Source organism: Hemitrygon akajei, chromosome 21 (genome assembly GCF_048418815.1).
Source record: "Hemitrygon akajei chromosome 21, sHemAka1.3, whole genome shotgun sequence".
Lineage (NCBI taxonomy): Eukaryota > Metazoa > Chordata > Chondrichthyes > Myliobatiformes > Dasyatidae > Hemitrygon > Hemitrygon akajei.
Window position 1 is genome coordinate 69,610,012 of NC_133144.1, and position 561,804 is coordinate 70,171,815.

The 561,804-nt window shown below is 42.5% G+C and overlaps 6 protein-coding genes across 13 annotated transcripts in view; 3 read left to right on the top strand and 3 right to left on the bottom strand.

The window, feature by feature from the left end:
- Positions 1 to 31,461: 31,461 nt before the first annotated feature.
- Positions 31,462 to 114,953, bottom strand: samd8 (sterile alpha motif domain containing 8). 3 transcript variants are annotated; one of them, XM_073025713.1, is made up of 7 exons: positions 114,839 to 114,912; positions 78,302 to 78,501; positions 71,259 to 71,843; positions 50,631 to 50,726; positions 45,811 to 45,928; positions 43,662 to 43,812; positions 31,462 to 36,063 (listed from the first exon to the last, which is right to left on the bottom strand). In XM_073025713.1, exons 3-7 carry the CDS (start codon positions 71,834 to 71,836, stop codon positions 35,759 to 35,761), a joined length of 1,248 nt encoding a protein of 415 aa, XP_072881814.1. In that variant the 5' UTR covers positions 71,837 to 71,843; positions 78,302 to 78,501; positions 114,839 to 114,912; the 3' UTR covers positions 31,462 to 35,758. The 3 variants fall into 3 exon arrangements, with proteins under 3 accessions (XP_072881814.1, XP_072881813.1, XP_072881815.1); XM_073025712.1 differs by lacking the exon at positions 78,302 to 78,501 and having other exon boundaries at positions 114,839 to 114,953; XM_073025714.1 differs by lacking the exons at positions 71,259 to 71,843; positions 78,302 to 78,501 and having other exon boundaries at positions 114,839 to 114,947.
- A 2,667-nt stretch (positions 114,954 to 117,620) lies between these two features.
- On the top strand, positions 117,621 to 132,696 carry LOC140714502 (dual specificity protein phosphatase 13A-like). Its single transcript, XM_073025797.1, has 3 exons — positions 117,621 to 117,835; positions 130,068 to 130,285; positions 132,036 to 132,696. Exons 1-3 carry the CDS (start codon positions 117,690 to 117,692, stop codon positions 132,233 to 132,235), a joined length of 564 nt encoding a protein of 187 aa, XP_072881898.1. The 5' UTR covers positions 117,621 to 117,689; the 3' UTR covers positions 132,236 to 132,696.
- Positions 132,697 to 148,436: 15,740 nt separating this feature from the next.
- On the top strand, positions 148,437 to 176,477 carry dusp13a (dual specificity phosphatase 13a). Its single transcript, XM_073025726.1, has 4 exons — positions 148,437 to 148,593; positions 171,991 to 172,155; positions 174,288 to 174,508; positions 175,812 to 176,477. The coding sequence occupies exons 2-4, from the start codon at positions 171,992 to 171,994 to the stop codon at positions 176,012 to 176,014; spliced, it is 588 nt and encodes a 195-aa protein (XP_072881827.1). The 5' UTR covers positions 148,437 to 148,593; position 171,991; the 3' UTR covers positions 176,015 to 176,477.
- Positions 176,478 to 180,900: 4,423 nt separating this feature from the next.
- Positions 180,901 to 197,824, top strand: LOC140714429 (dual specificity phosphatase 29-like). Its single transcript, XM_073025725.1, has 4 exons — positions 180,901 to 182,711; positions 184,307 to 184,510; positions 185,621 to 185,841; positions 195,757 to 197,824. Exons 2-4 carry the CDS (start codon positions 184,356 to 184,358, stop codon positions 195,999 to 196,001), a joined length of 621 nt encoding a protein of 206 aa, XP_072881826.1. The 5' UTR covers positions 180,901 to 182,711; positions 184,307 to 184,355; the 3' UTR covers positions 196,002 to 197,824.
- A 2,645-nt stretch (positions 197,825 to 200,469) lies between these two features.
- Positions 200,470 to 452,910, bottom strand: kat6b (K(lysine) acetyltransferase 6B). Of its 2 annotated transcripts, none has more exons than XM_073025716.1 (17): positions 452,788 to 452,910; positions 451,082 to 452,017; positions 407,556 to 407,664; positions 397,095 to 397,210; positions 379,772 to 379,853; positions 346,840 to 346,972; positions 333,345 to 333,400; positions 330,381 to 330,499; positions 295,346 to 295,461; positions 288,623 to 288,764; positions 287,426 to 287,587; positions 283,402 to 283,495; positions 264,515 to 264,746; positions 246,386 to 246,545; positions 234,564 to 234,824; positions 212,581 to 212,890; positions 200,470 to 204,144 (listed from the first exon to the last, which is right to left on the bottom strand). In XM_073025716.1, exons 2-17 carry the CDS (start codon positions 451,697 to 451,699, stop codon positions 201,770 to 201,772), a joined length of 5,085 nt encoding a protein of 1,694 aa, XP_072881817.1. In that variant the 5' UTR covers positions 451,700 to 452,017; positions 452,788 to 452,910; the 3' UTR covers positions 200,470 to 201,769. The 2 variants fall into 2 exon arrangements, with proteins under 2 accessions (XP_072881817.1, XP_072881816.1); XM_073025715.1 differs by lacking the exon at positions 452,788 to 452,910 and adding an exon at positions 452,575 to 452,709.
- A 26,115-nt stretch (positions 452,911 to 479,025) lies between these two features.
- Positions 479,026 to 561,804, bottom strand: part of LOC140714427 (adenosine kinase-like) — a 283,738-nt gene continuing 200,959 nt past the window's right edge. For 4 of the 5 annotated variants that reach the window (XM_073025719.1, XM_073025720.1, XM_073025721.1 and 1 more), the window contains exons 8-11: positions 542,276 to 542,311; positions 539,400 to 539,514; positions 505,982 to 506,068; positions 479,026 to 479,957 (exon numbers count right to left, since the gene is read on the bottom strand). In XM_073025719.1, the coding sequence (XP_072881820.1) occupies positions 479,833 to 479,957; positions 505,982 to 506,068; positions 539,400 to 539,514; positions 542,276 to 542,311 (363 nt within the window). In that variant the 3' untranslated portion in view covers positions 479,026 to 479,832. Of the gene's footprint in view, positions 479,958 to 505,981; positions 506,069 to 508,998; positions 509,120 to 539,399; positions 539,515 to 542,275; positions 542,312 to 561,804 lie in introns of all 5 variants that reach the window. The other variant, XR_012095871.1, reaches the window with a different exon arrangement.

Genomic DNA, 561,804 nt, shown 5'->3' on the forward strand with positions numbered 1-561,804 from the left:
GTACTCGGGTATTTTAGCTGTGGTTCTTCAGGAGCTCGTCAAAGGGTCACCAAAGTGGTCAACTAATGTGAGGGATCGAGGCAAATCTTACCTCATGGGCCCATCCACCTCAGGTTGTTGCCACAGAGTCGACCACTGACACCGTCTTTACGGATGTACCTTGTCTTGAGGTCCCATCTGGGGTGCCAAATTGTTATAAACTTCTTTCGATCTGCCCGATGCAAAGACACCACATACTACGGTGAAAGTAACTTTAACTCTTTATGAGCAAGTTACTCGAGAGAACTGTCCTTAAGCACTCTCTCTCGGAGGCTGCTTCAAGGGTTTCTCCCTCCTGAAGCAAATACAGTTCTTTTTATACCATGCAGTCACGTACACAGATACATGTGGGTTCACCCCCCCCCCCTTAGTTTCTCTACAGATGAGTATTGTTAACTTTATCAGTCATAAATTGTTCGTATAACAGTTTTAATTGCTACTATGTCTGGATGCAGACAGGCACAAGCCTACCATCCAAAGCCTGCTGTCCTTGGAAATAGTCACTCCTTCTTTATGCTTATCTTGCAGGTGCCATAAGGAATACAAGGCACAATATGTTTCTCACACCAAGGATGCCGTCACCCACTCAGCTTATCTTATGGGAAAGCATTTGTGCATTTATACTTTTTTCGCAAGCTCAGCTTATCTTATGAGAAAGCATTTGTACATTTATACTCTTTTTCTCAAGCTCATAGCTGCTATGACCTTTTAAAAAAAATAGCCAGGGTCACAAGCGGCCTACGAGATGCTAACTTCTTAATATTACACCAGAAAAGGTCCCAATGATCTATAAGTCTGAAGCATTGCTCTCAGCCCCCTGCACCAGTTCCTCAGTCGCACATTCACTTGCCAAATCAACCTATTCCTTTGTCACTGGTGCGTGGGACAGGCAGCAATCCAAAGGTTACTACCCTGGAGGTCTTGTTTTTCAGCTTTCTACCTAGCTCTCTAAAATCTCTCTTCAGGCCATCCTCACCTTGTCTACCTATGTTATTGGTGGCAATATGTAACGAGACTTTGGGCTGCTCACCCTCGCCCTTGAGAATGATGTGGACCCGATCCAAGACAGCCCTGACCCTGGCACCTGGGAGGCAATATTCTATCCGGGTGACTTTATCATGCCCACAGAATCTCATCTCTGTTCCTCTGACTATTGAATCTCCTATCACCACTGCAGTCCTGTTCACCTGTCTTCTCTTCTGAGCCACAGCACCAGAGTCACTGAAAGAGATCCAGAAACTGTGGCTCCACCCCCCCATAATGTTGTCCCCCTCAACAGTATATAAAGTGGTGTTATTATTGAGGGAACTGACCACACTGTACTAGCTGCCCATTTCCTTTCCCTCTCCTGGCAGTCACCCAGGACCTGCCTTCTGCAATCTAGGGGGGACTCCTGTCACCTCCTCATTCTCCTCTATGAGCCAAAGGTCATCAAGCTGTAGCTCCATTTCCTTAATATGTTCTCTGAGGAGTTGCATCTCAATGCACTGGTGAGGAAGCGGTTATCTGGAAGACTTGAGGTGCACAATACAAACTCACCGTACCTGTGCACATTACAATAAACTCACCGTACCTTCTTACTTTCACCTGACACATCTGATAATCCTAAACCCAGAGAAAAGTGTCTGCGACTTGGGAATTAGGGTCTGAATCTCTGTCCTGTGATGGTACTGCAGTTTTCCATTGTACCTGTAACTCACCATACTAGTGCACAAGACAAATTCACTTACCGTAACCATGCACGAGACAAACTCAGAAACTCAGCTACCATACCTGTGCACGAAAACTCACACTACGTGTGCTAAGGACAAAAGCACAGAACCTGTGCAGGATAGAAAATCACTGTACCTGTGCACATGACAATAAAATCACCGTACCTCTGTACGTGATAATAAACTCACCACCCCTGTGTAGCAGACAATAAACACACCGGACCTGTGCACTGGGCAATAAGCTCACTGTACTTGTGCACGAGACAATAGTCACCATGTCTGTGCACACAGTTGTGCACATTACAATAAACACACCATACCTGTGCACAAGACAAACTCATCATACCTGTGTACATGATAAACTCCCTCACTATACCTGTGTATGGGACAGTAAAATCACCATACCTGTGCAAAAGGCAAACTCATTCTATACGAGAGAATAAACTTACCTGTGCAGGGACAATAAATTCACTGTTTGTATCCATGTGACAGTAAATTCATCGTACCTGTATATGCAGCAAACTCACTCACTGTACCACTGTACAGGACAATAATCTCACCATTCTTTTTTTTGTGTGCCATACTCTACCAGAGCCTCGGCGACCACTTTTTCAAGTGGTTGTCTTGGAGGAAAGATTCTGTGAGTGGTCCCCCACATCCTTCTCACAGCACAGTTTTTTTTTAGCGAGGCTGAGTTGCGAGCTCAACACACAACCCAGCATGGATGGAAAGCGTGCCCGGGAGCGGCCCAACTGAGTTCAAACTCGGGAACCTTCACTCCAGAGTCTGGCACTGATGTCACTGTGCCACCAGCCGGTTAAAGTCTCACCACAGGGGACAATAAACTCTTCTGTACCTGTGTACGTGACTCACCATAACTTTCCACATGGCAATAAACTCACCATACCTGTGCATACGACAATGAACTCACCATACCCATGAACGTGACAATGACCTCACCGTACCTCTGCACAAGACAATAAACTCACCGTACCAGTGCACGTGACAATGAACTCCCCATGCACCTGACAATAAACTCACCATACCCGTGCACAAGACAATAAACTCACCGTACCAGTGCACGTGACAATGAACTCCCCATGCACCTGACATTAAACTCACCATACCCGTGCACAAGACAATAAACTCACCGTACCCGTGCACGTGACAATAAACTCACCGTACCTCTGCACAAGACAATAAACTCACCGTACCAGTGCACGTGACAATGAACTCCCCATGCACCTGACAATAAACTCACCATACCCGTGCACAAGACAATAAACTCACCATACCCGTGCACAAGACAATAAACTCGCCATACCCATGCACGTGACAATAAACTCACCATACCCGTGCACAAGACAATAAACTCACTGTACCTGTGCACAAGATAATAAACTCACCGTACCTATGCACATTTCAATAAATTCACCTACCTGTAAAGGGGAGAAAATACTCACCACACCTGAGCACGAAACAGTAAACTCATTGTACCTGTGCATGAGACAAAATACTCACTATACCTGTGCACAAATGAAACTCATTCACTCTATATGAGTAAGGCAGAATAAACAGACTGTACTTGTGTTGGGGACAATAAACCCACCACACCTGTTTACGTGACAAACTCACTCACTGTACTTGTGATTGGGACAATTAATTCATTATAGCTGTGTAGGGGATAATCACAAAATCACTCATCATAACTGTGCATATGACAAACTCACCATATGTACAAGACAATAAACACACCATACCTGTGCACAAGACAACAAACTTACTGTACATGGATATGTGACAATAAACTCATTGTACCTGTAAACAAGACAAGAACCTCACCTCATCTGCCTGAGCCCCTGTGATGACCAGGGAAGACTCCACCAATGACCCAAGGCCAGCCTTGTTCACCTCCAGAATCTCCAATTTAAATCAGTACCTCCCATAAGCATAAGAAATAGGAGCAGGTTTCGGCCATCTGGCCCGTTGAGCCTACTCCACCATTCAATAAGATCATGGCTGATCTGACTATGAATTCATTTCCACCTACCTGCCTTTTCCCCATAACCTTTAATTCCCCTACTATGCAAAAATCTATCCAACCTTGTCTTAAATATATTTACTGAGAGAGCCTCCACTGCTTCACTGGGCAGAGAATTCCACAGATTCACCACTCAAAGGGAAAAGCCGTTCTTCCTCATCTCCATCCTAAATCTACTCCCCTGAATCCTGAGGCTATGTCCTCTACTTCTAGTCTCACCTACCAGTGGAAACAACTTTCCTGCCTCTATCTTATCTATCCCTTTCATAATTTTATATGTTTCTATAAAAGCTCCTCTCATTCTTCTCAGTTCCAGTGAGTACAGTCCAGGTGACTCAATCTCTCCTCATAGTCTAACCCCCTCATCTTTGGAATCAACCTGGTGAACCTCCTTTGCACCGCCCCCAAAGCCAGTATACCCTTCCTCAAGTAAGGAGACCAGAACTGCACGCAGTACTCCAGGTGCAGCCTCACCAGTACCCTGCACAGTTGCAGCATAACTTCCCTGCTCTGAAATTTCATCCCTCTAGCAATAAAGGCCAACATTCCATTTACTTTCTTGATAGCCTGTGGCACCTGCAAACCAACCTTTTCTGATTCATGTACAAGCGCTCCCAAGTCCCTCTGCACAGCAAGATGCTGCAGCATTTTACCATTTAAATAATAATTCGCTCTTTCATTTTTCCTTCCAAAGTGTATGACCTCACATTTACTAACATTGTGCTCTATCTGTCAAACCCTTGCCCACGCACTTAATCTATCCATATCTCTCTGCAGACTCTCCGTATCCTCGGGACAATTTGCTTTTCCACTCAATTTAGTGTCATCAGTAAACTTAGATACACTACACTCAGTCCCCTCTTCCAGATCATTAATGTGTATTGTGAACAGTTGTGGGCCCAGTACCGACCCATGTGGCACACCACTCACCATTGATTGCCAACCAGAGAACCACCCATATATCCCAACTCTCTGCTTTCTATTAGTTCACTAATCCTCTATCCATGCTAATACATCACCCCCAATTCTATGCATCGTCATCTCATGGATAAGTCTTTTATATGTCACCTTATCAAATGCCATCTGTAAATCTAAGAAAATAATGCCCATCTGTTCCCCTCCATCCACTGCGCTCGTTATATCTTCAAAAAACTCCAGTTATTTCAATGCAAGGAGTATTGTGAGGAAGGCTGACGAGCTGAGGGCATGGATTGACACATGGAATTATGACATTATAGCCATTAGTGAAACTTGGCTACAGGAGGGGCAGGACTGGCAGCTTAATGTTCCAGGGTTCCGATAGAGGCAGAGGAATGAAGGGTGGCGGGGGGGGTGGCATTGCTAGTCAGGGAAAATGTTACAGCAGTGCTCAGGCAGGACAGATTAGAGGGCTTGCCTACCAAGGCCATATGGGTGAAGCTGAGAAACAGGGAAGGTATGACCACATTAATAGGGTTGTATTATAGACCACCCAATAGTCAGCGAGAATTGGAGGAGCAAATCTGCAGAGAGATAGCAGACAACTGCAGGAAATTGTGATAGTAGGGGATTTTAATTGTCCACATATTGATTGGGACTCCCATACTGTTAAAGGTCTAGATGGGTTAGAGTTTGTAAAATGTGTTCAGAAAATTTTTCTAAATCAATATATAGAGGTACCAACTAGAGAGGATGCAATATTAAATCTATTAGGAAATGAGTTAGGACAGGTGACGTAAGTGTGTGTAGGGGAACACTTTGATTCCAGTGATCATAACACCATCAGTTTCAACTTGATCATGGATAAAGATAGATCCGGTCCTTGGGTTGAGGTTCTAAACTGGAAAAAGGCCAAATTTGAAGAAATGAGAAAGGATCTAAAAAGTGTGGATTGGGACAGGTTGTTCTCTGGCAAGGATGTGATTGGTAAGTGGGAGGCCTTCAAAGGAGAATGCGTACACAACACTGGAAGAACTCAGCAGGTCAGGCAGCATCCGTGAGAAAAGAGTAGCCAAATGCCATTCCCTATTCCCAGTTCCTCCGTCTCCACGCATCTGCTCCCAGGATGAGGCTTTCCGTTCCAGGACTTCTCAAATGTCCTCTTTCTTTCAGGATCGTGGTTTCTCTTCTGGCATCATCAAAGATGCCCTCACCCACATCTCCTCCACATCCCGCACTTCAGCCCTTAACCCATCCTCCCGTCGCCACAACAGGGACAGGGTTCCCCTTGTCCTCACCTACTGCCCCACCAGCCTCCGGATCCAACACATTATAGACAATAGGTGCAGAAGTAGACCATTCGGCCCTTTGAGCCTGCACTGCCATTCTGTGATCATGGCTGATCATCTACTATCAATACCCGGTTCCTGCCTTGTCCCCACATCCCTTGATTCCCCTATCCATAAGATGCCTATCTAGCTCCTTCTTGAAAGCATCCAGAGAACTGGCCTCCACTGCCTTCTGAGGCAGTGCATTCCACACCCCCACAACTCTCTGGGAGAAGAAGTTTTTCCTTAACTCTGTCCTAAATGACCTACCCCTTATTCTTAAACCATGCCCTCTGGTACTGGCCTCTCCCAGCATCTGGAACATATTTCCTGCCTCTATCTTGTCCAATCCCTTAATAATCTTATATGTTGCAATCAGATCCCCTCTCAATCTCCTTAACTCCAGCATGTACAAGCCCAGTCTCTCTAACCTCTCTGTGTAAGACAGTCCGGACATCCCAGGAATTAACCTTGTGAATCTACGCTGCACTTCCTCTACAGCCAGGATGTCCTTCCTTAACCCTGGAGACCAAAACTGTACACAATACTCCAGGTGTGGTCTCACCAGGGCCCTGTACAAATGCAAGAGGATTTCCTTGCTCTTGTAATCAATTCCCTTTGCAATAAAGGCCAACATTCCATTAGCCTTCTTCACTGCCTGCTGCACTTGCTCATTCACCTTCAGTGACTGATGAACAAGGACTCCTAGATCTCTTTGTATTTCTCCCTTACCTAACTCTACACCGTTCAGATAATAATCTGCCTTCCTGTTCTTACTCCCAAAGTGGATAACCTCACACTTATTCACATTAAACGTCATCTGCCAATTATCTGCCCACTCACCCAGCCTATCCAAGTCACCCTGAATTCTCCTAACATCCTCATCACATGTCACACTGCCACCCAGCTTAGTATCATCAGCAAATTTGCTGATGTTATTCTCAATGCCTTCATCTAAATCGTTGATGTAAATCGTAAACAGCTGTGGTCCCAATACCGAGTCCTGTGGCACCCCACTAGTCACCACCTGCCATTCCGAGAAACACACATTCACCGCTACCCTTTGCTTTCTATCTGCCAACCAGTTTTCTATCCATGTCAATATCTTCCCCCCAATGCCATGAGCTCTGATTTTACCCACCAATCTCCTATGTGGGACCTTATCAAATGCCTTCTGAAAATCGAGGTACACTACATCCACTGGATCTCCCTTGTCTAACTTCCTGGTTACATCCTCGAAAAACTCCAATAGATTAGTCAAGCATGATTTGCCCTTGGTAAATCCATGCTGGCTCGGCCTAATCCTATCACTGCTATCTAGATATGCCACTATTTCATCTTTAATAATGGACTCTAGCATCTTCCCCACTACTGATGTTAGGCTGACAGGATGATAGTTCTCTGTTTTCTCCCTCCCTCCTTTCTTAAAAAGTGGGATAACATTAGCCATTCTCCAATCCTCAGGAATTGATCCTGAATCTAAGGAACATTGGAAAATGATTACCAATGCATCTGCAATTTCCAGAGCCACCTCCTTTAGTACCCTAGGATGCAGACCATCTGGACCTGGGGATTTGTCAGCCTTCAGTCCCATCAGACTACTCATCACCGTTTCCTTCCTAATGTCAATGTTTCATTTCCTCTGTTACCCTATGTCCTTGGCCCATCCATACATTTGGGAGATTGCTTGTGTCTTCCCTAGTGAAGACAGATCTAAAGTAATTATTAAATTCTTCTGCCATTTCTCTGTTTCCCATAACAATTTCACCCAATTCATTCTTCAAGGGCCCAACATTGTTCTTAACTATCTTCTTTCTCTTCACATACCTAAAAAAGCTTTTGCTATCCTCCTTTATATTCCTGGCTAGCTTGCGTTCATACCTCATTTTTTCTCCCCATATTGCCTTTTTAGTTAAGTTCTGTTGTTCCTTAAAAATTTCCCAATCATCTGTCTTCCCACTCATCTTAGCTCTGTCATACTTTTTTTTTTAATGCTATGCAATCTCTGACTTCCTTTGTCAACCACTGTGGCCCCTTTCCCCCCTTTGAATCCTTCCTTCTCTGGGGGATGAACTGATTTTGCACCTTGTGCATTATTCCCAAGAATACCTGCCATTGCTGTTCCACTGTCTTTTCTGCTAGGATATCCGTCCATTTAACTTTGGCCAGCTCCTCCCTCATGGCTCCATAGTCTCCTTTGTTCAACTGCAACACTGACACCTCCGATCTGCCCTTATCCTTCTCAAATTGCAGATAAAAACTTATCATATTATGGTCACTACCTGCTAATGGCTCCTTTGCTTCAAGATCGCTTATCAAATCCTGTTCATTACACAACACTAAATCCAGAATAGCCTTGTCCCTGGTCGGCTCTCGTACAAGCTTTTCCAAGAATGCATCCCGTAGGCACTCTACAAACTCCCTATCCTGGGGTCCAGCACCAACCTGATTCTCCCAGTTCACATGCATGTTGAAATCCCCCATAACTACTGCCACATTACCTTTGCCACATGCCAATGTTAACTCCCTATTCAACTTGCACGCAATATCCATGCTACTGTTTGGGGGCCTGTAGACAACACCCATTAGGGTCTTTTTGCCCTTACTGTTCCTCAGTTCTATCCACACAGACTCTACTTCTCCTGATCCTATGTCCCCCCTTGCAAAAGACAATCTCATTCCTCACCAACAGGGCCACCCCACCCCCTCTGCCCACATTTCTGTCCCTACGATAGCACATATACCCTTGTACATTCATTTCCCAGGTCTGATCTCCCTGCAGCCATGTCTCCGTTATCCCAACAACATCATAGTTACCCATTCGCACCTGAGCTTCAAGCTCATCCGCCTTATTTCTGACACTTTTTGCATTCAGATACAGAATTTTTAGCCCATTTCTCCTCTCTCTCTGTTTAAATTGCTGCCTATTGTGCTTAACCCAGCTCCCCGAATTCCCATCGGGCTATAAGCCCCTTGAATTTTGTTGTCTTTCCTAAATTTACTTATTCTTTCTGCACATTTATCTCCATGTTCCATCAGACCATCCCTCTGTACATGTGTCCTCCTTATCACTTGTTCCGCCTCACCTTTCTCTACTACACACTTAATATTCCAGAACCGTGTAGTCCCCACCTGTCCTTTATTCTTCATCTCGCTATCCTCTCTCACATTCGGGATCCCTGCCCCCTGCAAATTTAGTTTAAACCCTCCCCCCCCCCCCCCCGAGCAGCACTAGCAAACTTTACTGCAAGAATGTTAGTACCGCTCCAGTTCAGGTGTAAACCGTCCCGTCGGAACAGATCCCACCTTCCCTGGAACAAAGCCCAATTATCTAAAAACCAGAAGCCCTCCCTCCTGCACCATCCTCTCAGCCATGTATTAATCTGTATAATCCTTCTGTTCCTTGCCTCACTCGCACGTGGCACAGGTAGCAATCCTGAGATTGTTACCCTGGAGGTCCTGCCCTTCAGCTTCGCACCTAACTCCCTGAACTCACTACACAGGACCCCCTCACTCATCCTACCCATGTCGTTGGTCCCTACATGGACCACAACATCTGGGTTCTTGCCCTCCCTCTCGAGAATAACCTGCACCCGATCTGAGATGTCCCGGACCCCGGCACCAGGGAGGCAACATACCATATTATCCTCCGCAACTTCCACCACCTTCAACAGGACCCCACCACCAAGCACATCTTTCCCTCCCTGCCCCTCTCAGCTTTTCGCAGGGATCGTTCCCTCCGCGACTACCTGGTCCACACGTCCCTCCCCACAGAACTCCCACCTGGCACTTATCCCTGCAAGCGCAAATGCTACACCTGTCCCCACACCTCCTCTCTTACCACCATTCCGGGCCCCAGACAGTCCTTCCAGGTGAGGCAACACTTCACCTGCGAGTCTGCTGGAGTCATCTATTGCATCCGGTGCTCCGGGTGCGGCCTCCTCTACATCGGTGAGACCCGACGCAGATTGGGGGACCGCTTCATCGAGCACCTACGCTCCGTCCGTCACAATAGATAGGACCTCCCGGTTGCCACTCACTTCAACTCTGCCTCTCATTCCCATCTAGATATGTCCATACATGGCCTCCTCTACTGCCATGATGAGGCCAAACTCAGGTTGGAGGAGCAACACCTCATCTACTGTCTGGGTAGCCTCCAGCCTGGTGGTATGAACATTGAATTCTCCAATTTCCGGTAATTCCCTCCCCCTCCCCCTATCCCAGGTCCCTCTCTGCCTCTCCCCTCTTTCAACTTTCTGCTTCTTTATCTCTACAGTTCTTTCATGCTTATCCCCTCCCCCCTTTATCTTTCCTCTGATTGGTTTTCCACCTGGCACTTCTAGGCCCTACCCCCTCCCCATCTCTATTACTGGGCTTCGGTCCTCTCTTCCCCCCATTCCTGATGAAGGGTGTTGGCCCGAAACGTTGGCTACTCTTTTCTCACGGATGCTGCCTGACCTGCTGAGTTCTTCCAGCGTTGTGTACGTATTCTTTGATCCACAGCATCTGCAGTTGTATTTTTGTGCTTCAAAGGAGAAATTCTGAGAGTGCAGAGTTTGTATGTTCCTGTCAGGATTAAAGGCAAAGTGAATAAGAATAAGGAACCTCGGTTCTCAAGGGAACATACCTATGCCAAACGGCACACAAATATCCCCTGAACATTTGCCGCATTTCTGCCGTACATTTCCCTGAGAACATCTGTTCCCAATTTATACTTCCAAGTTCCTGCCTGATAGCTTCATATTTCCTGTTACTCCAATTAAACACTTTCCTAACTTGTCTGTTCCTATCCCACTCCAATGCTATGGTAAAGGAGATAGAATTGTGATCACTATCTCCAAAATGTTTTTCCACTGAGAGACCTGACACCTGAGCAGGTTCATTTCCCAATACCAGATCGAGTACAGCCTCTCCTCTTGTAGGCTTATCTACATATTATGTCAGGAAACCTTCCTGAACACTCCTAACCAAACTCCAACCCGTCTAAACCGCTTACTCTAGGAAGATGCCAATCAATATTTGGGAAATTAAAATCTCCCACCACGACAACCCTGTTATTATTACACCTTTCCAGAATCTGTCTCCCTATCTGCTCCTCAATGTCCCTGTTACTATTGGAAGGCCTATAAAAAACACCCAGTAGAGTTATTGACCCCTTCCTGTTTCTAACTTCCCCTTCCAGAGACTCAGTGGACAATTCCTCCATGACTACCTCCTTTTCTGCAGCCGTGACACTATCTCTGATCAGCAGTGACACGCCCTCACTTCTTTTGCCTCCCTTCCTGTCCTTTTTGAAACATCAAAAGCCTGGCACTCTTTAAGTAGCCATTCCTGCCCCTGAGCCATCCAACTCTCTGTAATGGCCACAACATCATAGCTGCAAGTACTGATCCACACTCTAAGCTCATACTTTTCCTTCATGATGCTTCTTGCATTAAAATAGACACATCTCAAACTATCAGTCTGAGTGCATCCCTTCTCTATCACCTGCCTATCCTCCCTCTCACACTGCCTCCAAGCTTTCTCTGTGAGCCAACTGCCCCTTCCTCCATCTCTTCAGTTTGGTTCCCACCCACCAACAATCCTAGTTTAAACTCTCCCCACTAGCCTTAGCAAACCTCCCTGCCAGTATGTTGGTCCCCCTCGGATTCAATTACAACCCGTTCTTTTTGTACAGGTCACGCCTGCCCCAAAAGAGGTCCCAATGATCCAGAAATCTGAATCCCTGCCCGCTGCTCCAATCACTCAGCCATGTATTTATCCTGAGCACCTCACTCTATTCCTATACTCACTGTCACGGGTCACAGCCAGTAATCCTGAGGTTACTACCTTTGAGGTCCTGCTTCTCAGCTTCCTTCCTAACTCCCTAATATTGCAATAGTCATGGAGAACTCCAATGTGCAGGTAGATTGGGAAAATTGAGTTGGTGCTGGATTGCAGGAAGGGCAATTTCTAGAACACCTACAAGATGGCTTTTCAGAGAGCCTGTGGTTGAGCCCACTAAAGGATGAGCTACTCTGGATCAGGTGTTGTGTAATTAACCAGAATACATTAGACCACCTTGCATTTGTTGGAATTACTTTCTATATGCCAAATCTCCAACCAACTTTCCATCTGATCTGCTGTAGCCTGAGAAAACCTTCTTCACTATACTGAACACCATCATTGCTGATGTCATCTGCAAACTTACTAATCCTAGCACCTACATGTACACCCAAGTTAATATACTGTGATAAGCACTGATTCCTGCAGTACACTACTGGTCACAATTTAAATCCACCTCTGCCTTCAATCACCAAGCCAATTTTGGATCTGATTAGCTAGTTTTCCATTTATCACTATAAGACATAGGAGCAGAATTAGGCCATCTGGCCCATCGAGTCTGCTCTGCCATTCAATCATGGCTGATCCTTTTTTACTATCTCCTCTTCAACCCAATTTCTCAGCTTTCTCCCCGTAACTTTTGATGCCGTGTCCAATCAAGAACCTATCAATCTCTGCCTTGAATACACCCAACAACCCAGCCTCCATAGCTGCATGTGGCAACAAATTCCACAAATTCACCACCCTTTGACTAAAGAAATTTCTCCGCATCTCTGTTTTGAAAGGGCACCCCTCTCTCCTGAGGCTGTGCCCTCTTGTCCTAGACTGTCCCACCATGGGAAACATCCTTTCCACATCTATTCTGTCTAGGCCTTTCAACATTCAAAAGGCTTTAAATGAGATCCCCTCCTCATCCTGCTGCATTCCAGTGAGTACAGACCCGGAGCCATCCAACGTTCCTCGTAGAATAACCATTTCATTCCTGGAATCATCCTCGTGAACCTCCTCTGAACCCTTTCTAATGCCAGCACATCTTTTCTCAGATGAGGGACTCAAAACTGTTCACCATACTGAAGGTGAAGTCTCACCAGTGCCTTATAAAGCCTCAGCATTACATCCTTCCTCTTGGATTCTAGACCTCTTGAAATGAATGCTAACATGGCATTTGCCTTCCTCACCACTGACTCAACCGACTAGTTAACCTTCAGGGTGTTCTACACAAGGACTCCCAAGTCCCTCTGCATCTCAGATCCCTGGATCTTCTCCCCATTCAGGAAATCGTCCACACATTATTTCTACTACCAAAGTGCATGACCATGCATATTCTAACACTGTATTTAATTTGCCACTTTCTTGCCCATTCTCCTAATCTTCTGCACTCTACTTGCTTCCTCACCACGAACTGCCCCTCAACCAATCTTCATATCATCTGCAAATTTGGCAATAAAGCCATCTATTCCATCATCTAAATCATTTTTACACAGCATAAAAAGAAGTGGTCCCAACACAGGCTCCTGCGGAACACCACTAGTTACTGGCAGCCAACCAGAATCAGAATCAGGTTTATTATCACCTGCATGTGACGTGAAATTTGTTAACTTAGCAGCAGTTCAATGCAATACATGATCTAGCAGAGAGTGAGAAAAAATATAAAATAATAAATAAAATAAAACATAATAAACAAACAAGTAAATCAATTACATACATTGAACAGATTTTTTTAAATGTGCAAAAACAGAAATACTGTATATTTTTAAAAAATGAGGTAGTGTCAAAAGCTTCAATGTCCATTTAGGAATCGGATGGCAGAAGCTGTCCCTGAATTGTTGAATGTTCAGGCTTCTGTATCTCTTACCTGATGGTAACAGTGAGAAAAGAGCATGCCTTGGGTGCTGTAAGTCCTTAATAATGGACACTGCCTTTCTGAGATACATCTCCCTAAAGATGTCCTGGGTACTTTTGTAGGCTAGTGCCCAAGATGGAGCTGACTAGAATTATTGAGAGGGGATCTTATAGAAACATACAAAATTTTGAAAGGGATAGATAAGATAGAAGTAGCTAAGTTGTTTCCATTGGTAGGTGAGACTAGAACTAGGGGACATTGCCTCAAGTTCTCAAGATTCGGGGGAGAAGACTTAGGATGGAGACGAGGAGAAACTGTTTTTCCCAGAGAGTGGCGAATCTGTGGAATTCGCTGCCCAGGGAAGCGGTTGAGGCTTCTACACTAAATATATTTAAGATACAGTTAGATTTTTACATAGTAGGGGAATTAAGGGTTATGGGGAAAAGGCCGGTAGATGGAGCTGAGTTTACGGACAGATCAGCCATGATCTTATTGAATGGTGAGGCAGGCTCAATGGGCCGGATGGCCTACTCCTGCTCCTATTTATGTTCTTATGTAAAAAAAATCTTTAGGGGAAAGAGATCATATTATGATCACCCTGATATCTGAGAAGGAGAAGTGAAAGTCAGGTGCATCAGTATTAAAATGGAACAAGAGGAATTACTGAGGCATGAGAGGGGAGTTGGCCAGATCTGATTGGAAACAGCTAGAATTTCTGGAAGCAATTTGGAAGGCAGAGGATATATACATCACAAAGAGGAAGAAGTATTCAAAAGGAAAGATGACACAACCGTAACTAACAAAAGAGGTCAAAGCCAAAGAGAGGGCATGTAATAGAGCAAAATTAGTGGGAAGTTCGAGGATTGGGAAGGTTTTAAAAGCCAACAGAAGGCAACTAAAAAAATTCATTAAGGTAAAGATGGAATATGAAGGTAAGCTAACCGATAATATTAAAGAAGATACCAAAAGATTCTTGAGATACATGAAGTGTAAAAGAGAGGTGAGAGCAGATATCGGATCGCTGTAAAACAATGCTGGAGAGATAGTAATAGGGGCAAAGGAAATGGCAAACAAACTGAATAAGTATTTTACATCAGCCTTCACTGTGGAAGACACTAGCAGTATGGTGGAAGTTTCAGGTGTCAGGGGTCTTTAAGTGTGTCAAGTTACTAGAGAGGTTTTTGGGAAACTGACAGGTCTGAAGGTAGATAACTCACCTGGATCAGATGGTGCACACCCCAAGGTTCTGAAAGAGGTGGGTGAAGAGATAGTAGAAGCATTAGTACTAATCTTTCAAAAACCACTAGATTCTGAAATGGTTCTAGAAGACTAGAAAATTGCAAATGTCACTCCTCTCTTCAAGGGAGAGAAGCAGAAAAAAGGAAACAAAAGTCCAGCTGTCAGTGGGAGGATGTTGGAGTCAATTATTCAGGATGAAGTCTCAGGGTACTTGATAAAATAGGCAGTAGGCAGCATGATTTCCTCAAGGGAAAATCATGCCTGATAAATCTGTTAGAATTCTTTGAAGAAATAACAAACAGAATAGACAAAGGAGAATCTGTTAATGTCATGTACTTAGATTTTCAGAAGGCTTTTGACAAGCTGCTTAACAAGCTACGAGCCCATGGTATTACAGAAAAGACTAGCAAGGATAAAGCAGTGGCTGATTGGCAGGAGGCAAAGAAAGGGAATGAAGGGAGCCTTTTCTGACTAGCTGCCAGTGACAAGTGGTATTCCACAGGGGTATGTGTTGGAACCGATTCTCCTTACCTAACCCTAATGCATTTTTAATCTCTCCCTTTCCCAGTGTAGAGTGCCCTCCTGCTTCAAAACATCCATCATTGTTCCAGTACCTTAAAAGACAAAGGTGTTGGCGTATGGCCAAGTGGTTAAGGCTGAAGGTTGCTAGTTCGAGCCTTGGCTGAGGCTGCGTGTGTGTCCTTAAGCAAGGCACTTAACCACACATTGTTCTGCGACAACACCAGTGCCAAGCTGTTTGGTTCCTAATGCCCTTCCCTTGGACAACATCGGAGAGGTGTGGAGGGGGGAGACTTGCAGCTTGGGCAACTGTCAGTCTTCCATATAAAAAAACCTCTGGAAACTTTCCAAGGCACAAATCCATGGTCTATCGAGATTAATGGAGGCCTACTACACAAAAGACCAAAGTAACATGTCTGAATGACTGACACTCATCTCGATAATAAGCAAATCCTTTGAGAGGCTGGTCAAGGACTACATCTGCACCATGCTACCAGCCACACTGAACCCCTACAATTTGCCTGCTGACACAACAGATGATGCAATAGCCACAGCTTTACACACCATCCTTACACATCTGGAGAAGAAGGATGCGTATGTGGTTTAAATGCAGAGCATCAAAGTTGAATTCTGAAAATGACAAGTTAATAGAATTGTTCAGATGGTTGGGCAATATTTGTACAACATTGTGATTTTTACACAATATATCAACATGCTTTTTTTAAAAAAAGAACAAGGTTGTGCCTTTAAATGCATTTCATTCCAGCCGAGGTCCCTGGTTCTGGATGCCATTTTTGATGAGTGATTTAAAGTGGTCGATTAGAAAGTTCCTCTGAAATTGCAAGTGAAGCGGATGCAATAAACAAATACATGATTTGGGCTGATCTTTTTTAAAAAAAAAAACTTTTTAAAAGCATTTCTTCAGCAGTTTGAATGGGGCACAATTGCACAAGCTCGTGAAGGTGAGAACAGCGGGAGAGCAGAGTCTGAGGATGAGCTTGCCCCCAGTGAGGTAAGGCCAAGTAAGCTCCTTTAATTAATCTAATTAACTTAGAAGTAGATAATGGAGGCAGCAGTTAGGGCAGTTGAGTGCTCCGTTTGCAGTATGTGGGAAGTCAGGGCAAGCACAATTGTCCCTGATGACTACACCTGTAAAAGGTGCATCCAGCTGCAGCTCCTGACAAACCGAGTTAGGGAACTGGAGCTGGAGCTGGATGAACTTTGGATCATTTGTGAGATAGATGCAGAAATAGACAGGAGTTTCAGGGAGATAGTCACCCCTAGGAGTCAGGAGACAGGTAGCTGGGTGATTGTCAGGAGAGGGACGGGGAATAAACAGGAAGAGCAGAGCACCCCTGTGGCTGTTCCCTTCAATAATAGTATACCGTTTTGGATACTGTTGGTGGGGATGACCTACCAGGAACAAGTTGTAGTGGTCGCGTCTCTGGCACCAAGACTGGGCCCTCAGCTCTGAAAGGAAGGAGGGAAAAGAGGAAAGCAGTAGTGATAGGGGATTCGATAATTAGGGGGACAGATAAAGAGATTCTGTGGGAGAGTTCAAGAATCTTGGATGGTCTGTTGCCTCCCTGGTGCCAGGGTCCGCGATATCTCGGATTGAGTTCTCAGTATTCTCAAAAGGGAAGGTGAGCAGCCGGATGTCGTGGTCCATGTAGGGACCAATGACGTGGATAGGAAGAAGGAGGAGGTCCTGCAAAGAGAGTTTAGGGAGTTAGGTGCAAAGTTGAAGGACAGGACCTCCTGGGTTGCAATCTTAGGATTGCTACCCATGCCAAGTGCTAGTGAGGCTAGAAATAGGAAGATAATGCAGCTAAATGCATGGCTAAGGAGTTGGTGCAGGAGGGAGGGCTTCATGTTTCTGAACAATTGGACCTGTTCCAGGGAAGGTGGGACCTGTTCTGATGGGACAGGTTGCACCTGAATTGGAGGGACTAACATTCTTGTGGGAAGGTTTGCTAGTGCTGCTCCGGGGGGTTTATACTAGATTTGCAGGGGGAGGGCAACCAGAGTGTTAGAGCAGATAGTGAGGTGGAGGAGGATAAAGGTCATGCGAGAACTGCAAGTATAGTACATGGAGTAAAGCCAGATCTAACATATAAAGAGGCTTTGAGGAAAGAGAAGCAGAATAACGGGTGTAAAGGTAGTAAGGTAGAAGGGCTAAAGTATGTGTACTTCAATGCAAGAAGCATCAGGAACAAAGGTGATGAACTGAGAATTTGGATACATACATAGAATTATGATGTAGTGGCCATTACAGAGACTTGGCTGGCACCAGGAAGGAATGGATTCTCAATATTCCTGGATTTCAGTGCTTTAAAAGGGATGGGGGGGGGGGGCAAGGGGAGGAGGAGGGGTGGCATTACCGGTCAGGGATACTATTACAGCTACAGAAAGGGTGGGTAATGTAGCAGGATCCTCTTTTGAGTCAGTATGGGTGGAAGTCAGGAACAGGAAGGGAGCAGTTACACTATTGGGAGTATTCTATAGGCCCCCTGGTAGCAGCAGAGATACCAAGGAGCAGATTGGGAGGCAGATTTTGGAATGGTGCAAAAATAGCAGGGTTGTTATCATGCAAACATGAGGAAATCTGCAGATGCTGGAAATTCAAGCCACACACACACACACAAAATGCTGGTGGAATGCAGGATGAAGGGTCTCGGCCTGAAACGTCGATAGTGCTTCTCCCTATAGATGCTGCCTGGACTGCTGCGTTCCACCAGCATTTTGTGTGTGTTGGGTTGTCATCATGGATGACTTTAACTTCCCTAATATTGATTGGCACCTGATTAGTTCCAATGATTTAGATGGGGCAGAGTTTGTTAAGTGTGTCTAGGATGGATTCCTGTCACAGTATGTTGACAGGCTGACTAGGGGGAATGCCATTTTAGATATAGTATTAGGTAACGAACTGGGTCAGGTCACAGATCTCTCAGTGGGTGAGCATCTGGGGGACAGTGACCACTGTTTCCTGGCCTTTAGCATTATCATGGAAAAGGATAGAATCAGAGAGGACAGGAAAATTTTTAAATGGGGAAGGGCAAATTATGAGGTTATAAGGCTAAAACTTGCAGGTGTGAATTGGGATGATTTTTGCAGGGAAATGTACTATGGACATCTGGTCAATGTTTAGGGATCTCTTGCAGGATGTTAGGGATAAATTTGTCCCAGTGAGGAATAGAAAGAATGGAGTCATTGGTAGGGTGAAGGAACTATGGGTGACAAGTGAGGTGGAAAATCTAGTCAGGTGAAGAAGGCAGCATACCTGAGGTTTAGGAAGCAAGGATCAGATGGGTCTATTGAGGAATATAGGGTAGCAAGAAAGGAGCTTAAGAAGGGGCTGAGGAGAGCAAGAAGGGGGCATGAGAAGGTCTTGGTGAGTAACATAAAGGAAAATCCCAAGGCATTCTTCAATTATGTGAAAGACAAAAGGATGACAGGAGTGAAGGTAGGACTGATTAGAGAAAAAAGTGGGAAGATGTGCCTGGAGGCTGTGGAAGTGAGCGAGGTACTCAATGAATACTTCGGTATTCACCAATGAGAGGGAACTTGATGACAGTGAGGACAATATAAGTGAGGTTGATGTTCTGGAGCATGTTGATATTAAGGGAGAGGAGGTGTTGGAGTTGTTAAAATACATTGGGAAGGATAAGTCCCCGGGGCCCGACAGAATATTCCCCAGGCTGCTCCACGAGGTGAGGGAAGAGATTGCTGAGCTTCTGGCTAGGATCTTTATGTCCTCATTGTCCATGGGAATGGTACCGGAGGATTGGAGGGAGGCGAATGTTGTCCTCTTGTTCAAAAAAGGTGGTAGGTATAGTCCGGGTAATTATAGACCAGTGAGCCTTATGTCTGTGGTGGGAAAGCTGTTGGAAGAGATTCTTAAGAAATAGATCTATAGGCATTTAGAGAATCATGGTCTGATCAGGGACAGTCAACATGGCTTTGTGAAGGGCAGATCATGTCTAACAAGCCTAATAAGAGTTCTCCCCAATGCCATTAGGCTTTACAATTCAACCGCCAGGACTTAAGAACTTTTTAAAAGCTATTATTAATGCTTTTTGAGATAGTGATTTAGATGCATATCATATTTTTTACTGAGTTAAGTATTGTATGTAATTAGTTTTGCTACAACAAGCGTATGGGACATTGGAAAAAAAGTTGAATTTCCCCATGGGGATGAATAAAGTATCTATCTATCTATCTATCTTTGAGGAGGTGACCAGGCATATAGATGAGGGTAGTGTAGTGGATGTGATCTACATGGATTTTTGTACGGCATTTGATAAGGTTCCACATGGTAGGCTTATTCAGAAAGTCAGAAGGAATGGGATCCAAGGAAGTTAGGCCAGGTGGATTCAGAACTGGCATGCCTGCAGAAAGCAGAAGGTCGTGGTGGAGGGTGTACATTCAGATTGGATGGTTGTGACTAGTGGTGTCCCATAAGGATTGATTCTGGGACCTGTACTTCTTGTGATTTTTATTAATGACCTGGATATGGGGGTAGAAGGGTGGGTTGACAAGTTTGCAGACGACACAAAGGTTGGTGGTGTTGTGGATAGTGTAGAGGATTGTCAAAGATTGCAGAGAGACCTTGATAGGATGCAGAAGTGGGCTGAGAAGTGGCAGATGGAGTTCAACCCGGAGAAGTATGAGGTGGTACACTTTGGAAGAACAAACTCCAAGGCAGAGTACAAAGTAAATGGCAAGATACTTGGTAGTGTGGAGGAGCAGAGGGATCTGGGGGTGCATGTCCACAGATCCCTGAAAGTTGCCTCACAGGTAGATAGGGTAGTTAAGAAAGCTTATGGAGTGTTAGCTTTCATAAGTCAAGGGATAGAGTTTAAGAGTCGCGAGGTAATGATGCAGCTCTATAAAACTCTGGTTAGGCCACACTTGGAAGTACTGTGTCCAGTTCTGGTCACCTCACTATAGGAAGGATGTGGAAGCATTGGAAAGGGTACAGCTGAGATTTACCAGAAAGCTGCCTGGTTTAGAGAGTATGGATTATGATCAGAGATTAAGGGAGCTAGGGCTTTACTCTTTGGAGAGAAGGAGGATGAGAGGAGACATGATAGAGGTATACAAGATATTCAGAGGAATAGATAGAGTGGACAGCCAGCACCTCTTCCCCAGGGCACGACTGCTCAGTACAAGAGGACATGGCTTTAAGGTAAGGGGAGGGAAGTTCAAGGGGGATATTAGAGGAAGGTTTTTGACTCAGAGAGTGGTTGGTGCGTGGAAAGCACTGCCTGAGTCAGTGGTGGAGGCAGATACACTAGTGAAATGTAAGAGACTATTAGACAGGTATATGGAGGAATTTAAGGTGGGGAGGGTTATATGGGAGGCAGGGTTTAAGGGTTGGCACAACATTGTGGGCTTAAGGGCCTGTACTGTGCTGTACTATTCTATGTTCAATGTGAGAATGTTGTTCTTGGACTACAGTTCAGCATTCAACACCATAATTCCCTCCAGGCTGACAAGAAGCCCAGAGACCTCGGCCTTCACCCTGCCTTGTGTAGCTGGATCCTGGACTTTGTCAGATCACCAGCAGGTGGTAAGAGTGGGCTCCCTCACCCCTGCCCCTCTGACCCTCAACATAGGTGACCCTTAGGGCTGTGTACTAAGTCCCGTCCTTTACTCTCTGTATACCTGCGACTGTGTCACCACCCACAGCTCCAATCTGCTAATTACATTTTCTGACAATACTACACTGATGGGCCTAATCTCAAATAATAATGAGGCAGCTGTAGAGAGGAGTGGTGTCAAGAAAACAACCTCTCCCTGAATGTCGCAAAAACAAGGGAGCTGGTTGTGGACTACAGGCGGAATGGAGATAGGCTAACCTCTATTGACATCAATGGATCTGGGGTTGAGAGGGTAAACAGCTTTAAGTTCCTCGGCATCCACATCACTGAAGACCTCACGTGATCTGTACACACCAGTTGTGTGGCAAAAAAGGCTCAACAGTGCCTCTTTCACTTCGGACGATTGAAGAAGCTTAGTATGGGCCCCTAATTCTAAGAACTTTCTATAGGGGTACAATTGAGAGAATCCTGACTGGCTGCATCACTGCCTGGTATGGAACTATACCACCCTCAATCGCAGGACTCTGCAGAGTGGTGCGAACAGCCCAGCACATAGGTAGATGTGAACTTCCTACTATTCAGGCCATTTACAAGGGCCCGAAGGATCATTGGGACCCGAGTCACCCCAACCACAAACTGTTCCAGCCGCTACCATCTGGGAAACGGTACCGCAACATATAAACCAGGACCAACAGGCTTCAGGACAGCTTCTTCCACCAGGCCATCAGACTGCTTAACTCATGCTGACACAACTGTATTTCTACGTTATATTGACTATCCTGTTGTATATACTATTTATTATAAATTACTATAAATTGCACATTGCATGTTTAGACAGAGACGTAACATAAAGATTTTTACTCATGTATATGAAGGATGTAAGTAATAAAGTAAATTCAATTCAACATTATATGTCAATGATTTGGATGATGAAGTTGATGGCTTGGTTGCAAAGTTTGAAGACAGTATGAAGATAGGTGGAGGGATAGGTACTTTTGAGGAACTAGAGAGGCTACAGAAGGAAGACAGATTAGGAGAATGGGCAAAGAAATGGCAGATGGAATACAATGTTGGGGCAATGACAATGCATGGTCATGCACTTTGGTAGAAGAAATAAAAGGGGTGAATCTTTTCTAAGTGGAGAGAAAATACAAAAAACTGAGGCGCAAAGGGACTTAGGAGTTCTTATGCAGGATTCCCTGAAGGTTGATTTGCAGGTTGAATCTGTGAGCCTGTGATCTCTGTCTCAGAGGCTGATGTTAGGCTGTCTTTAAAGAGAGTGAACCCTTGCAAGGCAGAAGGTCCCGATGGAGTACCTGGTAAGGCTCTGAAAACCTGTGCCAACCAACTGGCAGGATTATTTAAGGACATTTTCAACCTCTCACTGCTATGGGAGGAACTTCCCAATTGTTTCAAAAAGGCAACAATTATACAAGTGCCTAAGAAGAATAATGCAAGCTGCCTTAATGACAATCGCCCAGTAGCACTCACATCCACAGTGATGAAATATTTTGAGAGGTTGATCATGACTAGACTCAGCTCCTGCCTCAGCAAGCACCTGGACCCATTGCAATTTGCATATCACCACAGTAAGTCAACTATAAATGCAATCTCAATGGATCTTCACACAGCTTTAGACTACCTGGACAAAACAAACACCTATGTCAGGATTCTGTTCAAAGGTTATAGCTCAGCATTTAATACCATCATTCCTACAATCCTGACACAGTCTCTGTACCTCCCTCTGTAATTGGATCCTCAACTTTCTAACCGGAAGACCACAGTCTCCTCCTCGCTGACAATCAACACTGGCACACCTCAGGGGTGTGTGTTTAGCCCATTGCTCTACTCTCTACATACACATGACTGTGTGGCTAGGCATAGCTCAAATACCATCTATAAATCTGCTGACGATGCAACCATTGTAGGTAGAATCTCAGGTGGTGGCGAGAGGGCGTATAGGAGTGAGATATGCCAACTAGTGGAGTGGTGCTGCAGCAACAACCTGGCACTCAATTTCAGTAAGATGAAAAAGCTGATTGTGGACTTCAGAAAGGGTAAGATGAAGGAACACATACCAATCCTCATAGAGGAATCAGAAATGGAGAGAGTGAGCAGTTTCAAGTTCCTGGGTGTCAAGATCTCTGAGAATCTAACCTAGTCCCAACATACTGATGTAGTTATAAAGAAGGCAAGACAGCGGCTATACTTCATTAGGAGTCTGAAGAGATTTGGTATGTCAACAAATACACTCAAAAACTTCTATAGGTGTACCATGGAGAGCATTCTGATAGGCTGCATCACTGTCTGGTGCGGGGTGCTACTGAACAGGACCGAATGCAGAGGGTTGTAATTTTAGTTGGCTCCATCTTGGGCACTAGCCTACAAACTGCCCAGGACATCTTCAAAGAGCGGTGTCTCAGAAAGGCAGCATCCATTATTAAGGACCTCCAGCACCCAGGGGATGCCCTTTTCTCACTGTTACCATCATGTAGGACATATATGTCAAACTCAAGGCCCGCGGGCCAAATCCGGCCCGCAGTGGAACTATCTTTGGCCCGCGAGATAATATCTAATTACTATTAAAGCTGGCCCCAGTAATCGAAGCGCCTATGGCGTATGATATGGCTAATGCTGAGTTTATTCAGGTACCAGGTTTTCAGGGTTTTTAGTGTTTATTCGGCAGTCTTTTTCATAAGAAACGGAATTTGTAAAGTGAAACACTTTGTAGTTATAGCAGAGACTGAGACACATGAGAGCAGGCTGAAAAAACGGAGGCAACGAAAGCTGCGTTCGCACGCGTCCGACTGATCCGGCCCGCATGAAGCTGCATTTTGCTCAATCCGGCCCGTGACCTAAAATGAGTTTGACACCCCTGATTGTAGGAGGTACAGAAACCTGAAGGCACACACTCAGCAACTCGGGAACGGCTTCTTCCCCTCTGCCATTTGATTCCTAAATGGACATTGAACCCTTGGACACTACCTCATTTTTTTAATATACCTTATTTCTGATTTTTGCACAAACTTTAATCTATTCAATATCCATATACTATAATTGATTTACTGATCTATTATTTTTTTCCATATTAAGTATTGCATTGAACTGCTGCTGCTAAGTTAACAAATGTCATGACACATGCTGGTGATAATAAACCTGATTCTGATTCTGATTCTAATTCTGAGGAGACAACCAAATGTAAGAAGTCTAGAATAATTGCTCAGGGCCTGTATTCACTGGAACTCAGAAGAATGCGGGGTGACCACACTGAAATTTATCGAATGGTGAAAGGCCTTTATAGAGTGGGTGTGGAGAGGTTATTTCCCATGGTGGCAGAGTTTAAGACCAGAGCACACAGCCTCAGAATAGAGGGGTGTCCTCTTAGAATGGAGATAAGGAGGAATTTCTTTAGGCAGAGAGTGGTGAATCTGTGAAATTTGTTGCCACAAGCCACTGTGGAGGCCGTCTTTACATATATTTAAGGCAGAGGTTGATAGCATCTTGATTGCTCAGGGCATGAAGGAATATGGAGAGAAGGCAAGAGATTGGGGCTGTGAGGAAAATTGGATCAGCCATGATGAAATAGCGGAGCAGAGTCAGTGGGCCAAATGGCCTAATTCTGCTCCTATATCTTATGATCTTATGTCCAAAGCATCTTCGCCAATTTAGTGTAGAAAGATTGACACTTTCAATTTTTTATCCACCCTGCCATCTCTGCTTTCTGCAAAATGACATTGAATCGTTGTTTGAAGCATTTCCAGTTGTTAGATTGCTGGTAAACTGCATAGGTGTGGGAGGACTTAGGTTATCTATTGCAGGTCTTTTCAGGCTCTCTCACCAGAATCTGTTGGTGAATCCGGTGAACTTCTGGACACAACGTGCTCTGTTGTCACGCTGGTTGACCTCACTTGCTGCGTTTTCTTTCCCTTTTGGAATTAGCTTCTCTTTCTCAGTAGTGTACAGTATTCATTTATGCTCCATGTTCAGACCTCTCATATCGACTTCTGACACCATGTTCTGTTTGTTCTTAATAAATACAAACAGCGTGGGTAAAAACACTGCTATTTGTTTACAGGACACTCCACTTAACGCTTCAGTTTGACACGTGCAACCAGTTCCCTATTGTCACTTCCACTTCCGGGTGAACAGCCCGCATTGCACACTGGGAACTGCAGTTCTTTATTATTTACACACATAATAACACCCATCCTAGTGCCCCCCACCCCCCCACCAACCGCTACCGTCTGTATCCTCTGATCAAGCCAATATTGGATCAGACTTACCAAATCACTGGATCCAATGGAACTTCATCTTCTGCAGCAGCCTTCCACAAGGGGTCTTGCGAATATCCAGCTGCTGAACCTGTAAACCTGGGTGATATTTGTTTTACAATAGTATAAATGAGAACATACTAAGGGAATGAGAAAATTTTGAAAATTTGATGTTTCGTAGGAAACTGAACAAAGTGAATGTGTCAGGAAAAGACCAGAGAAAAAAGAGAACTGACCGAAACTGGGGGCAAGCAACACACACAAAATGCTGGAGGAACTCAGCAGGCCAGACAGCATCTATGGTAAACAGTACAGTCGACATTTCAGGCCAAGACCCTTCAGTAGGACTGGAGAAAAAAAGACACGGAGTAGATATAACAGGCGGGGTGAGGGGAGGGAAAAACACGAGATGATATGTGAAACCAGGAGGGGGAGGGATGAAGTAAAGAGTGGTAAATTGATTGGTGAAAGCAAAAGTAAGATGATGGGGGCCAGGGAACTTGAAATCACTGAAAAGATCCAGAGTGTGTTAAGTGTCATGGATGTAGGTAGGAAGGTTCTAAACTAGGGGGGATAAAACAAAATTGAGGTATGCAGCTACGAGTCAGTGGGGCAGGAATAAGCTAAAAAAATGGGTCTGTGGATGTTGGGTAGGAGGTAGAAACTGGGGCAAATGTCAGCAGAGAAATGACTCCCCAAGTCCACAAGGTGGAGTAAATATGCAGGTGAGGAGTACGGATCAGTTTCGAGATGGAAGAGGACAACAGTGAGTAACAGTGTGCCGATCAATAACTCAGCAATAGGTTAACTCAAAATTATAGTTCACAATCCCAGGAGGTGGCACTAGTCTCACTCAGCCTCCTGAGCTGAGGGATGATGTCAAAATTCTGTCCTTGACTAAGTGTCACGCAACTATTCATATAATTATGCAGACTTACCGCAGAATCAGAATCTGGTTCATTATCACTTACGTACTGTATATTGTGAAATTTATTGTGTACGGAGAATCTTGCGTCATATTATCATTTAAGTAAATAATATTTTAACTAGTTTTGATTGTTCAACATTTGACTACTGTATCACTCATCATCACAGCTATTCCTGTGTCACCGGTTATAACTCTGCCTTTACATAACACCGTGCATTATTGATAATGTAGGTAATGCTGGGGTTAATTCTCCAGAAAAATGCAGAGGCTCCAATTTAAACCTTTGAACTGGGGTTACTCTGAATGGAAACCCATGGAAACCCATAAGACCATAAGACAAAGGAGCAGAAGTTGGCCATTCAGCCCATCGAGTCTGTTCCGCTATTTTATCATGAGCTGATCCATTCTCCCATTTAGTCCCACTCCCCCCACCTTCTCACCATAACCTTTGATGCCCTAGCTACTCAGATACCTATCAATCTCTGCCTTAAATACACCCAATGACTTAGCCTCCACTGCCACCCATGGCAACAAATTCCACAGATTCACCACCCTCTGGCTAAAAAAATTTCTTCACATCTCTGCACACTGACCAGTTAAAGTTCTCTGGACATATGTGGCAGCCATTTTACATAATCTAGCAAACTGGAATTTCATCTCCCACAACACCCTGAGAGGAGTGTCACCAGAAGGTACACAATGGTCCAAGGCTATGTTTCACTACCAGCTTCACTAGGATGAGTAGGATTGGACTAATGCCCCAAACAAGGAGCAAAATATCACGGAGAATGTTGATAAGTGAGCAAAGTAGCATTAGCTGAAAGATGAATGTTGCACTGAGCACCCAAATGGCTTTGCACAAGGAAATTATTTTAAAAGGATAAAAGATAACCAATTGAATTTTAAATTGTGAGGTAAACCTAGTAAGTGAAACAGCAAAAGATAGAGTGGGTAACATGAGATTTCTAAACACAGAGTCAGAGATACGGCACAGAAAAAGGCCCTTTGGCCCATCTAGTCCATGCTGAAACAATTCAAACTGCCTGCTTCCAACAACCTACACCTGGGTCGTAACCCTCCATATCTGTACTATCCATGTACCTATCCAAATTTCTTTCAAAGGTTGAAATTGAGCTCACAAGCGCCACTTGTGCTGGCAGCCCATTCCACACCTCTATGAGTGAAGAAGTATGCCCTCATGTTCCCCTTAAACTTTTCACCTTTCTCACCTAAGCCATGATCTCTAGTTGTAATCCCACCCTACTTCAGTGGGAAAAGCCTGCTTGCATTTACCCTATCTATACCTCTCATAATTTTACATACCACTATTGTCTCCTCTCAATCTTCTACCTTCTAAAGAATATAGTCCTAACCTATTTAATCTTTCCTTATAACTTAGGTCCTCCAGACCCACCAACAACCTTGTAAATTTTCTCTGCACTCTTTCAACGTTGTTTACATCCTTCCTGTACGTAGGTGACCAAAATAGTCCAATTTAGGCCTTACTAATGCACTAAGGTTAACACAACATCTCATCTCCTGTACTCAGTACATTGATTTATGAAGGCCAATGTACCAAAAGCTTTCTTTACGACCCTATCTATCTGTGACGCCACTTTCAATGAATTACTGTATGTACATATGTTCCCAGATCCCTTTGTTCCACCACACCCCTCATTGCCCTACTGTTCATCATATAAGACCTACCCTAGTTGGTCCTACCAACTACTGCACAGAGTCTTGCCATCTTCAGAAGTTTTCTGATGACTCTGCAGTAGTTGGATGCATCAGCAAGGGAGATGAGGCTGAGTACAGGGCTACGATGGGAGACTTTGTCACATGGTGTGAGCAGAATCATCTGCAGCTTAATGTGAAAAAGGCTAAGGAGCTGGTGGTGGACCTGAGGGCTAAGGCACCAGTGACCCCTGTTTCCATCCAAGGGGTCAGTGTGGACATGGAGGAGGATTACAAATACCTGGGGATACGAATTGACAATAAACTGGACTGGTCAAAGAACACTGAGGCTGTCTACAAGAAGGATCAGAGCCGTCTCTACTTCCTGAGGAGACTGAGGTCCTTTAGCATCTGCCGGACAATGCTGAGGATGTTCTACAGGTCTGTGGTGGCCAGTGCTATCATGTTCGCTGTTAGATAGATAGATAGATAGATAGATACTTTATTCATCCCCATGGGGAAATTCAACTTTTTTTCCAATGTCCCATACACTTGTTGTAGCAAAAATAATTACATACAATACTTAACTCAGTAAAAAATATGATATGCATCTAAATCACTATCTCAAAAAGCATTAATAATAGCTTTTAAAAAGTTCTTAAGTCCTGGCGGTTGAATTGTAAACCTAATGGCATTGGGGAGAATTGACCTCTTCATCCTGTCTGAGGAGCATTGCATCGATAGTAACCTGTCGCTGAAACTGCTTCTCTGTCTCTGGATGGTGCTATGTAGAGGATGTTCAGAGTTTTCCATAATTGACCGTAGCCTACTCAGCGCCCTTCGCTCAGCTACCGATGTTAAACTCTCCAGTACTTTGCCCACGACAGAGCCCGCCTTCCTTACCAGCTTATTAAGACGTGAGGCGTCCCTCTTCTTAATGCTTCCTCTCCAACACGCCACCACAAAGAAGAGGGCGCTCTCCACAACTGACCTATAGAACATCTTCAGCATCTCACTACAGACATTGAATGACGCCAACCTTCTAAGGAAGTACAGTCGACTCTGCCTTCCTGCACAAGGCATCTGTGTTGGCAGTCCAGTCTAGCTTCTCGTCTAACTGTACTCCCAGATACTTGTAGGTCTTAACCTGCTCCACACATTCTCCATTAATGATCACTGGCTCCATACGAGGCCTAGATCTCCTAAAGTCCACCACCATCTCCTTGGTCTTGGTGATATTGAGACGCAGGTAGTGCTGCTGGGGAAGCAGGCTGAGGGTAGCAGGCACCAACAGAATCAACAAACTCATTCATAAGGCCAGTGATGTTGTGGGGGTGGAACTGGACTCTCTGACAGTGGTGTCTGAAAAGAGGATGCTGTCCAAGTTGCATGCCATCTTGGACAATGTCTCCCATCCACTCCATAATGTACTGGTTAGGCACAGGAGTGCCTAAACCAGCAACTCATTCCACTGAGATGCAACACTGAGCGTCATAGGAAGTCAATAGACAATAGACAGTAGGTGCAGGAGTAGGCCATTCGGCCCTTCTAGCCAGCACGACCATTCACTGTGATCATGGCTGATCATACAGAATCAGTACCCAGTTCCTGCCCTCTCCCCATATCCCTTGACCCTGCCATCTATAAGAGCTCTATCTAACTCTCTCTTGAATGCATCCAGAGACTTGGCCTCCACTGCCTTCTGGGGCACAGCATTCCACATATCCACCACTCTCTGGGTGAAAAAGTTTTTCCGCATCTCTGTTCTAAATGGCCTATCCCTTATTCTTAAACTGTGGCCTCTAGTTCTGGACTCACCCATCAGCGGGAACATGCTTCCTGCCTCCAGTGTGTCCAATCTATTAATAATCTTATATTCCTGCCTGTGGCCATCAAACTTTATAACTCCTCCCTCGGAGTGTCAGACACCCTGAGCCAATAGGCTGGTCCTGGACTTATTTCCACTTAGCATAATTTACTTATTTTTATTTAATTATTTATGGTTTTATATTGCTATATTTCTACACTATTCTTGGTTGGTGCGACTATAACAAAAGCCAATTTCCCTTGGGATCAATAAAGTATGTCTGTCTGTCAACCTCACAAAGTGCAAACCCTCACATTTGTCTGCATTAAATTGCATCTGCCATTTTTCAGCCCATTTTTCCAGCTGGTGCAGATCCCTGTGTAAGCCATGAAAACCTTCCTCACTGTCCACTACACTCCCAATCTTGGTGTCATCAGCAAATCACATGACACATGTAATGCTTGGCTCCCTTTAAACAAACAGACAAGTTTAACATAAAGCACAAAACATTTCCCAAACCCATTCAAGTGCACAAGGACCAGATTTTGGAAACTTCACTAATACCATGTAACTATATAAATGTAAAGGTAACAAATCTAATGACACTGAGGTGGATTAATAAAATGGGTGGATTAAAAGGATAAATCAAGCAACCCACTCCACCAGTGAACAAGATTATGGCTGATTGGATTGTAATCTCAACTTCATATGTTCCTCCATTCTATTTGTTTAAAATGTAACTCTGCCAAAGATTTTCTTCCTCAAAGGGTAGTTTGAACAGAGTTCCAAACTGTCAAAAGCTTCAGGGAGGGGAAAAAAATTACCTCTCCTGTCATATGTGCAGACCCTTTATTTTTGAACAGTGATTCTAGATTCTCCCAGAAGAGAAATCATCCTCTCCACATTCACCATATCACGTCCCTGAAAATCTTAATCATTTCAAACAAACTACTCTTCTAAACTCCAAATGATACAGCCAAGCCTGTCCAATTCTCCTCAATCAACTGACCTATAACTGATAGAATAGTTGTCGGTTTAGTAAATCTCTGAACTGTTCCCAATGTATTCACATTCTCTCCTTCAATATGGAGACCGGTAATGTACACAGAAACTGCAGGTGTGATCTCACCAGTACCCCATAATACAAACCCCTTCCTGGGTATTCAATCTCCAAACAATAACAAAAATATTCTTGATGTTCTAACTATAGGCCCCCTCTACATAATGGATGGGTTCTAATTTTACGGATATCCAAAATTTTATTTTGTCCTTAAGTCATAAAATCTCATTCAATAAGGAAGTGTCATAATGAATGTCATCAAAAGCTCACAAGACTGGTAAGACAGAACTATTACTAAAAGTAGAGAGAGGAACTAGTTCTGCTATCCATAAGAAGAAACGTAAGTGTGGACATTGAACTTTTAATATTACGTTAAGATTGGTTGTACCAGCAGTGTCAGTATGTTGGGTGTTTGTAACCCAGGACTGGTCTGAGTCTGTATTAGTTGCAAACCAGCCTTCTGTAAATCATGAGCAGACTCCCAGAACCTTCTGCAGCTCAGATATTACCACATGATGTATATTATGTATTGATTGTGAACTGTTGCAACTAGAAGCTAGATCTCTTAATGCAAGTTCTAGGAAAAATAACTTGGGGGACCTGTAATATCATGCCTGTATTAAACTAGTTACATTGAAGAAAGGAGAAGACATTGGTAACCATTAAAGATAGAACAAATTTATTTAGAATTTGTACACAAAAACATTCTGGAATTTTTACTAGATCTCAGCAAAAGCCAATAAAAGGCATCATCATAAAGATGGAATCAGACAGAGCTGATGCACAGAACTGCAGAACACTGCCGCTCTAACTCAGGCTCCTTCAATACTTTTAGTTGAACAAAATACCAATGTAAACATTTAATACCTCTGATTTGAACTTAATAAATATTAGTAATACTGAATAGTACTTCAAACCTAAAAGTAAACAGTCCATTAAGAGTTTTTTTAAACACAGGGTTGTTTTATATCTATTTAATTTATAAAAAGGTAATTAATTGGTGTTTGTAAGAAAAAACATTCTGATATTGTTGGTTATTTAATTATGTTAGGTTGCCTCAAACACTCACCAACTGTGTGCGTGTATGTGTGTGTGTGTCTCTCTCTCTCTCTCTCTCACACACACGCGCACGCGCGAGTCTGAAGCAAATTGGATTTTTTGATATTGAATGTTTTCTTTAAGCTTACAACCTTATTCAACACCAGGCTATTTCACCTCATCCATCCACTTGGACAGGACAACTAACATGAGTTCATTTTTGGGACACGGGCATACTGGCATGGTCAGCACCTCTAACTGGCCTCAACGGACAGTGAGCTGCCCATGAGAATTATGCTATATAAATGGTTAGTACTTTTCCTAACCAGCTCGCTTTTTTGGCTTCTCTGTTACTTTCAGCTTAATCAGTGAAGGAGGTGTTTTTTTCTAAATAGGGAATACAAGAAATCATTGCAGCAAGATGCTCTTTCTGATGTAGGGAGTCAGAAGCATGGGATCATGACAAGACAGACCCAGGAGATTAAAAAACACATGCAATCCCTCAAACTTTGGAGCTTAAGTGTAAATCAGTGTAAGAACTGGAATACATTTGCCCATTTAAAGTTAAAAGTCACTAAAAATTTTTACCTCATTCCTTGGCAGTTTACTTTACCTGACTTTACACAGCAGGACCAGAATAATTTGTATATTTGAAGTCAAAGTACCAATAGTTAAGGATCATGATGCAGCCGACAGACACAGAATAAATTCATTTCATAATACATTGTGTGTCACAAAAATGGTTTGATCTGACAATTTTTGACTGAAGTGATTCCTCATTATGCTCCCTGAGAATGCTGTTTGATTAGGAAGGCCTCTCTTTGAGAACTGCCTCAGGTTCAAGTTCAACCCCCTCCCAAAATGTTCTCCTGAGCAGAATCATCCAGAAATGCCTCCACCAAAAGCCCTTCTAATGATCAGCTGAAAACCTTGGAATTGGGATTTTATCAGATTTACATGGCCAATGACACGCCAGTGAGGAGGAACAAAAGAAGATGCATGCTACAGCACTGCAAGAATACCTGGGTTCCCCACAAACCCACAATCAGTAAATACATCTCAGTGATCATTAGAAGCTCAGAGTTGAGTGAGGTTCTTCAGCACCAAACTGAATAGCCAGGGGGTGCTTGTTAACTAGTAACATTATTAGCTTGTATTACTGTCCCTCAATTCACGATATCACAAAAGAACAGGAAAGCCAACCTGTGAATATCACACTGAATCAGGTACAGGAACATAGTAGCAGAACAAGGAGTCAGTGCAGTCACACAATGTCTCAAAAGGAATAAAATTACAGTGCTTTTAACAGTGTGAGACCTCATGCAGATAGTTCATCAGAATCAAAGCTGCTGATGCTTAAAGCAAGGCCAAGGAGAAAAATGCTTCTCAACAAATGGACAGATAAGGTTACTCCCTTGTGACACTGCAGAGCTCTGTTTATGAATTAAAACAGGAACAAAGGAAGATCAGCACAAGTCATATTCAATATCAAAAACATTCAGGCATATTTATGGACAAATACAAACAACTTTCTGTAGGACAGCCACATGATAGCACAACCAGTTATTGGCAACTTACCTAACATCTGTAATGTTAAAGAAATTTAAGTAGCTAAGTTCTCAATGCATGCAAAACACTCTCTCATTGGCAAATGTCATGCCAGCCTTCTACAGCTAAGTTCTACAAGCAGACACTGTCCTCTAAAGGTTTGTATTGCATCCAATTTGGGGAATGAACATTAAGACTGTACAGAATGTGAACCCTGAATCATTCGAAAGATGCCATTTAGCAGAAATGGGAATGTTAACATGCACTGAGCCAATCAATATTCATTCATTCGACTGAAATCCCTTAGATGGCTCTACCAATAAAATACTTCTACCATCTCATCCACTCTTTACTCTTCAATTTACTACCCAGGTAACTGAATAGTAAATGGGTAAATTCCAAGATGCTATGATTATTTCCTATAACAGCAGCACATTTTTGAAAAGGACCAGGCAACAGTTCCACTTCTGTGACATTTAAGGAGCAACTGTTGTATCTGCAATGCACTGTTCCACAGTTCCAGGAGCTTGTCATTAACCTCTGCATCAAGGCATGAAGCAGAAATATCAAACTGGGATGCTTTGTTTCTTGATCCAGGGGGAGGAACAGGCTAATGCAGAGAGCTGTGACGAGATGGCCATCTATAGTACCACATCCAGATCTTGTCCTTACCAAGGATATGCCAGTGACAGAGGGAGAACAGTGGAGATTTGTCAGATTGTCTCTAGGCATTGGAGGGGATTGTCCTAGAGCAGGCATTAAACTGAAAGGGCTGGTATACTCAACAGTTTAGACTTAAGAGGTGATCTCAACGAAACATACAGAATTCTGATGGCACTTGATACGGTTGTTACTGGAACAATGCTGGGTTTACAGGGCCCACGATCACCATCTCAAAATAAAGGGGGGCGGTCAGCAATCTGGGATTGAAATGAGTTTTTTTGGTTGTGAATCTCTAGAATTCTCCAGCCAAGAGGGTTATGGAAATCCCAAGGAGATTTGAGAGAGAGAGATCGGTAGATTGCAGGATACCAAGGGAATCAGGATATCAGGATAGATCCGTCTTGATCTGACTGAATGAGGGAGTTTACCTCTGATACTATTACCTTATCAAATTAATCTGATAACTCACTGAAGAAAATGTTACCTGGCTTGTCAATTTCTTACAACTGTTAAAACAAAAACACATACATTCATCATTTTTAGTTTTTCAAATGGAATTATGTGCCTGGCATCTTGCAAGTCCACAAGCAAAATATATCCTGATCTACAAGTCAACTTGTAAGAAGTGCTTCTGATAAGTCACCAGAGGTGAAGTACAATCACAACTTCTCCCAAGTGAAAAGAAGGATTCTCCCTTCTAACAGTGGATTGCATAAACTATCCAACAGCAATTAAATTGATTGAAAACTACTGAATTATTTTATAAATAATGTCTAATTATGGTTTAGATAAATCAAACATTTTAAATTGCAAATAGTGTATGCTAATCAACTACACAACATTGTAAACATTACAAGTGGTCTGAGTGTTTTTTGAGTGCATTAAGTCATATTTCTGAGAGATAATTGACAAAATTAATACTGATGTCAAGGTCTACAGAGGGAAGGGCTGAAGTTGTTGCTACTACAATGAGCAGTTCTAGGTAAAAATAATGGCTACCCTAAAGGAACCAGTATTGGACAAAACCCTTTTATTGCTTTAAGAACAGATTGCATACCATCCGTGGTTATGTAGTGAGGATGAAAACAGAAAATGTAGAATGAAGACACTTTGTAAAAGGTTCATCCAGGTTTCCTACAATTCTTTAGTGTTTCCTTAAACAAGTGCAAAATGAGATTTCCCTGAAACCAAACCCAATGACAAAGGGAATCTTCGAACAAATATCCTCAAATAGAGAAAGGTTTGTCAGAAAACCAGCTGAACAATTTGAACGGCAGCCTTTGAACACAACAAGAAGTCACTGGCTTCATTTGAAATCATTCTCCTCAGGGCAAAAAGGAAAAGCAGCATTAGTTCTTGTGGGCATACTGCTGCATTTATATTACCACCAAGGTGGTCAGATAGCTTATGTCAGGAGAGCTTACGTTACCAGGTGGCTGCATCTCTTTCAAACCATACAAGGCCACCAATGGCAGGAAAGATTCCCAGCTGATGGAGTTGATATATTTGTAGTAAAGGAAAAGTAATATTTCAACTTGGTGGACTTAACATGAGCCAAACCAACCACCAACTATATAAAAGCCTCACCCTCTTCACATTTGTACTTGCCTTGTACTGATTATGTGAATCTTTTATACAAAATCAGTTAACTCTTCCTTAATTTTTGGTTTGTCCAACAAAGTAACTGTTGGGGCAGATTACCACTTATCCAATTAATCTTTTCAATAATCTCGGCCTAGAAAGAGGCCAACTATATTCATTTGGTACAGGGCCATTGACATTGCATTCAAAGAATGAAAACATCGGGAACCAAATCCGTGCTCTACGGCTGTGTTGATACGCTCGAGTGTTGGCTAATGTGTGGTAGTACAAAAACAGTCTTGTGGTAATATAAAATGCAATGAAGACATCAATTGAGTAATGTTCATGTGCAGCCAGGATGAAGAAGATTCCAAATAGGTTCATTACCCAGGACAAGGTATGCAAGAAGTTCCAGCTTCTTGGTGTATCTAATTGAGGGTGAAAGGAAAGATTATATGTTAGGTTTAGTTCTCAGTTTCAGCTGAGCTACAAGACCAGTACTAATAAAATGAAAACGAACAGAATAAAGATTACACTACTAATTGGCTAGAATTAATAACACACTAAGCCTCATAATAAATACAGAACAGTGCATTGTACCTTTCATGACTCATTAAAGAACTCACCAATTAATTCTCATCTCATACTTTATCTCAGAGCTCTCAAATGCTTATCCAACCTTCTGTTGCATGTTTCCTTGAATACACTTCCAACTGGAACCCTTCTTCCTATTTCCGTGAAAGAGTTTCTCCTCTTATCCCTTCTCTTTCCTTTACCATTTAATTTACAAATGTGTTGGAACCACTTCTTTTTATGATTTAGATGATGCAATAGATGGTTTTGTTGCCAAGTTTGCAAATGATACAAAGATTGGTGAGGGGCAGGTAGTGTTGAGGAAACAGGTAGGATGCAGAAGGACTTAGACAGATTAGGAGAATGGGTAAGTAAGTGGCAAAAGAAATACAATGTTGGAAAATAAATGTGCAGACTATTTTCTAAACAGGGAGAAAATCCAGGAATCTGATATGCAGAGGGACTTGGGAGTCCTTGTGCAAAACACCCTGAATGTTAACTTGCAGATTGAATCTGTGATGAATGCCATGTTAGCATTCATTTCAAGAGGTCTTGAATACAAGAGCAAGGATGTGTTGCTGAGGCTTTATAAGGCACAGGTGAGGCCTCATCTTGAGTATTATGAACAGTTTTGGGCCCCTCATTTTAGAAAAGATGTGCTGGCATTGGAGAGAGTCTAGAGAAGGTTCACAAGGATGATTCCAGGAATGAAACGGTTATCATACGAGGAAAGTTTGATGGCCTTAGGTGTGTACTCGCTGGAATTCAGAAGGATGGGGGGGGGGGGGGGTCTCAGCGAAACCTTTCGAATGTTGAAAGGCCTAGACAGAGTAGATGTGGAAAGGATTTTCTCATGATGGGACAGTCTAGGACATATATGTCAAACTCAAGGCCCGCGGGCCAAATCCGGCCCGCGGTGGAATTATCTTTGGCCCGCGAGATAATATCTAATTACTATTAAAGCTGGCCCCAGTAATCGAAGCGCCTATGGCGTATGATATGGCTAATGCCGAGTTTATTCAGGTACCAGGTTTTCAGGGTTTTTAGTGTTTATTCGGCAGTCTTGCTTGGCAGTCTTTTTCATAAGAAACGGAATTTGTAAAGTGAAACACTTTGTAGTTATAGCAGAGACTGAGACACATGAGAGCAGACTGAAAAAACGGAGGCAACGAAAGCTGCGTTCGCACGCGTCCGACTGATCCGGCCCGCATGAAGCTGCATTTTGCTCAATCCGGCCCGTGACCTAAAATGAGTTTGACACTCCTGGTCTAGGACAAGAGGGCAGAGCCTCAGGATAGAGGGGCGCCCTTTCAAACCAGAGATGCGGAGAAATTTCTTTAGCCAAAGGGTGGTGAATTTGTGGAATTTATTGCCACGTGCAGCTGTGGAGGCCAGGTTGGGTGTATTAAGGCAGAGATTAATAGGTTCTTGATTGAACATGGCATCAAAGGTTATGGGGAGAAGGCCAGGAACTGGGGTTGAGGAGGAGATAGAAAAAAAGGATCAGCCATGATTGAATGACGGAGCAGACTCGATGGGCCAGATGGCCTAATTCTGCTCCTATGTCTTGTGGTGATAAATGGAAAACTAGATAATCAGATCCAAAATAGACTTGGTGATTGAAGGCAGAGGTGGATTTAAATTGTAACCAGTAGTGTACTGCAGGAATCAGCGCTTGTCACAATGTATTAACTTGGGCGTACATGTAGGTACTAGGATTAGTAAGTTTGCAGGTGACATGAGCAATGATGGTGTTGAGTATAGTGAAGGTTTTCTCAGACTACAGCAGGCCACGGGTTAGATGGAAAGTTGGTTGGAGATTTGGCAGATAGAAAGTAATCCCAACAAATGCAAGGTGATACATTTTGGTGGAGATATATACAGAAAATTGCAGGGTACATGGGAATGCTGATGAACAGATGGACCATGACATTCGAGTCTATGGTTCCCAAAAGTTGCAACACGGGACGGGGGTGAAGAAGCCACATGACACATTTGCTACATACACCAGGACATGGAATATATCAGTTTTGTAAATTTGTTATGTTACAAGTTTACATAACACTTATTTCACACTCCGCTTTGAAACAGAGACACTCCTTTCTCCATTATTAGGGAGAGAGAGAAAACCTGTGGTACACTGAATACCAGCTGAACGAGTAGTCTCTGGGGTACTGTAAGTCTGTATCTTTGCTGCACACTTGAGTGCTTGGTGATGGGTGCCGATGCTTTATTTTGCTGGTGGGGAGAGGGGATTGTTGCTTTGCTACTGCTCATGCATAGGAGGTGGGAACTAGGGGGGCTTTGGGGTTTGGGTTTTAACATTTAACTGTCATTCATTCTTTGGGGGCACTCTGTTTTCGTGGATGGTTGCAAAGAGAAAGTATTTCAGGATGTATATTTTATACATTTCTCTGACATTAAATGTATCTTTGAAACCTTTAACTGGACTTGGGAGTATTGTGTGTGGTTCTGGTGGTCACAAGGATGTGTTAGCAGGAGAGATTCCCTGTATGTTCTCAGTGGGACAGGCAGCATCCCTGGAGGGGAGATAACCAGTTTAAAAAGGTGGAGCACCTACCTTCTCTTAGAGGTTATTATTTTGCAGCACAGTTGAGAGCTGTGATATGCTGGTGCAACCCGTCAAATGATGCTCAATGGAAAAACATGGAGGAGAGGATACTTTCCATCCCCATACAGGCAATTTTAGCTGATAACAATCTACAAAGTTATATGAATACTATTGATAACCCATGGGTGAAATGGACTCATAAAATATGGGAAACTATAATAAAAGAATATAAACTAGAGGGAGATATTGCAATTCTTAAATGGTGTGCATGACTCAGATTTTATGTTGAATAAACTGGATGCTAGATTTAAGGACTGTACAGCTAAAGGAATAACAGTTCTTTGTAATATAATGAAAGGAGGAACAATTTTGAAATGCTTAAAGAGAAACACTTAAAAAACAAGACTTTTATCTGTATTTACAGATGCAACAGTATGTTAATGGGGGGGTTAAGAATGTAACCAAGGCAAGTACATGTTTGATAGAGCTATTTAGAAAAGCATATAATTCAGATAACGGTAGTAGAGTCATTTCAAGCGTGTACAAGGGTTTGTCAAATCTTAAAACACATTTGACTTCATACATTAAAACAAAATGGGAGAAGGAAGGAGGGATAATTATATCTGAGGAAGAATGGACAATAATATGGAGGTATCAATGGAAGTGTACCAGTTCACAGAAATGGAGGGAGTTTGGATGGAAAAACTTGATAAAATATTTTATTACACCCTCTCAGAAATCCCATTATGATAGTAACCTCCCTGTTTGCTGGAAAAATTGTGGAAATCAAAATGCAAACCATTATCATATTTTCTGGAAATGTCCCGTTATCAAAGACTATTGGAGTGGGATACATAATGCCCTGCAAGACATCTTTAAATGTGAAATACCCTTAGAAAGTAAGACCATATATTTTGGGTATATACCTCAAGAATGGTTGAAAAGAGATAAATATTTAATGACTATACTGTTGGTGGCTGGTAAAAAGACTCTTACCAGGAAATGGTTATTACAGGAGAGCCCAACTTTAAACACATGGATGGAAATTACAATGGACATTTACAAAATGGAGAAGATAACAGCACCTGTTAATCATAAGTTGGAACAATTTGATTGATACTGGGAAAAATGGTTTCATTACATAATACCTCATAGGCCTGATTTTAATCTCACAATTTAATGAAATGTTGTAAAAAAAAAAATTGCTTCCTACTTGTACATAGTTTTCTCCTTTTGCTTGTTCTTTCTTTCCTCTCTTTTCTTTAAGTGTATACCTCAGATAAATATTAAGTGGAGATTTGTGGCAAATATGACTATATGATATATATAGCATCTGAAATACATCTTGTGGAAACATTTGTTTGATGATGAACTGCAATAAAAAATAAATTACAAAAAAAAGGTGGAGCAAGAGCTGGCAGGTGATAGGTGGCAAACACGAGGAAATCTGCAGATGCTGGAAATTCAAGCAACACACACAAAATGCTGGTGGAACACAGCAGGCCAGGCAGCATCTATAGGGAGAAGCACTGTCGACGTTTCAGGCTGAGACCCTTTGTCAGGACTAACCGAAAGGAAAGATAGTAAGAGATTTGAAAGTAGGAGGGGGAGGGGAAAATGCGAAATGATAGGAGAAGACCGGAGGGGGTGGGGTGAAGCTGAGGGCCAGACAGGTGATTGGCAAAAGTGATACAGAGCTAGAGAAAGGAAAGGATCATGGGACGGGAGGCTAAGGGAGAAAGAAAGGGGGAGGGGAGCACCAGAGGGAGATGGAGAACAGGCAGAGCGATGGGCAGAGAGAGAAAAAAAAATTAAATATATCAGGGATGGGGTAAGAAGGGGAGGGGCATTAACAGAAGTTAGAGAAGTCAATGTTCATGCCATCAGGTTGGAGGCTACCCAGCCAATATATAAAGGTGTTGTTCCTCCAACCTGAGCGTGGCTTCATCTTGACAGTAGAGGAGGCCATGGATAGACATATCAGAATGGGAATGGGACGTGGAATTAAAATGTGTGGCCACTGGGAGATCCTGCTTTCTCTGACGGTGGGAAGGGATGGGGGGGGGGATGAATGGACAAGGGAGTCGCATAGGGAGCGAACCCTGCAGAAAGCAGAAGGGGGGGGGGGGAGGGAGAGACGTGCTTGGTAGTGGTATCCCGTTGGAGGTGGCAGAAGTTACGGAGAATTATAGGTTGGATCCGGAGGCTGGTGGGGTGGTAGGTGAGGACAAGGGGAACCCTATCCCGAGTGGGGTGGTGGGCGGATGGGGTGAGGGTAGATGTGCGGGAAATGGGAGAGATGCATTTGAGAACAGAGTTGATGGTGGAAGAAGGGAAGCCCCTTTGTTTAAAAAAGGAAGACATCTCCTTCGTCCTGGAATGAAAAGCCTCATCCTGAGAGCAGATGCGGTGGAGACGGAGGAATTGTGAGAAGGGGATAGCATTTTTGCAAGAGACAGGGTGGGAAGAGGAATAGTCCAGGTACCCAACACCCGACTCGGGATAGGGTTCCCCTTGTCCTCACCTACCACCCCACCAGCCTCCGGATCCAACGTATAAATCTCCGTAACTTCCGCCACCTCCAATGGGATACCACTACCAAGCACGCCTCTCCCTCCACCCCTCTTTCTGCTTTCCGCAGGGATCGCTCCCTACGCGACTCCCTTGTCCATTCATCCCCCCCCCCCCCATCCCTTCCCACCGATCTCCCTCCTGACACTTATCCTTGCAAGCGGAACAAGTGCTACACCTGCCCTTACACTTCCTCCCTCACCACCATTCAGGGCCCCAGACAGTCCTTCTAGGTGAGGTGACACTTCACCTGTGAGTCAGCTGGTGTGGTATACTGCATCCGGTGCTCCCGGTGTGGCCTTTTATATATTGGCGAGACCCGACGCAGACTGAGAGACCATTTCGTGGAACACCTACGCTCGGTCTGCCAGAGAAAGCAGGATCTCCCAGTGGCCACAAATTTTAATTCCATGTCCCATTCCCATTCTGATATGTCTATCCATGGCCTCCTCTACTGTCAAGATGAAGCCACACTCAGGTTGGAGGAACAACACCTTATATACCGGCTGGGTAGCCTCCAACCTGATGGCATGAGCACTGACTTCTCTAACTTCCGTTAATGCCCCTCCCCTTCTTACCCCATCCCTGATATATTTAGGTTTTTTTTCTCTCTCTGCCCATCACTCTGCCTGTTCTCCATCTCCCTCTGGTGCTCCCCTCCCCCTTTCTTTCTCTCTTGGCCTCCCATCCCATGATCCTTTCCCTTCTCTAGCTCTGTATCACTTTAGCCAATCACCTGTCTGGCTCTCAGCTTCACCCCACCCCCTCCAGTCTTCTCCTATCATTTTGCATTTTCCCCTCCCCCTCCTACTTTCAAATCTCTTACTATCTTTCCTTTCAGTTAGTCCTGACAAAGGGTCTCGGCCCGAAACGTCGTCAGCACTTCTCCCTATAGATCCTCCCTGGCCTGCTCCATTCCACCAGCATTTTGTGTGTGTTGTTAAGTGATAGGTGGATCCAGGTGAGGGGGGAAATTATATCAGAAGCTGGGAAGGTAATGGGTGCAAGATATTGAATGTGATAGGATAATAGAGAATGAAATAAAGGGAAGGCGGGGAGGAGCAGGAGGAATATGTGGATGATGGGCAAAAGGACAGAATATGTGGGATAAGGAGGAGAGAGGAAAACAGGAAAAATAAGGGAAACAGAACACATAGGGGAGTAGCTATCATAACTTTCAGGAGTTAATGTTCTTGCTGCTGGCGTGTCATTTAGCCATGACCCAGCAGTGGCAAAAGCTGTGGATAGACACATCGGTGTGGGAATGTGGAGTGGAATTGAAATGAGTGCCCCCTGGGAGATCCCAACTACAGATGGAGTGAAGGTGCTCAACAAAGTGGTCCTACATCAGGTCTCACCTATGTAGAGGGAGCCACACTAGGACCACCAGATACAATAAGTAACATCACTGGAATCACATGTGAAAGAATGCCTCATTGAGGACCCTGAATGGTAGTGAGCGAAGATATAGGCGCAGTTATTGTTTCAGGGCTAAGTGCCTGGAAATTTAGGAGGATTGGCGAGGATAGATGAGCAGATGCGAGAGTCATGGAGAGAGTGATCCTGAGGAATGTGGAGAGGAAAGGGGAGATGTGCCTGGTGTTGGCAGAGGAAGTTGTTAAGAATACGTTGGATGCATAGACTGATGATGACTCCATTTCCCTCCATAGATACTGCCTGACCCACAAAGTTCTTCCAGTACCTCCCTGGTGTTGCTCCAGATTCAAGCAGTCTCTTGTGTCTTCAATAGAATGTTGCCAGGACTGGAGGGCTGTGGTTACAATGGGAGATTGTAAAGACTGGGTTTATTCTCACTAGAATGGAAGAGATGTAGAACAGCTATTTCCCTTCAACCATTCAGTTCTTGAAACAATCAGCACAATCCTAATCAGTTCCTCAGTATAACAACACTATGATCACTTGAACCACCTTGGACTGAATTCACCTTTTTTGCTAAATGTGCTTCTTCTTGTATTTTTGTGCATAATTTATGTATATTTTCTGCTTAATTTATCTTTTTCTTGTGCATGTTGCTTATGTAATACAATATGACTGCAACGCTACTGCAAGTCTGTATTTCTCAAGAGTGTACTTCAGTAATTATATTGTCCTCCTAAAACCCAAGATGTAATATTTGATAATTCATTTCATAAATAAATCCATTATCCAATCTTCCTACTTAAAACTGGTTGGTTTTACATACTATCTGAATCATCACATTATTATTGCTGATAGTAATCACTTCCTTCTCCTAGTAACCGTCTTTGCCCATTCAAGTAAACCAAGGAAGAAGAACAATCTCGTGCTTACATTCCGTGACAAAGAAGTTGAGCATGGTGAGGACAACCGTGTGGCCACTGAACATGTAGTCTCCACAAGTATGCACGCCTGTTAGTGTCATTCCAAAACCACTCCAAATTGCGAGTGCCCTTTGAAATTTGGCCCACATGTCTCCATACAACTGAAAGAAGAAAATACATAGTGTTGACCAAAGAGCACTGAACTTTCTACCACTATTACAGCAGAACTATTCACAAGCCTCTGACGGCATTGTGGTTATGTTACTGGGTTAGTAATCCAGAGGTCTGCACTGTTAAGTCAGCTGCAACTGTGGATTTTAAATATAGCTCATTACTCATCTCAAATAAAAGGTCAGGACCAAAGCTGATGACACTGATAAACCCATCTGCTCATTACCTTTCTCAGTGAGGAGATGGCCACCTGCTCTGCACTAAATTATATAATCATACACTGAGTTATTGTAAGTTACAAAAGCCCTTAGCACTGATGATTATATCCCATACAAGAATATAGAAAAAATACCAAAAATTGAAATTAATGTATATAAAAGCATGGGATTAAGATACATCATCACAATTAAGTTTTCATCTAAAAAACAAAGTTCCCCAGGAGTCCCAAATTAAGGAGACTCAAGTGCAAAGCAGTACACATGACTAACCCAACCTCATGCTGGGATACTCTTAACAGCTGTACTAGGGAAAAAGACAAAAGAAATGGCTAAAACACAATGCACAACATATCCAACACAGAGATTCAGGGCAGTTTGAATAAGGTCACCAGACCTCGGGCTCAGGTTGGATTGGCACATCTTGGTTCTTCATGTATAGGTGTACTTACCTGTATGGCAGTACATCAACACGTTAGCTGGGACCTAAAGGGAGAGGGCTCCGCAAAATTAGACCAGTCATCTTGTGTTTTATGTCCCACTGGAGCTGGGAGATCAAGTCCAAAATAATTGTGTCTTCATGTTCTAATTGATTGTGGTCAACCATGTAATATTCAGGAGATCCTTACCCGAAAACAAGTTTTAAACAAAGTTGAGTGGAGAAAGGAGACTAAAGTATCTAAAACCAGATTCAAGAAACAAACCGTAAAACAGGCTTCCACATATTTGCAAGATCTTGGGGGACTGGGAACCTGAAGAGAATATCTACTCCCTGATGGCACACTGCCAACACATCTCCCCATCCCACCTTGATCCACTACCATTCATGTAAATCTGTCATGACTGTGTCACTAGGATGAGGATACACAAACAGTGACATACGTGGATAGGTACAATTGAGAGAGTTGGAAAAGCACAGTGACATTCAGACAGGTACATGATAGGAAAGGTTTAGAGGGATATGAGTCAAATGAGACTAGCTCACGTGGGAATCTTGGTTGGCATGGACAAGTTGGCTGAAGGGCTGTTTATGTGCTATTCTAAGCAGTTCCAGATTTTCTTTAAAGTATGTGCGCTCTTAACTCCTGGTGGAGTCGTCGGGGTGCTGTCATGACAAGCTTTTTGCACTGAAGACTAGCTCAGGTGGGAATCTTGGTTGGTATGGATCTAAGCAGATCCAGATTCTCTTTAATGTGTGTGCACCCTTAACTCCTGGTGGAGTCATCAGAGCACAATCATGACAAGCTTTTTGCACCAATCTTTTTGGTCATTGCTCATCGTATGGCATGTTTTGGGCATCTGAAACCTGGCGGAGTTTTTTTTTACAAGGTCAAGTTGCTAGGCATGGATGGAGAACATACAGGGGAGCTGGCTGGATTCTAACTCGGGACCTTCCGCCCTGAAGTCCAGTGCTGATGCCACTATGTGGCACTGGTATCTGGTATTTATTCAGAGCTATGTGAGTGAGGTGATAAACTCATCACAATGACATGCAGAGGGAAGGTTAGGGGACTTCAAATATTTAGCAGGTAATCGCAAGTGAACATTTTAGGTATTATTGCTTCTTTATAAATTTGTCATTTTCAAATGTTCAAAATCTTATCCTTCACAATCAGCTTTTCAAATTTTATAGAAGCATGTTTTATTTCATTTGTGTACGAAATTCATTGCAATGTTGAAAGCCACGGCAAAATAAATCTCACAACATTAAAACAAAATACTCAGCCAATGAGCCAGCTTGAGGCCTAATTTGCATCATTTGGAAATACTTACTTTTCCAGAACACTGTAGGTGGTGGCCAGGCACAGACAGCGAGGTAACAAACATAGTAACGCAGCGTAATAAGAACACGGTTCCCATCAGGCTACACATGCGACGAAGGAGGATAGACCTGGAGGACCACAATAAACAACCAAAGATACAGTGAACACTGCAATTCATTCCACAAATACAAGATCAAATTTCATTTCCCTATTACTTTCAAAGCATCCAATCGCTATAAAAAACTTAAATTTTGCTCCTGATTTACTAACAAAACATTGAATTAAAATAGATTTCTGCACAATGCATTTGTCACAATGTTTATCACCAGCTCACACTACAACTTGAAGGGTAGCGTAAATGTCTTTTGAGCACAATGCCTTGGGTTACCTGTGTATATTACTATCAGTAAGTTCTGTGATGATGACCAACAGATTTCTAATTTAATCTTTTCCTCCCTACTAAAATGACCTCTCTGGTCCATTCACTATACCCCAACCAACAATAAATCAGCATGCCGCATACTACCTGCTCTATGAGAATTGTACTGGTAAAAATACTCAGTTTAATCAACAAAGCATTTGGTGCTTGTGACAGGCAAGATAATGAGCTCGTTCAAGCTAAACAGTAAAGTCATCACCTGACATTACAACAGTGCTCCTAGATTGTTTCTGCATAGATCTGCAAGATAAAGGAAGTTTTTCTTGATGTAATTACAAATTTTCACAATTTTATCCAAAATACAAAATGTAAAACGATTTGTCAAAAATGCACTGATCAATTTCCTAAAAAACTTTTCACTGCTGCTCTAACGTCTTTTCCCAAACCAACCACAAAGCTCTCCTAATGCCTGGCTCCCTATCACCAGGCCACCTTGTATCTGTGCACAAGTCCATGCTGAATTCCTTACTGGCAGCACAGGGCAAGCTCACAATAGCCACACAATTGGGAGAGCAAAGAGTTATTTATAAAAACTCACCAGATCTCTGCTGGCCAGGAGCCATTCACTGTGGTCCAAGGTGCACTCTGCTGCTGGGAACTGAGCAGAGAGCTTGCCATATTGTGCTGGCCCTTTCTCAGTATAAATACTGGGCTGCACCAGCTGCCAAGCTCACTCATGGCAAAAGTTGTCATTCCTATTGTAACTCAGTGAATGGTTTAAATAATAATAATGATAATAATAGTAAGTACTTTATTGATCCTAGGTGGGACATTATTTCATTACAGCCAGCAACATTTAAAAACACACTTGGCCATAATAAATATAATGATATTAATCAATAAAGTACAGAATAATATACACAATAATTTACCAATGTGCAATACTGTACAATAATAAACGTACAAAATAATAAAACAGTGACTATTGTACTATGATATGTGTTCTCCTGTTGTACAGAGATGAATTGTTGTACATGCTTATTGCATTTGGTAGGAAAGGTTTTCTATAATGATCTTTGTGACAGCAGAGCTGAATGAGTCTGTTCGAAAGGGTGCTCCGCTGCTCATTCAGTAGGTTATGGAGCGGATGTGCCTGATTACCATAATGGATAACAGCTTGTTTAGCGACCTCCTCTCCACCACCTACCCAAAAGAGTCTGGGTTGTAGCCAAGGACAGATCCAGCCTTTATGATGAGTTTATTTCGTCTTCTTGCATCACCAGCACCAGTGCTGCTCCCCCAACATACAGCCACAAAGAAGATTGCACTTGCTACAATGGACCAGCAAAAGATCACCAACATCCTGCTGCATATATTGAAGGATCTCAGCTTCCTTAGAAAATAGAGCCTGCTCACCCTATTCTTGTGATCACAAGACCCTGTTGGACACTGTTAATATGGAAAGCTGCAAGTCCGGTTTACAGGTTTATTGTCACACAGTGGAGGAGCTGTGTAGCCTTGGTCATAATGAGGAGCAGGCTTCAAGCCATGGTATTGCCTGTTTTTACAGCTGCCCAGTGGAGCCAGAGGTGCAGTTGGTTCAATCCACTGGAGTCCAGGAAGCAGTGTGGCATGGCGTTCAAGCTGAAGTCGGTGCTGGGCCCCAGGGAGAAATGCTGCAACATTCATGGACTCTGATTTGGACAATATTTTTGTGTGACTGCATTTTACTGGTGGTTGCAGGGTGGAGATACGTCTCTATGAAAAGTGCAAGGACCTCCTTCCCTCCACTAATCTGCAGGTCACCCTTAGGCAAGGTGTAGCACCTGCTTAGCTGCCTGATCAGAGTCAAGTGAAGCGATGGGAGCAGGTGTAAATGGTTACATGAGCAGCTGGTGCATATCACAAATCCTGGTTATCTGACTACTGATGCCAGATAATCTCTGAAGAGTACTGACAATGGCTTGGATCACCCATCTTGTAAAGACAGTGCCCAGAAGAACACAATGGCAAACCACTTCAGTAGAAAAATTTGCCAAGAACTATCATGGTCATGGATAGAGAAAAGCACAACAGCGTGAAGGGGGTCTTCCCCACAGGCAATGATCCCTCACTCGGTAGAGACACTCTATGTACGACAGGTGAAACTCTACCATAATCAGGCTACTGTCCTCAATAAGTATACCATCAAAATAGTAACATGGAATGTGAGAACTCTTTATCAAGCTGGAAAGCTAGAGACTGGTAAATGAACATTTGAAAGTCAACATCATAGAACTGTGTGAGACAAGGTGGAAAGGGACTGGATGTTTCCATTTTGATGAATGCAAACTGATCTATTCACATAGTGCTAAACCGAAACGAGATGTGGGAATAACACTCGATGCTGAAAGAAGCAAAAGTCTTATGAGATACCGGGCATTATTTTCTGGTGAAACTCTGAGGCAACCTATGAACATTTCAATAGTAGTAGTATATGCTCCAACAGCTGATAGTAGTGAAGAAAATATAGAAAGTTTTTGATACTTTGCATGATGCAAACCCCAGCAAAACATAAGATATTGTTATGGTGATAGGGGATATGAATACTAAAGTTGGACAACTAGATGATATTATCACTGCATTTGGATTGGGAACCAGGAACAACAGACGTGAGAGATTCATAGACTAGTGTTGTAAAACCATAAGACACAGGAGCAGAATTAGGCCATTTTGACCTATCGAGTCTGCTCTGCCATTTCATCATAGCTGATCCAATTTTCCTCTCAGCCCAATCTCCTGTCTTCTCCTGTATCCCTTCATGCCCTGACCAATCAAAAATCTATCAATTTCGGCCTTAAATATACATACAGACTTGGCCTCCACAGCTGCCTATGGCAACAAATTCCATAGATTCACCACACACGAGCTAAAGAAATTCCTCTTCATCTCCATTCTAAAACAATGAAGGAAACAGATTTTTACTGTTTGCCTCTATCCAACACACACTTTGCTCTGGCTCTTTGAATGAGACCCAAACTGGGAATTTTCTCACTTTCTATTAAAGTTCAAAGTAAAATGCATTATCACAGTACATGTCTCCACATACAAGACTGATAATCTTTTTCCTGCGGGCATGCTCAGCAAATCTATAGAATAGCAACTGTAAAAAGGATTAATGAAAGAGCAAGAGCATAGAAGACAACAGACTATGCAAATGCAAATATAGATAAATAGCAATAAATAACGAGACCATGAAATAACAAGATAGAGTCCTTAAAGTACGATGATTGCTGTGGGAACATCTCAATAGATGAGTGTAATTATCCTCTTGTTCATGAGCCTGATGTTTGAGGGCTAAGTAATTGTTCTTGAACCTGAGGTGCAAGCCCTGAGGCACTTGTACCTTTTATCTGATGGCAGCAGCAAAAAAAGAGCATGGCCTGGGCGGTGGCAATCTCTGATGATTAATGCTGCTTTCCTACAATAGCATTTCATGTAGATGTGCTCAATGGTTGAGAGGGCTTTACCTGTGATGTACTGGGCTAAATCCACTACCTTTTGTAGGATTTTCTGTTCAAAGATATTGGTGTTCCTATACCAGGCCATAATGCAGCTTTTTCTGCTAGGCATCTATAGGAGTTTGTCAAGGTTTTTGAAGTCAAGACAAATCTTCGCAGATTCCTAAGGAAGTAGAGGCACTGTCAAGCTTTCTTTGCAATTACATTTATATGATGGGCCCAGGACAGGTCTTCTGAGATAGTGATACCCAGGAATTTAAAGTTACTGACCCTCCCCTCCTCTGATCAGGACTGGCTCATGGACCTCAGGTTTCCCTCTCCTGAAATCTATAATTAGTTCCTTGGTCTTGCTGACATTGAGTGAGAAGGTGTGTTATGAGCCCACTCAGCCAAATTTTGAATCTTCCTCCTGTATGCTGATTCATTGCCACCTTTGATATGGCCATAACAGTGGTGTCATCAGCAAACTTGAATATGGTGTTGGAACTGTACTTAGCCACATAGTCATAGGTATAAAGCAAGTAGAACAGGAAGCTAAGCACAGAGCTGTGTTGCGTCTGTGCTGATGGAGATTGAGGAAGAGCTGTTTTTGCCAATCCTAATTGACTGGGGTCTGCAAATGAGGAAATCCAGGATCCAATTGCACAAGGGAGTATTGAGACCCAGGCCTTGGAGGTTACTGATTAGTTTCAAGGGGATCATAGCATTAAATGCTAAGCTGGAATTGATAAAGAGCATCCTGATGTATGCATCTTTGCTATCCAGATGTTCCAGGATTGTGTAAAGAATCTTCCAAGATTGTGTAAATTGGAGCGGATTCAAGTTGGCACTCAGACAGGAGCTGATATAATTTCAACAGATAGTTCATTTTCCAGCATCAAATCTCCAGAAAAACATCCTCCTGAGAATTATGACATCAAAAAAAGCAAAGCAGGTAATGCTAAAACCTACCTGTGCTTATGAAGCAGCAACAATAACAGCCAGATAGTGCACAGAACAACTCCACAGACTTCAGCCATTGCAAAAGCCCATGGAATCCTTGGGACACTGTTAACAGAAATGGCACAGTATCAAAACATGTAAATATTTGCATATACATTTATTTGGAGAAACATAATTTTGCCTTATTTTGATATTTATCAGTGATTTACATGCACAAAGAAAAATGCACTTTGCACAATAAACCCTGTTCACCCTGAAAGGTTGTCCTAATACAACCCTTCCATACATTTACCCTGAAAGGTTGGCTAAATACAGCTTTTCCATATGTTCTAAGCAGCAATCAAAACTGAAACACTGGGTGGGTGGAGGGTAGTTGAAGCTCAGAGCAGAACCCTATCTACACAAATGCTTTTCACAGAAGTATAGGCAGATGTTTACCCCCAGAGTTTTGAAAAAGATCCTAGAGAAAGCCACAGAAAGGATAATCAACAATTCCAGCAAAAGGTTTCCCTGTGTTGTACTAGTGTTAGATTAAACACAAGATATTTGAATTTAAGCCAATATCCCATTGAATGGATCACGCAAAGTCATATTTTGGGGGCTATTTGAGCAACTATTTGGGTGTTTGGCTGAGATGCCCTAAGATATTGTTAAATGTGAATGACACAGATGGCAGACTGATGTGTATAACAAGATGGAATTGATCTGTAATATTAATACATTCCTGCTGTTATTCAGCATGTGTAACTTAAAATTTGAATTTGATGCAATGTGAGAAAAGATGGTGCATCATTATATATAGAAGACAACACGCGGCTCTTTATTTATAGACAAAACAATGACTGCGTTACTACCAATCATCAAGTTTGCAGTTGACTATATTAAAAACTTTTATTTATACAGCATGACCAAATCAAAAATTATGTATTCTGTGTTAGTGCCAGGAAATTATGTCAGACAAAAATCAAAACAAAAGAAATTACACTGGGTGGGATAACTCGTCATTAATCTTTAAGCAGGGTACACAAGGGAATGGCAAAATTGGGGCAGAAATGAATTTCAAAGCGTGGGCATGATTCTCAGGTGGGTCATGCAATATTTAAAATAAAGGGTCACAATCTCTGATCTATCCATTAACTGCTAAAATGCAAATGTGTGGGAGAACCATTGGTTAAAAAGTGTAACCAGTGAAAATCACTGGGCTGGACAGAAAGAACAGCAACCAATGGTGGTCAAAGGGAGATTCCCTGAAGGGGATTATTAAGTCAGATAATGTTAAGAGATAGTACAAGCCATTAAAAGGATTTGAACACCTTGAGCTTTGTGGATAGTTGAGTGCTGTGCTGGTTCAACATGCATGAACACAAATGGCCAAGGTTCTGGCATTTAAATACCTTGTCTAGGGAGCCATCAATAGAGACGATGCTGCCAAGGTATCTGAACTCATCTATTTCATTCAATTTTGATGGCGATGGAAAGTGGGGCAATAGTCTGTCTTTACCAGGCTGATAGTGAGGCCAAAGAGATGAGATGCTTTTGCAATACCATTGATAATGAGTTGGAGATCAGACTCTGTGTGGACCATCAAGGCACCCATAAGGCTTAAAGACTCCAATGATGCCATGATCATGCTGCTCTTCAAAAACAACCGAGGCATCTCCCTCTTGATCATTGCTGGGAAGGTTCTGGGCTGTATAATTCTCAACCACCTAATCACCAGCATATCAGATGGGAACCTGCCTGTGACATAGTGCGGTTTTTGCTCAGGTTGCAGCACTATCAACGTGGTGTTCACAGTTTGTCAGGTTCAGGAAAAAAGTACTGAACAAAATTTGGATGTATGCCATTTTCATAGATCTAAGCAAATCGCTTGCACGGTCAACAGAGAAGCGCTGTGGTCAGTAATAACTAACGCAGATTTATTTAACTAGTGACCTGCTGCCGTAACTTGACAGGAGCCCATTAGTTCCTACTTCCTGATGACTCTTTCAGGGACCTACCTAGGATCCTGCCAGGACTCCCTAGCCCACTAGCAGAGGCCCATCTACACAAACCAAGCAACAAAGGCACAGATTCGCTATAACTTGACAGCTTCTTTCATACTGATTCTTGCAGAAGGATTTACTATTCAATATTTGTACTTCCAATAAAATTATAAAAGAAAAAATCCTCTGTTAAGAGGACTGTTGCATTAATGTTGAATAATTATAACACATTTTTGTAACTGAAATATTTAATTTCAGAACGACAACATTGGGCCCAACATAACGCAACAGATTTCAAGGATGTAAATTATTCCCCCTTATCCTCTAGTTGCCTTATTTTAAAAAAATGGGTTTGTATTGCTCATAAATACTCAAATTGGATTCCAGCTTGAAAGTAGAGTGTAAATGTGTTATTTCCATTTCTCCTACCACATCTTGGTTTTACTGATTCTTGGAAACACACAGCCAGAGACATCCTCATTCCCCTTTCTGTGACAGTTTTCACGTACAGTCGACCCTCCTTATCCGTGGGGGATTGGTTCCAGGACCCCTCACGGATACTAAATTTTGTGGATGCTCAAGTCCCTTATTCAACCTGTCTCAATCCGGTGGACTTTAGGACCCAGCAGAACCCCAGACCTTATTTAACCTGTTTCAGTGCGGTGGACGTTAGGACCCGGCACCAGAGCTCTGAATGCGCAGTGTTTCTGTTCACGGAAATAATCACGATTGAAAATAAAGTGGAAATAATAAAGCGATTGGAAAGAGGTGAAACGCCATCGGTCACTGGAAAAGCGTTAGGCTACGTCGGTCAACGATTGGAACAATTTTAAAGGATAAAGTAAGAAAGGCTCTGCCCCGATGAAAGCTACAATTATTACTAAGCAACACAGTGGTTTAATTTTTGGGGTTTGGGGTTTTTGATCCTCCACATCAACCCGGCACAGCAATCTGTCCCGAGTCCCGAGAACTTCCGTTCTCGAGCCCGGCGCCGAAACATACATTCTTAGGTGTTTTATATGCATAGAAAGATAAAATATATACTATATATTAAGATAAACGTTTGACTAACTGACGCTAAATAATACCGGATGTACCTGTTCAAACTTACTTAGTAAGAGAACTTCCGATTCTTTTCGATCCCGATCCATGATAACCCACGCACATCCTCCCATATACTTTAAATCATCTCTAGATTACTTATAATACCTAATACAATGTAAATGCTATGCAAAATGGTTGTTATACTGCATTGTCTAGGGAATAATGACAAGAAAAAAAGTCTGTATATGCTCGAACAACAAGTGCTGGAAGCACTTCCAGGTTTTCGTGATTTGCGATTGGTTGAATTTGCAGATAAGGAGGGCCGACTATATTCTTTTACAACTCAATGCTTAAGGATCACTAACCAAATATCTTGCATCCAGTGTTGAACTCTCCAGCTACAAGTAAATTGCCCCAGCTAAATAAGGCTTGAAGACAATTGGATTAAATTCATATAAAGTTATTTTGAATGAAGAAATGTTACAAGGCATGCAGATTGCAATCCAAGCAAACAATGCACTTACTGTAACTCCACGTTCATTTTGTTAGAGACGCCAAACATCACAGAGCATACACAGATGCAAGTAACTGTCTATGTCTGGTTTAGGTGATGCAGTCCCATTGAGAGACCATGCCAGAGAAAGTTAGCATGGTCAAAGGTATCAAAAGACAATACAGCTGCTTCACCATCAACCTTTGATCTCCTGAGAAGGAAGTGAAATTGAACATCTCACTTCCTTCTTGGGACAGCAGACGAATGCTGGAGTGCTGCCCTTTCTCATCTCCTCACATAATAGAGTCAAAGATAATCAGGCAAGATTCCTGATACTCAATGGCATTAGCATCATATTGGTGATGGGAGATACCATGATCAGGAAATTAATGAGCCAGAAAATAAATTCTGATGTCTATGGAAGATCAGAGGCTGGATCTTCTGCAGTGTACTCTCCATCCTTGCTCTTCAAAGGGTACTTTAACACCTAAAATTGTTTATTTGTTATTCAAATAACAAGCCATGGGTAACAAAGGACATTAAGGACATCCTAACGATAAAAAGAGGGCATTTAAAGATGGAAATAGGGAGGAGCTGAGGACAATACAGAGGGACCTGAAAGCCAAGATCAGGGAGGCTAAAGACAGGTATAGGAGGAAGCTTGAGTGGAAACTCCAGCAGAACAACATGAAAGAGGTCTGGAGTGGGATGAGGACCATCACTGGGTTCTGGCAAACTAGCAACAGAGGAGCTGAAGGCAGTGTAGACAGGGCCAACGAACATAACCTGTTCTTCAACAGATTTGAAGAATCTGTTCATCCCTGTCCATCCCCCACATGATTCATCTGTTGTCGGTCCCCAACCAACACATACTCCACTCTCCCCTCCTACCCCTCCTCAGAGCCCCTCACCCTGCTCTCGTGACTACACCCCTCCCACACCTGAAACCACCACGGTGGGCTTCACAGATGAACAGGTGAGAAGACAGCTGAAACATCTCCACCCAAGCAAGGCTGCAGGCCCGGATGGTGTCAGTCCCAGGGTGCACAAAGCCTGTGCCCCCCAGCTAAGTGGAGTACTTCACCATGTCTTCAACCTGAGCCTGAGTCTCCAGAGGGTTCCTGTGCTGTGGAAGACGTCCTGCTTCGTTCCTGTACCAAAGACGCCGCGCCCCAGTGGCTCTAATGACTACAGACCAGTGGCATTGACCTCCCACATCATGAAGACCCTGGAGAGACTTGTTCTGGAGCAGCTCCGGCCTATGGTTAGGCCACACTTAGACCCCCTCCACTTCGCCTATCAGCCCCGACTAGGAGTTGAGGATGCCATCGTCTACCTGCTGAACCGTGTCTACGCCCACCTGGACAAGCCGGCGAGCACTGTGAGGGTTATGTTTTTTGACTTCTCCGGTGCGTTCAACACCATCCGCCCTGCTCTGCTGGGTGAGAAGCTGACAGTGATGCAGGTGGATGCTTCCCTGGCGTCAAGGATTATTGATTACCTAACTGGCAGACCACAGCACGTGTGCTTGCAGCACTCTGGGTCAGACAGTGTGATCAGCAGCACTGGGGCTCCACAGGGGACTGTCCTGTCTCCCTTTCTATTCACCATCTACACCTCGGACTTCAACTACTGCACAGAGTCTTGCCATCTTCAGAAGTTTTCTGATGACTCTGCCATAGTTGGATGCATCAGCAAGGGAGATGAGGCTGAGTACAGGGCTACGGTGGGAAACTTTGTCACATGGTGCGAGCAGAATCATCTGCAGCTTAACGTGAAAAAGACTAAGGAGCTGGTGGTGGACCTGAGGAGGGCTAAGGCACCGATGACCCCTGTTTCCATCCAAGGGGTCAGTGTGGACATGGTGGAGGATTACAAATACCTGGGGATACGAATTGACAATAAACTGGACTGGTCAAAGAACACTGAGGCTGTCTACAAGAAGGGTCAGAGCCGTCTCTATTTCCTGAGGAGACTGAGGTCCTTTAACATCTGCCGGACGATGCTGAGGTTGTTCTACGAGTCTGTGGTGGCCAGTGCTATCATGTTTGCTGTTGTGTGCTGGGGCAGCAGGCTGAGGGTAGCAGACACCAACAGAATCAACAAACTCATTCGTAAGGCCAGTGATGTTGTTGGGGTGGAACTGGACCCTCTGACTGTGGTGTCTGAAAAGAGGATGCTGTCCAAGTTGCATGCCATTTTGGACAATGACTCCCATCCACTCCATAATGTACTGGTTAGGCACAGGATTACATTCAGCCAGAGACTCGTTCCACCGAGATGCAACACTGAGTGTCATAGGAAGTCATTCCTGCCTGTGGCCATCAAACTTTACAACTCCTCCCTCGGAGTGTCAGACACCCTGAGTCAATAGGCTGGTCCTGGACTTATTTCCACTTGGCATGATTAACTTATTATTATTTAATTATTTATGGTTTTATTTTGCTATATTTCTACACTATTCTTGGTTGGTGCGGCTGTAACGAAACCCAATTTCCCTCGGGATCAATAAAGTATGTCAGTCTGTCTGTCTGTAAAAGAACAGAATACCACCTCTCACCCTGATGAATACAGCTCTGACAGTATACCAATATACAGCTCACCACGTTGAACTTATGTATCTACTACCATAAATATTAATTTCTTCCCAACATGGAAAGTAGCACCACTGAGTACACTACATTAAACCATACAAAACCACTGGCTATTGCTACCAGCAGGGCAGGGCAGGAAACTCACACCAAGTCGCATCTCCTCCAAGTCACAGCATCCTGAAATTCACTACCCAGAAGAGCAGTGGAGCACCATCACTGCACAAAGTGGTGGATTGCCTCCAATGTTTCATAGACATTCAGAGATGGGCAATGAGCATTAGCCATGCCAAGAATCTCTGATCCACATGACTGAATCAAAAAAGTCATGCAGGCAAAGGAACTTTTATTAAGGAAATATAACTCCAGCTCAATGCCAAAACAGTGCCAGCACATGCTGCAGATGGGAAGGTCTGGAGACTTGTCAGGAAAGTTGGAGCTGTTGCTGCAAAGTAAGCCATAGAGAATCTCAAAGAACTCTTCAAAAGATGTGAATAAGAGCTTCAAGGAACATGTTATCTCAGTGGATGGCAGCAGCAGTAAAGTTCTGAGGAGTGAAGGTTGCATAGGAACACAGGAGACAGAGAACCCAGTATGGGAGAACCAAAAGGAGACAAAGTGACTGAAGGTTCACAAGAGGTAAGGACAAAAGGGAAAGGAATAAAGACAAAAATAGGAGATAGAATCAGCTCAAGTCTGAAGTGTCCAGTGAAATATACATGCCCATAGTTGCTGGGAAATTTAAATTGCATTAACCAGGAAAATAAAGATAGAACATTCCCAGTAATAATCAGGCAAACATTAAAAAGTCCTTTACACGAATACAAATCATGAGGCACATGGATCCTCTTGAAGATCTTCCTTGTGTTTTCTATGAGCCAGCCTTTTCTCTTTGTGTGGCTATTCAGTAAGAAGTTGTTGGGCTGTTTTACAGAGATCTAAACATATGGAGTTGAACAGAACTGTAAACATTCCCACAGTGAACAATTTCTACCCAGACTTCCTCTAAATAAAAAGTGTTGCTATGGCAACCCAAATGTGCACTTGCCTTATTGTGAAGGACATGGGACATGTTTTGTTTCTGCGAAACCAAATTACTCACTTTACAGGATAATGACTAGTGCTTTCTTGTGTTTTCCAACTCTCAAAACCAACAGAAACATTACACCAACTTTCTTGTCAATTTTTACTGACTACTCACTTTCAGTCTTACACAAGCGCTTCCCTTTCCTTTCTCAACTTCTCCTTCCCCACAGTGGGTCTAGTATCCATTACAAGCCTAACAACCATTACAACTATCTTGGTAAGGTCTGTAAGGACTGCATTCCGTTCTCCAGCTCAGTCTCTGCCACAGATGGTCTGGTGATGTCATCTTCCTTGCTCGTCAACTAACCTATTTCATTTCCTGTAATTCTCCCAACCCTTTTCCTTCATCCCACACTCCATTTTCTTATCTGCAACTTCCCTCCACCGTCAGCAGTTATCTGTGCTACATATTTATAAAACTTCTGGCAAAAATACCAACAACATATCTTCAACCACCCCATTCCCACCAAAATGCTACCTGCAACAATACAAAAAGACCTGACTTCACCAACTTTTCCTATTCCAACAAGCGCAAGGGATGAAACATCTCTCCTTTCAATCATTCAGGCTCTTACTTGTGAAACAGCAACTTATTCAAAGTTCAAAATAAATTTATTATCAAAGTACATATATGTCACTATATACAACTCTGAGATTCATTTCCTTGCAGGCATACTCAATGAATCCATAATAGAAAGACCATTTGTCTTTTGTTTAACCAGTGTGCAAAAGACAACATACTGAGCAAATACAAAAAGAAATAAATAGCAATAAATTTCAAGAACGAGTCCTTGAAAGTGAGTCCATAAGTTAAGGGAACAGTTCAGTGATGGGGCAAGTCAAGGTGAGTGAAGTTATCCCCTTTGGTTCAAGAGCCTGATGGCTGAGGGGTACTAACTGTTCCTGAACCTGGTAGTGTGGGTCCTGAGGCTCCCATGCCTACTTCCTGATGGCTGCAGCTAGAAGAGAGTATGACCTGGGTGACTGATGTCCCTGATGATAGATGCCGCTTTCCTGTGACAACGTTCCGTGTAGATGTGCTCAATGCTGGGAGGGTTTTATCCATGAAGGACAGAGTGGGCAAACACTATGTTGTCCACCTGTCTCTTTTCTGTCAGCACTAGGCCTGAAACATCGACTCTTTATTCCTCTCTATAGATGCTGCCAGACCTGCTGAGCTCCTCCAGCATTTAGTGTGTGTTATTCTGAATTTCCAGCATCTGCAGAATCTCAGGTGAGTATACACACATGCCTCCTGACAGAGGTAAATCCAGAATATCATCCCAAATTATTGAGGTCCATTTATAAAAATCTGTTTGACAATAGTTTGTTTCCAATAGTATTGCACTAATGACATAAGTTACTTAAATTTAGCCATCAATAACTACGGTAATAATCAGAATAGTATCATTGGGAAGCAGTTTGTATCAGTGAAAGTTTTAAGCAATGAAACAGCTCCATTGAAGCTTCTGAAAGTTATGCCCATGAATAATACCAAAGAACAGCTCACGTGGTCCTTGACATTCTAATGATAGATAGATAGATAGATAGATACTTTATTCATCCCCATGGGGAAATTCAACTTTTTTTCCAATGTCCCATACACTTGTTGTAGCAAAACTAATTACATACAATACTTAACTCAGTAAAGAATATGATATGCATCTAAATCACTATCTCAAAAAGCATTAATAATAGCTTTTAAAAAGTTCTTAAGTCCTGGCGGTAGAATTGTAAAGCCTAATGGCATTGGGGAGTATTGACCTCTTCATCCTGTCTGAGGAGCATTGCATCGATAGTAACCTGTTGCTGAAACTGCTTCTCTGTCTCTGGATGGTGCTATGTAGAGGATGTTCAGAGTTATCCATAATTGACCGTAGCCTACTCAGCGCCCTTCGCTCAGCTACCGATGTTAAACTCTCCAGTACTTTGCCCACGACAGAGCCCGCCTTCCTTACCAGCTTATTAAGACGTGAGGCGTCCCTCTTCTTAATGCTTCCTCCCCAACACGCCACCACAAAGAAGAGGGCGCTCTCCACAACTGACCTATAGAACATCTTCAGCATCTCACTACAGACATTGAATGACGCCAACCTTCTTAGGAAGTACAGTCGACTCTGTGCCTTCCTGCACAAGGCATCTGTGTTGGCAGTCCAGTCTAGCTTCTCATCTAACTGTACTCCCAGATACTTGTAGGTCTTAACCTGCTCCACACATTCTCCTTTATTGATCACTGGCTCCATATGAGGCCTAGATCTCCTAAAGTCCACCACCATCTCCTTGGTCTTGGTGATATTGAGATGCAGGTAGTTTGAGTTGCACCATATCACAAAGTCCTGTATCAGTTTCCTATACTCCTCCTCCTGTCCATTCCTGACACACCCCACTATGGCCGTGTCATCAGCGAACTTCTGCACATGGCAGGACTCCGAGTTATATTGGAAGTCTGATGTGTACAGGGTGAACAGGACCGGAGAGAGTACGGTTCCCTGCGGCGCCCCTGTGCTGCTGACCACCGTGTCAGACCTACAGTCTCCCAACCGCACATACTGAGGTCTATCTGTCAAGTAGTCCACTATCCAATCCACCATGTGAGAGTCTACTCCCATCTCCGTTAGTTTGTGCCTTAAGATCTTGGGCTGGATGGTGTTAAAGGCACTAGAGAAGTCAAGGAATGTAATCCTCACAGCACAACTGACCCCCTCTAGGTGAGAGAGTGATTTGTGCAGCAAATACGTGATAGCATCCTCCACTCCCACCTTCTCCTTATACGCAAACTGAAGAGGATCCTGGGCGTGCCTGGTTTGTGGCCTCAGATTCTGTATTATCAGCCGCTCCATGGTCTTCATCACGTGCGACGTCAAGGCAACAGGTCTGAAGTCATTCAACTCCTTTGGTTGTGGTTTCTTCGGTACCGGGACAATACAGGATGTTTTCCACTGTCTGGGTACTCTTCTCTGCTCCAGGCTCATGTTGAAGATGCGCTGTAGTGGTTCTCCCAGCTCAGTCGCACAGGCCCTCAGTAATCGTGGGGAAACTCCATCCGGTCCAGCCGCCTTGCTGGTACAGATCTTCCTCAGTTGACCTTCCACCTGTGCAGCCGTAATCCTGGGCGTGGGCAAGGTCTCCTGTGAGTGGCTATTTTCCTGTGAGGGAAGTAAGCCTGGTGTGGATTTCTGCGGTGAGGATGAGATTGAGCTGTCGAACCTGTTGAAGAAGTTGTTCAGCTGGTTCGCTTTCTCCACATCTCCACTTATGTTCGCCCCCCGCTTTGCACCGCATCCGGTGATGATCTTCATCCCATCCCACACCTCCTTCATGCTTTTTTTCTGCAGCTTTTGTTCTAGCTTCCTCCTATACTGCTCCTTTGCCCCCCTTATCTGTACTCTGAGTTCCTTCTGAACTCTTTTAAGCTCCAACCGATCACCATCTTTAAAGGCCCTCTTCTTCTGGTTTAGGAGGCCTTTGATGTGACTAGTGATCCAGGGCTTATTATTGGGATAGCAGCGAACAGTTCTAACAGGGACAACTGCATCCACACAAAAGTTAATATAGTCCGTTGTGCATTCAGTGACCTCCTCAACGCCCCCACAGAGCCCCCCTTGCAGTACATCCCAGTTAGTAGTACCGAAGCAGTCTCTCAGGGCCTGTTCAGCTTCAGGAGTCCACTTCCTAAAAGAGCGTGTGGTAGTGGGATGCCTCATCACAATTGATTTATATCTGGGCTGTAACAAAACCAGGTTGTGATCAGCTTTCCCCAATGAAGGCAGTGGGGATGCACTATATGCCTCCTCTACGTTTGCATTTAAAACATTTAAAAATTTTGTCACATCCCCTAGTCTTTATATTTTAATGCAACAAAATAAAAGCTTCAGGGGACTTTCAAAAGAGCACATTGTATATTTGAATATGTATCCATGTACATTGCTTTCAACATGCAAATGTGCCCTAATTTTAGCCATCATAATACCAATGCAAAAAGGTGAGAGCTATTACAAAAAAGAGAAGCACTAAATAGGCAGTCTTTTCACAGGTGCTATAGTACCCGTAGTGACAATGAGCAAGACGTGTGAAATTTTGATACTGTGAATGTGAATTTTAATGTGTACCATTAAAATAAAAACATTCAGATACTCTATCATTAAAAAAATTGCTTTATATGCACTGAAATATGCACTGCCAAAAAGAATTTCTTAATATTACACAATGGAGTGTGGAGTTGGACCAGAGATGAGGCCACATTCATTAAGAATCTTCACTTTTTTAAATGCATGATGCAGATATTAGAGTTTAAATTTCAATGATTGACAAATCCACAAATTACACTATGACAGATACAGAAAATTGTAGAATTGCTTTCAGAATGTCATATCACTCCTTAACAGGTTTTGAAAATAAAAATACTTCTTCTTTACCATGGTGTCATCTGAAATGTGAAATGAAGGCATTTTCCCAAACCACTGGATTATGAACCCCTGATCATTTTTTTTTAGGGACATCAAAGCCCTTTTTAATGTTAAGCAGACACTTGAGGTATTGAGTGCAACTATAAGCAAACAACAAACAGCTTACCCCAACACCTTTCATATAATTGCTGGGGACTTTAATCAGTCTTCCTTGAAGAAGTCTTTGCCCAGTTATAATTAACACATCACTTGCACACCAGGGGTCCCAAAACACTCAACTGCAACTATACTATCATAAGGAATGCCTACTGTTTGATCCCTGGAATGCATTTTGGGAAATCTGACCAACTGGCTGTCCTCTTCCTACCTGCATACAAACAGAGGCTAAAGAGCAAGGCTCCAGAAGTAAGGATAATGAAGAGGTGGTCACGAGAGGCTAAGGAGTGGCTATGGGACTGCTTTGAGTCAGTGGACTAGGCCATATTCAACGACTCATCAGAGCATCTGAACAAATATGCCATAGTTGTCATGGATTTTATAAGGTTAGTCATTAACGACTGTGCCCCAACAAAATCATTTAGAGTCCTCCCTAACCAGAAGCCCAGGATGTACCAAGAGATCTGCAGTCTGCTGAGGGCCAGATCAGTGGTGTTCATCTGGTGACCAAGTAAAATACAGCAGGTCCAGGTATGACCTTTGGAAAGCCATTTCACATGTGAAGTGGCAATTCCAAACCAAACTTGAATCACAGAAAGACGGCCAACAGCTGTGGCAGGCTTGAATGCTATCACCTCCTATAAAGTAAAACCAAGCCACACAGGTTTCACTCTCAATACCTTTCGTGCTCACTTTGACCGACAAAACATTAAGGCAACTTCACGAACTCTCACAGCCCTTGATCACACCGTGAGTTCCATCTCTGAGGCTGACGTGAAAGCATCCTTCAGTAAGGTGAACCCATGGAAAGTATCTGGCCATACAGAGTACCTGGCAAAATACTAAAGATATATGCTGATCAACTGTCTGGAGTATTCACTGATATCTTTAACCTCTCACTTCAACAGCCTGAGGTACCCACCTACTGCAAAAAGGCTTCAATTATACCAGTGCCCAAGAAGAACATGGTAACCTTCCAAAATGACTGCCATTTAGTAGCAATTACATCCACTATGATGAAGTGTTTTGAGAGGTTGGTGATGAAACGTATCAACTCCTGCCTGAGAGGTACTTGGATCCACTCCAGTTTGCCTACCATCACAACAGGTCAATAGCAGATGCCATTTCATTAGCTCTTCATTCAATCTTGGAACCCCTGGACAGTGAAGATGCATACATCACTGTAGTTCATCGACTACAGCTCAGCATTCACTGCCACCATCCCTTCAAAACTAATCAATAAGCTTCAAGATCTTGGCCTCAATACCTCTATATGCAATTGGATCATGGATAGTGCTTAGCTCTACTCACTTTATACTCATGACTGTGGCTAAGCACAGTTCCAATGCCATATTTAAGTTTGCTGATACCACTGGCTAAATCAATGGTGGTGATGAATCAATATATAGGAGGGAGATTGAAAACCTGGCTGAGTGGTGCCACAAAATAACCTCTCACTCAATACCAGCAAGACTGAGGAGCTTATTATTGACTACAGGAGGAGGAAACCAGAGGTCCAGGAGACAGTCCTCATTGGAGGATCAGAGATAGAGAGAGAATCGGCAACTTTAAACTCCTTGGTGTTATCATTTCTGAGGACCTGCCCTGGTCCCAGCACGTAAGTGCAATTGTGAAGAAGGCATGGCAGCACCTCCATTTTCTTAGACGTTTGTGAAGATTTGGCACGTCATATAGAACTTTGATAAACTTCTATAGAAATGCAGTGGAGAGTACACTGACTGGTTGCATCATGGCCTGGTTTGGAAATACCAATGCACTTGAACAGAAAAGCCTATAAAAAGTCTGGATACAACCCAGTCCATCATTGGTAAAATCCGTCCCACCATTGAGCACATCTACACGGAAGACTGCTGCAGGAAAACAGCATCCAATATCAAGGGCCAGCACCACTGAAGTCATGCTCTCTTCTCACTGCTTCCGTCAGGAAGGAGGTACAAGAGCCTCAGGATCAACAGCATCAGGTTCAGGAACAGTTGCTACCCTATAACCATCAGGCTCTTAAACCAGAGGGGAAAACTTCACTCATCCCAACACTGAACTGTTCACACAACCTATGAATTCACTTCAAGCAGTCTGCATCTCAGGTTCTCGATATTTATTGCTTATTTTTTTCTTTTTGCATTTGCACAATTTGTAGTTTTTTTGCACATGGTTCATTTCTCTGTCTTGTTGGATGTGGTTTTTCACTACTATGAATGCTCACAAGAAAATGAATCTCACTCAGAGTTGTATATAGAGGCATAAATGTACTTAGATAATAAATTTACTTGGAATTTTGAACTTTCCACCTAATTTGCTCTCACCTTTTTGCATTGATATTATGATGGCTAAAATTGGGGCATATTTGCATGTTGAAAGCCATTGTATTTATAACTGCAAAATCAGCCTAGCTAAACATAAGAGATAGAACTGAAAATTACAGCACCACTTCCTTCTAGTACCTGTTTAAAATCTGTTGCAATAAAGCACTCACAGCTAAAATTTATGGGCATGAATTTAATTCTACTTGCCTTTCTTTGCAAAGTTGCTAAAACCTCTTTAGGCATCAAACTATTCCTGTTGATTATACAGGGATCTATTGAAAGTGCTAAATTAGGTTGGATGTTTTTTACCCCAGAGCTAATTAAATATATTGATAAATGGTTAATATAGATAAGGTTCAACGTGGAAGGCAGGTTCAAAGGTTCAAGCCTATGGAACCGAAGACAGGTTGGCAAACTTCATCTAAAACTGACTTGGTAATAGGAGACATGAGGGTGATGGTACAAGGTTGCTTTTATGATTGGGATTGTTGTGGGACCTTTGATGTTTGGTATATGCATTAATGGCTGGATCTCAATTTAAGAGGTACCATTAGCAAGTTTGTGGTGGCACAGAAATTGTCACTGTTGGTAGTGAAGACGGTACTCTTGGATTAGAGAAAAATATCACTCTGATAGTAGGCTGGGCAAGAGAAAGGCAGATGAGGATTTAATTCCTAGTGAAGGGTCTCAGCCCAATGCTGACTATTTACTCTTTTCCATAGATGCTGCCTGGCCTGCTGAGTTCCTCCAGCATTTTGTGTGCATTTCTTTAATTCTGTTGAGAGTATTTTGGGGTGTCAAAAAAAGATTGTACATATACCATGAGAGATAGTACCTGCATAATACTGAGGAACAGAGACACCTTGGTGTACAAGTCAGCAGAGAGTGATGATGCTTGCCTTCATAAGGAAATTTGTTGAAGGCAACAGCAGGGAGGTCTTGTACAACATTATAAAATTTCGGTTAGCCCGCAGCACATAATCATATGCAGGGTCTTGATCTGAAACATTTACTACCTCTTTGCCTCTACAGATCTTGATTGACACAGCAGTTTATCTTTTGCTGCAGGGAAAAGACATAGTTGTACTGGAAAGGGCACAGACGAGATTGACCAGGATATTGCTTGGTAGAGAGAATGTTGAACAAGTTAGGTCTTTATTCTTTGGAGCGTAGAAGGTTGAGGGGGGACTTGATAGAGGTATTTAAAATTATGAGGGGGATAGATAGAGTTGACGTGGATAGGCTTTTTCCATTGAGAGTAGGGGAGATTCAAACAAAAGGACATGAGTTGAGAGTTAAGGGGCAAAAGTTTAGGGGTAACACGAGGGGGAACTTCTTTACTCAGAGAGTGGTAGCTGTGTGGAACAGCTTCCAGTCGAAGTGGTAGAGGCAGGTTTGATTTTGTCATTTAAAAAAACTGGATAGGTATATGGACAGGAAAGGAATGGAGGGTTATGAGCTGAGTGCAGGTAGGTGGGACTAGGTGAGAGTAAGTGCTCGGCACAGACCAGAAGGGCCAAGATGGCCTGTTTCCATGCTGTAATTGTTATATGGTTATATGTTTCAATTATGATGAGAGACTTCTAATAGACTTATTTCCTAGGAGCAGATAAGTCTGAAAGGAGAGCTGCTGGAGGTGAAACAAATTATGAGAGGCACGGATAGGGTGGAAAGCAAGAAACTTTTCCCATTACAAAGGTACCTAAGAGCAGAAGCAAAGAGCATGAGGTTTAGAGTTGATCTGAAAAATAATTTACTTTTACCCAGATGACCTATTCTGGTTGGCTGCCTGTATTCCTCAGAGGTCACTATTGGGACTGCTTCTTTTCACATTCTATGTTAACAATTTGGATGATGGAATTGATGGCTTTGTGGCCGGGTTTACAGACAATACAAAGATAGGTGGAGGGACAGGTACTGCTGAAGAAGCAGGGAGTCTGCAGAAGGACTTGGACAGATTGGGAGAATGAGCAAAGAAGAGACAGATGGAATATAGTGTAAGGAAGTACATGGTCATGTACTTTGATAGAAGGAATAAAGCCGTATATTATTTTCTAAGTGGGGAGAAAATTCTAAAATCAGATGTGCAAAGTAACCTGGGAGTCCTTGTGCAGGATTCCCTAAAGATTAACTTTAAGGCCGAGTTGGTGGTAAGAAATGCAAATGATAGCATTCATTTTGAGAGTTTCGAGAGGATTAGAATACAAAAGTAAGGATGTAATGCTGAAGCTTTATAAGGCACCAGTCAGATCACACTTGAAATATTGTGAGCAGTTTTGGGACCCTTATCTAAAAAGAACTGTGCTGGCATTGGAGAGTATCCAGAGGAAGTTCACAAGAATTATTCTGGGAATGAAAAAGTTAACATATGAGGAGCGTTTGATGGCTCTGAGCCTGTACTCATGAGAGTTTAGAAGAATGAAGGGGAATCTCATTGAAACCTATTGAATATTCAAAGTATAGACAGTGGAAATGGGGAGGGTGGTTCCTATAGTGGGTGAATCTTGAACCAGAGGGCACAGCTTCAGAATAGAGGGACTTACATTTAGAACAGTGCTAAGGAATTTCTTTAGCCAGGGGGTGGTGAATCTGTGGAATTAATTTCCAAAGGCAGCTTGGGGGCCATCACCGAATATATTTAAAGCAGAAGTTAATAGATTCTTGGTTAGTCAGGGCATCAAAAGTTATGGGGAGAAGGCAATTAGGGAACTGGAGCTGCAGTTAGGTGACCCTTGGCTTGTTAGGGAAACTGAATCGGTGATAGGAGCTAGAGGGAGGTAGTCACCCTGAGGATAAATGGGTGATGGTCAAATGAGGGAAAGGAGAACATCAGATAGTGGAGAGCACGTCCGTGGCTGTCCCCCTCAACAATAAGTACTTCATTTGAGTACTGTTCAGGGGAGATGACCTATTTAGGGGAAGCAACAGCGGCTATGTCTTTGGCACTGAGTCTGGCCCTGTGGCTCACAAAGGCAGGAAATTGAAGTGGATGGCAGCAGTAATAAGGGACTCTAGAGTTAGGGAGAAAGATAGGCAATTCTGTGAACATGAAAAGGAAACATGGATGGTAGTTTGCCTCCCAAGGGCCAGGATCCACGATGTTTCTGAACGAGTCCATAATATCCTGAAAAGGGAGAGTGAGCAGCCCGAAGTTGTGGTACATATTGGTACCAACAACATACATAGAAAAAGAGAGGAGATACTGAAAACAGAATACAGGAATTTATGAAGGAAGCTGAGAAGCAGGATCTCAAGGGTAGTATTCTCAGGATTATTGCCTATGCCATGCGACAATAAGGATAAGAATAGATTGAGGTGGCGGATAAATGCATGACTGAAGAATTGGAGCAGGAGGCAGGGATTCAGATTTCTGGATCATTGGGACCTCTTCTGGGGCAGGTGTGACCTGTACAAAAAGGACACGTTGCACTTGAATCCGAGGGAAACCAATATCCTTGTGGGCAGTGTTTTTAGAGCTGTTGGGAGTGGTTTAAAATAATAAGGCAGGAAGATGAGAATCAATATGATAGAGCTGAGGATGAGTCAGCAGGTTTACAAGTAGATGATGTAATATGTAATATGAACAAAGGAAGGAGAAGCCAATGTTTGGGTACCACTGCAGTCAGAGCAAAGAGTTCAGTTGTGCCAAAGAGGCAAAATTTATAAGGGTAAGGAATGCAGGACTGAAGATGCTGTGTTTAAATACTTGTAGCATTCGGAATAAGGTGGACTAACCCGTGGCGCAATTAAAGATTGGTCAGTATGACTTTGTGGGCCTCACTGAGTTGTGGCTGAAAGAAGGCCATAGCTGGGAGATTAACATCAAAGGATATACTTTCTATCGAAAGAACAGGCAAGAAGGCATAGGTAGTGGTGTGGCTTTGTTGATAAGAGATGGAATTACATCTTGAGAAAGAGGTGACATAGGGTAAGAGAATGTCAAATTTTTGTAGGTGGCGTTAAGAAACCATCATGGGAATCATATTTAGGCCACCAAATAGTAGCCAAGTTGTGAATTTGAGATCGCAAAGGGAGCTGGAAAGGGCATGTAATAAACATAATGTCACTATTCTAATGGGGGACTTCAATATGCAAAAAGATTGGGAAAACCATTTTGGTGTCGGCTTACAAGAGAGGGAATTTGTTGAAATGGCTTTTTAGAGCAGCATGTGCTTGAGCCTACTTGGGGAAAGGCCATCTTAGTTTGAGTGTTGTGTCATAACCCCAATTTTATTAGTCAGCTCAACGTAAAGGAACCCTTAAGTGGAATTCAATCCGAATTCATGCTGCAATTTGAAAGAGATCTATCCTGTGCTTTGTGAACTATTCATAGAAACTTCAGCCATCTCATCCTTCATCCTTGCCTGTATCCTCCTCAGCAAGCTCTTCTCTCATGCCTCTGTAATTTCCTTTATTCTATTGCGATACTGATACATCTGACATGCTTCTCCCTCTCAAATTGCAATACGTATTTATTCATATTACGATCACTGCCTCCTAAGGGTTCCTTTACATTAAGGTCCTTAATAAGATCTGGGTTATTACACAACACCCAATCTAAAAGGAATTTTGTTTATGCAGATTGCTGATTTGTGTGTACAATGAGTTTGAATTTTCTGTAGGATTTAAAAACCACACTGAGCAAGTTCTTATAAATAGAAAGCATCTTAAAGCTTAGATAGAAACCTCTGGATTAATGCTTCAGGTGCCCTGAATCTCGGATTCCCTTCCATGATCGGAGAAGAATTTCTTAAAACTATTCTCCAGGTAAAATGTATCACTGGAAGACAGTTTGGTGGTGAGATAGAGATGATGTTTCATGTGTCAGTTTTAATATGTGACAGATCTCATGGATCAGGTCTCATGCCCTTTGTATGTTCATACTATATCATACAGCATCTTTCAGATTCTTGGGACAGCACAAACCAAGCACTGAGCAGCTAATGAGTTATTTTAAACAAAAAAATTAAATGGAAACACAGTAGATAGTTCATATCCACAGACAAAAATCAAAATGTTTTGAGTTAATGCTGGCTACCATTGCTGATTGAGAAACAAATATTGGCCAGACACTGGTAGAATCTATCAACATTCTTCAGTCCAACACAGCCTATGAACTTTAGCAACAGTCCTATGTAAAAAGAATGCAATTGGTTTTCAAGTTCAATAATAGCAAATAGTGAACTACTGCTTAACTCGGTAACAATTCATGTATTTAAATGAAAAATGCAGAACAAATTAGAACACCACCAATATCTCTACAGTACTATAAAACTGTGCATTAGTATCGAAGGGGGAATTGATTCAGTGTATGCTGCTGTGTTCTTTCGATTGACTGTAAATGAATAAAATCAACACAGGCACATAGCGCAGTTCATGAATTGCCTTCATACAATGCTTTTGATGATTGAATCCTTTAAATCTTCATCTTCAAGATGATTGTTGATATCTTCAAATTCTTCGTGGTTCACTCCCGGCTGTTTCTGGCACCTCCAGCCTGAATGCTGAAACCACAGTAAGTAAAACAATTCCGGGTTGTCTTACTGCCTTATTTCTCGTCAACTATCAGTGACAAAAATCACTGCTTTTTGAACACAAACACACACAACTGATACTATTTCACTGTAAGTATAGTGTAGTGCCTATGCGAATGCACGTGTCTGATGCAGGCTTGGTCTCCTGTCCCACTTAAGTGGTATAGTGTCCCAAATAAAGGGAACCCCAGCTATTTTCTCGATTAATATTTGTTCTTTAACAGTTGTCCCAAATAAGCAGCTGCCCCAATTAACTGATAGCCTAATAACCATAAATCACTGTATTTTGAAAAGAATGAAGACCATCTGCACAATGACAACAGCCACAATTCAGCGTGTTTCTTGGAGGTGTCACAATTCATTCACCCAGTACATGGTCACTGAAATAACTGGTTAATGATGATTCCATGTGTGTCTTTTTCCTGGTCTCTCTGCATAATTCAATATTTAAAGGTTCCAGCAAATGTGGATTCAAAGCAAAAGAATCCTAAGTTTCAATTTCCCCAAAGTCAACAACTCTTGTCATTTAAAAAATTAAATGAGAAACACAGTTTGACCTCCTTTATGCTAAAACACTGGCAGAGAGCAAACTTGTCACCAAACAGAAAAGAGTGATCAGGATTATCCAGAACAGCAGGAGTAGTCTTCCCCATCACTCGACATCATCTAGACCAAAAACGTTCAAAATCAGAGATTACTCATTAGCATTCTGTTTTCTGTCTGCATATGTTTTAGAATTTGAGTCAAAGCTGCTACAGGAATGCACTTAACATTGATCTCATTTATATAATGATTTAATGATAACAGAAAAAGGAGATTACAGATAAAATTATGACAAAAATACAAAACTGAAGTGTGCTGCAAACGATAAATGAACATCAATTTGCCTGGACACTTCAGAAGCACGAACCAACACACACATGCTGCTATTTGATGAAGTAACCAGCATGCTTTCCACTCACTGGGAGCAAATTTACTTAACAAATATCATTTAAATTTACCTTAACTTAATACTTACCTGTCCAAGAATATGTCTGGTAGGGGTGGATAAGTTTGCATGTCAGGGACACGCTCATGAACTATTACCATGACAATCGATGTAAACCCAAAGACTATGAATACATAAATAGAACTCAAAACAGTCTTCCAGAACTCTGGGTCAAGCCGCCGTGTTTGATGCTTGTAGTATTTCCCATTCTGATATTGTTCAGTATTCAGGTCTCCAGCAACAGAACCACTGTCCCCAAGACGTTCCACACCATTACACTGACAGTCCTTGCTCTGTGCACAGTTAGTGGCACAGGCAACAGCACTAGGAAGGCATTCATCACTGGTGTAGCCCATCTCTGCCAACACATCTTTGTGCTGTTTCTGAAGTTTCCGAATTGATACCATTAATCTTTTAATATCACCCAGCACTTTCAGTTCTAAAGGTGGGCAGCGTAAATCGTATTCCGTCAAAGTTAGCAGGGCGACACCATCCAGTCTGTGCTTATTACATAGAAGATCAATGTATTCGCTGAAGCCTTCCTCCTTTAGCCACTTGGCTACATGTTTGCTGGTCCAGCGTCTAATATTAAACTGGCTTCCCGTCATGTTTCAACTGAAAAGAAACATAAAAAATTCTTAAAACAAGAGAAACTCTGCAGATGCTAGAATTCCAAGCAACACACACAAAATGCTGGAGGAATTCAGTAGGTCAGGTAGCATCTATGGAAAAAAGTACAGTCAATGTTTTGGGCTGAGATCCTTCAGCAGGACTGGAGGGAAAAAAACATGCAGAGTAGATGAGGGATAGATGAGGAGAGATCTAGTCATCTTTTTTTCCTCCAGTCTTGCTGAAAGGGCTCAGCCTGAAATGTCGACTGTACTTTTTTCCCATAGATGCTGACTGGCCTGCTGAGTTCCTTCATCATTTTGTGTATATTGCATAAAAAGGTCTTAACTGTGTGGAACCATATATCGGACATGACAGAATTTCTATTGAAATGAAAAACATAATTAGATATTAAAAGATGAAGGATCCTCACTTAATTCAAGATAAGACATGGTCCAAGTCATTCAAGGATAGAATGTTCCCAACTAGAAAGTGAATAGATATCTAGATATCACAGTTTTAGATTTATTAAAAAAAACAGCTGAATGAAAATGGTCAACACATTTCCTTGATGTAGGGGAATTCTGATTCTGATTCATCCTGGTCTTCATCAATACATAGATGCTTAGTAAACCCAAAGCACATAAAACCAAATTCACATTTTAGAAACATTTTCCCAATTCCATTAGAAATTGCACAGCCATTCCCACCATAAAAGATAAATAAACTTGAAATGTGTATTTAACAAGATACTGTTGCAATTCAAAGTTTAAAATAACTTTGACTTTTGAAATCCAAAGTAAATTGATTATCAAGGTTCTGTACACATGTTACCATATACTCTGAGATTCATTTCCTTACAGGCATTTACAGGGGAAAATATAAATGCAATAGAATTTTACTAGAAACTATACACAAACAAAAACTGATGAACAACCAATGTGCACAACATGACAAACTGTGCAAATACTAAGAACATGAGTGTTGTAAAGAGTCCCTGAAAGTGAGCCTGTCAGTCATAGAGTCAGTTCAGAGTTGAAGTGAGTGAAAATCCATGCCAGTTCAGAAGCCTAATGTTTGTAGGGTAATAACCAAAATTCCCTCTAATTTTTTTTTTGTACAGCTGCACAGACCAATCTCTGAACAGGTTTTTTTTTAAACACGGCCTGAAAACTGCACAGTACTGTACTTCAAATGCCTTTTTTGTAATATGCATATATGAATATTTAGAATGAAAATTGAAAAAAAATCATATGCTTCTGATTTTATTTGTTATTTGAAGGGTATAATGAAATACAGTACAAAAAAAACTTGTTTCTTAAACTTTTTCTAGCTACGTGACAATAAAGGTAATGTGCACGAGAGACTTTTCACTTACTGTGCAACCAAGCAGCTTAGAGGGAACAGTGATAACAGTGACCTTTGACAAGGTGCCACACATGAGGCTGCTTACCAAGTTAAGAGCCCATGGTATTACAGAAAAGTTACTAATATGGTTAGAGCATTGATGATTAGTAGGAGTCAGCAAGTGGGAATAAAAGGATCCTTTTCTGGTTGGCTGCTAGTGACTTGTGGAGCTCCACAGGGGTTGGTGTTGAGACCACTTCTTTTTATGCTGTATATAAATGATTTAGATGATGGAATAGGTGGCTTTGTCACCAAGTTTGCAGATGATACAAAGATTGGAGGAGGGGCAGGTAGTGTTGAGGAAACAGGTAGGATGCAGAAGGCCTTAGACAGATTAGGAGAATGGGCAAGAAAGTGGCATGTGAAAATGCATGGTCATGCACTTTGGTAGTAGAAATAAATGTATGGATTATTTTCTAAACAGGGAGAAAATACAGGAATGTGAGATGCAGAGGGACTTGGGAGACCTCATGCAGAACACCCTGAAGGTTAACTAGTTGGTTAAGTTGGTGGTGAGGAAGGCAAGTGCCATGGTAGCATTCATTTCAAGAGGTCTAGAATACAAGAGCAAGGATGTAATGCTGAGGCTTTATAAGGCACTGGTGATGCCTCACCTTCAATATTGTGAACAGTTTTGGACAATTTTAGGATGTGGAATCTATGGAGAGGGTGCAGAGGAGATTTACCAGGATGTTGCCTGGCTTGGAGAATAAGTCATATGAAGCAAGGTTAGCAGAGCTGGGACTTTTCTCGTTGGAGCGTAGAAGAATGAGAGGGGACTTGATAGAGGTCTACAAGATTATGAGAGGCATAGATAGGGTGGATAGTCATTAGCTGTTTCCCAGGGCACCAACAGAAAACACCAGAGGGCATATGTACAAAATTAAGGGAGGGAAGTTTAGGGGAGACATCAGGGGTAAGTTTTTTTTACACAGAGGGTTGTGAGTGCCTGGAATGACTTGCCAGCGATAGTGGTGGAGGCTAAAACATTAGGGGTATTTAAGAGCCTCTTGGACAGGCACATGGATGAAAGAAAAATGGAGGGTTATGGGGTAGTGTGGGTTTAGTACTTTTTTTTTAAGGATTATATGGGTCGGCACAACATGGAGGGCTGAAGGGCCTGTACTGTGCTGTAGTGTTCAATGGTTCTATGGGCCCCTCATCTTAGGAAAGACGTAAACACAAGGAAATCTGCAGATGCTGGAAATTCAAGCAACACACACAAAAAATGCTGGTGGAACGCAGCATTTCTTGTGTGTTGTTTAGAAAAGATGTGTTGGCACTGGAGAGGGTCAAGAGGAAGTTCACAAGGATGATTCCAGGAATGAAAGGGCTATCATACGAGGAATGTTTGATGATTCTGGGTTTGTACTCGCTGGAATTCAGAAGGATGATGGGGGATCTCATTGAAACCTTTCGAATGTTGAAAGGCTTAGACAGAGTAGATGTGGAAAGGATGATTCCCATGGTGAGAGAGTCTTGGACAAAAAGGCACAGCCTCAGGATAGAGGGGCGCTCTTTCAAAATAGAGATGTGGAGAAATTTCTTTAGGCAAAGGGTGGTGAATCTGTGGTATTTGTTGCCACATGCAGCTGTGGAGGCCAGGTCATTGGGTGTATTCAAGGCAGAGATTGATAGGTTCTTTATTGGTCATGGCATCAAGGGTTACGGGGAGAAGGCTGGTAACTGGGGTTGAGGAGGACATTAAAAAAAAAATCAGCTATGATTTAATAGCAGAGCAGACTCGACTGACCTGATGGCCTAATTCTGCTCCCATGTCTTATGGTCTAAGAACTATTGCTGAACTTAGTTGTGTGGAATCTAAGGCTTCAGTATTCTGATGGTAGTAGTGAGAAGACAACATAGCCTGGATGGTGGGCAGTCTTTGATAATAGATGCTGCTTTCTTCTGGCAATACTCCATGTAGATGTACTCAATGGTGGGGAGGGCTTCACCTGTGATGGACTGGGCTGTATCCACCACTTTTTGTAGCCTTTTCTGTTCCTGGGCATTGGTGTTTCCATACCAGGTCATGATGCAACCAGTTAGGATACTTTCCACTGTGCATCTATAGAAATTTGCCAATGCTTTTAGTAACATGTTGAATCTATGAAAACTTCTAAGAAGTGGAGGGACTTTCATGCCTTCTTTATAATGGCAGTTATGAGCTGATCCCAGGACACATCCTCTGATACATTGATGCCAAGGAATTTAAAGCTACTGACCCTCTCTGTTTCTCTAATAAAGACTGGCTTATGGACTTCTGGCTTCTTTTTCCTGAGGTTGATAATCATTTCTTTGGTTTTGCTGACATTGTGTGAGAGGTTGTTGTGGCACCACTCAACCAGATTTTCAATCTCCCTCCTATATTATCACCACTGTAGTGTCATCAGCATTTATCAATGAGTTAGTATTTACTGGATGCCACCTTTCGAATTTTCCATAAACACCACCAAGTTTAGAATGCTAATATTTGTATCAAATATTCCAATTTACTACAAAGCCAGTTCTACTTCACGGTGAACCTAATAAAATCCATTGAACAAAGTAAAAAATAACTGGGGTGTTATCTCTTCTACTGGTTTTTATATCACGTATGACTCACTCTTCAATGAAATACCACTCTCGGTCACAAATATTAAATCTAGCTAACACAAAACTTCATCTAATATCAATTTTAATGAAATCTATTCATCATTACAAATTCTGAATTACCCAGCAGTCAACAAAAATTTTATGGGAATCCTGGTCACAATTTAGACCATTACATGTCAAGTCAAGTCAACTTTTATTGTCATTTTGACCATAACTGCTGGTACAGTGCATAGTAAAAATGAGACAACGTTTTTCAGGACCATGGTGTTACATGACACAGTACAAAAAACTAGACCGAACTATGTAATAAAAAAAAACAACATACAGAAAGCTACACCGGACTGCATGAAGTGCACAAAACAACAGTACAGGCATTACAATAAATAATAAACAGGACAGTAGGGCAAGGTGTTAGTCCAGGCTTCGGGTATTGAGGAGTCTGATAGCTTGGGCGAAGAAACTGTTACATAGTCTGGTCGTGAGAGCCCAAATGCTTCGGAGCCTTTTCCCAGACGGCAGGAGGGAGGAGAGATTGTATGAGGGGTGTGTTGAGGTATTGAAAACACATCACACATGTGTGATGGGGTATTGAAAAGACGGCCTATACTAGGGAAAGGGACAATACCACTGACAGTAATTCAGTGATGGATGGATAGGAAGAACCATGAATCTTGATCAGTTACCTTTGCATTCTGTCCTCTGTAATATTCCTTCCTAAAACTCTCCCTCTACATAAACTCTGACTCCTATTTATAAACATTCCCTCTTGACCTCACATCTATCCAATTCCACAACTCTTTCCTCACCAGAATCCTATATTCCATACTTCCAATTTTCAGTTCATCCAAAACTCACTGCCACACCTCACTGTCTTCAGTTGGGGGATTGGGAAACAACCTTAAATTCTGTTCATGCTTAATTCCATTCAAGTATTTCTTTTTTTTGACCTTTTCCAGTCCTATAATCTTCCAGTTATCTGCATTGAGTTTGAACCTGTCATCACATACATTGAGTCTGTGATTACATACACTGGGCCTGCCATTACACCCCACAAACCTACCTTTCCTTTTGCAGATACACAGTGGGCATCTATGGAGGGTTATGACCAGTTGATATTTCTGGCTGAGACCCTATTTGCTGAATCCCCCCAGCATTTTGAGTGTGCCACTCCAGATTTCCAGAATCTCCCATCTTCAATTCATAGGTGCTTGGACAATGGAAGCACACACCTCGAAGTGTAATCCGGATCCAGAGGGATTATGAGCTTTTGTCATTGTCTGCTTTATACGTTGTTTATTGTTGACAATGTTTCTGGAAAGTTTTTACTGAAACTAAGTAACAGCATTTTGTGAACCAGCAATAAAATAGATCCAAGCTGCAACATTTGTCGACGCTGTGGAGGCCAGGTCGTTGGGAGTATTTAAGGTGGAAATTGATAGGATTAGTCACAGTATCAAATATTACAGGGAGAAGGCCGGGAGTGGGGTTAAGGAGGGGAAAAAAATAGGATCAGCCATGATTGAATGGCAGAAAAGTCTTGATGTGTCAAATGGCCCAATTCTGCTCCTATGTCCTATGGTCAGTTGCCCTGTGATCATGTGAGTTTCCTCTTGTGCTGTGTGTGGAGCTGGACAGTCTTCCCTCTGATCCTGAGGGTTTCCTCCTGTGCTGTGTGTGGACCTGGTCAGTCGCCCGTCTGATGATGTGGATTTCCTCCGAATGCTCTGGTTTCTTCCTATGCTGTGTAGACCTGTTCAGTTGACCCTGTGATCATGTGGGTTTCCTCTGGGTGCTCTAGTTTCCTCCTGTGCTGTGTGTGGACTTGGTCAGTTGCCCCTGTGACCATGTAGGTTTCTTCCAGGTGCTCTGGTTTCTCAAGTTCCAAAGACTTGCACACTGGTGGGCTAAGTGGTATAAATGGGTGGTGTAATCTGGGGAGGTGATGGAAATGTGAAAGGAATAGAACCAGACTGAATGTAGGATCCATATGAGAGTGCTAAGAGTCTAAAAAAAAAGAGCCTGTTTCAGTGCTGAGAGATTAGTAGTTTTAATGCAAAATGAGGGATTTATAAATATATTAAGAGCCGAAGTGTAACTAGAGAGTGAATAGGTGCTCTTAAGGATCAGTGTTGTCATCTGTATGTGGAGCCACAGGGGACAGGCAGTGTCAAACTATAAGATTCAAGATAGTTTAATGTCATTTCCAGTACACAAGTATAAAGGATAATGAAATAATTGTTACACTGGCTCTAATGCACAAAAAATACACAAAGTACACAATAATTTTTTTTTAAAAACACTAAATATAACTGCGTAAGATAGCTTAAATACATAGATAGATTATACGTCCATAAAGTGATACACGGAGTATCTGTACATATGGTGACTCTGACAGGAAATGATAGTGACGGTTGGGGCTATGGAGGGGTATGTTAGTGGGTGGAATTTTTGATCAGTCTCACCGGTTGGGAAAATAACTGTTTTTGAGTTTGATGGTCTTGGCATGAATGCTGTGTAGCCTCTTCTCTGAGTGGGACCAACAGTTTATGAGCAGTGTTGGTGGGATCCTTCATGATGTTACTGTCCCTTTTCTGGCACCTTTCTGTATATGGGTTTTCCCCACTATCCGAAGGTACAGCATTCCTATTAAACCATTCGTAAGCTGAAATGGCATAAAGCGAAGAAGCAATTACCATTAATTTATATGGGAAAAGTTTTTGAGCATTCCCAGACCCAAAAAATAACCTACCAAATCATACCAAATAGCACATAAAACCTAAAATAACACTAACATATAGTAAAAGCAGGAATGATATGATAAATACACAGCTATATAAAGTAGAAATAATGTATGCACAGTGTAGTTTCACTTAGCAGAATCAGGAAGATTGAGCCAAAACCAGTTTGTAGAAAAAAAAACTGGCATGTACACGCATGCATACATACATGCACGCGCACACACCTGCCCGTGCAAGGCTTCACGGTCATGGTAGTCTTTCTCGGGGTAAACACAAGTTTAAAGCGGGCATCTTTTTTCATAAAAGCAAAAATCATCTTTCGGTTAGCGAAAACAGGTACTAATGTAAGTCTTTCGTAAAAGCAAAGTTGTGTAAAGCGAACATTCGGAAAGCGGGGGACGCCTATACTTGTCCTTGATGTTGGGTTGGCTGGTATCAGTTATGCACCGTGCAGTTTTGATCTCCTGTTATAAGGCCTTCACATCTGCCACAGTGCAGTCAGAATGGGGAAACTTGAATAGTAAATCTGACAACAGCCCATCTGACCACAACACTTGCAACTGGCTGTAACTTTCAAACATGAAAGCAGTCACAGAAACAATTTCAACTAGTTTCAATTCTTCAAGTTTTGAACTTCATCTCCACGTAAACCTGACTGATACAGCTAACCAAAGTCTGTCAACTCTGACTTCAATCTCTCTTTCAGATTCCACAGTTCACTTTTGATTTACCCAAATATCATACAACAGAGGAATATTTCAGACACCAATTAAATCTTTACTAGGTTTACAGCGTTATCTTGTCGAGAACTGATGTATCGTTTACAGTTGCAAGAAAAAGTTTGTGAACCCTTTGCAACTGCCTGGTTTTCTAAATTAATTACTCATAAGATGTGATCTGATCTTCATCTAAGTCACAATAATAGGCAAAAACAATCTACCTAAACTATAACACGCAAACAACTGTATTTCACGTCAATACTGAGTACTCCACTTAACACAATCACAGTTTAGCTTCAAAAAATATGTGAACCTCTGGGGTCATATCTTCTACAAAAGTTTTTTGGGAATTAGGTGTTCCAATCAATAAGATTGGAGATGTGGGTTATAGAGGTGGCAAGACACAAAAAGTCAGGTTACTGACAGCCTGCTCTTCTCAAGAAAGATCTGCTTATGTCCACCTTGCCTCGATTAAAACAACTTTCAGGGTATCTTAGAAGAATTGTAGATGCTGGAAAAGACTAAAAAAGCATTTCTAAAGTGTTTATCAGTCCATAGTAAGAGAAACTGTCTAAAAATGGAGGAAATCCAGTACTGTTCCTACTCTCCCTAGAAATAGGCTTTCTGCAAAGATCACACCAGTTTCAACATACAAGAGTTCAAGTCAAGTCAAGTCAACTTTTATTGTCATTTCGACCATAACTGCTGGTACAGTGCATAGTAAAAATGAGACACCTTTCTCAGGACCATGGTGTTACATGACACAGTACAAAAAACTAGACTGAACTACGTAATAAAAAAAACAGAGAAAGCTACTCTAGACTACAGACCTACACTGGACTGCAGAAAGTGCACAAACACAGTGCAGGCATTACAATAAATAATAAACAGGACAGTAGGGCAAGGTGTCAGTCCAGGCTTCGGGTATTGAGGAGTCTGATAGCAGGGTCTTGATATGTCTCATGCACATACTTTTTCCAGCCTGGACTGTGAATGATTAAACAATGTGTTCAATAAAGACATGAAACATACAAATACTTGAGTGTTATTATTTTAGGCATATTGTGTTTGTCTATTTTTGTGACTTAGATGAAGATCAGACCATATTTTATGAGTAATTAATGCAGTAAACCTGGCAAAGGGTTCACAAACTTTTTCTTGCCACTATAGAAGCTACAGGTACAAACTTTAACCATATCAATGTCTGTAGCAGATAGACAATGAGAGAATTGTAGATTGGAGGGCTTGAAATTCAAGTAGCTTAATTGAGATAACATATTAACTTGCTGGTTTAGTATTTCCAATTGCACCTCATCTATACAGCATCATACTGTAACCAGACATGGGAAGTGAAGGTCATCACACATGCTGCTTGGCAAAAAGGCACATTACACAGGACAAGTGGCCACACATATTCATATACTTCTATCTTTCTCAAACAGAATATGATTCACAAAGTTAGCATTACTTAACCACTCTCGCTAGAAATCTACTTACATCTTCCCCCCCATCCCACCTGGTGATCCTAGCCCAGATTAGGTCATAAAGACAAGAATATAAATATCAGTAACAAAACTGCATCAAAATGTAGGATTTAACATAATGGGCTAATCTAGCACTAACCAAGGCAGTTAAATTGAAAGCTAGAGTGTGTGACCCACACTGAGAAAGTAGAACACTGCAGCACACAGTTTCTATTTATGAAGATAAGAGATTTTTAAGAAAAGATGGGTTGGGGGGGGGGGGGGGGGAAGAACATGTAGATTCAGGAACAGTGTGCAAGAGGGCCAGAGAATTATACAGTTGATGAGAGGACAATGGGAAACATTGAACAAGGGATGTAAATATTGGTCAGTGGCTTAACCCCTCACCTCAAATTAGTTGCACCAATTGACTATACACCTGGCATTGGGGAGTTCAGTATCCGTGTTCTAGTTGTTAACTATTTTATTTAGAGATACAGCACGGAATAGGCTCTTTCAGCCCACTGAGCCACATTGGCAAGCAACCCCTGATTTAACTCCAGCCTAATCACGGGACAATTTATAAATGACCAACTAAATCTGAACTCCGATGCTCCAAGCTGTAATATCATCGTGCTAACTGCTATGCTACTGTGGCACCCCGCAATAAGTGTGTTATCCTCAAATCTGGTCACTCCTCACCAAGAGTCTTACACAGGATGGAATAATTTACTTTAGACCAATGACAAAATACAATTACCATATAACAATTACAGCATGGAAACAGGCCATCTCGGCCCTTCTAGTCCGTGCCGAATGCTTACTCTCACCTAGTCCCACTGACCCGCACTCAGCCCATAATCCTCCGTTCCTTTCCTGTCCATTTACTTATCCAATTTTACTTTAAATGACAATACTGAACCTGCCTCTACCACTTCTACTGGAAGCTCATTCCACACAGCTACCACTCTCTGAGTAAAGAAATTCCCCATAGTGCTACCCTTAAACTTTTGTCCCCAACTCTCAAATCATGTCCTCTTGTTTGAATCTCCCCTACTCTCAATGGAAAAAGCCTACCCACGTCAACTCTATCTATCCCCCTCATTATTTTAAATACCTCTATCAAGTCCCCCCTCAACCTTCCACGCTCCAAAGAATAAAGACCTAACTTGTTCAACCTTTCCTTGTAACTTAGGTGCTGAAACCCAGGTAACATTCTAGTAAATCTTCTCTGTACTCTCTCTATTTTGTTGACATCTTTCCTTTAATTCGATGACCAGAACTGTACGCAATAATCCAAATTCGGCCTTACCAATGCCATGTACAATTTTACCATTACATCCCAGCTCCTATACTCAATGCTCTGACTTATAAAGGCCAACATATCAAAAGCTTTCTTCACCACCCTATCACAAATTGTTGTTTTAGGGCAAACATCACTCATGCTGCAGCCACACTTTACACAAACACTGCAAGATACAAGAGAAGCACAAGGTCAGATGGGCTCCAGCATGAAATCTGTGCATATTTGCTATCACTGATTAAGATAGAATTTTAAATTCATCACCGTTTCACTTGATATAATGGCTTCAGTAAAGTATGTTTCAACTTGTTACAAACTATTTTCCTTGCCTGGACTCAATTCAAGCAAGATATTTTTCCTCACTCTCTGTATCCTTAACTTGGTAAATGTATTTACAATTTACAACAGATGGTCGGCTAAACTTGCTGCCACAGAATCAAAATGTACCTCAAAATCACACCTCCCACCATTCCAATTTCCTCCTTGGCAACTCAATAAAGTCAGAATATTCGCCAATGGGAAATTGTCAAATGCTATTCACATGCACCAAACTGATACTGGTGTACAGATTTTATATTTTATATTTAGTATTTTCACATTGTCCTCAGACTCACATACACAAGATCCAAACTCCACCAGGACAAACTCCAGCTTGTTTTTTTAAGGTAAGGTAAACATTTCGGCATGTTCATTCTGTACAGAATATGTTAAACAGTGAATACAGGTAAAGTAGGGGTCTGGGTGATCTGGAACCTAATGTAATCATAGCCAATACAAATCCAACCCAAGCCTGAGTACAAACTCAGGGAAAGAGATCCAAGAGGGCGGCGCGACGCAGCTTGCAGCGGCCACTCCGGAACTGATTATCTGTTATTTGTGAAGTGGGGTGACGTGCGCAATCATAATCGATTGAAAACGGATGTGGAAGCACGGAGAAACATCAGGAAATCTCCAGGAAGACCTTCTTCGTTGCGGCTGCTGCTATGAGGTCCGGGACTCTGCTGGGAAGAACAGGCCCCCAGTCCTTAGGGTCGCGTTGCCGATGGCCGTTGGCAGGGCCGTCTTAATACGCTCGGTAGAGGATGGTGCTCGGAGAAGCTGTGCTGGAGGGGACGGTCGTTGGCTCTGAGTTTCGACGGACTCAGGTCATTTTCGGTGTGTGCTGCGTCTGCGAGGCTGGTTTCAACGGAGCTTCCATTGTGTGCTGCATCTGCGAGGCTGAGTCAGGCGGCGCCTTAGAAGTCCATAGCGGGGATATTCCCTTCTGCCGCCGGCGTGGGATGGCGAGTCTGTCGGGACCCTGGGGACTTGTGGAAACTGTGGTGATTTCTTTTGAACTTACAGTCCTTTAACATCTTGGACTATTTTTACTGTGCCGATAGTCTGTTTTTTTTTAATCAATTATGCTATTGTTTGCACTGTTGTAACTATATATTGTAGTTATGTGGTTTTGTGCAGGTCTTGTAGCTTTAGTTTTTGGTCTTGTTTTTAGTTTTTGTCTGGTGGATTTGGAGCTCCTTTCTGGGGAACGCGCTAGATGGTAGCGCAATATTAATACGCAGCAGCCTCTCCGGACTCTGGATTGGGGATTGCTAAACGTTATGTGGATTTTCTGGTGTAGTCTGTTTTGTCATATGCTTTTGTGATATCATTCTGGGGGAACGTTGACTCATTTTTTAACTGCATTGCATTTGTGGTTTCTAAATGACAATAAACTGAATCTGAATCTGAAACTAAGGTACATGCAGAACTCTAGGCTTGGCGTTAACGTTCCAAAATTTGACCAAAATGTTGAAGATTCTCATCTATCCCATATGCAAATAACTCCACCTGTTTGTCTGAGGCAAATGTGGGAAAACATTCCCCAATTTTGAGTAACCTTTCATGCTTACTGTACACACTAGCACTACAGATGCTGCAGATGGGGGGAACATACAAAAAGCTGCAGGTCAGGCAGTATCTGTGGAGAGAAATGGACCGTCAACATTCCAGGGTCTCAATGTGGTTTATATCACCATCTGAATATGGCACTGAGGCAAACTTGAAACAGATGCCCACAGAAACAAAAGTCTGGTCAAACTCTCACTAGCATTCTCTTACATCAACCATCAAACCTATCACTGAGTCAAACCTGGCTAAATAAAACACACAAGTCTGGTTCTGGTTGGTAGACCATCCTGATCTTCAAGAAAACTTGAATCCAATTCCCAGGAAACACCCCACTCACTCCCTTACTAAAATATCAGACCCTACCACTGACAAACTTGAAATGAACACCCACAGATATCACCCTCCCACCCTAGGTCACATCCCTCACCTGCTCACCAAACAAACATCTCATGCAGCTGCCATCAGCTTTCAGGTGGTGGAAATTCAACTCAACTAAGATCAAAAAGTAGAGGTCAATACCACTCTATCCCTAATCAGATTACTAAAGCACACACAAATGTAGCGCAGTATCAGCAACTTGTTCCAAAGTCCCCTGGACACACACTGTTCTCATCTGTGCAACACTGACTTCTCCCTTCAGCAATCTACCTGAGCAAAGGACAAAAGATACACTTTTAATAGCACAGAACACTTATCAGCAATTTCAGCCATTCTGCTCATGAAGGAACCTTGGGACTTTGGAACAAATTGCCTTATTCTTCCACCCTGTACACAATGTGCCATGTTGTAATCTACGTTATTCATTGATATCATCCATTATATAATGGGGTCAAACATATTTAGGGGTGTTCACAGGTTTGGTATTTGTAACCCAGGGATAGTCTGTAGCTGGGGACCAAGCACCAACCTCTGTTGTACCCAACTAGACACAGTCAGACAAACCGACGAGGATCTTGTAATTTCTCTATATTTTCAGTTCACCAGCTTCACACCAGTAGGCTACCCCCAATATCAGATGTGCCATCTTCACACTATTATGCTGCCCCTGATATCAGATGTGCCAGTTTTCTCAGTGAGAAAAGGTCTCTGTTTTCTCTGAGGGATTTCAACAGTTAGAAGATGCAGATGTTGTTCTTGGATCAGCAAAGATTGAGAACTCCTTCCGAACGCACTGTTCTCTACTTTCTCCACACTAATCCTAACTTCACCATCAAACCTGCAGATAAGAGGAGTGCCGTAGTAGCTTGGTGGACTGACCTCTACCTTGCAGAGGCCCAGCAACAACTGTCAGACACCTCCTCTTACTTACCCTTCAAATGGGATTCCACCAAGCCATTGTCTCCCACACCATCAATGACCTTATTAACTCTGGGGATCTCCCATCCACTACCACCAAACTCAGTTTACTCAGCCCATACATCTAGTTTTTACTTCCTACCCAAGGTCCACAAACCTGCCTGTCCAGGTAGCCCTACTCTTTCTGCTTGCTCCTGTCCCACTGAACTTATATCTGCATACCCTCACTCATTTTTTCCCCCCTGGTTTAGTACCTTCTTACCTACATTCATGATTCTTCATGTGCTCTTGATCTTTTCAATGATTTCAAGTTCCCTGGCCCTGATTATCTTATTTTCACTACGGATATCGAGTCCCTAAACACCTCCATCCGCCACCAGGAAGGCCTCACAGCTCTCCGTTTCTTTCTGGACACCAGACCCAAACAGTTCCCCTCTCCTACCACTCTCCTCTGTCTGGCAGAAATTATTCTCACTCTCAATGATTTCTCCTTTGGCTCCTCCCACTTCCTTCAAACAAAAGGTGTAGCCATGGGAACTCGAATGGGTCCCAGCTATGCCTGCCTTTTTGTCAGCTACGTTGAACAGTCTATGTTCCAAGCCTACACTGGTATCACTGTGCAGCTTTTCCTACACTACATTGAGAACTGCATTGTTGCCACTTCCTGCGCCCATGCAGAGCTCATCAACTTCTTCAACTTTTCCTCCAACTTCCAGCCTGCACTCAAATTTAACTGGTCCATTTCTGAAACCTCCCTCCCTTTTCTTGATTCCTCTATTTCTATCTCTGGAGACAGCTTACCTACTGACGTCTATTAAGAACCCACTGAATCTCACAGCTACCTGGACTATATCTTTCTCACCCTGTTACTTGTAAAAATGCCATCCCCTTCTCTCAGTTCCTCCATCCCTGCTCTCAGGAAGAGACTTTTTTAAATTCCAGAACTAAGGAAATGTCCTCATTCTTCAAAGAAAGGGGCTTCCCGTCCTCCACCATCAACACTGCCCTCAACCACATCTCTTCCATTTCATGCACATCTGTCCTCCCACCACCTCACCAGCAATTGGTTCCTCTTGTTCTCACCTACCACCCCACCAGCCTCTGCATCTAACACATAATTCTCCGGAACATCCAACATCTCCTATGAGATCCCACCACCATCAAGCACATCTTTCCTTCCCCTCATTTTTTGCCTTCAGTAAGGATCACTCCCTACATGACTCCCTTGTCTATTTGTCGCTCCCCATTGATCTCCCTCCTGGTACTTATCCTTGCAGGCAAAAGAAGTGCTGCACCTGCCCCTACACCTCCCCCCTGACTACCATTCAGGGTCCCAAACAGTCCTTCCAGGTGAGGTGACAATTCACCTGTGAGTCTGTTGGGGTTGTATCCGGTGCTCCCGGTGTGACTTCCTGCTTATCAGTGAGACCCAACATAGATTGGGAGACCGCTTCACCAAGCACCAACTCTCCGTCCGCCAAAAAAAACTCTCCAGATCTCCCAGTGGCCACCCATTGTAATTCCACTTCCCATTCCTATTCCGACATGTCCGTCCGTGCATGGCATCCTCTACTGTTGTGATGAGGCCACACTCAGGTTGGACTATAACACCATAAGACATCGGAGCAGAATTATGCCACTTAGCCCATCGAGTCTGCGCTGCCATTCAATCATGGCTGATTCCTTTCCCCCTCTTCCCTGGCTTTCTCCGTGTAACCTTTGATGCTGTGTCCAATCACGAACCAATCAAGCTCTGCCTTAAATACACCTTAAATTACTATAAATTGCACATTGCACATTTAGATTTTTACTCATGTAAGTGAAGGATGGAAGTAATAAAGCCAATTCAACAACCTGACCTCTACGACTGCCTGTGGTAAAGAACTTCACAGATTCACCATCCGGCTAAAGAAATTTCTCCGCATCTCTGTTTTAAATGGACGCCTCTCTATCCTGAGGCTGTGCCTCGTGTCCTACACTCTCCCATCATGGGAAACATCCTTTCCAAATCCACTCTGTCTAGCCCTTTCAACAATCAAAAGATTTCAATGAGATCCCCCCTCATCCTCCTAAATTCCAGCGAGTACAGACCCAGAGCCATCAAATGTTCCTCATATGATAATCCTTTCATTCCCAGAATCATCCTTGTGAGCCTCCTCTGAACCCTCCCCAATGCCAGAACATCTTTTCTTAGATGAGAAGCCCAAAACTGTTCACAATACTCAAGGTAAGGTCTCACCAGTGCCTTATAAAGCCTCAGCATCGCATCCCTGCTCTTGTGTTCTAGACTTCTTGAAATAAATGCTAACACTGCATTTGCCTTCCTTACCACCAACTCTACCTGCAAGTTAAACTTTAGGTTGTTCTGCACAAGGACTCCCAAGTCCCTTTGCATCTCAGATTTTTGGATTTGCTCCCCACTTAGAAAATAGTCTACACATTTATTTCTACTACCAAAGTGCATGATCATGCATATTCCAACATTGTATTTCATTTGTCCATTCCCCTAATCTATCTAAGTCCTCTGCAGACTACCTGTTTCCTCAACACTAACTGCCCCTCCACCAATCTCCATATCATCTGCAAACTTGGCAACAAATCCATCTATTCTATCATCTAAATCATTAATAATACAGCATAAAAAGAAGCGGTACCAACACCAACCCCTGCAAAACACTAATCATTGCCAGCCAACTAGAAAAAGATCTTTTTATTCCCACTCACTGCCTCCTACCAATCAGCCAATGCTCTAACCATGCCAATAACTTTCCTGTAATACCATGGGCTCTTAACTTGGTAAGCAGCCCTGCCTTGTCAAAGGCCTTCTGAGACTCCAAATATTCAACATCCACTGGATCCCCTTTACCTATCCTACATGGAATCTCCTCAAAGAATTCCAACAGGTTCATCAGGCAAGATTTTCCCTGATTTCCCATGCTGACTTTGTCCAATCTTGTACTGTGTCTCCAAGTACTCCATAACCTCATCCTCAACAATTGACTCCAACATCTTCCCAACCACTGAGGTCAAACTAACGGGTCGATAATTTCCTTTCTGCTGCCTTCCTCCTTTCTTAAAGAATGAAGTGACATCTGCAATTTTCCAGTCATCTGGCACCATGCCAGAGTCCAATTATTTTTGAAAGATCATTACTAATGCCTCCACAGTCTCTATCACTACCTCTTTCAGAAACCTAGGATACAGTTCATCTGGTCTGGGTGACCTATGTATCCTTAGGTCTTTCAGCTTTTTGTATGATCATGCACTTTGGTGGAAGAAATAAACGGGCTAACTATATGGGGAGAGAATTCAAAATGCAGAGATGCAAAGGGACTGAGGAGTCCTTGTGCAGGATACCCTAAAGGTTAACCTTCAGGTTGAGTCAGTGGTGTAGAAGGCGAATACAATGTTGGCATTCATTTCTAGAGGTGCAGAATATAAGAGCAGGGATGTGATGTTGAGGCTCCATAAGGCACGTGTGAGACCACACTTGGAGTATTGTGTGCAGTTTAGGGCTCCTTATTTTAGAAAGAATATACTGACATTGGAGAGAGTTCAGAGAAGATTCACGAGAATCATTCCAGGAATGAAAGGGTTACTGTATGAGGAATGTCTGGCACCTCTTGGGCTATATTCCCTGGAGTTCAGGAGAATGAACAGGGATCTCATAGAAACATTCCAAATGTTAAAAGGTCTGAACAGATGAGATATGGCAAAGTTATTTTTCATGGTAGGGGATTCTAGGACAAGAAGGCACGACTTCAGGATTGAAGAACGTCCATTTAAAACAGAGATGCGGAGAAATTACTTTTGTTAGAGGGCGGTAAATCTGTTGCCAAGAGTGGCTGTGGAGGCTAAGTCATTGGGAGCATTTAAGGCAGATATAGATAGGTTCTTGATTAGCCAGGGAATCAAAGGGTATGGGGAGAAAGCAGGGGAGTGAGGATGACTGGAAAAATTGAATATGCCCATGTTTGAATGGCGGAGTGACTCGATGGGCTGAATGGCCTTCATCTGCTCCTATATCTTATGGTGTTATAAATAAAATATGTGAAAAAAACAAATGTCAATATTTGATAAGGGTTTCTGTATGGGTGGGCTTCTAGAAAGACAGGAAGGAGAGGGGTGTAGTATCAGATTGTATAAACATTTACACAGTATTGCAGGTACATTGCAGTAAACAATGTCAATGACAGATAATGGAATTGATGGCTTTGTGGCAAAGTTTGCAGATGATAGGAAGATAGGTGGAGGCGTAGGTAGTGCTGAGGAAGTAAAGTGATTACAGAAGGACTTGGACAAATGACCAAAAAAGTGGTAGATGGAATACAGTGCAACACACACTTCCTGCTGAAACATCAACTGTACTCTTTTCCAAGATGCTGCCTGGCCTGCTGAGTTCCTCCAGCATTTTGCGTGTGTTGCTCATATTTCCAGCATCTGCAGAGTTTCTCTTGTTTGAGATGGAATATAGTTTTGGGAAATGTATGACAATGCATTTTAGTAAAAGGAATAAAAATGAGGAAAGAACTCAAATATCAGAGGTGCAAGGGATCTTAGAAGTCCTCATGCAGGACTTCCAGAAGGTTAATTTACAGGTTAGCACTCTTATTGAAGGATGAGATCAGGGCGATAGTGAGAGACGATATAAGAGCTAAGGAGCAGAATGCTGAATCCATCTGGGTAGAGATTAGAAATAGTAAGGGGAAAGAAAAAATCACTGGTGGGTGTTGTCTATTGGCCACCGAATAATAGCATTACCGTGGCACAGACAATAAGCAGAGAAGTATCTGAGACATGAAAGAATGGAACAGTAGTTATCATGGGGGACTTTAATTTGCACATAGATTGGGTGAATCAAGTCGGTCAAGGCAGTCTTGAAGAGGACTTCACAAAATGCATCCGTGATGGCTTTCTTGAACAGCATGTTATTAAACCTACAAAGGAACGTACTATCCTAGATCTGGTCCTGTGCAATGGGACAGGTAAAATTAGTGAGGGATCTTGTAGTTAGGGATCCTCTTGGGAAGAGTGATCACAGTATGACTGAATTTCTCATACAAATGGCGGGTGCAATAGTTCAATCTAAAACCAGTGTACTATGCCTAAACAATGGAGACTACAATGGGATGAGGGAGGATGTGGCTAGTGTAGACTGGTAAGCAGGTTATACGGTAGAACGGCTGAGGAAATGGAAGACTTTCAAAGAGATTTTTCACTGTGCTCAACAAAAGTATATTCCAGTTAAAAGCAAGGTCAGCAAGGGTGGGGAGAGCCAGCCTTAAGTAACTAAGGAAATAAAGGGAAGCATCAAATTAAAAGCTCGTGCATACAGAGTGGCCAAGAGTAGTGGGAAACTAGAAGATTGAGAAAACTTTAAAAAGCAACAAAGTACCACTAAGCGAGCAATAAAGAAAGGGAAACTAGATTATGAAAATAAACTAGCAAAAATATAAAAACGGATAGTAAAAGTTTTTATAACTATATAAAGTGGAAAAGGGTGTCTGAAGTGAATGCAGGTCCCTTGGAGGACGAGAATGGGAAATTGATATTGGGCAATTAGGAAGTGGCTGAGGCTTTGAATAAGTATTTTGTGTCGGTCTTCAAGGTGGAGGACACATCTAACATGCCAAAGAAAAATGTCATAGATGCGATGGCAAGCGAGGACCTCGATACAAAAGCTATCACTAAAGAGGCATTGTTGAGCAAACTTGTGAGCCTGAAGACAGATAAATGCCCTGGTCCTGGTGGAATGCATCCCAGGGTACTGAAAGAAATGGCACAAGTTATAGTAGAGGCTTTGGTGATGTTTTATCAAAATTCTCTGGATTCTGGGCAGGTTCCAGCAGATTGGAAGATGGCGAATGTCACACCACTATTCAAAGAAGGATGTTGGCAAAAGGCAAGTAACTATAGGCCAGTTAAGTTTAACATCTGTTGTTGGGAAAATGCTTAAAGCTATCATTAAAGAAGCAATAGCAAGGCATCTGGAAAGAAATGGATCCATCAGGCAGACACCGCTTGGATTCAGCAAAGACAGGTTCGATTCGACAAACTTCCTGGAGTTCTTTGAGGATATAACGAGCGCAGTGGATAGAGGGGAACAGATAAATGTTACTTTTCTTGGAGTTCCAGAAGTGTTCAATAAGGTGCTACATAAAAGACTTGTACATAAGGTAAGGATGCAAGAGTTGTGGGTGATGTATTAGCATGGATAGAATTGGTTAACTAATAGAAAGTAGAGAGTTGGGATACACGGGTGTATATCTGGTTGGCAATCAGTGGTGAGTGGTGTGCCACAGGGGTCAGTGCTGGGCCCGCAACTGTTCACGATATACGTTAACAATCTGGAAGAGGGGACCGAGTGTAGTATATCTAAATTTGCTGATGATACTAAATTGAGTTGAAAAGCAAATTGTGCAGAAAATACAGACAGCCTGCAGAGAGATACAGATAGACTAAGTGAGTGGGCAAGGGTCTGGCATTTGGAGTACAATATTGGTAAATAAGAGGTCATCCACTTTGGAAGGGAAAATGAAGAGCAGATTATTATTTAAGTGGTAAAAATTGTAGCATGCTATTGTGCAGAGGGACTTGGGAGTGCTTGTGCATCAATCACAAAAGGTTGGTCTACAGGTACAGCAGGCTAGCAAGAAGGCAAATGGAATGCTGGCCTTCATTGCTAGAGGGATTGAATTTAAGAGCAGGGAGGTTATGTTGCAACTGTGCAGGGTTCTGGTGAGGCTGCACCTGGAGTACTGCTTGGAGTCTCATCTCCTTACTTGAGGTAAGATATACTGGCTTTGGAGCAGAGATGAGGGGGTTAGACTAGGAGGAAAGATTGAGTCGCCTGGGACTGCACTCGCTGGAATTCAGAAGAATGAGAGGAGATCTTATAGAAACATATAAAATTATGAAAGCAATAGATAAGATAGAGGCAGGAAAGTTGTTTCCACTGGTAGGTGAGACTAGAACTAGGGGACATAGCCTCAAGATTCATGAGAGTGGATTTAGGATGAAGATGAGGAAGAACTGCTTTTCCCAGAGAGTGGTGAATCTGTGAAATTCTCTAATCTGATGAAGCAGTGGAGACTACCTCAGTAAATATATTTAAGACAAGGTTAGATAGATTTTTGCATAGTAGGGGAATTAAGGGTTATGGGGAAAATGCAGGTAGGTGGAGATGAATCCGTGGCCAGATCAGCCATGATCTTATTGATTGGTGGAGCAGGCTCGTCTACTCCTGCTCCTATTTCTTATGTTCTTATGTACACTGAATCTGTGGTAAAAAAAAAGGCAAATGCAATGTTGGCATTCAGTTCAAGGAGAATAGTATATTAAATCAAGGAGATAATGCTGAGGCTTTACAAGACACTAGTTAGGCCTCACTTGGGAGTATTGTCAAAAATTTTGGGTCCTATGTTGTCATGGGAGGGAGTCCAGAGGAGGTTCACGAGGATAATTCCAGAAATGAAGGGGTTAACATATGAGGAACATTTGGCAGCTGTGGGTCTGTACTTACTGGACTCACTGGAATTTAGAAGAATGCCCAGGGGTGGGGGATGGATCTAACTGAAACCTACTAAATGTTGAAAGGACTAGATAGGGTCAATGTGGAGAGGATGTTTCCCATGGTAGGAGTGTCCAGAACTAGAGGGGCAGCCTCAAAATTGAGAGGCGACCCTTTAGAACAGAGGTAAGGAGGATTTTTTTTTTAGCCAGAGAGCAATGAATCTATTGAATGCTCTGCCACAGACAGCTGTGGAGACCAAGACCATGGGTATATTTAAAGTGAAAACAGAGTTTCCTGATAGGTCAGGGCATCAGAAGTTCTGGTGAGAAGGCAGGTGTATGGGGTTGAATGGGATCAGGGTTCAGACATAATGGAATGGCGGAGCAGACTCTGTGGGCTGAATAAATGCAATAAATGTTGGCCTTGCATCTGATGTCTGAATCCCGAAATATGAACACAAGTAATTTTATGCAATAGGATACATAATCAAATTATAACTTAGCTTTCATTCAAGGTTACACTCCCATTTCTGCAAACTAATTTGCACTGATTATTACTCTCATCACAGAATGGAAAATTATCTGCAATTTGAATGGAATACAGAGAAACATTGCAACCCCCAAAATCCAATCAAAAATTAATCACAAAACTCAAAACAATCAGATGAAAGCTTAATTAAATAACACATTATTGATGCCACTCTATTGGTGATGCAAAAGTTGCATTCAGTAGCAGTTAACAATCATTTATTAGCGATACAGCACAGAGTAGGCCATTCCAGCCCTTCGAGCCATGCCACCACAGCAACTCTGAACAACCGATTTAACCCTAACCTAATCATGGGACAATTTACAATGACCAATTAACCTTCCCAGTATGTCTTTGGACTGTGAGTGGAATCCAGAGGACCCAAAGAAAACCCATGCATTCCACAGGGAACACGTACCGAATCTCCTTACAGAGGATGCCAGGACTGAACTCTGAGCTCCAGTGCCTTGAGCTGTAATACTGTCGTGCTAACCCGCTACACCACCATGTATTACTGCTACACTACTGTGGCACCAGAATATTTTTCCAACCACTTTCATCCACGATTCCACTCTGTGATTTTGGCACAAGAGCGGAGATTGGTTCCAGGATTCCTACATTCATAGGTCTTAACACTGATTAGTCTTCTCTGAAGCACATTTGCACATAACAACTATTCAGAAGACAGAATACTCAGTTGTTGCAGTCCATACAATTTGCCGGAGTTCACTATTTTAGCAGCCCACAGGGTAACACTGCAGATGTCACAAAAAGCTGCATTATATAAAATTCACATTCCTAGATCATACAATTTGGTGAGCTGCATCTTACTTCGATAGCAAACTATCCCTCATATCAGCATTTGTCCAAATGTAGCACTGAGGAGCCTGAATAAAAGAAAAAAATTCACACCACAGCCGAAAACCCTATCGAGGATAAAGAGTCACTTCGAAGTTGCTGCCACGGGACTTCCTGCCCATGGACTACTCAGCATAAGTAACAAGAAGAATGATTCCAGGAATGAAAGGGTTATCATACGAGAAACATTTGATGGCTCTGGGTCTGTACTCACTGGAATTCAGAAGGATGAGGGGGAATCTCATTGAAACTTACAAATATTGAAAGGCTTAGACAGAGTAGATGTGGAAAGGATGTTTCCCATGGTGGGAGAGTCGAAGTCAAGAGGGCACAGCCTCAGGATAGGACACCCTTTCAAAACAGAGACGTGGAGAAATTTCTTTAGCCAAAGAGTACTGAACTTGTGGAATTTATTGCCACATGCAGCTGTGGAGGTCAGGTCATTGGGCGTATTTAAGGCAGAGATTGATAGGCTCTTGATTGGACATGGCATCAAAGGTTACAGGAAGAAGGCTGGGAACTGGGGTTGAGGAGGAGAAAAAAATAGGATCAGCCATGACACTGAATGACGGAGCAGTCTCAATGGGCCAGATGGCCTAATTCCACTCCTATGTTTTATGGTCTTATAAGCTATTCCCTCCAAGACGAAGTCACATAACCATGATCACTGTTGCAAAGTTCAATATCATGCAGTTCCCTGGATCAGCTAGGTACTGATAAAATACAGGTCAAATCCCAGCCACATTCACAGTAAGAGTTCAAACACATACCCATAATATTCAGTGACATTATCAACAGCACAGTGGCTTGGGGGTTGGGTAGGGAGTGGAGGGTGGGGGGGGGCAGAGAGAGGAGGGGGTTAAGGAGGGGGAAGGGAGAAAGATGCAGCACTATCTAGGTGGTTTAATGAGGTACCTACTGTACCTAATTGAGCAAGTTAAAAGTGCGATACCATATACAAGTTTAATTATCATTCATTGTATATTGATAAATGAAATATTGTTCCTCTGGGGCCAAGGTGTAAAACACAGTACATGCTCTCACAAACAGCCATTATAGTTACAAACCAGGACATACAAAATAGTATTAGCACTAGTCCCTGAGGACATGGCCTAAAGAGTGACAGGTTGACATAAAGTGTGAGGAGTATGTTTACGCAAGGCAATATAATGTTATTGTCATTATTATAATAAAACAAGCAGTCATATAAATATGTGAAACAGCAGCAATAAAAGATGAAAGTTGACCAGTGTGTCTCTAAGTTGGGGAGGGTTGTGGGGGTAGTAACTCTCCCAAATGATTCTTTTATCTACAAGGCAATGGTCCACTATTGGATGAATTGCTCTTCAATTGCCTGGAGAAATAAAAGGGCAATAACATACCAGCTCAACACATCCAAGACAAAACAGTGGATTTTGGTTAATTGGTTCTTCAGTTAAACAGGGCAACCACTTAATTGGGACAACTCTTAAAAGAACAAAAAAATTGAAAAGATAGCTGGGATTCCTTTCATTTATTTGAGACACTATGCCTCTTAACTAGGACAGGAGACAATTTCTCTTTAGCATCAGTCATGTGCACTGGTGTGACCATTAGACACAAAACTGCGCTTACAGTGAAGAGTTTTTAAGTAGTATCAGTAGCATGTGTTTGCGTACAAAAAGCAGTGATTTTTGTCACTGTTAGTTGGTGTGAAATAAACAGTATGACAATTCAGAACTGTTTTGCTCACTGCTATTTCAAGCATTCAGGCTAGGAGATGCAAGAAACAGACAGGAGTGAACAGGAAACAATTTCATTACTTCAACAAGTTAGAAACTACAAAGAATTAAGTTATCAACACATAATAGAAACATAGCAAACCTTCAGCGCAATACAGGCCCTTCCGCCCACATTGCTGTGCCGAACATGTACTTACTTTAGAAATTACCTGGGGTTACCCATAGCCCTCTATTTTTCTAAGCTCCATGAGATAATCTTAAAAGTTACAATGAAAATGAAGATCGAGAGGATGGAATCATCAAAAGCATTGTATGAAGGCAGTCCATTATCTGCAGTGGGTATCTGCGCTGATTTTGTTCATTTATAACATGGCATGTAAACTCCATTGATAATCAATACGTTGTTTTATGGTATTGTAGTAATATTGATACTGCTCCAATTTGTTCTGTATTTCATTTAAGTATGTAATTTTTTACTCAGTGAAGCAGTAGTATGTTTTTTTTAATGCCTTTTTAACTATTTCCATGAAACTTCTATAACAGCTTAATTGGGCCCAAATGTACAGCTCCCAGCGAGTCCCAGTTAACAGGAATCAACTGTACTTGATAATCACCTGCACACCATTTCTGTATTATGAATCGAGGATGCAATGCAGTTACTTATCCAGGTTTACTCAATGTACCTACTCCCCCCTCAGTAACTTACAACTACCTGATATAGCAAAGAGCAAGGCCACATACAACAATGCTGGCAGGTTCCCCTACTGCCTAATTCACAGCCTATTACATAACTGGAGAATGATGAGCTCTCAATACTGAGTCAGCTTATATAAACAGGAACCATGACTCATCCATCATGACAAAACTGCACAAGTCCCCACAACACCCGACAACCCTGTGATCTCAGTCTTGCAGGCTGAAGTCAGATCACCCTTAAGGAGGGTGGACCTTTAACAAGGCATCAGGCCCTGACAGTGAACCTGGTCAAGTGCCAAAAACCTGTGCTGACCAACTGGCTGGAGTGTTCAGGGACATCTTCAACCTGCTTCAAGATGGCATCAATTGTACCAGTGCCCAAGAAGATCAGGGTGACCCAACTTATTACCACTTAGCAGCAATCACAATGAAGACTTTGAGAGTTAGTTATGGATTGAATCAACTCCTGCCTCAGTAAGGACCTGGACCCATTTCATTTCACCAGTCACCACCACAGGTCTACAGCAGACACTATCGCACTAGCCTTCCATTCTGCTCTGGAGAACCACGATGACCAGAACACATTTCAGACTGTTGTTAATTAATGACAGCTTGGATTTCACACCGTCATTCCCTCAAAACTTATCGTCAGGCTCCAAGACCCAGGCCTCTATACTTTTCTCTTCAAGTGGATCCTCAACTTCCTCACATCCACAATCAGAACAGATCAAAAAATTAATCCTTCCCACTGACCATAAACAAATGAACATCTCAGCCTCTGTTCTACTCTCTCTATACCTATGAATGGGTAGATAAGTGTTGCTCCAATTCCATTTACAAATTCATCACTGTTGACAGAATAACAGAGGGCGATGAGGAGGCCTACAGGAGTGAGATAGGTCATCTGATAGAGTGGTGTAAAAACAACCTTACACTCCAATGTCAGCAACAACAAGGAATGTGGACTTCAGGAAGGGAAAGTTGGGAAAACTCATTGAGAGGACAGTGGTGGTAAGGGTAAGGACCTAAACTGGACCCAACACATTGATACAACCATGAAGTCTACTCTCTTAGAAATTTAAGGAAATTTGGCATGTCAGAAATTCTGACAAACTTCCACAGACGTATAGTAGAAAGCATTCTGACTGCATTATGGTCTGGTATGGGAACTCCAATGCACAGGAACTCAAGCGTCTACTGCAGACATCCCACCTCTCCTGGAAGATCCGGGAGTCTCCTGCAAATTGATAGCAGCTCCCTGACACCTGAAAATTATATACAATATCCCGGAAATCGATTTTTTTTAGAGCAAGCAAGCGTGCGGGAGGGGGAAGGGATGAGTTTAACAGATGTCATTCATTTATTAGCATAGCTAACGTTATTTAAACTAGCTGGCTAGCTGCTAAGGAGCTACTCAACTGCAGAATCCCACCTCTCCCGGGAGTCTCCGCAAATTGATGGTGCTGTCTCCCTGAAATGAGTGTTTGCAGGGTGGAATGTCTGCTACTGAGAATAGCATGCCATGAAAGTGCTGTGTTATTTATGTTAACTTTGTCATGTTTAACGTACTATGCTATTCTTATACACAGGGCGAGTATGTGTCCTGTGTGACATTTATACCCTATGTACACCCATAACAATGAAGTTCAACTCAATCCTGACTTGGAAATATATTGCTATTTCCTACCCAACACTGGAAACCCCAACAGAGCTGTGGGAATACTGCAACAAATACATCCAAGCTTGCAACTCATAATGTTTTCTCAAGAGCAACATATTCATACAAAAACAAATGCAGAAATATTCTTGAGATTAAAACCCAGGGTTTAGTACCTAATTACAGAAATGTCACTGGTTTACCATTTTTTAATGTTATCTTATCCATTAAGGCTACAAATGAATCATGAATTTTTAGTTTAAATCTTTACAGGAGCTCCAAATGTTTCAGTCCAGTAAGCAGCACCTCTTAGAAACATAGAAAACCTATAGCACAATACAGGCCCTTCGGCCCACAAAGTTGTGCCGAACATGTCCCTACTAGACTTCTCCATAGCCCTCTATTTTGCTAAGCTCCACATACCTATCCAAAGGTTTCTTGAAAGACCCTATCATATCCGCCTCCACCGTCATTGTCAGCAGCCCATCCCACACTCTCACCACTCTCTGAGTAAAACACTTACCCCTGACCTCACCTCTGTACCTACTCCCTAGCACCTTAAATCTGTGTCCTCTTGTGGCAACCATTTCAGCCCTGGGAAAAAGCCTCTGACTATGGTTGGGGTGGGGGGGGGCGGTGGGAATCAATTTAAAGAGACTAGGGGAGAGGAGGTTAGTTCACAAATAGAGAAAGCTAGTAGACAGTGTGTGAGGGAGGATAGGCAGGTGACAGAGAAGGGGAGCGCTCAGACCGAAGATGTAGGGGAGAAGGAAGAAAAAGACAATAAAGTTGTTTGCACAGTTAGGGATAAACAGAGAGGAAGAGGTGGAAATTTCTTAAATGCATCTATTTTAATGCTAGAAGCATTGTAAGAAAAGTGGATGAGCTTAGAGCATGGATTGATACCTTGAAATATGATGTTGTAGTTATTAGTGAAACATGGTTGCAGGAGGGGTATGATTGGCAACTAAATATTCTTGGATTTCATTGCTTCAGGTTCGATAGAATTGGGAGGGGCAAGACGGGGAGGTGTTGCATTGCTTGTCAGAGAAAATATTACGGCGGTGCTTTGGCAGGATAGATTAGAGGGCTCGTCTAGGGAGACTATTTGGGTGGAATTGAAGAATGGGAAAGGTGTAGTAACACTTTTAGGGGTGTATTATAGACCACCTAATGGGGAGCGAGAATTGGCGGAGCAAATTTGTAAGGAGATAGCAGATATTTGTAGTAAGCACAGGGTTTTGATGGTGGGAAATTTTAATTTTCCACACATAGACTGGGAAGCCCATTCTGTAAAAGGGCTGGATGGTTTGGAGCTTGTAAAATGTGTGCAGGATAGTTTTTTGCAGCAATACATAGAGGTACCAACTACAGAAGGGGCAGTGTTGGATCTCCTGTTAGGGAATGAGATAGGTCAGGTGACGGAGGTATGTCTTGGGGAGCACTTCGGGTCCAGTGATCAAATACCATTAGTTTCAATATAATTATGGAGAAGGATAGGACTGGACCCAGGGTTGAGATTTTGATTGGAGAAAGGCTAACTTTGAGGAGATGCGAAAGGATTTAGAAGGAGTGGATTGGGACAATTTGTTTTATGGGAAGGATGTAATAGAGAAATGGAGGTCATTTAAAGGTGAAATTTTGAGGGAACAGAATCTTTATGTTCCTGTTAGGTTGAAAGGAAAGGTTAAAAGTTTGAGAGATCCATGGTTTTCAAGGGATATTGGAAACTTGGTTAGGAAAAAGAGAGATATCTACAATAAATATAGGCAGCACGGAGTAAATGAGGTGCTCGAGGAATATAAAGAATGTAAAAAGAATCTTAAGAAATTAGAAAAGCTAAAGATATGAGGTTGCTTTGGCAAGTAAGGTGAAAATAAATCCAAAGGGTTTCTACAGTTATATTAATAGCAAAAGGATAGTAAGGGATAAAATTGGTCCCTTACAGAATCAGAGTGGAGAGTTATGTGTGTCGCCAAAAGAGATGGGGGAGATTTTGAACAATTTCTTTTCTTCGGTATTCACTAAAGAGAAGGATACTGAACTGTGTAAGGTAAAGGAAATAAGTAGGGTAGTTATGGAAACTATGATGATTACAGAAGAGGAAGTACAGAGCATTTAAAGAATATAAAAGTGGAAAAGTTTCCAGTCCTGACAGGATATACCCTAGGACCTTGAGGGAAGTTAGTGTAGAAATAGCAGGGGCTCTGACAGAAATATTTCAAATGTCATAGTGCATAACAGTGCATAGTTCCCTGAAGGTGGAGTCTCATGTAGATAGGGTGGTGAAGAAGGCTTTTGGAACGCTGGCCTTTATAAATCAGAGCATTGAGTACAGAAGTTGGGATGTAATGTTAAAATTGTACAAGGCATTGGTAAGGCCAAATTTGGAATATTGTGTTCAGTTCTGGTCACCGAATTATAGGAAAGATATCAATAAATTAGAGAGAGTGCAGAGACGATTTACTAGGATGTTACCTGGGTTTCAGCACTTAAGTTACAGAGAAAGGTTGAACAAGTTAGGTCTCTATTCATTGGAGCATAGAAGGTTGAGGGGGGATTTGATCGAGGTATTTAAAATGTTGAGAGGGATAGATAGAGTTGACGTGAATAGGCTGTTTCCATTGAGAGTAGGGTAGATTCAAACAAGAGGACATGATTTGAGAGTTAGGGGGCAAAAGTTTAAGGGAAACACGAGGGGGTATTTCTTTACTCAGAGAGTGATAGCTGTGTGGAATGAGCTTCCTGTAGAAGTAGTAGAGGCCAGTTCAGTTGTGTCATTTAAGGTAAAATTGGATAGGTATATGGACAGGAAAGGAGTGGAGGGTTATGGGCTGAGTGCGGGTAGGTGGGACTAGGTGAGATTAAGAGTTCAGCACGGACTAGGAGGGCCGGAATGGCCTGTTTCCGTGCTGTGATTGTTATATGGTTATATGGTCATTAGAAACGGGGATGGTGCCGGAAGATTGGCATTTTGCTCATATGGTTCCATTGTTTAAAAAGGGTTCTAAGAGTAAACCTAGCAATTATCGGCCTGTAAGTTTGACATCATTGGTGGATAAATTAATGGAAAGTATTCTTAGAGATGGTATATATAATTATCTGGATAGACAGGGTCTGATTAGGAGCAGTCAACATGGATTTGTGCGTGGAAGGTCATGTTTGACAAATCTTATTGAATTTTTGAAGAGGTTACAAGGAAAGTTGACGAGGGTAAGGCAGTGGATGTTGTCTATATGGACTTCAATAAGGCCTTTGACAAGGTTCCACACGGAAGGTTAGTTAGGAAGGTTCAATCGTTAGGTATTAATATCGAAGTAGTAAAATGGATTCAACAGTGGCTGGATGGGAGATGCCAGAGAGTAGTGGTGGATAACTGTTTGTCAGGTTGGAGGCCAGTGACTTGTGGTGTGCCTCAGGGATCTGTACTGGGTGCAGTGTTGTTTGTCATATACATTAATGATCTGGATGATGGAGTGGTAAACTGGATTAGCAAGTATGCAGATGATACTAAAATAGGTGGCGTTGTGGATAATGAAGTAGGTTTTCAAAGCTTGCAGAGAGATTTAGGCCGGTTAGAAGAGTGGGCTGAAAGATGGCAGATGGAGTTTAATGCTGATAAGTGTGAGGTGCTACATTTTGGTAGGAATAATCCAAATAGGACATACATGGTAAATGGTAGGGCATTGAGGAATGCAGTAGAACAGAGTGATCTAGGAATAATGGTGCATAATTCCCTGAAGGTGGAACCTCATGTGGATAGGATGGTGAAGAAAACTTTTGGTATGCTGGCCTTTAAAAATCAGAGCATTGAGTATAGGAGTTGGGATGTAATGTTAAAATTGTACAAGGCATTGATGAGGTCAAATTTGGAGTATTTTGTACAGTTCTGGTCACCGAATTATAGGAAAGATGTCAACAATATAGAGAGAGTACAGAGAAGATTTACTAGAATGTAACCTGGGTTTCAGCACCTAAGTTACAGAGAAAGGTTGAACAAGTTAGGTCTTTATTCTTTGGAGCGTAGAAGGTTGAGGGGGGACTTGATAGAGGTATTTAAAATTATGTGGGGGATAGATAGAGTTGACGTGGATAGGCTTTTTCCATTGAGAGCAGGGGAGATTCAAACAAGAGGACATGAGTTGAGAGTTAAGGGGCAAAAGTTTAGGGGTAACACGAGGGGGAACTTCTTTACTCAGAGAGTGGTAGCTGTGTAGAACGAGCTTCCAGTAGAAGTGACAGAGGTAGGTTCGATTTTGTCATTTAAAAAAAATTGGATAGGTGTGTGGACAGGAAAGGAATTATGGGCTGAGTGCAGGTAGGTGGGACTAGGTGAGAGTAAGCGTTCAGCACGGAATAGAAGGGCTGAGATGGCTTGTTTCCGTGCTGTAGTTGTTATATGGTTATCCACAAGATCAATGCCTCTCATCATCTTATACACCTTTACCAGGTCACCTCTCATCCTCCGTTGCTCCAAGGAGAAAAGTCCCAGTTCACTCAACCTGTTTTCGTAAGGCATGCTCCCCATTCCAGGAAACATCCTTATAAATCTCCTCTGCACTTTTTCTATGGCTTCCACATCCTTCCTGTAGTGAGGTGACCAGAACTGAGCACAGTACTCCAAGTGGGGTCTGATCAGGGTCCTATATAGTTGCAACATTACCTCTAGGTTCCTAAGTTCAATTCCACGATTAATGAAGGCCAATACACCGTATGCCTTCTTAACCACAGAGTCAACCTGCGCAGAGCTTTGAGTGTCCTATGGACTCAGACTCGTCCGCTCCTCCATACTGCCAAGAGTCTTACCATTAATACTATATTCTGCCATCATATTTGACCTACCAAAATTAACCACTTCACACTTATCTGGGTTCAACTCCATCTGCCACTTCTCAGCCCAGTTTTGTATCCTATCAATGTCCCACTGTAACCTCTAACAGCCCTCCACACTACCCACAACACCTCCAACATTTGTGTCATCAGCAAACTTACTAACCCATCCCTCCACTTCCTCATGCAGGTCATTTATAAAAATCACAAAGAGTAGGGGTCCCAGAACAAATCCCTGAGGCACTCCACTGGTGACCAACCTCCATGCACAATATGACCTGTCTACAACCACTCTTTGCCTTCTGTGGGCAAGCCAGTTCTGGATCCACAAAGCAATGTCCCCTTGGATCCCATGCCTCCTTACTTTCTCAATAAGCCTGGCATGGGGTACTTTATCAAATGCCTTGCTGAAATCCATATACACTACATCTACTGCTCTACCTTCATCAATGTGTTTAGTCACATCCTCAAAAAATTCAAACAGGCCCATAAGGCTGGACCTGCCCTTGACAAAGCCATGCTGACTATTCCTAATCATAATATACCACTTCAAATGTTCATAAATCCTGCCTCTCAGGATCTTCTCCACCAACTTACCAACCTCTTACTACCGATTCCTTAATGAGGCATACATGATTTTGATAGACAGCCTTCTCAAATGAAATCAACACCTACCACACCAGAAAATAATTCAAAAGATTATGTTTAGAAACTTAATTCAGATCGTTCACCCTCTATCTAGTCCAATCCAACATGGCCAGTTGCTGACCTATGTCAATCAGTGCATCTAATTTTAAAGTTAAAGTCTGTCCCGAGCCTTTTCGGCTCATCAGGCCAGTGCTTATGCTGGTTTCCGTGGCGTGAAGCGACTGAGAGTATGAGACTCCACCCCGAATAGGACGCCAGTCTATTGCGAGGTTAACCCCCAACGTTTTGCCGGTACCTACTTTTATTGGGAGTATAAAAGTTGCATTGTTTGCTGTGTAACCAAAACTATGTAGTCAGCTTTGAACTTGCTATTTGCTATGCATGTATCCAATTTAGTAGGAGAATGAAATCTTAAGAATGTAGAAGACAATGGTGTGTTAATGAGAGGTAGCTAAGAGATGTAGATTATGTAGTCAGCTTTGAACTTGCTATTTGCTATGCATGTATCCAATTTAGTAGGAGAATGAAATCTTAAGAATGTAGAAGACAATGGTGTGTTAATGAGAGGTAGCTAAGAGATGTAGATTATGTAGTCAGCTTTGAACTTGCTATTTGCTATGCATGTATCCAATTTAGTAGGAGAATGAAATCTTAAGAATGTAGAAGACAATGGTGTGTTAATGAGAGGTAGCTAAGAGATGTAGATTAGAACATGATTAAGTCAATGGGTAGAAACAATAGTGGTGGATGTACTTGTGATACGCAACTGTAGACCGATTGGATATGCTAATGCAACTAAACCAGGAGATTGCTATAAAAAATGCAATGTACAAGGATCGGTGGGCAATCATGACTAGCTCAATGACTGTCTCAGCTTTGATTTGTAAATTAAAGTTTAACCCTTCTTGAAGAATCTTCTGCGTCTCCTGGTCGTTTGTGGGGCACGAGAAACCATGACAAAATTGGCGACCTTGACAGGACCGGAAAGAGACCTGCGGAAAGGAAACGGCAGATTGGGGGACGCTTCCCAGTCCTCTAGGGACCCCCACAAGGCTAACAGAATTAAGGGTGCACCCAAACAAAAGGTAAGTGCTTTTTGCGACAATTTGGACTAAGAATTCTGTCGGTTTTGGGGAGGTCTTGGAGTCTCAGAAGTGTGGAACCACTGCCGAAGGGTCTCTCCGGTCCAAAGAATCTGGCAGAATTGGGGGTTAACAGGAGGCTCAGAGGATTGATCAAGAACACTGCAGTGAGGGTAAGTACAAATAAGTCAGTAAGAAGTTAAGTGAAGAAAAATTCCACGTGGTGTTGGTAAGTCCCTGTGGATACCGCTTCGTATAAAATGAAGGTCTGAATGGGCAGGGAAAGGGAAAATAGAGAAAATCCTCGTGGATACCGCCTTAAGAGATAAGGGTCTGAATAGACGAGGTGCATAGAGAAAATCCCTGTGGATACTGCTTCGTATGAAATGAAGGTCTGAACAGGCAGGGAAAGGGAAAATAGAAAAAATCCCTGTGGATACCGCTTCGTATGAAATGAAGGTCTGAACGGGCAGGGAAAGGAAAATAGAGAAAATCCTCGTGAATACCGCCTTAAGAGATAAGGGTCTGAATAGACGAGGTGCAAAGAGAAAGTTCTGTGGATACCACTCTGAATAGAGGTCTGTATGGGCAGAACAGAATAGGAAACAAGGACAGTCCAATATATAGTTTAAAGCGCTGGTAGATAGACGATAGACTAAGCATAGAATTAGAGTAAATAATATTATCCAGTAAACGAACTGTGAATCTCTGAAATACCTTAAAAAGAGAGAACAACATGACAGGTAAAGGAACAGCAGTAGAGATTCTGAGCAAAAAAATCCCGGTAAATAATTATGAGATCACAAAAACTTCAGAAAAATGGGAAAAGAGAACCAAAAACCTGGTCACAAAATGGCCAAGAGAAGGAACGTTTGATGTAAGCTTGTGCGAAGAAATGGAGGCACTAATTAAAAATTACAAACCAAAAGATAAATCTAAGAAAAGAGGGCAAAAAAGAGAACGAGAAATGGAAGTGCTAAAACTCTTCAGAATGGAGGGAAAGGCTGAGGAGGACAGGTAGAATATTGATTACAAGTGAGGAAGACACTAAGGTGCTGGAGAAACAGCCTGTTAGAGAGAGAGGAATGTACAGTGAGAAGCTGGCTTCAGCTCCGTACCCGGATGTGAAAGAAACAGTAAAGCCCCCTCCCTATAATAAGGAAGGAACCCCTAAGCAGTGCCCCCTGCTGACGGGAACAGTAAACATGCAGGGAGAAGTACAAGTTTGGGATAATGAGGAGGAAAAAAGACAATACGAGAAGGAAAAAGCGGCGATATGGAAGGAGATACAGGCAGAAAGGATAAAGGTGGAACAGGCAAAGAGAGAAATGAAAGAAGAGATTGAACGGTTGAAATACTTGAGAGAGGAAAAGAATATGAGGAGTATCGGTTATACCATAGAAATGAACAGACTAGAAAAGAAAGTGGCTCATCAGGGCAGGAAGAGATGAGGCATTCAAGAGGAAGTGGAAAAAAGATAGGAGATGAGAGTCTTGGAGAAACACATGAGAGAAGGGAATCAAGCACGAGTAAGGATCATGAGAAGTCCCTGCCACAGATGTACAGACACGGACAGGAAGAAAGAGAAGGTGACTCATTGGAGGAGCAAGAGTTAAGTGGAGAGAGAGAGGATGCGAGAATTTGTGGGGAAGAGGTAGGAGGCAGAAGCCTAGAAGAGCAGAAGGAGGTGGTAGGGAAGCGACTTGCGGAAGTAGAGAGAGAGCTAGATAAGTTACTGAGAGGGAATTGCCAGAGGAGATGCGAAAAATACTCCAGGGGCCAACAAGTATTGAATCAGGACAGAAAGGAAGGACTCCACAGGGAGACCGGGGGAAGAAGAGAACCCCGGAGAAATTTGTCTGGGAGGCAGTAAAGACATACCCTGAGACAGATGGGGAGTGAGGCGAGGAGGAGAGCCAGGGCAGGTGGGAAGAAGGAGGAAGAATGATGCCGTTATTAAAGGATCAGGTCAAGTGCAGTACATCCCTTGGAGATCCCAGGACCTAGAAGGGCTGAAAAACACTCTGCCCAATCTACATGAAGGAGCAGGGAAATGGATTAGAGCCTTTGAAGAAGAAACGGCGGGACGATTATTGGCTATGGGAGATTTGAAGGCACTATTGATAAGGTTGATGGGAACCTCCAAATTTAACGAACTAATGGAAATGGCTGGCATAGTAAACTCGAACGACCCGAGAACTGATGGAGACGGGTTTGACAGAGTGAGGCAGAGGGTATGGCAGGCCCTCAGGAAGCTTTATCCACCCAAAGTAGACCCCAAAGCCTTAAAGGGGGATCCACTGGGAGACACTGAAAACCCAGCAGCTTATGTAGAAAACTAGTTGAAAAGGTGGAGACTGGAGTCTGAGCAAGAGGTGGAAAATAGCTTATTTATCACCACACTGTTCCGACATAGCATTCTGGATGCAATGCCTCCGCAAGTAAAATCCAAACTGGAGGAAGTGGATGGGCTGACGTCAATGACCCCGCAAGAATTTAGAGTCCACGTAGTCCATGCAGTTGAGAAATACCGGAAAGACAAACGAAGGTTGGCTGAGCAGCAGGAAGAGGTGCAAAGAAAGTTAATACAAATGCAGCTCGAAGAACTCAAAAAGGAAAAAGAGAAAAGCAAAAAGATGCTGCCAGCAACCACCAGTCCAAGTACAGCCATCGAACTGGATGAAGCACCGCTATATGGAGGAACCGATCATACTGTAAGACAAGGGCCGGAAAACCCCATGCCAATAATCAACGTCTTTGGAGGAGCATTCCCACAAATGCCCTATCAGGCTAAGTTCAAACAGCCCAGACAGGACTGGAAGTCCCAAGGAGGGGGACAGAGGAGCTATGGGCAGAGGGGAACAGTGAGGAAACAGGGGGAAAGAGAGGTAGAGAGATTGTGCTGGGGATGTAGTCAGCCAGGTCACATGAGAGGAGATTGTCTGTTTACACCATGGCCTGTCACACACCAGCAGGAACCGATAAGAAGGGAACTAATGTTTAGCCAAGGACCAGCCCCCACAGGTCCAAGCAGACCTATGAACCCCTATGCGAGGTATTAGGGGTGCCCCGAGAACTCAAGTGGGAAGGGACATTACCCAATGATAACAAGGGAGGCAGACGAGGAACCCATTGTTCAGGTTATGTTAGAAGGACAACTGACACCAATGATGATAGATACTGGAGCCACGTACACTTGTGTACAGCCACAGTATGCCCTTCACCTTCCCATGTCAGGAAAGTTTATTAAGACGGTAGGGTTCTAGGGGAAAACACAGTTGACACAGTACACGGCTCCAGTGCAGTTGAGAATGGGAAATAAAGGAATTGTTTTGCCGGTGCTAGTATTTAAAGGAACTCCGATTAATTTGTTAGGCAGAGATGCCTTATTGAAACTGGAATTAAAATTAGAATGCACCAGAAATGGGCTGAGTGTGGAAAGAGCAGGGGCTCAATTGATAGTGCGAGAAGACAAGAAGGCTAATGTTTTTTGGATAGGAGACATCACAGATCAGATTCAGGAAACCTGGGAAAAATGGAAAAAGGGCATGCAGGCTATATTACCCAGGGCGGTAATGCCCAAATCTGAGCTACATTGTAGTGATTTTTGACAAGACTCAGAACAGGGAGTTAGAGAGATGGCACCTGGAGGCATGTACCCAACAGCACCTGGAAGGGGAGGCTGTGATCATTGGAAAGCAAGGGGCAGCTTTACAAGTTAAGTGGAACACCTTTTAAGAAAAATGGTACAGGATACTGGAGGCTGCGCCCCACATAACGTTGTTGGTAAACAAGGGATATCAGTCTAAAGACTTAGGACCCTTAGTTAAGAGTGCTGAAACCATAACAGTGTGGAGGAAAATCACGCCAGAGGTGTGGATATCAGAAGACAACAATTGCATTAAAATAATGGTAAGTGTAGATATGGTAGGGACAGTGAGAGAGGTCGAAATAACTCCCCAACCACACATGCCATTGCTGGGAAAGGAAAGAGGCCAGCAGAAAGATAGAAGGTTAGATGAGCTGCCATCTATTCTGTGGTCACAGCATGACACGGACGTAGGGAAAATAAAAACAGCTAGTCCGGTGGAAATAAGGTTGAAAAGGGGAGCAATTCCATCCAGGAGACAATACCCTCTAAGACCAGAAGCAGAAGAGGGAATAGCATCGACAGTGCAGGGGTTGCTTGAAATAGGAGTACTTAAAAGAACAAACAGTCCATGCAATACCCCGTTGCTGCCGGTCTTAAAAGCAGATAAATCTAAGTGGAGATTGGTGCATGATTTGCGAGCGGTAAACAATGTGGTAGAGGACTGGCCAGCGGTAGTCCCCAACCCACACACGCTTTTGACTAATGTTCCACTAGAGGCAAGTTACTTTTCAGTGATTGATTTGTGTTCAGCTTTCTTCAGCATTCCTCTGACCGACCAGTGTCAGTATTTGTTTGCATTTACTTACAGAGGTGCTCAGTATACCTATACCAGAATGCCGCAATGGTTTAAACATTCACCACATGTTTTTAATCAGGTATTGAAGGCAGACCTAGAGGGCATGCCATTGGAAAGTACATTGTTACAGTATGTGGATGACCTGTTGATTTGCTCCCACAGTGAGGAACAGTGTGAGCAGGACACTATAACTCTGTTAGAGAAGCTGGCGCACGGAGGACATAAAGTATCCAAAAAGAAACTGCAATTTTGCACGCAGCAAGTGGAATACTTAGGCAGGGTAATATCCAAGGGAGTGAAGGCGATAGCACCAGATCAGATTGAGGCAATAACTAAGGCCCCAAAACCCCAGACTGTAGGGCAGATGATGACGTTTTTGGGAATGGCAGGGTATAGATCAGATTGGATAGGAGAATATGCTGAGATTGTGGCACCTTTGAGAAAGATAATGAAAGAAGCAGGACATACAAATTTGAAGAACGGCTTACAGTGGAATGGAGAGGCGGAGATAGCTTTCAATACTATTAAGCAGGAATTGCAGTCAGCACCAGCATTAGCTTTGCCTGACTACGAGAAGGTTTTTCATTTGTATGTATCCAACCGACAAGAGGGTTATGTCACAGCGGTTCTAACACAAGAGACAGGCACAGGAAAAACAAAGCAGCCGATAGCATACTACAGTACGAGACTAGATGAGGTGGCTCAGAGGTATCCACCCTGTTATCAGGGATTGGCGGCGCTGTACTATGCATATGAAAAGGCATCATCTGTAACCCTGAGCTATCCTGTGACTCTGTACACACACCACAAAGTAGCAGGATTGCTGGAAAGAGGGAAATTTGTGCTGATGCCAGCCAGGATAGCAGCGTATCAGATACTATTGACATTTCCAGACATAACTATACAGAAATGCACTACCAGTAATATAGCCGATTTTGTCCCTTTTTTGTAGGGAAGACAATGGCATTTGCCAAATTGAGAGCAGATTTACGGTCAGAACCACTAGAGCATACATGTCAAACTCAAGGCCCGCAGGCCAAATCCGGCCCGCGGTGGGATTATCTTTGGCCCGCGAGATATCTAATTACTATTAAAGCTGGCCCCAGTAATCGAAGCGCCTATGGCGTATGATATGGCTAATGCTGAGTTTATTCAGGTACCAGGTTTTCAGGGTTTTTAGTGTTTATTCGGCAGTCTTGCTTGGCAGTCTTTTTCATAAGAAACGGAATTTGTAAAGTGAAACACTTTGTAGTTATAGCAGAGACTGAGACACATGAGAGCAGGCTGACAAAACGGAGGCAACGAAAGCTGCGTTCGCACGCGTCCGACTGATCCGGCCCGCATGAAGCTGCATTTTGCTCAATCCAGCCCATGACCTAAAATGAGTTTGACACCCCTGCACTAGAGGATGCAGATAAAAAGGTTCTGTTCGTAGATGGCTCTTGTTATAGGGATTATGATGGAAATCATGCAGAGTTCTCAGTAGTGCAGCTGGATCCGTCGAACTATAAGATTATTAGGATGGAGTCCTGTCCCCAACCGTGTTCCGCCCAACTAGCGGAAATCAAAGCCCTGACAGCTGCGTGTGAAATGATGGAAGGTGAGAAAGTAGACATCTATACTGATTCGGCATATGCTCATGGAGTATGCCATTTGTTCGGGGCAGTGTGGAAACAGAGAGGTTTTAAAAAAAGTAGTGGAGACCCCATACAACATTGTCAGTGAATTCTAGACTTAATAAAAGCCATGATGAAACCTAAAGCATTGGCTATAGTAAAATGCCAGGCACATAAAAAGGGAAATGATGTAATAACAAAGGGAAATCAAGCTGCGGACGAGGCAGCCAGAAAAGCGTCTGGATGTACATCAGCTGTCATTGCCCCCCAGGTAAACCTAGCTCCAGAAACTGTGGTAGAGGACCTAAATGAAATACAAGGTAAGGTAACTTTGGCAGAACAGACAATGTGGAGATGAAGGGGGGCCAAGCAGAACCTGGAAGGCTTGTGGAGCATGGAAGACGGTTTGTTGGTAGCGCCCACCCCTCTACTGATGATTCTGACTTCAGAAGCGCATGGGATTGACCATTGTGCAAGGGGGGGAAGTGATAAAGAAAATAAAGAAGGATTGTTTACTAAGGCAATGTATAAGTTGAAAAGTCTAAGAAAGGAAGTTAACAGAATACAGGGTTCGGACATCAGTTATTTGACTGGTTAGAAAGTAGACTCGGAGGATGGGAAGCATGGCTGACTAAAATGGCAATAACTGTCAGTATTGTATTGTTGAGCTGTGCACTTGTGCTGTGCTGTTTTCTTCCTTGTCTCAAGTCTCTTGTACTGCATGCTGCAACCAAACAATTTCCGATGCTCGTGGCAAATACTGAAGCAAGCTTAGTGGAGAAAGAAACACTGAAAATGTATCGTTACAGCCTACAACACCTGCAGGATGAACAAGAGCAAAACGACAGTGTGGGAGTAGACTGTAAGAGCTTCTGAGTTTTTTTTCCCTGTCTCAGGTACAAAAGGACAGGTTTTTGGCTCAGCAGCCCAGGGTAACAGGGAGAGAATACTTTGAGGTCTTGGCGCAGAAAATTATAGTTTAACCCGAGGTTTGGGAATAAGTGCTTGAGTTTATTGGGGCTTTTGTGCGCGGACTCTTAGTCTTCTTTCTCTGTGTGAGAAGGGGGATATATTGGAGTATAAAAGTTGCACTGTTTGCTGTGTAACCAAAACTATGTAGTCAGCTTTGAACTTGCTATTTGCTATGCATGTATCCAATTTAGTAGGAGAATGAAATCTTAAGAATGTAGAAGACAATGGTGTGTTAATGAGAGGTAGCTAAGAGATGTAGATTAGAACATGATTAAGTCAATGGGTAGAAACAATAGTGGCGGATGTACTTGTGATACGCAACTGTAGACCGCAACTGTAGACCGATTGGATATGCTAATGCAACTAAACCAGGAGATTGCTATAAAAAATGCTATGTACAAGGATCGATGGGCAATCAGCGACTAGCTCAATGACTGTCTCAGCTTTGATTTGCAAATTAAAGTTTAACCCTTCTTGAAGAATCTTCTGCGTCTCCTGGTCGTTTGTGGGGCACGAGAAACCACGACACTTTCAGCTGGGTGGACTGGAGCAATGTGTGGTTAAGCGCCTTGCTCAAGGACACAACACAGTGCCTCGGCTGGGTCTCAAACTCACGACCTTCAGATTGCTAGTCCAATGCCTTAACCACTTGGCCACGCACCACACATCTAATTTTATAAATGTCTGATTATTAAGCCAGCCTGAGGCAGATTGGCACCCACGCCGGCCAGAGGCAGACCTGCATCCAATCTGGCCAGATGCTGACCTGCATCTGTTTTTATGAAATTCTGATTACTAAGCTCAGTGCTTAAACAATTTTTAAATTAACAAATACATTTTACTGCCAGTAAAACAATAAACCAATTTTACATGCTTAGACAAAGTATCACTGCACTGGAACATTAATACTCTTTGCCCAGATGGAAGTTGCCCTACCAAGAGACCCCAGGGTTTTTTGGTTTGTATTAACACTGCCAGTACCTGCAGTATTTTCTTTTCAGAAAGCTCTAACAACACAGCATTTTTGGAGTATTTATAATGTACATTTATTACATCAATAAATGGTTGCATGTTCCGACAGTGGCCTGAGAAGTTGACTGTTTATCATTCCACAAGTGCTGCCTGACAGGCTGAGCTTTTTTTCCAATATCTTATGTTTCTGCAACAGCTCCCCAAAATTTTTTATCTGTCAATATAGTATTTGTCAGCTAATACCATGATTTAAATCAGGGCAGTTTTGCAGCTGATCCACCTCCCATGAAACAGGAAGCTTTCTGAATAATTTAGTTTGGCAAAGGACTGTGAATGACTTGACAAATCAGATCTGTGATACACAAGTTCAAAGTAAACTTATTATCAAAACATATGTCACCATTTTCTTACTGTACAGCTGAGAGTCATTTGTTTGTTAGCATATTCAATAAATCCAACACCCATAATGGAATCAATAAAAAACGCACCAAAAGTACTGAATGTGCAAAAGACAACACACTGTGCAAATGCAAAAAGTTTAAAAATAAATAATAATTATAATAAATGAGTAAATAAAATGCAATAAATATATTGCACGCAGACTTGCTCAATGATGGGGAGGGCTTTACCCATGATGGACTGTACGGTATCTACCACTTTGTGTTGGATTTTCCATTCAAGTGCATTGGTGTTTCCATGCCAGGCTGTGATGCAGCTAGTCAATGTACACTTCACCACGTGTCTATAGAAGTCCGTCAAAGTTTTATATGTAATTTCTTTGAAAAATAGAGGGCTATGTGGTAGGGAAATTCTAAGCAGTTTCTAAAGTACGTTACATGTTAGAGTATGAGCACAACATTGTGGGTTGAAGGGCCTGTAATATGCTTTAGTTTTCTATGTTTCCTGCTGAATCTTCACAAACTTATAAGTAGAGCCACTGCCATGTTTTCTTTGTAATTGCACTTCGTGCTGGGCCCAGGACAGGTCCTCCAAAATGATAACACATAGAAATTTAAAGCTACTGACCCTCTCCACCTCTGATCCTCTGAACCTGCAGTTTCCTTCTCCAGAGGTCAATAGTCAGCTCCTTGATCTTGCTGACATTGAGTAATGACTTCTTGTGGCACCACTCAGCAAGATTTTCACTCTCTCTCCTATATGCTGATTTATCAGCACCTCGATCTGGCCTACGACAATGGTGTTGTCAACAAACTTAAATATGGAGTTGAAGCTGTGCTTAGCCACGCAGTCATTAGTGTAAAGTGAGTACAGCAGGGGGCTAAGCACATAGCCCTGTGGTGCCCTATGCTGATGGAGATTATGGAGGAGATGTTGTTGCCAATCCGAACTAACTGGGGTCTGTGGGGAAATCGAGGATCCGATTACACAAGGAGGTACTGAAGCCATGGTCTTGAAGCTTATTGATTAGTTTTGAGGGGATGTAGTCGATAAAGAGCATCCTGATGTATGTATCTTTGTTGTCGTCCAGATGTTTCAAGGTTGAGTAAAAAGCCAATGAGATGGCATCTGCTGTTGACCTGTTGTGCTGGTAGGCAAATTGGAGCGGATCCAAGTCACTTTCAAGCTGGAGTTGATATGTTTCATCACCAACCTTTCAAAACACTTCATCACTGTTGCTACAGGACGATAAGCATTAAGGCTGGTTACTGCGTTCTTAAGCAGCTGTAAATTGAAGGCTGCTTGAAACAAGTGGGTCTCAGACTGCCAAAGCGAGAGGTTGAAGACATCGGTGAACACTTCAGCCAGTTGATCAGCACAGGTCTTAGGTACACAGCCAGGTACCCCGTCTGGCCGGTGTCAAGTAATAAATACCGAGGGAAATGCCATCCCCCCAGTCCTCTCCCTCTCCTCTAGTCCATCACTCCCACCTTTCATCCCCTTCCCCCCCTCAATCCCTGCCCATCATCCTGTCCCACTCCCTCACCCCTCTCTACACCGTCCTGCCCACCCTAGCACTTCGCCCCTCTCGTTCTAGCCAACCCCATCCCTCAGATGGTCGCCACGCCAGCCTGAGAGCCTGTCACTTACCCCACAGCCAGGTTCCCTCCACGGAGAGATGCGAGAGAGCCGGGAGCCCAGTACCGGATCTGATGCTTCTTACGCACGGACCGCCTGAATCCCAACCCCGCCTCATCGTTCTCTTCACCTGCATGAGCGTCCGGCGCGTCAAATCGACCTCCGACAACAACGCCCCTATAGCCTTGGCGGCACAGTGTCCTTACCGGCGCGTCAGACCGACCCACAGCGCTCCCACAGCCCTGGAGGTACACAGTCCTTACCGGAGCGTCAGCCCGACCACTAAGCACAGCGCTCCTTCAGCCTCGGAGGTACAGTGTCCTTACCAGCGCGCTAGCCCGACCTCCGGCCACAGCGCCCAAGAGCCCCGGAGGTACAGAGTCGTTACCGGCGCGTCAGCCCGACCACAAGGAGTGAGAGGAGTGAGTGACAGCGCCTGAAGGAGTGAGTGGGGAAATTAACACAAGGGTGAAAACATTACCACATTATTTTGAGATTAGGTCAGTCAGTAGGCAGGTCCACTTTTCCAGAGCTGTCAGAGTTGTTGACCTGAGGTGGTTTTGTCAGTAAATTAATTACCTTTATGAAGACCGGCTAAAGGTGAGAAGCCTGGGTGAAAACTTGTTCCACAAGTATTGCTCCATTCTACAGACCAATATTCAGAATCAGAACCAGGTTTAATATCACCGGCATATATCATGAAATTTGTTAACTTTGCGGCACTTGAGTTGCACCATGTTGACCGTCAAGATATGGAGATGCCATTTCCAATTCGCACAGATTATGGGCTTCCAGTTAGGAAGTAGAGGATTGGTTGCAGAGGGAGGTACAGAGGATCTGTATCTTTTCGATCAGAACTATAGGAATGATTGTATTAAACGCTGAGCTACAGTCAACAAACAGTATCCTGACACAGGTATTTGTATTGTCCAGGTGTTCTAAGACCGCATAGAGAGTCAATGAGATCGCGCCCGTCATAAACCTATTGTAGCAATGGGCAAATTGCAGTGGTCCAGGTCCTTGCTGAGGCAGTAGTTGATTCTAGCCAAGACCAGCTTCTCAAAACATTTCATCACTGTAGATGTGAGTGCTGCTGGATGATAGTTATTAAGGCAGTTGTCACTGCTCTTCTTGGGCACTGGGACAAAGAACTTCCGACTGTAGCCGTGAGAGATTGAAAATGTCTTTATATACTCCCGCCAGTTGGTTGGCAAGGTTTTCAGGGCCTTACCAGGTACTCCATCGAAGCCTTGTGAGGGTTCGCCCTCTTGAAAGACACCCTGATATCTGTCAGTCTCTGAGACAGATATCACAACGTCACTGGGTGCTGCAGGGATCCTCATAACGGTTGTTTTATTCTCCCTTGCAAAGCATGCATTTCAAAGCGATTTACTTCATCACCAGGAAACGCTAACACCAGGAGAAGCATGAGATTCTTGGCCTTTCTGGGACGTTTAAGTGGCCAGTCAGCTTCCTGGACTGGGGTCAACTGGATGCCCTTTTTCTCAGCTTCTTGAAGGTGGAAAGGTACTGGGGTGGAGACTTCAAACATTGTCTCGCCTCAGCCAGCTGCCAGCCAGTTGATTGTTTGGGCATGAAACTCTTCCTATACAGCTGTTCAATTATAAATACCCTGGTAAAGAATTGAATTGAATTCACTTTATTATCTTTCATACTTCACATACATGAGGAGTAAAATTCTTATCTCCGTCTAAGTGTGCAATGTGCAATTTATAGTAATTTATAATAAATAGTATGCAAAACAGGACAGTCAATATAACATAGCAATACAGTTGTGTCAGCGTGAATTAATCAGTCTGATGGCCTGGTGGAAGAAGCTGTCCCGGAGCCTGTTGGTCCTGGCTTTTATACTGCGGTACCGTTTCCTGGATGATAGCAGCTGGAACAGTTTGTGGTGGGGTGACTCAAGTCCCCAATGATCCTTTGGTTCCTTTTTACACACCTGTCTTTGTAAATGTCCTGGATAGTGGGAAGTTCACATCTACAGATGCGCTGGGCTGTTCACACCACTCTCTGCAGAGTCCCGCGATTGACGGAAGTACAGTTCCATACCAGGCAGTGATGCAGCCAGTCAGGTTGCTCTCAGTTGTGCCTCTGTAGAAAGTTCTTAGGATCTGGGGACTTATATCAAACTTCTTCAAACGTCTGAGGTGAAAGAGGCATTGTTGCGCTTTTTAACCACACAGCTGGTATGTAGACCACATGAGATCCTCGGTGATGTGTGTGCCAAGGAACTTAAAGCTGTTCACCCTCTCAGCCCCAGATCCATTGATGTCTATAGGGGTTAGCCTGTCTCCATTCCTCCTGTAATCTACAACCACCTCCTTTGTTTTTGCTACATTGAAGGAGGGGTTGTTTTCTTGACACCGCTGTGTTAGAGTGATGACTTTATGTGTTAAATTAATGAACGTTCCTGTAAGTATATTGCTGTTCTATCATTAGTCAATCTTATTTATCTAACTATCTATTTATTTGGAATAGACAATTAATTAGTATTGTGGCACTTATCAAAAAGCTGTAAATCGTTTTCTGTTGGCGACAATTCATTTGTCCTGTGGAATTCCAGCAATCAGTCCACGCAAGAAAGCAGACTCTTTTATTCTACAATAGAGTTTCCAGTAGATTTTGAACTACAATATCAGATTTGTGTTAGAATTAGATTTTAAACTTAGTTGCCAGAGACGCATGCCGCCGTGGGACTCAACTGGCTGAAGTAAACTTGTTGACGCAGAATGCACACGTGCACCTGTGCGTACCCATCGGATGAGGGGGCTGAAGGACAGGCTGGGCGACCCTGAGCCGCCAGCATAGGGGCATAGCGAAAGGAACCCAGATCATCGTTATGTCAGGGGAAGTAATGCGATCCAGTGGCCCCAGGCAAGAAACCCGCACCCCCACGGTGATAGAGCTGGAGGGTATCTTGCGCAGTAACAGAGTTCCACTCAGTCGGATTGATGAGGTCTGGCCAAACCTGTACATTGGAGATATGTAAGTATCTGTTCTGTTCAGAAAGCAGGAGAGTGGCTGGCCGTGGGTACGTTTTGAAATCTGTGGGCAAGTGAAGACAGAGTCTGGAACGTATAGTGGATTGACTGAAGTTACGGAAAACCCAGTGTAGATCGTTGGAGTTCTTTCTGAACCTTCAGGGCCCTGTCATTGAATAGCTTGCCCGAGCTGAGTCTGGATCATGTTTCAGGATTTATTTACATTCATCGGGTTGAATGTACTCATTTTCACACCATCGTATTATTCTTGATTAGACATAGGAACAATTAGGGCATTTGGACAATCGAGTCTGCTCCACCATTCAATCATGGCTGATCCCTTTTTGCCCTTCTTAGCCCCGCTCCCCATCATTCTCCCCGTAACCACTGACGTCGTGTCTAATCAAAAACCTATCGATCGCTGCCTTAAGTACATCCAGTGACCTGGCCTCCACAGCTGCATGTGGTACAAGTTCCACAAATTCATCACCTCTGGCTGAAGAAATTCCTCAGCACATCTGTTTTAAATGAATGTCCCTCTATCCTGAGGCTGTGCCCTCTTGTCCTAGACTCTCCCACCATGGGAAACATCTTTTCCACATCTACTCTGTCTAGGTCTTTCAACAGTTGAAAGTTTTCAATGAGAACTCATCCTTCTAAATTCCAGAGAGTACAGACCCAGAGCCATCAAACGTTCCTCATATGATAATCCTTTCATTCATGGGACATCCTTGTGAGCCTCCTCTGAACCTTCTCCAATGCCAGCATACCTTTTCTTAGATGAAGAGCCCAAAACTATTGACAATAGTCAAGGCAAGTCCTCATCAGTACCATATAAAAGCTATTTTTAAAAGCTATTATTAATGCTTTTTGAGATAGTGATTTAGATGCATATCATATTTTTTTTAACTGAGTTAAGTATTGTATGTAATTAGTTTTGCTACAACAAGTGTATGGGACATTGGAAAAAAAAGTTGAATTTCCCCATAGGGATGAATAAAGTATCTATCTATCTATCTATCTATCTATCTATCTATCTATCTATCTATCTATCTATCTATCTATCTATATAAAGCCTCAGCATCACATCCCTGTATTTTGTATTTTAGACCTCTTGAAATGAACGCTACTGACTCAACCTAAAAGTTAACCTTAATGGTGTTCAATACAAGGGTTCCCAAATCCCTTAGCATCTCAGATTTTTGGATTTTCTCCCCATTTAAAAAATAGTCTGCACATTTATTTCTATTACCAAAGCACATGACCATGCATTTTCCACCATTGTATTTTATTTGCCACTCTCTTGCCCATTCACCTATTCACCTAATCTAAGACCTTCTGCAGCCTTCCCGTTTCCTCCACCAATCTTTGTATGATCTGCAAACTTGGCAACAAAGCCATCTATTCCATCACCTAAATCATTGATATATAGCATAAAAATAAGTGGTTCCAATACTGACCCCTGTAGGACACCACTAGTCATTGGCAGCCAACCAGAAAAGGATCCCTTTATTCTCACTTGTTGCCTCTTACCAATCAGCTAATACTCTAACCATACCAGTAACTTTCCTGTAATACCATGGGCTCTTGATAAGCAGCCTCATGTGTGGTACCTTGTCAAAGACCTTCTGAAAGTCTAGATATACAACATCCACTGTATCCCCTCAAAGAATTCCAACAGATTCATCAGGCAAAATTTTCCCTGAAGGAAACCATGCTGATTTTGTCTTATCTTGCCCTGTTACTCCAAATATTCCATAATCTCATCCTTGACAATTAACTCCAATATCTTCCCAACCATGGAGGTCAAGCTAACTGGTCTATAATTTCCTTTTTGCTGCCTTCCTCCTTTTTAAAGAGTGGAGTGACATTTGCAATATTCCAGTCCTCAGGCACGATGCCAGAGTCCAATGATTTTTGAAAGATCATTACTAATGCCTCCACAATCTCTACCACAATCTTTTTCAGAACCCTAGGGTGCAGTTCATCTGGTCCAGGTGACTTATGTACCCTTAGGAGTTTCAGCTTTTTGAGCTCTTTGTAATAGTAACTGCACTCACTTCTCTTCCCGCACACCCTTCAACATCTGGTATACTGCTAGTGTCTTCTACAGTGAAGACTAATACAAAATACTCATTTAGGTCATCAGCCATCTCATTGGCCCCTGTTATTATTTCTCTGCCCTCATTTTCTAGCAATCCTAAATCCACCCTCATCTCTCCTTTATTTTTTACATACTTGAAAAAGCTTTTACTATCCACTTTGATATTGTTTGCTAGCTTACATCAGAAATAGGAGCAGGAGTAGGCCATCTAGCCTGTCAAGCCTGCTCTGCCCTTCAAGAAGATCATGGCTGATCTAGCCATGGACTTATCTCCACCTTCCTGCCTTTTCCCAAACCCTTAATTCCTCTACTATGCAAAAATCCATCCAACCTTGTCTTAAATGATTTTACTGAGGTAGCCTTCACTGCTTCATTGGTTAAAGAATTCCACAGATTCACCACTCTCTGGAAAAAGCAATTCCTCCTCATCTGCATCCTAAATCTACTCCCATGAATCTTGAGGCTATGTCCCCTAGTTCTAGTCTCACCTGACAGTGGAAGCAATTTTCCTGACTCTATCTTATCTATCCCTTTCATAATTGTATGTTTCTATAAGGTCTCTCATTCTTCTGAATTCCAGCGAGTACAGTCCCAGGTGACTCAATCTTTCCTCCTAGTCTAACCCCCTAATTTCTGGAATCAACCTGGTGAACCTCCTCTGCTCCAAAGCCAGTATATTTTACCTCAAGTAAAGAGACCAGACTACAAGCAGTACTCCAGGTGCAACCTCACCAGAACCCTGCACATTTGCAGCATAACCTCACTGCTCTTAAATTAAATCCCTCTAGCAATGAAGGCCAACATTCCATTTGCCTTCTTGCTAGCCTGCTGCACCTGCAAATCAACCTTTTGTGATTCATGCACAAGCACTCCCAAGTCCCTCTGCATAAAGTATGCTGCAATTTTTTACCATTTAAATAGTAACCATATAACCATATAACAATTACAGCATTGAAACAGGCCATCTTGGTCCTTCTAGTCTGTACCGACGCTTACACTCACCTAGTCCCAGTGGCCCGCACTCAGCCCATAACCCTCCATTCCTTTCCTGTCCATATACCTATCCAATTTTACTTTAGATGACAATACAGAACCTGCCTCTACCACTTCTACTGGAAGCTCATTCCACACAGCTACCACTCTCCGAGTAAAGAAATTCCCCATAGTGCTACCCTTAAACTTTTGCGTCCTAACTCTCAAATCATGTCCTCTTGTTTGAATCGCCCCTTCTCTCAATGGAAAAAGCCTATCCACGTCAACTTGATCTATCCCCCTCATTATTTTAAATACCTCTATTAAGTCCCCCCTCAACCTTCTATGCTCCAAAGAATAAAGACCTAACTTGTTCAACCTTTCTCTATAACTTAGGTGCTGAAACCCAGGTAACATTCTGGTAAATCTTTTCTGTACTCTCTCTATTTTGTTGCTATCTTTCTTATAATTCACTGACCAGAACTGTACACAATACTCCAAATTCGGCCTTACCAATGCCTTGTACAATTTTAACATTACATCCCGACTCCTATACTCAATGCTCTGATTTTTAAAGGCCAGCATACCAAAAGTTTTCTTCACCACCCTATCCACATGAGATTCCACCTTCAGGGAACTATGCACCATTATTCCTAGATCACTCTGTTCTTCTGCATTCCTCAATGCCCTACCATTTACCATGTATGTCCTATTTGGATTATTCCTACCAAAATGTAGCACCTCACATTTATCAGCATTAAACTCCATCTGCCATCTTTCAGCCCATTCTTCTACCTGGCCTAAATCTCTCTGCAAACTTTGAAAACCTACTTCATTATCCACAACGCCACCTACCATCATCTGCATACTTATTAATCCAATTTACCACCCCATCATCCAGATCATTAATGTATATGACAAACAACATTGGACCCAGTACAGATCCCTGAGGCACACCACTAGTCACCAGCCTCCAACCTGACAAACAGTTATCCACCACTACTCTCTGGTATCTCCCACCCAGCCACTGTTGAATCCATTTTACTACTTCAATATTAATACCTAATGATTGAACCTTCCTAACTAACCTTCCATGCGGAACCTTGTCAAAGGCCTTACTGAAGTCCATATAGACAACATCCACTGCCTTACCCTCGTCAACTTTCCTCGTAACATCTTCAAAAAATTCAATAGGATTTGTCAAACATGACCTTCCACGCACAAATCTATGCTGACTATTCCTAATCAGACCCTGTCTATCCAGATAATTATATATGCCATCTCTAGGAAAACATTCCATTAATTTACCCACCACTGACGTCAAACTGACAGGCCTATAATTGCTAGGTTTACTCTTAGAACTCTTCTTAAACAATGAAACCACAAGAGCAATACACCAATCCTCCGGCACCATCCCCGTTTCTAATGACATTTGAAATATTTCTGTCAGAGGCCCTGGTATTTCTACACCAACTTCCCTCGAGGTCCTAGGGAATATCCCGTCAGGACCCAGAGATTTATCCACTTTTATATTCCTTAAAAGTGCCAGTACCTCCTCCTCTTTAATCGTCATAGTTTCCATAACTTCCCTACTTGTTTCCCTTACCTTACACAATTCAATATCCTTCTCTTTAGTGAATACCGAAGAAAAGAAACTGTTCAAAATCTCCCCCATCTCTTTCGTCTCCACACATAGCTGTTCACTCTGATTCTCTAAGGGACCAATTTTATCCCTCACTATCCTTTTGCTATTAATATAACTGTAGAAACCCTTCAGATTTATTTTCACCTTACTTGCCAAAGCAACCTCGCATCTTCTTTCAGCTTTTCTAATTTCTTTCTTAAGATTCTTTTTATATTCTTTATATTCCTCGAGCACCTCATTTACATCATGCTGCCTATATTTATTATAGATCTCTCTCTTTTTCTGAACCAAGTTTCTAATATCCCTTGAAAACCATGGCGCTCTCAAACTTTTAACCTTTCCTTTCAACCTAACAGGAACATAAAGATTCTGTACTCTCAAAATTTCACCTTTAAATGACCTCCATTTCTCTATTACATCCTTTCCATAAAACAAATTGTCCCAATCCACTCCTTCCAAGTCCTTTCGCATCTCCTCAAAGTTAGCCTTTCTTCAATCAAAAATCTCAACCCTGGGTCCAGTCCTATCCTTCTCCATAATTATATTGAAACTAATGGTATTTGATCACTGGACCCGAAGTGCTCCCCAAGACATACCTCCGTCACCTGACCTATCTCATTCCCTAACAGGAGATCCAACACTACCCCTTCTCTAGTCGGTACCTCTATGTATTGCTGCAAAAAACTATCCTGCACACATTTTACAAGCTCCAAACTATCCAGCCCTTTTACAGAATGGGCTTCCCAGTCTATGTGTGGAAAATTAAAATCTCCCACAATCACAACCTTGTGCTTACTACAAATATCTGTTTCATTTTTCCCTCCAAAGTGGATACCCTCACATTTATGAAGCTTGCTTTCATATTTCATCTTGTTCCTCCTAATGATTCTTTTAGTTGCTCTCTGTAGGGTTTTAAAAGCATCTCAATCCTCGGTCTTTCCACTAATTCTTGCTTTGTTGTATGTCCTCTCTTTTGCTTTTACACTAGCTTTGACTTTCCTTGTCAGTCGTGGTTATTTGCCTTATGTCTTATACTCTGTGCTTTTAGCTATAGCACTTTGAATGACCAAGATATTCAGGCCCAAATAAACACTCAGCCCCTAAAGCCTATCTTATCATTTAATGTGCACCTGCCCAGCCTCTTTGCCTCTGCTGTGCCAGGTCCCTATGGACCTTTCAAAGATCTCCCTACTTTACTAGGGGTTTTTTATAGGCCACCTAATAGCAACAGGGATATCAAGGAGCAGATAAGGAAACAGATCCTGGAAAGGTGCAATAATAACAGATTTGTCGTGATGGGAGATTTTAATTTCCCAAATATAGATTGGCATCTCCTTAGAGTGAAGGGTTTAGATGGGATGGAGTTTGTTAGGTGTGTTCAGAAAGGTTTCTTGACACAGTATGTAGATAAGCCTACAAGAGGAGAGGCTGTACTTGATCTGGTATTGGGAAATGAACCTGGTCAGGTGTCAGATCTCTTAGTGGGAGAGCATTTTGGAGATAGTGATCGTAATTCTATCTCCTTTACACCTTATATACCGGCTGGGTAGCCTCCAACCTGATGGTATGAACATTGACTTCTCTAACTTCCGTTAATGCCCCTCCTCCCCTTCTTACCCCATCCCTGACAATATTTAGTTGTTTGTTTTTTTTCTCTCTCTCTCTCTCTGCCCATCACTTTGCCTGTTCTCCATCTCCCTCTGGTGCTCCCCCCCCCCCCCACCTTTCTTTCTCCCAAGGCCTCCCGTCCCATGATCCTTTCCCTTCTCCAGCTCTCTCGCCAATCACCTTTCCAGCTCTTAGCTTCATCCCACCCTCTCCAGTCTTCTCCTATCATTTCGCATTTCCCCCTCCCCCCACTACTTTCAAATCTCTTATTATCTTTCCTTTCAGTTAGTCCTGACAAAGGGTCTCGGCTCAAAACGTCAACAGTGCTTCTTCCTATAGATGCTGCCTGGCCTGCTGTGTTCCACCAGCATTTTGTGTGTGTCCTTTACAATAGTATTGGAGAGAGATAGGAACAGACAAGTTAGAAAAGTGTTTAATCGGAGTAAGGGGAATCATGAGGCTATCAGGCAGGAAATTGAAGGCTTAAATTGGAAAAAGATGTTCTCAGGGAAAAGTATGGAAGAAATGTGGCAAATATTTTCAGGGGACATTTGTGCAGAGCTCTGTATAGGTACATTCCAATGAGACAGGGAAGTTATGGTAGGGTACAGGAACTGTGGTGTACAAAGGCTGTAATAAATCTAGTCAAGAAGTAAAGAAAAGCTTTCAAAATGTTCAGAGAGCTAGGTAATGTTAGAGATCCAGAAAATTATAAGACTACTAGCAAGGAGCTTAAGAAGGAAATTAGGAGAGCCAGAAGGGGCCATGAGAAGGCTTTGGCCAGCAGAATTAAGGAAAACCCCAAGGCATTCTACAAGTATGTAAAGAGCAAGAAGATAAGACATGAAAGAATAGGACCTATCAAATGTGACAGTGGAAAAGTGTGTATGGAACTGGAGGAAATAACAGAGGTACTTAATGAAAGCTTTACTTCAGTATTCACTACGGAAAAGGATCTTAGTGATTGTAGTGATGACTTGCAGCAGACTGAAAAGCTTGAGCATGTAGATATTAAGAAAGAGGATGTGCCGGAGCTTTTGGAAAGCATCAAGTTGGTAAGTCGCCCGGACCAGATGAATTGTACCCCAGGCTACTGTGGGAGGCGAAGGAGGAGATTGCTGAGCCTCTGGCGATGATCTTTGCATCATCAATGGGGACGGGAGAGGTTCCTGAGGATTGGAGGGTTGCGGATATTGTTCCTTTATTCAAGAATTGGAGTAGAGATAGCCCAGAAAATTATAGACCAGTGAGTCTTACCTCAGTGGTTGGTAAGCTGATGGAGAAGATCCTGAGAGGCAGGATTTATGAACAATTGGAGAGGTATGATTAGGAATAGTCAGCATGGCTTTGTCAAAGGCAGGTCATGCCTTACGAGCCTGATTGAATTTTTTGAGGATATGACTAAACACATTGATGAAGGAAGAGCAGTAGATGTAGTGTATATGGATCTCAGCAAGACACTTGATAAGGTACCCCATGCAAGGCTTATTGAGAAAGTAAGGAGGCATGGGATCCAAGGGGACATTGCTTTGTGGATCCAGAACTGGCTTGCCCACAGAAGGCAAAGAGTGATTGTAGACGGGTCATATTTTGCATGGAGGCCAGTGACCAGTGGTGTACCTCAGGGATCTGTTCTGGGACCCTTACTCTTCATGATTTTTATAAATGACCTGGATGAGGAAGTGGAGGGATGGGTTAGTAAGTTTGCTGATGACACAAATGTTGGAGGTGTTGTGGATAGTGTGGAGGGCTGTCAGAGGTTACAGCGGGACATTGATAGGATGCAAAACTGGGCTGAGAAGTGGCAGATGGAGTTCAACTGAAATAAGTGTGAAGTGGTTCATGTTGGTAGATCAAATATGATGGCAGAATATAGTATTAATGGTAAGACTCTTAGCAGTGTGGAGGATCAGTGGGATCTTGGGGTTTGAGTCCATAGGACGCTCAAAGCAGCTGCGCAGGTTGACTCTGTGGTTAAGAAGGTGTATGGTGTATTGGCCTTCATCAATCGTGGAATTGAGTTTAAGAGCCGAGAGGTAATGTTGCAGCTACATAGGACTCTGGTCAGACCCCACTTGGAGTACTGTGCTCAGTTCTGGTCACCTCCATACAGGAAGGATGTGGAAGCCATAGAAAAGGTGCAGAGGAGATTTACAAGGATGTTGCCTGGATTGGAGAGCATGCCTTATGAGAATAGGTTGAGTGAACTTGGCCTTTTCTCCTTGGAGCGATGGAGGATGAGAAGTGACCTGACAGAGGTGTACAAGATGATGAGAGGCATTGATCACGTGGATAGTCAGAGGCTTTTTCCCAGGGCTGAAATGGTTGCCACAAGAGGACACAGGTTTAAGGTGCTGGGGAGTAGGTACAGAGGAGATGTCAGAGGTAAGTTTTTTACTCAGAGAGTGGTGAGTGTATGGAATGGTCTGCTGGCAACGGTGGTGGAGGCGGATATGATAGGGTCTTTTATGAGCCTTTTAGATAGGTACATGGAGCTTAAGAAAATAGAGAGCAATAGGTAAGCCTTGTAATTTCTAAGGTAGGGACATGTTCGGCACAACTTTGTGGGCAGAAGGGCCTGTATTGTGCTGTAGGTTTTCTATGTTTCTATATTGCTTCCTCCTCAAGTACCTCCAACAATCCAGCCTCCACAACATTCTGAGGCAGAGAGTTCCAGGCATTGCACATGAAGTTCAACACACCTTAGTTTTCAATAATTGTCTCTTATCCTGTAACTCTGTCCCTTCATTTGATACTCTCCCATTAGTTCAATCATCCTGTTACCACCATGTCTGCTCCCTCAAAACCTTGTAATGATTGAAGCTGGTCACACTCCACCATAGTTAAGTTCCCAATGAATTTCATTACCCTACACTTAGTTTCTTGAAGCTACACAATATTAATTCCATAGAGCTAGGAGAATGAGGGGAAATTTGAGAGATTTGAAGTCAAATGGAGAGGAAATTATAGGTCTGTTAGCCCAGTGGTCCCCAACCACCAGTCCGCAGACTGGTACTGGGCCGCAAAGTGAGGAAGTGATATGATTTGGCGATATGAAACAATATGAGTCAGCTGCACCTTTCCTCATTCCCTGTCATGCCCATTGTTGAACTTGAACGCACATGAGGTCATTACGCACATGAAGTCATTACCCACGTGAGGTTATCAGTCGCCTAAATGCAGTGATGCCCTTGCACCAGGGATCACTGATTGGCCTTGGGTAACCAGCTGCCTCACGCAGCCGGCGAGAAGTGCCATTGCTATTGGCCTGGAGCACGGACAGATGGGCACCGCCTCTAAACCTGTTTAGCACACCGAATGTTCGTGAGGAACCCAGTGCTAAAATATTCGCAAACATCTTAATTCAGGCTCAGGGTTTTGTAAGTAGCAGAGTAGCTACCTCGTTGCGATCTACTGAAAGTCATCTCTCCAGCCAAACTCTTGTCAGCCGATAGATCCCATCTACCTACAAGGGGGGGGCGGGCACACGCCTTGTCACACTTCTTGCTCGGTTGGCCGCTCTCTCTGGACTGCGACCACTGCAGCCCCGGCACAGGGACCTCCAGCCTTTACCTTGTCCTCTCACCCCACCCATGACCAGCTGCACCTGGCCAAGGCGTCTGGTGGCAGGCGGGCGGGAGGCTGGAGTTCAGGCCCGGAGGTTGTCTAATGAGGCAATGAAGCCCTCAAAACTGCTTCAGCACCTTGAGTCCAAGCACCCTGCACTTAAAGACAAACCCGTTGAGTTTTTTGAGGTGAAAAAAACATGAGCAAGCGGGACAGAAGCAAGTGCTGAGAACCATGAAAACTAAATTTTTGAATAGACTGGACATAAGGAACCCCCTTTGAGTATCGCTGTCTCCCATCAGCCTACAATGGGACTGTTTTGTTGCAGGGGAAACAAGGCCAGGGCTCCCACTGATTCAGCGATATTGGTGTGTTGTAATGATTTTATATGTTCTTACAAGGAAAATATATGCTGTGTGTTTAATATCCAAACACTTAAAACATTATGATGCTATTGACTTATAAGTGAGTTATAAATATGCACTGTGTGTTTAATATTAAATTCGTTAGATAAACCCTTTTAGAAACGAAATTGAGTGTATTAGCCACTTATAAGTGACTTATAGTTGACTTATCACCTATATTCCGGTCATGATTAACACCGCCCCCCCCCCCCCCCCCCCCAACCGTCAGCCGGTCCGCAAGAATATTGTCAATATTAAACCAGTCCGCGGTGCAAAAAAGGTTGGTGACCCTTGAGTTAGCCTACCTCCGTGATTGGGAAAGTGTTGAGCCCATTATTAAGGATGAGGTTTCAGGGTACTTAGAGACTAATGATAAAATAAGTCAAAGTCAGCATGGTTTCTGCAAAGGGAAATCCTGCCTGACAAATCTGTTAGAGTTCTTCAAGGGAGTAACAGGTAGGATGGACAAAGGAGAGGTAGTGGATGCCATTTACTTGGATTTTCAGAAGGCATTTGACAAGGCGCCTCACATGAGGCTACTTTACAAGATAAGATCCTATGGTGTTACAGGAAGGATACTGGCATGGATAGAGGAATGGCTAACAGGCAGAAGGCAGAGAATGGGAATAAAGAGGGGCTTCTGGTTTGCTGCCAGTGGCTAGTGGTGTTCTTCAGGGTTCAGTATTGGGACTGCTACTTTTCACATTGTTTGTCAATGATTTAGATAGTGGAATTGATGACTTTGTGGAAGATAGGTGGAGGGGTAGGTAGTCCTGAGGAAGCAATGTGATTGCAACAGGACTTACACAAATTGGAAGAATGGGCAAAAAAGTGACAGATGGAACACAAATAAACAATAGTGCAGGCTATTATCTAAATGGTGAGAAAATTCAAACATCAGAGATGCTAAGGGACTTAGGAGTCCTCATGCAAGATTCCCAGAAGGCTCATTTACAGGTTGAGTCTGTGGTAAAGAAGGCAATTGCAATGTTGCCATTTATTTCAAGGGGAATAGAATATAAAAGCAAGGAGATAATGCTGAGACACTAGTCAAGCCACACTTGGAGTATTGTCAACAGTTTTGGACCCCTTATCTCTGAAAGGATACGTTGTCATTGGAGAGAGTCCAGAGGACGTTCACAAGGATTATTCTGGGAATGAAGGGGTTAACATATGAGGAGCATTTGGCAGCTTTGGGCCTGTACTCTCAGGAATTTAAAAGAATGTGGGGGGGTGTGGTGAACTACATATACCTGTCTGGACACGCCCCCCGCTGACTGCTCCTGTGGCTCCTCCCACAGACCCCTGTATAAAGGCGATTGGAGGCACTGCTCCTCCCTCAGTCTCCAGGATGTTGTGTAATGGTCTCTTGCTGCTGATAGTGCTCTCTCTCTCTTCCAGCTAATAAAAGCCTATCTCTCGCCTCACGTCTCCGAGAGTTATTGATGGTGCATCAGGGGGATCTCATTGAAATCTACCAAATGTTGAAAGGACTAGATAAGGTGGATGTGGAGAGGATGTTTCCTATGGTGGGGATGTCCAGAACTAGAGGGCATAGCCTCAAAATTAAGGGGTGACCTTTTAGAACAGAGGTAAGGAAGATTTTTTTTAGCCGAAGAGTGGTGAATCTGTGGAATGCTCTGCACAGACTGTGGTGGAGGCCAAGTTCATAGGTATATTTAAAACAGAAGTTGATAGTTTCCTGATTATGGTGAGAGGGCAGGTGTAAGGGATCCAGGATCAGCCATGATGAAATGGCGGAGTGAACTTGATGGGCTGAATGGCCTAATTCTGCTCCTGTGCCTTATCGTCTTATGGTCTTACAATAGAGGGGTATAGATAGGGTAAAACAAGCAGGCTTTCTCAGGGCACATACTCACGGCATGGTAAATTTGGTTGGCTGACAGCAACGTTTTCTAATCTCATGGCTTTTTAGGACAGTGGCCCATGACAGATTTCAGCTGTGGAAGATGGGGATTACTCACGTGTTAAACGCTGCACACAAACAGCTGGCCTCCAGTGGCTGCCAGGATTTCTACGGCACTGCTATGGATTATTATGGCATCGCAGCCTGTGACCTACCAAGCTTTGACATTTCTGCCTATTTCCACTCCGCAAGTGACTATATACATCAATCCCTCGATATACTAGGAGGTAAGTATCCATTCCTACCTCCTCCTTTTCTCCACCCACCCACCTTCCCCATCACCTGGTCTCACCTATCATTTCCCACCTCCCTCCACCTTCCTTTCTGGTCTTGATGAAGGATCTTGGCCCTAAATGCTGACTGCTTTTCCCTCTCTATAGAAGCTGCCTGACCTGTTGAGTTCCTCCAGCATTTTCTGTGTGTTCCTTTGGATTTCCAGCATTTGCAGAATCTCTTGTGTGTAGGGACTAGATGGAATTATGGATACAGGGACAGGTGCAGGGGCTGGAGAGATTCCAGAGACAAGGAGGGGTTTAGGGGTTGGAGGGGGTTACAAAGACAAGGATGGGTTTAGGGGCAGGAGACATTACAGAGCCAAGGAGGGGTTTGGGGGATGGAGGGGGTTACAGGATCAGGGCGGGGTGTAGGGGTCAGAGAGGCCAGAGACAGGGAGGAGTATAGGGGCCAGAGGGAATCACAGAGACTGGGAGGGTTATAGAGCTGGAGAAGTTACAAAGATGGTGTGGGGGTGTAGGGACTGTACAAAGATGGGAAAGGGTGTCACAGCAATAGGGAGTGGAAAAGATAAGGGGAGGTGACTGTGGTGAACTACATATACCTGTCTGGACATGCCCCCCCCCCCCCCCCGCTGACTGCTCCCACTGACCGTGGCTCCTCCCACAGACCCCAGTATAAAGGCGATTGGGGCCTGAGCCCTGCCTCTCAGTCTCCAGGATGTAGCATGGTGGTCAATTGCTGCTTGTTCTTTCTTCCAGTCAATAAAAGCCGATATCTCGCCTCAGGTCTCAGAGAGTTATTGATGGTGCATCTGTGACAGAGACAGGGAGTGGTGCAGGGTCTGGAGGGAATCACAGAGACTGGGAGGCATGTAGTTCTGGAGAAGCTACAGAGATTGGGAGTTACAAAGATGGGGAAGGGTGTCGCGGCATTAAGGAGCAAAAAAGATAGGGAGGGGTGAAGGAGCCAGAGGAGGTGACAGAGACAGGGAGTGGTGTAGGGAGTGGAGGGGTTTACAGAGGCAGGTGGGTGTGTAGGGGCCAGAGGGAGTTACAGAGGCAGGGAGTAGTGTAGGGGCTGGAGGAGGTTACAGAGGCAGGGAGGAGTATAGGGGCTAGAGTGGGTTACAGATACAAGGAGAGGTGTAGTGGTTGGAGGAGCTATGTAGATGGGGGCAGGTGTACGGGAGGTGGTTATAGAGACAGGGAAGGGTTTAGGGGCTGAAGGAGTTTACAGAGATGGGGAGGGGACCAGGGGCTGGAGAGTGTTATAGTACCAGGAAGGAGGGTATGGGCTGGAGGGGGTTTACAGAGACAAGGAGGGGTGTAGGGGCAGGAGTGGGGTTACAGAGACAGGGAGGGGTGTAGTGGTTGGAGGAGCTATGTTGATGGGGAGGGTTGTAGGGAATGGGGGGGTGACAGAGACAGGGAGGTGTGTAGGGGCCAGAGACAGGGACTGTGACACAGCTTGGCCAACCTCTCTCTCTATAATTCAGGTCCTCTTGTCCTGGTAAGATCCTCACAAATCTTTTCTGCACTCTCTCCAGTTTAACCACATCTTTCCTTTTGAAAGGAAACTGGGTGACCAAAGCTCTACCCAGTTCTCCATTCCAGGTTGATTAATGACATTACTTTTGACCCACCTGATGTATAATTACTATTAAATGTACTGTCAGTCTATGCTTCAAATTACATGGAAAAGAAGATGGTTTAAAGTCCACTGTGTCCTGTCTTACCACAGGGAAGGTGTTGGTTCACTGTGCCTTTGGATACAGCAGGTCAGCCTCCCTGGTTTTGGCCTACCTGATGATTCACCATCACCTTACACTGCTGGATGCTGTCAACACAGTAGCTGAACACAGGCGAATTTTCCCCAATCGAGGGTTTTTAAAACAGTTACGCGCCCTGGACATGAAATTACAACTAGGAACGGAGGTCTGACTTGTTCGTCTCCAGACAACGAACCTTTACTAGTGAATACTCAATAATTCTGTCTGCAGAAGCCTTAATGTTCACTTCATGATCCTTGTGGTAAAATAACTGAGGAGCCTGTTAGCAAAGATGGAGTTCATTTGCATGATTATTTTAGTAAATCCCATTGGTAAACACATCTGCCAGTATTTCACCATTATTGCTACACTGACACCAGTTCAAGAACATTGATCAGAAATTGTAGATTCTCTCAGCTCAGTGACCATACAGACCTGGTAATGTGTCTGATTCTGTTTCAGTTTAATCTTGAATAAATATTCAAGATCTCACACAAGCTGTAATATTCCATCCAGAAGAATACCATCCACAGATTAAGGAGTTGGTTGTTTGTTGAAATGCTTCTGTATTTGTACGGAATTATAATTATCTGGAGAAAGTTGTTTTTAATAAAAGATAATATTTAAGACTCAGGTGGAACTTTGCTCTGACCTGGCAAACAATCTATTCAATCTGAATAAGCTCCTTACTGCAAACAGAATTGATAGCTTACACACTTCTCTGGAGTTACGAAATTCCAACGATTTACAATGCCCCCTTTTTCAAACTCTTACTCTGGCCAATCTCTTACTCTGAGACCAAGTCCCAATGGGAAAACATCATCTCCCTCTGGTCCTCTTGGAATCCTGGACTGTGTTAGTTGTTTAATCTCTATGGGTTCATTCTAACTATTCACTCCAAGAATCAATCTCATCAACTTCATATACTGCATCCAAAGCAAAGTGAGACTGAACCAACAGAGTTCCAGATGTGCTATCACACAAGATGCTGGAGGACTTAGAAGGTCAGGCAGCATCTATGTGTCATAAGGGGACAGGAGACTGGACCCAAGTGCAGGATGCAGACACTGAAGTACTAGGGGCAGGACGGGAACAACTAAACGGTAGACAAGATGTGGTGACCATGGTGTGCGTGAGGGACGTGACGTTCAAGGTGATTCTGGGGTTCCGAGAGAGTCTTAGAGTTCAGGCAAGGCAGGATCCTGGAGTTCAGGCAAGGCAGGATCCCAGAGTTCACTGGGCGGGCTAGGTAGGGAACAGGCAACAGCAGTCCAGCCAGGCTTGCCCAACAGAGGCAAGGGATAGGAAGGGAACTAGGTCCAGGGTGACTGTCAGACTTACTCAAAGAACTCATCTTTAATGAGGGGAACTCCAAGCCAGGGCAACCAGAGGAACAAGATGGGCAGGACACACCGCCCCCCCCCCCAGTCCCAGAGCTCCCTATATACACCACCAGCCGATGGGCATCAGGTGCGCCTCCTTCAGCCCCAACAAGCCACGATAATCCATAGGTGTGACTAATTGGGCTCAAGGGTGAAAGGAGGGACAACTACAAGACCCGGAGTCCGGAGTCTGCGGACCAGATCAAGACCCGGAATGCGGATTCCGGACCCGACCATAACACTATGAAGGAAAATAGACAGTTGGCATTTCAAGTAGAGACCCTTCACCTGAGCTGCTGGATTCCCTGAGCATCTTGTCCATTTCTAATATCTACAGTCTCTTGGGTTGAACCCCTTTTGTTCCATCTCTCTCAGAACAAGGACCATCATTCCAATCTCCTTCCTAATTACTTGTTACACTTGTGTGCTTTTCACAAGGACACCCAATGTTCATTAATCTCATAAAATTGAAAGTGCTAATCTGCTTTTCAATCTTTTCTACCAAACTGATTACCTCAATTTTTCCCATGTTACAATCATCTGCTACTTTTTTTACACACTCACTCAACCTCTCAAGATCCCTTTGTACACTCATTTTGGTCAGCTCTGAAATTAGTACAGTTCCATCTTCATATTCTCAGCAAACTTTGATAGACAACCCAGGTCCCTTCGTCGATGTCTGCACCATCACTGTAAATAGTCAAAGTGCTAGAACCTACCTGTGATGACCTTTGCTCATTACACTTTTCTGATCTACAATTGTCCATTAATGTGCACCCTCTGGTGAATCAGTTCTCTACATCTCCTTCCACACAATGATACTGTTATGAATGTGCAGCAACTCTGAGGGGCCGAAGGGTACAAAGTCGCCCCCTACTTTTTGAGAATTGCAAGATCGCTATTAATTCGGGTCTGGGACCCAGGAAATGAGAGAGAGACGTCCAGAATACACAGGGTTTGGAATGTGTCCTGGCCTCAGCGAAACGGAGCCACTGATAATGGCCATTGTCTCTTGGAGACGGAATTGTGTATTGAGTACTGTACTATTCATTGAAACCCCTTAGGGGACAACCAGAGTGGGCTGGTTGAGGGATTGCATCATCCCAACCTGATTGACATCTGAGACCCCGTGAGTAAGGATAAAAGAGGGTCTGGGGGACAACCCATTTAGACGCACCAGGAGAAACGCTGGAAATCTAGTGACAGCGTTTTATAGCAATAGCCGGTGAGGGCTCGTGTGCGTCCTCCCTTGCCAATGACATAGGCAGGAGAGTGGTAGAGGTCCTGCGCAGTTAGTTTAGGGACTTAGGAAGGAGACTGAAGAGCAGGACCTCCAAGTTGGTAATCTCCCACCTAACTCCTAGTGCCATGAGTTAGTGAAGGTCAGAGCAGGAAAATAGCACAGCTAAATGAGTGGCTGATGAGATGGTGTGGGGGGGGGGGGGAAGGTTTCAAGTTCTTGGATCGTTGGAACCTTTTCTGGGGAAGGGGTGACCTGTACAAGTGGGATGGGTTGCACCTGAACTGGAGGGGAACCAATATCCTCAGAGGGAGGTTTGCTAATGCTATTGGGGAGAGTTTAAACTAGTTTTGCAGAGGGGGTGGGCACCGAAGTGAAGAGGCAGAGGATAGGGCAGTTGACGCATAAGTAGAGACAGCTTGTAGGGAGCTTATGAGGAAGGTTAGGCAGATGATAGAACAAAGATGCACTCAACCAGATTGCTTGAGATTTGCCTATTTTAATGCGAGGAGAATCATTAGCAAGGCAGATGAACTTAGAGCGTGGATCAATGCATGGAACTATGATGCCGTGGCCATTACAGAGACTTGGATGTCTCAGGGGCAGGAATGGCTGTTGAGTGTGCCGGGCTTTAGATGTTTCAGAACGGATAGAGAGGGATGCAAAAGAGGTGGGGGTGTGGCATTGCTTATCAGTGATAGAGTCACGGCTGCAGAAAAGGAGAAGGTCATGGTGGGATTGTCTACTGAATCACTGTGGATGGAAGTCAGAAACAGGAAGGGGACAATAACTCTGCTGGGTGTTTTTATAGACCCTCCCAATAGTAACAGGGACATTAAGGAACATATAGGGAGGCAGATTCTGGGACAGTGCAGTAATAATAGGATTGTTCTGATAGGTGATTTTAACTTTCCTAATATTGACTGGCATCTCCTTAGAGCTGGGGGTCTAGATGGGGTGGAGTTTGTTTGGCGAGTTTAAGAAGGTTTCCTGACACAATATGTAGATAAACCAACTACAGGAGAGATTGTACTTGATCTGGTATTGGGAAATGAACCTGGTCAAGTGTCAGATCTCTCAGTGGGAGAGTATTTTGGAGGTAGTGATCACAACTCTATCTCCTTTACCATAGCTCTGGAGAAAGATAGGAGCAGACAATTTGGGAGAACATTTAATTGGGTAGGGAGAAGTATGATGCTATTAGGAAGGAACTTGGGAACATAAATTGGAAGCAGATGTTCTCAGGGAAATGCATGGCAGAAATGTGGCAAATGTTCAGGGAAAATTTGCATGGAGTTCTGCGTAGGTATGTTCCATTGAGGCACAGAAAGGATGGTAGGTTAAAAGAACCATGGTGTACAAAGTAGGAAATCGAGTTAAGAAGAAAAGAGCTTACAAAAGGTTCAAGAAAGTAGGTACTGTTAGTGCTCTAGAAAATTACAATGTTGCCAGGAAGGAGCTTAAGAATAAAATTAGGAGAGCTAGAAAAGGCCATGAGAAGTTCTTGGTGAGCATGATTAAGGTAAACCTCAAGGCAAGTATGTGAAGAGCAAGAGGATGAGCCGTGTGAGAATAGGACCAATCAGGACTGATAGTGGAAACATGTGCATGGAGTCGGAGGAGGTAGCAGAGGTACTTAATGAATACTTCGCTTCAGTACTCACCAGTGAAAAGAACCTTGGCAATTGTGGGAATGACTTACAGCGGAACTGAAACACTTGAGTGTATAGACATTAAGAAAGAGGATGTGCTGGATCTTTTGAAAGGTATTACGTTAGATAAGTCACTGGGACCAAATGAGATATACCCCAGGTTACTATGGGAAGTGAGAGAGGAGATTGCTGAGCCTCTGGCGATGATCTTTGCATCATCAATAGGGATGGGAGAAGTACTAGAGGATTAGGAGGTTGCAAACGTTGTTCCCTTGATCAAGAAAAGGAGTAGAGATAACCCAGGAAATTTCAATACATGATCAAGATCTTCTTTTTGCTTTATGCAATGTTTTTCTATTTCATATTCTATCTGTTCATTACATATGTGAGGTCACTTCTTAGAGCTGTCTGTGGTGTGCAGAGACCTGCGCATTGCCTGGGAATCTTCAAATTTCTTTTTGGATTTCTGAGGTTTTCAGATTTTAGAATTTTGGAACAGGGATGCTCAATCTGTACCAGCTTTTTAATGCAATTCCCATTGGTTTGCCAGTAATTAACACATCTAATCTCTCTCTGTCCATTTGTCCATGTGTCTGTCTGTCTGTCTGTCTGTTTGTCCAGCTGTCCGTCTGTCTGTCTGTTTGTCTCCTGCAACTGAGCTCCTGGTACATTGCATCCTGGGTTAAGCTGGCCAGTCTCACTCCTCTTGGCCTATCTGCTGATATATCATGAGCGCTGTCTGCTGCAGCTGTCCACAAGATGGTTTTGTTCAGACCGATTTCGCCCAACCACCGACTCCTACAACAGTTACATAACTTGGATATTGAGTTGAATGAGAATAAGGAGTGTTTGCAGAGGGAGCTATTGATTCTCGGAGAACTGAGCAACGGTGGACACATATGGAGCTGCCATCCTCTGCAGAAGAGGTGTGATGTTCTTACAGAGGCCTTGCTGACGTGTGGAGAGTTCACAAACGGACTGAGTTCTAGCAGCAACATCTATGATGTTGCTGCTCACGTTCTCTGTTCTGTTTTAACCTTTTACTGAAACCACCTCATCTTTAATAGTCTTAGAGTTTCTAAATGGTTCCTTTATCCATAGAGCTAGCCTAGACTCAAAACCCTAGCTACCCCCTCCACCTCCACAGTCTATCTCCCTACCCAAACTTCTCCGAACTCCCCCTGAATATTCCTCCCCTGAACCACCTGAACCCCCACCCCTGAAACCCATAAACCACCCCAAACCTCCCGAAACACCTGAAAACAACCAAACCCCCGATCCACCCCAAACCTCGACCCACCCTCCCCATTCATCCCAAACCCTCAAACACCCCTCCTGAATCCCAAAACACACCTCCCCAGAATACCCCAAACCCTGAATACCATCCACCCAAGCCCCCACCAAACCCCTCCGAAGCCCCCAAAACCCTAACCCACTCCCCTAACCCTGAAGCCTCCTTACCCCCAAACCTGCCCACCCCATTGACCTTGAACCCCCCACCTCCCCTCTCCCCAAAACTCCACAAACCCCACACATCCTCAAACAGCCCTGAACCTCCCGAACCTCCCCGATATCCCCATACACCCCAGAACCACACCCCTCCCGAACCTCACCACTCCTCCCCACCTGCAGAGGGTTCCATTAAAACTACAGAGAGACAGAGCACAGAAGCAGGTCCTTTGACCCATCCGGTCCGTGTTGACCATCCACCACTTACTTACATTAATCCTTGCAAATCTCCTCGTATCCCCATCAACTCTCCCTGTATGCCACCCCTCACTCACATACCGGGGGCAATTAACAGCTATAAATTAATCTACCGACCCATGTGCCTTTTGGAGTGCCTGAGGAAAACCAACTGTGTCACAGGGAGAGCACACTAATTGCACAGAAACCATTGGAGGCTGGGATTGAGACCATGTCCCTAGTTCCACCCCTTCATCCTCCAGTGGCAGCAGAGGCTTCCACCTTCACAATGCTGCCCACTCGCTGCAGGTCAGAGTCATAGAGAGACAGAGCGTGGGATCAGGATGGTCATGCTGACCATCAACCACCCATCCCACCTCATCCTTCCCATATTCCCATTTATTGCCTCAGATTCCAGCACCCAAGTGACCAACGACACGACATGGTATTGCCCAGGGTGAATACACCTGAGGTGAATAAACCCAGGGTGAATACAATTGTTTTGTACCTTCCAAACATCCAACTAATTCAAAGGAAAACACTGGAGTCCAGGAATGCGGGTCTAATTTCGAGCCTACTTTAAGTGAGGCACACAGGTATCGAGTAGTGGTGAGATGATGTATGCAATTCATGTATTTTTACATATAATCTGTAATTAATTATTTACATGAACAAGAATGCTTAATCAAAAAATATATATACATTACTCAAATATTATTGAAATACTAAAAGCACAACACTCCTCCCTGCTTAGCTATAAACTCAATAAAGAATGCATCTCAACTAGATACACAGTATACAAAGCGGATGAGCTTAGAGTGTGGATCAGTACTTGGAGCTATGATGTTGTGGTCATTGTTGTGGGACATTGGAAAAAAAGTTGAATTTCCCCATGGGGATGAATAAAGTATCTATCTATCTATCTATCTATCATTACAGAAACTTGGGCTCAAGGGCAGCAATGGTTATTTAGAGTGCAAGGCTTTAGATATTTCATAAAGGACAGGGAGGGAGGCAAAAGAGGTGGGGGCATGGAACTGCTGATCAGAGATAGAGTCACGGCTGCAACAAAGGAGGAAGTCATGGAGGGATTGTCTATTGAGTCTTGTGTTGTTATAGACCACCCAACATTAACACGGACATTGAGGAGCAGATAGGGAGACAGATTCTGGAAAGGTGTAATAATAACAGGGTCATCGTGGTGGGAGATTTTAATTTCCCAAATATTGATTGGCATTTGCCTAGAGCAAGGGGTTTAGATGGGATGGAGTTTGTAAGGTATGTTCAGGAAGGGTTCTTGACACAGTATGTAGATAAGCCTACAAGAGGAGAGGCTGTACTTGATCTGGTATTGGGAAATGAACCTGCTCAGGTGTCAGGTCTCTTAGTGGGAGAGCGTTTTGGAGATAGTGATCATAATTCTATCTCCTTTACTATAGCATTGGAGAGGGATAGGAACAGACAAGTTAGAAAAGCGTTTAATTGGAGTAAGAGAAAATATGAAGCTATCAGGCAGGAACTTTGAAGCATAAATTGGGAACAGATGTTCTTAGGAAAATTTACAGCAGAAATGTGGCAAATGTTCAGGGGATATTTGTGTGGTGTTCTCCATAAGTACATTCCAATGGGACAGGGAAAGGATGGTAGGGTAAGGAACCATAGTGTACAAAGGCTGTTGAACATTGAGTCAAGAAGAAGAGAAAAGCTTATGAAAGGTTCAAAAAACTAAGCAATGATAGAGATCTAGAAAATTATAAGGCTAGTAGGAATGAGCTTAAGAAAGTAATTAGGAGAGCCAGAAGGGACCATGAGAAGGCCTTGGCGAGCAGGATTAAGGAAACACCCAAGGCATTCTACAAGTATGTGAAGAGCAAGAGGATAATATGTGAGAGAATAGGACCAAACAAGTATGACAGTGGAAAAGTATGTATGGAACAGGAGGAGATAGTGGAGGTACTTAATGAATACTTTACTTCAGTATTCACTATGGAAAAGGACCCTGGCAATTGCAGGAATGACTTACATCAGACTGAAAAGCTTCAGCATATAGACGCTAAGAAGGGATGTGCTGGAGCTTTTGGAAAGCATCAAGTTGGATAAGTCACTGGGACCGGATGAGATATATCCCAGGCTACTGTGGGAGATGAAGGAGGAGATTTCTGAGCCTCTGGCAATGACCTTTGCATCGTCAATGGGGATGGCAGAGGTTCTGGAGGATCAGTGAGTTACAGATGTTGTTCCCTTATTCAAGAAAGGGAGTAGAGATAGCCCAGGAAATTATAGACCAGTGAGTCTTACTTCAGTGGTTGGTAAGTTGATGGAGAAAATCCTGAGAGGCAGGATTTATGAACATTTGGAGAGGCATAATATGATTAGGAATAGTCAACATGGCTTTGTCAAAGGCAGGTCCTATCTTATGGGCCTGATTGAATATCTTGAGGATGTAACCAAACAGATTAATGAAGGTAGAGCAGTAGATGTAGTGAATATGGATTTCAGCAAGGCATTTGATAAGGTACCCCATGCAAGGCTTATTGAGAAAGTAAGGAGGCATGGGATCCAAGGGGACCTTTCTTTGTGGATCCAGAATTGCCTTGCCCACAGAAGGCAAAGAGTGGTTGTAGATGAGTCATATTCTGCATGGAGGTCAGTGACCAGTGGTGTGCCTCAGGATCTGTTCTGGGATCTCTTCCCTTAGTGATTTTTATAAATGACCTGGATGAGGAAGTGAAGGAATGGGTTAACAAATTTGCTGATGACACAAAGTTTGGGGGTGTTGTAGATAGTGTGAAGGGCTGTTAAAGGTTACAGCAGGACATCGATAGGATGCAAAACTGGGCTGAGAAGTGGCAGATGGAGTTGAACCCAGATAAGTGTGAAATGGTTCATTTTGGTAGGTCAAATATGATGGCAGAATATAGTATTAATGGTAAGACTCTTGGCAGTGTGGAGGGGCAGAAGGGTCTGAGTCCATAGGACACTCAAAGCAGCTGCGCAGGTTGACTCTGTGGTTAAGAAGGCGTACGGTGTATTGTTCCCATCCCCCTGCCACATTAGTTTAAGGAGGATTTAAACTAATGTGGCAGGGGGATGGGAACAAGTGCAGAGAGACAGAGGGGTGTAAAATGAGGGTAGAAGCAAAAAGTAGTAAGGTGAAAAGTAAAAGTGGCAGGCAGGCAAATCCAGGGCAAAAATCAAAAAGGGCCACTTTTCAACATAATTGTATAAGGGCTAAGAGTGTTGTAAAAACAAGCCTGAAGGCTTTGTGTATTAATGCGAGGAGCATTCGTAACAAGGTGGATGAATTGAATGTGCAGATAGTTATTAATGAATATGATATAGTTGGGATCACAGAGACATGGCTCCAGGGTGACCAAGGATGGGAGCTCAACATCCAGGGATATACAATATTCAGGAGGGATAGACAGGAAAGAAAGGGAGGTGGGGTAGCATTGCTGGTTAGAGAGGAGATCAATGCAATAGAAAGGAAGGACATTAGCCTGGAGGATGTGGAATCGATATGGGTAGAGCTGCATAACACTAAGGGGCAGAAAACGCTGGTGGGAGTTGTGTACAGGCCACCTAACAGTAGTAGTGAGGTTGGGGATGGCATTAAACAGGAAATTAGAAATGCATGCAATAAAGGAACAGTAGTTATAATGGGTGACTTCAATCTACATATAGATTGGGTGAAGCAAATTGGTAAGGGTGCTGAGGAAGAGGATTTCTTGGAATGTATACGGGATGGTTTTCTGAACCAACATGTCGAGGAACCAACTAGAGAGCAGGCCATTCTAGATTGGGTATTGAGCAATGAGGAAGGGTTAGTTAGCAATCTTGTGGTGCGAGGCCCCCTGGGTAAGAGTGACCATAATATGGTGAAATTCTTCATTAAGATGGAGAGTGACATAATTAATTCAGAAACAAAGGTTCTGAACTTAAAGAAGGGTAGCTTTGAAGGTATGAGACGTGAATTAGCTAAGATAGACTGGCAAATGATACTTAAAGGGTTGATGGTGGATATGCAATGGCAAGCATTTAAAGATCGCATGGATGAACTACAACAATTGTTCATCCCAGTTTGGCAAAAGAATAAACCAGGGAAGGTAGTGCACCCGTGGCTGACAAGGGAAATTAGGGATAGTATCAAGTCCAAAGAAGAAACATATAAATTAGCAAAAAAAAAGCAGCACGCCTGAGGACTGGGAGAAATTCAGAGACCAGCAGAGGAGGACAAAGGGCTTAATTAGGAAAGGGAAAAAAGATTATGACAGAAAGCTGGCAGGGAACATAAAAACTGACTGTAAAAGCTTTTATAGATATGTGAAAAGAAAAAAGATTGGTCAAGACAAATGTAGGTCCCTTACAGTCAGAAACAGGTGAATTGATCATAGGGAACAAGGACATGGCAGACCAATTGCATAACTGCTTTGGCTCTGTCTTCACTAAGGAGGACATAAATAATCTTCTGGAAATAGTAGGGGACTGAGGGTCTAGTGAGATGGAGGAACTGAGGGAAATACATGTTAGTAGGAAAGTGGTGTTAGGTAAATTGAAGGGATTAAAGGCAGATAAATCCCCAGGGCCAGATGGTCTGCATCCCAGAGTGCTTAAGGAAGTAACCCAAGAAATAGTGGATGCATTAGTGATAATTTTTCAAAACTCCTTAGATTCTGGATTAGTTCCTGGGGATTGGAGGGTGGCTAATGTAACCCCACTTTTTAAAAAAAGGAGGGAGAGAAAAACCGGGGAATTATAGACCGGTTAGTCTGACATCGGTGGTGGGGAAAATGCTAGAGTCGGTTATCAAAGATGTGATAACAGCACATTTGGAAAGAGGTGAAATCATCGGACAAAGTCAGCATGGATTTGTGAAAGGAAAATCATGTCTGACGAATCTTATAGAATTTTTTGAAGATGTAACTAGTAGAGTGGATAGGGGAAAGCCAGTGGATGTGGTATATTTAGATTTTCAAAAGGCTTTTGACAAGGTCCCACACAGGAGATTAGTGTGCAAACTTAAAGCACACAGTATTGGGGGTATGGTATTGATGTGGATAGAGAATTGGTTGGCAGACAGGAAGCAAAGAGTGGGAGTAAACGGGACCTTTTCAGAATGGCAGGCAGTGACTAGTGGGGTACCGCAAGGTTCAGTGCTGGGACCCCAGTTGTTTACAATATATATTAATGATTTAGACGAGGGAATTAAATGCAGCATCTCCAAGTTTGCAGATGACATGAAGCTGGGCGGCGGTGTTAGCTGTGAGGAGGATGCTAAGAGGATGCAGGGTGACTTGGATAGGAAAATGAGATGAGGAAATGAGACTTAGATGAGGAAAAACTTCTTCACACAGAGAGTGGTGAATCTGTGGAATTCTCTGCCACAGGAAACAGTTGAGGCCGGTTCATTGACTATATTTAAGAGGAAGTTAGATATGGCCCTTGTGGCTAAAGGGATCAGGGGGTATGGAGAGAAAGCAGGTACAGGGTTATGAGTTGGATGATCAGCCATGATCATACTGAATGGCTGTGCAGGCTCGAAGGGCCGAATGGCCTACTCCTGCACCTATTTTCTATGTTTCTGTGTTTCTATGTCTTCATCAACTGTGGGATTGAGTTTAAGAGCCGAGAGGTAATATTACAACTATATTAGGACCCTGGTCAGACCCCACTTAGGGTACTGTGCTCAGTTCTGGTCATCTCACTGCAGGAAGGACATGGAAACTATAGAAAGGGTGCAGAGGAGATTTACAAAGATGTTGCCTCGATTGGGGAGCATGCCTTATGAGAATAGGTTGAGTGAACTCGGCTTTTTCTCCTTGGAGTGACGGAGGATGAGAGGTGACCTGATGGAGGTGTATAAGATGATGAGAGGCATTGATTGTGTGGATAGTCAGAGGCTTTTTCCCAGGGCTGAAATGGATAACATGAGAGGGCACAGTTTTAAGGTGCTTGGGAGTAGGTACAGAGGAGATGTCAGGGTTAAGTTTTATACACAGAGAATGGTGAGTACGTGGAAATGGCTGCCAGCGACAGTGATGGAGGTGGATACGATAGGGACTTTTAAGAGACTCCTGGATAGATACATGGAGCTTAGAAAAATAGAAGGCTATGGGTAACTCTAGGTAATTTCTAAAGTAAGTACATGTTCAGCACAGCATCGTGGGCTGAGCAACCTGTACTGCGCTGTAGGTTTTCTATGCTTCCATACTAAATAATACAACTACTATATACAGACATCCACAGCATAGTAAGTTTTAAATTGTCCCATTAAGGCCTAAGTCTTTGCTGCCAGGATCAGGATGTCTCAGATTGGGTCCATATTCTCAAAGACGAGGGTGAGCCAGTCTCCAATGCCATTGTAATTCATTTCCTATTCACTTCTGGTGTAAGGCACATTGCTTTTCTCATGCTAATTTTCACACTGTAAACCTAAAGCCTTTTGTCACTCTCATCATTATCAGATTTTTCATCAACAGAATGTCAATTTCGAAACAACATGACTTTTTATTTTTTTCTCTTCTCTGTGCAGACCATGTATTTTTGTCTGACCAACATGCTCTTTGTATATAACCCACTTTGTTCCATTTACTGCAAGTTTCACCTTTAAACCTACATTTGTTTGGTGCATGTGAGCCCCTGCCACAATGGTAAGACAATTTGTTCAGCCAAGCTGGACTCTATCCAGGGGTGAATGTACCAGGGGTGAAAATACCAGGGGAAAATATACCAGGAGATTATACACCGGGGCAAATACACCAGGGGTGAATATAACAGGAGTGAATATACCAGGGGTGATAATACCAGAGGTGAATATACCAGGGATGAATGTACCAGGGGAAAATATACCAGGAGATTATACACCAGGGGCAAATACACCAGGGGTGAATATAACAGGAGTGAATATACCAGGGGTGATAATACCAGAGGTGAATATACCAGGGATGAATGTACCAGGGATGAATGTACCAGGGGTAAATATACCAGGGGTAAATACACCAGGAGTGAATATACCAGGAGTGATTATACCAGGGGTGAATATACCAGAGGTGACTATACCAGGAGTGAATATACCAGGGGTGACTATACCAGGACTGAATATACCAGGAGTGATTATACCAGGGGTGAATACACCAGAGATGAATATACCAGGAGTGAATACACTAGGGTTGAATATACCAGGGGTGAATATACAAGGAGTGAATACACCAGGAGTGAATATACTAGGAATGAATACCAGGGGTGAATAAACTGGGCGTGAATATACCAGGAGTGAATACAACTTGGATGAATACACCAGGAGTGAGTATACCAGGTGTCAATACTGTACACCAAGAGTGAACATACCAGGGATGAAAATACCAGGAGTGAATATACCAGGGGTCATTATACCAGGGGTGAATACACCAGGAGTGAGTATACCAGGAGTTCAACTACTGCACAGAGTCTTGCCATCTTCAGAAGTTTTCTGATGACTCTGCCATAGTTGGATGCATCAGCAAGGGAGGTGAGGCGGAGTACAGGGCTATGGTGGGAAACTTTGTCACATGGTGTGAGCAGAATCATCTGCAGCTTAATGTGAAAAAGACTAAGGAGCTGGTGGTGGACCTGAGGAGGGCTAAGGCACCAGTGACCCCTGTTTCCATCCAAGGGGTCAGTGTGGACATGGTGGAGGATTACAAATATCTGGGGATACGAATTGACAATAAACTGGACTGGTCAAAGAACACTGAGGCTGTCTACCAGAAGGGCCAGAGCCATCTCTACTTCCTGAGGAGACTGAGGTCCTTTAATATCTGCTGGACGATGCTGAGGATGTTCTACGAGTCTGTGGTGGCCAGTGCTATCATGTTTGCTGTTGTGTGCTGGGGCAGCAGGTTGAAGGTAGCAGACACCAACAGAATCAACAAACTCATTTGTAAGGCCAGTGATGTTGTGGGGGTGGAACTGGACTCTCTGACGGTGGTGTCTGAAAAGAGGATGCTGTCCAAGTTACATACCATCTTGGACAATGTCTCCCATCCACTCCATAATGTACTGGTTAGGCACAGGAGTACATTCAGCCAGAGACTCATTCCACCGAGATGCAACACTGAGTGTCATAGGAAGTCATTTCTGCCTGTGGCCATCAAACTTTACAACTCCTCCCTCAGAGTGTCAGACACCCTGAGCCAATAGGCTGGTTCTGGACTTATTTCCACTTGGCATAATTTACCTATTATTATTTAATTATTTATGGTTTTATATTGCTATATTTCTACACTATTCTTGGTTGGTGCGACTGTAACAAAACCCAATTTCCCTCAGGATCAATAAAGTATGTCTGTCTGTCTGTCTGTCTGAATGTACCAGGAGTGAATATACTAGAGCTGAATATAGCAGGGGTGAATACACCAGGGTTGAACATACCAGGTGTGAATATACCAGGGGTGAGTATGCCAGGAGTGAATACACCAGGGATGAATATACCAGGAGTGAATATACCAGGGGTAAATATACCAGAAGTGAATATAGCAGGAGTGAATATACCAGGGGTGAATATACCAGGAGTGAATACTGTATACCAGGGGTGAATATGCCAGGAGTGATTATACCAGTAGTGAATACCAGGGGTGAATATACCAGGAGTGAATACAACTGAGGTGAATACACCAGGGGTGAGTACTCCTGGAATGAATATGTCTGTGGTGAATACACCCAGGGTGAGTCCAGCCAAGGTGAATACACCCGGATTGAATACACTCAGTGTGAATACGCCCGGGGTAATCACAATAGGGGTGATTCCACCTGAGGTGAATAGACCCAGTGTTAATACACACACGGTGAATACACTTTGGATGAGTCCAGCCAAGGTTAATAAGGCCGGGGTGAATTGAGTGGTTGGTCATGACTAGACTGACCTCCTGCCTCAGCAAGGACCTGGACCCATCGCAATTTGCCTATCGTCACAATAGGTCAACGACAGACGCAATCTCAACGGCTCTTCACAGGGTTTTAGACCACCTGGACAACACAGACTCCTATGTCAGGATGCTGTTCATCAACTTTAGCTCAGTACTTAATACCATCATTCCCACAATCCTGATAGAGAGGTTGCAGAACCTGGGCCTCTGTACCCTCCCTTGTAATTGGATCCTCGACGTCCGAACTGGAAGACCACTATCTGTGCGAATTTGTGATAACTTATCCTCCTTGCTGATGATCAACACTGGCGCACCTCAGGGGTGTGTGCTTAGCCCACTGCTCTACTCTCTATATACACATGACTGTGTAGCTGGGCATAGCTCAAATACCATCTATAAATTTGCTGACAATACAACCATTGTTGGTAGAATCTCAGATGGTGACGAGAGGGCATACAGGAGTGAGATATGCCAACTAGTGGAATGGTGCCGCAGCAACAACCTGACACTCAACGTCAGTAAGACGAAAGAGCTGATTGTGGACTTCAGGAAGGATAAGACAAAGGAACACATACCAATCCTCATAGAGAGATCAGAAGTGGAGAGAGTGAGCAGCTTCAAGTTGCTGGGTGTCAAGATCTCTGAGGATCTAACCTGGTCCCAACATATTGATGCAGTTATAAAGAAAGCAAGACAGTGGCTATACTTCATCAGAAGTTTGAAGAGATTTTGTATGTCAGGAAATACACTCAAAAACTTCTATAGATGTACTATGGAGAGCATTCTGACAGGCTGCATCACTGTCTGGCATGGGGGGAGGGGCCTACTGCACAGGACCGAAAGAAGCTGCAGAGGGTTGTAAAGTCAGTCGGCTCCATCTTGGGTACGAGCCTACAAAATACCCAGGACATCTTTAGGGAACGGTGTCTCAGAAAGATAGTGTCCATTAGTAAGGATCTCCAGCACCCAGAGCATGCCCTTTTCTCACTGTTACCATCAGGTAGGAGGTACAGAAGCCTGAAGGCACACACTCAGCAATTCAGGAACAGCTTCTTCCCCTCAGCTATCTGATTCCTAAATGGACATTGAATCTTTGGATACTACCTCACTTTTTTCTAATTTACAGTATTTCTGTTTTTGCATATTTTTAAAATCTATTCAATATATGTTATTGATTTACTTGTTTATTTATTACTATTGTTTTTATTTTATTTATTTTTTCTCTCTACTAGATGACATATTGCATTGACCTACTGCTGCTAAGTTAAAAAATTTCCCGTCACATGCTGGTGATAATAAACCTGATTCTGATTCTGAGTGAGCTGGCTTTTTGTTTCTGGGTGCTCATTGTTGGACATTTACAGTTTCGGTATAATCCCATGATGAAGAATGTTACAGCATGCCACATTATTGAGGGACACAGAACACTTCAAAGTCTGTGTAGCTCTTGCCGGGGCAGCAGTGGGCATACTATGGGCTGGCTGGCCTCTGTTCACACTCCACTGCTGTTTGAGCCAGTGACAGGCAGCTCGTGACTGGCCTGTCAATTCCAGATGAGGCCCTCCCTGGGCTGTATTCAGTAACTTGACCGGGAAGTCATTTCTCACAACTTCTTAGCTGATGAACAGGAAAGAACTGAACCTTAACACCTAGTCCGACATAGGAGGGTAAGTAGAAAAAGACTCTACTCTGTACTGGGGCAGAGACCTTGTTTAATGTTGGTGTCTGGCAGAAAAATAATTTGGCAATCTGGCAGCTGATACCAGTGTGGGACAGTAATGTAGTCATTTGATCAACATTGGCAGAAGATTGGGACATTTCTCAAAGCCTAATGACCTCTGATAAACTGTTATAGTTACAGAACTTGGGACAGTACAGCACAGTGCAGGCCATTCAGCCCATATTAGTATGTTACCTATCCACACACCACATGTTCCTTATAGGTGTCTGACGCAAGATTAGCTCCTTGGCTCCATAGTTGGGACTGATGATCTGGGACATTGGTGGAATACAAATTCACATCTCAGTGTTGTTGTGAGGTCCTGTTGTAACTCTCACACTCCGAGAATGGAGCTTGAAGCAGGGCCATGAATCAGCATCTTCAGCTGTGTGCAAAAAGAACAGGGAAGCATTTCCTCTGGTCTGAGAATTAAATTATTTGCAAGCCTCAGTGACTGATATCCACTGAAAACATGGTGAAAGGTTTCAGCCCGAAATGTCCCCAGATTGTTACTCTCCATAGATGCTGCCTGACCTGCTTTTTATGTGTGTTGCTCCTCACTAATATCCATGCTACTGGCCAAAGACTCTGAAAAGTACACTCATCTGAGAAATTGAAGGTAAATCTTCAACTCAGTGAAGTTTAGTCACAAATCGGAATCATTTCCATAAGTAATAATTAAACAAGTTTATAAATGTATGAAAGTTACTCAACATCGAAGTTGAGCATTAGATTCCTTTAGCGTGTTTATTTTTGTGTGTGTGGCATTTAACATCACAGGGCACCTTGGCTGCAAGTCACTTTTTACTTTTGGATCAGCCTTCTAAGGTTTCTCAGTTTATAATTAGAACCTGCTGCAGATTCCTAGTATGGCTCTGATTCTATGCCCGGACTGAATCAAAGCTCAGACCTGGGTGTCCATCATCCAGAACAATACAGACTCCTACCAGGACTGAAGCTTCATTTAGTGAGTGCCTTAAAATACCCCAGACCACAATGCGGTCAGGATGAAAAGTGGGAATTATAGAGAGGAGAGAGGATGGCTAGGTAAAAGTGTATGCCTCTCACTGATCCACACAGCAGTAATGACCTGTCCTGTTTCATACCCCTCCTGCCAGACCCTGCCCTGATCCCCAGGGAAGGAGACTGATCATGATGATGATCAGAATCTGCAGTTAATCTGCAAAATGATAGGTCTGGTCCATGGAGAAAGGCTCATTTTGATGGTATCAAAAATGATCTGGCAAGTGTAGATTGGGACAGGCTGCTCTTTGGCAAAAGTGTACTTGGTAAGTGAGAGGTCTTTAAAAGTGAACTTTTGGGAGTACAAAACTTATTTGTGCCTGTTGGAATAAAAGGTGAAGATAACAAGTGTAGGGACCCTTTGTTTTCAAGAGAGATTGAGGCCCTGGTTAAAGAAGAAAAGGAGGTGCATTGCAGGTACAGGCAGATTGGAACAACCCCAGCCCATTGCAGTCTCCATTGTTTAGGCATAATACACTGGTTTTGAATCAAACTATTGCACCCATCATTTGTATGAGAAACTCAATCACACTGTGATCACTCGTTTCAAGAGAATCCTAACTACAAGATCACTAATTTTACCTGTCTCATTGCACAGAATCAGATTTAAGATAACATGTTCCCTTGTAGGTTCAGTAACAAGCTGTTCAGGAAAACCATCACAGATGCATTCTGTGAAGTCCTCCTCAAGACTGCCACAACCCATTTGATTCGCCCAATCTATGTGCAAGTTAAAGTCCCCCATGATAACTGATGTTCCATTCTAACATGCCTCAGTTATTTCTCTGTTTATTGCCTGTGCCACTATAATGTTATTATTCAGTGGCCGATGCACAACTCCCACCAGTGGTTTTTTTCCCTTTACTATTCCTAATCTCTACTCAGATGGATTCAACATTCTGCTCCTTAGATCTGATATCATCTCACTATCACCCTGATCTCATCTTTAATTAAAGCACAACCCCACCTCCCTTACCTTCCTGCCTATCCTTCCATATTGCCTGATATCCTTGGATATTTAATTCCCAATCCTCTCAACCCTGAAACCACATTTCTGTAATGGCCACTAAATGATAACCTTTTGTACTGATTTGTGCCACAAGTTCACTGACTTTATTTTGAATACTACGGGCATTCAGATAAAATGCCCTTACACTCATTGAACTTTTAAAATCTTATAACTTTTTTCTCTTTTGCACTTCACTTGATTTTTCTTTACTCCACTCTTACTTTTCTCTTTTTAGAAACATAGAAAACCTGCAGCACAATACAGGCCCTTCAACCCACAAAGCTGTGTCAAACATGTCCTTACTTTAGAACTACCTAGGCTTACCCATAGCCCTCCATTTTTCTAAGCTCCATGTATCCATCCAGGAGTCTCTTAAAAGACCCTATTGTTACCGCCGCCACCAGTACCCATTCCACGCACTCACCACTCTCGCATAAAAAAACTTAACCCTGACATCTCCTCTGTACCTACTTCCAAGCACCTTAAAACTATGCCCTCTCGTGCTAGCTGTTTCAGCCCTGGGAAAAAGCCTCAGACTATCCACACAATTAATGCCTCTCATTATCTTGTACACTTCTATCAGGTCACCTCTCATCCTCCGTGGCTCAAAAGAGAAAAGGCCGAGTTCACTCAACCTATTCTCATAAGGCATGCTCCTCAATCCAGGCAACCTCCTTGTAAATCTCCTCTGCACTCTTTCTATGGTTTCCATGTCCCTCCTATAGTGAGGTGACCAAAACTGAGCACAGTACTCCAAGTGGGGTCTGACCAGAGTCCTATATAGCTGCAACATTACCTCTCGGCTTTAAACTCAATCCCACGATTGATGAAGGCCAACGTATCGTATGCCTTCTTAACCACAGAGTCAACCAGCACAGTAGCTTTGAGTGTCCTTTGGACTCAGACCCCAAGATCCCTCTGATCCTCCACACTGCCAAGAGTCTTGCATTATTTTTTATAATTTGCTTTTTCTTTATCTTTATAAAGAAAATTATAAAGAAAAGAGGGGACTAGGCAGGGGGTTCTGTCAGCCTGATAGAGATAACTGCATGGTGTATTGTCTCCCAGGTGCCAGGGTATGGGATGTCTCAGATCAGGTGCAGAGTTTTCTGAAGGGAGAGGATGAACAGCCAGAAGTCTTGGTACACGTTGGTACCAGTGACATAGGTAGAAAAAGGAAGGAGGTCCTGAAGAGAAAATTCAGGGACTTGGGTAGGAAGCTGAAAAGCAGGACCTGCAGGGTAGTAATCTCAGGATTGCTGCCTGTGCCACGTGCTAACAAGCACAAGAATAGCATGATCAGGCATATTAATTTGTGGCTGAGAGACTAGTGAAGGGGGCAGGGCTTTGGGTTCCTGGATCATTGGGGCCTCTTCTGGGGGAGGTATGACCTGTACAAAAAGGATGGTACACCTGAATCCAAAGGGGTTCAATATCCATAAGACCAGAAGACAAAGGAGCAGAAGTCGGCAATTTGGCCCATCGAGTCTGCTCCACCATTTTATCATGAGCTGATCCATTCTCCCATTTAGTCCCACTCCCCCACCTTCTCACCATAACCTTTGATGCCCTGGCTACTCAGATACCTATCAATCTCTGCATTAGATACACAACATGACTTGACCTCCACTGCCGCCTGTGGCAACAAATTCCACAGATTCACCACCCTCTGGCTAAAAAAATTTCTTTGCATCTCTGTTCTGAATGGGCGCCCTTCAATCCTTAAGTCATGCCCTCTACTACTAGATTCCCCCACCATGGGAAACAACTTTGCCACATCCACTCTGTCAATGCCTTCCAACATTCGAAATGTTTCAATGAGGTCCCCCCTCATTCTTCTAAGCTCCAAGGAGTACAGTCCAAGAGCGGTCAAACAGTCCTCATATGTTAACCCTCTCATTCCCAGAATCATTCTAGTGAATCTTCTCTGAACCCTCTCCAATGTCAACACATCCTTTCTTAAATAAGGAGCCCAAAACTGCACACAGTACTCCAAGTGAGGTCTTACCAGTGCCTTATACAGCCTCAACATCACATCCCTGCTCCTATACTCTATTCCTCTAGAAATGAATGCCAACATTGCATTCGCCTTCTTCACCACTGACTCAACCTGGAGTTTAACCTTAAGGGTATCCTGCACGAGGACTCCCAAGTCCCGTTGCATCTCAGAACTCTGAATTCTCTCCCCATTTAAATAATAGTCTGCCGGTTTATTTCTTCTACCAAAATGCATGACCATACACTTCCCAACATTGTATTTCATTTGCCAATTCTTTGCCCATTCTCCCAATCTATCCAAGTCTCTCTACAGACTCTCTGTTTCCTCAGCACTACCGGCCCCTCCACCTATCTTTGTATCATCAGCAAACTGAGCCACAAAGCCATCTATTCCATAATCCAAATCGTTGATATACAATGTAAAAAGAAGTGGCCCCAACACGGACCCCAGTGGAACACCACTGGTAACCGGCAGCCAACCAGAATGGGATCCCTTTATTCCCACTCTCTGTTTCCTGCCAATCAGCCAACGCTCTATCCACGTATATAACTTCCCCGTAATTCCACGGGCTCTTATCTTGTTTAGCAGCCTCATGTGCGGCACCTTGTCAAAGGCCTTCTGAAAATCCAAATACACAACATCCACTGCATCTCCCTTGTCTAGCCTCCTTGTAATTTCCTCAAAGAGTTGCAATAGGTTTGTCAGGCAGGATTTTCCTTTAAGGAAACCATGCTGAGCTCTGCCTATCTTGTCATATGCCTCCAGGTACTTCGTAACCTCATCCTTGACAATCGACTCCAACAACTTCCCAACCACCAATGTCTAGCTAACAGGTCTATAATTTCCTTTTTGCTTCCTTGCCCCCTTCTTAAATAACGGAGTGACATTTGCAATCTTCCAGTCCTCCGGAACCATGCCAGAATCTATTGACTTTTGAAAGATCATTGCTAATGCCTCCGCAATCTCCACAGCTACTTCCTTCAAAACACAAGGGTGCATTCTATCTGGTCCAGGAGATGTATCTACCCTTAGCCTATTCAGCTTCCTGAGTACTGTCTCTGTCGTAATTGTGACTGCACATATTTCTCTTCCCTGACACCCTTGAGTGTCCGGTATACTGCTGATGTCTTCCTCAGTGAAGACTGATGCAAAATATTCGTTCAGTTCCTCCACCATCTCCTTATCTCCCATTACAATTTCTCCAGCATCCTTTTCTATCGGTCCTATATCTACTCTCACCTGTCTTTTACTCTTTATATACTTGAAAAGCTCTTTGAAGCTATTTGCTAGCTTCCTTTCATAGTTCATCTTTTCCCTCTTAATGACCTTCTTAGTTTCCTTTTGTAAGCTTTTAAAAAACATCCCAATCCTCTGTCTTCCCACTAATTTTTTCTTCCTTGCATGCCCTCTCCTTTGCTTTTACTTTGGCTTTGACTTCTCTTGTCAGCCACGGTTACATCCCTTTTCCATTCGAAAATTTCTTCTTTTTTGGAATATACCTGTCTTGCACCTTCCTCACTTCTCACATAAACTCCAGCCACTGCTGCTCTGCCGTACTTCCCACTAGTGTCCCTACCCAGTCAACTTTGGCCAGTTCCTCTCTCGTGCCATTGTAATTTCCTTTACTCCACTGAAATACTGGCACATCGTATTTTGGCTTCTCTTTCTCAAAATTCACAGTGAACTCAATCGTGTTATGATCACTGTCTCCTAAGGGTTCCTTCACCTCAATCTCTCTAATCACCTCTAGTTCATTACACAATACCCAACCAGTACAGCCGATCCCCTAGTGGGCTCAACAACAAGATGTTCTAAAAAGCCATCTCGTAGACATTCTACAAATTCTCTCTCTTGAGATCCAGTGCTGACCTGATTTTCCCAATCCACTCTAATGTTAAAATCCTCCACAATTATCATAACATTGCCCTTCTGGCAAGCCTTTTCTATTTCCTGTTGTAATTTGTAGTCCACATCACTGCAGCTGTTTGGAGGCCTGTATATAACTGCCATCAGGGTCCTTTAACCCCTGCGATTTCTTAGCTCAACCCATAAAGATTCTGCACCTTCCGATCCTATGTCACCTCTTTCTAATGATTTAATATCATTTCTTACCAATAAAGCCATGCCACCCCCTCTGCCTACCTGCCTATCCTTCCGATACACCGTGTGTCCTTGGACGTTCAGCTCCCAGAGACATGCATCCTTTAGCCACATCTCAGTGATGACCACAATATCATACCTGCCAATCTGTAGTTGTACGATAAGATCATCCACCTTATTACTTATGCTGTGTTCATTTAAATATAACACCTTAAGTCCAGTATTTGGTACTTTTTGCTTTGATTGTACTGCAACTTTATTGCACTGAAACTCATCCCAATGGCTGCAAATTTGCCCCATCACCTGCCTGTCCTTCCTGACATCTTTACTGCTCAATATCTTAGATTTATTTCTGTTTTCCCCCTCCTCTGCTCTATCATTCCAGTTCCCATCCCCGTGCCAAATTAGTTTACACCCTCACTAACAGCTCTATTAAACCTTCCCACCAGGATATTGGTCCCCTTTGGGTTCAGGTGTAACCCGTCCTTTTTGAACAGGTCATACTTCCCCCAGAAGAGATCCCAATGATCCAAGAATCTGAAGCCCTGCCCCCTGCACCAGTCTCTCAGCCACGCATTCATCTGCCTGATCCTTCTATTCTTGCCCTCGCTAGCACATGGCACAGGTAGCAATCCTGAGATTACTACCCTGGAGGTCCTGCTTCTGAGCTTCCTTCCTAACACCTGGAAATCTCTCTTCAGGACCTCCTCCCTTTTCCTATCTATGTCATTGGTACCAACATGTACCAAGACAGCTGGCTGCTCGCCCTCTCCCTTCAGAATATTCTGGACACGATCTGAGACATCCCGTACCCTGGCACCTGGGAGGCAACGCACCATGCTATATCCTAGCAGGCAGGTTTATTATATCTGTTAAGGAGGGTTTAAACTAATTTGTCTGGGGGATGGGAACTGGAGTCATAGGGCTGAGGAAGGGGAAAACAGATATAAATCAAAGATAGTGTGCAACAGATATGATAGAAAGGACAAGCAGGAGATGAGGCATAATCACAGTCAGTGGGATGAGTTACAGGGCAATAGAGGTGTGGTGCAGTTAAAACAGAAAGCAACAAATACTGGACTGAAGGTGTTATATTTGAATGCAGGCAGCATAAGAAATAAAATGGACAATCTTGAAACTCAGCTACAGATTGGCAAGTATGGCATGGTGGTTATCTCTGAAACTTGGCTAAAGGATGACTGACAAGATATATGGTGTATCAGAAAGAAAGGTTAGTAGGCAGAGGGGGTGGAGTGACCCTGTGGAAAAGAAATAATATTAAATCATTAGAAAGGGATGACATAGGATTAGAAGGTATAGAGTCTCTAGTGGTTGAGTTAAGAAATGGCAAAGGTAAAAGGACCCTAATGGCAGTTGTATACAGGCCTCCAAACAGCAGCCAGGATGTGGATTACAAATTACAGCAGGAGATAGAAAAGACATGTCAGAAGGGTAATGTCATGATAATCGTTGGGCATTTTAACATGAAAGTAGATCGGGAAAACCAGGCCAGTAATTGACCTCAAGAGAGAGAATTTGTAGAATGTCTAAGGGATGGATTTTTAGAACAGCTTGTTGTTGAGCCAACTAGGGGATCGGCTGTGCTGGATTGGGTATTGTGTAATGATCCAGAGGTGATAAGAGAACTTAAGGTTAAGGAACCCTTAGGGAACAGTGATCACAATATGATGGAGTTCATGTTGAAATTTGAGATGGAAAAAATAAATTCCAATGTGTCAGTATTTCAGTGGAATAAAGGAAATGGAAGTTGACTGGAAAGGGACATTTGCAGGATGGACAGCAGAGCAGCAATGGCTGGACTTTCTGTGAAAAATGAGGGAAGTACAAGACATATATTCCAAATAAGAAATTTTCTAAAGGAATAAGGAGACCACTGTGGCTGACAAGTGAAGTCAGAGCCAAAGTAAAAGCAAAAGAAAAGGCATACAAGGAAACCAAAGCTAGTGGCAAGATAGAGGATTGAGAAGCTTTTAAAAACTTGCAAAAGGAAACCAAGAAGGTCATTAGGAAAGAAAAGATGGATTATGAAAGAAAGCTGGTGACTAATATCAAAGAAGATACTAAAGCATTTATAAGTAAATAAAGGGTAAAAGAGAGTTGAGGGAAGATATAGAACCAATACAAAATGATGCCAGAGATATTGTAATGAGAGATGCAGAGATGGTAGAGGAACTGAATGCGTATTTTGCATCAGTCTTCACAGTGGAAGACATCTGCAGTATATTGGATATTCAAGAGTGTCAGAGAAATGAAGTACATGCAGTGAAAATTATGACAGAGAAGGTGCTCAGGAAGCTTAATGGTCTACAGGTGGATAAATCTCCTGGACCTGATGAAATGCACCCTCAGGTTCTGAAGGAAGTAGCTGGAGAGATTGCGGAGGTATTAACAATGATCTTTCAAGAATCGATAGATTCTGGCATTATACCAAATGACTGGAGAATTGCAAATGTTACTCCGCTACTTAAGAAAGGTGGGAAGCAGCAGAAAGGAAGGTATAGACCTGTTAGCTTGACATCAGTGATTGGAAAGTTGTTGGAATCGATTGTTAGGGATGAAATTAAGGAGTACCCAGAGGCACATGACAAGATAGGCCAAAGCCAGCATGGTTTCCTGAAAGGAAAATCCTACCTGACTAACCTACTGCAATTCTTTGAGGAAATTACAAGCAGGGTAGACAAAGGAAATGCTTGGTGGTGTACTTGGATTTTCAAAAGGCCTTCGACAACGTGCCGCACATGAGGCTGCTTAGCAAGGTAAGAACCCTTGGAATTACGGGGAAGTTACTAGCATGGGTGGAGTACTGGTTGATCAGCAGAAAGCAGGGAGAGGGAATAAAGGGATCCTATTCTGGCTGGCTGCCGGTTACTAGTGGAGTTCCATGGTGGTCACATTGGGACTGCTGCTTTTTACAATGTATGTCAATGATTTGGACTATACGATGAATGGATTTGCCTGCAGAGAGACTTAGATAGTTTAGCAAAATGGGCAAACAGGTCACAAATGAAATACAATGTTGGAAGGTGTATGGGCATACACTTCGGTGGAAGAAATAAATGGGAAGACTATTATTTAGATGGAGAGAGAATTCAAAATGCAGAGATACAAAGGGACTTGGGAATCCTTGTGCAAGATACCCTAACAGTTAACCTCCAGGATGAGTTGGTGGTGATGGAGGCGAATGCAATGTTGGCATTCATTTCTAGAGGTATAGAATATAAGAGCAGGGATGTGATGTTGAGGCTCTATAAGGTACTCGTGACACCACACTTGGAGTATTGTGTGCAGTTTTGGGCTCTTTATTTTAGAAAGGATATAGTGACATTGTAGAGGGTTCAGAGAAGATTCATGAGAATGATTCCAGGAATGAAAGGGTTACCGTATGAGGAACGTCTGGCAGCTCTTGGACTGTATTCCCTGGAGTTAAGGAGAATCAGGGGGGAATCTCATAAAAACATTCCAAATGTTAAAAGGCCTGAACAGATTAGATATGGCGAAGTTATTTCTCATGGTAAGGGAGTCCAGGACAAGAGGGCACGACTTCAGGATTGAAGGATGTCCATTTAGCACAGAGATGCAGAGAAATTACTTCAGTCAGAGGGTGGTAAATCTGTGGAATTTGTTCCCACAAGTGGCTGTGGAGACCAAGTAACTGGGTGCATTTAAGACAGAGATAGATAGGTTCTTGATTAGCCAGGGCATCAAAGGGTATGGGGAGAAGGCAGGGGAGTTGAGATGACTGGAAGAATTGGTTCAGTCCATGATTGAATGGTGGAGCAGACTCGATGGGCTGAATGGCCTACTTCTGCTCCTATATCTTATGGTCTTTATCCACACATTTCTCTTTTACTTTATCCATACTTCTCTAATCTGTTGAACCCATCCCCTCCTATTTAATTTAAAGCCCTATCCACAGCCCTAGTTATGTGATTCATTAGGATCCAGATCTCATCACAGTTCAGGTGGAGCCCATCCCATTGGTACAGCTCCCTGCTTCCCCAATACTGGTGCCAATTTCCCATGAATTCAAACCCACTTCTCCCACACCAATTCTTGAGCCATACATTTAATTCTCTAATCTTCTTGACCCTATGCAAACTTGCACATGGCTCAGGCAGTAATCCAGACATTACCACCTTTTTAGTCCTAGCTGCACAAATTCCCTCATTCTACCTATGTCGTTGGTACCCACATGGATCATGACAACTGGATCTTACCTCTCCCATTGCAGGTAGATAGGGAAAAATCAGGCTGGTATGGAATTCCAAGCAGGGGAATTTCTGAAGTGCCTACAAAGTGACTTTTTAGAGTAGCTCATGGTTGAGCCAACTAGGGGATCAGCGATTCTGGATTTGGTACCATGCAATAAAGAAAAATTGACCAGACAGCTTAAGGGAAAAAACTCTTCAGGCAAGTGATCAAATTCACTCTGAAGTGTGAGAAGTAGAAGCTAAAATCAAATGTATCAGGATTACAGGGGAGCAGGGGGAATTACAGAGGCATGACAGAGGAGCTGGCTCAGAAAGAACACTGGCAGGGATGACAGCAGAGCAGCAATGGCTGGAATTTCAGTAAACAATTTTCAGAAGGCACAGGATATATTCATCCCAAAGAGGAAGAAATATTCTAAGGGTAAGATGATACAAGCGTGGCTAACAAGATAAGTTGATAATAAGATGTGGCAAAGTGGTTTCCCATGGTGGGGGAGTCTAGTAGGAGAGGGCATGACTTAAGGATTGAAGGGCGCCCATTCAGAACAGAGATGCAAAGAAATTTTATTAGCCAGAGGGTGGTGAATCTGTGGAATTTGTTGACACAGGCGGCAGTGGAAGTCAAGACATGGGGTGTATTTAAGGCAGAGATTGATAGGTATCTGAGTTGCCAGGGCATCAAAGGTTATGGTGAGAAGACGGGGGAGTGGGACTAAATGGGAGAATAGATCAGCTCATGATGAAATGGTGGAGCAGACTCGATGGGCCGAATGGCCAACTTCTGCTCCTTCGTCTTATGGTCTTATGGTCAAAGTCAAAGCCAACATAAAAGCCATAGAGGGGGCGTATAATAGAGCAAAAATTAATGGGAAGTTAGATTGAGAAGCTTTTAAAAACCAACTAAAAATGTCATGAAGAAAGTAAACATGGAAAATGAAAGTAAGATAGTCAATAAAATTACATAGAACATAGAATAGTACAGCACATTACAGGCCCTTTGGCCCACAATGTTATGCCGATCCTCAAACCCTGCCTCCCATATAACCCCCCACCTTAAATTCCTCCATATACCTGTCTAGTAGTCTCTTAAACTTCACTAGTGTGTCTGTCTCCACCACTGACTCAGGCAGTGCATTCCACGCAGCATCCACTCTCTGAGTGAAAAACCTTCCTCTAATATCCCCCTTGAACTTCCCTCCCCTTACTTTAAAGCCATGTCCTCTTGTACTGAGCAGTGGTGCCCTGGGGAAGAGGCGCTGGTTGTCCACTCTGTCTATTCCTCTTAATATCTTGTACACTTCTATCATGTCTCCTCTCATCCTCCTTCTCTCCAAAGAGTAAAGCCCTAGCTCCCTTAATCTCCGATCATAATCCATACTCTCTAAACCAGGCAGCATCCTGGTAAATCTCCTCTGTACCCTTTCCAATGCTTCCACATCCTTCCTATAGTGAGGTGACCAGAACTGGACACAGTACTCCTAGTGTGGCTTAACTAGAGTTTTATAGAGCTGCATCATTACATCACGTCTCTTAAACTCTACCCCTCGACTTATGAAAGCTAACACCCCATAAGTTTTCTTAACTACCCTATCTACCTGTGAGACAACTTTCAGGGATCTGTGGACATATACCCCCAGATCCCTCTGCTCCTCCACACTACCAAGTATCCTGCCATTTACTTTATACTCTGCCTTGGAGTTTGTCCTTCCAAAGTGTACCACCTCACACTTCTCTGGGTTGAACTCCATCTGCCACTTCTCAGCCCACTTCTGCATCCTATCAATGTCTCTCTGCAATCTTTGACAATCCTCTACACTGTCTACAACACCACCAAACTTTGTGTCGTCTGCAAACTTGCCAACCCACCCTTCTACCCCCACATCCAGGTCGTTAATAAAAATCACAAAAAGTAGATGTCCCAGAACAGATCCTTGTGGGACACCACTAGTCACAACCCTCCAATCTGAATGTACTCCCTCCACCACGACCCTCTGCCTTCTGCAGGCAAGCCAATTCCGAATCCACCCGGCCAAACTTCCCTGGATCCCATGCCTTCTGACTTTCTGAATAAGCCTACCGTGTGGAACCTAGTCAAATGCCTTACTAAAATCCACATAGATCAGATCCACTGCACTACCCTCATCTATATGCCTGGTCACCTCCTCAAAGAACTCTATCAGGCTTGTTAGGCACGATCCTTCACAAAGCCATGCTGACTGTCCCTGATCAGACCATGATTCTCTAAATGCCCATAGATCCTATCTCTAAGAATCTTTTCCAACAGCTTTCCCACCACAGACGTAAAGCTCACTGGTCTATAAATTACCTGGACTATCCCTCCTACCTTTTTTGAACAAGGGGACAACATTCGCCTCCTTCCAATCCTCCGGTACCATTCCCATGGACAACAAGGACATAAAGATCCTAGGCAGAGGTTCAGCAATCTCTTTCCTTGCCTCGTGGAGCAGCCTGGGGAATATTCCATCAGGCCCCAGGGACTTATCTGTCCTAAAGTATTTTAACAACTCCAACACCCCCTCTCCCTTAATATCAACATGCTCCAGAACTTCAACCTCACTCATATTGTCCTCACCGTCATCAAGTTCCCTTTCATTGGTGAATACCGAAGAGAAGTATTCATTGAGGACCTTGCTCACTTCCACAGCTTCCAGGCACATCTTCCCACTTTTATCTCTAATTGATCCTACCTTCACTCCTGTCATCCTTTTGTTCTTCACATAATTGAAGAATGCCTTGGGGTTTTCCTTTACCCTATTTGCCAAGGCCTTCTCATGCCCCTTCTTGCTCTTCTCAGCCCCTTCTTAAGCTCCTTTCTTGCTATCTTATATTCCTCAATAGACCCATCTGATCCTTGCTTCCTAAACCTCATGTATGCTGCCTTCTTCCACCTGACTAGATTTTCCACTTCACTTGTCACCCATGGTTCCTTCAACCTACCATTCTTTATCTTCCTCACCAGGACAAATTTATCCCTAACATCCTGCAAGAGATCCTTAAACATCGACCACTTGTCCATAGTACATTTCCCTGCAAAAATATCATCCCAATTCACACCCGCAAGTTCTAGCCTTATAGCCTCATAATTTGCCCTTCCCCAATTAAAAATTTTCCTGTCCACTCTGATTCTATCCTTTTCCATGATAATGCTAAAGGCCAGGGAGTGGTGATCACTGTCCCCCAGATACTCACCCACTGACAGATCTGTGACCTGACCTGGTTTGTTACCTAATACTAGATCTAGTATGGCATTCCCCCTAGTCGGCCTGTCAACATACTGTGATAGGAATTCATCCTGGACACACTTAACAAACTCTGCCCCATCTAAACCCTTGGAACTAATCAAATGCCAATCAATATTAGGGAAGTTAAAGTCACCCATGATAACAACCCTGTTATTTTTGCACCTTTCCAAAATCTGCCTCCCAATCTGTTCCTCGGTATCTCTGCTGCTACCAGGGGGCCTATAGAATACCCCCAGTAGAGTAACTGCTCCCTTTCTGTTCCTGACTTCCACCCATACTGACTCAAAAGAGGATCCTGCTACATTACCCACCCTTTCTGCAGCTGTAATAGTATCCCTGACCAGTAATGCCACCCCTCCTCTCCCCTTTCCCCCCTCTCTATCCCTTTTAAAGCACTGAAATCCAGGAATATTGAGAATCCATTCCTGCCCTGGTGCCAGCCAATTCTCCGTTATGGCCACTACATCATAATTCCATGTATGTATTCAAGCTGTCAGTTCATCACCTTTGTTCCTGATGCTTCTTGCATTGAAGTACACACACTTTAGCCCTTCTACCTTACTACCTTTATACCCTTTGTTATGCTGCTCTTTCCTCAAAGCCTCTCTATATGTTAGATCTGGCTTTACTCCATGCACTTCTTTCACTGCTCTATCACTCTGGGTCCCATCCCCCCCCCCCTTGCAAATTAGTTTAAACCTTCCCGAACCTACCAGCAAGGATATTGCTCCCCCTTGAGTTCAGGTGCAACCCATCCAATCTGTACAGGTCCCACCTTCCCCAGAAGAGATCCCAATGGATTCTCAAAAGAGAATACTAAAAAGTTCTTCAGATACATAAAGTGTAAAAGAGAGATAAGAGTGGATATTGGATCCCTGGAAAATGATGCTGGAGAGATAGTAATGGGGGATAATGAAATGGCAGCTGAACTGAATAAGTATTTTGCATCAGCCTTCACTGTGGAAGACACTAGCAGTGTGGTACAAGCTCCAGCTGTCAGGGATCTTGAAGAATGTGGTTACTACAGAAAGGTTCTTGGGAGAAACTGAAAGGTCTGAAGGTAGATAAATCACCTGGACCAGATAATCTACACCCCAGTGTTCTGTAAGAGGTGGCTGAAGAAATTGTGGAAGCATCAGTAATGTTCTTTCAAATATCACTAGATTCTGGAATGGTTCTGGAAGACTGGAAAATTGCAAATGTCATGCTGTTCTTCAAGAAGGGAGAGAGATGGGAGAAAGGGAACCATAGGCCAGTTAGTCTGACCTCAGTGGTTGGGAAGATGTTGTATTCAATTATTAAGGTGTGCTTCCAGGGTACTTGGAGGCACATGACAAAATAGGCCATGGTCACCATTGTTTCCTCAAGGGAAAATCTTGCCTGACAAATCCGTAAGAAATCTTTGAAAAATAACAGTAGAATTTGGAATAGAATAGAATTTATTTAAATCTTACATCTATCCCACAACGTGAGTAAGTGATAATCTTTGCATTATGACTCCGTTGCAACGTACAAACATGTGAATTTAAAAGTCTAATAGCTTGTAGAAAGAAGCTGTCCCATAGCCTGTCGGTCCTGGCTTTAATGCTGTAGTACTGTTTGCCAGATGGAAGCAGCTGAAACAGTTTGTGGTTGGGGTGACTGGTGTCCCCAATGATCTGCCAGGGCTTCTTTCTACACCTGCTGCTGTAAGTGTCCTCAATGGAGGGAAGTTCACATCCAGAGATGCGCTGGGCTGTCTGTACCACTCTCTGCAGTGCCCAGTGTTATGAACCCCGTAACTGGGTGTCTTACCAGCAAAGATAGGAGCAGCCGTTGAAGTCTGATGATACTATTTTTAACAGTATTTATTAGTAAAAATACACAAAAATAATATCAATGCAAATATACAGATAATATACGTCATCAATACTAAACCTAAAAGTGCGGGTATAATAATAATCAATAAGAAATAAGCTCTATCGTTGTCTAAGGGATAATGAATTGTCCGATGGAAATATAAAGTTCAGTTCAGTTCGTACAGGCTGCAGTCGTTGTTGATCACTGTGTTGCAATTGCTGGAGAGAGAGAAAGAGAGAAAAAGCAGTAACAGCTATTAACTTGCCGACTTCCCTTTTACGATCTGGATCCTTCGATTCGTTGTTGTTGTGGCCATTCACGTATGACCCCTCCGCGTCCTTTAGCTAGACCGTTCCGTGGTGGACTCGTCACCCAGGCAAGGGTGGACACACACACAAGCCCCCCACCGGTCTCGTAGCGTTTCTCCTGGTGCGTCTGAGGGGTGTTCCCCAGACCCGACTTTTATCCTCACTCACGGGGTCTCAGATGTCAATCAGGTTGGGATGATGCAATCCCTCAACCAGACCACTCTGGTTGCCCCGAGGGGTTTCAATGAATAGTACAGTACTCAATACACAATTCCTCCTTCAAGAGACAATAGCAGTAATCTCTCTCTCCTTGTCAATAGGAGACATTCCACCTTGTGTATTCTGCGTTGTCTATAACAACTGCCTTTGCTGTTATCCTGTGTCTCTCTCATCTCCCTTGATAACAGCATCGGAATAGTAGCGATTTGCGATTCTCCAAAAGGAGGGGGGGCGACTTTGCACCCTTCGGCCCATCAGAGTTGCTCCACATTCATAACTCCAGCGTTTGGTGCAGTTCCCCTATCAGGTGCTGGTACAGCCAGTCAGGATGTTCACAATGATGCCCCTGTAGAAGGTCATGAGGATTTTGGGATCCATGCCGAATTTCTTCAGTCACCTGAGGTGGAGGAGATGCTGTTGCACTCTTTTTGCTACAGAGCCAGTGTGTGCACACCGAAGAACTTGAAATTTCTCACCCTCACAACTGCAGACCCATTGATAGAAACACAGAAATAATAATAATATATATTGCATATTAATAATATGTTGCAGCACAATATAGGCCCTTTGGTCCACAAAGCTGTGCTAAACATGTCTTTACCTTAGAAATTACCTATGGTTACTCATAGCCCTCTATTTCTCTGAGCTCCATGTACCTATCCAGGAATCTCTTAAAAGACCCTATCATATCCACCTCCACCACTGTCACCAGCAGCCCATTCTATGCACGCACCACTTTCTGCATAAAAAATTTACCCCTGACATCAAGAGATCTAGAATATAAAAGCAAGGATTAAGAGACAGAAGGACCTAGGTTAGGAGAATGGACAAATAAATGGCAGATGGAATGCAGTGTTGGGACGTGTATGGTCATGCACTTCGGTAGAAGAAATAAAAGGGTTGACTATTTTCTAAATGAAAAGAAAATACAAACAACTGAGTAGCAAAGGGACTTGGGGGTCCTTGTGCAGGATTTCCTAAAGGTTAATTTGAAGGTTGAGTCTGTGGTGAGGAAGGCAAAATGCAATGCTCACATTCATTTCAAGAGGTCTAGAATATAAAAGCCGGGATGTAATGTTGAATCTTTATAAAACACTGGTGAGGCCTCACTTGGAGTATTGTGAGCAGAATTGGGCCCCTTATCTTAGAAAAGATATACTGAAACTGGAGAGGGTTCAGAAGAGTTTCACGAAAATGATTCCAGGCTTGAATGGCTTGTCATAAAAAGAGCACTTGATGGCTTTGGCCTGCATTCACTAGAATTCAGAAGAATACATGGTGACCTCACTGAAACCTATTGAATGTTGAAAGACCTCCGTGGATGTGTAGAGGATGTTTCCTATGGTGGGTGAGTCTAAGACCAAAGGACACAGCCTCAGAATAGAGTGGTGTCATTTTAGAACAGAAATTAGGAGGAATTTCTTTAGCTAGAGTGTTGTGAATCTGGAATTCTTTGCCAGAGGCAGTTGTGGAGGCTAAGTCTTTATGTATATTTAAGGCAGAGGTTGATAGGTTCTTGATTGGTCAGGGCATGAAGGGATACAAGGGGAAGGAAGGAGATTGGGGCTTGGAGGAAAATTGGATCAACCATAGTGAACTGGTGGAGCAGACTCAATGGTCCAAATGACCAAATTCTGCTCCTATATATTATTGTCTTATAAGATGTTGGTGAGGCTTTGGTCATCTAGATTAAGGTAGGTGGATGGCAGAGGGGAGAATGAAAGATGCAAATAAGGTTGAAAGGGTATAGAGAAAATTTACAAGGAAGTTGCCAGGTATGGAGAAACTGAGCTATAAAGAAAGATTGAATGGGTTAGGACTTTATTCATTAGAATGTAGAAGATTGAGAGGAGATTTGATGCAGGTATACAAAATTACGAGGGGCATATATATGATGAATGCTGGCAGATTGTTTCCATTGAGGTTCAGTGGGACTACAACCAGAGGTCAAGGGTTGAGGATGAAAGGTGAAAGTTTAAGGGAAACATGAAGGGAAATATTTTTACTCAAAGGGTCATTAGAGTGTGGAACAAGCTGCCAACACTAGTGGTGCATGTGAGCTCAATTTCAACATTTAAGCTAAGTTTGGATAGATACATGGACAGTAGAGGTATGGAAGAATATGGTTCCGATGCAGGTTGATGGGCGTAGGCAGTTTAAATGGATTTGGCATGGACTAGATGGGCTGAAGGGCCTGTTTCTGTGCTGTACTTTTCTTGACTCTATCATTCTATGATTTACTCCCTTCCCCCCCCCCCCCCCCCCCCCCACCAGAGGGTTAAATTTGCCCAGTGGTTCTTTGGCCTGAATTTGCAAGATGGAGGATGTCCCACTGACTTCCAAAATGGGGGTTACCCCCCTCCCACTCAAATCCTTTCCCCCACACCCAAGGCAACTGAGTCACAACTACCTCTGATCAATGTACTGAGACATGCTGAGCTTCAGGAGGAGACATAGGACAGGCAGTTTCACCGTCAGTGATTACAAGTCCTCAATGAATCCCAGTTTCGTGCAGCACAGAAGCAGGTGCAGTGACCCACTTTCTCCATACTGGCCATGATCCCCATCTGCTTTGGGCTTATAAACTCTCTACTGTCCAGATACCTTATAATTGTTCTAATTGTACCCACATCTACCATCTCCCCTGGCAGCTCATTCCATTCAGCACCCTCTGCATAGAAAAGGTTGCCTCTCAAATCTCTTTACATTTCTCACCTTTCAACATAAAACTTGTGCCCTCCAATTCTACACCCACCTGTCCTGGGGAAAAAAACTTCTGCCATCTCTCCCTCAAAACTTCATAGATCTCTAAAGTCATAAAGCCATAGAACACTACAGTACAGAAACAGGCTCTTCAGCCCATCTAGTCCATGCTGACCTGGTCTTTTGACTATTCCCATCTGCATGCACAGGGATCATAGCCCTGCATATCCCTCTTATCTATGTACCTATCCAAACTTCTCTTAAATGATACAATGGAGATACTATTTCATTGACTCTTCACTCAGCTCTAGAACGTCTAGACAGTAAAGATGTAGACATCAGGATGTTCTTACATTGAACACTATCATCCTGTCAAAACTAATCAATAAGCTCCAAGCCTTAAGCCTCAACATCTCCTTCTGCAATTGGACCCTACATTTTCTCACTTGCAGACCCCAGTCAGTTTGAATTGGCAACATTAGCTCCACAATCTCCAACTGCACATGTGCTCCATAATGTTGTGTACTTAGCTTCCTGCTCTATTCACCTTATAACTACGACTGGGAGTCTAAACTCAGCTCCAATATCATATTTAAGATATTTAAGAGGGGAGGGGATCATATTTATTTGCTGATGACACAACTGTCATTGGCTGAATCAAAAGTGGTGATGAATCAACACAAACACCTACGTCAGGATGCTGTTCATCGACTATTGCTCAGCATTTAATATCATCATTCCCACAATCCTGATCGAGAAGTTGCAGAACCTGGGCCTCTGTGCCTTCCTCTGCAAGTCGATCCTCGACTTCCTAACCAGAAGACCACAATCTGTGCAGATTGGTGATAACGTATCCTCCTCACTGACGATCAACACTGGCACACCTCAGGGGTGTGTGCTTAGCCCACTGCTCTACTCTCTACATACCCATGATTGTGTGGTTAGGCATAGCTTAAACACCATCTATAAATTTGCTGATGATGCAACCATTGTTGGTAGAATCTCAGGTGGTGACGAGAGGGCATACAGGAGTGAGATATGTCAACTAGTGGAATGGTGCCGTAGCAACAACCTGGCACTCAACATCAGTAAGACGAAAGAGCTGATTGTGGACTTCAGGAAGGGTAAGACAAAGGAACACATACCAATCCTCATAGAGGGATCAGAAGTGGAGGGAGCGAGCAGTTTCAAGTTCCTGAGTGTCAAGATCTCTGAGGATCTAGCCTGGTCCCAACGTTTCGATGTAGTTATAAAGAAGGCAAGGCAGCTGCTATCTTCATTAGGAGTTTGAAGAGATTTGGTATGTCAACAAATACACTCAAAAACTTCTATAGATGTACTGTGGAGAGCATTCTGACAGGCTGTATCACTGTTTGGTATGGGGGAGGGCTACTGCACAGGACCGAAAGAAGCTGCAAAGGGTTGTACATCTAGTCAGATCCATCTTGGGTACTAGCCTACAAAATACCCAGGACATCTTCAGGGAGTCTGTAAGGAAGTGTCAGGCCTGTCGGGAAGTGGCCTGGTCGAGGGAAGTGCCTGGTGTAAAAAGTGGAACAAAAATGGCAGGTATTTCTGGGATTAATGCAGAAGGTGCCGGATCGGTTCATTCCAAAGAGGAAGAAAGATCCTAAGGGGAGTAAGGGGCAGCTGTGGCTAACGAGGGAAGTAAAGGGCAGTTTAAAAATAAAAGAGAAGTATAACATAGCAAAGATGAGCGGGAAACCGGAGAACTGGGAAGCTTTTAAGGAGCAACAGAAGATAACCAAAAAGGCAATACGCCAAGAAAAAATGAGGTACGAAGGTAAACTAGCCAAGAATATAAAGGAGGATAGTAAAAGCTTCTTTAGGTATGTGAATAGCAAAAGAATAGTACACAAAGCTGGGTGGCAGTGTGAAATGTCAGGAGGATGTTATGAGAATGCAGGGTGACTTGGACAGGTTGGGTGAGTGGCCAAATAGACAATAGACAATAGACAATAGGTGTAGAAGTAGACCATTCGGCCCTTCGAGCCTGCACCACCATTTTGAGATCATGGCTGATCAATTCCTATCAATACCCGGTTCCTGCCTTGTCCCCATATCCCTTGATTCCCTTATCCATAAGATACCTATCTAGCTCCTTCTTGAAAGCATCCAGAGAATTGGCCTCCACTACCTTCCGAGGCAGTGCATTCCACACCCCCACAACTCTCTGGGAGAAGAAGTTTTTCCTTACCTCTGTCCTAAATGACCTACCCCTTATTCTCAAACCATGCCCTCTGGTACTGGACTCTCCCAGCATCTGGAACATATTTCCTGCCTCTATCTTGTCCAATCCCTTAATAATCTTATATGTTTCAATCAGATCCCCTCTCAATCTCCTTAATTCCAGCGTGTACAAGCCCAGTCTCTCTAACCTCTCTGCGTAAGACAGTCCAGACATCCCAGGAATTAACCTCGTGAATCTACGCTGCACTTCCTCTACAGCTAGGATGTCCTTCCTTAACCCTGGAGACCAAAACTGTACACAATACTCCAGGTGTGGTCTCACCAGGGCTCTGTACAAATGCAAGAGGATTTCCTTGCTCTTGTACTCAATTCCCTTTGTAATAAAGGCCAACATTCCATTAGCCTTCTTCACTGCCTGCTGCACTTGCTCATTCACCTTCAGTGACTGATGAACAAGGACTCCGAGATCTCTTTGTATTTCTCCCTTACCCAACTCTATACCGTTCAGATAATAATCTGCCTTCCTGTTCTTACTCCCAAAGTGGATAACCTCACACTTATTCACATTAAACGCCATCTGCCAAGTATCTGCCCACTCACCCAGCCTATCCAAGTCATCCCGAATTCTCCTAACATCCTCATCACATGTCACACTGCCACCCAGCTTAGTATCATCAGCAAATTTGCTGATGTTATGTTCTATGCCTTCATCCAAATCGTTAACGTAAATGGTAAACAGCTGTGGTCCCAATACCGAGCCCTGTGGCACCCCACTAGTCACCACCTGCCATTCCGAGAAACACCCATTCACCGCTACCCTTTGCTTTCTATCTGCCAACCAGTTTTCTATCCATGTCAATGCCTTCCCCCCGATGCCCTGAGCTTTGATTTTACCCACCAATCTTCTATGTGGGACCTTCTATGTAACAATCTTCTATGTATGGCAGATGCAGTTTAATGTGGATAAATGTGAGGTTATCCACTTTGGTGGCAAGAACAGGAAGGCAGATTACTATCTAAATGGAGTCAAGTTAGGAAAAGGGGAAGTACAACGAGATTAGGTGTTCTTGTACATCAGTCAATGAAAGCAAGCATGCAGGTACAGCAGGCAGTGAAGAAAGCTAATGGCATGCTGGCCTTTATAACAAGAGGAATTGAGTATAGGAGTAAAGAGGTCCTTCTGCAGCTGTACAGGGTCCTGGTGAGACCCTACCTGGAGTATTGTGTGCAGGTTTGGTCTTCAAATTTGAGGAAGGACATTCTTGCTATTGAGGGAGTGCAGCGTAGGTTCATAAGGTTAATTCCCGGAGTGGCGGGACTGTCATATGTTGAAAGATTGGAGCGACTGGGCTTGTATACACTGGAATTTAGAAGGATGAGAGGAGATCTGATTGAAACATATGAGATTATTAAGGGATTGGACACACTGGAGGCAGGAAGCATGTTCCCGCTGATGGGTGAGTTCAGAACTAGAGGCCACAGTTTAAGAATAAGGGGTAGGCCATTTAGAACAGAGATGCGGAAAAACTTTTTCACCCAGAGAGTGGTGGATATGTGGAATGCTCTGCCCCAGAAAGCAGTGGAGGCCAAGTCTCTGGATGCATTCAAGAGAGAGTTAGATAGAGCTCTTATAGATAGCGGGGTCAAGGGATATGGGGAGAGGGCAGGAACGGGGTACTGATTGTGTATGATCAGCCATGATCACAGTAAATGGTGGTGCTGGCTAGAAGGGCCAAATGGCCTACTCCTGCACCTACTGTCTATTGTCTATTGAGTCCTGTCTCAGTAAGGCAGCGTCCATTATTAAGGACCTCCAGCACCCAGGGCATGCCTTTTTCTCACTGTTACCATTAGGTAGGAGGTACAGAAGCCTGAAGGGACACATTCAGTGATTCAGGAGCAACTTCTTCCCCTCTGCCATCCGATTCCTAAACAGACATTGAATGTTTGGACACTACTTCCCTTTTTTTTAATATAGAGTATTTGTTTTTTGAATGTTTTTAAAATCTATTCAATACACATATACTGTAATTGATGTACTTATTTATCATAATTATTTTCATTTAGTTTTTTTCTTTTCTATATTATGTATTGTATTGACCTGCTGCTGCTAAGTTAACAAATTTCACGTCACATGCCGGTGACAATAAACCTGATTCTGATTCTGATGTAGGAGAGAGACTGAAAATCTGGTGAGTGATGTCATAACAACTTCTTACTTAATGACAGCCCACAAAAAAAAGGAATCTCAGTGTAGTATATGGTGACATATACATACTTTGACAACAAATTTGAAATTGAACTTGATCTACTACCTGGAGACTCATTTTCTTGCAAACGTTTACAGAAAATGAAGAAATACAATAAAATTTATGAAGAGCTCTGCATAAATATGTGTTTTACAGCATGAGGAAATGGCGTTACTCTCTGTATTTCAGCATGGAAGGTGCGTCCCACACACTCACACATCGCTACAGTGTACAGAGTGCAAACAAAGATGACTATGAGCCTCCAACCATGTCAGAACTTCAGCGATGTCTCTGGACCAGAGCGTCCTCGGGAAATGTGGACCAAGTTTGGCCAAACCTTCACCTGGGAGATGCGTAAGATCCCTTCTTTTATCTGGAAACTTAGGGAGTAGTTACTGGTGGGAAATGCTCAGATCTGCACAATGCCACTGGTACTGGCACATTTGCCATTTCAACCATCATACTTCCTTACATTAGCTGGTGGCCACCTTAGTGGCACTAGGGATCATACAGGCGAATATAATAATGTGGGGAGGGAAGTGTGCAATGTAGGAGGGGGAGGGAACAGAAGCAGAATGTGGGAACGTGAGCAGGAAATGGGAGGGGAGGGGAGTATGGGAGCATAAGGAGAGGGAAGAGAGAGGAGAAGGAACCAATGAAAGGGTAGGGGAAGGGAGGGGAGTGTGGGACTAGAGTGGGGAGGGGAGTCTCAGAACATGGGGTGAAGATCGAAGTGGAGGAAAGTGGAGAGGAGAGGCATGGAGCAGAGGGGATCTGATGATAGGGTAAGGGATGGGAGGGGAAAGAAGGGAAGGGGAGGAAAGTATCAGAATGTAGGAGGTGAGGGGAGGGATGGGGAGTAGAGGGGAGGGGAGTGGAGTGCTGGGGAGAGGTGGTGAGAAGAGTGGAGGGCAAAGAGAGCAGAGGGGAGTGTGTGAAATTGGGAAGGTGAGGGGCATAGTGGAGAGTGTGGAAATGTGAGAAGGGAATGGGTGGGGAGGTGTGACAAGGGGATGGTGGGGAGAGAATTGGAAGGTATGGGAGGGGTGGGGGAGTGGTGGAAGGGAGGGAAGGGGATGGTAGGGGAGGCAATGGTAGAGGATGGGTGGGAAGGGGAGGGAAAGGGATGATAGCGAGATGAAGGGAGTGGAGACGATGGGAGGAGTGGGGCGAGGAGGGGTGGGAACGTAGAGTGGAGGGGAGGGGAGGAGTGGAGGGAAGGGATGGGGAGGGGTGGGTAGGGTAGTGTGGAAACATGGAGATGGGAGGGGAGTGGAGGAGAGGCGAGGGGAATAGAGTGGATGTGGGGAAGAAGAGAGGAGGGCTGGGGATAGAGGGGTTTGTGGGAAAGTGGGGAGTGAAGGGGAAGGGAATGGGAGCAAAAGGAAGTGTGGGAACAGAAAGGGAGGCGATGAGTGTGTGGGAAAGTGGGACGCAGATGGGAGGGGAGTGAATGTGAGGGGAGGGGAAGGAAAAGGGGAGCATGGGAGGGAAACATGAGAACATTGGGAGAGGAAGGGAGAAGAGAGGATAGGATGGGAGAAGAGAAGATAGGATGGGAGGGGATGAGTGTAGAACGTGGGGAGGGGAGGGATGTGGAAGGGAGAGGAGGAGAGGGGTGTGTGGGAACGTGGAGAGGGAGGGGAGAGGAGTGTGGAATGTGGGGAGGGGAGGGGAATGGAGGGATGGGAGGAGTAGGGATGGAGAGGGCAGGCAGGTGTGGGAAAATGGGGAGAGGAAGGTTGTGGAGGGGAGGGGAGAAGAGGGGATGGGAGGGGAGGGGAGGAGTGTGTGCGAATGTGGGGAAGGGAGGGAAGGGCAGAGGAGCATGGGAGCGTATTGAGGGGAGTGGAACAGCAGGGTGGAATTGGGAGTGTGGGAACGTGGAGAGGGGAGGGAATGGGATTGGTGGGGAGGGTAGAGGAGTATGGGAACATGGGAAGGGAATGGAAGAGAAAAGGGTGAGGAGGGAAGGGAGGGGAGGAGTAGGAGTGGAGAGCAGGGTAGGGGAGGAGTGGAGAGGGGAAGGGAGTGTGGGAACGTGGGGAAGGGAGGGGACAGGGAGAGGTCAGGGGGGCAAAACTTGTGTGGGAAGGATATTTATATTCTTGAAATCCAAGTTTTGGATTTCCAGCATCTTGAGACATCCAGACAAAGAAGGGAACTATTCTGAAATAGCGACTCTCTCCACTTAGCTCAGTTGTTGTTTCAGCGCACTCTTTATTCCTGATATTTCTTTATTCCTCATAATGTCCTTGGATTGACTCAAATTCCCTTCATTTCCTCCTCATATTTCATTGGTTAAAGTAGGAGAGGGTCTGTTGACTGTACCGCTAACCAGGGCCTGGACAACCTGGTAACCAGGTTTAGTTGGAACCTCTCTGCCTGGGGTGTGAAGTCATTGGTCTCTGGGAAAACGCAGCATCAGGATGAGGGGGCGGTGGTTGGTTCTACTCTGAATGAAGTACTGGTTTAAAACTTTGCAGACGGACCGCTCGGGATAAGTGGGTGCTACAGAGCCTGGGTATCACACATGTCCTCAATGCTGCCCATGGCAAGTTCAACATTAACACCGGAGCCGCTTACTACAAGGATATGAACATACAATACTATGGAATTGAGGCATTCGATGCGACAGATTTCGACATGGCTCCCTTCTTCTACCCAGCTGCAAAGTTTATCAGAGCTGGCCTCAACACCGTGGGTGGTGAGTGACTGTGATGTCATGTGGTGTCCACTGGAATCAGCCAGACACTTTTCTTTGACATTTCTGTCTGCAGACCCTCAGTCCGTACCCCCGAGAGATCCGTGGCTGTCTTTAGACCATAAGACACAGCAGCAGAATTAGGCCATTTGGCCCATCCAGTCTGCTCTGCCAGTCAATCACGGCTGATCCTTTTCCCCTCCTCAACCCCACTCCCTGTCTTCTCCACTGCAGCCAATCAAGAACCTATCAATCTCTGCCATAAATATACCCAATGACCTGGTCTCCACAGCTGCCTGTAGAGACAAATTCACCACCCTCTGGCTAAAGAAAAATTCTCAGCATCTGTTTTAAATGGGCACCCTTCTATCCTGAAGCTATGCCCTCCCCCGCCATGGGAAACATCCTTTCAACATTTACACTCTGTCTAGGCCTTTCAGCATCCGAAATGTTTCAATGAGATCCCCACTCATCTTGCTAAATTTCACTGAGTACAGGCCCAAAGTCCTTCACGTCCGGTAGGTGCGTGGCTGTGCCTGGTGTGGAGTTAGAGCATCTAATTGCCAAACTCATTCCACACTAACGTTCTCCACAATGTACTCCCGAGAATTCAAACCATAAACTGCAACTGACACTTCCAAGACTCGAGGTGCAAGGGTTCTTCAATCACCTTTTGATTCAAAGCAGGAGCAAACTAGCTGAGAGTATAAAGGGTTTGTTGAAACAAGTGTCAACGATGATTTGGAAATATGGCCGAGCGTTTCCGTCCAACTGCGCACTAAACAATCCGTTTGCCCGGCAAACCCTATCTCTAAAGCACGGAAACTACGGCAACTTCTCACAATCGCAGGGTAAATTCCGAGATACGCGCAGTCAGCAAAGGAGCTTCACATCTCTCGCATCGGCACAAGATCAGCGCAGTTATTACGGCAGTGAGTCGCGGTGGAGTTACCCGCGTACCAGGGGGACGGACGCTTTCCTCCGTTTCATGGCCGGTGGAGAGGTGCTTCACTCTTTTGCCTTCTCCCCGTAATCTTTGACACCTTGACTAATCAGCAACCTCCTTTATAAATTTATCCAATAATTTGGCCTCCATAGCGGACTGTGGTAATGAATTCTTCGACGAGCCAAATGGCTTAGTTCTGCTACGTTTTATGGTCTAAATTGTGAGTTTTAGAGGTTTCCACTAGCTTTACTGAAGGATACTGGCGCGGTGAGGAACGTGACAAAAGAAATGCGCGTAATTGGAATTGTTGGGGTCTGCCCTCGGCCGCTGACGGATCTCTCTATCTCCTTCCTTCTGCAGGTAAAGTTTTTGTTCATTGTGCAATGGGGATCAGCCGGGCGGCCACTCTAGTTCTCGCCTTTCTGATGATCTGTGAGAAGATGACGCTAGTCGAGGCCATTAAAACCGTAAGCGCGCACAGAAACATCTCGCCGAACTACGGCTTCCTCGGGCAGCTTCGGGAACTGGATAGAGCGCTGATGAGGGAAAGGAGGGGGAGATGACTGCTGACACGGCGACGTCACTGGGCCACAATCACCAGAGGAACAAAACTTTATCAACCTTCTTCTTCCAGTGCACGTTGACACACCTTGTTTATCAGCACCTCGCCTCTGCTCTCACCTGAGTGTATTAGTTACAGATGCGGTCGCCGCGCTTTGATTCAGTAGAAGGAACTGGTGCTCCGGCACTTGCACAGATTGCTCACTTGTGCTTTAGACTACGGTTGCTTTGGGGAGAAAGGAGATTCCGTGCACCTTTCCAAGGGAGCGCGGTTCTTCCAGAAACACGTGGCTGGTGTCACTGACGACATTTGAAGTATTGCTTAGATCGGCAACACATCCCAGTGAACAGGGCACCTAACATATAATTTCTCCCACTATTTCAAACGTTGGTGGCAAATTAACTTGTATTGTACGTTAATTTAGACGGAATAATAAAAATTACAACAAGCACCAAATGTCCAACGATTTATTGTAAATGTTTTGGTTCTTGCCAGTCGCTTTACATTCACTCTCCCAAGTTAGAACAGGTAGCGTGCTTGTCCTAGCGTGACAAAGGGTGATGTTTCCGTGACTTCCAGCAACAAAAATGGATGGAAATTGACTGTCGATAAAATGAATGTTGATATTCGCTCTGGTGCTCGGTAGATCTGGTACAGACACCCCAGGCGAGTACATCGCCGCAGTCTTCTGCTGACCACAGCCTCGAGGAACTTTCGGCTGCATGGTGCTTATTCTATTCCGCTCAACAGGTGACCGGCCACACCACGTAAGGTTACAGATACGACTTACTCCGTGAACACTGGCGTGACCAGTTGGGTCAGCTTTCGGCTGTGAGTTAGGGTTAGAATGGGGTTGTTTGGACTTCTACATCGCAGGTGGGGTGAATAGTTCCCCGAGATAAGTGTAGGGTCATGATAACACATCTTCACCACCCCACCTCCCCTCACCCTTCTCCGTTTTCTACGTGGATCGCTCCCTCTGTGGTTTCCTTGTCCATTTTCCCTCCAGACTATTCTCCCTCCTGGCACGTAGCCCTAGAAATGCTACACCTGTCCATTTACCTTCATTCAGGGTCCCAAACAGTCCTGCCAGATGAGATTGTAACACTTCATCTGCGAAGCTGTTGGCGCCAGCTGGTGCTCGCGAAGCGGCCTCCTTCATCTTGGCGAGACCGCTCCATCCGCAAAAAGCGGAATTTCTCAGCGGCCAACCATTTTAATTCCTATTCCCATTCCCGTTCTGACAGGACAGTCCATGGCCTCCTCTTAACAAAAGGATACCCAAAGTTTCTTCATAAAGTGTAAAAGAGAGACGAGAGTGAATATATCGGATCGCTGGAAAACAATGCCGGAGTGGTAGCAATGGGGACAACGAAATGGCGGAAGAACCGAATAAGCATTTTGCATTAGTCTTCACTGTGGAAGACACCAGCAGTATCGTGGAAGTCCCAGGTGTCAGGGGGCATGAAGTGTGTGAACTTATAACTAGAGAGAAGGCTCTTGGGAAACAAAGGAGTGAAGGTAGATAAGTCACTTGAACCAGAGTTCTGAAAGAGGAGGCTGAAGAAATCGAGGAGGCATTAGTAATGATCTTTCAAGAAGCACTAGATTCTGGAATCGTTCCAGACAACTGGAAAATTACAAATGTCACTCCACTCTTCAAGACGAGAGAGAGGCAGAAGAAAAGAAACTACAGGCCAGTTAGGCTGACCTCACTAGTTGGGAAGATGTTGGAGTCGATTATTAAGGATGAGGATTCAGGGTACTTGGAGGCACATGATGAAGTAGAACGTAGTCAGCATGGTTTCCTCATGGGAAAATGTTGCCTGACAAATCTGTTGAAATTCCTTGAAGAAATAACAAGCAGGATTGACGGAGGAGAATCGGTTGATGTTGTGTACTTGCATTTTCACAAGGCATTTGACAAGGTTCCACACATGAGGCTGCTTAACCACCTACGAGCCCATAGTATTACAGGCAAGATTCTAGCATGGATAAAGCAGTGGCTGATTGGCAGGAGGTAGAGAGTGGGAATAGAGGGAGCCTTTTCTGGCTGGCTGCTGGGTGACTAGTGGTATGCCACAGGGGTCTGTGTTGTGACCAGTTATTTTTGTGCCAGTGATTTGGATGATGGAATAGATGGCATTGTTGCAAAATTTGCAGACACTATGAAGATAGGTGGAGGGGCAGTTAGTTTTGAAGAAATAGAGAGGCTACAGAAGGACTTAGATTAGGAGAATGGGCAAAGAAATGGCAGATGGAATACAGTGCTGTCATAGAAGAAATGAAAGGGGTGACTATATTCTAAGTGGAGAGAAAATACAAAAAAAAACTGAGTTGTAAAAGGGACTTGGGGTTCCTTGTGCAGGATTCCCTAAAGGTTAATTTGCATGTGAGTCTGTGGTGAGGAAGGCAAATGCAATGTTAGCATTCATTTCAAGAGGGTTTAGAATATAAAAGCAAGGATACAATGTTGAAACTTTATAAAGCAATGGTGAGGCCTCACGGAGTATTCTGAACAGGTTTGGGCCTCTTATCTTAGAAAGGATGTACAGACTGGCAGGCACTCTGTGAGCCACATGGAGAGGACATTGATGGGCTCACTGAGTGCATCACTGGTTACATCAACTTCTGTGTGGACTGCAGTGTTCCGGCAAGAACTGTCCTTTGTTATTCAAATAACAAGCCATGGGTAACAAAGGACATTAAGGACATCCTGAACGCTAAAAAGAGGACGTTTAGAGATGGAAATAGGGAGGAGCTGAGGACAATACAGAGGGACCTGAAAGCCAAGATCAGGGAGGCTAAAGACAGGTATAGGAGGAAGCTTGAGTGGAAACTCCAGCAGAACATGAGAGAGGTCTGGAGTGGGATGAGGACCATCACTGGGTTCCGGAAAACTAGCAACAGAGGAGCTGAAGGCAGTGTAGACAGGGCCAATGAACTTAACCTGTTCTTCAACAGATTTGACACTGTGGCCCCTGCCCATCCCCCACATGATTAATCTGTTATCAGCACCCAACCAACACATACTCCACTCTCCCCTCCTACCTCTCCTCACAGCCTCCCACCCTGCTCTCATGACTACACCACTCCCCCACCTGAAACCACCACAGTGGACTTCACAACTGAACAGGTGAGAAGACAGCTGAAACGTCTCCACCCAAGCAAGGCTGCAGGCCTGGATGGTGTCAGCCCCAGGGTGCTCAAAGACTGTGCCCCCCAGCTATGTGGAGTACTTCACCATGTCTTCAACCTGAGCCTGAGTCTCCAGAGGGTTCCTGTGCTGTGGAAGACGTCCTGCCTCATTCCTGTACCGAAGACGCCATGCCCCAGTGGCTCCAATGACTACAGACTGGTGGCATTGACCTCCCACATCATGAAGATCCTGGAGAGACTTGTTCTAGAGCAGCTCCGGCCTATGGTTAGGCCACACTTAGACCCCCTCCAGCTCACCTATCAGCCCTGACTAGGAGTTGAGGATGCCATCGTCTACCTGCTGAACCATGTCTACGCCCACCTGGACAAGCCGGCGAGCACTGTGAGGGTCATGTTTTTTTACTTCTCCAGTGCGTTCAACACCATCCACCCTGCTCTGCTGGGTGAGAAGCTGACAGTGATGCAGGTGGATGCTTCCCTGGTGTCATGGATTATTGATTAACTGACTGGCAGACCACAGTATGTGCGCTTGCAACACTGTGTGTCAGACAGAGTGGTCAGCAGCACTGGGGCTCCACAGGGGACTGTCATTTCTCCCTTTCTCTTCACCATCTACACCTCGGACTTCAACTACTGCACAGAGTCTTGCCTTCTTCAGAAGTTTTCTGATGACTCTGCCATAGTTGGATGCATCAACAAGGGAAATGAGGCTGAGTACAGGGTTACGGTGGGAAACTTTGTCACATGGTGTGAGCAGAATCATCTGCAGCTTAATGTGAAAAAGACTAAGGAGCTGGTGGTGGACCTGAGGAGGGCTAAGGCACCAGTGACCCCTGTTTCCATCCAAGGGGTCAGTGTGGACATGGTGGAGGATTACAAATACCTGGGGATATGAATTGACAATAAACTGGACTGGTCAAAGAACACTGAGGCTGTCTATAAGAAGGGTCAGAGCCGTCTCCATTTCCTGAGGAGACTGAGGTCCTTTAACATCTGCTGGACGATGCTGAGGATGTTCTACGAGTCTGTGGTGGCCAGTGCTATCATGTTTGCTGATGTGTGCTGGGGCAGCAGGCTGAGGGTAGCAGACACCAACAGAATCAACAAAGTCATTTGTAAGGCCAGTGATGTTGTTGGGGTGGAACTGGACTCTCTGACGGTGGTGTCTGAAAAGAGGATGCTGTCCAAGTTGCATGCCATCTTGGACAATGACTCCCATCCACTCCATAATGTACTGGTTAGGCACAGGAGTACATTCAGCCAGAGACTCATTCCACCGAGATGTAACACTGAGCATCATAGGAAGTCATTCCTGCCTGTGACCATCAAACTTTACAACTCCTTCCTTAGAGTGTCAGACACCCTGAGCCAATAGGCTGGTCCTGGACTTATTTCAACTTGGCATGATTAACTTATTATTATTTAATTATTTATGGTTTTATATTGCTATATTTGTACACTATTCTTGGTTGGCACGGCTGAAACGAAACCCAATTTTCCTCAGGATCAATAAAGTATGTCTGTCTTTCTGAAACTGGATAGGGTTCAAAGGAAATGATTCCGCAATTGAATGGGTTGTCATATGAAGAGTATTTGCTGGTTCTGAGCCTGTATTCTCTGGAATTCAGATGAATAAGAGGTGACCTCATTGAAACCTACCGAATGGTGAAAGGCCTTGATAGAGTGGACATAGAGAGAATGTTTCCTAAGATGGAAGTGTCTAAGATCAGAGGACACAGCCTCAGAATAGAGGGGTCCTTTTAGCCAGAGAGTGTTGAATCTGTGGAATTCTTTGCCACAGGCAGCTGTGGAGGCCAAGTCTTTATGTGTATTTAAGGCAGAGGCTGATAGTTCCTTGACTGTTCAGTGCATGAAGGGATACGGGGAGAAGGCAGTAGATAGGAGCTGAGAAGAAAATTGTATCAGCCATGATGAAATGGTGGAACAGACTCGATGGACCAAATGGTCTAATTCTGTTTCTATATCTGATGGTCTGATGGTCTCTTCTGCCACAATGAGGTCATTCTCAGGGTGGAAGAACAATACTTCATATTCCATCCAGGTAGCCTCCATGTGATGGCATGATCATCAATTTCTCCTGCAGAAAAAAATTCTCCTCCCCTCCTCTTCCATTCCCCACTCTGGCCCCTTATCTCTTTTCCTCACCCACCCATCACCTCCCCATGGTGCCCCCTTCCTTCCCTTTCCCCCCTGATCCACTCTCCTATCAGATTCCTTTTTCTCCTGCCCTTTACCTTTCCCACCCACTTGGCTTCACCGATCACCGACTAGCTTGTCCTCCTTCCCCTTCCCCCACCTTCTCATTTTGACGTCTCACCCTCCCTTTCCAGTCCTGCTGAAGTGACTCGGCCCGAAAAGTCAACTGTGTATTCCCCTCCAAAGATTCTGCTTGACCTGGTGAATTCCTCCAGTATTTTGTGTGTCTAGAACCTCTAATGTTTAGTAATGAAACTGGGAACCTCCTACATCTAATGCTCCATCTTAGCAGATCGTAGCCAAGCTTTTCGGGTTTGGTGTTTTTGGAGTTTAATGACCTTTGACTCCGTATATCTGAACATTTCTCTTAATGTTCAGTTTCTGCAGACAACTCCCTTCACTGTAATCAACCGGATTCTCTGTAGCCAGACCTCGGGGTCTCAGTGTTAATTAAACTTCACCACCTTTCTACAGTCTAGACCCTGTGCTAGGGTGATGGAGAGAGCAGCCTCGTCACTGAGCAGAGATGACTCCCGGGGTGGAGAGGGGCTAACTTTTACCCCATGACCAGTGTGTCCAATGAGGGTGAGGATGTTGCTCTGAGTCCCCCTCCCCCTCCTATTTCTCAAATCTTTTAAAACAAACAAACCTTGGGAAAGGGGCAAGGACGCGGAACATCTACAACACTGAGGGCACACTAAACCACGGATGCCTATTGGATAATGTCACGACATTCACACACTGTCTGCAGTTCTCCGAAAATGTCGCTCACGTGCCCGGGATGACAGTAAAGGCACAGGGAGGTGCGCAGGGACACATGTGGAAGGCTCATCACTAACACATCAGCCCCCAACACATGCAGTTGCCGGATCAGGCAGCGGTTGAGCACTGTGAGTTCCCCTCACTGACACACCTTTTTAAGCTGATCGATAATCAATAGTTCGTCTGATGCAGCAGTCGATTAGTGTCAGCGAGTTTACAAATACGAAGCCCGCGGGCAGTCCAAATTAGTTTAGATTAGTAGTATAAAATAATCAATAAACAAGTAACGAGGCAATCGCAGATCGGCAGGGACGTGTTTCATGCAGATCACTGCCCGACACTGTGACTGTTGCAACAGCCGGTGCTCGCTAACTCTTCCATGGTGCTCAGAGCCAGAATGCGGACTTGGGCTGCGAATTCATGCTCTAGTTAAAAATAGTCCTTTCTGTGCCGTGACGACCTCATCAGAATTAGCAAACCCCGTCAGAAGTGTGCAGAGAGGAGGCAGAGAGGACAAGGAATGAGAGAGCGGCGAACCGATGTCCAGTGTCTGTTCTGCGGTGAGTACCGCCATTCTTTCGTGTCTCACTATTAATGCATTTTGACCACGTTAGTAGCTGGCTGTAAAAATTCTATGACCGAGTTGAAATGAAAGTTGTTACAGTTTGTTTAACTGGAGTGTGGAGTATATCTGACTTTTGACGACTCTCGTGCTTGATGTTCGGAATTTGCAGTTCAGGGTTGGAACAGGCGGCATAAGCAACGGGACCCTCTGCCAGTCCGAGGGGCACAGGAGCTCCGCACTCCTTCCTCCATGTCTGTCCCAGTGGAAACATCCACAATGCCTCCGTCTAAGCTTCTGTTTCCGGAAAACACGCACAAAATGCTGGAGGAAATCAGCAGGCCGGGCAGCATCTATGGGTCCAAAACGTTGTCGGTACTCTTTTCATAGATGCTACTGGCCTGCTGAGTTCCTCCGGCATTTTGTCAGTGTTGCTCGGATTTCCAGCATCAGTGTTTGTGATTATGTCTTTTCTCCCTTCTATGGCTCTCCCACCCCAAAGGATACAGATTCGGAATGATTCCAATTTGTGCAGATTTGACCCAAACATCTATCCTCAAACTAAAATCCAGTGGAACTTTCTTCACATGTCCGCCCGTTAAGGGACTCACATTTCATTATCCCGAAATGTTTTTCCCTCTGAGTTTGCATTCCGATGATACTTTCTCCCCTCTCTCACGCTCCTCAGCACTCCAGCAGCTAACGCCATTTCCTGATCAGAACCAGGTTTAATTGCACTGGTATAGATCCTGAAATTTGTTTTACGGCAGCAGTACATTGCAATACAAATATTTTTTAAGCTCTGATCCGTTGATTCCTGTGTCAATAAAGACAGCTCAGCCTGACTGAATTTTATTCAGGCAGGTTCCTACTCTATAAATGAAATATTCCCAGCCGTGAAAAACTCCGGGAACAATATTTCATAACGGCCCGGAGGAACTCATTGATATAAATACAAACAAAACAAACCTGAGGGAATGAAATGCAGGAGGTTGGGACAGGAGGAATACTGCTCCTACAGTATCGTGTTACTGTGGAATAATTCAGACTCGTTCTAACATAACACGTTTATGATAAGGTTCCTTCAAAAAGCAATATTCAAGGAAAAAAATTCTTTACTCTCCACCAATGAGAATGTCTTGAAAATAATTCTGGTGGCATTTCATGGACAAAGCTCTCACTTCCTCTCCCATTCAGAGGAAGAATACAACTCTCCTCCTTCTCACTTTACACCCCACTTCCACCATCCACTATTTTCACTGCCTCCGGTGAGGTACCCACCCCTAGGCAGACACACCTTTGCCTCTTTTTCTGTATTCCACTGAGACTACCCCCATGTGGCTCCCTGATGTGTTCTTCCATTGCCCCCCAGTCAGTCCTCACTTACCCAGCAAGTATAGGATTTGTTACAACTACCCTTTTACCTCTTCTCTTCACAACATCCAGGGAGCTAAGTAAAGCATAGATTCATCCTGTAGCCAGGGTTTAGAATGTGGTCTCTCTTGGTCAATGTAGATGACAAGGGAGCAATCCAATCACAACATGAAATGCTTTCACTGAGACCTGTGCTCATGTTTTGTATCAAACATTCAGGTCAATAATATTTGGAGAAGTTCCCATTTCAGCAATTTGCCCTGTCACGATGCTCTCCAGAAGTGCAGAGACCCGAACAAAGATTAACCCTGATGATGACTATATTACTCCAGGAGCTTTTGAACTGGAACGCCTTTTCTGGAAGGGCTCTGTAAAATTTGCTCATGTCAATGAAGTCTGGCCGAACATTTACATCGGAGATGAGTAAGTTCCACATTAAACTCCAATGGGATTCCACCAGGCAATGCATGATATCTAAGGTAAATATATAAACTAAACATTTATCACTAACAATTACAGTAAATCAGGGACTTTATCTCATAGTGGTGCATCAACTATTAGGAATGAGCTGCTCAAGGCTTGGTCAGGGGAAGGAGCTCATTTGGCCTTTCAAAAACATGCTGGCTTATCCTCTAGCTCAGCAACATTTTCCTGCACCATCCGTACCATTGTTGGTGGGGAATGAGATGAGGTCCTGCACGGGAAATTTAGAGACTTAAGTAGAAAGTTAAAAAGCAGGCTTTCTGGATTATTCCTTGTGCCATGAGGAAGTGAGGGTAAGAATAGGAAGGCAGTGCAGTTGAATGTGTGGCTAAAGAGCTGATTTTGGAGAAATGTCTGTAGTGACCATGATGTAACCCCATCTGCCTGTACTTGGTCTGTATCCCTTTGTTCCCCACCTGTTCACGTGTTCTTGCCCAATCTTAAACACCACTGCTATGTCTGGAGCTACCACTCTCTCTGGCAGTGCATTCCAGGCAAAAGCCCTTTTCACCTTCAACCTATCTTCCCTAGAATTGGTCCTTTCCACAATAAGTTATCTCTTTTGCTGTCTATGCCATTAAAACCAATATAGACAGGACCTCTGGCTGTTCACCCTCCCCTTTCAGAATGTTCTGTGCCCACTCAGATATCCTTGACCCTAGCACCACAGGGCCAACACCATCCAGGAGTCTCAGAATCGGATTCAGAAGCAGGTTTAATATCACTGATAGATCTGGAGTAACAATTATTTTGTTCTCCTTTACACTTGTGTGCTGGAAATGACATTAAAAAATCTTGAATACAGATATGCCATGAAATTTGTTGTTTTGTGACAGCAGTACTCTGCAATACATAAAAAAAATATATAAATTAAGCTCATGGCCACAAAACATCTGTCTGTGCCCCTGTCTAAAGATTTCCACAACCAACCAACCCAAGGAGGACCCACTGTTTTCTGTTCGCTGTACATGTGACAATAATAAACACGCTCTGATTCCAAGAGATGAATAACTTATTTCAGTTTGTTTATGATTATAAATTTTACCACAGAGTGGCAGCACTGGACCGCTATGCCGTGGAAAAGTTGGGCTTCTCTCACATCCTAAATGCAGCCCATGGTCGCGGGAACGTGGACACAGGGGAGGATTACTACAGAGACATGCCTGTTGATTACTACGGTGTAGAGGCTGCAGACCTGACAACTTTTGATTTGAGTAAATTCTTCTACCCTGCTGCCCAGTACATTGACAGAGCTCTAAGAAAGCCCAGCTGTAAGTCACAACAGACAACATTGGTCACGGGATGAAATCCATGGATGGTGGGGAATCAAATCATAGTTAAATATCTAGAAACATCTTTCTAGCAGCAGCCCCTCAACTAATTTACTTCCAACCTCCAGAAAGACACATGGGACAGAAACAATTTAATAACTTAGTAAAAATGAGTATTTGCAAAAGGGTTATTTAACAAAGGTGATTAATTTGCCTCACTTGTAGCCAAGCATTTAATTTGTGCATCAAATTGTTCTAAACAGCGGCAGCAAAGAGCCATCGATCATCCACTGGTGACTGGGACTAGAGTCAGATGTTAGTGGAGGAAGCTGGACAAAGGAGATAGGGAAGAGAATGAGTGATATAGGAAGAAATAAGACCGTAAGACATAGGAGCAGGGTTAGTCCATTCAGCTCATTGACTCTGTTCTGCCATTTCACCATGGCTGATCAATTTCCCTCTACTCTCCTGCATTCTCACTGTAGCCTTTCAACCTCCAAACAAGGGAAAATCTGCAGATGCTGGAAATCCAATACACAAAATGCTGGAGGAGCTCAGCAAGCCAGGCAGCATCTATGGGAAAGAGTACAGTTTTGTCATTTTGGGCCAAGACCCTTCAGCAGAAAAAAAACTAAGTAGATTTAAAAGGTGGGAGGAAAGAAGGGAGAAACACAAGGTGATAGGTGAAACTGGGAAAGAGGGGTGAAGTAAAGAGCTGTAAGGTTGATTGGTGAAAGAAATACAGGACTGGAGAAGGGGAATCTAATGAGAGAAAACAAGGCCATGGAAGAAAGGAGGGAGGAGCACCAGAGGGAGGTGATGGGCAGGCAAGGAGATAAGGGGATAGAGGATAGTGAAGGAGAGGTTGGAGGCTATCTGGACAGAATATAAGGTGTTGTTCCTCCAACCTGAGTGTGAGTCTCCTACCCAAGATCCACAAACCTGCTTGTCCAGGTAGATCCATTGTTTCTGCCCCACTGAACTCGTATCTGCATATCCAGCTCTATTTTATCCCCCCAAGTTCAGTTCCTTCCTACCTACATCTGTGACACTTCACACACTCTGGATCTTTTCAATGATTTCAAGTTCCCTGGCCCCCATCATATTTTCACTATGGATGCCCAGTCCCTATACACCTCCAACCCCACCAGGAAGGCCTCAAAGCTCTCCGTTTCTTTCTGGAACCAGACCCAACCAATTCCCATTGACTACCATTCTCTTCCATCTAGCAGAACTTGTCCTCAGTCTCAATAACTTCTTCAGCTCCTCTGATGTCTTTCAAACAAAACAGAGCCATGGGCACTCACATGGGTCCCAGCTATACCCATCTTTTTGTCGGCTACATGAACAGTCTATGTTCCAAGCCTACACTGGTGTCTGTACCCAACTTTTCCTACGCTACATCGATGACTGCATTGGTGCTGCTTCCTGCACCTATGCAGAGCTCATGGACTTTATCAACTTTGCCTCCAAATTCTATTTTGCCCCCTAATTTACCTAGTCCATTTCCAACACCACCTTCCCCTTTCTCAATGTCTCTGTCTGGAGATAGCTTATCGACTGACGTCTATTATAAAACCATGGACTCTCACAGCTATCTAGACTATACTTCTTCCCATCCTGTTACATGTAAAAACGCTGTTCCCTTCTCTCAATTCCTCCATCTCTGCCACATCTGCTCTCAGGGTGAGGCTTTTTATTCCAGAACTAAGGAGATGTCCTCCTTTTTCAAAGAAAGGAGCTTCCCTTCCTCCACCGTCAACACTACCCTCAACCGCATCTCTTCCATTTCACACACGTCTGCTCTCACCCCATTCTCCCGCCACCCTACCAGGGATAGGGTTCCTCTTGCCCTCACCTACCACCCCACCAGCCTGTGTCCAGCACATAACACTCCAGAACTTTGATCATCTCCAGTGGGGTCCCATCATTAAACACATCTTTTCCTCCCCCCACTTTCTGCTTTCCACAGGGATCCCACTATGCGACTCCCTTGTCCACTTGTCCCTTCCCACTTATCTTCCTCCTGGCACTTATCCTTGCAAGCAAAACAAGTGTTACACCTGCCCCTACACCAACTCCCTCCCTACCATTCAGGGCCCCAAACAGTCCTTCTGTGTGAGGCAACACTTCATCTGTGAGTCTGTTGAGTCATATATTATGTCTGATTTTCCCAGTGTGGCCTTTTGTATATTGGCAAGACCCAAGATAGATTAGGTGACTGCTTCGCCGAGCACTTAAGCTCTGTCCGTTAGAAGAAGCGGGATCTCCCAGTGGCCACCCATTTTAATTCCACTTCCCATTCTCATTTCAATCTGTCAATCCATGGCCTCCTTTACTGTTGTGATGAGGCCACACTCAGGTTGCAGGAACAACACCTTGTATTCCATCTGAGAAGCCTCCAACCTGAAGGCATGAACATTGATTTCTTGAACTTCCAGTAATACCCCCCCCTTCACCATCCCCCATCTCCTTTTCCCTCTCTCATCTTATCTCCTTGCCTGCCCAACGCTTTCCTCTGGTGCTCCTCCCCACTTTTCTTTCTTCCATGGACTTTTCTCTAGCCCTGTATCTCTTTCATCATTCAACTTCCCAGCTCTTTACTTCACTCCTCCCCCTCCCTTGTGTTTCTCTCTTCCTTCCTCCCACCAATTAAATCTACTACTCATTTTCTTTTCTCCAGTTCAGGGGAAGGGTCTCGGCCTGTAATGTCGACTGTAGCTTTCAACTGCCACCTTAAATGCACCCAATGACCTGTCCTTAGCAATGAATTCCAAAGATTCACCACCCTCTAGTTAAAGAAATTCTTCCTCACCTCTGTTCAAAATGGTTCTTTCTCTATTCTGAGGCTGTGCGCTCTAGTCCAAGATTCCCTCACAATAGGAAACATTCTCTCCACACCCACTATATCTAGGCCTGTCAACATTTGGTAAGTTTCAATGACATCCCGTCATTCTTCTAAATTCTAGCTGGTAAGTGCCCAGAACTATCAATCACTCATACCATAACCCTTTCATTCCCTGAATCATTCTTGTGACCTCTTCTGAATGCATTCCATTGTCAGCACATTCTTTTTTGGAGAGCATGCCTTATAAGAATAGGTTACATGAACTTGGGCTTTTTTCCTAGGAGCAACTGAAGATGAGAGGTGACCTGATAGATTGAAGTTTATAAGATGATAAAAGGTATTGATCGTGTGGATAGGCAGAGGCTTTTTCCCAGGGCTAACATGAGGAGGCATAATTTTAAGGTGCTTAAGAGTAGGTACAAAGGAGATGTCAGAGGTAAGTTTTTCACAGTGGTGGGTGCATGGAATGCACTACCATTGATGGTGGTTGAGGTGGATACAATAGGGCCTTTTAAGAGACTCTTAGATAGTTACATTGAGCTTAGAAAAATAGAGGGCTATACAGTAGGGAAATACGAGGCAGTTTCTAGAGTAGGTTACATGATCGGCACAACATTGTGGGCTGAAGGGCCTGTAATGTGCTGTAGATTTCTATGTTCTTAAATAAGGGGTTCAAAACTGCTCACAATACTCCATGAGGCCTCACCAGTGCCTTATAAAGCCCCAGTATTATATTCTTGCTTGTATTAGTCCTCTTGAAATGAATGCTAACATTGCATTTGCCTTCCTCACCACTGACTCAAACTGCAAATAAACCTTTAGGGAATCCTGCACAAGGACTCCAAAGTCCCTTTGCAGTTCAGAATTTTGAATTTTCTCACCACTTAGAAAACAGTCTATGCTTTTAAAGTGTATGACTATACACTTCCTGAAGGTAGTCCATTTACCATTTTTTTTGCCCATTCTCCTAATCTGTCTGCAGCCTCCCTGCTGCTTCAACATTACCTGTCCCTCCACCCATTTTTGTATTGTCCACAAACTTGGCCACACAGTCATCAACCCTGTCATCCAAGTCATTGACATACAATGTAAAAAGAAGCAGTCCCAACACCAACCTGCAGAACACCACTAGTCACCAGCAGCCACTCTGAAAAGGCTTCTTTATTCCCACTCTTTCCCAATCAGTCTATACTCTATTCATACTAGTATCTTTCTATAATACCATGGATTCTTAACTTGTTAAGCCCCCTCATGTGTGGCACCTTGTCAAAGGCTTTCTGAAAATCCATGTACACAACATCCACCAATCTTCTTTGTCTATCCTGCTAGTTATTTCCTCAATGAATTAGACCATAATACCATAAGATGTAGGAGCAGAATTGGGTCATTTGGTCCATCCAGCCTGCTCTGTCATTTCATCATGGCTGATTAATTTTTCCTCTCAGGCCCAATCTCATGCCTTCTCTCTGTATCCCTTCATGCCCTGATTAATCAAAAATCTATCAACCTCTGCCTTAAATATACTGTACGTAAAGACTTGGCCTTCACAGCTGCCTGTGGCAACAAAATTGAACAGATTCTCCACTCTCTGGCTAAAGAAATTCATCTTTGGTTTCTAACAGATTTTTCAGGTAAGATTTTCCCTCAAGGAAACAATGCTGACTTTAGCCTATTTTATTATCCGTCTCCAATTACCCCAAAACCATATCCTTAACAATTGACTCCAACATCTTCCCAACTACTAAAGTTAGGGTAACTGGTCTTTCAATTCCTTTCTTCTGCCTCCTTCCTTCCTTGAAGAGTGGAATAACAGTTGTAGTCTTCCAGACCTCCGGAACAATTTTAGAATCTATTGCTTCTTGAAAGAGCCATAATCTCTTCAGCTACCTCTTTCATACCCTGGGGTGTAGTCCATCTGGTCCAGGTGACTTCTCTCCCTTCACACCTTTCAGTTTCTCAAACACCTTCTCCCTAGTAATGGCACCGTACTCAACTCTGCCCTTTGATATACTCAATCTTCCAGCGAACTGCTAGCGTCTTCAACAGTGAAGACTGATGCAAAATCCAGTTTGTCCACCATTTCCTTGTCCCTCATTACTACTACTCCAGTGTCATTTTTCAATGGTCCAATATTTTTGGCAAAGTTCTGTGACACAAAAAACTATAAATCAATTTTCAGTCAAAAATTCTGCCGATACACTATTTTGAAAATTTATCTTCAGGCTGCTCTTTCCCATGGATTTTGTTTCTTCTTTCAATTACACTTTTCTTGTCCTCTTACAGCTTCACCAAACATATATCTTTTTCTTCTCTGATAGAACTTCAACTACCCAAAATGTTTTCACTGCTTCTCCCTCCCCAGATCCTTCCCAAATGCCCAAATTCTCTACCGTCTTTTGCTTGAAATTGAAAATTGTCAAATTATTGTTCATTGTGAAGTGACGGGAGAAGCTATTTCAGCAGAGGGGTAAGGGAGATTCTGCCAAAGAATTAAAAGGCTGAATGTTTGGAGAGAGTTACCAGATCAGTCTTCCATTGCCAGGCAACATACATTAGCAAGGTGATGTGAGGGAGCTCAAGGAGACTTGTCCCTCCTATCAAGTCACTGTGACCTGTAACACTACATTAGAAAGGACAATGTATGTAAATCCAATTGAAACTTCTGAAGAGGATAACTACTCAAAATGGAAACATATGGTGAAGGGAGTGGGTTAATTAGGAAGCTCTTTCAAAGAGGAACAATGGGCTAGAAATTGTGTATCTAATTTACAAACTCTTTTACAAACTACAAATAATTAGCTCAGCAATTCAGTTTTTTAAACTAAAACAATTTTAATCTCTGCCCAATGTTCATTCTGGCTGGTTTTTTGCATGTTAAGCCAATAGTTGCCTTGATATCCATTCAAACTGAAATGTTCTCAGGAGGTCAAGTTTATTATAATCCATGGCCAATATTGAACAGCCAGGTTTAATCTGTGTTTTATAGTAACTAATGTAACAGTACTCCATGGATTACACAAATAGTTAGGCAATCTCTAGATACCTATTAATGGGTTTCAAAACAGGGTCCATTAGAAAATGAGATTGCCCTACAGGACAATTATGTTGGCGACATACTGAAAATAATGACATTTGTACAGGTTACTACCAGTCACAAGTTTGAGAACTGGACTATTATGTCACAAGAAATTACTGAACCCATCACTGACACTTAACAGTACATGCTGCACTGATGAGAGCTACAAGAAATAGCTTTCTATAATAAGGTCAATTCAGATTGAAACTTTAACATCTTTTGTATTTCCTATGACTGTAATTCCTTCCAGTTTAGTAGGTTTGATATTAATGTATACATAGCATTTTTGTTCAGATTTTGCTTCATTTAATTTGCCACTATATGATATTCAACATATTGTTGCTATCAGTCATATTGTACTCACTATTCCTGCTGGTTTATTTATATTCATATCTTTGTCTTTTGCACTTAGATAATTGTCTGTCCAAAATTTCACAGAAAGCTGTTTCTGTCAGTGAGGATTTTTTTTCACCATTTCCTCATTGAAACAATAAAATACCATAGTGCTGCAAGTTTGAACCATATAACATTACAGCACAGAAACGGGCCTTTTGGCCCTTATTGGCTGTGCCGAACCATTTTTCTGCCCAGTCCCACTGATCTGTACATAGACCATATCCCTCCATACACCTCTCATCCATGTACCTGTCCAAGTTTTTATTAAATGTTAAAAGTGAGCCTGCATTCACCACTTCAACTGGCAGCCCATTCCACACTCCCACTACTCTCTGTGAAGAAGCTCCTCCTAACGTTCCCTTTAAACTTTTCCCTTTTCACCCTTAACCCATGTCCTCTTTTTTTTTCTCCCCTAGCCTCAGTGGAAAAAGCCTGCTTGCATTCACTCTATCTATACCCATCATAATTTTATATAGCTCTATCAAGTCTCCCCTCATTCTTCTATGCTCCAGGGAATAAAGTCCTAACCTATTCAACCTTTCTCTGTAACTCAGTTTCTCAAGTCCCAGCAACATCCTTGTAAACCTTCTCTGCACTCTTTCAACCTTATTAATATCCTTCCTGTAATTAGGTGACCAAAACTGCACACAATACTCCAAATACGGCCTCACCAATATCTTATACAACTGCACCACAACATTCCAACTCTTATACTCAATACTTTGATTTATAAAGGCCAATGAGCCAAAAGCTCTCTTTACTACCCTATCTACCTGTGATGTCACTTTTAGGGAATTATTTATCTGTATTATCAGATCTTTCTGTTCTACTGCACTCCTCAGTGTCCTACCACTTACCTTGTATGCTCTACCTTGGTTTGTCCTGCCAAAGTGCAATACCTCACATTTGTCTGCATTAAACTCCATCTGCCATTTGTCAGCCCATTTTTCCAGCTGGTCCAAATCCCTCTGCAAGCTTTGAAAACCTTCCTTACTGTCCACTACACCTCCAATCTTTGTATCATCAGCAAACTTGCTGATCCAATTTACCACATTATCATCCAGATCATTGATATAAATGACAAATAACAATGGATCCAGCACTGATCCCTGTGGCACACCACTAGACACAGGCCTTCACTCAAAGAAGCAATCCTCCACTATGACTCTCTGGCTTCTCTCATTGAGCCAATGTCTAATCCAATTTACTACCTCACCATGTATACCTAGCGACTGAATCTTCCTAACTAACCTCCCATGCAGGACCTTGTCAAAGGCCTTACTGAAGTCCATGCAGACAACATCCACTGTCTTCCCTTCATCCACTTTCATGGTAACCTTTTTGAAAAACTCTAATAGATTGGTTAAACATGACCAACTGTGCACAAAGCCATGTTGACTCTCCCTAATAAGTCCCTGTCTATCCAAATTCTTGTAGATCCTATCTCTTGGTACTCCTTCCAATAAGTTACCTACTACTGACGTCAAACTTGCCTACCTATAATTTCCCAGATTACTTTTAGAGCCTTTTTTAAACAATGGAACAACATGAATTTTTTCCAATCCTCTGGCGCCTCACCCGTGGATACTGACATTTTAAATATATCTGCCAGGGCCCCTACAATTTCAACACCAGTCTCCTTCAAGGTCCAAGGGATTAACCATATAACATATAACCATATAACAATCACAGCATGGAAACAGGCCATCTCGGCCCTCCTAGTCTGTGCCAAACTCTTAATCTCACCTAGTCCCACCTACCCGCACTCAGCCCATAACCCTCCACTCCTTTCCTGTCCATATACCTATCCAATTTTACCTTAAATGACACAACTGAACTGGCCTCTACTACTTCTACAGGAAGCTCATTCCACACAGCTATCACTCTCTGAGTGAAGAAATACCCCCTCATGTTTCCCTTAAACTTTTGCCCCCTAACTCTCAAATCATGTCCTCTCGTTTGAATTACTCTGGCAGGTCCTCTGATTTGCCTCAAAACAGCAAGCACCTCCTCCTCTTTAATCTGTATAGGTTCCATGACCTCACTATTTGTTTGCCTTATTTCCATAGACTCCTTGCCAGTTTGCTTAGTAAACACAGATGTAAAAAACCGATTTAAGAGCTCCCCCATTTCTTTTGGTTCCATACATAGCCAACCACTCTGATCTTCAAGGACCAATTTTATCCCTTACTATTCTTTTGCTCTTAATATACCTGTAGAAGCTCTTAGGATTATCCTTCACCTTGACTGCCAAAGCAACCTCATGTCTTTTAGCCCTCCTAATTTCTTAAGTATTTTCTTGCACTTTTTTATACTCCAAGTACCTTATTTGCTCCTTGTTGCCTATACCTGTTATACATCTCTCTCTTCTTCTTTATTAGATTTCCAATATCCCTTGAAAATCAAGGTTCCTTATTCTTATTCACTTTGCCTTTAATCCTGACAGGAACATACAAACTCTGCACTCTCAAAGTTTCTCCTTTGAAGGCCTCCCACTCACCAAACACATCCTTACCAGAGAACAACTTGTTCCAATCCACGCTTTTTAGATCCTTTCTCATTTCTTTAAATTTGGCCTTTTTCCAGTTTAGAACTTCAACCCGAGGACCAGATCTATGTTTATCCATGATCAAGTTGAAATTAATAGCATTATGATCACTGGAACCAAAGTGTTCCCCTACACACACTTCTGTCACTTGTCCTAACTCATTTCCTAATAGGAGATCTAATATTGCATCCTCTCTAGTTGGTACCTCTATATTGATATAGAAAACTTTCCTGAACACATTTTACAAACTAACCCGTCAAGACCTTTAACAATATGGGAATCCCAATCAATATGTGGAAAATTAAAATCCCCTACTATCACAACTTTTATATTTCCTGCAGTTGTCTGCTATCTTTCCGCAGATTTGCTCCTCCAATTCTTGCTGACTATTGGGTGATCTATAATACAACCCCTTAATGTGGTCATACCTTTCCTGTTCCTCAGCTCCACCTATATGGCCTCAGTAGACAAGCCCTCTAATCTGTCCTGCCTGAGCATTGCTTTAACATTTTCCTTGACTAGCAATGCCACCGCCACCTCCCCCCCACCCTTCATCCCTCTGCCTCTATCACATCTGAAACATCGGAACCCTGGAACATTAAGCTGCCAGTTCTATAATAGAAATTATTGTTAATGTTCAGTAGTCCATGGAAGGATTTGCTGTTTTCATTCCATAACTGATTCAGAATTTCCTGCTTAATACCAACCTGACTTGCCATTGTTGTGCGGGCCTTTCCCTGGATGACACACACCCTACGGCAAATACGATGGGTGCTCTGCAAATGGTGAGGCAACAGGACTTCAACCAAGTGGCTAATCTTTTGTGATATGAGCCTTCAGCATTAACATCTGGAAGCTGATTCTTCAGTGTGATTATCTTACAGTTTAATTCTAGGCCTCCACATTCCATATTATTTGTGGTTTACATTTTTCATACTATGGGTTCTATTGCATTACTCAGGTGGACCTGTCCCCAAAGTTCAGATGTATTTTCCTTGTCTGAAAAAACTTGTCCTCTCTGTAAAACCTGTTAATTTACCTTTGTAGCCAAGGTCCTGGTCCACTGTGCTCGGGGTCGGAGCCGTTCAGCTTCTCTTGTGCTGGCATACCTGATGATCTACAAGGACATGACAGTGGTAGACGCTGCTCAACAAGTTCTTAAGCACCGGTGCATTTTACCAAATCGTGGCTTCCTGAAGCAACTGAGAGCACTTGATGCGGAGCTGGTGATGGAAAGAAGCATCATGAAGAATGGAGCCAGCACAAATGGAAATGGGAAAGAAAGCTGTTAACATTGTTTTCAGAATAGTTATATGGGAAAACTACACTGAGCTATACATATATTTCTGATATTCAAGGAAATCTTTAATGAATTGAGCAGATTAATTGTCCCTGACATGAGCATGTTACTGACACTGAGATGCACATAACTACAAACATGGAATTATAGGCAAATATAAAACAACCCCAAGAAGAAATTCTTAATTTTGAGAATGTATTCACCAACTTAACCTACATGTCAATATTAAACCACAGTAACAAGTTATAGTCTGAAGTTTCAAACACACCAGCAATAATTCAGCGTAAATTTTAACACTGGGATATATAACTCCAATTTACACAAAGAACAATACAGCAGTCAAACATGTACAGACTTGTTGGCATCATTGTAGGGAATGAACGCCTGAATTATGGAGGATGCAAATTTTCCATGAACACGTCATCACCAATTTGGCAGGCACTGTAGGGGTTTTAAAAAAAAACATGCAAATAAAGATGTGGGGAGTCAGTTTTCCTTAAAATAACTTGTAATTACAAAAAACATTCAGTGAAGATATGGCACCTTCATGGTAAAACATGGTGAAAATAGTTTCATAATCCAGTAAATGCCCGCTTACTCAGAGTTAACCATACCAAATGTGCTGCAAGAAAGGTAAGTGAGGGTTGAGTCCTTTTTGAGACCCACACTTTCTCCAGTGGAATGTTTGTCCTGAGTATAATTTGAGCAACCGTTAATCCCATGGAATGGAGAATTATAAAGATTTACAATTCTCTAAGACTTAAATTCTTCTCACTTCAGCCACACATGGCTGATCTCTATCCTTTCACTGTCATCCTTAGTTGCCAATTGGCTACCTGGAGGAAACCACCATACAGTGCTTATTTGGTCTATACCTCTCAGTACCAATGAGATCACCTTTGAGATTAGGCCCATCTTCCCCAGTGTTTTTTTGAGTCGGCTTTTCCCTAATTCAATCAAATCTATATACAGCATTAACTTTAAGTCAAATGTGTCCATCTTTTGGTACGGAGAGGCCAAAACAGTGTTCAGTTCTCCAAATGAAATCTCCCAAAACTTGTAAAGCTGCAATAAGACTTACTGTACTTTCCTTTGTACTGCCAGCCCATGTGATTGGTGTCCCCAACAGTTAACACTGAAGTCAAAGGAAACATCATCTTTGCAAATGTTTGCCAACATGCATTTCAATGAGATTACCTCTCAGGTTTCTAGCTTAAAATAGCATATGCACAGTCTGCTTCACCTCTCCTCATAAACTAAACTTCCCATCCCAGGAATCAATCTGTTGAACCTTTGTTGAACTCCCTCAACTGCAAAGATATTCTTCTTTCAACAGTGAAACCAGACTTGTACAGTGTTTCAATTAACTCAAATCCTCCTCCAACTGAGCTCAACATACTGTTTTGTTCTTAAATGTAGGCTTAAACTGCTTTTTAACTTAGTGATTTGTATTCAAGATGCCAGCTCCCTCAGAACACACCATCTAAATGATGTATACATAAAAAAATCTTTTATGGTATGCTTTCTACCAGTGTTGATGACCTCACATTTTTGCACATAGGCCAGGGGCTCCCAATCTTATTTACACTATAGACCACTACCATTAACTGAGGGGTCCATGGACCCCAGGTTGGGAATCCCTGCCATTAGTCATAGCAAACTAACAGGCCCTTTGGTCCATGTCAAACCATTAACTTGCCTAGTCCCATCAACCTGCACCTGGACCATAGCCCTCACATCCTTGTACTTACACATAACTTCTCCTAAATGTTGAAATCAAGCCCGCATCCACCACTTGCACTGGCAGCTCATTCCACACTCCACATTCCACATTCCACCCTCTCAGTGAAGAAGATCCCCTCACATTCCCTTTAAACAGTTCACTTTTCACCCTTAATCCATGACATGGTAGTTTCACCCAACTTCTGTGGTAAAAGCCTACTTGCATTTACTCTATCTATGCCCCTCAATTTTGTATACCTCTATCAAATCTCCTCTCAATCTTCTATAGTCTAGGGAATAAAGTCATAACCTATTCAACCTTTCCCTATAACTCAGGTCCTCAAGTCCAGGCGATATCCTTGTAAATTATTTCTGTACCCTTTCAATCTTATGTATAACTTTTTCTAGGTTGGCATCACACAATACTTGAAATTAGGCCTCAGCAATGTCTTATACAGTTTCAACATAACATCCCAACTCCTTTATTTAACCACCTTTATCCCCTTGAAACCCTGGTGCATCTTTCTCATTACCCAGTTTTGTATCATAAACAAAATTAACCACACAAGTCTTTACTTTAGGGGTTACAATTTTGCATGTCACTTTATATATCTGGTTAATCCAGAGAGACGACATCTACTCGTTTCCCTTAACTATTATGGTCTGACTTCTGCTCATACTGTGATTCTTCTGAATAATCTGATCATCAGTCTTTTATGAATTCCAGCAATTTGGCATCAAAGAGATATCAGTTTGACAGGTTACTGTATCATATTTGTGTAATCCTTTCTTCTATAAATAGTGCTGCCCATCTTCTAATCTGTTGTACCAGAATCCAAGGCATTTTGGGAGATTATTAATGTATATACCATCTCTATTGTGAAGACTAGGATGTATGGGATTTGTTTTGGGGTGGGGGAGTTATCTCCTTAATTTTCCATGACTTTGTTCCTTAGTCATTGGTTCCCCCAGTTCAGCCCTGTATTTGCTACGTATCTTGTCTTCTGCAGCAAAGGCAAAACATTATTTGTTGATGCCTTCATCATTTTTTGTTTCTTGTTATTTCTCCTGCTTCCACTACAGACTCAGATCTGGTTTATCTCCTCCAAGTTCTTGTAATTGTTCACATGTGCACACCTTCTCCTGCAATAACTTAAATAAAGCTGAGATGGTTCATCTATAATGAGTTCAAGTATCTTCTTTTCTGTGAGGAATATGGGGGCTCTTCCATTGAAACAAGGAGACATTTGATTCAGAAAGGATCTGAATCACAATGCCTAAACAAGGACATTGCTGACATTTAAAAAACATCTGATGTGGTGAAAGCTACAAAAGCCACAGACCTAACACTGGGAGGAGGGATGGATGACAGTACTTTATTTTTGTAAAGTCTGGATTCAAGGAGCTGATTTGGATAATGGAATTAATGGCTTTGTGGCAAAGTTTGCAGATGATGTGTAGACAGGCGGAGGGGTAGATAATGCAGAGGAAGCAATGCAATTGCAGCAGGACATAGACAATTTGGAAGAATGAGCAAAAAAAGTGGCAGTTGGAATACAGTGTATCTCAGAAAGGATGTGCTGTCATTGGAAAATCTATAGGAGGTTCACGAGGATGATCCCAGGAACATGATGAACGTTAGGCAGCTTTGGGCCTGTACTCACTGGAATTTAGAAGAGTGCGGGGGGGGGGGTGGGGAATCTCATCAAAACCTATCAAATGTTGAAAGGACTAGAAAGGATGTGGAGAGGATATTTCCTATGGTGGGGGTATCTAGAACTAGAAGAGGGCACAAACTCAAAATTGAGGGGTGACCTTTTAGAACAGAAGTAAGGAAGAATTTTTTTTTTAGCCAGAGAGTGGTGAATCTGTGGAATGCTCTGCTACAGACTGTGGTGGAGGCTAAGTCCGTGGGTATATTTAAGGCAGAAGTTGATCATTTCCTGATCAGTCAGGGCATCAAAGGATATGGTGAGAAGCGAGGTGTATGGGGTTGAGTGGGATCCGGAATCAGCCATGATGGAATCATGGAGCAGACTTGCTGGGCTGAATGGACTACTTCTGCTCCTACGTGTTATGGTTTTATGGACCTATCAGCTCCACAACGGGATTTCAAAGAACCACAGTAATGCTGATCCGGCCAGGTGATCACTTCACCTCTACCCAAATCACTGCAGAATTTGGAGAGTTCTTGAATCAGATTCTTTGCCTTCTCACAAACTACAAATCAGTCAGAATTAGCCCACCTTTTGTATGTGGTTTTGGCAGTTTGAGTCTTGTCACAGTAGGCTGCTGCCAAATACTTTGGAAATGCTGACATTCCCCACTCAGCATTTTCCTCTCCAACACCACTTTACATTCCCTCTCATTTCAGTGTCAGCAATCACTGCTCTCTGCATTTGGTTCTTTTGAAATCGAGTTTGCAGGCCACTCACTTCCCTGCTTTCTAGAGTCTTGGATCATTTATTTAACCCAGTTCTGATCTGAAATTGTGACAATGCTGCTCGACTCGTTCCTCCAGCAGATTGGCTGTAGCTCCATATTCCAGCAGCCTCATGCGTCCATTTATTTTTCATTCTTGCTTGATGCCTCTTTTGAACATTTTGAAACATTTTACCATGGTTATATTAATATAAACAGGAGATTCTAAAATGTATGCAAACCTGTAAAAAGTGTTAAGTATCTGTTAATCTATCATCACCAACAATATTTTGAAAGTTCAGAGCACAGAAACTCTGTCAATGGGTCAACATAATTTATTTCATGTTAAAATGTACAGCGTCCTTTGAAGTGACTGGCTGGAAGGATAACTGATAAACTCAAGTGCACCTCACTTGTCTGTCTCCTATCTTTATACACGTATCCAGCTTTTTCCTCGCAGGCCTTACAGTCACCATGTGCAAGTACAAAGGCTACAAAAAGTCAGCAATATAAACAGACACAAATACTTTTGCTTTTTACATGCGTTTTGTAAGCATATGTTGGTATATTCACACACTACAGATCTAAAATTTTTTAAAATAGAACTTCAATATTCTCTAAAGATAGAAAAATCTACAGATGGAATGCCAATGAATAGTTAAAGATGTTCATTATTGGGGCAACACATCTCAGAACAGTTACTCAGCCAACAGTTCAGCTGCTGGCTGACATTATTCGTGAAAAAGCTTTGCTTGTCTGAACCCAACATGTACAAATATTTAGATATGATGTTAACACAATTTGTGTGTTCATTTGTCAAACAGAATACTTTGCAATCATTTAAAAAACAGAAAACTGCCTCACTGAAAAAAAGAAATCAGGTATAAAAAAATGTCTCAATTATACACTGAACATTTTTGCAAGTAACCTTTTCAAAAACTGCCAAAGGAACTCAAGGTCCAGCTTTTACAATTTTTACAGTCTCAGAATTAACAAAAATATAGTTTTCATTTTACTTCAAAGCTAGTAAAACCTAATAAAGGCAAAACATAACAAATGGCTTGCTGTTAAACACAATACATTCCTGTTTTACTAAAGGACAGACAGTCACAAACAAATTCTTCCACTGATGTTCAGTTGCATGCTGAATTAGCCATCAGCTTCACAAAACTCAAATATACTTGTACTGTATAACAAATATCCCCTACAGCCCCAGGTGTGGCTATGTTGTTCTCTCTGTAAGCTTGTTTGTTCTCAATGTAGAAGTGGCCAAGCTTTCTCCAAGGGCAATAGGCACATTGAAAGTTTCTAACACACGGCCTGCTGCTTCTATTTCCACGTATGTTGCAAAGTCATCATCTGTCCACACCAAACACAAAGGAAAACTACATATGCGGCAAAGTGAAAACAAGTCCCACCCAACTTGAATTAAAAAATAAATAAGACTTCCTTCTGTCAACAGATTGAACACAAAGTGCCATTAATAATTTCTTCAAAACTATTTTTTTGTGACAGTTCAGCAAAACAGCTGGTCTTCTCAGTGGATCACCTCACACTCTGCATTGGCTTCCAACTATGCAGATCTCTCTATTATTATTGATCTTATCTGACCCAAATCTACCTCCTCATGTAGGAGCCATTCAAAGGCTGTTTGGTCATGCCGGTGTTGATGTGACTGTAATGAGCTGGTGGCGTATACATCACGTTGCCATGAGGTGCACTCTGCATTGGTTGTTGAGTGTATGGCTGACCTCCCATCATGCTCATTTGCATCTGCATGGGATACGGGGCAGTTTGATTCATGTAGGCCGGGTTGCCATGGTAACCACTGTTCATCATGGACTGTGTCATCCTGTAGCCATTCATTGCATTCAGTGCATTCACATTCATGGAACTGACGTTGTAAGGTGGCGTGGACACCAAACCCATGTTCATGGTGCGCTGCAGGCTGACAGAGCGTGCTGCCGGCTGCATGGCCACAGTGGAGGTGGTGCGGCTGTAGAGCTGCTGCTGGTGAGCCACTGATTTGGAGCGAATGGCGACGTGGCTTTTTGTTGGCATCTGTGTTGGCAGTCTCTGAGTGTGAGGGATCCCAATATTGGGGGCTGCCATACTGTGCTGTAGAAGTGGCGATGCCAGGTTCATTGGTGGCGGAGTAAGATTAGGTGGGGGAGTCATTGTTGGTTGTGCTGGAGCTCCCCCAGATAAGGAATGAGGCTGGACAAGGCCAGAATGTGGGGTAGACAAAGAGACACTTGTTGCATAGGAAGTGACGGCAGCTGAGTGACTATAAGGCAATGGATGATCCATGATTGTGTTAGTTAGCTGTTGTAATTTGGCCAGGCTGAAATTGGCAGACGGCTGTGGATAGCCCCCAGTTCCAAAATCACCTTGACCCATCCTGTCATATATACTGATGCCTGAGCTTCCAGTTTCGGCAATGTCCGTCAGTTGTATTGCTTGTACAAAACTGGTGGTCATACCGCACTGTGACAGCTGCTGTGCTTGGTTGTTACTTGGAGACCTTTCAATTATACAATTCTGGGGAGATTTAACAGTGCAGTTTGGTGGGGAATTGATACGGTTCTGCTGCATCATACTACAACTACCACTGATGTTAGTCATCTGCTGAGTTACTGCACAGCTGCCCTGAGTAAGGCTACTGGAAGATATGTTACTATATGAGCAACTATTCTGTGTGTTGCTATTGCCACAGATGCTGCTTCCCATGGTTGAGTCATAGCTGCTCGGATTCTCATAGTTTTCTGTTGTGCTCTCAATGCTGCCCAGATCACTGAAGCCACTGTCCACTACCTGCTGTGAATGGTCCGAAACTGATGGGACATCCATCATTGGACTGGTTTCTATGTTCTGTAAAGGTGGTGCAGAGGTGCCACTCTGATCAGGGCTGATCTGAGTGTAGCTGTTCTCAATGGGAGGCACACCAGGGCTGTTCACAGAACGAGCCGACTGGCTAGGGTTTGAATGAACAGATGAAAGGGGACTACTGTGGTCTGACTGCTGGCTGTCATCTACGTGTGGACTCTGCTCTGTATGAGAGTAACGCTGCAGTGTCTGACAGGCCTCCATGGTCTCTGCACAGTCTTGGTAGGTGTTTACTTGCTCAGTGTTTTCTTGTTCACCATTTTCTTGTGTCAATGATTGAACAGCCTGTGCTGTCTCTGTGTCAGGCACTGCATTGATATGCTGCTCCCTGAATCCAGGGGTCTGCTTTCCATTATCCTTACTATCCTGGCTTCTGACATGACTTTCACCTGAATCTGGTACGCACTCTGAGATCTCTTCACGATCATTGCTTTGGTCTTCAGAATCTGGCACAGGTTGAGTATTTTGATCCATCTCATCTTTCTGCTCTGTAGAATTACTTGAAATATTTAACTCTAAGAATGGCTCCTGCTTTGACGATTCTTCCTCTGGACTTTCTTCCAGTGCTGCAGCACACTCCATGTGACTGTCATCTTCATCGTCTGCATCATGGCCCTCATTTTGATTCACCTCCTCCTCCTCATCATCATCATCTTCTTCTCGCTCAGGATTATGAGTTTCATCTTCAGGAACTGGACCAGTAAACTTGTGTTCTTGTATAGTTGGTTCTTCTACAGGTTCCCTTTCCTGACTCAATAGGCAGGTAGATTCTGAGGATTCTGCCTTCTGCTCACCTTCAAGTTCATCTCCCTCTGTTACGGAAGGGGCTGCCTCACCATGCTGCTCACCAACAGCTGTCTGTTCAGACACTACATGCTTCTCCTCTGGTGTGACATGTTGCTCAGACTCAAGGGGAGTTTCTGGTGGTGTATACAGGTTGAGTTTAAAGCCAGTTTTATTCTCAGCTTTACGTTTCCATTTAGCTGGACCACGCTTCACTCCTTTTGGCCAACCTTTTTTGCGTTTCACAACTCTTGTTATAGGCTCAGAATCAACAGAGTTTTCCTCAGTGTTCTCTTTTGAAGAGATATCAGTATTTGCTTTATCTGGGCAAGAAAAAAAGAAACTTGTTTTAAGTGCTTACTGCTACCCAGTTGAATAACATCGGCGATTAAAATACGTACAGTTCATGTTAGTGCAGCAAATTAAATAAAACATCATTTGTAAAGATAACAAGAATGATCTATTATTATATAAAGTGATTTCTGCTCTAATAAAGGCAAATCTCAAATGAAATTTTATGCTTCATATGGAAATAGTCTTTTATATATCGTTTGCATCTAAATAGATAATTAATTTTTTGGGTTAAAGGATTAACAAAAAGCTCACTAAATTGATAAATCTCATAAAGATGAATGATATCCATTAACTAAAGCAGAATTAAGTCAAACAAGAAATGCCACCATTTAGACTGCTTTACATCAGTTACAAAGAACCTAATTTGGTTATCTGTTTTGTGACTAGACTATCTAACCACTGATTTTTTAAAATTACTTTGGCACAACATTATGGCTCCTGATAACTACCCAGTGCCTCCTTTTTGAAGCATGATGTGGACATGAGTTCACTAAGTGATTATGCTATTTGCTGTGCTTGGAAAGCCTGACTTTTGGGTGAGGTATCAGAGGCTGTGCTGAAGAACCATACCCCATTGACAAATCAAGGCCTTTGCATGAAAAAGGGTGTAAAGAGGATGTTAGAGAGTATTTATGCTGCTTGGGTTTCTAAAGGTCAATTCTTGCAAAGGAAATGATACATACTGAATTAACACCACTGCTCCATGCACAATATAGGACATTCCTGAGACTGCACCTGGAGAATTATATGCAGTCCTAACATGTGATGAAGCGAGAGTTGATGCAGCAAAGGTTCACAAGATTACTGCCAGGACTGGAGGGTTCAATTTAGAAGGAGAGACTGGGAAGGGTGGTACTGTTGACTCTAGAGTGAAGGGGGCTGAGGTTTATAAAGTCATAAGAGGAATGGAAAAGATGGATGATCATGGCTTTTTTCTCAGGGTAGGGATGTTTAAAACCAGAGAGCATAGATTTAAGATGAGAGGGGACAGATTTAAAGAGAATCTGAGGTGCAACCTTCTCACATGGTTGGTATAAGGAACGAGCTGGTAACAGATGTGTACAAATACAATGTTTAAAAAATATTTAAACAAGTACTTGGATAAGAAATATTTAGCGAGATATGGGCCACATGCAGCTGAGTGGAATTAGCAAATTGGTTAGCATGAACAAGCTGGGACACAGGGCCTAATGAGTTACTCCATTCAGTAGGGCAAGGTGAAAATAACAGTACCAAAGAGTTACTAGTATGCACTCTTGCACAAGTTTAATCTGTGATATTGTGCAAAGTAATTCTCAATGTTGTACTTGAAGCCAATTATATCAGCTCTAATGATCACTTAAGGGCTAGTAAATATTTAAGATCATAAGGCCATAAGATATAGGAGCAGAAGTAGGCTATTCGGCCCATCGAGTCCGCTCTGCCATTCAATCATGGGCTGATCCAATTCTTCCAGTCATCCTCACTCCTCTGACTTCCCCATACCCTTTGATGCCCTGGCTAATCTAGAACCTATTGATCTCTGCCTTGAAAAGAGAATTCAGGGAGTTGGGGAGGAAGCTGAAAAGCAGGACCTCCAGGGTAGTAATCTCGGGAAAGGTGCGTGCAATGCGCTAACGTGTGCAAGAATAGCACGATCAGGAATATTAAAGCGTGGCTGAGAGACTGGTGTAGAGGGCAGGGCTTCAGGTTCCTGGATCATTGGGGCTTTTTCTGGGGGAGGTACAACCTGTACATAAAGGCCGGGTTACACCCGAACCCAAAGGGGTCTGATATCTTAGCAAACACGAGGAAATCTGCAGATGCTGGAAATTCAAGCAACACACACAAAATGCTGGTGGAACACAGCAGGCCAGGCAGCATAACGAAGGGTCTCGGCCCGAAACGTCGACAGTGCTTCTCCCTATAGATGCTGCCTGGCCTGCTGCGTTCCACCAGCATTTTGTGTGATATCCTAGCAGGCAGGTTTAATAGAGCTGTTTGGGAGGGTTTATACTATTTGGCAGGGGGATGGGAACCAGAGTGATAGGGCTGAGGAAGAGGAAAACAAAATTAAATCAAAGATAGTGTGCAACAGAGATGATAGAAAAGACAGGCAGGAGATGACGCATAATCACAGCCAGTGGGATGAGTTACAGGGCAATAGAGGTGTGACGCAGTTAAAACAGAAAGCAACAAATACTGAACTGAAAATGTTATATTTGAATGCATGCAGCATAAGAAATAAAATGAATGATCTTGAAATTCAGCTACAATTGGCAAATATGACATTGTGGCCATCTCTGAAACTTGGCTAAAGGATGGCTGCTATTGGGAGCTGAACGTCTAAGGATATACGGTGTATCGGAAAGATAGGTTAGAAGGCAGAAGGGGTGGTGTGGTCCTGTGTATAATAAATAATATTAAATTATTAGAAAGGGTTGACATAGGATCGATAAGGTGTAGAGTCTCTATGGGTTGAATTAAGAAATGACAAGGGCTAAAAGGACCCTAATGGCAGTTGTATACAGGCCTCCAAACAGCAGCTGGGATGTGGATTACAAATTACATCAGGAGATAGAAAAGGCGTGTCAGAAGGGCAATGTCATGCTAATCATTGGGGATTTTAACATGAAAGTGGATTGGGAAAACCAGGTCAGTACTGGACCTCAAGAGAGAGAATTTGTAGAATGTCTAAGGGATGGCTTTTTAGAACAGCTTGTTGTTGAGCCACTAGGGCATTGGCTGTGCTGGATTGCGTGTTGTGCAATGGTCTGGAGGTGATAAGTTTAAGGAACCCTTAGGGAACAGTGATCGAGTCCACTTTGAAATTTGAGAAGCAGAAACTAAATTTCTATGTGTCGGTATTTCAGTGGAATAAAGGAAATTACAATGGCATGAGAGAGGAACTGTCCAAGGTTGACTGGAAGGAGACACTGGCAGGAAAGACAGCAGAGCAGCAATGGCTGGAGTTTCTCTGAAAAATGAGGGAAGTGCAAGTCAGATATATTCCAAATAAGAAATTTTCAAATGGAAGGACACTACTATAGCTGACAATTGAAGTCAGAGCCAAAGTAAAAGTAAAAGCAAAAGAGAGGGTATACAAGGAAGCCAAAGCAAGTGGGAAGATAGAGGATTGATTGGGCTTTTAAACATTTTCAGAAGGAAACTAAGAAGGTCATTAGGAAGGAAAAGATGAATTACGAAAGGAAGCTGGTGACTAGTATCAAAGAAGATATTAAAAGCTTTTTTAAGTATATAATGGGTAAATGAGAGTTGAGGGTAGATATAGGACCAATAGAAAATGACGCTGAAGATATTGTATTGAGAGACGCAGAGATGGCAGAGGAACTGAATGCATATTTTGCATCAGTCTTCACAGTGGGAGACATCTGCAGTATACCAGACATTCAAGAGTGTCAGGGAAGTGAAGTATGTGCAGTGAAAATGACAACTGAGAAGGTGCTCAGGAAGCTTAGTGGTGGATAAATCTCTTGGACGTGATGGAATGCAGCCTTGGGTTCTAAAGGAAGTAGCTGGAGAGATTGCGGAGGCATTAACAATGATCTTTCAAGAATCAATAGATTCTGGCATTGTACCGGATGACTGGAAAACTGCAAATGTTACTCCACTATTTAAGAAGGGTGGGAGGCAGCAGAAAGGAAACTATAAATATGTTAGCCTGACATCAGTGATTGGAAAGTTGCTGGAATTGATTGTTAGGGATGAGATTATGGAGTACCTGGGTGGAAATTACAAGATAGGCCAAAGCCAGCATGGTTTCCTAAAAGGAAAATCCTGCCTGACTAACCTACTGCAATTTTTTGAGGAAATTACAAGCAGAGTAGACAAAGGAGCTGCAGTAGCTGTGGTATACTTGGATTTTCAGAACTCCTTTGACAAGGTGCCACACTTGAGGCTGCTTTGCTAGATAAGTTCCCATGGAATTACAGCGGAGTTATTAGCGGAGCATTGGCTGATCGGCAGAAAACAGAAAGTGGGAATAAAGGGATCCTATTCTGGCTGGCTCCTGGTTACCAGTGGAATTCCACTGGGGTCAGTATTGGGACCACTGTTTTTTACAATGTATGTCAATGATTTGGACTATGGGATTAATGGATTTATGGCTAAATTTGCCAATGATACAAAGATAGGTGCAGGAGCATGTAGTGTTGGGGAAACAGAGGGCCTGCAGACAGACTTAGATAGTTTAGCAGAATGGGCAAAGAAGTCACAAATGAAATACAATGTTGGAAGGTGTATGGGCATACACTTTGGTGGAAGAAATAAATGGGCAGACTGTTATTTAGATGGGGAGAGAATTCAAAATGCAGAGATGCAACGGAACTTGGGAGTCTTTGTGCAGGATACCCTAAAGGTTAACCTCCAGGTTGAGTCGGTGGTGAAGAAGGCAAATGCAATGTTGAGGCTCTCTAAGGCACTTGTGAGACTACACTTGGAGTATTGTGTGCAGTTTTGGGCTCCTTATTTTAGAAAGGATATACTGACATTGGATAGGGTTCAGAGAGGATTCAAAAGAATGATCCCAAGAATGAAAGGGTTACTGTATGAGGAATGTCTGGCAGCTCTTGGGCTGTATTCCCTGAAGTTCGGGAGAATGAGGGGGGATCTCATAGAAACATTCCGAATGTTAAAAGGCCTGAACAATTTAGATACAGCAAAGTTATTTCCCATGGTAGGGGAATCCAGGACAAGAGGGCATGACTTCAGGATTGAAGGACGTCCATTTAGAACAGAGATACGTTGAAATTACTTTAGTCAGAGAGTGATGAATTTGTGGAATTTGTTGCCACAAGTGGTTGAGGAGGCCAAGTCACTGGGTGCATTTAAGGCAGAAATAGATAGGTTCTTGATTAGCCAGGGCATCAAAGGGCATGGGGAGAATTCAGGGGAGTGGGGATGACTGGTAGAATTGGATCAGTCCATGACTGAATGACAGAGCAGACTTGATGGGCTGAATGGCCTACTCTGCTCCTATATTTTATGGTCTAAATGCACCCAATGACTTGGCCTCCACAGCCACTCTTGGCAACAAATTCCACATATTTACCACCCTCTGACTGAAGTAATTTCTCCGCATCTCTATTCTAAATGGAGATCCTTCAATCCTGAAGTCGTGCCCTCTCATCCTAGACACCCACGCCATGGGAAATCATTTTACCATATCTAATCTGTTCACACCTTTTAACATTCAGAATGTTTCTATGATATCCTCTCCTCATTCTCCTGAACTCCAGGGAATACAGCCCAAGAGCTGCCGGATGTTCCTCATACGGTATCCCTTTCATTCCTGGAATAATTCTCTTTAATCTTCTCTGAACCTTCTCCAATGTCAGTAAATCCTTTCTAAAATAAAGAGCCCAAAACTGCACACAATACTCCAAGTGTGGTCTCACATGTGCCTTACAGAGCCTCAACATCACATCCCTGCTCTTACATTCCATACCTCTAGAAATGAATGTCAACATTGCATCCACCTTCTGCACCACCGACTCAACCTGGAGGTTAACCTTTAGGGTATCCTGCACAAAGACTCCCAAGTCCCTTTGCATCTCTGCATTTTGAATTCTCTCCCCATCATCCCCAGACATAAACAGTCTGCCCGTTTATTTCTTCCACCAAAGTACATGACCATACACTTTCTAACATTGTAATTTATTTACCACTTCTTTGCCCATTCCCCCAAACTATTTAAGTCTCTCTGCAGGCTCTCTGTTTCCTCAACACTATTTGCTCTTCCATCTATTTTTGTATCATTGGCAAATTTAGCCATAAATCCATTAATCCCATAGTCCAAATCAATGACATACTTTGTAAAGAACAGCAGTCCCAACACTGACCCCTGTGGAACTCCACTGGTAACCGGCAGCCAGCCAGAATAGGACTCCTTTACTGTATTCCCACGCTGTTTTCTGCCAATCAGCCATTGCTCCACCCATGCTAGTAACTTCCCTGTAATTCCATGGGCTCTTACCTTGCTAAGCAGCCTCATGTGCGGCACCTTGTCAAAGACCCTCTGAAAATCGAAGTACACATCTACTGCATCTCCTTTGTCTACTCTGCTTGTAATTTCCTCAAAAAATTGCAGTAGTTTAGTCAGGCAGGATTTTCCTTTCTGGAAACCAAGCTGGCTTTGGCCTATCTTGTCATGTGCTTCCAGGTACTCCGTAATCTTATCCCTAACAATCGATTCCAACAACCTCCTACTGATGTCAGGCTAACAGGTCTATAAGTTTCCTTTCTGCTGCCTCCCACCCTTCTTAAATAGTGGAGTAACATTTGCAATTTTCCAGTCATCTGGTCCAATGTCAGGGGCTATTGATTTTTGAAAGATAATTGTTAATGCCTCTGTAATCTCTCCAGCAACTTCCTTCAGAACCCATGCTATTTTGCTATCTTGCTATTTAATAGCAAGCTAAAATACATAGAACATATGTATTCTATGTATATAGAATACATATTTTTATACATAGAAGGGGTTATCATTTGCACCATATTCTATAAAGAAGGAATATACTCAGTGTTACCCAACTAAAGAAATCCCACAGATTTATTACTGATGGCACATCAAATATTTATTGAGCGCTTGAATCCTCTATATTCTTTGCTAAAGCTAAGCTATTACTCTGATCATTTGGCAAAAGGTATGGATTTCTTTATGTCCTCTAGGTTTGTTCTGTGGCTGAGAATAGGCCACTGATAAGAGTTACTGAAGTAAGGATTTACTGGAGAAAATATTGCAAACTGAACATATATTTAGAAATGGACTGGAGTATTTATTTAGTCAAAAATGCATTAAAAATGAAAGGTATTTTCTTCGCTTTCTCTCACATCATGGCATCCTGTATGAAGCAGTAATTCATCTGCCTTTTTAAATGGATGGGACATTGAAAATGTTAGTACAAAATTAACTTATCCATTTAACTGGGGCACACTTTGGGCTGAGTACCATCACAAAGTAGCAAACCTGGCATTTAGAATCCAGCTTGTGAGGGAACCACATGTAAAGTTTATGTTTCACTACAGCCTGGGGCACTACACATGGCTTCACTGTGTACTAGATCACTAAAAACACCAACACAAAGGACAAGACTTCCAGGAGATAGATAAAAGAAAAAAAAATCCAGTAAAAGAGCAGTTGTCGCATCTAAAATTACTTTTATAAAAAAATACTTCTGAGGAATAAATTACCTTTTATATATAAAAAAAAGCATCTGACTGCACTGTTCGCAGTAGTTTACTGTGATCCAGACCATTATTTAGGCCTTTACAAAAATCCTTTTAAAACTGAAACCACTCTCGTTTACAATTCAATCATACAAATAGTTATACATTATTGGTGCAGTACACACTTTCATACATCTCTAAATTGTTCAAACAATGCACATGGTCATACATTTATACATGTTAGTACAATGTACAAGGTCAGATATTTAACACCAAAAGCACACTGTTCACTGCCATACTTCTATAATCAAGATTACAGTGATCACTGTGAATCAGTTACATATTGTTAGTATAACATACACTGCGCACATTAAGATGAGCAGAGCTGAACCTAACAGTGGCGTATAAATAGTGGAGAGGAATAATTCTGTTGAATTGGTCTAGAGGCTGTTATGATAATGTTAATAGAATCTTTCTGCTTGAATTATAGTGTTTGTAAATCTCGCCAAATGGATTAATGCATATACATTTCATAGAGCCATTTACTAATAGTCTGTTTCACATAGAACACTGTGACACAATACAGCAGACAATGCTAAGTCTGACTTTAATTAATGTTCAGTGGGGTTTTAGATTTTTGGGTACATTTGGAAAGTATGAAAAAATTGTATCACAAAAGTACAATTTCTAGTAATCTGCAGAGGGTTTAAGATCATATTTATGTAAATTGAAGGGATTCATTATATCAAAAGATTGATTTTAATTTGCTACAGATAGAAATGGTGTTAGATTTCTGCTGCTGAAGGATGGTGGTTGCAGACGTATATATGGAGATATGGTGCACACATTCACAATAATGTGAACAGATTGCTTCAAACATAGCCAAACTCTGCTGTGTATTCAGTTGCCATCAACTTTATTGGGTGGCTTCTCGATTTAAGAAGATCTGCCTAAATGCTGATATGTGGATTCTAAGCAGAATCTTACTGACAGCTGGCAGTGCCAGACCCAAGTACAAGGTTCAACCCGGAAAGAGAAAGTTAGAGGCCCTCTAACATTTTAAGTTGGGGATTCTGCTCTTCTACTTTCCTTGTTTAAATGCCAGCCTTAGAATGACCTCCCCTCCTTCTCCCTTACTGTCACAGCTACTTCAAAGCTTTCAAATCTTCTGTTTAAAGTCTTTATTATTATCCAAAAGTGGAGAATTATGTTAACAGTTAGTCATGATAGTTTTGTACCTGTATGCTGTTCTTTCTCAGGAGTTTCATCTGCACTTTTACAGAAATCTTCTCCTTCATCTGACTGATTCCTCGTTTTTAAGTCCAAACTGCCACAGCGATGCTTGAAGTAATTCTTCTCTTCATCATCACATTCATAATCCTCCTCTTCTTCACAAGTAGGTTCCAAGCAAGGCATTTGGCCCTCATTATCAGAGTTCTCAAAGGCTTCATGAAGTACCTCAGTTGTTTCAGAAATAGTCTCAGTGGTAACACTGCTGTTGTGTCTCCGCCGCTTCCGCCCCCTCTTCTTTCTGTGGGTATGTGGCCTCTGCAAAGCCAGAGTTCTCCTGTTAATACACTTAATCTTACCACTTGTACTCCCAACATTTAGAGCAGAGACTAAACACAGTGAACACCAACAGTGAAAATTTAACTCACTGATATATGGGTAGGACAAACAAATTACTGTTGGGCAAGGCTTCTGGAAATGGATTTCACAGTGAAGAAATAAGAATTCACTAAGTCTGGATCCATGGAAGATTAGAGAAATAGGGGTTCTTTGCCTCACTGGCTCTGCATCAACCAGCAATTAGTCATTTATATTGATCCCCATTTTGTTTTCCCACTTTCCCTATAGCTTCGCCCCACCCCCAAAATTCCACCACACACCTGCACATTAGGGTTGATTTACCTGTAAACCCATATAACTCATGCAGCCACAGGACCATGTGTCTAAATTGCTGAGGAAGCAGATAGATCTGAGCACCTACTTATACACAAGGGGTGATTAATAAGTTTGTGGCCTAAGGTAGAAGGAGTCAATTTTAGAAAACCTAACACATTTATTTTTCAATATAGTCCCCTCCTACATTTACACACATAGTCCAGTGGTCGTGGAGCATATGGATCTTGGACCTCCAGAAAGTGTCCACAGGTGAGTGATTGATAAGTTTGTGGCCTAAGGTAGAAGGAGATGAGTTATTAACTTCAAACTTTCCGCAAAATCACTCAGTTGACCTGCATGTGCATGTAACGAGAGCTGTATTACTCGATCTCCTTCTACCTTAGGCCACAAACTTATCAATCACCCACCTGTGGATACTTTCTGGAGGTCCAAGATCTGTATGCTCTACGACTGCTGGACTAAGTGTGTAAATGTAGGAGGGACTATGTTGAAAAATAAATGTGCTAGGTTTTCTAAAATTGACTCCTTCTACCTTAGGCCACAAACTTATCAATCACCCCTTGTAAACCCACATTATAAACCAATTAAAGCTTTTGAACAGATAGGAAATACTACACTAACATCAACTGAAATTTTGGCTTTCATGGCAACAGTGTTGAACTATAGAAAGAATAACATTATGCTTTATTTGTAGAGCCCTGGGCTGAACACTCTGACTGATATGTACAATTTATGTACTGAACTCTAAAAGAATAACACAAATTCACTGAAATGATTCCAAGATGTTAAAAGGGCAAATTACAATTAAAATTTTGTTTGTGTCCACTTATGGAAAACATTGGGAGATCGCCCAAAAAGTTACAAACACACAAATAATTGAAATTTAAAACTGAGAACAGTTTCTCTGGGCAAGGTACTATAAAGTTCTTTAAAATAATGTCATTGGCAGATGAGGGAATGATAAGGCACATGTGAAAATACTGAAATTATGTATACCTGAAGTCCATAAACTAAATCATGAAATAGTGAAACTTTCTAAAACAAATCTTGTCATTTTGTCATTAGAGAAAAAAAATGACTTTTTTGGAGAGGAAATGTAGGCTCTGAGATAATCACATGTAACTCAGAAGTTCAGGGATCTAGGCATTCTAGCACATGATTCACATAAAGTTAGCAGGCAGCTCAAACAAGTAATTGAGAAGGCAAAGAGCACATATCCTTTATGGTGAAGACATTGCAGTTTAAGAATAGGGAGGTTTTGTTGCAGTTGTACACGGTGTTGGTGAGGTCACAGTTTTGTTCCCTCACCTAATAAAGAATAGTATTGAAAACACGTACCAAGATGCAGTAAAAAGTCTGTCTTGCATACTGCTTATAAAGATCAAATCATATATATTGTGGATACAAAAGGGTACATGGAGCTTAGAAGAATAGAGGGCTATGGGTCACTTCTAAAGTAAGTACATGTTTAGCACAGCATTGTGGGCCGAAGGGCCTGTATTGTGCTGTAGGTTTTCTACATCATCTTGAGGTAGAATAAGGTAAAATGATAGCAATGCAGAATGAAGTGTAAAAGGTACCGAAAAAGTTTAATGCAGGTAAAAGATAAAGTGCCAAAAGATCATAATGAGATAGATTGTGATGCCAAGAGCCAATCACATTATATAGGAGGTCTGTTCAAGAATCTGATAACATGAGGGCAGAAGTTGTCCTTGAGCCTAGTGGTAGATCAAGCTCAGAAGAGAAGGAAAGAAAAGAGGAGAGCAGTAGTGATAGGGGTTTCGATAGTTAGGGGGACAGATAGGAGGTTCTGTGGAAGAGATTGAGAATCCCAGATGGTCTGTTGCCTCCCTGGTGCCAGGGTCTGTGATATCTCGGATTGAGTTCTCAGTATTCTCAAGAGGGAGGGTGAGCAGCCGGATGTTGTGGTCCATGTAGTGACCAATGACGTGGGTAGGAAGAGTGAGGAGGTCCTGAAAGGTGAGTTTAGGGAGCTAGGTGCCAAGTTAAAGGACAGGACCTCCAGGATAGTGTTACGAATGTGCCACAACTCTGAGGGGCTGAAGGGTACAAAGTAGCCCCCTCCTTTTCAAGAATCGCAAGATCGCTATTAATTCGGGTCTGGGACCCAGGAAATGAGAGAGAGACGTCCAGAATACACAGGTTTTGGAATGTGTGTCCTGGCCCCAGAAAGGCGGAACCATTGATAATGGCCATTGTCTCTTGGAGACGGAATTGTGTATTGAGTACTGTACTATTCATTGAAGCCCTCAGGGAATGACCAGAGTGGGCTGGTTGAGGGATTGCATCATCCCAACCTGATTGACATCTGAGACCCCGTGAGTAAGGATAAAAGAGGGTCTGGGGAACAACCCCTTTAGACGCACCAGGAGAAATGTATGAGACCGGTGGGGGCTTGTGTGTGTCCATCCTTGCCCGGATGACAAGTTTTCCACGGAACGGCCTCGCTAAAGGACGAATACGGATCAAGATCGGATAAAGGAAAGCTGGCAAGTTCTAAAATCTCTCTCTCTCTCCAACAATTGAAAATCCAGCAGTCCCCAAAAGCTGCAGCCTGAATGAACTGAGTGACTTTTATATTTCCATCGGACAATACATTATCCCCTAGACAACGATAGAGCTATTTCTTATTGATTATTATTATACCCGCACTTTTAGATCTAGTATTGACGACGTATATTATCTGTATGTTTGCATTGATATTATTTTTGTGTATTTTTATCAATAAATACTGTTAAAAATAGTACCATCAGACTTCAACGGACCTCTCTATCTTTGCTGGTAAGTGACCCAGTTACGGGGTTCGTAACAACTTGGGGTTCTCGTCTCGAGATTTGATACCAAATTGGAGGGCCAGTGAATCCGGCTTGTAAGTCCAAACTTGGATCTGGTTACGCGGGTAGCCAGACGGGAAACCAGCAAAGATGGACGTAGATGAATTTAGAGAAAACCCGACTCTGGAGGCGCTAGAGGCGGCCACAAAGTCGGAATTGATAAATATTGCGAAAGGACTAAACCTCGCAGAGGTGAGGTTGTCGATGAAAAAGCGGGAGGTGCGGAGGGCCATAACTCAGTATTATATTGTGAAGAATGTGTTTTCTGCTGAGGTATTGGAAAATATCCCTGAAAAGGCAACAGCCAGTGGGACGGCTCAGTTAGAGTTGGAGAAATTAAGGTGGAACATGAAATTAAGTTAAAGCAGCTGAAAAGGAGAAAGAGCAGGAAAGAGCCGAAAAGCAAAGGGAGCATGCGCTCCAGCTAAAGGAGTTAGAGGTGAAAAAGGAGCAGGACAGAGCTGAGAAACAAAGAGAGCATGAAATTCAGTTAAAACAGCTGGAAGCAGCTGAAAAAGAGAGGGAGAGAGCTGAGAAAGAAAAGGAAAGAGCCGAGAAGGAGAGGGAGGCGGAGAAACAGAGGCAACATGACTTGGATATGGAGAAGTTAAGGCAAGAGCAAAGAGTTCAAGGGTCAGACCGAGAGGAGCGGTTTAATGTTAGTCGGGAGTTGAGGGTAGTACCTCCGTTCGAGGAGACGGATGTTGATAGTTATTTCCTGCTTTTTGAAAAGGTGGCAGTGAATCAGAAGTGACCCAAAGAGCAGTGGGTGGCGTTGTTACAAAGTGTGTTAAAAGGGAAGGCACAACGGGCATATGCGGCGTTGTCCATGGAGGAGGAAGAGTCTGAGAATTATGAAAAAGTAAAGGAGGCCATTCTTCGGACCTACGAATTGGTACCTGAAGCGTATAGACAAAAGTTCAGAAATTTAAAGAAAGGGTGGAATCAGCCATATACCGAGTTTGCCTATGAGAAGGGTGTGCTCTTGGATCTCTGGTGTGCAGCAGAAATAGTAGAAGAGGATTTTTGGCGTCTCAGGGAGTTAATTCTGATTGAGGAATTTAAAGGTTGTGTTTCGGAGGATATCCGGATGTATTTGAATGAGAAGCCGAATAAGTCCATCTCCGAATTCGCTAGGTTCGCAGATGAATATGCCCTAACCCACAAGACAAAGTTTTCCTCGAATAAAAGTTACCAGAGAGACTGTGGGAACGGTAGAGAAAGCCCGCCGGCTGAGGCAGAGGTCCCGCCGGGAGCTAGTGGTAAGGTTGAGGAGGAGAGGCAAGACGGCAGGAGAGTTCCTGGCTTGACCTGTTTTAATTGTGGAAAGGGGGGACATATTGCATCTAGGTGCCTTGCTCCGAGGAAGGAGACAGGAAAATGGTAAGCAGCAGTCCCTATAGGATGTGCTGTGGTAATCAGTAAATCGACGAGAGAGCCCAAGGTAGACAGAGTACGAGAAGGGTCTGAGAAATGTATGTCAAAAGGAACCTTATCTGTGAGAGGGGGAGACCCACCAGTTCCAGTGCGGATCTGGAGAGACACAGGAGCTGAACTGTCATTGATTAGCAGTAAGGTACTGGATTTTGGTTGCAAGACGGGAATGGTAGCTTTGAAAGGAATAGGAAAAGGGACAGAAACGGTGCCCTTGCATTGGATCATTATAAATTGTGATCTGGTATCTGGACCAGTTGAAATAGGGGTGTGATCAGAATTCCCGAGAACTGACGTGGACGTCCTTCTGGGTAATGATTTAGCTGGTGATAAGGTTTGGTCAGCAATGAAGCTGACGAGCCAGCCTGTGAGTGTTGAGGTCCCGCCCCTAGATTCCAAGATCTATCCCGCATGTGCGATCACTCGCAGCATGTCGAGAAAGGCAGCTGAGAACGAGAGCAGTTTAAATCCAGCCAGTATCGATTTGGCCGAGATGTTTTTACCAACCCTGTACCACGAGGGTTTAAAGGGTGGTAAAACGGAGAGTAGTAAAGTGCAAGAGAGTAAGGGAGAGGAGGTAGTCCTGCCCTTAGCCAGGAGAAAATTTATAGAGGCACGAGGTAAAGATGAGAAACAGATAAGGCTGTTAAAAGGTCCAGAGTTGGACATGGATGATCTGTCTGGTTTGGCAGAACTGTTTGAAGAAGTTGAAAATTCTAAAGGTGTTCCCGATAATGAAATAAGGGCAGTCCTAGATGAAAAGGATGCCATTAACTTGAAGAAGTCTGCTGGGTTGGCAGATGAGGTTGTTTCAGCCCGCGGGGTTGAGTTTACTTCGGAAGGGAGTTGCCCAGAGAGTAGTTGGGAGGATCAGGGGAATTTAGAATTTGAAAAGGGTACGGGTATTGAAAGCCTGGAAGAGGCAAATGTCCCGTTTGAGTGTGTTCAAGATGTGGATGCACGTGGTACTGAACCTAGTAATGGAGCTCAGAAAAAGTCTGAAGTATTTGATTCAGTGGAAAAGGAATACAGTCCTTGTGGGTCAGATGGACTTGGTTCAGTGAAGAAAGGGTTAACCTTGGTAATAGTGGGAAGTGAGAATTCCCAGTTGTTTGTGCTCGAAGGTGTGTTAAAAGTTAGTGAGGAGATAAAAGGTGGTGAGGTGAATATTATTATTGAAGGAAAAGGGAAAAATGTAGTTCCTAAATTGAATGAAGAAAATTTAAAGTCTGGATTGATGTCAAAAGCAGCAACCAGGCTACAGAGACAATGGCTTAGTAACACGTTGCCTGCGAATCAATTACAGGTTGAGTTGGAATGTAAAGGTGCCCCACACGCTATTGTTATTCAAGAGTGTGGTGTGAAAAAGCAGAATTCGAAATGCTGTTTGAACAAAGGGGGATTGCTTTCAGATCTTAAATTGAGAACTAATAGCCTGAAGGGTCCTGAAGAAAAAAACTAGCAACTTGCTTAAACTTAAAGAATTGTGTGGAAATTCGGAAAATGGTCTAAGTTTGGAACACATTGTTGATAAAATAACTCCTATGAAAGGAGCGGGCAAAAGCCTATTTCGCCATGGTGCACAAGCTCACCACGTGGGAGTTAACTGGAAAAGGGGCGAGGGTTGACGGGCTGCCATTTTTAAATAGCAGGATCCGGTTTTAAGGGATTTCGACAAAGCATGTGAATAATAAAGACAACCCCCATGGAAGATTGACTGTTAAGTTTGAAAGTAACAATAAAGATTAGTATTTTGCATGAACTTTTGTAGTATACACGTAAGTTAAGATCACAACTCTTTAGTTTTTGTTTGCTGAAGGAAAGAAATTAAAAAAAATAGGTGGTTATTAAATTGAAGTCTGATGCTACAAGACTTTAGTAAGGTACAAGATGTTAAGATATTAAAGGAAGTGACAATGTAATCGTTAACTGTTTAGATGCTGAATTGAATGTATAACTGTATTACTCTGTAGTGAAAAAAAAACTTTTGCATTGTGTTAGATTCTAAAAATCCTGTAAGACTCTGTATTACTTCGTTTTTACCAATGGTAAAAACGCTTTGAAGAAAGGGGGTGTTACAAATGTGCCACAACTCTGAGGGACTGAAGGGTACAAAGTAGCCCCCTCCTTTTCGAGAATCGCAAGATCGCTATTAATTCGGGTCTAGGACCCAGGAAATGAGAGAGAGACGTCCAGAATACACAGGTTTTGGAATGTGTGTCCTGGCCCCAGAAAGGCGGAACCATTGATAACGGCCATTGTCTCTTGGAGATGGAATTGTGTATTGAGTACTGTACTATTCATTGAAGCCCTCAGGGAATGACCAGAGTGGGCTGGTTGAGGGATTGCATCATCCCAACCTGATTGACATCTGAGACCCCGTGAGTAAGGATAAAAGAGGGTCTGGGGAACAACCCCTTTAGACGCACCAGGAGAAATGTATGAGACCGGTGGGGGCTTGTGTGTGTCCATCCTTGCCCGGATGACAAGTCTTCCATGGAACGGCCTCGCTAAAGGACGAATACGGATCAAGATCAGATAAAGGAAAGCTGGCAAGTTCTAAAATCTCTCTCTCTCTCCAACAATTGAAAACCCAGCGGTCCCCAAAAGCTGCAGCCTGAATGAACTGAGTGACTTTTATATTTCCATCGGACAATACATTATCCCCTAAACAACGATAGAGCTATTTCTTATTGATTATTATTATACCCGCACTTTCAGATCTAGTATTGACGACGTATATTATCTGTATGTTTGCATTGATATTATTTTTGTGTATTTTTATTAATAAATACTGTAAAAAATAGTACCATCAGACTTCAATGGACCTCTCTATCTTTGCTGGTAAGTGACCCAGTTACGGGGTTCGTAACAATAGCAATCTCAGGATTGCTACGAGTGCCATACGCAGGTGGGTTTAGAAATAGTAAGATAGTGCAGATCAACATGTGGCTGAAGACATGGTGCAGGAGGGAGGGCTTCAGATTTATAGATAATTGGGCAGTTTTCCAGGGAAGGTGGGACCTGTTCCAGTGGGACGGTTTACATCTGAACTGGAGGGAGACAAATATTCTTGCAGGTAGGTTTGCTAGAGAGGCTCCAGTTGATTTAAACTAGATATGAGGGGGGAGGGGAACCAGAGTGTAGGAACAGATGTATGGGAGAAGGAAGGAAAAGACAGTAAAGTTGTTTGTACCATTAGAGATAAACAGAGAGGAAAAGGTGGAGAAATTCTTAAATGCATTTATTTTAATGCTAGGAGCACTGTAAGAAAGGTGGATGAGCTTAGAGCATGGATTGATATGATGTTGTAGCTATTAGTGAAACATGGTTGCAGGAGGGGTGTGATTTGCAACTAAATATTCCTGGATTTCGTTGCTTCAGGTGTGATAGAATTGGAGGGACAAGAGGGGGAGGTGTTGCATTGCTTGTCAGAGAAAATATTACAGCGGTGCTCTGGCAGGATAGAATAGAGGGCTCGTCTAGGGAGGCTATTTGGGTGGAATTGAGGAATGGGAAAGGTGTAGTAACACTCTTAGGGGTGTATTATAGACCACCTAATGGGGAGTGAGAATTGGAGGAGCAAGTTTGCAAGGAGATAGCAGATATTTGTAGTAAGCACAGGGTTGTGATTGTGGGAGATTTTAATTTTCCACACAGAGACTGGGAAGCCCATACTGTAAAAGGGATGGATGGTTTGGAGTTTGTAAAAGGTGTGCAGGATAGCTTTTTGCAGCAACTCATAGAGGTACCAACTAGAGAAGAGGCAGTGTTGGATCTCCTGTTAGAGAATGAAATAGGTCAGGTGACAGAGGTATGTCTTGGGGAGCACTTCTGGTCCAGTGACCACAATGCCATTAGTTTCAATATAATTATGGAGAAGGATAGGACTGGACCCAGGGTTGAGATTTTTGATTGGAGAAAGGCTAACTTTGAGTAGATGCGAAAGGATTTAGAAAGAGTGGATTGGGACAACTTGTTTTATGTGAAGGATGTAATAGAGAAATGGCGGTCATTTAAAGGTGAAATTTTGAGGGTACAGAATCTTTATGTACCTGTTAGGTTGAAAAGAAAGGTTAAAAGTTTGAGAGAGGTTTTCAAGGGATATTGGAAACATGGTTAGGAAAAAGAGTGATATCTACAATAAATATAGGCAGCATGGAGTAAATGAGGTGCTCAAGGAATATAAAGAATGTAAGAAGAATCTTAAGAAAGAAATTAGAAAAGCTAAAACAAGATACGAGGTTGTTTTGGCAAGTAAGGTGAAAATAAATCCACAGGGTTTCTACAGTTATATTAATAGCAAAAGGATAGTGAGGGATAAAATTGGTCCCTTACAGAATCAGAGTGGACAGGGTGGTGGGGAAAATGCTAGAGTCAGTTATCAAAGATGTGATAACAGCACATTTGGAAAGCGGTGAAATCATCGGACAAAGTCAGCATGGATTAGTGAAAGGAAAATCATGTCTGACGAATCTTATAGAATTTTTTGAGGATGTAACTAGTAGAATGGATAGGGGAGAACCAGTGGATGTGGTATATTTAGATTTTCAAAAGGCTTTTGACAAGGTCCCACACAGGAGATTAGTCTGCAAACTTAAAGCACACGGTATTGGGGGTATGGTATTGATGTGGATAGAGAATTGGTTGGCAGACAAGAAGCAAAGAGTGGGAATAAACGGGACCTTTTCAGAATGGCAGGCAGTGACTAGTGGGGTACCACAAGGCTCAGTGCTGGGACCCCAGTTGTTTACAATATACATTAATGATTTAGACGAGGGAATTAAATGCAGCATCTCCAAGTTTGCGGATGACACGAAGCTGGGCGGCAGTGTTAGCTATGAGGAGGATGCTAAAAGGATGCAGGGTGACTTGGATAGGTTAGGTGAGTGGGCAAATTCATGGCAGATACAATTTAATGTGGATAAATGTGAGGTTATCCACTTTGGTGGCAAGAACAGGAAAACAGATTATTATCTGAATGGTGGCTGATTAGGAAAAGGGGAGGTGCAACGAGACCTGGGTGTCATTATACACCAGTCATTGAAAGTGGGCATGCAGGTACAGCAGGTGGTGAAAAAGGTTAATGGTATGTTGGCATTCATAGCAAGAGGATTCGAGTATAGAAGAAGGGATGTTCTACTGCAGTTGTACAAGGCCTTGGTGAGACCACACCCGGAGTATGGCGTGCAGTTTTGGTCCCCCAATCTGAGGAAAGACATTCTTGCCATAGAGGGAGTACAAAGAAGGTTCACCAGATTGATTCCTGGGATGGCAGGACTTTCATATGAAGATAGACTGGATCGACTGGGCTTATACTCGCTGGAATTTAGAAGATTGAGGGGGATCTTATTGAAACATATAAAATTCTAAAGGGATTGGATAGGCTAGATGCAGGAAGATTGTTCACGATGTTGGGGAAGTCCAGAATGAGGGGTCACAGTTTAAGGATAAAGGGGAAGCCTTTTAGGACCAAGATGAGGAGAAACTTCTTCACACAGAGAGTGGTGAATCTGTGGAATTCTCTGCCACAGAAAACAGTTGAGGCCAGTTCATTGGCTATATTTAAGAGGGAGTTAGATGTGGCCCTTGTGGCTAAAGGGATCAGGGGGTATGGAGAGAAAGCAGGTACAGGGTTCTGAGTTGGATGATCGGCCATGATCATACTGAATGGCGGTGCAGGCTCGAAGGGCCGAATGGCCTACTCCTGCACCTATTTTCTATGTTTCTAAGACAGCTATGTGTGGAGCTGAAAGAGATGGGGGAGATCTTGAACAATTTCTTTTCTTCGGTATTCACTAAGGAGAAGGATATTGAATTGTGTAAGGTAAGGGAAACAAGTAGGGAAGTTATGGAAACTATGACAATTAAAGAGGAGGAAGTACTGGCGCTTTTAAGGAATATAAAAGTGGATAAATTTCCGGGTCCTGAGAGGATATTGCCTAGGACCTTGAGGGAAGTTAATGTAGAAATAGCAGGGGCTCTGACAGGAATATTTCAATGTCATTAGAAACGGGGATGGTGCCGGAGGATTGGTGTATTGCTCATGTGGTTCCATTATTTAAAAAGGGTTCTAAGAGTAAGCCTTGCAATTATAGGCCTGTCAGTTTAACGTCAGTGGTGGGTAAATTAATGGAAAGTATTCTTAGAGATGGTACATAAAATTATCTGGATAGACAGGGTCTGATTAGGAACAGTCAACATGGATTTGTGTGTGGAAGGTCATGTTTGACAAATCTTACTGAATTTTTTGAAGAGATTATGAGGAAAGTTGACGAGGGTAAAGCAGCGGATGTTGTCTATATGGACTTCAGTAAGGCCTTTGACAAGGTTCCGCATGGAAGGTTAGTTAGGAGGGTTCAATCGTTAGGTATTCATATTGAAGTAGTAAAATGGATTCAACAGTGGCTAGATGGGAGATGCCAGAGAGTAGTGGTGGATAACTGTTTGTCAGGTTGGAGGCCGGTGACTAGTGGTGTGCCTCAGGGATCTGTACTGGGTCCAATGTTGTTTGTCATATACATTATGATCTGGATGATGGGGTGGTAAATTGGATTAATAAGTATGCAGATGATACTAAGGTAGGTGGAGTTGTGGATAATGAAGTAGGTTTTCAAAGCTTGCAGAGAGATTTAGGCCAGTTAGAAGAGTGGGCTGAAAGATGGCAGATGAAGTTTAATGCTGATAAGTGTGAGGTGCCACATTTTGGTAGGAATAATCAAAATAGGACATACATGGTAAATGGTAGCACATTGAAGAATGCAGTAGAACAGAGTGATCTAGGAATAATGGTGCATAGTTCCCTGAAGGTGGAATCTCATGTGGATAGGGTGGTGAAGAAAGCTTTTGGTATGCTGGCCTTTATTAATCAGAGCATTAAGTACAGGAGTTGGGATGTAATGTTAAAATGGTACAAGGCATTGGTAAGGCCGAATTTGGAGTATTGTGTACAGTTCTGGTCACTGAATTATAGAAAAGATGTCAACAAAATAGAGAGACACAGAGAAGATTTACTAGAATGTTACCTGGGTTTCAGCACCTAAGTTACAGGGAAAGGTTGAACAAGTCTTTATTCTTTGGAGTGTAGAAGGTTGAGGGGGAACCTGATAGAGGTATTTAAAATTATGAGGGGGATAGATAGAGTTGATGTGGATAGGCTTTTTCCATTGAGATTAGGGGAGATTCAAAGAAGAGGACGAGTTGAGAGTTAGGGGACAAATGTTCAGGGGTAACACGAGGGGGAATTTCTTTGCTCAGAGAGTGGTAGCTGTGTGGAACGAGCTTCCAGTAGAAGTGGTACAGGCAGGTTCAATATTGTCATTTAAAGTAAAGTTGAATAGGTATATGGACAGGAAAGGAATGGAGGGTTATGGGCTGAATGCAGGCCAGTAGGACTAGGCGAGAGTAAGTATTCAGCATGGACTAGAAGGGCCGAGATGACCTGTTTCCGTGCTGTAATTGTTATATGGTTTTCATATGGTTATAGATGCTTTTAGGCTTTTGGGGAGATGGGAGAAGAGAAAATGTCTTTTGTGGATGGCATCTTTGATGTTGATTGCTGTGCTGAGGTAGTGAGTAGTATAGATAGAATCCAAAGAGGGGAGGCTGGTTCCTCTGATGTGCTGAGGTATGACCACATGTCTCTGCAGTTTCTTGTGGTCACAGGCATAACAAGCCATTATGCATCCAAACAGTACGCTTTGTATAGTTCATCGATAAAAAATTGGTAAGAGTGATGGAGTCATGCCAAAATTTCTTTTGCCTCCTAAGGAGGTAGAGGGGTTGGTGAGCTTCCTTGATCATGACATCCACGTGATGTTCACACCTAGAAATTTAGAGCTCTCAACCTTAACATTGTTGACATAAACAGCAGCATGAAGTCAAGGACAAGCTGTTTTGATTTGTTTATGTCATGACAACATGTCACTAAGTTCTCTGTCTCCGTCCTGTACTCTCACTCACTGCTATTTGAAATGCAACCCACTATGATGGTATCATCTGTAAACATGTAGATCAAGTTAGAGCAGAATCTGGCCATACAGTCATGAGTGTACAAGCAGTAGTGTAGGGGGCTAACTGTATGAAGCATCAGCATTTAAAACATTTATATATATTTGAAAGAGCAAGGAATTGAGGGTAGTGGGAAATAATACAGAATATGAATTGAGGTCGGCATAGATCAGCTATGATTATACTGAATTGTGAGGCTAGCTCAATGGCTGACTTGTCTACTTGTGTATAATACACCAGAGGGCAGCATTGCGTCGACATTCAGAGGATAAAAAGCATTATGTCAATTAATCTTGCAATGTTCAGAGAAAATAATATCCTAATGACTTATAGTTTATTGAAATAATGGTTTCAGAAAACATTCAAATAAAAATCTGATAAAGTATTTTAGGATGAATAGCATTCTGTGATTATTCAGTACTAATGATACATAATTTGTCACTCTTTAGTTAACATTAGCACTTCAATGCCCTGAAATGAACATAGAACATAGAATAGTACAGCACAGTACAGACCCTTCGGCCTACAATGTTGTGCCGACCCTTAAACCCTGCCTCCCTTATATCCCCCCCACCTTAAATTATTCCATATACCTGTCCAGTAGTCTCTTAAATTTCACTAGTGTATTTGCCTTCACCACTGACTCAGACAGTGCATTCCACGCAACAACCACTCTCTGAGTAAAAAACCTTCCTCTAATATCCCCCTTGAACTTCCCACCCCTTACCTTAAAGCCATGTCCTCTTGTATTGAGCAGTGGTGCCCTGGGGAAGAGGCGCTGGCTGTCCACTCTATCTATTCCTCTTAATATCTTGTAGGCCTCTATCATATAACCATATAACAATTACAGCAAGAAAACAGGCCATCTCGACCCTTCTAGTCCGTGCTGAACGCTTACTCTCATCTAGTCCCACTGACCCGCACTCAGCCCATAACCCTCCATTCCTTTCCTGTCCATATACTTATCCAATTTGACTTTAAATGACAATACCGAAACTGCCTCTACCACTTCTACTGGAAGCTTGTTCCACACAGCTACCACTCTCTCAGTGAAGAAATTCCCTCTCGTGTTACCCTTAAACTTTTGCCCCCTAACTCTCAACTCATGTCCTCTTGTTTGAATCTCCCCTACTCTCAATGGAAAAAGCCTGTCCACGTCAACTCAATCTATCCCCCTCATAATTTTAAATACCTCTATGAAGTCCCCCCAACCTTCTACGCTCCAAAGAATAAAGACCTAACTTGTTCAACCTTTCCCTGTAACTTAGGTGCTGAAACCTAGGTAACATTCTAGTAAATCTTCTCTGTACTCTCTCTATTTTGTTGACATCTTTCTTATAATTCAGTGACCAGAACTGTACACAATACTCCAAATTCGGCCTTACCAATGCCTTGTACAATTTTAACATTACATCCCAACTCCTATACTCAATGCTCTGATTTATAAAGGCCAACATACCAAAAGCTTTCTTCACCACCCTATCCACATGAGATTCCACCTTCAGGGAACCATGCACCATTATTCCTAGATCTCTCTGTTCGATTGCATTCTTCAATGACCTACCATTTGCCATGTATGTCCTATTTGGATTATTCCTACCAAAATGTGGCACCTCACACTTATCAGCATTAAACTCCATCTGCCATCGTTCAGCCCATTCTTCTACCTGGCCTAAATCTCTCTGCAAACTTTGAAAACCTACTTCATTATCCACAACGCCACCTACCATCATCTGCATACTTATTAATCCAATTTACCACCCCATCATCCAGATCATTAATGTATATGACAAACAACATTGGACCCAGTACAGATCCCTGAGGCACACCACTAGTCACCAGCCTCCAACCTGACAAACAGTTATCCACCACTACTCTCTGGTATCTCCCACCCAGCCACTGTTGAATCCATTTTACTACTTCAATATTAATACCTAATGATTGAACCTTCCTAACTAACCTTCCATGCGGAACCTTGTCAAAGGCCTTACTGAAGTCCATATAGACAACATCCACTGCTTTACCCTCGTCAACTTTCCTCGTAACCTCTTCAAAAAATTCAATAAGTTTTGTCAAACATGACCTTCCACACACAAATCCATGTTGACTGTTCCTAATCAGACCCTGTCTATCCAGATAATTATATATACCATCTCTAAGAATACTTTCCATTAATTTACCCACCACTGACGTCAAACTGACAGGTCTATAATTGCTAGGTTTACTCTTAGAACCCTTTTCAAACAATAGATCCACATGAGCACTACGCCAATCCTCTGGCACCATCTCCGTTTCTAATGACATTTGAAATATTTCTGTCAGAGCTCCTGCTATGACACGGTGGTCAGCAGCACAGGAGCGCCGCAGGGAACCGTACTCTCTCCGGTCCTGTTCACCCTGTACACATCAGACTTCCAATATAACTCGGAGTCCTGCCATGTGCAGAAGTTCGCTGATGACACGGCCATAGTGGGGTGTGTCAGGAATGGACAGGAGGAGGAGTATAGGAAACTGATACAGGACTTTGTGATATGGTGCAACTCTAACTACCTGTGTCTCAATATCACCAAGACCAAGGAGATGGTGGTGGACTTTAGGAGATCTAGGCCTCATATGGAGCCAGTGATCATTAATGGAGAATGTGTGGAGCAGGTTAAGACCTACAAGTATCTGGGAGTACAGTTAGACGAGAAGCTAGACTGGACTGCCAACACAGATGCCTTGTGCAGGAAGGCACAGAGTCGACTGTACTTCCTAAGAAGGTTGGCGTCATTCAATGTCTGTAGTGAGATGCTGAAGATGTTCTATAGGTCAGTTGTGGAGAGCGCCCTCTTCTTTGTGGTGGCGTGTTGGGGAGGAAGCATTAAGAAGAGGGACGCCTCACGTCTTAATAAGCTGGTAAGGAAGGCGGGCTCTGTCGTGGGCAAAGTACTGGAGAGTTTAGCATCGGTAGCTGAGCGAAGGGCGCTGAGTAGGCTACGGTCAATTATGGATAACTCTGAACATCCTCTACATAGCACCATCCAGAGACAGAGAAGCAGTTTCAGCGACAGGTTACTATCGATGCAATGCTCCTCAGACAGGATGAAGAGGTCAATACTCCCCAATGCCATTAGGCTTTACAATTCTACCGCCAGGACTTAAGAACTTTTTAAAAGCTATTATTAATGCTTTTTGAGATAGTGATTTAGATGCATATCATATTCTTTACTGAGTTAAGTATTGTATGTAATTAGTTTTGCTACAACAAGTGTATGGGACATTGGAAAAAAAGTTGAATTTCCCCATGGGGATGAATAAAGTATCTATCTATCTATCTATTTCTACACTAACCTCCCTCAAGGTCCTAGGCAATATCTTGTCAGGACCTGGAAATTTATCCACCTTTGCATTCCTTGAAAGTGCCAGTACTTCCTCCTCTTTAATCGTCATAGTTTCCATAACTTCCCTATTTGTTTCCCTTACCTTACACAATTCAATATCCTTCTCCTTAGTTAATACCGAAGAAAAGAAATTGTTCAAAATCTCCCCCATCTCTTTCGGCTCCACATGTAGCTGTCCACTCTGATTCTCTAAGGGACCAATTTTATCCCTCACTATCCTTTTGCTATTAATGTAACTGTAGAAACCCTTTGGATTTATTTTCACCTTACTTGCCAAAGCAACCTCATATCTTCTTCTAGCTTTTCTAATTTCTTTCTTAAGATTCTTCTTACATTCTTTATATTCCTTGAGCACCTCATTTACTCCATGCTGCCTATATTTATTGTAGCTATCTCTCTTTTTCTGAATCAAGTTTCCAATATCCTTTGAAAACCATGGCTCTCTCAAACTTTTAACCTTTCCTTTCAACCTAACAGGAACATAAAGATTCTGTACCCTCAAAATTTCACCTTTAAATGACCTCCATTTCTCTATTACATCCTTCCCATAAAACAAATTGTCCTAATCCACTCCTTCTAAATCCTTTCGCATCTCCTCAAAGTTAGCCTTTCTCCAATCAAAAATCTCAACCCTGGGTCCAGTCCTATCCTTCTCCATAATTATATTGAAACTAATGGCATTGTGATCACTGGACCCGAAATGCTCCCCAAGACATACCTCCATCACCTGACCTATTTCATTCCCTGACAGAAGATCCAACACTGCCCCTTCTCTAGTTGGTATCTCTAGTACCAACTCAAAAAACTATCCTGCACACATTTTACAAACTCCAAACCATCCATACCTTTTACAGTATGGGCTTTCCAGTCTATGTGTATCATGTCTCCTCTCATCTTCCTTCTCTCCAAAGAATAAAGCCCTAGCACCCTTAATCTCTGATCATAATGCTTACTCTCTAAACCAGGCAGCATCCTGGTAAATCTCCTTCTGTACCCTTTCCAATGCTTCCACATCCTTCCTATAATGAGGCAACCAGAACTGGACACAGTACTCCAAGTGTGGCCTAACCAGAGTTTTATAGAGCTGTATCATTACCTCGCGACTCTTAAATTCTATCCCTCAACTTATGAAAGCTAACACCCCATAAGCTTTCTTAACTACCCGATCTACCTGTGAGGCAACTTTCAGGGATCTGTGGACATGTACCCCCAGGTCCCTCTGCTCCTCCACTCTACCAAGTATCCTGCCATTTACTTTATACTCTGCCTTGGAGTTTGTCCTTCCAAAGTGTACCACCTCACATTTCTCCGAGTTGAACTCCACCTGCCACTTCTCAGCTCACTTCTGCATCCTATTATTGTCTCTCTGCCATCCTCGACTATCCTCTACACTACCTACAACACCACCTACCTTTCTGTCATCTGCAAACTTGCCAACCCACCCTTCTACCCTCAAATCCAGGTCATTAATAAAAATCATGAAAAGTAGGGGTCCCAGAACCAATCCTTGTGGGACACCACTAGTCACAACTCACCAATCCAAAAGTACTCCCTTCACCATGACCCTGTGCTTTCTGCAGACAAGAAAATTCTGAATCCACCTGGCCAAACTTCCCTGGATCCCATGCCTTCTGACTTTCTGAAATAAGTCTACCGTGTGGAACCTTATCAAATGCCTTACTAAAATCCATGTAGATCAAATCCACTGCACTACCCTCATTTATATGCCTGATCACCTCCTCAAAGAACTCTACCAGGCTTGTTAGACATGATCTGCCCTTCACAAAGCCATGCTGACTGTCCCTGATCAGACCATGATTCTCTAAATGCCCATAGATCCTATCTCCAAGAATCTTTTCCAACAGCTTTCCCACCACAGACGTAATGCTCACTGGTCTATATTTACCCGGACTATCTCTACTACCTTTTTTGAACAAAGGGACAACATTCGTCTCCCTCCAATCCTCCAGTACCATTCCTGTGGACAACGAGGACATAACGATCCTAGCCAGAGGCTCAGCAATCTCTTGCCTCGCCTCATGGAACAGCATGGTGAATATTTCACCAGGCCTCGGAGACTTATCCGTCCTAATGTATTTTAACAATTCCAACACCTCCTCTCCCTTAATATCAACATGCTCCAGAACTTCAACCTCACTCATATTGTCCGCACCGTCATCATGTTCCCTCTCAGTGGTGAATACTGAAGAGAAGTATTTATTGAGGACCTCACTCACTTCCACAAACAGCCTCCTGGCACATCTTCCCACTTTTATCTCTAATCGGTCCTACCTTCACTCCTGTCATCCTTTTATTCTTCACATAATTGAAAAATACCTTGGAGTTTTCCTTTACCCTACTCGCCAAGGCCTTCTCATGTCCCCTTCTTGCTCTCCTCAGCCACTTCTTAAGCTCCTTTCTTGCTACTCTATATTCCTCAATAGCCCCATCTGATCCTTGCTTCCTAAACCTCATGTATGCTGCCTTCTTCCTTCTGATTAGATTTTCCACCTCACTTGTCACCCATGGTTCCTTCACCCTACCACTCTTTATCTTCCTCACCGGGACAAATTTATCCCTAACATCCTGCAAGAGATCCCTAAACATCGACCACATGTCCATAGTACATTTCCCTCAAAAAACATAATCCCAATTCACACCTGCAAGTTCTAGCCTTATAGCCTCATAATTTGCCCTTGCCCAATTAAAAATGTTCTTGTCCTCTCTGATTCCATCCTTTTCCATGATAATGCTAAAGGTAAGGGAGCGGTGGCCACTGTCCCCCAGATGCTCACCCACTGAGAGATCTGTGACCTGACCTGGTTCGTTACCTAATACTAGATCTAGAATGGCATTCCCCCTAGTCGTCCCATCAACATACTGTGACAGGAATCCGTCCTGGACACACTTAACAAACTCTGCCCCATCTAAACCATTGGAACTAATCAGGTGCCAAACAATATTAGGGAAGTTAAAGTCACCCATGGTAACAATCCTGTAATTTTTGCACCTTTCCAAAATCGTCCTCCCAATCTGCTCCTCGGTATCTCTGCTGCTACCAGGGGGCCTATAGAATACTCCCAATAGAGTAACTGCTCCCTTGAGTGTGGTTGGTGCATGGAATGCACTGCCTGAGTCAGTGGTGGAGGCAGACACACTAGTGAAGTTTAAGAGACTACTAGACAAGTATATGGAGGAACTTAAGGTGGGGGGTTATATGTGAGGCAGGGTTTGAGGGTCAGCACAACATTGTGGGCCAAAGGGCCTGTAATGTGCTGTACTATTCTATGTTCTTGTTCCTGACTTCCACCCATACTGACTCAAAAGAGGATCCTGCTACATTACCCACCCTTTCTGCAGCTGTAATAGTATCCCTGACCAGTAATGCCACCCCTCTTCCCCTCCCCCACCCCCTTATCCCTTTTAAAGCACTGAAATCCAGGAATATTGAGAATCCATTCCTGCCCTGGTGCCAGCCAAATCTCTGTAATGGCCACTACATCATAATTCCAAATATGTATCCAAGCTCAGTTCATCACCTCTGTTCCTGATGCTTCTTGCATTGAAGTACACGCACTTTAGCCCTTCTACCTTACTACCCTTACACCCTTTATTCTGCTTCTCTTTCCTCAAAGCCTCTTTATATATTAGATCTGGCTTTACTCCATGCACTATACTTGCAGTTCTTGCAAGACCTTTATCCTCCTCCACCTCACTATCTGCTCTAACACTCTGGTTCCACTCCCCCTGCAAATCTAGTTTAAACCCCCCGGAGCAGCACAAGCAAACCTTCCCACAAGGATATTAGTTCCCTCCAGTTCAGGTGCAACCCGTCCCGTCGGAACAGGTCCCACCTTCCCTGGAACAAGGTCCAACTGTCCAGAAACATGAAGCCCTCCCTCCTGCACCAACTCCTTAACTTTAATTCCCCCAGCACTTTTAAGATCTTTATTTTAAACCACATGCAATATAGCCTTAATAAAAAAAAACACAGTCGGCCCTCCTTATCCGTGAGGGATTGGTTCCGAGACCCCTCGCGGTTACCAAAAAATGCAGATGCTCAAGTCCCTTATTCAACCTGTCTCAATGTGGTGGACCTTAGGACCCAGCGAAACCCCAGACCTTATTTAACCTGTCTCAGTGCGGTGGACATTAGGACCTGGCGGTGGGACTCTGAATCCACAGTGTTTCTGTTCACGAAAATAATCATGATCACAATTGAAAATAAAGTGGAAATAATAGTGATCGGAAAGAGGTGAAACGTCATCGGTCATTAAAAAGCGCTAGGCTACAGTCGGTCAACGATCGGAACAATTTTAAAGGATAAAGTGAGAAAGGCCCTGCCCTGATGAAATCTACAATTATTACTAAGCAATGCAGTAGTTTAATTACTGGGTTTTGGGGTTTTGGGTTTTTGATCCTCCACATCAACCAGACACGGATGCAGAGCGTGCTCGGGGGCGATCTGTCACTGGATCGAACCCGGTGCTGAAACATACATTCTTAAGTGTTTTATATCCATAGAAAAGTAAAATATATACTATATACTAAGACAAACGTTTGACTAACTGACACTAAATAATACAGAATGTACCTGTTCCGACTTACTTAGTAAGAGAACTTACAATTTTTTTTTATCCTGGTCCACAATAACCTACGCGCATCCTCCCGTATACTTTAAATCATCTCTAGATTACTTATAATACCTAATACAATGTAAATGCTATGTAAAATAGTTGTTATACTGCATTATTTAGGGAATAATGTCAAGAAAATATGTCTGTACATGCTCGAACAACAAGTGCTGGAAGAGCACCTCCGGGTTTTCTCCATTCGCAGTTGGTTGAATTCGCGCATGCGGAACTCGCGGATAAGGAGGGCCGACTGTACAAGATTGTAAGTATTTTCTGAAGTAGCACAAAATTATTCTTCATTTTAACTTAGATGCTAGTTCAAAATTAAAAAGGTTTATTCAGTGCTATTTCAATATGTTTATTCTTTTGTTATTCTCAAGAAACCTCGAACTGTTCCACATATAGATAACTACACTGAATACTACTAGTATACTGGTAAATCATGAAGGATTTATGCAAGCAAGAAATTACTAGAAGAGTGAGCACGCTACTTTTTGAAATGTTATGAAAAAATCCTTTTATAAAATATGTTTGACTTAATCTCCCACATTTTATTTATTACACCGTAGAATAGGCCCTTCCAACTCTTCGAGCTGTGCCACCCAACAACCCCCAATTTAACTTTAGCTTAACTTTGGGACAATTTACAATGGACTGTGGGAGGAAACCGGAGCACCCGGAGGAAACCCATGTGGTCACAGGGAGAACATACAAACTCTTTACAAGCTGCCGCAGGAATTGAACCTGGGAAGCCTGTACTGTAAAGCATTGTGCTAAGTACTATGTTACCACACTATACAGTGTCTGCCCAAAACATTTGTTTAAATTAGGAACCTACTGACCCTTGGCACAGCAGATAACGACTGACTAGTACTCTGAAAAGTTATTTGGTTGATCAGATTTATTTGATCAGTTTTCAATCTTAAACATTCTGGAGGGCACAAAAGATGTTTATTTAAATTTAACTAACAAGAAAACAAGCTTCTTCATTTTAATGTACCTTCCTCTTTGGCCCTCTGAAGAGTGACTTTGCTGTGTTTGGTGATGAACAGAGCTGTGTTTCGTCATTCTCATCTTCTTCCTCCTCTTCACTGACTTCATTTGGAGACTCTGTTATCAATTCGCTGGTGTCAGGTGGACATACAGATTGTGCAAAGCTGTTTTTACATGGTGCATTATTAACTGCATGTGTACTGGCCTGCATTTCAGAACACAGCTCATGGCGCTGCTCCCAGCGGTTGGTTTGCTCCAGCAGTTCAGCCTAAAGTCAGAAGCAGAGAAACATGCTACCAATTCAGCATTTATTAACCTCCATCATTAGGCTATAAATTAACAGTTGAGTCAAATACAATTATCTACTTTTTAATGAAATTGTTTCAAGCTGAATAAAAGTAGCAGCTAGTTCACTATAGATATAATGGGCAGCAAGAATTGTTCATAGAACATTTGGAACCAGGCATTATCAAGTGAACGTAGCCTCATTACAAATAACATTTGAGATTGTAAGTATTTTCTGAAGTAGCAAGGAATTATTCTTCATTTTAACTTTGATGTTTGTTCAAAATTAAAGTGGCTTTTCACAATATCATGTGATGTTGGTGGGACAAACCTGCGGTGCTCCTCAGCATTAGTTAATTATTCAAAAGCAGTATGTTAGATGTTCAGTTAAGTAGAGGCACAGAACCGAAGGAGGCACAAATTGAATACCCAGTCCAAATCTCTGAACAAGAAATCTAGACTGAGCATCAGTGTGGGGCTGACATGATGCTTCACTGGAGACCACCGAACATCTGGACAGCAAAAGTGCAGACATCAGGATGCTCTTTATTGATTACAGCTCGGCATTTAACACCATCATCCCCTCATTACTAATCAGTAAACTCCAAGACCTGGGCCTCAATAGCCCTTTGTGCAATTGGATCCTGGATTTCCTCACTTGTAGACCCCAGTCAGTTTGATTGACAAAACCATCTCCTCCACAATGTCCATCAACACAGGAGTAAGGCATTGATGTGTACTTAGCCCCCTGCTCTACTCACTTTACACCTATGGCTCTCTGGCTAGTACAGCTCCAACATCATATATAAATTTGCTGATGACACCACTGTTGTGGGTTGTATCAAATGTAGTGATGAATTAGTTTACAGGAAGGAGATTGAAAATTTGGCTGAACGGTGTACTAACAACAACCTCTCACTCAAAGACAAAACGACCAAGGAACTGATATAGAATTCAAGAGAGCGAAACTAGAGGTCCACGAGCCAGTAATCATTAGAGGATCAGAGGTGGCGAGGGTCAGTAGCTTTAAATTCCTGGGTGACACTATCTCAGAGGACCTATCCCAGAACCACCATATAAATATAATTGCGAAGAAAGCACAACAGCGCCTCTATTTCATCAGGAACCTGCCGAGATTCACCATGTCATCAAAAACCATGGCAAACCTCTATAGATGTGTGATGGAAAGTGTGCTTACTGGCTATATTACAGCCTATTATGGTAACACCAATGCTTTTGAGTGGAAAATCCTACAAATGGTAGTGGATTCCGCCCAGTTACATCATGGGTAAAAATCCTCCCAGCCATTGAGCACATCTACATGAAATGTTGCCGTAAGAAAGCATCATCCATCAAAGATCCTCAGCACCCAGGCTATGCTTTTTTCTCACTGCTGCCATCGGGTAGAAGGTAGAGATGCCTCAGGACTCGCAACAGCAGTTCCAGGACAGTTACTACCCCTCAACCGTCAGGCTCTTAAACAAAAGGGGATAATGACACTCATTTAAGGACTCTTTTATGTAGTTATTTTATGTGTATTATTTATTGCTATTTATTTATATCTGCATTTGCAGTGTTACATTTATAGATTCAGCTTAGTTATTGGTCTACAGATTTGCTAAGTATGCCCGCAGAAAAAGAATCTCATGGTTGTATGTAGTGACACGTATATATCTGATAATAACTTTTACTTTGAACATTCTTGTCTACCTTTTTATTAATGTTAGTGAGCTTTTTGCATCACTCAAAACAAATGCATTTATATTGCTTGACACGTGCTACTGCAAGTTATCTCATCATTTACCTCACATGTTTGTGACAGAGGATTCAAAAGTACTTCATTAATTTTGCAGCATTTGGTAATTTTTTGACATATCAACTGTGTTATGAAATGAGGAGTTACGGTTAAAATCAGCTGAGGAGTTTAATTTTAGATTTAGATTAATTCAACAAAACTTAGAAAAATAAAAAATTCTATGCTGATTTTGGTATTGATAGGCTTAGATTTGAAATAGAGTCTGTTGATTTTTTTTAATGTCACAGCAACAGGGCTCAGATACCCATCCACACCAACAAAAGCAAGGCAACGGATAATTAAAATGTTAATGCCTGAGCATTCATCAGACTGCATCTCTGTCTATTGGGCTTTTGCAGTGACATCAAATGATATGCAATACACATTGTGATGACGCAACATAAATCTGAACTCTGCTTACATGGCTGATAGAAGGTGTAGCCTTGCACCACATAGTAGGCCCTCCTAGAGGTTTGCTGTCAGTTTCAGTATTACCTAATGGGGGCCTGATTCTACCTATGCCACTGCTGGGAGGTTTGGGTTAACTAACTTTCATAAAGATTATTCTAAAATGTCCCTTGTTTGATAATCATAATCTACCTCCTTCACCACCCAAAATCACTTCAGCCTCTGGTGTTTTCACAGTTAATCTACTCACCTAACCTGTCCCCAACAAATAGTCTCTAAAAGGTTTGTCTACCCATCCTTCCTGTTCATGTTCTTTGACATTCACTGATCTACAATTTTTCAAGTCCTGTGATTTCCTTCTCATTCTACCCTCTCCTCAATTCCCAACTAATCCCATTCTCCATTCTCCTGCAATTCTCCCCTCTCTATCCCTCTGGACTTTTCTTCTTCTGATGTTTTCAAGTTTTACTTATCCTCTCCTATTCTACCATATGTAGTGACACCTTTCATTATTCACTAGCTTCAACCTTACACTTTCATCTGGCATCACCACCTGTGGCACAACCACTCCTGCTCTCTATTCCATCATACTTTTCGTTCTCTTTTATCTTTCTCCTTATCATAGAAAACATAGAAAACCCACAGTACAATACAGGCCCTTTGGCCCACAAAGCTGTGCTGAACATTGCCTTATCTTAGAAATTATCTAGGGTTACCCAAAGCCCTCTACTTTTCTAAGCACCATGTACCTATCCAGGAGTCTCTGAAAAGACCCTACTATATCCGACTCCACCACCGTCACTGTCAGCCCATTCCATGCACTCACCACTCCCTGCATAAAAAACTTACCCCTGACGTCTCCTCTGTACCTACTTCCAAGCACCTTAAAACTGTGCCCTCTCATGCAAGCCATTTCAGCCCTGGGAAAAAGCCTCTTGACTATCCACACGATCAATGCCCTTCATCATCTTATACACCTCTATCAGGTCACCTCTCATCCTCTGTCTCTCCAAGGAGAAAAGGCCAAGTTCACTCAACCTATTCTCATGCTCCCCAATCCAGGCAACATCCTTGTAAATCTCCCCTGCACCCTTTCTATGGTTTCCACATGCTTCCTGTGGTGAGGCGACCAGAACTGAGCACAATACTCCAAATGGGGTCTGACCAGGGTCCTATATAACTGCAACATTACCTCTCTGCTCCTAAACTCAATCCCACGATTGATGAAGGCCAATGCACCGTATGCCTTCTTAACCAGAGTCAACCTGTGAGTGTCCTATAGACTTGGACCCCAAGATCCCTCTGATCCTCCACACTGCCAAGACTCCTGCTATTAATACTATATTCTGCCATCATATTTGACCTACCAAAATGAACCACTTCACACTTATCTGGGTTGAACTCCATCTGCCACTTCTCAGCCCAGTTTTGCATCCTATCAATGTCCCGCTGTAACCTCTGACAGCCCTCCACACTATCCACAACACCTCCAACCTTTGTGTCATCAACAAATATACTAACCCATCTTTCCACTTCCTCATCCACGAAGAGAAGGGGTCCCAGAGCAGATCCCTGAGGCACACCACTGGTCACCGAACTCCATGCAGAATATGACCCGTCTACAACCACTCTTTGCTTTCTGTGGGCAAGCCAATTCTGGATCCACAAAACAATGTCCCTTTGGATCCCATGCCTCCTTACTTTCTCAATAAGCCTTGCACAGTGTACCTTATCAAATGCCTTGCTGAAATTCATATACACTACATCTACTGCTCTACCTTCATCAATGTGTTTGGTCACATCCTCAAAAAATTCAATCAGGCTCATAAGGCACGACCTGCCTTTGACAAAGCCATGTTGACTATTCCTAATCATATCATGCCTCTCCAAATGTTCATAAATCCTGCCTCTCAGGATCTTCTCCATCAGCTTACCAACCACTGAAGTAAGACTCACTGGTCTATAATTTCCTGGGCTATCTCTACTTCCTTTCTTGAATAAGGGAACAACATCCACAACCCTTCAATTCTTCGGAACGTTTTCCGTCCCCTGCAAGTCCTGCAAATTGAACCTCTATTGTTTCTAATTTTTCCTACATCATTTATTGGTAACTTAACTGGGAAATATTAGGAACAAATTCTTGCTACTCTCTTCACAGAAGCAGCCTAACATTTGGAGTATTCATCAATTTTTCTGCAATTTGTATAAGTTAGCGAGGACCACACACAGCACACTCAAGAGTACATAACATGACAGTCATGCTTTGAGCTTATGGAATTTAGCTCTGAGTAGTGGAAAGCCCAAACCATAACCCCAACACTTGGTCTAAATTTTCCCTTAACATCAGTCACCTCCTGAAGATGATCAGAAGATGGTGCTGTACGTCCACTTTACATGCAGCTTGCAAAGGTAAAAAACTAAAGGTAAAAAACAGACTATTGAGCCAATGACCTTTTATCCCAACTGATGAAACATCAATCAGAAATGTTAGTGTTTCTCTCTCCACAGATGCTGTCTGAGGTAGATTTTATTCAAGTTAAAAATTAATTTTGGCAATACAGAAAGTACAAATACTTTCTGCCTACAGAAAGTACTCAGCCAGAATTATTTGTAATTAAATAGTACACAAAGTGGACAAATTCAATTAAAATTAAAAAATTAGAATCAATCCAGAGGGAGTTTTAGAAGAAACACTGCAAAGAATGACAACTCGAAGTCTGGGTGAGAAAATCAGTTTTGTCTGAAACGAGATATCACAAGTTGACAATGTGAATACAAATTTGTCAGTGACACTCAAATACATTTGCCAGAGCTAAAGCGCAGCAAACTGAGATGTGATTTATGAGGTGGAAGTTGTTTCATGCTACATCCATTGCTTTTCAATGAAACAAACTGTGCGATTAACAGATGTGTCACTTTTTGAGATGAGGTGTTAATGTCTCGATATTGTCATTTCCTCAGATGACATTTTGAAAATATAATGGATTCCTCTAACAGTTCACAATTCTGACACTACAGAAGGGTCTGTGTTACCCTAATACTGCATATATAATATTCTTCAAAAAGCCATTCCTAGTAATGCAACATTATATTCTTTGATAATAAAAGTTGCTGGTTTTCCAGAGCTACAGAGTGGCCACTTTAATAGGTACACCTGCTTGTTAATGCAAATATTTAATCAGCCAATCATGTGGCAGCAACTCAATGCATGAAAGCATACAGATATGGTCAAGAGGTTCAGTTGTTGTGCAGACCAAAAATCAAATTGGGAAGAAATGTGATCAAAGTGACTTTGACTGTGGAATGATTATTGCTGCCAGATGGGGTGGTTTGAGCATCTCAGAGACTGCTGATCTCCTGAGATTTTCATGTACAACAGTCTCTAGAGTTTACACAGAATGGCGCAAAAAAACAAAAACACATCCAGTGAGTGGCAGTTCTATAGGCAAAAATTTGTTAATGAGAGAGGTCAGAGGAGAATGGCCAGATTGGTTCAAGCTGACAGGAAGGTGACAGTAACTCCAATAACCACGCATTACAAAAGTGATGAGCAGAGGAACACAACATTTTGAACCTTTAAATGGATAGTCTGCAGCAGTAGAAGACTATAAGAGCATAACATATAGGAGCAGAACTAGGCCATTTAGTTTATCAAGTCTGCTCCACCATTTCATCCTGGCTGATCCAATTTTCTTCTCATCCCCAATTTCCTGTCTTCTCCCCATATTCCTTCATGCCCTGACCATTCAAGGATCTATCAACCTCTGCCTTAAATATACATAACAACTTGGCCTCCACAGCTGTCTGAGGCAAATAATTTCACAGATTCACCACTCCCTGGATAAAGAAATTCCTCCTCATCTTGGTTCTAAAAGGATGCCACTCTATTCTGATGCTGTGTCCTCTAGTCTTAGACTCTCCCATCATAGGAAACACCCTCTCCACATCAACTCTATCAAGGCCTTTCACCATTTGATAAGTTTCAATGAGGTCAGCCTTCATTATTTTGAGTTCCAATGAATACAGGTCCAGAGCAATTAAAAGCTCTTCATATGACAAGCCATTCCATCCTGGAATCATTTTTGAGAGTCTCCTTTGAATCCTCTCCAGGTTCAGCACATCCTTTCTAAGATAAGGGGCCCAAATAGCTCACAGTGCTCCAAATGAAGCCTCAACAGTGTTTTATAAAGTCTCAACATTACATCCTTGCTTTTAGATTGGACAATCCATGGCAGGAGTGCATTAGAGAGCTACTTTTAATTAGGATGTCAACTGAGGTTTTTAAAGGCAGAGTTTAATGTGAATTTACAAAAAAGAGCTTTGACCATTGACCAATTGGCATTTGGAATTGATTAGCAAGTGCAAATTAAAGGAAGGCAGTGGCAAGCACAGCGCCTGTTGTCTGAGTGGACATAGTCAGAATGGTCATCTTGAGGCTTTAGCTCTTTGAGGCTTCAGTCAGAGAAAGTAAAGGAAAGAAAAGCTCAAGGTAAGGTTTTTGCTTTTCCTTCTCTTCTTTACATCTACTCATCTAGGACACCTCAGATGCCAGACAGGATAGCTGAATGCTCCTCTTGCAGGATGTGGGAAGGCAGGGAGACCTCCAGTGTCCCTGATGACTATAACTGTGAAAGTACATCCAGCTGCAGCTTCTAACAATCCAAATTCCAGATCATTCAGGATGCTGGGGGCAGGGTGATATGACATATAGAGTGGTCACTACACCCAAGGTACAGAACACAAGAAACTGGATGACAGATAGGAAGGGGAAAGGGATCAAGGAGCCAGTGCAGAGTACCCCTAGGCCATCCCCCTCAACAACAGGTACAGTATATCACTTTGGATACTGTTGGGGGGTTGAACTAACAGATGAAAGTCACAGTGGCGAGGTCTCTGGCACTGAGTCTGCCTCAAGTGTCTCAAAAGGGAAAGGGGGAGAAGAGGCATGCTGTGGTAATAGGGGATTTGTTAGTTGGTGGAATGGACAGGAGGTTCTATAGGGAAGAATGAGATTCCTGGCAGGTATGTTGCCTCCCAGGTGCCAGGGCTAGGATATCTCGGATCAAATTTTGCACCTGAACTGGAGGGCAACTAATATCCTAGTGGGAAGACTTGTTAATGCTGCACGGTGGGGTTTAAATTAGAGTTATAGGGCGATGGGAACTAGAGTGCCAGAACAGTTAATGGAGAGGTTGTGGAGGCAGGAATCAAAAGGTTGAGCACGGTGCAACTACTGTCCTGAGCTGCGTATATTTCAATGCAAGAAATATTGTAGGAAAGCCGGATGATAGGGCTAAAGATGAGGTAGCTGGCTTACAAACAGAGGGAATGTGCAGTGAGGAGAGGCTGCTGATAGGGCAAAACTGCAGTCAACAGATGGGTTGCAACATAAAAGGCGGCAAAATCGAAACAGGTGAATGCAGGACTGAAGGTGTTATATTTAAATGCACGCAGTATACGGAATAAGATTGATGAACTTTGTAGCACAGTGGCAGATTGGCAGGTATAATGTTGTAGGCATCACTGAATCAAAGCTTAAAGAAAATTACAGCTGGGAGCTTAATGTCCAAGGTACACATTGTATCGAAAGGAGAGGCAGGAAAGCAGAGCGAGTGGTGATGCTCTGTTGGTAAAAGTGAAATCAAATCTTTAGAAAAAGATGACATAGGGTCAGAAGGTGTTGAATCATTGTGGAGAGACCTCAGAAACTGCAAGAGTAAAAATACCCTGATGGGAGTTGCAGAGCTACCCTCAAACAGTAGCAAGGATGTGGTCTACAAATTACAATGCGAGATAGAAAATGCATAAAAAGGGCAATATTACAATAGCTATGGGGGATTTCAATATGCAGGTAGATTGCAAAGATCAGGTTGGTGCTTGATTCCAGGAAGAGGAATTTCTGGAGTGCCTACGAGATGTCTCTATAGAGCATCTCCTGGTTGAGCCCACGAGGGGATCAGCTATTCTGGATTGGGTGTTTTGCAATGAACTGGAATTGACTAGAGAGCTTAAGGTAAAAGGACCCTTCGGGGCAAGTGATCATAATATGATCAAATTCACCCTGAAATATGAGAAGGAGAAGCTAAAGTCAGATGTATCAGTATTACAGTAGAATAAAGGGAATTACAGAGCTATGAGAGAGGAGTTGGCCTGAATTGATTGGAAAAGAATATTGGCAGGGAAGATGGTAGAGCAGCAATGGCTGGAATTTCTGGAAGCAACTCAGAAGATAAAGGATATATACATCCCAAAGATGAACTAGTATTCGAAGGAAAGATGACACAACCGTGGCTAACAAGAGAAGTCAAAGCCAGCATAAAAACCAAAGAGAGGGCATATAATAGAGCAAAAATTAGTGGGAAATCAGAAGATTGAGAAGCTTTTAAAAACCAACCGAAGGCAACTAAATAGTCCAAAGACCATAAGACATAGGAGCAAAGTTAGGCCATTTGGCCCATCCAGTCTGCTCTGCCATTAAATCATAGCTGATCCTTTTCTCCCCTCCTCAGCCCCACTCCCTGGGCTTCTCCACTCCTCAGCCCCATTTGCCGGGCTTTTCCACTCCTCAGCCCCACTCCCCAGGCTTCACCCCGTACCCTTTGATACCATGTCCAGTCAAGAACCTATCAATCTCTGCCTTAAATACACACAATGACCTAGCCTCTACAGCTGCCTTTGGTAACAAATTTCACAAATTCACCACCCTCTGGCTGAAGAAATTTCTCAGCATCTGTTTTAGATAGATGCCCCTCTTTCCTGAGGCTGTGCCCACTTGTCCTAGACTCCCCCACCATGGGAAACATCCTTTCAACATCTACTCTTGCTAGGTTTTTCAATATTCAAAAGGTTTCAATGAGATTGCCCCTCATCCTTCTAAATTCCAGCAAGTACAGACCCAGAGCCATCAAACATTCCTGGTAAAATAACCCTTTCATTCCCAGAATCAGCTTTGTGAACCTCCTCTGAACATTCTCCAATGCCAGCACTTCTTTTCTGAGGAGCCCAAAATTGTTCACAATATTAAAGGTGAGGCCTTGTCTTTGTCACATGGTGTAAGCAGAATCATCTGCAGCTTAATGTGGAAAAGACTAAGGAGTTGGTGGTGGACCTGCGGTAACCCCTGTTTCCACCCAAGGGGTCAGTGTGGACATAGTGGAGGATTACAAATACCTGGGGATACGAATGGACAATAAACTGGATAAAAACACAAAATGCTGGCAGAACTCAGCAGGCCAGACAGCATCTATGGGAGGAGGTAGTGACGACGTTTCGGGCCGAAACCCTTCATCAGAAGTGAAGTAACATGGGATGGTCAAGGGGGGGAAAAGAAGTGGGGGGGAGGGATAAAGTAGAGAGCTAGGAAGTGATAGGTTGGAGGGAAATGGGCTAGGGGGAGGGTGGAGAATTATGGGAAATAAAAGAGAAAGAAGGGTAGGGCTAGGGGGAGATTATAGTGAGGGGGGAAAAGAGAGAGAAAGAGAACCAGACTGAAATAATAGATAGGGATGGGTGTAAGGGGGGGGGGGGGGGCAGAGGTATCAATGGAGGTCTGTGAGTTGGATGTTCATGCCGGCAGGTAGGAGGCTACCCAGGTGGGAGATAAGGTATTGCTCCATCGACCTGCATGCGGCCTCATCTTGACGGTAGAGGAGGCCATGGACAGACATGTCGGAGTGGGAGTGGTCTGTGGAATTGAAGTGTGTGGCCATAGGGAGATCCCGCCACTGCTGGAGGACTGACCGCCGGTGTTCGGCAAAATGGTCTCCCAGTCTGCGGCAGGTCTCCCCAATGTATAAATGGCCACATCGGGAGCACTGGATACAGTATATCACCCCCGTTGACTCGCAGGTGAAGTGGTGCCTCACCTGAAAGGACTGTCTGGGGCCTGGGATGGTGGTGAGTGAAGAAGTGTGGGGGCAGGTGCAGCACTTCTTCCGTTTGCAGGGATGAGTGCCCGGAGGGAGGTCAGTGGGGAGGGATGGGGGGGGGGGGGGGGGATGAATGGACAAGGGAGTCGTGTAGGGAGCGATCCCTGCGGAAAGCCGAGAGTGGGGGGGGAGGGGAAGATGTGGCTGGTGGTGGGATCACGTAGGAGATGGCAGAAGTTACGGAGGATTATACGTCGGATCTGTAGGCTGGTAGGGTGATAGGTGAGGACCAAGGGGACTCTATCCCTGGTGGGCTGGCAGGGAGATGGGGTGAGGGCAGAGGTGCATGAAATACGGGAGACGCAATGGAGGGCAGTTAAGTCCCTTAAGGTTATCCTGCAGGTTGAGTCAGTGAAAAGGAAGGTAAATGCATTGTTAGCATTCATTTGAAGAGGACTAGAATATAGGAACAAGGATATAATGCTGAGGTTTTATAAGGCATTAGTCAGAGCGCACTTGGAATATTGTGAGCAGTTTTTGGCCCCTTATCTCAAAAAAGATGGCCCTGGAGAAGGTGCTGAGAATGATTCTGGTAACATGAGCATTTGATTGCTCTGGGCCTGTACTCACTGGAGTTTAGGAAAATGGGGGGGAGCTCATTGAAATGTACTGACTATTGAAAGACCTAGACAGAGCGGAAGCAGGGAGGAAATTTCCTATAGTGTGTGAGTTTAGGACCAGTGGGCACAGCCTCAGACTAGAGATGTCCATTTAGAACAGAGATAAGGAGAAATTTCTTTAGCCAGAGGGTGGTGAATCTGTGGAATTCACTCTGACAGATGGCTGTGGAAGCCAAGTCATTAGTGATATATAAAGCGGAGGGTAATAGTTTCTCGATTAGTGAGGTCATCAAAGGTTATGAGGAGAAGGCAGGAGAATGGGATTGAGAGGAATTATGAATCAGCCACGATGGAATGGAGGAACAGATTCGATGGGCCGAACAGCCAGGATCTGCTCCTATGTCTTGCAGTCTTATGGTGTAAGAGTTACGACTACAACATGTTATGAAAAGGTCAGAGAAGTATTAGTTGTATACATATCACTGAATAACCCAAATGAAAAGTGGAATAAAATCATTCAAAACAGAACTGGGCAAGTGTCAATAGACAATAGACAGTAGGTGGAGTAGGCCATTCGGCCCTTCTAGTCAGCATCGCCATTCACTGTGATCATGGCTGATCATACACAATCAGTACCCCGTTCCTGCCCTCTCCCCATGTCCCTTGACCCCGTTATCTATAAGAGCTCTATTTAACTCTCTCTTGAATGCATCCAGAGACTTGGCCTCCACTGCCTTCTGGGGCAGAGCATTCCACATATCCACCACTCTCTGGGTGAAAAAGTTTTTCCGCATCTCTGTCATGGTGAAATACATTTCAGTAAGATGATTTAAACTTCCTTTCATGAAAATACCTCTTTTTCTGCCTCCATCTCCTCTTCAGAAGCAGTAGCACTGGGAACGACTACTGGAGTCCACCGCAGGCTTTCTTGGTCCACTTCATTGAGACGTGGGTTGGTATGCAGCTTTCCCACATGTTCCTGAATGAGCTTCTGCCTTCGGATTATAACAAACCTACAAAAATAAAATGCAGTTTCTATAATTGCTCATGTGTTAATTCTTCATAGGATACACTAATGGTGGTCTTAGTAGATCATCAGATGAAATTATTTTCTTTTCTTGAGAAGTTTTCATTTCATCCTACACCTGCAACCTTTGTGACAATTCTTATATTGCAGTTATACAAACTCCTTGGCTTATTTTTACAAAAATGTGTTTATGCCTTTGTGGTGAGATCCTACCCTGTGTTACAGTGCTGTAATCATGCTTTCCAATCAGTGCTTCTGCATTTCCTATCCTTAAGACAATACCAGAATAATTGAATAGGTTTTCTTTTAGACAACTGAATTGTCCCAACCACTGACTTACAATGTATGAAAAGGTTTATCAGTGGAAATTTAATGTTGTGATATTAAATGAACACTATTAAAGAGTAAAAAAAAACAGAAAATGCTGATAGTATTCAATTGGTTTGGTTGTATCTTGCAGAGGGCAAAAGTCAATATTCTAGCTGAGTAATTTTTCACCATAGCTAGCAATTGTCTGGCTAGCTTTTGTATTGGGGGATAAAAGCTAGCCTAAAATTCAATGTGAATAAAGAATCTATTAATAAAATCCTCATTTGGTGACTCAAACAGTTTAATATGCTTCCCAGAAAATAGAAATATAGAAACATAAAAAACGTACAGCACAATACAGGCCCCTCGGCCCACAATGCTGTGCCAAACATGTACTTACTTCAGAAATTACCTAGAGTTATGCATAGCCCTCTATTTTTCTAAGCTCCATGTACTTATCCAGGAGTCTCTTAAAAGACTCTATCATATCTGCCTCCACCACCAATTGCCAGCAGCCCATTCCACGCACTCACCACTCTGCGTAAAGAACTTTATTCCTGACATCTCATCTGTACCTATTTCCTAGCTCCTTAAAACTGTGCCCTCTCATATTTGCAATTTCTGCGCTGGGTAAAAGCCTCTGACTATCTACACTAGTGGTCGCCAACCAGTCGATCTTTGAGATTTTCCCAGTAGATCCCGGAAAAAAAAAGAAAAATAAATACACAAATACTGTTGTAATGTGAGCATTATAACAATAAGTAATACCAATTAGGATAATGGTAATATAGCAATTCTCCCATTACGGAAAGCTGTTTGTAAAGAGAGGTTGTTTCCGGGGTTGCGGTGTTTTACATCCGTTCTTTCTGCCTGGTGTGCATGTGTGTATAGCCCCTCCGCCATGCACCGTGGTTTCAGTGTAGCTTGTGCTGCTTCAAAATGACCAATTAGATTAAATAAGAGTACAGACTGTTGCAAACATCAATATACGGCACTCGCTGCTGATATCCTGCAAGGTAGCTAGCTAGCATAGCGGAGGCTCCATGAAAGAAGGAAAAAAGGTACAAATTCCATCCAGAATGGGAAGAGGAATTTCTGTTTACCTTGGTGAAAGAAAGGTGTGTATGTATGTTATGCCACCAAACACAAGCACTGACTAAAAGAGGGAATCTGGAGCGGCACCACAACACCAACCAACAGAAATTTAAAGACACCTACCCCCCAAAGAGCGCTATCCGTGCCAGGAAAGTTGAGGAGCTGAAATTGGGGTTGAAGGCCCAGCAATCGTTTTTCACAAAACATGCTGCTCAAAATAAGGCTGCTATTGAAGCATCATTTCGTGTTGGTCACCTTTTGGCTAAACACAAGAAGCCTTTTACAGATGGTGATTTATTCCAGAAAGCAATGGCCATTACCACAGAGACTGTTTTTAATGACTTCAAAAACAAAGACAACATCAAAACCGCAATACGTAATATACCGTTTGGCCCTGCAACAGTGACAAGGAGGGTAGAGTCACTGTCAGAGGAAGTGGATTGACAAGCATTAAAGGACTTGTCACTCTGTGAATATTTTTCACTACAGTTCGATGAATCCCTGGATGTAATGCAAACAGCTTAGCTTGTTGTATTTGTCAGAATGGCTTTCCAGGATTTTAGAACAAAGGAGGACTTCCTCACTCTTTTGCACTTAAAGGAGAGAATGAGAGGTGAGGATATTTACAATGAGCTTAAAAAATGTCTGTGAACATGACATCTCCATTCATAAACTAGTGGCAATTACTACTAATGGGGCCCCAGCAATGCGCAGTGCGCGCGTTGGTTTTATAGCACTGTGCCGTAATTACCCTGATTTTTCCAACTTCCTGGATTATCACTGTGTGATTCATCAGCAGGCCTTGGCTGGGAAGGTGGTGGACTTTTATCATGTAATGACACTGGTGGTCAAACTGATAAACTTGATTCGAGCAAAAGCACTTCAGCACCGCTTATTCAAGGCGTTATTAGATGAGCTCGATGCCACTTATGAAGACATAAATCTTCATGCTGACGTTCGGTGGTTGAGTCGTGGCAAAGTGCTGCAATGATTTGTTGACTTGCTGCCTGAGATAAAGACTTTTCTGTCGACAAGAAACGATGAGCACGAGGAACTGTCAGATGATGCGTGGCTACTGGACTTAGGGTTTCTAACAGACCTAACTGCTAAATCAAACTCACTTAACAAGGAGCTCATGGGAAAAGACCGACACCTGCCCCATATGATAAGCGCAGCAAATGCATTTAAGGCCAAGTTCGGTGTTTGGACTTCAAATTTAAAGAACGTGAGGCTGACACGCTTTCCCAGCTTGGAGAATATGTTACAGGCCATCAAGGAAAAAAAGTGCTTTTTATCCTGAGCAGTACTGTGCTTACCTAGACAAACTGGCAACAGAGTTCAATCGGAATTTTGGGAAGTTAAACGTCATGAAAGATATTGCTGTATTTATTTCAAACCCATTTCTGCCGATTGATATAGAACAGATAGCAGCCAAATTCCAGCAAGTATTTGGTGTGCCAAGTGATATTGAATTGGAAATAACTGATTTGCAAAATGACATTGAGCTTAAAGCAAGATCAAGAGACGGTGACTTTTCCTCATCTCACCACATGTGCACTAAAAGTCAGTGCCTAATGCGGGTCAACATATCTGTGTGAACAACACACACAAAATGCTGATAGAACACAGCAGGCCAGGCAGCATCTATAAGGAGAAGCGATGTCGATGTTTCGGGCTGACACCCTTCATCAGGACTAACTGAAAGGACAGATACTAAGATATTTGAAAGTAGTGGGAGGAAGGGGAAATGCGAAATGATAGGAGAAGACCGGAGGGGGTGGGATGAAGCTAAGAGCTGGAAAGGTGATTGGTGAAAGAAAGGGGGAGGGGGGAAGCACCAGAGGGAGATGGAGAACAGGCAGATTGATGGGCAGAGAGAGAGAAAAAAACAAACAACTAAATATTTCAGGGATGGGGTAAGAAGGGGAGGAGGGGCATTAACGGAAGTTAGAGAAGTCAATGTTCATGCCATCAGGTTGGAGGCTACCCAGCCGGTATAAAGGTGTCGTTCCTCCAACCTGAGTGTGGCTTCATCTTGACAGTAGAGGAGGCCATGGATAGACATATCAGAATGGGAAAAGGACGTGGAAATAAAATGTGTGGCCACTGGGAGATCCTGCTTTCTCTGGTGGACTGAGCGTAGGTGTTCAGCGAAACGGTCTCCCAGTCTGCGTTGGGTCTCACCAATATATAACAGACCACACCAGGAGCACCAGACGCAGTATACCACACCAGCTGACTCACAGGTGAAGTGTCACCTCACCTGGAAGGACTGTCTGGGGCCCTGAATGGTGATGAGGGAGGAAGTGTAAGGGCAGGTGTAGCACTTGTTCCGCTTACAAGGATAAGTGCCAGGAGGGAGATCAGTGGGAAGGGATGGGGGGGGGGGGGGAACGAGTGGACAAGGGAGTCGCGTAGGGAGCGATCCCTGTGGAAAGCAGAAAGAGGGGGGAGGGAAAGATGTGCTTGGTAGTGGGATCCCGTTGGAGGTGGCGGAAGTTACGGAGAATTATACGTTGGACCTGGAGGCTGGTGGGGGTGGTAGGTGAGGACAAGGGGAACCCTATACCGAGTGGGGTGGCGAGCGGATGGGGTGAGGGCAGATGTACGGGAAATGGGAGGGATGCGTTTGAGAGCAGAGTTGATGGTGAAAGAAGAGAAGCCCCCTTGTTTAAAAAAGGAAGGCATCTCCTTCGTCCTGGAATAAAAAGCCTCATCCTGAGAGCAGATGCGGCGGAGACAGAGGATTTGTGAGAAGGGGATAGCATTTTTGCAAGAGACAGAGTGGGAAGAGGTATAGTCCAGGTAGCTGTGAGAGTCTGTAGGCTTATAGTAGATATCAGTAGATAATCCGTCTCCAGAGATGGAGACAGAAAGATCAAGAAAGGAGAGGGAGGTGTCGGAAATGGACCAGGTAAATTTGAGGGTAGGGTGAAAGTTGGAGGCAAAGTTAATGAAGTCAATGAGCTCAGCATGCATGCAGGAGGCAGCGCCAATGCAGTCGTCGATGTAGCGAAGGAAAAGATGGGGACGGATACCCGTATAGACTTGGAATATGGACTGTTCCACAAAGCCAATAAAAAGGCAGGCATATCTGGGACCCATGCGGGTGCCCATGGCTACACCCTTGGTTTGGAGGAAGTGGGAGGAGCCAAAGGAGAAATTATTGAGAGTAAGAACTAATTCCGCTAGACGGAGGAGAGTGGTGGTAAGGGGAATTAGTTAGGTCTGGAATCCAAAAAGAAGCGAAGAGCTTTGAGACCGTCCTGGTGGGGGATGGAGGTATATAGGGACTGGACGTCCATGGTGAAAATAAGGCAGTGGGGGCCAGGGAACTTAAAATCATTGGAAAAATTCAAAGCGTGAGAAGTGTCACGAACAAAGGTGGGAAGAGATTGAACAAGGGAACCTCTACCACTGCTCTCCTCCGTATATCAGTATACTGATATCTACTATAAGTCTACAGACTCTCACAGCTACCTGGACTATTCCTCTTCCCAACCTGTCTCTTGCAAAATTGCTATCCCCTTCTCACAATTCCTCCAGCTCCGCCGCATCTGCTTTCAGGATGAGGCTTTTCATTCCAGGATGAAGGAGATGTCTTCCTTTTTTAAACAAAGGGGCTTCCCTTCTTCCACCAACAACTCTGCTCTCAAACGCATCTCTCCCATTTCCCACACATCTGCCCTCACCCCATCCGCCCGCCACCCCACTCGGGATAGGGTTCCCCTTGTCCTCACCTACCACCCCACCAGCCTCCAGGTCCAACGTATAATTCTCCGTGACTTCTGCCACCTCCAATGGGATCCCACTACCAAGTACATCTTTCCCTTCCCCCCTCTTTCTGCTTTCCGCAGGGATCGCTCCCTACGCGACTCCCTTGTCCACTCGTCCCCCCCCATCCCTTCCCCCCGATCTCCCTCCTGGCACTTATCCTTGTAAGCGGAACAAGTGCTACACCTGCCCTTACACTTCCTCCCTCACCACCATTCAGGGCCCCAGACAGTCCTTCCAGGTGATGCGACACTTCACCTGTGAGTCGGCTGGTGTGGTATACCGCGTCCAGTGCTCCCGGCGTGGTCTTTTAAATATTGGTGAGACCCAAAGCAGACTGGGAGACCGTTTCGCTGAACACCTACGCTCAGTCCGCCAGAGAAAGCAGGATCTCCCAGTGGCCACACATTTTAATTCCACGTCCTATTCCCATTCTGATATGTCTATCCATGGCCTCCTCTACTATCAAGATGAAACCACATTCAGGTTGGAGGAACAACACCTTATATACCGGCTGGGTAGCCTCCAACCTGATGGCATGAACATTGACTTCTCTAACTTCCGTTAATGCCCCTCCTCCCCTCCTTACCCCATCCCTGACATATTTAGTTGTTTTTTTCTCTCTCTCTGCCCATCACTCTGCCTGTTCTCCATCTCCCTCTGGTGCTCCCCCCTCACCCTTTCTTTCTCCCGAAGCTTCCCGTCCCATGATCCTTTCCCTTCTCCAGCTCTGTATCACTTTCGTCAATCACCTTTCCAGCTCTTAGCTTCATCCCACCCCCTCCTCCTATCATTTCGCATTTTCCCCTCCCCCCACTACTTTCAAATCTCTTAGTATCTTTCCCTTCAATTAGTCCTGACAAAGGGTCTCGGCCCGAAACGTCGACAGTGCTTCTCCTTATAGATGCTGCCTGGCCTGCTGTGTTCCACCAGCATTTTGTGTGTGTTGTTTGAATTTCCAGCATCTGCAGATATTCTCGTGTTTATATCTGTGTGAAATTGCATTTTCACAGACGAAAATAATTAAATCTAAGTACAGGAGCTGTCTTACTGACAGACACATCACAGATTGTCTCAGACTGGCTGTCTGTAGTTATGAGCCAAATTTCAGGGAACTAGCTGAAAGTATTTAGCCCCAGTCATCACACTGAGTGCAACAGTCAATTTTTATTCATGTATTTTTCGTGTTGAAATAAAATTAAATAATGAAACTTAGAATTAAAGGTATGAAGTATTGTAATATTCAAGGTTTAAAAGGAAGAGAAAAACTTTCAACAGTCTTTTCAATCGAAGCAAGAGGGTGAGAGAGGAAGACTGAAGGCATCACGGAGAGAAGGACGTTTTTCTTTTCTTTAACAGCTTGGGAAAAAGAGGCTAGACTGCGCAGGCGCGTGACGTAGCGCGCCAAGGTTTAAAAGGGAGACCACCATATACAGCGGCCATCGTTGGAGCGAACTGAGTCAGAGTGGGACGGCTTTGGCGAGAAACAAGCAGAGGCGAGGGTAGGTTCCAGTAAGTTTCTGTTTTTCTTCTTTTTTTTTGTTCAGACTAGAGAATATGCCAGGCAGGATGTTGGAATGCTCCTCTTGCAGGATGTGGGAAGTCAGGGAGACCGGAGGTCTCCCTGACAACGATACCTGCAAGAAGTGCATCCAGCTGCAGCTCCTAACAAACCGCGTCAGGGAACTGGAGCAGGAGCTGGATAACCTCCGAATCATTCGGGAGACTGGGCAGTTTATACAAACCCCATTTCCAGAAAAGTTGGGATATTTTCCAAAATGCAATAAAAACAAAAATCTGTGATTTGTTAATTCACGTGAACCTCTATTTAACTGACAAAAGTACAAAGAAAAGATTTTCAATAGTTTTACTGACCAACTTAATTGTATTTTGTAAATATACACAAATTTAGAATTTGATGGCTGCAACACACTCAACAAAAGTTGGGACAGAATTAAAATAAGATTGAAAAGTGCACAGAATATTCAAGTAACACCAGTTTGGAAGACTCCACATTAAGCAGGCTAATTGGTAGCAGGTGAGGTATCATGACTGGGTATAAAAGTAGCGTCCATCAAAGGCTCAGTCTTTGCAAGCAAGGATGGGTCGTGGCTCACCGCTTTGTGCCAAAATTCATGAGAGAATTGTTAGTCAGTTCAAAAGGAATATTTCCCAATGCAAGATTGCAGAGAATTTAAGACTTTCAACATCTACAGTACATAATATTGTAAAAAGATTCAGAGAATTCAGAGACATCTCAGTGCATAAAGGGCAAGGTCGGAAACCACTGTTGAATGCGCGTGATCTTCGAGCCCTCAAGCGGTACTGCCTAAGAAACCATCATGCTACTGTGACAATTATAGCCACCTGGGCTCGGGAGTACTTCGGAAAACCATTGTCACTTAACACAGTCCGTCGCTGCATCCAGAAATGCAACTTGAAACTGTATTATGCAAGGAGGAAGCCATACATCAACTCTATGCAGAAACACCGGCGAGTTCTCTGGGCCCGAGCTCATCTCAGGTGGACCGAAAGACTGTGGAACCGTGTGCTGTGGTCAGATGAGTCCACATTTCAGCTAGTTTTCGGAAAAAACGGGCGTCGAGTTCTCCGTGCCAAAGTTGAAAACGATCATCCTGATTGTTATCAGTGAAAGGTGCAAAAGCCAGCATCTGTGATGGCATGGGGGTGCATCAGTGCCCATGGCATAGGTGAGTTGCATGTATGTGAAGGTACCATTGACTCTGAGGTGTATATTAGGATTTTAGAGAGACATATGTTGCCATCAAGGCGACGTCTCTTCCCGGGACGTCCATGCTTATTTCAGCAGGACAATGCCAGACCACATTCTGCACGGGCTACAACAGCGTGGCTTTGTAGACACAGAGTGCGTGTGCTTGACTGGCCTGCTGCCAGTCCAGATCTATCTCCTATTGAAAATGTATGGCGCATCATGAAGAGGAGAATCAGACAACGGAGACCACGGACTGTTGAGCAGCTGAAGTCTTATATCAAGCAAGAATGGACAAAATTTCCAATTGCAAATCTACTACAATTAGTATCCTCAGTTCCAAAACGATTAAAAAGTGTTATTAAAAGGAAAGGTGATGTAACACAATGGTAAACATGCCTCTGTCCCAACTTTTGTTGAGTGTGTTGCAGCCATCAAATTCTAAATTTGTGTATATTTACAAAATACAATTAGGTTGGTCAGTAAAACTATTGAAAATCTTTTCTTTGTACTTTTGTCAGTTAAATAAAGGTTCATGTGAATTAACATATCACAGATTTTTGTTTTTATTGCATTTTGGAAAATATCCCAACTTTTCTGGAAATGGGGTTTGTAGATAGTAGCTTCCAGGAGGTAGTTACACCTAAGAAACAGGGCACAGGTAATAGGTTACCGTCAAGCGAGGGAAGGGGAAAGGGCAGGTAGTGCAGGGTTCCCCTGTGGCTATTCCCCTCCAAAACAGGTATACTGATTTGGATACTGTTGGGGTGGATGGCTTACCTGGGACAAGCTACGGCAGCTGGATCTCTGGCACTGAGTCTGGTTCTGCAGTGCAGAAGGGAGGGAGGAAGAAGAGGAGAGCGGTAGTGATAGGGGACTCCACAGTCAGGGGTACAGACAGGAGATTCTGTGATTGTGACAAAGAGACTCCCGGATGGTTTGTTGCCTCCCGAATGCCAGGGTCAGGGATGTCTCTGATCGTGTGCACAGCATTCTGAGGTGGGAGGGTGATCAGCCAGATGTCGTAGTACACATCGGTAGAAAGAGTCAGGAGGTCCTGAAGGGTGAGTACAGAGAGCTTGGTAGGAAGTTAAAAAACAGGACCTCGAGGGTAGTAATCTCTGGATTGCTGCCTGTGCCATGTGCCAGTGAGGGTGAGTAGGATGCTCTGGCAAATGAGCACATGGCTGAGAAACTGGTGTAGGGGGCAGGGATTCAGATTTCTAGATCATTGGGACCTCTTCTGGGGCAGGTGGGACCTGTACAAGAGAGACGGGTTACACCTGAACTACAAGGGGACCAATATACTTGCAGGGAGGTTTGCTAGTGTTATAGGGGAAGGTTTAAACTAGATTTGCAGGGGCATGGGAACCAGAGTGCCAGAGTAGATAGTGGAACGGGGGTAAAAATAAATGATGTTAGTAGTTCATGCAAAGTCACAAATAGTAAGGTTGTGTGTGGTGGTAATAATCTTCTGAGGTGTGTATATTTCAATGTGAGGAGTATTGTGGGAAAGGCAGACGAGCTGAGGGCCTGGATTGACACATGGAATTATGACATCATAGCCATTACTGAAACTTGGCTACAGGAGGGGCAGGACTGGCAGATCAATATTCCAGAGTTCCAAAGTTTCAGATGTGATAGAGGCAGAGAGATGAAGAGTGGGGGGGTGGCTTTGCTAGTCAGGAAAAATATTACTGCAGTGCTTCAGCAGGACAGATTAGAGGGCTTGTCTACTGAGGCCATATGGGTGGAGCTGAGAAACAGGAAAGGTATGACCACATTAATAGGGTTGTATTATAGACCACCAAATAGGGAGAATTGGAGGAGCAAATCTGCAGAGAGCTAACAGACAACTGCAGGAGACAGAAAGTTGTGATTGTAGGGGATTTTAATTTTCCACACATTGATTGGGACTCCCATACTGTTAAAGGTCTAGATGGGTTAGAGTTTGTAAAATGTGTTCAGGAAAGTTTTCTAAATCAATATATAGATGTACCAACTAGGGAGTATGCAATATTAGATCTCCTATTAGGAAATGAGTTAGGGCAGGTGACGGAAGTGTGTGTAGGGGAACACTTTGGTTCCAGTGATCATAACGTAATTAGTTTCAACTTGATCATGGATAAAGATAGATTTGGTCCTCGGGTTGAAGTTCTAAACTGGAAAAAGGCCAAATTTGAAGAAATGAGAAAGGATCTACAAAGTGTAGATTGGGACAGGTTGTTCTCTGGCAAGGATGTGATTGGTAAGTGGGAGGCCTTCAAAGGAGAAACTTTGAGAGTGCAGAGTTTGTATGTTCCTGTCAGGGTTAAAGGCAAAATGAATAAGAATAAGGAACCTTGGTTCTCGAGGGATATTGGAGCTCTGATAAAGAAGAGAGATGTATAACATGTATAGGCAACAGGGAGGAAATAAGATGCTTGAGGAATATAAAAAGAGTAAGAAAATACTTAAGAAAGAAATCAGGAGGGTTAAAAGAAGACATGAGGTTGCTTTGGCAGTCAGGGTGAAGGATAATCCTAAGAGCTTCTACAGGTATGTTAAGAGCAAAAGGATAGTAAGGGATAAAATTGGTCCTCTTGAAGATCAGAGTGGTTGGCTATGTATGGAACCAAAAGAAATGAGAGAGATATTAAATGGGTTTTTTGCATCTGTATTTACTAAGGAAACTGGAATGGAGTCTATGGAAACAAGGCAAACAAGTAGGGAGGTCATGGAACTTATACAGATTAAAGAGAAGGAGGTGCTTGCTGTCTTGAGGCAAATCAGAGTGGATAAATCCCCAGGACCTGACAGGGTATTCCCTCGGACCTTGAAGGAGACTAGTGTTGAAATTGCAGCAGCCCTGGCAAAAATATTTAAAATGTCGGTATCCACGGGTCAGGTGCCGGAGAATTGGAGGATAGCTCATGCAGTTCCGTTGTTTAAAAAAGGCTCAAAAAGTAAGCCGGGAAATTATAGGCTGGTAAGTTTGACATCGGTAGTAGGTAAATTATTGGAAGGAATACTAAGAGATATGATCTACAAGTATTTGGATAGACAGGGACTTATTAGAAAAAGTCAGCATGGCTTTGTGCGTGGTAGGTCATGTTTAACCAATCTATTAAGAGTTTTTTGAGGAAGTTACCAGGAAAGTGGATGAAGGGAAGGCAGTGGATGTTGTATACATGGACTTCAGTAAGGCCTTTGATAAAGTCCCGCATGGGAGGTTAGTTAGGAAGATTCAGTCGCTCGGTATACATGGAGAGGTAGTAAATTGGATTAGACATTGGCTCAATGGAAGAAGCCACAGAGTGGTAGTGGAGGATTGCTACTCTGAGTGGAGGCCTGTGACTAGTGGTGTGCCAGAGGTATCAGTGCTGGGTCCATTGTTATTTGTCATCTATATCAATGATCTGGATGATAATGTGGCAAACTGGATCAGCAAATTTGCTGATGATACAAAGATTGGAGGTGTAGTGGACAGTGAGGAAGGTTTTCAAAGCTTGCAGAGGTATTTGGACCAGTTGGAGTAATGGGCTGACAAATGGCAGATGGAATTTAATGCGGACAAGTGTGAGGTATTGCACTTCAGAAGGTCAAACCAAGGTAGAACATACAAGGTAAATGGTAGGACACTGAGGAGTGCAGTAGAACAGAGGGATCTGGGAGTACAGGTACATAATTCCCTAAAAGTGGCGTCACAAGTAGATAGGGTCATAAAGAGAGCTTTTGGTACATTGGCCTTTATAAATCAAAGTACTGAGTATAAGAGTTGAAATGTAATGGTGAGGTTGTATAAGACATTGGTGAGACCGAATTTGGAGTATTGTGTGCAGTTTTCATCACTTAATTACAGGAAAGATATTAATAAGGTTGAAAGAGTGCAGAGAAGGTTTACAAGGATGTTGCCCGGACTTGAGAAACTGAGTTACAGAGAAAGGTTGAATAGGTTAGAACTTATTCCATGGAGCATAGGAGAATGAGGGGTGATTTGATAGAGGTGTATAAAATTATGATGGGTATAGATAAGAGTGAATGCAAGCAGGCTTTTTCCACTGAGGCTAGGGGAGAAAAAAACCAGGTCATGGGTTAAGGGTGAAGGGAGAAAAGTTTAAAGGGGACATTGGGGGGGGGGGGCTTCTTCACGCAGAGAGTGGTGGGAGTGTGGAATGAGCTGTCAGATGAAGTGGTGAATGCGGGCTCACTTTTGACATTTAAAAATAACTTGGACAAGTATATGGATGAGAGGGGCTTGGAGGGATATGGCCCAGGTGCAGGTCAGTGGGACTAGGCAGAAAAATGGTTCGGCACAGCCAAGAAGGGCCAAAATGCCTGTTTCTGTGCTGTAATGTTCTATGGTTCTAATATTCTTAAATTAAGACAGCTATGGCCTGTTCGATATGCTAGTTAGTATTTTCTTGGTTGAATTAATTTGAAAGTTTGACAAAAGCATTTTATGTAATTCAAATACAATTCGCCCAAATAAAAGGCCTCAAGTTGGAAGTACAATCTGAGTTTTTTTTTTCCTAAACGATTTACTAGGTAGATCATGCCTTTCACTAGGCTGAGGTAGGGGATCTTGAGCTTAAAAGGGTTGGTGACCATTAATCTACACAATCTATGCCTCTCATCATCTTATACACCTCTATCAGATCACCTCTCATTCCCCTCTGCTCCAAGGAGAAAAGGCCGAGTTCACTCAACCTATTCTTGTAAGGCATGCTCCCCAATCCAGGCAACATCCTTGTAAATCTCCTCTGCATCCTTTCTATGGCTTCCACATCCTTCCTGTAGTAAGGTGACCAGAACTGACTGCAGTACTCCAAGTGGGGTCTGACCAGGGTCCTATATAGCTGCAACATTAAATCTCGACTCTTAAACTCAATCCCATGGTTGATGGCCAATGCACCGTATGCCTTCTTAACCACAGAGTCAACTTGCGCAGCAGCTTTGAGTGTCCTACGGACTCGGGCCCCAAAATCCCTCTGATCCTCCACATTACCAGGAGTCTTACCATTAATACTATATTCTGCCATCATATTTGACCTACCAAAATGAACCACTTCATACTTATCTGGGTTGAGCTTCATCTGCTACTTCTCAGCCCAGTTTTGCATCCTATCAATGTCCCGCTGCAACCTGACAGCCCTTCACACTATCCATAACACCCCCAACTTTTGTATCATCAGCAAATTTACTAACCCATCCCTCCACTTCCTCATCCAGGTCATTTATGAAAATCACGAAGAGTAAGGGTCCCAGAACAGATCCTTGAGGCACACTACTGGTCACCGAACTCCATGCAGAATCTGACCCGTCTACAACCACTCTTTGCCTTCTGTGGGCAAACCAATTCTGGATCCACAAAGCGAGGACCCTTGGATCCCATGTCTCCTTATTTTCTCAATAAGCCTTGCATGGGGTACCTTATCAAATGCCTTGCTGAAATCCATATACACTACACCTACTGCTCTACCTTCATCAATGTGTTTAGTCGCATCCTCAAAAAATTCAATCAGACTCACAAGACATGACCTGCATTTGACAAAGCCTTGGTGACTATTCCTAATCATATTATGTCTCTCCAACTGTTTATAAATCCTGCCTCTCACGATCTTTTCCATCAACTTACCAACCACTGAAGTAAGACTCACTGGTCTATAATTTCCTGGGCTATCTCTACTTCCTTTCTTGAATAAAGGAACAACATCCGCAACCCTCCAATCCTCCAGAACCTCTCTGGTCTCCACTGATGATGCAAAGAACATCGCCAGAGGCTCAGCAATCTCCTCCCTTGCCTCCCACAGTAGCCTGGAGTTCATCTCATCCGGTCCTGGCGACTTATCCAACTTGATGCTTTCCAAAAGCTCCAGTACATTCTCTTTCTTAATATCGACATGCTCAAGCTTTTCAGTCCGCTGCAAGTCATCACTACATCACCAAGATCCTTTTCCACAGTGAACACTGAAGTAAAGTATTCACTAAGTACCTCTGCTATTTCCTCTGGTTCCATACACACTTTCCCACTGCCACACTTGATAGGTCCTATTCTTTCATGTCTTATCCTCTTGCTCTTTACATACTTGTAGGATGCCTTGGTAGTTTTCCTAAACCCTGCCCACCAAGGCCTTCTCTTGGCCCCTTCTGGCTCTCCTAATTTCCTTTTTAAGCTCCTTCCTGTTAGCCTTATAATATTCCAGATCTCTAACATTAACTAGTGCTCTGAACCTTTTGTAAGCGTTTCTTTTCTTCTTGACTAGATTTATTACAGCCTTTGTACACCACGGTGTCTGTACCCTACCATGTGTTCCCAATTTAAGCTTCCAATTTCCTGCCTGATAGCCTCATAATTCCCCTTACTCCAATTAAATGCTTTCCTAACTTGTCTGCTTCTATCCCCCTCCAATGCTATGGTAAAGGAGATAGAATTGTGATCACTATCTCAAAAATGCTCTCCCACTGAGAGACCTGACACCTGACCAGGTTCATTTCCCAATACCAGATCAAGCACAGCCTTTTCTCTTGTAGGCTTATCTACATATTGTGTTAGGAAACCTTCCTGAACATGTCTAACAAACTCCACACCATCTAAACCCCTCGCTCTAGGGAGATGCCAATCAATATTTGGGAAATTAAAATCTCCCACCACGACAACCCTGTTATCATTACACCTTTCCAGAATCCATCTCCCTATCTGCTCCTCAATGTCCCTGTTATTATTGGGTGGTCTATAAAAACCACCCAGTAGAGTTATTAATCCCTTCCTGTTTCAAACTTCCACCCACAGAGACTCAGTGGACAATCCCTCCATGACTTCTTTTCTGCAGCCGTGACACAATCTCTGATCAGCAGCGCCACGCTCCCACCTCTTCTGCCTCCCTCCCTGTCCTTTCTGAAACATCTAAAGCCCAGCACTCTTAAGTAACCATTCCTCCCCCTGAGACATCCAAGTCTCTGTAATGGCCACAACATCATAGCTGTAAGTACTGATCCATGCTCTAAGCTAATCTGTTTTGTTCATGATGCTTCTTGCATTAAAATAGACACATCTCAAACCACTGGTCTAAGCACATCCCTTCTCTGTCATCTGCCTCTCTTCCCTCTCACACCATCCCCAAGATTTCTCTTTTTGTAAGCCAACCACCCCTTCCTCCATCTCTGCAGTTCGGTTCCCACCCCCCAACAATTCCAGTTTAAACTCTTCCCCAATAGCCTTAGCAAACCTCCCTGCCAGGATACTGGTCCCCCTCGGATTCAAATGCAACCGTCCTTTTTGTACAGGTCACGCCTGTCCCAAAAGAGGTCACAATGATCCAGAAATCTGAATCCCTGCCCCCTGCTCTAATCCCTCAGCTACGCATTTATCCTCCATCTCACACTATTCCTATACTAAACTCATCCAGGAATAAAATATTTCTAACTTACACTCAGACCATGTTTGTAGCATGGATTCCTATTATCCACGAGTTATGTAGTTAGTTGCAGCCTATAGGTCTATTTGCAAGATTCCTTGAAATTGGCTTTTAGCTACTCTGCAATTCTTGACACCTCTGTGAACCACTAGAATAGGCTGTGGAAATTCTCACTTACAGTACTTTAGGGAGAAAGGCAAGTTCCATTCCTTTTTAAATTCCCTTTCAAACAGCACTTACAAAAAGTGATATCACACAACTTAAAAAGTTATCTTGTTAAGCCTGTACGTTTTATCCTGAATACTACTCAATTTATTCCACAGAGGTCTAGGAAATCTAGAACATGAAACCTGAAGACTGCAGTTTTCCCAGGAAGCACCTTTGAACATTTAGTTCACAGAGATATATCAATCAGGTCACTGGAAAATAATGTCATCAGATGTGGATTTCCAAATGGGATTAATTTGTTCACACAACTTTTATACTTTATATCAACTTGTACAAACAGGCTGGAGGAACTCAGCAGGTCGGGCAGCATCCGTGGAAACAAGCAGTCAATGTTTCGGGCTGAGACCCTTCATCAGGACTGAAGAAGGAGGAGGCAGGGGCCCTATAAAGAAGGTGCCAGATGAAAAACCAATCAGAGGAAAGATCAAGGGGTGGGGGAGGGGAAGCAGGGAGGGAATAGGTAGGAAAGGTGAAGAAGGAATGTAAGGGGAAAGCACTATGGGTAGTAGAAGAAGGCAGAATCATGAGAGAGGTGATAGGCAGCTGGAAGAGGAGGCAGAGTGAAAGTGGGATGGGGGAAGGGAGAGGGAGGGAATTACCGGAAGTTGGAGAATTCGATGTTCATACCAAGGGGCTGGAGACTACCCAGACGGTATATGAGGTGTTGCTCCTCCAATCTGAGTTTGGCCTCATCATGGCAGTAGAGGAGGCTATGTATGGACATATCCGAATGGGAATGTGAAGCAGAGTTGAAGTGGGTTGCAACCGGGAGATCCTATCTGCTGTGGCGGACGGAGCAGAGGTGCTCAACGAAGCGGTCCCCCAATCTGCGTTGGGTCTCACCAATGTAGAGGAGGCTGCACCGGGAGCACCGGATGCAATAAATGACCCCAATAGACTCACAAGTGAAGTGTTGCCTCACCTGGAAGGACTGTATGGGGCCCTGAATGGTGGTAAGAGAGGAGGTGTAAGGACAGGTGTAGCACTTACACTTGGTACCTGCATAAATACCTTTGGTACTTGGTCCCACCTGGTACTTATCCCTGCAAGTGTAAGTGCTACACCTGTCCTTCCAGGTGAGGCAACACTTCACTTGTGAGTCTGTTGGGGTCATCTATTGCATCTGGTGCTCTTGGTGCAGCCTCCTCTACATCGGCGAGACCCGACGCAGATTGGGCGACTGCTTCGTCGAGCACCTCCACTCCGTCCACCGCAACAGACTGGATCTCCCGGTTGCCACCCACTTCAACTCTGCTTCACATTCCCATTCAGATATGTCCATACACGGCCTCCTCTACTGCCATGGTGAGGCCAAACTCAGATTGGAGGAGCTACACCTCATATACTGTCTATGCCAGCGAGACCTGGACTGTCTACAGCAGACATGCTAAATAGCTCAACCACTTCCACTTGAGCTGCCTCTGCAGACTTCTCCACGTACGATGGCAGGACAAAGTCCCAGACTCGGAGGTCCTGGAGCGGGCTAACACCCACAGCATCTACACCCTCCTACAGAAAGCCCAAGCCAGATGGGCTGGTCATGTCGTCAGGATGTCTGACAGTCGACTACCAAAACAGCTGTTGTATGGAGAGCTGAGCCAGGGCAAGCGCTCAGTTGGAGAGCAGAAGAAACGTATCAAAGACTGCCTCAAAGTGTCCCTCAAAGACCTCAACATCAATCCCAGTAGCTGGGAATCGCTTGCTCTGGACCACCCAACCTGGTTGAGCAGGACCACTAAAGGAGCATATACAGCAGAAATCAGATGCACCGCAGAGGCTCAGAGGAAACGCGCCGTGCGCAAGGCTCGAGCTACCTCCACTTCCACTGCAGCACCTACCCTCATGTGTCCCACATGTGGGTGAGCTTTCAGGGCCTGGATTGGCCTCACCAGTCACCTCCGGACCCACAGTCACAAACCCTCCACCTGACAGAAGTTGTGGTCGTCTTCGACTCCGAAGGATGAACAACAACAACAACTGTCTGGGTAGTCTCCAGCCCCTTGATATGAACATCGAATTCTTCAACTTACGGTAATTCCTTCCCTCTCCCTTCCCTCATCCTACTTTCACTCTGCCTCCTCTTCCAGCTGCCTATCACCTCTCTCATGATTCTGCCTTCTTCTACTACCCATAGTACTTTCCCTTTATATTCCTTCTTCACCTTTCCTGCCTATTCCCTCCCTGCTTCCCCTCCCCCACCCCTTGATCTTTCCTCTGATTGGTTTTTCATCTGGCACCTTCTTTATAGGGCCTCTGCTCCCTCCTTCTTCAGTCCTGACGAAGGGTCTCAGCCCGAAACATTGACTGCTTGTTTCCACGGATGCTGCCCGACCTGCTGAGTTCCTCCAGCCTGTTTGTGTTGATTTGACCACAGCATCTGCAGTGTACTTTGTGTTTTATACTTTATATACTGATACCTACTTGCACTGTTGTTTGTCAATCATCTTTAGCTGCTGTAGAGTCATTGCAATGTCATGTGGGCACATTCCTGTTTCTCTGCTGATACCCTTGATGCTGATTTGCTTGTCCTGATGCCGTTGCAGGTATTCTAGTATCACACTCTTCCAATATGCTAGATATGAAAGCCGTCCCAAGTCAGACAGGGGTTTCTCAGGTGATCCAGCCTGTCCTTCTTGCCTTGAAAGTAAGTAACCTAAGCAAGGATTAAAGTTCAAAATGCAAAGTTCAAACTATAATATATTATCAGAGTACATATATGTCACCACATACAACCCTGAGATTCTTTTTCCTTCAGGTATACTTAGCAAATCTACAGAACAGTAACTGTAAACAGGATCAATGAACTGCAAAGGCAGATATAAATAAATAGCAATAAATAACAAGCTTGAAATAACAAGACAGAGTCCTTAGATAAGTGTAGTTATCCCCTATTGTTTAAGAGCCTGATGATTGAGGGGTTCTAACTGTTCTTGAACTGGGTGGTGAGAGTCCTGAGGCTCTTGTGTCTTCAACCTGACAGCAGTAGTGAGAAAAGAACATGGCCTGGGTGATGAATGCTGCTTTCCTATGGCATTGATTTAAGTAGATGTGCTCAATGGTTGGCAGGGTTTTACCTGTGATGTACTAGGCCAAATCCACTACCTTTTGTAGTATTTTGTGCCCTTAGGCATTGGTGTTCCCGTACCAGGCCATAATGCAGCCAGTCAGCACACTTTCCACCACACACCTATAGAGGTTTGTCAAGGTTTTTGAAGACATGCCAAATCTCTGCAGACTCCTGAGGAAATAGAGGCATTCTGGTGCTTCCTTCACTATTATATTTATTTGAAGGGTCCAGGACAGGTCTTCTGAAATAGTGACATCCAGGAATTTAAAGTTACTGATACTCTCCATCTCTGAACCTCCGATGATTACGGGCCCTATGACCTCTGATTTTCCTTCCCTGAAGTCTACAATCAGTTCCTTGGACTTACTGACATTAAGGATTATAGAAAACAGCATTACAAAAAATGCAGAAAGAAAAGCACATTAGGGGTACTTTAGCTGTTTTTCTCCTTGGATCCAAAACCATCATAACATCATAAGATATAGGAGCAGAATTAGGCCATTTGACCCATCAAGTCTGCTCCACCATTTCATCATGGATGATCCAATTTTCTTCTCAGCCACAATCTCCTGCCTTCCCCTACATCTCTTCATGCCCTAACCAATCAAGATTCTATAAACCTCTGCCTTAAATATCCATAAAGACTTGGACTCCACAACTGTCTCTGGCAACAAATTCCACAGGTTCACCAGTTGCTGGGTAAAGCAGCTCCTCCTCATCTCCAGTCTAAAAGGGAGCCCCTCTATTCTGAGGCTGTGTCCTCTAGTCTTTATCTCTCCCACAGAGTAAACATTCTTTCCACATCCACTCTATCAATGTCTTTCATCATTCAAAAGGTTTCAATGAGGTCACCCCTCATTCGTCTGAATTCTAGTGAATCCATGCCCAGAGACATCAAGCACTCTTCATATGACAAGCTTCATATATCAGTTCTGGTCAGCTCACTACAGGAAGGATGTGGATACTATAGAGAGGGTACAGAGAAGATTTACAAGGATGTTGCCTGGATTGGAGGGCGTACCTTATGAGAATAGGTTGAATGAGCTTGGCCTTTTCTTCTTGGAGCGACGCAGGATGAGAGGTGACCTGTTAGAGGTGTATAAAATGATGAGGGGCACTAATCGTGTGGATAACCAGAAGCTTTTTCCCAGGGCTGAAATGGCTAACACAAAGGGGCATAGTTTTAAGGTGCTTGGAAATGGGTACCAAGGGGATGTGAGGGGTACGTTTTTCCACACAGAGAGTGGTGGGTGCATGGAATGCACTGTCAGTGGTGGTGGAAGCAGATACAATAGGGTCTTTTAAGAGCCTCTTAGATAGGTACATGCAGCTTAGAAAAATGAAGGGCTATGCTCTAGGGAAATTCTAGACAGTTTCTAGAGTAGGTTACATGGTTGATACAACATTGTGGGCTGAAGAGCCTATTATGTGCTCTAGATTTCTATGTTCTACGTTTAAGCTATCCAATCCTGGAATCATTTTGGTCAACCTCCTTTGAACTCTCTCCAGTTTCTGCACATCCTTCCTCAGATAATGTGCCCAAAACTGCTCACAATACTCTAAGTGAGGCCTCAACCAGTGCTTTATAAAGTCTCAACATTACATCCTTGCTTTTATATTCTAGTCTTCTTGAAATGAATGCTAACATTGCATTTGCCTTCCTCACCACCAACTCAACCTACAAATTAACCTTTAGGGAATCCTGCACGAGGACTCCCAAGTCCCTTTGCACCTCAGTTTTTTTGTATTTTCTTTCAATTTAGAAAATATTCTACCCTTTCATTTCTTCTACATAAGAGCATGACCATACATTTCCTTACACTATATTTCATCTACCATTTCTTTATCTATTCTCCTAATCTGGCTGATTCCTTCTGTAGCCGCTCTATTTCTTCAAAACCAAAGAGTAGTGAATCTGTGGAATGCTCTGCCACACACTGTGGTGGAGGCCAAGTCTGTGGGTATATTTAAGGCAGAAGTTGATAGTTTCCTGATCGATCAGGGCATCAAGGAATATGGCGCGAAGGCAGGTGTATGGGGTTGAGTGGGATCTTGGATCAGCCATGATGGAATAGTTGAGCAGACTCGATGGGCTAAGTGTCCTAATTCTGCTCCTATGTCTTATGGTCTAAAACTACTTGTCCCTCCACTTATCTTCATACCATCTGCAAACTTTGCAACAGACCCATTAATTCCATCATCCAAATCATTGTCATGTAACATTAAAAAAATCAGTCCCAGCACAAACCCCTGTGGATTCCCACTAGTCACTGGCAGCCAACCAAAAAGGCACCCTTTATTCTCATTCTTTCATGCTGCCCGACCTGCTGAGTTCATCCAGCTTGTTTGTACGTCTTCATTTGACACAGCATCTGCAGTGTATTTTGTGTTTATTCTCATTCTTTGCTGCCTGCCATTCAGCCATTGCTTTAATCTATGCTAGCATCTTTCCGGTGATACCATGGGCTCGTAGCTTGTTAAGCAGCCTCATGTGTGACACCTTGTCAAAGGCCTTCCAGAAATCACATCAACTGATTTTCTTTTGTTTATCCTGCTTGCTATTTCTTCAAAGAATTCCAATAGGTTTGTCTGGCAAGATTTTCCTTTGAGGAAACCAAACTGACTATGGCCTGTTTTATCATCCTTAATCAACTACAACATCTTCTCAACCACTGAGGTCAGATTAACTGGCTTATACTTTCCTTTCTTCTTCCTCTCTCCCTTCTTGAAGAGTGGAGTGACATTTGTAATGGTCCAGTTTTCCAGAACCATTCCAGAATCTAGTGATTCTTGAAGGATCATTATTAATGCCTCCACAATCTCTTCAGCCACCTCTTTCAGAACCCTGGGGTGTGCATCATCTGGTCCAGGTGATGTAGCTACCTTCAAACCTTTCAGTTTCCCAAGAAACCTCTCTCTAGAAATGATAATTCACTTTATGATGCCTTCCACCATAGTGCTAGTGCACTCCAGTGAAGACTGATGCAAAATCATGTTGCTGTTGTACAAAAAAAGAGCTTTGAACAGCAGGCAATCCAGACATTGAACATCAGAAGTTCTGAGAGAAAGGGAATTCAATCTGGTCCACTGTTCAAAATAAAAGGCAGCAGCAGTAGATCAGTGCAGTGAGAAAGAGCTTTGACCAGCAGCCAATCCAGACAATGGAAGTTTTGAGAGGAGAGGACTTCAATCAGGTCCATTGCCTGAGGATAAAAGGCTGCAGCGGGTCATTACAGCAAAAAAGAGCTTTGGCCAGTGACCAATTGCTGTTTGGGATTCATTAGCAAGTGCTAATTAAAAGCAGGCAAGGGCCTTGATTAGATTGGACATAGAGTGGTGACCTTCAGGCTTTAGCTCTTCAAGTCTTCAGTGAAGACAAGCTTCAGTCAGAGAAGGTAAAGGAAAGAAAAGCTCAACTTTTTACTTCTCTTCTTTATATCTGCTCAGCTAGGACAGTAGGGATAGTGGAATGCACTTCTTGTGGGATATGGGAAGGTAGGGAGACCTCTAGTGTCCCTGCTGATTATAACTGTGAGAAGTGCATTCAGTTGCAGCTTCTAACAATCCGAGTTAATGAGTTAGAGCTGGAACTGGATAAATTCCAGGCCATTTGGGAGGCTGAGGGAGTGACAGAACATAAAGAGAGGTAGTTACATCCAAGTTGCAGGACACAGGAAACTGGATGACAGTTAGGAAAGGGGAAAAGGGTTAAGGAGCCAGAGCAGAGTACCCCTGGGCCATCCTCCTCAACAACAGGTTTATCACTTGGGATACTGTCTGGTGGCCAGTGAGGGGAGGGGTGGTGGGGTGCAAGGGATGGGGGGGGAGGGGGGAAATGACCTAACAGAGGAAAGTCACAGTGGTCGGGTCTCCGGCACCAAGTCTGCCTCTTTGACAGAAGGGCGGGGGGGGGGGGGGAGAAGAGGCAGACTGTGGAGATAGTGGATTCATTAGTTAAGGGAATGGACAAGAGGTTACTTAAGCGAAAATGAGATTCCCGTACGGTATGTGGCTTCCCGGGTGCCAGGGTCTGGAATATCTCAAATCGAGTCCTCAGCATTCTTAACTGCAAGGGTGAACAGCCAGAAGTTGTGGTCCATCCAGGTACCAATGATATGGGTAGGATGAGTGATGAGGTTCTGCATAGGGAGCTCAGGGAGTTAGGTGCTAAATTAAAGGGCAGGACTTCCAGGGCTGCGATCTCAGAATTGCTACCTGTGCCACTTCTTAGTGAGATGAGAACTAGGAAGATTATGCAGTTTAATAAGTGGCTAAGGAGTTGGTGTAGGAGGAAAGAATATAAGAATTTTGGATCACCAGGCTTTCTTCCAGGGAAGATGGGGCCTGTACAGAAGAGGCAACTTACAACTGAACTGGGGGGGGGGGGCTAATACCCTCGCAGGAAGGTTTGTAAATGCTGCACAGTGGGGTTTAAACTAGAGTTGCATGGGGGGAGGGAACCAGGCTGCCAGAACAGTTAGTGGAGAGCTTGTGGAGGCAGATGGTGGTAAGACCTCAGACAAAGTTAGCAATCAAAAGGTTGAGCATGGTGTGACTAGTGTTCTGAGCTGCATATATTTGAATACAAGAAGTATTGTAGGAAAGGTGGGTAATAGTGCTAAAGATGAGGTAGCTAGTTTACAAACAGAGGCAATGTGAGGACAAGCTGTTGATAGGGCAAAATTGCAGTCAACAGGATCAGCTGCAACATAAAAGATGGACAAAATTGATAAGGATGAATACAGGGATGAAAGCCTTGTATTTGAATGTGTGCAGTATATGGACTAAGGGAGATGAACTTGTAGCACAGTTGTAGATTTGTAGGTATGATATTGTAGGCATCACTGAAGCATGGCTGAAAGAAGATTGCAGCTGGGAGCTAAATGTCCAAGGATATACATTGTATCGAAGGACAGGCTAAAGGCTTTGTTCTGTTGGTACAAATTAAATCAAATCATGAGAAGTGACATGTGGTCAGAAGGTGTTAAATCATTGTGGATAGAGCAAAGGAACTGCAAGGGTAAGAAGGTCCTTATGGGAGTTGTATACAGACCTCCAAACAGTTGCAAGGGTGTGACACAAAATACAATGGGAGATAGAAAATGCATCCCAAAAGGGCAATATTACAATAGTCATGGGGGGCATCAATATGCAGGAAGATTGGGAAATTCAGGTTGGTGCTGGATTCCAGGAGGGGGAATTTCCAGAGTGTCTACAAGATGGCTTTTTAGAGCAGTTTGTGGTTGAGCACAATAGAGGATCAGCTATTCTGGATTTGGTATTGTGCAATTGTACCAGAATTGATTAGAAAACTTAAGGTAAAGAACCCTCAGGGACAAGTGATCATAATATGATTGAAATTTGAGAAGAGAGAAGCTAAAGTTAGATGTATATATTACAGTGGAGTAAAGGTAATTACAGAAGCATGATAGAGGAGTTTGCCAGAAATGATAGGAAAAGAACACTGGATGGCTGGAATTTCTGGAAACAATTCTGAAGGCACAGGATATATACAATCTAAAGAAGTAGTATTCTAAACGAAAGATGACTCAACTGAGGCAACAAGAGAAATCAAAACAACATAAAAGCCAAAGAGGGCATATAACAGAGCAAAAATTAGTCGGAAGTTAGAGGATTGAGAAGCTTTTAAAAAGCAACAGAAGGTAACTAAAAAAGTCATTAACAAGGTAAAGATGGAATACAAAAGTAAGTTAGCCAATACGTTTAAAGACGATACTAAAAGTTTCTTTAGATACATAAAGTGTAAAAGTGAGGTGAAACTGGATATCAGACCGCTGGAAAATGATGCTGGAGAGGTACTAATGGGGAATAAGGAAATAGCAGACGAACTGAATAAGTATTTTATAGAAATGCAGAAAACCTACAGCACAATACAGCTTCGGCCCTCAAAGTTGTGCTGAACATGTCCCTACCGTAGAAATTACTAGGCTTACTAGGCTCTATTTTTCTAAGCTCCATATACCTATCCAAAAGTCTCTTCAAAGACCTTACCATATCTGCCTCCACCACCATTGCCGGCAACCCATTCCACTTACTCACCACTCTCTGCATAAAAACTTACCCCTGACATCTCCTCTGTACCTACTCCCCAGCACCTTAAACCTCTGTCCTCTTGTGGCAAACATTTCAGCACCTGGAAAAAGCCTCTGACTATCCACACGATCAATGCCTCTCATCATCTTATACACCCCTATCAGGTCACCTGTCATCCTCCATCGCTCCAAGGAGAAAAGGCCGAGTTCACTCAACCTATTCTCATAAGGCATACTCCTCAATCCAGGCAACATCCTTGTAAATCTCCTCTGCACCCTTTCTATGGCTTCCACATCCTTCCTGTAGTGAGGCGACCAGAAATGAGCACAGTACTCCAAGTGGGGTCTGACCAGGGTCCTATATAGCTGCAACATTACCTCTCAGCTCCTAAATTCAATTCCACAATTGATGAAGGCCAATACACCGTACGCCTTCTTAACCACAGAGTCAACCTACGCAGCTGCTTTGAGCGTCCTATGGACTCAGACCACAAGATCCCTCTGCTCTTCCACACTACCAAGAGTCTTACCATTAATACTATATTCTGCCATCATATCTGACCTACCAAAATGAACCACTTCACACTTTTCTGTGAGGGCCATGGCAAAACCTTCAGCTTGCACCTCTTGAGGTAGCCCATTGTAGATTTTGAGGTGTGCTTAGGATCATTATCCTGTTGTAGAAGCCATCCTCTTTTCATCTTCAGCTTTTTTTTTTAAACAGACAGTGTGATGTTTGCTTCCAGAATCTGCTGGTATATAATTGAATTCATTCTTCCCTCTACCAGTGAAATGTTTCCCGTGCCACTGGCTGCAACACAAGCCAACAGCATGATTGATCCACCCCATGTTTAACAGTTGGAGAAGTGTTCTTCTCATGAAATTCTGCACCCTTTTTTCTCCAAACATACCTTTGCTCATTGTGGCCAAAAAGTTCTATTTTAACTTCATCAGTTCACAGAACTTGTTTCCAAAATGCATCAGGCTTGCTTAGATGTTCCTTTGCAAACTTCTGACGCTGAATTTTGTGGTGAGGGTGCAGGAAAGGTTTTCTTGTGATGACTCTTCCATGAAGGTCATATTTGTGCAGGTGTTGCTGCACAGTAGAACAGTGCACCACCACTCTGCTAAATCTTCCTGAAGGTCTTTTGCAGTCAAACGGGGGTTTTGATTTGCCTTTCTAGCAATCCTACGAGCAGTTCTCTTGGAAAGTTTTCTTGGTCTTCCAGACCTCAACTTGACCTCCACCGTTCCTGTTAACTGCTATTTCTTAATTACATTACAAACTGAGGAAACGTCTACCTGAAAACACTTTGCTATCTTCTTATAGCCTTCTCCTGCTTTGTGGGCATCATTTATTTTAATTTTCAGAGTGCTAGGCAGCTGCTTAGAGGAACCCATGGCTGCTGATTGTTGGGACAAGGTTTGAGGAGTCAGGGTATTTATAAAGCTTTGAAATTTGCATCACCTGGCCTTTCCTAACGATGACTGTGAACAAGCCATAGCCCTAACAAGCTAATTAAGGTCTGAGACCTTGGTAAAAGTTATCTGAAAGCTCAAATCTCTTGCACGGTGCTCCTTTCCTTTTTTTCCACTCTAAAATTGTACAAAACAAAAATAATACACTAATCTTGCTTAAAATGTTGAAAAGAATGTTTCATCTTTAACTTTATGACTTTTGGAGATCAGTTCATCTTCTACTCACTTAACTATACACAATAACAGAAATTTTGACCAGGGGTGCCCAAACTTTTGCATGCCACTGTAGTTTTGAGGAAGTAGAGAGGCTACAGAAGGACTTAGACAGATTAGAAGAATGGGGAAAAATGGCAGGTGGAATACAGTGTTGAGAAATGTATGGCCATGCACTTTAGCAGAAGACATGAAAGGTTGACCCTTTTCTAAAGGGACAGAAAGTACAAAAAAAACTGAGACGCAAAGGGACTTGAGAGTCCTCGTGCAGGATTCCCTAAAGGTTTATTTGCAGTTTGAGTCTGTGGTGAGGAAGGCAAATGCAATGTTAGCATTCATTTCACGAAGACTAGAATATAAAAGCAAGGATGTAATGTTGAGACTTTATAAAGAACTAGTGAGGCCTCACATAGAATATCATGAGCTGTTTTGGGCCCCTTATCTTAGAAAGGATGTGCTAAAACTGGAGAGGGTTCAAAGGAGGTTCACAAAAATGATTCCAGAATTGAATGGCTTATCACGTGAAGAGTGTTTGATTGCTCTGGTCCTGTATTTGCTGGATTTTAGAAGAATGAGGGGTGACCTCATTGAAATCTATCAAATGGTAAAAGGTGGAGAAGATGATTCCTATGGTGGAAGAATCTAAGACCAGAGGACACAACCTCAGAATAGAGGTGTCTCTTTAGACTGGAGATGAGGAGGAGCTTCTTTAGCCTAACAGCGGTGAATCTGTGGAATTCTTTGCCTTAGGCAGCTGTGAAGATCAAGTCTTCATGTATATTTAAAGCAGAGGTTGATAAATTATTGATTGATCAGGGCATGAAGTGATATGGAGAGAAAGCAGGAGATTGGGGCTGAGAAGAAAATTGGATCAGCCATGATGAAATGCTGGAGCAGACCTAATGGGCTAAATGGCCTAATTCTGCTCCTATTTCTTAAGCTTACAACATTGATTACACCACACTTGGGAATACTGTGTTCACTGGTCTCTGCACTACAGAAAGGATACAGTATCAATAGAGCTTGCAGAAGAAATTCTCCAGGAAAGCAGGGCTGTAATTTAAGGAGAGATGAGATAGGGTGGGGTTATTCTCACTAAGGAAGCTGATAAGTGATTTTATATAGGCTTGCAAAATTATGAATTGGTATGGATACTCTTTATGGTATTGGATAGCTCAGATCATCAAGAGTCTTCTTCCTAGGGCTGGTGTCTTGAACAAGACAAAACAGGTTTAACGTGAGAGAGAAGGAAGTTAAGGAAGACCTGTGTGGCACATTTTTCCTCACAGAGGATGGTGAACGTTTGGAACAAGCTGCCAGAGCTGTTAGCAGAGTGTTTAATTGTCACTTGGGCAGGTACTTCGATCAGGAAGGACGAATATTGTGCCCAATGCAGGAGAATGGGATCAGTACAGATAGGCATTATAATAGACACAGACAATATGGGCCATTAAGAGTCTGTTCCTGAATAATACAGCATGGAAACAGGCTACTCAACCCAATTTGTACATGCCAACCAAGATACATATCTAGGCTAGTCCCATTTGCTCACATTTGGCCCATATCTCTCCAAACTTTTTCTGTCCATGCATCTGACCAAATGACTTACAAATATTGTTTTTACCTGTCTCTACTACATGGTTCCGGAGGGCTGGAAGATTGCAAATGTCACTCCATTCTTTAAGAAGGGAGGAAGGCAAAAGAAAGGGAATTATAGGCAAGTTAGCCTAACCTCAGTGGTTGGGAAAGCGTTGGAGTCAATCATTAAGGATGGGGTTTCAAGGTACTTGGAGACTAAGGATAAAATAAGTCAAAGTCAGCATTGTTTCTGTAAAGGGAAATCTTGCCTGACAAATCTATTAAGAGTTCTTCGAGAATTAACAAGCAAGGTGGACAAAGGAAAGGCAGTAGATGTCATTTACTTGAATTTTCAGCAAGTGTCTGATAAGGTGCCACACATGCAGCTGCTTAACAAAAAAAAACACCTATGCCATTACAGGAAAGATATGGGTATGTACAGTTGACAGGCTGGAGGTAGCAAGTGGGAATAAAAGGGGCCTTTTCTGGTTGGCTACCAGTTACTAGTGGGGGTTCTTCAGGGGTCAGTAATGGGACTGCTACTTTCCACATTACTTGTCAACGACTCAGATAGTAGAATTGATGGCTTTGTGGCAAAGTTTGCGGATGATGTGAAGATAGCTGGAGGGGTAGTTAGTACCCAGCAGGACTTGGACAAATTGGAAGAATGGGCAAAAATGTGGCAGATGGAATACAGTGTTGGGAAATGTATGATAATGCATTTTGGTAAAAGGAACAATAGTGCAGACTATTATCTAAATGGGGAAAAGGTTCAAACATCAGAGGTGGAAAGGGACTTTGGAGTCCTTGAGCAAGACTCCCAGAAGGTTAATTTACAGGTTGAGTCTGTGGTAAAGAATGCAAATACAATGTTGGCAGTTATTGCAAGGGGATTAGAATATAAAAGCAAGGAGATAATGCTGAGCTGCTATAAGATACTAGACAGGCCACACTTGGAATATTGTCAACAGTTTTAGACCCCATATCTCAGAAAGGATGTGTTATCATTGGAGACAGTCCAGAGGAGCTTCATGAGGGTGATTCCAGGAATGAAGAGAATAACATATGAGGAGCACTTGGCAGCTTTGAGCCTGTACTCACTGGAATTTAGAAGAAAGCAGGGGGACCTCATTGAAACCTACCGAATGTTGACAGGAATAGTAGGGTGGATGTGGAGAGGGCGTTTCCTATAGTGGGGGTACCCAGAACTAGAGGGCACAGCCTCAAAATTGAGGTGACCCTTTAGAAAAGAGGTAAGGAAGAATTTTGTTTGCCTGAGAGTAGTGAATCTGTGGAATGCTCTGCCACAGATTGTGGTGGAGGCTATGTATGCGGGTATATTTAAGGCAGAAGTTGATCATTTCCTGATCAGTGAGGACATCAAAAAATATGGTGAGAAGGCAGATGTATGGGATCGAGTAGGATCCAGGATCAGCCATGATGAAGTAGCGGAGCAGACTCGATGTGCTGAAAATGTCCTAACTCTGCTCCAGTGTCTTATGGTCTTCCTCTGATCTTGTGATTCTATGATTTAATAATTTACCTTACTTCCCAAATTCCAAAACACATGTTAGTGCATGCATGTACAAGTGGGTGTGCTTGTGTGCCGGCAGGAGAAAGAGAAACAGAATTACTTATGATACATCTACTCTAAGCAACACAGAAAGCCAATCTTCCAGATAAGTACCAACTTAATCATTCCACCTAATAACTACCCATTTCATGACATTTCAATCCTGCTTACAAAACTTTTTTCCTGCTTTCAAGCTAATTTTTTCTCTCTATTCCCAGTGTGTGATTATTCCAATTTTCTATTACCTTATTACATTTATTCTCCCTCACTGCATTGATTTATTTTGTTAGCTTATTTAGCTTTCCTTTCCTGTTCTGAAACCAGGCACTGGTGAGACACTCAAATAGAAATGAAAACCTATTTTGAGAAAGAAAAGAAAGGTAAGTATACTGTTCTATGTTAAAAATGGTCAGACACCATGGTACAAATAACCTAAGAGAATTGTAAAATGAAGTCAATGTAGCCATTATTAAGCCAAGACTGAGAGAGTATTAACAAAATGCTAAATGCTTTTAAAATCAACAGATTTTGCCATAGTATTAGTCATATTCTAGTCTGAAACCTGTCTGATATTAATAAACCACGGTGACTTGAATCTATCAGTATTAATATAACTGTCATCACTGGTCCCTTCATCAAACGTAGCTGTACTTATATCAGTTTATGTCAAAATACACCAATAAATAGTTCATACAGATTTAGTACTTTAATTCTCTAATCAAAATCACCCTGTTGTATGATTAATTAAACATTGAACACAGTTGGTTACTTTAATCAATACATTTGAGTAGAAGAAAAATACAAAATATTTCAAAACCTTTTGCAAATCAAGTAATTATAGTGAAGCTGTTGGAGCCTGAACAAAGCATAGCTAATGCAGTCCCTAATTTTGTAAATTTGAGGTTAAATCTTAAAGATACGTTCTATACTGGCCAGCTTTAACATTCAATTAATATTCTTTTACTAAATATAGTTGGATTGGTTTCAATATAGTATTGAAATATTAACTCTTATGTAAAGTTTACCACTTATTTTATTTATTTTGAGATACAGTGTGTAACACACCCCTTGAGCAGCACCACCAACCCCTGACAATCATGGGACAATTAACCCTTTGGACTGTGGGAAGAAACTGGAGTACCCAAAGAAAACCAACATCGTCACGGGGAGGATGTGGAAACTCCTTACAGAGGATGCTGAGACTGAACTCCGAATTCTGACACCCCGAGTTATAATAGTGTCACGCTAACCTTGACACTATCGTGATGCCCTAATGTAAGCTAATATAGGTGGCCAAAAATGGTTTGACTTTCTGTTGGAAAAAAAGGGAGGTTCCTGTGATATTCATCAATAAACTACTAACTTCATTTTTGTGAATGCCATTGGTTGCATCAAATAAATTTATAATAAATTTTAAAATCATATAGCATGCAATATTGTATCAATAGTAACAGGTGTCATGGGGAATTCCACCCAAGCAGTAGGTCTGATTAATGTCTCCACTACTTTAGCATTTCCTGTCAGTCGCCCTATGTACAGACACTCCTGTACCTAGTGTCATTTTATGTACCTACAGTCAATCTATGTATAAAAGCCTTTGATAAGGTTCCCCGTGCAAGACTCATTCAAAAAGTAAGGAATCATGGGATCCAAGGAGACCTTGCTTTGTCGATCCAGAATTGGCACGCCCACAGAAGGCAAAGGGTGGTTGTAGATGGCTTGTATTCTGCACGGAGGGCAGTGACCAGTGGTGTTCTTTAGGGATCTGTCTGGAGGGTTGTCAGAGGTTACAGTGGGACATCAATAGGATACAGAACTGGTTCAACCCAGGCAAGTGTGAAGTGGTTCATTTCAGGTCTGGTCACCTCACTACAGGAAGGATGTGGATACTATAGAGAGAGTGCAGAGGAGATTTACAAAGATGTTGCCTGGATTGGAGAGTGTGCCTCATGAGAACTGGTTGAGTGAACTTGGCCTTTTCTCCTCGGAGCAACGGAGGATAAAATGTGACCTGGTAGAGCTGTATAGAAATATAGAAAATAGGTGCAGGAGTAGCCCATTCGGCCCTTCGAGCTTGCACCGCCATTCAGTATGATCATGGCTGATCATCCAACTCAGAACCCTGTACCTGCTTTCTCTCCATACCCCCGATCCCTTTAGCCACAAGGGTCATATCTAACTCCCTCTTAAATATAGCCAATGAACCGGCCTCAACTATTTCCTGTGGCAGAGAATTCCACAGATTCACCACTCTCTGTGTGAAGAAGTTTTTCCTCATCTCGGTCCTAAAAGGCTTCCCCTTTATCCTTAAACTGTGACCCCTCGTTCTGGACTTCCCCAACATTGGAAACAATCTTCCTGCATCTAGCCTGTCCAATCCCTTTAGAATTTTATATGTTTCAATAAGATCCCCCCTCAATCTTCTAAATTCCAGTGAGTATAAGCCTAGTTGATCCAGTCTTTCTTCATATGGAAGTCCTGCCATCCCAGGAATCAATCTGGTGAACCTTCTTTGTACTCCCTCTATGGCAAGAATGTCTTTCCTCAGATTAGGGGACCAAAACTGCACACAATACTCTAGGTGCGGTCTCACCAAGGCCTTGTACAACTGCAGTAGAACCTCCCTGCTCCTATACTCAAATCCTTTTGCTATGAATGCCAACATACCATTTGCCTTTTTCACCGCCTGCTGTACCTGCATGCCCACTTTCAATGATTGGTGTACAATGACACCCAGGTCTCGTTGCAGCTCCCCTTTTCCTAATCGGCCACCGTTCAGATAATAATCTGTTTTCCTGTTCTTGCAACGAAAATGGATAACCTCACATTTATCCGCATTAAATTACATCTGCCATGAATTTACCCACTCACCTAACCTATCCAAGTCACCCTGCATCCTCTTAGCATCCTCCTCACAGCTAACACCGCCGCCCAGCTTCATGTCATCCGCAAACTTGGAGATGCTGCATTTAATTCCCTCGTCTAAATCATTAATATATATTGTAAACAACTGGGGTCCCAGCACTGAGCCTTGCGGTACCCCACTAGTCACTGCCTGCCATACTGAATAAGTCCCGTTTACTCCCACACTCTTTGCTTCCTGTCTGCCAACCAATTCTCTATCCACATCAATATGATACCCCCAATACCGTGTGCTTTAAGTTTGCACACTAATCTCCTGTGTGGGACCTTGTCAAAAGCCTTTTGAAAATCTAAATATACCACATCCACTGGCTCTCCCCTATCCACTCTACTAGTTACATCTTCAAAAAATTCTATAAGATTCATCAGACATGATTTTCCTTTCACAAATCCATGCTGACTTGTCTGATGATTTCACCTCTTTCCAAATGTGCTGTTGTCACATCTTTGATAACCGACTCTAGCATTTTCCCCACCACTGATGTCAGAATAACTGGTCTATAATTCCCCGGTTTTTCTCTCCCTCCTTTTTTAAAAAGTGGGATTACATTAGCCACCCTCCAAGCCTCAGGAACTAATCCAGAATCTAAGGAGTTTTGAAAAATTATCACCAATGCATCCACTATTTCTTGGGCTACTTCCTTAAGCACTCTGGGATGCAGACCATCTGGCCCTGGGGATTTATCTGTCTTTAATCCCTTCAATTTACCTAACACCACTTCCCTACTAACATGTATTTCCCTCAGTTCCTCCATCTCACTAGACCCTCGGTCCCTTCCTATTTCTGGAAGATTATTTATGTCCTCCTTAGTAAAGACAGAATCAAAGTAGTTATTCAATTGGTCTGCCATGTCCTTGTTCCCTATGATCAATTCACCTGTTTCTGACTGTAAGGGACCTACATTTGTCTTGATCAATCTTATTCTTTTCACATATCTATAAAAGCTTTTACAGTCAGTTTTTATGTTCCCTGCCAGCTTTCTGTCATAATCTTTTTTCCCTTTCCTAATTAATTCCTTTGTCCTCCTCTGCTGGTCTCTGAATTTCTCCCAGTCCTCAGGTGTGCCACTTTTTTTTGCTAATTTATGTGTTTCTTCTTTGGACTTGATACTATCCCTAATTTCCCTTGTCAGCCACGGGTGCACTACCTTCCCTGGTTTATTCTTTTGCCAAATTGGGATGAACAATTGTTGTAGTTCATCCATGCGATCTTTAAATGCTTGCCATTGCATATCCACCGTCAACCCTTTAAGTATCATTTGCCAGTCTATCTTAGCTAATTCACGTCTCATACCTTCAAAGTTACCCTTCTTTAAGTTCAGAACCTTTGTTTCTGAATTAACTATGTCACTCTCCATAAGATGAAGAGAGGCACTGATCATGTGGATAGCCAGAGGCTTTTTCCCCAGGGCTGAAATGTCTAACATGAGGGGGCATAGCTTTAAGGTGCTTGGAAGTAGGTACATGAGGGATGTCAGGGGTAAGTTTTTCACACAAAGAGTGGTGGATGTGTAGAGTTCACTGCCAGTGATTGTGGTGGAGGCGGATACAACAGGGTCTTTTAAGAGCCTCTTAGATAGGTACTTGGAGCTTAGAAAACTAGAGGGCTATGCAGTAGGGGAATTCTAGGCATTTTCTACTGTAGGTTACATGGTTGGCACAACATTGTGAGTTGAAGGGCCTGTAATGTGCTGTAGATTTCTATGTTCTATAAACATTGCTAACTTTAAGTCACCATGCCGAGTTGCTTATACTTGAAGTTCTAGATGAGAAACTGGCTAATACAAATGTCAAATACTGTCTACTGTGACAAATACTGCCAAATTCTGTTCACTATTTGCCAATATAGTGGCGGTGAGTTATCAGAGGATTGAAGAATAGGCGATGTTGCTCCGCTATTTAAGAAAGGTTCTAAACATAAACCGGGAAATTATAGGCCGGTGAGCCTTACATCAGTTGTGGAAAAGTTACTGGAAGGTATTTTAAGGGAACGGATATACAAGTATTTGGATAGACATGGACTGATTAAGGATAGTCAGCATGGCTTTGTGTGTGGTAGGTCATGTCTAACCAATCTTACAGAGTTTTTTTGATAAAAGAGTTGATGAAGAAATCTACATAGACTTCAGAAGGCATTTGATAAAATCCAACATGGGAGGTTGGACAAGAAGTTTCAGTCGCTCAGCATTCAAGATGAGGTAGTAAACTGGATTAGACATTGGCTTTGAGGCTTTATGGGAGAAGTCAGAGACTGGTAGTAGATTGCAGCTTCTGACTGGAGGCCTGTGACTAGTGGAGTGCTGCAGGGACTGGTGCTGGGTCCTTTGTTATTTGTCATCTATATCAATGATCTAGATGATAATGTGGTTAACTGAATCAGCAAATTTGCAGATGACATGTACATTGGGGGTGTAATGGACAGCGAGGAAGGCTATTGTGGCTTGCAGAGGGATCTGGACCAGCTGGAAAAATGGCAGATGGAACTTAATGTAGACAAGTGCGAGGTGTTACACTTCAGTAGGACCAACCAGAGTACAGGTCCATAATTCATTGCAAGTGGCGTCACAGATGGATAGGGTCATAAAAAAAGCTTTTGGCACATTGACCTTTCTTCATAAATCAAGGTATTGTGTACATGAGATGGGATGTTATGTTGAAGTTGTATTAGATGTTGCTGAGGTCTAGTTTAGAGTATTGTGTGCAGTTTTGGTCACGTACCTACAGGAAAGATGTAAATGAGGTTGAGAGAGTACAGAGAAAACTTGCAAGGATGTTGCCAGGTCTGGAGGACCTGAGTATAGGGAAAGATTGAATAGGTTAGGACTTTATTTCCTGGCACACAGAAGATTGAGAGGAGATTTGATAGAGGTATACAAAATTATGAGGGGTATAGATAGTGTAAATGCAAGTAGGCTTTTTTTCACAGAGGTTGGTTGCGATTGCAAACAGAGATCATGGGCTACGGGTGAAAGGTAAAATGTTTAAGGGGAATATGAGGGGTAACTTCTTCAGAGGGTCGTGAGGGTGTGGAATGAGTTGCCAGCACAAGTGGCGCATACAAGTTCAATTTCAACATTCAAGAGAAGTTTGGATAGGTACATGAATGGTAGAGGTATGGAGGGCTATGGTCTTGGTACAGGTCATTGGGCGTAGGCGGTTTAAGGGGTTTGCCATGGACTAGATGTGCTGAAGAAAGAGCCTGTATCTGTGGTGTATTTTTCTATGACTCTAAATACTGCAAAATATTGCCAAATACTGTCCACTATTTGACTGAACAGGTGACCAAATATGTTTTTTCTGTTATAAATAGGAAATAGAGAGTACAACTTCTTACACACATCTTATTATCTCAGAATTCTGCAATATGATCTCTATAGTGAAAGTTAAATGCACTATTAATACTTTCCTAAGCAAATGCATTTACCACTAACATGCTGAAAACCAATAAAAGGGGAAAAAATTATGATACCAAACAAATTTGGTAAAATGTATTCTACAGTTTGGTTAATACAGACCTTTTAAAGCACTTTGGGTTCTCTCGCCTGTTAATGAATGACTAAGTTTTGGCTACACCAGTAGTACAGTACAAGTCTAAAATTTCACACTTCTTATTTAATTTTGCTTGATTTAATCTTAATGTTTGAATCATGATAACTTTGTAAACAAATATTGTCAGTGGAAGCATTTGGTCTGTATTCAGGGATAGCAACAAAGAGATCAGTAATGGAATGTTGCTGTTCAAATATTTTCAGAGTTCATGCAGCCCTTTTGTAGGCCCATTAGAACAACATAAGAACCCTTGACAGAAGATATCACAAAGCCAGCGATTTTTCACTTCAAATTACCTCTAATGGTCATATATATTCATATGGTGACCTATGCTCCTAGGACATGGAAAGGCAGCTTGAGAAGCTGGCCTTTGCATCTTTAACACATTGCCACCAATTATATAAATATTTTGTGTAAGATGAAAGGAATATTCTTTTACAGGTCTTTGAAAGGGAAAATCATTCTTAAAGGTATTATTTAGCTGCTTCATCTATGATTCCTTCAGTATCATACTGCTTGAACTTAATATATGTATTTGCAAAAGCTTTAAATATATTACATTTCGCTTCAAATCAAAGTTTTGATCTTCAAAAAATACTGATTAAACTGATTACATCCTATTTCATTTTAATCCTTAACAATTTGCTTCAGCCTACTGGCTTTGCGTGCTGGAACATGCTTTGACTGTTGCATTCTTAAGACAAGCCGAGAGGAATCAGAAGGATAAAATTTCACACCTGAAAGAGTATCAAAGTCTCCAATATTTAATGACACACAAATCCAAGTAGCCACATCAAAAGTAAAAGCAGACATTTATCAATTTTTTAACCCATTATTTATCACAGCACTGAACCACGTGAAACAAAGCACTTACTGAAATCAATCAGGAATCTTCCAAAGCCTCGCCTTTGGTACTGGGGCATAATCATTATGCAGGAAACATTGTATTTCTGCTGGCAAAGCTTTTCCTGGGAGAACAAGAAATAGACCTAGTTTGTCATGAAATGCCAATGCAGACAACAGATATTACCTAGCAATGTCCTGGCAAAATGTCACAGTAATCTAGGGAAACACATTGCTAACAATAACTATATATGACAATACGTTAGAGTGGTGAGCTCAGCTCAGCTTCTGACACATTTGGATTCAAGTCAATAGATTCCTGCAAGTAGGACACAGGGAGGTAGAATGGTGAGAAAGGAATATGGCATGGTGTATTTATAGGTGGGGCACAGAATAGAAAATCTGGGAGGTTATGTTCAACTCTATTGAACACTGTACTTAGACTGTACTTGGCATACTGTGTGCAGTTAAAGCGTTACACTACTGCTCCTCCACTGTAATTTTTAATATAGCAGTGCAGGAGACACAGTGTCCATAGTTTCTTCTGAAATGTACTATAACCACAGTTAATATCTACATTTATAAAGTTACATTTTAGCACAAACTGTAATGCTAAATGTGATTTATATCACTTAAGTGTTATGTATGCCACTACTGAAAACAATTATAAATTTTAAAACACTTTAATATTTTTCTGTAATCAACATTTAGCAGGGAATCAATGCACAATATGCAATATAAATTACACATCACTTTAATCTAAAAACAGTTTCAAAGCTAGCAGGTGAATGGATAGTTTCGATAGATGAACACTTTTGTTTTTCCCATACTAGATCAACATTCACATTATGGATAAGAATAAATCAGTCACAAGAGATCAGCAGGCACCCCTATTCTTCCAACACAATCCCTGCAACATTGTATAGGAAACCTAGATTCAACTTCACACACTTGTTTCAAAACGAGATCAGACAAATGAACACAGAAATCCAGAGCCTTTCCATTCCTGATGATGATGAAGGAAGCCAGATTGATCAGAATTAATTACCACTTTGAATTTAATTGGGACAAAATTCAGTCTCAACAAATATTGGATGTCATCATGATAATGATTCTGATGTTCCGATTGGCATATGCCAATCAGAAGATCAGAATCATTATCATGGATAAGGAGACCATTCTACCCACTGAACTCTGCAGAATAATCTGAGTTCCATTTCCCTGCTCTTTCTCAGTTGCTGCAAACCTTTTTGCCTTTGTGACATAACTATCCATTCTCTATCTAAAACAGTGATTATTATCTTCTATTATTTTTAAAGGCAACAGGTTCTAGACCATAACCATACTTTGTGTAAAACAATTTATTTCTCAGGTACCCTGTACTTTTTGCCTTTCACTTTTTAATCCGTGTCCAAGAAATCTTTCTGCACTCACTCTAAGATCTTCATATACAAAACAAACAGAATTGGATGTAACACTCCACCCGTGGATTGTGGACTAACTACAATTTGATATAGGTTCAGTGGAACTTCCCTGCCTTTGAATGCAATGCTTCCTGTATATTCCGTATGTTTTTCAACTGCTCTCACAACATAGTCTGTCAGCTTCAAAGATTTAGGCATTTACACTCAGATCCTTCTTGTTGGCACATTCTTTACAATTTTGACAGTATGTCTTTGGACTTTGGAGGAAACTGGACCACCCAGCGAAAACACATTCCATGGAGAGGATGTCTAAAGACTCCTTAAAGAGGACACTGGGAAAGAACTTCGATGCCCTGAAATGTAATAATGTCGCACTAACTGTTATGCCACCATGGCATCAGTCTGTCGGGAAGTCCTGGGAAGGTCCCCCACTCTGTGAGGCTTACATATTAAAGAAACCATTCTCAATCATATTAACAGAAAATAAGAGGGGCATTCACACCATTCGCAGGTATGAAATGTTCACAAGAAATTGTTAAAATGGACCACTTGCTACATAGAATCAACAAATATTGACAATACAACGTAGTCTCAAACCCAAAAGAGAGACATTTCTACAATTGCACTTTTACAAGATACTCAGCTGAAATTCAGGTTTTAGAGTACACTCTTACATTAACAAATTTACTTTGTACAGTCCTTCTCAGACCTAGACCTTTATACCTGCAATTATATTTTTATCCTAGTTTGGATGTGACACCAGCTATGAATAATGGCATTTACAACTACTTAGCAGATCTACATATGAGGATATTGTACATTGAGAATTTTCTGGTTGAAAGTTTATAATTTAGTACTGCTGATCATTCACAGCAGTAGTCTTCAAGGCATATAAAACTATTGTAACTAAACTGAGAAGACTCGAATTTATATTGTGCTTTCATATCTATATTGGGAAACAGGTGGGGTTCTGGTTTAATATAGTCCAGAAACAGCATGCTTGATGGTGCTGTGCTCTCTCTGTATTGCTTAACGTGCAAATTTTCATTATGTGTTTGCCATTGAGGAGGAATCATTAACCTGAGTCAAGGTAAGGGTGCTACCACTAAGCCAAGGCTGACATGTGCTAATAAGTAATGGAAATTACTGGTTTTCCTGTGTTAAGAATATATGTCCTAGAACAGGCCTTCTGAATGACTAAGAATATGAATTTTATAAAAAACCTTCATAAATTACCATGGATTTATTTAAAAAGAACTTAAACCAATGCTGCCAGCATTCTATATTTCACTGTCAAATTCTCAATTGTTGTATCTGGTGAGCAGAACAACAACTTCATAACTGCATTGCACAATTTAGATTAAAGTCAATACTTAAATTAATTTCCAAGTTAATTATCATAATTCAGGTTCAATTTAAAAAGGCAAAAGTCCATGCAACCTTCAAATCAATTTACAAAATAGCAACATTTTATCATCAGCTTGTTATTGGCATCATATTATCAGCAGATAACTCTACAGCATACGTGATGTGTACAGAGAAACTGATTCTGCGTGTAGAACTGTGTCCACATGTCTGGACATAATTAATTATTGATTGAACATCAAAATTAGATGATTATGATTCATTGAATTTTCTGAACATCCAGTTGCCATTTGAGTTGGTCAGTCTCAAGAATGAGTTAATGAAACTACAGGACAAAGTTAATAACTGTTTAGTGTTGATTGACTGTCTCACCAACATTTCCAGTGAGCTCCTTTTGTTGTTTATATCCACACCCAACTATGATCATCCCATCTCTTATTCTTTTCCTGTAACAATCTGCTCTGCCTCCACTGTTACTATTTTGGCATTTTCCCCATTGTCCTTTTCAAACTTTTTCCACTCTCATTTAACTTGTTTACCTGTATCAAGAGCTCAGGGAGAGACTACCATTTAACACTGCTCTGCTTACCCACTTATATCTATAAATCCCTCATACAGTATATCACTATAACAGATAATAGGGAAAATACATTTTATTGCTCTACAGGAGTTGTTATATTCATTCAGATGATTTATCAGATTTTCCAATAACTTATTTAGTAGACAAGTGAAACTGCACATATTAACGAAGGAAGATTTGTCAAAGAAGAACACTAGGATTGAAAGGGCAGGGAAGCAAGGTTGTTGGAATTTTCTGCAGCATGGTAGATATTTGAGAAGATGGTCACTGTGCTTGGGCAGTGAAAATTGCAAATATACAGCGACTTGAATATTTCAATGTGGCAACAAAATGAGCAAAAAAAATTAGATTAATATGTTTTATTGTAATTGACAGCTACCACTTAGGTGGTCTTTATAGGCTGGTGCTTTATGAGGGTTAACTTCTTACTCCTAACAATCAGAATTTGTACGGTATAAATGTTTGTAAAGTATGGAATTAAAAGAAAGTGCTACAAAAATAGGCGTGATAAAAAACTACTTTACATTAATTACATTTGTTAATCTTCTCAGTATTAATTAATGAGAACATGTAATCTCAATGAATATTTTGACTAAGATCATTTAACCCAACTGCTCCTACATGTCAACTCAGGAAGGTGGGAGGAGAAGCTGGTTTGCTCAATAATTTACATCTGGAACACTTACCTTAGAGAAGTAACCAACAAGATGACAGCCCTTTTCATCATTTTTAGTTAATACGTAGAAAAGAAATGGCTCAACATCATAGTAAAGTGTCTTATGGTCCAGGAAAAGCTTGGCTAATAGGCAGAGGTTTTGACAGTATATCTTACTGATATTTCCATCAACCTATAAATGGGAGTGCAGAGTTACACACATTCTCTTATCCATTACAAAGCAACTTATTCAAAACCTGCTTCAACATATTCAACTAAATTACCTAATTGATATCTATACCTAGGTACCATGAGAATGTGGTTACTTAACAACCTCAAATAAAAGCTGCTAACATTGGATGGAATCACCATATAATTATCATCCTGTTCCAAAAGGAATTACTGATATTTGTTCTCCAATACATTGCCCTCCAATTCTTTATGCTTAAAGCCAGTATTTATGTCCAATATTTAATTACATAGCTTCCTTTGAAAGGACAATTGTGCGCTCACAGCATCATTAAACTGCAACTCCATTTTAATGGAATATAAAATAATGTTATCAATGAAAGTTACAAACATTTGAAAACTATTTTAGTTTTATAATTGGTGCAGCATATAAATTTGCAGTCCATCCACTAGGGCACATTTATGCTACACATTGTATTAGCTGAACTTTATTGGGTAAACCTGGAGTAAAAGGCTGAAGTGATTCTACAACAATGTGTAGTTGGGAATAATGCAGTGTTCTCTCTGGGGTCTGTTTGGCTTCAAGTTAAGCTGATATTTTCAGGTTTAAAATGAAGCATAACTATTTCAAATAATATTCTCCTCAATGACTGGTGCAAATTCATCATGAAGTGACCCTCAACTCATAAAAGAACTTCAAGAACCACACATTTCAAAAATGCCACATGCAAATTTCTTGAATGTATTTCAATCTTAGTTGAATTATTAATTTATAAGAATTTGCACAAAATTTACTCTGTATGAATAGAGACAACAGCTTCTACAAAGGTAAAGTGAATGGCTCAAGAAATTAGTTGGATTTACAAATATTTATTAAATTAGTAAATAACCAAAATACACTTCAAAAAGAATACCATTTTCCAGCAGCAACCTGAGACAAGTACACTGCTAAAATAATTTTTTTTCAAAGGCTCAGGTGATAATATGGAATTATTTTTCATTTACTACATTAACAATATCTGAATTTTTAACATTTTACCTCAAATATTGACAGATCATTTTTCCGGTATATTTCATTAGCAGGTGGATGGAACCAGCCACATTTTTTTGCATGCCTCTGCAAAATGTTCCGACTCTTCATGTACTTCAGACAAAACTCACATAGGTAAAGCTTTGGTAGCCTACAAAAGATGTTTGGAATTAATGTTAATGCCTAACTTGTTAATTAACATCTCTGAAGATCTATCCTGGGCCCAACACATTGATGCAATTACCAAGAAGACACAACAGCAGCGATACTTTGTTAGGAATTTGAGTAAACTTGGTAACCAAAGACTCACGTAAATTTCTACAGATGTACTGTAGAGAGCATTCTAACTTGTTGCATTGCCATCTAGTGCAGAGGGACCTATGCACAGGATCGGAAAAAGCTGCAGAATGTTGCCAATGCAACCAGCTCCATCATAGGCACTAGCCTCCTCAGTATTCAGGACATCTTCAAAAGGCGATGCCTCAAAAAAAGTTGCATCCATCATTAAGGATCCCCATCACCTACGACATGCCCTCTTCTCATTGCTACCATCAAGGAGGTGGTACAGGAACCTGGAGCCACACACTCAATGTCTTACAAACAGCTTCTTCACACAGATTTTGTACATATATTATAATATATATATAATCTGTAGTTTTTTATTGCAATGTACTGCTGCCAAAACAACATATTTCGTGACATACTCTACTGTTATTAAACCTGATTCTGATTCTGCTAAACAGTGAAAACTCATTGGTTAGTAATTAATTTTGTGTGAGTGAACATTCTGTACAAGTATTGTCAACCACAAGATGAACAATAACCCTTGTACAATTTACAACATGCTGATGATTCTGAGATGCCTTAAGCCATCTACAATGTTACCAGGTGATCTTCCAATTTTCTACATCAACAAATTGGGTGAGTTGGTAAGATAATATACAGTATTGCACCTGATGAATGTTAGCATAGTAATTATAAAGGGCATGAATACTTTTTTCGCCTCACAAGCAACACACACAAAATGCTGGTGAAACACAGCAGGCCAGGCAGCATCTATAGGGAGGAGCGCTGTCGACGTTTTGGGCCGAGACCCTTCGTCAGGACTAACTGAAAGGAAAGATAGTAAGAGATTTGAAAGTAGGAGGGGGAGGGGAAAATGCAAAATGATAGAAGACCGGAGGGGGTGGGGTGAAGCTGAGAGCCAGAAAGGTGATTGGCAAAAGGGATACAGAGCTAGAGAAGGGAAAGGATCATGGGACAGGCAGCCTAGGGAGAAAGAAAGGGGGAGGGGAGCACCAGAAGGAGAAGGAGAACAGGCAGAGTGATGGGCAGAGAGAGAGAAAAAAACAACTAAATATGTCAGGGATGGGGTAAGGAGGGGAGGAGGGGCATTAACGGAAGTTAGAGAAGTCAATGTAAATGTCATCAGGTTGGAGGCTACCCAGCCGGTATATAAGGTGTTGTTCCTCCAACCTGAGTTTGGATTCATTTTGACAATAGAGGAGGCCATGGATAGACATATCAGAATGGGAATGGGACGTGGAATTAAAATGTGTGGCCACTGGGAGATCCTGCTTTTTCTGGCAGACCTAGCGTAGGTGTTCAGCGAAATAGTCTCCCAGTCTGCGTCGGGTCTCACCAATATATAAAAGGCCACACTGGGAGCACTGGACGCAGTATACCACACCAGCCGACTTACAGGTGAAGTGTCGCCTCACCTGGAAGGACTGTCTGGGGCCCTGAATGGTGGTGAGGGAGGAAGTGTAAGGGCAGGTGTAGCACTTGTTCCATTTACAAGGATAAGTGACAGGAGGGAGATCGGTGGGAAGGGATGTCTATCCATGGCTTCCTCTACTTTCAAGGTGAAGCCACACTCAGATTGGAGGAACACCTTATATACCGGCTGGGTAGCCTCCAACCTGATGGCATGAACATTGACTTCTCTAACTTCTGTTAATGCCCCTCCTCCCCTTCTTACCCCATCCCTGATATATTGTTTTTTTTTTGTTTTCCCCCACCCCCTTTTTTCTTTCTCTCTCTGCCCATCACACTGGCTGTTCTCCTTCTCCCTCTGGTGCTCCCCTCCCCGTTTCTTTCTCCCTAGGCCTCCCGTCCCATGATCCTTTCCCTTCTCTAGCTCTGTATCCCTTTTTGCCAATCACCTTTCTGGCTCTCAGCTTCACCTTACCCCCTCCTGTCTTCTCCTATCATTTTGCATTTTCCCCTCCCCCTCCTACTTTCAAATCTTTTACCATCTTTCCTTTCAGTTAGTCCTGATGAAGGGTCTCAGCCTGAAACATCAACAGCGGTTCTCCCTATAGATGGTACCTGGCCTGCTGCGTTCCACCAGCATTTTGTGTGTTGCTTGAATTTCCAGCATCTGCAGATTTCCTCGTGTTTTGCCTCACAATTTTGGTTTTTAATTTTTAGTACACTATTGACAGGTTTTGGAATTTTTCTTTGGATTTGACATGATGCACAATGTTTTGTAGACTAACTTAAAAATCCTACTTCAATACATTTTAAATTTAGTAAATGAGACAGCAAAATGTGAAAAATAGTTATGGGGGCTGAATACTTTTTCAAGGCACTATATATGATCAAATGTCTTTTAAGCATTGTAACGGTACCCACCTGTATCATTTCTTCCGGCAGTTTGGCCCATATATTCAAAGGTTTATTGACCAAGTTACCAGGAAAGTGGATGAAGGCAAGGCAGTGGATGTTATCTTAATGGACTTTAGTAAGGCATTTGACAAGGTCCCACACGGGAGGTGAGTCAAGAAGGTTCATGGCTTTGTGAGAGAAGACAGAGAATGGTAGTAGAGGGTTGCCTCTCTGACTGGAGGCCTGTGACTAGTAATGTGCCACAGGGATTGGTGCTGGGTTCTTTGTTGATTGTCATCTATAACAATGATCTGGATGGTAATGTGGTTAACTGGATCAGCAAATTTGCAGATGACACAAAGATTACGGCTTTAGTGGACAAAGAGGAAAGCTTCATGGCTTGCACATGGATCTCCATCAACTGGTAAAACGGGCAGAAAAATGGCAAATGGAACTTAGATGTGAGGTATTGCACTTTGGTAGGATCAACCAGAATAGGTCTTACACAGTGAACAGTAGGGGACCGAGGAGTGTGGTAGAACAAAGGGATTTGGGAATGCAGTTTTGGTCACCTACCTATAGGAAGGATGTAAACAAGGTTGAAAGAGTACTGAGAAAATTTACAAGGATGTTGCCAGATCTGGAGGACCTGAGTTATAAGGAAAGATTGAATGGGTTAGGAAAGAATACACAATATAGGTTGTATATTCTTTACAACATAGAAGATTGAAAAGAGATTTGATAGAGGTATACAAAATTATGAGGGGTAAATGCAAGCAGGTTTTTTTCCACTGAGTTTGGGTGAGGTCATGGCTTAAAGGTGAAAGGGGAACATCTTCACTCAAGAGGGTCGTCAGGGTGTGAAATGAGCTGCCAGCACAAGTGGTCCACATGAGCTCGATTTCAACATTAAGAGGTACATGGATAGTAGGGATATGGAGGGCTATGGCCCAGGTGCAGGTCATTGGGCAGTTTAAATAGTTTCAACATTGATTATATGGGTCGAAGGGTTTTTACTGTGCTGTATTTCTCCATGGCTCTAAATTTCATTCACACTATTGTCCTTTTTCTTTCTTGTCACCCCCCCACCCCAAACAGAAACAAACTGAAACTTGTGCGGTGCTCTACCAATGCAACTAAAAACCAAATTCTCAGGATCTAGTTTCTGTATTTTCAGAAAGGAATTGCCTCCTGCTGTACGTTTCCCCCACAGATTAGCTTCACATTGCACCAACTGTGGAGTAAGTTCACTGTCTGTAGAAACCTTTGGCAACAGAAAGCTCCTTGTCTATGCTGAAGACAGCAACACTATCAGCTGATATAGTTGGTGTTTTTAAATTACTGTTGGCTTTGCTACTCTGCTTGTTGGCAAAACAAAAGGAATCTAATGGTCAATTTTTTAGGAAAACCGGATCATGATTTACTATAAACACAAGACATTCTGCAGGTGCTGGGAAATCCACAGCCAACACACACAAAATGCTAGAGCAACTCAGCAGGTCATTTTGCTGTGATTGATTGGTCAGAGTAATACAGGTAGGATACCATTCCTGAGAATTGTTTGTAAGTTGGAGAAGAACAGAAATAGCTGTAACAGAAGAGCCAACAGTGACAAGAAGAACAGCTGCAGGTCAGCCTCACTGGCTCAGTGACAGAGTGAACAAGTGAGTCTGCTTAGTGCTTGCAGGTCTGCCTTGACTATTGAAATTGGGAGGAAAAGAGGAAGCACATAGAAACACTTGCAGAAGATGCCTATAGCCATACAGCAGCCAGCAAATCCATTGTCGTCCATTCCACCGGTCTCCCAAAGCTTCGTCTGTCTACATGGGATGTCCATAAATTGGGTGTTTGTAACCTGATGAGGACCTGTACTTGTAAGTTAGGAACCTGCATTCCCTCCTTCTTGGTCAGGTAATTGAAACAATTTCAATGCATCAAAAGAATTTTGAGATGGGCTTATGGAGTCCTAGCACCATGTGCTTAAGGCTCCTACATGTTGTATTTGGGATAATGGAGCATTTAATTTTCATTATATTCAGTTTGTTGGCAAAACCACTAGCCAATCATTCAATGTTTATTAGCATACTTCTCATTCTGGACAGAACAGGGAGTGGTTAAAATAGTTTAGAACCATAGACCATTACAGCACAGAAACAGGCCTTATGGCCCTTCTTAGCTGTGCTGAACCATTTTTCTGCCTAGTCCCACTGACCTGCACCTGGACCATATCTCTCTAAACCCCTCTCATCCATATACCAAGTTTTTCTTAAACGTCAAAAGTGAGCCCGCATTCACCTCTTCATCTGGCAGCTCATTCCACACTCCCACCACTCTCTGCGTGAAGAAACCCCCCCCCCCCATGTTCCCTTTAAACTTTTCCCCCTTCACCCTTAACCTAAGACCTCTGGTTTTATTCTCCCCTAGCATCAGTGGAAAAAGCCTGCTTGCATTCACTCGATCTATACCCATCATAATTTTATACACCTCTATCAAATCACCCCTCATTCTCCTATGCTCCAGGGAATAAAGTCCTAATCTATTCAACCTTTCTCTGTAACTCAGTTTCTCAAGTCCCGGCAACATCCTTGTAAACCTTCTCTGCACTCTTTCAACCTTATTAATATCCTTCCTGTAATTAGGTGATCAAAACTGCACACAATAATCCAAATTCGGTCTCACCAATGTCTTATACAACCTCACCATTACATTCCAACTCTTATACTCAATACTTTGATTTATAAAGGCCAATGTACCAAAAGCTCTCTTTACGACCCTATCTACTTGTGACGCCATTTTTAGGGAATTATGTACCTGTACTCCCAGATCCCTCTGTTCTACTGCACTCCTCAGTGTCCTACCATTTACCTTGTATGTTCTACCTTGGTTTGACCTTCCAAAGTGCAATACCTCACACTTGTCCGCATTAAACTCCATCTGCCATTTTTCAGCCTATTCCTCCAACTGGTCCAAATCCCTCTGCAAGCTTTGAAAACCTTCCTCACTGTCCACTACACCCCCAATCTTTGTATCATCAGCAAATTTGCTGATCCAATTTGCCACATTATCATCCAGATCATTGATATAGATGACAAATAACAAAATACCCAGCACTGATCCCTGTGGCACACTACTTGTCACAGGCCTCCACTAAGAGTAGCAATTCTCCACTACCACTCTGTGGCTTCTTCCATTGAGCCAAAGTCTAATCCAATTTACTACCTCTCCGTGTATACCGAGCGACTGAATCTTCCTAACTAACCTCCCATGCGGAACCTTGTCAAAGGCCTTACTGAAGTCCATGTATACAACATCCACTTTCCTGGTAACTTCCTTGAAAATCTCTAATAGATTGGTTAAACATGACCTACCATGCACAAAGCCATGCTGACTTTTTCTAACAAGTCCCTATCTATCCAAATACTTGTAGATCCTATCTCTTAGTATTCCTTCCAATAATTTACTTACTACCGATGTCAAACTTACCGGCCTATAATTTCCTATAGTTTCTTCTATATAGAATTCAAAGTATGCCTATTCTCAGGTAACTGAAGGTGCAGTTCCATTTGATGGAGAACCATATAAAGCCATCTTTCATTAATATGAACTTTTGCAGCTTGTTTTGACTGCTAATCAAAATATTCAACATTTTGCAAAATATTGAAGTGAAAAACTGTAGGGTCAGTTACACACAATTTGTTATGAATAGAGAAATTTCAACTGTGGGGATAAATTCTGGAAGTGGTTCAGTTTATTGGCTCTTGATTAAAAAAGAGATATATTGAAGTTTTATTATTACATTAAAAAGCAAATAGAATTTATATCCAGTTTTGACTATTTCATATTTGACCTTACCTGTGCCCAACACAGACTTACAAAACCTATTTCAGCTTGTTTGTTAAGTGCTGAACATAGTGTAAGCCAATCACTCTTCAGCAAACTATTATTATATGTGACAATACAAGTCTGGTATTATTTAAAAAAATACAATGAATGTAATACAATAAAAAGACATTTGCCTTCCACAGCTGAATGCAATTTCTTAATATTAAGTTGAATTAATAGGCTAACTTCTTCCACATGCATGTGAACCTCCCTTAGAACAAAGAAAGTGTGGAATATTACCTTGCATACTCTTGTGGATATGGTGAAGAATACCAGGTATGGATTTCATACTTCCCAAATTCAATTATAGATGGGTACCGACCATGGGGGTCTACAGTAGTAACAGCTCCTGTTTTCTGTCAAATAATCAGCAAGGTTAAGCAAAAGCATCCAGAAAGTTAACTTACACTCCTAGTCCTGTCATTATTACTACAGTAGTTAATTATTACATTTTTGATGAAGTCAGCTTTATTCAACAAATGCAGATAGAGCTACAGTACTCACTGAAAGTGCTCATTTTCCTAGGTAGTGTCAGAATGATCATTAATTTTGCCGATGATATGAACATTTATTCATATTGGATGGGACCAAGTAGCATTTCTGAAGTATTCAGAAAGACTGGAGGAATGGGTTAATCCCAACAAATAGCACAATGATCTAGATAAATAGGGTTATGCATATGGGTAGGACCAATGATTATACATTACACCAAAAGGAGCAAAAATTAATTTAGTAAACAAAAGGGATTTTTGAGTTTAGCTCACCTTTCCCTTCAGTTTCATAACCAATTCCAAAAAGCTATACCAATAAGACTAATCAATCCAAAATAAAATTAATACAGTCCTTATAAAGGGATGATGACTTTTTCATATTGTTTTCTTTTGCTTTTGATCATATGATCATAAGAAGGAATCACGTTCCTGGTATCACAACTATATGGGGCAAACATGGGGTAAACAGCCTTTAAAAGATTATTATTTTTAGACGTATCAGTGAATTTTTTTAGGATGGTATCAGCTTTTGAAAATAGACTAATCTCCAATCTGATATTAGCTCTGATAACATTGCATGACCACCAGAATAAATACTAGGCAGCCATTCAGCAAAATTATACTTACTTGATTACACTTTTCTAAAACAAAAAGATGGAACTTTTTCAATTGATATGTGAAAATGAGTTGAGAATAACATAATTTTAAAAATATTTGCCAATTCACTAAAACATCCACAACTTTCAGCAAATTGCACTACACCGAGCTCAGCTTCTAATAAGTTTGACAGAACATTCCAGCTGGATCCACAAACTCCAATTTTACTTTCTTCAATTTTTTTTTGTTTGCAAATAACATTAGCAGGATTAGCAAATCACCAGTGGGCTCACTCATATACCTTCTGCATAAAAGCAGAAAGCACAGTTAACTTTTTTGCAAACATTATGTCTAAACTATTCAGGCAGTTCAAATGTAAATCATTGTGCAGATTATTTCACCTGCTTTCCTCTTCAGAACAACTTAAATGTTACAATTATGATAACAAATTCTAACTTGATCAGAAATCTATTCTTTTGAGGGCAATCAGAACTAGTGAAAAGGGTAAGAGGGCCTGAAGCTATTTGCTCACAGCTGAAAATAATTTCTTCACCTTAAGCATCATTCATGCTTAAACTTAATGATTATGTTGATCTCTTTGGCTGGACTCTCCCCATGGAAATGTTGGTAGCTCCGTGTAATATTTTCCCATATATGAGCCACCAAATTTGGGACTTTGGCATAAACATAGAAAACATACAGTACAATACAGGCCCTTCGGCCCACAAAGCTGTGCCGAACATGTCCCTACCTTAGAACTACCTAGGCTTTACCCATAGCCTTCTATTTTCTTAAGCTCCATGTAGCCATCCAGGAGTGTCTTAAAAGACCTTATCGTTTCCACCTCCACCATCGCTCCCAGCAGCCCATTCCACGCACTCACCACTCTCTGCGTAAAAAACTTACCCCTGACATCTCCTCTGTACTTATTTCCAAGCACCTTAAACCTATGCCCTCATGAGCTGGCCATTTCAGCCCTGGAGAAAAGCCTCTGACTATCCACATGATCAATGCCTCTCATTATCTTCTACAAAAAAAACAAAGCATCAGGAATAGACAGCATACAAGTAGAAATTCTAAAACGTTGTCACAATTCCGTATCTCTCTATGGGCTCTCAGATATGTCATTACCTTAAGTATCTTCAGAAAAGAGAAAATCAACTATAATAACAAGAGGACATTCCCTGTTAACTAGCACTGGGAAAACTATCACCAGCTGCCTTGTCCCATTGCTCTAATAGCTGCTCCACAATGTGCGTTCATCTGATGGATGGCACAGTGAATGTGACCTTTACTGTGACACAGCTGCACAAGAGATACAGGGAGCAACACCAATTGTGACACCAGCCCTTTTTCACCTTATTAAAGCCTTTGGTTCTGTCAACTAGGAAGGATCATGGAGCACTTTTCTTGAATTTGGCTCCCCACAGGTATTTGTCACAATGTTATATTTGCTCTATGATGCCATAAAATCCATGACCCTATCCAATGGATCTAAATTAAAGCCAATTTCATTAAAGGTGGTTACAAACAAGGCCATGTTAATAAACTGACATGTTTTCACCTTGCTCATGCAATTCCGCACTGTATTTTCCTCAAACTTTCCACAACCAGTCACCTGAACTTCAGCAGCAAAACTTCAGTACCCAGAGAATCTTCATTAGAGATGAGCTATAATTTATTGTTTTGCATATGGGAGGATGGAGCTTACACTCAGCATCCCCGAAACATAGGTGCTCCACAACATCACCCACTGTGCAAGACCAGCCTCTACTATTAAAGGCTCTTAGCCAACTGGTCAGAGGCTGTGCATACTGCATCATATTACTTACACAGCCTTTCTAACATTTTCAAGGCAGAAGTTAGGAATGTAATGGAGTACTCTTCACTGAGCTGAATGAATACATCCCCTTATCAACATAGAACATAACATAAATCTACGGCACATTACAGGCCCTTCAGCCCACAATGTTGTGTCGACCATGTAACCTACTCTAAAAACTGCCTACAGCATAGCCCTCTATTTTTCTAAGTTCCATGTACCTAGAGTCTCTTATAAGACCCTATTGTATCCACCTCTACCACCATCGCTAGCAGCGCATTCCACACACCTACCGCTTTCTCTGTGAAAAACTTACCTCTGACATCCCCCTTGTACCTACTTCCAAGCACCTTAAAACTGCCTCCTCGTGTTAGCCATTTCAGCACTGGGAAAAAGCCTCTGGCTATCCACACGATCAATGCCTCTCATCATCTTACACATCAAGGGGAAACACTTCACTTGCTTGTCACTCCATCCATCATTTCGACCACTTAATTCCTCCATCAGTGGCAGTAGTGTGTACTATCCACAAAGTGCAATGCAGGCTGACCACTCCAATAACAAGTATCCAGCCTGCAATGTCTACTTTCAAGACAGGTTTGGTATACAACCACCAGAAGGAATGCAGCTTTTCAAAAGCACTAAACAATTGCCTTGTGTACACATTAATAATAATAACTTTATTTATACAGAACTTTTCATACAATGTAGTTCAAAGTGCTTTAAAATGAGAATAAAGTAGAAACATGAGAATAAAGTACAAAATAATAAAAATAAACATGAAAATTAAAGACCAAAAGATGCTAGTTAAGTGCAAGGTTAAATAAATAGCTTTTGAACTGGCACTTACGTGTCAACTAAGTCTACATCCCTTATAGGTATTGTATTCCACAGTTCAAGAGCATGGTTTAAAAAAGATGACCTGCCAATTATTCTGAATTGAACATTGTGAAAAACTAGTAAGTTCAACTGTCCATTGAAACCTCCAAATATCATGAGACAGAAATTACAATCAAAATCTAAATACATTAATTTTAAACAGGAAATGGGTATTGAAATAAAGAATTTTTGTCATTATAACCCACGGAAATCATGAGGCAAATATATAAACACACATGCAGAATTATCAAATCATAAGCACACAAAATCATCCCTCTCCATCCCCATAACCAAAGGTGTAACATGCGTCCCTATGCATCCTCTCTCACCTCCATCCAAGGACCAAAACAGCCCTTCCAGGTGAGGCAAAGATTCACATGGTGATTTTCCAACATTATCCATTGAATTTAGTGCTCTTGATGTGGGCTTCTCCATTACCATAGATTTTCAACACTCAGGAAGCTCAAAACGTGCACTGCCAGTCATTTGAAGACACTGGAGCAGCAACACAAAGGTGTGGGACTTACAGTTCAGTCAAGACCAGAAGCGACACAAGCAATATGACTGTCACCACATTCTGAAAATCACTCATGCAGCAGGCAAGCTTTTGGTAGACCAAGAAAGAATCCAGCAGAAAGAGTTTTGTGTGGGTGACTGAGGAGTAAGTGTAGAATTCCTTTTGCGTATAATGGTGGTGATACAGTATTCCAGGAAGCATGCTTTTCCTCAACACCAGGAGTGCGCAATTCCCATGTAAGTACAATGTTAGGGATTTATGAAGATCCAGCATCAATTGTAATCAACTGAAAACCATGCATAGAAAGCAAGTGTCCCATATACTAATGAAAAATTCTCTTTAAACTTTTTAATGGATTTATCCAATGCATCTGTTTAAATACCAGTTCTGTCAACAATGAATAGGCGAAGTAAGTGGTAGTTGTATAATGTTTGAAGAGGAAAATAACCATTTCATTTCACTCCAATTTGCATAATTCATGAGGATCCCATCTGTAGCACAGATGATGCCAACTCAGTAAGTCAGTGTGTCTTCTAATAGCCTTGTGATTTTCCATTTTATAGCATAAACAGAAATGGAAAATTTACTGAACAACATTTGAAGTGGCTGAAGTCAGAGTAAGTGTTTGGCAAGAAAGGGGAAACTACAAATTAGAAACAAGAGAAAATCTGCAGATGCTGGAAATCTGAGTAACAGACACAAATTGTTGGAGGAACTCAGCAGGCCAGGCAGCATCTAGAAAAAAAGTAGTCAACGTTTTGGGCTGAAACCCTTCAAGCAGAACTGGAGAAAAAAGCTCAGTAGAAGATTTAAAAGATACAGGGGAGGGGAGAGAGAATCAAAAGGTGATTGGTGAAACCAGAAAGGGAAGAGGATGAAGTAAAGAGCTGGGAAGTAAATTGGTAAAGGAGACAGAAGGCCATGGAAGAAAGAAAAGGGGGGGGGGGGAGGAGCACCAGAGGGAGGCAATGGGTGGGCAAAGAAATAAGGTGAGAGAGGGAAAAGGGGATGGTGGGGGGGGCGGGGGAGGCATTGCCGGAAGTTCAAGAAATCAATGTTCATGCTATCAGGTTGGAGGCTACCCAAACAGAATACAAGGTGTTGCTCCTCCAACCCAAGTGTGGCTCCATCATGACAGTGGAGGAGGCCATGGAGAGACATATGGGAATGGGAATGGGAAGTGTAATTAAAAAGGGTGGCCACTGGGAGATCCTGTTTTTTCAAGTGGAGCATAGGTGCTCAGCAAACTACATCGGAGGCCACACCGGGAACACTGGATACAGTATATGACCCCAACAAACTCACAGGTGAAGTGTTGCCTCATCTGGATGGACCGTTTAGGCCCCTGAATGGTAGTCAGGGAGGAGGTGTAGGGGCAGGTGTACCACTTGTTCTGTCCTTATGAGAATAGTTTGAGTGAACTTGGCCTTTTCTCCTTGGAACAATACAGGATGAGAGGTGATCTGATAGAGGTGTATAAGATGATGGTGTGATTCTGTGGTACACCTCTTTTGATCAGCGTTTGCCTACAAAGACTTGCTGTACATTCCCAAACCAAAAGCAGTGAGAGACCAGGAAGGACATCGTCTGCTGAAATCCAGATCTGTGGCATCAAGGCTGGCAACCCAGGTCTGTACCAGAAAACCAGATATGACTTGCGGAGGGCTATTTCAAGGGAGAAGAGACAATTTTGAACAAGGTTGGAGGTGACATTGGATGCACAATAATTCTGGCAGGGTTTGCAAGACATTACTTCCTACAAAGTGAAACCCAATAGCATGAATGGCAGCAATACTTCACTACCAGATGAATTCAATGCCTTCTACGCCCACTTTGAAAGGGAGAATATAACTGCAGCTGTGAAGATCCCTGCTGCACCTGGTGACCCTGAGATCTCTGTCGTGGAGGCCGATGTTAAGCTGTATTTAAAGAGGGTGAACCCTCACAAGGCGGAAGGCCCCGGCGGTGTGCCTGGTAAGGCTCTGAAAACTTGTGCCAACCAACTGGCAGGAGTATTCAAGGGCATTTTCAACCTCTCATTGCTACATAGAACGTAGAAATCTACAGCACATTACAGGCCCTTTAGCCCACAATGTTGTGCCAACCATGTAACCTACTCTAGAAACTGCCTAGAATTTCCCTAGTGCATAGCGCTCTATTTTTCTAAGTTCCATGTACCTACCTAAGAGGCTCTTAAAAGACCTTATTGTATCTGCTTCCACTGCCACCGCTGGCAGTGCATTCTATGCACCCACCACTCTCTGTGTGGAAAAACCTACCTGACATCCCCTAGGTAATCATTTCCAAGCACCTTAAAACTATGCCCCCTCTTGTTAGCCATTTCAGCCCTGGGAAAAAGCCTCTGGCTATCCACACAATCAATGCCCCTCATCATCTTATACACCTCTATCAAATCACCTCTCATCCTGTGTTGTTCCAAGGAGAAAAGGCCAAGTTCACTCAAACTATTGTCATAAGGAACATCCTCAAATCCAGGCAACATCCTTGTAAATCTCCTCTCCACTCTCTCAATAGTATTCATATCCTTCCTATAGTGAGGTGACCAGAACTGAACACAGTACTCCGAAGGGGGGGGGGGGTCTGACCAAGATCTTATATAACTGTAACATTACCTCATGGCTCATGAACTCAATCCCACAGCTGAAGAATACCAACACACCATATGCCTTCTTAACAACACTATCTTCCTGCGCAGTAGCTTTGAGAGCCCTATCGACATGGATCCCAAGATCTTTCAGATCCCCCACACTGTCAAGAGTCTTACCATATTCTGTATTCAAATTTGACCTACCAAAATGAACTACTTCACACTTATCTGGGTTGAAGTCCATCTGCCACTTCTCAACCCAGTCTGCATCCTATTGATGTCCCACTGAAACCTCTGACAACCCTCCAGACTATCCACAACACCTCCAACCTTTGTGTCATCAGCAAACTTACTAACCCACCTTCTACTTCTTCATCCAGGTCATTTATAAAAATCACAAAAAGGAGGGCGTCCCAGAACAGATCCCTGCGAAACACCACTGGTCACCGACCTCCATGTTGAATATGAACCATCTACAACCACCCTTTGCCTTCTGTGGGCAAGCCAATTCTGGATCCACAAAGCAAGGTCTCCTTGGGTCCCATGCCTCCTTGCTTTCTGAAGGAGCCGTGCATAGGGATGCTTATCAAATGCTGTGGGCGGAAGTTCCCAATTGCTTCAAAAAGGTAACAATTATTCTAGTGTCCAAGAAGAATAATGTGAGCTGCCTTAATGACTATCGCCCAGTAGTACTCACTTCTACAATGATGAAAAATGCTTTGAGAGGCTGGTCATGACTAGACTGAACTCCTGCCTCAGCAAGAACCTGACCCACTGCAATTTGCTTATCACCACAATAGGTCAATGGCATATGCAATCTCAATGGCTCTTCACACGGCCTTACACCACCTGGACAATACCAACACCTATGTCAAAATGCTGTTCATCGACTACAGCTCAGCATTTTCGAGGGATGATTGATAAGTTTGTAGCCTAAGATACAAAGAGTCAATTTTAGAAAACCTAGCACATTTATCTTTTAACGTAGTCCCTTCCTACATTTACACACTTAGTCCAGCGGTCGTGAAGTTAATAACTCATCTCCTTCTACCTTAGGCCACAAACTTATCAATCACCCTGCTGTGGACAGTTTCTGGAGGTCCAAGATCCGTATGCTCCATGACCGCTGGACTAAGTGTGTAAATGTAGTAGGGGACGATGTTGAAAAATAAATGTGCTAGGTTTTCTAAGATTGACTCCTTCCACCTTAGGCCATGAACTTATCAATCACCCCTTGTAACACCAACATTCCCACAATCCTGATTGAGAAGTTACAGAACCTGGGCCTCTGTACCTCCCTCTGCAATTGGATCCTCAACTTCCTATCTGGAAGACCATAATCTGTGTGGATTGGTGAAAATATCTCCTCCTTGCTGACAATCTGCACCTCAGGGGTGTGTGTGCCATTGTTGTTAGAATCTCAGATGGAGACGAGAGGGCGTACTGGAGCAAGATATGCCAACTACTGGAGTGGTGTCACAGCAACAACCTTGCACTCAACATCAGTAAGACCAAAGAGCTGATTGTGGACTTCATGAAGGGTAAGACGAAGGAACATGTACTAATCCTCATAGAAGGAACAGAAGCTATATAGGACCCTGGTCAGACCTCACTTGGAATACTGTGCTCAGTTCTGGTCGCCTCACTACAGGAAGGATGTGGAAGCCATAGAAAGGGTGCAGAGGAGATCTATAATTTGCCTAGATTGGGGAACATGAGTTATGAAAACAGGGAGAGTGAACTCGGCCTTTTCTCCTTGGAGCGACGGAGGAGAGGTGACCTGATAGAGTTGTATAAGATGATGAGAGGCTTTGATCGTGTGGATAGTCAAAGGTTTTTTCCAAGGGCTGAAGTGGTTTCCAAAAGAGGGTATAGGTTTAAGGTGCTGGGGGGTAGATACAGAGGAGATGTCAGGGGTAAGTTTTTTACTCAGAGAGTGGTGAGTGCGTGGAAAAGGCTACCAGCAATGGTGGTAGAGGCGGATACAATAGGGTCTTTTAAGAGACTTCCGGCTAGGTACACGGAGCTTAGAAAAATAGAGGGCTATGGGTAAGCCTCGTAATTTCTAAGGTAGGGACACATGTTCAGCACAACTTTGTGGGCCGAAGGGCCTGTATTGTGCTGTATGTTTTCTATGTTTCTAGAAGTGGAGAGAGTGAGCAGTTTCAATTTCCTGGGTGTGAAGACCTCCGAGGACATAATCTGGTCCCAACATATCGATGCAGTTATAAAGAAGGTAAGACAGCAACTGTACTTCATTAGGAGTTTGAATAGATTTGGTATGCCAACATAAATACTTAAGAACTTCTATAGATGTACCATGGAGATCAGTCCAACAGGCTGCAGCACTGTCTGGTACGCACAGGGGTGGGTGTGTGCGCTTTTGCACAGGACCGAAAGAAGCTGCACAGGGTCGTAAATACAGTCGGCTCCATCTTGGGTACTAGCCTACAAAGTACCAGGACATCTTCAAGGAGCGGGTCTCAGAAAGGAAGCGTCCATTATTAAGGACCCCAGCACCCAGGGCATGCCCTTTTCTCATTGTTACAATCAGGTAGGAGGTACAGAAGCCTGATGGAACACACTCAGTGATTAAGGAACAGCTTCTTTCCCTCTGCCATCCAATACCAAAATGGATATTGAATCCATGAACACTACTTCACTTATTCAATATGCATTATTTCTGCTTTTGCATGATTTTTAATCTCCAATATACCTATACTGTAATTGATTGATTGATTTATTCTTCTATATTATGTATTGCCTTGAACTGCTGCTACTAATTAAACAAATTTCATGACACATGCTGGTGATAATAAACCGGATTCTGACTCTGATACTGAGGGCAGCATTGATGGTGAAGGAAGGGAAACCCCTTTCTTTGACAAAGTAAGACATTACCTTCATTCTAGAATGAAAAGCCTCATCCTGAGAGCAGATGCAGCAGAGGCAGAGAAATTGAAAGAAGGGGATGGTGTGTTGTCGAGTAACAGGGTGGGAAGAGATATAGTCCAGGTAGCTGTAAGAGACCATGGGTTTATAATAGACATCAGTGGATAACGTGTCTCCAGAAACAGAGACAAGAGAAATCGAGAAAGGGGTTAGAAATGGACCAGGTAAATTTGAGGGCAGGGTGGAAGTTAGAGGCAATGCTGATGAAGTGGACAAGTTCCGCATGGGTGCAGAAAGCAGCACCAATGCAGTCATCCATGTACATGGAACATAGAACATAGAAACTGACAGCATTTTACAGGCCTTTTGGCTCACAATGTTGTGCCGACCATGTAACCTACTCTAGAAACTGCCTAGAAATTCCCTAGCTCATAGCCCTCTAATTTATTAAGCTCCATGTACCTATCTAAGAGGCTCTTAAAACAGTCTATTGTATCCACTTTCACCACCGCCGCTGGCAATGCATTCCACGCATCCACCACTCTTTGTGTGGAAAAACCTACCCCTGACATCCCCTTGGTACCTATTTCCAAGCACCTTAAAACTATGCCCCCTCTTGTTAGCCATTTCTGTCCTGGGAAAAGCCTCTGGCTATCCACACAATCAATGCCCCTCATCATCTTGTACACCTCTATCAGGTGCCGCATAGGAAAAGTGCAGGACGGTCACCAGTGTAGGCTTGGAACATAGACTGTTCCATGTAGCCGACAAACAGGGAGGCATAACTGGGACCCATGTGAGTGCCCACAGCTACACCTTCTGTTTGAAGGAAGTGGGAGGAGCCAAAGGAGAAATTATTAAGAGTGAGGACAAATTCCATTAGGTCGAGGAGAGTGGTAGTGGGGGGATATTGGTTAGGTCTGGTGTCCAGAAAAAAACAGAGAGCCCTGAGGCCTTCCTGGTGGGGGATGGAGGTGTAGAGGGACTGGACATCCATAGTAAAAATCAGATGATGGGGGCCAGACCAATCACAGCTACACAGCTGAGAAATTCAAATTTAAGTCCGTAAGACAATAAAATATTGGAGCAGAATTAAGCCATTTGACCCATTGAGTCTTTTCCACCATTTCATCATGGCTGGTCAATTTCTCTCTCAGTCCCACTATCCTGCCATCTCCCTGAATCCCTTCATGCCCTGACTAATCAAGAACGCATCAACCTCTGCCTTAAGTATACCCTACTTGGCCTCCACAGCCGTCTATGGCAATGAATTCCACAGATTCACCACTCTCTGGTTAAAGAAATACCTCATCATCTCCATTTAAATGGATTACCCTCTATTTTAAGGCTGTGTCCTCTGGTCCTAAACTCCCGCTCCATAGGAAACATCCTCTCCACATCCACTCTATCGAGACCTTTGAACATTCAATAGGTTTCAATGTGATTCCCCCCTCATTCTTCTGAATTTCAGTGAGTACAGGCCCAGAGCCATCACTCTTCATATGATAAACCTTTCAATCCTAGAATCATTTTCGTGAACTCTCTCCAATGTCAGCATATTCTTTCTTAGATAAAGAACCCAAAACATAGAACATGAAAATCTACAGCACATTACAGGCCCTTCGGCCCACAATGTTGTGCCGAGCATGTAACTTACTCTAAAAACTGCCTAAAATTTTTATACCACATTGCCTTCTATTTTTCTAAGTTCCATGTACCTATCTAAGAGTCCCTTAAAAGACCCTATTGAATCCACCTCTACCGCTATCGCCTGCAGTGGATTCCATGCACCCACCACTCTCTGTGTGAAAAACTTACCCCTGACATCCTCACTGTGCCTACTTCCAAGCACCTTAAAACTGTCCTCTCGAGTTAGCCATTTCAGCCCTGGGAAAAAGCTTCTGGCTATCCACACGATCAATGCTTCTCATCATCTTATACATCAAGGGGAAACACTTCACTTGCTTGTCACTCCATCCATAACTTCCACCACTTAATTCCTCCATCAGTGGCAGTAGTGTGTACCATCCCCAAAGTACAATGCAGGCTGACCACTCCAATAACAAGTATCCAAACTGTAATGTCTACTTTCAAGAAGGGTTTGGTATATGTCCAGCAGAAGGAATGCAGCTCACTCCGAGCTTCTCAAAGGCATTTCCAGATGGGCAACAGGCACTCCAGGCAACATCCTTGTAAATCTCCTCTGCACTCTCTCTATAGTATCCACATCCTTCCTGTAGTGAGGTGACCAGAACTGAACACAGTATTCCAAGTGGGCTCTGACCAAGGTCTTATAAAGCTGTAACATTACCTCATGGCTCTTGAACTCAATCCCACAGTCAATTAATGCTAACACACCATATGCCTTCTTAACAACACTGTCAACCTGCGCAGCAGTTTTGAGTGTCCTATGGACATGGACCCCAAGATCTCTCTGAACTTCCACACTGCCAAGAGTTTTACTATTAATATTATATTTTGTCTTCAAAATTTGACCTACCAAAATTAACTACACACTTATCTGGGTCAAAGTCCATTTGCCACTTCTCAGCCCAGTTCTATATCCTAACGATGTCCCACTGTAACCTCTGACAACCCTCTAGACTATCCACAACATCCCCAACCTTTGTATCATCAGCAAACTTACCAACCCACCCTTGTACTCCTTCATCCAGGTCATTTATAAAAATAAGTAAGAGGAGGGATCCCAGAACAGATCCCTGCAGAACATCACTAGTCACTGACCTGCATGCGGAATATGAACCACCTACAATCACATTGATCACAATACTCCAAGAGAGCCCTCACCAGTGCTTTATAAAGCCTTTAATATCACATCCTTTTTATATTCTAGTCCTCTCAAAATGAATGCTAATATTGCATTTGCCTTCCTCACCACCAACTCAATCTGCTAATTAACCTTTAGGGAATCCTGCACGAGGACTCCCAAGTCCCTTTGCACCTCAGATTTTTGAATTTTCTATCCTTTTAGAAAATAGTCTACTTTTTTATTTCTTTTACCAAAGTGCATGACCATACACTTCCTGAAGCTGTATTCCATCTGCCACTTTTTGGCCTATTCTTCTGAACTAAGTCTTTCTGTAGCCTCTCGTTTCCTTAACACTACCTGCACCTCCACCTATCTTCATATCATCGAAAAACATGGTCACAAAGCCATCTCTTCTGTCATCCAAATCATTGATAGACAAAATAAAGAAGAAGTGGTCCCAACACAGACCCCCAACCCCATGGAACACCACTAGTCACCAGCAGCTAATCAGAAAAGGTTTTCTTTATTCCCACTTTTTGCCTCCTAGCAATCAGCCAATGCTCTATCCATGCTAGTACAGTTTCTTTCCTGTAACACCATTGGCTCTTAACTTGTTAAGCAGCTTCATGTGCGGCACCTTGTCAGAGAGGAAAGTAGAGCTGACAGTTTCAAATGATGATGAGAGAATCAATAACAAAGCAGCAGTGCCGTATGGTTAAATTTGAAAGATTTCCACTATGAGGGATTGCCTGCAGTGTTTGGTTAAATCTAAAAGATTTCAGCATGGGCTGCATCAGTGAGAGACTGCCTGTAGCATTTGGTTAAATCTGAAAGATTTCAGCACGAGATGTGTCAATGAGGGGCTGCTTGTAGCATTTGGTTAAATTTGGAAGATTTCAGCCTGAATTTTGTCTGTGAGGGATTGCCTGCTACGTTTGGTTAAATCTGTAATATTTCAGAATAAGATGTGTCAGTGAGGGATTGCCTGCAGCATTTGGTTAAATCTGAAAGATTTCAGCATGGACTGTCAGCGACAGATTGCCTGCAGTGTTCCGTTAAATTTGAAAGATTTCAGTGCAGGCCGTGTCAGTGAGGGACTGCCTGCAGCATTTGGTTAAATTTGAAAGATTTCAGCCTGAACTGAGTAAATGAGGGATTGCCTGTAGCGTTTGGTTAAGTCTGAAAGATTTCACTCTGAACTGTGTCAGTGAGGGACTGCCTGTAGCGTTTGGTTGAATTTGAAAGACTTCAGCATGGGCTGTGTCATTGATGGGATTGCCTGCCTAACAAAGGCACTGAAAAGATGACCATTTAGGTTTTGTTTTTTCCCTTTTCACTTAGGATCACAAATAAGGCATTAAATGAGCAGAATTTTTTTTAAAAAAGAATGTATAAAATGCATGTATTAACAATAAAACAGAAAAGATAGATCAGTGCAGAAGTGAAGGCAAATCATTGACATGGACAGACTGAGAAACATGCCAGAGCCTTGAGCAATTCCAAAAGTAATGAGAACAACACCTTTCAGAAGGAACCAGATAGTTGAACACAACTCCGAAGAAAGTTCACATAATGGTTAGAATTAAAAGTACATAGTATAAATCCCTGTCAAAGGCCTTGAAATATCCACAACAATATCAGATGATTCATCAAAACACAAAACATCCAAAGCTATTTCCTTAGGTAGTTCTTTATCTCTCCTTGCTCAGTTCCAACTTCAATAACAAAACCTTCAATAGTCCTGCCAACCCAAAAAATGGCAAATGTTAGTTAGATCAGGCTTTTGAGGCAATCTACGGCACCTTAAAGTAAACAGCAGACTTTATAATTACAACCCAACTTTGGTTTGCAAATGCTCAACTGATACACATCATCTCTCAGAATATTATTAAATTCAAATCTGATGTACATACGTACTGTATATTCCTTCCAAAAAATAGTACAAACTTGTTTCCTTTCTCTCCACTTGTAGTATTGTATGCTTTTGCTGCCATTCACTACAACACTGTGGAGGTGTGGTTATCATATTCAATAATCTTTGAGAATTTTCTGACTAAGAGACGAAAGTGACGTATGGATTTCTGAAAAAAGGTACCTATTCATAACCTGGGAATGACCTATCAAAAGAAAGCAATAGGCAAACCAGACATTTTTTCCCCTAAGCCACAGAATGATATAAGTCATTCCAAATAAATCCACACCAACCATCAACCACCTATTTACACTAATCCAACATTAATACTATAGTTGTTCTCCGCATGTTCTCATCTATTCCCTAGCTCTATCACTCACTTTGGACAATTTACAATGGCCAGTTAACCTACCAACCCTCAAGTCTGTGAGGTGTGGGAAAAATCAGAGCACCCAGAGGAAAACATACACTTCAAACTGACAGTTCCCAAATATTTGGCACTGTGAAGGAGCATTTCCACTAGCTGTGCTATCCTGCTGATGTATTTTTGTCTGCATTTTCCATTATTGGAATTGCTATTGGTTTATTATTGTCACATTAACCAAGATAGAGGGAAAAGCTTGTCTGTACAAATCAAATTGTTACACACTACATTGAAAGAGGGTTTTAGATCATTGTGAGGACAACAGTCCACTATTAGTCTAGGGAACTGTTCAATAGTCTGATAACAGCAGGATAGAAGTTGTCCTTATGCCTGATTGGACATGCTTTCAGGCTTTTGTTTCTTCTTTCCAACAGCAGAGGGGAAAAGAGAGAAGCGAGAATGTTCAGGGAGAGTGGTGTCTTCATTGAGGCAGTGAGAAGCACAGACAAAGTCCATGGAGGGGAGTCTGGTTTCTGTGATGTGTTGAACTCTGTCTATAACTCTCTGCAGTTTTTTATGGCCATGTGCAGTGTAGATGCCGTACCAAGGTACTATGCATCCATATAGGATGCATCGATACAAATTGTTAAGGGTTGATGGAGACATGCCAAATTTCTTTAGCCTCCTGAGGAATAGAGGCCAGGGTGAACTTTCATGACCATAGTGTGTATGTGGGTGGACCAGGATAGGCTACTGGTGAGATTGTGCTTAGGAAATTGAAGTTCTCAAACCTCTTGACCTCAGCATTGTTGATGTAGACAGAAGCATGTGCTTGCTCCTACCTTCCTAAAGTCAATAAGTGGCTCTTCTGTTTTGCTGACATTAATGTAGATTATACCCATTTTTCATGTGGACTTTTGTTCAGATCGAATCTTTGTGTCACAGTAGTACTCCTATCTTAGCTTTTCAAACATTCCTGTACCCTCTTATCAGATTCTGCAGACTTGGTCTAGAGTGGAGAAATAATAGAGATCACAGCAATTTTCAACTGTTTACTTTACATCGTGCCCAACAATTCAGCACTAAAAATAAACCGAAGCAACACATACAAAACGCTGGTGGAATGCAGCAGGCCAGGCAGCATCTATAGGAAGAAGCACTGTTGACGTTTGGGGCCGAGACCCTTCGTCAGGACTAACTGAAAGATAGTAAGACACATTTTAATTCCACATCCCATTCCTATTCTGATATGTCGCCAGAGAAAGCAGGATCTCCCAGTGGCCACATATTTTAATTCCACGTCCCATTCCCATTCTGATATATCTATCCATGGCCTCCTCTACTGTCAAGATGAAGCCACACTCAGGTTGGAGGAACAACAAATTATATTCCATCTGGGTAGTCTCCAACCTGATGGCATGAGCATTGACTTCTCTAACTCCTGTTAATGCCCCTCCTCCCCTTCTTACTCCATCCCTGAATTATTTAGTTTTCCCCCCCTTTTTTCCCCTCTCTCTGCCCATCACTCTGCCTGTTCTCCATCTCCCTCTGGTGCTCCCCTCCCCCTTTCTTTCTCCCTAGGCCTCCCATCCCATGATCCTTTCCCTTCTCCAGCTCTGTATCCCTTTTGCCAATCACCTTTCCAGCTCTTAGCTTCACCCCACCCTCTCCGGTCTTCTCCTATCATTTCACATTTCCCCCTTTCCCTCCTACTTTCAAATTTCTTACTATCTTTCCTTTCAGTTAATCCTGACGAAAAGTCTCGGTCCGAAACATCGACAGTGCTTCTTCCTATAGATGCCGCCTGGCCTGCTGCATTCCACCAGCATTTTGTGTGTGTTGCTTGAATTTCCAGCATCTGCAGATTTCCTCATGTTTGCTAAAAATAAACTGGTTATTTTTGTCATTGTGGATCTTGCTGAGGCCAAGTATCTGCCACAATTGTCTGCATGACAATGATGTACTACTAAATACCATTTGAGATACACTAAATAAATGTAAACCTTTCAAACAGTATGAACATTGTATAAACATTCATTTTTTTGAATTTGTTGACTTGTGCATGGGAAATGTAAGCATGCTCCATTTTGTGTCTTGTTATTTATTACAATATTAGCCACTGATTTAAACTTCCTCTAGCAAACAATATTCCTCATTCCTCAGTATTCAGAATACTCTTTATAAAAGTCCACTTACTTTCAGTTTTAAAGCACTTGCACTTGTATAAACTCTTCTACCATAGTTCACAGGAGCACCCAAGTGTCACTTCAAATGATCTGTACCTTCCTCTCCTACTCACCCAATGTGATTTTGTGGTTAAATTATCTAACTGTTTAATCCAGTGGCCAGGACTAACAACAGAGTTCAATCCCACTACAGCAGCAGTAAAATTTAAAATTAGCTAATAACTTGCAAATTAAAACAAAAGCTATACATTATGGCAATCACAAAACAACTAGATTGTTATAAAAACCCAGATGATTTACTATTGTCCTTCAGCTGTGGATATCTACCATTCTTAAGTGGTCTGTGTGTGTAACTCCAGGTGTGAATATCTACCATCCTTAACTGGGCTGGTCTCCAGGACCACGAATATGGTTACTTGTAACTGCCTTCCAAAATGGTCTTGTGAGCCAATCAGCTCCGGATACTGAGGGATGGGTTGTCAAACTCAGATCCCTTTCCCCACCCCTGAAAAAAAATCTAAAGGTTTTCAAACCATTCTTTGACTCCAATAAATCATTCAAGTGAGGTGGTGGTTCCAGCAATGATCAGCTTTATGGTTCTAAGGTTTGTACAGGAAATGAAGGGTAACAAAATTGGCTAAACAGACTGCTGTTTTGTTTCCTAACTGGAGATATTATTTAGGCTAACAGACTTTTTTTTCTTTGCAATCTGTGGATTATTTGTGAAACACAACAGAACTGCTGGGATTTTCATCCAGGTCAGGGTTATGTTTCATTACCAGTACAAATGAGAAACTCCACCTTACATAAAAATGGCCAATTATTATTGAATTGTTAAACTGAATCTCATTAAAAGTTCAGTAATACTGATAAATTACATGTAGATTTTAAAATTAATTTTGCTGATGTTCTAAGTACATATAAATAGAATGTCCAGTGTTTAATAGATGACACTACACTGTCCTTTCACTGAAAGAACCATGCTTTTAATCCAACTTAAACACAATTCTCTCCTCTGTAGCTTGCTGGCTAGAAGGTTCTTCCGCGAAATTCATTTATAGAAATATCCACATGGAACCATTGTATTCAGACATATATAGAATAAAATTGGTTTTAAATTTGACGATCAGTGTCAGAGTTACAGATGTAGGAAGTAGGGACAAGACATTGATAAGGCACAGGGAACTGTGACAGAATTGTATCTGAGGAACACTGCTGAAGCACAACAAAAGATCTCAACTTGCTATACTGGAACTATGAGTATTTGCTTTTGACAATTGTATGTGCAGAAACATTCCATTCCCAGCACTGACAACTTTCACCTGTGTCCAAAGAGTAGTATATACATATAAAACCACGAAAAGCAACATTAATTTAAATCTGCTTGACCACTACAAGATGTCCCAGACTCCACATTAAATCCCACTGCAAATTACAGAACCACAAAGCAATTCGGGAAACACACTAATCCTTACCTCAAGCACTGATTCCCTGCAGCTCAGCCTCACTAATCTCTTGTCTCACCTGGCATCTGTGGAAAGGGCTAAGGCCGAAAACAAAGGGGAAATTAAATCAGTGCTCATTTTGAGTTGGGATTCCACAAACAGAAGTTTAAAAATTAGAAGGATTTATTGACCTGAAGAACAGGTCGAGCAGGAGTGAATGTGGTTTGAATGATTTCCAGAGAGCACCAATGGAAAGGATGGACTCATTCTTTCAGCAATTACTGACTGCTTTACTTTTATCCTAAATGCCTTCTTACAGGTAATGAAAATGGATGTTTCAGAGAGTCAGAACATTGCCAAGTCTGAAACAAATGTACACACCCAGATTCCTGAAACTCCAAGGTAATGCTGAAATTGAAGTATCACTTAAAAGAAGGCTTCTATATATAATGCATAAGGAGTAAGTCAGCAGAATTATACACAGAGTGGTTCAGCATGGAAACAGTCCTAGCCATTATGTCCACAATGACCACTAGACACCCATCCATATTCTGGCTCTAGCTCTATGACCTTCAATGTCTAGGCAATTCAAGAGCTCATCTAGACACTTATTAAAATGCTGTTATCAACTCTACGTCCACCACACTCTCAGGCAGTACATTTTAGACACTCACCATTTTCTGGATGAAAAAGTTCACCCTTAAATTCCCTCTAAATTTCTTTTCCCTAGCCCAAAATCTATTTCTATAGTTTTACCTACTTCTGATGGGAAAAGATCTTTGTCATATACCTATCTATACCCCTCATAATTTTAAATATTGAATCATGTCCCCTCTTAACCTCCAGCACTCCAGGTAAAAAAAGATACAGCTTCTCCAGCCTCCCCAATAACTAAGATGCTCCATCCTAGGCAACATTCTGATAAATGTACCCTCTAGTCTGCTCCACCATTTCATCATGGCTGATCATTTCCCTCTGAGTCCCACCTGTAGAGGTGCACAGTAAATCTGTACACAATAAAGTAGAACTTTTCTTAAAATTTTAGGTGGACTTTCCATAACCAATAAACACAAGTATTCATTATGAATACTTAGAACTGCCACTCCAAGTATATTAGATTTTGAAGCATATATTTTCTCTAAAACACTAACGCAAATAGCAATCAGCATTGAGTTGCAGTTAATAAAAAAATTAAACCTTAGGCAACAAGGTCTCACCTTATCAAGTAAATATTAATGAAAAATGTGCATCCCTGGGAGACAGAACACTGGAAAACTAAATACAGCAGTATTATTATTATTCATTATTTATTATTCTCACATAATATGCATTTATATTACCCATAACAGAACTGCCGTCTTTTCTTAAAATGTTTAACAACCATGAGTAGACAGGGACTTTGAGACCGAGAGACTATTGGTTATCACTAATTGAACCCTCTCTGACAAACGTTTTCTCCCCTGCCCATGTGAATAACAACACTACATGAGCAGTGTACTTATTCTAACACTGTCCATCTACCAGCTCAATTATGCTTTTTTTCCTATTGAATTCAGAGGAGTACTGATACCCTAGTCCAATGCTGGGAATGTTGCTCAGACATACTTTTGAAAAAGTACTTTCAGTTAAGTACTTTGTTACCCTGAATTTTATAAGAAAATCATACACCATCTCACATACATATACTTGGGTGCCATGGTAACATAGTGGATAGCGTGATGCAATTACAACTTGGCGTTGGAATTCGAATTTCAATTCCAACGTCCTCTGTAAGGATTCATACGTCCTCCCCATGGAATACGTGGGTTTTCGCCAGGTGCTCCAGTTTCCTTCTATATTCCAAAAACGTACCAGTTAGTAGGTTAGTTGGTCATTGTAAATTGTACTGTGATTAAGCAATGATTAAAACAGGGGTTGCTGGGAGGTGCGGCTTGAAGGGCTGGAACGGCCTGTTCCATTCTGTATCTCAATAAAATAAAATAAAATCTATAGTGAACATAAGCAGCCATTGCAGATACTTATCATCACAAGGATCTACACCAAGATGTTTTATCTATAACACTCAGCTTGGAGCCTAAAAACTGATGTGAACAGATTATTGGTTAAGATAGTGGTAATGATTTTCATACAATCAGTGTATTGAAAATCAAGCTAAACATTTGAAAAGATTTAGCAGAATTAGAACAATATACATTGTAGACATATTTGCTTTACAATTTGCAATTACCATCAACAAAGCATAAACAATCCTTTCTAGACAACAAAGTTAAAGAATACCACCAACCAAAAACTACTGGAAGTAATGACAATTTCTTAAGATACAATGTAACCTTGATTCAGATTCTCATTGTTTCTGGGGACAAGATATTTCTAATTTTGCAAGGTGCCAAGTTAAGATTTTTATTGTTCTCCACAAATTATTTATGGCCACGTCGAAAATATTTCTGGTTCGAAGGGAGGCCAGGACAGTAGATGTGCTTCACATGGACCTTAGTAAAGCCTTTGACAAGGTCCCACACAGAACATTGAACAGTACAACATACTGTGGATCCTTTGAACCACAATGTTGTGTTGATTGATATCCCACAAGAAAAAATGGTTCTAAAGATTAGGATTCAAGGCAAATTGGGAAACTGGATCCAAAACTGGTTTGGCTATGGGAGACAGAGTTGTGATAAAGGGGTTGTTTTTGCAATTGGATGCCTGTGACTAGTAGTGTCCCACAATGTTCAGTGTTGGGACCCTTGTTGTGTCTAATATATGTGAATGACTTTTATTTTATTTATTTAGTGATACAGCATGGTAACTGGCTCTTCCAACCCAATGAGCCCTTGCCGCCCAATTCAACCAACACCTTTGGAATATGGCAAGAAACCGGAGCACCCAGTGAAAACTCCCAGTCACAGGAAGAACATACAAACTTCTTACACATCCTGCCCACAGCAGTAGGATTTGAAGACGGGTTGCTGGTGCTGTAATAGCTTACATTAACCACTACCTAATATCCCATGTCACCCTTAATAAATGTGGGTATTGGAGGCAAAACCACAAGTAAATTTGCCAGTGTCTTTACTTATAAGGTTCAGCACGTCACCGACACTCTAACAAACTTCTAAAGAAGTACTATTGCACATATACTGACTGGCTGCATTATGGCTTGGTACATCAATTCCAATGTGCGGGAATGTAAAAAGCTACAGAAGGTACTGGTCTCTGTACTCATCACAGGCATGTCATTCTCCACCATCAGTATTTTTTACAGGAGGCGCTACCTTAAGGCAGCATTAAGTATCCCCACCATCCATCCATCAAGAAGAACAGAAGCCTGAAGACCCACAGTACTAGATTCAAGAACGCTACTGCCCTTCAACCATTCAGTTCTTGAACCATCTGGCACAACCCTAATCACTATTGCTTAGCAACACTATGACCAATTTAACCACTTTGCATTAAAATGCATTCTGATGTTTTGTTCAAATTGTTTCTTTCTTGTAATAAATGTTTTATGTTTTTCTTGTGAATGATATTCATCTGATGCTATGCCTATGAAACTGCTACTAGAAAGATTTTCATTACATCTGTGTCCATATGTACTCTTTCATGTGACAATAAACTCAACATCTTGTTGCGATGAACGGGTGAACTTAAACGCAGGACACTGACACACAGGTAGAGTAATCTGAAGAATGTTTATTAATGGTTGCAGGGAAGGCAGGGGAGTGAGGATTAGGCCGGACAAAGCAGAGGAGAGAGAGCGAGGCTTGACCGGGGGTTGAACCCGGATCGCTGTGGTGAGAGCGCAACATTTAACCACTGAGCCAGCGGAGAGTGTAGACAGGTGGCAGGACGAGACAGAGCAGGGATGCAGACTAGGGTGCAAGCATGGCTGGAGAAGAAAGGCAGGTAGGAGGATGAATGGGAAGGCAGGTGGCATGCAATGCTTCTGTTAACACGGAGAGACAAAGTTAACACAGGCAAACAACAGCACGAAGCAACGATCTGGCGATGAGTGGATGGAAAGCCAGGGTATTAATGCTGCAGGTTAGATGAGATTCAGGTGCGCCGCAATCAGGAAGCCCAGAAGAACCAAAGGAAGGCCATGCCCACCGCGCCGACACACACACACAAACAAACAGAGAGAGACAGACAGGGGAGCAGGAGAAACACTGGAAAAAGGGAATTAGAAGAACATGAGGAATAAACAGGAGGGACGGCCAGGAACGTGACACATCTGATAAATAGAATTTCATAAATTTAGACCCAATACACTGCTTGTTGATCAGTATTATATATCACGTGATCATTTCTCTATGCCTTTATAGTTTGTATTTAATTTCAAATCAGCACATAAGTATAAAATACATTAAAAGCTTGCTAAAGATACTGCAGGGTATTTTCAAAAGAACATTTCAAAACAAGTTTCAGAAGAAATTCACAGAAAGTGAAATAATCTATTTCACATTTTTCATTAGTGAAATACAAAAAGAATTACCTCTGTGAACCAATGTAGGAAGTATAATAGTTGCTAAAAATTTAGTTAGATTACAACACAAAAATGTTTTCTATTCAGATTCTCCTGAATCCCTTTAATCTACCAAGCTCAGTATTTCTTACTTAATTCAAATGTTTTTATTTCTCTTCTTAATCCAATATATTTCCATTTCTCAAATGAAGCAGTTCAGAACTTAAGCTGGTATATTATAGAAAAAAAACGTAGACACATAGAAAACCTACAGCACAATACAGGCCCCTTGGCCCACAAAGCTGTGCCGAACATGTCCTTACCTGAGAAATTACCTAGGGTTACCCATAGCCCTCTATTTTTCTGAGCTCCATATACCTGTCCAGGAGTCTTTTAAAAGACCCTATCGTATCCGCCTCATCCACCGTCGCCAGTAGCGCATCCCACGCAATCACCACTCTCTGTGTAAAAAAACTTATCCCTGATATCTCCTCTGTACCTGCTTCCAAGCACCTTAAAACTGTGCTCTCTCGTGCTAGCCATTTCAGCCCTGGGAAAAAGACTCTGACTATCCACTCGATCAATGCCCCTCATCATCTTATACACCTCTTTCAGGTCACCTCTCATCCTCCGTCACTCCAAGGAAAAAAGGCCAAGTTCACTCAACTTATTCTCATAAGGCATGTTCCCCAATCCAGGTAACAGCCTTGTAAATCTCCTCTGCACCCTTTCTATGGTTTCCACATCCTTCCTATAATGAGGCGACCGGAACTGAGCACAGTACTCCAAGTGCGGTCTGACCGGGGTCCTATATAGCTGCAACATTACCTCTCCGCTCTTAAACTCAATCCCACAACTGATGAAGGCCAATGCACCGTATGCTTTCTTAATCACAGAGTCAACCTGCGCAGAAGCCTTGAGTGTCCTATGGACTCTGATCCGAAGATCCCTCTGATTCTCCACACTGCCGAGAGTCTTACCATTAATACTATATTCTGTCATCATATTTGACCTACCAAAATGAACCACCTCACACTTATCTGGGTTGAACTCCATCTGCCACTTCTCAGCCCAGTTTTGCATCCTATCAATGCCCCGCTGTAACCTCTATCTATCTGCTTTTACTGCCATTGCCCTCCACCTTCCCTTCTTCACTCTTTATTAAATCAGAAGTTCTATTACCCCAGATATTTGCACAGTACCAGATCCACAGCAAGATGACCTTCTTCTTGATATCACTGATAAATAGATTTCATTCTACACTTTCTGACTAGTCAGAAGAAAGGCAAGTTGTGGAATATTAGGCAGATGAAGGACAGGGAATTGCACGCAGATGAGGCCTTCATAGCCAGCCTGGATAAAAAGTTAATACTTTTCTACTTCCTTATGCTTATTATGCTTAGTTACTTTTCTTTTAGCTGCTGCAATGAGCTGACCCCTCCTGGGATCAAGACTGATGTCATGAAATCTATTGTAAACATCACTTTCAAATCTGTGCTGAAAGAAGTACCTTTCCAACTATCACTTAAAATAATTTGACTCTATATCTTACAAAACAGATGAAGACAATCCTTTAACCAAGTGAATATTCTTCAGTTTGTGTATCATACTTCTATGAAGCTTATCAACACTCATGAATATTATGAAAATTTAAAACTATTCTTTAAATCCTTGCACTCACAGATCCCCAAATTATTTGAAACTCCTCTTCTTCAGATAGTCAACTTGGACCAAATACACCTCCAAGTTTGAATAACAAGATGACTCTCCCTCCAGCAGCAATTCAATGAGTAGATACACAACTTCTCTAAATCAATACCAATACTTGTACATTCTCTTTGCTACACTGCTGTGTATGGCCAGATTTAAACTTCTAATGTGAGCTGGTTCTCCAAGATGGTAAAGTTCAAACAGATTATCTAGCTTTTTTAAGCAGTACTTTTACTCTTAAAAGTCTTCTCATTGAACTGGGGGGGGGGGGGAGGAGGAGGAGGAGCAGGAGGTTAATTCCTATAAGCAAAATCACTCTGGAACGGTCAAGGCAGCAATACTGCCAGCATACTGGCAGCCTGCTTCATTATATTTCACCTACCACCATGACTTTTATCGTATACATGCCCAAGTAATGCAGAGACGCCTATCAAGCTGTCAGTGGGGAGGCCAGTACCCAGTTTATGCCCTACCATAATGTCTCTACAAAACACAACTAAAAAAAGTTATAATATAGTCATAACAAGAGCTAGAAGAAATCAATCAGCAATTGTCTTCTAGCAGTTGGATAATGCCTTTAAATAGAGTATGTGGGTTAACTTCCTGCTAGCGAATCCATGTGTAAGGTGAAGAAATTGCACTTGTTAGAGCATCACACTACAGTGGATGAAGACTGCACTGCATAATGGCTTGCATCTTATCTGTTGTGTAAACTTTGGATACTTCACTGGGCATTGCCCATACTCACATGGTATCCAATGCAGCTGGCCCCAGAAATGTGCATGTGATGTAGAAACCACTCATCTCCCAAGCCATCATCTCCTCTATCTTTTTATGTACCAATACACAGGCATTAACACCATAAGACATAGGAGCAGAAGTAGGCCACTCAGCCAATCAAGTCTGGTCCGAAATTCCATCATGGCAGATTGATAATCACTCTCAACTCCATTCTTCTGCCTTCTCCCCGTAACCTTTGATGCCTGACTAACTGAGAACCTATCAACCTCCACTTTAAATGTACTCAATGACTTGGCCTCTACAGCTGTCTGTGGCAATGAATTCCACAGATTCACCACCCTCTGAAGAAATTCATTCTAATTTCTGTTCTAAATGGCTGTTCCTCTATTCTAAGTCTGCACACACTGGTCCTGGAATCACCTACTATAGGAAACATCTTCTCCAAATCCACTCTGTCTAGGCCTTTTAATATTCAATATGGTGCAATGAGCTTTCCCTTATTCTTCTACACTCCAGTAACTATAGGCCCAGAGCCTTCAAGCACTCCTCATATATTAACTTTCATTCCCGGAATTACTCTCATGAATAATGGACCCTCTCCAATGCCAACACATCATTTCTTAGATAAGGGTCCCCAAACTGCTCAGAATACTTTGTGTGGTCTGACTAATGCCTTATAAAGCCTCAGTATTACATATATTATATTCCTCTTGAAATGAATTCTAATACCCCATTTCCTTTCCTTACCACCAACTCAACCTCCAAGTTACGGTATCCTGCACAAGGACTCTCAAGTCCCTTTGCACCTCTGACTTTTGAATTTTCTTCCCATTTAGAAAACAGTCCATGCCTTTATTCCTTCTACCAAAGTAGATGACCAGACACTTCCCTACACTATATTCTATTTGCCATTTGCTTGCCCATTCTCCCAATCTGTTCAAGACCTTCTTCAGAACTCCCTGGTTCTTCAACACTACCTGCCATTCCAGCCATCTTTGTATTATTTGAAAACCTGGCTACAAAGCCATCAATTCCATCACACAAATCATTGATGTATAATGTGAAAAGAAGTGGTCCCAATACAGACCACTGCGAAACATCACTTGTCAATGGCAGCCAATCAGAAGAGGTCCTCTTTGTTCCAACTCTTTGCCCCCTGCCAGTCTGCCATCTTCTATACATGCTGGTATCTTTCCTGCTAATATCATAGGCTCTCATCTTGTTAAACTGTCTCATGGCGATGCCTTGTCAAAGGCATTCTGAAAATCCAAGAAAACAACATCCACTGACTCTCCTTTCTCTATCCTGCCTGTTATTTCCTCAAAGAATTCCAACAGTTTTGTCAGGCAAGACATCCCCTTAAGGAAAACATGTTCACTGTGGTCTACTTTATCACACGTCTCCGTACCCTGAAACCTAATGCTTAATAATGGTCTCCACCACCTTCCCAACTACTGAAGTCAGGCTAACTGGCCTATATTTCCTTTCATCTGTCTCCCTTCTTGAAGAGTGGAGTGATATTTGCAATTATTCAGCTCTCCAGAACCATTCCAGACACTGATTCTTAAAAGATCATCAGTAATGCCTCAACAATCTCTACTGATACCTCCTTCAAAACCTTGGAATATAATCCATCTGGTCTAGGTGACTTAGCCACCTTTAAGACCTTTCTGTTTCACAAACACCTTCTCCTTAGTAATAGCAACTACACTCACTTTTGCCCCTTAACATTCTTTAATTTCTGGTATACAGGCAGTCCCCAGGTTAAGAACGAGTTCCGTTCCTTAAACGAGTTCTTTAAGTCGGATTTGTACGCAAGTCGGAACAGGTACATCCGGTATTATTTAGCGTTAGTTAGTCAAACATTTGTCTTAGTATATAGTATATATTTTACCTTTCTATGCATATAAACACTTAAGAAATGTATGTATTTCAATAATTAAAGGACTGCATTGCTTAGGATAATTGTAGCTTTCATCGGGGCAGGGCCTTTCACATGCTCCATTATTCTCACTTTATCCTTTACCTGTATCCTTTTAAATTGTTCCAATCGTTGACCGACTGTAGCCTAACGCTTTTCCAATGACCGATGGTGTTTCAACTCTTTCCGATCGCTTTATTATTTCCATCTTATTTTAAATCGTGATTGTTTTCCGTCAAAGGAACAGAAAACTGCAGATTCAGCAGCAGCCGTGGGCGGCAGGTCCTCTGCTCCCCCGGGTCCTAAACTCCATCAGCACTGAGCCAGGTTAAATGGGACAAGTAGGGGTGGTGCTGACTGGAAAAGGGGGATCAAGGTGAATCTTGCTAAGAAATATTTAAGCCAAATACTAAGTTACACACTCAACACAGTGTTAACGGTAATGACTTAAAATGGCGGACGGCGTCGTGATCCGACTTAAAATGGCAGACGGCGTTCTCCTCCCTCCGTTCGAAAATACGAGTTGTTCTTAAGTCAGGTGTTCGTAACTCGGGGACTGCCTGTACTGCTTGTATCTTCCATAGTGAAAACTGATGCCAAACACTTATTAAGTTTGTCCAATATTTCTTTGCCCCCCATTACTACCTCTCCAGCGTCATTTTCCAGCAGTTGATATCCATTATAGCCTCTGTTTTATTCTTCATATATCTCAAAACAAACTTTTGGCATCTTCTTTGATATTACTGGCCATCTAACCCTTATATTCCATTTTGACTCCTTATTGCTTTAATTGGTGCTTACTGTTGATTATTAAAAGTACCCAATTTTCTAGCTTCCCATTAATTTTTGCTATATTATATGCCCGCTCTTTTGCTTTTATGCAGTTTTTGACTTCCCTGGTCAGCCAAAGTTACCTCATCCTCCCTTTAGAATACTTCTATGTCTTTGGGATGTATACATCATGCACCTTCTGAATTGCTCCCAGAAACCTCAGTCATTGCTGCTCTACCCTCTTCCTTGATGGTGTCCTCTTCCAATCAACTTTGGCCAGCCTCTCTCTCATGCCTCTGTAATACCCTTTACTCCAATGTAATACTGATACACTTGACTTTATCTTCTCTTTCTCAAACTGCAGGATGAAGCTATCATATTATGGTCATTGTCTCCCAAAGATTCTTCTAGCTTAAGATCCCTACACAAATCCCATTCATTACACAACACTCAATCTAGAATTCCCTTTCCTCTAGTTAGCTCAACCACAAGCTGCTCTAAAAAGCGACCTCACAGGCATTCTACAAACTCCCTCTAATAGGATACAGCACCAACCTGAAATTCCCAATTTGGTGTACCTGCTTTTTAAAATTCCCCATGACTATCATAACATTGCTCTTTTTACATGCCTTTTCTATTACCTTTTTTCTTTTAGAAGGAGAAAAATTGACAATTCTTATTCTTTTCGGCATGATTTGTCAAATCTGTTTGTGGTACACTCAGTACTTTTCAACAAACAAAATTGATAAACACAAGAGATTCTGCAGAGGTTGAAATCTTGAGAAACACACACAAAATGCTGGAGGAACTCAGCAAGTCAGGTAGCATCTATGGAGGGAAATAAAAAGTTGACGTTTCACATCGAGACCCTTCCAACAGGATTGGAAAGGAAGGGAGTAGAAGCCAGAATAAGAAGATGGGGGTGGGGTGGAAGGAGCACAACCTGGCAGGTGGCAGGTGATAGGTGAGAGCAGGTTGGTGGACAGGGAGGAGGAATGAAGTGAGAAACAAAGAATAAATAGAAGAAACAAAGAAGTTTGAACAGGATTCTTTGACAAAGAACCTGTTATTTTTTGCATTTAAATAAAAGAAATATGAAACATAATAAACTGCTTTATATTTGTAACACGGGTCACAGAACTGGAGAAAAGAGAACACAGATGTTGGAATCCAGAATGCGGTAAGAACTCAGCATGTGTGTGCAGGCAAAGGGTGCAATAGCTCCACAGTAGTGTAGTGGTCAGCTTGATGCTATTACTCCTTGGGTGTAGGAATTCCAATAGTGCCTGCAAACAGTTTCTACATTCTCCCTATGACCGCATGGGTTTCTGGGTACTATAGTTTCCTCCCACAATACAAAGACATACCATTTAGTAGTGTAATTGGTCATTGGCTAGAGTTAAATTGGTGGGTTTCTTGGCACATGGCTCGTTGGGTCAGAAGGATCTGTTCCACGCTGTAACTTTAAATGAAATAAATCTATATTTCTGATCAAGATCTTGCATTAGGACAGAGAGGGAACGTAGAAAAGTATAGCAGAGATAGGCCCTTTAGTCCACAGTGTTGTCCCAACCATTTAACCTACTCCAAGATCATCAGTATGAAGCAGTACAAATAAGGAGGAGGAGTGTGACAGGGACTGGTAGGGATAAGTGATAGGTGAAACCAGACTGGTAGTGCGTAATGGGCAGATGGAACCAGGAGTGGGAGGGAGGAGGGGATGGGGATAGCAAACAAAGCATATGAATGAGTGCAAATGTAGACAGAGCAAAGAGCTAAATTGTACCACATTGGCAAAATTCAAAAGGGCAATGGATGCAAGACTGCAGGTGCTGCATTTAAATGCATGTAGCATTCAGAATAAGGTGGACAAACTCGTGGCGCAATTAGAGATTGGTCGGTATAATACTGCAGGCATCACTGAGTCGTGGCTGAAAGATGGCCATAGTTGGGAGCTTAAAATCAAAGGATATACTTTGTATCTAAAGGACAGCCAGCAAGGCATAGGTGGTGGTATGGCTCTGTTGGTAAGAGACAGAATTACATTTTTAGAAAGAGGTGACATAGGGTCAAAGAATGTTGAATCCTTGTGGTTGGAGTTTAGAAATTGCAAGGGTAAAAAAAAACATAATGGCAATCACATATAGGCCTCCAAATAGTAGACAAGATGTGGGGTTGAGATTGCAAAGGGAGCTAGAAAAGGCACATAAATAAGGGAAATGACACAATTGTAATGGGGGACTTCAATATGCAAGGGGATTGGGAAAGTCAAGTTGGTGTCAGATCGCAAGAGAGGGAATTTGTTGAATGCCTATGAGATGACTTTTTAGAGTAGATTGTGCTTGATCCTGCTCTGGGAAAGGCCATTTAGATTGGGTGTTGTGAAATAACCCTGACCTTTTTAGGGAGCTCAATGTAAAGGAGCCCTTAGGAGGCAGTGATCATAATACAATTGAATTCATACTGCAATTTGACAGGGAGAAGTGTAACTCACATGTATCAGTATCGCAGTGGAATAAAGGGAATTACAGAGGCATGAGGGAGGAGCTTGCCCAGGTGGATTGGAGGAGGATATTGGCAGGGATGACGGCAGAATAGAGATGGCTGAAGTTTCTGGGAATAGTTCACAAGGCGCAGGATAGCTACGTCCCAGAGGAAGAAGTTCTCAAGTGCAGGGGTAGCCAACAGTGACACAAGGACTGCATAAACCCAAAGAAAGGGCATATAAGGTAGTAATAGTGAGTGACAAGTTGGATGATTGGGAAGCTTTCAAAGTCCAACAAAAGGCAACTAAAAAGCTATGGGAAGGGAAAAGATAAAATGTGAGGGCAAACTAGCTAATAATATAAAGCAGGATACCAAAAGTTTATTCAGGTATATAAACAGTAAAAAGGTGAGAGCTGATATTGGACCACTGTCCAATATCACAGATACAATACCACAGATGAACTTAAAGGACCATAAGACCATAAGATATAGGAGCAGAATTAGGGCATCTGGCCCATCGAGTCTGCATCGCTATTCAATCAGGCTGATCCTTTTTTTCCCCTCCTCAACCCCAGTTCCCGGCCTTCTCCCCTTAACCTTTGATGCCATGACCAATCAAGAACTTATCAATCTCTGCCTTAAATGCACCCAACGACCTGGCCTCCACAGCTGCACGTGGCAACAAATTCCACAGCTTCACCACCCTTTAACTGAAGAAATTTCTCCGCATCTCTATTTTGAAAGGACACACTCTATCCTGAGGCTGTGCCCTCTTGTCCTAGATTCTCCCACCATGGGAATCATCCTTTCCACATCTATTCTGTCTAAGCCTTTCACCATTCGAAAGGTTTCAATGAGAACCCCCCTCATCCTTCTGAATCCCAGTGAGTACAGACCCAGAGCCATCAAACATTCCTTGTATGATAACCCTTTCATTCCTGGAATCATCCTTGTGGACCTCCTCTGGACCCTCTCCAAATCCAGCACATCTTTTCTAAGATGAGGGGCCCCTAACTGTTCACAATACTCAAGGTGAGGCCTCAACATCACATCCTTGTTCTTGTATTCTAGATCTCTTGAAATGAAAGTTTACATAGCATTTGCCTTCTTCACCACCAACTCAACCTGTAAGTTAACCTTCAGGGTGTTCTGCACAAGGACTCTTAAGTCCCTCTGCAACTCAGATTCCTGGATTTTCTCCCCATTTAGAGAATAGTCCACACATTTATTTCTACTACCAAAGTGCATGACTATGCATTTTCCAAAACTGTATTTCATTTGCCACTTTCTTGTCCATTCTCCTAATCTGTCTAAGTCCTTCTGCATCCTACTTGTTTCCTCAACACTATCTGCCTCTCCACCACTCTTCATATCATTGGCAAACTTGGCAACAAAGCCATCTATTCCACCACCTAAATCATTTATATACAGTATAAAAAGAAGAAGTCCTAACAATGACCCCTGCAGAGCACCACTAGTCAATAGACAATAGGTGCAGAAGTAGACCATTCAGCCCTTCGAGCCTGCACCGCCATTCTGAGATCATGGTTGATCATCTGCTATCAATACCCGGTTCCTGCCTTGTCCCCATATCCCTTGATTCCCCTATCCATAAGATACCTATCTACCTCCTTCTTGAAAGTATCCAGAGAATTGGCCTCCACTGCCTTCTGAGGCAGTGCATTCCACACCCCCACAACTCTCTGGGAGAAGAAGTTTTTCCTTAACTCTGTCCTAAATGACCTACCCCTTATTCTTAAACCATGCCCTCTGGTACTGGACTCTCCCAGCATCTGGAACATATTTCCTGCCTCTATCTTGTCCAATCCCTTAATAATCTTACATGTTGCAATCAGATCCCCTCTCAATCTCCTTAATTCCAACGTGTACAAGCCCAGTCTCTCTAACCTCTCTGCGTAAGACAGTCCGGACATCCCAGGAATTAACCTTGTGAATCTACACTGCACTTCCTCTACAGCCAGGATGTCCTTCCTTAACCCTGGAGACCAAAATTGTACACAATACTCCAGGTGTGGTCTCACCAGGGCCCTGTACAAATGCAAAAGGATTTCCTTGCTCTTCCTAGTCACTGGCAGCCAACCACTAAAGGACCCTTTTATCCCCACTCGCTGCCTCCTACCAATCAGCCAATGCTCTAACTATGCCAGTAACTTTCCTGTAATACCATGGGCTCTTAAGTTGGTAAGCAGCCTCACTGTGGCACCTTGACAAAGGCCTTCTGAAAGTTCAAATATACAATGTCCACTGCATCCCCTTTATCTATCCTACTTGTAATCTCCTCAAAGAATTCCAACGGGTTCATCAGGCAGGATTTTCCCTAAAGGAAACCATGCTGACTTTGTACCATCTTGTCCTGTGTCACCAAGTACTCCATCACCTCATCCTTAACAATTGCCTCTAACATCTTCCCAACCACTGAGCTCATAGAAACATAGAAAACCTACAGCACAATACAGGCCCTTCGGCCCTCAAAGTTGTGCCAAACATGTCCCTCCCTTAGAAATTAGTAGGGTTACCCATTGCCCTCTATTTTTCTAAGCTCCATGTACCTATCTAAAAGTCTCTTAAAAGACCCTATCGTATCCGCCTCCACCACTGTTGCCAGCAGCACATTCCAAGCATTCGCCACTCTCCGCGTAAAAAAACTTACCCCTGACATCTCCTCTGTATCTACTCCCAAGCACCTTAAGCCTGTGCCCTCTTGTGGCAGTCATTTCAGCCCTGGAAAAGAGCCTCTGACTATCAGGCTAACTGATCTATAATTTCCTTTCTGCTGCTTTCCTCCTTTCTGAAAGAGTGGAGTAACATTTGCAATTTTCCAGTCCTCTGGCACCATGCCAGAGTCCCATGATTTTTGAAAGATCATTTCTAATGCCACCACAATCTCTAACACTACCTCTTTCAGAACCCTAGGGTGCAGTTCCTCTGGTCCGGGTGACTTATGCACCTTTAGGTCTTTAAGCTTTTTAAGCACCTTCTCTCTTGTAACAATAACTGCACCCACTTCTCTTCCATCACACACTACAGCATCAGGTATACTGCAAATATTCATTTAGTTCATCAGCCATCTCCTTGTCCCCCATTATTATTTCCCCTGCCTTAGTTCCTAGCGGTCCTATATCCATTTCCTTTTATCTTTAACATACTTGAAAAAGCTTTTACTATCCACTTTGATATTATTTGCTAGCTTGCTTTTCATATTTCACCTATTCCCTTCTAATTTTTTTAGTTGCTCTCTGTAGGTTTTTAAAAACTTCCCAATCCGCTATCTTCCTAACTTAATGGGTACTTTGCATTTGTCTTCACTGTGGAAGATACTAGCAGTGTGCCAGAAATCCGTGAATGTCAGGGAGCAGGAGTGAGTGCCATTGCTATTACAAAGGAAAAAGTACTAGGCAAACTGAAAGATCTTAATGTGGGTAAGTCACCTGAGCCAGATGAACTACATCCCAGAGTCCTAAGAGAGGTTGTGAAGAGATAACAGATGCATTGGTCATGATCTTTCAATAATCACTTCATTCTGGCATGATTCCGGAGGACTGGAAGATTGTAAATGTTATTCCACTCTTTAAGAAGGGAGGAAGGCAAAATAAAGGAAATGATAGGCCAGTTTGCCTAACCTCAGTGGTTGGGAAAATGTTGGATTCTATTATTATGGATGAGGTTTCCAGGTACATGGAGGCTAATTACAAAATAGGTCAAAGTCAGTAGATGTGACTTCCAGTCACTTCCAGTAGACGTGGTAGAGGCAGGTTCGATATTGTCATTTAAAGTAAAATTGGATAGGTATATGGACAGGAAAGGAATGGAGGGTTATGGGCTGAGTGCAGGTCGGTGGGACTAGGTGAGAGTAAGCGTCCGGCATGGACTAGAAGGGCCGAGATGGCCTCTTTCCGTGCTGTATTTGTTATATGGTTATATGGTCAGCATGTTTTCTGTAAAGGGAAATCTTGCCTGACAAATCTGCTCAAGTTCTTCAAGGAAGTAACCAGCAGGGTGGACAAAGGAGAGACAGTATATATCATATACTTGGATTTTCTGAAGTTCTGATCATCAAAGGATATGGCACAAAGGCAGGTGTATGGGGCTGAGTGGGATCTGGGATTAGCCATGATGGAATGGCAAAGCAGACTCGATGGGCTGAACTGTCTAATTCTGCTCCAATGTCTTATGGTCTTAAAGGAGGTAGAAACTCAGATGGAAGGTGAATATATATAGAAGGAGAATGAAAGAAGTGAGGATTAAATGAAATTAGAAAATTCAATGTTCATACCACTAGGTTGCATACCAATAACATGAACATTTAACTTTCCAATTTCACATACCTCAAACCACTTTTATTCTCCCACATCAACATTTTTGCTCTGTCTATTCACCTTTCCCAGGTGGTTCAATCTTAATCCATCATTTTCTTTGCCGTTATTCACACAACCAGTTCCACCTATAAGCCTCTGTCTAATCCCTCTGACCATTGTCTCTCTGCATGCCACTGACTGTCTTTCTTCACACCACTAACTGTCCCTCTTCCTTCTCGATCCTGATGCAGGGCTTTGATCCAAAATGTCGACATAGACCATTTGCCTCTAGAAATGCTGCTTGACCCACTGAGTTCTTCCAGAGTTCTACTTTTTGTTTCTAGTTGAAGAGTTTCTTTTACCAGTCAAATAGAAAGGCCTCACCTGGAGTGATAAATGCCGAGCTTGCTTGAACATTTCCAAGTCCTCGTCTGTCACATAGTCCTGATGACAGGCTACACTCTCATCTGTGCTTTCCTTTTGGATAGATTTTGTTTCTTTGCCTGCCGTTCGCCAAAGCAGCAAAAGAAAAATGATCACATACACGACTAAAATCCAGTATTACATGAATTTGATATATTCTCTATACACAATTCCTTAAAAAGCTTACAACTTCTGGAGCTCTGTTACTCGGGCATGAAAGATTAGCATTCTCCATCTAACAATCCTTAGTACCACTGATCACACAAATAAACAGGACATGCAGGTAGAGGTGGAGAAGCATTTCTTTTGTTGCTGAGATGCAGCAAGGATGGTTACTTTTTGCAAATAAATAAAGCAGACAAGAACTGAGTGAAATACCAACAGATCTACCATTCAAAATCTCTCTTTTGCTTTAAAACAAGCAAATAATGAAAATGGCTCCATCACTATGTAGAAATGACTAGAAGAGTAACTTAAAAGTGTGGGAAAAGGTGGGATTCTAACACAATTCTAAGGAGACTTGGGAGGCAACACAGCTTTTTAGAATACTCACTACTGTAACTAAAACAAATTAAACAGATTTGATCCGTGCTGCAAGTTTATTTTTGAAAATATATATTATTAGCATCAGAGAAGATACAAGGCAGTTTGTTTAGTGAATATTCCTACAAAAGGAAAACCAAAACATGAGAAGTGCTACGTGATAAAAGAGCATGTACTGGGCAGGCTGGAGGATAGTTTGGAGCTGAAGAGTGTGAAAAACTGAAGAGAAATTAGTAGTGATCTTTCAAACATCAAAGATTCATGAAGGGTTTATGAGGACTGGAAAGTTACAAATATGACACCCCTGCTTAAGGAGGAACAGAGGTAAAATTATAGTTGGTTAGCCTGACCTCAGTGCTAAGGCTACATCCGCACTAGAGCGGATAATTTTGAAAACGCCGGTTTCATGTAAAAACGATAGGCATCCACACTAGGTGTTTTAAAAAATATCTCTGTCCACATTGAAACGGATATTTCAGCGAATCTCCTCCTACTGTGCATGCGCAGGACACATCTACTGAAAACAGGTGACATGTTTGGAGTCGAATCTCGCCGTGAAAGCCTTGGTGCGCGTTTGTTCAGTTACAGACTAGAAAAACTTAAACGACAGGCAGCTGTTGGCTCTCGCGCAGGAGGACTTAAAAGGGAAAAAAAATACTGGAGTGAATGGAGGCAACCGACAGGGAGTTCACGGACAGTATGACCTGGCTGATGGCGAACATTGAAAAACTGACTAACTCTGTTGCATTAATAAAGCACTTTGTTAAATGTGTAAAACATGTCTGCATCAGTATTATCTTGTATTTCCATACAATGTTACATTTGGCTGTTACACATCTATTGTACTTGCATAAATAGGTAAACCACCTTCATACAAGCAAGGACAGAAAACAGGACAAAGTGAGTATACTTATTTATTCAGTAAGTTATGGGTCAAATTACTTGGTGAGTACATTTCTAACTCTTTTGGCTTCAGTCGAGTTGCCGTCTGTCTGAAATTGTTAGATTGTGTGGGGGGTTGCATTTAGGAAAACAATGAAATGGCGCGCCGTCTGACAGTGTTTTCAGATTTCTCCGGTTATCTCATCCACACTGATCTGCTCAAGTGGCGCTTTCAAAATTACACACTCTGGACAGCGTTTCTGAAAAGTTCCGGTTTTGGGGGACAAAAACGCCATTTTAGTGTGGACGGAGGGTAAAAGTGAAGAGAAAAAGCTTCGGTTACGGATTTATCCAGTGTAGTGTGGACGTAGCCTAAGATCAGAGTCCATCATTAAGGATGAAATTTCAGACTACTTCAAAGCACATAATAAAGAGAGGGTGAGGTCAGCAGAGCTCTGTTAAGAAGAGAGCTTGCACGACAAATGCTAAAATTCTTTGAGGTGATAACAAGCAGGTTAGACAAAGGAGAATCAGTTGGTGTTCAATTTTCAGAAGGCCTTTGACAAGGTGTTGTACATGAGACTGCTAAACAAGGTAAGAGCCCATGGTGTTAAAAGGCACGATACTAACATACACAGAAAATTGGTTGACTGGCAGAAGGCAAACAGCGGGGAAAAAAGGGTCATTTTCAGAGTGGCTGCAGGTGACTAATGGAGTTATGCAGTGGTCAGCATTGGGAGCACAACTCGTCACATCATACATTAATGATCAGGATGACAAAGGGGCAAGGTAGTTTGTTTAGTTAATATTCCTACAAAAGAAAAAGAAAACGTAAGAAGTGCTATGTGATAAATTAGCAGGAACTGTTACTGGACAGGTTGGAGATTGGTTTGGACCTTTGCTTACCATCATCTTGATCAAGCTTAATCCTTCCATATGCCAAGCTCCCTAACTCTGCTTTGAGGTGGGGGGGATGGGGGAGAGTCGCACCATTTGGTGCTTTATAAGAAACAAAATTTGTCTCAAGTGAATATCTGATTTCAGTGATCATGCTCTGGAAGCCTAACATCATGGGATTAGACAGTGAACACCGGGTTACTATTTATAACTCCTTTCTTTTCAAGGAAATCTGGATAAATTTCTGGTAAAGGAGTCAACTAAGACTTGTGTAGAAGAGGAACATAACTGGTTGGTGTTATCTATTGAGACACCCTATAAGTGGTGGAAATATGTGAGAGCCCATCGAGATATTTTTGATAGTTATTATCAGGAAGGCTGTTAGGTGAGAATGCATTAGGCTGATCATTTAACCCCATGCCTTTTGGCAAATAAGCATAGAAAATTTACTTAGCCCATCAATGAGACCAACTATTGTTCTGTTAAATGTGAATGTGTAGGTGACAGCACCAGCCAGGGTTGGATCTCTACTACTTGAGTCCTTCTGAGTCACAGCATGACCAAATGAAGCTGTAGGAGTGCGTTTAATCTTTTGACCCCTACCAGTTGACCCCCTTCCTGTGTCCACTGTTAAAGATCCTCCATCACTGTCTGCAGATCTGTGGAAAAGTGGAAAGTACACTGTCAATTGTATGAAGAACATACATTATTTGCAGGATTATATACAAAATTAGGACATTTATACAAGGGAGGAAAATAAATGGGAATATTAGATTTATGAATGCAAATTCATTAATTAATTATTAAATTGCATCTTCGTTTGATGCAACTAATCTTTGTTTTCCTAGATATTTTCTGCTCCACTTGTTTATCTTCCTCACTTCCAACCATTCACCATAGAGTGTAATAGAGCTACTAAATTGCAAAGGTCACTGGCAATGCAGTTAGCCATTATAACATGCAATAATATGCACAATTTGCTCTGCTCATCTAGCAAAAATTCAGAAATCATATTAGAAAATTGTACAAACAAAACTGCTTTATACTCAACAGTCTGTAGCATTGTGTGCTTTACCACACTGGCAGGCAGCAATGCTGCACACCCTACCTCAAAGAAACTTTATACAAGTAATTTAGTATCTCCCACTGGCAGGAAATTTATTAAACACAAAAAGCTAACTATTCCCACTGATACAATTGTTCACCATTCCTTGTATTTGGATTTTGCATTTACTCACCCATTAATCTTAGAATTTCCAAGTCACACTAAACATTAAATTATGAAATGATGCAAGTTTCTTATAAGTGCAATTGACTGTGATGCACTTGGTGTAAACTGGCAGATATTTACACTGTAGTGCTTGTAAGGATCTGCAATGAAATGGACCATTCTGAAAATTGGTAACTGGAAAAGATCAGAATCTGTAAATCATAAACACGAGAAAATCTGCAGTTGCTGGAAATCCAAAGCAACACACAAAATACTGGAAGAACTCAGCAGGTCAGGCAGCATCTAAGGAAATGAATAAACAGTCAACATTTCAGGCTGAGGCTCCTTTTTGGACTGAGAAGGAAGGGGGAAGATACCCGAATTCAAGGTGAGGGGAGGGGAAAGAGGCTAGCTGGAAGGTAATAAATGAAGCCAGCTAGGTGGGAAAGGTCTAGGGCTGGAGAAGAAAGAATCTGACAGGAGATAAGAGTGGACAATAGGAGGAGGAGGGGACCTGGGGCAGGTGGGTGGGGGGGAAGTAATAGATGGGTGAGAAATGGTAAAAGGTCAAAGTGGACAATAGAGGAAAGGGAGGGGGGGATTTTGTTCACCAGGAGAAACAGATATTCATATCAGATTGGAGTCTACCCAGACAGAATATAAGGTGTTGCTCCTCCGCCCTGAGGGTAACCTCATCTTGGAACAAGAGGAGGCCATGGATCAACACACTGGAATGGGAATGGGAATTGCAATTAAAATATTTCGCCATCAGCTAGTCCTGTTTGTGGCAGATGGTGCAGAGGTGCTTGACAAAATGGTTCCCAATTTACAACAGGTCCAATCAATGTAGAGGAAGCTGCATCAGGAGCTCCAGACACAATAAGCAACCCCAGCAGATTCACAAGTGAAGTGTTGCCTCACCTAGAAGGACAGGCAGGATCAAGGCTGCTTGCCGGAACAAGTGCCTAGAGGGAGATTAGTGGGAAGGGACAAATGGACAAGTGAATCGCGGAGGAAGCAATCCCTACGGAATGCAGAAGCAGAGGCGGGGAGTGAGAGTTGGGGAGGTAAAGATATATTTAGTGGTAGAGTCCCTTTGGAGATGGTGGAAATTGTGGAGGATAACGTGTTGGATGTGGAGGCTGATGGGGTGGTAGGTAAGGACAAGAGAGACTCTATCACTATTATGACAGTGGGAAGATGGGATACGTGCAGAAGTACGGGAAATGCAGGTGATGCGAGTGAGGGCAGCATCAATATTAGAGGGAGGGAAATCACTTTCTCTAAATGAGGAGATCATCTTGATTGATGTCCTGGAATGAAAAGACATATCTTGAGAATAGATGCGATGGAGGCGAAGAAATTAAGAAAAGGGAATACCATTTTACAGGAAATAGGATGGGAAGAGGAATAGTTGAGTTAACTATGGGGATCAGTAGGTTTATTAAAGATGTTGGTTGACAATTGTCTCCAGAGATGGAGACAGGTAGATCAAGAAAGGGGAGGGAAGTTGTCAGAGATGGCCCAAGTGAAAGCAAGAGCAGGGTGGAAAATGGAGGTGAAATTGATGAGCTCAGCATGAGTGCATGAAGCAGTGCCAATAGAGTCATCAATGTAGCAGAAAAAGAGTTGGGGAGTATAACCAGGGAAGGTTTCAAACATAGATCGTTCTACATAGCCAATGAAAAGGTAGGCAGATCTGGGCCTGTGAGTGTGCAATTTGAAGCTGAATGCAAATATCCTAGTTGTTCACTTTAATTATACTTTCAATAGACTCCCTTAGATGATATTTAACAGGATGATGCAGTTAGATTTTCAAAATCTGAATGTCTAAATTTGTATACTTCAATTACAATTAGTTAGGCTTTACAAAGTTTAATTAGTAAATCATATTAAATGCAGTTAATTACAAAATAAGGCAAAATGTTTACCATATCAAAGTTGGGAGCAATCTTTAAACTGGCATTGCTGAGATTAATCAAAGATAAAAAGATTAAAATGTTTTGCCAGAAGCATGGAGTGAAATCCAAACTACAGAATAGCTTTTTAATTTACCCAGTTCAGACTAGAATGATCTGAGTGGATTCATTCACAAGATACATCACGCAGAAAGATCGAAAAAGAGGAGCTGAAGAGATATTAAACATAGAACCTACAGCACAATACAGGCCCTCGGGCCCACAAAGTTGCGCCAAACATGTCCCTACCTTAGAAATGACTAGGCTTACCCATAGCCCTCTATTTTTCTGAGCTCCATATACCTGTCCAGGAGTCTTTTAAAAGACCCTATCGTATCCGCCTCACCCACCGTCGCCAGTAGCGCATCCCACGCACTCACCACTCTCTGTGTAAAAAAACTTATCCCTGATATCTCCTCTGTACCTGCTTCCAAGCACCTTAAAACTGTGCTCTCTCGTGCTAGCCATTTCAGCCCTAGGAAAAAGACTCTGACTATCCACTCGATCAATGCCCCCCATCATCTTATACACCTCTTTCAGGTCACCTCTCATCCTCTGTCACTCCAAGGAAAAAAGGCCAAGTTCACTCAACTTATTCTCATAAGGCATGTTCCCCAATCCAGGTAACAGCCTTGTAAATCTCCTCTGCACCCTTTCTATGGTTTCCACATCCTTCCTATAATGAGGCGACCGGAACTGAGCACAGTACTCCAAGTGCGGTCTGACCGGGGTCCTATATAGCTGCAACATTACCTCTCCGCTCTTAAACTCAATCCCACAACTGATGAAGGCCAATGCACCGCATGCTTTCTTAATCACAGAGTCAACCTGCGCAGCAGCCTTGAGTGTCCTATGGACTCTGATCCGAAGATCCCTCTGATTCTCCACACTGCCGAGAGTCTTACCATTAATACTATATTCTGTCATCATATTTGACCTACCAAAATGAACCACCTCACACTTATCTGGGTTGAACTCCATCTGCCACTTCTCAGCCCAGTTTTGCATCCTATTAATGTCCCACTGTAACCTCTGACAGCCCTCCACGCTATCCACGACACCTCCAACCTTTGTATCATCAGCAAACTTACTAACCCATCCCTCCACTTCCTCATCCAGGTCATTTATAAAAATCACGAAGAGTAAGGGTTCCAGAACAGATCCCTGAGGCACACCACAGGTCACTGACTTCCATGCAGAATATGACCCGTCTACAACCATTCTTTGCCTTCTGTGGGCAAGCCAGTTCAGCATCCACAAAGCAATGTTCTCTTGGATCCCATGCCTCCTTACTTTCTGAATAAGCCTTGCATGGGTAGTGATCTTTCAAAAATCAAGGATTCAGTGAGGCCTCATGAGGACTGGAAAATCACAAATATGACACCCCTGTTTAAGGAGGAACGGAGGCAAAATTATAGTTGGTTAGCCTGACCTTAGTGCTGAGGTCTTAAGAGTCCATCATAAAGGATGGAATTTCAGAGTACTTCAAGTACATAATAAAGAGAGGGTGAGGTCAGCACAGTTCTGTTAAGAGAAGAGCTTGCATGACAAATGTTAAAATACTTTGAGGTGGTAACAAGCAGGTTAGACAAAGGGGAGCTAGTGGATTTAGATTTTCAGAAGGCCTTTGACAAGGTGCTGTACGTGAGACTGCTAAACAAGGTAAGAGCCCAAGGTGTTACAAGACAGGGTACTAGCATAGACAGAAGTCTGGATGACTGGCAGAAGGAAAAGAGCAGGAATAAAGGGTCACTTTCAGGGTGGCTGTGGTGACAAGTGGAGTTATGCAGTGGTCAATGTTGGCTCCACAACTCTTCTCATTATACATTAATGATAAGGATGACAGAATTGATAACATTATGGCCAAGTTTGCAAACGATACAGGTGGAGGGACATGTAGTGTCGTAGAAGCACGGAGATTGCAGAAGGACATTGACAGTTTAGGAGAGTGAGCAAAGACATGGCAGAAAGGATGTAAAGCAGGGAAATATGAGGTAGGGAAAAGGTGCAGACTATTTTCTTATTGGGGAGAGACTTCGGAAATGGAAAGTGCAAAGGTTCTTGGAAGTCCTACTTCAGGATTCCCTTCAGGTTAATTTCAAGGTTGAGTTGGTAGTAAGGACAGTAAATGCAATGTTAGCATTCATTTCACAAGGATGAGAATATAAAGGCAAAGATTATAAAGCTTAGGCTTTATAAGGCATTAGTAGCAACTCACACAAAATGCTGGAGGAACTCAACAGACCAGAACTGATGAAGGGTCTCAGCATGAAATGTTGAATGTTTACACTTTTCCATAGATGCCTGGCCTGCTGAGTTCCTCCTGCATTTTGCATGTTGCTTGGATTTCCAGCATCTGCATATTTTCTCGTGTTTGTGTAAGGCATTAGCAAGACAGCATTTGGAATAATGTGAGTAATTTTAGGCCATGTATCCGAGGAATGATGTGCTGGCCCTGAAGAGGGTCCAGTCTTGATTTGTATACAGGTTTTCACTAACTTGATTGCATTTTTTGCTCTGTTAAGAATGCATGCATGAAAATGAATCTCAAGGTAGTATATAGTGACATATTTATTTTGATAATTTATCAAAGTTCAAATATTTTGAACTTTTGAAAGGCCTGGATAGAGTGGATGTGGAAACAATATTTCCATTAATAGGATTGGAGGGCATAGTCCAGATTAAAAGGCACATCCACTTAAAACTGAGATGAGAAATTTCTTCGGCCTGGTGAATCTGAAATTTGTTGCTACAGAATGCTGTGAAGGCCAGGTCATTTGGTGTATTTAAGGCAGAGATTGATAAACTCTAGGTAAGATTGGTAATGGAGTTAAGAACTATGGGGAGAAGATAGAAGAATGAGGTTGAAAAAAAGCAACCATGATTCAATGGTGAGCAGACACAAAGTTCAAAACTAATTTATTTATATATTGATATGCAGCGCGAAACAGGCCTTTCTGGCCCTTCAAGCCGCGCTGACCGACAAACCATGATTTAACCCTAGCTTAATCACAGAACAATTTACAATGACCAATTAACCTATTAACCAGAGCACCCAGAGAAAGCCCTCGCATTCCATGGGGTGAATGTACAGACTCCTTACAGATGATGTCAGAATTGAATTCCGAGCTCTGATGCACTGAGCTGAAATAACATTATGCTAACTGCTATGCTACCTTGGCATCCATTATCAAAGTACGTATGTGTCACCATATACTACCCTGTGATTCATGTACTTAAGATAATGCACAGTAGCTACAAAGAAACACAAAAGAGTCAATGAAAACTGCACACACCAAAGATGGCATACAACCAATGTGCAAAAGATAAACTATGCAAATACAAATAGAGAAAAAAAAACAAAATAATAATAATAAATGATAAATAAATAAGTCAATAAATATTGAGAACATGAGTTGTAGAGTCCTCAAAAGTGAGTCCATAGGTTGTGGAACCATTTCATTGTTGAGGTGAGTGAAGTTATTCCCTCAACTTGGGCTTCCAGTCAGGTAGAGGTATCAATTATAACCAGTGTTTCCATGACACACTCTATTTTAATCAGAGATAATATCTGGGCATATCTACTCCGGTGGTATTTATACCCTTGTAGTCATTCCTTCCTGATTGGTTACTCCCCAGCCAATCAGGTTTCGGCTCTCCCACCTTATTTACAATTGAATTCCAGTTCTTACTTAGAGCGAGACCTTCGTCTTTGTTTTTTTTTTACTTTAGTTTTATTTCAATGGCTTCCTTAACCAGGCACTCCCAAAAGCCATTGGTGTGGCACAGTAGTTTGGTGCTGTCAAAGTCAATCCTATGGCCATTGTGAATGCAATGTTCCACTACCGCCAATTTCTCTTAGTAACCCAAATGGATACTACACCTGTGCTCCTTGATGTGGGCTTCCACCACGCGTCCTGTCTGGCCAATACAGGGTGCTCCTCATTCACAGGGAGTCCTGTAAATGCCAGCTGACCTGAGTCCCAGCTCATCTTTGACCGGCATAAGCTGTGATTTGAGCTTCCTTATGGGTTTGTGGATGGTATTAATCCAGTATTTCTTCCAGATCCTGGCGATCCTTCCAGAAACCATGGAAATATAGGGACAAAAGGTGGTAGCGACAAGTTCCTTTTCATTGTTAGGTTTCTTGGTATTTCTGTTGGCCCTTTGAAAGGGCCCGATTGATTTTCTTCACCTTGTAGCTATTCTGTAGGAACGTCATTCATAATCGACTTAATTCCTTGGGAAACTTCCTGGGTCTGAAATCGTTTTCACATGGTTATTCAAAGTAGAAAGAACCACTCTATATTGGGAGGCATGACGGTGGCTGTTACTGAGGTACAAGTGAGTGGGTTTCCGATAGATGGCATGTCCAAGGCTATCATCTAGTTTTTGTCATATTAGAATGTCCAGGAACGGGAGGCAACCATTCTTCTCCATCTCCAATGTAAATTGGATGTACGACTGCAGGAAGACCAATCTGTCCTTAATGGGAACTCTTATGAACAGGAACGTCATGTTGAAACTGACCATTATGCCCTTCTGGTTCAGCTGGATGTTGGTTATTGTTTTAACGAAATCAGTCGAATTTGTGATGGGATGCTCATGGCCCCTAAGAAAGGAGGGCAGCAAGGTTGTTAAATGCTTAGTAAGGTAGTAAGTTAGAGAATCTATCCCACTGATGATAAGCCTCACCTGAGTAGAAGCCCAAGAAGAGTTTATTCATCATATATGCCAAGAAAGCACTAGATATTTTTATTCCCTCTAGTTCAAGAGCCTGATGGTTGGCTCAATGAACTAAATGCCATAGTTCCACTCTTATGGTCTTATGGAAACGGAGGACAGACACAAAGGAATCAAGTAATAGCCACTATCGAATGAAGAAAACCATAGTAAATTTAAATCTTCTTGCATGAAATTAACGTGTATGGACTTGCAAGTTTTAATTAGTATCAGTGTACTGTTTGGGAATGAAGGACATGAAGGCATACTTCCAAAATTAGAGTCACAGAGTAACTGAACCTTCAAAGGAAATTACAAGCAAAAATCTATTTCAGGCAGGGAAAGCGGGATTTGCCTTTTTCCATGTTCTATACATTAAAGACGGTGATTATTCTGTTTAATTAATCTACTATAGTCGTTTGATGGATTATTTCTTATTTATAGAATACCAATAACTATGATTACCATGTAACATGATTTACAGGTTTGAGAATTAGAGAACAAGAAATCCTGCTTGTTGCAACAAACAAGCTGTTTAACTTAAGCTGACTGACCTTGGTTCATTTGTACAGATTATATTCTTTGTTATACCATGTAAGGTAATAAAAATAAAAACATTATTGAACACGTTACACTACAAACACAAAAGAATCTCAACTACCTTTTCAGACTAGAAATATTTAAGAAATAGTCATGAATCAAAAATATCATGACAAAACATTTCATGTGGGTGAATTATCATGACTTCTGCCAATGAAAAAGGTAAGTCAAAGTTCTCTCTTTCCAAAACAACTGAGTCTCAACTTCCAATCTGCCCATATTCCATTCCATGCTACTTTATATGTGCTTGTCAAACTTGTCTTCACTGGCGCACATCATCTTTTCCCTTTAACACTTAAATAGTCATCCATTCTCTTTGAAACATTGCATACTCTATTCTTCATCTCTGGTGATTTATACTCAACCATTCTCCATGGACCCACTGATGATAGAAAAAACATCAGCCCCCTTGGACAACCATTCCCATGGACCAATGGTGACATAAACAGCAGTCCTGTTGGACAACCATTCCCCATAGACCCACTGGTGACAAAAACACCAGACCCCTTGGACAGTCTTGTTTTTTTTTAAAAAAATGTCTTTTCAAAACCCATTTTTTCAGCCAATCACTACTAATATTTTTCACTCCAAGCCTTTGTTTCTTCATAAATTTATTACAGGAACACATGGATATATCAAACATTCATCTGACTTAGTAATAATTAATCTACTGAAACATTGTCTTTGCAGATGAGTAGCTCTAAACAGCATTTATTTATTTACTCATTTAGAGATAGAGCAATGAAAAGGCCTTCCCAGCCGCACCACCCAGCAACCAATGACAACTCCGATATAACCCTAACGTAACCATGGGACAGTTTATAATTATCAATTACCTACCCGATACATCTTTGGACTGTGGAAGGGAACTGGACAATTCAGAGAAAACTAGTTATTAGGTAGCCACAATACTCACTCTTAGAAGTTTTTAATGGCTCCAAGCTGTTGAAGGCTGTCATACTTCATAGTGAATTTTTCTAGAAATTCACCCAAAGACAGAAGCCAAATTAGGCCATTCAGTCTATTGAGTCTGTTTCACCATTTGATCATGGCTGATTTATTATCCCTCTGAACCCCATTCTCCTACCTACTTTTTGTAACCATTGATGCCCTGACTAATCAAGAATCTATCAACCTTTACTTTAAATTCCACCTATTTACTCAAGTTATGTGAAACCTGAAGGTTCATAAAACAAAATGTTTATATTGAATTTGGAATTCAGTTTAGTTGAAGAGAGGATCATTCTGATTAATTTGCTGTAGCCTATGTGCATAATAGCAAAGATGTTTCCCTGAAGAAATGAGCAATGAAGAGTGAAGGAATGGATATTGGTACAGTATTTGCTTCAACTACAAAAGGTCAACATCCATCAACTTTGACATTAAATTTTATTTTAAGTCCTTCTGCACAGAGTGATTGAAGTCAGTTCTTGAACACTGGAAAAGCTGGCTGCATCAATACTTTACTGAAAAGGTACCAAGACTTTTGAGGATCTGAATTACAAAAAAGATCTTTCAATACTGCAAGACTCTAGAAATACATTAAACCAAAAAAAAATTTAATTCAAGATTTGGGTGCCCACCACAAACCAGGATAATTTTTCACCCAAGAAAAATGCAAACAGAAAATTATGGTAAACTCATGAGGTCCAGAGCCTTCGACTTATTCATGCATAGTGATGTAGCAACAGGAGCTAATCACAGGAAACAGGCTAAAGGAGTTTTGGGTAGAGTTGTACTCTGCAAGATCTGAAATGGTGAGAGTGTACTACTTATAGGAGAGAGACAGACATAACTTTATTGATCCCGAGGGAAATTGGGTTTCGTTACAGCCGCACCAACCAAGAATAGTGAAGAAATATAGCAATATAAAACCATAAATAATTAAATAATAATAAGTTAATCATGCCCAGTGGAAATAAGTCCAGGACTAGCCTATTGGCTCAGGGTGTCTGACACTCCTAGGGAGGAGTTGTAAAGTCTGATGGCCACAGGTAGGAATGATGCTCAGTGTTACATCTCGATGGAATGAGTCTCTGGCTGAATGTACTCCTGTGCCTAACCAGTACATTATGGAGTGGATGGGAGTCATTATCCAAGATGGCATGCAACTTGGACAGCATCCTCTTTTCAGACACCACCGTCAGAGAGTCTAGTTCCACCCCCACAACATCACTGGCCTTACAAATGAGTTTGTTGATTCTGTTGGTGTCTGCTACCCTCAGCCTGCTGCCCCAGCACATAACAGCAAACATGATAGCACTGGCCACCACAACCTCGTAGAACATCCTCAGCATCGTCCGGCAGATGTTAAAGGACCTCAGTCTCCTCAGGAAATAGAGACGGCTCTGACCCTTCTTGTAGACAGCCTCAGTGTTCTTTGACCAGTCCAGTTTATTGTCCATTCATATCCCCAGGTACTTGTAATCCTCCAACATTAAGTTCCACAACTAATATACTTGAAAAATCCGCAACATAAACAACAAAGGTATTAGGTTTGAACCTCAGTTATGTTCATTGATCCAGGTGGGTTTGATGACTGGCCATTCTGTGAGGGCTGGCCTGTATTATTCAAAAACATCCTGTTGGAAAACCTGTCAAGTAGCAAAAGGATCAGGTCCTGTTGCATAACAATGATTCTGATCAAACAAATGTATCAAAACCTGACTAAATAATGAATGCAAATAAGGTAAAGAGTACAAGCTGAAATAAGAGGAGGCCATAGTTAAAACCATCCACTGTTGGTCTGACCAATCAGTCTCTGTGCTACAGGACTGCTTTGATGACACCAACTGGAATGTCTTCCATGATGAGGATGTCTCCAAGTTCACAGATGGGGTCACAAGTTACATCCAGAAGTGCATTGAGGCTGCTGTCCCCCAGAAATAGGTCAGGGTCTATCTAACCCAGAAATCCTGGAACAGTTTTGTGTGAGCAGCGCTTACCGCGCGACACAGAGATTACGTTGTCGGTGACCAACAGGAACTTAAGAAATGCAGCTGCAATCTGCACAAAGTCATCAAGGCAGCGAAACAACAAAACAGGGACAAGATTCAGGCACAACTCTCCACCAACAACAAACACAGATTATGGCACACCATCACAGACTTCAAAGCTAAACGCAGTTAAGTTTCCAACATCTCTGCCTCTCTCCCAGATCAGCTAAATCTTTTTTATGCTCGATTCAATGTTGCCAATACTGAGTCCCTGCACAGAGCTGCTGATGCGACCTGCAGCTTGGTCATCCAAGGCCAAAGTACAGAAGTGTTTCCAACGAATGGACAGTTATAAGGCTGCGGGACCGGATGGCATCCCAGGGCAGGTACTCAGGATATGCACGGCACAACTGGCAGGTGTGTTTATAGACACTTTTAATCTCTTCCTTTCGCAAAGTAGAGTGCCCTCCTGCTTCAAAATATCCACCATTGTTCCTGTACCCAAAAAGATCAAGGTAACATGCCTGAATGATTGGCGTCCTGTCACACTCACCTCAATAATAAGCAAATGCTTTGAGAGTCTGGTCAAGGACTACATCTGCAGCATGCTACCACCCACACTGGACCCCCTACAATTTGCCCACCGACACAACTGTTCAACAGATGGCGCCATAGCCACAGCTCTACGCATCATCCTTACACATCTGGAGAAGAAAGATGCTTATGTGAGAATGCTGTTCTTGGACTACAGTTCAGCATTCAACACTGCAGTTCCCTCCAGGCTCGACAAGAAACTCAATGACCTCAGCCGTCACCCTGCTTTGTGTAGCTGGATCCTGGACTTCCTGTCAGATTGTCGGCTGGTGGTAAGAGTGGGCTCCCTCACCTCTGCTCCTCTGACCTTCAGGGGTGTGTCCCAAGCCCTCTCCTTTTTTCTCTGTATACCCATGATTGCGTTGCCACTCACAGCTCCAATCTGCTAATTAAATTTGCTGATGTCACTACACTGATTGCTCTAATCTCAAATAATAATAAGGCAGCCTACATAGAAGTCATCACCCTGAGACAGTGGTGTCAAGAAAACAACCTCTCCCTCAATGTCACAAAAACAAAGGAGCTGATTGTGGATTACAAGACGAATGGAGATGGGTTAATCCCTATTGACATCAATGGATCTGGGGTTGAGAGAGTGAACAGCTTTATGTTCCTCGGCACAAACAACACCGAGAATCTCACGTGGTCTTTACATACTGGCTGTGTGGTGAAAAGGCACAATAGCACTTCTTGCACTTCAGATGGTTGAAGAAGTTTGGTATGGGCCCCCAAATCCTAAAACTTTCTACAGGGGCACAGTTGAGAGCAACCTGACTGGCTGCATCACTGTCTGGTATGGGAACTGTACTCCCCTCAATTACAGGACTCTGCAGAGAGTGGTGTGGACAGCCCAGCGCATCTGTAGATGTGAACTTCCCACTATTCAGGACATTTACAAAGACAGGTGTGTAAAAAGGGCCCGAAGGATCATTGGGGACCCGGGTCACCCCAACCACAAACTGTTCCAGCTGCTACCATCCGGGAAATGGTAACGGGCTCCGGGACAGCTTCTTCCACCAGACCATCAGACTGATTAATTCATGCTGACACAACTGTATTTCTATGTTATATTGACTGTCCTGTTGTACATACACTTTATCATACATCACTATAAATTGCACATTGTACATTTAGAGACATAATGTAAAGATTTTCACTCGTGTATATGAAGGATGTAAATAATAAACTCAAATCAATTAAAATGTGGGTATATCAGAGGAAACTGAAAAGTACATATTATAGAGAAAGAAAGAAAACAATACAGTTAGACACATAAATACAAGAGATTCTGCAGATGCTGGAAATCCAGAGTAATGCACACAAAATGCTGGAGGAATTCAGCAGGTCATGCAGAATCTATTGAAAAGGATAAACAGTCAATGCTTCGGGCTGAGACCCCTCATTTACACCTTATTGTCTACCTTCACTGCACTTCCTCTCTAACTGTTACACTTTATTCTGCATCCTGTTTTGCCCTGTACTACCTCAGCGCATTCTGTAATGATTTGATCTGTATGAAGAGAATGCAGGACAAACTTTTCACTGTATCTTTCTACATGTGACAATAACAAAACAAATTCTAATTCTGCATCAACAACTAAGTGCTTTAATAATAAAATTCCCCAAGTCGACAGTATTCAAAAATCTACAACAATGCTGTTAAAGCATCACTATTACAGAATTCCTTGGAAACTGTAATGATGGAAAGCATCAAGCTTAGTAGATAAATCGCATTTATCTCATGACAGAGTAATGACATATTTTAATCCTATGTTACCATTATTCCTGAATCTTTATCTTCATGTATGGTTTAATGAGAGACTTCAGTAATGAGATAAGACATTTTGCTGCTGTTTAATGTTTATTGATAATTCTGAGAACAGTTGTTTACTGAAGGTGCAGCATTCATTAAAAAAAACTAACATTTCCTGTGTTTTGACCCCCTCTGAACTAAAGTAACAGCATTTTATGAGGAATTAACAATTATATGGAAATATGAAACATACTTCATTAAAATAGTGCAAAGTAATTTTTCTTTAATTATTGGTTATACGTTCCGAAGAAAAGGATAAACATACATGGTTCTTTGCTTTAGTTTATTTTTGGGACGTCCTAGTGGTTTTGCATAACGACGTTTGATCTGAGCAGCTTTCTCATGTAGTAACTTTCTTCCCCTTTTCTTTGGCCGGCAGATTTGACAAATCCACATTCCTGTTGTAAAGAATACAGCCATGAGCTTTCTTGTAAGTTTCAAAATCTATGCTGCATACAAGATTTGTATTTACAGAGAGGTGTATGAGAAATATATTGGACAGGTTATTGCTTGCAACTAAAATATCAGTTAGAAACATACCGAATTTAACAATGATTACATTTGCATTTTACATAATTTACGGTAAGAATCTAATTCAAGAAGCAATCATTAAACAATACTGTATACAGAGATCAACATACCTGTCTCTTTCACAACCCACTGCAGTAGTTCATATGTTTATCAATGGAACTTGCATCAATAAGAGATGACTTTTATCAAACTCAATTTGTTGAGAAGTCTAACAGCAATGATGCTGCTTGACTTGCTGAGTTCCTGCAGCATTTTGTGTGTTGCTCAAGATTTCCAGCATCTGCTGTATCTCTTGTGTGTATGCTGTTGAGTAGTCTAGATTTTTAGTTACGAAATAATTAAAATATGTATCTTTGAATAATAATGAATTGACCAAGTGAAGTCTGGAAACGGACCACAACACCAAGAAGCAAAATGAAATGGAGATGAATGCTAAAGGACTGCAGCTGGAAGTGAACTCACCTGAACAGTAAGTGATAAATTTTCTTTTCCAATCCTAATATATAATATCTATTCACTAGATGCTGAAGATTCCAACTCTTATAAGACCATAAGGCATAGGAGCAGAAATAGGCCATCTGGTTCATCAAGTCAGCTCCGCCATTCAATCATGGCTGATCCTTATTTTTCTCCTTCTCAACCCCAGTTCCCAGCTTTCTCCCTGTAACCTTTGATGCCATGTCCAATCAAGAACCTTGCAATCTCTGCCTTAAATACACCCGATGACTGAGCCTCCACAGCTCCCTATACCGTATATTCCGGAGTATAAGCCGACCCCCCCCATTTTCAAGGTTAAAAAAGTGCCTTTTTCATGTTACCTTTGTACAAGCCGACCCCTTCTGTAGAGGTTTTTGATTTAACCAGAAAAGATCACAAGATCTCACATGTCTGTACTCAGCTTTGCCAGATCTGGAACCGGGAAATTCTGTGAACCAGTATCTGCTAAGAAAACAGGCCTACACATTGTAGAGCATTATAAGTGAATTCTTAATAAATAAATCAGGGAGGGAAATCTTGGATTAGGTCTCCAATGGTAAAGAATCCTCAGAATTGTAACCCCCGCGAAACCATTTAGCGCCCATCGTAATCTCATTAAAACATAACATGGGGAGGCGGGATCAGTACATCTACTCAGTATTGAGTTTGCGACCGCCATGTACAAAAGATTAAAACGAATGTGATATGATGCTGGCTTCAGGCTGAAGGTTGTTGATTTTGCTAAAGGAACGAATAATTCTGCAGCTGCTAAGAAGTTTAGTGTAAACGAGAGAGAGACAATAGACAATAGACAGTAGGTGCAGGAGTAGGCCATTCGGCCCTTCTAGCCAGCACCGCCATTCACTGTGATCATGGCTGATCATACACAATCAGTACCCCGTTCCTGCCCTCTCCCTATATTCCTTGACCCCACTATCTATAAGAGCTCTATCTAACTCTGTCTTGAATGCATCCAGAGACTTGGCCTCCACTGCCTTCTGGGGCAGAGCATTCCACATATCCACCACTCTCCGGGTGAAAAAGTTTTTCCGCATCTCTGTTCTAAATGGCCTACCCCTTATTCTTAAACTGTGGCCTCTAGTTCTGGACTCACCCATCAGCGGGAACATGCTTCCTGCCTCCAGTGTGTCCAATCCCTTAATTATCTTATATGTTTCAATCAGATCTCCTCTCATCCTTCTAAATTCCAGTGTATACAAGCCCAGTCGTTCCAATCTTTCAACATATGACAGTCCCGCCATTCCGGGAATTAACCTTGTGAACCTACGCTGCACTCCCTCAATAGCAAGAATGTCCTTCCTCAAATTTGGAGACCAAAACTGCACACAATACTCCAGGTGGGGTCTCACCAGGGCCCTGTACAGCTGCAGAAGGACCTCTTTACTCCTATACTCAATTCCTCTTGTTATAGGAATTCCTCTTGCCATTAGCTTTCTTCACTGCCTGCTGTACCTGCATGCTTGCTTTTATTGACTGATGTACAAGAACACCTAGATCTCGTTGTACTTCCCCTTTTCCTAACTTGACTCCATTTAGATAGTAATCTGCCTTCCTGTTCTTGCCACCAAAGTGGATAACCTCACATTTATCCACATTAAACTGCATCTGCCATACATTTGCCCACTCACCCAACCTGTCCAAGTCACCCTGCATTCTCATAACATCTTCCTGACATTTCACACTGCCACCCAGCTTTGTGTCATTGGCAAATTTGCTAATGTTACTTTTAATCCCTTTATCTAAATCATTAATGTATATTGTAAATAGCTGCTGTCCCAGCACCGAACCTTGCCGTACCCCACTGGTCACAGCCTGCCATTCCGAGAGAGAGAGTGGAGAAAGGCAGAGAACACGCTGAGGGAAATTCCAAAACAAAATGTGCAAACCATGGGAAAACATGCCAGTGGCCAGAACTGGAACAAAAAGTTTTATAGTGGGTGAATCACCAGTGATCGTCAGGATACATTGTTACCAGAGAAATGATTCGAGTTCAAGTGTTGAAATGGGACGAAAAACACCGTGAGGTCAGTGAAAATTCAAAGCTACACGAAGTTGGTGCACCTGATTTATGACTAGACATGATCTTTTGTTGAGACAAAAAACAAAGATTGCTCAGAAAATTCCCGCGGGGTGTTGTGCACGTTCAAGAACGCTGCTGGATGGACAAAGCTGGTTGCTTGAAGTGGGTTAGAGGTGTGGCGTCGACGTCCCGAAGGTTTCGGGAAAGAAATGTCGCTATTTGTCTGGGATGTCTTCAAAGTGCACTTGTCAGGTGAGACAAAAGCAGCACTGAAGGCTGAAAATACAGACATTGTGCTCCAGCCACTAGATGTGAGTTTAAACAAATCATTCAAAGAATTCATGTGACGACAGTGGAACGAATTTTACTCAAAAACAGCCAATAAATACGACCTGTCTTCCATGTATTCGTTTTTCCAAAGTTGGCACCCTGTGTATAAGCCAACCCCCTAATTTTAGGACCAAAATTTAGGGCCAAATTCTCGGCTTATACACTGGAATTTACAGTAGCAATAAATTCCACAGCTTCACCACCCTTTGGCTGAAGAAATTTCTCTGCATCTGTTTTAAAAGGGCACCCCTCTATCCTGAGGCTGTGCCCTCTTGTCCTAGACTCTCCCACCATGGGAAACATCCTTTCCACATCTACTCTGTCTAGGCCTTTCAACATTTGAGAGGTTTCAATGAGATCTCCCCTCAACCTTCTGAATTCCAGAGAGTACAGACTCAGAGCCATCAAATGTTCCTCGTATGATAAACAATTCTCTCATTTTTGTCAGAATCAGAATCAGGTTTATTATCACCGGCATGTGACGTGAAATTTGTTAACTTAGCAGCAGCAGTTCAATGCAATACATAATCTAGCAGAGAAAGAAAAGACATAATAATAAATAATAAAACATAATAATAAACAAGTAAATCAATTACATATATTGAATAGATTATTAAAAAAGTGCAAAAACAGAATTACTGTATATTAAAAAAAAAGTGAGGTAGTGTCCACAGCTTCAATGTCCATTTAGGAATCAGATGGCAAAGGGGAAGAAGCTGTTCCTGAATCGCTGAGTGTGTGCCTTCAGGCTTCTGTATCCCCTACCTGATGGTAACAGTGAGAAAAGGGCATGCCCTGGGTGCTGGAGGTCTTTAATAATGGACGCTGCCTTTCTGAGACACCACTCCCTAAAGATTTCCTGGGTACTTTGTAAGCTAGTGCCCAAGATGGAGCTGACTAGATTTACAACCCTCTGCAGCTTCTTTCGGTCCTGTGCAGTAGCCCCTCCATACCAGACAGTGATGCAGTCTGTCAGAACGCCCTCCACAGTACAATTATAGAAGTTTTTGAGTGTATTTGTTGACATGCCACAATCGCTTCAAATTCCTAATAAAGTATAGCCACTGTTTTGCCTTCTTTATGACTACATCAATATGTTGGGACCAGGTTAGATCCTCAGAGATCTTGAGACCCAGGAACTTGAAGCTGCTCACTCTCTCCACTTCTGATCCCTCCATGAGGATTGGCATGTGTTCCTTCGTCTTACCCTTCCTGAAGTCTACAATCAGCTCTTTTGTCTTACAGATGTTGAGTGCCAGGTTGTTGCTGCGGCACCATTCCACTAGTTGGCATATCTCACTCCTGTACACCCTTTCGTCACCACCTGAGATTCTACCATCAATGATTGTATTATCAGCAAATTTATAGATGGTATTTGAGCTATGCCTAGCCACACAGTCATGTGTATACAGATATTATTATCAATCCGCACAGACTGTGGTCTTCCAGTTAGGAAGTCAAGGATCCAATTACAGAGGGAGGTACAGAGGCCCAGGTTCTGCAACTTCTCAATCAGGACTGTGGGAATGATAGTATTAAATGCTGAGCTATAGTCAATGAACAGCATCCTGATGTAGGAGTTTGTGTTGTCTAGGTGGTCTAAAGCGTGTGAAGAGCCATGGAGATTGCATCTGCCGCTGACCTATTGTGACGATAGGCAAACTGCAATGGGTCCAGGTCCTTGCTGAGGCAGGAGTTCAGTCTAGTCATAACCAACCACTCAAAGCATTTCATCACTGTCGATGTGAGTGCTACTGGACAATAGTAGTTAAGGCAGCCCACATTATTCTTCTTTGGCACTGGTATAATTGCTGCCTTTTTGAAGCAAGTGGGAACTTCTGCCCATAGCAGTGAGAGATAGTGTTTTTTGCTTTTTTTTGTTGCCATATGTGCAATTTGTATATTCCTTTGCATGTGGGGGAGGTATGGTTTGAAGCTTTTATTTGAACAGGTTCCATGGTTTACTTTGTTTTGTGGGGAAGACTAATCTCAGGGTTGTATACTGTGAACATGCTTTGGTAATAAAGGTACTTTGAATCTTTTAAAGTAGCCAGTGAGCTAGATCACATGGAAGCTAAAGGAATTCTTTTCAAGTCTGAGTAGGTCCCATGGGCACACCAGTGGATCCAATAGCCAAGAATGGGTCTGTCAGGATTTGTAAACAAGAGAAAATCTGCAGATGCTGGAAATCCAAGCAAAAAAAAACACACACACACTCTCTCTAACTCCCCCCATAAACACTCATCAAGTGCTTTAGCCTTTAAGTATTTTTTTTTTGGAGCAGCGTCTACACCTACACTCCAGCAGAAAGCTATGGACTAGGTGCTGCAAGGATGTCCAGGCACTCAGTGTTACCAGTAAGGATAATAAAGATCATCTCCAAAATGTCAAGACAGTGTTAAAAAGACTAGAAGATTATGAGCTCAACAAGTGTGAATTCTTTAAACCAAGCATCACTTACTGTGATCACCTCAATGATGCAGAAGATTTACACAAGTGTGCTGAGAAAATTCAAGCGGTGGTGGATGCCCCAAGGCTAAAGGGCATATCATAGTTGCAGTCCTTTTTAGGATTTGTCAATTAAAGTAACAAGCTCTTGCCAAACCTTGCCACTGTGCTCCATCTCTTGAACTCATTACTGCAGATTGGGAAGAAAAGGCAATGGACAAAGCAGTGTATGGTGGTTTCCCCAAAGGCAATAGAAATGGTGACATCAGACACTGTACTCACACATCATAATCCAAATCGTCCAGTGAAGCTTGCCTGTGACACGCTGCCTTATGGTATAGGTGCAGTCATGTCACATGAGTGATGGAAGTCAACGCCCCATTGTCTTTGCAGCATGTTCACTTACTGCTGCAGAGAAAAATTAGGCAGATTGACAGAAAGGCCTCCAGTCTAATGAGGAGTATAAAACATTTCAACAAGTACTTGTATGGAACACAGTTTACCCTCATTATTGATCATCAACCACTTATGTCCATTTTCAACTAACAGCAGCAGTACAAATGCAGAGTTGGGCCCTGATCCTTGGAGGACACAATTACAAGATTGAAATCAAGAGGATAACTAATCATGGAAATGCTGAAGTATTGTCCGTTTACCCTTGGTAAAGGAAATATCAGAAAAGTTTACTAGAAAGGACACTCTACTTGACATATTCGCCCTACACAAATCAAAAGTCTCCCTGTTACGGCAGAATTATTCCAAAGAAAAAAACAGAGAAGACCCCACACTATCTTAGGCTTACACGGCCACCCAAAATGGCTGGAATGTGCAGCAGAAACACCAGTTCTCCCATTTTTACCAGCGTTGGGATGAACCTGCCCTGGGAGGTTGGCTTTTGTGGGGATTACGAGTTGTACCATCCATGCTGAGAGCTAAAGTGTTGGAGCAGCTACCTGCCGATCATCTAGGCTTGGTTAAAATGAAAGTGTTGGCTCTAAGCTTTGTCTAGTGGCCTGGGATAGATGAGAAGATCGAGCAGTCTGCCATGCACTGTTTGGGATGCCAACATGTCCAGAAGATGCCAAGAGCAGCACACCTTCATCCCTGGGAATGGCTGCATTGCCTTAGCAGAGGATTCATGTAAATTTTACCAGACGACTCATGGACACAAATTTCTTGGTAGTAGTGGATGCAGCTACAAAGTGGGCAGAAGTGTTCCCAATAGCCTCCACTACAGCCTCACACACAGTTGATGAGTTGAGAAGCCTCTTCTCAAGATTTGGTGTTCCAGAAAACTTTAGTCAGTGACAATGGACCACAGTTTGTTATGAACAGTTTCAATCATTCCTAAAAATGAATGGAATAAGACATATTACATCCGCACCATACCACCCAGCTACAAATGGTTTGGCAGAAAGGTATGTCCAGTCTAAAGAATGCACTGCGAGCAATGTCAGAGCACACTGCACTGACACTGAATCATAATCTCACCAATTTCCACCTTGCATATTACAATGGAGCACACTCCACACCAGCTCAACAGCTATGCTGCTTGTCATCCCTTGCGATCACACTTGGATCTCCTCAAACCCAATCTCAGAAGGAGTATGCAGGATACAGAGCTGAGACAAATTGAAGGCTGATCAAACAAGGAAGTTCCATGTTTCACTGCTGGACAAGCAGTCCTAGCGAAGGTCTACAGAGATGATCAAAAGTGTGCACCTGGAAAGATTAAGGACAGAACTGGACCACTTTCCAATACAGTGAAATTGCATCTGATAACATCTGGAGAGGACACATCGATCAGCTAAGGAGAGTAGAATCAATTGTTAGAGAAAAAAAAGGTGCGTATCACTGTCAGAAACACTTCCTGCAGTCTCAGAGTTAACTCCTGCAATCACCATAGAGGATGCCCCAGAACCTGAGATTGTTTCACAGTCACATACACAAAATGCAAGATGAACTCAGCAGGCCAGGCAGCATCTAGAAAAAGAGTACAATCGACATTTCAATCTGAAACTATTCCTAGATGCTACCTGGCCTACTGAGTTCTTCCAGCGTTTTGTGTGTATTGCTCAGATTTCCAGCATCTGCAGATGTTCTTTTGTATGTGATTATATCACAGCCACAAGTCTAACCTGCCAAGCAGCAATCCTCCTTGCCAGGAAAGACAAGAGTAAGAAAGCCTCCAGAGCGATTAAATCTTTAGGCCTGAATGGGATAATTTAAAATTTACTATGCTGTGGATGTCTGTATATAGTATTCTGTATACAGTTGGCCCTCCTTATCTGCGGATTTCGCATGCGCCAATTCAACCAACCGCGAATCGCGAAAACCCGGAAGTGCTCTTCCAGCACTTGTTGTTCAAGCATGTACAGACTTTTTCTTGTCATTATTCCCTAAACAATGCAGTATAACAACTATTTTACATAGCAATTACATTGTATTAGGTATTATATGTAATCTAGAGATGATTTAAAGTATACAGGAGGAAGTACGTAGGTTATCATGGATCGGGATCGGAAAAAAAATCGGAAGTTCTCTTACTAAGCAAGTCAGAACAGGTACATCCGGTATTATTTAGCGTCAGTTAGTCAAACGTTTGTCTTAGTATATAGTATATATTTTACCTTACTATGCATATAAAACACTTAAGAACGTATGTTTCAGCTCTGGGCTCGGGAACAGAAGTTCCCGAGTTCGATCTAGCGACAGATAACTCCCGAGTGCGCTCTGCACCATGCCAGGTTGATGTGGAGGATCAAAAACCCAAAACCCCAAAACCCAATAATTAAACCACTGCGTTGCTTAGTAATAATTGTAGCTTTCATCGGGGCAGAGTCTTTCTCACTTTATCCTTTAAAATTGTTCCGATCGTTGACTGGTGTAGCCTAATGCTTTTCCAATGAATGATGGCGTATTACGTCTTTCTGATCGCTTTATTATTTCCACTTTATTTTCAATCATGATCATGATTATTTTCCTGAACAGAAACACTGCGGATTCAGAGTCCTGCCGCCGGTTCCTAATGTCCACCGCACTGAGACAGGTTAAGTAAGGTCTGGGGTTCCGCTGGGTCCTAAGATTCACCTCATTGAGACACGTTGAATAAGGGACTTGAGCATCCGTGAATTTTGGTATCCGCGGGGGGGGTCCGAGAACCAATCCCTTGTGGATAAGGAGGCCGATTGTATATAGTTGAGATGCATTGTCTATTGAGTTTATAGCTAAGCAGGGAGGCGTTTTGTGCATTTAATATTTCAGTAATATTTAAGTAATTTTGTAAATATATTTGATTAAGCATTCTCATTCATTTAAATAATTCATTATGGGTTATATATAAAAATACTCAAATTGCATATGTTATGACACCACCACATGATACATGTGCATCTCGCTAAAGAACAAAACTAAGACCTGTTTTCCTGGGCTTCCACTTTTCCTTTATATTAGTTTTATGTTTTACAGTTACAAAACGTAACAGATATCCGCCTCAATCTTCTAAACTCCAATAAGTATAGGCCTAGAGCCATCAAACACTCTTCATACACTAACCCTTTCATTCTCATGAACTCCCTCTGCATTCAATCTGCCAGCTTTCCCCATTTTCCTAATCTGTTCCAGTCCTTCTGCAGACTCCCTGCTTTAAGACTATCTGCCCCTCCACCTACCTTCATATCATCTGTAAACTTGGCCACCAAGCCATCAATTCCTTTATCCGAATCACTGACATATAATGGTGAAAAGAAGTGGTCCTAACACCGACCACCGAAGAACACCACTAGTCACTGGCAGCTAGTCAGAAAAGGCCCCCTTTATTCCCACATTCTTTGTCTCCTGCTATCTTCAATCTTCTATCCATGCTAGAATTTTTCCTGGAATACCACGGGCACTTACCTTTGTCATGGGAAAACCTAGTTGAAACAGGGTCCAGAATAGACCCTATGAACTGTGCTGCTATTAAGAGAGAGTAGGGAGACGTCCAGAGCAATGAGAGAGAGAGAGACAGACAGACAGACAGACAGAAACTGCTTGAAAGATTGATGTTATGGTTTCGCTGCCAGCTTGTTTACCTTTTACCCCAAGGTCACTTGCCTGCTTGTCGTAGTTCCTGCAGAGAGAGCAGGGCGGAGCAGGTTGACAGACTGCTGGTGTCCAACATGGAGAGATAAAAGCCAGTCCGCTGTTACACAAAAAGACACACCACGAGATACACAGGTTCAGACACTGAACGAGTTTTGTTGCACCCACATGAAGGTGGGGTTTTGGATGATCGATTCGGGGAAATTGATCAGTGCTCACAGTGTGAAAAGGTTCAACCGGTGGGGAATTATTTGTGTGTCCACCCTCACCTGGGTGATAATTCCACCACTAAAGAACAGTCGTACATATCATGGTCATAGTCAGTGACCACAACAGGACTTCGGAAGACAACGGGAAGATTGACGGCACCAGCTCACCTCTCACCTCTCTCTCCAACGCTACTCAACTACATACCACAAACTGAACTGAACTCTCTTCATCATCATAAGACTCTATCCATTTACTCCTAGGTTTGAAAGAGCCTAGTTTTGTTCCTATTTCCACACGTGTGTGTGTGTGTGTGTGTGTGTGTGTGTGTGTGTGTGTGTGTGTGTGTGTGTGTGTGTGTGTGTGTGTGTGTGTGTGTGTGTGTGTGTGTGTGTGTGTGTGTGTGTGTGTGTGTGTGTGTGTATTATATAGAGAGAGAGAGAGCGAGAGAGAGAGAACATAGAATAGCACAGCACATTACAGGCCCTTCGGCCCACAATGTTGTGCCGACCCTCAAACCCTGCCCCCCATATAATCCCCCACCTTAAATTCCTCCATATACTTATCTAGTAGTCTCTTAAATTTCACTAGTGTTTTTCTGGTAGTAGGCATTATTATCCTCTGTTGCTAAGTGTATTCACAGTCTGGGAGTTTGACTGTCCGGACTTATACTCTCTATATTGTGTGGTGGTTGGTCTGGAATTGTTTTTTTTTCTTGTGTTGTGGGGTTTGGGGAGGACACTAAGCTCACTTGTCTTTAATTTAGGTGCTTTTTTGTTAAATTCTCTTCCTCTGTAGCATATTGTTATTGTATGCTTAACCTTGCTCTGTATTAATGCTCCTCATTGGGATTTGGGGTTTTTAATTTTGTAAAATGTTTTGAAAAACTAATTAAAAAATTAAAAAAAAAAAAAAAAATTTCACTAGTGTATCTGCCTCCACCACTGACTCAGGCAGTGCATTCCACGCACCAACCACTCTCTGAGTGAAAAACCTTCCTCTAATATCCCCCTTGAACTTCCCTCCCCTTACCTTAAAGCCATGTCCTCTTGTACTGAGCAGTGGTGTCCTGGGGAAGAGGCGCTGGCTGTCCACTCTGTCTATTCCTCTTAATATATATATATCTCATTGCTAACCTGTTTGATATATTTGCATTTATATTACTGTATTGCTTAGTTACTAATAAACACTATTAGTTCATAGCAATACCAGACTCCAATGTGTTTTCCATTTCTGCTGGTTCTTTAACCTGGTCACAGGGTGGGGTACGTGACACCTTGTTTAGCAGCCTCTTTTTTTCAAAAAAGGGCCTTCTGAAAATCCAAGTAAACAATATCCAATGACTCTCCTTTATCTGTCATGAATGTTGTTTCCTTTATGAATGCCAGGTCTTGTCTAAACAATTTTTCGAGGAGGTTACTAGGAAAGTTGATGAAGAAAAGGCAATAGACGTTGTCTACATGGATTTTTAGCAAGGCTTTGTCAGAATCTTGCATGGGAAGTTAGCATTCAGGATGAAGTAGTAATATTGGCTTAGCAGTAGATGCCAGAAAGTGGTAGTAGATGATTGTCTCTCAGACTAGAGGTCTGTGACTAGTAGTATGCCACAGGGATTTGTACTGGTTTAATTGTTGTCTGTAATCTACTTTAAAAAAATTTGAAGATAATGTGGTAAACTGGATTAACAAATTTGTGAATGACACCAAGATTGGCAGCATAGTGGGGAGCAAGGAAGGCTAGCAAAGCTAGTAGTGGGATCTAGACCAGCTGGGAAAATGGGTAGAAAAATGGCAGATAGAATTTAATGCAGTCAAGTACATGAGGTGTTGCACTTTGGGAGGGCAAACCAGCGTAGGGAATGGACAGTGAGTGGTAGAGCACTGAGGAGTATGATAGAACAAAGGGATCTAGGAATGCAGATCCATAATTCATTGCAAATGGTGTCACAGGTTGATAGTGTCACAAAGAGAACTTTTATAGACAATAGACAGTAGGTGCAGGAGTAGGCCATTCGGTCCTTCTAGCCAGCACCGCCATTCACTGTGATCATGGCTGATCATACACAATCAGTACCCCGTTCCTGCGCTCTCCCCATATCTCTTGACCCCACTATCTATAAGAGCTCTATCTAACTCTCTCTTGAATGCATCCAGAGGCTTGGCCTCCACTGCCTTCTGGGGCAGAGCATTCCACAAATCCACCACTCTCTGGGCGAAAAAGTTTTTCCGCATCTCTGTTCTAAATGGCCTACCCCTTTTGGAACATTGGCCTTTACAAATCAAGGTATTATGTACTGGAGTTGGAAGATTATGTTGAAGCTGTACAAGGCACTGGTGAAGCTTAATTTGGAGTATTGTACACAGTTCTGGTCATCTACCTACAGGAAAGATACCAATAATATTTTCTGGCTGTTCCTGGGACTTGAGGACCTGAGATATAGAGCAAGGTTGAAAATGTTAGAACTTTATTCTCTGAAACTTAGGAGAATGGAGTTTAAAAAGAAAGACCGCCATATACAGCGGCCATCATCGGAGTGGACTGAGGCAGAGTGGGACGGCTTTGGCAAGGTTTGAACGGGGCACAACTGCGCAAGCGCATGAAAGTCTGCCTCTGAGATCAGCAGGGCAATTTAAAAAGCAAGCAGAGGCTGAGTACAAGCTTCACTCCGGGTGAGGTAAAGCCGGGTAAGCTCCTTTAATTAATCTAATTAGCTTAGGAGTAGGTAATGGAGGCAGCAGTTAGGGCAGTTGAGTGCTCCGTTTGCAGTATGTGGGAAGTCAGGGCGAGTACTGTTGTCCCTGATGACTACACCTGCAAAAGGTGCATCCAGCTGCAGCTCCTGACACACCGTGTTAGGGAATTGGAGCAGGAACTCGATGAACTTTGGATCATTCAGGAGGCAGTGGCAGAAATAAACAGGAGTTTCAGGGAGGTAGTCACCCCTAGGAGTCAGGAGACAGGTAGTTGGGTGACTGTCAGAAGAGGGAAGGGGGATAGACAGGAAGAGCAGAGCACCCCTGTGGCCATTCCCATCAACGATAAGTATACCATTTTGGATACTGTTGGTGGGGACGACCTACCAGGGACAAGTTGCAGTGGTTGCGCCTCTGGCACCAAGTCTGGACCCTCAGCTCAGAAGGGAAGGAGGGAAAAGAGGAGAGCAGTAGTGATAGGGGATTCGATAGTTAGGGGAACAGATAGAGGGTTCTGTGGAAGAGATCGAGAATCCCAGATGGTCTGTTGCCTTCCTGGTGCCAGGGTCCACGACATCTCGGATCAAGTTCTCAGTATTCTCAAGAGGGAACGTGAGCAGCTGGATGTCATGGTCCATGTAGGGACCAATGACATGGGTAGGAAGAGTGAGGAGGTCCTGAAAGGTGAGTTTAGGGAGCTAGGTGCCAAGTTAAAGGATAGGACCTCCAGGATAGCAATCTCAGAACTGCTACCAGTGCCACGTGCAGGTGGGTTTAGAAATAGTAAGATTGTGCAGATCAACACGTGGCTGAAGACATGGTGCAGGAGGGAGGGCTTCAGATTTATAGATAATTGGGTAGTTTTCCAGGGAAGGTGGGACCTGTTCCGGCGGGACGGTTTACATCTGAATTGGAGGGGGACAAATATTCTTGCAGGTAGGTTTGCTAGAGAGGCTCCAGTTGATTTAAACTAGATGTGAGGGGGGAGGGTAACCAGAGTGTAGGAACAGATGTATGGGAGAAGGAAGAAAAAGAAGACAGTAAAGTTCTTTGTACTGTTAAGAGATAAACATAGAAGAAGAGGTGGAGAATTTCTTAAATGTATTTATTTTAATGCTAGGAGCATTGTAAGAAAGGTGGATGAGCTTAGAGCAAGGATTGATACATGGAAATATGATGTTGTAGCTATTAGTGAAACATGGTTGCAGGAGGGGTGTGATTGGCAACTAAATATTCCTGGATTTCGTTGCTTCAGGTGTGATAGAATTGGAGGGACAAGAGGGGGAGGTATTGCGTTGCTTGTCAGAGAAAATATTACAGCGGTGCTCTAGCAGGATAGATTAGAGGGCTCATCTAGGGAGCCTATTTGGATGGAATTGAGGAATGGGAAAGGTGTAGTAACATTTATAGGGGCGTATTATAGACCACCTAATGGGGAGTGAGAATTGGAGGAGCAAATTTGCAAGGAGATAGCAGATATTTGTAGTAAGCACAGGGTTGTGATTGTGGGAGATTTTAATTTTCCACACAGAGACTAGGAAGCCCATACTGTAAAAGGGATGGATGGTTTGGAGTTTGTAAAATGTGTGCAGGTTTTTTTTTGCAGCAATACATAGAGGAACCAACTAGAGAAGGGGCAGTATTGGGTCTTCTGTTAGGGAATGAAATAGGTCAGGTGACGGAGGTATGTGTTGGGGAGCACTTCGGGTCCAGTGATCACAATGCCATTAGTTTCAATTTAATTATGAAGGATAGGACTGGCCCCAGGGTTGAGATTTTTGATTGGAGAAAGGCTAACTTTGAGGAGATGCGAAAAGATTTAGAAGGAGTGGATTGGGACAATTTGTTTTATGGGAAGGATGTAATAGAGAAATGGCGGTCATTTAAAGGTGAAATTTTGAGGGTACAGAATCCTTATGTTCCTGTTAAGTTGAAAGGAAAGGTTAAAAGTTTGAGAGAGCCATGGTTTTCAAAGGATATTGGAAACTTGGTTAGGAAAAAGAGAGATATCTACAATAAGTATAGGCAGCATGGAGTAAATGAGGTGCTTGAGGAATATAAAAAAAGTAAGAAGAATCTTAAGAAAGAAATTAGAAAAGCTAAAAGAAGATACGAGGTTGCTTTGGCAAGTAAGATGAAAATAAATCCGAAGGGTTTCTACAGTTATATTAATAGCAAAAGGATAGTGAGGGATAAAATTGGTCCCTTAGAGAATCAGAGTGGACAGCTATGTGTGGAGCCGAAAGAGATGGGGGAGATTTTGAACAATTTCTTTTCTTCGGTATTCACTATGGAGAAGGATATTGAATTGTATAAGGTAAGGGAAATGAGTAGGGAAGTTATGGAAACTATGACGATTAAAGAGGAGGAAGTACTGGCGCTTATAAGGAATATAAATGTGGATAAATCTCCGGGTCCTGACTGGATATTCCCTAGGACCTTGAGGGAGGTTAGTGTAGAAATAGCAGGGGCTCTGACAGAAATATTTCAAATGTCATTAGAAACGAGGATGGTGCCAGAGGATTGGCGTATTGCTCATGTGGTTCCATTGTTTAAAAAGGGTTCTAAGAGTAAACCTAGCAATTATAGGCCTGTCAGTTTGATGTCAGTGGTGGGTAAATTAATGGAAAGTATTCTTAGAGATGGTATATATAATTATCTGGATAGACAGGGTCTGATTAGGAACAGTCAACATGGATTTGTGCGTGGAAGGTCATGTTTGACAAATCTTATTGAATTTTTTGAAGAGGTTACGAGGAAAGTTGACAAGGGTAAAGCAGTGGATGTTGTCTATATGGACTTCAGTAAGGCCTCTGACAAGGTTCCACACGGAAGGTTAGTTAGGAAGGTTCAATCGTTAGGTATTAATATTGACGTAGTAAAATGGATTCAATAGTAGCTGGATGGGAGATGCCAGAGAGTGGTGGTGGATAACTGTTTGTCAGGTTGGAGGCCGGTGACTAGTGGTGTGCCTCGGGGATCTGTACTGAGTCCAATGTTGTTTGTCATATACATTAATGATCTGGATGATGGGGTGGTAAATTGGATTAGTAAGTATGCAGATGATACTAAGGTAGGTGGCATTGTGGATAATGAAGTAGGTTTTCAAAGTTTGCAGAGAGATTTAGGCCAGTTAGAAGACTGGGCTGAAAGATGGCAGATGGAGTTTAATGCTGATAAGTGTGAGGTGCTACATTTTGGTAGGAATAATCCAAATAGGACATACATGGTAAATGGCAAGGCATTGAAGAATGCAGTAGAACAGAGTGATCTAGGAGTAATGGTGCATAGTTCCCTGAAGGTGGAATCTCATGTGGATAGGGTGGTGAAGAAAGCTTTTGGTATGTTGGTCTTTATAAATCAGAGCATTGAGTATAGGAGATGGGATGTAATGTTAAAATTGTACAAGGCATTGGTAAGGCCGAATTTGGATTATTGTGTACAGTTCTGGTCACTGAATTATAGAAAAGATGTCAACAAAATAGAGAGAGTACAGAGAAGATTTACTAGAATGTTACCTGGGTTTCAGCACCTAAGTTACAGGGAAAGATTGAACAAGTTAGGTCTTTATTCTTTGGAGCATAGTAGGTTGAGGGGGGGCTTGATAGAGGTATTTAAAATTATGAGGGGGTTAGATAGAGTTGACGTAGATTAGCTTTTTCCATTGAAAGTAGGGGAGATTCAAATAAGAGGCACGAGAGGGAATTTCTTTACTCAGAGAGTAGTAGCTGTGTGGAACGAGCTTCCAGTAGAAGTGGTAGAGGCAGGTTTGGTATTGTCATTTAAAGTAAAATTGGATAGGTATATGGACAGGAAAGGAATGGAGGGTTATGGGCTGAGTGCGGGTCAATGGGACTAGGTGAGAGTAAGCGTTCAGCACGGATTAGAAGGGCTGAGATGGCCTGTTTCCGTGCTGTAATTGTTATATGGTTATATGGTAGAATGAGGGGAAATATGAGGGGCATAGATACGGTATATGTAAGCATAATTTTTCCACTGAGATTGGGTGAGACTAAAACTAGAGGTCAGAGACTTAACGGTGAAAGGTGAATTATTTAAGGGGAACTTTCATTCAGAGGGTGGTGCGAGTGTGAAACAAGCTGGCAGTGGAAATGGCGGATGCAGGTTCAATTGGAACGCCTAAGAGAAGCTTGAGTAAGTACATGGAACAAGTATGGATTGCTATGGTCCAGGTGCAGGTCGATGGAACTAGGCAGAATAAGAGCTTGGCACAGACTAGATGGGCTGAAAAGCCTATTTCTGTGTTGTAGTGATCAATGACTATTACCCTGTTAGAAATTAGTGCTATTCATGATTATGGAATTGTGTTGTTATCTCCCATTAGCCTAAATCCATATTGAAACATACAGTACAAAATTCTTCCTCTCCTGGCTGTGGTTTATAAAAAACACATGGGGTTACTGTCCTACAATAAGGAATTGGTCATTTAGCACTGAAGTGAGAAATAATGTATTTGCCAGAAGCTACTGAATCTTTGAATCAACCCAACAAGGCTGTGGAGACCCTACCACAGAGCACTTTCAAAAGGAGACAGATATAGTTTGAGATAATAAGGGAGTCATAGGATCTGCCATTGGTGCAGGGAAGTGGTGCTGAGGTGAAAGGTTATCCCTGATCTTTCAGAACTGTGGAGCAGACAGTAAAGGTTGAATGATCATGCCCTTCTGACATCAATGAATAGTTTGAGTCTGTCTTCACAAAGAGGAGGAAACGTAATTGAGTTTGATATAAGGAGGGGGGAAAAACACTGGATGTGATAAACACAGAGATTATCTTAAGGGAGTCCAAAACTGTGAAACACCACAAGACCTAGATCAAATGGAAGACAGACAGCAAGGAACTAAATAGACAACATTGTGGTCCAGTAGTAAACAAATGATTTAAAATCCCGTGGGACAGCATTTATCATTTGAAAAAAACACTGAATATATTGTTACACATTCAACAAGTACCTGCTAAAGGAAGGTCCTATCTGATGAACTTAACTAAATGTTGAGTAATGCCAATGAGGATAGTATATTTCACAAGACACTCAGCAAGGAATTGTAAACACAAAATACACTGCAGATGCTGGGGTCAAAGCAACACACACAACACGCTGGAGGAACTCAGCAGGTCGGGCAGCATCCGTGGAAATGAACAGTCAACGTTTCAGGGCGAGACCCTTCATCAGGACGGATGCTGCCCAACCTGCTGAGTTCCTCCAGCGTGTTGTGTGTGTCACACCCAGCAAGGAGAACGATCAGAAAAGTAAAGAGCCATGAATTACAAGGAAATATTGCAGGTGACTCATTAGTAACAAGGAAGAAATGGCCAATTGATGTGATTGGCAGCCTTTATGCAACAATGATCTCGGGTTCAGCACTAGGCCCTTTGCTATTTGTGCAACAGAAAAATTTGATCAAATGCTGGAGCAAAGAATATACAATTGTTACTAAGAGTGATGTGGTTAACAGACAGCTTGAATTCCATGTACAGTACAGATACCAGGTGGACAAACACGATAAAAGAAACAATAAATTCTGGGGTACATAAGCTCAGCGCAATGAAGCACTCCTGGGCTGTATATCAACTAATTTCTGAAGGTGGTGAGATGGGTGCATAAGGTAGTTAAGGTGTATAAAATATTAGATTTTACAGCCAAGACATTTCCCATAATAGAAAGTCACGCAGGTTGTACAGGTGTGAGAGTAGGAGACCTGAACATTACATGTGATGAGGAATCATTGAAAATAGCAGCTGGGAGCACAGTAGTAATGGAGTCCAGGTTTCAGCCAGGAGTGTAGCAGTCTTCCTCAGGACCTTGGTAAAATACCTAGGCCTTGATCAAGCTGGACCGGTCCAATGCAGTGGTCTACAACTATTTCTAATCAACGTGCAATTTAACAGCAGATACCACTTGACCTTTCAAGCCTGTTCTGGCACATAATTGGATCAGGGTTGATTGTAATCTCAACTGTAGTCCATCTACTCCTAGTAATTTTTCACTATGGCAATGCAGTTTGTGCAACTGGCTCAAAAGTCCAGTGACTCAGGTTTAATGCTCACTACACTCCTACGTGTTTGGAGTTTGTACATTCTCCCTGTAACTACAGCACTATGGTTATCTCCAGGTGCTCCAGTTTCCTCCCACATCCCAAAGCTGTGCTGGTTGACAGCTTAACGGGCTACATTGATTTCTTCAAATGCATGTGGGAGTAAGAGGCATGATAATGAAATATTTGAAAGAATAGGTTACATGGAAATAAATGAGGGAGTAAGATTCCTCACTGCATGGATAAACTTAATAGGAATATATTTGCTTATCAACAGTCTAAGGATGCACATCTTAAAAATACCCAAATACTCTGATGCCTGAGGAAGTGTTCAAAGGTTCGTGATTCTTTAGATAACAAATTTCACCTCACCCACGCTTTAACTGGGTGACCTTTGTTTGCAAATTTTTGATTTTACAACAGGAGAAAACATCCTCTTCATATCCATGCTGTCAAAATCTCTCAGAATCTTATGTGTCAATCATCACCTCTCCTCTTTGAAACTCTAGCCTATCTAATCTCTCCCATAAAACACATTCCCATTATCCCATTATAGGGAGGTCAAGGCATACAATCTGAACTTTCTTCAAGGGCCATTCATGATAAACAAATATATATGCACGCCACACAGAAAAATATGTTAAAAATAATTGTACTCAATAAATGTTAGGTGATCATTTGTTATAGAGTAAAGGACAGCACACACAACTGCCTCAGACATGGGTTCAAACCTGAACTCGGATGCTGTTTGTGTGGAGCTTGCACGCTCACCCTATGATAACCTTGTTTTCCTCCAGATCCTCCAAGTTCATTCCACATCTTGAAAGACATGTATTTATGTCTTTTCCTGGGATGGTAAGTTTATTGACAAGTGTAATTTGCATCAAGTGCTGAATCTGAGGGAAGTTAATGAGAATGTGGGAAGAATAAAAATTGAGATTAATGCAAGATTAGTGCAAATTGAAGGTTGATGCTGGCACTGACTGGTGGACCAAAAGGCTCATTTCAAGGCTGTGTATGTGACTCTATATTTCTCACTCCATTAAGTCACCCTCACTAAGTTTGTGCCTGTTGGGAGCAAGGTGATAACAGAAACACTAACACAAATCATACAGCTCATCATTGTGCCTAGTATCCAATCTTTCTGAAATTACAGTAACTCAGAATTGGGTTTATTATCACCGGCATGTGACGTGAAATTTGTGAACTTAGCAGCTAGCAGTTCAATGCAATATATAATCTAGCAGAGAGAAAAAAATAAATAATAATGAATAAACAAGTAAATCAATTACGTATATTGAATAGATTTTTAAAAAACATGCAAAACAGAAATGCTGTATTTTTTTTTAAAAGGGTAGCGTCCAAACATTCAATGTCCATTTAGGAATTGGATGGCAGAGGGTAAGAAGCTGTTCCTGAATCTCTGAGTGTGTGCCTTCAGGTTTCTGTACCTCCTGCCTGATGATAACAGTGAGAAAAGAGCATGCCCTGGGTGCTGGAGATCCTTAATAATGGACACTGCCTTTCTGAGACACCGCTCCCTGAAGATGTCCTGGGTACTTTGTAGGTTAGTACCTAAGATGGAGCCAACTAGATTTACAACCTTCTGCAGCTTCTTTCAGTCCTGTGCAGTAGCCCCTGCATACCAAATAATGATGCAGCTTGTCAGAATGCTCTCCACAGTACAACTATAGAAGTTTTGAGTGTATTTGCTGACATACCAAATCTCTTCAAACTCCTAATAAAGTATAGCTGCTGTCTTGCCTTCTTTGTAACTACATTGATATGTTGGGACCAGCTTAGATCCTCAGAGATCTTGACACCCAGTAACTTGAAGCTGCTCACTCTCTCCACTTCTGATCCCTCTATGAGGACTGGTAAATGTTCCTTGTCTTACCCTTCCTGAAGTCCATCATCAGCTCTTCCATCTTACTGATGCTGAGTGCTAGGTTGTTGCTGCAGTACCATTCCACTAGTTGGCATATCTCACTCCTGTATGCCCTCTTACACCACCTGAGATTCTACTAACAAGAGGTCAGCAGGAGGCGTTCATGGAGTGAGCACTGTTTCAGATTCGCTCCTTTACTTTTTTTAACCTATGATCACCCTTATTTAACTTACTTTTACCTACACCAAAAGATCCTTGCTACTTTTTTGGACTTATCTTTAAGAGTTTATTGTGAATTTTGAAGAAATGAATACAGAAATGGCTCTGAGATCTAAAGGGCAAGACCCTGGGAAAGATTCTAACGGGAATGGGAAGAAGAAAAAGACCGATCCTAAGCGCACTGAATTGACTTATGAAATGTTATTGGAGGTTTTAAATGAAAAATTTGAAGAACGACGACGAATTTTCTACTCAGACTTTACCTAATAAGTCGGCATTCTAAGGAAAAAGAGTTTTCATTTTTCTCACGTTTATCATTCCTTCTCGAGAATTGATTTTTTTTTTGACTCTTGTTTTATTCCATCGATAATTGGTTGTAATTATGATATTAAAGCCATCTCTGACCATGCTCCATTAAAACTTTCTATTAAATTTATGGATACAGCTTCTAATGCTAGACAATGGCGATTTGATTCTACCTTATTGCAAGATCTGGATTTTATTAAATTTATGAAGGAACAGATTGATTTCTTCTTTTCAACTAATTCCACGGATGATATTTCTTGCGGGACACTTTGGGACACTTTTAAAGCATATATACGTGGACAGATTATCTCCTACTCCGTTGGTCTGAGAAAACGCATTAAGAAGGAAACTCTTTTACTGGTTGAAAAAATTAAAGAGATTGACAAGAAATATTCGACTACTCCTAGTGATGAGCTTTACAAACAAAGGGTTGAACTTCAAATGGAACATAGTTTATTACTTACATCTTCGATTGAAAATCAATTAATGAAAACCAGATCTGATTTTTATATACACAGTGATAAATCGGGTAAACTGTTAGCGAGTCAATTGAAGAATGCTTTGGTTAAACGTCAAATTACTAAGATTCGTCAGCAGAATGGGGATCTGACAGTTAACCATGATGAGATAAACAAATCTTTTCAAGATTTTTATACCTCCCTGTATCATTCTGAATTCCCTCATGATTATAATACCATGTCTGATTTTCTTGGGAAATTGAATTTTACAAAATTATCATCTGATGATCTTTCAATATTAGAAACTCCTATTACGGATGCAGAAATTAAAGGGGTTATTTCCTCTATGAATTCTGGGAAAGCACCAGGTCCAGATGGGTATACTGTAGAATTTTTAAAATGTTTTTCCGCGACGCTTTCTCCTTGGTTATGCAGGGTTTTTGAAGAAGCAATTAGATTGGGTAATCTGCCACAATCTTTTTATAGAGCTTCCATTTCTTTAATATTGAAGAAAGATAAAGACCCTACTGAATGTGCATCCTATAGACCAATATCTTTATTGAATGTAGATTCCAAGATCTTTTCCAAGTTACTGGCATCCAGGCTGGAGAAGGTATTACCTCAAATTATCTCGGAAGATCAAACTGGTTTTATTAAAAATTGCTATTCTTTTTTTCAATGTTAGGAGATTATTGAATATTGTTTATACTCCTTCACATAGCACTTCAGAATGTGTCATTTCATTAGATGCGGAGAAAGCATTTGATAGAGTTGAATGGCCATACTTATTTACTGTGCTTGAGAAGTTTAATTTTAGTCCGACATTCATTTCCTGGATTAAACTGATATATCATACTCCAGTAGCCTTGGTGCTTACTAACAATCAAAGATCTCCCTTTTTTCGTTTATTTCGGGGTACTAGACAAGGCTGTCCTCTTAGTCCATTATTATTTGATATTGCTTTAGAACCTTTGGCAATTGCTATCAGAGAATCACAGAACATTTTTGGCATTAATCGTGGGACGGATATACATAAGCTATCATTATATGCAGATGATTTATTATTATTTATTTCTGATCCTGAGAAATCCATTCCTGCAGTTATATCATTGTTGGCTCAATTTAGTAATTTTTCCAGGTATAAATTAAATCTTAATAAGAGTGAATTGTTTCCTTTAAATAGACAGGTTCCAATTTATGGAAAATTACCTTTTAAATTAGTTAATGACTCTTATTTATTTAGGGATTAAAATCACCAAAAACTATAAGGACTTATTTAAGGTTAATTTTTTACCCCTAATCGATCAGATTAAATGTTTGTTTACTAAATGGTCACCAGCACCTTTATCTCTGATAGGTCGGATTAATGCTATTAAGATGGTTATTTTACCCAAGTTTTTATATATATTCCAAGCGGTACAACTTTTATTCCGAAATCTTTTTTTGCTAATGTTGATTCAAAAATTTCCTCATATATATGGCAGAATAAAAATCCTAGATTAGGTAAAAAATATTTACAGAAGGCAAGGAAGGAAGGTGGATTGGCATTGCCTAATTTTAGATTTTATTATCAGTCAATATCCGATATTTGATATGTTGGTTAAAGGATTGGGATTATCTTTTAGCCCTCATTGGGTGAACCTGGAAATTAAATCTGTACAAGGATTTGCATTGGGTTCTATTTTAGGGTCTTCTCTTCCCTTTGCTCTTTCTAAATTGCAGAAACGAATTGACAATCCGATAGTTAAACATACTTTACGTATATGGTTTCAATTTCGGAAATTTTTGGGTTGACTCAGTTTGTTTTAAATATTGCTATTGTATCCAATTGCTTTTTTTATCCTTCTATTATAGATCAAGCTTATTCAGCTTGGAAGACTAAAGGATTACTACGTTTTTCCGATTTATTTTTGGATAATTGTTTTATGTCTTTTGAGCAATTATCTAATAAATATAATTTGCCTAGATTTCATTTTTTTTAGATGTTTACAGATTAGGAATTTCTTAAATACTGTACTTCCTACCTTTCCAAATCTTGTGTCTTCAGGTATTTTGGAGAATTTGTTTGAACTAAATCCTTCTCAGAAAAGGCTAATATCAAAACTTTACAATATAATTATGAAGATACGTTCAGAGCCCTTCTATAAGATTAAAAATGATTGGGAAAGAGAACTTAACCTTACTATCCCTATTGAGAATTGGGATAAAATTCTTCAATTAGTTAATACATCATCTATATGTGCTAAACATTCATTAATACAGTTTAAGGTTGTGCATAGGGCTCATATGTCCAAGGATAAATTGGCTCATTTTTATTCCTATATAAATCCTATTTGTGACAGATATCATTCAGAGATAGCGTCTTTAACTCATATGTTCTGGTCTTGTCCGATTTTGAAAAAATATTGGAAAGACATTTTTGATATTATTTCCACGGTATTGAACATTGATTTACAACCCCATCCTATTAGTGCAATTTTTGGTTTACCAATGATGGACTCACTTCATTTATCCTCTTCTGCTTGTCGAATGATTGCATTTCTTACATTAATGGCTAGAAGATCTATTTTGTTGAATTGGAAAGAAATTAATCCTCCTACCGTATTTCATTGGTTTTCTCAAACTATATTATGTCTAAATTTAGAAAAAATTAGAGGTGTTGTATTTGATACTTCTATTAAATTTGAAAAGATATGGAGACCATTTATTCAATATTTTCATATGATGTAATATGACCCTGTTCCAAGCCTATTTGTTTTTCCAGTTTTGATTTTACATATGTTGAGAGGATCGGAGTTGACGACACTGATGATTTTGTATCTTTGTTAGATATTATAAACAGCCCTTTTTTTTCATTTTTTCTTTTTCCCTTTTTTTTCTCGTTTTTTTTTCTTATTAGTTATTAGATTGTTAGATTAGTTTTTTTTGCATAAGTATTTTTTTCCTTTTTCTGTTTTCTGTTTTTTTTAAAAAAAATATTAGTTTTTCAAAACATTTTACAAAATTAAAAACCCCAAATCCCAATGAGGAGCATTAATACAGTGCAAAATTAAGCATACAATAACAATATGCTACAAAGGAAGAGAATTTAACAAAAAAGCACCTAAATTAAAGACAAGTAAGCTTAGTGTCCTCCCCAAGCCCCACAACACAAGAAAAAAACAACAACAAATCCAGACCAACCACCACACAATATAGAGAGTATAAGTCAGGACAGTCAAACTCCCAGACTGGGAATACACTTAGCAACAGAGGATAATAATGCCTACTACCAGAAAAAAAAGGGAGCTGAAAAAAAAAGAAAAAAAAAACCCTAGTCAAGAGGAAGGTTATGAAAGTACTCGATAAAAGGTCCCCAGACCTTATGGAACTTTAGATCCGAATTAAAAACTGAATAATGAATTTTTTCGAGGTCCAAGCAGGCCATAATGTCGTTAAGCCATTGCGCATGAGTGGGCGGGGCAACATCTCTCCATCTAAGGAGGATCAAGCGTCTCGCCAGGAGAGAGGCAAAGGATAGTATTCGGCATTTGGTCGGACCCAGACATAAATCTGTCTCGCCCCAAAAACCGAACAGAGCAATTAAGGGGTTAGGTTCTAGGTGCTGATTCAGAATACCCGATAATGTAGTGAAGACATCTTTCCAGAATTTCTCCAAGCTAGGACAGAACCAGTACATATGGATGAGAGAGGCCACGCCCCTCTTGCATTTATCGCAGAGCAGACTAATGCCAGGGTAGAATCGAGATAATTTAGATTTAGACATATGGGCTCTATGAACAATCTTAAACTGTAAAAGGCAATGGCGAGCACAAAGGGAGGTTGAGTTAACCGATTTGAGAACTGAGTCCCAGCTCTCCTCGGATAAGGAGATATTTAAATCCTGCTCCCAGGCCATTTTAATTTTATCCACAGGGGCCCGTCGTAAGGCTGCTAGTTTATCTCGGATAATTGATATTAAACCTTTACCTAGTGGATTAATGGAAAGAAGTAGGTCCATAGCATTTTTTGCAGGCATTTCAGGAAAGTTAGGAATTAAAGGAGCAGTAAAGTGTCGGATTTGGAGATATCTGAAAAAGTGAGCGTTAGGCAGGTTGAACTTAACAGAGAGCTGCTGAAAAGAAGCGAAGTGATTATCAATGAAGAGATCTTCAAAATGTCTAATGCCCTTCCTGTACCAAACATGGAATGCTGAATCATACGTAGTAGGTAAAAAAAGGTGATTATGTGCGACAGGACTAGAAACGGAAAACCCCTGGAAACCATAGCATTTCCTAAACTGAGCCCATATACGCAAAGTGTGTCTAACAAGAGGATTAGCTATTGATCTGGGCAGACTGCTAGGGAGTGCAGAGCCAAGAAGTGCAGATATAGATAATTCTTTAGTGGAGCTCAACTCCATTGCCACCCAGTTAGGGCACTCGGGTTGACCGTGGAAGAAAGACCAGAAGGCAGCACAACGTATATTAGCTGCCCAGTAATATAAGCGAAAGTTAGGTAAAGCCATGCCACCCTCTCTTTTAGATTTTTGGAGGTGGATTTTATTAATTCTAGAGCGCTTATTCTGCCACAGATATGACAAAATAATAGAGTCTAAGGAATCAAAAAAAGATTTAGGAATAAAAATTGGGATAGATTGAAATAAGTATAAAAATTTGGGGAGAACATACATTTTAACAACATTAATACGACCTACCAAGGACATAGATAGAGGTGACCATTGTACCAGACTCTGTTTTATAGCATATGAAAGATTGACAAAGTTTTCACGAAAGAGATCTTTAAACTTCCTTGTGACTGTAATTCCAAGATAAGTAAATTGATTATGAACTACTTTAAAGGGGAGATCACGAAATATTAGTTCTTGTGCTTCTTTATTAATTAGGAAAAGTTCACTCTTATGTAAATTGAGTTTATAGCCAGAGATCTGGCTAAACTGGTCAAGAAGTGAAAACATTAGAGGTAAGGATGTAGACGGATTTGAGAGAAAGAGTAATAAGTCATCAGCATAGAGAGAAACTTTATGCTCAACACCCCCTCTCCAAATCCCGGTCAATTCAGGACAATTTCGAAATGCTATCGCCAGAGGTTCTATAGCCAAATCAAAGAGAAAGGGACTTAAGGGGCATCCCTGACGGGTGCCACGTTTGAGATTAAATACTTGGGATTTCTGAAAATTAGTTAGAACAGAAGCAGTAGGACACAGGTACAGCACTTGGATCCAAGAGATGAAACTTTGGCCGAGGTAAAATTTTTCTAAGACTGCGAAAAGGTAGTTCCACTCTATACGATCAAATGCTTTCTCCGCATCAAGGGAGATAACACATTCAGGAGTCCCAGTTGGAGCTGAGTATAAAATATTAAATAGACGCCGAATGTTAAAGAAAGGGAGACGGTTTTTAATAAAGCCTGTTTGGTCATCAGAGATAATGGAGGGAATAACGGTTTCTAATCTATGAGCCAACACTTTAGCTAAGATCTTTACATCAACATTGAGCAGAGAGATCGGCCTGTACGAGGAACACTCTGTTGGGTCTTTGCCCTTTTTTAAAAGAATAATAATAGATGCCTCATTGAAAGAGGGTGGCAATTTGCCATAATTAAACGAGTCAGATAATACTGAAAGTAACTAAGGAGAAAGAAGTGAAGAGAATGATTTATAAAATTCTACAGGGAACCCATCAGGTCCAGGAGATTTCCCTGAGGACAGTGCAGAAATTGCAAAAGATATTTCTTCTGGTGATATAGGCGCATTGAGTTTGGCTTTGAAATCAGATGAAAGTGAGGGGATTTTCAGATTCTGTAAAAATTGATCCACAGAAATATTGTCATTCAGAGATTCAGAGGAATAAAGCTGAGAATAAAAAATTTTAAATGCGTCATTAATTTCTAAATGATCCGATGTAAAGTCTCCGTTCTCCTTCCGGATCTTTGTAATATGTTGTTTGGCTTTGGAACGCCTCAGCTGATTGGCTAGGAATTTACCAGACTTATCCCCATGAATGTAAAAGCGACTCTTGCTTTCGAGAAGTTGGCGTTCGACAGGTTGAGTGGACAGAAGGTTAAATTTAGTTTGGAGTTCAACGCGCTTCTTGTATAATTCAGGGTTCTTAGTTTGGGCATATATTTGATCCAAATCTTTAATCTGGTTGATGAGGTCTGCTCGATCTGCACGGGATCTTCTGTTGAGATTTGCTGTGTAAGAGATTATTTGACCCCTCAGATATGCTTTCATGGCATCCCAGACAATCTGGGATGGCACTTCAGGTGATGTATTAGTGTTAAAATAAAAGGTTATCTGATCCTTAATAAATTTTACGAAATCATCATCCGACAATAAAGTTGAATCAAACCGCCAGTGTTTATTCCTCTGAGGGAGACCAGGAAAGTTCAGAGAGAGGGTAATTGGGGCATGGTCAGAAATTAGTATACTCTGATAGTCACAAGAGTGGGCAAATGGGATAAGTTGGTTATCGAGTAAGAAATAGTCAATTCTAGTGAAGGTATGGTGAACATGTGAGAAAAAAGAATAATCTCTCTCCGTAGGATGGAGGAAACGCCATATATCAGAGATACCAAAATTAGAGAGAAACGATTGAATAGCTAAGGCAGATTTAGTAGGTGATCTGGTAACAGAGGACGATCGGTCCAGTTTAGGATTCAACCAACAGTTGAAGTCACCACCCAGTATAAGAGAGTATGAGTTTAAGTCTGGTAATGAGGAAAAAAACAGTCCAAAAAAGTTAACATCATCAAAGTTGGGGGCATACAGGTTTGCTAGTGCAACTTTAGAGTTATATAGTTTACCAGAAACAATAATAAAACGGCCATTTGTATCAGATATTTTATTATGGAGTTCAAAAGGAATATTTGAGTTAATAAGAATGGAGACTCCCCTAGCTTTAGCGGCAAAGGATGAATGAAAATGCTGACCCGCCCACTTTGACAGAAGCCGGGAGTTATCAAAACAACGAATATGAGTTTCTTGAAGGAAAGCAATGTCAGCTTTGAGTTGTTTGATATGTGAGAATACCTTCCTCCTTTTAACAGGGTGGTTCAATCCCTTTACATTCCAGCTCACGAATTTAAGTGCACTAGCCATTATCAATTGCTAATGCATAAAAGGCAGCAGGCATATAAAAAGTCAAGCAGTACAATAGCAGTCTGGGAGCAGAGATGTAAACATAGATTCGTAAAGTCAAAATATAAACATGTCCTGAGCAATAAAGAGAAACAATAAATACAGTGAGTGATGTTGGAACTGGAAAACCCACCCCATCCGCACAACCCAAAACTAGACGGCTACCAAAACAAGTAGCTAGCTCTACCAAAAAAATTAACCCAAATACAACTTCCAGATCTGTGTCATTAACAACAGTTCCGTATAAATACTATAGCAAATAGTAACTAATTTATGCACTAGAAAACATAACTACAGATTAGAACACCTTCTGCAGAAATATAAAACTTAATACAGAGAAAATCGGAAGAAAACCAAAACTAACCTACCCGCGAAAAATTATAGAAGAATAAAGCAGGAGAAAGGGAAAAAAAAGGTAAGAAAGAAAAAGAAAAAAGAAGAGGAAGGGGAAAGTTACAAATTCAAGACGAGTATTTATCAACCATTTACAGAGAGGGGAGAAAAAAATTCAGATTAGAAAAAAGGGGTGAAGAAAAAAAAAAGATAAAATAAATATTTAAAAAAAGGAAAAATAAATCAACAATTAAACTGTGAACCAACAAACAGGGAGGCCCTCACCAAAGACCCCGAACCTCCAAAACAAGCTAGAGTTAGTTGTAGAACTCTGCAGGTAAAGCTATACAAGAATAAAAATAGATTACACACACACCAAATCCCGGGAGAGATTGTCAACAGTCCTCAAAGTTTCAATGAATAATGTCTGAGTGATTCAAGTGAAGTCTGAGTCCAGAAAAAGTAATTTCACTACGAGGAGTACTTATCCACCATTTTAGGAGGTCCGATCAGATTCCGAAGATGACTGGATAGCCGGAAGACTTGCCACAAATGCTTCAGCTTCCTTCGCTGATTTGAACCACTTGTATTTCCCGGTATTAAGCTTGATTCGTAGATCGGCAGGATTGCAAAGAGAAGGTTTGAAACCACGATCAAAAAGCACTTTCATTGCGCCTTTAAACTCAGCGCGCATCTTTAAGGTCTGGGGTGCAAAATCTTCCATAAAGCGAATGGTTGTATCCTGGAAAGGAAAAGACCCCCTGCGACGCGCCTCTACAATCAGACTGTGTTTTACCTGGTATTGATGGAAACACAAGACCACTGGTCGCGGATGGGAGCCCAGAATTCCGGGGGGAACGTAAACTCTGTGTGCCCGTTCGAGCTCGGGCGGCTTCGGAAGCAAATCTTTCCCGAATATCTCACAGAGAAACTCGGCGAAAAACTTCACGGTTGATTCCTGTTCGGTCGCCTCTGGCAATCCAAGAATTCTGAGGTTGCAGCGTCTGCTGCGATTTTCGAGATCCACCATTTTGGAAAGAAGTTTGTTAGATTTTTCCTCTAAACTGGAACAGAGAGTCTCCAAGTATCGAACACGACTTTCTAAATCCTCAGAAGTCAAATCGATGCGAGACAAGTGTTCAGCATGTTTGTCCACTTTATCGTTGATCCGATCCAGTTTGTCTTCCAACTGTTTGAAAGCGGTTTTAAATTCCTTTAAAATTTCGTCTCGGAGCTTTCCGAGCGCAACCAAAGTCTCGTCCGAGGGAGCGATAGCTTCTTTTCTCCCGGATTTAGAACTCTTGCTAGACATTGTAAGTTAGATATATTCACAGGCAAGTAAGAGATACCGAAAAAATTCCTAACTAAGGTTTAAAAAATGGAGACATTTAGTGCAAAGATAGCGACAGTAATGGAACAAAAGTTCGGAGCAGCTAAACTATCGCCATCTTACCGGAAGTCTCTGTTTTTTTTAAAATACATATTACGATATACCTAGGTTTGCCTTGTTTATTGGTTACTTGTATCGTCCATGATTTGGGAAGACTCATTTATACTGTAACTATTGCTTATGTATTCTCTCATGTTCAGTTGAAATGTGTATGTTTGTAATCCCATTATCTATGTATCAATCTTATTATGTTGATATTAATAATAAAAAGATTGAAAAAGAAAGAGATTCTACTAACAATGGTTGTATCATCAGCAAATTTATAGATGGTATTTGAGCTATGCCTAGTGACACAGTCACGTATATAGAGAGAGTAGAGCAGTGGGCTAAGCACACACCCCTGAGATGCGCCAGTGTTGATCGTCAGTGAGGATATATTATCACCAATCCGCACAGATTGTGGTCTTCCAGTTAGGAAGTGGAGGATCCAATTACAGAGGGAGGTACAGAGGCCCAGGTTCTGCAACTTCTCAATCAGGACTGTGGGAATGACAGTATGAAATGCTGAGCTATAGTCGACGAACAGCATCCTGACGTAGGTGTTTGTGTTGTCCAGTTTTCAGCCGTGTGGACTGCCATTGAGAATGCGTCTGCTGTTGATCTATTGTGGCAATAGGCAAATTGCAATGCGTCCAGATCCTTGCTGAGGCAGGAATTCAGTCTAGTCATGACCAATCTCTCAAAGCACTTCATCACTGTCGATGTGAGTGCTACTGGGCGATAGTCATTAAGGCAGCCCACATTATTCTTCTAAGGCACTGGTATAATTGTTGCCCTTTTGAAGCAAGTGGAAACTTCCACCCATTGCAGTGAGAGGTAGAAAATGTCCTTGAATACTCCTGCTAGTTGGTTGGCACAGGTTTTCAGAGCCTTACCAGGTACTCCATCGGGACTTTCTACCTTGCAAGGGTTCACTCTCTTTAAAGACAGCCTCTGAGATGGAGATCACAGGGTCATCATGTGCAACAGGGATCTTCACAGCTGTAGTTGTGTTCTTCTTTTCAAAGCATGCATAGAAGGTGTTGAGTTCTTCTGGTAGTGAAGCATCGCTACCATTCATACTACTGAAACTGCTTTGTTCCGCTTTGTAGAAAGTAATGTCTTGCAGACCCTGCCAGAGGTGCCGTGCATCCGATGTCGCCTCCAAACTCGTTCTAGCAAGAGGCCCATACCCATGAGTACTGTAAGCATCTTGAAGTTAGACCTATGCCCATCTGTACAGTACTCTCGCCATAGTGAAAGATCTTTACCCAACAATACAGTTTACCCTAACAATGTACTATATATGTGCTCACTAGTAATGTTTCCCAGTGTTACAGTGACAAACTTGTTCCCAAGCACTGTACCTCTGTTATATAGTGACGATATATACTCAGTAGTGTGCCCCAGTATTTCAGAGTGACAGACATGTACTTACCAGTACAATAGACCCAGCTCTATAGCTGGATATAGGCTTGGATTGAGGTTTAGGCCAAGTAGATACAAAATGATGAAAGGTCATTTCCTAAAGTTTAACTGTCTTTCTCCTCAATTTGACTTACAACATATTTCTAGCATTCCTGTTTTTATTTCAGATTTCCAGAATCTGCAGGGTTTTTTTGAGTGGACAGAGTGAGCAGTTTCAAGTTCCTGGGTGTCAAGATATCTGAGGACCAGACCTGGTCCCAACATATCGATGCAGCTATAAAGAAGGCAAGACAGTGACTAGAATCCATTAGGAGTTTTAAAGAGCATTCTGACAGGCTGCAGAGGGTTGTAAGTCTAGTCGGCTCCATCTTGGGTACTTGCCTACAAAGTACTCAGGACATCTTCAAAGAGCAGTGTTTCAGAAAGGAAGTTTCCATTATTAAGGACCCCCTGCACCCAGGGCATGCCTTTTTCTCATTGTTACCATCAGGTAGGAGGTACAGAGGCCTGAAGGCGCACACTCAGCGATTCAGGAACAGCTTCTTCCCCTTTGCTATCAGATTCCTAGATGGACATCAAACCAATGAACACTACCTCACTTTTTAAATATATATTATTTCTGTTTTTGCATGATTTTTAATTTCCAGGATGTATATTATATACATTTCTCTCACATTAAATGTACCTACTGACTTATTGATTGATCTATGTGTGTTGTGTGCTGTGGATGACTGTTGGTACTGTGGTTTGCCGCTTGGCCCTGGAGAAATGCTGTCTTGTTTGGCTGTATTCATGTGTATGGTTGAATGACAATTAAACTTGAACTTGATAAAGCTGAAAATTATAGCAAGTGCATTGTACAATGAACAGATCAATGGGATATAACTTTAACTTGTTCAAAGCTTTCTTGCTTAACACTCAGAAAATACTATCCATCATCAGGTGGCAAATCTAGCTCTAAATTATCAACATCTGTGCACAAGGGGAAGCAAAATTTTCTTGGGAGAAAAATGATTAATGAAGTTTAACTCAAAATATCTTCAAATCTAATCATTCCATAATGGTAAATGCATCCGAGTACATTTTGAATTAAGTTCTAAATTCATTAACAGATTTAGTTTAATGATACCTTTTGGCATTCTGGATAAAGGCGGGTCGCAACATTCCATGTGAAACCCTCGATCACAGGAGTCACAGAAAAGCATGTTATCCTACAGGAGAGAAAAATTATGAAGCATTCCAATGTACAATTCTTTTTAATATTTTTTTCCAAACTCTTTCCAAGCACTTAAGTAAATAATGAATGTAGTTTTTTGGCATGATTACATTATATAATTGCCCTACGGCAGGACTAAATAGTTTAGCTCTGTATTCCTCAGACTTTAAAAATGAGGGGTGTGACTTTAGTCAAACATGTAAGATCTTAAGGGATTTGAAAGAGCAGATGCTGGGATGTTTTCACCAGTGAAAGAGTCTCAAACAAGGAGACAACTAAAAGGTGAGGGAGATCCATTTAAAACTGAGAGGTATAAACATTTCTCCAAGCCAAGGGTTGTGAATCTCCAGATTTCTTTATTCCATTGAGAGCTGGAGGCCGGATTACTAAAGCATTTAAGGTGGATGTACAGTGGATAAGTATTAAGCTACCTCACAGTTGCCTCACAGGCAGATAGGGTAGTTACTTACGGAGTGTTAGCTTTCATAAATCGAGGGATAGAGTTTAAGAGACGCGATGTAATGATGCAGCTCTATAAAACTCTAGTTAGGCCACACTTGGGAGTACTGTGTCCAGTTCTGGTTGCCTCAGTATAGGAAGGATGTGAAAGCATTGGAAAGGGTACAGAGGAGATTTACCGAGACACTGCCTGGTTTAGAGAGTATGGATTATGATCAGAGATTAAGGGAGCTAGGGCTTTACTCTTTGGAGAGAAGGAGGATGAGAGGAGACATGATAGAGGTGTACAAGATATTAAGAGGAATAGACAGAATGGACAGCCAGCGCCTCTTCCCCAGGGCACCACTGCTCAGTACAAGAGGACATGGCTTTAAGATAAGGGGAGGGAAGTTCAAGGGGGATATTAGAGGAAGGTTTTTTACTCAGAGAGTGGTTGGTGCGTGGAATGCACTGCCTGAGTCAGTGGTGGACACAGATACACTAGTGAAGTTTAAGAGACTACTAGACAGGTATGTGGAGGAATTTAAGTTGGGGGGCTATATGGGAGGCAGGGTTTGAGGGTCGGCACAACATTGTGGGACGAAGGGCCTGTAATGTGCTGTACTATTCTATGTTCTATGTTCTATTTGATAGATTGAAGCAGGGTATGGAGTTGCGGCCATGATCACAATGAATGACAGGGATAGTTTGAGGGACCTCTTGACCTAATCCTACCCTATTTTCTTGTTTTGCTTTGAAGGGAAGATCACAAGTTTTAACTTTAATCAGTTTGTTAATTTTACTCAACTGTTTCAATCTCACTCTAGTGTATTTGTCACCAGTAAGAGCTACAGAACATACAAAAATACAGTACAGGATAGGGCCTTAACCCACGATGTTGTGCTTAACTAATTAAACGTAATTAAAAGCCTAATTAAACTAATCCATTTTGCCTACATGATGTCCATATCCCTCCATTTTGTGGACATCCGTGTGCTTACTTAAGAGTTTCTCAGATGCCTTTTATCAGATTTGCTTCTATAACCACCTCTGGCAGTGGATTCCAGGCACACTTTACTGAGAATGAAGTAAAGACTGCAACCTCAAAATATAATAATTAAAAATTAGTATGTAAAATTTAACTGAGGAAATGCATAAAGTTATGCTTTTTAGATCCTGGCTATTTTCTAGACAGTTACAGTGGACTGCCATTGTTTACCTCTTACAAATTTATTCACACTTGTATAAAAAAGCACAAGATCTTTACACCCAGATGAGTCCATAAGGTTTTCCACAATTCTTTTATTTCACATGACACAAATGCCACTAAAGAGCATGGACAATCTAAATTTTTATGTTCAACTGTTCATTATCAGTTTCACAATGTAATAACTGTGAATGCTGACAATTTCATGGGAATTACAAATGCAAATTATGAGCTGCTATTTAAATTACTTCTTTACAAAAATTGTGTATTTCATTCAAAGAACATGTCGCAGTAGGAGTAGACTACTTGCCCCACTATTCAATCTTAGTGCCTTTTGCCTATCTTATCAATTTAGGCATTGAATATACTCAGCATCTGGATGTTCACAACCCTTATGTAGAGGATTATCCATCTGGAAACTGTAATTTATCCAATTTGGAATTTTACCCCCAACCATTGGGCCAAACTTCTCAGACTTAAGCTGTACTAAGAAACAAATGTACCCTAACACATCAAGAATACAAAATACATGAAATTAAAAAAACATAAGGAAATCTGCAGATGCTGGAAATTCAAGCAACACACACAAAATGCCAGTGAACGCAGCAGGCCAGGCAGCATATATAGGAAGAAGTACAGTCGACGCTTTGGGCTGAGATCCTTCATCAGGACTAACAGAAAGAAGAGATAGTAAGAGATTTGAAAGTGGGAGGGGGAGGGGGAGTTCTGAAATGATAGGAGAAGACAGGAGGGGGAGGGATGAAGCTAAGAGCTCCAAAGTTGATTGTCAAAAGGGATACACAGCTGGAAAAGGAAGAGGGTCATGGGATGGGAGGCCTAGTGAGAAAAAAAAAGGGGGAGGAGAGCACCAGAGGGAGATGGAGAGCAGGCAAGGAGTGATTGTGAGAGGGACAGAGAGAGAAGAAGGAGGGAAAAGAAAAAAGGGATGGGTAATTAAATAAATAGGTAGATAGATAGAGGATGGAGTAAGAAGGGTAGGGGGGCATTAACAGAAGTTAGAGAAATCAATGTTCATGCCATTAGGTTGGAGGCTACCCAGACAGAATATAAGGTGTTGTTCCTCCAACCTGAGTGTGGCTACATCTTGACAGTAGAGGCCATTGATGGACATATCAGAGTGGGAATGGGACGTGGAATTAAAATGAGTGGCCACTGGGAGATTCTGCTTTCTCTGGCGGACAGAGCGTTAGGTGTTCAGCGAAACGGTCTCCCAGTCTACGTCATGTCTCACCAATATATAGAAGGCCGCACCAGGAGCATCGGACGCAGTATATCACACCAGCCAACGCACTTGCCCTTAACACTTCCTCCCTCACCACCATTCAGGGCCCTAGTCCTTCCAGGTGAGGCGACACTTCACCTGTGAGTCGGCTGATGTGATATACTGTGTCCTGTGTTCCCTTCTATATATTGGTGAGACCCGACGCAGACTGGGACTCTGTTTTGCTGAACACCTATGCTCTGTCTGTCAGAGAAAGCAGGATCTCCCAGTGGCCACACATTTTAATTCCACGTCCCATTCCCAGTCTGATATGTCTATCCATGGCTTCCTCTACTGTCGAGATGAAGCCACACTCAGGTTGGAGGAACAACATCTTATATTCCGTCCAGGTAGCCTCCAACCTGATGGCATGAACACTGATTTCTCTAACTTCCATTAATACCCCACTCACCTTCTTACCCCATCCCTTGTTTATTAATTTATTTATCTATCTGTTTATTTATTATTTTTCCTCCTTTTTTCTTTTCTCTCTCTGTCCCTCTCACAATCACTCCTTGCCTACTCTCCATCTCCCTCTGGTGCTCCCCTCCCCCTTTCTTTCTCCCTAGGCCTCCCGTCCCATGATCCTCTCCCTTCTCCAGCTGTGTATCCCTTTTGCCAATCAACTTTCCAGCTCTTAGCTTCATCCATCCCCCTCCTGTCTTCTCCTATCATTTTGGATCTCCCCTCCCACTCTCAAATCTTACTATCTCTTCTTTCAGTTAGGCCTGACGAAGGGTCTTGGCCCAAAACGTCGACAGTGCTTCTTCCTATAGATGTTGCCTGGCCTGCTGCATTCCACCAGCATTTTGTGCGTGTTGCTTGAATTTCCAGCATCTGCAGATTCCCTCCTGGATGGTACTTCTATACATTTATTCAGCATTCACTAATAAAACTGAAAGAATCAGGTTTTGAAGGACCACCAATCTTAGTTAACCTCAGTAGATGGTAATGGGACAAGATTTAAAATACTTGAATATAAAGCTGGCTTGGGTGGAAAATGTATTCTCTTCCCAGTAACAGGACTAGGCCATTCATACTTACAAATGTGTTTTTCATTCAATTAGGACATAGCTGATCTGTATGCTAACCCCATTCATCACCTTTGCTCCATATCCATTAACACCTTGAGGAAAAAAATCTCAGTGTTGAAATGTTGATACTTTGGAAAGGAGCCTCAACACTAGATGAGAGTAGGTTTTATGGCAGTAAGTTGACCTAAGATATTTGCAGAAAGAAGGCCAAAGCAGCAGGCTGAAGATGGAGACACAAAGGAAAGAATGGAAGAGACAGCTATTAAACACTCCAAAATGTTGTGAAGGGTGAAACTTGGGGGAATACAACAAGCACATGAGGAAAAAGGGAGTAACAGGTGGAGTGCTGGCAAGGTGTTGGTGGAGGAGGCAAGAGCCTTCCTCATATAAACTGGTCTGATTTTCATCTCATGGCCATATTCAGGATTGCGCTTTATACAACTGGCCATCAGAATCTGGTTTATTATCACTGACAAATGTTCTGAAATTCATTGTTTGTTGTTTTGCAGCAGCAGTACAATGCACTATTTAGGTATTCTTCTAGGAGAATATATTTTAAAGCCACTAAGTTGGACATGCATTTTGGGACTTACGAAGGATCCTCTACTAGTTTTGTGTTGCTTTCTTTACTAACACAAGAAGGATAAAAGATCTGAATTCTTCAACAGTGAGGAAGAGTCAGCACCATCATCTGTCAGTATTAACCACCAAACTTCAGAAGATGGGCTCTGTACCTTCCTTAGCAGCTGGATCCTTGATTCTTCATCAGAAGGCACAGTCAGTGTGGATCAGAAATAACATCGCCTCCTCACTGATGTATCCCACAGGCGCACCTCAAGGATGTGTGCTTAGACCACTACTCTATATTCTCTACATTTATGACTGTGGCTAAGCACAACTCAAAAACCATCTATTCAGTCATATATGACACCATGGTTGTTTGTAAAGCCTCAGATGGCAATGATGACATACAAGAGTGAGACAGATCATCTGGCTGTGGTGTCACAACAATAACCTCCCACTCAGTGCCAGCTGGAACATGGAATGGATTGTTGGATTTCTGGAAGGGGAAGTCAGGAGAACATACACCAATTGTCAATGAGGGATCTGTAATAAAAAGGGTGAGATTTTCTGGATGTTTTGTCATTTCAGAGGATTTGTCCTGGGCCTAACACATTGTTTCAATCGTGAACAAGGCATGACAGTGGCTCTATTTTTTGTTAAGGAGCTTGAGGAGATTTCATACATCAGAGGCTCTTGCAAATTTCAAAAGATGTACATTGGAGAAGAGTCTGACTGGTTGCATCACAGGCTGCAAGAACCCACCAAGTTACAGACTCATTCAACTCCATCATGGGCACAACTCTCCCCACCATCAAATACATCATTAAGAGACAGTGCTTCAAGGTGGTGGCATCCATCATTAAGGCCCTCACCATCAAGGACATGCCCTTTTCTCATTACTACCAGGTGCTATAGGAGCCTGAGGATCTACACTCAGAAATTCAGAATCAATTCTTACACCATGCCAACAGGTTCCTGAAAGTTCATGAACCATAAACACTACCTCATTATTCCTTTGTGCTATTTATTTATTTTGTAGCTTAATGTTATATCTTTGTGCTGTTCTGAAGCTGCAAAACAACAAATTTCATGTCATGTAAGGCAGTGATAATAAAACTGAATCCGATTCTGTCTACAAGGACATTCTTCATTCCAACAGACAGATTTGCTGTAAAGGGTAACAAACTGCATCCTATCCTTATCTAAATGGTACTGTGGATAGTGCAGAAGACTAGTAAAGGAAGGATATAGTGAGGTATACAAATCATCTTCAGATATGGGTAGAGAAATGCAGATGGAGTTTAACCCAGCCAAATGCAAAGTGTTGCACTTTAGGAGATCAAATGTAAAGTGATAGAGCACCGTTAATGACAAGGTGCATAAGTGTTGAAGTACAGAGGGATCTTGGGATCCAAGTCCACAGTTCACTGAAAGTGTCTGCACAGGTTGACAGGGTGGTTAAGAAGGCATACTTGCCTTTATTAGTTGAGCAAGTGAGTTTAAGAGTTGGGAAGTTACATTACAGTTTTATAAAGCTTTAGTTAGGCTATATCTGCTATTTTGCATTCAGTTCTGGACTCCCCATTAAAGGAAGTATATCAAGGTTTTGGAGATGACGCAGTGGCTTACCAGGATGTTGCCTGGATTAGAGAGCATGTGCTAAAAGGAGAAGTTGGATAAACTTTGTTTTCTCTGGAACAGAGAAGGCTTAAGGGAGATTTGATAAGAAGTTTAAGTCCATCAAATACAGAAGCAGAATTAGGCCATTCAAACTATTGAGTCTGCTCCAACATTCCATCATGGCCAATTTATTATTCCCCTCAATCCCATTCTCCTGCCTTCTCCCCATAACCTTTGATGTCTTTACTAATAAGAAACTATCAACCTCTGCTTTAAATACACCTAATGACTTGGCCTCCATGGCTATCTATGGCATTGAATTCCAGTGATTCACTACTCTCTGGCTAAAGAAATTCCTCCTCATCTGTGTTCCAAAGTGATGTCCCTCTATTCTGAGGCTGTGCCCTCTGGTCCTAGATTCTCCCATTGTGGAAAACATCCTTTTCACATCCACTCCATCTAGGCCTTTCAATATTCAATGAGATCTCCTATCACTCTTCTAAACTCCAGTGTGTACTGGCTCAGAGGCATTAAATACGCCTTATACATTAACCCCTTCATTCCTGAAATCATTCCCATTAACCTCTTCTGGACCCTCTCCTATACCACATATCCGTGAAACAGGGACACCTCTTTCTCCCTTATTAGGGAGAGAGAGAGCCTGTGGGATGTCAAATTACTGGGTGAATGAGTAGTCTTTGGAGTACTGCAAGTCTGTGTCTTTACTGACGCTTTGCTGTACACTTGAGTACTCAGTGGAGGGTGCTGATGCTTTATTTGGAGCACTCCTCTGTTTCGTGGACTTTTGCGCAGAAAAAGAACTTCAGGATGTATATTGTATACATTTCTCTAACGTTAAATGTACTTATTGAAACTTATCTTTTATTAAAGGGCCCAAAACTGCTCACAATACTCCACACAATATAGGATTCCAGACCTAACCAATTCCCCTCTACCACCACTCTCCTCCGTCTAGCAGAATTAGTTCTTACTCTCAATAATTTCTCCTTTGGCTCCTCCCACTTCCTCCAAACTAAGGGTGTAGCCATGGGCACCGTATGGGTCCCAGTTATGCCTGCCTTTTTGTTGACTTTGTGGAACAGTCCATGCTCCAAGTCTATACTGGTATCCATCCCCCTCTTTTCCTTCGCTACATCGACAACTGCATTGGCGCTGCCTCTTGCACGCGTGCTGAGCTCGTCGACTTCATTAACTTTGCCTCCAACTTTCACCCTGCCCTCAAATTTACCTGGTCCATTTTCAACACCTCCCTCCCTTTTCTTGATCTTTCTGTCTCCATCTCTGGAGATGGATTATCTACTGATATCTACTATAAGCCTACAGACTCTCACAGCTACCTGGACTATTCCTCTTCCCACCCTGTCTCTTGCAAAAAGGCTATCACCTTCTCACAATTCCTCCGTCTCTGCCGCATCTGCTCTCAGGATGAGGCTTTTCATTCCAGGACGAAGGAGATGTCTTCCTTTTTTAAACAAAGGGGCTTCCCATCGTCCACCATCAACTCTACTCTCAAATGCATCTCTCCCATTTCCCGCACATCTGCCCTCACCCCATCCACCCGCCACCCCACTCAAGATAGGGTTCCCCTTGTCCTTACCTACCACGCCACCAGCCTCCAGGTCCAACGTATAATTCTCCGCCACCTTCCGCCACCTCCAACGGGATCCCACTACCAAACACATTTTTCCCTCCCCCCCTTTCTGCTTTTCGCAGGGATCACTCCCTACGTGACTCCCTTGTTCACTCGTCCCCCCCATCCCTTCCCACCGATCTCCCTCCTGGCACTTATCCTTGCAAACGGAACAAGTGCTACACCTGCCCTTACACTTCCTCCCTCACCACCATTCAGGGCCCCAGACAGTCCTTCCAGGTGAGGCGACACTTCACCTGTAAGTCGGCTGGTGTGGTATACTGCGTCCAGTGCTCCCAGTGAGGCCTTTTATATATTGGTGAGACCCGACGCAGACTGGGAGACCATTTCGCTGAACACCTACGCTCGGTCTGCCAGAGAAAGCAGGATCTCCCAGTGGCCACACATTTTAATTCCACGTCCCATTCCCATTCTGATATGTCTATCCATGGCCTCCTCTATTGTCAAAATGAATCCAAACTCAGGTTGGAGGAACAACACCTTATATACCGGCTGGGTAGCCTCCAACCTGATGGCATGAACATTGACATCTCTAACTTCCGTTAATGTCCCTCCTCCCCTTCTTACCCCACCCCTGACATATTTAGTTGTTTGCCTGTTCTCCATCTCCCTCTGGTGCTCCCCCCCTCACCCTTTCTTTCTCCCGAAGCCTCCCGTCCCATGATCCTTTCCCTTCTCCAGCTCTGTATCACTTTCGCCAATCACCTTTCCAGCTCTTAGCTTCATCCCAATCCCTCCGGTCTTCTCCTATCATTTCGCATTTCCCCCTCCCCCCACTACTTTCAAATCTCTTACTATCTTTCCTTTCGGTTAGTCCTGACGAAGGGTCTCGGCCCGAAACATCGACAGCACTTCTCCCTATAGATGCTGCCTGGCCTGCTGTGTTCCACCAGCATTTTGTGTGTGTTGTTGTCACAATACTCCAAGTGCAGTCTGACCAATGTTTTATAAAGCTATAGTATTACATCCTTGCTTTTATATTCTAGCCCTCTTGAAACAAAGGCTAACATTGCATTTGCCTCCCTTACCACCTTTAAGGGAACCATGCTGACTTTGGCCTATTTTATCATGTGCCTTCAAGTAACTCAAAACACCATTCTTAATAATAGACTCCAATGTCTTCCCAACCTGGAAGACTGGATCGACTAGGCTTATACTCAATGGAATTTAGAAGATTGAGGGGGGATCTTATTGAAACATATAAAATTCTAAAGGGATTGGACAGGCTAGATGCAGGAAGATTGTTTCCGATGTTGGGGAAGTCCAGAACAAGGGATCACAGTTTAAGGATAAAGGGGAAGCCTTTTAGGACCGAGATGAGGAAAAATTTCTTCACACAGAGAGTGGTGAATCTGTGGAATTCTCTACCACAGGAAACAGTTGAGGCCGGTTCATTGGCTATATTTAAGAGGAAGTTAGATATGGCCCTTGTGGCTAAAGGGATCAGGGGGTATGGAGAGAAAGCAGGTACAGGGTTCTGAGCTGGATGATCACCCATGATCATACTGAATGGCGGTGCAGGCTCGAAGGGCCGAATGGCCTACTCCTGCACCTATTTTCTTTGTTTCTAACCACGGAAGTCAGGCTAACTGGTTTATAATTTCCTTCCTTTTGTTTCCCTCCCTTCTTAAAGAATTGAGTGACATTTGCAATTTTCCAGTCCTCTGGGACCATTCCAGAATCTAGTGATTAGAGTCATAGAAAAGTACAGCATAGAAACAGGGCCTTTGGCCCATCTAGTCCACACTGAAACTATTTAAACTGCCTACTCCCATCGACCCACACCAGGACCATAGCCTTCTTTACTCCTACCATCATTCTTGAATGATCACAACTAATGTCTCTGTAACCTCTTCAGCTACCTCTCTCAGAACTCGGGTGTAGTCCATCTGGTCCAGATGACATCTACATAAAGACCTCTCAGCTTCCGAAGCACCTTCACCTTAGTAATAGCAATTTCACTCACTTCTGCCCTCTGACACACTCACATTTCTGGCATACTGCTGGTGTTCTCTGAAAAATGATGCAAAATACTTCAGTTCATTTGCCATTTATTTGTCCCCCATTACTATTTCTTTATAAAATTATAAGTGGAATAGATAGAATAGATGGCTTGTATCTTTCTCCTAGGTTTGAAATGTGTATACCATAGGGCATGTATTTAAAGTGTGGGGTTAAGTTCAGTGATGTGCAGGGCAAGTTTTTATTCCCTACACAGACAGTGGTGGGTGCCTGGAGTATACAGCCTGGGGTGGTATGGAGGTAAATACCATAGAGGTACTCAAGAGGGTCTCAGGTAGGCACATGAATGCCCAGAAAATGGAAGGATGTGGGCATTATGTAGGCATAAGGGAGTTGTTTAATTAGAACATAAGAAATAGGAGAAGGAGTAGGCCATCCAGCCCATTGAGCCTGCCCTGCCATTCAATAAGATCATGGCTGATCTGTCTGTAAACCTGCATTTTTCCCATAACCCTTAATTCCCTTACTATGTAAAAACCTACTTAACTGTTTCTTAAATATATTTAGTGAGGAAGCCTCAACTGCTTCCCTGGGCAGAGAATTCCACAGATTCACCACTCTCTGGAAAAAACAGTTTCTCCTCATCTCCATCCTAAATCTCTTCCCCTGAATCTTGAGGCAATGTCCCCTAGTTCTAGTCTCACCTACCAACAGAAACTTTGCTACTTCTATCTTATCTATTCCTTTCAAAATTTTGTATGTTTCTATTGTTATGACCCCAGCCCCCTCCTTTGTGAGATTCGCAAGAGCCCTAGTCAAGGGGGGGTCAAATGACCCAAGAGAGAGAGGGAGACGTGCTGAAGACCACGTTCCCCAGGGAAGCAGAATAAAGCGACTCTTTGACTATTGTCTCATGAAAACAACGTGTAAAGCCCTCGGGCAAAGTGGGCTGGTCGCTCAACAAGACAAAAGCCTCGGACATAGCCATTGTCTTGGGAGACACCTTTGTGGGATAAGGAATTGGCCTACGTGCAAAATCTCAGGGCAATGTGAGATGGGTGATGGGGGAAGGATTGCCTCGCCCCCCCTACCCTGATGGACATCTACAACCCTGCCCGTCCAGATAAAAGGTGGGCTGCCGAGGCGGGGCGCCAGACGCACCGGAAGATACGCGAGAATTCCTGCAACTGCGTTTAGAGAGCGACAGCCGGTGGTGGGGTTCGTGTGCGTCCTTCCCTTGCCTGGGATTGGCGACCTCACCACGGAAGAACGGCCTAGCTACAGGGGAAGCCACAGATGAGAGTCCATTCCCCAACGAGACTTCCGACTACCTCCTACAGGTTGGAAAACCTGTCGGGTAAATGTTTCGTTCTCTCTCTCTTTCTAACAAAAGTGCACCAACGCGACACCACAAACGACGGCGGCTGGTGGAACTGCAGTGACCGCAAAAAGACTTTTAAATATCCAGTAAACAATATATATCTACATTACCCCTAGACAACTGTAGAGCTTATTTCTGATTGATTATTACTATACCTGTGCTTTAGATTGAGTTGTGACGACGTATATGATCTGAATGTTTTGTATTAACCATATGTTTGTGCCCCTTTATAAATAAAAACGTTTGAAAATAGTAGCATCAGGCTTCGGTGGATCCATCTATCTTTGCTGGAAAACTACCCGGTTACTGGGGAACGTAACACTATAAGATCCCCTCTCATTCTTCTGAACTCCAGAGAGTATAGTCCCAGGCAACTCAACCTCTCCTCATAGGTTAATCCCTTCATCCCTGGAATCAACCTGGTGAACCTCCTCTGTACTGCCTCCAAATCCAGTACATCTTTCCTCAAGTATGGAGACCAGAACTGCACACAGTACTCCAGGTGCGGCCTCACCAGTACCCTGCATAGTTGCAGCATGACCTCCCTGCTCTTGAATTCAATCCCTCTAGCAATGAAGGCCAACATTTCCTTTGCCTTCTTAATAACCTGTTGTACCTGCAAGCTAACTTTTAGCGATTCATGAACAAGCACTCCCTCTGCACAACAGCATGATGCAGTCTTTCACCATTTAAATAATAATCTGCTCTTCTATTATTCCTTCCAAAGTGCATGATCTCGCATTGACCAACATTGTATTCCATCTGCCAGACCTTGGCCAACTCACTTAACCTATCTATATCCCTCTGCAGACTCTCCACATCCTCTGTATAATTTGCTTTTCCACTCAGCTTAGTGTCATCAGCAAATTTTGCTACACTACACTCAGTCTCCTCTTCCAAATCATCAATGTAAATGGTAAGCAGCTGCAGGCCCAGCACCGACCCCTGCGGCACCCCACTCACCACTGACTGCCAACCGGAGAAACACCCATTTATACCAACTCTCTGCCTTCTACTGGTTAACCAATCCACTATCCATGCCAATACACTTCCTCCGATTCCATGCATCCGTATCTTATTTATAAGTCTCTTGTGCAGCACCTTATCGAACACCTTCTGGAAATCCAAGTATGTGACATCCACCCGTTCCCCTCCATCCATTGCACTCATTATGCCCTCAAAGAACTCCAGTAAATTTGTCAAACAGGACCTGCCCTTCCTGAATCCATGCTGAGTCTGTCTAATGGAACCACTCCTTTCTAAATGTTTTGTTACTTCTTCCTTAATGACAGCTTCAAGCATTTTCCCGACTATAGGCATGAAGCTAACTGGCCGAAAGTTGCCTGTCTTTTGCCTACATCCTTTTTTAAAAAGTGGCGTGACTTTTCAATCAAAGCAAGAGGCTGAGAGTGAAAGAATGAAGCATTGCTGAGGGAAGGTCGTTTTTCTTTTCTTTAACTGATCGGGGAAAAGAGGCTCTACTGCACAGGCGCGTGACGTAGCGCGCCAAGGTTTGAAAGGGAGACCGCCATATACAACGGCCATCATTGGAGTGGACTGAGTCGGAGTGGGACAGCTTTAGCTTAATCAGGCTTAGGCGAGAAACAGGCAGAGGCGAGGGTAGGTTCCGGTAAGTTCCTGTTTTTCTTTTTTTTTTGGTTCAGACTATAAAATATGCCAGGCAGGATGTTGGAATGCTCCTCTTGCAGGACGTGGTAAGTCAGGGAGACCTTAGGTGTCCCTGACAACAATACCTGCAAGAAGTGCATCCAGCTGCAGCTCCTAATAAACCACGTTAGGGAACTGGAGCTGGAGCTGGATGACCTCCGGATCATTCGGGAGACTGAGCAGGTTATAGATAGTAGCTTCTGGGAGGTAGTTACACCTAAGGAAAAGGGCACAGGTAACTAGGTTATTGTCAGGTGAGGGAAGGGGAAAGGGCAGGTAGTGCAGGGTTCCCCTGTGGTCATTCCCCTCCAGAACAGGTATACCGATTTGGATACTGTTGGGGGGGGGGGGGGGGGGGAATGGCTTATCTGGGCCAAGCTGCGGCAGCCGAATCTCTGGCACTGAGTCTGGTTCTGCAGTGCAGAAGGGAGGGAGGAAGAAGAGAGCGGTAGTGATAGGGGACTCCACAGTCAGGCGTACAGACAGGAGATTCTGTGGTCGTGACAGAGACTCCCGGATGGTTTGTTGTCTCCCGGGTGCCAGGGTCAGAGATGTCTCTGATCGTGTGCACAGCATTCTGAAGTGGGAGGGTGATCAGCCAGATGTCGTGGTGCACATCTGTACCAATGACATAGGTAGAAAGAGTCAGGAGGTCCTGAAGAGTGAGTACAGAGAGCTTGGTAGGAAGTTGAAAAACAGGACCTCGAGGGTAGTAATCTCCGGATTGCTGCCTGTGCCACTTGCCAGTGAGGGTAAGAGTAGGATGCTCTGGCAAATGAACCCGTGGCTGAGAAACTGGTGTAGGGGGCAGGGTTTCAGATTTCTAGATCATTGGGACCTCTTCTGGAGCAGGTGGGACCTGTACAAGAGAGACGGGTTACACCTGAACTACAAGGGGACCAATATACTTGCAGGGAGGTTTGCTAGTGTTATTAGGGAGGGTTTAAACTAGATTTGCAGGGGGATGGGAACCAAAGTGCCAGAGTAGATAGCGGAATGGGGGTAAAATAAATGATGTTAGTAGTTCATGCAAAGTCACAAATAGTAAGGTTGTGTGTGGTGGTAATAATCTTCTGAGGTGTGTATATTTCAATGCGAGGAATATTGTGGGAAAGGCAGACGAGCCGAGGGCCTGGATTGACACATGGAATTATGACATCATAGCCATTACTGAAACTTGGCTACAGGAGGGGCAGGACTGTCAGATCAATGTTCCAGGGTTCCGATGTTTCAGATGTGATAGAGGCAGAGGGATGAAGGGTGGGGGGCGGGGTGGCTTTGCTAGTCAGGGAAAATATTACAGCAGTGCTTCGGCAGGAAAGATTAGAGGGCTTGTCTACTGAAGCCATATGGGTGGAGCTGAGAAAAAGGAAAGGTATGACCATGTTAATAGGGCTGTATTATAGACCACCCAATAGTCAGCGAGAATTGGAGGAGCAAAACTGCAGAGAGATAACAGACAACTGCAGGAGACAGAAAGTTGTGATTGTAGGGGATTTTAATTTTCCACACATTGATTGGGACTCCCATACTGTTAAGGGTCTAGATGGGTTAGAGTTTGTGAAATGCGTTCAGGAAAGTTTTCTAAATCAATATATAGATGTACCAACTAGGGAGTATGCAATATTAGATCTCCTATTAGGAAATGAGTTAGGGCAGGTGACGGAAGTGTGTGTAGGGAAACACTTTGGTTCCAGTGATCATAACGTCATTAGTTTCAACGTGATCATGGATAAAGACAGATCTGGTCCTCAGGTTGAAGTTCTAAACTGGAAAAAGGCCAAATTTGAAGAAATGAGAAAGGATCTAAAAAGCGTAGATTGGGACAGGTTGTTCTCTGGCAAGGATGTGATTGGTAAGTGGGAGGCCTTCAAAGGAGAAACTTTGAGAGTGCAGAGTTTGTATGTTCCTGTCAGGGTTAAAGGCAAAATGAATAAGAATAAGGAACCTTGGCTCTCGAGGGATATTGGAACTCTGATAAAGAAGAAGAGAGATGTATAACATGTATAGGCAACAGGGAGGAAATAAGATGCTTGAGGAGTATAAAAAGAGTAAGAAAATACTTAAGAAAGAAATCAGGAGGACTAAAAGAAGACATGAGGTTGCTTTGGCAGTCAGGGTGAAGGATAATCCTAAGAGCTTCTACAAGTATATTAAGAGCAAAAGGATAGTAAGGGATAAAATTGGTCCTCTTGAAGATCAGAGTGGTCGGCTATGTATGGAACCAAAAGAAATGGGAGAGATATTAAATGGTTTTTTTGCATCTGTATTTACTAAGGAAACTGGAATGGAGTCTATGGAAACAAGGCAAACAAGTAGGGAGGTCATGGAACTTATACAGATTAAAGAGGAGGAGGTGCTTGCTGTCTTGAGGCAAATCAGAGTAGATAAATCCCCACGACCTGACAGAGTATTGCCTCGGACCTTGAGGGAGACTAGTGTTGAAACTGCAGGGGCCCTGGCAGAAATATTTAAAATGTCCATATCCACGGGTCAGATGCCGGAGGATTGGAGGATAGCTCATGTAGATCCATTCTTTAAAAAAGGCTCAAAAAGTAAGCCAGGAAATTATAGGCCGGTAAGTTTGACATCGGTAGTAGGTAAATTATTGGAAGGAATACTAAGAGATAGGATCTACAAGTATTTGGATAGACAGGGACTTATTAGAAACAGTCAACATGGCTTTGTGCATGGTAGGTCATGTTTAACCCAATCTATTAGAGTTTTTCGAGGAAGTTACCAGAAAAGTGGATGAAGGGAAGGCAGTGGATGTTGTATACATGGACTTCAGTAAGGCCTTTGACAAGATCCTGCATGGGAGGTTAGTTAGGAAGATTCAGTCGCTAGGTATACATGGAGAGGTAGTAAATTGGATTAGACATTGGTTCAATGGAAGAAGCCAGAGAGTGGTAATGGAGGATTGCTACTCTGAGTGGAGGCCTGTGACTAGTGGTGTGCCACAGGGATCAGTGCTGGGTCCATTGTTATTTGTCATCTATATCAATGATCTGGATGATAATGTGGCAAACTGGATCAGCAAATTTGCTGATGATACAAAGATTGGAGGTGTAGTGGACAGTGAGGAATGTTTTCAAAGCTTGCAGAGGGATTTGGACCAGTTGAAGGAATTGGCTGACAAATGGCAGATGGAGTTTAATGCAGACAAGTGTGAGGTATTGCACTTCGGAAGGTCAAACCAAGGTAGAACATACAAGGTAAATGGTAGGACACTGAGGAGTGCAGTAGAACAGAGGGATCTGGGAGTACAGATACATAATTCCCTAAAAGTGGCGTCACAAGTAGATAGGGTTGTAAAGAGAGCTTTTGGTACATTGGCCTTTATAAATCAAAGTATTGAGTATGAGTTGGAATATAATGGTGAGGTTGTATAAGACATTGGTGAGACTGAATTTGGAGAATTGTGTGCAGTTTTGGTCACCTAATTACAGGAAGGATACTAATAAGGTTGAAAGAGTGCAGAGAAGGTTTACAAGAATGTTTCTGGGGCTTGAGAAACTGAGTTACAGAGAAAGGTTGAATAGGTTAGGACTTTATTCCCCGGAGCGTAGGAGAATGAGGGGTGATTTGATTGAGGTGTATAAAATTATGATGGGTATAGATAGAGTGAACGCAAGCAGGCTTTTTCCACTGAGGCCAGGGGAGGAAAAAACCAGAGGTCATGGGATAAGGGTGAAGGGGGAAAAGTTTAAAGGGAACATGGGGGGGGGGGCTTCTTCACGCAGAGAGTGGTGGGAGTGTGGAATAAGCTGCCAGATGAAGTGGTGAATGCGGGCTCACTTTTGACATTTAAGAAAAACTTGGACAGGTATATGGATAAGAGGGGTTTGGAGGGATATGGCCCAGGTGCAGGTCAGTGGGACTAGGCAGAAAAATGGTTCGGCACAGCCAAGAAGGGCCAAAAGGCTTATTTCTGTGCTGTAATGTTCTATGGTTCTATTTGCTGTCTCCCAATCTGCCAGGACCTGTCCAGAGTCTATAGAGTTTTGATGAATGATTACCAACGCATTTACTATAACCTCTGCCAATTCCTTTAGCACCCTGGGATGCATTCCATCAGGACCAGGGGACATCGACCTGCAGGCCCTCTAGTTTGCTGATCACTATCTCTTTAGTGACAGTGATTTTATCAAGGTCCTCACCTCCCATTTCGTCCATAACATCATTCTTTGGCATATTAGACGTGTCCTCTACTGTGAAATTTAATTACTAATTTAATTAGTTTGACATAAGGTTATGATCTGAATGGCCTTTTCCTGTGCTGTACTGTTCTATGTTCTACTAACTTTGAGGGAAGTTGATGAAATGCATTAAATTTCCACTCTTCTCCTCTACAAAACATGTAGTGATAAAGATGATCTTTAGAAGCGTGAAAAAAAATAATACTTACAGCATTTTTTCCTTGATCTCGACAAGCACTGCAAGTCTTGCACTCAATACACTGCCATCTTAAGGTTTTCACATGGGCTGTTAACTCTGGAGAGAATTTTAAACATGATGGATGCCCTATAAAAGGGAAACATTATTTTAAGAGCTGATAATATTACAGAGAGTTATTTCTAGTTATTCAGTGTTACTCAAAACAAAGCTCATCTTGCAGGTTCGGTCACCAAAAGCAACCCATGCTTTGGCATTAAATTATTCAAAAAAAATCCTAAATTCAAACCTCACTGTGCTCTGGTTTAGCAACAGCAGAAATGGGAAAACACACAAGGTTAACAGAGAAGACCTGGGCACAGTGAAAGTCTCTTCATATCTGCCATTCAGTTCAAACCATTCAATACACAAGATCAGTAAAAGCATAACCACGTGGACACACGATAGTGGGAATATATCAGAACTCAGCAAGGCTGCCGTTAGCTTTCTGATATTGGCTATGCAGATTTACAAACCTTCATAGTTGAGGGTTCGGAAGGCTGTACTATTGATCTGAAGAATTTGTGAGAAAAGACTTTAGTAACGTAGCAATGTTGTAAGAGCAAACAAAAGAACTAATTTTAAGTGCAAAAATTGTCTTTTATTTGAAAAGGTGGTGCAAAATGCTACACCAAGAATAATAGAAAAAACAAAGTAAACCTATACACAATGTTGTTAGATCTGGAGATGGTGTTGTCCAGAAGTCAAGAATGAGGTGTAATTGTATGGTCACAATTTTATGAATGTTCATCATAGTGCAGGTCAGGCAGGGTCAGCCTGTACCAGCAAACAAGGCAGGTAAAGAAGTAACAAAAGACTTGACCACATGCTCGACCTTTATACTGCAAATCAGTCTAAATCAGATTAGATAAGGAAAACTGTGAGCAGACTGTTGTCAAACAGCTTCTAACGAATATCAGTCGCATGCACTTGCATGGCCATTAGACACTACACCATGCTTCAAATGAACAGTTTTTTTAATAGTGTCAGTTGTGTGTCTTTATGTTCAAAAAGTAGTGCTCTTTGTCACTGATAGTTGATGAGAAATGAGCTTAAGACAATTCAGAACTCTTTTTGCTCAATGGGGGATTCAAGCATTCAGGCTTGGAGATGCAAGAAGTAACCAGAAGTGAAAATGAGAAGAATTCACTACTTCAGCAAATTAGAAATTGCAAAGAATTTGAAGGTATCAACAAAAATCTTGAATGGAAGATGCAACAGTTTCTAACTATCATCATTCATATGCACATGCTGGCCATTAGAAACTGCACTGTGCTTAGAGCAAACAGTTTAAAAAAATTATCAACTTTGTATGCTTATGTTATTTATTTGGGCCGACTGACACCGAATTAAAAAAGTGATTTTTTTGACAACACTACTTCATGTAAGGCGGCAGTCCATTATCTGCTCCAGGTGTCTGTGCTGATTTTGTTCATTTACAATCAAAAGATAGGGCATCGTTCACTGTATGAATTCCTCTGTCAATAACTATTAGGAACTAATACAGTTTTATAGTACAATACATAGTACTGTAGTAGAATTGGTAGTTCTAATTTGTCTAGTATTTCATTTAAATACATAATTTGCTGCTCAGTTAAATAGTAGTTTATCTTTTCTTAAACTTCAGTTAATCAGGAGAGCTGCTTAATTATCCAGAATATACTGACGATACGATAACTTAATAAATGTTTAGATAAAACAGGAGATGGTGCAAATATAAAGAAAGCTAAAAATATATAGAAACACACAATAAAAACACCAATCTGGATCCCAATTCAACAACATGAACACAAGAAAGTAAGAAAGGAATGGGTGTGAGACTAAACAAAACAAGATGGATACACGAGAGAAAGGCAGGTTAAAAAAAACCCATGAGATGAGCAAAACACCTCAGAAAAATACATTAAAACAAGAAAGGATAGAATCAAAGGGTTCAGGAGTAGAGCCAATTACACTGAATATATTGCACATTTATGAAAACATTGGTTTTGGCAATAAAAAGATAGCATTTTAAGTGAAAAGAGATACAAAATACTTGCAACTACACACACAAAATGCTGGTAGAACATAGCAGGCTAGGCAGCATCTACAGGGAGAAGCGCTGTCGACGTTTCGGGCCGAGACCCTTCATCAGGGCTAACCGAAAGGAAAGATAGTAAGAGATTTGAAAGTAGTGGGGGAGGGGGAAATGCGAAATGATAGGAGAAGACCGGAGGGGGTGGGATGAAGCTAAGAGCTGGAAAGGTGATTGGCGAAAGTGATACAGAGCTGGAGAAGGGAAAGGATCATGGGACGGGAGGCCTCAGGAGAAAGAAAGGGGGGGGGGAGCACCAGAGGGAGATGGAGAATAGGCAAACAACTAAATATGTCAGGGATGGGGTAAGAAGGGGAGGAGGGGCATTAACGGAAGTTAGAGAAGTAATACTTGTATACATTTCTATGGGGCTATTAAACTTATGTCATGGTTTACATATTCACATTATTTCCTTTGCTGTCAAAATGTGTTTTAATGATAGTTTATATAAAACATTACATTATGCTGTGTAAAATAATTAAATAGTTCAGGGTTTATTTCTGGTGTCACCTTAGCCTAAGCGGCTACTTTTAAGTGTAAAATGCCCTGGGAAAACACACATCATCAGGTATTTGTATACAGTTACTTGATCAATTCACATTATGTAATGGCTAAGGTTCAAGAACAAACATCTCAATAACATGGGCCTCAGGACCCACACCACCAAGTTCAGGAATAGTTATTACCCCTCTAGCATCAGGCTTTTGAACCAGAGGGGATAGCTTCAATCATCCCATCACTTAACTGTTTTCACAATGTACAGACTCCCTTTCAAGGACTCTTCATTTCATGTTCTCGACATTTATTGCTTATTTATTATTATCATTTTTTCACTTGTTGCATTTGCAGTTTGTCCTTTGTTCATCCTGTTGGGTGTGGTCTTTCATTGATTCTATTGTGTTTCCTGTACTTACTGTGTGTAACACTTACCCAACAGGCTGGTATATGTCTAGGGGAAAAGGAGATCCAGCCACTCACCAACCCCACCTCCATGCAGATGCAGAGAGAATCAGGTTTATGCCGCGCGTACACACACAATATCAAACTCACACCAGATACCATTATGGAATATACTTTAAAGATTTTACTAAAACTAAAAGAGTACTATGCAATACAGTATATATGAAGGAAAAGAAAATAAAGTAAAAGGCGCCAACTTATCAAAGTTAAGTCAGTTTAGTGCACATCGTTGGAGCTCAACCATCGAACCATTCGAACCCTCGTCACTTTCCTCCAACCTCCACGTCCTCGCACCTGGGACCACCCCCGGTGGTCGACCGAGCAGTGTAGCGCACGTCCACCTTCCTCGGCGTCTCCTTCCCACCTCCCCTGAAAAGACCGCAAAACCCCCAAGCTCCCAGTCTCACAAGACAAAATAACATTCCCCATTGGATAAAAAATGAATACAATCCCCATATCAGCAAGTCCAAAGCTAAACAACTGCGAGAGAAAACACTTATCAAACATAAAAGCATTCCTACTCTAGCAAACCAAAGAAACCATTTTGATTAACATACACAGTACATTGTACATTCTCCCCCCACCAGCAAATGTCATGCCCTCATGACATTACCAGAGTTCCCCAAGGCTTCTTGCAACACACAAAACCCAACTCAGGTGCAGAAAGCAGCGACATAACTACCCAGAGCAGTAGAAATCACACTCGGTTCTCCTGGCACCACATATGTCAACCACTCTGGGGGGGCGCCTACTCCTCTGAGATCTCCGTACCCCTTCTGCCGACCCTTCCGCCTCACTGGGCTCCCTCTTCACCTGTGAAGCCTCTGCCTCGGACACCCCAGGTCTACCTGTCAGATCCTCACTCCCTCCCTCACGGGGTTCCCCCCTCACCTGAGAACCCTCTGGCTCATGTTCGGGTTCCACCCTCTCTCCCCCCAACACTGGCTGCCTCTCCATCTGACCATCAACACCTTCCCTCCTCTCGCCCAACTCAGTAGGGGAAGGGCCAGGAGCCTCCTCTTCTGGTACTGAAACGCCAGCGAATGGGAGCAGGGGCCACTCATCTGAGTCGTCATCTTCCGAATCGGTATCCATTCCCGGGTTACGGACCCATCTCAGCTCTTCAGCAGCGGGCTCTTCCCTTGCTCCGCGCCCTCGCAGAGTCCTTGTACTAGGCATAACCTCCCACTCTGCTCCTTGTCCACCCGCACCGCTTGACCCAGGGGCAGCAGGTGATTCCGATGGAGTACTTTGATAGGCCCATTCCCATCCTCAGGTTTCACCTGGTAAACTGGTAGATTCGGCATCTGGCTCTCTATTACATAGGGGCTGGCCGCCCATCGATCTGCCAACTTGTGCTTACCAGGGAGTCCCAAATTCCATAAAAGGACCCGGTCACCCGGCAATAATTGGGCAAACTTCACCTTTTGATCATATCTCATCTTATTCCTCTGATTTTGTTTGGTAGCCGCCGCCTCGACCAACTCGTTCGCCCTCTGTAACTCCCTCTGCATATCGGACACATACTTTAGATAGGGCTTCCCGGGTAATTCACCCACTTCAGCCCCAAAACACAAGTCAATGGGCAACCTCGCTTCCCGCCCGAACATCAGATAACAAGGCGAATACCCTGTAGCATCATTGCGAGTACAATTGTAACAGTGAACCAATTGTCCAATATGACGACTCCATTTATTTTTCTGCCCCATCTCCAGCGTCCCGAGCATATCCAACAAGGTCCTGTTGAACCTCTCTGGCTGAGGATCACCCTGTAGTGATAAGGGGTAGTCCTGGATTTCTCAACCCCAAGCATAGTCAGTAATTCATGGATAAGGCGGCTCTCAAAGTCCCGCCCCATTTCACTATGGATTCGCCTAGGAAGGCCATATTGAACAAAATACTTCTCCCATAACTCCTTCGCCACTGTCATCGCCTTCTGATCCATAGTGGGAAATGCCTGAGCATAGCGAGTGTAATGATCAGTGATGACTAAGACATTCGCAGTGTTGCTGGTGCCAGGCTCAATCGACAGAAGATCCATACATACCAGGTCCAGAGGTCCCGCACTATGCAAGTGCGACAGTGGAGCTGCTGACGCTGGCAGGGTCTTCCTCCGGATACAACGACTGCATCCCCTACAGTATTCTTCGGCCTCCCCACTCATCTGGGGCCTCTGGGGGATAGCCAGAATCATAGCTGAGTCTCAAAGTCCTTATGCATCCCCAATAGTGGTGGCACTGAAGAAGAATGGGAGGGTGCGCATGTGTGTTGACTACAGGACCTAGAATCAGCGAACTGTCCCTGATCAATATAGTGTCCCGAGGGTCGAGGACGCGTTGGCCTGCCTGAGTGGAGCGAAATGGTTCAGTGTGCTGGACTTAAGAAGTGGGTATTACCAGATCCCGATGAGTGAGGGCGATAAAGAGAAGACAGCCTTTATCTGCCCGCTGGGGTTCTTCCAGTTCGAACGAATGCCCCAAGGCATATCGGGGGCCCCAGCCACCTTCCAGAGGCTCATGGAGAGGACTGTGGGGGATATGATTCTATTAGAGGTGCTGGTGTACCTGGACGATTTGATAGTGTTTGGATCGACTTTGGAGGAACATGAAGAGCGGCTGTTAAAGGTATTAAGCCGGCTTAAGGAGGAAGGGCTGAAGCTTTCCCTGGACAAATGCCAGTTCTGCAAGTCGTCGGTCAGCTACGTTGGCCATTTCATTTCGCAAGAGGGAGTGGCTACTGATCCACCTGAGATAGAGGCCGTGACCACAGAAAGTGAGCGCTCTGCGCTCATTTTTGGGGTTCTGTGGGTATTACCGCCGATTCGTGAAAGGATACGCCAGAATGTGTCACTCGTTGACTCAGCTGTTGTGTGGCTATCCCCCGGTGGGAAAGAAAAGGAAGGGGGACCGGAGGCAAGACGCTGGAGGATACTGGAACCCGGCAGAACCTTTTGGCTCGAGATGGGATGATCAATGTGAAGAGGCATTCCGATCTTTGAAAAGGGCACTGACCTAAGCCCCGGTGTTGGCTTTTGCTGATCCCCAGAAGCCATATGTGCTGCACACGGATGCCAGCTGAGAGGGTCTAGGGGCTGTTCTGTACCAGGAGCATGGCAAAGCATTGAGACCGGTAGCCTTTGTCAGCCGAAGCTTGTCGCCATCTGAGAGAAACTATCCCACTCACAAGTTGGAGTTCCTGGCGCTGAAGTGGGTGGACAAGTTGAGCGATTACCTGTATGGAGCCAAGTTTGAGGTGAGAACGGATAACAATCCTCTCACTTATATTTTGACTTCGGCTAATTCACGTCTCATACCTTCAAAGTTACCCTTCTTTAAGTTCAGAACCTTTGTTTCTGAATTAACTATGTCACTCTCCATCTTAATGAAGAATTCCACCATATTATGGTCACTCTTACCCAAGGGGCCTCGCACCACAAGATTGCTAACTAACCCTTCCTCATTGCTCAATACCCAATCTAGAATGGCCTGCTCTCTAGTTGGTTCCTCGACACGTTGGTTCAGAAAACCATCCCGCATACATCCTGAGAGCAGATGCGGCGGAGACAGAGGGATTGCGAGAAGGTGATGGCATTTTTGCAAGAGACAGGGTGGGAAAAGGAATAGTCCAGATAGCTGTGAGAGTCCGCAGGCTTATAGTACATATCAGTAGATAAGCCATCTCCAAAGATAGAGATAGCTCAAGAAAGGGGAGGGAGGTGTCAGAAATGGACCAGGCAAATTTGAGGGCAGGGTGAAAGTTGGAGGCAAAGTTAATGAAGTCAACGAGCTCAGCATGCATACAGGACGCAGCGCCAATGCAGTCGTCGATGTAGTGAAGGAAAAGTGGGGGACGGATGACCATATATGCTTGGAACATGGACTATTCCACAAAGCCAACAAAAAGGCTGGCAGAGCTGGGACCCACATGGGTGCCCATGGCTACACTTTTGGATTGGAGGAAGTGGGAGGAGCCAAAGGAGAAATTATTAAGAGTTAGGACTAATTTCTTTGGCCCTTCAACTTTTCGACCACATTTTGACCCAGAAAAGCAGGATCTCCCAGTGGCCACACATTTTAATTCCACATCCCATTTCCAGTCTGATATGTCTATCCATGGCCTCCTCTACTGTCAAGATGAAGCCACACACAGGTTGGAAGAACAACACCTTATATTCCGTCTAGGTAGCCTCCAACCTAATGGCATGAACTCTAACTTTCATTAATGCCCCCTCCCCTTCTTACCCCATCCCTTATCTATTTATTTATCTATCTCTCTCTCTCCCTGCCCTTTTTCCTTTTCTCTCACTGCCCCTCCCACAATCACTCCTTGCCTGCTCTCCATCTCCCTCTGGTGCTCCCCTCCCCCTTTCATTCTTCCTAGGCCTCCCATCCCATGATCCTCTTCCTTCTCCAGCTGTGTATCCCTTTTGCCAATCAACTTTCCAGCTCTTAGCTTCAGCCCTCCAGCTCCTGTCTTCTCCTATCATTTCGGATCCCCCTCCCCCCTTTCAAATCTCTTACTATCTCTTCTTTCTGTTAGTCCTGATGAATGGTCTCAGCCCGAAAAGTTGACTGTACTTCTTCCTATAGATGCTGCCTGGCCTGCTGCATTCCACCAACATTTTGTGCATGTTGCTTGAATGTCCAGCATCTGCAGATTTCCTCACATTTGCACTAGTAATTTCTCAGGTAGGGACATGTTTGGCACAACTTTGTGGGCCGAAAGGCCTGTATTGTGCTGTAGGTTTTCTATGTTTTCTATCAGGTGCAGGATAGACATGTCCCACAGAAGTTGCACTCAAATGGCAGGAGTAGGAAACCGTGGCTGACAAGGGAGGTTAAGGAGTGCATGAAAGCCAAGGAAAGGGCATATAATGTAGTAAACGTGAGTGGGAAGTGAGATGATGGGGAAGCTTTTAAAATTGAACAAAAGGCAACTAAGAAAGCTACAGGTAGGAAAAAGATGAAATATGAGGGCCAACTAGCCAATCATATAAAGCAGGATACCGAAGTTTTTTCCAGTTATATAAAGAATAAAGGGGAGATGAGAGTTGATATTTGACCACTGGAAAATGATGCTGGTGTGGTAGTAATGGGGGACAAAGGAATGACAGAGGAACCTAAACGGTACTTTCCATCTGTCTTCACCTTGAAAGACACTAGCAGTGTGCCAGATGTCTGTGAGTGTCAGTAAGCGGGAGTGAGTGTCATTGCTATTACAAAAGGTGCTAGGCAAACTGAAAGATCTTAAGGTGGATAAATTATGTGGACCAGATGGACTACATCCCAGAGTGCTGAGAGAGGTTGCTGAGGAGATAACAGATGCATTGGTCATGATCTTTCAATAAATACTTGATTCTGGCATGATCCCGGAGGACTGGAAAATTGCAAATGTCACGCCACTCTTTAAGAAGGGAGGAAGGCAAAAGAAAGGAAATTATAAGCCGGTTAGCCTGACGTCAATGGTCAGGAAAGTGTTGGGAGTCTATTATTAAGGATGAGGCTTTAGGGTATTTGGAGACAAATGATAAAATAAGTTAATGTCAGCATGGTTTCTGCCACGGGAAATCTTGCTTGACAAATTTGCCAGAGCTCTTCGAGCAAATAACAAGCAGGATAGACAAAGGAGAGGTAGTGGTTGTCAATTACTTGGATTTTCAGAAGGTATTTGATAAAGTCCCACACATGAGGCTGCTTAACAAGATAAAATCCTATAGCATTACAGAAAAGATACTGGCATGTATAGAGGAATGGCTGACAGGCAGGACGCAGCAGGTGGAAATAAAAGGGATCTTTTCTGGTTGGCAGCCAGTGACTACTGTTGTTCCTCAGAGGTCAGTTTTGGGATCACTGCCTTTTCACAGTGTTACATAGAAACATAGAAAACCTACAGCACAATACAGGCCCTTCGGCCCACAAATTGTGCCGAAAATGTCCCTACCTTAGAAATTACTAGGCTTACCCATAGCCCTCTATTTTTCTAAGCTCCATGTACCTATCCAAAAGTGTCTTAAAAGATCCTATCACATCCACCTCCACCACCGTTACTGGCAGCTATTCCACGCACTCACTGCTCTCTGAGTAAAAAATCTGTCAATGATTTAGATAATGGAATTGATGGCTTTGTGGCAGAGTTTATGAATGATATGAAGATAGCTGGAGAGATAGGTAGTGCTGAGGAAGCAATGTAATTGCAGCAGGACCTAGACAAATTGGAAGAATGGGCTAGAGAGTGGCAGATGGGATAGTCTTGGGAAATGTGTGACAATGTTCTTTTGTACAAGGAACAATAGTTCAGAGAATATTCAAACATCAGAGGTGCAGAGAGACTTAGGAGACCTCGTGCAAGACACCCAGAAGGCTAATTTACAGGTTGAGTGTGTGGTAAAGGTGGAATAGAATATAAAAATGAGGAGAAAATGTTCCTATAAGACACTAGTCAGGCCACACTTGGGAGTACTGTCAACAGTTTTAGGCACCATATGTCAGAAAGTATGTGTTATCATTGAAGAGAGCCCAAAGGAGATTCTGGGAGAGAAGGGGTTAACAGATGAGGAGCATTTAGCAGCTTTGGGCCTAGATTCGCTGGAATTTAGAAGAATATGTGAGATCTCATTGGAACCTACCGAATGTTGTAGGGACTAGATTGGGTGGATGTGGAGAGGATGTTTCCTATGGTGGAGGAGTGGCCCTTTAGAATAGGAAGATAGGAGGACTTTTTTTAAAATCTAGAGTGTTGTGAATCTGTGGAATGCTCTGGCACAGACTGCGGTGGAGGCCAAGACTGTGGGTATACTTAAAGCGAAAACTGATCATTTCCTGATTGGTCAGGGCATCAAAGGTTATGGCGAGAAGGCGGGTGTATGGGGTTGAGTGGGATCTATGATCAGCCATGATGGAATGGCAGAACGGAGACAATGGGCTAAATGGCCTAAATCTGCTCCTGTGTCTTATGGTCTAAACCTCCACTGCTTTGCAGCTATACCCACTCAGTGGAAGGCTTCAGGTGTAAACCCAGAGGGACAAATCCAGAGCTGGAGTTCCTGTGGTGGTCCAACATTGAGTTCAACTGGCAACTCCTGCAACTGGTGGTGCCAAAGTGTATTGGTCCCTGTCGTTCCTTTGGATTCACGAGCTGCATGGAAAGTAGGAGCCTACTGTATAGACAACAGCTTGTTCTCCATCTCATATTACCCTGGCTGGTGTGCTGGATGAAGTATACGTAGACAACTAGGACAAAATATCCACGGAGGCCTCAGAATGTATATGGAAACAATAGATCTAATTAGGCATGTTAATCTTGGAAAAATGCCTTAACAGTGAATAAATCTGGAAGATTCCCACCAATGTAAAATTTCTTTGCATTTGTTGCACTACTACTGTACTAACAGATTCAACTCACCACTGCTACCACAGTCAGCGCAAGAGATGAGATCTTCTGCCTTTTTCTCTCGATTGCATTCCTTTGTTCCCAGGCAAAAACTGCAGATTGGAAAGGGATTTGCACGGGGCTAGAGACAAGAGATTTACTTCATTTAATTGTATAGCCACAACCTTCACAATAAATCATACACTATTAAATATTTTGTATCATTTATAAAGTACACAGCATTTTCACATAATCTAGTTTGAAAGTGCATCACAATTTATCAATACAACTCCTTCCACATTGATCAATGGACAGTTTTTTTGTCGACTGTGCAGTCAAGTGACCAACGTTTATTACTGTGGTCTGCATTGCTCATGCAACATACCTTAAGTCATCTTGGCTATGTTTTCCCTTTAATTCTGATTAGTTTATTGTCATTGACATCAGGGTACAAGGAAATTCCTTGCCCATGTGGAACTCCAAGTTAGCAGAGTACATAGTAACAATAAATACAAAGGACAACAACGAAGAAAAATAGTGCAAACAGGAGTGCCAAATGAAATGCTAGTAATGTGATGTACTTTGAAGATGGACTGGATGGAAGGAGGTAATGAGCTTGTGATAGATTGGGCAATGTTTAATGGTCCCCGATGGTTCAGAACAAAGCAGACGCCATATTAGGCTGAAGGACAAAGCTTCGGAATACTTTCTATAAATTTAATTGAATCCTCAACTTAATGTAAAAAGGTCACTTTATTTTCCCATCTGTAAATAAAATTCAATGATCTGGTTACTGCAGAACCAAAATAAAATACTTTGGAAAGCATTATGAATGACTTCATCATGAAAATTCAAAGTAGTGTTAAGTGTTATGTTTTTGGAATAACACATTTAATTTCCCAAATTCTATTTAAACAGGCCTGAGTTATGAAATGATATTTTCTGATGATGTGTCAGCAACCTGGAACTTCGCTACAAAGCATAACCAGACAATATTATCTTTGCAACTATCAAACTACAAACATAGGAATTATTCCACTTTACCCCAGAAGTAATTCAGTAAGTTGTGCAAATTAAGTAGTAAAAATATTTCAAACTGAAGTGACGAATCAGTCTGACAAAAGTATAACTCAGCATACTAAACATAACAGATACATATCAAGCAATCTAGGATAAACTTTTGAAATGCTAAACAAAAGTTTAAAAAAAGGTGTTATGATTTTCTTTATCATTCAAGTCTCAAGGTAAGTTAAGGTGTTACAAATGGTTGCTTCTGAATCTCTCACAGATTGTAGTATTTAAGCCTATGTACATTATGAAACAAATCAGAAGGCAGGCAAAGATTTGGGATTCTGTTTATCAGTGCAAAGCAGGCTCTGAACATCTTCAAGAATTCCCACTATCCAAGCTACACTTTCTTCTCACTTTTGCCATCAGGAAGGTGGAACAGAAACTTCAGAACCAATACCTCTAAGTTCAGGAACAGTTATTATCCCTCAACCATCAGGCTCCTGAACCAGCATGGAAAACTTCGCTCACCTCAACACAACTGATTCCACAAACACAACTGATTCCACAACCTATAGCAAACATGAAGAAATCTGCAGATGCTGGAAATTCAAGCTACACGAAGGGTCTCGGCCCGAAACGTCGACAGTGCTTCTTCCTATAGATGCTGCCTGGCCTGCTGCGTTCCACCAGCAATTTGTGTGTGTTGCCAACCTATAGACTCACTTTCAAGAACTCTACAACTCATGCTCTCAATATTATCATCAGACAAGAGAAAATCTGCAGATGCTGGAAATCCGAGCAACACACACAAAATGCTGGAGGAACTTAATAGGCCAGGCAGCATCTGTGGAAAAAAGCATAGTCGACTTTTCGGGCTGAGACCCTTTGGCAGGACTGTCCTGCTGAAGGGTTTCAGCCTGAAATGTCGACTGTACTTTTTTCCCAATGGAATGCTGGAGGAACTCAGCAGGCCAGGCAGCATCTATGTGTGTTTCTCAATATTATTTATTAATTTATTATTATTATTATTATTGTTTTACTTTTCATATTTGCACAATTTGTTGTCTTTTGCACACTGGCTGTTTGTCACGTGCAGTTTTTTTAAATTAATTCTATTGTTTCATTGTATTTATTGTGAATGTCTACAAGAAAATGAGTCTCAGTATAGTATATGGTGACATATGTGTACTCCAACTCTTTGAAAAATAATTGAAAGAAAGGAGCTTTGAACTCTTTAGGAGTTACAATCCAACTGGATTATCATGCAATCCTTCTCCATTGAGATGACTCATTATTTTCTACCACTACCCTACTGCTAAATGCATGCTCAGATCTGCGAGGAAACGTTACTGTAGTGAGGATTTAGATGGGGGAAGTTAAGAGAACTATAATTATTCAAATTCTAACATTATTATCCATTAACTTGAAATACTTATTTAACTTGAAATACTTATTTAACAAATCAGTTGATGGGTAAAAAAATTACTGTAACTTATTTTATTGATGCAGATTAAATGTAATACTATAAAACATAACAAGTATTACAAAAAGTTATAACAATTATTACACCCTTTAGTTAGTTCATTTTCAAAGACATCAGACCCCTCATATTTTATTTTTGTAACATCTCATCTTCACAAACAATGCAAATCATTGATTCATTCCTTTCTGGGTCCAAGGATCGAGCCCAACCATAAATACAGCTGCTTCATGAAACTATCAACACAAACTCAACTGTCATCTTGTGGAAAATACACATCCCTGGGATGCTGCTAAAATTAAAGTAAACGTTATAATCAAAGTACATCTATGTCACCATATACAACCCCGAGATTCATTTTCCTGTAGGCATACTCAACAAATCTATCCAAGAGTAATTACAACACATACAAAATGCTGGTGGAACACAGCAGGCCAGGCAGCATCTATAGGAGAAGCACTGTCGACATTCGGGCCAAGACCCTTCGTCAGGACTAACCGAAAGGAAAGATAGTAAGAGATTTGAAAGTAGTGGGGGGAGGGGGAAATGCAAAATGATAGGAGAAGACCGGAGGGGGTGGGATGAAGCTAAGAGCTGGAAAGGTGATTGACGAAAGTGATACAGAGATGGAGAAGGGAAAGGATCATGGGACGGGAGGCCTCGGGAGAAAGAAAGGAGGTGGGGGGGAACACCAGAGGGAGATGGAGAACAGGCAAACAACTAAATATGTCAGGGATGGGGTAAGAAGGGGAGGAGGGGCACTAACAGAAGTTAGAGAAGTCAATGCTCATGCCATCAGGTTGGAGGCTACCTGCATGCACTGTCGCCTCACCTGGAAGGACTGTCTGGGGTCCTGAATGGTGGTGAGGGAGGAAGTGTAAGGGCAGGTGTAGCACTTGTTCTGCTTACAAGGATAAGTGCCAGGAGGGAGATTGGTGGGAAGAGATGGTGGGGACGAGTGGACAAGGGAGTCGCGTAGGGAGCGATGACACTTCACCTGTGAGTCGGCTGGTGTGGTAGACTGTGTCTGGTGTGGCCTTTTATATATTGGTGAGACCTGACGCAGACTGGGAGACCGTTTCACTGAACACCTACGCTCGGTCCGCCAGAGAAAGCAGGATCTCCCAGTGGCCACACATTTTAATTCCACGTCCCATTCCCATTCTGATATGTCTATCCATGGCCTCCTCTATTGTCAAAATGAATCAAAACTCAGGTTGGAGGAACAACACCTTATATACCGGCTGGGTAGCCTCCAACCTGATGGCATGAACATTGACTTCTCTAACTTCCGTTAATGCCCCTCCTCCCCTTCTTACCCCATCCCTGATATATTTAGTTGTTTGCCTGTTCTCCATCTCCCTTCTGGTGCTCCCCCCCCACTTTCTTTCTCCTGAGGCCTCCCGTCCCATGATCCTTTCCCTTCTCTAGCTCTGTATCACTTTCGCCAATCACCTTTCCAGCTCTTAGCTTCATCCCACCCCCTCCGGTCTTCTCCTATCATTTCGCATTTCCCCCTCCCCTCACTACTTTCAAATCTCTTATTATCTTTCCTTTCGGTTAGCCCTGACGAAGGGTCTCGGCCCGAAACGTCGACAGCGCTTCTCCCAATAGATGCTGCCTGGCCTGCTGTGTTCTACCAGCATTTTGTGTGTGTAGTAGTTATAATGGGTGACTTCAATCTACATATAGATTGGGTGAACCAAATTGGTAAGGGTGCTGAGGAAGAGGATTTCTTGGAATGTATGCGGTGTGGGAGGAAGTAGAACTTCCGTCTTCTGTAAGCGGATGGTTAGGCTGAAACTCCTTACTGCCACAGCAAGGCAATCAGCAAGCTCCTGCAGGTCCCCTTCATTGTGCACTACAAGAGTGCAGTCATCTGCAAAGAGGAAGTCTCATACTGATGACACAAAGGTTGGAGGTGTCGTGGATAGTGTGGAGGGCTGTCAGAGGTTACAGCCGGACATTGACAGGATGCAAAACTGGGCTGAGAAGTGGCAGATGGAGCTCAACCCAGATAAGTGTGAAGTGGTTCATTTTGGTAGGTCAAATATGATGGCAGAATATAATAATAATGGTAAGACTCTTGGCAGTGTAGAGGATCAGAGGGATCTTGGGGTCCGAGTCCATAGGACGCTCAAAGCAGCTGCGCAGGTTGATTCTGTGGTTAAGAAGGCGTACGGTGTAATGGCCTTCATCAATCGTGGAATTGAATTTAGGAGCCGAGAGGTAATGTTGCAGCTATATAGGACCCTGGTCAGACCCCACTTGGAGTACTGTGCTCAGTTCTGGTCACCTCACTACAGGAAACATGTGGAAAGCATAGAAAGGGTTCAGAGGAGATTTACAAAAATGTTGCCTGGATTGGGGAGCATGCCTAATGAAAACAGGTTGAGTGAACTTGGCCTTTACTCCTTGGAGTGATGGAGGGTGGGAGGTGACCAGATAGAGGTGTATAAGATGATGAGAGGCATTGATTGTCTGGATAGTCAAAGGCTTTTTCCCAGAGCTGAAATGGTTGCCACAAGAGGACACAGGTTTAAGGTGCTGGGGAGTAGGTACAGAGGAGATGTCAGGGGTAGGTTTTTTTTTACTCAGAGAGTGGTGAGTGCGTGGAATGGGCTGCTGGCAACGTTGGTGGAGGCAGATACAATAGGGTCTTTTAAGAGACTTTTGGACAGGTACATGGAGCTTAGAAAAATAGAGAGGGCTATAGGTAAGCCTAGTAATTTCTAAGGTAGAGACATGATCGGCACGACTTTGTGGGCCAAAGGGCCTGTATTGTGCTGTAGGTTTTCTATGTTTCTACTATTGCTTCCAGCCCTTTGGTCTTGGCCTTGAGGTGTCACAGATCAAAAAAGTGTCCACTAGTCCTGTAGCGAATTGTTATTCCTCACTGATACGGTGAAGAGATACAGGGCTGGAGAAGGGGAAATCTAACAGGAGGGGACAGAAAGTCATGGAAGAAAGCAACAGCCTACCATCCTCCCCTCCATACAACAGCACTCACCAATTACCAACTGCCTCCCCCATCTTGTGTCAAAACCTAATAGTAAATATGGTACTATTGTGCATTGCTATACTCTGCTGAAAGACCTGTAATGAAATTGCTGATGGGGCTGCTCAGTCACTGGCTGCCACTGAAAGCGCGAGCATCGTGCAAAGTTCAAAAAACTATGTTTTTTTTAAAATCATGATCGCGGAACTCTGGTCAAGAAGCCCTGCTTTAGACCAATCCTGCATAGAGATTTCTTTGCAGATGATTATCTTGTTTAGCCACATACCAGAATCCCATAAGATACTGGCTAATATGTCCTAGTTTAAGTGCGAACACATCAAAAAGGTATTCCCAGTCATTTGCTTCAGATAATACAGATCAAAAAACAATTTTGGTAAGCAAAACCAAAAAGAAAATAGAAAATGCTGAAACCGAGTCATGGATTTGATATTATCAAGTCATGGATTTAATATTAAAATAACCATGGACAAAGAGGTGAACAGCTCTGATATGAAAAGGGAAAGTCAATTGAAATTACAGAACTTGATTTGAGACCAGAAGGCTGCAAGATGGTAAATGAGTGTTGCTTCTCAAGTTTACACTGAGCTCCATTAGCACAGTGCAAGACACAGGCAAGTAGGGCAGAATGGGAGTGGATTAGATAATTAAAGTTACAATTCTAAAAACATATTTCATCAGGAGCCAGTTTTAACCGTAAATGATCAAATCGATGCTTGAACACATGGGCACACTTGCGGTAATACTATTTTTTTCAAGCACAAGTAACAGCCAATTGTTTCATACACAGAGTATAAACATAACTCAGCAAAGAATCAATACCTCTGAGAGCATCAAATGGAAGTGAAAAATTGTTTCCCACTGAATCTCTATCAGCATAACTAGGCCTTTGTACATACAGCAATGTATGCATGCTGTGTGCACTCCCTAGTTAATGGTGATGTCAAGGATTTAGCAAGTACAGCTACATTTCAACACCACTAAAATATTATTGCTGGCATACAGGAATAAATAACTCCAAGTATATTTGATTTCATTCCACCAATACCTCACTTGACATCCATTTATCTTCAAGATTATCACATAACGACCAGTTTTAAGACTAAATCAATGTTTTTCACTCTACTGAACAGGCTAATCAATAGCAACAAGGACACACTGCTGTCAAAAGAAAACTGCTGTTCATGCCAGTAATTCCCTCTGGGCCTTGGTAACACAGAACTAAGCTGGAAGGAAACCACCTGCTGGTTAAAATCTGATGTCTTTGGTGTAGGATTTCAATTTTTAAATGCATGCCTAGGACAAAACACTATGCTCAAATGTTATCCCAACATAACCAGTTCATTGACGTCTCTAACAAATTTTACTTCGTAGAATTCTAATTGTATTGATAAATAAGATTCTATTGGAATTCTGCTTAACATGTGCCATGTCAAGAACACACCATCATGTCACAAAACTTCAACTAACATAAAGACTAACAGAAAAATCAATCACTAAAGCTGAGAACAGACCACCAACACATTTGAATTTATTTTCTTAAGAAAAAAACTCTCTGAACATCAGTTGTCTAAATATGGGCTCGAAGATTAAGGATATGTTCATATATAATGCCACCAGCTTGGATTGCTGACAGAAACCTGGAAAACATGACTGCCCGGTTTAAAGTCAATTGAACTGAATGTGTACAGTATATAATGCAAGCTGGAAATTTTCTCAAGAAAATACACAAAACAGCTTATTGGAAATGACTATGAATGCTACAAAAATATCAAAAAACGTTCACCTGATTTCATCAAAATTTACTTCTGAACTAATAATTTTGGAAGAATGATATAAATTAAAACCAGTTACTTTAATTGATCTCACATAAGTGAGCAGTGAAGATACAACATTTGCTTCACCACTCTAAACTGATTCTACAATCAATGGACTCAACTTTCAAGGATGCTTTACAACTTGCAGTGTGTCTTTTTTGCACATTGGTTGACAGTTTTTAAGTATAATTTTCATAAAATTCTATTGTATTTCTTTTCTCCCATAAATGCCTTCAAGAAAATGAATCAAATATGGTAAGATTTATGTGATAGTAAACATACCAATAACTTTGAACTGACTTTCTACCAGCAGCCTTCATCCATGCAGTTGATTCCTCCAAATTTGGCTTTCAAACATTCCCCAAGAGGATCTTACATTCACCATTTTGCAAAATCCAAATTGTCTGCTATTCCATTTCTCTAAACTGATATACAAGTTTATTATCATCTGAAAAACCTATTGCAACTTTTTGAACACAACAAAATCTCGTCACCATCACTCAATTTCTCAGTTATTGTTAGCCTACAATCCATTTTATCTTACGGGGTCTGGCGTGTGGGGGTGGGAAAAGGGTCTGGTGAAGTGGGAGAGAAGAGAAAAGGAAGGTTTGGACTTCTTTTTTGGAGTTAAATACATAAAACATGAGTGGTCACTATCTTCTGCATAAAACCAGACACAATGAGACTGTCTAGTTCTAAATTTCCACTTTTTCCTCCATCTACCAATGATCCCTCTTCATCTGGATCCACCAGATGTCGGCTCATGTTCTATCTCTTACCTTTACCCCACTATACTGGCTACCTCCCCTCTATCTTCCAGTCCAGTTGCAGTGCCTAAAACATCAACTATCCACTTCTCTCCACAGAAACATCCTGACCTGTCGAGTTCCTCCAGCAGTTTGTGCTTTTATCCCCCAGATTCCAGCATTAATGGAGAATGTGTGGAGCAGGTTAAGACCTACAAGTATCTGGGAGTACAGTTGGACGAGAAGCTAGACTGGACTGCCAACACAGATGCCTTGTGCAGGAAGGCACAGAGTCGACTGTACTTCCTTAGAAGGTTGGCGTCATTCAATGTCTGCAGTGAGATGCTGAAGATGTTCTATAGGTCAGTTGTTGAGAGCGCCCTCTTCTTTGTGGTGGCGTGTTGGGGAGGAAGCATTAAGAAGAAGGACGCCTCACGTCTTAATAAGCTGATAAGGAAGGCGGGCTCTGTCGTGGGCAAAGTACTGGAGAGTTTAACATCGGTAGCTGAGCGAAGGGCGCTGAGTAGGCTACGGTCAATTATGGAAAACCCTGAACATCCTCTACATAGCACCATCCAGAGACAGAGAAGCAGTTTCAGCGACAGGTTACTGTCGATGCAATGCTCCTCAGACAGGATGAAGAGGTCAATACTCCCCAATGCCATTAGGCTTTACAATTCAACTGCCAGGACTTAAGAACTTTTTTAAAGCTATTATTAATGCTTTTTGAGTTAGTGATTTAGATGCGTATCATATTATTACTGAGTTAAGTATTGTATGTAATGAGTTTTTGCTACAACAAGTGTATGGGACATTGGAAAAAATGTTGAATTTCCCCATGGGGATGAATAAAGTATCTATCTATCTATCTATCTATCTATCTGTATGTCTTGTATCCCCTCTTACAGACAAATGCACCCGCAAGGATGGGACTTGCTTGTTCTGCTCCACCATTGTTGTTAGAAAAATGTTAGATCCTCACATTCAATTAGCATAGGTTGCCACAACATTAAACACTCATGTTTAAGAATTTTAAGATCAATCAATAGACTGGTCAGCTTTACCTAATAATCATTTCTTTGGCCTATCCATTTTGTCATCATAATGCTAAAAATCACTACAGTTCAGACAAAAATGAAAGAATGTTTTAGCTACTATTTGTCACTTTAGGGTCTCTTAATAATTTCTTTTTCATTAAAAATAAACAATGTGGTATTCTTCCAACCTGGCCACATGCAGACCACGTTTCAGATGCTTCCCAGCAGAAAATGAATAAGCAGCTGTTTTCCTTAATTTAAAAGCTAAATCTCTATATCCCTCCCATTTTTTTAAAAAAGGGTGACTACAAAAATAGAATTGCTTACTGGAGTTTGAAATGCAGTTTGTAAAAATTGATTGGCAGTTTTTGCATTAATTGGCAGATGTTCACTTGCTTGAGTGACAAATGATTATAAATATATTTTAAATAAATCCCACTGTGCTTCACTTCCAGCAGAAATATTACCTCCCCTCAGCAAACCCATAATCCACATGGCATATATGCTTTTGTTAACAAATTTGTGCCAGTTGTAAGCATTTAATTACTTTTTTTGTAAGATCATCCTTCAGCTCCACAGCAGCTTGTACAAGAGAATACAGCAAGTCAGTTTCTCACTTTAAATTTGTTTAAATTTAACAGATTACATCTGTGTCTCAAGGACATTTGCTCCTACTGAGAATATAAAAGATTAAAGACAATTAAAAAATAAACTCTTCCTTTGGAAGACCATAAGACATAGGTGCAGAATTAGGCCATTTAGCCCATCGAGTCTGCTCCATTCCAAAATGACTAATCCCAGATCCCACTCAACCCCATACACCTGCCTTCTTACCATAACCTTTGATGCCCTGACTGATCAGGAAACTATTAGCTTCCACCTTAAATGTACCCATGGACTTGGCAGAACATTCCACAGATTCAGCACTTCCTGGCTAAAAAAAAATCCCTCCTTACCTCCATTCTAAAAGGTCACCCCTCAATTTTGAGACTGTACCCTCTAGCTCTGGATACCCCCACCATAGGAAACATCCTCTCCACATACACCCCATTTAGTCCTTCATTCCCAGAATCATCCTTGTGAACCTCCTTTAGACTCTCTCTGATGACAACATAAAGTTGATCTTCTCAGGAGATCAAATCTACGTATTCACTGACAATTTAGAAGATAGTCGAGTTCATTATACATGATTTGTGCTAAAGTGGTCAATCTTTAATTGCATGATCCACTTAACTGTGTGCTGTGTAATACAGTAAACATTAATTCATGTACAGTTGTATACAAAGCAACACACACAAAATGCTGGAAGAACTCAACAGACCAGACAGCATCTATGGAAAGAACTACAGTCAACGTTTTGGGCTAAGACCTTTTGGTAGGACAGGATTTTGTGTGTGTTGCTTGGATTTCCAGCATCTGCAGATACTCTCTCAGTTGTGTACAAAATCCAGTTACTTGATGTATGTAAAAATATATTGCATAAATGTCTTAAAATATTATACAATAATCAATTGAGCAACACCATTTAAATTAAAGGAGTGAAAATATTCAACAAGATCCTATTAACTGAATGAGTTCAATGGTTCTTTCAATCCTCAACACGACTGAGAAGCTTGATGTAGTAATATACAGCACCCAAACAGGTCTCTCAGCCAAATTTGTCCATATCAACCAGTTAGTCCCATTTGCCCGCACTGGCTAATGCTGTGAGACTCAAAGAAATCAAACATTGTTTATTGAATTTCACCTGATGTGCGATGCTAGCGCTCGCAGTGAGAGCAGTGACTGAGCAGCCCCATTAGCAAACTTATTTGAGGTCCCTCAGCTCAGTACGGCAGTCCGCATAGGACAGTGTTTATTTGGTTGAGTCCACTCTCAGTTTTTGATGCATGATAGGGGAGGATGTTGATAACTGGTGAGCGCTGTATTGCACGGAGGGGAGGACAGTAGGCTGATGAAGAGTGTTAAATGCTTTTTCAGAGCATTGAATGGACTTGCTCATTTTTATATATTATTAGCTCGTGTTTTACAGACATGTCTGATGGTCCAATGTGGCGATTTTTGAATTACAATCTTCTGAGTCACTTCACTGCACAAGTGCAACAATGGACACCAAAAAAAACGTTCTTACATTGAAAGCTACTTATCAATGGGTTTTACATGGACTGGTGATCCAAGTTGTCCTATTTCATTGTGCCTAGTCTGTAGTAAACAATTTACAAATGCAGCAATGGCTTCAGCAAAATTGAAAAAATACTTAAATACAATTCACAGTCATATGACACATAAAAGTGCCGATTATTTTAAGTAGCTATTGTAATCTCAAAACAAACATAATAAAGATTTTGTTAATAATTCCAGCACGTAAAATTATAGTGGGTAAAATACTAAGACAAGATGCAGCATGAGAAACTGAAAAGGTTTCACATTCAATTCTGATAATGGCTGGCTCTTCACTTACGAAGATCAGGAGGGAAAAAAGTCCTCAGGAGTAACTGCATTATCAATGGTGATGAAAGAGGCCAATTTGGGATCTGCAGACACTGTAACAGTAGGGACACGGGAACAGCAGAGATGCAGGCAATTAGGTAGTAAGATCCTTCCTGCGTCTCCTCTTCTCTCCAGCAGTCGCTCTTCTGGATTCCTCAAAATTCTTGGTAGGGTATTAGGGTTAGGGCAAATGGAATATTGGCCTTTATTGCTAGAGGGATTGAATTTAAGAGTAGGGAGGTTATGCTGCAAATGCACAGGGTACTGGTGAAGCTGCACCTGGAGTACTGCATGCAGTTCTGGTCTCCTTACTTGAGGAAGGATATATTGACTTTGGAGGCAGTGTACAGGAAGTTCACCAGGTTGATTCCAGAAATGACGGGGTTAGACTATAATGAGAGATTGAATTGCCTGGGACTGTACTTGCTGGAATTCAGAAGAATGAGAGGAGATCTTATAGAAACATAAAATTATGAAAGGGATAGATAAGATAGAGTCAGGAAAGTTGTTTCCACTAGTAGGCGAGACTAGAGCTAGGGGACATTGCCTAAGATTTGTTGGGGGGGGGGGGGGGAAACAGATTTAGGACACAGATGAAGAGGAACTGCTTTTCCCAGAGGGAGATGAATCTGTGGAATTCTCTGCTCAATGAAGTAGTGGAGGCTACCTCAGTAAATATATTTAAGACAAGGTTGGATAGATTTTTGCATAGTAGGGAAATCAAGGGTTATGGGGAAAAGCCAGGTAGGTGGAGATGAGTCCATGGTCAGATCAGCCATGATCTTATTGAATGGTAGAGCAGGCTTGAAAGGCCAGTATGTACAGCCTTCAATTAAACCCACCGAGCCTATCTTTAGAAAAATTAAATCCCATTTATTTTTTTACAGAATTTAACAGAAATTAACAGAAATTTATTATGTTTGCCTTACAACTGTTTAAAATTAATGAAAGTGAAAGAGATTAATTTCAAGAAAGGTAAGCTAAGCTTAACTACCTGTGTTTTCAAAAAAGGTTGGCTAAAAATTTATTCTCTACTCAAAAGAACATTGACCATTATTTTTGATTATTATATCTACAACTTACTGAACACACTAGCGTACTGTGAGCTGTATGTATGTGTGTGTATATAAACTAATATATATAATAATTATCAATTCTATATAGGCATGGACAGAGGAATGGCTGACAAGTTGGAGGCAGCGAGTGGGAATAAAAGGGGCCTATTCTGGTTAGCTGCCAATGACTAGAAGTGTTCCTCAGAGGTCAGTATTGGGACCGCTTCTTTCACATTGTTTGTCAGTGATTTAGACAGTGGAATTGATGGCTTTGTGGCAAAGTTTGCAGAGGAGATGAAGATAGGTGGAGGGGTAGGTAGTGCTGAGAAAACAATATGATTGCAGCAGGACTGAGACAAATTGGAAGAATGGGCAAAAAAAAAGTGGCAGATGGAATACAGTGTGGGGAAATGTATGATAATGCATTTTGGTAAAAGGAATAATATTGCAGACTATCATCTAAATGGGGAGAAAATTCAAACATCAAAGGTGAAAATGGACTTAGGAGTCCTCATGCAAGACTCCCAGAAGGTTAATTTACAGGTCGAGTCTTTGGTAAGAAAGGCAAATGCAATATTGGCATTTACTTGAAGGGGAATAGAATATAAAAGGAGATAATATCAGGCTGCACTTGGAGTATTGTCAACTGCTTTGGACCACTTATCTCAGAAAGGATGTATTGTTATTGGAGAGTCTAGAGGTGGTTCACAAGGATGATTCCGGGAATGAAGTGGTTAACATACCAGGAGTATTTGGCAGCTTTGGGCAGTACTCACTGGAAGTTAGAAGAATGCATGGAGATCTCACTGAAAACTACCAAATGTTGAAAGGACTAGATAAGGTGATGTACAGAGGCTGTTCTCTCTGGTGGGGGTATAGAGAACTAGAGGGTACACTCTCAAAATTGAAGGGCAACCTTTTAAACAGAAGGAGGAATTTTTTTTAGACAAAGAGTAGTAAATCTGTGGAATGCTCTGCTATAGACCGCGGTGGAGGTCAAGTCCATAGCTATATTTAAAGTGGAAGTTGAAAACGATTCCTGATTGATTGAGGAATTAAGGGATATGGTGAGGGGGCAGGTGTATTTGGGGTTGAATAGGATCTGGGATCAGCCATTATGTACAGGTAGTCCCCGAGTCATGGACGTCCGACTTACGGACAACTCCTACTTACAAACTGAGGAAGGAGAATGCTGTCCGCAATTTTAAGTCAGATCGCGACGCCCTCCACCATTTTAAGTTGTTGCCGTTGACACTGTGTTGAGTGTGTAACTTTGTATTCGGCTTAAATTTTTCTTAGCAAGATTCACCCTGACCACGCACCCACCCCCTCCCCCCCAGTTCCAGTTGGCTGGTGGCAGTGAGATCAGCGCCAGGCTCGAGAATGGAGGTTCCCGAGTTCGATCCAGTGACAGACCGCTCCCATGCCGGGTTGATGTCAATCCAGTGACTCCTGTACCATCCGTGCTGGGTTGATGTTGAGCTTGCAACTCCCACGCGGAATATTGTGGAGGATCAAATACCCAAACCCAGCACAGCCCCCACTTGTCCCATTTAACCTGTCTCAGTGTGGTGGACTTTAGCACCAGGGGAATTCAGTGCGGTGGTCCTTAGGACCCGGCAGAGCTCGGGACCCGCCACCCGCAGTGTTTCTGTTTTGCTGACAGGAAGCGATCACGATTGAAAATGAAGTGGAAATAATAAAGCGTTTGGAAAGAGGTAAAACACCACCGGTCATTGGAAAAGCGTTAGGCTACAGTCAGTCAACGATCAGAACAATTTTAAAGGATAAAGTGAGAATAATGGAGCATGTGAAAGGCCCTGCCCCGATGAAAGCTACAATTATTACTAAGCACCGCAGTGGTTTAATTATTGGAATACATATGTTTCTTAAGTGTTTTATATGCATAAAAAGGTAAAACATATGCTATATACCAAGACAAACATTTGACTAACTGATGCTAAATAATACTGGATGTACTTGTTCCGACTTACGTACAAATCTGACTTAAAGACAGACTCAGGAACGGATCTCGTTCGTAACCTGGGGACTGCCTGTAATGGTGGAGAGGACTCAATGGACTGAATGGCCTAATTCTGCTCCAATGTCTTATGATCTATCCATACCAGTTCGGGGGCCTGAAGGTCTCTATCCTCTAATTTTTGTGTCACTTTCTGTCCACCTACATTTTCACCCAAATCATATAAACCTTCCATACATTTGAGAATTAATCTTTGATTTCCATAAATCCCAAGTAACCAAATGCTCAGGTGAAATTTACAATACAAACGGAAAATCTTAAAGAATAACATGTGGCTGTATCATCCAGCACATCAAATAAATCATTTTATAGTCATAGAAAAGAACAGCACACATTTTTGGCCCATCTAGTCCATGCCGAGCTATTTAAACTGCTTACTCCCATCAACCTGCACTGGGACCATAGCCTCCATGTCCCTACCATCCATGTCCCTATCCATACTTCTCTTAAAACATTGAAATTGAGAATAGGAATATTACATATTTTTAAAATTATATTACATTTAGGTTATAAATTGAAAGCAATGGAACATCACTGAAGATGACAATAAATGGAGTTGTAATTTACTTCTAGCCTTGCAACCCTTTTTGCTTCAAATAAGACATTACTGAACCTTCTTCCACTACCATTTCAGTCAGTATATTCCAAATTACAAGTAATTGTGTAGTTATTTTCCCCTCCTGGTAATCTGGTAATAGTCATTACCTGCATCTTATGCACTAGGAAATAAATGTACAATAGGTCCAGTGTATTTTGGGAAGAACTGGTGTCCTTGGGTGGACATGCATCCTTCTCTGGTTTGTTCAATGGTTATCTCAAACAACCATCTTTTATTCCTTCGTATTTACTTAATGGGATATTTGTACTTCAGTTTGATTAATTACCTGAATCAATCACATTTTATCTGATTTAGAAATGTATGGATAAATTGAGTTTTAATCAGCTATAATAAAAGATGTAAAATAACAAACATGGAAAATGAACTGGAATGCTATTACCTTAATTTCCACTCAAATGACAAAATCAAGTTTACTACTCCACTTTGAATGTTCAAGCAACAGAAAATATGTAATTGTTGCTTTCCTGAATGAGTCTCAAAATGCCGAGCCTTTCAACATTAACTGCGTTCAGAAATGTTCTTCCTGTTACAACTCTGAACTAAACTAAAGAAATTTCCAGGTTCAATGTCACTCTTGCTGGCTCCAATGCTCTTGACATTTCATTTAAAAAAAGTTTGTAAGAGAGAGCTTGTTGCTGTTTTGCCTCTGAAGAACTGTAAATATTACTCCTTATACATTCTCAACTGCATGGCTAAATACTGTTCTAACTCTATCTACGTCTGCAAATGACACCACTGCTGTACAGTAAGGAGTAGAAAGCCTAGTGACATCAACCTTTCCCTCAATATCAACAAAACACAAAGAGGGTGTTGTACATGCTCCTGTTTACATCAACAGTGCTGAGGTCAAGGTTTAAAGCTTCATATTCCTAGGAGTGAACACCACCAATGTCTTTCCTGGTCCAACTATGTAGATACTATGGCCAAGAAAGTGCATCAGCCCCTCTACTTCCTCAAGACACAAAAAAAATGTGGCATGTCCCCTTTGACCCTCATCAACTTCTATCAAAGCACCAGACAAAGCATCCTACCTGGATACATCACCACTTGACTTGGCAATTGTTCTGCCCAAGACCACAAGAAATTCAAAACATTATACATCATGAAAACTAGCCTCCCCTACCTGGACTCTGTCCACACTTGTTGGTAAAGCAGCTGACATTAAATTTCAGTCTGTCTTCTCTCCCCTTCCATCAGGCAGAAGATACAAAGCATGTAATATCAAGCAGGACAGCTGCCATCCTGCTGTTAGAAGACTAGTAAACAGATCCCTAGTACAATAACGTGGACTTCACCTCACAATCTACCTCATTCTGGTTTTCCACCTCATTGTCTGCCTGTACTACATTGTCTCTGTAATTGTAACACACTATTCTTCATTCCCTTTTTGTTTTCCCTAGTACTACCATTGTGTATTGATATAATCACCTCTACAGATGGCATGCAAAACAAAAGTTTTTCCCTGTACCTTTATACACCTGACAATAATAAACCAATTTATTCTTGACAGGGCTTCCTTGCAACAAGAATGGAAATATAAACATTGCAAATTTGTTGAGCCAGCATTGGTGAGATTTGTACAATACTACAGGAAATCAGAGACTAATGACAGACTAACTCAGCCGTATTTGTTAGCAGTTCAATTTGTAAGTACGGTACTTGGAATGCACTGCCAGAGGAGGTGGTGGATTTAAAAGACTCTTAGATAGTGGCACATGGAAGAAAAAAAAATGAAGGGCTATGGGGGGGTGGGGGGGGGAGAGGGTTGAAGTGATATTGGAGATGGTTAAAAAGTCAGCACAGCATTGTGGGCCAAAGGGCCTGTACTGTTCCATCTCCAGTGGCTTTTATTGCAAATTGCATCAGAAAATGCTTTATTTATTAATATCAGATTACTTGGAAGAAGAAACAAGTTTCCCTTCATTTTTAACGTCTGAAGTAACCAGCATAAACAAAGTAAACATATGTTAAAAGATATTTTGATTTCACTTAGAGATATTTTGCTTCCTTAAAAAGGAACCAAATACATTTTTTTAAATTATAGTTGTGCAATAATCACATCATTGTAGTATGTTTGCACGAATCATTGAATGATTACATACATTTAAAAGACAAGATCTTTGTCACAACCAAAAATAAATGTGGGTGATAGGTAAATATTCCCCAAATATACTTTAGTCACAAACTATACTGTTACCAGGGATTCTTAACCTTTTTTATGCCAAGGACTCCTACCATTAACCGAGGGGTCAGTCTACCTCAGATTGGGAACTCCTGCATTATACAGACATTGCCTTGGCTTTTCTCACTCTACCAAACATACCAGTACATTTGCTTTTCAGGGAGCTATGAGCTTGCAGCCCAAGATCCCCTTGTACATCAATACTCTTAAGGGTCCCGCCAGTCACTACATATAATTCTCCTTACTTTTCACCTTCCAAAGTGTAATTTTCAACATGTCCAGATTAAACTCCATCAGTCATTTCTCTGCCCATATATATTCTGCTGTACCTTTTGATAATTTTCACTATCTATAAATCCAACAACTTTTTTATGTATCTACAAATTTAGTGATTAGCCCATTACATTTTCATCAGTCATTCATATAAAGCATGAACAACGGGGGTCCCAGGGTCAATCCCACAGAACAACATTGGTCACAATCCTTCAGTCAGAAAACCAATTAGTACCTTGCCATTTTTTTGGCATAAGGCATAAACTCCCTCCTTCGTCCTCAAGGTCTCCAAACAAACTCTGCTGCATCTAAACCTCCTGCTTAAAATAGGTATTGAAACATGGGAAAAAATATAAAAGAAACAGAACTGTTGTAAAGGGGGACTTTAACTTCCTCAATATTGATTGGGATTTCCTTAGCCCAAAATAATGCATTATTTTAGCTTCCTCATTTGCACTGGACCTTGCTTCTCAGGTTTTTCTGGGAGTACTGTTTGTCTTCTAAATGCATGTCAAAAAAGGGGAATCCATCTTTTACTTTTAACGTAACGAAAGAAAATTTCACATCATTCTTGTATCTCTTGCTAGTTTACTTCTATATTTATTTGTCCTTTACTTATCTATTCCTTTGGTCATTTTTTGATTAATTACAAAGCATTCCCTCAAAACATTCACACTTTTTTTAATCGCAACTTTATAAACCCATTACCTGGATTCATTACTTATCTTTATTTTCTCTTGTAATCCATCACTGGAACACTTTTCCTGTTTTGCCTGATCATAAGACATAGGAGCAGAATTAGGTAATTAGGCCCATCAAGTCTGCTCTGCCATTCAGTTATGGCTGATTCATTTTTCCCCTCCTCAGCCCCACTCCCTGGCCTTCTCCCCGTAGTCTCTTTATGTCAATCAAGAACCTATCAAGCTCTGCTTTAAATACACCCAAAAACTGATTTCCACAGCTGCCTGTGGTAACAAATTTCACTAATTCACCACACTCTGGCTAAATAAATTTCTCTGCATCTCTGTTTTAAATGAATGCCCCTCTATCCTGAGGATGTGTTCTCTTGTGCTAGACACCCCCCCACCATGGAAAACATTCTTGAATTGACTTTACTTCTTACATCCTTCACATACATAAGTAGTAAAAATCCTTACGTTATCTCTGTCTAAATGTGCAATTGTTGTAGTTTATAATAAATAGAACCGTTTATGTAACAGAGAAATACATTTAAGTCTGCGTGAGTTAGTCTGCCTGACGGCCTGGTGGAGGAAGCTGTCCTGGAGCCTGTTAGTTCTGGCTTTTATGATGCGGTACCGTTTCCCAGATGGTAGCAGCTGGAACAGTTTGTGGTTGGGGTGACTCGGGTCCCCAAAGATCCTTCAGGCATTTTTTCACACCTGTCTTTGTAAATATCCTGAGCCATGGGAAGTTCACAACTACAGTTGCACTGGGCTGTCCACACCATTCTCTGCAGAGTCCTGCGATTAAGGGAGGTACAGTTCCCATACCAGGCAGTGATGCAGCTATTCGGGATGCTCTCAATCGTGCCCGTGCAGACAGTTCTTAGGATTTGGGGGCCCAAACCAAACTTCCTCAACCATCTGAGGTGAAATAGGCGCTGCTTTGGCTTTTTCACCACACAACTGGTGTATGCAGATCACGTGAGGTCCTTGGTGATGTGGATGCCGAGGAACTTGAAGCTGTTTACCCTCTCAACCCCAGATCCATTGATGTCAATAGGAGTTAGCCCGTCTCCATTCCTCCTGTAATCCACAACCAGCTGCTTTGTTTTTGCGACATTGAGGGAGAGGTTTTTTTTTGACACCACTGTGTCAGAGTAATGACTTCTTCTCTGTAGCTTCATCCCTCCCCCTCCTGTCTTCTCCTATCATTTCAGGTCTCTCCTCCCCCTCCCACTTTCAAATCTCTCACTGTCTCTTTTTTCTGTTAGTTCTGATGAAGGGTCTCAACCCGAAACGTCGACTGTACTTCTTCCTATAGATGCTGCCTGGCCTGCTGCGTTCCACCAGCATTTTGTGTGTGATCCTTTCATTCCCACTTGCTGCCTCCTTCCAATCAGCTAATGCTCTAACCATGCCAGTAACTTTCCTGTGGTACCATGGGCTCTTAACTTGGTGATCTGGCCCATGTGTGGCACCTTGTCAAAGGCCTTCTGAAAGTCCAAATATACAACGTCCACTGCATCCCCTTTATCTATCCCACTTGTAACTTCCTTAAAAAATTCCAACAGGTTCATCAGACAAGATTTTCCCTTAAGGAAATCATGGCTACTTTGTCCCATCTTGTCCTGTGTCACCAAGTACTGCATAATCTCATCCTTAACAATTGCCTCTAACATATTCCCAACCAGGCTAACTGGTCTACAATTTCCTTTCTGCTGCTTTCCCCCTTTCTTAAACAAGAGAGTGACATTTGCAATTTTCCAGTATACTGGCACCATTCCAGAGTACAACGATTTTCGAAAGATCATTACTAATGTCTCCACAATCTCCACTGCTACCTCTTTCAGAGCCCTAGGGTGCAGTTCATCTGGTCTGGGTGACTAAGTACCCTTGGGTCTTTCAGCTTTTTGAGCACCTTCTCCCTTGTAATAGTAACTGTACTCACTTCGCTTCCTTTATACCCTTCGATATCCGGCACAAAAACTGATGCACAATATACATTTAGTTCACTTGCCATCTCCTTGACCCCCATTATTAATTCTCCAGCCTCATTTTCTAGTGGTGTATTCCAATCATTTTCTCCCTCTCTCTTTTATTTATTTATATACAATTTTAAAAAGCCTTCACTATCCACTTTGATTTTGTTTGTTAGCTTGCTTTCCCCTCCTAATGATTGTTTTAGTTGATCTCTGTAGGGTTTTAAAAGCTTCCCAAACCTCTATCTTCCCACTGATTTTTGTTTTGTTGTCTGCCCTCTCTTTTGCTTTTACATTAACTTTGACTTCTGTTGTCAGCCACGGTTGTATTATTTGCCATGTGAGTAATTCCTTGGTTTTGAAATACAGCTGTCCTGCACCTTCCTCATTTCCCCCCCAGAAACTCACACCATTGCTGCTCTGCTGTCATCCCTGCCAGCGTCTCCTTCCAATTTACTGCGGCCAACTCCTCTCTCTTAAATTTTCTTTACTCTTCTGAAATATGCTAGGTCAGACTTATTTTCTCCGTATCAAATTTCAAGTTGAACTCAATCATAATACGACCACCAGCTCCCAAGGGTTCTATTACCTTTAGCTCCCCAAGCACCTCTGGTTCATTACATAACACCCAATCCAGCATAGCTGATCCCCTAGTAGGCTGAACAATAAACTGCTCTAAAAAGCCACATCACAAGCATTCAACAAATTCACTCTCTTGAGATCCATTTCCAACCTGATTTTTCCCCCAATCGACCTGCATGTTAAAAATCTCCCATGACTATCATAACATTGCCCTTTCGACATGCCTTTTCTATTTCCTGTTGTAATCTGTGGTCCACATCTCATCTACTGTTGGGAAGCCTGTATGTAACTGCCATCAGGGTCATTTTACCCTTGCAATTTCTTTACTCAACCCACAAGGATCGACATCTTATGTCACAACTTTCTACTTATTTGATGCCTTTCTTAACCAGAGCAACGCCACCCTTTGCCTACCTTCCTATCCCGGTATTGTCCCGGTACCGAAGAAACCACAACCAAAGGAGTTGAATGACTTCAGACCTGTTGCCTTGACGTCGCACGTGATGAAGACCATGGAGCGGCTGATAATACAGAATCTGAGGCCCAGGATCCTCTTCAGTTTGCGTATAAGGAGAAGGTGGGAGTGGAGGATGCTATCACGTATTTGCTGCACAAATCACTCTCTCACCTAGAGGGGGTCAGTTGTGCTGTGAGGATTACATTCCTTGACTTCTCTAGTGCCTTTAACACCATCCAGCCCAAGATCTTAAGGCACAAACTAACGGAGATGGGAGTAGACTCTCACATGGTGGATTGGATAGTGGACTACTTGACAGATAGACCTCAGTATGTGCGGTTGGGAGACTGTAGGTCTGACACGGTGGTCAGCAGCACAGGGGCGCCGCAGGGAACCGTACTCTCTCCGGTCCTGTTCACCCTGTACACATCAGACTTCCAATATAACTCGGAGTCCTGCCATGTGCAGAAGTTCGCTGATGACACGGCCATAGTGGGGTGTGTCAGGAATGGACAGGAGGAGGAGTATAGGAAACTGATACAGGACTTTGTGATATGGTGCAACTCAAACTACCTGCGTCTCAATATCACCAAGACCAAGGAGATGGTGGTGGACTTTAGGAGATCTAGGCCTCATATGGAGCCAGTGATCATTAATGGAGAATGTGTGGAGCAGGTTAAGACCTACAAGTATCTGGGAGTACAGTTAGACGAGAAGCTAGACTGGACTGCCAACACAGATGCCTTGTGCAGGAAGGCACAGAGTCGACTGTACTTCCTAAGAAGGTTGGCGTCATTCAATGTCTGTAGTGAGATGCTGAAGATGTTCTATAGGTCAGTTGTGGAGAGCGCCCTCTTCTTTGTGGTGGCGTGTTGGGGAGGAAGCATTAAGAAGAGGGACGCCTCACGTCTTAATAAGCTGGTAAGGAAGGCGGGCTCTGTCGTGGGCAAAGTACTGGAGAGTTTAACATCGGTAGCTGAGCGAAGGGCGCTGAGTAGGCTACGGTCAATTATGGATAACTCTGAACATCCTCTACATAGCACCATCCAGAGACAGAGAAGCAGTTTCAGCGACAGGTTACTATCGATGCAATGCTCCTCAGACAGGATGAAGAGGTCAATACTCCCCAATGCCATTAGGCTTTACAATTCAACCGCCAGGACTTAAGAACTTTTTAAAAGCTATTATTAATGCTTTTTGAGATAGTGATTTAGATGCATATCATATTTTTTACTGAGTTAAGTATTGTATGTAATTAGTTTTGCTACAACAAGTGTATGGGACATTGGAAAAAAAGTTGAATTTTCCCATGGGGATGAATAAAGTATCTATCTATCCCTCCAATACAATGTGCAACCTTGGACATTTAGCTCCCAACTACAACCATCCTTCAGCCATGATTCAGTGATGGCAACAACATCATACCTGACAATCTGTAATAATGGAACAAGATCCTATTTGTTATACTATGTGCACTGATACAACGCTTTGAGTACTGTATTTGCTACCCTTTTTGATTCTTTATCCCTAATGCACTGATACTCACCGTGCTGGCTGCAATTTAGTCTTATCATCTGCCTGCCCTTCCGACTGCATGTTATCTTTGCCTATCTTCCTGACCATCCATCCTATACCAAGTTCCTTCACTCTGGTTCCCACCACCTTGCCAAATTAGATTAAATCCTCCCCAATAGCTCTAACAAACCTGCCCGCAAGAATATTGGTTCCCCTCGGGTTCAGGTGCAACCTGTCACTTTTGAATTGGTCATACCTCCCCCAGAAGAGATCCCAATGATCCAAGAACCTGCAGCCCAGCCCCCTGCACCAGCATCTCAGTCACTCATTAATCTGCCAAATCTACCCTCACTGGCACATGTATGTATGTACGGATGTATACTTGTTGGAAATCAGGTGTTGTTCCTTTAAATGCCAGTTTTTGCCTGTCTACTGCTAATCCCAGTTTATCACAGCCAACCTGCCTTTTATACCTTCAAATATTCCTTTGTTTCGAAAAACCCTGGTTTCATATTGAACTAAAGGCAGAAAATGCTGGAAATGCTCAGTACATCAGGCAGCATCTGTGGGAAGAGAAACATTTAACTTTCCAGGTCTAAGGCTCTTGATCAGAACTGAGAAGAGAGTAAACAAGCTAGATTCTAGTAGCAGAGAATGTGGGATAGATATATGTAGAATTAAGGAAAACTCTTGGATAGGGGACTCCAGTTGATGTAATGTGGCTGTTAAAAGCACATCATAACTTTTTTTTTGCTGTTACACATTACATACAAGAAAGGCTGTGGGAAATGCCCAGAAGGTGCAACTACACAAATACAGGTAGTCCCCAAGTTACGAACGTCCGACTTATGGACAACTCATACTTATGAACCGAGGAAGGAGACCGCCGTCTGCCATTTTAAGTTGTTGCTGTTGACACTGTGTTGAGTGTTTAACTTTGTATTTGGCTTAAAATTTACTTAGTAAGATTCACCCTGACCCCGCCCCCCTCCCCAATTCCGGTTGGCTGGTGGCGCAGTGAGATCAGCGCCGGGCTGGAGAATGGAGGTTTCCGTGCTGGGTTGATGTCAATCCAGTGACTCCCGTACCATCTGTGCCGGGTTGATATTGAGCTCGCAACTTGACCTCATTAAAAAAATAAAACACTGCCACCTCCAGTTTAAATTCCCACGCAGAATATTGTGGATGATCAAATACGCAAACCCAGCACAGCCCCCACTTGTCCCATTCAGCCTGTCTTAGTGCGGTGGTTGTTAGGACCCAGTGGACCTCGGGAGCCAGCGGAAGTCGGGACCCGACGCCCGCAGTGTTTCTGTTCCATTGACGGGAGGCGATCACAATTGAAAATAAAGTGGAAATAATAAAGCGTTTGGAAAGAGGTGAAATGCCATCGGTCATTAGAAAAGCGTTAGGCTACAGTCAGTCAATGATCAGAACAATTTTAAAGGATAACGGATAAAGTGAGAATAATGAAGCATTTGAAAGGCTCTGCCCCGATGAAAGCTACAATTATTACTAAGCAACGCAGTGTTTAATTATTGCAATACATACATTTCTTAAGTGTTTATATGCATAGAAAGGTAAAATATATACTATATACTAAGACAAACGTTTGACTGACACTAAATAATACCGCATGTACTTGTTCCGACGTACGTACAAATCTGACAAATACAGACTCAGGAACGGAACTCGTACGTAATGATAGGCGGTAATAGCCAGTTCTGATAGAGACAGAACGAGCAGGTTATCTGTCATTGGAGGATATGATATTAAGGCTGCAGCATTCAACTTGTCCAGATTTGTTTCTCAAGCTTTCATTGAGCCTCTCTAGTAGTGTAGAAGATCACAGGCAGCTAGGTCAGAGTGAAAGTAGAATGGGGAATTTATCTGACCTCCTGTTGTAGCTCTATCCAAATTGATTTTAATTCTATACCAAGAACTGACAAGCCAAGAGCAATTACAGATATGGTCAGAGAAGTGGCAGATATAATCTAATCTGGGCAAGTGAGTTCGGAGGTCAAATGGAAGGGCAAAGTATAGAGTATATGGTAGGTCTCTAATAGCATTCAAGTACAAAAGAATCTTGGGGCCACATCCTTAGTTCACTGATAGTGGCTACATTAAGTTGATAAAAAGAAAAAGGCACCACATGTCTTGCTTTCCTTCAATGGTAGAGGTGTTGAGTATAACAGTAAGAAAATAAAGCTGAAGCTATATAACTTTATAGCCTGTCCACTCTTGGGAGAATTGTGTGCAGTTCTGGTTGCCACATTATAGGAAGGATATAGAGAATATGGAAGAGGTGGACAAGTTTTTTTGGAACAATCACAATAGAAGAAATGTGTGGATCTGCAATGTCATTGTGCTCTGGTGCAAACTTGCATCCTGGATTAGACGAATGAACTATAAGGGCAGGTCGGAAAAACTTGGGTTCTTCTCCTGAGAGCTTCAGAGACTGCCAGGAGAACTGATACAGGTTTTTTAGGGTATTCAATCAGAATCTTTTCCCCAGGGTAGAAAAGTCAAACACCAGAGGATGTACTTTTAATGCTACAAAGGGGATGCTTAAAGACAACATGAAGGCAAGTATGTTGATTTTTTTTAAAAAAAGGCAGAAGAGTGGTGGGTTCTTGGGAATGGGTTACCAAATGAAGTTGTTTGCTGTAGTGAACAAAATGATTTGAGGGATCATGGATTATAAAATGGAAATTGAGTATAAATCAGCATTAAGATAAACAAAACATCACAAGATGAATGACCTGTCCAATGCTTTACAGTTCTATGTTCTAACTTCTCTACTGATAAAAAAAACACACAATGTCATCTCTTTTTGTCCTCCCTTTCCAAGCATCAATTACTCTGGAATATTTAGTTCCCAATTTAGATTATCCATAACCAAATCACATCAACATGATTATTTGTGGTTTTAAGTTATCCACCTAGTTGCAAGAATAAACTTTTCTCGGGCTTCCAGCTAGGCACAGGTATCGATTATACCCGACATTTCGAAGACTAATTCTGCCATCTTCTTTAGAGGATCTTCTTCACTACTTCGCTAACACACTATGCTGTTCTTGGCGACAACATACACGTGGCAGTAAGACCTTAAGACAGTGGAGCAGAATTAGCCATTCAGTCCATCGAGTCCGCTCCGCCATTTCATCATGGATGATCCCAGATCCCACTCAACCTCATATATCTGCCCTCTCACCATATCCCTTGATGCCCCAATCAATCAAGTTCGGGTTTAATATACCCACAGACTTGACCTCCACTGCAGTCTGTGGCAGAGCATTCCATAGATTCACCACTCTTTGGCTAAAGTAATCTGACCTTACTTCTGTTCCAAAAGGTCACCCCCTCAATTTTGAGGCTGTGCCCTCTAATTCGGGATACCCCTACCATAGGAAACGTCCTCTCCATATCCACCTTATCTAGTTCCTTCAACATTCCGTAGGTTTCAATGAGATCCCTGGCGTTCTTTTAAATTCCAGTGGGTATAGGCCCAAAGCTGCCAAACGCTCCTAATATGTTAACTCCTTCATTCAAAGCATCATCCTTTCGGACCTCCTCTGGACTCTATTCAATGACAACACCTCCTTTCTGACACAAGGGGCCCAAAACAGTTGACAATACTCCAAGTACAGCCTTACTAGTGTCTCAACATTATCTCCTTGTTTTTATTTTCTATTCTCCTTGAAATAAATGCCAACATTTTATTTGTCTTCTTTACCACACTAGTTTTTTTTTACCCTTGCAGTTTCTTAACTCCACCCACCAAGATTTGACATTACCTGACCCTAGGGCAGTGGATGTGGTCTACATGGACTTTAGCAAAGCATTTGACAAGGTCCCTCATGAGACTCATCCAGAAAGTCATGAGGCATGGGATAAGTGGAAACTTGGCTGTTTGGATAAAAAATTGGCTTAAAGGAAGAAAGCAGAGGGTAGTTGTGGAAGGAAACTATTTTGCCTGGAGGTCAGTGACTAGTGGAGTGCCACAGGGATCTGTCCTGGGACCCCTGCTATTTGTGATGTTTATAAATGACCTGGATGTAGAGGCAGAAGGATGGGTGAATAAGTTTGTGGATGACACCAAGATTGGAGGAGTTGTGGATGGAGCTATACGTGGTCGAAGGTTACGAGAGGATATAGACAGGCTGCAGAGTTGGGCAGAAAAATGGCAGATGGAGTTCAATCCAGACAAGTGTGAGGTGATGCATTTTGGAAGGACAAAGCAGAAGACCGAGTACAGGATTAATGGTCAGTTACTTAAGAGTGTGGATGAACAAAGGGACCTTGGGGTTCAAATCCATACATCCCTCAAGGTCGCTGCGCAGGTTGATAGGGTGGTTAAGAAGGCCTATGGGATGCTAGGCTTCATTAACAGGGGGATTGAGTTCAAGAGTAGAGAGGTCAAGTTGCAACTCTACAAATCTCTGGTGAGACCGCACTTAAGAGTATTGTATTCAATTCTGGTCACCTCATTATAGGAAGGATGTGGAAGCTATGGAGAGGGTGCAGAGGAGATTTACCAGGATGTTGCCTGGTTTAGAGAACAAGATATATGAAGCAAGGTTAGCAGAGCTGGGACTTTTCTCTTTGGAGCGTAGAAGAATGAGAGGGGACTTGATAGAGGTCTACAAGATTATGAGAGGCATAGATAGGGTGGATAGTCAGTACCTGTTTCCCAGGGGGGCACCAATAGCAAACACCAGAGGGCATATGTACAAAATTAAGGGAGGGAAGTTTAGGAGACACATCAGGGGTAAGTTTTTTCCACAGAGGGTTGTGAGTGCCTGGAATGACTTGCCAGCAATGGTGGTGGAGGCTAAAACATTAGGGGTATTTAAGAACCTCTTGGACAGGCACATGGATGAAAGAAAAATGGAGAGTTATGGGGTAGTGTGGGTTTAGTACTTTTTTTAAAGGATTATATGGGTCAGCACAACATGGAGGGCTGAAGGGCCTGTACTGTGCTGTAGTGTTCTATGGTTCTATGCCACCCCTTTCTAAAGATGTAATTCCATCTCTCACCAGTGGAGCCACACCACCACCTACTCCTCCCTGCCTGTCTTTTTGATACAAAGTATACCCTTTGATGTAAGCTCCCAACTATGGCCTTTTTTCAGTCACAACTCACAGTGATGCCCACAATGTTATACCCACCAATCTCTAATTGTGCTATGAGTTCTTCCACGTTATTCCAAATGCTATGTGCACTTAAATATAGCAGCCTCAGTCCTGCATTCTTCACCCTTATGAATTTTGCCTCCGTGATACAATTTAAACACTTTGCTCTGTAGGCAGTTGTACCCAATCATTGTCTTGTCCTTCCTTACATTCATATCATATCATCTACTTGTAAACATGCAGGCTCAGCCTCAGCTCTTATCATATTGGTTCCCATCCCCCTGCCATTTTTGTTTAAACCACTCGCAACAGATCTAGCAAACTTGCCTTCAAGGATACTGGTCTCCCTCAGATACAAGTGCAACCCGTCCCTTTTGCACAGGTCACACCTGACCCAGAAGAGGTCCCAATGATCCAAAAATCTGAATTCCAATTCTTCAGCCATGCATTTATCTGCCACCTCATTCTATTCCTATCCTCAGTTTCACATGGCACAGGTAGCAATCCCGAGATTACTACCCTTGAGGCCCTGCTCCTCAGCTTTCTAACTCCCTATATTCATTTCTCAGGACCCCCACCCCCTCATTTTCCACCTATGTTGTTGGTACCAATAAATACCATGACTTCTGGCTGCTCACCCTCCCTTTTCAGGAAATTGTGGATACATTCAAAAAAAAAATCACAGACCCTAGCACCTGGAAGGCAAACTACCATACGTGTTTCCTCTTCGCGCCCAAAGAATCACTTATCTGTCCCCATAACTATAGAGTCCCATATTACTGCTGCCACCCTCTTTATTTTCCTGCCCTTCTGAGCCACAGGGTCAGACTCAGTGCCAGTGCTGTCTGTGGGCATCTGGGTATTGTTATGTTTTGTAACTTCAAAACATTAATATACTCACACAAAATTACTCAAATACTATGGAAATATTAAATGCACAACAGGTATATTGTGAAGAACTGAAGAAAATCTAGAAATTGTGGAAAACATTTTGATAAAAATGAGCCTTTAAATTCTTTTGGGTTGATGGTACTAATTGTGCCAAATGTCAGTGCCAGTGTACTGTAAATAAAATCTAAAATTCATTTCACTGAAGCCATTGTATATTTTTAACAAAAAAACTTTCAATTGTAATAATTGACAGCAGGACCATTTACTTTAACTCTAAGCTATTGGCCAAAGTAACAATTGTATTTTTTAAAGTCATTGACATCCAATGTGAAATTAACAATAGCTCCTTGCATGTACATTTAACGTGTAAGTGTAGCATTCCATGCAAGTTTGCAGGTGTCAAAAAATTGTTTACTGGTCACTCAATCTCAAGAAAGAAATCTTGAGATTGACTTTCATCGTGTTGATTTCCCTCAGCAATAGATTATCCAAACTACAATACTGACCAATGACCCCACCTTCTTCGATTCATTCTGCTGTCCTTACTTCCTGGACATAAGCTAGAAAATATTCTCCTGAATTAGCCCAAGATTGATGACACTCTTTACCAGAGATCTGAGCTTTCAGCAGTTAGAAAACCAAAAACTTCCTTCATCTCTTTAGCAATATTTTTGTTTCATGACTCCAACCTCAGTCTTTTGAGCATATTAACTTATTTTTCCCTCTCTGCACTGATTAGCTTTTGAAAAATCCCATTTGGAAATACATAATCCTTACACAAAACAGTAAAGTCAGTTAAATACATGCCAAATTTGAGAATAATTTAAATGTTCAAGTGACTTAAAATTACTGCTAAGTTTCTGAACTAAAAACAGCACTAAGGAAAGCAGATGAATGGTTTCTCCGCAAAACATAAACTGTTTATTCCTCTAAAGAAATGCTGCCTGACTTGCTGAGTTCCTTCAGCATTTTTTGTGTGTGTGATGCTCAAGATTTCCAGCACCTACAGAATCTCCTGGGTTAGATACAGTGAGAACTCAAAGTAGATCCATTGGCCCAAAGTAGACCCATTACAGAGCATAGAAATGGATCAGTATTTTTGTTTTTTATTTCCAAGTCTAATGTAATAAACTTAAATATCTTAAGGTAATTTCTTCCATGGGAATAAACTTTGCATCGCATAAATTGGTGGCACCCTAGCCTCAATCAGAAAGGTGTGGTTCCAACTCTTATTATAAAGGAAAAAAATCTTGTCCAACCACTTCGACATTGACCTGCCTAACAAAAATAAACTAAAACTTTGTCATGCTGAGGAAAAATATATAAAACAAGAGTAGAGGAGCACTAACTGGTGTCTTAGAGGCTATAAATTATTTGATAATGCAAAACCAGATCAGGTAATTGGAGTTTCTGTGGGGAAGCATTTTGGGATCAGTTTTCAAATGCCATAGGTTTTCAGATAGTTGTGGAGGGCACAAGACTGGACCTAAATGAAAGTGCTAAAGAACAGATGAGCAGAATTCAGGACCAAACATGTTCCTGTGCAAGAAACACAAGAATGGCAAGGTTTGGAAACCTTAATTGAGTTTCTTTGAGAAGGTGACAAAGATGATTAATGAGAATAGAGGAGTAGATGCTGCATAAATGGACTTTAGTATAGCTTGTGAAAAGGTTCCCACATAGTAGGCTGATGCAAAAAATAAGGGACACAGAATGAATGGAAGTTTCATAGATTGCTTTCAAATTTTGCTTGACCATAGAAGACAGTAGTGGTGGAAGGACATTATTCTGGTTGGTGGTCTGTTACCAATGAGGACCAGTGCCAAGGCCTCAGTTCTTTGTAAATAGGACAAGTCTAAATATTATATATAAAAATTGGACAAACATATAGCCAGCAAAAATATATAAATAAAAATTGGTGGATTAGTGAGGAAGGTCACACAACCTTATTGTGGTTTGGAGGCTTTCGTGTCTCAATTACCTAGAGAGCTATGCTACCTACTTTATACTTTGGCTTTATTAGGGTCATCCGTGCCAAGCAGGTCAAAGGGTAAAGGACAGACTAAGAGTGGTCCACTGGTCCAATCACAAACAGGAGAAAATCTGAAGATGCTGGAGGAACTCAACAGGCCAGGCAGCATCTATTGAAAAGAGTACCAGTGACATTTCAGACCGAGACCCTTCATCAAGACTGGAAAAAAAAGATGAGGTCAAGGGTAAGAAAGTGGGGAAGGGGAGGAAGAAAAACAAGATGATAGGTGAAACCAGGAGGGAAGGAGGGGTGAAGTAAAGAGCTGGAAAATTGATTGGTTAAAAGAATACAGGGCTGGAGAAGGGGATATCTGACAGGAGAGGACAGAAGATCACAGAAGAAAAGGGGGAACAAGCACCAGAGGGAGGTGATAGGCAGGTAAGGAGACAAGTTGAGAGGGGGAAATGAGAATGGGGAATGGTGAAGGGGGGAAGCATCATTACAGGAAGTTTGAGAAATCGATGTTCATGCCGTCAGGTTGGAGGCTACCCAGACAGAATGCAAGGTTTTGCTCCTCCAACCTGTATGTGGCCTCATTGTGACAACAGAGCAAGTCACAGTCTGACACATTGGAATGGGAATGGGAAGTAGGCTCCATCTGGCAGATGGAGCCCAGGCGCTTGGCAAAGCGGTCTCTCAATCTACGTCAGGTCTCACTGATATACAGGAGGCCACACCAGGAGCACCAGATGACCCCAAAAGACTCACAGGTGAAGTGTCATCTCAGCTGGAAGGACTGTTTGGGGTCTGTCTGCTCTTAACCTCATCTCTTCCATTTTGCATTCTGCCCTCACCCCACAACGGATAAAGCTCCACTTGTCCTCACCTATCATCCTACCAGCCTCCATGTCCAGCACATAATTCTCTGTAACTTCCCCCATCTCCAGCAGGATCCCACCACCAACCACAATTTTCCCTCCACCCCCCCAACTTTCTGCTTTCCAAAGGGATCGCTCCCTACTCCCTTATCCATTTGTTCCTCCCCACGATCTCCCTCCTGGCACTTATCCTTGTAAGAGAAACAAATGCTACACCTGTCTCTACATCTCATCTTCACTAGCATTCAGGTACCCAAGCAGTCCTTCCAGGTGAGACGACACTTCACCTGAGAGTCTGCTGGGGTCATCTACTGTATCCAGTGCACCTGGTGTGGCCTCCTGTACATCAGTGAGACCTGAGGCAGATTGGGAGACCGCTTCGCCGAGCACCTACACTCCATCCACCAGAAGAAGTGAGATCTCCTAGTGGTCACACATTTTAATTCCACTGCCCATTCCAACAAGTCAATCCATGGCTTCCTTTATTGTCACAATGAGGCCACATTCAGGTTGGAGGAGTAACACTTATATTCTGTCTGGGTCACCTCCAAGCTAATGGCATGAAGATTGATCTCTCAAACTTCCAGTAATGCCCACACCCTTCACCATTCCCTTTTCCCTCTCTCACCTTATCTCCTTACCTGCCTACCCCCTCCCCTTCCAGTGCTCTTTCCCTTTTCTTTCTTCCATGGCCTTCTGTCCTCACCTATCAGATTCCTCCTTCTCCAGCCCTGTATCTCTTTCACCAATCAACTTCCCAGCTCTTTACTTCTCCCCTTCCCCCCCCCCTCCCAGTTTAACCTATCACCTTGTGGTTCTTTCTCCCCTCCCCCCACTTTTTTTTTACTCTGACTCCATCTTTTTTTCCAGTTCCGATGAAGGGTCTCGGCTCGAAACGTCGATGGTACTCTTTTCAATAGAGTTCCTCCAGCATTTTGTAGGTGTTGCGTGGTCCAGTAGTCCACCAGCTTCAGCTCAGGGCCAACAACCCTGACTGGTAAAACAAAATAGTTACGGGAGTAACAATGAAGAATCCTCCTACATCTGAGTGCAATGGTATTCCTGAGTCTTCACCCAGGACTTGCATGACTGACAGTAGTGAAAACTGAGAAGAAGCTACTGACTTGATGAAGGAAGCCCAGAACACCGCCAGAGATGGAGGACCTTCACTGCTGCCCTTAATGGCAGCAGCATAATGGACAGTAAGTAAGTAAGTAAAGTGAGGAAGCTTGTCAAAGTATTCAGCAGGATAGACAAGTTGAAAATATGGGCAAAGAAATGACAGATATTGTTTAATTGAGAAATATGACATTTGCATTTTAGGATGTCAAATTTAAGAGGAAAGTGTACTATAAATGCCAGGACTCTTATGATCATTGATGTACAGGGGGATCTTGGGGAGCTAAGCAACAAAAGTAGATAGGGTGGCAAGGAAGCATTCAAAAATCAAAAAATAATATTGCAGCTGCATAGAATTTTGTCAGGCAAACTTGGAATAATGTGTGCAGTTTTAATCACTGGATTACAAGGACATGAAACTTTGGAGAGGATGCAGAAGAGATTCACCACTGCACTGCATGGATTAGAGATTACTAGCTATGAGTAGAGTCATAAGCACTACAGCTGAGAAACAGGCACTTCGGCCCTCCAAGTCCATGCCAAACTATTATTCTGCCTAGTCTCATCGAGATGCACCTAGACCATAGCCTTCCATTATCCTCCCATCCATATATATATATCCAAACTTCTCTGAAATGTTGAAATTGAACATGCAGAATCAGAATCAGGTTTATTATCACCAGTATGTGACCTGAAATTTGTTAACTTAGCACTAGTTCAATGCAATACATAATCTAGAAGACAAAAAATATACATAATAATTTTTAAAATTGTACAAAAAAAGAAATACTGTATATTAAAAGAAAGTGAGGTAGTGTCCAAGGGTCCACCACTTCCTCTGGCAGGTCACTACAAACAGGGTGAATAAGTTCCCCCTCACGTTCCCCTTAAACATTTCACCTTTTACCATTAACCCATGACCTCTAGTTCTAATCTCACCCAACCTCAGTGGGGAAAAGCCTGCTTGATTTACCCTATCTATACCACTTATAATTTTGCATCATCATCATGTGCTGTGCCATATGAAGTGGATGATCATGGTTTTCCATCTGTATGACCATGCTTGATCTTGGCAAATTTTTCTACTGAAGTGGTTTGCCATTGCCTTGACAAGATAGGTGACCACAGCCATTATCACCTCTCTTCAGAGACCCTGTTTGGCGTCAGTGGTCGCATAATGAGGACTTGAGATTTGTAACACCTGCTCCCATGGTTTCATGTGACTCTGATCAGGAGCTAAGCAAGTGCTACACCTTGCCAGCATGTGACCTGCACGCTACAGTGGAGAAGAAACATCCTACATCTCCTTTGGCAGAGACTTATCTCCACCCCGTCACCATATAATTTTATATACACCCTATCCTCGTTACATGTGTCTGCAGACTATGCAGATTCAGTTATGCGAGGAACCTATTTCTACCAACGTCTCCTTATATGCGTCCAAAACTGTTATGCGAGGAGCTCTGCTTTCTCACCAATACAAGTCACGTGTGCACGCCTCACAGTTTCACTGTTGGAATGAGAAGCAGCCACTTTCCCACCAATACAAGTCAGGTGTGCGCGCCTCACAGTCTTACTCCCGCCACTCTCGCATTGGTTTTGGCAAGGTGTGGATGTGCGATCTTGCGTTCTTAAACTTTTGTTGGTTTTACCCAAGATGCAGTAATTTTGTGCTTGAAATATTTAACTATGCCTCCTAAGCGTCCGATTTCATGTCCTGGGCCATCAGCCGAGCGTCAGAGAACCGCTTTAACATTTGAAAAAAAGTTGGAAATTATAAACAGTGCGGCATCAGGTAAAGGTAACACAGCTCTGAGATGCTACTGCCGGGAACAGAATCTTGCCTTTAAAGTTCTTCTGTTGCTTGACAATGCGCCAGCCCATCCTAAACATTTGGGCAGCATTCATTGTAATATAACAGTGCGTTTCCTGCCGCCTAACACAACATCGCAGATTCAACCACTCGTCCAAGGTGTGATCCACATTCAAGTTTTTTTAAAACGGCGAATTATCTCTCAAATGCTGCAAGCAACAGACGATTTTGAAAGTCCCGGGAGTTTACCAACGGTGAGGGAACGGTGGAAGTTGGAACACTTGGCACAAATGGGGATGGACATGGACCCAAATTTAGAACGGAGTCAGCATTTCAGTCATTCCTTGCCGTTAACCCTTCTTCTCTACAAGAATTTATGCTGAAAAACAAAATGCTGCCAAGCAAACAACCCTCACCACTTTCTTCAAACCGGTGTCGTCTCCTGCTGCTTTTCTGTGAGTCTTCATTGCTGAGACCCATCTAAAACTGGGGAACCACTTCAAGGCAAATGGAACATACCAGTGGCCAAACATTTTAATTCGATTCACATTCCTGTTCCGACAAGTCAGTCAGTGGCCTCCTCTGTTGCCGAGATTAGGCCACCCTCAGGACAGAGAAGCAACAGTTTGTACTTTGTCTGGGTAGCCTCAAACCTGATGGCAGGAATATCAATTTCATCTTCAATTCACCACTCTAATCTTTTACATCTTCTCACCTGCCTATCATTTCCCCTGGGTTCCCTCCTCCTATGATCCACTCTCCTCTCCTATCAGACTCTTGACCTTTCCCACCCACCTGGTTTCACCCATCACCTTCCAGCTTGTCCTGCTTCTCCCTCCCCCAACAATTTTTTTTATTCTGGTGTCTTCCCCTTCTTTCTTAGTCCTGAAGAAGGGTTTCAGCCCGATACGTTTGTTCATTTCCATGGATGCTGCCTGACCCACTGAGGTCCTCCAGCATCTTGCGTGTGTGTTGCTTTAGATTTCCAGCATCTGTATATTTTCTTGTGTTTATGATATTGTTTTGATTTTTGCTCCACGTTTCATAACCAGAAATGTAATCAATCAAAATAAATTGTTGTAAAATTTAACTGTTTTGAAATGTTATTGTTTTTTTTAGGTTATAGAAACAAAATAGATAGCTATCAAAGATAGTCTTACAAATGTACAGGGAAGTAGAGAAATTCAGAATGGTAAAGAGAATGAAGGTGCACAGGGTATTACAGTAAAATCATCAATAAGAGAGTACAGAGGATCAGGGAATGGCCAAAAGGCTCTTAAGAGATACATAAAAGTTCTTGCAGAGTTATCCTTTGATGCCCTAGCTAATCAAGAACCTATCCATCTCTGCCTTAAATGTGCCCAATGACTTGGCTTCCACAGCCACTCATGGCAACAAATTCCACAGATTTAACATCCTCTGACTAAAGTAATTTCACCGTATCTCTGTTCTAAATGGATGACCTTCTATCCTGAAGTCATGCCCCCTTGTCCTAGACTCCTCTACCATGAGAAATAACTTTGCCATATCTAACCTGTTCAGGCCTTTTAACATTCGGAATATTTCTATGAGATCCTCCCTCATCCTCCTGAACTCCAGGGAATACAGCCAAGAGCTGTCAGACGTTCCTCATATGGCAACCCTTTCATTCCTGGAATCATTCTCGTGAACCTCCTCTGAACCCTCTCCGATGTCAGTAAATCCTTTCTAAAATAAGGATCCCAAAAATGCACACAATACTCCAAGTGTGGTCTCACGAGTGTCTTACAGAGCCTCAACATCACACCCCTGCTCTTATATTCCATACTTCTAGAAATGAATGCCAACATTGCATTCGCCTTCTGTACCACTGACTCAACGTAGAGGGTATCCTGCACAAAGACTCCCAAGTCCCTTTGCATCTCTGCATTTGAATTCTCTCCACATCTAAATGATAGTCTGCCTGTTTATTTCTTCCACCAAAGTGCATGACTATATACTACCTAACATTGTATTTCATTTGCCACTTCTTTGCCCATTCCCCTAAACTATCCAAGTCTCTCAACAGGCTCTGTTTCCTCAACACTATCTGCTCCTCCACCTATCTTTGTATCATCAGCAAATATAGCAACAAATCCATTAATTCCATAGTCCAAATCATTGACATACATCATAAAAAGCAGCGGTCCCAACACTGACCCCTGTGGAACTCCACTGGTAACCGGCAGCCAGCCAGAATAGGATCCCTTTATTCCCACTCTGTTATCTGCCAATCAGCCAATGCTCCACCCACGCTAATAACTGCCCTGTAATTCCATGGGCTGTTATCTTGCTAAGCAGACTCATATATGGCACCTTGTCAAAGACCTTCTGAAAATCCAAGTATACCACAGCTACTGCAGCTCCTTTGTCTACTCTGCTTGTAATTTCCTCAAAAAATTGCAGTAGGTTAGTCAGGATGGATTTTCCTTTCAGGAAACCATGCTGGCTTTGGCCTATCTTGTCATGTGCCTCCAGGTACTCTGTAATCTCATCCCTAACATTCGATTCCAACAACTTCCCAACCACTGATGTCAGGAGAACAGTTCTATAGTTTCCTTTCTGCTGCCTCCCACCCTTCTTAAACAGCGGAGTAACATTTGCACTTTTACTATCATCCGGTACAATGCCAGAATCTATCGATTCTTGAAAGACCACTGTTAATACCTCCGCAATCTCTCCAGCTACTTCCTTTGGAACCCAAGGGTGCATTCCATCAGGTCCCAGAAATTTATCCACCCTTAGACCATTAAGCTTCTTGAGCACCTTCTCAGTCATAATTTTCACTACATAAACGTCACTTCCCTGACACTCTTGAATGTCCGGTATACTGCTGCTGTCTTCCACGGTGAAGGATGATGCAAAATACGCATTTAGTTCCTCTGCCATCTCTGCGTCTCTCATTACAATATCTCCAGCATCATTTTCTATTGGTCCTATATCTACCCTTGACTCTTTTACCCTTTATATACTTAAAAAAGCTTTTGGTATCTCCTTTGATATTAGTTGCCAGCTTCCTTTCATAAGTCATCTTTTCCTTACTAATGACCTTCTTAGTTTCTTTCTGCAAGTTTTTAAAAGCTTCCCAATCCTCTATCTTCCCACCAGCTTTGGCTTCCTAGTATGCCCTCTCTTTTGCTTTTACTTTGGCTGACTTCACCTGTCCACCACAGTAGTGTCCTTCTTCCACTCAAAAATGTCTTCTTATTTGGAATATATCTGTCTTGCACTTCCCTCATTTTTCACAGAAACTCCAGCCGTTTCTGCTCTGCTGTCCTTCCTGCTAGCATCCCTGAGAATGTGAAGAGGGTAAGGGGTACGTGTAGAAGGAGTGGGCGAGGGGTAAGTGTAGCAAAATATGTAGACAGGACCAGGGAGAGGATACGTTATTGGGGAAGTAGCTAAAATAAGATTCCAGACAGCATGTGGCAACCACAAAGCAGAGGAACCATGCGACCACAAGACAATGTGTTCGGCAAAGTATTTTGAGCTATATACCTATTTCGAGTGTTTTGCTTGCGTCCATACCCAATCCAAGTATTACGCTTGCATCTATGCTTATTCCGAGTATTTTGCGTGCTTAGCTATGCAATAGCCAATCAATTGATGAATTTGAATCAGTAACCATATTTGTGAATGTAGTACCCTGTTTTTGGGTATAAGTATGACCTTTGTAAACCGACAAATTGGGAGTTGGCTACCTTACGCTCGAAGTGCGTGGGGCTGCGAACTCCTCTCTGAATAAAAACCGTTTCAGAGGTAATTTCGTGTCTTTGGTGTTTTTCGTCAACTGAGCAGGTTAATAATTTCAGGTTGGCATCCCTTTCCAGTCAACTTTGGCCAGTTCCCCTCACATGCCATTGTAATTTCCTTTATTCCACTGAAATGCCAACACATTGAAATTTAGTTTCTCCTTCTCAAATTTCAAAGCGAACTTGATCATATTGTGATCACTGTTCCCTAAGGCAGTGGTCCCTGTGCTACCAGGCCGCGAGTAAACAACATGATTTGGTGGTATGAAATGCTATGAGTCAGCTGCACCTTTCCTCATTCCCTGTCACGCCCACTGTTGAACTTGAACGCATGCAAGGCATTGTGAGGTCATCAGTTGGTCATTAACCTACAACTACTCAATGAGTAAAAAACTAACGTCGCTTGAGAGTTTCTTTGGAAGAGATGGTAGGGGACATAAAAGTCCCAATGATGGTGACAACTCAGAGACAGCTGAGGCCGAGACTGCAAAAAAAAGAAAGCTTCTTTCAACAGAAAATACGACAGGTCGTACATAAAATATAGCTTTAATTCGACTGATGACTCACACGCTCCAAACCACCTGTGCATGATATGTGGAGACAAGCTGTCTAATGAGGCAATGAAGCCCTCAAAACTGCTTCAGCACCTTGAGTCCAAGCACCCTGCACTTAAAGACAAACCCATTGAGTTTTTTGAGCATAAAACACATGAGCAAGCGGACAAAAACAAGTGCTGAGAACCACCACCTCCACAAATGCTGCTGCTCTGAGAGCGTCATACTTAGTGGCCAGCCGTATTGCTAAGGCTAAAAAGCCTTTCACTGTTGGTGAAGAATTGATTCTGCCTGCTGCCAAGGACACGTGTCGTTAACTGTTGGGAGAAGCTCCAGCTAACAAGATGGCACAGGTTTCTCTTTCAGCTACCACAGTTTCAAGGAGAATCAATGACATAGCGGAGGACATTGAAGCACAACTGTTGGAACGGATAAGTGAGTCACCATGGTATGCTATCCAGGTCGACAAGTCTACTGACGTCGACAACAAGGCAATACTGCTGGTTTATGTGCGATATACATTTCAAGATGATGTGCATGAGGATATGTTGTGCGCACTGCTGCTGCCAACTAACACAACTGGGGCAGAACCATTCAAGTCTTTGAATGACTACATGTCAGGCAAACTGGACTGGTCATTGTGTGTTGGAATATGCACAGACGGGGCTGTGGCTGTCTGGTTTCACTACCCAAGTCAAAGAGGTTGCTCCTGATTGCCAGTCTACACACTGTGTCATACACACAGAAATACTGGCTAGCCGAAAAATGTCACCTGATCTTAACAGCGTATTGAGTGATGTTGTTGAAGTTATCAATCACATCAAAGCAAAAGCCCTTAACTCACATCTGTTTGAGCAGCTTTGTGAGGAAATGGATGCAGAGCACAAACACCTTCTCTTATACACTGAAGTCAGGTGGCTATCAAGGGAGAGAGCCCTGGCCAGGGTTTTTGAGTTAAGACAGCCGCTACAGAGATTTCTTTCAGGAGAAAAGTCACCACTGGCGGCACACTTCAGTGACGAGGAGTGGATAGCAAAACTCACTTATCTGTGTGACATCTTCAACCTGCTCAATGAACTCAATTTGTCACTTCAGGGGAGAATGACAACTGTCTTCAAGTTGTCACATTTCTGCTTTCAAAGCCAAACTGGAACTGTGGGGACAGCGAGTGGACAGGGGCATATCTGACACGTTCCCAGCATTAGCTGGGATTTTGGGAGAAACTGAGACTGTACCATCTTTCTCACAGCTGGTGAGCGATCACTTATCTTCGCTGTCGACAGAATTCAAGTGTTACTTCCCAACCACAAATGAATGGGTGCAAAGGAATGGGTCCGTGACCCATTTGTGAATGTCCCTGGTGAATCATCCATGTCAGCGCAGGAAGAAGATCAACTCCTCGAGCTTGCAAATGACAGTGGGCTGAAAAGTATGTTTGACATAACATCTCTGCCGGCATTCTAGATCAAGTTAAGGCTAAATATCCTGAGATAGCCACAAAAGCACTGAAAACGTTGCTTCCATTTCCAACATCATATCTCTGCAAAGCAGGGCTTTCTGCAATAAATGCAATGAAAACTAAATTGCGGAACAGACTGGACATAAGGAACCCCCTTCAAGTATCACTGTCTCCCATCACCCCTCGATGGGACTGACTTGTTGCAGGGAAACAAGCCCAGGGCTCCCACTGATTCAACGATATAGGTGTGTTGCAATGATTTTATATGTTCATGCAAGGAAAATATTCACTGTGTTTAATATCCAAACGCTACTTAAAATGTTATGATGCTATTGACTTATAAGTGACTTATCACTATATTCATGTGAGGAAAATATGCGCTGTGTGTTTACTATTAATTTCGTTAGTAAACCCTTTTAGAAACAAAATTGAGTGTATTAGCCACTTATAAGTGACTTATAGTTGACTTATCACCTATATTCCGGTTGTGATTAACACCCCCCCCCCCCCCCCTTCGTGTCGGTCGGTCCACAAGAATATTGTCAATATTAAACCGGTCTGCGGTGCAAAAAAGGTTGATGACCCCTGGCCTAAGGGTTCCTTAACCTTAAGTTCTCTTATCACCACCGGATCATTGCACAACACCCAATCCAGCACAGCAAGTGGGCTCAACAACAAGCTGTTCTAAAAAGCCATCCCTTAGACGTTCTATAAATTCTCTCTCTTGAGGTCCAGTACTGGCCTGGTTTTCCCAATCCACTTTCATGTTAAAATTCCCAATGATTATCATGACATTGCCCTTCTGACACGCCTTCTCTATCTCCTGTTGTAATTTGTAATCCACATCCTGGCTGCTGTTTGGAGGCCTGTATACAACTGACATTAGGGTCCTTTTACCCTTGCCATTTCTGAACTCAACCCAGAGACTCTACACCTTCTGGTCCTATGTCATCCCTTTCTAATGATTTAGTATTATTTCTTATACACAGGGCCACACCACCCCCTCTGCCTACTAACCTATCTTTCCGATACACTGTATATCCTTGGATGTTCAGCTCCCAATGGCAGCCACCCTTTAGTCAAGTTTCAGAGATGGTCACAAGAGTTCATGATCACAGGACAAGTACAAAGACACAGTAAACATTAACAGTTTAATTTTGGGTTGTTGATTCTGACCCTAAACAATTCAATAAAACTAACAGTGCTATGTATTCAGATTTGGGTAACCAAGTCACAAGGACTTCAGTTCATGGAAGGACGGCATTAGAATTCAAGTCTCAAAGTAACAACTGTTTGGATGAAAAGCACCAAACAAGGCAGATTCAAATGCCACTAAAGAAAGAGGCAAGAATTTGTGATGAAGAGGCTAAATATTCTTAATATTAAATGCAATAGTTCAGGTTTTGCAGTCTTCATATATAGAGAACATTGAGATTTAGATACTAACAATGTATTTCAATTAGTTCCAAACACTCAAACATTATCGTATATTACAAGGCATTTGCAACCAATAAACTTTTACCAGATTAAACAATTTTAAATGCTTTATTCTTTCACTGTTTTTGTCAAAGTTCCCTCTAAGTTACTTCCTAAGTAGATAATTATAAAAAAAAGTAGGTAACTACTTTGCTAATCTTCCTAAACATTCCTTGAGTTGGCTACTCTCTGATCTTGTTACTGAACCAAAATGCTGTTGCTTTTACTCATACAGTGGTTACAGCACTTCAAAGATTTCTTGAAGGAAAGCAGCATCCATCATAGGGACCCCCACCACCCAGGTCACGCTCTCTTCTTGATGCTGTCATTGGGAAGTAGGTACAGGAGCCTCAGGACCCACATCACCAGGTTCAGGAATAGTTATTACTCCTCAACCATCAAGCTCTTGAACCAGAGGGGATAACTTCACTTGCCCCATCACTGAACTGTTCTGACAATTGTGTACTCATTTTCAAGGACTCTTCCATCTCATGCTCTTGATATTTTGTATTCGTATTTGCACAGAGTACCATCTTTTGTACGCTGTTTGAACACCCAAGTTGGTGCGGTCTTGCATTGATTCTGTTATAGTTCTTATTCTCAGGGTTGTATATGGTGACATAAATGTACTTTGATACAAAATTTAATTAGAACTTTTGGTGACATTTTTTCAAGATTAAAAATACCAGCACCTATACAGGTTTTCCCAAGCATTATAGGCACCCTTAACCAATATCACAAAGAGAGATATTTAGTATTTAATTTCAGCGGTTTCAGTCTACCTTACTGTGTACAAACTGGCTATCACCTTTTCCTAGGTAACAGCAACATCTCAAAAGTAATTAATTAAATTTAAATCACCCTTGAGATCCTGAAGCAATAAAACACACCATGGATATGGTTCTTATCCTTCCTTCACAATGCACTGCAGTCTGTAGTCCAAAAAGATGAAAGACAAGGTCACCTTACTCTTCATCAGAAGCATCCTTAACCTTTGACCTTTAGAAGCCAGTCATGCATTTTATAATAGGTGAACGCAAAAAATAGTCACTCACAATTAGTCACAGTCCTCTTAGATACACAAAGCCAGCCACTTCCCTGAGAGCTTAAAGTGATTAATGCATCCTTAGCATCTCAGCTGATCATTTAAAAACAATCCATTTATTAAATGCCTCTTTAGGTCTTTTCAACATGACTGAAATCGTTACATCATACAGGGTTTGAACAGCTGGTATTGAGTGGCTACCATTTGAAAGATCAACTCACTACTCCAAAAATATGGCTGTAAGAAACCTGTCAAGTTTCACTCAATCTTATTTTATATTTTCCCTGTATTATACACAAAATATTTCAATGGCTCCTTAATCCAAGTTATTTACCATGATCATACATCTTATCTCAAACAGTTCCCTTATATTAACAGTTCAATGTGTAAGGACAATCCAAAGCCAAGCAAGCATTTTAAAGAAAATGACTGGGTCTTTTTTTCTGTTTACCAGAAAACCTACCTTTTCTTTTTCATGTGGTAGATGGTTGACTGGGAGGAGAGATGAAGAATTATTGTATTTAGCCACTCCCTTGCCTCCTGCACTCCCATAATTCACTCTGTAAAGTGGACCATCCTTCAATATTCTCCCATTATTCACAGCACGCTTGGTGGCCAACCTCAAGCGTTGTTGAAAGGTGGAACTGCTGGTAACAGTAACTAAATCACTCTGGCTTCTCAGATATTTCTCTATGTTCTTTAGTGAGGAACCATTTGTTTCTTCCAATCCTTCAACTGCTCTCTTAATGATCTTATTCCAGTCCACATTACTTATATCAATACAATTTCTGGATGTGCACGCCTGTGTGGACTTTGAAAGACTGCAAGACTTAACAGGTGAAAAACGGCCTGGTTTCTCTGGATCCTTGTAGGATGAAAGCCCTTTATTTGTAACTTTCAGTATAGTGCCATCTTTCACACCAAGCTCTAACTGCTCCAGAACAGTCTTTCTATCTAATCCATGTGAAGATGACACTGCATGACAAATTCTCTCTTCAGATGGTCTTTGTTTTTGCTTTTTCACCTTCTGGATAGCTTCAAGAATCCATTCAGTGTACAGTGGATTTGCAAGTTTTACCATGGTTGACCATAAGTAGCTCAATCAAGATGCTAGGCAATTAAGTTATTCTTTTTCCCCATGCTCAATCAATTCCAGGACATGATACAACAGCTCTTCCTGAGAAATTAAACAATTCACCAAAGGAAAGCACAGATCATGTTTTGACTCTAGGATCTGCAACATGCTTGCTAGTCCAAACTATCCATCAAAACAGCAATGAGACCAATTAGTCACAAAAGTCAGTGGATAAACAAACTAATCTTCTGCAGGTTCAATCAACAGGTTTCCAGAAGACTTCCAGGAGACCCAGGGGACTAGTCACGAAAGCGAGAACAAATTCTGTAGAGCAAAAGGAAAACAATATTAAACGTCGTTATATTACACAGAACATCTAAGTCACCGACAGAGGAAGAAAAGCCTACAAAACTGACCTCCTCACCATATCTATGTTTTGATCAGTTTGACAATCTGATGTTTACATCAGATTGTCACCACGCCAACAACGCGTGTAGTGCAAGCCGGTGTTGAGGACATGGAGCGAAGCCACAAGAGATAAACAGAATGTAGCCTCCGTCACCAAGCTACGCCAGGCAACTTTAACACGCACACTTAAGCTTGTGCTTGTCAAAGGCGCTGACAGCAAAAGCTTCCTGCTCCAATGTCACGCAGAGAGTAGCAAACAGCAGCCGGGCAGCGAGCGCTGGCAAGCGGCGGGAATAGGCCTGTGCGCTTGGTCACGGTAAAGCTGCTCTTCAGTCCCAACACCACCGATCTTCCGCAGGCGCCACAACACCAACAGAAATCGCAAAAAAGCATTTCCAGCGGGCGCGCCAATGCGTCCTCCCCACAACCATGCAGAAATAAAAGCCATCCTGAATATCCCCTTTCCCTCGCACCTTCCTTCAGAGCGGAGAGGAAAGCCGACGGCTGCCGAGCCTAATGGGCGCCATTTTGTAGCCAAGACTAAGCGGCGAAACAGAGCGGCGGCCGACATGTCACCCGAATGGATCCCGTCATAGGCCGGCGCGTAATCTAACTCTGGCTTGCAGATCCCGCCCCTGAGCCCTTATCACTGGTCAGCCGCCACCCAGTCCCCAGGCAGTTCTCACCTCACCGTTGGCTCAACACACCGCCAGTCAACATGACGCCTCTTAATTCTCGCGCCGTCAAGTTGGGTTGGCCCGCGGTGCTGACGTAAGATAATTCTGAGCTTGACGCCGCCTGCCCGCTCGCGTTGATTTCGACTCTGCCGCTGTAGATTGTCGGCACGGGGAGTATACTGCACTTACGTACTACCTCCCTCGCCAGAGCGGGTACTGAAAAACGCCAAGATTCGAATTTAAAATAGACCGGACTGTGTTTTTATCCCGAGCTGAGGGTGGAATCTTAAGCATTTTCCACTACACTTTCACTGTAGGAAATATCCAACAAACGATAGATCCATGTCTGGTGGCGGTGATGAATAGGAGCATCGGCATCAGAGGGGCCCGTCTTTTCTGCCAAATACCACAGACGGGTCAAGACCGAGCCCGTACCCTTCCCTGGCGGGCAGGGATCTATTGAAGGGACAGGTGTGGGGTGTCAGCTGTAGAGGGAGTTAAAGGAGTCTTTCTGGAGGAGGAAGTGAAGAGGGAGGATCCTACTGGGAACGGTCCTGCTGGAGAGGGAGTGAAGAGGAGGCGTGTCCTGCTGGGTAGGGAGTGAAGGGGAAAGGCGATCAAAAGAGGGGGAAGAGCCCTGCTAGACAGAGAGTGAGAAAAGGGTCGTGCTAGGGAGGGTGTGAAGAAGGTGAGAGTACTGGGGAGGGAGAGAAGGGTGAAGAGGGCTCCTGCTGCAGCGGGAGTGACGATGGTGAAAGTCCTTATGGGGAAAGAGTAAGGGGGGGTACGGGTCCTTCTGGAGAGGGAGTGAAGGTGGTGAGAGTCCTGGGGAGGGATTGGGGGGGTGATGGTCCCACTGGGGAGAGATTGAAAGGAGAATCCTGCTGGACGGGTGATGGAGGGGGTGGGGTTCTGCTGTTGAGAGTGAAGGAGGGGAGGTTGTGAAGAGGGGAGTGTCCTACTGAGTAACGAGTGATGTGGGGAGGGAGTGAAGGGATGGGGGGATCCTGCTGGGGAGGGAGTGAAAGAGGCAGGGTCCTTTGCTGGGGAGTGAAGGGTGAGTCCTGCTTGGGAGTTGAGAGGTGACTTGTTTGAAAATTCAAGACTGCAGAACGCCCTGGCAGGTAGAGGAGCCCATGGGTCAGCTGCCGGAGTTGGGAGCTGCAGTGTTTCTGGAAAACAACAGGCTCTGACTCCCCATCTTTCCATGTCAGTGATTCACTGTGCCTTACTGCTGCCTGACAACCATTCCTCAGCATGTGTGCATACAACCTTGTTCCTGGGCAGTCAGCAGTATTTCGACTCTGTTGTGTGAAGCCCCCACCCCAGAGAAAAAAGACAATTTTATTCCCTTCAATAATTGTAATAGCCGGCAGCAGGCAGAGGAAGTGGGGCGCGTGTGCTCTATGTGCCAGCTGTCTGGGTAACAGATGGCATACAACACACACCAGCTCATGCAAACATACAAAATCACCCTTCATTAATTTTAAGGACATTTATGCCAAGCTTTGTAACAACAAATTTGCATGCAGTATGTTTTGATATCAATTAGAGGACAGTTTTTGTAATCAAATTGCTTACACCTAAGTTTCTAATTATAGCAAAACTATAGCTTGGAATTATTGTGATAACTTATTAAAATTGTGGACTTTTTCATGTGTCGTTTTTATAAATGTCAAACTGTTGCGAAGAGGGTAAAATTCAAAGTCCAAGTGGATAACACATTCACAAATGTTAATTTATTTTGGACTAATAAGAATTCAGTGTGCTTGCCAAATTGTATACAAATGTTGAACACTATTTCCCATATGAAATTGATCAAAACTTGCATGAAAATGCCATGGAATTTTTTTTACTTGTCTCCATGGTGCTCTGATAAAAATTGTTGAGGGTCAAAGGGGCTGTGCCATCTTTAGCCTCCAGAGGTAGTAGAGGGGCTGTTGAGCTTTCATGTCTGTGGCTTCTATGTGGTTGGATAGGATAAGCTATTAATGATGTTCATTTATAGGACAAGCCCTCAGGACCTCAGTACTATTGAGGAGCATGCCCATCACACCCCCCCCCCCCACTTCCTGAATTCCATGTACAGCTATTTAGTTTTGCTGACATTGAGGGAGATGTCAGTGCCATGACACAGTTCACTAGGCTCTCTGATAGATAGATAGATAGATAGATACTTTATTCATCCCCATGGGGAAATTCATTCATGTGTCCTTCCTGTACTCTCATTCATCATTTGTTAGGATAGCATGGTGTTGAGAACTGATCAGGGCATGGTGGTAAATGTTGCCTACACGGACTTCAATAAGGCTTGAGAAGGTTCTACATTAGGTACCGGTGGAAGGTGAGATCACATTTGATCCAGGGTGAGCCAATCATCTGAATACAAAATTCATTTGATGGTAGGAGTGAGAGTACTGTTTGAGATTGGAGATCTCAGACCAGTGATGTGCGATAAGGATTGGTGCTGGGTTCATTGTCATTTCTCATGTACATTAATAATTTGGATCAGAATATAGTTGGTGTGGTTTGTAAGTTTGTGGATGACACTAAAACATTGGTATCATCTAAATCAGGTTAAATATCAACAGTAAATGAAATTTGTTAGCGGCAGCAGTACAATGCATACATGATAAATTTAGAAAAATAAATGATTTACAGTAGATATTTATACATATGTGTGTGTATTAAATAGTTAAAATAGCAGTGCAAAACCAGAAATAATATAAAAGTGAGGTAGTATTTATGGGTTCAATATAAATTGGATGGCAGAGGGGAGAAAGCTGTTCCTGAATCGCTGATTGTGTGCTTTCAGGGCTCTATACCGCCTTCCTGATAGATAGATAGATAGATACTTTATTCATCCCCATGGGGAAATTCAACTTTTTTTCCAATGTCCCATACACTTGTTGTAGCAAAACTAATTACATACAATACTTAACTCAGTAAAAAAAAATATGATATGCATCTAAATCACCATCTCAAAAAGCATTAATAATAGCTTTTAAAAAGTTCTTAAGTCCTGGCGGTAGAATTGTAAAGCCTAATGGCATTGGGGAGTATTGACCTCTTCATCCTGTCTGAGGAGCATTGCATCGATAGTAACCTGTCACTGAAACTGCTTCTCTGTCTCTGGATGGTGCTATGTAGAGGATGTTCAGAGTTATCCATAATTGACCGTAGCCTACTCAGCGCCCTTCGCTCAGCTACCGATGTTAAACTCTCCAGTACTTTGCCCACGACAGAGCCCACCTTCCTTACCAGCTTATTAAGACGTGAGGCGTCCCTCTTCTTAATGCTTCCTCCCCAACACGCCACCACAAAGAAGAGGGCGCTCTCCACAACTGACCTATAGAACATCTTCAGCATCTCACAACAGACATTGAATGACGCCAACCTTCTTAGGAAGTACATTCGACTCTGTGCCTTCCTGCACAAGGCATCTGTGTTGGCAGTCCAGTCAAGCTTCTCGTCTAACTGTACTCCCAGATACTTGTAGGTCTTAACCTGCTCCACACGTTCTCCATTAATGATCACTGGCTCCATATGGGGCCTAGATCTCCTAAAGTCCACCACCATCTCCTTGGTCTTGGTGATATTGAGACGCAGGTAGTTTGAGTTGCACCATATCACAAAGTCCTGTATCAGTTTCCTATACTCCTCCTCCTGTCCATTCCTGACACACCCCACTATGGCCGTGTCATCAGCGAACTTCTGCACATGGCAGGACTCTGAGTTATATTGGAAGTCTGATGTGTACAGGGTGAACAGGACCGGAGAGAGTACGGTTCCCTGCGGCGCCCCTGTGCTGCTGACCACCGTGTCAGACCTACAGTCTCCCAACCGCACATACTGAGGTCTATCTGTCAAGTAGTCCACTATCCAATCCACCATGTGAGGGTCTACTCCCATCTCCGTTAGTTTGTGCCTTAAGATCTTGGGCTATCATAGATCTTATGTCTATGAAGATTCTTAGCCATCCAAGTCATTGTTTATTAAGCAGTAGTAAATATCTGAACAGAGGGGGGTGGGGTACAACACCATCAATCAATTACTTACAGTGCAGCCCTAACGTCTTTACCCCAGCATCTCCACAACATTCATGCCTGCATTTATGCAAAGATAAGACAAATGACACTGCATCACCTCTAAGACTCTCAAAGACCCTCATGTGATTGCTGTACCTTTAAACAAATCACAGAGTTTATAAATAAAAAAAAACTACCCACCATGGATTAGAACTGAAAAGCCTCTTGGATGAGTGGCAAACATCTTCTAGACAACACAACGAGTCCTTGATTTACTACCGCTTGATAGTCCTTCCTAACAGTAACAATGAGAAGAGTGAAGAAGGTTACCCAACATTACAATCTAGATGTACTGGGGTAAGGGCCAAGGAATGGCAGATGGAATTTAAACAAGTGTAAGTTGTTGCATTTTGAGATGTTAAGGCAGGTCAGGACCAACAAAGTGAATGACAGGACACTGGAGGAATGACAGGAATGGTGTGGAACAGAGAGACCGAAGTGGCAGAAGTGAAGTTACTAAAGTGACGACACAAGGTAGACAAGGTGGTGAAGAAGGCATTTGACACACTGGCCTTTGTTAGTCAGGGTACTGAGTACAAGAGATAGGATGTCAAATTAGAGCTGTACAGGATGTTGGTGAGGTTGCTTTTGAAATGTTGCTGGCAGTTCTGTGCGGTATCAACAATAAGATCAGGGTTAAATTCTCACCACTGTCTGTAAGGAGTTTGTGCATTCTCATTCTGACCGTGTGGGTTTCTTTGGGCATTCCAAAGATGAATGGCTTGCAAATGAATTGTGAACATGTTATGTTGGCACCAGAAGCATGATGCCACTTGCGGGCTGCCCTGCATAATTTTCGCTTATTTGATTTGATTCAATCCACTGTAGTTCACTGTATGTTTCAATTAGATGTGACAAAGCTTATCTTTAATCTTTAGTTATAGAAAGGGTGTGGCGACCCACTTTCTGTGCAGGTGAACCGGCTCACAAATAGCCAGCGCGCAGGGGGAGACTTTGGTAATGTACCTCTGACGTCATTTCCGCCCGGAGAGGGCAGGCGCTAGGGATTAAATGCCAGCACTGCGAAGTTTGAATAAACTGGTCTCGAAACGACTTACTGACTGTGTGTCGTTATTTCAGCGCTGTGTGTAGCACATCGCTACATTGGTGACCCCGACGGTCCAAACGGGATTTGGACCAAAGATGACCAACTCTTCATCTGTTCAAGCAGTTTCGCTAAAACCACCGACTTTCTGGACGCTGCATGGGCGTGTGGTTTAACCAAGCAGAAGCCCAGTTCCAGATTCGGCAGATATCTTCTGATTCCACGCGTTACTATCACGAGGTGAGCGCCCTTGACCAGGAGATGGCTGCCCAGGTTGCGGATTTCATACAGTCGCCCCCGGAAGAAGGCAAATATGAAGCATTCAAAGCGCTGCTCATTGGGACCTTTGGCCTCTCACGGCATGAGCGGGGTGCCCGCCTGCTTCACCTGGATGGTTTGGGAGACAAACTGCCATCAGCATTGATGAACGAGATGCTGGCCCTGGCTGACGGACACAAGCCCTGCCTCATGTTCGAGCAAGCGTTCCTAGAGCAACTGCCCGGGGACATACATCTGCTACTGGCCGACACAGATTTCAGCGACCCCCGGAAGGTGGCAGCCCGGGCAGACGTGCTGTGGAAAGCCAAGAGGGAGAGCGTGGCATCTGTCGGTCAGATTACCAGGCCACGCGCCCAACAGCAGACCAGACCAGGCCCAGCAGGGGGGCGCACACAACACAGAGGCAGGAGTGAGAAGGCCAGTGAACAATGGTGTTTCTACCACCAGCGGTGGGGCACAGCGGTGGGGCACTAATGACTATGGCGGCTGGCCACCAGGACAGCCTCTTGTACGTCTGGGACAAACAGTCGGGACGCCGCTTCTTGGTCGACACCAGAGCGGAAATCAGCGTCCTGCCCCTGATGGGGTACAACACCTGCAACAGGAAGCCAGGACTCACCCTGAGGGCCGCAAACGGCAGCACGATACGGACCTACGGCACCCGCACAGTCCAGCTGCAGTTCGGCGCCAGCCAGTTCACGTGGGACTTCACACTGGCTGCCGAGGCCCAAACACTCCTGGGGGCGGACTTCTTGTGAGCTCACAGCCTGCTGGTTGACTTGCAAGGGAAAAGACTGGTACATGCCGAGACTTTCCAGACGTTCTCCCTGGGTGAAGCCAAGTTGCCGGCCCCACACCTGGACGCCATCATGCTGTCAGACAACGAATTAACCAGAATCCTGGCGGACTTTCCATCGATTCTGGCACCGTAGTTCAGGGCAGCCATGCCCAGACACGGGGTTCAGCACCACATCCCGACCAACGGACCACCCCTCCACACCTGCGCACGAAGGCTCCCCCCCTGGAAAAGCTCCGCCTGGCAAAGGAGGAGTTCAAGAGGATGGAGGAATTGGGGATTGTACAGAGGTCCGACAGCCCATGGGCCTCCTCCCTGCACATGGTGCCCAAAGCAGCTGGGGGTTGGAGACCATGCGGCGACTACTGCAGACTGAACGAGGCTACAACTCTAGACCGCTACCCCATGCCGCACATACAGGACTTTGCAGCAAACCTGCACGGGACAAGAATATTTTCCAAAGTAGACCTCGTCTGGGGATACCATCAACTCCCGGTGCACTCTGAAGACATCCCCAAAACAGCACTCATCACCCCATTCGGCCTGTTCGAGTTCCTCCGAATGCCATTCGGCCTGAAGAATGCCGCACAGACATTCCAGCGGCTAATGGATGCGGTGGGACGCGACCTGGACTTTGCGTTCATCTATTTGGACGACATCCTTATAGCCAGCAGTAGTCACCAGGAGCATCTGTCCCACCTCCGCCAGCTCTACTCCCGCCTGAGTGATTTCGGCCTCATGATCAACCCGGCCAAATGCCAGTTCGGTCTTGATACCATCGACTTCCTGGGCCACAGGATTACCAAAGACGGGGCAACACCTCTGCCCGCCAAAGTAGACGCGATCCGCCACTTTGCCCGGCCCAACACAGTCAAAGGCCTACAGGAGTTCATTGGTATGGTGAACTTCTACCACCATTTCCTCCCCTCAGCAGCCCGTATCATGCACCCTTTGTACACCCTGATGTTGGGTAAAGGCAAGGACATTACTTGGGATGAGGAGGCTGCAGCCGCTTTCGTTAAAGCCAAGGAAGTCTTGGCAGATGCCGCGATGCTGGTGCACCCCAGAATGGATGTTCCGATCGCACTCGGTGGGCGCATCCGACACAGCGGTCGGTGGGGTGCTGGAGCAGCTCATCGAGGGGCACTAGCAACCCTTGGCATTCTTCAGCAAGCACCTACGACCACCCGAACTCAAGTACAGTGCTTTCGACTGGGAGCTGTTGGCACTGTATCTGGCAATCTGGCATTTCAGGTACTTCTTAGAAGGCAGGCTGTTCACCGCGTTCACGGACCACAAACCGTTGACCTTCGCATTCACGAAGGTGTCCGATCCCTGGTCGGCTTGCCAGCAGCGACATCTGTCCTACATCTCCGAGTACACGACGGACATCCAGCATGTCTCGGGAAAGGACAACGTCATGGTGGACGCACTCTCCAGACCAGCTGTCCAGGCTCTATCCCTGGGGGTGGACTATGCAGCACTGGCGGAGGCGCAGCAGGCTGACGACGAGATGCCCAGCTACAGGACTGCAGTCTCGGGTTTGCAGCTGCAGGACTTTCTCGTAGGCCCAGGTGAGAGGACCCTTCTGTGCAATGTGGCTACCGCCCAACCTTGCCCCATCGTCCCGGCAGCCTGGAGGCAGTGAGTTTTCGACTCCATACACGGTTTGGCGCACCCATCTATCAGGACAACCATCCGGCTGGTCTCCAGCAAGTTCGCGTGGTACGGACTTCGCAAGCAGGTAAGTGAATGGGCCAGAAAGTGCGCGCAGTGCCGAACAGCCAAGGTGCAGCGGCACACCAAAGTCCCGCCGCAGCAGTTCGAACCCACCCACTGGAGGTTCGACCACATTCATGTTGATATTGTGGGCCCCCTACCAGTGTCCCGAGGAGCGCGGTACCTCCTAACTATGGTAGACCGGTTCACGAGGTGGCCAGAGGCAGTCCCGCTCACCGACACATCTGCCGATTCCTGCGCCCGAGCACTGATTGCAACCTGGGTAGCATGCTTCAGGGTACCGGCCCACATTACCTCCAACAGAGGCGCCCAGTTCACCTCCAGCCTGTGGTCGGCTGTGGCCAGCCTGTTGGGAATGCAGCTACACCACACTACTGCCTACCACCCACAGTCGAACGGACTAGTGGAACGCTTCCACCGTCACTTGAAGTCGGCTCTCATGGCCCGCCTGAGAGGACCTAACTGGGTGGACGAGCTTTCCTGGGTCCTGCTTGGAATTCACACAGTGCCCAAAGAGGATCTGCACGCTTCGTCGGCCGAGTTGGTGTACGGCGCACCCCTGGCCGTCACAGGAGAGTTCATACCAGCCCCAAGGGGGCAAGTGGAAGAACCCGCAGCAGTCCTGGACAGACTACGCGAAAGGCTCAGCAACCTGGCCCCCGTACCGACTTCACAGCACGGATGGACCCCGACCCATGTACCCGAAGACCTGCAGAACTGTAAGTTTGTGTTTGTACGAAGGGGCGGACACCAGGCACCGCTACAGCGGCCGTACGAGGGGCTGTTCAAGGTGATCAACAACAACGGGTCCACGTACGTTCTGGACGTTGGGGGGAAAGAGGAGGTTTTCACGGTGGACTGACTCAAACCAGCCCATGTGGACTTGGCGCAGCCAGTCGAGGTTCAGGCACCGCGGCGCGGAGGCAGACCTCCCAAACAGAGGCTGATCCAGACTGTGGACATTGGGGGGTGTATCGCCAGTTCTGGGGGGGGGGGAAGTTATGTGGCGACCCACTTTCTGCGCAGGTGAACCAGCTCACAAATAGCCAGCGCGCAGGGGGAGACTTTGGTAATGCACCTCTGACGTCATTTCCGCCTGGAGAGGGCGGTCGCTAGGGATTAAATGCCAGCGCCGTGAAGTTTGAATAAACTAGTCTCGAAACCACTTACCGACTGCGTGTCGTTATTTCAGCGCTGTGTATAGCACATCGCTACAAGGGTCTAATTCAGCTGGTGCAGAAAAGATAGATTGGAGGGCTTGAGTTATAAAGAGAATCTGGATAGGCAGAGCCTTTTCTCTGGCGCATAGAAGGCCGAGGGGTGACCTTATAGAGGTTTATAAAATCATGAGCGACACAGATAAACTTGATGTTCACAGCCTATTTTACGAAAGTAGTGTAGTTTAAAACTATAGGACATAGGTTAAGTAATGAGGCAAAAGATTTAGGGTTAAAGACAACAGTCTTTCGCGCAGAGGGTAGAGACTTTATGAAGCAAAGTACTAGTGGAAGTGGTGGAGAATATTTTGACTGGACCATGGATAGGAAACGTTTAGAGGAATATGGACTGAATGCAGGCAGATGGGATTATCACAGGCTAGGCTTGGGTTATTTATTTATTCATTCATTCATTCATTCATTCATTCAGATGGAGCCAGGACAGACCCTTCCAGCCTTTTGAGCCATGCTGCCCAGCAATCCCCCGATTTAATCTGAGCCTAATCACAGGACAATTTACAATGATTAACCTACCAACCAGTACGCCTTTGGACCGTGTGAGGAAATCGGAGCACCCAGAGGACCCCATGCAATCACAGGGAGAACGTAAAAACTCCTTGCAGGCAGCGGCAGAAATTGAACCTGTGTCACCACTACACTACCGTGCCGTCCGTGGTCGGCATTGTAGGGCTGAAGGACCTGTTTCCATGCTGCATAACTTTATGAATCTATAACTTGAATTTGTTGTATCATGAGATGTCATTTCCAGATTTGTAAATTCAGATTATGAACCATGCACTCCAAACTCAATGTAACATTAAGATGGAAATGTGAAAGTTAATTGAACAGTACTGGAAATGAACCTAAGATTTTTTTTTCCTGATAATACAATATGTAAACAAGGATTGCACTTTTTTCAAATTTTATACTAATAAGTAGCCCTACTTTAGTAAATGGCTGAGATATGTTTATTCCACATGCCCAAGCACAAAAGTGAAAGTGAAGAGGATGTTTCTTTTTGTGTGAGAATCTAAAACCAGAAGTCATTGTTTAACTTGGAGGGCAGGTGGGGCAACATTTTTCTCAGCTGCTTGAGAGTCTTTGAAACTCCACTGTTCAAAGTCTAGTCTTCACTGAATTTTTAAATACTTTGTAAAGCAGAGGTAGATGGATTCTTGATAAGCAAGGGGATGAAGGGCTATTGGGGGTTGGTAAGAATGCAAAGGTGAGGGTATAATTGGATCAACCATGATTATATTGAATGGTGAAGCATTTTCCGCTATCTGATTTGTATTTGTATTCAGATCATGATTGATACATTTCTCAATTCTATTTACACTTCAAATCACGGATAATATTACCAAATAAAAGAATCACAGGGGTATCTTAAAATCCCAAACCCAAATTGTGTCCATTTTGCACTAAAATTGACATTTTCTTTCTGTCTAGTTGTACTATTTCTTGTAGAATTGGTATCTCGTGAATGTTGTGTATTTCATGTTGTTTGCCTGTGATGTTGCTGCAAGTAGGATTTTTGTTGATCTAAGCAGGCATGTACTTGTAAATCTGACACAATGAACTCCACTTTGAACTGTATTGATCAACTGGCTGCAGTATTCACCGAGGTTTTTAACCTCTCACTTTGGCAGTCTGAGGTATCCACCTACTTAAAGCAGGCTTCAATTATATCAATGCCTAAGAAAAACATATTAACCTGCCTCAATGACTATTGTCCAATATCACTTACATCCACAGTGATGAAGTGTTTTAAGAGACTGGTGATGAAAAATATCAAGTCCTGCCTGAGAAGTGACTTGGGACTGCTTCAATTTGCCAACTGGCACAACAGTTCCACAGCAGATGCCATCTCATTGGGTCTTCACTCAACTCTGGAATATTTTGTCTGCAAAGATGCATACATCAGGATGCTCTTCATCAACTACAGCTCAGCATTTAATACTATACTTTTGATCACTGAGGGATCGCTCTGCTACTGGAGAGGGAACACTGCTATCTGATCGCTGGTCAGACTGTTCGCAGCTGGAGAGGGACAGGCCTGCCACTGAGCCTGGAGAATGTTACCCAGGTTTTCTGTGTTTTGGATATGGACTTAGACTATAGACTTTCCTTCAGTCTTAGTTTGTTTATATTCTGTGTTTTTCACCCAATTTTTCTTGGTTTTTTTTGTGTGTGGGAAGGGGATTTGTGGATTGATGTGCCTGTTCCATTTTTGTTCACTTTTTTTGTGTGGGGAGGAGGGATGGGGGGGTTGATGATTGTGCTGCCATTCTTTTCTTTCTTGGTTTCATGGCTACCTGGAGATGAAGAATTTCAGAGTAATATACTTTGATAGTAAATGAACCTCATTTCCTCAAGGCCGTGTCCTTAGCTCCCTGCTCTTATGACTGTGTGGCTAAGCACAGCTCCATTGCCATATTCAAGTTTGCTGATGATACCACTGTCATGAGCCGAATCAAAGGTGGTGCTGAATCAACTTACAGGAGGAAGATTGAAAATCTGGCTGAGTGTTGCCACAACAACAACATCTTACACAAAGTCAACAAGACTAAGGAGCTGGTTATTGACTTCAGGAGGAGGAAACCAGAGGTCCATGAGCCTGTCCTCATCAGAGGTGGAGAGGGTCAGCAACTTTAAATTCATCAGTGTTATCATTTCGGAATCAGGTTTATTACCACTGGCATGCATCGTGAAATCTGTTCACTTAGCAGCAGCAGTTCAATGCAATACATAATCTAGAAGAAATAAATAAGTCACAGTATATGTATATTGAATTGATTAAAATTGTGCAAAAAACAGAAATAATATACATTAAAAAGTGAGTTGGTTCAATGTCCATTTAGGAATCGGATGTCTGAGGGGAAGAAGCTGTTCCTGAATTGCTGAGTGTGTGCCTTCAGGCTTCTGTATCTCCTACCTGATGGTAACAGTGAGAAAAGGGCATGCACTGGGTGCTAGGGGTCCTTAATAATGGACGCTGCCTTTCTGAGACATCACTCTTTGAAGATGTCCTTAGGTACTTTGTAGACTAGTACCCAAGATGGAGGTGACTAAATTTACAACCCTATGCAGCTTCTTATGGTCTTCTGCAGTAGCTACCCCAGACGAGACAGTGATGCAGCCTGTCAAAATGTTCTCTAGAGGACCTGTCCTGGGCCCAGCATTTAAGTGTAATTATGAAGTAAGTATGGCAGCGCCTCTACTTCTTAGGAGTTTGTGAAGATTTGGTATGACATCAAACACTTTGGCAAACTTCTATAGATGTGTGATGAACAATACAATGACTGGCTGCATCACCTTCTGGTATGGAAACACCAATGCCCTTGAATGGAAAACCCTATAAAAAGTAGTGGATATGGCCCAGTCCATCACAGGTAAAGCTGTCCCCACCATTGAGCACATCTACACAGAGCATTTCTGCAGCATCTATCATCAGGAACCCCCAGACCCAGGGCATGTTCTCTTCTCGCTGCTGCCATCAGGAAGAAGATACAAGAGCCTCAGGACTCTCAGCAGCAGGTTCAGGAAGTTACTCAACCATCAGGGTCTTGACCAAAGGGGATAACCACTCAAGTTCACTTGCCCCATCATTGAAATATTCCCTCAATCTATGGACTCACTTTCAAGGACTGTTCATCTCATCTTCTTGATAATTATTGTTTGTTTGTTTGTTTGTTTGTTTGTTTGTTTGTTTGTTTGTTTGTTTATTTATTTATTTATTTATTTATTTATTATTATTATTATTATTATTATTATTATTATTATTATTATTATATTTCTTTTTGTATTTGCACAATTTATTTTCTTTTGCACACTAGCTGTCCGCCTCTGTGTGTGGTCTTTCTTTGATTCTACTATAGTTATTGGATTTGTTGAGTATGCCTGCAAGAAAATGAATCTCAGGGTTGTATATGGTGACATATATGTACTTTGGTAATAAATTTACTTTGAACTTGACTTTAGGAGGGAAAGTTCAAAACAAGTGATTAAAATTAAAGCAAACCCACTTGAACTTGAACCTTGTCAGAAATATTCAAAAGGCCCATGTAGTACTACCAAGTTTAGTAAGAACCTTGTGGATACTACTTACCACTGATTTCTCCATTACACTTTGATAGATTCTTCATAAACCAGACACCGATCAATGAGCCTGTTCATATTCATGGAAAGGAAATGTGAGCAACCAGGAAATACATTGATCTAGTCAGATATATTTAATTGTTCCACAAAATTTTTGGTAGTTTTGGAAGCCAACTGAGCAAGCTGGAATGCTGGTGGGGAGGCATTGTTTTGTGAGCTATTTTCTGGCAGTATTTGTTTTGGAAACTGCACGTATCAATATTACATTGCACTGGGCTGTGTCCAACTGCACAGCTTACACAAAAGGTAAATTCATGCTACACCACTCAGTGATGAAAGCATGCTGCTGATCATTTATAGCAACTTCTGGCCTACCTAGAACTTGTGTTCACTGCATTCGTAATTTCCGAGATAATCACTTCAGATTCTGGGGTGAATCAAATGAACTTATGTAAATCACAAATGGCCTAAGTAAATTAATTTAAAAATCAACACATCAGAAAGGCCCAAAGTAAGTCTTGTAAATACATCAGCAAATTTTGATAAACTTGCTCCCAACTCTGAAATCATGTCCCAGTGATTATATTTCAATCAATTGTTTCTTGCTGACCATTCTTATAATCCTACAAGTTGATTTGGTGGTAAATGTAAAAATGCTGATTATATGTGCATGAGATGGTACAATCAGTGACAATGAAAGTTGTTTCTCTATCCAGTATAGGATACTTGAGCGCTTTTATTCAGTAAGTTTGTTTCCAGTGACACCATCAAAGGTGGATGTATTTGTTAATGTTTGATATGACGCTTTCAAATAAACAATCCAATGGACAAAGAGATTTGTTTTTCAACAATACATTAATATACAAGGAAGTTGAGGAGTAACAGAAAAACAATGACAGCCCTTGTAGCAGCAATTATGGATGGATTTATCATGACTGCAGATTCATTTTTTTAATGATTAAAATTACCAGCAACAGTGGTAATGAAATGATCATGACAGAATAATTAGTCACAATGGTAGGTAACAGTTACCTTGAGGATGGTTTGCTGCTTGGTAATGTTGCTAATTAGTTTTAAGATTCGTCCAATTTTATAGTCATAGAGGACAACAGCACAGAAACAGGCCCTTGGGCCCATCTATTCCATTATTTTCTTCATGTTGTTTTTGTATTGCAATGTTTTAAACAAACATTTATAATCACTTAAATCAATAATCTGACACAGAACCAAATTATGATCTGTAGATTGTAAAATGGCAAGTCTAGTGAATTTTTACATCGATATTATTGCAAAGAGTTAGGTGATTGTTAATATTTTGCTTAGGTCATTTCCAATTTCAAAGTCCCAATTTGCAGTGTAGTGGGTGAGCTGCAGTTTTACCCAGGGGTTGTTCACATGTTGATCTGCACAACCTTTTTGCTCAATTTCTCCTTTATAGGCAACCTGATCTCTATTTTACTACTCATACCCAAATTTTACAACCTCATCATGAATCTACAGTCCAACATGTCATCTATATGTAGAAGATTTAAATAATTATGTAGGACTGAACTCATTTTCATTGTGGTTAGTTAAATATGTTCACTGCTTTTGAAATCCCTGAAAAACAAAAAAAATATATTTTTAAACCAAAGATATCTCAACAATTTTCTGTTACATCTTATGAATAAATACTTCATTAATTTTCCTATGCCCAACATTAAATAAACTGATATAGACCATAATTCATAGGAGCATAATTAGGCCATCTGGCCCATTGAGTCTGCTCCACTATTCAATCATGGCTGATCCTTTTTTTTATCTCCTCCCCAGTTCCTGGCCTTCTCCCCGTAACCTTTGATGCCATGTCCAATCGAGAACCTATCAATCTCTGCCTTAAATATACCCAACGACCTGGCCTCCACAGCTGCATGTGGCAATAAATTCCAAAAATTCACTAATTTCTTGGTTAAAGAAATTTCTCTGCATCTCTGTTTTGAAAGGGTGCCCCTCTATCGTGAGGCTGTGCCCTCTTGTCCATGAGAAGCATCCTTTCCACATCTACTCTGTCTAGGCCTTTCAACATTCGAAGTGTTTCAATGAAATCCGGGATTGCATCCAAGATATCCTGCAGTGGGAAGGAGAACAGCCAGATGTCGTGGTACATATTGGTACCAATGACGTAGGTAGGAAAAGTGAAGAGGTCCTGAAAACAAACTACAGGGAGTTAGGAAGGAAGTTGAGAATCCAGGACCACCAATGTAGTCATCTCGGGATTATTGCCTGTGCCACGTAACAGTGAGTATAGGAATAGAATGAGGTGGAGGATAAATGTGCGGCTGAGGGATTGGAGCAGGGGGCAAGAATTCAGATTTCTGGATCATTGGGACATCTTTTGGGGCAGGTGTGACCTGTACAAAAATGATGGGTTGCACTTGAATCCCAGGGGGACCAATATCTTGGCAGGGAGGTTTGCTAAGGCTACTGGGGAGAGTTTAAACTAGAATTGTTGGGGAGTGGGAACCGAAATGAAGAAACTGGGGAAAAGGCAGTAGACTCACAAACAGAGAAAGCTTGGAGACAGTGTGTGAGGGAGGATAGGCAGGTGATAGAGAAGGGTCGCACTCAGACCGAAGGTTTGAGATGTGTCTATTTTAATGCAAGGAGTATTGTGAACAAAGTGGATGAGCTTAGAGCATGGATCAGTACTTGGATCTATGTTGTGGTGGTCATTACAGAGACTTGGATGGTTCAGGGACAGGAATGATTACTTCAAGTGCTGGGTTTTAGATGTTTCAGAAAGGACAGGGAGGGAAGCAAAAGAGGTGGGGGCATGACACTGTTGATCAGAGATAGTGTCACGGCTGCAGAAAAGGTGGACAACATGGAGGGATTGTCTACGGAGTCTCTGTGGGTGGAGGTTAGGAACAGGAAGGGGTCAATAACATTACTGGGTGTTTTTCATAGGCTGCCCAATAATAACAGGGATATCTAGGAGCAGTTAGGGAAACGGATCATGGAAAGGTGTAATAATAACAGAGTTGTTGTGATGGAAGATTTTAATTTCCCAAATATCGATTGGCATCTCCCTAGAGCAAGGGGTTTAGATGGGGTGGAGTTCTTAGATGAGGATGTTAGTTGTGTTCAGGAAGGGTTCTTGACACAATATGCAGATAAGCCTACAAGAGGAGAGACTGTACTTGATTTGGTATTGGAAATGAACCTGGTCAGGTGTCAGATCTCACAGTGGGAGAGCATTTTGGAGAGAGTGATCATAATTCTATCTCCTTTACAATAGTATTGGAGAGAGACAGGAACAGACAAATTAGAAAAGCATTTAATTGGAAGAAGGGGAATTATGAGGCTATTGGGCAGGAAATTGGAAGCTTAAACTGATAACAGATGTTCTCAGGGAAAAGTACAGAAGAAATGTGGCAAATGTTCAGGGGATATTTGTCTGGAGTTCTGCATAGGTACGTTCCAATGAGACAGGGAAGTTATGGTAGTGTACAGGAACCATGGTGTACAAAGGCTGTAATAAATCTAGTAAAGAAGAAAAGAAAAGCTTACAAAAGTTTCAGAGAGTTAGGTAATGTGTTATGATCCCAGCCCCCTCCTTTGTGAGAATCACAAGAGCCCTAGTGAAGGGGGGGTCAATGACCCAAGAGAAGAGAAAGATACGTGCGGTGTCCTTCGTTTCACGGCGAGGCAAAAGCTGGCGACTGTGGTCATTGTCTCGTGGAGACACCTTTGTGAATTGGGAACTGTACTACGTGTATACCCTCAGGGCAACGTGGGTGGAGAGACGGAGAGAGATTGCATCATCCCAACCTGATTGACATCTGAGACCCCGTGAGTTCAGATAAAAGAGGGGTTGTAAAGACGGCCCCCCAGACGCACCAGAAGACACGCTAGAAATCCTGTGACAGCGTTTAATAGCGACAGCCGGTGGAGGGGTTCATGTGCGTCTTTTCCTTGCCTGGGATTGGCGACCTCACCACGGAAGAACGGCTTTAGCTACAGGAGAGGCCACAAGTGAGTGGCCATTCCCCAACGAGACTCCGATGGATCGAACTCATAAAGGTTGGAAAAACCCGCTGGGTAACTGTTCCCTTCTATACCTATCTCTCTCTCTCTCCAACAAAGTGCACCACCGCGACACCCAAAAGACGGCAGCTGGTGGAACTGCAGTGACCTCGAGAGACTTTTTACATTGGACAATATATATTACCCCTAGACAACAATAGAGCTTATTTCTTATTGATTATTACTATTCCTGCGCTTTAGATTGAGTATTGACGACGTATGTTATCTGAATGTTTGTATTAACCTTATTTTTGTGCCCCTTTATAAATAAAAACTTCTAAAAAATAGTGCCATCAGACTTCAACGGACCTCTCTATCTTTGCTGGTAAGTGATCCAGTTATGGGATACGTAACAAATGTTAGGGATCTAGAAGATTATAAGGCTAACAGGAAGGAATTTAAAAAGGAAATTAGGAGAGCCAGAAGGGGCCATGAGAAGGCCTTGGCAGGCAGTATTAAGGAAAACCCCAAGGCATTCTACAAGTATGTGCAGAGCAAGAGGATGAGACATGAAAGAATAGGACCTATCAAGTGTGACAGTGGGAAAGTGTGTATGGAACCGGAGGAAATAGCAGGGGTACTTAATGAATAAGAACAAAGAACAATATAGCACAGTACAGGCCATTCGGCCAACAATTTTGTGCTGACCCTTAAACCCTGCCTCCCATATAACCCTCCACCTTAAATTCCTCCATATACTTGTCTAGTAGTCTCTTAAATTTCACTAGTGTATCTGCCTCCACCACTGACTCAGGCAGTGCATTCCACGCAACAACAACTCTGAGTAAAAAACCTTCCTCTAATATCGCCCTTGAACTTTCCACCCCTTACCTTAAAGCCATGTCCTCTTGTATTGAGCAGTGGTGCCCTGGGAAAGAGGCGCTGGCTGTCCACTCTATCTATTCCTCTTAATATCTTGTATACCTCTAACATGACTCCTCTCATCCTCCTTCTCTCCAGAGAGTAAAGCCCTAGCTCCCTTAATCTCTGATCATAATGCATACTCTCTAAACCAGGCAGCTTTCTGGTAAATCTCCTCTGTACCCTTTCCAATGCTTCCACATCCTTCCCACAGTGAGGTGACCAGAAGTGGACACAGTACTCCAAGTGTGGCCTAACCAAAGTTTTATAGAGCTGCATCATTACCCTGCGACTCTTAAACTCTATCCCTCGACTTATGAAAGCTAACACTCCATAAGCTTTCTTAACTACCCTATCTACCTGTGAGGCAACTTTCAGGGATCTGTGGAGATGTACCATCAAATCCCTCTGCTCCTCCACACTCCCAAGTATCCTGCCATTTACTTTGTACTCTGCCTTGGGGATTGTCCTTCCAAAGTGTACCACCTCACACTTCTCCGGGTTGAACTCCATCTGCCTCCATCTTTACTCCCTCCACCACGACCCTCTGCTTTCTGCAGGCAAGCCAATTCTGAATCCACCTGGACAAACTTCCCTGGATCCCATACGTTCTGACTTTCTGAATAAGCCTACAGTGTGGTACCTTGTCAAATGCCTTACTAAAATCCATGTAGATCACAGCCACTGTACTACCCTCATCTATATGCCTGGTCACCTCCTCAAAGAACTCTATCAGGCTTGTTAGACACGATCTGCCCTTCACAAAGCCATGCTGACTGTCCCTGATCAGACCATGATTCTCTAAATGCCCTTAGATTCTATCTCTAAGAATCTTTTCCAACAGCTTTTCCACCACAGACGTAAGGCTCACTGGTCTATAATTACCCAGACTATCTCTACTACCTTTTTTGAACAAGGGGACAACATTTGCCTCCCTCCAATCCTCCGGTACCATTCCCATGGACAACAAGGACATAAAGATCCTAGCCAGAGGCTCAGCAATGTCTTCCCGCGCCTCATGGAACAGCCTGGGGAATATTCCATTAGGCCCCAGGGACTTATCTGTCCTAATGTATTTTAACAACTCCAACACCTCCTCTCCCTTAATATCAACATGCTCCAGAACATCAACCTCACTCATATTGTCCTCAGTGTCATCAAATTCCCTCTCATTGGTGAATACCAAAGAGAAGTATTCATTGAGGACCTCGCTCACTTCTACAGCCTCCAGGCACATCTTCCCACCCTTATCTGTAATCGGTCTTAACTTCACTCCTGTCAACCTTTTGTTCTTCACATAATTGAAGAATGCCTTTGGGTTTTCCTTTACCCTACTCGCCAAGGCCTTCTCATGCCCCCTTCTTGCTCTCCTCAGCCCTTTCTTAAGCTCCTTTCTTTCTACCCTATATTCCTCAATAGCCTCATCTGATCCTTGCTTCCTAAACCTTACATATGCTGCCTTCTTCCATCTGACTAGATTCTCCACCTTACTTGCCACCCATGGTTCCTTCACCCTACCATTCTTTATCTTCCTCACCAGGACAAATGTATCCCTAACATCCTGCAAGAGATCCCTAAACATCCACCAGATGTCCATAGTACATTTCCCTGCAAAAACATCATCCCAATTCATACCCGCAAGTTCTAGCCTTATAGCCTCATAATTTGCCCTTCCCCAATTAAAAATGTTCCTGTCCTCTCTGATTCTATCCTTTTCCATGGTAATGCTAAAGGCCAGGGAGCGGTGGCCACTGTCCCCCAGATGCTCACCCACTGAGAGATCTGTGACCTGACCCGGTTTGTTACCTAATACGAGATCTAGTATGGCATTCCCCCAGTCTGCCTGTCAACATACTGTGACAGGAATCCATCCTGGATGCATTTGACAAACTCTGCTCCCTCTAAACCATTGGAACTAATCAGGTGCCAATCAATATTAGGGAAGTTAAAGTCACCCATGATAACAACCCTGTTATTTTTTGCACCTTTCCAAAATCTGCCTCCCAATGTGCTCCTCGGTATCCCTGCTGCAACCAGGGGGTCTATAGAATACTCCCAATAGAGTAACTGCTCCCATCCTGTTCCTGACTTCTACCCATACTGACTCAAAAGAGGATCCTGCTACATTACCCACCCTTTCTGTAGCTGTAATAATATCCCTGGCCAGTAATGCCACCCCTCATCCCCTTTTCCCCCCTTCTCTATCCCTTTTAAAGCACTGAAATCCAGGAATATCAAGAATCCGTTCCTGCCCTGGTGCCAGCCAAGTCTCTGTCATGGCCACTACATCATAATTCCAAGTATGTATCCAAGCTCTCAGTTCATCACCTTTGTTCCTGATGCTTCTTGCATTGAGGTTCACACACTTTAGCCCTTCTACCTTACTACCTTTACACCCTTTATTCTGTTTCTCTTTCCTCAAAGCCTCTTTATATGCTAGATCTGGCTTTACTCCATGCACTATACTTGCAGCTCTCGCATGACCCTTATCCTCCTCCACCTCACTATCTGCTCTAACACTCTGATTCCACTCCCCCTGCAAATCTAGTTTAAACCCCCCAGACCAGCACTAGCAAACCTTCTTGCTAGGATGTTAGTCCCCCTCCAGTTCAGGTGCAACCCGTCCTGCTGGAACAGGTCCCACCTTCCCTGGAACAAGGCCCAATTGTCCAGAAACATGAAGCCCTCCCTCCTGCACCAACTCCTTAGCCTGTACTTTACTTCAGTATTCACTATGGAAAAGGATCATGGTCAATTTAGTGCTGACTTGCAGCAGACTGGAAAGCTTGAGCATGTAGAAAGAGTTTGTGCTGGAGCTTTTGGAAAGCATCAAGTTGGATAAGCTGCTGGGACCGGAAGAGATGTACCCCCAGGCTACTGTGGGCTGCGAGGGAGGAGATTGCTGAACCTCTGGCGATGATCTCTGAATCTTCAATGGGAACGGGAGAGTTTCCAAAGGATTGGAGGGTTGTGGATGTTGTTCCTTTATTCAAGAAAGGGAGTAGAGATAGCCCAGGAAATTATAGACCAGTGAGTCTTACTTCAGTGGTTGGTAAGTTGATGGAGAAGATCCAGAGAGGCAGGATTTATGAACATTTGGAGAGGTATAATATGATTAGGAATAGTCAGCATGACTTTGTCAAGGGCAGATTATGCCTTACGAGCCTGATTGAATTTTCTGAGGATGTGACTAAACACATTGATGAAGGAAGAGCAGGAGATGTAGTGTATATGGATTTCAGCAAGGCATTTGATAAGGTACCCCCATGCAAGGCTTATTGAGAAAGTAAGGAGGCATGGGATCCAAGGGGACATTGTTTTGTGGATCCAGAACAAGCTTGCCTACAGAAGGCAGAGTGGTTGTAGACAGGTCATATTCTGCACGGAGGTCGGTGACCAGTGGTGTGCCTCAGGGATCTGTTTTGGGACCCTTACTCTTCATGATCTTTATAAATGACCTGGATGAGGAAGTGGAGGGATGGGTTAGTAAGTTTGCTGATGACACAAAGGTTGGAGGTGTTGTGGATAGTGTGGAGGGCTGTCAGAGGTTACAATGGGACATCGATAGGATGCAAAACTGGGCTGAGAAGTGGCAGATGGAGTTCAACCCTGTTAAGTGTGAAGTGGTTCATTTTGGTAGGTCAAATATGCTGGCAGAATATAGTATTAATTGTAAGACTCTTTGTAGTGTGGAGGATCAGAAGGATCTAGGGGTCCTAGTCCATAAGACGCTCAAAGCGGCCGTGCAGGTTGTCTCTGTGGTTAAGGTGTACGGTGTATTGGTCTTCATCAATCATGGAATTGAATTTAGGAGCCGAGAGGTAATGTTGCAGCTATATAGGACCTTGGTCAGACCCTACTTGGAGTATATGCTCAGTTCTGGTCGTCTCACTACAGGAAGGATGTGGAAGCCATTGAAAGAGTGCAGAGGAGATTTACAAGGATGTTGCCTGGATTGGGGAGCATGCCTTATGAGAATAGGTTGAGTGAACTCGGCCTTTTCTCCTTGGAGCAATGGAGGATGAGAGGTGACCTGATAGAGGTGTATAAGATGATGAGAGGCATTGATCATGAGGTTAGTCAGAGTCTGTTTCCCAGGGCTGAAATGGTTGCCACAAGAGGACACAGGTTTAATGTGCTGGGGAGAAGGTACAGAGGAGATGTCGGGCAAGTTTTTTACTCAAAGAGTGGTGAGTGCGTGGAATGGGCTGCCAGCAATGGTGGTGAAGACAAATCCGATAGGGTCTTTTAAGAGACTTTTAGATAGGTACACGGAGCTTAGTAAAATAGAGGGCTATAGGTAATTTCCAAGGTAGGGGTATGTTTGGCACAACTTTGTGGGCCAAAGGGCCTGTATTGTGCTTTAGGTTTTCTATGTTTTTAAAAGGGTTCTAGAAGTAAGCCTGGCAATTATAGACCTGTCAGTTTGACATCAGTGGTGGGTAAATTAATGGAAAGTATTCTTATTCTTAGAGATAGTATTTATAATTATCTGGATAGACAGGATCTGATTAGGAGTAGCCAGCATGGATTTGTGCGTGGAAGGTCATGTTTGACAAACCTTATTGAATTTTTTGAAGTAGTTACGAGGAATGTTGACGAGGGTAAGGCAGTGGATGTAGTCTATATGGACTTCAGCAAGGCCTTTGACAAAGTTCCACATGGAAGGTTAGTTAAGAAGGTTCAGTTGTTAGGTATTAATGCTGGAGTAATAAAATGGATTCAACAGTGGCTAGATGGGAGATGCCAGAGAGTAGTGGTGGATAATTGTTTATCGGGATGGAGGCCGGTGACTAGCGGGGTGCCTCAGGGATCTTTTTGGGCCCAATGTTGTTTGTAATATACATAAATGATCTGGATGATGGGGTGGTAAATTGGATTAGTAAGTATGCCGATGATACTAAGGTAGGAGGTGTTGTGGATAATGAGGTGGGTTTTCAAAGGTTGCAGGGAGATTTATGCCGGTTAGAAGAATGGGCTGAACGTTGGCAGATGGAGTTTAATGCTGAGAAGTGTGAGGTTCTACATTTTGGCAGGAATAATCCAAATAGAACATACAGGGTAAATGGTAGGGCATTGAGGAATGCAGTGGAACAGAGAGATCTAGGAATAACAGTGCATAGTTCCCTGAAGGTGGAGTCTCATGTAGATAGGGTGGTGAAGAAGGCTTTTGGAACGCTGGCCTTTATAAATCAGAGCATTGAGTACAGAAGTTGGGATGTAATGTTAAAATTGTACAAGGCATTGGTAAGGCCAAATTTGGAATATTGTGTACAGTTCTGGTCACCGAATTATAGGAAAAATATCAATAAATTAGAGAGAGTGCAGAGACGATTTACTAGGATGTTACCTGGGTTTCAGAACTTAAGTTACAGAGAAAGGTTGAACAAGTTAGGTCTCTATTCATTGGAGCGTAGAAGGTTGAGGGGGGATTTGATCGAGGTATTTAAAATGTTGAGAGGGATAGATAGAGTTGACGTGAATAGGCTGTTTCCATTGAGAGTAGGGGAGATTCAAACAAGAGTACATGATTTGAGAGTTAGGGGTCAAAAGTTTAAGGGAAACACGAGGGGGTATTTCTTTACTCAGAGAGTGATAGCTGTGTGGAATGAGCTTCCTGTAGAAGTAGTAGAGGCCAGTTCAGTTGTGTCATTTAAGGTAAAATTGGATAGGTATATGGACAGGAAAGGAATGGAGGGTTATGGGCTGAGTGCGGATAGGTGGGACTAGGTGAGATTAAGAGTTCAGCACGGACTAGGAGGGCCGGAATGGCCTGTTTCCGTGCTGTGATTGTTATATGGTTATAATAACCCTTTCATTCGTGGAATCATCACTGTGAACTTCCTCTGGACCCTCTCCAATGGCAGCACATCTTTTCTAAGATGAGGAGCCCAAAATTGTTCACAGTACTCAAAGTGAGGCCTCACCTCACCTCAGCATCTCATCCTTGCTCTTGTATTCTAGACCTCTTGAAATGAATGCTAACATGGCATTTACCTTCCTCAGCACCGACTCAACCTGCAAGTTTGCCTTCAGGGTGTTCTGCATAAGGTCTCCCAAGTCCCTCTGCATCTCAGATTCCTGGATCTTCTCCCCGTTTAGAAAATAGTCTGCACATTTATTTCTACTACCAAAGTGTGCCTTTTCCAACATTGTATTTCATTTGTCACTCTCTTGCCCATTCTCCTAATCTAAGTCCTTCTGCAGCCTACCTGTTTCCTCAACAGTACCTACCCCTCCACCAATCTTCGTATCATCTGCAAACTTGGTAACAAAGCCATCTAGCCCATCATCTAAATCATTTATATATATCATAAAAAGAAGTGGTCCCAGCACTGACCCATGCAGAATCAACCAGCAAAGGATCCTTTTATTCCCATTTGTTTCCTCTTACCAATCAGCCAATGTTCTAACCATGTTAGGAACTTTCCTGTTATACCATGGGCTCTTAACATGGTAAGCAGCCTCATGTGTAGCATCTTGTCAAAGGCCTTCTGAAGGTTCAAATATACAACATCCACTGCATACAGTTTACTGGACTTGCATGGAGCATTTTTCATTATTAAATACAATAAGAGTGGTTGTCCAAAATTCCATATAATTATATAGATTTTTAAAATAATAATTATTAATGTAACATGTTTATATTTTTGTATAATCCATCAGGATAGCGCATTTCTTCTTCACCAATGAATTAATGAACAATTTCACTTTCAAGGTTCTTGCTATTTTGAAAGATTTTTTTAAGCTTTCTTCATAACCATAACATACAATTTATCTGGATTAAGAAAACTGATTTGTGTATATTGTAGATGATGAAAATTGACTTTAAACAATAACCATTCTAAATAAAAAGGTAATTGCTTAAGTCCCTGATAAGTGTAGATTATTTAATGTTTCTACCATGCCCTAACGTTATATGAGTCTTTGTTGGCCTGATTGGGACTCTATTAAAATGTTTTAATAAGCTTCTATTTCAACAAGCAGTGCAAAATAAAACAAAAATGGAACCCAAATATCTAACAGAGATGTTAAGTAAACACTTTTATACTGGAAATGCACCATCTTATTGAAGTATGTAGAATTTTGGAAGTATCCAAAGCCATACTAATCTGGATCTCAGATCTCTGTCAAAGGGCAGAGGACACACTGCCAAGTTTTATCACCTTTCTGCCCAAAGCTTAATAATAAATCTAAGGACAAACCACTTAAAAATTCACACAGAAATAAGGGTTATCCTATCATGGGCAGATTTGATTAAAATTCTTTAAGCTTTTTTCATGACCGTAACGGAAAATTTACCTGGTTTAGGAAAGCTTATTTGTGGATGATGAAAATTGCCTTTAAACAATAGGCAATAATTACCCACAGGACAATGAAAACGCAACATCTATAGGAAGAAGTACAGTCGACATTTTGGGCCGAGACCCTTCGTCAGGACTAACTGAAAGAAGAGATAGTAAGAGATTTGAAAGTGGGAGGGGAAGGGGGAGATCCGAAATGATAGGAGAAGACAGGAGGGGGAGGAATGAAGCTAAGAGATGGAAAGTTGATTGCCAAAAGGGATCCAGAGCTGGAGAAGGGGGAGGATCATGGGACGGGAGGCCTAGGGAGAAAGAAAGGGGGAGGAAGCACCAGAGGAAGATGGAGAGAAGGCAAGGGTGATTATGAGAGGGACAGAGAGAGAGAAAAAAGGGGGAAAATAGATAAATAAAAAAAATAAGGGATGGGGTAAGAAAGGGAAGAGGGGCATTAACGGAAGTTAGAGAAATCAATGTTCATACCATCAGGTTGGAATTTACCCAGATGGAATGTAAGGTGTTGTTCCTCCAACCTGAGTGTGGTTTCACCTTGACAGTAGAGGAGGCCATGGATTGACATATCAGAATGGGAATGGGACGTGGAATTAAAATGTGTGGCCACTGGGACATCCTGCTTTCTCTGGCGGACAGAGAGTAGGTGTTCAGCGATACAGTCTCCCAGTCTTGAACTTGAACTTGGATATCATTTTAAATAAAATCCAACAGATAACTACTTAATGAAAAATACTAGAAAACATTTAAGAGAATCATCCTTGTTTATTGCAGATAACAAATTATAAAGAGCTCTTCACCTTAGCAGTGTGTACTTGTTTGTCACCGAACAATGTCACAGAATGCAAACAATTACAATGCATCAGGACGTCTAAAAACTCAGCATTCACAGACCTGATTTGGTTTTACATATTAAGGTTTACCTGCATAAATATTTTTGTAACTTATTTTCCTCTCGCTACATAAATTTACTTTTCTGAACAAGCTCAAAAGCAAAAAAATAATCTGAGGTAATCTGCTAAACAGAAACAATTTCAGAATAATCCAACTCATCTCTTTCAAACATGACTTGAGATTTGTTATATTCCCCACTCTGGGCCAAATTAAAAATTCAATCAGAACAAACTGAAGAAAACAGATTTTACAATTTGATCAATTACTATTAAATAAAATGGTCAGTGTAGATTCGATCACCTGTTTTCATCTACTGTCAATACCATAATTACCACTAGGTGGATAATATTAACGACTCAAGCATTCACCATTAAAGTCAACATTCCAAAGTTTCATCAAGAGATGTAAACAATAATTACAAATGAACTTCAAAGCTGACTGGTTTTGATCATCAATTTGACCAAAATATTTTATACCTTATTCATTTTTTTTTCTAAATATCAATCTTAGTAATTGACCCACAAAAATGAAGAAAAAGCTTAATACAGGAGTTTTAGGGAGGAAATGGAGAGAGGTTATTCATTTTAAATTTACATCTATCCCTGCTCTGTGATTTGGCAAAGGGTGTTTTGATCCCACATTTTTGTTGTACGGAAAGTCAATGAAAGTCTGGAGCTTCTGGGAATGTGCAGCCAGAGCGCCTGATGATGACATTTGCTGCATAATGGCCACCACGGATGCACTCCTCAAGGGGTTGATCATACAGCAATTGGGACAAGAAACCTGCAGTAGAAAACAAGAAAATATAACTGCAAGCAAGAGCTTACTAAACACTATCTTTGCCCCTTCACAACCAGTCTGTGCTTTGTAATATTCACTGCATGCACATTTCAAAAATGTATTTCACTCCAAAATTCTCGCTCTTGCCACTTGGCACAGACCAGGATATCAAGGTAAGAAATTCTGTTTCTCTCTTCACAGCTTTACATAAATTAATTTGATTTTATGTTGGAGATGACATCTGAGCTAGGTACCTCTCAATCTTGGTGAATGATGTATAAATGCACAGTTTGAGGCACAGGGTTCAGAAAGTATACTAATGCTGAATTCATAGACCTTGTGTAGTAATGGACTCAGTTATAAATTGCCTCTGTGTACCTGGAACACAATGGTGCAGAGGAGTTATGACAGAAGATGACAATAACGATATAACCATATAACAATTACAGCACGGAAACAGGCCATCTCGGCCCTTCTAGACTGTGCCGATGCTTACACTCACCTAGTCCCACTGGCCTGCACTCAGCCCATAACCCTTCACTCCTTTCCTGTCCATATATCTATCCAATTTTTCTTTAAATGACAATACCGAACCTGCCTCTATCACTTCTACTGGAAGCTCATTCAACACAGCTACCACTCTCTGAGTAAAGAAATTCCCCCTTGTATTACCGTTAAACTTTTGCCCTACTCTCAAATCATGTCCTCTTGTTTGAATCTCCCCTACTCTCAATGGAAAAACCTATCCACGTCAACTCTACCGATCCCCCTCATTATTTTAAATACCTCTATCAAGTCCCCCCTCAACCTTCTATGCTTCAAAGGATAAAGACCTAACTTGTTCAGCCTTTCCCTGTAACTTAGGTGCTGAAACCCAGGTAACATTCTAGTAAATCTTCTCTGTACTCTCCCTATTTTGTTGACATCTTTCCTATAATTCGGTGACCAGAACTGTACACAATACTCCAAATTCGACCTTACCAATGCTTTGTACAATTTTAACATTACATCCCAACTCCTATACTCAATGCTCTGATTTATAAAGGCCAACATACCAAAAGCTTTCTTCACCACCCTATCCACATGAGACTCCACCTTCAGGGAATTATGCACCATTATTCCTAGATCACTCTGTTCTACTGCATTCTTCAATACCCTACCATTTACCATGTATGTCCTATTTGGATTATTCCTACCAAAATATAGCACCTCACACTTATCAGCATTAAACTCCATCTGCCATTGTTCAGCCCACTCTTCTAACTGGCCTAAATCTCTCTGCAAGCTTTGAAAACCTTCTTCATTATCCACAACGCCACCTACCTTAGTATCATCTGCATACTTACTAATCCAATTTACCACCCCATCATCCAGATCATTAATGTATATGACAAACAACATTGGATCCAATACAGATCCCTGAGGCACACCACTCGTCACCGGCCTCCAACCCGACAAACAGTTATCCACCACCACTCTCTGGCATCTCCCATCTAGCCACTGTTGAATCCATTTTACTACTTCAATATTAATACCTAACGATTGAACCTTCCTAACTAACCTTCCATGCGGAACCTTGTCAAAGGCCTTACTGAAGTCCATATAGACAACATCCACTGCTTTACCCTCGTCAACTTTCCTCGTAACCTCTTCAAAAAATTCAGTAAGATTTGTCAAACATGACCTTCCACGCACAAATCCATGCTGACTATTCCTAATCAGACCCTGTCTATCCAGATAATTATATATACCATCTCTAAGAATACTTTCCATTAATTTACCCACCACTGACGTCACTGACAAACTCCAACAATTTGCCAAAATACAGTGTTTCGCCAAATATTAGTAAAGAAACTGCTGCCCACAGTGGCCAACCTGCATACAGGTAACTCCCAGGAGGAGAGTTACACGGGAGAATATGAAAAGCAATTCAAAACACTGCATCTCTTCAAAGAATAAAATGTGTTCAGTTTTAGGTGGTGACATGTGGTTAATTTTATTCTCCATTATTTAATTTGTTGAACGTGCAGTCCGACAGTGATTCTGTTTTTTCCCCAAGTTCCCTATTGATCATATTGTTATAATAACAAACATAGAGCAAAAAAAATTCTTGAAATATTCAAGTCACCTAAAAGCTTTAAACATTATGCCTTTTCTTTCAGAATGGATAAAAGGTAACTAATTATTTTTCCTTACATCTTCCAGATTACAGTACAGTAAGGGGATCAGAGGAATTGACACTTGTTACAGACAGGGGATCAGAGTTTAGATTTTGAAGCATCAATTGTTTTCCTTCTGGAATTAAGTACAGCCAGTACAAAATGAAATGAGAAACTGCAACTGAATTTATCTCTGCCACACTGCTGAGTGCCAGTTTCCCTTTCTTTCTGCTAAATCAATAGAGTGTTTGAGTAAACAGACTCAATGCTTCACTGGAGTGGTCTTCTTGTTCTGTACAGCTACCTGAGGATTTGGTTACAAATTAGCTTCTTGCACTCTACTGAATGGAGTAAACTGGCAAACAATCAAATGTCACTGAACCAAAGTAGTGTATACAAAAACTTCAGCACACCTGAGCTCTATTCATTGACATATTCATCAGTTGACATTCTTCCAAGCCTCTGCTGCTCCAGAACAACCAACCCAAATTTGTCCAACCTCTCCCTATAGTACATAGTTTCTAATCCAGGCAGCATCCTGGTAAACCTCTTCTGCGTCTTCATTTGACCTCTCAAAGTGCAACACCTCACACTTGCCCAGATTAAACTCCATGTGTCAATTCTCTGCCAATATCTGCAATACCAGTCCGGATCAGAGGCAGCATCTCCAACACCATCACACTGAACACGGGGCCCCCAGGGCTGTGTGCTCAATCTACTGCTGTTCACTCTGCTGAACCACGATTGTGCTGCAACACACAGCTCGAACCATATCATCAAGTTTGCTGATGACACAACAGTGGTGGGTCTCATCAGCAAGAACGACGAGTCAGGGTACAGAGAGGAGGTGCAGCGGCTAATGGACTGGTGCAGAGCCAACAACCTGTCTCTGAATGTAAACAAAACAAAAGAGATGGTTGTTGACTTCAGGAGGGTAAGGAGCGACCACTGCCCGCTGAACATCGACAGCTCCTCGGTAGAGATTGTTAAGGGCACCAAATTTCTTGGTGTTCACCTAGCAGAGAATCTCACCTGGTCCCTCAACACCAGCTCCATAGCAAAGAAAACCCAACAGCGTCTCTACTTTCTGAGAAGGCCATCTCCCACGCCCCATCCTCATCACATTCTACAGAGGAGGTATTGAGAGCATCCTGAGCAGCTGCATCACTGCCTGGTTTGGAAATTGCATCATCTCAGATCGCAAGATCCTGCGCGGATAGTGAGGTCAGCTGAGAAGATCATCGGGGTCTCTCTTCCCACCCTACAGACATTTACACTACACATGCTGCATCCGCAAAGCAAACAGCATTATGAAGGACCCCACGCATCCCTCATACAAACTCTTCTCCCTCCTGCCATCTGGGAAAAGGCACCAAAGCATTCGGGCTCTCATGACCAGACTATGTAACAGATTCTTCTCCCAAGCCATCAGACTCCTCAATACCCAGAGCCTGGACTGACACCAACTTACTGCCCTCTGCTGTGCCTATTGCCTATTTATTGTAATGCCTGCACTGTTTTGGGCACTTTATGCAGTCCTGGGTAGGTCTGTAGTCTAGTGTAGATTTTTTTTTACTGTGTTGTTTTTATGTAGTTCAGTGTAGTTTTTGAACTGTTTCATGTAGCACTATGGTCCTGAAAAACATTGTCTCATTTTTACTGTGTACTGTACTAGCAGTTATGGTTGAAATGACAATAAAAAGTGACTTGACTTGAACTAACCTGTGTCCCTCTGCATCCTTTGGCAGCCTACAGTATCTTAAACACCACCAACATCTGCAGAGTACCCCACCAACTCACATTCTCAAACTAGTGAAGTGAAGCAGGTGAAGTCAGGGTTCTGGGGACCTGGGATATCCGTAACAGGAATGTGGCTGAGAAAAGAGCAGGATTAGCAACTTAACTTCACAGGATACAGATGCTGCTGGTGTGACAGAGGTACAGGTAACAAAGGAGGAAGTTATCTTAATGATTCAACCCCATTCCTAGTGCCATGTACAAATGAGGACAGGTTAAAAGGATAGGCCCAATGAATGTGTGGTTGAGGAGCTGGTGCAGAGATTCAGGTTCTTGGATATTTGGGGTATCTTCTGGAGTAGAGGTAACCTGTGCAAGAAGGACAGTTTGTACTTGAACTGGAGGGGACTACTTGGGAGGATTTAAACTAGATTGTGCAGCATTCTGAAGAGGAGGCTGAAGAGAACTGTGAGCACATCTATATTCATGTCCTTCTACAGATGCACAGCAGACAGCATCCTAACATGCTGCATCGCTGTATGGTACAGAAACTGCACTGCGGAGACAGGAAGGCTCTACAATGGGTAATCAAAAGTGCCCAATGCATTACCTCCCTAACCCTTATGCAGCCTACCCGTCATCATGGAGGTATATGCAGAAAGGTGCTGTAAAAGAGCCAATAACATCATGAAAGATCCCTCCTATTTCATACCATGGTGATAATAGATGTTTTTAACATACTGACTGGGATTCCCCTACTGTAATAAAACTAAATGGGATAGAGTCAGTCAAATGTGTTCAGTAAAGTTTCCTTAATCAGGCCATTGAAGTCCCAGTGAGAGAATGTGCAATAGTTGATCTATTAGGGAATGAAGCAGGGTAAGTGACAGAAGTTTATGTAGAGAAACTTTGCATCTAGTGATCATAGTGCCATTAGATTCAAGGCAATGATGGAAAAGGATAGGTCTGGTCCTCGGGTTGTAATTCTAAATTGGAGAAAGGCCAATTTTTTTGGTATCAGAGACAACCTGGCAGGTGTGGATTATGACTGGCTGTTTTCTAGCAAAGGTGTAGTTAGTAAGTGGGAGGACTTCAAAAGTGAAATAAATGGCAATGATAATGTGTTTAGGGAACCTTGGTTTTTTTTGAGAGATATTGAGGCCCTGGTTAACAGAAAAAAGGTGCATGGCAAGTATAGGTAGGGAGGAACAAATGAGGTACTTGAGAAGTACAAGAAATGCAGGAGAAGATTTAAGAAAGATATCAGGAGGGCTAAAAGGAAATATGAAGTTGCTTTAGCAGACAAAGAAAGGAGAATCCTAAGGGTTCCAACAAATATGTTAGGAGCAAAAGGATTGCAAGGGACAAAATTGGTTCCCTAGAAGATCAGAATGGCAAACCACACGTGGTGCCAAAAGAGATATGGGAGATCTTAATTTTTTTTTTGCATTTGTATTTACTTAGGAGACAGATACAGAGACTACAGAAGTGATGCAAAGCGGCATCAGCTTCATGGACCCTATACAGATTACAACGGAGGAGGTGTTTGCTGTCTTGAGGCAAATCAGGGTGGACAAATCCCCAGAGCCTGGCAAGGTATTCACTCAGTCCCTGTGGGAGACAAGGGCAGAAATTGCAGAGGCTGTAGCAGAGATAATTAAATCATTTAGTGACAGGTGAGGTACCAGAGGACTGGGGGATAGCTAATGTTCTTCCACTGTTTAAGAAAGGCTCTAAGAATAAACCAGGAAATAACAGGCTGGTGAGCCTGAAATCAGTACTGGGAAAGCTATCGGAAGGTATTCTAAGAGACCGGACATATGAGTATTTGGATAGACACGGATAGATTAAGGATAGTCAGCATGGCTTTGTGTGTGGGAGGTTGTGTCTAACCAATCTTATATAGTTTATTGAAGATATTACCAGGAAAGTTGAAGAAGGCAAGGTAGAGGAAGTTGTCTACATGAACTTCAGCAAGGCATTTGACAAAGTTCCACAAGGGAGATAGGTCAAGAAGGTTCAATCGCTTGACATTCAAGATGAGGTAGTAAACTGGATTAGACATTAACTTTGTGGGAGAAGCTAGAGATTGGTATTAGATGGCTGTTCTCTCTGCCTGGAGGCTGATGTCTAGTGAAGTGCTGCAGGGATCAGTGCTCAGTCCGTTGTTTGTCATCTACATCAACGATCTGGATGATAATGTGGTTAACTGGATCAGCAAATCTGTGGATGACACCAAGATTGGGAATTGTAATGGACAGTGAGGAAGACTATCAGAGGTTGCAGTGGGATCTGGAAAAATTGAATGAAAAACAGCAGATTGAATTTAATACAAACAAGTGTGAGTTATTGCACTTTGGGTGGAACAACCAGGATAGGTATTACACAGTGAGAGGCAGGGCATTGAGGAGTATGGTAGAACAAAGGGATCTGGGAATGCAGGCCTATAATTAATTGAAGGTGGAGTTATAGGTAGATATGGTTGTAAAGAAAACTTTTGGCACATTGGCCTTCATAGATCAAAGTGTTGATGCAGGTGTTGGGTATAAGGTTGAAGTTGTATGAGACGTTGGTGAGGCCTAATTTGGAGTACTGTGCGTAGTTTTGGTCATCTACCTGAAGGAAAGATATAAATAAAATTGAAAGAGTACAGAGAACATTCATAGGGGTATTGCTGGGTTTGGAGATTGAATAGGTTAGAACTTTATTCCCTAGAACGTACAAGATTGAAGGGAGATTTGATAGTGGTACACAAAATTATGAGGGGTATACATGGGTAAATACAAACAGGCTTTTTTCAATGAGGTTGGGTGAGACTAGAACTACAGGTTATAGGTGAAAGGAGAAATATTTAAGGGGAACATGAGGGGATACTTCACTCAGCGAGTGGTGAGAGTATGGAATGAGCTACCAGCAGAAGTGGTGGATGCAACTTTGATTTCAACGTTTAAGAGAAGTTTGGATAGGTACATGATGACAGGGGCATGGAGGATTAGGGTCCGGATGCAGATCGATGAGACTAGACAGCTTAAATGGTTCGGTATGAACTAGATGGGCCAAGGGCCTGTTTCTGTGCCGTAGTTTTCTATGGCTTTATACTCTGTTCATGGACTTTGTGTCCCACTCACACCTGGGAGGAAACGACACAGCATCCACACCAGGACGACGATCTTCAACAACAGTTGCTTTCTCCCAAGCAGTAAGGCTGATCAATACCTCCACCCACTAACCCTCCCCTCCACACTCCCACCCCACCACAACATCATTTCCTGTTAAGTCACCTTATGTACATACATCAATCTAGATATTTAAGCTATCTTATGCATTCATATTTATTGTGTTTTTAAAATATTATTATGTTCTTTATCTTTTTGAGTTTCTTTTTGTGCTGCAATGGAACTGAAGTAACGATTATTTTGTTTTCCTTTGCATTTGTTTACTGGAAATATTACAGAACCTTGCAACTGTACAGGTAATTGGTGAGGCCACAACTAGAGTACTGCGTGCAGTTCTGGTCGCCTTACTTGAGGAAGGATATACTGGCTTTGGAGGCAGTACAGAGGAGGTTCACCAGGTTGATTCCAGAGATGAGGGAGTTAGATTATGAGCAGAGATTGAGTGGCCTGGGACTGTACTCGTTGGAATTCAGAAAGATGAGAGGAGATCTTATAGAAACATGTAAAATTATGAAGGGGATAGATAAGGCAGAGGCAGGAAAGTTGTTTCCACTGGTAGGTGAGACTAAACCAAGGGATGTTGCCTCAAGATTCAGGGGAGTAAATTTAGGATGGAGTTGAGGAGGAACTGCTTTTCCCAAAGAGTGGCGAATCTGTGGAATTTTCTGCCCAATCAGGCAGTGGAGGGTTAAGGTTAGGGTGGAGGGTACCTCAGTAAAACTATTTAAGACAAGGTTTGATAGATTTTTGCATAGTTGAGGAATTAAGAGTTATGGGGAAAAGACAGGTAGGTGGAGATGAGTCCATGATCAGATCAGTCATGATCTTATTGAATGGTGGAGCAGGCTTGATGGGCTAGATGGCCTACTCCTGCTCCTATTTCTTATGTTCTCGTATAAATCTTAGAACCTGAACAGCAGTAACTAATGGAGGTCAAGGGAAAATATGGTTGCCCATGAGAGAAAGTTTAGTATCAGGATAGGCAGGAGATCAATAAAGGGAAAGGAGAGACTGCTCATTTAAATTGCATTTATTTCAGTGTAGAAGACAGAACATAGAACAGCATAGAAACAGGTCCTACAGCCAATGATGTCAGAATCAGAATCAGACTGGCATGTGTCGTGAAATTTGTTAACTTAGCAGCAACAGTTCAATCCAATACAAAATATAGAAGAAAAAATAAATAAGTAAATCAATTACAGGAGACATAGATTAAAAATCACACAAAAAAACAGAAATAATAAATATTAAAAAGAGAGGTAGTGTTCGAGGGTTCAATGTCCATTTAGGAATCGGATGGCAGAGGGGAAGAAGCTGTTCTTGAATCACTGAGTATGTGCCTTCAGGCTTCTGTACCTCCCACCTGATGGTGACAGTGAGAAAAAAGGCATGCCCTGGGTGCTGAAGGTCCTTAATAATGGAAAATGCCTTTCTGAGACACCGCTCCTTGAAGATGTCCTGGGTACTTTGTAGGCTCGTACCCATGATGGAGCCGACTAAATTTACAACCTTCTGCAGTTCTTTCAGTCCTATGCAGTAGCCCAACCCCCCCCATACCAGACTGTGATGCAGCCTGTCAGAATGCTCTCCACAGTACATCCATAGAAATCTTTGAGTGAATTTGTTGATTTGTTGACACACCAAAAATCTTCAAACTCCTAATGTCTTGCCTTCTTTATAACTACATCGACATGTAGGGACCAGATTAGATCCTCAGAGATCTTGACACCTAGGAACTTGAAGCTGCTCACTCTCTCCACTTCTGATCCCTCTATGAGGATTGGTGTGTGTTCCTTCATATCACCCTTCCTGAAGTCCACAATCAGTTCTTTTGTCTTACTGAGGTTGAGTGCCAGGTTGTGCTGTGACACCACTCCACTAGTTAGCATATCTTGCTCTTCTCGTCACCATCTGAGATCCTACCAACAATGGCTGTATCATCAGCAAATTTATAGCTGGTATTTGAGCTATGCCTAGCCACACAGTCATGGGTATAGAGTAGAGCAGTGAGCTAAGCACACACCCCTGAGGTGCACCAGTGTTGATCATCAGTGAGGAGGAGATGTTATCACCAATCTGCATAATTTATGGTCTTCCGGTTAGGAAGTCGAGAATCCAATTACAGAGGGAGGTACAGAGGCCCAAGTTCTGCAACTTCTCAATCAGGATTGTGGGACTGATGGTATTAGATGCTGAGCTATAGTGGATGAACAGCATCCTGACACAGGTGTTTGTGTTGTCCAGGTGGCCTAAAGCCACGTGAAGGGCCATTGAGACTGCGTCTGCCATTGACCTATTGTGGTGATAGGCAAATTGCAATGTGTCCAGGTCCTTGATGAGGCAGGAGTTCAGTCTAGTCATGACCAACCTCTCAAAGCATTTCATCACTGTCGATGTAAATGCTACCGGGCGATAGTCATTAAGGCAGCTCACATTATTCTTCTTAGGCACTGGTATAATTGTTGCCTTTTTGAAGCAAGTGGGAACCTCCCCTCATAGCAGCGAGAGCTTGAAAATATCCTTGAATACTCCCGCCAGTTGGTTGGCACAGGTTTTCAAAGCCTTACTCCATCGGGACCTTCCTCCTTGCAAGGGTTCACTCTCTTTAAAGACAGCCTAACATCAGCTTCTGAGACAGAGATCACAGGGTCATCAGGTGCAGCAGGGATCTGCACAGTTGTAGTTATATTCTCCCTTTCAAAGCGGGCATAGAAGGTGTTGAGTTAATCTGGTAGCGAAGCACTGCTGCCATTCATGCTATTGGGTTTGCTTTATAGGAAGTAATGTCTTGTAAATCTTGCCAGAGTTGTCATACATCCGATGTTGTCTTCAACCTCGTTCAAAATTGTCTCTTTGCTCTTGAAATAGCCCTCTGCAAATCATATTTGGTTTTCTGGTACAGGCCTGGGTTGCCAAACTTGAATGCCACAGATCTAGCTTTCAGCAGACGACGTATCTCCTGGTTTATTCACAGTTTTTGGTTTGGGAATGTACAGTAGGTCTTTGTAGGCACACACTCATCCACACAGGTTTTAATGAAGTTGGTAACAACTGCAGCACACTCATCCAGGTTCGAAGATCAATCCCTGAAGACAGTCCAGTCCACCGATTCAAAGTAGTCCTATACATGCTTCTATGCTTCCCTTGTCCATACCTTCTTGGTCCTCACTACTGGTGCTGTAGTCTCGTGTCAAACTAATTGAGCTAGCTAATTACACTAATCCCTTCAGCCTACACATGGTCCCTATCCCTCCATTCTCTGCCCATTCATGTTCCTATGTAAGAGCCTCTGAAACATCTCCATTGTATCTGCCTCCATCACCACTCCTGGCAGTACATTCCAGGTACCTATCACTGTGTAAGAAAATGTCTGTCCCTCTCACCTTCAATAAATACCCTCTAGTACTTAACATTTCTACAATGGGAAAAAATTACCAGTTGTCGGCTCTACCTCGGCTTGCCATAATTTTATAAATTTATGTCAGATCTCCCCTCAGCCTCCATCACTCCACATTCCAAAGGTGTACGTATTTGTAGTGCAATTGATCACTTAGGTGTAAATGAGCTGAGTGGGCTCATTGGGCCGGAAGGACCTGTACTATGCAGAATCTCTAAATAAATAAATAACGTTGAGTAAGAATGATAGGGTAATATTCATGTGTGATTTTAACATTGGCCTAAATTGCAAAGGGCTAGGACAGGGTGGGATTTGTTAAATGGGTCCAAGAAAGAGTCCTTGATAAATATACACAGTGGATTCTGGTTAATTGGACCATCAGTTAATCAGAGCAGCTGCTTATTTTGGACAACTCTTGATATATATAAAAAAAAAACCAATCCAGAAAATAGCTGGGATTTCCTTCATTTATTTGGGACTCTATGCTACTTAATTGGAACAGGAGACTGTTGCCAAACAGTTTCTAACTAGAGCCAGTCACATGCACTTATGTGGCCGTTAGAAACTACATAGTGCTTGGAGCGAAAATTTTTAAAATAGCGTTATTTGCGTTTTTGTGTTCAAAAAGCAGTGATTTTTATAGTCATAGAGAAGTACAGCTCAGAAACATGCCCTTTGGCCCATCTAGTCCATGCCAAAACCATTTAAATTGACTATTCCCATCGACCAGCACTGGTACCATAGCTCTCCATATCCCTATTCATGTACCTATCCAAACTTATCTTAAATGTTGAAATTGAGCTTGCATAGACCACTTGTGAGTGAAGAAGTTTTCCCTCATGTTCCCCTTAAACTTTTCACCTATCACGTTTAATCAATGATCTCTTGTAGTCCCATCCAACCTCAGTGGAAAAAGCCTGCTTGCATTAACCCTATCTATACCCCTTATAATTTTGCATCCCTCTTTCAAATCTCCTCTCAGTTTTTAATGTTCTTAAGAATACAGTCCTAACCTATTCAATCTTTCCTCTGGACCCGGCAACAACCTTAAAAATTTTCTCTGTACTCTTTCAACATGGTTTACATCTTTCCTGTAAGTAGATGACCAAAACTGCACACAATACTCTAAAATAGGCCTCATGAACATCTAATACAACTTCAACATAACATCCCATCTCCTGTACGCAATACTTTGATATATGAAGGAAGGCCAATGTGCCAAAAGCTTTCTTTATGATCCTAATTACCTGTGACACCACTTTCAATGGACCTTTATTCCCAGATCCCTTTGTTCTGCTACACTCCCCAGTTACTGTGTAAGACCTACCCCGGTTGGTCTTACCGAATTCAAACACCTCACACTTGTCTGAATTAAGTTCCATCTGCCATTTTACCAGCTGATGCAGATTCCTCTGCAAGCCATGATAGCCTTCCTCACTGTCCATTACACCACCAATCTTGGTGTCATCCGCAAATATCCTGATCCAGTTAACCACATTATCATCCAGATCATTGATATAGATGACAAACAACAAAGGACATAGCACCAATCACTGCGGCATACCACTAGTCCCAGGCCTCCAGTCAGAGATGCAACAGCCTACTACCACTCTCTGGCTTCTTCCACAAAGTCAATGTCTACTAAAATTTACTACCTCACCCTGAATGCTGAGCAACTGAACCTTCTTGGCCAGCCTCCCACGTGGGACATTATCAAATGCCTTACTAAAGACCACATAGACAACATCCACTGCCTTGCCTTCATTCACTTTCCTGGTAACATCCTTGAAAAACTTTATAAGATTAGTTAGATATGACCTACCAAGCATGAAGCCATGCTGACTATGCTTAATCAGTCCATGTATATCCAAATAGACCTCACCTAGCGCTGAGGATGTGTTCCTCAAAGGTGGTGCGCTATGTAAATCAGCATTATGTGAGGTCATTATAACATTATGTAAATGGATATGTGTGCCTGATTAAAAAAAAATCAAACCCAATATTTTATGCATACACAGTAATTCGTGGAGTAACATGCACGCAAATAGGCCTAACTTGTACATCAGTAGAGCTGCAACACGTCACATCAGTAGAGCTGCAACACGTCACATCAGCAGAGGAAGGAAGCAGGTGTTGGTTACATTTGGAAGTGGGACCAGGTCTTCCTCTAACTTCAGCTTCTTCTTCAAGTAAGAATTGAGATGTGACTGCCTTTTCTTAAATTTCCTCTCCTGAGCAGTTTTCGGTAGCAGGAAATCATGCCTTATTGCTTTGCTCCCAGTCAGGATTATTATTGATGAACTGGTCCATGATTTGTGTGATCGTAGTGGTGCCAGTGCTGAGGAATTTTGTGGTGAGGTTTCTTGCTGGTGTTTCCTCTTCTCCATCCGTGTCTTCAGATTCACTCAGGATGCACTGCTCTGCCAATTCTCGAAGCTCTTCGTTATTAAGGCTCTCACCGTGAGAATATAGTAACTCTTCAACATTGCCATCATTAACATCCTCACGCCATATCACTTGCTGTTTCACATCCATGCGTATGCTTTTCCTAGGCATCTTAGAGGTACTACCCGCACTGGAAGTTGCAGCCCATTTCTCAGACATAACAGGTGGAAGAAAAAGGAATAAATTGACGAGGGAGCGAGAATGTTTATACACACAGGGAAGGCAGAGAGTGAACTAATACGCGATAGGCTGTGAGTGGCTCAGAGCGTATGTCAAGTACTTTCATTGGCTGATTGAATGTTTACTGTAATGTCAGCTGCTCCTGAGAAGTTTAAGTGTTGTTTAGAATGCATTTTTGCTGTTCAAAAAAAAATTCAATGAAGAATTGAATCACCGTGTTGTAATGGATCAGCACTATGTAGGGTAGCATTATGCCGGGCCTGAGTGCACTTATATATCTGGTCCCTTAGAATACCTTCCAACAACTTTTCTTTTTTTTTGTAATTTTTTTTAATTGAAGTTCATCATCAAACATTTCCATAAGATGTATTTCAGACATTGTACATATACATCATATAATCACATATGTCACAAATCTCCACATAGTATTTATCTGAGGTATACACTTATAGAAAAGAGTGGAAAGAAAAAAACAAGGAAATGGAAAAAACTATGTACAAGTAGGGAGTGATCTCTTTTTTTTTTACAACATATTCATTGATTTGTGAGAATAAAATCCGGCCTATGAGGCATTATGTACAAACCCCATTTCCAGAAAAGTTGGGATATTTTCCAAAATGCAATAAAAACAAAAATCTGTGCTATGTTAATTCACGTGAACCTTTATTTAATTGACAAAAGTACAAAGAAAAGATTTTCAATAGTTTTACTGACCAACTTAATTGTATTTTGTAAAAATACACAAATTTAGAATTTGATGGCTGCAACACACTCAGCAAAAGTTGGGACAGAGGCATGTTTACCATTGTGTTACATCACCTTTCCTTTTAATAACACTTTATAATTGTTTTGGAACTGAGGATACTAATTGTAGTAGATTTGCAATTGGAAATTTTGTCCATTCTTGCTTGATATAAGACTTCAGCTGCTCAACAGTCCATGGTCTCCGCTGTCTGAATCTCCTCTTCATGATGCGCCATACATTTTCAATAGGAGATAGAGCTGGACTGGCAGCAGGCCAGTCAAGCACACACACTCTGTGTCTACAAAGCCACGCTGTTGTAGCCCGTGCAGAATGTGGTCCGGCATTGTCCTGCTGAAATAAGCATGGACGTCCCGGGAAGAGACGTCGCCTTGATGGCAACATATGTCTCTCTAAAATCCTAATATATGCCTCAGAGTCAATAGTACCTTCACATACATGCAACTCACCCATGCCGTGGACACTGATGCACCCCCATACCATCACAGATTCTGGCTTTTGCACCTTTTGCTGATAACAATCAGGATGGTTGTTTTCATCTTTGGCACGGAGAACTCGACGCCCGTTTTTTCCTAAAACTAGCTGAAATGTGGACTCATCTGACCACAGCACACGGTTCCACAGTCTTTCGGTCCATCTGAGATGAGCTCGGGCCCAGAGAACTCGCCGGCGTTTCTGCATAGAGTTGATGTATGGCTTCCTCCTTGCGTAATACAGTTTCAAGTTGCATTTCTGGATGCAGTGACGGACTGTGTTAAGTGACAATGGTTTTCCGAAGTACTCCCGAGCCCAGGTGGCTATAATTGTCACAGTAGCATGACGGTTTCTTAGGCAGTGCCGCCTGAGGGCTCGAAGATCACGCGCATTCAACAGTGGTTTCCGACCTTGCCCTTTATGCACTGAGATATCTCTGAATTCTCTGAATCTTTTCACAATATTATGTACTGTAGATGTTGAAAGACCCAAATTCTCTGCAATCTTGTGTTGGGAAATGTTCCTTTTGAACTGACTAACAATTCCCTCACGAATTTTGGCACAAAGGGGTGAGCCACAACCCATCCTTGCTTGCAAAGACTGAGCCTTTGATGGACGCTACTTTTATACCCAGTCATGATACCTCACCTGCTACCAATTAGCCTGCTTAATGTGGAGTCTTCCAAACCGGTGTTACTTGAATATTCTGTGCACTTTTCAATCTTATTTTAACTCTGTTCCAACTTTTGTTGAGTGTGTTGCAGCCCCATCAAATTCTAAATTTGTGTATATTTACAAAATACAATTAAGTTGGTCAGTAAAACTATTGAAAATCTTTTCTTTGTACTTTTGTCAGTTAAATAAAGGTTCACGTGAATTAACATATCACAGATTTTTGTTTTTATTGCATTTTGGAAAATATCCCAACTTTTCTGGAAATGGGGTTTGTAGTTAAACCATTTTTCCCAGTATGAATCAATTTGTTCCAGCTTATGATTAACAGATGCTCTTATCTTCTCCATTTTGTAAATGTCCATGAATTTAAAGTTGGGCTCTCCTGTGATAACCATTTCCTAGTAAGAGTCTTTTTACCAGCTACCAACAGTATATTCATTAAATATTTATCTCTTTTCAATCATTCTTGGGGTATATACCCAAAATATATGGTCCTACTCTCTAAGGGTATTTCACATTTAAAGATGTCTTGTAGGGCATTGTGTATCCCCCTCCAATAGTCTTTGATAACAGGGCAGTCCCAAAAAATATGATAATGATTTGAACTTTTTGTAATTAATTAATGAATGAATATGATATAGTTGGGATCACAGAGACATGGCTCCAGGGTGACCAAGGATGGGAGCTCAACATCCAGGGATATTCAATATTCAGGAGGGATAGACAGGAAAGAAAAGGAGGTGGGGTAGCATTGCTGGTTAGAGAGGAGATTAACCATATATAACCATATAACAATCACAGCACGGAAACAGGCCATTCCGGCCCTCCTAGTCCGTGCCGAACTCTTAATCTCTCCTAGTCCCACCTACCCGCACTCAGCCCATAACCCTCCACTCCTTTCCTGTCCATATACCTATCCAATTTTACCTTAAATGACACAACTGAACTGGCCTCTACTACTTCTACAGGAAGCTCATTCCACACAGCTATCACTCTCTGAGTAAAGAAATACCCCCTCGTGTTTCCCTTAAACTTTTGCCCCCTAACTCTCAAATCATGTCCTCTCGTTTGAATCTCCCCTACTCTCAATGGAAACAGCCTATTCACGTCAACTCTATCTATCCCTCTCAAAATTTTAAATACCTCGATCAAATCCCCCCTCAACCTTCTACGCTCCAATGAATAGAGACCTAACTTGTTCAACCTTTCTCTGTAACTTAAGTGCTGAAACCCAGGTAACATCCTAGTAAATCGCAATAGAAAGGAAGGACATTAGCCTGGAGGATTTGGAATCGATATGAGTAGAGCTGCATAACACTAAGGGGCAGAAAACGCTGGTGGGAGTTGTGTACAGGCCACCTAACAGTAGTAGTGAGGTTGGGGATGGCATTAAACAGGAAATTAGAAATGCGTACAATAAAGGAACAGCAGTTATAATGGGTGACTTCAATCTACATATAGATTGGGTGAACCAAATTGGTAAGGGTGCTGAGGAAGAGGATTTCTTGGAATGTATGCGGGATGGTTTTCTGAACCAACATGTCGAGGAACCAACTAGAGAGCAGGCCATTCTAGATTGGGTATTGAGCAATGAGGAAGGGTTAGTTAGCAATCTTGTGGTGCGAGGCCCCCTGGGTAAGAGTGACCATAATATGGTGGAATTCTTCATTAAGATGGAGAGTGATATAGTTAAATCAGAAACAAAGGTTCTGAACTTAAAGAAGGGTAGCTTTGAAGGTATGAGACGTGAATTAGCTAAGATAGACTGGCAAATGATACTTAAAGGGTTGATGGTGGATATGCAATGGCAAGCATTTAAAGATCGCATGGATGAACTACAACAATTGTTCATCCCAGTTTGGCAAAAGAATAAACCAGGGAAGGTAGTGCACTCGTGGCTGACAAGGGAAATTAGGGATAGTATCAAGTCCAAAGAAGAAACATATAAATTAGCAAAAAAAAGTGGCACACCTGAGGACTGGGAGAAATTCAGAGACCAGCAGAGGAGGACAAATGGCTTAATTAGGAAAGGGAAAAAAGATTATGAGAGAAAGCTGGCAGGGAACATAAAAACTGACTGTAAAAGCTTTTATTGATACGTGAAAAGAAAAAGATTGGTCAAGACAAATGTAGGTCCTTTACAGTCAGAAACAGGTGAATTGATCATAGGGAACAAAAATAATCTTCCGGAAATAGTAAGGGACCGAGGGTCTAGTGAGATGGAGGAACTGAGGGAAATACATGTTAGTAGGGAAGTGGTGTTAGGTAAATTGAAGGGATTAAAGGCAGATAAATCCGCAGGGCCAGATGGTCTGCATACCAGAGTGCTTAAGGAAGTAGCCCAAGAAATAGTGGATGCATTAGTGATAATTTTTCATAACTCCTTAGATTCTGGATTAGTTCCTGAGGATTGGAGGGTGGCTAATGTAACCCCACTTTTTAAAAAAAGGAGGGAGAGAGAAACCGGGGAATTATAGACCGGTTAGTCTGACATCGGTGGTGGGGAAAATGCTAGAGTCCGTTATCAAAGATATGATAACAGCACATTTGGAAAGAGGTGAAATCATCGGACAAAGTCAGCATGGATTTGTGAAAGGAAAATCATGTCTGACGAATCTTATAGAATTTTTTGAAGATGTAACTAGTAGAGTGGATAGGGGAGAGCCAGTGGATGTGGTATATTTAGATTTTCAAAAGGCTTTTGACAAGGTCCCACACAGGAGATTAGTGTGCAAACTTAAAGCGCACGATATTGGGGGTATGGTATTGTTGTGGATAGAGAATTGGTTGGCAGACAGGAAGCAAAGTGTGGGAGTAAACGGGACCTTTTCAGAATGGCAGGCAGTGACTAGTGGGGTACCGCAAAGCTCAGTGCTGGGACCTCAGTTGTTTACAATATATATTAATGATTTAGATGAGGGAATTAAATGCAGCATCTCCAAGTTTGCGGATGACACGAAGCTGGGCGGTGGTGTTAGCTGTGAGGAGGATGCTAAGAGGATGCAGGGTGACTTGGATAGGTTAGGTGAGTGGGCAAATTCATGGCAGATGGAATTTAATGTGGATAAATGTGAGGTTATCCACTTTGGTTGCAAGAACAGGAAAACATTATTATCTGAACGGAAAAGGGGAGGTGCAACGAGACCTGGGTTCATTGTACACCAGTCATTGAAGGTGGGCATGCAGGTACAGCAGGCGGTGAAAAAGGCAAATGGTATGTTGGCATTCATAGCAAAAGGATTTGAGTACAGGAGCAGGGAGGTTCTACTGCAGTTGTACAAGGCCTTGGTGAGACCGCACCTAGAGTATTGTGTGCAGTTTTGGTCCCCTAATCTGAGGAAAGACATTCTTGCCATAGAGGGAGTACAGAGAAGGTTCACCAGATTGATTCCTGGGATGGCAGGACTTTCATATGAAGAAAGACTGGATCGACTAGGCTGATACACACTGGAATTTAGAAGATTGAGGGGGGATCTTATTGAAACGTATAAAATTCTAAAGGGATTGGACAGGCTAGATGCAGGAAGATTGTTTCCAATGTTAGGGAAGTCCAGAACGAGGGGTCGCAGTTTAAGGATAAAGGGGAAGCCTTTTAGGACCGAGATGAGAAAAAACTTCTTCACGCAGAGAGTGGTGAATCTGTGGAATTCTCTGCCACAGGAAGTAGTTGAGGCCGGTTCATTGGCTATATTTAAGAGGGAGTTAGATATGACCCTTGTGGCTAAAGGGATCAGGGGGTATGGAGAGAAAGCAGGTACAGGGTTCTGAGTTGGATGATCAGCCATGATCATACTGAATGGCGGTGCAGGCTCGAAGGGCCAAATGGCCTACTCCTGCACCTATTTTCTATGTTTCTATATTTTGATTTGCACAATTTCTCCAGCAAACAGGGAGGTTACTAACATAATGGGATTTCTGAGAGGGTGTAATAAAATATCATCAAGCTTTTCCATCTGAACTCCCTCCATTTCTGTGAAGGTATCAAGGTATATTTGGTACACTTCCATTGATACCTCCATATTATTGTCCATTCTTCCTCAGATATAATTATCCCTCCTTCCTTCTCCCATTTTGTTTTAATGTATGAAGTCGAATGTGTTTTAAGATTTGACAACCCCTTATACATGCTTGAAATGATTCTACTACCGTTATCTGAATTATATGCTTTTCTAAATAGCTCTATCAAGCATGTACTTGCCTTGGTTACATTTTTAAGCATCCTATTAACAAATTGTTGCATCTGTAAATACCAATAAAAATCTTGTTTTTCTAGTAAGTGTTTCTCTTTAAGCATTTCAAAACTGAACAGTGTTCTTTCTTTCATTATGTTGCAAAGAACTGTTATTCCTTTAGCTGTCCAGTCCTTAAATCTAGCATCCAGTTTATTCGGCGTAAAATCCAAGTCATATGTAAACTATTTAAGAATTGCAATATCTCCCCCTAGATTATATTCTTTTATAGTAGTTTTCCATATTTTAAGAGTCAATTTCACCCATGGGTTATCAATAGTATTCATGTACCTTTGCCGGTTGTTATCAGCCAAAATTGCATGTATGGGATGGGAAGTACCCACTCCTCAATGTTTTTCCATTGAGCGTCATATGATGGGTTGCACCAACATATCACAGTTCTCAACTGTGCTGCAAAATAATAATCTCTAAGAGAAGGTAGGCCCCATCCTCCCTTTTCCTTTGCTAATTGCAAAGTTTTGAGACGAACTCTAGGCCTTTTACCTTGCCAAATATACCTTGATAACATCTTGTTCCATTCATTGAATTGATTTTGATTAATCTCTATTGGTAGGGTCTGAAAGAGATATAACAGTCTGGGCAGTATATTCATTTTAATAGACTCAATCCTTGAACTGAGACTAAAAAAAAAGAATCAGGTTCCATCTTGCCATATCTTAATTTTTTTATATAAAGGCTGGTAATTGCATTCTGATAATTTTGCCAAATCTTTTGGCATAATGATGCCCAAATATTCGAAAGACTCTGTTTGCCATGTCCAGGGATATCTACTTTCAATTTCTTTTGGTGGGCTATAGTTATATGAAAGTAATTGGGTTTTATCTATGTTGATCTTGTATCCTGATAATTGACCATATTGTTCAAAGGATTGCATCAATTTAGGTAAAGAGTATGTTGGTTGCCCTAGATAGACCAAAATGTCATCTGCGTAACAAGCCAATTTATGCTCTGTCCCTTTAATAGTAATTCCCCTGATCTTCATTTTGTCTGATGTATTGAGCTAATGGTTCCAGATATAATGCGAAGAGTAGCGGTGACCATGCACTACACTGTCTCGTGCCCCTTTCTGGGGTAAGACTATTTGATAAATATCCATTGATTTTAATCCTAGCAGTAGGGTTGTCATATAGTGTTTGTATAGTTTTACTAATTATGTCTTGGAAACCAAATCTATGTAAAACTCTGTAAAGAAAATTCCAATTAACTGAACCATAGCTGAGAAATTAACTGAGGTATAGCTGAGATTATCGCTTCCTTCCAACTGGGTGGCATTTGTGCCTTTTTTAGAGCCCAGTTCAGTGTGGGGAGTTGAACAGGAATTAACTCATTTTTAAATTCTTTGTACCACTCTGCCATATACCCATCTGATCCTGGTGACTTGCTTAATTTAAGCCTACTAATTGCAGCTTTTAATTCAACTTCAGTTATGTCAGCAGTCATCATCCTATTTTGTTCTTCGCTTAAATTGGTTAACTAGAGAATTCAGAAAGGTGTCAATTTGGGTTATGGTTCCCCCTGGAACTTTGGAATATAGAGTTTTGTAAAAGACTTCAAAAGTTTCTTGAATTTCACTTGGCTTATTTTTTTATCATTTTTGTTCTTGGATCCCTAATTCTATGAATTGTATTTACTGCTATTTTTTTTCAGTTTCCATGCCAGTATTTTCATAGACTTAGATGCACTTTCATAATGTCTCTGTTTCAGAAACATTAAATTTTTCTTGATTTCTTGTATAGCCAAACTATTAATTTCATTCCTAATCTTTTTAATTTCCTCTAATGTATCCTGTGCCAAATTCAATGTGTTTTTTCTCTAGTTCCTTCAGCTTATTTTGTAATTCCTCTAATGTTTTATTCCTTATTTTTTTTCTTATATGACGATATTGCTATAATTTTCCCTCTTAAGACGGCCTTCAGAGTATCCCATAGAATGGGAGGTGAAACCTCTCCATTATCATTGAATTCTAAGTAGAGACCAATTTCTTTTTTAATTTGTTCCTTAAAGTACGGATCACTGAGTAGACTTAAATTTAGTTTCCAAATAGTATTCTTTGGTTGTTGGTCAAAATCAACAGATAAATATATAGGTGCATGGTCACTTACATCCATGAACCCAATTCCACAGGTGTTTATTTTGTCTCTGTCTTTTCCAAATGTTATGAAATAGTCTATTCTTGTATATACAGAATGGGGAGCAGAATAATGAGTGTAATCCCTTCTGTCAGGGAAAAGGTCCCTTCATATATCAATTAAATCAACATCCTCAAAAAGTGTATTAACTCTCTTATGTAAGGATTTTGTTTCATAGGTTTTTCTATTGGATGAGTCTAAGTTTGATTGTAATTGTAAATTTAAGTCTCCCCCACATATCAGGAGACCTTCTGCTTCTGCTACCATAATATCAGTAATTTTCTGAAGAAACCAATATCACTTCCCAGGGTTGCGTATATATTCAATAGAGTAACTGAATTTCTGTCTATATTCCCCCTTACCAGAATATATTTGCCCTCCTTATCTCCCATTTCGAATACTTTCTCAAAATTTAGCTTACTTGAGATAAGAATAGCAACTCCTCTCCAATGTCCTGATTTATATGAGGAGAAAAACAAATTAGTGAAGCACATTCTCTTTAGTTTTCTATGCTCCTTATCACTTAAGTGAGTTTCCTGTAAATATACTACATGGGCTTGTTCTTTTTTCATTTTGGATAGAATTCTATTCTGTTTGATTGGATTTAATAGCCCATTGACAGTAAAAGAAATGAATTTTACTTTGTCCTTAGTCATCTGTATTTATCTGTCAATGTATCATTGAAATTAGCAGAATAAAACTTAATCGATCTACTCCCTGAACAAATAATAACTAAGAAACGCAAATAATAACAAAAAAGGCAACAAAGGTGTGATTCCAAGGTTGAGGTCTCTAGTAGATAACCCTGGGTTGAGCTAGAGGAAATGTCTAGCTGTGGGGGTTAGCCCCTCCTACCTGTGAGTTGAGGGCTCCCATTGCAGTATCCATAAAAGTCAGCGAACAAATCAATTACACAGAAAAGATTTCCCTGTGTACTCCTCCTATATAGTCGGCCCTCCTTATCTGTGACGGATTGGATCCGGGACCCCTCGCGGATACCAAAATTCGTGTCCCTTATTCAACATGTCTCACGGTGGTGGATCTTAGGACCCAGCGGAACCCCAGACCTTATTTAACCTGTCTCAGTGCGGTGGACATTAGGACCCAGCGGCAGAGATCTGAATCTGCAGTGTTTCTGTTTATGAAAATAATCACGATTGAAAATAAAGTGGAAATAATAAAGCAATCAGAAAGAGGTGAAATGCCAGCGGTCATTGGAAAAGCTTTAGGCTACAGTCGGTGAACGACCGGAACAATTTTAATGGATAAAGTGAGAAAGGCTCTGCCCCAATGAAAGCTACAATTATTACTACACAACGCAGTGATTTAATTATTGGGTTTCTGATCCTCACATCAACCTGGCACGGTGCAGAGCACACTTGAAAGCGGTCTGTCACTGGATCGAACTCGGGAAGAAGTTCTCGAGTGCGGCGCTGAAACATACGTTCTTAAGTTTTTTATGTGCATAGAAAGGTAAAATATATACTATATACTAACACAAACGTTTGACTAACTGACGCTAAATAATACCATATGTACCTGTTCCGACTTACTGAGTAAGAGAACTTCCAATTTTTTTCGATCCTGATCCACCGTAACCTACACACATCCTCCCGTATGCTTTAAATCATCTCTAGATTACTTATAATACCTAATACAATATAAGTGCTATGTAAAATAGTTGTTATATTGCATTGTTTAGGGAATAATGACAAGAAAAAAAGTCTGCACATGCTCAAAATCAATTGCTGGAAGAGCACTTCCGGGTTTTCGCAATTCGTTGAATTCGCGCATGCGGAATTCGCGGATAATGAGGGCTGACTGTATGTATGTGTGTGGGTGTGTATATTTATACATATACACACACATATATATACATACATACATACACACACACACACACATATATATATTCTCATTTTGGTGGGGAAAAAGGAGTAAGTGAGTGAATAAAGAAGGATAACTGAGTAATATAAAATCCACATTATAATAAGTATTTCTCGAGATAGGTATATCACCGTCTATTTTTGCTTCTGTTTAGCTTCTCAACATTTTTAAATTTAGCCAAACCTTATGGCTCTTCTGGAGGGGGTGAAGGCTGTCTTTGGAAAACTCCCAGTCTCTTCCTGATATACTTCTCTCGCCCTCCTCCCATCTACTGCTTTCTTGATTCTCGCAATATTTCCCAAGCAGAGCGGGATAATTCCTCTGCCAGGCTTTCCCTTGGTTTGATCACGCTGATGGGCAACCCTCTGGCCTTCATGTCTGTAGTCGCTTCTTCCACTGTCTGATACAGTTGGATCTCATCTTGATAAAACACTTGAAGTTTAGCAGGGTACGAAGTTTGAAATCTAATCCGTTCTTGCTTTAGTATTCGCTTTACTTCAGAGTATTCTTTACGTTTCTGCAGGACTGCCGGGGGGGGGGGGGGGGGGGGGTGGGGGGGATATCTTGATCGAAATATATTAATTTACCGTCTAAAAGCACCTTTTCCTTACCCCAGGCCATTCATAGAATCTCCGCCTTGGTACTGTATCGAAGGAATTTAATTACTATTGAGCGTGGGCTTATCTTCTGTCTCGGGTAGGCCGCGGGACGATCGCACAATGCGCCCTCTCAATCTCCATCTCCATAGTCAGAGGAATCTCCAGCGGGTCCCACAGCAACTTTCGTACAAACTCCGTCATAGACAAACCCTCCGCTCCTTCGGGAACATTGTATATCCTGATATTTTTGCGCCGTGAATTTCCCTCCAGGTCAAGTAGTTTAATTTCTCATTGATTTAATATTTTTATCGTCTTACTTAGCATCTGTTCCACGTTTTGCACGCGATCTTCCACCTTCTCAATTCGAGTCTCTGCCACCGCTATTTTTTGATTGACGTTGGTGAACTCTGACTTAATATCATGTAGATGCTGTTTTATATCTTTTTGGAACTTCCGTATCTCTGTCAAAATTTTTATCATATTTGCTGCTTCGCCTGAACAAGGCCCATCATCAGCCTCGCTAGCACCTCCCAATGCACACTTGCTAGATCATTTCTGAGACCATCAAAATTGGTCCTTCTCCAATTTAGAATATCAACCTACAAACCAGACCTATCTTCTTGCATATTTACTTTGAAACTAATACCATTGTGGTCACTGGATGCAAAGTGTTCCCCTGCACAAACCTCTGTCATCTGCTCCGTCTCATTCACTGACAGTTGGCGAGAAATAAGCAATAAGACAATTGTGACTGTTTCCCTCATTGCAGTTTTAAGCATTCAGGCTTGGAGTTGCCAGAAATGGCTGGGAGTTAAAATGTAACAATTACACTTCAACAACTCAGGAACTATGAAGAATTTGAAAGTACCAACGAACATTTTAAATGTTACAATGAAAATGAAGATTCTGAAGATACAAATCATCGAAAGAATTTTATGACGGAAATCCATTATCTGCACTAGGTGTCTGTTCTGATTTTGTTCATTTACTGTAAATCAAAAGAACATAGCAGTGTACACTGGATGAATTCCTCTGTCAGTAACTATTAAGAACAAATACAGTTTTACAGTATTGGAGTACTATTGGTAGTGCTCTAATTTGTTCTGTATTTCATTTAAATGCATAATTTGTTACTCAATTAAATGGTAGTTTGTCTTTTAGATACCTTTCTAACTATTTCCATGAAAGTTTGGCTAATTGGGATAGCCACTTAATTGGGCCAAAACGTACTGGTCCCAATGTATCCTAATTAACTGGAATGCACTGAATAGGTATATGGTTCAGAAAGGTTTCAAAGGCTATGGGCCAAATGTGGGCATATGGAACTAGCTTGGATGGAGCATCTAGGACAGTACGGACCAGCTGGACCAATGTTTCCATGTTGTATAACTGCATCTTATTTTTCAATCAGTAATATTCATTAAGCAAGGGAAGATTCGATCAAAAACAAGAGAAAATCTGCAGGTGCTGGAAATCCAAGCAATGCACAGAAAATGCTGGAGGAACTCAGCAGGCCAGGCAGCATCTATGGAAAAGAATACAGTCCATGTTTCGGGCCAAGATCTTTTATCAGGATTGGAGAAAAAAAGAGATGAGGTAGGCCTTTTTCCTCTGATGCCTCATCTTTTTTCTCCAATCCTGATGAAGGGTCTTGGCCTGAACATTGTACTCTTTTCCATAGATGCTGCCTCACCTGCTGAGTTCCTCCAGTATTTTGTGAAGATTGGATCAATGGAGAACAGAGATAATTTCACACAAAACCAAACCATAATATTGGGTGTATTTTTTTTCCTCAGAAATTTTCTCCAATGCAGATCAGATTAAGTTTTCTGAGTCCTGTTGAGTTTACATTTATATTCCAAATCACAATTTGATAAGTATATAAACTTATGGGAGAACACAGAACATCGGGAGCAGCAGGTTAGCTGCCGTGGGCTGTGTGTCCAGAGACCTAAGCCTTTTTGGGGTTGACTCTCTGGGCGCAGAATTCAGAAAAGGTGATGCAATAGACTTTTAACGTCATAAATCAGCGAGCTGTTTGTTATGTCTCCTCTCTCACTGTATAACGCGGACACCTTTTCCCCTTATTAGGGAGAGAGAGAGAGCCTGTGGTATGTGGAATTACCAAGAATTTATTTAATAACAGAGATATTTACCTCCAACAAAGGCATCACCAGCTCCATTTGTATCGACAATGTCATCTTGTTTAATATCCAAGACAGGATAAGCAGTAACAGTATCAGCTGTGGGAAAGCAAATCATGTATACATGTGAATTTCTGCCAAGTATTACCGTGTAAAATAGTAATAATAACAAAAACTGATTTTAAAAAGCTAGTACTGTTCTGATACACAAAATAGTGCTAGATGGCTTTAAATTAATGTGTTTACCTTTATTTAATACTCTTATAGGCAGAACAATGATACAAAACACAAAAAAATTCAATAAGCAACTCGTTGGCTTTGCAACATAATTCCAGAAGAGAAATTTGATTCTGAACTGAGAAGGCATGACTATACACCTCTAATGCATTACAAATGCCATAATAACTATTTAATTGGAGAGAAAATGGTATTACAGTACAGTGCAAAGGTCTTAGGCACATATATAAAGCTAGAGTGCTTAAAAGTTTTACGCAGTACTATAATTGTCAATGTGGAGTGGAGGGCAAGTTTGTAAATCTGGCAGGAGCAAATGATGTTGGGAATGGTGTGGGTGGAGCACTGCGGGAGGGGTGTGGTGCAGGTGGCAGAGAAGGAGTGCCAGGGGTGGGGGTAATGCAGCCCTGTGAGACTATGAAAGGTAATTTGATTCTAAACAATTGGTTTACTGGACTGTGCAGTCATCAACATCCTTGCTACTGTGTATGTGTGTGTGTGTGTATATATATATATCTCTCTCTCTCTAAGACTTTTGCACAGTAGTATAGTTGCATACATCTTACTGTTTATTACCATTATAACTGAGAAATTCTCAAGGACTCCACAAAGCTGCTTCATTTCAGTTTATCCACAAACAATCGATTAGTCTTGGCTAAAAGCAGTAGCAGTGGGGAATGAGCATTCAGGATGGCATTGAGAATCCAGAGTCCGTGCATCAGAAGCACACAGAGACACTGTATTAATGGCAGATCCTGCACCCCACCTCACCAATGCCTCGTCATTCCACCTACACCATCAAGCACCTTGTGCTCCAGCTGTGCTAGAGCCGGCTGTTTCCAAACTGATCTCTGCACCTGTGAAATCAAATCACTTACAATCTTAAGGATAACTGGGATGCAAATTTATTAAAAATTATACAGGTTGATAAAAAACTAATGAATCCAATGCAAAGTTGTACATAATGAATTGTAAAATCACTATAGTTTAGATTGTTTTCTATTGACCTTTCCTTATTTGTAATGACATTCCAACACATTCAGAATAAATGTCTTTATTCATGCAAATGAAAGGATAAAATATGGTTATTCAAGCTGATTTACCAACACTAACATGTTTTCACACCTGGGGTAATTACATTCAATGCAGCTTTAATTGCACAGGCAACAAACATTTATTTCAATTTCCTGGCAGTGGTCTGTACAAAATTAAAAAGCCTCCCTCCCTGCACAACCTTGAACTGATTTTTCTTCCCATTTAATGTAAAGCAAGCTTCTCAACATTCTCCAACGGAAGCATGAACAATCAACAATTTGCTCTCGAGTCCTTACTAATACCTCTTTTCATTTAGTATCCAGTCAGTGCTATGATTGTGAAAGGGATTTTTAACTGATTTAACAGATTTGATCAACCTAAGGATAATAATATTAATGTCAGTATTTATTTCTTGCATTTTGCATCTAGGCCACAGAAGATAATTAAATGTGGTATTTATCTACATTTGCGGAGTGATTAAAGAAGAGGTTTCTGAAGGACTTGGCAATTCCTATCACTAGAGCATCAACTCATAGTCATGCAGCACAGTAACAGGCCCTTCATCCCAACTGTTGCAGGCCGACCTAGATGCCCATCTGAGTTAGTCCATTTAGCCATTTCTTATCCTGTCAAAATGTCTGTTAAATGTTAATAAGCCTGCTTCAACCACTTCTGCTAGTAGCTCATTTGACATTATATACCACCCTTAAAAATTCTGACTGCATACATCTTTCTTTCTTTTTCCAATATTTATATTAAATTTCATATACACAAATACAGAATTCATAAGGATACTTACTATAAATCTAAATAAGATAGCACAAAATGCACTATAAATCACACCGATACAATCACGGTTTCCCATATTCATGATCAGTTAAATAAAATAAATTGAATTATGAAATACAATAATAATATGGTTAATTATATTATGTAAAAAAAATGTACCCACTACCAAGACAAAGCTAGTTGGTGAAAAAAACAAGAGAATAAAAAGAGTACTTTACCATATAGTGTTTTATAATAATAGCCCAGATCTATATTTTAGTAACAATAACAATTCAAAGATTTTTAAAATAGTTCAGAAAGGGTCCCCATAGCATTTGAAAATCTTGGTTAGAATCAGAAATCGAACAACGAATCTTCTCTAGATTTAAACATGTCATAACATCGCATAACCATTGAGCAAGTGTGGGGGGGGGGGGGGGGGGGGAGAGAGACCTCCTTCTATTTAAGCAAGATCGCCCTTCTAGCCATAAGAGAAATAAAAGCCAGTACCTGCAAATGAGAAGGCTCCAAAATTATAGCTCTTTCCTCAACAATACCAAATAAGGCAGTCAAAGGATTGGGCTTCAAATTAACTTAAAAAAGTACAGAAAAAGTTTGGAATACAGGTAGCCGCCGTTTTTCGAACGTTCACTTTATGACAGCTCGCTGTTACAAAAGACCTACATTAGTATCTGTTTTCGCTAACCAAAGAGGATTTTCGCTTTTACGAAAAAAAGATGCCCACTTTATAGTGTGTTTACCCCGAGAAAGACTACAATGACCGTGCAGCCTTGTGCAGGCAGTTGCTTGCCCATGCATGTTTTACTATATGTTAATGTTATTTTAGGTTTTATGTGTTATTTGGTTTGATTTGGTAGGTTATTTCTTTGGGTCTAGGAACGCTCAAAAATTTTTCCCATATAAACTAATGGCAATTGCTACTTCGCTTTACGACATTTTGGCTTACAAACGGTATAATAGGAACGCTCTACCTTCGAATAGTGGGGAAAACCTGTACATCTTTCCAATATTTTTCAAGGCTCGAACATGACCAAAACATATGAATTAATGAAGCCTCTCCATTATTACATCTGTCACAATAAGGAGATATATCTGCAAAAAAACAAGAGAGCTTGTCTTTAGACATATGAGCCCTATGTACCACTTTAAATTGTAGGAGAGAAGGACGAGCACATAATGATGAAGAATTAACCATTTTGAAAATAGCCCTCCAGGTCTCATCAGATAATGAAGACTGTAAATCCTTTTCCCAATCTTTTTAAATTTTGTCTAAAGGAGGCATTCTCAATCGCAACAACAGACCATAAATATAAGATATTGAGCCATTATCAAAAGGTTTCAAATTAAAAATTACATCTATTATGTTCTTATCCGGGCTGGTAGGAAATATATGTAGTTTAGAGCTTAAAAAATCTCTAATCTGTAGATATCGAAAAAAGTGCATATTTGATAGGTTATATTTCATTGACAGCTGCTCAAAAGAAGAAAGAATCCCTCCAACAAACTGATCCTGAAATTGTTTAATGCCTAATCTATCCCATTCTCTGAAAAACATCAGTTGTAGATGGTTTAAAAAAAATAAGAAAAAATAGGACTAGAAAGGGAAAATCTCATTAAACTGAAATGTTTTCTAAACTGTAGGCAGATCTTCAAAGTGTGTTTAATCACCAAACTGTCAGTTAATTTATTTAAAGATAAGAGGGGATCCAAGAAGAGAAATGATAGAAAATTAGAGTTGGCTTCCAAAAAGACCCATATTGGACAATCCTCACAATTAATATAATATAACCCTAACCAGAACGTATGTCAATTGCCCAATAATATAACCTAAAATTGGGTAGAGCAAGGCCTCCACTCTTTTTAATTTTTTTAAGGTGAGCTTTAGTTAATTCGGGTTTTCTGTTCTTCCATATGTAGGAAGAAATTGAATCTGAAGAATCAAAAAAAGACTTAGGAATAAAAACAGGTATGGCTTGAAAAAGGTATATAAATTTAGGTATAATATTCATTTTAATAGAATTGATTCAACCAATCATTGATAAAGAGAGAGGCGACCAATTAGAAAGTGTCTTTTTCACATAATTCATTAAGGTCAGACAATTTTCTTTGAATAGATCTTTATAATTCTTAGTGATTGTTACACCCAAATATGTAAATTGTTTTCTTACAATTTTAAAAGGAAGATTAGTATTGGTTGGTATCAAATTATTTAAAGGAAACAATTCACTCTTATGTAAATTCGATTTATATCCTGAAAACTGATTAAAATTAGTCAGTAAAAGAAACACAGAGGGTAAAGAAGTTGGAACATTAGATATAAAAAGCAATAGATCATCAGCATAAAGCGAGACTTTATGAATAGTACTTTTCCTTAAGATACTGGTGATATCTTTAGACTCTTGAAAGGCAATTGCTAAAGGTTCTAATACCAAATCAAAAAGCAAAGGACTCAGTAGACATCCTTGTCTGGTTCCACGTTGGAGTTTAATTGGTTTAGAAATCTGAAAATTAGTAAGGACCCGAGCAGAGGGAGATAATTAAAGTAATTTAATCCAATGAATAAAATTGGGCCCAAAATTAATTTTTTCTAAGGTTTTAAATAGGTAATTCCATTCAACTCAACCAACGGCCTCCGCATCCAGAGAAATCACACATTCAGATATTTCCTTAGATGGAAAATGCAAAACATTTAACAGTTGCCATATATTAAAATGGGAATATCGATTTTTAATAAATCCTGTCTGATCATCAGATATTACAGAAGGCATAATATTTTCGAGTCTACGGGCCAGAACTTTAGATAGGATCTTAGCATCAACATTGAGTACAGAGATTGGTCCATATGAAGAGCATTCAGTGGGATTTTCATTCTTTTTAAGAATAAGCGAAATAGGAGCTTCATAAAAAGTCTGTGGCAACCTACCCACCTTGAAAGAATCAGTAAGGTTAGAACATAAATAAGGTATAAGCAATGAAGAAAAATCCTTATAAAATTCTCCAGAGAATCCCTTAGGTCCTGGAGATTTCCAAGAATGCAATGAATGTATAGCCTCAGTGATTTCCTCCTGAGAAATAGGTTGATCCAACTGCTTTTGATTATCAACCAAAAGTCCAGGAATATTTAACTGGTCTAGAAAATTGTTCATTGCAGTATTATCTTTAACAGAATCAGAACTATACAATTTAGAATAAAATTCTCTAAAAGTATCATTTATATCAAAAATGGTTAGTTGTCATATCATCATTAGTTTTGCAAATTTCTTTAATTTGCCATTTAGCTATAGAGGTTAGCTTAGTCAATAGTTTACCAGTTTTTTCTCCATGTATATAGAATTGGTTTCTTTTAAAAGTTGGCTTTCAATTCTTACGTTATAAGATCATATTTAGTTTTAATTTCAATACATCTTTTGTATAGCTCAGGGTCTGGTGCCAAAGCATATTTCTGGTCTAATTGATTAACTAAATCAGTTCTCTCTTTATTAGCTTTTTTCTTAATATATGCAGTATAGGAGATAATTTGTCCTCTAATATATGCCTTAAGACTGTCCCAAATGATAAGATTAGAAGTCTCTTCCAACGCATTTTCTTCAAAAAGAGTAATTTGATTCTCCAGGAATTTTAAAAAGTCCTCATCAGATAACAAAGTTAAATTAAAACACCAGGATCTGTTCATATGAGTGAAACCAGGAAGCTTTAAAAAATACAGGAGAATGGTCGGATAGAGCTATCTCTTTATATTCAGTGGATCGAACTAATGGAATCAGTTGACTATCAATAAAAAAAAATCAATACTGGTACAGGAATGATGAACATGAGAGAAGAATGAATACTCCCTTTCTGTTGGGTAAAAAAAACACCAGACATCAACAATATCACACTTCGTTAGAAAGGATTGAATAAATAAAGCTGATTTATTAGGTGTGGCTGATTTAAGAAAAGAATTATCTAATACTGGGTCTAGACAACAATTTAAATCTCCTCCCATCACTAAAGAGTAAAAACTCAAATCTGGCAGGAATGAAAAGAAACGCTCAAAATATCCTGAGTCATCCACATTGCAAATACAATTAGTACACATTAGCAAATACAATTAATTTATTACCGTAGATTCCGGATTTTAAGCCGCTACTTTTTTCCCACATTTTGAACAGCTTTGAACTTTGCGGCCTTTAAAACGGAGCGGCTAATACATGATTTTTTTCATGCCGCCTCGTAAACATTTTGCCTCATAACAGTAGACCAATAAAATTGATGAGTAGTTCACAGAGGTCCAATGAAATTGTACGATAAGTCAAGCGCACTTTCACAATTAAATTATTGTAAATCAGTCATTTGTACTCACCCTCATCAACATGGAAAACACTCGAAGAAAAGCATTGTGCTGCCTTTATGGCAGTTATTTAGTTTATAATATTTTCGCTTAGTAATTCATTTTCTAGTTAAAGTTAGAAGAGTTTTAACTATATTTGTTTTCTGTACTACATCGCGGGATGCTATGACGTCACACCCGGTTTCGCCGCGTCTTGTGGGAAAAATGCCGTTTGCGATAAACGGAAAGGGGGGGGGGGGAGCGCATTACGCGAGCGGCTTTGGATCTGAGCGAACGCTGCTTTTAAATGCCGTTTGCGATAAACGGGACGGCGGAGCGAAAACGCTGCTTTTAAGTTAAAGGCGATCAATAACTTTTCCTGGTAGGCTGCAGTATATATATTTTTTACCAGTCGTTAGGAGATATTGGAATGTTGTTCAGTAAAGAAGTATACGCAACGTATATTTAAAAGTAGCCGCGTTACGGGCACGGTTCGAAAAAAAGCATTTGCAATATGTATTTGTTTTTGTTACCATATGGATTTAATTAAAAGTTAAAAAATCCTCACGTGTAATATCTTTCTGTGTAAATATCTCATATTACAACGTGGGACACCTGCGGCCGAAAATCCGGTGCGGCCTTTACAAGTAAAAAATTGATTTTATTTCTAAAATTAGAGCCAGCGGCTTTTAATCAGGTGCGCTCTGTAGTCCGGAATCTACGGTATCTAGTTTCCCTGACACTATGACAAATCACCCATTAGGGTCAGAGACAACTTTATGTTGAACAAAAGGAAATTGTATTATCTATAAAAATTGAGACCCCTCGAGATTTTGCTCTGAATGAGCAGTGAAATTGTAGACCTCTCCACCGATTAAAAAGGCATGCGTTGTCACAACTACGTAAATACGTTTCTTGTAGAAAAATAATGGGGGACCTTAACTTTTTAATATAATCAAAAATCTTATTCCATTTCACAGGATGATTTAACCCTTTCACATTAAAACTTAGTAAATTAATATTTCGATCCATTATAAATTCTAACTAACAGAAGAGTTAAAAGATACGACCATAAATTATTAGAACCAGAGTACAAACCATAAAATAAGGTACTCAAACAGAAAATTTGGATGGAAGCCCAACCCAGCTTCCAGAGAAAAATGAAAACCCACCCCCCTCCCCCTCCCAAAGCCAAAAAGCCGGCTAAAGAACAGTAGGAATGCTAAACCCTAAAGACAACCCTCCCAAAGAAATCCTGCTGGCAAAACCCCAATCATCCAAGGTTATTATGTTCCTACCAAGACAAAACAGAAAAAAAAACTTAGATCAAAAATCCAAAACATAAGAGGATTCATTTTAACAATTTCAAAAAGTATATATAGAAAAACCTAAAAAAAAGTAGTAAAAAAATCAAAGAAAATATTTAAAAAAAACAAGATATATAAACAGTCAAAACATAGGTTTATTAAAACCTTATTCAATCAAACATTAAAAAGATAATTACTCTTGTAAGAGATATAACGCAATTAATCTTCTGCTTTCAAAAACTTCTGTGCGTGTTCAACCGATCCCAGCCATTTCTGCACACCATTTTTCAGAACGATTCTAAGACGTGCGGGGAAGCAAAGGGAGGGTTTAAACCCTTTATTATAAAGCAGCGACATGACCTCTTTGTACTTAGCACGTTCAGCTATAACCTCCGGTGTATAATCTTCCACGAATCTGATCATCTTCCCATTGTAATCGATCATTCCTACTCGACGTTTATGACGGATTAAAAGATCCTTAGTACAAAATTTGTGAAAACATAACATAACTAATCTTGGACGCTCTCCCAACTTTGGTTTGGGGGCTAGTGACCAGTGGGTACTGTCCAACTTAGGCACAGAGGGCAATAAAACAGGGAATGGCTGCTTCAGAAAACTTGCAAAGAATTCCATGGGGTGGGCATGGAATCAATTGATTCTTCGAGACCCAGAATACGTAGATTGTTCCTTCTGCTTTCCAAGTTGGTAATCTTCTTTGTTAATTTTTCATTAGATAATGATAATTTTTTGCAGAGCTTATTCATGTCTTTTAAGTCCACTTCTAGTATCCACAAAGTTTCTTTATTCTCCTAGAGTTCCGTTCTTTGCTTTTTAAGGAAATCTCCAATTGATTCCAAAGTAGTTGGAGAATCATTTTCTTTTTATTTTGCAGAGGCTTTAGCCTTTCTCAAAGACATAATAGAGCAATATTAAGATTTATAATAAGGCTGCAAAAAACTGGTAGGAAACAAAAAGATAGATAAGGTAGGAGCAAGCTCAAAAAGATGTTACCCCACTGGATGCCAGTAGGGCTCTCCCACATCTATCCATGCTTCTTACGTTGAAAAGATCAGCCCTGTCTCCAACACTATGAATAAATTCCTAGCCTGTCCAACCTCTGCTTACATTCCAATAAACTTTATGGACGTTCCACTAGAGTGGGGAACAGGTAAATGTGATGCTCATGTTCAGTGGTGAGTAGCAAACCAAGAAGGAGGGTGGGGAAAGGGGTATGTTGGCTATAAATTCTGCAGTATTTTTCTGGAGTGGTGGAGGCTGTGGGAAAACTTTACAAAAGTTTATAAGATTATGAGGGGTACAGACAGACAGCCATTATCTTTTTCCCAGGGTTGAAATAACTAATAAATTAAATCATATATTTAAGGTGAGGGAGGAAGATCTTTTTTACACAAAAGGGGGTGGGTGCCTGGAATGTGGTGATGGGGGTGGTGTTACAGGTAAATACAATAGAGGTGTTTAATAGCTAGGCACATAAATGTGCAGAGAATAAGGGTAGAAGGACATTGTGTAGGCAGAAAGAATTAGTTTAGTTAGCTGTTTAATTACTAGTTTAGTTTGGCAAAGCATGTGGGCCTAAGGGCCTGTTCCTGGTCTAAGTAGATCTACTTATCTAGTTGCAACTATAACCCAAAGTAACATATATTCTGCAATTCTGAAATACTTAATGGATCATACTGTAATATAGGGAAATGTGGGGACAGTTTGTATGAGGAATATTTAACAGATAACTGGTTCTGGTCACCTTGGCTGAGGAATAAATATTGATTAATATCCCAAGAGAACTCTGAGATTTCTCAAAGAACGTGACAAGGTTTAATCTTTCTATTGAAATTAAGCAGAATTCAATAGTGCACCATTTTCTTCCCACTAAAAAGAAAGCTCCGTTTCTTTTAAAATTTTCACAGTGGCTGTGAAATCCCAGCTGTTTGATTTATCTTTGACCAGACTGACATCACGATCCAAAATGGAAAGATCCCACTGAATACGCAGAACTATTTCTTGGTATCAAGAGGGTGGGCTAAGGAGAGTTTGCAAAGAATCAGCAGTCAACAAGTAGGACATATAGAGTCCATGGCAGAGAGTCATTAGGAATGTTCTAGTACAGGGGGACCTCAGGCTGTCGGACATGTAGAGTCATAAGGAGTGTTCTTGTACAGGGGGACCTCAGGCTGTCAGACATGTAGAGTCAATGGCAGAGTCATAAGGAGTGTTCTTGTACATGGGGACCTCTGGCTGTCGGACATGTACAGTCAATGGCAGAGTCAATAAGGAGTGTTCTTGTACAGGGGGACCTCAGGCTGTCGGACATGTAGAGTCAATGGCAGAGTCATAAGGAGTGTTCTTGTACAGGGGGACCTCTGGCTGTCGGACATGTACAGTCAATGGCAGAGTCATAAGGAGTGTTCTTGTACAGGGGGACCTCAGGCTGTCGGACATGTACAGTCAATGGCAGAGTCTTAATGAGTGTTCTTGTACAGGGGGGCCTCAGGCTGTCGGACATGTAGAGTTAATGGCAGAGTCATAAGGAGTGTTCTTGTACAGGGGGACCTCAGGCTGTCAGATATAGTAAATGCTGGAGTTGTTAGGAATTTCTTGCACAAGAGGGCACTGAAATTGGCAAGACAGACAGATAGTGTAGTGAAGAGGCATTCAGTGTGCTTTCCTTGATATTGGTATTGGTGTTGGTTTATTATTGTCACGTGTACCAAGATATAGTGAATAGCTTATCTTACATATTGTTCAATACAGATCAAATCATTACACAATGCATTAAGCTGGAATGTAAGGCTGGTCCGGAAGGTAAGTCACTTGGCATTCAGGATAAAGTGATAAGTTGGATGCAACAATGGCTCAGAAGCCAGAGAGTTGTGGTAGGTTGCAGTCTCTTTGACTAGAGGCCTGTTGTGGTTTGTCATCTATATCAATGATCTGCAACATAATGTGATAAACTGGATCAGTAAATTTGTGGATGACACTAAGATTGGGGGTGTACTTGAGAGCGAGGAAAGCTATCATAGCTTGCAGGAGGATCTGGACTAGCTGTAAAAATGGGCAGAAAAATGACAAATGGCATTTAGTGTGGACAAGTGTGAGACACACTGAGAAGACCAACAGGGTAGGATGTACATGGTGAGCGGTAGGGTACTGCAGAGTCCAGTAGAACAAAGAAATCTGGGAAATCAGATGCATAATTCCAAGAAAGTGACGTCACAGGTAGATAGGGTTGTAAAGAGAGCTTTTGTCACATTGGCCATCATAACGTACTGAGTACAGGAGTTGGGATGTTATGTTGAAATTATACAAGATGCTGGTGAGGCCTAATTTGGAATATTGTGTATGGGTCTGTCACCTACCTACAAGAAAGATGTCAATAAGATTGAAAGGGTGTAGAGAAAATTTACAAGAATGTTGCCAAGAGTCAAGGACCAAACTTGTAGGGAAAAATTGAATAGGTTATGACTTTATTCCCTATAGTGTAAGCGTAAGAAAATGAGGGGAGATTTGATAGAGGTATATCAAATTATGAGGGGTATATAAATGGCAATCTCAAGCAGGCATTTTTCTACTGAGGTTGGGTGAGACTAGAATTAGAAGTTATAGTTTAAGGGTGAAAGATGAAATACTTAAGGGTAACTGAATGGGGAATTTGTTCACTTGAGTGTGGAATGAGCTGCCAACAGAAGTGGTGGATATGGGTCTGATTGTAACATTTATGAAATGTTTGAATCAGTATATGAATTCGGGGAAGGGGGAAGGAGTATGAAGGACAATGCCCCAGCATGGGTTGTTGGATCTAGACAAGACTAATAGTTTGGCATGGATTGAAGAGCCTGTTTCTGTGCTGTAGTGCTCTATGACTCGAAGCCCAATTCTATGCTGGATATCTCTAAGGCTCTTTATATTCAATTCAAGATTCAGAGGGGTAGAAATGGTTACAGAAGTGGGAATGGTAAACTGGCAAATCACTTGAATTGCATTAACACTCAGGTCAAGCTGCCCCCTGCCCTCTTTCCTGAGTGATCGCTTCAGTGAGTTTCTTTGTTGTGTCTGTTCATTCAACATATTTCCTACTTTGCCAGCACTGACATAACATAGAACATAGAAATCTACAGTGCATTACAGGCCCTTTGGCCCACAATGTTTTGCCAACTGCCTAGAATTTCCCTAGCGCATAGCCTCCATTTTTCTAAACTCCATGTACCTATCTAAGAGTCTCTTAAAAGACCCTTTTGTATCTGTCTCTACCACCGTTGCTGGCAGGGCATTCCACACACCCACCAATCTGTGTGAAAAACTTACCCCTGACATCCCCTCAGTACCTATTTCCAAGCACCTTAAAACTATGAACCCTTGTATTAGCCATTTCAGCCCTGGCAAAAAGCCTCTGACTCTCCACCACCCCCCCCCCCCCCCATCATGTTCTACACCTCTGTCAGGTCACCTCTCATCTTCTGTTGCTCCATAGAGAAAAGGCCAAGTTCATTCAATCTATTCTCATAAGGTATGCCCTCCAATCCAGGCAACATTCTTGTAAATATCCTCTGCACACTCTCTATACTATCTACATTCTTCTTGTAGTGAGGTACTAGAATTGAACACAGTACTCCAAGTGGGTCTGACCAAGAAGGTCTGGTATAGCTGTAACATTACCCCATGGCTCTTGAACTCAGTCCCACTGTTCATGAATGCCAACAAGCCATACACCTTCTTAACAACACTGTCAACCTGCACAGTAGCTTTGAGTGTCCTGTCAACACAGACCCCAAGATCTCTCAGATCCTCCACAGTGCCAAGAATCTTACCCTTAATATTATATTCTGTCTTCAAATTTGACCTACTGAAATTAACCATTCCACATGTAACATCTTTGCCCAATTTGCTCCCATTTGTCTAGAGAGAGTACAGAGGAGATTTACTAGAATGTTACCTGGGTTTCAGCACCCAAGTTACAGAGAAAGGTTGAACAAGTTAGGTCTTTATTCTTTGGAGCGTAAAAGGTTGAGGGGAAACTTGATAGAGGTATTTAACATTATGAGGGGGATAGATAGAGTTGACGTGGATAGGCTTTTTCCATTGAAAGTAGGGGAGATTAAAACAAGAGGACATGAGTTGAGAGTTAAGGGGCAAAAGTTTAGGGGTAACACGAGGGGGAACTTCTTTACTCAGAGTGGTAGCTGTGTGGAAAGAGCTTCCAGTAGAAGTGGTAGAGGCAGGTTCGATTTTGTCATTTAAAAAAAAATTGGATAGGTATATGGACAGGAAAGGAATGGAGGGTTATGGGCTGAGTGCAGGTCGGTGGGACTAGGTGAGAGTAAGCGTTCGGCACGGACTAGAAGGGCCAAGATGGCCTGTTTCCGTGCTGTAATTGTTATATGGTTATATGGTAAACTAGCGTTGCCCCCGGCAACACTGTAATTGAGTTCGTGTGGATACTGTGTGATGCACCCCCAGTACAAGTACACAACATAAAATATCAGACAGTACACCATATACAATTAAAGGATTACACTTTATAATTATTTCTGGCGATGAGTTAGTAGAAACAAGTACAATAAAGGCGCCAAGTTAGTAAACTTATCAGCACGCACAACACGCTGGAGGAAGTCAGCAGGTCGGGCAGAATCTGTGGAATCGAACAGTCAACGTTTCGGGCCGAGACCCTTCGTCAGGACTGAAGAGGGAGGGGACAGGAGCCCTATAAAGAAGATGGGGGGAGTGTGGGAAGGAGAAGGCTGGTAGGTGCTAGGTGAAAAACCAGTAAGGGGGGAGGGGAAGCAGGAAGGGGATAGGCAGGAAAGGTGAAGAAGGAATGTAAGGGGAAAGCACTATGGGTAGTAGGAGGCGGAACCATGAGGGAGGTGATAGGCAGCTGGAGGAGGAGGCAGAGTGAAACTGGGATGGGGAAGGGAGAGGGAGGGAATTACCGGAAGTTGGAGAATTTAATGTTCATGCCAAGGGGCTGGAGACTACACAGACAGTATATGAAGTGTTGCTCCTCCAATCTGAGCTTGGCCTCATCATGGCAGTAGAGGAGGCCATGTATGGACACATCCGAATGGGAATCTGAAGTAGAGTTCAAGTGGGTGGCAACTGGGAGATCCTGACTGTTGTGGTGGACGGAGCAGAGGTGCTCGATGAAGCAGTCCCCCAATCTGCGTTGGGTCTCACTGATGTAGATGCAATAAATGACCCCAACAGACTCACAAGTGAAGTGTTGCCTCACCTGGAAGGACTGTCTGGGGCCCTGAATGTTGGTAAGAGAGGAAGTGTAGGGACAGGTGTAGCACTTACGCTTGCAGGGATAAGTGTCAGGTGGGAGATCCGTGGGAAGGGACTTGTGGACCAGGGAGTCGTGGAGGGAATGATCCCTGTGGAAAGTGGAGAGGGGTAGAGAGGGAAAGATGTGCTTAGTGGTGGGGTCTTGTTGAAGGTGGCAGAAGTTGCGCAGGATAATGTGCTGGATCTGGAGGAACTCTGTCCCTGTTGCAGTGATGGGAGGATGGGGTGAGGGCTGAAGTGTGGGAAATGGAGGAGATGTGGGTGAGGGCATCATTGATGATGGCAGAAGGGAAACCATAATCCTTAAAGAAAGAGGACATTTGAGATGTCCTGGAATGGAAAGCCTCATCCTGGGAGCAGATGCTGTGGAGACGGAGGAACCGGGAATAGGGAATAGCATTTTCGCATGTGGCAGGGTGGAAAGAGGTATAGTTGAGGTAGTTATGAGAGTCAGTGGGTTTATAGAAGATGTCAGTGGACAGTCTGTTTCCAGAGATGGAGACCAAGAGATCGAAAAAGGGGAGAGAAGTGTCTGAGATGGACCAAGTGAACTTGAGGGCTGGGTGAAAGGAGGCAAAGTTGATGAAATTGATGAGCTCAGCAAGGGTGCAGGAAACAGCACCAATGTAGTCGTTAATGTAGTGAAGGAAAAGTTGGGGAGCAGTACCAGTATAGGTTTGGAGCATAGACTGTTCCACATAACCAGTGAAGAGGCAGGCATAGTTGGGGCCCATGTGAGTGCCCATAGCTACACCCTTGGTCTGAAGAAAGTGGGAAGAGCCAAAAGAGAAGTTATTCAGTGTGAGTACCAGTTCCGCCAACTTTAGAGATCTCTAAAATCTCTGCCCCCAGCTTCAGGCAACTCCTCTGGTGTCCCATCAGACTTTTCCTCCGTGATAATGTGCATGCCCCATGGCCCTGCCTCACCGGGATCACTGATAGACGGTGGCAGTCCCACCGCCATGACGTCAGCACTAGTCTGAACTAACACAAAGCCTGCGTCCGCCACCTTACCAAACTTTCTGGCTACGATCTCAACCTTACCTACAGCTTTAACCATACTCAACCACTGAATTAACACTTCCTCCGAGGTACGTATATCCACCCCACTTAATACGCAGGCATGATTAACCGGTACTTCCTCGATCTCACACCAGTGTTCAACCTTATCTGGGTCCATCTCCACTAACTTAAACCGGGTGTTACACAGTACCCATCACAATTCAGATCCCTGACAAGCAACCCACAATGTAACGTCTTTGCCCAATTTGCTCCCGTTTGTCTAGGGTAAACAAGGGTAATTGCATTGGTGTGGGTGCTGTGTGATGCACCCCCAGAACAAGCCCACAACATAAAATATCAGACAGTACACAATATACAATTAAATGTTTACACTTTATAATTATTTCTTGGTGATGAGTTAGTGGAAACAAATACAATAAAGGCGCCAAGTCAATAAATTTATCAGTTCTGTGCACAAAGAATTTGTTGGAGCTCACGAAATCAGGTATTCTTTCCACCCATCGATCTCCTCCGAACTCTGTTGACCCTTGGCTAGGATCACTCCTGGTGATCTACCAGAGCGCTCGACTCACGTCTGACCTCTCTTGTCCTCCTCGACGAAAAGTCCGCGCATTCCCTCCGGTTCCCACACATACAGATAGAATAACATGACTTCCATTGGCTAGCAAATAAATACAAGTCCCGTTATCACTAATTATAACCCAAACACTGTGCTACAGTGAACCCCTTACCTTAGCAGTTAACATTACAGAGAAGCCATGTTGTTAGCTACAACAATTAACATTACAATTAATATTACTGAGAACCCTACACACTTATCTGGGCTGAGGTCCAGCTACCACTTCTCAGCCCAGTCTGCATCCTTTCGATGTCCTGCTGTAACCTCTGAGAAACCCTCCAGAGTATCCACAACACCCCCTAACATTGGCGTCATCAACAAACTTACTACCCACCCTTCTACTTCCTCATCCAGGTCATTTATAAAAATCACAAAGAGAGCTCCCAGAACAGATCTCTGCGACTGGTCACTGACCACCATGCAGAATACAAACCATCTACAACCACCTATTGCCTTCTGTGGGTAAACCAATCCTGGATCCATAAGCAAGGTCTCCTTGGATCCATGCCTCTTCACTTTCTGAAAGACTCTTGCATGGGGAACCTAATCAAATGACTTTCTGAAATACATATACACTACATGCACTGCTCTACCTTCATCAATGTGTTGTTACTTCCTCAAAGAATTCAACCAGGCTTGTAAAGCCATGCTGACTACCCATAATCTGATTATGTCACTCCAAATGCTCATAAATCCTTCCTCACAGGATCTTTTCCAACAACTTGTCCACTACTGAAGTCAGACTCACTGGTTTATAATTTCCTGGGAATCTTTATTCCCTTTCTTGAACAAGGGAACAACATTTGCAACCCTCCAACCCTCCGGTACTTCTCCCATCCCTATTGATGACGCAAAGCTTATCGCCAGAGGTTCAGCAATCTCCTCCCTCGCCTCCCAGAGTAGCCTGGGGTACATCTCATCTGGTCACGGAGACTTATCCAACTTAATACTTTTCAAAAGCTCCAGCACATCCTCTTTCTTAACGTCTATATGCTCATGCGTTTCAGTCCACTGTAAGTCATCCCCACAATTACCAAGGTCTTTTTCCCTGGTGAATACTGAAGCAAAGTATTCATTAAGTACCTCCGCTATCTCCTCCGACTTCATGCACACGCTTCCAGTATCGCACCTGATTGGTCCTATTCTCACATGGCTCATCCTCTTGCTCTTCACATACTTGTAGAATGCCTTGGGGTTTTCTGCAATCAAGCTCATCAAAGCTTTCTCATGGCCCCTTCCGGCTTTCCTGATTCCATTCTTAAGCTCCCTCCTAGCAACCTTGTAATTTTCTAGAGCTCTAACAATACCTAGTTTCTTGAACCTTTCGTAAACTTTTGTTTTCTTAACTAGATTTTCTCCATCCTTTGTACATTACTGAAATTTCATATTGACATTTCTTTCACTGGTTAGCATTTCAGTCCTGACTCTAATCCTGTCTGTGAAACTCATTTGTTCTTATTGTGACAGCATGGCATTCCCCTGTCTGCTCCCACAAGAGGTGTGGGTTGGTAGGGGTTAATCTGAGCAGTGCTAAGATGAAGAAATCTGTATTGGTAAAGAAATACTGCTCTGGAAATTAATGGATCTAAATGCTGACAAAGCTCCACAGAATAATAATCTCCACTTCACGGTATTATAGGAAGGTGGCGGCTGCATTGTGGTCACCCATCAAAGTTCTTTAAACTCTGCAGCAGTTCCTGAGGAACAAGAGGCCAGTAATAGGGAAAGCATTAACTTCACAGGGCAAAGTCAGCATGAAGCAGAAATCATGCTTAACAAATTACTGCAGATTGTTTTTGAAGACATTGTTGGTAGCTTAAGACTAACATCAATGGGATAGGGGTGAGGTACTTGGATGTGTTGGGAACAGTTTGACAGGAAACAGATAGAATAAATAATTAAATCCTCTTCCAGATGGTGGGCAATGAGTTCCACTGTCACAGGGATCAGTGTGGATACCTGGTATTTACATGATGCAGATGAAATTATATGTAGTGCTTCCATACTACGAAATGGATAGGAAGAAGCAATTGAGAAGTGAGCTATGAGGGATATACAGAGGCTCCAGTGTGATTTATACATTGGGTGGGTGGGTGGGCATATGCATGGCAGGTGCAGCTAAAAGAAGCTCGGAGAGAAGCTGTTTTTTTTTAACTGATCGCGGCAAAGAGGCTAGACTGTGCAGGCAAATGACGTAGCGCGCTGAAGGTTTAAAAGGGAGAGTAAGTTTTCAACGGTTATTTAAATCGCAGCAAGAGGCGGAGAAGGAAGAGGTAAAAGAAGCTCGGAGAGAAGCTGATGAAGGGTCTCGGCCCGAAACGTCGACAGTGCTTCTCCTTATAGATGCTGCCTGGCCTGCTGTGTTCCACCAGCATTTTGTGTGTGTTGTTTGAATTTCCAGCATCTGCAGATTTCCTCGTGTTTGCTTGGAGAGAAGCTGTTTTTTTTTAACTGATCGCAGCTTTCAATCTAATTATGGAGAAGGATAGGACTGGACCCAGGGTTGAGATTTTTGATTGGAGAAAGGCTAACTTTGAGGAAATGCGAAAGGATTTAGAAGAAGTGGATTGGGACAATTTGTTTTATGGGAAGGATGTAATAGAGAAATGGCGGTCATTTAAAGGTGAAATTTTGAGGGTACAGAATCTTTTATGTTCCTGTTAAGTTGAAAGGAAAGATTAAAAGTTTGAGAGAGCCATGGTTTTCAAGGGATATTGGAAACTTGGTTACGAAAAAGAGAGATATCTATAATAAATATAGGCAGCATGGAGTAAATGAGGTGCTCGAGGAATATAAAGAATGTAAAAAGAATCTTAAGAAAGAAATTAGAAAAGCTAAAAGAAGATACAAGGTTGCTTTGGCAAGTAAGGTGAAAATAAATCCAAAGGGTTTCAACAGTTATATTACCGTAATAGCAAAAGCATAGTGAGGTATAAAATTGGTCCCTTAGAGAATCAGAGTGGACAGCCATGTGTAGAGCCAAAAGAAATGGGGGAGATTTTGAACAATTTCTTTTCTTCGGTATTCACTAAGGAGAAGGATATTGAATTGTGTAAGGTAAGGGAAACAAGGGGGGTAGTTATGGAAACTATGACGATTAAAGAGGAGGAAGTACTGGCACTTTTAAGGAATATAAAAATGGATAAATTTCCTGGTCCTGACAGGATATTCCCTAGGACCTTGAGGGAGGTTAGTGTAGAAATAGCAGGGGCTCTGACAGAAATATTTCAAATGTCATTAGAAATGGGGATGGTGCCAGAGGATTGGCGTATTGCTCATGTGGTTCCATTGTTTAAAAAGGGTTCTAAGAGTAAACCTAGCAATTATAGGCCTGTCAGTTTGATGTCAGTGGTGGGTAAATTAATGGAAAGTATTCTTAGAGATGGTACATAAAATTATCTGGATAGACAGGGTCTGATTAGGAACAGTCAACATGGATTTGTGCATGAAAGATCATGTTTGACAAATCTTATTGAATTTTTTGAAGAGGTTACGAGGAAAGTTGACGAGGGTAAAGCAGTGGATGTTGACTATATGGACTTCAGTAAAGCCTTTGACAAGGTTCTGCACGGAAGGTTAGTTAGGAAGGTTCAATCGTTAGGTATTAATATTGAAGTAGTAAAATGGATTCAACAGTGGCTGGATGGGAGATGCCAGAGAGTAGTGGTGGATAACTGTTTGTCAGGTTGGAAGCCGGTGACTAGTGGCGTTCCTCTGGGATCTGTACTGGGTCCAATGTTGTTTGTCATATACATTAATGATCTGGATGATGGGGTGGTAAATTGGATTAGTAAGTATGCAGATGATACTAAGGTAGGGTGGCGTTGTGGATAATGAAGTAGGTTTTCAAAGTTTGCAGAGAGATTTAGGCCAGTTAGAAGAGTGGGCTGAATGATGGCAGATGGAGTTTAATGCTGATAAGTGTGAGGTGCTACACTTTGGTAGGAATAATCCAAATAGGACATACATGGTAAATGGTAGGGCATTGAAGAATGCAGTAGAACAGAGTGATCTAGGAATAATGGTGCATAGTTCCCTGAAGGTGGAATCTCATGTGGATAGGGTGGTGAAGACAGCTTTTGGTATGTTGGCCTTTATAAATCAGAGCATTGAGTATAGGAGTTGGGATGTAATGTTAAAATTGTACAAGACATTGGTAAGGCCGAATTTGGAGTATTGGGTACAGTTCAGGTCACCGAATTATAGGAAAGATGTTAACAAAATAGAGAGAGTACAGAGAAGATTTACTAGAACGTTACCTGGGTTTCAGCAACTAAGTTACAGGGAAAGATTGAAAAAGTAGGTCTTTATTCTTTGGAGAATAAAGGTTGAGGGGGGACTTGATAGAGATATTTAAAATTATGTGGGGGATAGATTGAGTTGACGTGGATAGGCTTTTTCCATTGAGAGTAGGGGAGATTCAAACAAGAGGACATGAGTTGAGACTTAGGGGGCAAAAGTTTAAGGGTAACACGAGGGGGAATTTCTTTACTCAGAGAGTGGTAGCTGTGTGGAATGAGCTTCCAGTGGAAGTGTTAGAAGCAGGTTCGGTATTGTCATTTAAAGTAAAATTGGATAGGTATATGGACAGGAAAGGAATGGAGGGTTATGGGCTGAGTGCGGGTCAGTGGGACTAGGTGAGAGTAAGCGTTTGGCACGGACTAGAAGGGCCGAGATGGCCTTTTTCCGTGCTGTAATTGTTATATAGTTATATATGGTTAAATGTGGATAAAATATTTTAATATCCTGGTGTAGTAAATAACTTGCATCCCATTCCCAGTTATTCTCTCAAGGCATTTTCTCAGGGTTCAGAATGATCTCTACCTCTCCATTTATGATGATAAGAAAATGCTTGCATGCTTGTTGTTCCAAGATGGGTGATCCTTGCAGGTCAGACTTGACAGACCTAGTTCTCGGCCCAGTGGCAAGGAAGACCAAGAAATCTGGAGCCAGGTTCTACCATAAGAACGATACACTCTATGAACAGGTATAGATGCACTCTGACCAAACACCAATGATAGAAATACACACAATTATATCCACATCTTCTTCCTTGGACCCTCTGCATCACTTCCCTACCTCGATCCCTACTATTTCAATTTCCCCTACTTCAGTCTCCTTCGTTTTGTCTTCCCTCATCCATTGCTTCCCTGTCACCCTCTTCTCAGCTCCTGTCTCCTCATTTTGTTCTCTTTTTTCCAACTTCTCTGGTGTCCCAGATTACTCCTGCTTGCCCTCTTCCAGATAGACTGCGTGTCTGCCTCCCCCATCACTGCATCAGGTGATGCTGACTTGGCCATTCCAAAACACAAATTTTCTTCTTTCTAAACCATTCTGTTGTTTATTTACTTTTGTCTTTTGGATCATTGTCTTGTTGCTAACCAACTTCTATTAAGCTACAGGTGACGTTCTTTTGTAAAATGTCTTGATACAATTGCGAATTGATTGATCTCTCAACAATTGCAAGCTGTCCAGGCCTTGAGGCTGTTTTGCTGTCCCATACCACGATGCTCCTTCCACCTAGCTTCACAGTTGGGTTGGGGTTTTGGTGTTGGTGTGCAGTGCCCTTTTGCTTCCAAACATAGCAACGTGCACTTTTGCCAAAGAGTTCAACTTTTGTCTCATCTGTCCATAGAACATTGGCCCAGAAGTGTTGTAGAACATCCAGGACATCTTTTGCAAACTTAAAACATGCAGCAATGTTTTTATTTGGAGAGCAGTAGCTTCTTCCATGGTGTCCTTTCATGAACGCTATTCTTGTTCGGGGTTTTTCTTATAGTGGAGAAATGAACAGAGACTTTAGCAATTTCTAGAGATTCCTGCAGGTCTTTTCCTCTTACCCTTGGGTTCTTTTTTCCCTCCTTCAGCATTGTATGGTGTGAGCTTTGCAGGACGCCCACTTCTAAGGAGACTAGTAACAGTATTGAATTTCCTTCATTTGTAGACAATTTCCCCGATCTGACTTTGTGTGTCTTTTTTATAGTGCAAGGCACCTCTACAACCCACACCTCTAATCTCATCTCTTGATTGGAACACCTGACTCCAAATAGGTTTTGTGAAGACAATACCCCAGAGGTATTCACATGCTTTTTTGAACCTAGACTGTGATTGTTGAAATGGTGTACTCAGTATTGATGAGAAGTACGATTGTCTGTTATTAGTTTAGGCAGATTATTGTGTAAGTCTACTATTGTGACTTAGATGATTAGACATTTTATGAGTAATAAATGCAGAAAACCAGGTAATTGCAAAGGGTTCACAAACTTTTTTCTTGCAATTATATATCTTATACACAAAATAGTCAAATATTTACACTAATAGCCTTGGATTAATTTCCCAAAGAAAAAATACAATGTTCTGACTTTTGTGGTAGTCACAATAACACCCCTAGTCTTTGCAAAGTCAATGGTGGAATTTAGAGCTGGTGTATAATACAGAAAGTTTCTGCAGGATTAACGTTCTTTGTTTCCTCCCAATCTCACTGAAAAATGATAACCATTTTGGGAAGCAACACACACAAAATGCTGATAGAACGCAGCAGGCCAGGCAGCATCTATAGGAAGAAGTACAGTCAACGTTTTGGGCCAAGACTCTTCGTCAGGTTCTGCTGAATTGTTGCTTGAATTTCCAGCATCTGCAGATTTCCTCGTGTAACCATTTTGGGAACTTTATTTACCCCAGAGTGTAAATCATGAAGAAACAACAAACTAACAAATGAACAGTCAAAGGGAGCTGGTATTTATTCTGACGTAAGTGTAGGAAAGTCTGACAGGACAGCTCACATTTTCCCATCAGTCAGTTCTTAAAAAAAGTACCAGAATTCAGGCTGGCTGCAGATGACGGCAGCATGGAGTGACGATATCACCCCCAAACTGTAAATTGGCAACCCTCCATTTGATGTGATATGATGGGAAAGATTTTGCTGTACTAATTATAATTGTATGGGATAACTGTCCAACACTGGCAAATAATTTTAACTGGCAAATAATTTTTTAGGTCACAAAGAGAAATAAAAACTACAGCATTTCAATGAAGATTTGAAGGAGTTTCTTTGCCTGAATGTTGTTTATAATCTAAAAGCACACTCTGAAAATTCTGAGTGGAAATTCAAATGGTTTTGGTGAGTTAACCTTACTAAATAGGTGAAACAGGAAGCCTAACAACACATCTGGCTGCCTCATGAAACCTCGAATCCCAGGGGCATTCCAAACTCCAAGACAGTATCACTGTGGCAGTCTTGTAGGAGGAGATGTCACCTGCCTACAGTATCAACAACTCTACACTGGCTACTTTGGGTAGTGATAGTCCCTGGGAAAGGCCATCTGCCAAATGAGCTAAGGCCTTAAAATAAAAAAAAAAGTCATAATTTATGATGGGGGAATAAACTAATGTGTACTTCTTGATTTGCTACTACCTTATTTTGAATATTAGATGACTGGCTTTTTTAAATTGTAGTTACAGATCTCTAATTTAATTTAACCACAGAGCTTCCTTACAATATTTAATAGAATGGTCTTGGATCTGATCTTAAGTATGGTCAATTTTGATCAGAATCTTGGTGAAGAAAATTTGAGGAAGTAACTCCTTCTGTCCAAGCTCAAGAAAACATTCCACCATTAAACCAGTCTACTTGTATAAACTAACTGAGTAACTTTGTTCATTGATCAGCATTGTATGAATAGCATCATCACTGAACACACAACACACTGGAGGAACTCAGCAGGTCAATCAGCTTCTACAGAGGGGAATGGACAGTTGACTTCTCGTGAGTCTGATCGAATCCTGCCAAATAAAACTGTGAATACAGAGGCCAAATACTGTGGGATTTTTATCCACAGCATTGACAGAGCAAAATGACACCTACTGAGCATTAGAGCTATCTCAAATTTCCACTAAAGTTAAAATAGAAAATGCTGTAAGTATTAGTCAGACAGCATCTGCAGTGAGAAAAAACAGAGTTCAAGTGTCATCAGAAGGTTAGTGAATTACTTGCCTCTCTCTCCAGGGAACCTGTCTGATCAGTAATGTATTCCCAGATGTTTATTTTTCATTTCAGCTTTTGAACATGTACAACTTCCTTCGCTTTCCACCCATTTTTTTCACTGAAATCTAATCTGCGTGGTTCTACAATTTGTCAAGGAACAAGTGGGAAAGAATTATAGCTAATCAAGATAAAGGACAAGCCATTTCAGAATGAATTGAGGGAAATTTCTCTATTCTAAGAAATCTGGATCTTGGGTATTCTTCCTACCCACTATAGGCCCAAAATCAACAGTACACTTACAGACCCAGCTATGGAGTACATGGAAGCCTGAGATTTAGATCTCTGACACCAAGGAATACAAGTGTAGGCCAGAGATAGAGATGGGTAAAAGACCAACTATTCCACTCCATTGCCTCCTATTTATAGATTAATTGATCTTAGATTTGGTGACAGTGTACCCAAGTTACCGAAGATGAGTTTGAAAGTATCATTAGTAATTAGATTGTAACTTTTAATATCTGGCTCGACTATAAGATAATTAGAAATTATAAACAAGTCCATCAAGTTCATGCTGCTAGGTTCCACTAATCAATTCAGTCCATTACCTTCACACACCCACACCTCAAATGTCATATACTCTCTACTCTGAGTTTGAAAAAGTTTCCACAGCTCATTTCTGATCTTACCAATGAGCTGAAACCATAAGTATTCAGCTTCTCCACCAAGACAAACAGGTCCTGCAATTCAGACGATCTGACCCTTCAGTACTTCATCCACCTCAATTAAATTAGCCTTAATCACCTTTCTGTTAAAGAAAGCAATCTTGGCCTGGCTAGTCTTCACTCACCATTCTGACTCTTTAAATTTGTCAACATCGTAGAAAATGTCCCCTGCATCTTCGCCAGAGTTGTTTAGCAGAAGAAAACTATAGCTTCTTCTTTCCACAGAATAACTTTATTCTATTTCTGGTGGTGCAGAACTTGATGTAAAGCACCACATATGTGCAGGGGCACTGGAATGGGAGACAACTGATGCAGAAAGATGACCTGGGAGGTGTTTGTCAGCAGACACCTAACTCTTTGTGTATGAATACTGTGTGTTTTCTCACAGAACATTCATTTACATTTACTGTCAACAAGCAATGCCTCAAGTTACAACGCCTGGCAAGTGTAAGTCCTAACTGGGACAGCAGCTTGATAGGCTGGGCTTCAGATTTACAAGTGTCACAGCAGAGGCCCAGCCCAGGTCCAGCTGGTGCCAAGCCTGAACCCAAGGGGTTTGCCACAGCTGTTGGAGAGAGTATAAAATAAATTGTCAGGGGGATGGGACCTGGAGTGATAGGGCTGAGGATGGGGCAGTTGGTATACAATTAGATGCAGTGTGTCATAAACATGAAAAATTCTGAAGAGGCTGGAAATCTAAAGCAACATACACATAATGCTGGAGGAACTCAGCAAGTCAAGCAGTATCTAAGGAAATGAATAAACAGTGGACATTTCTGGCTGAGACCCTTCTTCAGGACTGGAAAGGAAGTGGGAAGATGTCAGAATACAAACCCAAGTGATTTGCAGGTGAAGATTTTCTTCAGCTGGATGGACTGTTTGGGGCCTTGAGTGGAGGTAAGATAAGACCATAAGATATTGGAGCAGAAGCAGGCCATTCAGCCCATCGAGTCTGCTTCACCATTCAATCATGGGCTGATCGGATTCTTCCAGTCATCCCCACTCCCCTGCCTTCTCTCCATACCCTTCGATGCCCTGGCTAATCAAGAACTTATCTATCTCTACCTTAAATGCACCCATGACTTGGCCTCCATAGCTTTTCGTGGCAACAAATTCCACAGATTTACCACCCTTTGACTAAAGAAATTTCTCCACACCTCTGTTCTAGATGGACATCCTTCAATCATGAAATCATGCCTTCTTGACCTAGACTCCCCTACCATGGGAAATAACTTTGTCATATCTAATGTGTTGAGGCCTTTTACCATTCGGAATGTTTCTATGAGATCACCCCTCATTCTCCTGAACTCCAGGGAATACAGCCCAAGAGCTGCCAAACGTTCCTAATACAGGAACCCTTTCATTCTTGAAATCATTCTCGTGAATCTTCTCTGAACCCTCTCCAATGTCAGTATATCCTTTCTAAGGTAGGATGTGAATAGGCAGCTGTAGCACTATGGCTATTTGCAGGGTTAGTGGGGAGCAATGTCCCCCTAATTTTTAGTAGTCAGTGTGCGCAAAAATCTTATGTTGTGCAAATTTTTTTCCTGTGACAAAAGTATGTGCGCACTGAATGCACACATGGCACAGTTTATGTAGGTTTACAAAATATTTGACATAAAACTGCACAGAACAACAACAAAATAACATACATATTTAAGTCACTTAGTTATTTTTTTCTCTCTCCCATCTTTGGCATTTACCCATTCTTTGTAAACTCTTTCTAGACTAATAGAACTTCCACCCAATTGATAGCTTTTGATTCTCATTAACATATCCAAATGACATTCACCTAAACGGTTTCTCAGCTTGGTTTTGAGTTGATTCATTAGGCTAAAACCTTACTCACAGTCCACACTAGACGTAAGAAAGGTTCCCTCAATGTCCATCAACTATGCAAGGTCGCAAAACTCTTCATTTTGAAGTACAAATGCCACCATTTGAGCAGTTTGAAAACAGTTTGGATTTAATTTTTTCTTGCATGGAAAATGTGAGATAATTAAACTGTCTAACTATTACTGTATTTTCAGCTGGAAGATCATGATATTTTAGACATAAGACATTAACTTGTTCATTGCCAAATGTGAAGTCACAATCTGCAATTGTGTAGAAATCAAAAGCTGACCATTCTTGTGCCTCATCTTCAGGAAACCTTTCTTCTAAATGAACACAAAGACTATTTATAAAAGTTAACAGAGAACTTGTATCTATTGTGACGTTTTCTTCATGTTGTTAGCTTAGCAAAACTTTAACTTTGTCACTCCACGAAACATTGTCTCCCAGATATTGCTTTCTTATCTTGTTAATTTTGCCTCACGCAAAATGAAGTGAATCAATTGGTGTCAGGCCACTCTTTTGCAGAATCTTGTACAGTGCAGCCAGTTCACCAAAAATATCACTTAAAACCTGTAAAGTTACTTTATATGTGATGATTATCAATTTCTTGTGACAGTATTTAGCCACAGGGTCATTTGGCTGATCTTCTTCAAAGTATGTGATCAGTGCCTCATAACTTTTTATTATTGCCGTCTAAATGTTATTTACTTGCCAAATGACGCTTCAAAAAGTCAAGTTTCCAAATATCATTCCACTTCTTTCCATAATTCTCCAGCAACTTTTGACATCACGACAATACAAACAGATAACTCCAGTTTCTGAATCATACATAAATATTTCTCTTAGCTGAAAGTTCGGTATAGCAGTTTCTACTATTTTGTTAAGCCATTCAACTTTAAGCAAATTTGCAGTTCTTTTGCGCTTCACACCCTTCGCTTCTTTTGAATTTGACATAGTGAATCAATATTCTTTTCAATAAAAACTTAGTAAGCTATCTACAGAATTTGAAACAGATCTTTGTAAACTTTATGATATGAACACTGTCCGCCAAAGATGGCTGCCGCCGCGATGCAGCGTACAAACCAGAACAGGAAAGGTGAAGTGACGTAAATTAGTGACGTGCATTGTGGTATTTGAAATACCGACTAACTGGTTAACAAAAACATTTAGCTAAAAGATTATTTTCAATAATTATTAATTACTACATTATTTTAGGTAACTAACCTTTTGTGCGCACATTAATTTCCTTTGTGCGTTGGTTGAAAAACATGTGGACATGTGCACATGCGCATAGCTTAGAGAGAACAGAGGTGGAGAGGGATGAATATATAAAGGAAATCATGGAGGGAGCGATCCCTGCATAAAGTGGAGAGAGGGAAGAGGTAAAGATGCATTTGGTGGTAGGATCCCTTTGGAGATGACAGGAGTTGTGGAGGATGATGTATTAGATGTGGGGACTCATGGTGTAGTAGGTAAGGATAAAAAGAGCTCTATCACTGTTAAAGCAGCGGAAAGATGGGGTGAGTGCGGATGTTTGGGAAATGGAAGAGATGCAGTTGAGAGCAGCATCAATGGTGGAGGAAGGAAAAGCCTGATCTTTGAAAAAGAGGACATTTCTGATGTCCTGGAAAGGAAAGCCACATCCTAGGAACAGATTTGGTGGAAAAGAAGTAAAAGAGAATAGCAGTTTTACAGGAGACAGGATGGGAAAAGATAGAAACAGAGAAAACCTACAACACAATACAGGCTCTTCGGCCCACAAAGCTGTGCCGAACAAGTCCTTACCTTAAAAATTATCGAGGGTTACCCATAGCCCTCTATTTTTCTAAGCTCCATGTACCTATCCAGGAGTCTCTTAAAAGACCCCATCGTATCCGCCTCCACCACCATTCCTGGTAGCCCATTCCACGGACTCACCACTCTCTGCAGTAAACTTACCTGACCTGTTGATGTTTCGGGCTGAGACCCTTCTTCAGGAATTTAAAGCTGCTGACCCTCTCCACTTCTAATCCCCTGTTGAAAACTGGCTCATGGACTCCTGTTTCCTCCTCCTTAAGTCAATAATTAGCACATTGGTCTTGCTGACACTGAGTGAGAAGTTGTTGTGGCACCACTCAGTCAGATTTTCATTCAGCACAAAACAACCTACTTGAGTGGTAGCCTGCCTTCCACCACGATATCCAGTCTACTTGCGTCTGAGCTGAGATTATACATCTACAAAATATACTGCAGTTCCTTATTGTATTTTCAAATTGTGCTTCCCTTCAAATAGATAAGCCTCCATATCCTTGGTACTATAAGAAAGGAATGAAGAAGGTTCCGGTTTTGATCCAACTCTTACATACAGTACATTAAGTGGGTCATAATTTGGATTTTGATTCCTTTGAGCTGGAATACCATTTCAGAAAACACGAAGGCTCAAACACAGATAACCTAATGCTAAGCAGTTTACCAAGGATGAGAAAATGTAGAATATATGTGGGTAGAGTTGAGAAAGTACAACAATAAAAAGACCCTGTTGGAAGTTATATACAGGTACTGTCTTTGAACATTAACTAGGATATGGGATATAAATTACAAAGGGAGGTAGAAAGGACATGTCAAAGAGGAAATGTTTCAATAGTCATGGGGACATTTCAAAATGCATGTAGATATGGTTGGTGCAGGATCCCAAGAGAGGAAATTTGTAGAATACATACAAGGTGTCTTTTTAAGAGCAGCTTGTGGTTCAGTCCACTAGGGAAAAGGAAATTCTGGATTGGGGGCTGTGTAATTAACCAGATTTGATTAGGAGCTTAAGGTAAAGGAACCTTTAGAAGATAGTGACCATAACATGATAAGGTGCTTAGGAGGGCTAATGGTGCCTAACAGCGACTCCTTTGCTTGCATTTTCGGAAACAGCTCTATTTCCATCTTTAATTTTCTCTATTTTTCCCTTTCAGGGTTCTTTTGAAGAACCTCACCTGGAGTTACATGCTTACTATGGTTCTTTGCAGGAATGGGACCCATCCTTGGGGTTTTACAACTGGCCATTGTTTAGCACGCCAAGGCCTCAGCCTAAGAGCTCTGCTCGTCTTCGGTGGACCGAGTTTCTGTGGCTCTGTAGACAGGGGGATTGAAGGTTGGTGTCTGAACAAAAGACTGGTGTGTTATGGGAAATGGAAGATTTAAGGCTGTGTGCCCAGAGACCTGAGATCTTTGGGCACAGAGCTCGGAAAAAGCAAAGCAATGAACTTTTAACATCATAAACCAGCGAGTTGTTTGTTATGTCTCCCCTCTCGCTATGAAATGGAGAGACCTCTTTCTCCCTTATTTGGGGGAGAGAGCGAGAGAGAGAGCCTGTAGTATGTTGAATGCCGGGTGAACAATGTAGTCTGGAGTACTGCAAGTCTGTGTCTTTGCTGTTGCCTTGCTCACGCTTGAGTGTTTGGTGGTGAGTGCCAATGCCTTTATTTCTTGCCAGTGGGGGGAGGGGGGATTGTTGCTTGCTGCCGCTTATGCATGGGAGGGAGGGGGTGGGGGGGACTTTGAGGTTCTAACATTTAACTGTTGTTCATTCTTTGAGGGCACTCCTCTGTTTTCGTGGATGGTTGCGAAGAAAAAGCATTTCAGGATGTATATTGTATACATTTCTCTGACATTAAATGTACTTCTGAAACCTTTGAAACTTTTGATATAATTCACTCTGCAATTTGATAGGGAGAATCTAAAATTAGAGTATCAGTGTAATTCCCTTTATTACAGTGGAATAAAGGGAATTACAGAGGCAAGAGAGGAGCTTGCCAAAGTTGATTGGCATGAGACATAAGCAAGGGCAGAAGAGCAATGGCTAGAGTTTCTGGGAGCAATTCAGAAGGTACAGGCTAGATACATCCCATAGAAGAAATATTCTAAAAGGAGGATGAGTCAACTGTGGCTAACAAGGGAAGTCAAAGACAGCATAATAGCAAAAGAGTGGGCATAGAATATGATAAGAATTAATGAGAAACTAGAGGATTGGGAAGCTTTTAAAAACCAACAGAAGGCAACTAACAAAGCAATAGGAAAGAAAAGTTTAAAATCTAGATTAAGATGGCACTAGTTATTTGGAGTATTGTGTACAGTTCTGGTCACCGAATTACAGGAAAGATATCAACAAAATAGAGAGTACAGAGAAGATTTACCAGAATGTTACCTGGGTTTCAGCACCTAAGTTACAGGGAAAGGCTGAACAAGTTAGGTTTTTATTCTTTGGAGTGTAGAAGGTTGAGGGGGGACTTGATAGAGGTATTTAAAATTATGAGGGGGATAGATTGAATTGACGTGGATAGGCTTTTTCCATTGAGAGCAGAGGAGATTCAAACAAGAGGACATAATTTGAGAGTTAGAGGGCAAAAGTTTAAGGGTAACACGAGGGGGAATTTCTTTTCTCAGAGAGTGGTGGTAGCTGTGTGGAACGAGCTTCCAGTAGAAGTGGTAGAGGCAGGTTTGGTATTGTCATTTAAAGTAAAATTGGATAGGTATATGGACAGGAAAGGAATGGAGGGTTATGGGCTGAGTGTGGGCCAGTGGGACTAGTTGAGTGTAAGCGTCGGCACGGACTAGAAGGGCTGAGATGGCCTGTTTCTGTGCTGTAATTGTATATATGGTTATAGTGAAGCAAATCAACGACTTGCTGGCAGCAAAAACAACTATTAATTACTGAATTAATTACACATTTTCTCAAAAGCTACCACTATAATCAATAGCCTGGAACTTCCCTTTCGGAGTTGAGCTTCTGAACCACCTATACGAACTGGCATTTTTGAAAGTAAACTGAAGGTGCAGAACGATTATGGCATGGCGTGTATGGGCTGAATCAAGGCGGCGTGTTCTGGGCCTGAAAGTGGGGACAAGACAATGCTTGGCTGCTGGACAGGACTTGGAGCTGATTCAAAATGGCAGAACCAAGGTGAGGCAGAGTCAAGAATGGAGGAGAGGACTTTACCTATGATGGACTGAGCCGTATTCACTGCACTTTGTGGAATCTTCCATTCAAGGGCATTGATATTTCTATAACTGGCAATGATGCAGCCAGTCAGTATGGTTTCCTTAAAGGGCTATTTTGCCTGACAAGCCTGTTGGAATTCTTTGAGGAAATAACAGGCAGGATAGACAAAAGTGAGTCAGAGGATATTGTTTACTTGGATTTTCAAAAGGCCTTTGATAAGGTGCTACACATGAAGTTGCTTAACAAGATAAGAGCCTGTGTTATTATAGCATGGATATAAGATTGGCTGACTGGCAGGAATTAAAGAGTGACAATAAAGAGGGCCTTTTCTAGTTAGTTGCCAGTGACTAGTTAGTGGTGTTCTGCAGGGTTTGATGTTGGGACAGTTCACATCACATTTCAATGATTTGGATTACAGAATTGTTGGGTTTGTAGCCAAGTTTTGGGATGATACAAAGATCGGAGGAGGGGTAGGTAGCATTGAGGAAGCAGGGAGTCTGCAGAAGTTCTCAAGGCAGATTAGTAGCCAGATGATAAATCAGCCATGATTGAATGGTGCAGCAGACTTGTTAGACTGCATGGCCTAATTCTGCTCCCATGTTTTATTTTAAACTGAGGTTGATAGGTTCTGGATGTAACAAGCAGCGGGTATACTGCACACTTTACTGTTGTGATTTCAGTGCTCTCACTACTACATCAGCACAAATAATTAATTCAACACATCTTGCAGTGTACACTTTTTAGTTTATAAAAAAGTATGTTCATCTCTGTGTGTCGTAATCAATTCACAGGTCATGACACAAAGAAGAACACATTTTTTATAAAATAAGGCAATTAATGTAATGTGGAAAGAATAATGGTTTGTGTGTTCTTATGCACAGGTCCACAGAATCACTCTATCTTTTGGAAATAACAACTGACCTGACTTCCATCAAATATACAATATTTGTGCTATTCATGGATGAAGCTTTATTTCTTTAACATATCACACAATGATAATTTCAGAATTAGGTTTGCACAATTCACCAAAAAAATTCAAGTACTCTTATCTAGGCCTTGAATTGTTAAACTGCACAACAAATTGAGATAATTTTTGTAGCTTTGTGCTCATAGCTACAAAAATCTTACAGTATGAATGGTTGAAAAATCATCTGACCATTCATACTGTGAGGTTCAGAGCACAATGAGCCTAATCACTACTTTAACAAGAGCGATAGCTCTGCCCTGTGTGGTTCTGTGGTGTCAATGGAGGCTAAATTAAAGACAACTCTCTTCTTGACATGTTCATTAAATGGTTTGATGCCAGCAGGCAAGGAAATACAAGTTGAAATGTAAAAAAATAACTAATAAATTGGCCCCTCTTTTGAGATTTGCCCAATGGGCTAAGCATTTGTATGTCCTTAATCATTATTAAATGACTTAACATGACACTCTGAGCCAAGAGAATGATTGTACCCCAATGCATATATGAATTACCTATAAAATGAAGGATCATGCGGATTTAAAAGGGTGCCTTTGGGAAATGAAAACCTCTAATTCTATTTTATTATTGACATCCATTTTGCTGTTGTGAATTAAAACAAACTGAAGCAATAGAGTTCCAATTCTATTCACAATAAAAGCTTCTCCTGAGGCATTACTGTTCTTTAAATGTTAATCATTTGCAGTTACTCCTTTGTGTTTGACACTTTCTTTTTCCAATCTCATATTCAGTATTATTCTAACTCAAAATGTAACAGGTTGCTCTACAACTATACAAGTAGATGCAAAATTGGAATCAGAATCGGGTTTATTATCATCAGCACGTGTCATGACATTTGTTAACTTAATAGCAGCAGTTCAATGCAATACATAATATAGAAGAAAAATAATAATAAATACATAAATTAGAAAATCAATTATAGTATATGTATATTGAATAGATTAAAAATAGAGCAAAAACGGAAATAATATGTGAGGTATTGTTCACCAGTTCAATGTCCATTTAGGAATCAGATAGCAAGGGGAAGAAGCTGTTCCTGAATCACTGAGTATACGCGTTCAGGCTTCTATATCTCTTACCTGATGGTAACAATAAAAAAAGGACATGCCCTGGGTGCTGGGGGTCTTTAATAATGGACACTGCCTTTCTGAGATACCACTCCTTGAAGATGTTCTGGGTACTTTGTAAGATGGAGCCGTCCATATATTTACGACCCTTTGCAGCTTCTTTTGGTCCTGTGCAGTAGCGACCCCCCACCCCCATACAAGACAGTGTATGCTCTCTACAGTGCTAATGATCAACTTCTTATGATCAAGCTTACCTGTGGCCACGATAGTATCATCTCTTCCTTGTGTGAAAACTATGATACGTTGTCGCTTTTTGTTCACTTTTGGCAAATGCTGTGCTTTCTTGGCAATTTCTTTAATATCTTCTGTCTGTTGGCAACAGTACAAACCGAGTCATGTAATCATCTTATTTGAACACCTTTGCACTCAATTAGAATCATAGGCAGCATACTGTACATTATAGTTGTTCGTAACGTATATACTGCATAGTGTAACCTGGTTGATAAAGATAATTTTATTAATATTTTAACAGTTCTTTAAATTCATGAGAGTATTTTTGCCTTTTGTTTTCTTCAGCAATGTGGCTGTACCTGTTTCAATCAACACACACAAAATGCGTAAGGAACTCAGCAGGCCAGGTAACATCTATGGAAAAGAGCACAGTTGATGTTTTGGGCCGAGGCCCTTCAGCAAGATCCCTTTTTCAATCATTTTTTTCTTTTTCTTATGTCTCTTACTTCCATTTTTAAAGTAATTATTACCATAACAACTTTATCACAGCTATTTGCTCTACCCTCTCTACTTTTCTTCGCACCAAGGTTTTGCTTTTGCAGAATTCTTTTTTAATACTGTACAGTACAGATTATATTGTGTGTTGTCTGTACTTTTGTGACTGTAATGATGCTGCTGTGCAAGTTTTACATTGCCTGTACTACACCATGCACGTGCACATGATAGTGTTAATTTAACAGCAGAACTTCTAACACCAGATGCCACAGGTTTCTTAATCATTAAGATGCCATAGATTAACTGATAAATATGCGATTTTACCTACTTGTCTCTTCCACCTTCAAAGCCTTAACAGACAATGCAGATTAAAATTAGAACAAATTCCTAAATTGCTAATCTCACCAAACCCATACCATTATCTTTGAAGTGTGGTGGCATTTTCCCCTATCAACAGGAAGAACCTTTCTAACCATATAACAATTACAGCACGGAAACAGGCCAACTCGGCCTTTCTAGTCCGTGCCGAACGCTTACTCTCACCTAGTCCAACTACCTGCACTCAGCCCATAACCCTCCATTCCTTTCCTGTCCATATACCTATCCAATTTTTTTAAAAATGACAAAATTGAACCTGCCTCTACCACTTCTACTGGAAGCTCATTCCACACAGCTACCACTCTCTGAGTAAAGAAGTTCCCCCTCGTGTTACCCCTAAACTTTTGCCCTCTAACTCTCAACTCATGTCCTTTAGTTTGAATCTCCCCTACTCTCAATGGAAAAAGCCTGTCCATGTCAACTCTATCTATCCCCCTCATAATTTTAAATACCTCAATCAAGTCCCCCCCTCAACCTTCTACGCTCCAAAGAATAAAGACCTAACTTGTTCAACCTTTCTCTGTAACTTAGGTGCTGAAACTCAGGTAACATCCTAGTAAATCTCTGCTGTACTCTCTCTATTTTGTTGACGTCTTTCCTACAATTCTGTGACCAGAACTGTATACAATACTCCAAATTTGGCCTCACCAATGCCTTGTACAATTTTAACATTACATCCCAACTCCTATACTCAATGCTCTGATTTATAAAGGCCAACATACCAAAAGCTTTCTTCACCACCCTATCCACATGAGATTCCACCTTCAGGGACTATGCACCATTATTCCTAGATCACTCTGTTCTACTACATTCCTCAATGCCCTACCATTTACCATGTATGTCCTATTTTGATTAGTCCTACCTAATCCTCATTCTCAATCTCTAGTTCAAACTAAACTGAAACAGAAGTCCCAGTGACTGAGATGCAGACAAAACTTTAGATTTTTATCACTGAAAGAGCAAAACTTAAGTAATAAAATGTTGCAATTAAGGGATACAACTTCTTAATAATAAAATGAATTTTATATTACTTTGAATATTACTCAGCACAATTTATGTACTCCCAAAGAGAGTATTACAGAAAGGGACCAATGTATAATAAAGTTTACAAATTTCCCAGATACATAAGTTCATAATTAAACTCAAATTTAGGGTAATGAAGTGGCATTTTATTAAATATAACCTAGTATGTAGACTGTAAGACTTAGATTTTATAAACATGTGAAAAAAGTGATATATTTAGTCGTGATTTGATATTACAAATAAAATCAAAGCCCCTCTTGCAGTTCAGGTTTGTCAATGGCAAATTTCTAGTTATTCTCTACCCTTGCCTGGGTCTTCTTAATCAGTGGCAAAAAGCAATTTATCATGGAGTTGCTAATACTTTTATTGTTATCCTGTATTCTCATCCAATGTATTGCTTCATGTGTTGAGCTGTCTGTGGTTGCATCAGTTGTACAGACTAATATGCAAAATAAGCACCAGTCCTAATTCTTTCCCTTGAATGACTTTGTACTAAAATCAAAAATAAACCAGTTTCACTTGAAGCCAGTGAGTCTTTAATGTTCTTTTTATGTTTGCTATCACAAACTACTCCAAACCATTCGGCTTCTGTTAAATAGAAAGTGAGTCATTAGTGTTAAATTCCTTCCACTAGAGTGCAAATTGCTCTCAGCAAAAGAACATTCACACAATAAAATAAAACTGAAGATGTTGCTGTTTAGTAGTTGAAATGACAGACACCTTATCTGCAGAGGAAGCCTTAACCAGTATTGAACCTCTTAACTTCCCAGGAGCCTTTTCAAAAGCCAATGAATAACATGTGTAGGAGATGCTGGATGCAGGCCCAGCACAGTGTGTCATACATCATCCTGGCAGAACAAAGAAGTAGAATGTCTGCCAGGTAACCATAGTAACAACTGCAAAGACTGGAGAGTATAATAATGCATCAATCACTGTCCGGAGAACTTCATTATCAGCAAAATCCTTTAGGATCTGTTTACTGTGCAATTGAGGGTCAACTCACCTCAAAGCCTTGCTCTCTAGCAAAAATGGCAGCCTCCTGCAAAAGAAATGAGCAGTTAATTATATAGTGCCGTTGAATCTGGTGAAAACAACACACAATTTAGGTGCACTATTTAATGAAGCTAATTAATTTAACAAGGGTTCCACTGCACAGATACAGCAAAGGCTTTCGTCTCTTGCTTTAAATACAGTATACAATTCCTGCACAAAATCTGTTTCAATTGTAGTCACATCCATCATATTAAGAAAGGACACGATCCCCTTGCATCTTATTTCTTCCCCTCCCTCATCAGATCATCTAAAATAGCAGTTCCCATAGGCCAAAATGCCTGGTATACAAGTTTGACCAGGTTAACACATTTCAATGTACACACAAAGAGTGGGTTTCGCCATTCCAGCAACTTCAGCACAGCCCTTATACTGAAGTTCCATGTTGTGGTACCCATGGAATACTGTGAAACAAAGATCACAGCTTTTGTTCTTGAAATGTTTGAAATTGAAAATGTAAATTAAAATAGCTTTAAGTCCTGTTCAAATTATTTAGAAGATTTAAAACATGTTACAGACAATGTGAACTCCAGTTAGGAAGAAAATACAATGACCAGTGTAGCTTGTGAACAAGACTATAAATGAAAGTGTACAATAACAGAATGCAGGACCAGTTATGTGTATACTGAATCAATTCATCAATAAACAAAAGCTGGGTCAAACATGCAGAAGGATTTACTTTCAATAAATGGGAAAATGATTAAACAATATGGGGATAAATCTGTCTTCTGGGAGGTAAAGGCATGTCCTTCACATTGACTCAATGAGATGAAGTTCAGAAGCATTGTACAATGCATAACCATTGCAAAATTTTATTGCACATTTCCAGTATTTATATTTTCCCTGCAATATTATTTGCTTGGTGGTATTGACTGTGAATGAATGAAGAAACAGCAATGGCTAGAGTTTTTGAGAGCAATTCGGAAAGCACAGGATAGATACAGTACATCCCAAAGACGAAGTAGTATTCTAAAGGGAGGATGAGGCAACTGGGGCTGACAAGGGAAATGAAAGACAACATAAAAGCAAAAGAAGTGGTGAATAATATTGCAAAGATTACTGGGAAGTTAGAGGATTGGGAAGCTTTTAAAAACAAAAAGAAAGCAACTGAAAATACCATAAGGAGACAAAAAATGAAATATGAAGGTAAGCCAATCAATAATATCAAAGGGGATACCAAAGGTATTTTTCAGATATATAAAGAGTAAAAAAAATGGATACTGGACCTGCTAGAAAATGAAGCAGGAGAGGAAAAAATGAGGAACAAAGAAAAGGCAGGTGAACTTACTAAGTATTTTGCGTCAGTCTTCACTGTGGAAGACACTAGCAGAATGCTACAAATTTGAGGAAGTCAGGGGACAGAAGTGAATGTAATTGCTATTACAAAAGAGGAGGTGTTTGGGAAACTGAAATGTAGATAAGTTAACTTGACTAGATAGCCTACATCCCATGGTTCTGAAATAGGTAGCTGAAGAGATTATAGAGGTATTAGTAATGATCTTTTGAGAATCACTAGATTCTGGAATGGTTCTGGAGGACTGGAAAATTGCAAATGTCGTTCCTCACTTTAAGAAAGGAGGGAGGCAGAAGAAAAGAAATTATAGGCCAGTTAGCCTGACTTCAGTAGTTAGGAAGAAGTTGGAGGCCATTATTAGGGATAAGGTATTGGGATATTTGGAGGCGCATGATAAAGTAGACAACAATCAGCTTGATGTCTTTAAGGGGAAATCTTTCCTGACAAAACTATTGGAATTGTTTGAAGAAATAACAGGCAAGGTAGAAAAAGGAGGCAGTAGATGCTATTTATTTGGACTTTCAGAAGACCTTTAACAATGTGCCGCATATGAGGCTGCTTAACAAGTGCCTATGGTATTACAGGAAATATACTAGCATGGATAGAAGATAGGATAACTGGCAGGAAGCAAAGTGTTGGAATAAAAGGGGTTAATTCTTGTTGGCTGGTGATGACTAGTGGTGTTCCGCAAGGGTTGGTACTGGGACTGCTTCTTTTCGTGTTGTATGTCAATGATTTGGATGACACCACTGATAGCTTTGTGACCAAAATTGTAGACAATACAAAGATAATTGGAGGGACAGGTAATGTTGAGAAAGCAGGGATCTGCAGAAGGAATTGGACAGACTGGGAGAATGGCCAAAGAAATGGCAGATGGAAGTGTATGGTCATACACTTTGGAAGAAGGAATAAAAGCACAGACTATTTTCTAAATGAGGAGAAAATTCAATAACCAGAGGTGCAAAGGGTCGTGGGAGTCCCTAAAGATCAACCTGTAGATTGAGTCAGTGGTAAGGAAGGCAAATGCCATGTTAGCATTCATTTCAAGAGCACCAGAATATAGAAGCAAGGATGTAATGCTGAGGCTTTATAAGGCATTGGTCAGACCGCACTTGGAGTATTGTGAGCAGTTTTGGGCTTATCAAAGAAAAGATGTGCTGTAGCGGTGTGCTACACGCAGCGCTAAAATAATGACACGGAGTCGGTAAACTGCAATTAAAGAAGATTTTATTCGAACTTCACAGCCTTGCTTTAAAGCCTCCTTCATCCCGCCCTCCCCAGGCGCGGATACTGTAAGGGGCACGTACTCACAAACCCCCGCAGGCTTTTCCCTTTGTTGGTGAAGCAGACCTGGCCTTTGTGCCGGCGCGCTGGCTATTTGTGAGCCGGTTCGAGTGTGCTAGGAAGTGGGTCGCCACATAACCCCCCCCCACCCAGAACCGGCGATACACCCCCCAATGTCCACAGTCTGGGCCAGACCCTGTTTGGGAGGTCGGCCTCTGTGCCACGGTGCCAGAAACTCGACCGGTTGCGCCAAGTCCACATGGGCCGGTTTGAGTTGGTCCACCGTGAAAACCTCCTCCTCCCCCCAACGTCCAGCACGAATGTGGACCCGTTGTTCCTGAGCACCGTAAACGGCCCCTCGTAGGGCCGTTGCAGCGGTGGCCGATGCCCGCCCCTTCGTACAAACACAAACTTACAGTTCTGCAGGTCTTTGGGTACACAGGTCGGGTTCTGCCCATGCTGCAAAGTGGGTATGGGGGCCAGGTCACCGAGCCTCTCGTGTAGTCTGCCCAGGACTGCTGCGGGTTCTTCCTCTTGCCCCCTTGGGGCTGGTATGAACTCCCCGGGGACGACCAGGGGTGTGTCGTACACCAACTCGGCTGACGAGGCGTGCAGATCATCTTTGGGCGCCGTGTGGATGCCGAGTAGAACCCAGGGAAGCTCGTCCGCCCAGTTGGCTCATCGCAGGCGGGCCATGAGAGCCGACTTCAGGTGACGGTGGAAACGCTCCACCAGGCCGTTCGACTGTGGGTGGTAGGCAGTGTTGTGGTGCAGCTGTGTCCCCAAAAGGCTGGCCATAGCTGACCACAGGCTGGAGGTGAACTGGGCGCCTCTGTCGGAGGTAATGAGGGCCGGTACACCAAAGCAGGACACCCAGGTGGCGATCAGTGCCCGGGCGCAAGATTCGGAGGTGGTGTCCGTGAGCGGGATCACCTCTGGCCATCTTGTGAACCAGTCCACGATAGTCAGGAGGTGTCGCGCGAATGTGGTCGAAACGCCGGTGGGTGGGGTGGAACTGCTGCGGCAGAGCTTTGGTGTGCCGCTGCACCTTGGCTGTCTGGCAGTGCATGCATGTTCTGGCCCATTCACTGACCTGCTTGTGGAGTCCGTGCCAAACGAACCTGCTGGATACCATCCGGACGGTTGTCCGAATGGAGGGATGCGCCAAGTTATGAATGGAGTTGAAAACGCGTCGCTGCCAAGGTGCCGGAACGACGGGATGGGGCTGGCCGGTGGCGACATCACAGAGTAAGGTCCTCTCACCTGGGCCTACAGGGAGGTCCTGGAGCTGCAAACCGGACACTGCGGTTCTGTAACTCGGGATCTCCTCGTCTGCCTGCTGCGCCTCAAAGTCTACCCCTTGGGAAAGGGCATGAATGTTAGGGCGAGAGAGCGCGTCCGCCACGACATTGTCCTTACCCGAGACGTGCCGGACATCCGTCGTGTATTCAGAGATGTAGGACAGATGGCGCTGCTGGCAGGACGACCAGGGATCGGACACCTTCGTGAACGTAAAGGTAAGCGGCTTGTGGTCTGTGAACGCGGTGAAGGGCCTACCTTCTAAGAAGTACCTGAAATGCCGGTTTGCCAGGTATAGCGCCAACAGTTCACGGTCGAAAGCACTGTATTTGAGCTCGGGTGGCCGCAGGTGTTTGCTGAAAAACGCCAGGGGTTGCCAGCGACCCGCGATGAGCTGCTCCAGTACCCCACCGACTGCCGTGTTAGATGCGTCCACTGTGAGGGCGGTAGGGACGTCCATTCTGGGGTGCACTAGCATCGCAGCGTTCGCCAAGGCTTCCTTCGTTCGAATGAAAGCGGCGGCGGACTCCTCGTCCCAGGTAATGTCCTTGCCCGGACCCGACAGCAGGGCGAACAGGGGGTGTATGATTCGGGCAGCTGAAGGGAGGAAGCGGTGGTAGAAATTGACCATACCTACGAATTCCTGAAGGCCTTTGATCGTGGTGGGTCGGGGGAAATGGCGGACCACATCTACCTTAGCGGGCAGAGGGGTTGCCCCGTCTTTAGTAATCCTGTGGCCCAGGAAGTCAATGGTGTCGAGCCCGAACTGGCATTTGGCCGGGTTGATTGTTAGACCATATTCACTCAGTCGGGCATAGAGTTGACGGAGGTGGGACAGATGCTCCTGATGACTGCTGCTGGCTATGAGGATGTTGTCCATATAGATGAATGTGAAGTCCAGGTCGCGTCCCACCGCGTCCATTAACCGCTGGAACGTCTGTGCGGCATTCTTCAGGCCGAACGGCATGCAGAGGAACTCGGAAAGGCCGAACGGGGTGATGAGAGCCGTTTTGGGGACGTCGTCCGGATGCATCGGGATTTGATGGTATCCTCGGACGAGGTCTACCCTGGAGAAGATCCGTGCGCCGTGCAGGTTTGCTGCAAAGTCCTGAATGTGCGGCACAGGGTAGCGGTCCGGTGTGGTAGCCTTGTTCAGCCTGCGGTAGTTGCCGCACGGTCTCCAGCCCCCTGTCGCTTTGGGCACCATGTGCAGGGGGGAGGCCCATGGGCTGTCGGACCGCCGGATGATCCCCAATTCCTCCATCCTCTTGAACTCCTCCTTCGCCAGTCGGAGCTTGTCCGGGGGAAGCCGCCGAGCATGGGCATGGAGGGGAGGTCCCTGGGTCGGGATGTGGTGCTGTACGCCATGTCGGGGCATGGCTGCCGTGAACTGCGGTGCCAGAACCGATGGGAAATCCACCAGGACTCTGGTGAAGTCGTTGTCGGGCAGCATGATGGAGTCGAGGTGTGGGGCTGGCAACTGGGCTTCTCCCAGGGAGAACGTCTGAAAGGTCTCGGCATGGACCAGCCTCTGCCTCGGCAGGTCGACCAGCAGGCTGTGAGCCTGCAAAAAATCCGCACCCAGAAGCAGTCGGGCTACGGCGGCCAGTATGAAGTCCCACGTGAACCGGCTGGAGCCGAACTGTAGCTGCACCGTATGGGTGCCGTAGGTCCTTACTGTGCTGCCGTTCACGGCCCTCAGGGGGGGACCCGGTGCCCTGTTGCGGGTGTCGTAACTCGTCGGAGGTAAGACGCTGATCTCGGCACCGGTGTCGACCAAAAAACGGCGTCCCGACCTCTTGTCCCACACATACAGGAGGCTATCCCGATGGCCAGCCGTCGTAGCCATCAGCGGTGGCTGGCCCTGGCGTTTCCCGGGAACTGGCAGGGTGGGCGACAACGGCGGGCTTCTGCGCCCCACCGCTGGTGGTAGAAACACCATTGTCCATTGGGCTCCCCACCCCTACCTCTGGGGTTAGCGGGCTCTGCGGCCGGGCCTGGACTGGTTTGCTGCTGGGAGCGTGGCCTGGTGATCTGTGCGATGGACGCCCCACTCACCTTCTTGGCGTTCCACAGCAAGTCCGCCTGGGCTGCCACCTTCCGGGGGTCGCTGAAATCCGCGTCGGACAGCAGCAGGCGTATGTCCTCGGGCAGCTGCTCCAGGAATGCCTGCTCAAACATGAGGCAGGGTGTGTGTCCGCTGGCCAGAGACAACATCTCATTCATTAAAGCCGATGGAGGTCTGTCTCCCAAGCCATCCAGGTGCAGTAAACGGGCAGCCCGCTCGCGCCATGAGAGTCCGAAAGTCCTTAGGAGCAGGGCTTTGAATTCCGTTTACTTGCCTTCCGCTGGGGGAGACTGTACGAACTCCGCAACCTGGGCCGCTGTGCCCTGGTCGAGGGAGTTCACCACGTAGTAGTAACGTGTGTCCTCTGAGGTTATCTGCCGAACGTGGAATTGGGCTTCTGCTTGCTGGAACCAGAGGTGAGGTCGCAGCGTCCAGAAGCTTGGCAGTTTCAACGAAACCGCATGAACAGATGCGGCGTCGGTCATCTCCGGTCCAAAAATCGTTTGGACCGTCGGGGTCACCAATTGTAGCGGTGTGCTACACGCAGCGCTAAAATAACGACACGGAGTCGGTAAACTGCAATTAAAGATTTTATTCGAACTTCACAGCCTTGCTTTAAAGCCTCCCTCATCCCACCCTCCCCAGGCGCGGATGCTGTAAGGAGCACGTACTCACAAACCCCCGCAGGCTTTTCCCTTTGTTGGTGAAGCAGACCTGGCCTTTGTGCCGGCGCGCTGGCTATTTGTGAGCCGGTTCGAGTGCGCTAGGAAGTGGGTCGCCACAGTGCTCGCATTGGAGAGGGTCCAGAGGAGGTTCATGAGAATGATTCCAGGAATGAAAGGGTTGACATATGAGGAGCATTTGATGGCTCTGGGCCTGTATTTGTTGGAGTTTAGAAGAACGGAGGCAGGGAGGATACCTCATTGAAACCTATTGAACATTGAAGTGCCTAGATAGAGTGGATGTGGAGAGGGTGTTTCCTATAGTGGGAGAGTCTTGGACCAGAGGGTACAGAATCAGAATAGAGGGACATTGACTTAGAACAGAGATCGGAGGAATTTCTTTTGCCAAATGGTGGTTAATCTATGGAACTTATTGCCACCATCGACTGTGAAATTGGGTATATTTAAAGTGGATGTTGACTGGTTCTTGGTTAACCAGGGCATAAAAGGGTACGGAGTGAAAGCAAAAGAATGGGGTTGAGAGGGTTAATAAGTCAGCCAGAGTAGACTCGATGGGCCAAGTAACCTAATTCTGCTCTTATGTCTTAGGGTGTTATTGAAATGGTGTTCCTTTGTTGCCTACTCTTGTCTTTGTTGGCGGTAGAGCATTGGTGAACTGCTGTTGGTAGGCTAACAATTGTCACACATTTTGTATGAAGTAAACATGTAGCCACAGTACAGGAGTGGAAGCAATGAACATTTGGGGTGGTGGATGGAATTAAACAGGGCACTTTGCTTTTGAAATATTGCTGGAAGTGCCCTCATCCCGGTAAATATTCCATCACTTCAGAGTTGTGCCTGTAAATGCAGCATTGGGCTATTAACCACTTGTTGAGGAATACACAGCCTTTATTCAATGGTGAGCTCTTGAATATTGAAGATGAGGCAATAACATTAAATCTCAAGTGAACCAATGTCTTGCTGAGTTTACCTGTGAACAATGGCTCTTTGGGTCACTGCACCTTATCGTGCAAATCAAAACACGATAGTCATTATCAAATGGAACTAAAGCTTTACCATTTCTGCATGAATCATTTTAAAAGGGACATTGAGGTAATTATTCAACCATGCAAAAATAGAACCAAGAAGTATCGATTTCAAACAACATAACTGAAAGAAACAGACCCTTTGATATGTCCAACACATTAAAATTGCAGGCAGATAGTGAAGGTAATCTGCTATTAGCATGCAAATTCATTTCTTGTCCTGAGCTTAGTCTCTGCAATTATCAATGATATGATAGGATCTTACGTAAAAGGATTAAGTGCAGTGCTAGCATGTTCCTTTTTTGAATAGTTCAATTTTATGTCAACATGACACATTTTGTTGTATATGGATACACCAGGCATTTTTTCTTCTGTCAAATTTAAAGTTTTTAACTATGCAGATGTGATGAATAAACTCTTCTCGGGTTTCCAGTTCGGTCCAGGTATCGATTATAATCGATGTTTTAATGACAAACGTTACCATCTTCTTCAAGGATGATGCCTGGGCATGTCTAGTCTGGTGATATTTATACCCCATGATTGGTTAGATAGATAGATAGATACTTTATTCATCCCCATGGGGAAATTCAACTTTTTTTCCAATGTCCCATACACTTGTTGTAGCAAAACTAATTACATACAATACTTAACTCAGTAAAAAATATGATATGCATCTAAATCACTATCTCAAAAAGCATTAATAATAGCTTTTAAAAAGTTCTTAAGTCCTGGCGGTAGAATTGTAAAGCCTAATGGCATTGGGGAGTATTGACCTCTTCATCCTGTCTGAGGAGCATTGCATCGATAGTAACCTGTCGCTGAAACTGCTTCTCTGTCTCTGGATGGTGCTATGTAGAGGATGTTCAGAGTTATCCATAATTGACCGTAGCCTACTCAGCGTCCTTCGCTCAGCTACCGATGTTAAACTCTCCAGTACTTTGCCCACGACAGAGCCCGCCTTCCTTACCAGCTTATTAAGACGTGAGGCGTCCCTCTTCTTAATGCTTCCTCCCCAACACGCCACCACAAAGACGAGGGCGCTCTCCACAACTGACCTATAGAACATCTTCAGCATCTCACTACAGACATTGAATGACGCCAACCTTCTTAGGAAGTACAGTCGACTCTGTGCCTTCCTGCACAAGGCATCTGTGTTGGCAGTCCAGTCTAGCTTCTCATCTAACTGTACTCCCAGATACTTGTAGGTCTTAACCTGCTCCACACATTCTCCATTAATGATCACTGGCTCCATATGAGGCCTAGATCTCCTAAAGTCCACCACCATCTCCTTGGTCTTGGTGATATTGAGACGCAGGTAGTTTGAGTTGCACCATATCACAAAGTCCTGTATCAGTTTCCTATACTCCTCCTCCTGTCCATTCCTGACACACCCCACTATGGCCGTGTCATCAGCGAACTTCTGCACATGGCAGGACTCCGAGTTATATTGGAAGTCTGATGTGTACAGGGTGAACAGGACCGGAGAGAGTACGGTTCCCTGCGGCGCCCCTGTGCTGCTGACCACCGTGTCAGACCTACAGTCTCCCAACCGCACATACTGAGGTCTATCTGTCAAGTAGTCCACTATCCAATCCACCATGTGAGAGTCTACTCCCATCTCCGTTAGTTTGTGCCTTAAGATCTTGGGCTGGATGGTGTTAAAGGCACTAGAGAAGTCAAAGAATGTAATCCTCACAGCACAACTGACCCCATCTAGGTGAGAGAGTGATTTGTGCAGCAAATACGTGATAGCATCCTCCACTCCCACCTTCTCCTTATACGCAAACTGAAGAGGATCCTGGGCGTGCTTGGTTTGTGGCCTCAGATACTGTATTATCAGCCGCTCCATGGTCTTCATCACGTGCGACGTCAAGGCAACAGGTCTGAAGTCATTCAACTCCTTTGGTTGTGGTTTCTTCGGTACCGGAACAATACAGGATGTTTTCCACTGTCTGGGTACTCTTCTCTGCTCCAGGCTCATGTTGAAGATGCGCTGTAGTGGTTCTCCCAGCTCAGTCGCACAGGCCCTCAGTAATCGTGGGGAAACTCCATCCGGTCCAGCCGCCTTGCTGGTACAGATCTTCCTCAGTTGACCTTCCACCTGTGCAGCCGTAATCCTGGGCGTGGGCAAGGTCTCCTGTGAGTGGCTATTTTCCTGTGAGGGAAGTAAGCCTGGTGTGGATTTCTGCGGTGAGGATGAGATTGAGCTGTCGAACCTGTTGAAGAAGTTGTTCAGCTGGTTCGCTTTCTCCACATCTCCACTTATGTTCGCCCCCCGCTTTGCACCGCATCCGGTGATGATCTTCATCCCATCCCACACCTCCTTCATGCTTTTTTTCTGCAGCTTTTGTTCTAGCTTCCTCCTATACTGCTCCTTTGCCCCCCTTATCTGTACTCTGAGTTCCTTCTGAACTCTTTTAAGCTCCAACCAGTCAGGTTTCCGCTCTCCCACCTTGTTTACAATCAAATTCCAGTTCTTACTTAGAGCATCTTAGTCAAAATTCTTTTCCTCTAGTTTCCTTTCAATGTTTTCTTCAGCAGGCAGTCCCAAAAGCCATTGGTACACCATAGTAGTTTTGTGTCATCAATCTTATGGCCATTGCAAATGCAGTGTTTTGCTACCACTGACTTCTCTAGGCACCTCCTATGCCCCTTAATGCAGGTTTCCACCGTACATCCAGTCTGGCTAATATAAGCTGTTCTACATTCACAGGGAATCCTGCAAACACCAGCCAACCCGAGTCCCAGTCATCTTTGACCTGCATAAGCTGTGATTTGAGCATGTTTATGGGTTTGTGGACAGTATGAATCTGGTATTTCTTCAGGATTCTGACGATCCTTCCAGAAACCATGGAAATAAAAGGAAGACAGTCGGTAGCGACAGGTTCCTCCTTGTCATCAGGTTTCCTGGTTTTTCTGTCAGCCCTCTTAAGGGCCCAATTGATTTCCTTCACCTTGCAGCCACTCTGTAAGAATGTCATACATAATCATCTTATTTCCTCAGGGAGACTCTCTGCGTCCAAAAGAGGTTTTGCATGATTAATCGAAGTAGAGAAGAATTTATTCATCCAGGAAAGCACTAGATCCTTCTTTAGACAGATGTGATTTCAGTATCATCTTTTAAGACCATCTTTTACTTCACACAGTGACACTGATCCCTCATCCTATTTTCCCTAAATGCAGCATGCCATTATTTACGAACTCAAATGTGCATGAATCACGAACAGTAGGCTATCAAGAAGGCAAATGGAATATTGGCCTTTTATTGTTAAAAGGATTCAATTTAAGAGCAAGGAAGTTATGCTGCAATTGTACAGGGTGACGGTGAAGCCCCACCTGGAGTACTGTGTGTAGTTCTGGTCTCCTTACTTGAGGAACGATATATTGGCTTTGAAGGCAGTGCAGAGGAGATTCACCAGGTTGATTCCAGTGATGAGTGGGTTAGACTATGAGGAGAGATTGAATTGCCTGGGACTGTACTTGCTGGAATTCAGAAGAATGAGAGGAGATCTTATAGAAACATATAAAATTATGAAAGGGATAAGATAGAGGAAGGAAAGTTATTTCCACTGATAGGTGAGACTAGAACTAGGAGACATAGCCTCAAGATTTGGGGGAGTAGATTTAGGGCAGCAATGAGGACGAATTGCTTTTCCCAGAGGGTAGTGAATCTGTGAAATTCTCTGCCCAATGAAGCAGTGGAGGCTACCTCAGTAAATATATTTAAGACAAGGCTGGATAGATTCTTGCATAGTAGGAGAATTAAGGATTATGGGGAAAAGCCAAGTAGGTGGAGATGAGTCCATGGCCAGATCAGCCATGACCTTATTGAATGGCAGAGCAGGCTTGACGGGCCAGATGGCCGACTCCTACTCCTTATGTTCTTATGTAAATACCTATAAATCAATTTAATGCAGACTAAAATATAGTTCCAACCACTGTCTGATTGAAGACTGATATGATTAAATTTACTGCATTAAGTTAAGTGCATGAGGGCTTGAACAGTGAATTACCACACTGACAACCTGACTCAAGAAATGGGGACAACAGATGAGAAATGCAAATAAGACAACATTGTAAGAGTGGCTTTTCACACTTTGTGAAAAGATTAAAGTAAGATTTAGTTTGCATCTGGCAATTATACAAAAAGTATACACTTGCAATGTTATTATCAGAAGTATAAACAGGAATCAAGGCAAAGGCTCACTTCTAGCACTGACCTTCTTTGCTCAGATGAGTTTGTGTGCTATTTTCATAAAACTAGACAAAAACTAAATGGAAAAGGTAAGTAACAAGAATAAATATTCAATAAAAAGTAACATGCATCATTCATTTTGATAGCAAAACTAACATTGTTTTAAAACTGTTCAAAGATTTCTGGCTTGTTCATGGTATTTGAAAATCGAAAGCAAATTTCTGTGGAAAGTCAACTGCATATCTTTACAACCCTGATGATATTATAACCATCAACTCAATTCTAAAACACAATGTACCATGGAAAACATTGCTATATAAAATCTGCTTATTGCTGTTGAAGGTGATGGTTCTAGTGCTACCAGTGACTGAAAACTTTATTAACCCTTAACCAAGGAAACTTTCTGGGGATGTAATATTGACACAAAAATTTGTTTCAATTCCATGTGAAAAAGGGCTTCCAAGGTCTTCAAACAATCAAAAATTTGGTAGATACAAAACAAATACTTCATTAAGTCTTCAGATGAAGGGGTCATCATCTCAGGGGCAGCAGTACTGAATCAAGGCTATACAATTACTAAAATGCAAGCAAGAAAAATACAGCACCAACCACTGACTAATCTCTTAGATCTAATGGTTTCACTACAGAGATTTAATGAAAGTGATTGGGGAAGTTGCAGATGTGCTGCCATTATGTTCTAAAGCACTTTTCAAGTCAGGAGCTGTTCCTTCTCATTGTAAAACTGAAAACATATCACCATTATTTAGGAAATGTGTGAGAGGGAAACCTGCTGACCTGACACCTGTTGTGCATAATGGAGTCTATAATTATGGAAAGGCTGAGTAAGCATGTTAATTTGTATTGTTAAAGATCACCATGCATTGGTGACAGAAAATAGAGCAGCTGTTAGAAAATGGTGGAAATACCCAGCCGTAAGTAAACATTTATGGAAAGAGGGGGAAAAAATCAACGTTCCAGTTGAAGAGTCTCCAGTTTTTCCTGCAGCTGCTGCCTACATTGCTGAGTGTTCCCAGCATTTGGACATACAAGACAGTGCATAATCAGGAATCTAGAGCAACACACAATCTGCTGGAGGAACTCAGTTGGTGAAGCAGCATCTGTGTGGGGTAAGAATTTGTTGACATTTCGTGTGAAAATCAGGAAGACTCCAGGCACCTAGGGACAAGGCAGACCATGAGCACAGAATACTTTGCAGAGGCTAGGGTCAAAGCAACATGCACAACATGCTGGAGGAACTCAGCAGGTTGGGCGCATCCGTGGAAATGAACAGTCAATGTTTTTTTCAGGCCGAGACCCTTCGTCAGGATCATAGCCAACTCCCATCTCAAGGATGGGGATCTGGTGTGATGTTGTGAACCTCTTTGAAAGGGGCTCTAGTTGAAAAACATGGCAGCGGTGAGCTTGTCCAGTCCTGTTGAGTGGCAGAGACTGTGCCTAGATGAGATTTCACTGCGATGACAAACTTTGAGATCCTCAACACTTCTTCTCTTGAATGGCGTACAGTATTCTTGATCTGAGAATTATGCTTATTGGCAAATCTGTCACTTCACCACTCAAGTCCAGCTCAGGTGCCAGTTCAGGCCTACAGTGTCTGACTTTGAATTTGAATTTATTTAATCTTATATCCATCCCACAATGTGAGGGAGTAAACGTCTTTGTCTTTTGATTCTGTCGCAATGTACAGACATTTACATTTATAAGTCTAATGACTTGTAGAAAGAAGTTGTCCTGTAGCCTGTTGGTCCTGGCTTTTATGCTGTGTTACTCTTTGCCACATGAAAGAAACTGAAACAGTTTGTGGTTGGGGTGACTGATGTCCCTGATGATCTTCCAGACCTTCTTTATACGCTTTTATGCTGTGGTACTCTTCGCCACATGAAAGAAACTGAAACAGTTTGTGGTTGGGGTGACTGATGTCCCTGATGATCTTCCAGACCTTCTTTATACACCTGCTGCTGTAAATATCCTCAGTGGAGGGAAGTTCATGTTCACAGATGCACTGGGCTGTCTGTACCACTCTCTGCAGCGCCCAGCAATCAAGGTTGGTGCAGTTCCTGTACCAGGCAGTGATCCAGCCAGTATGCTCTCGATGGTGCCCCTATAAAAGGTCTTGAGGATTTGGAGGCTCATGCTGAACTTTTTCAGTCGCCTGAGGTGGAAGAAATGCTGTTTTGCTTCTTTTGCCATACAGCTGGTGTATACAGTCCAGGCGAGATCATTGGTGATGTATATACTGAGGATCTTGAAACTACTCACCCTCTCAAGTGCAGGCCCTTTGATATTGATCAGGGCAAACCTGTCTCCATTCCTCCTGTAATCCACAATCAGCTCTTTTGATTTTTGGACATTGAGGGAGAGATTGTTACCTTGGCACCACTGTGTCAGAAGTAATGGCAAACAAGCATTGGCACAACTGATGACACAGCAGATATCCCCGGGAAGATGAAATCTGCAGCGGATCATCAGCGTTCAAAAGATTTCCAAATAGAACAGCAGGTGTAGAGACCCCATTAGATCTGGCACACATATGTCCCTACAGCAGGTGCCCAAACCCTATCAGGTCTGGTACAGAGATGTCTCTGCAACAGGTGCAGAGACCGCACCAGAGCTAGAACAGAGATGTCTCTAGAGCAGGTGCAGAGGTGCAGCAACATCACCAGATCATCAGAGTCCAGAAGATTACCAGATGATGCTGCAGAAGGTGTGGGATTGGTGGGATATCAGTGTTATAGGGACGGGAGAAGTACTGGAGGGTTGGAGGGTTGCAAATGTTATTCCCTTGTTCAAGAAAGGGAATAGAGGTAACGCAGAAATTATAAACCAGAGGGGGACGTCACGTGATGACGTAGGATCGAGACGCTGGAACCCAGCTCTCCCGTAAAAAGTTAATAAATTAATGTCTAAATGAAGAAAAGTTAGTCAGTACCTTCTAAAAGTTACTTATAAACTACTCCGGATTGTGTCAAGCTATGCCTCAAGGAAGGAAGATGAAGAAAACTAATACCGGGAAGACTACGCAAGTTGGAACGAGAACAAGGCCCATGTCTACCGAGGAACCGCGGTCTCAGGTACATTATACCACCGGCGATAAGGAACAGGAGACTGCGGCAACATTGGCCATTCCTAAAGGAAAAGGCCATCGTGAATTGCGCAAACGCGAAGGATGGAGTATGCGCAAACGGGAGCAATAAAAACTACAAAGCCCAGCTACCACTGCAACTGAAAGTGATAGCGAATCGGAGGGACAGTCAGATATTCCGGAAAGATCAGACGAAGAGGGAGATAAAAGTCCTTCTAGAAATATAGAAAAGACTTTGAGGCAAATAATGCGTAAATTAGACACATTAAAAGTAATTAAAAATAATCAGAAATTATAAACCAGTGAGTCTGACTTCAGTAGTGGACAAGTTGTTGGAGAAGATCCTGAGAGGAAGGCTTTATGAGCATTTGGAGAGACATAATCTGATTACGGATAGTCAGCATGGCTTTACAAGCCTGGTTGAATTCTTTGAGGAAGTAACAACACATTGATGAAGGTAGAGCAGTGGATGTAGTGTATATGTATTTCAGAAAGGCATTTGATAAGGTTCCCCATGCAAGCTTCCTTCAGAAAGTGAGGAGGCATGGATCCAAGGAGACCTTGCCCGTAGAAGGCAAAGGGTGGTTGTAGATGGTTTGTATTCTACATGGTGGTCGGTGACCAGTGGTGTTCCGCAGAGATCTGTTCTTGGAACTCTCCTCTTTGTGATTTTCATAAATGACCTGGATGAGGAAGTAGAAGGGTGGGTTAGTATGTTTGCTGATGACACAAAGGTTGGGGTGTCTTGTGGATACGCTGGAGGGTTTCTCAGAAGTTACAGCGGGACATTGATAGCATGCAGAACTGGACTGAGAAGTGGCAGCTGGACTTTAGCTTGGACAAGTGTGAAATTGTTCATTTTGGTAGGTCAAATTTGAATACAGAATATAATCATAGAAATCTACAGCACATTATAGGCCCTTCAGCCCACTGTGCCAACCATGTATCCTACCCTACAAACTGCCTAGAATTACCCTACTGCACAGCCCTCTATTTTTTTAAGCTTCATGTTCAATAGCTACATTTAAAGTCAGAGAAATATGTACAATATACATCCTGAAATTCTTTTTCTTCACAAACATCCATGTCAGAGGAGTGCCCCAAAGAATGAATGGCAGTTAAGCATTAGAACCCCTAAGCGGCAGTCAAGTGAATGGACAATGAGGGACAATAAATCCTGAAGATGGCAGTAATGCAACAGTGTGGATGCCAACTGCCATAAAAACTCAAGGAAGAAGAAAGGAAGAAAGAAGAACCCCTAAGCAGCTCCCCAAGCTCCCCCCTCATACACACAAGCAGCAGCAAGGCAACAACACCCCCCCCACCAGCAAAATAAAAGTACTGGTGCCCTCCACCGCACACTCAAGCGTGCAGTAAAGCATCAATAAAGGCACAGACTTGCAGTACCCCAAAGACTACTCATTCACCCAGTAATTCAACATACCAGAGGCTTTCTCTCGCTCCCTAACAACGGTAAAAAAAGTGTCCCTGTTTCACAGTGAGAGGGGAGACATAACAAACAACTCGCTGATTTATGATGTTAAAAGTATGCTGTGTTACTTTTTCTGAGCTCTGTGCCCAGAGAGCTCTGGTCTCTGGATACACAGCCAGCAGCCAAAATGTTGCTCCCGATGTTCTGTGTTCTCCTGTGACGCCTCAGTCAGGGGCATTGGCCTTAAATCAGCCCACCTCCAGAGCCATGAAAATCCGGCACCCTGAAGGCATGCTCATCTTCCAGGCTGCATCCTTGGGATAACAAAAAGCAGCCAGTCATGAGGCCCTGAGAGCGAGTCCCAAGTTAGACTATTTAACTCCAGGTCAGAGTCTTCAAAAGAAACTTGAAAAGCTATCTAAGAGTCTCTTAAAAGACCCTATTGAATCTGCTTCTACCACTGTCGCTGGCAGTGCATTCCACACACCCAACACTCACTGTGTAAAAAATTTACTTCTCACATCTGTGTACCTACTTCCAAGCACCTTAAATCTATGCCCCCTCATGTCAGGCATTTCACCCCTGGGAAAAAGCCTCGTCTATCCACGCGATCAATCCCTCTCATCATCTTATACACCTCTATCAGGTCACCTCTCATCCTCCATCCCATAGCCTTTGTAGCATGTTCCCTTACCACTGCAGAGAAAAATTACGCACAGATTGACAGCGAGTCTGACCTGGGGTGTAAAATGTTTCAATCAGTACTTGTGTGGGAGAGAGTTTACCCTCATTACTGATCATTAACCACTAGTGTCTATTTTCAATCCACAGAAAGGTGTTTCAGTAACAGCAGCAGATTGAATGCAGAGATGGGCTCTGTTTCTTGGAGGACACAACTACAAGATTGAATTCTAGAGGATGGCTGTTCATGGACACGCAAACTGATTGTCCTGTTTACCTGTGGAAAAGGAAAACCTGAAAAATTTACAAAAGGGGGCACTCCTCATGACGTATTCTCCCTAATGCAAATCAAGTTTCCGTATTATGGCAGAGATGATCCAAAAGGAAATAAAATAAAGACCCCACACTGTCTCAGGTCTACATGACAAGCCAAAATGGCTGGGATGTGCAGCAGAAGCTACTGTTACCCCTTTTTTACCAGTACTGGGATGAACTTGCCCTTGATGGAGGTTGCCTTATGTGGGATTGAGAGTTGCTGTACCATTCAAGCTGAGAGGCAAAGTGTTGGATGAGCTACATGCCAGTCATCTAGGCATGGTCAAAATGAATGCACTTGCTCAAAGGTTTGTCAAAGATCAGCAGATCGAACAGCTTGCTGTGCAATGTTCCGGATGCCAACACTTCCACAAGATGCCAAGAGCAGTGCCTCTCCATCCCTACAAATAGCAGCCATTGCCCTGGCGGAGGATTCATGTGGAGTTTGGAGAGATTTCTTAGTAGTAGTGGATGCACCTACTGTTACGAATGTGGAGCAACTCTGAGGGGCCGAAGGGTACAAAGTCGCCCCCTCCTTTTTGAGAATCGCAAGATCGCTATTATTTCGGGTCTGAGACCCAGGAAATGAGAGAGATACACATCATGTCAATAATGAGAGAGGGAGATGCAGAATACACAAGGTTTGGAATGTCCCCTTACATAAGTGGAATGGAACCACTGATTACTGCTTATTGTCTCTTGGAGAAGGAATTGTGTATTGAGTACTGTACTATTCATTGAAACCCCTCAGGGGACAACCAGAGTGGTCTGGTTGAGAGATTGCATCATCCCAACCTGATTGACATCTGAGACCCCGTGAGTGAGGATAAAAGACGGGTCTGGGGAACACCCCTTCAGACGCACCAGGAGAAACGCTAGAAATCCAGTGACAGCGTTTTATAGCGAAAGCCGGTGGGAGCTCGTGTGCGTCCTCCCTTGCCTGGGTGGTGGGCTCATCACGGAAGAACGGTTTAGCTAAAGAAGAGGTCACACTTGAACGGCCACACCAACGAGACACCGACGGATCAAAATCATAAAGGAAAGTCGGCAAGTTTTTCTCTTTCTCTCTCTCTCCCCAATAATTGCAACACAGCGACAAACAAACGGCAGCCTGTGTGAACTGCAGCGGACTTTATATTTCCATCGGACAATTCATTATCCCCTAGACAATGATAAAGCTTATTTCTTATTGATTATTATTATACCCGCACTTTTAGGTTTAGTATTGACGACGTATATTATCTGTATATTTGCATTGATATTATTTTTGTGTATTTTTACTAATAAATACTGTTAAAAATAGTATCATCAGACTCCAATGGACGCCTCTATCTTTGCTGGTAAGTAACCCAGTTACGGGGTTCGTAACACTACAAAGTGGCCGTAAGTGTTTCCAATAGCCTCCACTATAGTCTCTACACTGTTGATGTGTTGAGAAGCCTCTTCTTAAGTACTGTGACAATGGACCACAGTTTGCTGCGGAACAGTTTTAGCCATTCCCAATAATGAATAGAATAAGACATTACCAATGCACCATACCACCCAGATACAAATGGCTTGACAGAAAGGTTTGTCCAGTCTAAAGAATGCAGTGCAAGCAATGTCAGGAGAGCACACTACAGTAACACTGAATCAGTAGCTCACCAATTTCCTCTTTGCATATTGCAATGTAGCACACTCCACAACCAACAACTCATCAGCTATACTGTTCCTGGGACTCTCCTTGTGCTCATGCTTGGATTTCCTCAAACCCAATCTCAGAAGCAGTATGCAAGACAAACAACTGATACAAATTGAGGTTCCTGGTCAAGCAGTCATGGTGATGGACTACAATGATGATCAAAAATGGGTACTTGGAGGAAAGATGAAGAACAGAATTGGACCACTCTCCTACTCAGTGAAGATTGCATCTGATGTCATCTGGAGATGATACATTGATCAGTTGAGGAAAGCAGAGTCAATTGTTAGAGAAGAAAGTTGGCTACTGTTGTCAGAAACACTTTCTGCAGTCTCAGTCAACTCCTCCAACCACCAGAGGAAGCCTCAGAACTTGAGATGTTTCACAAGTAGAGTTTCTTGCCAAGTAGAGTGTCACACCCCTCCCAA

What these genes read in the sequence shown, in the direction of transcription:
- samd8 (XM_073025712.1), bottom strand. Translation starts at nt 71,836, where the DNA reads ATGACGGGAAGCCAGTTTAATATTAGACGCTGGACCAGCAAACATGTA. An exon ending in TTGCTGCTTCATAAGCACAG is followed by an intron (nt 45,929 to 50,630) that starts GTAGGTTTTAGC and finishes GTGGTCCTCCAG; the next exon opens with GTCTATCCTCCTTCGTCGCA. An exon ending in CAACTTCTTTGTCACGGAAT is followed by an intron (nt 36,064 to 43,661) that starts GTAAGCACGAGA and finishes ACCCTCAATTAG; the next exon opens with ATACACCAAGAAGCTGGAAC.
- LOC140714502 (XM_073025797.1), top strand. Translation starts at nt 117,690, where the DNA reads ATGTCAGGGGAAGTAATGCGATCCAGTGGCCCCAGGCAAGAAACCCGC. An exon ending in AACCTGTACATTGGAGATAT is followed by an intron (nt 117,836 to 130,067) that starts GTAAGTATCTGT and finishes ATGGCTTTTTAG; the next exon opens with GACAGTGGCCCATGACAGAT. An exon ending in ATCCCTCGATATACTAGGAG is followed by an intron (nt 130,286 to 132,035) that starts GTAAGTATCCAT and finishes GTCTTACCACAG; the next exon opens with GGAAGGTGTTGGTTCACTGT.
- dusp13a (XM_073025726.1), top strand. Translation starts at nt 171,992, where the DNA reads ATGGAAGGTGCGTCCCACACACTCACACATCGCTACAGTGTACAGAGT. An exon ending in AACCTTCACCTGGGAGATGC is followed by an intron (nt 172,156 to 174,287) that starts GTAAGATCCCTT and finishes AAAACTTTGCAG; the next exon opens with ACGGACCGCTCGGGATAAGT. An exon ending in TGGCCTCAACACCGTGGGTG is followed by an intron (nt 174,509 to 175,811) that starts GTGAGTGACTGT and finishes TTCCTTCTGCAG; the next exon opens with GTAAAGTTTTTGTTCATTGT.
- LOC140714429 (XM_073025725.1), top strand. Translation starts at nt 184,356, where the DNA reads ATGCTCTCCAGAAGTGCAGAGACCCGAACAAAGATTAACCCTGATGAT. An exon ending in AACATTTACATCGGAGATGA is followed by an intron (nt 184,511 to 185,620) that starts GTAAGTTCCACA and finishes ATTTTACCACAG; the next exon opens with AGTGGCAGCACTGGACCGCT. An exon ending in AGCTCTAAGAAAGCCCAGCT is followed by an intron (nt 185,842 to 195,756) that starts GTAAGTCACAAC and finishes TTACCTTTGTAG; the next exon opens with CCAAGGTCCTGGTCCACTGT.
- kat6b (XM_073025716.1), bottom strand. Translation starts at nt 451,699, where the DNA reads ATGGTAAAACTTGCAAATCCACTGTACACTGAATGGATTCTTGAAGCT. An exon ending in ATGATCTGTCAATATTTGAG is followed by an intron (nt 287,588 to 288,622) that starts GTAAAATGTTAA and finishes TCCCATTTATAG; the next exon opens with GTTGATGGAAATATCAGTAA. An exon ending in TCAGAGGGCCAAAGAGGAAG is followed by an intron (nt 212,891 to 234,563) that starts GTACATTAAAAT and finishes CTGGCTTTGCAG; the next exon opens with AGGCCACATACCCACAGAAA.